We start from the raw sequence: 439689 nt of genomic DNA on the forward strand, positions 1-439689 counted from the left end.
CTCGCTTTTCTGGCTGTGGAGGGCCACGTGCTGGAGCTATGGGGAGCGGGCGGCCCGTTCCGTCTCTGCTCGATTGAGGAATTAACTAGCGGGAACTCCGAGCGACCCGTTCGTGGAGAGAAGTTTCAGATCGGTCGCGAGCTCAGTCGAGGGGGCGATCCCGCTCCTGGGTTGGTAGCAGAGGCGAAGCGCCGGCTACGAGGAAGGGCGAGAGCAAACAAATAGGCTGTCGGGAGTTACCTTAACGGCAATCTGTATTTCCGAGAGATTTGGGTCTTTGGCGTCCCATCAGTTGCCCAGCACAGCGGCTCCTCCTGATGGAGGAGGAAACTACTAACACTGGACGTTTTGTAAACCTCAGATGCAGGGGTGAAATTCAAATTTTTTTACTACCGGTTCGGTGGGCGTGGCAGGGGAAGGATACTGCAAAATCTCCATTCCCATCCCGCTCCTGGGGGAAGGATACTGCAAAATCCCCATTCCCACCCCACTCCAGGGGAAGGATACTGCAAAATCTCCATTCCCATCCCGCTCCTGGGGGAAGGATACTGCAAAATCCCCATTCCCTCTACTCCTGGGGGAAGAATATTGCAAAATCTCCATTCCCACCCCACTCTGGGGCCAGCCAGAGGTGGCATTTGCCGGTTCTCCGAACTACTCAAAATTTCCCCTACCAGTTCTCCAGAACCTGTCAGAACCTGCTGGATTTCACCCCTGCTCAGATGTATTTATTTCCCCAGGTTATGTACTGTCACAACCTTCTGTTTCTGTGACAGCCTTTTTCTCTTGCCAGTGTGCGGAGGAATGGGGACCACACTGCCCTCTCCCGCCCTTTGGAGTCTTTCTGCCTGCCGTTGGTTCCTCTGCTGTGTTGAAAGGAGGAGCTGCACTTCGGATTTTGCTGCAAACTCATTTACTTGAGAAGAGGCTTTTATTGTCTTCTGATCTGCTGCAGTTCGTTCTTTAACATTAAAAGTACCTCAGGGAAATCAATACAGTTGGCCTAACGACCCGGCAGTATCAATTGAAGCTGAAGATGTGGGGCTTAGATCCTGCAGTTGCACAATCAAACTAACAAACAAAATACAAAACCCAAAACAGTTCCATTTTTGATAATAGTAATAACTGACTGGTGTCAAAAACCTGGTTGGCAGGGAGATCTAGAGCAGTGTTTGTCTGCCTCAGCAACTTTAAGATCTGTGGACTTCAACTCCCAGAATTCACCAGCTATACATATCGGGGGAGTTTTGGGAGTTGAAGTCCACACATCTTGAGAAACGCTACTTTAAAGACCCTTTTTCTTAAGTGGCAGAGAGGTTTGGCTACCAAGAGAGTGTGTTATTTTACATTCATTATAATCATAATCGTGGGACATAAATTAGACAGTGACTGGCCTGAAACTGATCAATGAACATGATGCTGTTTCATGTATGTGAACTCAGATCTTCCCAGCCCAAACCTAGTACATGGATCATACCATTTTATGGTGACTGACCTTATTCATTTGGGCACTATACTCTATGCTGGAACACTCCTGGGCTGTGTTTCCAAAGCACTTGCACTTAGAATATATGCCATTTTTACATTTTTTCCCTACTGCAAATTCATTTAATGTTCAGACTTACTGTGTCCTTCAAATTATAACAGGTAATGCAGATCATGTTTATATGAATAATGTGGTTTATGACAACCCTAAAAAACAGCATCCAGATTAAAAGAATACAAGATGGCAGCTGTTTCAGCTTTTAAATGATATACCGTACAGTAGTGGGTTTCAATTTAGTTTGCTACCGGCACATGCGCAGAAGCATCTGGGCGGGTGGAGCCTGCCACCGCTGCCGCTACCGATTTGCCCGATCGGGGGTGAATTGGTAGCAACCCACCACTGATACCGTAGTAATTGCGTCTATGTGATGTAGGAAACAAAAATTAACCAAAAAGTCTAACATGCTTTGGTTCATAGTATTGTGTAAACACCTACAATCAGGTTAATTACAGGTAAATATGTCAAAATAAAAATAGTGATTTTGAAACCTCAATTAAAGAGCAGTGTGATGGGAAATAAAAATGTTGCTTCTCTGGGCTCTGCAGCTGAATATTTTTGCAAGATGTTTCATGAAAGTAAAGTCACAAAGAGAAATGGATCAACACAACCAGTACTTCTGACCCACCATGAGCATTAACATCAATAAAATATATATTTTTAATCTCATCTTTATTATTTTTACAAATAACTTAAGGCAACAAATATAACTAACACTCCTTGCTCTTCCTGTTTTCCCCATAACAACTCTGAGGTAGGTTGGGCTGAGAGTGAATGATTGGCCCAAGGTCACCCAAACTGCTTTCATGCCTATGACACAAAGGTGGGTTTCAGCAGGTTCTGACCAATTCTGAAGAACTGGTAGCAGAAATTTTGAGTAGTTCGGAGAACCAGTAGTAAAAATTCTGACTGGCCCTACCCCCATCTATTCTCTGCCTCCCAAGTCCCAGCTGATTGGGAGGAAATGGGGATTTTGCAGTATCCTTCCCCTGGAGTGGGGTGGGAATGGAGATTTTACAGTAACCTTCCCCTGCCACACCCACCAAGCCATGCCACTCGCACCAAGCCACACCCACAGAACCAGTAGTAAAAAAATTTGAAACACCACTGCTATGACAGGACTAGAATTCACAGTCTCCTGGTTTCTAGCCTCATGCCTTAACCACTACAGCAAACTGGCTCTCTATTGAATATAATTCTCTCAAAATATTGCAAACAAAAGGTGAATAAACTTTACCATTGCTAGAGAAATATATGTACTTATTTTATATTTATATATTTATATTAAATATTCACCTATTGCAAAGGTTTCAAACACATCACGGCAATGTCACGAGACATATCAGGACTTTACCCCCCTTCACTAAACTGGGGGCTGGGGTGGGCGTGGCTAGCATGTGACGCATCCAGCCCGCCAGCCACAAGTTTGACAGCCCTGACCTATTGCATTCAACATCAAGAGAGAATTATAATTGCTAAACTGGGATCAAACCCTGCTGAAACTTTCAAAATAACTTTTTAAGCTATCTTTCCCTGGAAACTAGGAAAAATTATACATTTCCATTTATTAGAGTGTTAAGCAGAAGTTTTAAAACAGCAAAACCAATTATTTATTTTATTAAATGTATATGTATTTATATATAACAAGTAATATGAAGGTTACAAAACTTATTCTAACTATCTTATTATCGTGTGTCTGTCTTCTAGCATCCTTTCGGTCATTAAATATAGGTGGAAAAACTGTTCCCGAAACACCATTATCTTCTTTTTGGTGACACAATTGTTCATTCTGAATATGTATGTATTATCTAGATTTACTAGGCGAAAGGATGGCAAGAAAAGAGGGAGGGAGGAAATCATAGACAATTCTGTAAATCTCAAATGTAAAGAGTTGATATTTGTTTTTTATTTAATGAGCTGCTCATGTAAAGCCTTAGCATCAAGTTTTGAAGTTGAGTTACATGCAACTATCACTGGCATTCATACCACATTTTTTAACAAGAAGTCAATAAAGGTTTCTTCCTCACCTTCCTTCTGTTTACTCCCAATATAAATTCCCTAGTGATGTAGCCAGCTTTACCATTTCCAAGGAGTTCAAATATATTTTCTTACTGTATATGGCTGATGGAGGGACATTGTCCCAAACTGCTATTGGTCTTTAAAAAAAAACTTTCCAGTTACTTACTGTGTTTGGGGATGAATAAATTACCAGAACACCAAAACTTACGACTTTTGCAAAAGGGAAGGAAAGGAAAGGAAAGGAAAGGAAAGGAAAGGAAAGGAAAGGAAAGAAGGAAAGGAAGAAGGGAAGATAAATTAGAAAATGAGGCTGTGTTTAAATTATCACAAGACTAGATAAGTCAGCATTTTAAAATATAATATTGGTAAAAGATGGACCCACAAGGAGCATATAAAATCCTGCTCAGAGGTGCTATTCCAAAATGTAGTCATTTTGTTCCAGCAGCTGTTGAAGTATTTTGAACATAGTCATTCTCAACTGTTACTTGGGAAGCGACATGGACTCTGACAGCTCCAGCTCTATTGAAGAAGTCATAAGAAAGTTGGGAGGGAAGGGGTTGTGTAGCTGGCCAGGCTGATAGATGGTCCAACTATTCCCATGATCAAGAGATGGGACTATCACTATGCAAAATAGAATTGAATATACACTAAGTGAAACTGATTGACTATGTAACTACTGACTTAGATTAAGAATTCAACTTGCAAAGTTAATTTCCCTTGATATTATTACATTTATTTCATCAGAGAAACAGGCCTTAAGTGGAAACTGAGTTCTGCTGGTATTGACCCACCATTCTTGTTTATTGCTAGGTTCTCAGAAGGAAACGCCATAATGAAACTTGACTGTCTTGACTTGACTGACAATGATATGTAAATCAACTCAGTGACAGAAAAGTCAAAGATAAAATTGAAAAAAAATTCAATTCTTTTATATGAGAGCATTTTCATTACTATGATTTTATGTCCTCCCGTAGCATTTTAAAAGGGAAATATGCTACAATATTTTATTCTGAACATAATACGAAAGCTGTTTGATCTGTTGAGTGGGGTTTTTTTTTGCATTGCTTTTTTATCATGACATGCAGAAAATCAATGAGAAAGCTTCTAGGCCATTCAGATTTATTCTATAATGAAGATCTTACCAGCTCATAACATAGAAATCATCAATAGAGGGGGACAGTTTTGCAAACTTGTCTACAGACTACTATGCCGTCAGATAAATCATTGCATTTAAAATCTTTCTCCATTAATAGGATTAGATGTGAAATTTATGCATCATTTCCTGTATAAACCATATTTAAGCCCCAAGGATTTGTTTTTAGTTTCTTGCTCATGAAACGGGAGTGTGTTTGATTAACTGATTATTGACTGTCATAAAGTTTTAATCAGTTAGCCTCCTTCTGGGTGAGCCTACTCAGACATTCAGAGCATTTGTAGAGGCTCTCCCTCACTGCATTCAAAAAAAGAATTAGATGTTGTTGCTGGCGAAAGGGCCTTTTCAGATGTCTCTGACATCTCCATTAAGATCTTTCTATTGCTGGTGGAAAAGTTTTTTGTTTCTGTAACTTTTAAGTTTGGGGTACCGGTGTTTTCACTATTGGTTTTAATTTTTTACAACGTTATTTTTTAAGGAGTAGCAAAATGATGGGCATCATGTTCATAGCATTACTGTTGCATTTTGAATTTGAAAGATCCCTAATTTTAATAACGTTTTATTTATGGCTAAAAACTCATATACCCTCTGGAATCAATTGCCTCCAGAGATAAGGAGAATCCAAGACCTCAGTGCCTTCCGCCGTGCCCTTAAAACCTTCCTTTTCCAGCAAGCCGGGCTGGCCTAATTTTTTAAGTGTTTTTAAGTGTTTTGTTTATTGTTTTTAATTAATGGGGTCAAATTTATATATATATATTTTAACTGTATTTTAATATTTGTACTTGATGTTTTTACTTGGCTGTTCACCGCCCTGAGTCCTCAGGGAGAAGGGCGGTATACAAATTTAAAATAAAATAAAATAAAAAATAAATAAATATATAGGATTGTTAAATCTCATACGATTTTATCATCTTCAACTGAATTTAGTCAAGGGTGCTGAAATCTTACAGACTTCTAGACAAAAGCCCTGAAGTCTTATGAAATATCAGGAATAAGGCTAACTCAAGACTAAGGCACTACATGTTTATGTATTTCCCTATTTAGGCATGTATAATTTCACAAGGGCCCCAGTATCTTAAAAAAAAAAAAAAGATTGATTCCTAGTATATTTTTACATTATACCTTTTATGTTGCCCTCCCCAAATAACTCCATACATTGTTCAGGGAATATATTATTAACTGGTGGTGTTAAAATGCTGGAAATGAATATAATTTATATACATTATGAATTAAGTACTACTGAATAGTAAATCCAAAGATTAAATATAACTATATACAGTGGAAATATGAGTTCAAAATTTCCAATCCTTTTGTTCTACAGTGTCTGGTGAAAAAAATATTCATAGACATAAATTCCATTTCTTCAATCCAAAGATTATTGCAAATCAAATCATTCCTATACTAACCTTCATCCTATAGTGTTTTGAGAATGGTGTTTACAGTTGGTTCAAGGTAGATAAAAAGAAGTATTTTACAGGATGCATAATTACTTGACAATTCATCTTTGTCAATTTAATTCATTGCCCTAAAGTAGGGCAAAGTCCTTGCCTTCCTGTTTCATTGGATTTACTAATACCAGATACATTTTGTACTCAATGAATGAAATTGACATGTTCAGAAGGATAGTTCATGAATGAACCCCACCCAAAGCCCTCATGTGTTGAAAGCTGAAAAGGCTTTAGCTGTAATGAGGTATGGCCTCCTTGCATCAGTCTTTCATGGCAGGAGATAGGGAGCAATTGCTTTTCATCCCTTTTGCTTAGAAGAGGACAGTGGACAGAATGAAGAGTGTCTACTTGAGAGCTTCAACCATGAAGAACATTCAGAGCAACTGAAATACTGCTGTTGGCCCACCAATTTTATCAAGAATAGGCCTCAGGGGAAGATGTTGCCCTGTCACCATCAGCTCAGATTGCCTCCCACTTGCTGTAAGCTCTGTTCTTCTCAGATGGGGAATTCAAATTAATTAGAATCAAAAGTATGCAATAGGATTAAATTGGGAGAGAAAAAATGTTGGGGATCCTGCATTTATTTACAACCTAACTGTAATTGAGAGTTTCCGGTTATGCACCGAGGCGGCCTTCATTTCTTTTTTTGTCATAGAGCTACACAAGAAAATAGTTCCATCACACATTAGCAGCCAGTTGAAGTTGTCTGGTTTGTTTTAACTACCACAGACAAACTCGTAATTATTGCAGTTCAAGTTGGGAAGGAAATCTGCCCCAGGTTAAGCTGGCTGACAGTTCAGGCAAGCAAAGCAGTTGGTATGTATTGCTGCTCAATTAATTTGCAAAACAATTTTGAAACCTTCACAAAGTTACTCCTTGCCTTCAGGCATCTTCTGCTCTTATGTATCTCATTCCCTCCTATTTTTTCCATTTATGGTATATCACACTCATCTGGTTGGACTGTAAATGTGGTTAGAATGCCTAGCTTCTTTGCAGCTTAAAGAGAACACAGGTTAGTTGGCTCTCTTCATGTCGTCCCTTGAAATCCCTATCCCACACTTATTCAAAATATTTGAATTACACAATTAGATAAGGCCCTGCTACACCTTGACAATCATGTGGTTTGATTAAAGTAGAAAAATGCATGTCTAATTCAATATCTTCACAGATTCCCAGAGGTGAGCTTTAGGATTTCTGCAGAAAAATGGGAAACTTCTTTGAAATAGCATTGCACAGAAAATACAAAGAAAGAAGAAAGAGAAAATAAAAGAGTAGATTCACTGAATTTGGTGACCAAGTAGTAATTTGAACTCAGACATCCCTGCAGTACTTTAACATTGCTAACAACTAGACTATCTGTCATCTCTCTTTCTTTTATCTATCTAGCTGTCTAGCTAACTAGCTAACATCTATCAAGTAAGCAAATAAGTAAACAAAGAAGTGCAAACACATACACACATGCAGTAAAAAGACAAGTTTTCCCCAAACTTTTAACAGGTTTGCCTTAAAGAGTTTCAGTTCAAAACTGTGAGCAGAAAAGTAGTCAGAAAAACTTTTGAGGGTCAGAGCTTTGAAGAAAGTTTGTCAGCCGATCCACAGGGTTGTGAGGTTCATAGATTAGAATCAAGATGACAGAATGAGGAGTCAAACAAAGATGTAAGAGGAAAGGGAAGTTCAACTTGAGAATATGTGGCAAACCCTAATTACTTTGAGAGTTCCTGAATACAACAATACCCGCCTTAAGCAACAAAACCTCAACAGAAAAAGTGTGAGACAAAATGCAAAACTTCCACAAGGTAGTATTTCTGAAGTTGGAACCATGGCTAAAGTCTGCCCTTACTGTCATGTCTTCCTATTCTCTGGAGAAACTGGCAATTTCTGCTGTACGAAGCGAAGGATCATGATTGGCAATTTGCAACCTCTATTTAATGAGCTCCTCATTTATACAGCAATGATGAACCTTTCTTAGCAAACAAGTTCAGAACAAACAAGTTCAGAAAGAACATCAGACAATAACAACTGTCTCTTCCAAATACATCCTTTGGTGTCAAAGAAATTCTTCCAATGATGAACTGAGGGAATCTTTCTGTCATTCAAGGGCAAATCCATCATTACATCAGACATGTAATGGCAGACCGCAATTAGCAAGTGAAATTTATTCAAATTTACTTCATGGATTTTCAACAGTATAGAATCAATGGAAATAATCCACAGTGATGGAATTAAACATTTAATTTAAAGAATGTGTCCAAAATCTGGGACTAATTCTGTGGAATTAAACTTTGGCAAATTTTACAAAATATTTTATGACATAAAAATGATCATAAAACAATTTATCCCATAATACAAAATACCATAAAACATTTCCTGTGCTGTTTGATTATTTTATACAATTCAACATGGGCTATTGTCAAGGCGGATATCTCTCTGAATGTATCCCTTCTTTTCAGTGAAGGCAATACTACATTAGAACTTTTGTCATTGTTGAAAGCATTGAAGCATCTGGTAAGAAAATGTTTCTGAAATGATGACCCAATGGATCATTTGTTGTCTAATCTATATAATATATCACCTGCAGAACTGGTGCCCATTTTAGAAAATAAGTATATTTATTCAGTGGCTGGATAGCATAGTGCTTAGAGTGCCACCTTTTGACACAAGAGACTGGGGTTTGAATCCTGAATGGTACCTCCCTTACCAGGAGGATCTTTATCCAAACGGTTTACCTGCCTTTACTCTAGTGCTTCACCTGCCTACCTCAAATAGGAGAATGACACAAACTAAAAGAGTTATGTCAATTCACACGTCACCTGGATTAACAAGTTCCACTGAGGAATCAGAACAATACGATAAATGGACAACTCTGAAACAAACCATACAAAGACAAGAGAATCCAGAACTGATGGAATGCTACAACAGTAGAAGACCTAATGAGAGGGGACATATGAAATGTATATGAGGGAACTATGGATAGAAAGAAGACACTCATCTATACTAACTGAGAAACAAGCTTTCAATGAAGAGGAAGCTGCTGTCACAACTTGAGATAGATCAATTACACATTACATCCCAGACTCAAGACGACCTGGAAGAACAACTGGGTGTACAGCTGATATCTGGAGCTGGAATGTCTATTTGCCCCTCCACCCATACAGAGCACAACAGATGATATGAGGCATTAGAACATGGGTAAATTAGCTAGTCGACCCCGGAGATCAATTATCAAGGCTCAGTGGAGAAGTACCATCAGTAAGTATACTTGAAGATGCCAACAGAGCCTTTGCAGAGGTTCTGAAGACTCATGAGAAGAGGATGCTGGCATGGCGGGCAGCAGGAATCTGTTCTCATACTACTTTGGAAACCTCATTCCCCACATCACGACTTAAGAGAAAAAAATGGGTGTGTGCAATGTGTGGGATGAGGCTTCTGCACTATTGCAAGAATTAGATGCCAGATTGGAGAATGGCATGAAGCAGCCTTGGTGAGAAGGTCTGATGCAGGGAGAAGCTGCCTCAAAGAGGTTATGTGGGCCTGTCAGCAGCTGCAGAAAAACAGCTGAAGGTGAGCGATACATGGCAGGTCCTAAACTGTGCAGGGCTGTGGGGACAATTGAGAGTGGGCAGAATGGTGCTCATGTGTCTGGCTGTGGTATTGGGTTTGATGTGTTATTTCTCAGTGGCAGTGGTGGCAGTGAGGCTGAAGTCAATGCCTGGTGGCAGTGGCAACTGACTGACACAGCTAAGGGCCCTGGGCCTCTACTTTAGGCCCAGCTCTGAAGCTGCTGCTGACAAGTGCCACTGTGCAGAATAGCCAGAAGGGCATGGATAGGGGGTTGGGGAGATAGGGAGGTGGGGGAGCTACAGTGCCTGTGGTCATTAGATTATTTTTTTAAAAAAATCCTGTGGCAAAAGTAGTTTGATTATTGAAGCAGATGATAAATTCCTTTTCACTGAATTTGTTTAAGTAGGATGTTGGCTTTAATGTGAATTCTGGCAACTGACAGTTGGGTTCAACGGATTGGAGTTTTTCAGTCCTGATACTCTACTTGGAGAGAAGAAAGAGTTTTTAGTCATTCACAGCAGATTATTTTTCACCATGTCTGTGTGTTTCTTCAAAAAAAGGCCAGCACACTAGAGAGAATGGAATAGCGAAATAACAGCAACACAAGAGAAAATATTGTAAAAGAAACCTGGAAATGGCTGTCATGGCTGAAAAACAGAATTGAGCTTTTGTGCATGAGATTCTGAAGGGCTGCAATCTTAAATTTAGGTTCTTAAAAAGTCTGTGCAAGAGCACAATCCTACGTGTGCATTTAGACAGGGATTACTAAGAGCTGAAGGAATCTGTTTTAACAGAGGCCTTCTAACAGCCATTTCTTTTATTCCAATGCACATTGAGTGTGTTGGTGTGCTTATCTGGTAATACAGTATATAAATATTAATTTATTATGCAGTCCTTCTGGGTAATCTTCAGAAATTGCAGTTGACAGTTGTATAGCTTACTTTTTGTTTTATTCTGGAATACAGATCCTAGATATTTACAGTGACCATACATCCTTTACTATAAAGGACAATCTTTTATTTCAGAAAGCTGTCCTTCAAATTTCTTATTCAAAAACTCACTTTTATCCTTTATTTTGGTTATTGAACTTTTACTATACAAATGGTACCACTTAATGCTTAGTTATTCACGTTCGTGTGAAACTGAATTGTTTTTAAAATAAATTTACAAATACTACTTGACTTTACATTTTTTAAAATTAGAATACATGTTTTCATAAGTTTTTTCTTCATTTGGCTTTTGAATTTTCCTTTATAAAGGCTATAAACAAACTTTTTTTTAATGCTTATAAATTTTTTTTAGATTTATTTCTTTTTCAGGTTTGTCCTTTATTTTTTCCATGAAAATATGGTCACTGTATAAATATTACACCCCACAAGAATTAATTATATAACATGATTTTTATGCAATATAGCAGTGCTTTTCAATCTTGGCAATTTGAAGATGGGCAGTCTTCCCAGCCTTCAAGGCTGGCTGGGGGATTCTGGGAGTTGGTCCACCAGTCTTCAAGTTGCCAAGTTTGAGAAACATTACATTACATTCGGTGCTGTATGGCTTATCTCCAAGTTATTAATTACAAAACAAACACTATTTTTTTTTTAGGTTTCTTAAATTCAAACAGATGAGGTCTGAGTTTGTTAGACTAATCATGGTGATGTATTGGGAAAGAGCTGTAATGGGATTAGCCTGTTTGGGGGAAGATTCCCATTGTATATTAAATTATCAAATCAGGATTGGGAGAATATGCTATATGATGAAACTCAGATGCTATATCTCAAGAATAACATGATCTCGACCAAAGACCCAATTACAAGAGTTTAGAAATAACTGCTAAGTTCACAAGTAATGCTCAGCCATGAGTTTGGGCTGTTTTCTATTCATTATGACATATGAATAATGACATAGCATTAGTCATGAATCAACCCAGACAATGTAAAAACATGAGATAAATTCAATGAGTAAAAGCGTTTCAGAAGAATATGAAGTAAAATTGCTTTATGACTGTCCATGCAACCTTCATATGATAGCATTTGTTGCTTGTATCTCACAATCCTTTCTGGATGGTTTTATTCAGAGAAACAGAAAAGAAACACAGATTGCAATTTATGTTCGAGAGGGACTCTTTATTGCAAGCAGTGTATTTTATTTTATTTTATTAAAAAAAAACCTCTTGGCTGTTCTACTCCTCTGCTCAAGCAACTGACGCTAAACTGACTCTAGGCTGCAATTCCAATAATATATATATATATATATGTATATGCATATAAAAGAATTACTTAGGCTGCAAAGTGTCAACATTTCTTTAAAAAAGTAAGAAAAACAAACATTGCCGAAAAGAATCATATAAAAAAGCGGCATTAGATAATCAGGAAAGCTACTGAAAGTCTCCTTCATATGCCAGGCACTTAGTGTTTGTTGCTTTTTTTCTGGGTATGTAAGGAGGCAGCAGAAGGCCTGACAGACTTGACAGTACCAGGAGAAATCAAGCATTGTTCAATAAATATCAGGTTCCTCCTTGTCTTAAGAAAGATTCTCCTTATCTCCTTTGCAGGGATATGATCAAGGAAAAGTCACTGGATCTCTTCAAGATGAAAATAATTGCACTCCAGACCTTTCTGATTCCAGTCAAGTGAGAAACGATTGCAGGATCAAAAAATTGATGAGCTTGGAATGGGGCTGCTATTGTGCATAGCACTACTTTTGGTTGCTTCACAAGATCTGGCCAGATACTGCAAAAATTATAAAAGCGACAACAGGCGTTGTCAAGTTTTGTTTCCCTGTTGCTGTCTCAATGCCTCCTGCCAAAAAATATTAATGACTGAGCAGCATGATTCTTTGCATGTGCCCTTCCCTAGCCCCGCCCCAACTCTCACCCCCACCCCCAAACCAAAACCCTTTCCCAGAAGTAACTTGTCTGTGCTTTTCCATGAAAGGATTTGAAAAGTAAATAAAAGGTTAAATGTGCCAAGACAGAGAAGTCCCAAAAACTTGTTACAGGCTTTCCTTGTGAAATTATCCTAAGACGGACATTCCCAGCATTCCCTTCATTTCTAAGATGTTTTTATCTAGTCCTGTGGAAATCAGAGGTAGACCCTGGAGGAATGCAGCCTGGCCAGGCACAGAGAACACAGCCTGGTGAAGACATCTCGGATCAAGAAAACATCCACAGCCTTCATCCACTAGTGTAAAAGTTCTTGGTCCCTTTTGGTTCTGTTAGGTCCCATTGAGAATCTGTAACAGTCGAAACACCAAAATGTGATTTCAGCCCAATCCAACCTCTGAATAGGGTGGGCATTTCCTATTCAGGCCTTGCTTTCTGATGGGCTTTCTCCAAGCATGTTAGCAATTTCGCTGAAAGATGGGCGGTCCTTTGGGCTTTGAGCCCAACAGCGCTGCATCAACTTGTAACATTTGGAGGGACAACCCTCTGGATGGGGAAGCTTCATTTTCCCAGACTGTAAACCTAAACAGAGAAAAAGAAAGCACGGGGTAAGAACTGCCCTCCCAGTTTTTTGTAGGATGCACATATGATCAACTTTTGAGGAACAGTACAGCTCCTGAATTATTTGCCTTCAAGCAGCAGCTTAGATAATTTTTTTGATAATTTTTATTTTTTAAATATCCATTTTCTGTATAAATAGATCTGTGTGTTTTAGAAGATTTCTCAAATCAAAATGATATGAGGAACAATACTATCTTTCAGTCAACTCTCTCTTCCATTTCCATCCCATTCATCTTTCCTCTTTTTCCATCCTGTCTGAAATTGTATTGAAGAGATTGTAATAAAATCTCTTTATTAAATAAAGTACAACAGTAGCACAACTGTCCAGTAAGCTGAACATGTTTCCTTCACCAGTAGTAAGAGCGAGGATAAATAATATGCATAGCTGCACATCAATCTTTTTCCAAGCGGAGTCTGATTTCAGTTCTTCCAACCATAAGAAAAATCCCTACTCTTCCAACAAGAGGTACTGCTATTCACCTCTGGGAAACAGTTCCAACCGATAAGCAGCTGTTACATTTTGCATTAGTTTTCAAGTACCATCCAACCTATAAAATAGGTTGCATATGTTATAAAATATAAATAATTCAATATGGATATGAATTAACTTGCTTGCTTTGGCAGTAATATAAAGCTTTCAAAGATTTGTTTATTAATCAGCTGTAGTTCTGTGACAAACTCATGAAGTCAGAGGCTTAGAACAGTTCAACTTTTTTCTTCTGGCTGTTTTATTTTTTTCTAACCCTCCCAAAACATATCATGTGATATAGGCATGATATAGACATTTATCATCAAGTTCCTATTTTATAAAAAAAATATGATTATTACTTTATTTACTCTATAAAAACAACTTGTAAAAATAAAATTTGGACTTGAAAGTATGCTAATAATTCCTAATTAGAGTCACGGGTTATAAGCAGAATTATGAGGGCTATCACTCTGACTAAATGCGTATGTGAGAAAAGAAGTGGGCACTCTTTTTAATATAAGATGTAAGCAAATGTTGAAATAGACATCATCTAAGAGAAGGCTCTGTTTTTTCCCCGCATTCATCAAGGAATACATGCCTGCACCTCACAGGATTTTTTTTTCCTTTTCTTATTTGCAGTTTTTAATAAATACTACACAACCTATGATCCACTGGGTCATTATTTTAGAGATATTTCCTTGCCAGATTCCTTAAGGCCTTCTACAATGGCAGAGCTTCTAATATTTATTTATATATTTATTTATTGGTTCGATTTATATGCTGCCCTTCTCCGGAGACTCAGGGCGGCTTACAATGCGTTACACAATATATTGCCTTCACTGGAAAAGTTCTTAAAATTCAGGGAGATATTCAAAGATGTATTTGCTTTGAATTGCATAGCAGTCAAACATCATTTACCACATGAAATGCTTTGTGACATTTTGTATAAAGTCATACAACATTTTATTATGATTTTTACATCATAAAAAAATTATAAAATTTGGCAAATTTCAATTCCCTGGGAGTCATGGGTTTCATGTTTTGGACATATTCTGTAAATTAGCTCCTTTGAGCTAACATGATTCAAAAATTGTTGCCCAATGCGCACAGTTTCACCCAGTTATAGAACTGATCTTTAGTAGTATATAGATTTATATTAACAAGAATTGGAAGATCAATTAATCAAGCATGCATCCGATTGATTTCAAGCATTTTATTAATTATCAATTGAGTTATTAATACTTAACAGTAGGGGGTTGGACTAGAAGACTTCCAAGGTCCCCTCCAACTCTATTATTCTATGTTTTAGCTAAATGTTTCAGGTTCAATCATCATCTGAAACCAAGTGGAACACCAGACTAAGCAGCTTCTTCCAGCCTTCCTTTACTTCTTTTATAGTAGGAGAGCCACTTAATAAAGAAGCTGTTTTAGAACAACCCAGTGTTGCTCCAGTTCATATACATTTCACTAGATAAGGAAAAACTTGATAAGGGTTCACATACCTGCTAACACCTCTTCATTCACCAATGATGAATGTGGCAATTCCCCCAATGTAAATATTTCCCACATGACCACCCCGAAGGACCACACATCAGATTTTGTGGAGAATTCATCCTCCAAGACAGCTTCAGGGGGCATCCAACGAAGTGGAATCCAGGCTTGGTGATAGTGATAATATTCGCTGAACATGGAGAAAAGCAAAGGATAAATCAGCTCTGTCCAAATCTTCTAAACATGGCCTTTGGAGCATCCGCTAAGAGAGATCGAAGCAATCTTACCTGTTGTAAACATCTTTGCTGAGACTTAGTTTTGCCACCTTCACCTGCCTTTGCGCACTGACCAGGCAGTTCCGAGATGCCAAGTCTTTGTGAACAAACCTGCTATTGGAGAGATGTTCCATTCCCAGTGCCACTTGGCAGCAGAACGATAACTGAAAAATACCAGATGCATAAAGGCATAGTAAGCATCCTATGTGAAGCTAAGTGTTCTCTGAACCAGCCAGGAGGAGGAAGAATAAAGGGCAGGCATTTCCTGTTTTGCAAAATTTCTTAGAACAGGAATGAGTATCCTATTGCTATAAGTATCCCCCAAGTCCCTTCTTTGCAGTCCCTGGAGCCCCCCTCTGACCAGCATCAATGGTGGCACAATTTTTTACCATTTAGAGCAGGGGTGAAATCCAACAGGTTCTGACAGGTTCTGGAGAACCAGTAGCGGAAATTTTGAGCAGTTAGGAGAACTGGCAAATACCACCTCTGGCTGGCCCCAGAGTGGGGTGGGAATGGAGATTTTGCAATATCCTTCCCCCAGGAGTGGGGAGGGAATGGAGATTTTGCAGTATCCTTCCCCCAGGAGTGGAGAGGGAATGGAGATTTTGCAGTATCCTTCCCCTGCCACACCCACCAAGCCACACCACACCCACCAAGCCACGCCCACAGAACCGGTAGTAAAAAAATTTAGATTTCACCACTGATTTAGAGGCAGGAAACAAAACTGTAGTATATGAGGTTCAACAAAGTTTTAAAAACAGGAAATTTATCTCTGAACCAAGAACAGGCTAGTTTTATTTATGCAGTCAACCTTCTCCCAAATATTAAGTGTTCTTCCAGGCAGCACTTAAGTTGCCCTTCCAGGCTTTGGGCCAATTTAGAAAGGACACAACACCAATGAAATATTAACTGCAGACTCTTATTTCTTTTAATAACCCTTATTTCTGCAGAGTGGTATTTTAGACCTAAAGCAAATCTATTCAGGTGAATACTCCAGATGATACATATACATGTAAGTTTTTAAATATATATATATATATTTTAAATGCATTTTTCCTTCAAATGAAATTTAGGAAAAAGAGCTGTAATTGTAATTGCATTATAATTCTAAAATTACATTACAGTTACAATTAATTAAAGTATAATTAAATGTGCAATCAGGGTGTCCTTTTGGACTCATCTCCAGGTGGTAGCCATGGCCAGATGACTTTTCATAACTTTGTGTAGTGCACCAGTTGTGCCCATTCCTGGACTGGGAGATTGTACTGTTGATCACTCATGTTCTAGTCATCTCTCAAATAGATTGCTGTAACATGTTCTACATAGAACTGCTCTTGAAGAATCCAGAAGCTATAACTGGTGCAAAATACAGCCATGAGAACAGTTATGCATGCTCCTTGATCAGCTTGCTTGCTTGCTTGCTTGCTTGCTTGCTTGCTTGCTTGCTTGCTTGCTTGCTTGCTTGCTTGCTTGCTTGCTTGCTTGCTTGCTTGCTTGCTTGCTTGCTTGCTTATTTAGTTAGTTAGTTAGTTAGTTAGTTAGTTAGTTAGTTAGTTAGTTAGTATACTTATATGCTGCCCTGGGTCGGTGCGCCCACAGAGAACACCCTCATCCTGGGCGCCACCAGCCGACATTGCTGGGCGATGGCACCCGGCAGAGGGCAGTCCTATGTGAGCGCACTGGGCGGTGGGAGACAGGCAGAAGGTTATCCTGCAGGTACCCCGGGCCCATGCCATGTAGGGCTTTATAGGTAAGTACCAGCACCTTGAAGCGGATCCAAAGAACCACCGGTAACCAGTGTAGCTCGCGCAAGAGAGGTGTAACATGGGAGTAACGGGAAGCTCCCGTAACAACCTGCGCGGCCACATTCTGGACCAACTGGAGCCTCCGGTTTACATTACACCTCTGGTCTCCAAGTTGCTTTGGTTATCAATTCAAAATACTGGTAAATCTATATAGTATTAAAACACTCTTGTCTGTTTGTAACATTCAATTGGATAAAATGGTGCATCATAGAGCAACATTTTTGAGTCAATGTACCTCAAATGACTAACTTAAAGAATGTGTCCAAAACCTAGGACTCATTACTTCAGTGGAACTGAAATTTCAAGGATTTTCAGACCAGTTCTATTGGCAATGTTGTGGCCCCTGCAACACTACTGAGCCGCCACGGTCAGCTCTAATCTCATGACCATGATTTCTGATGCTCCCTGCCAATTCTTACACAGAAAGTCAATGAGGAAGCTGGTGGGAAGTCATAAGTCATTCCCACCCCCGGTGCTTTTTGCCTGCCTACTGTCAGGTGCAAACAACCAGACCCCCCACTTTAAGAGTTCAATTAGCTTTTTATTGCTCAAGCCTATACAGAAAAATTTACTCAGACTAATGATTTGCACTGAGACTAGTTAAGGTTCAATGGCACTCAAGAGAGGGGGTTAGACTTTATCCCCTTGAACTTGTGTAAGTTCTAGACAAAGTGCCCATTTGACTCCTCCCCTGACTTGGCCAATTTCTCTTCTACATCTGTGGTCAGTCTGTTTATCTGTTAGATAAGTAAATATCTCTGAAATGGGTTGTTTAGTGACCTATAAAGTCCTCCCTTTTCGTGGACCAGAAGGTCTTGCTGATGGTCACTCGTGCCATATAATCACATGGATTGCTTCCATGTGCTGAACGTAAGGCTTCCCTTGGAAGACTATTCAGAAGCCACAATTGATCTAGAATACAACAGTATGTGCAGTGTTAAGCACCTCTAGGTTTGCTCACATTACACCACTGTAGTACAAGCTGCACTGGCTCACAGTTTTTTGCGGGATGCAATTCAAAGTGCTTGTTATCTCCTTTAAAGGCCTACTTGGCATAAGACCAGGCTATTTTCAGGACTTAAAGTATCTGCCTGTCCCACCAGTTTGACTAAGGTAGGTACAAGTCAAGGTCCCTCCCCTGAAATGTTGCCATATAGAGGGGCCTAAAAAGCATGTCTTTTCCATAGCTGCCTCAGCCTTGTGGAACATCCTTCTGCCAACAATTCAGCTGACCCCATCCTTTTAGACATCTAGAAGGCCATCAGACCAGGCTCTTCACCCAGGCAGTGAGCTAGAGTGATTGGAGCCTACGGATAGTTGCTGCGACATCCTAGGAGATTATTGCGGCACTGATATTTTTTGGTTTTTTATTTTTTATGTTTATGGTTTGTAATTTCATTATTGTTGTGAGCTTTCCAGAGTTGTGCTTTCAGGTGGAAGGCCATATGCTTTATTTTTTAAATGAAGAAACAAATGAATATATCTTAGATCGCTAATAGATGGTTGTTAGAACAGATCATCAAGATCCACAATGGCTTGCAAATTGTGCATTTGTGATCTACAATTTGCCAGAATCTATCTCTAAACAACTTTCTGTATTAAAAAAATCAACATGCAGGCTTGTTTTTAAATAAGCCTAGCAACAACATTGAAGATAAGGCCACCTGCACAGCAGCCTAAATGCCGTAACAAATTGGATGATATAATTATTGACTCTTTCAAATTAACTCACTCCTTTCTCTACAATTACAGCCTTCTTTAGATTCAGACACTATTAACTCTCCAATTGTACCATTTTACCTTATGTTTTGTGCTAATGGGCTGGGGCTTGAGGTTCTCATCTTTAGTTCTGGAAATCCTCAGGAACTGCTTCAGATCTCCCTAGCAGAAAAGAAATCAGAAAGGAAATCTTCAGAACTATTCAAACGTATACCGAGACAAAAAGAAGTCAGACCAATTCATCTTATAAATCTCTTATTCTCTTTTGATCATATAAAGTAATTTTAAGATGCTAATAATAAATACCAGGATTATCTGCAATAACACCACGTTCATACAGTATTCAGTATACAGTAGTGGATCAGCAGGCAGAGTTAGCATGCATTCTCAAGACCCAGTTGGGCGAAGACAATGTTGCCTTATTAGCGATCTGCTTCTCCCAGATTTTGGATTCATCAACAACTTTGAAGCCAGGACTGAGGATGGGGGAATAGATCAGCATTCATCATTAAAAACTCTGTATTTGTGACCAAGGATCCTGATTTGGAGACTTCTGGGTGTAAATGTATCTTTCTGAAATAGGGCCATAGAGACATCCAGCTTTCCCTACTCAATTATCCTAGCCCAGTCAAGATTCAGGAAACAACTACATATAGAGCTATTCCATAGAGCTCCCTACAGAATAGATACTATCATGTTTTTTTTGTTACTGGTTCATGTCTTAAATTTTAAAATATTGTGTTTCTAAGCTTACCAGGGATGTTTGAATGTTGTATATGCTGACTCTGTAAACTACTTAGAGAGGGTTGTGAAGTACTGTGAAGCTGTATATAAGTCTAAGTGGTATTGCTATTGTTTGACCTGTGGTACTATAGATGTGTTATTGTTCCTCATCATGAATGTTTTTATGTTTTTGCTGTAAATTGCCTGAGTGAATTGAAATTGAGAAATAAATAAATATTCAATATAGAAGTCCCTTTCCAGTGACCAGCTTCTTCAGCCTCCGATCTAAAGGGGTGGAATTTCCATATAAACCTGTTGGCTTTTGTCTCCAAAGTGAACAGAAAAAAAGCATAATCAGCTCATTAGCCACAGCAAAACTGACACAGGTTTACTCAACAGCTCTGCATCCATTATTGTATTTCAATCAACAGGACTTCTCATAAGAGTAAATAAAGTGTATACCACTTCAACCTTGTATACTTATTATTAAAAAAGAAACAAACCCTCCCACACACATACAGCAATTGAATATTTGATTAGATTTCTTACCAAATCTACATATTCCAAGATCATGTAGTGAGGCTCTGTTTCCCTGCATAAGCCAAGCAATCGCAGCACGTTGCTGTGGTTCAGTTTGCCAAACATCTCAGATTCTTGCCTGAAGGCCAACTGTAGTTGTTCATCCCTTGACTGAAGACTCTTGACTAAAACAAGCACTTCAGTGTCATTGTCCTCAATGCCTTTTGCCTTAGCCAGGAAAACATCTCCAAATTCACCTTTCCCTGAAAAAAGGGAGAGCAGCTGGCTAATCATCTCTATACTACACACAGAATACAGTACATTATAGATTTGGATAATGTTGAAAAATTTGAGGCCATGGGCTCCAAAGAAAACTTCAGAGTTGGCCGAGAGAGTACGATGCAGACACCTACTTCACCTGCCCCCCATTTAGCCATTGCGGGTCATAGATAGTTTTTGATGACACAAAGATATTTGTGTTTCTAATGACAAAAGTGGACCTAGGAGAACCCATTGGCTATACATTTGATGTTTTAGGAGAAGCGCAACCTCTTAAATTGTTTTTTGTTTCTGTTGGCTATAGGAAGTGTGTCTGGTGATGTTACTCAGAGGAATAGAAATGTTGGTCAATCAGTCAGTCATCTGATTTCACTCACTGACCAGCAAATCAAAAGAAGTGACGTTTAAGTTGCTGGACATCAATGCAGCCTATATAGCACAGAAACTGACTAGAATAAAATGAGCTATAAAATCATATAATAATACCGGTAGTTCTCAATTGCTTCAATAACTCTTTGAAATCAGTGACAGCATTGAATGAGTGTTGGCTACGACCAGTTCTCAGAGTTCTGGCCTATCATGCATACCCTCACACCTATCCTGATCCACACAGTGCCTCTCCTGCACCCTCCACTAGCCTCCCCAACCCACACAACCCCTGTCCTGTACCCTCTCTGATTCTGCACACACCTCCAGCTATCCCCTTGCTCCTAGAATTTGCAACTTCCTCAGCTTCCTTACTGACTCATTGTTTTGGCATTTATGACTGTGGCATCTAAGCAATGCTATTACGTTTTATGGCTGTACTGTTTAGTGAGGGAAATTTTATAAATTGAGGACTATCATGCAGATAAATAATAGTAAGGTAATTTATATAAGGTAATTAAATGATCATTTGGAAGAATAGAGTAGCACAGACACTATAATATAGATTAATATATCTAGATAAAAGATAGTAATGTAATGTATAAGAAAGAATAATGCATAAGTAGTGATTACACTTTCAAAAGTTGAAGTTTGAGTCCAATTATAATGACTATATTGTTAAAATGACTCTGCCATCTAATAATGAATGCAAGGCAGAAATAAGAATCAATTGACAGTGAGGATATAATACATTGCTATAAAGTAGTGACTAACTGGACAGCTATATTTGAAATGTTTCCAAATGGAAAATATATAGATGTTTAAAGAAAAATTATGGCAAACTATGAAACAGTATTTGGCGGCAATTACTGAAATAGAATAAGACTGATTTGAATTTGAAGGAATCAATGCTACCCAGAGTGCTTGGTAATGAGTGGGAAAACTAAGTGCTCGGGGTGGGAAGGTATTTAAAGATCAACATTTATATGTTAAGCCTTATTTCAGCAAGAAATTTAAAAAGTGCCACAAAACTTGGCTGCCTTCTGTCTGTTAGTGTCCTGAATGTTTGAAACAACATCTTCCAATATTTGAGTGTACCACCCATTATATATCTTTAATTTCCTTCTAAGATGCCATCTCTTCCGTGGTATATTTGACATAACTCCCAGTTCTTATGCTTAATTATAAACCAGAATCTAACCAGACCTAAATATGTACAACTTAAATTACTACAGATCACTTCTCTGTTTGGTATTTTTTGACTACCCTCTATAGTCCCATGGAAATTTAGGGATTAAGCTCTGCTTAGATTAAGCAGTCAATACCTAACTACCTACAAGGCAAAGACACTTTCCAAAAGCTGCCTGAAGAATACAAAATGAAAATCTATGTTGTGGCATTAAGTAATTGGTACAACAACTCTAAAGTAACTAGAGATTTTTAATATAAATTGAAACTCTTCCAACAGTGAGCACAATAGAAGGCATTTTCCATTTTGTCTCATACAGGAGAAATGTCCCTCCAAAATTATGTCCATGATATAGCTATGCATAATTTAATGAAGCATGGCCAGGACAATTGATTTCATTTGCATATACATTTAAATAATTTGATAAAAGTATAGAACTGGGATACACCCAAGGGTGTTACAGAACTGATGATGGAAAAAATTTAGAGGAGTGCGGAAAAAGCCATAGAGATCTCATTTAAGATCACAGTACATTCTGGATTGCTGGGAACAGGAGAAGAGACGTCAGAATGTGTACTGCAAGCAAATATGAAGTAGAATGACTGCTATACAGCATACCCAGAGGAGTGATTGTCTGCAGGCTAGACCGAGAAAAGTGCATTTTATCACTAGTACTGTGCCTCTTGTTGATTGCAGAGCTGCTGCCAATATTTGTCAGAGCCACCTCTTCTTGGATCTCAGCAGTAGTCTGTCCATTTTGCAGCAAAGTACCCCCTGAAAGAAAAGGTTTTTTTTTTAAAAAAATGTTAAGCCAAAGTCTTCCCAGGATGTGTCATATGTTTGGAATTTAAAAGCTCCATGCTAATGATCCTCCTGAAACAAAGTATTGATTGTAAAATGTAGAGCATTAAAAGCTAAGACAGATTTCAGAGAAACCTGATCTTTGTGGGTCCTAAAACATTCCTATAAATAATTATGTTAGAGGTTAGTGCTATATTTTCCAGCACTGAAGCTTCCTTTTCATTTTAAATTTAACTTAAAGGTCAAATAGAACAGGAAGTCTAGCAGGGAGCAAGAAATGTGCCTGGGGGTAAGTACACTGGTACCTACAGGCACCAGGTTGCCTACCACTCTGCTTCATTCTTTAATCCACCTCGACCACCAACTTGGATACCATCAGTGGATATAGCCACTACTTCTTCAGTTCATTTCAGATCTCTGATGACATCCACAAAAGTTTATTTTAATATGTTAATATGTTTCTTAATCTTTATTAAGATCACATAGGTCAAGGGTGTCAAGCTCAAAGCCCGGGAGTTGGATCCGGCCCACAGGGTGCTTAGATCTGGCCCACAGGGCTGCCCTGGAAACAGTGAAAGACTGGCCCATGGTGCCTCTGCCAGCTCCCTTTTCCCTGGCAGAGGGTTGCAGGAGGTTGTCTAAGCCGAAAATGGAGCTTGGGAGCAGGGATGAAATGCTCCTGGTTTGGACCGGATCCCCTGATCCAGTAGCGATGGAGGCAGGTGGTTCGGAGAACCGGTAGCAAAAATCCTGCCCCCTCCCCCCCATTGCCCAGCTGAGCCGTGCAATCATCAGAGGCTTTTTTTTATTTTAAAAAACATTTTTTCTGCAACCTCTTTGGCCGAAAAAAATGCTTTTAAAAGTAAAAAAAAAAGCCTCTGATCAGAGGCTTTAAAAAGAAATAAAGAAAGCCTCTGCCAATCAGGCAAGTCAGCTGGGATCGTCAGAGGCTTTAAAAAAAAAAAAGTCTCTGCCGATCAGGCAAGTCAGCTGGGATCGTCAGAGGCTTTAAAAGCATTTTTTTTCAACCTCTTCAGCCACCATAGGTGCCCCCGACACGAGTGATGTAGAGCTGGCCATGCCCACTACAGCCACTCCCACCCCGGCCCCCGGAGGTCAAACACAACCCTGATGCGACCCTCAATGAAATCGAGTTTGACACCCCTGACATAGGTAGTCCTCAACGTACGACACTTAGAACCAGAAAATTTAGTATTAATCAAGGCATCATGTGACTGTAACTAATTTTATAGTTATTGCTTTTTTTGCTGCAGTCCTTAAGTGAATCAAGGCAGTTGTTAAGTCAGACATCATATGATCATGTTTTGACCTCCCCTGTCTACTTCCCCATTGACTTTTTTTGTTGGAAGCTGGCTGGGAAGATCACAAATAGCAATTACAAGACCCGGGATGCTGCAACTGTCGTAAAGGCCAGACATTTGCCAAGCTGGGATCATATTTATGTGCCTATGTGGATGGTGCAATGGCTGTAAGTAATTATTTTCAGTGCTGTCCTAATTTCAAATGGTTGCTTTAAAATGGTTACAAGTCAAGGACTACTTGTAAATCTGGGTTGGGTGATATAGCTACTTTTCAGAATTTGGCTTAAAGTATAATAAAAAAATAAATAAATTGCAACAAACTTAGGAGAAAATTATTGCAGATAATGTATTTATTTGCAAAATTACTATTCTTAACATCAGTTAACTTTGGTCACTAGGGGGCTATCTAAACATGTGATTTAGGACACCCATTAGATGCGTTCTTGAACTCTGATTAGTTTCCAATGCTATTGTTTTACCACTTGTTTTACCTGCTGGAGACCTCTTGTGGCTACTTCATAAATTTTCAGTAGTCAGAATTTTGTCACAATTTCAAATAGCAGAGGTGGTGATAAACTAATAGAATATTCTGGACAGCCCTTAGAAACTTAGAGGGCCAATAACTCAAAGTAGCCTTTTACAAGAAAGATTGCAGGAACACCTAAAATATATTAAAGGCTGATGGAGTGATTTAAAAAACCCAGCTAATCTTCTATCTGCATAGCAATATTATTTTATTTATCCTGCCTTTATTATTTTAATTAATAACTCAAAGTGGCAAACATAGCACTCCCCCATTCTCCTATTTTCCCCACAATACCTCTCCCCATTGGAGGGGGGAAATAAGATGACTGGTCCAAGGTCACCCAGCCAGCTTTCATGGCTAAGATGGGACTAGAACTCACATTCTCCTTTCTAGCCTGGTGCTTTAACTACTTTCCAAACTGAAGGATAATTTAAGGGGACCCTCCCCGCATCAATATTATGTACTTTAACTTATGCACAGTCCTGCAAATAAAACAATTTAAAGTGGGGTGAAATTCAGCCAGTTCTATCCGGCTCACGCGAACTGGTAGCGGCGGCTGCAGGAGGCTCTGCCCACCCACGCGGACGTCATGATGTCGCTTTTTTGCAATGATTTTAAGCCTCTGTGTATGCACAGAAGGCTTTCCGCATGCGTGGATGATGGTGTGAGCGAGTGGAGCGATCGCGCGGTGTGCACACTTTTGCAAACTGGTAGGGAAGGTAAGTGAAATTTCACTCCTGATTTAAAGCTATTTTAAATTTACTTTGTGTCCCCTGAGAAGAACAATTTACAAAAGCAGCCTCTGGAAACCAGTTACTTTCAAAATTAAGCATGGGAAAACTGTGGCTGATGCATCTACTACCAATTAGCAGCTCTATAAACTCACCTAAACTCTTCTTCATCTGGATATTATCATATAAAGTATCACTGGGATGAACTGAGAATTGCATGCATTTAGGATATTCCTTATCCACTTCCGTCAGTTTCCATTTAACTTCTGTTTTGAACCTCCAAGTTTCTTTTAAAGACCTCTAACATTTTCTCTGACCGTGCAATACCTTAGTTTAACCTACAGAATTGCATTACTTGATCTATTTGAATTGTTATCTTCATAATAATAAACACCCACACCAAATAATTAATTCATCTTTTATCCCTGAAACCTAAGCTGAATGAAAAACCTCTTCCATTCTGTTCAAGGCATGAAAAAGATCCTGTAACTTACCATTCAGACATTCCATCTCTGGTTCTTCACTTTCCGGTTGCTTTTTCAATCTCTTCGCTTTCCTCCTCTTCTTGCAGTAGAACATGAGGCCCAACACAATTATTATATATGCTACTGCAGCACCAACAGAGAGTCCTATGGTCTGAATCATTTTATAGGGGGTGTGGCTGTTGGGCATATTCTCTGTGTTGATAAGTGGTAAATCTGGAAATAAGATGCCAATCTTACATGAGAAATGCCATCAAATTATTAAAATATCTACACTGATTATGTATATAACACCACACAATCAGACATGTTTTTGTCTTATAATGCATAAAAATTGCTGGGCAAATGCCTCTCCTTCAAATTTCTGAGCTATATATAAACAGAGAATAAAATGTGGAAACTTATTTTTGAATAATTAGGAAAAGTGTTAGATGTAATTAAATTCCAGCTTGTCTGGCCTCCTTCCACAATCGGTAATAGTACTATGCTAAACCCACAATACGTAGGTACAGAAATTACGACTCCTTTCTGGAAGAGCTGAGAAACTTTACTTGGGAGATGCTGAATTTATGACAAAAGAATCACCTTCTTGCATTCTAAATGCTACAGCCCGATCACCATCAAACCTATAATCCTTACCAACAACATGGAGAAAGGCCTCGTGGTGCTTGATGTTGCAACTGTTGCCAGCAATGCAAGTATACTTGCCAGAATCCGCAGGGGTGACATCATATATTATTAGAGAGCCATTGGTCATAATTTGGATCCTACAAAAAATGTAAAAGCAAGCAGAGGGTAGGGAAAGTTCATGCAATTAAACTATTGCCTTGCCTGCCAGTAACCTCAGTTGATCTGTGTCAGGCAAGCCCATCTTTTCCAAATATGCCACCCTGCCAGCAATCATTTGTTTTAAACCAAAATGCAGTAGCCAATTATATTTTCTGATAAATGATAATTCTTCCAAAAAACAGACTTAAAAGAAGAATGCAATGGTAACCAATAGCATAACTGCAGTAGTTTCTTGTGTTTCAGAGAAAAAAGAAGGAAAAAATCCAGTAAACCTTCTCGGCTTTTCCTATCAAGACTTCCAAAGGATATGATAGCTATACGACATTCACAGGATACAAGTAGTCCTCATCTTACAACAGTTCATTTAGTGACCATTCGAAGTTACAATGGCAGTGAAAAAAGTGAAATGATCATTGTTCACACTTATAGCCATTGCAGCATCTCCACGGTCCCATGATCAAAATTCAGTCGCTTGGCAACTGACTCACATTTATGACAGTTGCAGTGTCCTGGGTCATCTTTTGTGATCTTCTGACAAGCAAAGTCAATGGAAAAATCAGATTCACTTAACAACTGTGTTACTAATTTAACTGTGGCAAGAAAGGTCATAAAATGGGGCAACACTCACTTCACAACTGTCTCACTTAGTCACAAAAATTTTGGGCTCAAGTATGGTCATAAGTCAAGGACTACCTGCAGTGAAAGTCTTACAGATTTTTTAAAAGAAGCCTCATCAGCTTGAAAATGATATTATTTCTAAGTTTCTAATTCTTCTCTCTCTACAATGTAGCTTAAACTCTTAAGTTCCAGCTCTGTGTTTAAACAATGGATCTAATCTATTCTATAAATTCCAATCTCCAAACTTTCACACAAATGCAATTTATTTTTCACAATGGTTACCATTTAAATGTTATGCGGTCTCCAAAGTTTTAGGTACAAAACTTCAACCACCAGAGATTTTTTTGGAGCAACAGAGGTTAAACATAAGACATGTGAAACACATGTTATTATTTTTTTTTTCTGTGTCAACAGATCCATGATGCAGCACTTTGAGGCATTTTCAAAAAGTATCTGCCCTAATGTTTGATCAACTGTAAATACTGGTTATGGCTTCATACACGAGACAGCAATGAGACAGAGCAATTAATTGTTCATCTGTTGTGTGAGTTTCTGGGGAGAGTTGTGCCACAAGCTAGAGAGAGAACATTTTTTCACAAAACATGAGGTAGAGAAGGAATTGCAAGCAGATGTAAAAGGCCTGAAGGTGATTAAAACAGAGGAAAGAGCCTCCTTAAAAGCACAGCAGTTCAAGAACAAAATCTACATAATAAAGATAGGAAAAGGAGAAGAGAGAATGAATAGACAAAAATACTCTGGCAATGATGATGTGGTTTTCTAGGGTGCTCTTATGGTTGCTGCTTAACTTCTCTCCCTGAAATACATTTTTGCTCTCTTTATGAGGTCTTATTTATAGAACTTGCATTTCATACTCGCTGCTGCAATTGCATGAATTTCAAGGATATTACAGGTTGCTATACAAATGTTTATGTGTGTATTTCTGCCACTTGCATGTATTCCATTAATTAAATATATTTTGTGTATCGTTTACATCACTCATTCTATTTTTCTACTGAACAATGTGGTTTCTCCAGCCACTGTCTACATTTTTTCAAGTACAAATATCTAAAGAACAATGTGAAAGCTGGAATTTTTAGATGCTAAATTATGTAGCTGTATTGCGGGTTCAGGTAGTCCACAGGTTAAGAACCTGTCCGAGGTAAGAAAAACCCTAGACACGAACGGGATGCCTATTGCAAAACAAAATATGGTGGATGGCAACATGTGAATGTGGATGGCATTCTCCTTCATCGAGCTGACAAAGTGCTGAAGCTGTGTCCCACTTTCAGGGACGGCTGAAAACGGATGAACATGGGCTACATATGAAAAACGCATGACTTCAGCAGTTCCTAAAAGCATTGGGCAGCTTTTAGGAACTGAAGGAGCACACTGCCTGCCATTTTTAATAACAGGCATCATGTTTGTAAGTACAAGTTCCAACCCAACTACAAATTTGGGTTAAAGACAGTTTGAGAATGGAACTTGTTCTTAACCTGGGGAGTGCTGTATCAACAGACATATACATACATAACACAAAATGGATAACATATGTTATCTATACAGTCCTGTAATCTTACTTTTCAAAACTTTACAATAACCCCCATATAAAATCCACATATTCCAAGTCACCCCTCACATTTTCCCTAAAATTATGGCTTTTCTAGTCCTAATGGCTGACAATGGTCACCTCTGATGGTTATCCACGATACTGACTGAGATACCATGTGATTCTAATAATAGGAAATCTCCTTTTCCTCATACATTCTACTTTGCAGTCTGTACACACATTTGCTCCATATTTCCACATATTTTCTGACAGAAATAATATGCAAAGGAAATCAGAAAAAGGTGCTACAGATTTAAGTTTGAAAATAAATGTATATTTGAAACTGTTTAAATTGCAGCCTGTGCTTGTTGTAGGCGTCTCCAACTTTTTGCAAGTATATTCTGAAAACATGTGTTTGAAATAAAAGTATGAAGCTTCTCCTGAGCAAAAGCAAATTTAGGACATTGAAAATTGAGCCTGGGCCCAAAAATAACTTTATATTTCCAAACTCTTTATAGTTTCCTGAATTAATGCATAATACATACACGCTCATTTTCTCAGACACTTATTTATTCATTTAACATTTTAAGTAAGCTAATCAGCCAAAGGAGGGAAAAAGAGCCATACCTGGGTGAAAATTCATCATGATCCAGAATCTTATCCTTTCCTTTCCACTGGATTTGTGGCAATGGGTCACCCTCAGCTTGACACTGAAACATGGCTGTGTGTCCTGGATATACAGTTGTGTCATCTGGCCTCAGTTTAAAGCTTATAAACACTAAAAGGAGAAAATGAACCCATTTACACACCACTGAATTCTGGTGTTTCTTGGTACCATTGAGGAGAGACCAGCTGTCTCTGAAGAACACCTTGCTCAAGGTAGCAGAGACCATTACACTCACCATATTATCAGATAGTGGCAGTTATGATGAGCAGGAGAGAAAGCCATTTTCCCACATTTTATCATCAAGGCTCACAAAGATGCTCTTCATCCCAGACATTTCCCCATGTATTTTATTGCCTGAGATGCCTTAACATTAAAGTCTTCTCTTAGCATTTAGAGATAGGAACATTTCATTTATAGATTGAGCATATACTACATGTATGCATTATGGTACAGGTAGTCCTCAATTTACGATCACAGTTGAGCTCAAAATTTATGTTACTGAGCAAGACAATTAAGTGACTTTTGCCTCATTTTACGATCTTTCTTGTCACAGTTGTTAAGTAAATTGCTGCAGTTGTTAAGTTAGTAACATGGCTAAGTGAATCTGCCCCCTCCCCATTGACTTTGCTTGTCAGAAGGTTGCAAAAGGTGATTACAATCATCATAAATATGAAGCAGTTTGCCAAGCATCTGAATTTTGATTATGTGATCATGAGGATGCTGCAATGGTCATAAATGTGAAAAACATCGTAAATCACTTTATTCAGTGCCATTGTAATTTTGAATGGTCACTAAGCAAATGGTTGTAAGCGGAGGACTACCTATAATATGAAAAGAAATAAATGTTTTCACTTTTAATATATTTTTATTTTATTATATAAACTACAAAAAAGAAAAGAAAATAGGAGATTAAGGGAGGGAAAGGGAACAAGGAAAAGAGGGTGTGAGATACAAGGGGAAGAGAAAAAGAAAGAAAAGGGGGCACTGACTTCCAACTCTTCCTACCACAGTACAAGATAAACACACTCCAACCTCAACTTTTTGCTTTTACACATTAACTAGCCATTTCTATAACACCAAATCTTTCTAATCAACAACACCAAGATCAAAGTTTCATTTTTTTTCTTCACAAGCACAAATTCCAAAAGTGATATCCAAATAAGAACATGTTATCCTCTTTAAATAAAGTAATCAATTTAACCATTCCTGCTTTATCTTCCTTGCTATGGAAATAATGTGTGTTTCTTTTTGCACCTAGTAATCTTTGTGAACTGTAACCATTTTTATTTATAAAACTTATTGTATTCTTTCAAATTCTTTGGCATTTCTTTCTTTCTTTCACCCTTCTTTCCAATTAGGTTCTAGTCCAGAAATAAATGGACTGAAGACCCACAGAGACTTGTAGAGAATTAAACAGGTTACTCATATTGCTAATCATGCTAGCAATACATAGAGTTCTGTCACCCAATGTTTACCTGCCACTGTAAGTTGAATTGTTGCTCTGATCTCTCCTTGTGGACCATTGGAAGCAATACATGTATAGTTTCCAGCATCACTTCGTGTCACTTTATGAAAGTGCAGGTTTCCAGAATTGTTACTGACCCGGGCTGGCAGATTTCTCCCATCTGGCCAGGAACAAAAAAATAAATAAATTCAAAACTGGATCATAAGTAGCAAAATGCACTAAATAGCAAGTAAGGACTTGAACAGATTCATTGTACTTAATCCAGTGTCACCCAGTTTGGATTACAACTCCCCCAATTCCCAGTCAGCAGAATATCAGGTTGCAGAAAGCTATACTGGGGAATTTTAGAATAGATGTGGGAAGTATTTTATTTCAAAACTACGTTAATAAAAGATAAAAGGCAAATCTAAAAGGCAATTTAATTGGATTTCTTTCCAAAGCAGAAGTTAAAGATGCCTCTTATAATGAAATCTATTGCAAAAAGCAAAAATTGTGTAACTTGCAGCCCCACCCATAACCTTCAATGTTTAGATTGTACCGGTTTTAATCCAATGGATTGCAGGTTTTTCTCGCCCTGTAGCTGAGCAGGAAATAGTGACTTCTTTATCAAATTCAGCACACTGCAGGGGTTGAGGAGGAGGAGTAAACTTCAGCTTTTCTGAAATGAAATTGCATTTGTCAGAGGCTAAAAGAGACAAGTTAAGCATCTAAAGAATACATTCCTAAATTTTCTGCAAGAAAGCTTTCTTTCCATGGATTGCAGAGATGTGAGTATGGCCAAGAGAAGTTTCAAGGTCTATAAAGACTCTCAGTTTCAAGGCAGCATCAGGAATATAAAAGCCAAACATAAGAGCCATGCTCCAGGTACCTTCTTTTAAATCTTGCCATCTTATTGGATTTTGAAAGTGTGCCTTTTCTGTAGTTGCCATTGTTCTCTAAAATGATCTCCCCACCCCCGTGAAATATATGACAGGCTCCAACTCTGATTGTCTTTAGGAAAGTCTTGAAGAGCTGGATTTTCCCCCAACCACAAGGGGCCAGTTGAGAAGGGTTCCCTTTTGGTTGCTTGTTATAGTGCTTGGTTGTCTTTTGATAATTTGCATTTTACACATATATTGCATATGTTTCCATATTATATGATTTGGGGTTAAACTAACAAAATACAGATATACATAATCTCACATGCAATAAGCGAAGGCCTTATTGTTAGCACATACCCAGAACATGTACCCGGACTTGTTCTTCAATACTTCCTGCTGGAGTGCTGCTTACACACTTGAATATCGTTCCATCATACACTTCCACGCTGTTTATACGCAGTGTCCCATTCTCAGCAATTTCAAAGCGGGAATCCTGCCCAGCATGAAAATTGTGAAGACATAAAGCATGACTACAATTGAGTTTCTACATAAAAAACAACACCATTACAAAGTGCTTTTATGCATGCTATATTCTCAAATTGATTCTAGTGGTAAGGAGACTGTAGCTGTTGATTTAAAACAGCTTTCACACATCTCACAAAAGAGAATGCAAAATTTAAATAATTAAAATACTATTACCGTCTTTCCCCGAAAATAAGACCCTGTCTTTTTTTTTTTGAACCCTGAAATAAGCGTTTGGCCTTATTGCCATGCACTCAAAAGCCCGATTGGGCTTATTATCAGGGGATGTCTTATTTTGGGAGAAACAGGGTACTCCCACTCTCACATACCAAATCCTTATATTAGCATACAAAAGGTGAAACACAGAAAACTTGAAATGCTGCTTTATAGATAAGTTAGAATTAATCCTGTCTACAGCCTTTTGACTTCAAACGGAATACTAAAAGATGCCTTCGTAAGTCTCTGGTTCCTACCAAGCACACTTCCCCCTCTGCAATTAGGTTCTAGTCAGTTCTTGTCTGCAAGAATAAGACTCCATTTTCAGATGTATCTCATACACAGAAAAAGAAGAGAATTAAAATGGAGACTTCCAATGATTGCTTTTTAAGCACTGTGTCAGATGCTTAAATTCATCTCCCTTTTGTTACAGTTTTATGAAAGGGTTTTAATTGCATAATGGGATTAAGCCAGTGGAATCTGATCTATAAAACCACAGGACATATTCCACTGTTCACTGCAAGACCACACACTTGTTTAAATGAATATGTATGTATGTGAGAGAGAACAGAAACTGAACGGGGCAACACCACTAGTGAATTATTTTTGGTCAGTAACAACGAAATATGTGTGTGGGCTGGCTTTCTTGTGGGTACACATATACCCCTTCCTAAGCAACATATTTGATACACATGAATGTACTATAAGCTAAATACAGTCCCAGATATATCCACATATACTCTAATAGGTTTCATGTCTATCAGTTGTATTTTCCCAGAATTCTCTTTTGATTTTATCCGAGCAAGGAAAAACGGAAGAGGCGCAACTCTTATTATTTATTCTCCATCAACTTCAGCAATGGAAGGACTTTCTGTCTTGGGAAAGTACCAGCCAACTAGGATGACAGTCTCTTTGGATTGGAACATGCTCCAAGGAACAGCTACAGCTAGACAGGCATATTCAGAGAAGCCCTGTCTACTATTCTAACTCTCTTTCAAATAATTTTCTTGAAGCAAAGCTCAGTCTACACACTTTCCCTGGGCATTTTAAGAAAACTACAGTTGAGGAAGATCAGGAGGAGGCACATTCACATGGATCTATGTAAAAGTTAATAAAAAGCTAGATTTAGCAATAGTGTTTAGACTTATCTCTCGCCCCATTCATAGTGCTTGTAAACTCTGGGAGTTTACAATGTCAGCATATTGCCCCCCAAAACCTGGCTCCCCATTTTACCAACATCAAAAGAATGGAAGGTTGAGTCAACCCTGAACCCATCAGGATCAAACTCTAGACTGTGGCAGAGTTAGCCTGCAATGCCGCATTCTAACCACTGCGTCACCAGGGTTCCTTACGATTTAGAGAAAAGCATAGCGCAGAGTCAAAATACAGAAATATAATGTTAAATCAAGAGAATTTAAAGTACAATGTAGAAAGAAAAGTCATACTATCAATATAATGGAAGCATCTATGAGAACTGTGTTAATAGGAGAGGAAGCCTGAGGTGCCTTAAAAGTATAACAATTAGGAGTAAAGATTAAGCAGAAAAATGACTAGACAACTTGTTCCACCAGACAGTAAAAGATCCTTTGATAATTTACCTCTGAAATAGGATTGCCATTACGAAACCAGTTGACAGTGGGCTTGGGAGAGGCTTTACTGCCACAATGAAGGTATCCTGGTTTACTCTCCTCTAGCTGACTGTCCTTGGGCTTTTCCACCCATTCTGGCTTTGCTGGAAAGAGATAAAAGAAAAAGAAAGATTACTAATCAGAACTGACCTAATAGCAGAAGATTCTGGTATGCATTGTATGCCATCCTAGATGGGCCTTCTGAAGAGACCCCTTTTTTCATTTGTTTCTTGAAAAAAGTCCTAAACCAAATTGACAGAATGATAAAGACCATAAATCTAAATTACAGCACCAGGTTCATTTAGCTTTGATAACCTAGCCATGGCCAAGTTCTCTTCAAAGGTTTTAGAGTGAATTTTTATTTTCTTTAACTACCATCCCAACTCAAAGAATACTGAAAATTCACTGCACTTTTTGTTCTGTCAACATATTCATAATGGAACCAGCTTACTTGCTACTGTAATGGAAAGATCTTGTTTTTTTTCTCCAGCCTTGTTCACTGCATGGCAAGTATATATTCCGGTATCCTTTTCTACAATAGTGGTGAAGACAAGGTCCCCTGCTTCTTGGTGAACTCTCCCAGTAGTGGGGATACGAACATTGTTTCTCTCCCACCAAATATGGGGTTCAGGGATCCCACGAGGAGCCACACAGGTTACACGTTGCTCTTTATTGGCTATGACAATTTTGGGGTCAAATACTTGAGAAAAATCTTCAATTTCTATGAAAAAACAGAATGTACATTTTAGAATCCAGCAATGTTGATACGTGATTTGAGCTAAATGTGTTAGGATAAGCCTTAATTACATATCTGAATATGACAGTATCCAACAATTTATCATTTTTATGATACCCAAATTTCTGGGTAGCTAGCTCTTTACACCCTGAAAGTATGGCAAAATGAAGAACCTTCAGCCCAAAACTTTCCAAACTCCACAGAGTCTCTGTGAGATACAAGCCCATACCTGCTAGTTGCAGGGTTGCCTCCAGGATTACAGGTTTTCCTTTCTGTCCACGGCCAACACATTTATAGACTCCAACACTGCGTGGTTTCACCTGAGTTACTAGTAAAGAGCCATTGGAAAATATGATGGTCCTTTGAAAGAACAGGGAGAGAAGATGTATTGAGCTGATACAACGAAAAGATAGTTACAGCAACGATGGATGCCTCCATAATGGCACTATTCACTATTCTGACAACCTTCACCACAGTATTTACTACTATAGACAACCAACTGGTGATAAATAGGCAATGCTGAGTAATTTTTAAGAACTGGAAACCAATCTGGCCACCAGCAGATTCATCTTTCTGCCAAATATAATGTGATTGAAAGCGCCATTGTTGAGCGAATCCCAAAAGCCTTGCCCATAGTAACAAAAAAGCAGCCTGACAGATCATCGATCAGTACCGAAAAATAATAGCAATTCATTTTTATTTCAAGAATATATACCTGCCATGTGACTTTGTATCCCTACACTCTTCTATTTTTAAATGAGCTACTTACCTGCTCCGATTTTGAATTGGAGAGTCATCCTCAAACAGCCATTCTTGGGTGGGTGGTGGCACAGCCTGGAACTTGCAATGGAACATAGCCTCCTCATTTTTATTGACAATTTGGTTCTCAGGAACTATCACCGGGTGAGGGAAACTTTCATCTTTGACAGGGAAAAGGAATAGAGTAAATCAATTCATCATCTGGATCAGGGGTGAAATGTAAAATTTGTTACTATTGGTTCTGTGGGCGTGGCTTGGTGGGGGGTGGGTAATGTGACTGGGTAGGTGTGGCCAACTTTTTTTAAAAAAAAACTTTTCAAAGCATTTTTTCTAATGCTTTGAAAAGCCTCTGCCGATCAGGCAACTCAGCTGGGATCGTCAGAGAGGCTTTTTAAAAAATGCCTCTCTGCTGGATCAGGCAACTCAGCTGGGATCGTCAGAGACTTCTCAAAGCATTTTTTTTACCACCTCTTCGGCCAAGAGATTGCAGAAAAAAATGCTTTGAAAAGCCTCTGACGATACAAGCTGAGCCGCAAGATCATCAGAGGCTTTTTTTTTTTTTACTTTTAAAAGCATTTTTTCGTCAGAAGAGGTTGTAGAAAAAATGCTTTTAAAAGTAAAAAAAAAAAGCCTCTGATGATCGTGCGGCTCAGCTGGGCATGGGGGGGGGGCAGGTATTTTTGCTACCGGTTCTCCAAACCACCCGCCGCCATTGCTACCGGATCGGGCGATCCAGTCCGAACCGGGAGCATTTCACCCCTGATCTGGATTCTCTCTTTCAAATCAACATTTTTCCTTCCGCTGGAAAGAAAACCACATTTACATGCCTGCTTTGCCATGTTCCCCTCCCACTCCAGAGCCAGCAAAAAAACCAAGCCACTCTTAATGTTCTTGCCCCCCACAGCATGCCCTTACCATGCAACAGGAACAGATTTGTGCTATGCCACTGTCCATACATCTTTAATACACAATAAGGCTTCCCCGAGCGTCGCAGCCATTGGGAAGGGAATTCCCTACCACAGGGGCTACAGAGCTGGGTTCTTTCAATTATGGTTTTAACTACATGATTAATCCAGAAAGAAACTGGTCAGTTTCCTGGTATCAAGCTTTCTAAATCAGCCAGTTGACCAACTCATTTAAAAACAAGAAAAACTGGGCTGTTCAAGTTGGAACTCCAGCCTTTCTTGTAGCCAAAAAAGGGCTGAGGAGTGATAGAAGAGAGACTAAACTGAAGGGAATGGCCCCAAATAAAACAGGCAGAACCCGCTTGAATCAACGGATTGCCAACAAGAAGCATAGTCAACACAAAAATGCTTGAGACTTTCTCAAGATTAGACATTTGTAAGAGTACAAATGCCAATTACCTATAATACTGAGGGTGAAGTTGTTTCGGCTGCATACAGTGCCCACAGCATTCCGAGCACAACAATAATAAATGCCATTATCATCTGGGCTGGCACTCTTGAAGGTCAATGTCCGCTCCTTATTATTGACTGAGTAAATTGTGCGATCATCTACAATTTGCTCACCATCTCGGAACCACTGACTTGTTGGGCTATGAAACACAGACAGTTTAAAAGCTCAGTATCATGAAAAGAGCAATTACTTAGCAAACAACTAATAAATGCACAACCTCTTTATACCAAAATCTGTGATGTGGATGTGGTATTTTGATGAAAATTCATAGATTTAAAACAAAACTTTTAGCAAACATTGTGTTGAACAAAAACCTTATGTATTCCCAACCTGTGTCATCTTCACATTAGCAAAGGGCGTTCAGGCATCAGAGGTGCTACTGCGTCCTGTCATATTCAGGATTGTGCTAATTAACTCTTCTAAATATGTAGTTATTTAATTATTAAATTTATATACAGCCCATTTCACTGTTGCTGCAAGTGAGCAGCTTACAAAATGCTAACAAGATAAAAATACAAAAAAATTAAAATTATGAACTATTAAAGATTAAAAACCAAGAAGATAGGCGACGTGGGAATGGGGATCTTCTCTTCAGCCACCCGTAGCATAGAGCATTGCTACTGGGGCACCAGGCCAGTCGGCAGAGCCAGGTTTTAAGGTTCTTCCTGCAGACCAGGTGGGTGGCGGCCAACCTCACCTCTGACAGGAGAATATTTGCGGGTGGGGGGGTGTACAGCAGAAAAGGATCTTCCCTGGATCCTGCCAGCCAAAAGTTCTTTGGCAGACATAACCCAAAGTAGTCCTCTTCTGCTGGAGTGAATGAGAGGAGCCAATCCCACTGGGGCGAGATAACCTGGACCATGCCATTATGGGCTTTAAAGGTGATAACAACACCTTGAATTGGACCAGGAAGCAGATTGGCACCACCAGCAGTGGTGTTAGCTTCCGAATACTCTTCAAGGGTAGCCCTATCAAGTGTGTTGCAGGAGATGCGGGAGGTGACCAGAGCATGAGCAACTCAAATTCACCTAAGATTTTATTCGAAGAGACAAGTTACACTAATGAATGGAGGAGGAAAAGTTACCCGAAATAAACACGAATCCTTCAAAGTAGGGACTCACCGTGGGTGCCCATCAATATGACAATGCAGCGTTACTGGAGAAGAACTTTGTATATCCTCCACTCTGACAGGATTCTTCAAGACCACTTTTCCTGTTTCAATCCCTTTCAAAAATACAGTAAAAATTAGTCAGTTTGAGACCGCAGCCCTTTTGTATACTTTGGAACTCATCAGTCACAATGGAAGTACAAAATTGTTTTCACCTTGGCGTGACTGCACATGCCTGGCACTGAAAAAGCAAAATTAAGTGAATTATTTGTTTTGCTGCAACTTGTACTGCTATTGCTTACATAAATGGTAGCATTACTGCCTGTCTATAACTTTACTTGGAACTATATAAAACGTATTTATGTAACTATTAAAGAAATCATTACAGAGAAGGAGTCAGACAAAATGCAATCTTTCCTATTTAGCATTTGCAAACAGAAAACCGTGATAACAGAAGAGGAATTAACCATATACTAGACAAAAACAATACATATTTCCCTAGCATAGTGAGAGATGGAATGAGCTTTAGAATCTGTTGGCAATGCCAATATTTATAAATATATTTCTGAGTCCTAGGACATCCCCAAGGCTGACTTTCTCCTATCACAATATGAAATAGAGATAACAGGTGAAAGCTAATATATAGTCAATGGGAACTATTAAATAGGTTACCATATTCCTTACAATTTTTAAGAATAAAGAATTAAGGGGCTGGGAAGAAAAGAGTAGAGAAAGACAAATATTAACTATACCAGGTAGGAGGATTTACAGCTGGAGTGCTAAACCCAACTTATAGCCAAGATGCAGAACTGACTCATTTGCTTATGTCTGGGTCTTTGAAAATCTCCCATGATTCTTTTTTAGCTTGGCTCACTCTAAACAAAGAATGGAATTAACAGTAGATGTAACACTGATCTGACTTAAAGAGCTGACTCAGCTCAAGTTAAGACCTTGGTTTTCAGGTACTCTGCATTACTGAAAATAAAGCCATACACAACATTATTTTAGAATCTAAAAGACGCAACAGAATTCTAAAATAACTGCCTGCCATTGAGAAAGTTCTGCAGTTGGACATCATGACATTTATATATTTTATCTATAGCACACATTCTTTCAATAGCTAAAAGCTGTCAGGCACCATCCAGACTCTGATTAAATTAAGGTGTTTCCATCCTCTACAAGTTTACTTTAATATGCATCTTCTGAGCAAATTCTGAATCAGATCAAAACAGAAGACATATTATTTTATAACAGCTTTTGCTGACTTGAGGAAGAACAAGAGTTATAAGTTAAATATATTTTTCCCAGGGGTGAAATTCGACCAAGGTGAACCGATTAAAATCTTCCTCCCTGCAAGCTGCAAGCTTTCGCACGTTGCCGGCTGGGTTTTACCAGCATGTTGGCTTGAGGGGGTTTCGGCAATGAAGTGACTGACCGGCCATGCTCGCCCTCTCGACACCCAGAGAAAGAGCCAAAGCCGCTGGAGCAACCACACCACAGCAAAAGCTGTTCGACCTGCTTGAAGAGAGAGGACGCGCCAACGCTTCCCCGGCGCTGCAGCTGTCCCACATGGCTCCCCACTCGGAAGTCATCACGTCCCGTGCACTGACCTTCTGAACATGCGCAGAAGAGGCGCATGGGAGTATAGCGCGCACACACGAGCATTCACATCTCCGAGCCAGTAGCAAAGTGCATTTTACCCCTGATTTTTGCATTTATTAATATAATAATGAATGTTAAGTATAAGTATATAGAACTCCAGCTCCAAACTAATTTAAGGCACATAGATAAATATGTATCATAACATTCAAAATATTTTGTATGTTGGTTTGCAACTAGTTACACTGCCATAATTGGCAGTGCACAATAAAGAAAAAACTTTTTGGCTAACCCACAGGAAAAAAGGATTCCAGGTCAAAAAAATTCTTCTTCTAACACATATTAGTCAACATTAGAACTAGTTTGAGAGAAAATGCAGTTTAAATGTAAGTACAAGAAAATAGATCTGAGCTAGTTTGCTGTGGTGGTTAAAGCCACTGATCTAGAAACCCAGAGATGAGTTCTTAGTCAGGAAAGCTGGCTGGGTGACTTCGGGCCAGTCACTCTCTCTCAGCCCAGCCCACTTCAGAGTGTTGATATTGTGGGGAAAATAAAAGGAAGAAGTGGTATTACATATGCTTGCCACCTTGAGTTACCTTTATTACACAAAAATCTAATAAATAAAATAAATAATAAACGTGTTTCGTTGAATTGTTCTGTCCATGAATATTTTATATATTTTTATGCAATTTCTGTTTTTACTTTATGGGTTCCATTCTTTTGTTTTTTTCAATTGCATATTAATTACAGTTATGTAAATGGTGCCCTGTTAATTTAAGCCATATAGTTTAGCAACATCTGACATGTATCAAACCTTATATTTGTACTTTATTACTAGCATTGTTTTCATTAACTGCATTAGTATTGAATAGACATTGACTATGAAATGGTAAATAGACTATATTATTCATGAACAATGCTCCTTTCAAGTTTTACTACAAAAGGATTTGAGCTGTCCATCCAAACCAATATTTTTCATATGCAGATACTAGAGAGTTATGGTTAACCAATGCTTCTTGGTGCATGAGTGCATTTGCTGCAGAAGTCGAGTTGGATTATTTAAAGAACACATTTGTTGTATATCTTCCCTTTTCTCTCCATTTTGACAGGTGGATGGAACATCAAAATAAGTTAGTAACAAAGATAATGCTCACATTTTATGTTGAAAGATGCATTTGTTGTCCGAGCTTCTTCTCCAGTAACTACATTCCTGGCAACACATTGGAAGTTCCCACCATCTTGCTGACGATCAATAGATGCAAATTGAAGGTTGCTTCCTTCCTTGAAACGCCGTTCAGTGTCCTGAATAGGTTCCCCATTCTGTAACCACTCAAATTCAATGTCTCTAGGGTCTTTCACTTCACAGCGCAAAATGGCACCACGACCATGCAACGCATCCTGAGAATATGGCTCTTTAGTGAAAGATATCTTTGCTTGAGCCCCAACCGCTAAAAAGAGCAAAAGAAAAATATTACCATTTGATTAACTAAATAACTAAGTTAATACAATGCTTTATTCGTTTATTAAGAAGCTGCTTGGTTTCAGAACAATTCTGAGAGGCTTACATTTAAAATAAAAACAAATAAAAAGACTCTTCTATCTGGATAAAGCACATATTAACCAATCGATCAGGGTTCTAAAAACACCCTGGCCCAAGGTGTACAGCCAGGTTCTTAAAGACTTCTGAAACTTTGTTGAAGTGGGAACACTATTTATTTATTGGTTCGATTTATATGCCGCCCTTTTCCGGAGACTAAGGGCGGCTTACAATGTGTTAAGCAATAGCCTTCATACTTTTGTATATACCTGCTTAGTAGGGCCTCCCCCAAGCAATGTTCTTTTTTATACAAAGTCAGCTTATTGCCCCCACAAACTGGGTCCTCATTTTACCTACCTCGAAAGGATGGAAGGCTGAGTCAACCTTGAGCACTATGGATATTATTCTAGAGCCATGATGGCGAACCTGTGGCATGCAGTGCCCTCTCTGTGGACATGTGAGCCATTGCCCCAGTTCAGCTCCGCCGTACATGTGTGTGTGCCTCCGGCCGGCCAGCTGTTCATCAGGCCTCTGGCACGCATGTGCAGGGGGCGGGGAGCGTGCAGGGCCCCCGCACACGCATTGCATTTTGGAGGTTCGGGCACACGTGTGTTCACACATGCACGTGCTTTGGGCACTCGGTCCGGAAAAGGTTAGCCACCACTGTTCTAGAGGGAAGGTGTTGCAACAGGGATAGCTGACATTGTTTAATTGAGAGAATCTGAGGCATACCAACTATGTCTGATCTTACTGGACAGGCAGAAACCATGGAAGATAGATTATCTGACAAATAACCTGATCCTATACCACGGAAGATTTTATTATTTATTTATTTATTTATTTATTTATTTATTTATTTATTTATTTATTTGATTTGATTTGATTTGATTTGATTTGATTTTTATATCGCCCTTCTCCAACAGGATTCAGGGCGGTGAACAGCCGAGATAAAACATAACATATAAAATTTAAAAAACAGATTAAAAGACATTAAATAATTTCGGCCCTCAATTTAAAACAACCTAGTTAAAACCAATTTCAAATTAAAACCGAAAGGATGGGATCAAGCCAGCCCGGCTAGATGAAATAGATGTGTTTTCAGGGCCCGACGAAAATAGATGACAACCAGTCTCTTAAATTGTATGTGGAAACTTACTGGCAACTACTGTAGCTTGCAGAGAAGAGTTATCAAGTAGCATGATGAGACAGGTGCAACACTGCCTGCACTGCTATTCGTGAAGCCTGCACTACTACTATAAGACAGCAGTAGGTTTCTGAGTGATCTTCAAGGACAGAGCCACATACAGCATATTGTTACAGTCCAACAATGAGGTGACTAAGACAAGAGCACTTGTCTGGAAGGCTACCTAATCCAGGAATGACTACAACTAGAACTCCAAATGAAGATATACAAATGCCTTCTTGCAGGGGTGAGTTCTACTTACCTTTACTGCCAGTTCGCAACGGGACCGCGTACACGCGCTTGCTTCGTTTGTGCTTCTGCGCATGCGCAGATCACCCACGATGATATTGTGGCAGGTGGGAGGAGCCTCCCACTAGTTTTACTACCAGTTCTATAGAACCGGACCGAACCGGGAGCAACCTACCACTGTCCTCTTGGCCATAGCTGCCACTGCTCGAGTCTGAAGGATCTCCAGACTGGGAAGTGCAACCCCATCTACACCATCAGATGCAAGGGGCCTAAAAACCCATAGCGATTCAGGCTTGGCAAGATTGAATCCAAGTCTGTTCTTTCCCATCCAGGCCCACACAGCTCTAAGCACTAGTCCAGGGTACCGACGGCATCATTTAACCAGGTTGGGGTCTAGAGGTACAACTGGATATGATTTGCATATTGATAAGACTGAATTATGAACCACTCAATAGTCTCATGTAGATGTTAAACAAAAAGAAGCAGAAGTTGGGTCCTTGGCCCCTCACTGATTAGAACTGCTTATTGATAAAGGAGACACAATACACCCAAACTCACCTCAAACCCAGCAATCAACTCCCAAACCTGACAACAGTATCAAAGCACATTACAGGGATAATTTTCTGCAATACAGGGTTTGCACATTAATTCTCTAGGAGATGTACAATATATTGGCATAACATGACATTCATACATTCCATTCGAACTTGTATATTTAAAATGGAACAATTTGATGCAGAAAGAAGAGTTTTACTTTAAGTGTATACCTTAACAATATACAATAAGTAAAATGCTTATGGTCACCAGGGCACCAATAGTATACAAATGCCACACTCAGCAGTAGGCTCCTTTACACAGCTAGATTTATAAAGCTAAGGCACCAGAGCTGGGTTGTTGATCATTTTCTTATGCTTGGTAGATTAAACATTTACAGACTAGTATCTCCATTACTCACATCTGACATATACAAAGAGACTTCAAGGGCTTATTCGGATAATCCTACACAGCAAAAGACAATTGCATTTCCTCCCTTTTGCAATAAGTTTGCAACAGGGAAGAGATAGAGTTGCTTTTACTCAACAGCAGTGTGTTCCAGGAAAAAAGTAAAAGAAATCTGATATCCTAAATTAGCTGGAATCTAATGTAGCAGGTTTGACAAATGTATACTTCTAATTTTAATTTAGTACTTACCTCCACGGACATATACATATATGGATACATACACATACCCACACACACACAATGCTTATATATAAATCAAATGTGCTTATGTTCCACTACATAAACAAACTGAATTCTTACTGGGATGCTCATCTGGAAAATGCAAGTTTGAAGCTGTTTGATGTGATCAATATAGTATGTATTCATTACAGTGCTATTTATTTTACGAAAACCATGTTTTAGAACTTCACTGCGCACAAGACAAGAAAAATTTTGTGTTTGGGGAGGTATTTTGGCCAAGTATCTTTGCACATGCCAATACCAAAATCAGAATGCAAAACAGATACAAGATTTAAAATTTAGAAATTAGGGGTATACATTTGTTGCACTCTGAAACACTTACACAGGCTTCAATCATTTAAAGATGTCTAAGAAAAAGAAAAGCCATCGTTGAAAAATCTGGAAAGCAGAAGAATGGCAACTCTGACTTGTATTTTGCTTGTTGAAAAATTTAGGGAGAGCCCCGTCTTGTTTGTATGATGCAGCAGAAGAATGATTCTAACTCCAGGGCTAGCAGAAATAAAGCTTTCAAAAGGTAAAACAAAGCAGTAAATAAACATAGCAAGGAAGCTGTATAACCATAGAGTTCTAAGCTCAATCATACAGTACAGATAATCCTTGCTAATTGACTGCCTTGTCTAGTGACCATTCAAAGTTACAACAGTGCTGAAAAGAATAAATAGTTGCCCTATGATGGACTGTTTCACCCAGTCGAAGGTGATGAGAATTTATGATGTCCTCATTTGCAACTTTCACAGCATCCCTCGGTCACATAATCACCATTACAGTCAGCACATATTTTCCAGTAACTGACTTGTTTTTTTTTCCCTTGCTGAGCAGAGAAATTGGAGAAGGGATTACAAGAGAGTAAATAGGCACACAATAGGCAATACACATTAAAGGTAATACTGTGGTGCTGGTAGCTCTGAGTGCACTATGCAAACATCCCAATGATTCCCCATTATGTGCCTGCTTACTCTCTTGTAATCCCTTCCTCTCCAATCTCCCTAGGGAAGAGAGGAAGAAATGTCCTGACCCAAGATGGAAGAACCACATTTCAACATCTTGCAGAAGGCCAACTTTCTTAGATTATAAATAAAAATCAAAGTTTCTATTCTTATGCAACATAGATTTTTCCTGATCTGAAAAGTGGATATAATTATCCATGTTTAAACTACCAAATAACTCAGCAATAAACTACTGTCAATCATATGTCAGTGAACCAATTAAAATTTCTTAATTGCGTTAGCACTCCCCTGACATCAATAAAATAGATTCAGGTATGTCTCTACTTGAATCTATGAGTGACTGCAGCTAGAAGAGAGACAGAAAAAAGATCAATGACAATGAACTGCAGGAAAGAGGCTGCCTAACTTGCACCTCAATAAGCATCCTAGGTGCAATTTCTTGGTCAGGCTGCTGACAAAGAGATCAACAGGGTCATGAAACCCCATGCTTACTCATTTCCATGTGGAAATTGTTTCAGATGCATCTAGCTAGAATGGACTAGCTTCCTGCTTAGGAGATTTCACTATTAGTACTCATGAGCCAAGATCTACAAATAATTGAACTTTTTATACTCCTCAGATTACACACTGGCTGTAGAAAGGGAAACAATGGGCAATTCAACAGTTGTGGCTCTTCATCTAATTTAGTCCCCAAGAGTGAGCGCTCATGTGGAACAGGGTCAAAGCAGCTTGGAATTTGAAGATCAGTCAGATAGGAGACAGATGCTAAGAGGAATGTATGTAAATCAGTCGTTTTTAAAGACAAAAATATATCGTCTAGGATTCATGCTCTACTGCGAAAGTTCCATGGCTTTGTTTGCAGCAAATGGTTCTGTTTGTTGTTAGCAAGCTCATCTGTGAATACTAAAGGCTCTGAAATTCTAAACACAGAGAAGAGGGGAAGTGTGTGAAAGCAATTTAAAGTATTCCGTCAGAGCCACAAATGCTGAGTATGCAGATCTTCACAACAGCTGGTGAAGATCAGCAATTAACTCTTTTCCTCCTCTCCATTTTAATTCTGGAAACTGCCAAGCAATCAGTCTTCTAACTTGCAGCTGTCTGATTTCTTTGTTTCAGAAATGGATATATACATTTAATGTCTATGAGCCTCTTTCTCCCCAAATCGAGAGAAAGTATCGAAGTATCAATCAGATGATAACCATATAACATTTTCAAATAGTGCCTCTCCTGTATGATATCTGCGTTCCAATCCAGATCAGCCCATTTTGTGTTCTCATAAAGTGGCCTGCTTCGGGAACCTGAGCCACATTTTTCTTCTGGTTCAAGTGTGATACAACTCAAATGGCAAAACGTCTCTTTCACAATTTGTGATCCTGGAGCATTTGTTGTATCCTTGCCCCACTCTGCCTACCATTTAAATGCCAACCTTTTTCCTTCGGGCTCCAGCAAAGCACTGCCCTCCTTTACTTTAACAAAAACTCTTCGCTAAAGCCTGCAACCCTCGTTGTTACCACTGGGAAAAGCATCTGGTTGCAAAACTAAGATGTCTTGCCATTATTATAGCTTTAAACAAGAAGGCAGATAAAGCAAGAAAACTATCTTGACAGTCTTTTAATTCATACCTAAAACTCAGATTCTGTACAAGACTTTCAATACATACTGAGAATATAGGGGAGAGAGGCTGGCAATTTATTTTCCCCTTTTCTATATGAAGCCAGGGCAACATACTTTTATACTCCAATAGTTGCTATAATACAGGCAGTAAGGCACTGACAGCATGGTGATTTTTACAATCTCCTATTCACTGGCTAAAGGGAACATTTGCTGCCTCTGTATTTATTAATGGGATTTATGGATTCATAGGCTGCCTCCAACTACTGGTATCATGACTTTGGGTGGCTACATTATTCTTTGCCGGCTCCTAGCATTTTAGTATCAATAAGGCTGAATGTCTATGGAGAATTGAGAGATTCTCAATCATCCATGTCATGGATACCATGCGTGCAGTAGCAAAATTCTGTGTCGCTGCAATGTCCACAAGAAAAAAAAAAACTGGTTACAGAATTATAGCTGTCAACTTGTGCCAATTTTTTGGTGATATCTATAATGATTTCTGGAAAAAAAAATATATTTACTCACATATTTATCGGCTCTCCACTCACATAAATTAGGGAGTGACCCTAACAGTTTGAGATCACTTATTTTCTTAACAGGGATGTTATTATCCACTATTAATGTCAGTATTATTTTTTTAATATATTGTATGTCTATTGTTGGTCGATGACCGTAATAAAGTTCTATTCTATTCTATTCTTCTATCCATGTCATGGAAATGGGACAACTTGCCACGGCCAACTTCACTGTAGCCAACTCATCATGGCCAATTTGCTGCAGGACAACTCGCTGTGGCTAATTTGCCGTGGGGCTAATTCGCTGTGGGATAATTTAACAATTCTATTTAATTATTTAAAATAAATAAAAATTATTTTAATTTTTGCTATTCACATTTCATTCTGTCCCTCCTTTTGCATCCCTTCTTTAATGATTCTAGTCCACCATTTCTTTGATATTAGTGTAATTCTTGTCCCGCAAAAAGTTGTCCTGTGGCGAGATGGCCATGGCAAGCTGTCCTGCAATGAGTTAGCCATTGTGAGTTGGCCATGGTGAATTGTCATAGACTCCCATGTCATGGTTATCCCAAAGGTGCTTTTTACAAAAAGGCAACTGGACTTTCTTGGTGTTGTCTTTGAAAACATTTTGCTTCTCATCCAAGAAACTTCTTCAGTTCTGAAGAACTAAACTGAAGTAGATTCTTGGATGAGAAGCAAACGTTTTCAAAGAAAACACCAAGAAAGTCCAGTTGCCTTTTGGAAAAAGCACTTTTTGGAACAGTAGGGCTGAAGATAATTGCATAGCTGATTTAAAACTATTTTGGAGAATGAAAGTCTTGCCATGTGATGCAGCAGAAATGTATGAGTACTGTTCATAATTAGATATTTTGGTGAAAAGAGAGGGGTGGAGAGAGGAGAGAGGAGAGAGAAAGAGGAGGATATGCTATCATTTTTGCCTTGGTCAGCTTATAGCCTTCAAATACAGTGGGATCTTGTTACTCATTATTCATTGGTTCCAGGATCAGATACCAAAAACAGTGAGTACCAAACAAATTTTTCCCATAAAGAATAATGTAGTGAGTCACAAGGTACTTGACATCGACAAGTTCTAACTTGTGTGTTGAGTACCAAACAAACGACGAGTACTGGGACAAAATTTTCATGTCAAAATGCATTGACTGCCACATTCGATGAGTTTCAAATCAGTTGAATACCAAGGTATCATTGTACTGAATAATTGACAACCCTGATATAGACATTATAATGAAATAATCACAATGTATATAATAATATATAATGTATTTAAATCACATTTCAAAAACTCAAAATCCCAGACTGTTATTCAACGTTTCTTATATTTAATTTTTGCCAACCTATAGACATATCTTATTTTCTTTTAGTGGTTGCAGAAGAATGCCAGAGGCAGTTTCCATCATCAACTGTTCTTCTCCCATAATAATGACTTACAATGATGCCCTGTTTATCCATCAATTCATAACAGCTGCTGCCTGAACAACAAAGGATGTTTAAGTATCTCAAGGCTAAGCAGCAAAGGGAAACACATGTTCCTATATTAAGATACACATGTGAAATCAGCAATGCAGCATATCAATTTCCATACTAATTTTAATGCAGCAAATGTTTGCCATCTAATTTAATAAAAAATTAAAAATAATGGGCGATAACCGACCAATGCAATAAATGCTGCTTTGCACATTATCAAGATGTACAAATGTATCTGAGCCTACTGTTTAATCAGCAAAGAAATTGTATTTGCTCCAAGTTGCATGTTTTCAGCTCCTTTTAACGAATGTATTATTTTTTAAGAGGAAGCCCCAATTTTGAAATAAATGTACTTTTGCTAGATTTTCCGAACCACATGCCATTAACATGCGATTTAAATTTTAAAACAGAGATCAGTTTTTACACTCCAAGAAAAGTATCAAGGAAGTCCTATATAAAAATTCAATCTCAAAAAAGGAAATAAAACATACGTTTAAATTAAGATCAAATGGAAAATCTCAAACTAGATTTGAAAAAATGAAGTTCAAAACTCGAAAGACAAACAAATTCTCATATATCTTTTTCTGGCCAGTAGAACATCATGGAATCAAATATCTAACTTAATCTTATAAGAAACAGCAGTGATTAAATAAAAGGATACATTTCTTACTATAGGAGTACTGCATTAAAATTATGTCCAGAGAACATTAGAATCCCTCAAAAGTTTCTTGGAGATTTCTTAACAAAAAGATCAGAGGTAACTGAGCAGTTTTCCAAGACTGAAAAGAAAAGATGCTTTTCAGTTCAAGCAACAGCAAGCCTCTACAGTTCCAAAGATTATCTTCATAATCTGATTTTTTTATGAAAGAACATTTCCTTCCTAGATTTGGTAATAAGGGAAGAGTTTGCTTTAACGTGGAAAATCACTAGTCCATGTAAAAAAATTTAAAATCCCATGGTATTTTGGAGGAAAACAAACTAGATAGTCAAGAAACATACTATACTGTAACCAAAAGGACACTCCCAAGATAATGAATTATATTTAGATGATCATCTGGTTTAATAAACTAGGATATGCACAATATACACCAAATCCCTAAATCTCATTAGGCAACAAAGTGGTTTTCAGACTTTGCAAAGTAGCTTTGTAAATTATTTTGGGGTATTGCTTGGAGCCAAGGTGGGTAGAGAGGATGAAACAGCAAAAAAGAGTCATGCAGAAAGATTGCTACTAAATGCACAAGTTTTATCTGAACATACTTTTTCTCTGCTTTTGGAAGCAAGGAAAACATTTACAAATATTTATTTCCTGCTTACCATAAATTATACCCAGTTTAGTTCAACAGGACCTTACCTGTGTTCATTCTGCTTACATAAGCAAGGTAGTGTGCAAACCTCTAATGATTTTTTTTTCCTTTTCAACCTATCTCTGAAATAAAACATGGCTCCTTGTATACAATTTTTTGAGTCACAGGCCCACTTTCCGTTTTCCTTGATACAATTTGCAAAACATGCTGTAAATTTTATTAGAGCTATGCAACACTTCACATAGCATCTGCCTGCAACTCTTTAAACCAAATATATCTTTCCCCACAGAAAAGTCTGTATCATTAGGGCTGGAAGGGATCTCATAAGTTTATTAGTTCAAACTCCCTGCTGAAGGTAACAGACCGTATACCATCCTAGTCAAATGGCTGTCCAGTCTATTTTTTGAAAACCTCCATGATGGAGCATGCACAACTCCAGAAGGCAAGCTGTTCTATTGATTAATTGTACTCAATGTCAGAAAATTTCTTACTTCTACGTTGAATCTCTCTTTAGCAAGTTTCCACCCATTACAGTACCTTCTTGCCTGCCCTCTGGTGCTTTGGAGAATAAGTACATCTCCTCTTGTCTGTATCAAATTTTCAAGTACTAGAAGACAGTTATCATTTATCAGTTATCATAACTCAATTATGAATTGTAGAAAATGCTAAACAAACTCTCCAATATACCCTGAAACACTTTTTGTCTTTAAATTCAAAGCGTTGCATACCCTTAGTACATATCGAGAAGTACTACGGTAGATTTTAACACTGGGTTTGAAACTCCACGAAAATTAAGCACACTGCTACAGTGTTGCATTACTCGTGTGCATTGTTACAAACACTGTAGCAGTGTGCTTAATTATGATTCTACTGTCTCTTAAAACAAACCAGTCTTAACAATGAAAGATACTCAAACCACTACAATTAATGTTACATGTGTCATAATATTTAGAAGTGACAATTCTCCAGTGTTTTCTGGGAAAAGCAATGTAGGCAGATATGCAGATTTGGGAAATGTTGTACTATAACTGGAATTTTGCCTTTATATTCAATTAATAAAGGAGATTATTTGTAGCTCGGGGTTGAGATGAGGGGTCCTTGATGCTCTCTGAGGATCTAGGTAACAACATCAGTGCACTGTCTATACTCTGTGTATGGATATATAGTTCTAGATTAGTAAGACTAATGTACACTAATTATACACTATCATCACAGTCTACACCAGGGTCTACACAAATTACCTCAGTCTTTCCAAATGATCATTAATTTGAAAATCTCCTTGTCTTTCCCCTTGGTCTTCTCTATATTTACTCATTTCGGCAATTGGCAAATACTTTTTTTTTTTTTTTTTGCATTGTCATGCTTTAAAACTGCATTTTTGTCATTAATTTTAACATTGATATTTTAATATGTTGTCTTTTTTCTTTTACTTGGTTTATTCATTTAAATTTACGATTTTTAGAATATATTTTATAGAATATCAAACTGACAGCTGAAATAGGATATTGTTACATTGACAGAGGTTCCATATATTGAATGACTGGATATCCACAATCATTTGTTTTTCTTACATAAAACTTTTCATTCAGGGCAGAAGGAAACTCTCCTGGCTTGATGAAACTTGCCCTTGCCCTTAAGAAAATTCTTAACAATCAGAAAATCATTAACTATCAACTTCTTAAAATAGCTATAAATCCAGTGTCGTGAACCTGGATCATGACATATACAGCCACTCATCTCACAAATGAAGTTACTGAGTGGCATACAATAAAGCTAAAAAAGTAATAAATAATCAATAACATGTCAGCGTTCCAGAAAAACCCCAACTCCAAGTAAAGACGCGGAAGCAAGCATTTTTCCAAAGTTCTCTTTACTAGAATAGGCAAACTGGCACATCTGGGAAAACCCGAATCTAAAAAGCCCAGGTTTTCCTTCAGTAAGTCAAAGCTCCCAAAACCATCCCCCTTTCTCCCCCGTCGGTCACATCCTCCAATCAACATCCGTTCCATCTTGACCCAGCCCCCTGACCACTCCTTCTCCAGGTGCAGGATCGCCCTGACCTTGACCGACAGGAAGAATGCTATAATATGGCTTCCAAAGCTGACATAACAATTATTACAATAAAAAAACTTTAAAAACTATAAAATACAGCTAAGAAAGAAATAATGGGCAAAGGAATGCTAATAATAACAACACAGCCGTGTCACTAGTTCCCTGGGGTCTCCAGCTTGTTGGTACCACCAGGTCTTGAGGGATCTTTGGAAAGCCAAAAGCAATGGTGCCAGACAGTTTGGAGAAAGCCCTTCTGAACGATCATGAAAATGACCACATACCAGCCTAGGAAGGTTACTCTACTACAGGGGTCTCCAACCTTGGCAACTTTAAGCCTGGAGGACTTCAACTCCCAGAATTCCCCAGCCAGCAAAGCTGGCTAGGGAATTCTGGGAGTTGAAGTCCTCCAGGCTTAAAGTTGCCAAGGTTGGAGACCCCTGCTCTACTATTTGGAATAATTGGTACTTTCAGATAGTAAGTTTTGTTGGGTATATTTAAAAATGTATGTTGGCCATTGGAATAAGTAGAAAATACAAAGAAAACCTGTTTGAAGAAGGCAATGTTTGAAATCACAGAGTTATTGGATGGGAAAGAGCGGCAGCAAATTTCCAGAAACATACACATTATTCTCCCCTAAATTTGAGTATTTATTTTTATGGTTCTTTTAGGTAAATAATTGTTATGTATTTCAAATACATAAAGTGAGCTTGGCTTAAGAAGCTATGATTACATCTATGGAGATTTTCCAGGTCATGGTTGTCCCAAATATGCTTTTTCAAAAGGCAACTAGACTTTGTTTTTCCTTGAAGACATTTCGCTTCTTATCCAAGAAGCTTTTTCAATTCTGAGACTGAAGTTCTGAAGAAACAATTTCAAAGAAAAACAAAGTCCAGTTGCCTCTTGGAAAAGCACTTTTGGGACAAGTTATGAATACATACAGTCCTATTCAGGCAATTCCAAATGGAGCATTTTAGAATCTCTTTTCTATTTTTCTCCCTCCCAGATTAACATAGCTTCTGTCAGCTCATCTGGGGTCAAGCATAGCCTGGTTTTCTTGTATTCTGCCACCTTTGTCAAGCTATTCTCACTGGTGTGTGTTCTGTCCTCCAAAATTTACAGCCTTCTCCACCAGCCTGTCTGCTCAGTAGTTCTTTCTGGAGGGTCATTAGAAAGTATTACTTCACAGAAAGAGTAGTAGAAGCTTGGAATCAACTTCCGGGCAGAGATTGTGGGTCAGTCATCAGTAACTGAGTTTGAACATGTTTGGCATAAACATGTCCATCATCCCCCCCACCAAAAAACTGGGAAATTCATCTAGCTAAGATCACCAAGCTATCTTCATGATTCCTGCTTTCTATGCAATTCTACTTATCTACTACAGAAAAATGAACATAATTTCTCATCTTATGTACTTTCTAAATGATAACATGAATTTCTTCCTAATATAAAATCAACAGTTTTAATCACAGCTAGAATTTGCCTATGAACTACGGAGGAGGTCCTTTTATTCAGAGAAAAACAAGATGCTAGAGCAAATGGCTGTAGCATCCCTGAATTGTTAATCTTTTTTTGAAAAAAGAATCCTCTAGACAATGCCCCTTTTTTATTTTTCATTCACTGTTTCCTCTTTCCCTCATTTCCATCCAGCATTGTTCTTCTCTTTCCTTCCCCTTCACTTACCTCACCTTATGCTTTTTTCCCTGACTTGCTCTTTTTGCTAGAACGTCTAATTTGTATTGTTGATGAGAAAATCATTTGTATGTGAGAGAATAAATGTAACATACAGATGAGGGGGTTACAATTTTCATAAATTGGACATCTTATTTTACAAGTGATCTAACTGGGGACTTTTGGAGTACAGTGTTCCAAAATACCAGGTTACCACAGAAAAAAGTCTACTTTTGAACACACATTCCTTTTATACCCAAAGGAGAGGGACTTGAAGCATTCCTTCCCTGGCAGACCAACAGAGAAGGCAGACTCCATTTGGAAAAAGATGATGCCACAAGTAATATAGACTCCAAACTTATATAACTTCACAAGTCAAAACCAACATTTAGAGTTCTACTCAGAAACACACTGGCAACCAACACTGTGCCCACAATATAGTCTAATTTTGCTATTTCTTTCACTTGGCAACATGCAGGCTGTCATGTTCTGCACTAGAAGTTTTCTGGTAAACTTCTACGGCAATTACAAGTATAGTGAACATAGTAAAAGTATAGTAAAGTATAAAAATACCAGTAATCCAAATCTCAAGGTAATGAAAGCATGGATATGTGTTACCAGGATCTCTTAATCCAAAAGGATTGCATCAGCCAAAGCTGAAAAAGGTTCCTGAACATGACTCTGACTGCTACTCAGCTATAAATTGTGAATCCAAGAGAACTATCAAAGACAGGAGGATGTGATTCTGTCCAGAGCCAGCGTTGCCCATAAAATAGTTTCTGGACAAATAACAACTTTGCCTTACTATGACTCAAATTCAATTTGTTTCATTGCATCAGTCTCTCTTAATCTCTGAATCTTAGATCAATCTCACCAAAACTTCTGTCCTCTAGCTATACTGTAATAGAATTCCTCATCAGTTCCAGCAATCTTAAATCCTTATTGACGGGGGCTGGGTAAACAGTGATTATATTTCAATACATGACAAAAGCACCAGATCGTCCTTCAATGTAGACAAAGTCACTACAAGAAATACCAAAACTCTAAAATAGTCTATATTGACTAGTTTGGCAGAATTGTGAAAGCCTGAAGGGTTTCCTTTCCTCCCTCCCTTCTTCTTTTGTTTTATTATTATTATTATTATTATTTTATTATTATTTATTAGATTTCTATACCGCCCTACTCCCGAAGGACTCAGGGCGGTGCACAGCCAAACAATAAAAACACATACAATACAAAATTTAAAAAATAGAATAAAATCAAATTAAATAATTTTGGCCCCGACAAATTTAAAACCCCAAACTTTTAAAACCAATTTAAAATTGAATATATAAATACTAAAAAATATTTAAAATTTTAAAAATCTTTTATAAAAGAGGGGGAAAATTAGGCCAGGCCGGCCTGGTGAAATAGTAAGGTCTTTAAGGCGCGGCGGAAGGTGCGCAGATCCGGGATCCTCCGTATCTCTGGGGGGAGCTCGTTCCAGATAGTAGGTGCCCCCACAGAGAAGGCTCTCCCCCTGGGGGCCGCCAGTCGGCATTGTTTGGCTGACGGCACCCGGAGGAGCCCCTCTCTATGGGAGCGTACCGGCCGGTGGGAGGCTATTGGTGGTAGTAGGCGGTCCCGCAAGTACCCGGGTCCTAAGCCATGGAGCGCTTTAAAGGTGGTAACCAAAACCTTGAAGCGCACCCGGAAGACCACCGGGAGCCAGTGCAGCTCGCGCAGGAGAGGTGTTACATGGGAACGCCATGTCGCTCCCATTACCACCCGCGCGGCCGCACTCTGCGCCAGTTGGAGCCTCCGGGTGCTCCTCAAGGGGAGCCCCATGTAGAGAGCGTTGCAATAGTCCAGGCGGGAGGTGACAAGGGCATGAGTGACCGTGCGTAAAGAGTCCCGATCCAGAAAGGGACGCAACTGGCGAATCAGGCGAACCTGATGAAAAATCCTCCCGGTCACGGCCGTCAAGTGCTCTTCTAAAGACAGCCATGAGTCCAGGAGGACGCCCAAGTTGCGAGCCCTCTCCGTGGGGGCCAATGATTCGCCCCCAATAGTCAGTGATGGCGTCAACTGACTATATCGGGACGTCGGAAACCACAGCCACTCAGTCTTGGATGGGTTGAGCCTGAGCCTGTTCCTCCCCATCCAGATCCGTACGGCCTCCAGGCACCGGGACATCACTTCAAGGGCATCGTTGGGGTGATCCGGGGTGGAGATGTACAGCTGGGTGTCGTCAGCGTACTGATGGTACTCCACCCCGAAACCACGGATGATCTCGCCCAGCGGCTTCACATAAATGTTGAACAGGAGAGGCGAGAGGACCGACCCTTGCGGCACCCCACATATGAGGGGCCTCGGGGTCGACCTCTGTCCCCCTGTCAACACAGACTGCGACCGGTCAGAGAGAAAGGAGGAGAACCACCGCAACACAGTGCCTCCCACCCCCAACTCTTCCAACCGGTGCAGCATGATACCATGGTCGATGGTATCAAAAGCCGCTGAGAGATCTAACAGGACCAGGACAGAGGAGCACCCCCTGTCCCGAGCCCTCCAGAGATCATCAACCAACGCGACCAATGCCGTTTCCGTGCTGTACCCGGGCCTGCAGCCCGACTGGAACGGATCCAGATACGTCGTTTCATCCAGGTGCTGGGGGAGCTGTTGCGCGACCACACTCTCAACAACCTTCGCAACAAAGCGAAGATTGGAGACCGGACGATAATTTACCAACATTGCCGGGTCCAGGGAAGGCTTCTTGAGGAGAGGCCTCACCACCGCCTCTTTCAAGGCGGCGGGAAAGTCACCCTCACTCAGCGAAGCGTTTATAATCCCCTGGAGCCAGCCTCGTGTCACTTCCCGGGAAGCCAGTACTAACCAGGAAGGACACGGGTCCAATAAACAAGTGGTCGCGTTCAGTCTACCCAGAATCCTGTCCACGTCCTCAGGGGTCACAGGATCAAACTCATCCCAGATAACATTCTCAAGACCTGCCCCTGTCTCTCCCCCTGAGACTACCCAATATAAATGTATTATATTAAAATGAATCAAGGTGAGACAAAGTTGAGCTTCTTTCTTATGCTTTCCTAGTTCATTCCAGGCCAGGTTCATATTTTCCTAAAAGCTGTGGCGTATTTTCTTCAAGGTCACCTCTATGCTTTTCTGGGGGGAAGATGCTGCAATCTCTAAGTAAGATCTCTTACTTAAAAGCATTAATGTTAAAGGAGTTTCTCAGTTTTGGCTGACAGCGCAGTATCTTCCAACCTATTAGCAAGCCTATGAACAACTGTGGTTAATCTGTTTCAGGACAGAAGCAGAGGCCAAGATAGTAAAGTTATGACCACATCTTGAAGCAATTGGATTATTTTTGTCTCAGCAACTTCCTAACAGACATAGTTGAAGAATGTAACTATTCCCACAAGATAATCGACTAGGGCTCCTTGTTGTCTCTGCAATGATCAACCTTATCTATAATGCTTCTTGGGGGGGGACGGGGACTGCCAAACATAAACAGAAGAATTGATTGACAAATAAATATATTACTGTTGCACTAAAGTTCTGTGAATACCTTTTTACTAGTTTATTAAACCATTTGTAAAAACAATAAAGGTGGGATATAAATAAATAAATGCATGAATCAATTGACAAGGTGTTAAGTGATTTTTAAAACATTTTGCAAATTCAGAATTAAATACTAATGTAACTTAGTATTTAACAAAGACTTCGTGTGGGCTTAGAATTATTTCTTCTTTCTTGTACATTCAAAATACAATACTAACTTTACTAAAACTTACATGATAAAATCAAGAGGAGAAACAGCCCTTGCTTTGCATAACCAATAAAAACTAGTCCAAAAAGAACATATTTCAGATGTTGCTTATATCTTGGACAGATGTTATGAAGTAACAGGCCCCAGAGACGCTAACAATGCAGTGCTGCTTTTTTTTTTTCCTGCTACAGCACTGTGTTAAACAAATATCATGCAATTGTAAAGTACAATTGTCTTCTCTCTTTATATTATACATATAGTGGGCACATTATATGTATAATTTGGATCTTTATTTTTTCACCACAGATGTTGCAAATTTACAGAAGAGAACAAAACAAAAGTTACTACTAAAAACAGTATAGGAAAGAAGTCCTAATTTCAAATACTGTATTTTTTGGATTATAAAACGCTCCAGACTATAAGATGCACTTAGCTTTTGGGAAGGAAAACAAGGGGGAAAAAAATCTGCCTCTGCCTTCCAGCAATTTGCCTCCTTGCAGCAAACAGCAAACAGCCTGGTCATTTTCAGTACAGCCTGATTTAGCACAAGCAGCTGATTGGCGGTTGGATCTGCCTCCCAGAATACTGCCTATTAGCTGTTCCAGGCTGCGTGGATTGCCACCGTCCATCGCCACCGTCCCTTCCGCCTATCGCTGTCTCCGCGTGCTCCATTTTCAGCCTCCATGCATCCTATTTTCAGCCCATTCCAGGCTGGCGGGTGGGTGAAGCTTCGGCAACATTTGCCGTATAAGATGCACAGACATTTCCACCCACTATTGGGGGGGGGGAAATGTGTCTTATACACTGAAAAATACGGTAGTTGAAATTGCTACCACCTCTGCAGCATTCAGACCTGGGAACATAGCCCAAAATGAAATAGGGTGAATCAGAGACTGAATTTATATATTGGCTTGAATTAGTCAACCAATTCTTTTTGACAGCAGGCTTCCAAGATATCTGGCTGCATTTTTCCTTCAAAGCTCTGGAGTACATTGGAATATTTCACAGCTAAATAATTTATAATACTATAGTTTCACAATCAGCAAGCAGAAAAACATAATTTGCCTCCATATATTGCAGAGATAAGAAAACAAACATTCATTCTTATTGAAAACTATGCCAAAATAACTCATAATTTTGAATAACATATGATATTTTGCTAATATGTTAGGCTATACTTCCATGTACCTTTGAAATGTTTGAACTTCTAATTGTAGCTTCTGGTTTTACAGAACCTGCTAAAAGTTTTGATCATTAATAAAATACAAATGAAGCAAGCATGTAATGATATCCTAAAATTAAGTGTCATGGAAAAAAAGGAAAAAAGAAAAAGATTTGTAAAATTATTACATACAGAAAAAAGACTTTGACCAACTGGTTGAAAAATTTTCTTTTTAAGCTAGCACTTATATTTCCAAAATCTAAAGTTCTTTATCCCTTGATAAATTCTAAATACTAAAGTCATAACTAAGAACATATACAACTTTAACGTTCAGTTACAGGTAGTCCTCAAGTTACAACAGTTCGTTTAGTGATGTTCAAAGTTACAACAGCACTGAAAAATGTGACTTATGACCATTTTTCATGGTTACGATATATGCAGCATCCCCATGATCATGTGATCAAAAATCAGATGCTTGGCAACTGGTTCAATTTATGACTGTTGCTGTGTTCCAAGGTCATGTGATCTCTTTTTGAGACTTTCTGACATGCAAAGTTAATGGGGAAGCCAGATTCATAACAACTGGGTTATTAACTTATCAACTGCAGTGATTCACTTAACAACTATAGCAAGAAATGGGGCAAATCTCACTTAACAAATGTTTCACTTAAAAACCGAAATTTTGGGCTCAATTGTGGTTGTAAATTGAGGACTATCTGTACTGATAGTCATATTAACAATTGTTAATTAATTTCCAAAATATAACAATAAAACTGTAACACATACTATTTCCAATAGAAAGATGATATCATTATTAAACATTCTTCTAGGTGTCCAAAATACATGAAGGTTGGGAAAGAATACTGATATTAATCTGATTTTAAGATCCTAAAAACTAAGTGCGGGTAAGTTCACTATACAAACAAGGATTCAAAAATTTGCAGATTTGGATGAATCAAGTATCTTTCAAGTTGAGCGCAATGAGGAGATTAATTCTGAAAATTATCCCTGAAGGATCAAAACTAGAATACAAACAAAGCTATAAGCTTATATAGTAATTGTACAAGAAAAATTCAAAAAAATTTCAATAACCTATAAGTATTTAAAATATTGTAATGAAATAAATGTATTTCTCAAATAATCAAACTTGGGAAGTAATTTACACATGCATGGAAACAAATTCAAATTATAGTTGTAAATGCTTCCTGAAAATTAAGAAAAACAAATGACAAAATTATTATCTTCACTCTTCAAACTTTATCTATCTTTATATGTCAAAACTGCTGCTATAAATGCTCCAATTTATAAAATAATTGGACTTAAACTCATATATTAATGAAATGAGGTAATAGAAATTCTTGCTTTCTCTATAAAACATATTACCTACTAAAAAAGAACCTTATGCTTTCCTCCCACTTCTATAATTTAATGTGTTTATTATGAATTTTCAAAGAGGTTCTAAAACTAATCTTTTTTAAAAAAAGAAGGTAGGGGAGCATAAATGTAAAATATTCCTTGCCTTAAACTTGATGCCTTCTATTTTATATATACTTAACCAAGAAGAAGATACACCTTAATATTGACTTGTGATTTAGATAATTTATTTGGGCAAATATATATGAAAGAAATAGAAGAAATACTACATTCTTTTGACATGCTAACCAATAATTTCAAATATCTTAACTGGTTACCAGTAAAATTTGAAAATGGTTCAGATGGTTATATCATTGCAATTTTCTAACAACTGGAATATTATTAATGAATTCTTTGATGCTATCACACAAATAATCCTAAATGGCAGTCAAAGACATTTGCCAGTGGCACATAGAGCAAGAACCTGGAAAAGCTCAGAAGTCACTTAGTAAAGACAGAACTTTCCCTAAGAATATTGTACAGGAAACACTTTCATGTGCTTCTGCTAATCAAGCAGAAATTAAATTAGAATGGTACTTCTTACAACTGGAGCTGATTAATGGCAAATTAACTTTGATGATGAACACTATTTCTTTAATCATCCCCTTAATATCAGGGTACTTTATGATGTATCTCATTATGATGTCTATTACTATGAGAGACAGGGTTTTTTTATATTCAGTATAGAGGACAAGCAATGGAAGTTATTTGTATATTTAGATATATAATGAAGATACGGAACAAACTCTCTCTCTAATGCGTACAGTAATGCCACATTATATGAATTTATGTTTAAATTAAAAGTTTCACAAGATCTTAGAACTTTATTTTTAGTTTTTTATATATCCAACATACAGCTTTACCCAAGCGATCCCAGCATGTATTTCCTGAAGCAACTTTCTGATTAATATTTATTCTCTTTAACCTTTTCACAAATTCTAATTTTCAGATAGTTGCCCAGTTTGTAGTAGTTAGTACAAGTATGTTTGACTGACAGAAAACATCTTCATATAATATCAGGATCTACAGCTTGAAAAATTTGGCTCTTTCATTATAAAAGATTTTGCTCTTCCTTTCCATGTTTAGGCCTTAAAGAAAAAGAGGAAGATTTGGAATTTATCTTGCAACTAAGATAGAAAAAGCCCATTAGAAAAGCCTGCTTGATCCTTAATAAAAGCAAGATATATTTTAAATCATTTTTCTTATTAAAATTATTGGAAGTAAAATCTAATGTAGGTAGACCTTGACTCATGACCACAATTGAGCCCAAAATTTACGTTCCCAAGTGAGACATTTGTTAAATGAATTTTGCCCCATTTTACCACCTTTCTTGTCACAGTTGTTAAGTGAATCACTACAGTTGTTAAGTTAGTAACACAGTGAAGTGAATCTGGCTTCCCCATTGACTTGCTTGTCAGAAGGTCGCAGAGATGACCAGGGACACTGCAATCGTCATAAATATGAACCAGTTGCCAAGCATCTGAATTTTGATTATGTCTCCAATAAAAGAGCTAATAGAAAAATTACCGTTACTCAAAAAAATTACCGTTAGGTTCAGTGGTGGGTTTCAAAATTCTTTACTACTGGTTCTATGGGTGTGGCTTGGTGGGCGTGGCATGGAAAGGACACTGTAAAATCTCCATTCCCTCCCCACTGCAAGGTTACTGCAAAATCCCCATTTCCTCCTAATCAGCTGGGACTCAGAAGGCAGAGAATAGATGGGGGCAGGGCCAGTCCGAATTTTTACTACCAGTTCTCCGAACTACTCAAAATTTCCGCTACCAGTTCCCCAGAATTGGTCAGAACCTGCTGAAACCCACCTCTGGTTAGGTTCCCTTCCAGACTAAGATTAAAAGCAAATAAGGAAGCAATGGGAATACTGGTGCAGCATATGTATCAAGTTATAGAAAGGGCCCATGTTGACTACAGTATTATGCAGCAAAAGTACAGTCCTGGAAATAATCTCCAAGATTTAGAAAGCCATTACTGGTCAAGATAAATAATCCTGAGAGACATAGGATTGATTCTATCAAAGGAAACTCTTTAAGTGGAGATTAACCTCTGAATAGTATGCAGCTGTGGCCTTCCTGTCTTACCCTCTTGAACAATTATTAGCAAAGAACACTACAATTTCTCCAAATCTCACAAGTTTGATAATTTCATTTTCATTGTTAAAAGTTGAGAGCTGTATTCTCTGAATCTGGAACTACTGAAGATGAGGGAAGTGAACAAAACCTTTCTCCCCACATTAATTCTGTGCTTCCCAGTCACATATTAAGAGATGTAGTAAACTTAAGGGCCGAGTTCTAAATTTTTAAAGGCAATGATGGGGGGGGGTGTTCAGGGGAGGAGGGTCCATTGTTAGCTTCAAGCTAAAAGTAGAATGATCAGATTTTCTTTTATCCTTATCTGAGTTTCAGAGATTTTGTTGAGGAAAAACGAAACTAATTCTACAGAGAATCAAATGTCAACTAGAGTTATTCTTGCACAAAATTCTGATACTCTGACTGCAAACATACAGAATTATCTCCATAAAGCAGCAGCAGAATTTGTTAAACTGCTGCTGAAAGCAAAGTGGAAACTATGAGCTATAATTGGAAACACTGAAACCATTGGATTGGAGAAGCATCTCATTAATGTTACAGCTTTTGTAGATGGCATGAAGTTTTAAGCAGGAGTTCACAGAAATTTGTGGTTCCTAGTAACCAATAATTATTTGAACTGTTTAGGACGATTTGCCTTGGTTAGGAGAAGTTGGAATATTTGCAAATTCAGTCAGACTCTACAAACCATCATACAAACTACAAATCATTAGAATGTATTCTATAATACAGTTGTTGTAGCACAATATGAAAGTATATAACATGAAGTTTTTGTTGTTGTTGTTAGTTGCGAAGTCGTGTCCGACCCATCGCGACCGCATGGACAAAGTTCCTCCAGGCCTTCCTGTCCTCTATCATCCCACAGAGTCCATTTAAGCTCACACCTACTGCTTCAGTGACTCCATCCAGCCACCTCATTCTCTGTCGTCCCCTTCTTCTTTTGCCCTCAATCTTTCCCAGCATTAGGCTCTTCTCCAGTGAGTCCTTCCTTCTCATTAGGTGGCCAAAGTATTTGAGTTTCATCTTCAGGATATGGCCTTCTAAAGAGCAGTCAGGGTTGATCTACTCTAGGACTGACCAATTTGATTGCCTTGCAGTCCAAGGGACTCGCAAGACTCTTCTCCAGCACTATAGTTCAAAGATAGCATGAAGTGTTATATGTTAAATATCTATAATTTTTATTGTCAACTAGATTGACATTAGAAATAGCTATTCTACTAGGCAATCAAATGGAGATCTTACTCTATTAAAAATTAAGTTTGATATATAAACAAATTATTTTGGAAACTTGTATCAACTCTGTTCAATCTGGAGCTGTCCAGATGGATTGAATTACATGTCCCAGATTCCTCAAGAATGTTGTCAGAAATTTCTGGAAACTGTAGTCTTATAGATCTGGAGAATACCAGGCTGCGGAAGGCCCATATTATTTTTATTAATGTGGGAAAATAAACCACCCAATTATGGAAAAATCTAAATACAGCAATCCCATAATCTTGTGTGACTTGGAACACATTAACTAGTTTTGCATCAAATCCATGTTTTTTTTAGAAGAAATCCTTATGATTGGGTTTACTCTAACAAGAAAACCTAATTATTGCCTGTTAATTTAGTTCTAAACCATTTATTGAATCTAATTATATCATACCTATTTACTGATTTGATGGATGTTTCCACCATCAGTTGACTGAACCACCAGTATTTAGTCAAAGATAACAGAAGCAACCAGAAAGACTTATTAAAGATTGAATACTAAGCACTAAAGAAGAATAAGAAATATTGTAGTTAAGAAAGGTAGGCTAAAAGAATAGTGTTATGACAGCTGCAAAAACAAAGAAAAATAAAAAGGCTTAGAAAGGAAAGTTTGGAGGAAAAAGAATATATAAGAGATCAAGTCCATCAGAAGCATTCAAAATACTGTATGTATTTTTTTAAAAATGTGAAAGATATTCATATAGTGAACAGGTTCACATGTCTACTAATGCAAACTTACTGTATAAAATAATAATAATAAAGTATATATGCCATCTGACTCTCGATGGCCCTGGGTGGCTTACAATAATTAAAATATTTGCAAACTAATAGGAACATCACCACCACCATTCTCACAAATACAAAGACAGAAAAATAACAATGGGAGGGGGGGGGAGGGGGAAAGAAAGAAAGAAAGAAAGAAAGAAAGAAAGAAAGAAAGAAAGAAAGAAAGAAAGAAAGAAAGAAAGAAAGAAAGAAAGAAAGAAAGAAAGAGGCACCAGTCATCCTCTTCAAAGGCCTAGCAAAAAACTCAGGTCTTTAAGACGCTTGGAAATATCAATAGGCGGAAGCTATTAAAATTTCAGGGGGAACCTTATTCCAAGGATAGAATAATATCTTCCTGATCTTCCAAGGGTCTTTCATGTCCATGTAACTTTTTGCCAACTATATGGAAGTGGGTTAATGTTTTTTTCTAGTGCTGGTGACTACTTTTAGAATTCTAAATATCACAGCACTGTGATATATCAGGCAACACTTTGCCAAAACCAGATCCGCTCCTCTAGTTCAGTCATCCAGCTTGCTGTAAATCTCCTCTCCTTTCGAAGTAGAGGGGGTGGGGCCCAGATGGTAAACCTTTCCTGCAGGAGAAAAGGCTTACTACTTTTTCTTGCAGAGGGGTAGGATGATAATCTTGAAGAAGGAATGTAAGAGCGGTTAAATAAACACCAGTTCAGCATGAGAAAGAGGAGGGAATGAGAAAAAAACTGAATGTTACGCTGCCTTGATTGAGAGGGGAGATACGAGGGGATAGAGCAGGGGTCTCCAACCTTGGCAACTTTAAAACTTGTGGATTTCAACACCCAGAATTCCTCAGTCAGAAAAGCTGGCTGAGGGATTCTGGGAGTTGAAGTCCACAAGTCTTAAAGTTGCCAAGGTTGGAGACCCCTGGGATAGAGGGAAACCACCAGGCTTTCAAGATTCTGTTACCAACAGAGATCCAACAGTCTTTGTGGTGTCGGTTTCGTGACATAGCCTGCCTTGAAGGGTTGACAGTGATAGCCTCCACTTTGTGAAATACCCTCCCACAGAGTACTCTCAGCAGCCACTCTACTATTGCTACAAAAAACAGTTTTTGAAACAGAGCAGTGTGTCTTTGGCCAAAATGACTTGTTGCAAGTACTTGTCTTGAATCTTATTTTTGGTTCCTCTTCATGCTTTTATTGTTGCTGTACAACATCCAGACTATCTGGGTTTGGGGGAGATTATAAGTGTTATAAACATCTTTAACACATTATAAACACACAATAGACGTATAAAAAGTCATAATGATTAATGCTGTTATTGGGTGTTTGCACCTATTATTTTGATTTTTATCCTATATCCTTTATCCTTGGCAGCCGGAGTCTGGGTTGTGAGCCAGGCAGCTCTGTTATTTAAATTAGTAAATTAATAAGGTTCTAATAAAAAAGAGGAAGTGGAAGGAAGAAATATCTACTAAGCTGATTTTGAATTAATCTAACCACGATATTTAGTTCATAGATTATATCTAACAATGAGAATGTATTTTACTATAAAATAATCACTAAAGAAAAAAACACAAATAAATATCAATGCTTAATATATTTTCTTTTTAAATCCGATTAAAGGTTTGAAGATCAAAAACTATGTAAGCACACAATAAATTATTTAAAAGATTCTGGCATATTGAAATATTGCAAACACAGGAAAAGGGGGTTTTTTTGTTTGTTTTTTCCCCATATAGCTGACTTATTCTAAACAAATTCAATAGCTGGAAACTTTTTCTCAAGTTTATCAACTATCTTTTGAGAATTATGTTTTGCCATAGTCATGGAAAAATCCAGAACCATTGTATTCTTGAAGTTCTGCTCGCCATTTTAAATCAGAAAACGGGTAATATTTTGGTTCTTTTTGGGGTTTGAGGCAAAGCAAAATCTGGAAATGTCCCTGATTTACAGGACAAAGAGGGAAAGGCTGGCACATGAGTGTCTTACCTTTTTTCCTCAGCAGCACCCAGTGAAGCATATTCCAACCACTAGCCTGCCATCTCTTCACCTCACATCTTTTCAGCACCTGCCTTCTTCTCCTGTTTCCTCTCAGCCATCACTGCTTATGTGCTAGGCTTTTTCCTACTCTCCCCTCACCCCCAAATGCCTTCTGTCTAGGCCAGTGATGGCTAACCTTTTCCAGACCAAGTGCCCAAAGTATGCATGCGCAAATGCGCACGCACATGCCCAACCCCCAAAATGCAATGTGCATGCACCCCCGCACATGTGACCCACTCGTGCATTCGTGTGTACCCCACACATGCCCCCTGCCCCCCACGCATGCATGAGTGGCCCCCTGCACTTCCCTGTGCATGTGCACGCCCACTGCCCCCTGTGCATGCGCAGTAGAGACCCAAAGACCAGCTGGCCGACAGGAGGCACGCGCCCGTGCGCAGCAGAGCAGAACTGGGCTGACGGCTCGTGTGCCATCAGAGAGGGCGCTGCATGCCACCTCTGGCACACATGCCATAGATTCGCCATCATGGGTCTAGGACATGCTCCTTAAGGTCTGGATCTAAAACAACACAACCCAGTTCCATTCCATGCATGTCACAAACAACTAAATGGAAAAGCGAGAGTATTAAAAGTTCAATTTACTAGGTGACTTGAACTCTGAGTCTAATCTACTTTATTCAGTTATTACTGTCGGGGGTGGTGGTGTCTTCTACTGTGTTTAAGTATAAATACAAATCAAACAAACACTAATTATAGTATTTATATTCAGATTTTCAATATCTAAGATATCTATGAAAACTGTGCTCCTGAGAACTGGCAAATCAAGATCTTCTTAAGTAAATAATGGGGCACTCCCTATTTTCAATATCTGCTTTCCTTTTTTGAAAGAAAGCATCTGTGTGAGCCTAGAAAAAGAAGAAAATTCTTTAACAATTTAAAAAGAGATATTTTGAACATGTTCCATGCATTCTATAACAGTTCTCTTGAAGAATTTGCAGAGTTATAATAAAAGAATCTGGGAAGTACTGTAGTAAAAAATATGTCTTTTCAAACTGTCAAAAGAAACATTTCACTTTGTAAAAAAAAAAAATGTCCATTTTTAAAATTACTGTTAAAATGTTTGTCCTGGAATCTGAGACAGTTATTTCCCTGTATTTTTTTAAAACCAGGATCCTGCTCAGACTTATTTAAAACAGAATGTTGTAGCCACAAGAATAGATACACTTGGAGGTATCCACTATACTTTGTGTGGATAAGGACTTCTGTGAGGAAGATACATCTGGAGTTATTAAACCACTGCTAGAGTTTTCCAAATGATATACTGGAATTGCAGCATAAAGTACTCGTCTGGGAAAATGTTGATGCAATCATTACAAAAGCATCCATAAGAATCAACTGTCCACCCCCTACTCAGCATGTGAGCTCTATTGTTTATTATTCCATCACAATGCAGACAGGCTAAGTGTTCTTATGCTTCTCTTCAAACTGGTTTGTGGACCTGAGTTGTTAAAAGAACGCAGAACTGCAGTGTTGAAATTCTGCCTTAGATACGGTATTTCAGAGGATTTGTTCTTTCAGCATTCTTTCTTCCTGTTTAGGGGCTTTCAAGGACTTTTAAAACCCTTTATGCTGCATACCTTTTCAGAGAAACCACTTCAAAGAATCGCCTGGCAATGTAGCTGTTACAGCAATTTATTGTTTCAAGCAGAGACATAAATGGCCAACCATCACACCCATTTTATCATAGGTTATAGACATTTAAGAGATGGTACCAAAAATAGTTTAAACAATTACATTTAAGTATATCCACTTTTCTTTTTTCCTTGCACTTTCCTGTTTTATCAGTCTTAGAAGTTTGCTTCATTCAAGCAAATTTCTGGCCTTACACCTAATGGTAGATTTTCAACAACAAATAATGGGAATGGATTTTGGGGAAATCAGGAATTTTTACCACAAGTTTAGAAATAAATACATGTAATTTCTTTTGTATTGGGATATTCTCCCATAAGGGTATGTGCAAAATATATTTTGTGTTGAATCCAGAACCACTGCATTCTTGAAGTTCTGCTCGCCAATTTAAATCAGAAAACCTGTAATATTGTGGTTCTTTTTGGTTTAAGACAAAGCAAAAATACGGATGTGTCCCTGATTTTACAGGACAAAGAGGGAAAGACTGGTGCATGTCACTCTCTTCCTTTTTTTCCTCAGCAGCTCCCAGTGAAGTACATATATTCCAGCCATTGGCCTGCCATCTCCCCACCCCACATCTTCTCAGCACCTGCCTTCTTCTCCTGTTTCCTCTAAGCCATCACTGCTTATGTGCTAGGCTTTTTCCTGCTCTCCCCTCACCATCAAATGTCTTCTGTCTATGACATGCTCCTTAAGGTTTGGGCCTAAAACATAACCCAAATCCAATCAGTTGTTCCCTATTTGCAAATGGACAGTTTTTCCAATCCCTAATTCAAGTTTCTTGGGGAGAGCTATTTCTCTACCCCAGCCCACCCCACCAAGTGCGCTAAAGAACAACTGCAGGAATGCCAGACAGAACCCCAGAAGGAAAGCCTGCTTTTTAGTAGCTTCGCTTAAGGCTCCTCTGTGAAAGAAAAACAGCCTAATTACTTTTCGGATGTCCTTCTGGTGGCAGACAAAGATTTTTTTAATCAGCCTGTCTCTGGTTTTTTAAGTGAAACAGGATTTTTTTTATTGATGTGTCTTAATTATGTTTTAACTGTAATTTTAAATTTTATTACTGTTGTCAGTATTTGTACTGAAAATACAAAATATATATCCATTTTTTTAAAACAGAAACTTTAAAGTTTTACTTAGGAAGTGCCAGAATTAAGCATATCTGCAATTTGTTGACTGCTTAGGTTTTCTTGCATGCATTTAATGTATTTTGTTCATTGTCTCTGCAAGCAGCTTTTCATGCATACACCTGTTTATTATGAAATCTTGCTCAAAAAATTCAAAGTGGAGGATGACATTTGCACCAAAATAAATTACTTATATTATTAGTACAATATGTACAATAATATAAGCAACAAGTACAATAGTACCCAGGCAGAAGATGAAACCAGGAGACTGAGTTCTAGTCCTGCCTTAGGCATAAAAGCTGCCTGAGTGACTTGGGCCAATTACTCTCTCGCATACCAATCCACAGAGTTGTTGTGGGGAATAGAGGAGGAGGAAGGAATTATTGAAATATAATAAAAGCAGGATTTTTTTTTTAAATCAAAGATTTGACTGGCAGATTTCCTATTTGTATTCTTCCTTTCTGGGTTTGAGGGAACACAATATGATTCTATCAGATTTACAAGGATATTTGTATTAAGGCCAATTATTACTAGGGTTTTTTTTAAACATGGACCTCTGGTTTGGCTGAGCTCTTCAGAAATTTTCTCCTTCTTATCTAAATTAAAATATTATCTTAAAAATATTTACATAATGATTTTTCCAGTATTGAAAACAATATACTTGGTGACTATAAAAATTATCTTTTCTCATTTCTTCAATTAGGCTTCCTTTTCCACCCCAATGTTAAAGGATAATAATAGAGATGCCAGAAGAAACTTCAAATGATTGGCTTTTATCCAGGTTTCTTACCCCTCCCCCCCCAATGTTTTGATGCACTGGTTAGCAATGAAAACCATGTTTTTGATATCTTCCTTGCCTTATGTCAGATTTTTCCAATCTTCGTTCTCATTAAATAAAAATCACTACATTAAAAACAAAATCAAAGTAACGAATGATGCATTCTTCTGGACTTGTTATAGTTATTTAAGATCTTTTTTGCATACATTTTCCTTCATTTCTTTATTTTAGAAACCTTATAAATGGAAAACTGAATTGAAGTTGAATGCAAGGAGTGACTCTACCATATTATAAAATCAATCCTCATATTTGTTTTAAACAAAAAAAGATTCATTTAGAACACATTATTGGGAAAACCAGTTATTATCAAGGTAATGCAATATTTTCAATAAACCAGACTATAACAATGCACTTTAAAAGCTAGCAATAATTTGCTTTTGAATTTCAGAGAGAAGAACACTTTTTAATAAAGACAAATATATCTTAACAAAGATAAACAACTTTGTTCTGTACTGTTTACATTCTGTTCTATTTACATTTCCAATTTGTCATTCCTTAAAAGCAGCTCTGGTCATACAACACTCTAAGAAGGCTTAGTCTAAAAGGCAGTGAACTGCCAAAGTTCATAAGCAACATTTTTCAAAGTTATACAGCAGTCACATTTGCCATAGCAATTATAAGATCCCAACATGCCACCCAGAGACAGCAATGAATTTATGAACATCTCTTTTGACACTTACCAGATTCTCTTTCCCTAGTTAAATTAATATTAAATACAGAACAATGTGAAATCACAGCTGCCAGTCCTTTAGTTGGTTTGGCCTTCATATGCATCTAGTTCCTCCCAAGAACTTAGGATTTCAAAGTGCATCGGCATAGTATATGTGCAGATCCAAGTAGTGTGGCCTTTTGTAATTGACAGATGGAAATTTTGTAAATAAGCACATTTTCGAAGTGGTGTCCAAGACTTTTTGGTATGGCACCCAGTATGCTGATAATCACTGGAACCATCATGTTTATGCCATAATCTTTCAGTTTTGATTTTCAGATCTTAATACTTTGTGATCTTCTCCAATTCTATGTCTTCTATTCTACTATCCCTTGGTACTGCCGTATTAATTATCCACACTTCTTTCTTTTCAACAACAATTAAATCTGGTATGTTATATACCAAGACTTAATCAGTATGAGACGTTGTAACAACCTTACAACCCATCAATATCTATATTGGGTTCAGCAAACATCCTGGCCCAGTTCCTGGAGCCAGGTCTTCATAGTTTCTCAGAAAGCTAGAAGGGTCAGGGGGCTTCAAGATCTCAAGAGGATTGTTCTATTGGTGTAGAGAATAAGGAATGACTTTGATAGAAATAAGTCAAACAGAGCAACAAAGATTATAAAGGGTCTGGAGGCTAAATTGTATGAACAGTTGAAGGAGCAAGGGATGTCTAGCCTATCAAAGAGAAAGATTGTGGGGGGACGACAATGGGATATGATAACTGTCTTCCAGTACTTGACGGCTGTCACAGAAAACAGGGGATTGGTTTATTCTGCAAAGCACCAAAGGGCAGGACAAGAAAGGAGAAATTTTCTTACAGTGAGAATAATTAATCAATGGAATAGCTTACATTGTTCTGAGTGCTCCATCACTAAAGAAATATGCAAGAATTATTACCTAGGCAAAAGAAAATCATTTTTTTAAATCCAGAGAAGCATAAAAATATCAGAAGCATTTTAGAAAGATACTGCTGTCATTCACTAGGGAGGAGAAATAGCACAATCAGACTTACAACAATCTGTTAGTGCCAATCTCAGTTAAATGTTAGGTTTTAGTTTAGTTTTAGTTTTTCAATGGGCTTTATTTCCATGACCACAAGATTTATTTGTGCGAAACACCCACTAGTCATGGATGCACCTGCTCTTCAAGTAGAAACTTTGAGTCCAAGACGACTTCCAAGCTGGGCACCAAATCTCTCCAGGGGAGAGCTTCTCCATCAAGAGTTTACAGTAACAAATCTCCAGATCCAGGATTCTATAACCCAAAGCCACTTGCCAGGGCTAATTTACAGCCTAATCTTTCCCATTCATACCCTCACAACCTTCAGGGATTGGGCGAGCATGATGATGGCATCACTTGTCATAGACGTAGTGGAGATATATAACTGAAAATAATCAACATATTGATATTTCACTTGTGCCGATGAATAACATTGTGCAGCACTTTCATGTAGACGTTAAATAGGAATAGAAAGATAGCAAAGCTCTGAAGCACCACACATAAAAGGGACCTAAGGCTAGACTTCTTTCCCCCTGTTGGAACTGACTCTGGAAGAAAGAGGAGAACTATCACAAAATAGATTCCCTCCATGTCCAGCTCCCTAAGTCAATCGAAAAGAACACCATTATCAATGGTTTCAAAAGCCCCTGAAAGATCCAGAGGCGCAAGGGTGAATGCACAAAACATCGCTGATACAATGTGGTTGATCAGCTACCGTGTTTCCCTGAAAATAAGACCCTGTCTTATATTTTTCTGAACCCCGAAATAAGCGCTTGGCCTTATTTTATTATTTATTTATTTTCAGAGATGCCTTATTATTTTGGGGCACGTGGAGCAAGATGGGGCTCCTCTTGCCATCTTACCTGATTTCCAGCTCTGTCTCCTTAACCCTAACCAAAGGAAATGGCAGGGACCGGCTGCACATGCATTTAAATATTTTTGGGTAGAGCTTATTTTTGGGTAGGGCTTATTTTTTGGGGGGAGGGTGTATTTTAGTGCATGCACTCAAAAGCCCAATTGGGCTTATTATCAGGGGATGTCTTATTTTAGGGGAAACAGGGTATTTATAAACACATAGCTAAAGAGGATAAAGAGTTTAGACATACATTGGATAATATAAATATGCAAGTTTGCCTGCATTAAAAGCCACAAAAATGGTGATCAACTCCAGAAGAGCTGTGAGGTTTGGCCACATTCATGCGTTATTCATCATATAATTCTACTTCAAATACTGTTTCATTTCTTACCCCTTCCACATATTAAAACCATTTGCATAATAAAAAATATCTAAGCACTTTCTGAAACATTTGTTTAAAAATAAAAAAAAAATCAATCAACAGAAGAACATAATGTATATTGCAAGAGAAAATGGCCAGCAATAACATCAGGCAGCTAAGAGGAAAGAATCAATTAAGGTGAATTCCCTATATGGAAGAATGGCTAACTAAATTGTAGGAGTGCACTTTGATGTCTAGAATAACTTCATATTTGCAAAGCAAATCTGAAGTAGAATTCGATTCTATTTGGAAACTATTTTTAGACTATAATTTTATATATGGAATTGTGCCACATCCAAAATTTGACTTTTAGAGTTGATAGTCTGACTTGGATTCTACATATATGGTAATTTACAGTGTTGTCTTAATTTATTATCATCTATATTTTTTCTTCTTTAATGACTTCAATTGTGCTAGCAAAATGCCCGCTAAGCAGTGATGAAATCCAAATTTTTTTACTACCGGTTCTGTGGGCGTGGCTTGGTAGGCATGGTGTGGCTTGGTGGACGTGGCTTGGTGGACATGGCAGGGGAAGGATACTGCAAAATCTCCATTTTCACCCCACTCCAGGGGAAGGATACTGCAAAATCCCCATTCCCTCCCCACTCCTGGGGGAAGGATATTGCAAAATCTCCATTCCCACCCCACTCTGGGGCCAGCCAGAAGTGGTATTTGCCGGTTCTCTGAACTACTCAAAATTTCCGGTACTGGTTCTCCGAACTGTCAACATTTCCGCTACCAGTTCTCTAGAACCTGTTAGAACCTACTGGATTTCACCCTGCCTCTAGGTTTCATAGATAACTGTTTGATTTAAAAATAGATATGAAAATTCTTGTTATTTATAAATTTGTTTTATCATAGAAAATAAAATATAAAACAGTAAAGCAAACAAAAAAATTGAAAAAATAAAAACATAAAAAATCCTAACAACAACAGCAACAAAACATACACACACAAAAAAAGGAGGAAAAATTAGTCAATTAAATTTAACATTTAAGATCCACCCTGGCTGGATATGAAAATTCTTAAAGTATTATAAAATCTTAATGATGGACTAGAACATATCTATAATGACATTTTTCAATTTATTGGTTATCTGCATGCATTTTACTCTTTACTTTTGATTTTTTAATTGATATTATCTATTCTTATAATCTTTTAAATTTGTATTTGTATTCTTTTTCTTTATAGCTTTTTATAATTATATTTTGAAAGGATGTTTAAATAATATTGATTTATATAGCTTAAATTCTGTATGAGTGAATTCTTTGCTTTCCCTTTTATACATAAATTAAATTTATCAGATAATTTATTTATTTATAAAATTTATAGGCTGCCTATTTTAACTCAAGGTAACTCTGGGTGGCTTCTATTCTAATCTAGCATAGTTTCTGTGAACCATTTTTCCACACAATCCTTTCTATTGGCTAGTGAAAACATCTTTTTTGCAGCAAAACATCAAAGCACATGCATAGATATTAACATTGTTAACAGAGATGCTTAAGACTACCGTATTTTTTGGAGTATAAGACACACCAGAGTATAAGACGCACCTTAATTTTTGGGGATGAAAACAAGAAAAAAAATTCTGCCTCTGCCTACCAGCATCCATCAGTATTCATCTGGCTAGCGACCTTGCAGCAAACAGCAAACAGCCTAGTCAGCTTCAGCACATTATTGCAGCCTGATTCAGCATGACCAGCTGATTGACGGGTGGATCGGCCTCACGGAATACCCCCAATCAGCTGTTCTAGGCTGCAGAATTGCCACAGACCATCGCCACCTCTGTGCCTCGCGTTTTCGGGCGGCGGGAATCCTCACTTCCACTCAGATTTTGATAACGAGCAGCACAGATCTTTTTATCCATTTAAAACAAACCCTATCACCCTATGTGCATTTAACTGGAGTGGGTGGGGTGGGGTGGGGTGGGGGATGATTTTCATGGGGGCAGAAGAGGCACTTGGCACTGAAGGCTCCACTCCGAAACGCCTGTCTTCCTACCTATAGCAGTAGGTGTTGAAAGCCTGGCTTTCTTGCAGCAAGGACCGATAGAGACGCAGCACTTCAGTCCTCCTGGATGCTGCCATCTCGTAAACATGCTGCCGGGCTTCCCGCCAAGCTCCCTGCATCTTTGCTGCCTCGATTTTCAGCTGCGACACATGGAGGCGGAAAATATCTAAAGGGTGGGGGTGGGCGGGGCTACATTCGGTGTATAAGACACACCCAAATTTTCATCCTCTTTTAGGGGGGGAAGTGCGTCTTATACTCTGAAAACTACGGTAACTTTAATGTAACAGCTCCACAACTATGGAATGTTGTTCCCAGGAGATGTCCACTTAGCACATACATCAGAATGCTTTAGCATAAAGCTTCTTAAATATATTCCAGACCTTTTATGCTTTTATTGTTTTAATAACAGTTTTTATTGATCAAATTAATACTGATAAAACAGAATCTGTAATGTTTCAATAGACAACAGTTGGCATATGGTTTTATGTAACTGCTGCTAGGTTTTGTTTCAGTTGGTTGGTATAATTATACTTGTTAGTTTTTATTTACTGATTTCTAGTGCTTGCTTCATTATATGTTTGTATATTTACTGAAACCTAGAGGCCATTCAGTTCCACTGAGTCTAATTCCTTGCTTAGCACAGAAACATGTCCAATAATGTATTCACATTTCAAAACCTCATTTGGCTCCATGTTGAACTGTTCTGTTATAAAGTTTCTCCTAACCTGCAGCTTTTTCTTAAACTGAAGACCATTTTTTCTTTTTCGCTTATATAAATATTTATTGCTGTCAGAACAACTGCTGTACAGAGTACCTCACAAATATAAATACAATAATCTGGCTTGTGCAAAAATGTAATCTGCAGCAGGCATATATATGACATTCCTTTGAGAAAACATTTACATTTCTTGAATGTATTTTGTTCATTTCTTTGCTTCACTGAACCAGAGTGAATGTTGATATTATCAGCATTTAGTATATAGGTAATTATACAGAACAGAGATAAATAACACTAACACTGACAGGGTAAACCACTATAGATAGTCCTTGATTTACGACCACAATTGAACTCAAGATTTCTATTGCTAAGTGAAACATTTCTTAAGTGAGTTTTGCTCCATTTACGACCTTTGCCACTGCAGTTGTTAAGATAGTAACATGGTTAAGTGAATCTGGCTTTCCCACTGAATTTGCCTGTCAGATGATCATAAAAGGTGATCACATGACCACAGGATACCGCAATAGTCATAAATACGAATCAGTTGCCAAGCGTCTGAATTTTGATCATGTGACCATGGGGATGCTGCAACAGTTTTAAGTGTGAAAATGATCATAAGTCATTTTTTGCCGTTGTAACTTTGCATGTCACTAAATGAAATATTGTAAATCAAGAACTACCTGTACTATATAAAATGACAGCAAGCCCTACTCCCTTCTAGCACTGATTTTATCTAGGTTGGTAATGAAACATCTGCAAGAAAAAACTAAGCCCTGAGAGCATCCCATATAGAGTCAGATATATTATTAAGTCCAGTAGAAATAAAAACTTAGTTATCACTATTTCTTCTCAATTAGGATTCTGCATTGATATCTTATACATTGCTGTTATATTCTAGATGTAATGCTTTCTGTTGATAAACTGCCTTTTTTCTTTTAAGATTCTTGTTTCTACCCATTTTGCTAAAAATAATAATAGAAAAGCATTGAAAACAATGGCTATGGAAGCTGCTTCCAGCTATCTCTGCTCATATTTGCATGCAGAGCTGTTTCCCTGTGAAAAAATATTCTGATGGATTCCAAAGCACTTCTTTTTGCATTGCCATTTTTTTGAAGTACAAAGTTATTACTAAAACATATACCCAGTTCCCAATGAATGGAGAAAAAGGAATTACTCACAAGGAATTTGAGAACAGGGAAATACTCCCTTTCAACCTTTTCTACTGGCAGGTAATGAGCCTATGCAACAGTCAATAAATCTAGCTTGAGCAAATAGCAACTAAGAGGCATACTCCCACTGAAGAAAATAAGAAAATCCGTTTTATGTGAATATAAGGTAATTTGCTCCAATCCCAACATTTAACTTAGAAAACATGGAACTATTTCATTAATAGTTCAGTGTGAGATTTCTTAGACACTTTTAAATGTATATTATACTCAATTTTAGTAGTTTACTTGCATAGCACGGAGACAATAAAGTTAACAAATTTTTGTAGATTTTGTCTTGAAAAATTCATTGAAAAGCAATGACTAAAAGCCTTCATACAGCTGAATCTAAGAACCAGTACATATGATTCTGGAATTAAAATCATTTTGAAGAAGTATTTTCCATATTTTTAAATATTTCTTATTAAAAAAACACTACAAAAACATATTCATAATCTAACAGCCACAGGCTTTATTGAGGCAACAATAAGCAAAGGAAAGAACCTCATTGCTACCTGTAGCAGGGATTTTAATTCTAATTGAAAAATCTAGTTAATAAACATGGCACACTTTATTTAATATTTATAAAACAATGCATTCAATTGTACTTGGGTTACAGTTCAATTTCCAGGTGATGACGACTGAGAAATATGTTCCCAATGAAGAATAAGCAGATGGTAACTTTCAAATGTTTTAGACTAAGAAATTCTCCCTTGAGTTAAGCATGATGCTTGATTTTCCTAGCAACAGCACTGAAGTTATCTTCCATTGTCAAATTAGTATTCTGCAAAAACGTATTTAATTTTATGGCAATAGTCCTCAACTTACAACCATTCATTCCATGATCATTCAACATTACAACAGCACTGAATGAATTGTGATTATGACAAGTCTTAGCACCCCATGGTCACATCATCAAGCTCTGGGTACTTGGGTTTGCCTTTATGACAAGTTGCCAAGCAGCCCATGATCATAAGATTGTCATTTCAAACCTTCCAACTTACAATTTTTCATGCCAATTTCCCCAAAAAGTCAAGGGGAAGTCTGAAGAGGCCATCACATGTTGCTAGGGTAACTCTCCTTCCCCTCCCTCCGCACTGACATCAATCACTCGCACACCCTTCCTGACAATGCAATGCCTTTCCTGCACTCTCATATACCTTCCCATGCTGCACACAACCGCTTGTGCACTCCCACCCTGACTTGTATGGTACCACTTACACAGCCTCCCATGCTCCGTGGCACCTCTTGTGCACTTGCCCAACCTGCACAGCGCACCTTCTCAATCCATGTGGCACTTTTCCCACACCTCTTGTCCCACCTGGCACTTCTTGTGGTCCTCCCAACCCAGGCAGCCTTTCACACACCTTTCCTGAGCAACACACGGTTCCTCCCATGCTCCCTCCCTGACCATCCCATGGCCATTGCCACTATTCTCCTCCTAGCCACTTACTGGCCTGCGAGCTGAGATCTGCAACTTCCTGCCAGCTTCCCCATTGACTTTGGTTATGGGAAGTTAGCAGGAAGTTGCTTCACCTAACAACCATTTGTTCACAACTAGTTAATGATGGCAACTAGAACTGTAATGATTGCTGTTGCTAAGCAATATAGTTGTGCTTTACAACCACGTTGCTTAGTGATTGAAATGCCAATTGAATTGCCATCGAGGGTCAAGAACTACCTGTAATTAGGTTTAGTATGTTTTAGTAATTTTGCAAATTTGTAACTTGGGGATTTATATGTGATAAACAAAAAGGGTATTTTAGCTTTAATATGATTCTATATCTATGTTGATCCTTTTATTCTGATTGTTATGACTTATGGTGAAACAAATAAATCTGCATTTAGTGTTTTTCTACTGCCTTCTTGCTCTCACTTTAGACCGAAATTCCCTCAAGTAAACATGCAGACAGAGGTAGGAAAGATCAATTTACCCACCTTTCAATAGATTAGGTATTGTTCAGTGCCCAGAGTCACTTGTTTTGGATAAGCAGCTATAGAAACTGAATAAATAAAGCAGGTTGCACAGACACACATTGTGTACATTTCATCCCCCCCAAAATATGATCATATTTGATTTGTAATACTGTAGACAAATATTTGAATTAAACATTATAAAAGAAAACATAACCCTATGACATACTTATGATTTAGTCCTAGGAATTCTGACTGTAAAATCAGACCCAAAATTCAAAACGTTTTCTCCCAAGTGTGCCTATACTTTCAACAGGTAATCCTCAACTTACGACATTTCATTTAGTGACCATTTGAAGTTACAATGGCACTGAAAAAAGTGACTTGTGACCATTTTTCACACATGACTGTTGCAGCATTCCTATGGTCATGTGATTTACATTCAGATGCTCGACAACTGACTCACATTTATAACAGTTGCAGTGTCCTAGGGTCATGCGATCCCTTTTTGCAACCTTCTGACAAACAAAGTCAATGGGGAAACCAGATTCACTTAATAACCATGTTACTAATTTAACAACTTAAATTCGTTTAACAAAGGTGGCAAGAAAAATGTAATAAAGTCATAAAACGGGGCAAAATTCACTTAACAAATTTCTCACTTAGCAACATAAATTCCAGGTTCAACTGTGGTCGGAAGTCAAGGACTATCTGTATTACATATATTCAAGTAGAATTTCTCTTTAAAAAATCAGCTTTCTTATAGAATATATCTGCAAGAGGACATTCTATAACTAAATTAATACTTTTAATATTTTTATGCCCATGAAACTCATACTTCATGTCTCAAAATGAAATAGTTTGTACAGTATTCCAGTTTCAATGTCAAGTATTTAAAGAATTGGAAATATTTACTCACTAGTTATTAAGTAGGTTGTTTACTTAAGCCAGCCTGTACCTGATAACCTTGGGCTTTCATCTTGAGAATCAGAATGGCAAGCCAACTAAGTAACAGAAAATTCATTCAATATATCATACAATAGTTACTTTTCTCGAAGTTCAGCTACTGTTCAAGTTATAATAAAGTTTATCATCCCTACTGCCCCATTTTAAACAGAGCTTTTGCAGGCCCACATTTCTATAATAAAAATTGATTTGCTGCAAAAACATTTTCAACTAAGAGCATTTTTCAATTATATTCAAAGAAAATACTTTGAAAGTGAAACAAAATGGAATTTTAGTTGGAACCAAAAGAATCACTTATTGAGCATAACAGCTTAACCAAAAGATGGAAATATTGAAACTTTTGCTGTTTTGAGCAAAACTGTGAATCTTGTATAATAAAGTCTTCATTTGCTATGTGGCCATACAATTAGGCATTTCCCTAAGGTCCCCCAAATAGAAGGACCCCAAAATCACATTTTCAGAAAATGGGTTCTGCCGTTCCAGCATCTCTGTCTGTTTCTAGCTTTCCCAAATCAACAGGAATTTCTGGAATCCTAAAATCAACCTCTGGGGCCTTGAATAGCATAGCTTCCACGTATGCGTGCCAACTCTGCCCTATGTTCCACAATTACTTGAATTTTTAACAGCCCAACAACCAATAGAAGATTCATATGCATTTATAAATCAAACGATGTCTATGCAAATGAAAGCGAGGACAATTAGCCCTCACATTTATGCCACTTTACAGTATTAGCATAAGTGATTGGTTCTGCTTAACATGGCGGTGAGAGGACTTCCATAACTAATTATCGCCTCTAAAAACATAAAAATTGAAATCTATCATTCTGCAGATTAATACACAACCGAACACTAATTGGTCTGATTAACGAATGTGTGTGATTCAAGGTGCTGGTTGTTAAAGCCCTATATGGCATGAGGGACTACTTATCTCCCATAACATCAGCCAGGCTAATTCAATCCTGTAAGGTTGGCGCACTCTGGGTTCCTTGCATCAAACAATGTCCTCTCATAGGACCTCTGAACCAAGCCTTCTCTGTAGCAATGCCTGCCCTCTGGAACAAGGTTACCATTCCAGACCCCGATGTGAGCACGTGCGGCATCAAAAAACCAGCGATTATATAGTGCCAGAGCAGGTGGGCGGGACCAGCCTGCGAACCGGCAGCAGCCCACCACTGCACCAATGTATATAGCAATCACTTTCCTAAAGTATGTCTCCTCATGCTAGAAATTAAAAATAGAACTTCATTATGCTAAATTGACCCTCCTTTCCTTCTTTCCCCATTTCTTTTTTTCTTCTTTATCTTGTCTTTCTGTTATACCAGTAGACGTCTTCTCAGCTTTTAATTAAGTAAATGCCTATTATTGTTTTGACTTGTTTGCTGCTTTTCCTTTTAAATGAAAATGCAGCAAACAAAAAATACCTACAACTAAAAATACACCATGATAATAAACATATTAATATTTTAAAACATAAATGTATTTCAATAATGCATTACAACTTTTTAAGGTTATTATCACATTGGTATTTTCTATCTGTGAAACACAGCAACAATACAATGCTATTATTTATCAAATACCATGTTTTCCCAAAAGTAAGATCTGATCTTCTATTAATTTTTGCTCCAAAAGACATATTAGGGCTTATTTTCCGGTTAGGTCTTATTTTTGGGGAGATGCAGTATTAAAATGTGTCTGTCTGGCTGACAATCTTAACTGGGCCTTATTTTTCAAGTAGGGTTTATATTACGATTATCCTGAAAAAAATCATGCTAGGGCTTATTTTCCAGCTGGGTCTTATTTTTGGGAAAACACAGTATTAATACATAAACTAAATGAGCACAAAGTCCATTAAAAATACTGAACACAAGAACTGGACATCAGGATAGCAGCAAATAATCTATCACATACCACTATTTCTTTCCGTCTGGTATAGTTTTTAAAAGTTCCAACAGCAAGAAAGTTAATATGGGTTTGATGTTCAGTCACTTAGCCTCTGTTCTCTATTATCCTTTTACTACATCTAAACATATGATCAGCCCTTACTATTCTACGGGAAATCAGGAGGGAAGAGTTATGCTGTACTAGGAAACTAATAAACATTCCTTCTTTTTATCCTTTCAAAGCTCTACAGTACACAGATGGCTACTGACACACTCCAAACAAGTCGTTATAGTAGTATTCTACGGCCAATTCTTCTTTATATATGCAGCTGCCTTCCTCTCTAGCATCCTCTAAGCAATCATTTACATGAATAGTAACAGATGTGTCCACAAATACATATAACAAAGAAAATTCAAAAGCAGTAAATTCATTACAATAAACATAGGATTACATATTAACCATGAATCTTACTTAAGTTGTATCTGTCTGGCCCAACATATGTAACTGGCCATCTCTGGATATTCAGTACTCAACAGGAGGATAGTAATCTGAGAGATTACACATTTATTGTTCTATCCTGGACTGTTCCTTTCAGCAGGGAGGGGTTTTTTTTATAAATAATTATCTTAAAGTATTTGAGAGAAATCCTTGACTCCTGTAAAAGTCAACTGGCTAGAACATAGAAACAATCCAGGCAGTTAAACACATTACTAGTATCTTCTCCAGCCTTGCGGGGCCTATGCAGCTCACACTAATTAAGCAAGTTGGGAGACGCTGCAAAGCAGTTAGAAGACTTTTGAATCTGACTGAATAAAACTACGAGCTATTATGAGTCTACTTTGTGGTGAGGTTAGGCAGATAAACAGCACTTAACCTGATCTGATCTGATTAAACAAAATACAGGTAGTCCTCAACTTACAACAGTTCATTTAGTGACTGTTCAGCTACAATGGCACTGAAAAAAGTGACTTATGACCATTTTTCACAGTTACAATCATTGTTACAGCCCCATGATCATGTGATCAAAAGCCAAACGCTTGGCAACTGATTCATATTTATGACAGTTGCAGTGTCCTGGAGTCATATGATCATCTTTTGTGACCTTCATTGACCTTGTGTCAATGAAAAATATCTAGAGTGTTGAATTTGGGGGATGCTTCTGTATTTACAAGTTATGTCCTAAAAAGAAATAATTCTGTGTTAAGATGTATGTGTTTTTAAAGAACATAAAATATTGTGGAAATTATATTTCTGAAGTTGCTCCTTTAACTTTGAAGATGTGCTAGCTTTTAAAGCCAAGAATACTTTGATCATTTAAGCCGCAAGGTTGTAAAGTGGATATAACAGAAGACAATAATGAGGGAGTCCCTAGGATTTAGCATAGACAGAAATTTAATGGGAATAGCTTTTTTCCTCCTTAAGAAAAAATAACATTTGTTCAGAATATTGTCATTCAATAGTAAGAATTTATATGGAAAACTATTGTGCAATTTACAGTACATGACAAATTTTATTTTAGACTAGGAACTATACATTGTAGAATCCAAGATATCACAGAATGGAAAAAAAACAGATTTTACTTTTGGTCTTACATAGCATCTTCTTTTTGGCTGAAAGCACATCAAACTACCGGTACTTTAAGCATTGTTTTGATAAGTCCTACGAAAGCAAGAATCAGTATACAATGTTTTTCTTTTGACCCATGAAAACAAAGATACAAATTCGTATGTTGGACTATGTATGGTTTATAGATGAGTCAGAGAAAGAACAAGAAGTGTTGCCTAAATAATTTACAAGTAAACCAATAAACACCATTTATTTAAAGAAGAGAAGAATATCCTTTATGACATTACACTTTTTTCTCCAGCAAACCTCATATAGGAGGCTTGGAATGTTGTAAGTACAGCAGACAGTTGAAGGAGAAAAAAGGGTATTGGAAAAATATCTGAAGGACAGTGAAGAAGCTGCACTGAAGCTAGTACTTCATGAAGAAATACTGAATACTGGAGAGACCATCTAACCTATAAGAACAAACACACACAAAACCAGAATTGAGAAGAAGACAACAGGTAGCAATGCTGCCTCTGCAAAGAACTTGAAGAAAAAGTGGACCACCTAGTTAAATTGCTGCAAAAAGATCACACAAATTGGTTACTTCCCCACGGCCTTGAAAGAGGCGATGGTGAGGCCTCTCCTCAAGAAGCCTTCCCTGGACCCGCCAGTATTAGCCAACTACCGTCCCGTCTCCAACCTTCGCTTTGTGGCGAAGGTTGTTGAGAGTGTGGTCGCACGAGAGTTTCCACAATACCTGGAGGAAATGTCTTATCTGGATCCATTCCAGTCAGATGATCTCTGGAGGGCTCCGGACAGAGGTTGCTCCTCTGTTCTGGCCCTGTTAAGACCTCTCAGCGGCTTTTGATACCATCGACCATGGTATCATGCTGCACCGGTTGGAAGAGTTGGGGATGGGGGGCACCGTGTTATGGTGGTTCTCCTTTCTCTCGGACCAGTCACAGTTTGTGTTGGCAGGGGGGCAGAGGTCGACCTCGAGATGCCTCATATGTGGGGTGCCTCAGGGGTCGGTCCTCTCGCCCCTTTTGTTCAACATCTATGTGAAGCCGCTGGGTGAGATCACCCAGCTATACATCTCCACCCCGGGCCACCCCAATGATGCACTTGAAGTGATGTCCCGGTGCCTGGAGGCCATGTGGATCTGGATGGGGAGGAACAGGCTCAGGCTCAACCAATCCAAGATTGAGTGGCTGTGGTTTCCGGCATCCCGATATAGTCAGTTGACACCATCACTGACTATTGGGGGCGAGTCTTTGACCCCCACGGAGAGGGCTCGCAATTTGGGCGTCCTCCTGGATACGCAGCTGTCCTTGGAGGAACATCTGACGGCTGTAGCCAGGGGGACTTTTTATGCTCTCTACATGGGGCTCCCCTTGAAGAGCACCCGGAGGCTCCAACTGGTCCAGAATGCGGCCGCGCAGGTAGTTACGGGAGCCGCATGGCGCTCCCACATAAGCATGAGCTGCACTAGCTCCCAGTGGTCTTCCGGGTGCGCTTCAAGGTGTTGGTTATCAGCTTTAAAGCGCTCCATGGCATAGGACCTGGATATCGAGACCGCCTGCTGCTACCAATGGCCTCCCACCGACCTGTGCGCTCCCACAGAGAGGGCCTCCTCAGGGTGCCATCGGCCAAGCAATGTAGACTGGTGGCCTCCAGGGGGAGGGCCTTTTCTGTGGGGGCACCTGCCCTCTGGAATCAGCTGCCCCCAGAGATATGAAGAATCCAAGACCTCGGTGCCTTCCACCGTGCCCTTAAGACCTTTCTTTTTCAGCAAGCCGGGCTGGCTTAACACATTTTTAAATGTTTTTAATAGGTTTGTTATTGTTTTTTAACTATAGAGCCAAACGCATATATATCTTTTTAACTATATTTTAATGTTTGTATTTATGTTTTTTACTTTGGCTGTGCACCGTCCTGAGTCCTTCGGGAGAAGGGCAGTATATAAATCTGATAATAAATAAATAAATAAATAAAATTACAAACAAGGACATGAGAAAGTAGCAACAATGGTGCACTGGAATAGAATTCTTTATTGGCCAAGTGTGATTAGACACATAAGTAATTTGTCTCCAGTGCTTAAATTCTCAATCAATTAAATATGCGCAGCAGCCAAAAAAGCCAATGCAATCCTAAATAGCATTAACAGAGGGATTTAATCAAGATCATGTGAGGTACTAATACCACTTAGTACTGCATCCAATTTTGGTCACCATGCTACAGAAAAGATGTTGAGACTCTAGAAAGAGTACAGAGAAGAGCAACCAGGATGATTAAGGGACTGGAGGCTAAAACATATGAAGAATGATTACAGGAACTGGGCATGGCTAGTCTAGTGAAGAGAAGGACCAAGGGGGACATGTTAGCAGTGTTCCAATAATTGAGGGGCTGATACAGAGAGGAGGGGATCCATCAACCTAATTTCCAAAGCACCTGAAGGCCAGACAAGGAATAATGGATGGAAACTGATCAAGGAGAGATTCAACTTAGAAACTTTCTGACAGTGAGAACAATCAACCAATGGAACAGCTTGCCTTCAGAAGTTGTGGGAGCTTCATCACTGGAAGCTTTCAAGAAGAGACTGGACTGCCTTCTGTCACAAAATGATACAGGATCTCCTGCCTGCGCAGGAGGTTGGACTAGATGACCTACAAGGTCTCTTCCCACTCAGTTTTGTTCTGTTCTGTTCTGTTGTGTTCTACTCTATTCTATGCAAGTAACAAGTGATAAACCATGATCACAATCATAAAATACAATCATCCTCATCATAAATTGTTAGATAAGATATCTGCAAAAAATATCAATTCACTAAAAGCAAGAACTGATGGGACCACAAAATAGATACGGTAATAGAAAATAAATAAGATAAATTGCTCTAGTCTAGGACTTTATTATAGAAAATTATAAACAGCTCCATCACAGCATATAAATTAGATATCAGCATAGACTGTTTAAAAGTGAGGTCCTATTTCCTAATTTTATTTACTTGTACTTAAATAAAAAACTACACTATGATCAAAATGAAAGCCAAATCTCCAATATTATTGACACAGAGGTGACCATTCATTCCATTCAGTCTAAAAGAAAGCCCTGTCTTTGAATTTATTTCTTCTAAATATACATTCATTATTACAATTATAACAATGTTGCAGCAGAAAATGCAATATGCCAGACTAGGCACATTAGAATTGAGGTTTGCCTACACCACCCTATAGATATTGCATCCAGTGAAAAGGTAGCACAAAGGCTGCTTTCATAATTTAACAGCTACCTTACTTCAAAGGTTTCTGCCATTCCATCCAGCATGCCCACGCTGTTGCCCTATAATTTAAACTAATCATACCAGCTTCATTTTCATGCATTTCTTGCCTTCTTTCATGGGTTATTCTTGTACTTACTTGCCCTTGGCATCTCTTTTGAGGAATAGCTTGATATTTAAGTTCTTTAGAAATGTCATGTGTTCAGCTCCATGGTGCATTATTGGTATTTGCTAGAAATATAAATACTAAGTCCTAAAGCATGGAGACACTAATTAGCACTTTCCTATACAAATGTTCTCCATGCTTGATGGATGAAATTCACTCTTCAGGGAGACTTGTTCCATAGGCCACATGCAATTAATTAGTTTCAGACATGCTATAGATGATCTCCTCTACTCAATAAAGTCAGCAGTTTAATCCATCAGATCCCTGGATTTTATTTAGTTTCCACTGAGGTCTATGACACAATAGGAGTAAGTTTTACAAACCTTCTTCTGATTCCATTCTGTTGTAATGTTCTTTGCACAAATAAGGCATTGTTCTTTTAATATACACTGTGGTCTATTATCAGTCTCATATTTTAAAATAGTTTTGTTAAATAATCTGAAATCAAATATTCTTATTGCTCACTTGATAGCCATATAACTTTTATCAAACATGCTACATAGGGAGAGAAGGACATTTTTAAAAAGTACAATATTGTATATTTCCTCAATCAAAACAGCTGCAAGAGGATATTGAACTTCATCTAATTCTCTGAATTAAGAAGAAGTGGATTGATGTAATCATAACAGTTTATTATTCCCTGCAGTTTAGCAATGTATTTGGAATAATATTCCAAAGGTAATTGAGTACCAGATAGATATGTCAGGCAAGAGAGAAAAAAAATGTTATGGAAGTTGCAGTCCTGAATTGAGATACTGTAAAATAAATAATAATTTCTGAAGGGATAAAAAATATTTCTAAATCCAGAAATATCATGAATATCACTCTAAAATACTAAAAATCATTAATTTGTTATTGAAATTAATTAGATGTTAGCTGACCTTGTAAATAAATTTATCAAGGAAGCAAATTTTGCTTTTCTCATAAATATCAATTATAGGTTAAAGACAAGATTTAAATATTTGTTTCATTTCAGAAGCAAATAAAAGATGTAGAAATTAGTAAGCAAAACAAAAAAATTGTATTTACATCAATAATTTAAAGCCAACATTTGAAATTTTAGGATTATAAAAATTTTCTGGGTCAGGATGTTCAATAGTTTGACTTGGACACAGCATGGAGTGAGAAGCTGGTTGCTATAGTTTGTGGTGGTTTATCATTTTATGGCTTATAACATTTGGTCCAAACTGTAGTTCATTCCACATACCATACTTGAAAAAAGTATAAAAACTCAATCACCTGAGATTTACCAAAACATGGGTAAAAACAAGCCATAGCTGAACAGAACTCATGAACCCAATTTATGATTGAAAACTAATTTCCCTCAAAATGGCTTCCTTTTCAATCCACAAAATAGTTATTTGCTCTCAATAAGATTATTAAGATGAATTCTTCCTGAAATCCAAATCATCCAGTGATAAAAAATCTTTAAAAATTTAAATATAATACGACAAAAATCTTCACAGAAAAATATAAATATCTGTTAAAATTTCACAATTTCTTCCACTGTATCTAGTGAGTATATATTTCATATTGAAATTAGATATATTATGATATGAAACTTGAAGAGATTAAGCATTAAATACAACTGTGCTATTTTGCACTATTATTTAATATATACTGATGAAAAGCATTCTTCATTGATAAAGAATTAAAAATAATCTTGATTACTAGAATTCAACATTTTGACAAGTATGCCAACAGTGCAAATTTCTAACACAATAGCACAATTTATTATTATAAAATATTATTGCTCCTTGGAGGACAAAACATTCATAACATTCAGAGTTTATTTGCCTTATTTTGCACACTATATAACCTAAGTACTGTACCAGATATGTGAAATAACTTTCAGTTAAGATTATCATCTCCAAGATCAAAATTGCTGCAAGGCCTTCCTTGGATTCTTAATATCAAGAAATTGCACAGAGCAAAGGCAATTCAGATATATAACATGCCAGCTACTAATCTGGCATGATACACCCTGTCTATGTGAATAACATATTCAGAGATTTCACTCATATTCAAATTCACAATCTTCTATCAACACTAGATTACAGATGTGCCAATAATTTCATTCCTATATACATGTATGTATTACTAACCCAATGTAATATAACAAACTATTTGGCACTTCTAATTAATCAATGGGAGTTATTACTGGAAAGGTGAATTAAAGAAATCTTCCCTCCTCTCCTGTCCATAGGTTTAAACAACATTGGCCAAGTTTCTCAGACAGTATAGTCTGATTCCACCATATATGGAACTATGTTAATTTAAATTCCAGGATATGGTCTGAAACTCAGCACCTATCATCAGGATTTAAGTTAGACTGAAAGTTGTCACAGCTGCTTTAGAAGTTCACATTTATTAACGGCAGTGGTTCAGAAGACACAGGCAAAAGTTATTGCTGAGCACATTGTAAGCCGCCCTGAGTCTTCGGAGAAGGGCGGCATATAAATCAAATTAAAAAAAAAAAAGTTAAGAATCCTGAGAACTCTTACTAAGGGAAATTTTAACTCAAAATTGTTTATGAAAGAGCACATGCAGGATTGTCCAATAATAAATATTGCTTTATTTAACCTTGCAATTATTTCTCAGGACCATTCAGAAGGACGGAGAGATTCACTATCGGAATCAAGAACGGAATCTTAAAATTTCTCTGAAGACGCCGATGGAGCAAAAGAAAGGCACTGGCATGTATTCCTCCCCCCCATTCCTCCAGCCGCCCCTTTTCTCGCCCTTCTTGGAGCAGTTTCAAACCAGCACGTTAGAGTGAGCCAGAAGAAATGTTGCCTGCCAGCTTGAGAAAGATCAGTCTGAATGGCACCGAGCAATTGCTGGGCCTGGTCTAATGAAACAGGGGAGGAGAAAAGGGGGAGACGCTGTTGTGGCAGCGAGCGGCGGCGGCGAGCGATGGAAAGAAATCCCTTACGGACGCCGAGGGGCTTGATTGGGTCTTGGCACCAAATGGCTGCGGGGAGAGAGAGCGGGAAAGAGAGACACCGACTCTCGGCATCCACTTCCCAGCTCCCTCCAACATCTCCGGAGGACACAAAGGAACCCCTTGAAAAGGGGGTGGTTACTCGTAATCGTACTAACGCGGTTTTTATTAAAAACACACACACACACAGCCCTCCCCCAGCAGCAAAACTGCTACTTTCTCATACAGCCCCAAAGATCCACACAAGCTCCCTCGCGCCACGCCGGATTGGGGTCCACGAGCGCGTTTCAGCGCCTCGGAGAAAGCGCATCCACGCCGGCTCAAAAGAGGCAGGGCGAGGAGGACCGACTTTTTCTTTCGTTCGTTCCAAAACACTCCTCGCTTTCCCCCCGCCGCCCCCACCCCAGTCCTCCTCCGGACGGAGGCATAAAATGGGGGCTCCCCGTTCTCTCCAGCCCAAACAAAGTAGAAGGAAAAGAACGCCCGCGCGGGACGCCCGGTTTGGATTCGCAAGGCAGACCGGCGTGCACAAGAACAAGCGGCGACCAGTCAGAGGGCCAGTTATGTGTCTTTTTTTTTTTTTCTTTTTCGCCTCGCACTCACCAAGAAGCAGCAGCAGGAGGAGGAGGAGGACTCCCCTCGCCATCTCCGCGGTCAACGCTGCACCGGTTTGATTTCCTTTTCGGTTGCGCCCGGCCAACTCCGGCCTTGGCACCAGCTTTCACTCCATGCTGTTCAGAAAAAGCTCCAGAAACCTCTTAGCCAGCCCAGCCGCCAAAGCCAGCCCCACCCCTCGCCTCCCCTCGCCTCGCACACCCGGGACAAGGTGGAGCTTCCGGGCAGGAGGATCCCGCTCCGGCAAAAGGCAGGCCGGAATCTAATTGACGACCACCAGCCCCGACTTATTTCTCCTCGCCTCTCAGATTACCTGTCCGGTTGGCGGGCGACCTCTACTGACTGGATTTGGTGGGCTCTTAAAATGGGAGATCCGATGGGAGGTGGTTTTTTTTTTTTAATTATTATTTCAAAATAAAGGTTCTCCGGAATGTCCTACCTAGACACACACACACACACCACGAAAATACCGGTAGATGTTTCAGCTTGGTTAGTAGTTAACTAAATGAATGTTGCAATCTGATAGTTTTACTTAGAATTATTTTAGTATGTTTAGTCTCAGTTTATATTCTCGTCTGTTCATTTCGCCCCAATCTTACTATTTCTAGCAGCTGTAACCTCCTCCCACCACCCCTCCCATTGAACGATTGCTTGATTTACAGAGATTTGAAGAAGGATAGAAAGAGCATTGACGCTTTTGAACTTTCGGGTTGGGGAAGATTTCTGAGAATTCCTGGATAGTGAAGGTGGGGGGGAAACAAATTATCACTGGACAAATCAATCCAGAGTGCTGGCTGCAGGTACAAGGGACTAGCTTCTTACTTTGGACACATTAGGCAAAGACCCAGGTCTCTGGAGAAGGCTCTAATGCTGGAAAAAGATGGCAAGAACGACCAGCAGCCAAAGGAACAATGCACACACTCACAGTGACAATGGCAACACCATGGAAAGACCTGAAGGACCATGTTGGACAAATCCCCATGGAGAAAATCTATCTGTGATTACTAAGTGTTGACATGATGGTATATAATCGAAGAACTCCAACTAATTCTGGGCACATAATAGAGATTTACATATATGAATGTAGGTATACACACACACACACACACACACACACACACACACACACACTTCCATCTTTCAAGATTCTACTCCATGAAGTTGATGAATGGGACTGTACCTGCAAACATCTGTACCTTAATAAATGAGTTAGTTTTTAAACTGCCATAAAATTCTTTGTTACCTTTTCCAGATAATTTGTTCCTCATGAAACAATATGCATAAGGCTGCCTTCTAAATTTTGTCCTCTATCTCTTTCCATTAATTTATTCATGAAATAGCCTTATTTCTGTTCATTTCAAATTTAGCAATCTCAATGGATCATACATCAAGCTAAAACATAATGTGGTTTATCTGGTTTGGGGTAAACGTGACCCAGTCTTTTGCAGCTTATTCAAAAAACATGATTAAATTGGGTTAGTATCTGTGACTACATACTCAGTATATCTGTCATTAGAAAATTATGTGTTTCAATACTACAAGACTTAATTTTGAATAAGCCACAAGCACCTGAAAATATAATGGATGTTGAAAATTTAGTAATGGATGTTAAAAGTGTTCATGAGGTGATGCAATTATATGATTCACAAGTGTAGATAGATTTTTATGTGACTAAATAAAATTGTAGATTTGTTCTTCTTTGATTAAATTACAAGTTAGTGTTTCAGCTCTTTCTTAATGATACCATTCTATTACTTTCAGAAATGTAGGGCAGTTTTTTTCAATAAATTTTTTCAGTAAATAAAGATAAGAGTTTAATTTCAAGGATACTGTAATTGTGCATAAATGTTGCAGGGAATTGTTGTGCATCAAAGTAATGCAAACAAGTTCTATCATAATTGTATATTCAGTGGTTTAAATAGAATAATATTAGCATGCTTAGGAATAATACTGTGAACAATTGTATATGTGTTTGTGTATCCTGGATTAAGCTTCCATTATGGAATCGTGCCACTTAATAATTTTACAGAGGGTCCAAACACAACTCCAGTTTTAACTTTCCTATACCTTTCCAATTTGTGTTTCTTTTAATTTCAAGGGGAAAAAAGGATAAAAACTACAATGACTTCTTATTGGTACTAGGAACTATTTACATAGAACTAGCTACTTAAGAAAAAGAACTGCCCATGTGTAACCACTATTTGAAAGAGAAACAGACTTTAGGTCTAGTTTTTATAGCAGGGATAAAGGAAAGTAGGTCCTTTGGAGAAGGAAACCACAAACCCTTGAAGAAGTAATAAAATCATTTTAATTTCCTCTCAATCATCTGATAAGTAATGCTATTAGCACTATTAACAGTTTTTCTAGTTCATAGTCTTATTCTTCTATAACAGGAATTCCAAATATTTACAAGCTAAACATTCAATATTAGTAACGTGTAACTGTTGGTGGGCCAATTTATAAATAGTGTTATGACATGCTATGCTAGAATATGCAGTTAATTAATTTGTATCATTTTACCCCACAGAGTTGGTTTACTATTTGTCCAAATGTGAAATAGTGCCCATTAGATTTATTTTAAAAACCACTACAATTTAATCAAGGCATCTGGTTATTGTCTAAAAATCAATTGTTTAAAACTCTGTATACAACATTCATATCACACCTATATGGTGGATTGTTTATCCTGCTACATGACATTGCAGTCTCCTTCTCTGAGGACACTTAACAAGAGACTGCTAACTCATGAAAGGAACTAGCCTCCAGGCCCCCAAAGGTTTTCCCTCTGATCACTTGGCTGGGAACATCAAAGGTTTCTGTGTCCTATTTCATTTCTTTATTATCTCAAGCTGAGAACAGCAGGGCTGGTGACAACCCTATTTCCTTTACAGGCTTGCAACTAGGGAAGAGGCAATAAAGATTATAACCCTTGTTCATGTTTTCACAAAATACTTACCATGTAGTAAATGGCCTTTGTTACTCAGGGGAATTCACATGCTGCTTTGGAAAACTGCAGATTAAGGGTCATTTGCTTACAAATTTGTAATATTTCCTTTTCTGTTATAAAGTGCAGATGAACAGAGATTTACTTACTCGTTTATTAAATATATATGCCATGGTAATAATAACAGAACTAGGACACAGCTGTTTATTTTAATGTTCAATCTAAGGATTATCATTCCTTGTTGGAAAAAGCAATTAGTACTATGTGTCATTATTTTAGATTTGCTGTACTATAAACAAAAACAAATCATATAATCGATATGATTATCCAATAAATTATTGGTTGTTTGTTTAATCTTTTTTTTTATCTTTGTCAAACTGAAAAAGTTGGATTCATTGCTTGTGGAAAAAATATCTTCCAGTGGAATGGATACTGTTAGTGGAAGGGAAGTAGTGGAATAGCATCCCAGATTGCAACTAGCTATAAGGTTTATATTTAAAAAGTCAAATATTCAGCAAGGAAATATTTTGAATCCTATGTAAAAAGGAGAAATGGGCTTTTGATCTCAGAGCAAGTGATGTAAAGGCCTTTCTTACAAAGGTAGTATGTACTGTAGAAGGAAGGGTGGCCTAAAGCAGGAGTTTCATTTTTTCAGCCCATGGAACCTGTTAATGGAAAGCCATTCCTAGAAACCCTCATCAAAAGACAAAGCTGTACTGACAAAAAAATGGCTATGTGGCAGTGTACTTTTCCTTGTCCTTGGCGCCCATGGAAATTCTCAATCTTTCAGGTCATGGTTGTCCCAAGGGTGTTTTTTCTAAAAGGCAACTGGACTTTCTTAGTTTTTTGTTTGAAAAGGTTTCCCTCCTTATCCAAAAAACTTCTTCAGTTTCTTCAAGTTTCTTCAAGAATTGAAGAAGCTTCTTGGATGAGAAGCAAAACATTTTCAAATAAAAACCCAAGAAAATCCAGTTGCCTTTTGGAAAAAACACCTGTGGGTTTTCCCTTTATCTTTCACTCAGCTGCATCAAGTTCTTACAGAATCTCATGTTTCCATGGAACACAGTTTGAAGAACTCTGGTCTAGGCAGCTTCTGCTGTTCAAATTGTTCAGGTGGGCTATACGGCAGCAACCTTTAGCCATGGTCATCCTGCCCATTCAATTGTATTTGATAATAATGGGAAGTAAAATCTCTATGTTTAAAGAACTTTAGAGTTTCAAAGGCACTTTAGTCAACTCTGTGTTTCTTAAGTTCTATTAATTTTCATTCATATTAGTTTTGTCCTCAGGTATGTCTGTCATGGATTGGAATACACCAAGCCAGATGACCGTAATTCTATATAAGCATTCTGTTCTCTAGCCCAGGTAATTTAATGCAATTTGCTACTAACAATGGTTTAATTTTTTGACTCTCAAGAGACAAATCATTCACTCTGAAAGTAAAAATTTATTGCAAAATCTATGATTTTCATTCCAACATTTTAATACAATGGATGATATTTATTTGTTCTCTTAGGATGTTTTAGTAACAGAAGCCATCAATAATACTTTTGTTTCCATCTTCCACTGTAATGGTGTGTTGAAATAAGTATAAGGGTGCAACGAAAGGGTGAAATTAAAGTCAATGGTTCACAAGCCAAAGTCTTTATTCCTCTTCCTTCCAGAACACTACAATTTAGAATTTCACACTAATATGTCAAAAACTTGGAAATTACTGTTGAATCCTCTTTCACATAATAAAGAACAAATGTACACTATCCTTAATTAGATCTTATAAAATGTAAATAGGAAATAAGCGCATTTTGTAACTTGAAGTTTCTTTTTCCTGAGTTTTTTTCTAAAGGGATATACGAAGACATTGAGTTTTCTAACATAGGAACGTGTTAAATTTTTCTCAAGTATATAAGGGTCATAGATGGTTAAATGCCTATTATGCATTATATCATTCTATTTCCAAGATTTGCTGCTCTGTGCTATGGTTAGGAAACTATCAATGATTTTGGAAATCTATAGCTGCAATGAAAATAAAGGATACACAACTCAAGCATTTAAAAAGGACTTCCAGTTAATGGGCTTTAGACAGATACAAACCATTTCTTCCCTTGCCAAGGAAACTACAGGGATTCTTCTAGTCAGTCTCCAAGAATTTAGAATTGCAGCCAGTGAGAAGAGACAGACAAATGACCTAGAGCCAGAGAACTATTCACTAATTCAGAGTAATCAGACACATCTTGGACTGGTTTGAGTTATAACATAAGGTGGATTTATTTCAAATGTTTGAATCCTGCACTATACAGTGTTATTCCAGCTGCCATTGAATATGTAGTTATGCTTAACTGCATTTTTTTACTCCTAATTGCTGACCTCAGAATAGTGACATGAACTTGCTTTTTCTGCAAACATATATGCTGTTTGCATGGAACAATGAACCCCAAATCAGTCAGCTACACTGTATATGTATATATATAAAAGTGAAAATCACTCACACCGTAATCATGAAATCTCCAGAACTGTAAAGCCTACAAACTTGAAATTTGCCAGATATGTTCCTCTTGGCTTCTAGGTGCTCACTAAGAAAGGATTTTTTGAAATGACCATCAGAGCATTAGTATTTCCTATATTATGATTAACATGCTCTGATGCTAAGGAGTTCTACTCCCCCCTACCCACCTGAAAAGAAATCTGTTCCAAATGCAAAACACAAGCAGAGGAGTTTCACTTTCAGCTTTACTTTCACAGTAGCAACCAGGGGATAGGATGGGGAGGCTTCTGTGAAGCAAGCCTGAGGGAGAGAAGGGGATAGGATAGGATAGGGTTCTGTGGGTCAAGGCTGAGGGAGAGAAGGGGAGAGGAGAGGCTGATTGGAACTACTCATTAATTTTCAAGTTGTGTCGATTTCTCAAGCCCGATCACATAGTTTCGTAGTGAAGCACGTGTATCCAGATAATACTGTATATACACATACTAGTGCCGTGATGGCACGCAGAGCCATATCAGTGGGCACGGAAACGTTGCCCTAGGTCAGTTCTGGTGGGACTGAAAGTCAGGAAATGGTCCATTTTCAGCCTCCAGAGGGCCTCCAGGAGGGTGGGGAAAGCCGTTTTTGCTCTCCCCAAACTCCAAGAAAGCCTCTGGAGCCTGGGGAGGGCGAAAAACAGGCCTACTGGGCCCACCGTGCCATCGCGTGCCAAAAGCGGGGGAGCACGGGAGAATTGCGCACGCATGCGCAGGGGGTGGGGTGCATTATGGGTGTGGGCACGCACGCACGTGACCCCCCCGTTCCCCCCACTTTTGGTACATAAAGACAAAAAGGTTAACATCACTACTAATATATATGCCTAGTATATTTTGCAAATGGAATCTTTGTAATTAACTTATAGTTTAGGGCAGTAATGGCAATTCTTTCAGGCATGGCAGTTAGGAAAATGCCTAACTTGATTTGGCTGGCATATCAATCTCCCGCCAATCAAGATAAACAATTTTCTATCTTATCCCAAAGGTGCTTTTTTCCAGAGGCAACTGGACTTTCTGGTTTTCCTTTGAAGATGTTTCGCTTCTCATCCAAGAAACTTCTTCAGCTCTGGATGAGAAGCGAAACATCTTCAAAGAAAAACCAGAAAGTCCAGTTGCCTCTGGAAAAAAGCACCTTTGGGACAACCATGACCTGGATGACTGAGAATCTCCCTAGACAATTTTCTATCTCCCTGCCATCTAGGCCACCCTGAACAGTGGCACTCAGTGGCAGCACTGAGGCTGGGCCTGAAGTTGAGGACCAGGCTTTGATTTCAGCCCAAGTGCCACCACCAGGTACACAAGCCTTGGGGAATGGTGCAAATGCCCCCGTGGCCCAGTGGTTCCCAGGTTATGCTGTGCTCCACTTATCTTCAGGCAGTGTGCTCTTAAACTGTGGAAAGCATGCTGTGTTCCCATGTGATTTTCAGAGGGTCCAGAGAATAAGTCCCTCTCACACAACTTCTGGAGGCTGCATGAGAGTATACCTCATTCTTGTGCAGCCTCTAAAAATGGCATGAAAAAAGGGCATGCTATCAAGAATAGTTGGGTGTTAGTGAATGCTGGTGTATCACCAAAAATGTTGTGGCTTGTGACCTTTGACATGCATGTCATAGATTTACCATCACTGGATTAGTGTGTCATATGTACCGAAGTAATTCCTCCATTAACATTTATCTAAAATCATAGACCTAAAAATCTTGAAGTAATCCATATATTTTACTCATCTAAAACAAACAGATAATTCTTGGATTATTTCATTGTTTCTGCTAAGTATCTTTGGTATTTGCTAATACAGCAAAGAATTTTTTTGCATTCTGTATGCATTGTTACTTTCAATATAATCCCAACTTATCTTGCTATTCCCCTCTGTATTTGCAAAATGCATGTTTTTACTGTCTGCTTTTCTGTCCCTGTTAGATCTCTGATTAATCATCATTTAAACAAATGCACTTTATCTGAAATGCCTGATCAGTCTCTGAAAGGCCCCTGAGCATTTTTAAATATTGCACTTCTATAAGTTTTTAAAATTGTATTTTAAAAATAAAACTTTGCTGTTTTGCTATAAATGGCAAAATGATCAAAGGGTTTATTAAATCCATGTTATACCATAGCCAGATAAGCACAGGATACGTTATGACCAAAGAATTATAGATATTGCTGATTTATAGCTGCACAGTATTAAATCTAATTGAATGAAAGTGATAGAACATGTACTAATTTCTGCAACTGTGAATATCTGTATAATACAACTAAAATCAAAGTTATAGTTTCTAAAAATATAAAACATGCTCATTTACCACTGAAATACTATAAATTGAATTTGAGGGCTTATGGAGTGGGAAGTTACACAGATCAGTGGCTAATGTATATGGATTCTGGTAGATTAATAGAACATATAGTATATTTTATCAACCTTGATGATAGAAAGAGTTCTACTATATCTAGTTAGATCTCATCTGATTTCCACTAGAGATATGTAAGATATGTAAGACAGACACAGTGTAAAATCAGTGTTCCTGTTTCAAACATTATCATTTGTTCTTTATATAACAACTATTTCTGAACTTGAAAAAAAATTAAGCTGTCATCAAAATTAGAGCCAGTTTGGTGCAGTAGTTAAGGCTAGAAACCAGGAGACTGTGAAGTCTAGTCCTGACAATGACTTTGAGTCTGTTACGTCTCTTAGACCAACCCACCTCATAGGGTTGTTATGAGGAAAAGAGGAAGAAGGTGTATTATGTATGTTCACTGTCTTGAATTATTTATAAAGGTGAGATAAAAATCTAATAAAATCAGATGCCATGTAACTCAATAAGAAGCATCAGAGAGGTTTGAGCTAGATTTTATTTCACAATTGCTCTGTGCTATTATCCTCCTTCAGAGAAGACAGCAACTTTCTTGGCCATGAAATCAACCAACCAGAATATGACGTAGTGCAATGTAATAATGCCAATTATAACTTCCAATAAATATATGGCTCAATGGGTACCTTGCAAAATGACGGGATGCTTTTAGATATGGCCTTTATTTTGCAATTACCTTGTTCATTAAGAGAATAAAAAGAAGTCTACGGTCCATATAATCACGTTTTTCATTGATAAGTGTCCTATATTTTTTCACTATAGCTTCCATTTACTTTTATTAATAGAAAAATGTCTACGAAGGAGGGAAAAATGAAAGCGGTCATCAGTCTGGAAGCATCCATGGATACAAGTCCAGTTGGTGGATAGGTCACAGAGAGACAGGTGTTATACCACTCTTGAAAAACAGAAGAGGATTTCTCTGATCTCCAATTCTTAGATCTTCCCTTCAGGGGAGATTGTTCCTGGGAAGGGCTTTCTAGGATATATTAAAATCAACCTAGTTAAGAAAGTCTGAAATTATTCCGTGTCAAGCTGGAACAGAGGTGATTAAAAGTATCTCATATACATGGCTAAAAGATATAGCCTCTGGCCCAGAAATTAAATTCTCTAAGTAAGTAAAACTATGACCTATGCCCCTATCCAGCTATAGACTGGCACTCCAAATTCATTTCCAGAAGAATTCAGAACGTTTGAAATACCAGATGTGGATTGCTGAACAGTTGCAATTTCTGATGCATTTTGACTCAGCTGTGCATAGACAAATTCCAAAGTCAATGAAGCAGAAATCCATAGATTCTTCCAGTGCCAGCTCCCTCCAGGAACATTAGAAAGCCATACTACTTTTCCACGTTCTTGTTTTTCTTATTTCTGAACTCATAGGAGGGAACACAACTCCTTAATGCCCTCAAGGAAAAGGAATGGGTCATCAGGTCAGTTCTAGAGTAAGTTGGGAAGTGCATTCATCTCCTTCAGGCTAGAACTGCCATCTAAACTGAATTCACTGGATTATAATCTTGTCAGAAATCCATGATGCTTTCAGTCTGTTCTCCGAATAAACCATATCTCATTGCGACGATTGGGTATACTAGGGTTCTGATATGCAGCCACCAAGTACGTTTCACGGAGCACATTATCTGTCGAGCCCAGTAACTCCCAAAGAAGGTGAATCTCTCGCAGGATTGTCTCCTCAGTAGTTGGCCCGTAAAACTCCCTTTACAGAAAGTTAACAACAAAACAATAACAAGAAAACATAAATATATTGTATTTAATGTCTTATTCCCTTTCCATCTATCCACCATTCACCTACCCATCTATCTATCCATCAATCTGTGCATGGCCCCTAATCTTTTTTAAAATATGGGGAAAACTGGCCTAAGAAAGAGCCAGCCTCTCCACAAGATCCTTTCCCTTTTCCATTATATAACCAGAGGCATATTTTCTTTTACTTAGAAACTATTTTCCCAGGCATGCATACTTTTTTTCCTACCTAAGAATAAAAAGCAAGTTGATTCCTGCTCTACTTAAAAGGCTGTTCGCATCTAAAGCATAACCCAAGTCCATCAGGACTCACCTGGTGATAACCTGAAGTGGTGATCTTTCTAGGATTTGGATTTCTGGATCCATGGGGAGAGGAGGATTAAGCTGAAATTCCTGAGGAAGATAATAAGCAGTGATGACTTCTTGGACCAATTCAGTACCCTCCTTATTCAGGTGGATCTCGTTAATCACTGGTACTGTCATCTCCAAGTGCCGGCCTGGATAAAGATACAGGTAGAAATACCAGTTATGAAAGTAAACCTAGGGAAATCCATTCCTTGTTTTGCCAAACCCCATTAATCCTGGTCATGTAAACTTCTACATCTCCCCATGGCACTTGCTCGTACATACCTAGGGAATTCTCTTTGCAGATGTATCTTATAAGTTTCATGAAACCCAATGAGATGCTCTGCTCATACTTGGGTTCTCCTTTGGTGATGCATGCCCATTTCCCAGCAGGGTATAGGCGTTCTTCATATGTTGTTTCCTCGCACTGAACCAAGAAGGAAGAGAAGTGATTTACTGCCGGGGAAGAAATGTCAACAGTGTAACAAAGCTTATGAGTTTGTAAATCTAGATAATTACATTATTGGAGTAAAATTTGATAACTTTACAGATGGAAATATTGTTATTTGAAGAAAAGCTGCTTTTTCACATTAAAAAAAATAAATACAAAATTGGGGAAATATTTAACTATATGTAATGTTAATATTCCAATACACATTACTGATGTAAATGTTTTAAGTAAAATCTTCTTGTGTTTGTGTGCACGTGTGTTTGCGTATATGTGTGTTTATCCATTTTACTGTGCATATTAAATGCAAAATATATCTTTCCTAATCATTCATTTTAATTTTTATCAGTATAAGCTGAAATTACAAAGCATCTATAAGTAGAGACAACTTATCTTTTGTTTTTCATTAGTCCCTTTTAAAACGTTTCTGAGGAGGACATGCTTGGCAATAATCTACACTACACATTTGGTCCAGAAGAATCCCAAAAGGCACCATGTGTTCTTAATATAAACAGACTTAAGCAATGTTAACACAGGCTACAAATATAACTGTTTTAAAAACATTGCCATCATTTAAACTGAAATACTAACCAGTAAAAAAGTGGATTAATGGGAAAGAGTATAATGCAACTCCTACTCACAATCTTTTGGGGTACAATTCTAATAAAACTTTTCAAATGGTCAAGCAATTGACAGGATTTGAATTCTGAAAATTATTAGGCTGTCTTACTCTGGAATAATTTTCATGGTAGGTTATTTAGGCTGTAGTTCTCTACTGTTTTATTGCAGGTGATGAGGTTTACTTTTGAGTAGAAATATAATAGGCTGTATCCTCAAAATCACATCCAAAAGACAAATTTGGTAGAAACTTAATGATGGCTAAAACTATAGTTTGGGTGAAATCATGGGCACTTAAGGAAACCAGAAATATTGTATGATTTTATTCTACAATTCTTTCTCAATATATCCAAAAATATGACAGTCGGCTGTATGCATACAGTATGTTACGTTATTCAGAAACAGCAGTCTAATCCTGTTAGGCAATAAATATTTACATGAATATGATTGCTTACTTTCTCATGCGGTGATAAAACAGTGTAAGGCACAGGCTCTCGCACTTGGTTATGGTGAGTCATCTGTACTATTGGACCTGCCATGTCTATTGAAACAGAGTAAATTGGGAAAAGTTAACTTTAAGCATGAAAGCATTTGTACACAACTGCATTTCCAAATAACCTTCTACTACTGTACTTTTATTTATTGTGAGTACTCCACTGTGAAAAGTAGTGCACAGGTGGCTCTTCGTATTTGTGGTCCTCCATTTGTTATGCCTCCAACTATGCATAACGAAGTGCTTGAGACTTTGAGGCTCTGGGAATTGGGGGGGAGGGGGGTTGTGATAAGTTATAGAGACAGAAAAAATGCTAAAAAAAAAACCTGTGCGGCACAGTAGAAATAAGCATGCTGGACTTTGTCTATCTCAGATTGTCCATTCTTCTTTACTTGAGTGCTGGAGTGGCAACCGCGAAAGTCGAATAAAGAAATACTGGAGTTCCTTTATTCCATTCTAGAGTTCACAGCACTATTTCTCTTGGTCTTTGGTCTGCAGCAACAAAAATCAATCTTTTCTTCTTCAAAGTAATTAAAGAGTAGTAGTAGTAGTAGTACTAATTTTTAGTGTATACAGTGTTTAGTGCTTATAGCTAAACACAATACAGGTACATAATATTGTATAGGATTATTTAGCACCAATGATGTTTTCTGATGACAACTCCACAGCTGTGCTGATAGCTATAATTACCATTTCAAAGTAGCTGACTAAGACATAATGGTGTTGCAAAGCAGCCCTCATTTGCCTTTTGAACTGATGTTGTGCTCAGTAGGGAATCAAGTTCAAGCACTCTGCCACTAAGACATGCCCCAGCTGCAGGATCATAAACTTGCTTTGAAGGGTAAGATCTCTTCCAATTCTTCCTCTCAGCTGCTCCTAATAGAATTGAAGGAATTTTTCCAAGTTTGTGCTTTGAAGTCTTCACTCCACTAACAATCTATGCAAGGTTGGATATCCACTACAATTTATTTGATTTCCACAAATAAAATTGAGGAAACAATTAGATCAGATGAATAGATGACTACCTACAATGCAGTTGCAAAATGGAGCTCCTCCAGCATTTGCTGGTGTTTAGGAATTACTGGGTTTTTAAAATTATTTATTTCATAGATTAAAGTGAGATTAACAAACAAAAATTAATAGTAATATAATTAAAATATGTATAATTAACATGAAAGAGGGAAAAATAAAAAGGTAAAAGCATATAGGATATTGTATTAATAATTAGCTTTTATTTGCTTTGTTAGGATTACGGTTGTTTTTAAAGTTTTGAAGAATTTTATGAGAAGGGATGAAGAAAAAAAAGTTTGAGGACATTCTTAGAAGGGACTAAAGATCAAAATTGTTAATAGAATAGATAGAATATAATTTTTTTATTGGCCAAGTGTGATTGGACACACAAGGAATTTGTCTTGGTGCATATGTTCTCAGTGTACATAAAAGTAAAGATACGTTCATCAAGAATTATAAGGTACAACACTTAATGATAGTCATAGGGTACAAATAAGCAATCAGGAACAATATCAATAATAGTTAATAGTTAAAAGAAAGAATATAAAGTTGGTTGATTTGATCAAGGTTAAAATACGTATAGTGTTATTTCTGGTAACCCTTAATGGACTTTTGCTGACCAGAACCAAATGATGAGACTTTAAGGATTTGTTTATAGATAGGACATGGTAAAATGAGATCATTTGTTGTATAAGAGGTGGTAAGTTACTAAAATTGTTTAATACTTATTGTAATGAAGGGGAAATAATTTATTTATATATTTCTTTTCTTACTATATTTGTATAATTTATTTATTTTCTATTTTTTCTGCACTTTCTATTTCCTTACTTCCTTGGTATCCACAAGGGAGGGGACTTTTCATGGATTATTACTATTTTGTGGATTTCCTTAACACCCAATGTTTGTATTTTCAAATTTAGTGTCATTACTTTGTTTTTCCCCAGTCTATTTTTCTAATTGATTCTCAAAGTTTTTCATTGTATTAAATCAGTCATTTTCAACCTGTGGTCCATTAGAGGGTGAGAATGCAATGTTGTCACAGGGGGTCTGCAAAGGCTTGAAGAAATGTTATGATTTAAATCTTGAGTTACATTTTGGTGGTCTGTGGCCACAAAATATATTTAAAGGGGGTCCATGGTGACGAAAAGGATGAGAACCACTGTTTTAAATTATACATTATTGATCATGACTTTAAATCAGTGTTTCTCACCTTAGCAACTTTAAAATGCAAGAACTTCAAATCCAAGAATTCCCCAGTCATCATCTTAAAGTCCACACATCTTAAAGTTGGTCAAGGTTGAGAAACACTGATTTAAATGTATAGATTTTAATTGTGTTATTTACTATTTTTGTTAATTCTGGGTACCTTTTAGTAGAAATTGAGATTAAAACACTGCAAATAAATAAATTTAAATCAATATCAATTCTTTTATACAAATTGACTTTGCCCTGTAGGTGAAAAAATCTACCTTCTCTCTCTACTTTGCAAGAACAATATATCAATATGCAGTTAATAAAAAGTTAGATCAATTTTTTTGCCTTGAGGAAGTATCACTTGATGAGTGTTGGCTACTGCTTCCCACACAGAAAATAGCCTGTTTTGTTCCATTTCATCTTGTTCTTGTTCTTCATCCTGGATCTCATCATCCATTTCATTTAGTTCTTCAAGGGTAATCCTATCCATATTAACACCTCAGCTTCTGCAAAAAAAACCAATCATACAAATTGTATTCTCTGAATTGTTCGTGATAGCAAAGCAATGGTTTCAGATCATTTGTAGAGAAAACACAGTATGGAGGGCGTCTTCCTGCTTGCTTGTGAGATTTGTAGGTACTATAAAAGTATTGGAACATGGAGATTAATACAGAAATACTTTTCAAAAATGAAAGAGAAACTAGTATAAACGTCAAATAGCAAAAAGCTAAGGTGCATAGGCTAAATGAATGTTTTCAAAATCTTAGAAACCCAGACAGCCTTCTACTCAATCTTCTTGTTAAATCTAAACCCAAAATAAAAGATATGTGCCTTTTAGGTGCCTTCTAGGTGCCATGCTGTACAATTATTTATAAATGATTTGAGACAAAAATATATTATCTTATTTGCATAGCTAGAATAATGACCTTTGAAGATAACTTAAAAGTTCTGGAGGTTCAATCAGAGATGGTATTCAGCAGGTTCTGACCAGTTCTGGAGAACCGGTAACAGAAATTTTAAGTAGTTCAGAGAACCAGTAAAAACCACCTCTAACTGGCCCCACCCCCATCTATTCTCTGCCTCCAGAGTCCCAGCTGATTGGGAGGAAATGGGGATTTTGCAGTAACCTTCCCCTGGAGTGGGGTGGGAATGGAGATTTTATAGTATCCTTCCCCCACCACGCCCACCAAGCCACGCCCACCAAGCCATGCCATGTCCAGAACTGGTAGTAAAAATTTTTTGAATCCCATCACTGGATCCCATGTATTATTATATTTCTGTGGGACCTGTTTTGTTTTATTTATGTTTTTTATAAGACTATTTTAGTCTGGATTATCTGATTTATTGTTTTATGTTTTTATGGATTTTCCAGTTTTGTATGAACCCAGAATCAATTGGAATTGGGCAGTTAATAAATTGAGATGGATGGATGGATGGGCGGATGGACGGACAATCAATCCTGGTGGGAAATGGTTGGGACACTGGGTAAATTTAGACTGGAAAAGACAAGTGTAGAGACATGATACAGTAATTGTTTTTAAGTGTCTGAGGTGCTATAAGACTGAACAGAATTGCTCGAGTTGTTGAATGAGTTGTTTCAGAAGCCAGACAAGAAACAGTGAGTTAAAATTTGGCTGGCTATAGGAAAAATCCTTCTCACAGGTCCTGCTGCTAAGAATAACAGAATAACAGAGTTGGAAGGGACCTTGGAGGTCATCTAGTCCAACCCCCTGCTCAAGCAGGAGACTCTATATCATTCCAGACAAATGGCTCAGTCTCTTTTTAAAAGCCTCCAGTGATGGAGCACCCACAACTTCTGAAGGCAAGCTGTTCCAGTGATTAATTGTTCTCATGGTTAGGACATTTCTCCTTAGTTCTAGGTGGCTTCTCTCCTTGATTAGTTTCCATCCATTGTTTCTTGCCTTGCTTTCTGAAGCTTTGGAATATAGGTTGACCCCCTCTTCTTTGTGGCAGCCCCTCAAATTTACTGTGCTGATTTTGATTAATTATTTTTGATTAGATTATTATTTCTTATGCTTTGGAAAATCAAGTTATAGACTTCTCATTAGACTACTACAATTTTAGATTATGCTCCAGTGACTCTAACTATAATAGCAATAGCAGCAATAGCACTTAGACTTATATATCGCTTCATGGTTCTCTCTAAGCAGTTTACAGAGTCAGCATATTGCCTCCAAAAATCTGGTCCTTATTTTACCGACCTTGGAAGGATGGAAGGCTGAGTTAACCTTGAGCCAGTGAGACTCAAACTGCAGAACTGCTGAAAGCAGAATTAGCCTGCATTCTAACTATTGCGCCACCAGTTTAACAATTATAAATTAGCCAATTCTAGATGACAATACATATTTGAATATTTCTTTCCAAAGAGATTTTCTTTTTGTGAAATATATTAAGAAGGAAATCTGTTCTTTCCTTGAAATAACTCAGGGCTCTACTAATACATTAACTCTCTGGGATGCATTTAAGATAACCATTATGAATTCTATAATTGCTTTTGCCTCAGCAAAAGAGAAGCTAAGAGTCTGTAATTTTATATAGTTACAGAAGGTGGTTAAAGATCCACATTTATTAATACCACTAATGAATCATATCAAGCATTTACAGCAGCAAAGCCTAAATTGGAGCTTCAACACAGAATAATTTGAATACTTTGAAAAATGTTAATCAGAAAATATTGGAAATCAGTAATGAAAGCTAAAAAAGTTATTAGATTGTCATCTGAAACACACACGGAATTCAGGCTAATGACGGGCAGTTATTTACTAAGACAGAATCTCGGTTTTATGATTTTTATATTCAGTTAATGAAGGACTCCTGTAACTGAATTATTAATCTTCTGATATCACATAAAAAGGTCACTGACATGAGAGAGACAATGCAGTTTATGAAACTAGTCAAGCCCAAAGAACCAAGAAGTATACAAGGAGTTACTTCCAATAATTTTATTCATTGTTGTTCATCTGTAGTTAGAAATCTTGCCAGACTAAGGCACTTATTTGCATAACTACCACATATATCCTGTGAACAGCTAGAGGAAGTCTGTCTTTGTTCATTCTGCATACCAAAGATTCCAACTTCTTTGTCTCTATGCTAATAATCCCTCCTATGATTCTGGCCTTTATTCCACCATAGGCACAGAATTTTTACTGACTTATTAGCACCCATATTGTTAGAAATGCACAATCATTTAATCTTTCAATTTTCTTTTTTTTAATTTCATGAAGCTTTATATTATAATTATATTAAAGCCTCACAAAAATCTCACAATATGCACAAGCTGTAGACTTTGTGCTGTCTTCTGTTACTATGGGTGCAAAAGTATTAACTGCGATAATAGCCAGGAAGCCAGGAAGCTACAGTACAAAAAATAATACTATCTATAATTCAGTATTTCAATCTGGATTTGTTAAATAGACAAACATTTGACCGTATCTACCTGGTGACTAATGTTATGGCTATTACATAAGAATATTACATCTAATTAATATATCTTGTATGAGGGATTCAAATTATAATTCCTATTTGATAATTAAATAAAACAAAAAATAAAAATATCTGAAAATAGTTTATTTCCCACATTTATTTTGAAGTAATATTGTTTTACTTTTTAATTGTACTGCATGCATGGGCATTTATATAAAATTAAGTGAACATGAATATGCAAATACTCTTAAGAAGCAAGCACCATTAACTTGCTCACTATTTATTTTCATTTTGCTTGTGAGAGGAAAGGCTGCTGCAAAATGGTCAGCATCCTGGGCTGCTGGTGCCCTGTCCCTTTAAGACCTCTCTCTAGCCAAGCCAGCAACCGGCAGATATAAAAGCTGAGCAGAGAGAGGGAGCTGGGAATGGTGGTTTATGTTACTGTGAGAAATTAAAACAGCCTGAAGCAGCCTAAGGCAAATGGAAGAGTGACTGTTTGCAAGAAGTAGGACTCACAAAGAGTAGTACAGGTAATCCTTATGACCACAATTTCCATTGCTAAGCAAGATAATTGTTAAGTGAATTTTGCCACAATTTACGACATTTCTTGCAACATTTTTTAAGTGAATCACTGAAGTTGTTGTTAGTCATGCAGTGGTTAAATGAATCTGAGTTACTGCAACTATCATAAATACACGCCAGTTGCCAAGGGTCAATTGCCAATTTTGATCATGTGACCATGAGGATGCAGCAATGGTTGTAAGTGTGCAAAATGGTCATAAATCACTTTTTTCAATGCTGGTCTAATTTTTAATGGCCATTAAATGAATGGCTGTAAGTTGAAGACTACCTGTGGTAGAGGAACAGGAACTGTAGAATTGGGGAAGAGCAATATAGTAAATAATGAGTACTAGCCTTTGAGTATTTGTAGGTATGTTGTCTGAAGGCCAGGTGTGCTTGTGTTGGCCCTCTGGGGTTTTGGAGTCCACTAACCTGAGTGTACATAAAAGAAGCAGTAACATTTATTTTTTATTTTTCATTTCATAAGAGGGAAACTCACAATATATGAACAAATAACTTATTTACTGATAAATTATACATCTGTACTCTTTCTAAAAAAGGTAAGCATAAAGGTTCCCCCTTGCACATATGTGCTAGTTGTTCCCGACTCTAAGGGGCGGTGCTCATCTCTGTTTCAAAGCCGAAGAGCCAGCGCTGTCTGAAGATGTCTCTGTGGTCATGTGGCCAGCATGATTAAATGCCAAAGGTGCATGGAACGCTCTTACCTTCCCAACGAAGGTGGCCCCTATTTTTCTATTTGCATTTTTTATGTGCTTTCGAACTGCTAGGTTGGCAGAAGCTGGGACAAGTAATGGGAGTTCACCCTGTTACGTGGCACTAGGGATTCGAACCGCTGAACTGCCGACCTTTCGATCGCCACCTACAGTATACTGAATATCGAACACATGCATGTTTCTGAATTTCAGTTGGTCAACTTCCTAAGTAAGTATGTCCTGAATTCCAGCCTTAACTGTTTTAGAATATTTTACATATGTGTACATAATAAGAAATATCTACCTTAGATATTCAACATATACAACAACTTCATATAACACTTGCTAATTCTGTAATGGCTTTTAATCTAAAATCAAAACTTCTATCTGTGTATGTTTGTATGTATTGTATATGTTTTCTAAAAAAATGCATACAAGTTGGAGATAATATTGTACTTTTTAAATATAATCAATCAATACATAAACCAGCAATATTCATGAACTGGTTAGGAATTAAAAAAAAACTTTTCATTGGATCTGGTCCAACTAACTCTTGCCACACAAATGCTAGCTAGATTTCTCTGACAAGTTGAACTGACATGAAGTCAACAGCTATGACAAATTGTTGTACCATATAAATAATTTTCAGAGAAAAGTTGCATTTGATTCTGAAGTTGTATTTACTCATCCTGAGTACTAAATAATGTACATTATTTTAAACTCAGAATTATTACAGCATGTGTACAATTGCTACTATCCTGCTGTTCACTTCCTTTGGGAAAAATTTATTGCCAATTCATGTCAATAGGCTCAACTTTAGCAAAGATCTTTGAAGAACCTTTTTTGAAATTTCCTATTTCATGTTACTTTGTAATTTCCTATCCTACTGACCTAAGAAGAAACTTTTCGTTGTTGATAATTTCAAAATGAATTGTTTAAAAATATTTTTATATAAGCAAAATGTTTTGGAAAATTGGGAAAACCTTCAAAAATTATAACAGTGAAATAGATATCATTGTTATATATGATTCTTTCTGTATAATAAACTATTATTTATAATTATAATTAAAAATGCATCTGTGAATTTTTAATTATAATTTACCAACTATCAATTTACCTTTTACAGTTTTTTTTTATGCACCCCTTAGAAGTTACTGCAGGTGGGCCTGCTTTATTCAACTTTGTAGCATTTCCTCCTCCTCCTTATACACTCTAGATCAGAGGGGTCAGACATAGGTAAATGCTGTAACTAAGCTTCAAACTTTCTCCCATATTGTTCATTTAAAAAAAAAAAAACACCGCACATTTTTAATGCTCCATGAAGCCTAGATTTCTATTTCAAGTTAAGAGGGGGAGAGAAATCTCAAATAGCAGGAACCGAGACTCCTTTATGGAATAAAGAATCTATTTCATTGACACTTGGGAATCCTATGGCGATATCGTGCAAGATTTTTTAAAAAATACCTTTTTAGGTAAACTGTAAGCTATGAATATGGTGAAGACGCACAAAAGACTTGTAACCAACCGACACACTGTGTGTAATTGAAGATGTTTTTATGTTTTTATGTACGTTTGTTTAAAAATAAAAATGATTTTTTTCAAAAAAAAAATAAAAAAAATAAAAAAAATTACCTTTTTCCTTCTAGCCGGTTACCTCCTGTGCAACAGGTAAATTTCAACAGGTAAAGGGGGCTAGAGCAGGTTGAGTAACGGGGAAAGCTGCGCCTGGGTGAATTTGCTCCTGCCGAAAGCGAGGTGTCGGTAAGCTTTTCTTTTAAGCCACAGCTCCTCGACGGAGGCGACAAGACGGTCCGCTCCGACAAGCGGGGCTGGAACGGCAGAGGCACAAGCACCTTTAATCGCGGGTCAGGGAGGGGCAAAAAAGGGGGAAAGTTGGCGAAGCACCGGTCGACACCCCCCTCCCCCCCCCTCAAGAGGGCAGAGCCAGGCGCGGGCACGGCGAGACACCGACACGGAGGCGAGAAAAAAAGCCAATCACTCTAAAAAGCGCCTGGGGAATGGAGTGGAGGTGGGGGGGGGGCAGGGGCACCCGTATGTCGGGCGCTGAGGGAATCCATCTCGGGACTAGGGTTACTATCGACTAGGGACGGGAACTTGACATCAGGCCCCGCCCCGGCTCCGCCCAGAGTGGGAGCGAGCCCAGCGCCAAAGGGGAGAGAGGGGACGGGGTCCGCGTTCCACTCCTCTCTATTGGGGGGGGGGGCTAGAGAAAGGAGGAGGAAAAGAGGGTTACCTGGCACTTCCGGTACCTTTTCCGACCCGGAATGGATTCCGCCTCCTCAGACGGGGGGTTGAGTGGGGGTGGGGGGAAGGGGCGGGAGACCAAGCAGAAGAGGCTCGGAAAGGGATGACGTCACGCCCGGGTGGATTGAAGTTGGGGCCTTCCGCCGGTTCTCCTTGTTTCGGTCGGTGGGGCTAGTGGTGGTTCCGATTGAAGCCTCCCAGGGCAGGGGCCAGCTGGAGCGATAGGAAGGGTCGACACAGAAGGGCAGCCCTTTTAGTTTCTTGAATCAAAACCGACGAAGAATTTAAGGAATTAACTGGAACGCAAGAGTGTTCTAGGTTTCTCTTGGATTACAGGACAGTGTTTTCAAGTAAGCATAGAATCTAAACTATAAAGTTCAGGGGAAAAGCAGAGCAGTGTGCTTTTTTTTTTTTTTAAAGGATAATCTGGTATAATTCCCAGAAAGTGCTTTTCGGTACTTCAAAACAAGCAGTAAAATCAAATCCTCCATAATAGGATTTTGGTCACCAAAACTTCACCCCTATTTTACAAAAATGTTAATAACTACTTAGATTTTGGTGCTTTCCGTATTCTCTATTTTATTGTAACCGGATAAAAAATTCAGTTGACACACCTGATTGGTATCTAATTGTTAAACAGTAATTGCCTAACCTCATTTTTTATTTAGTTGTAGGGAGTTTTCTTAATCACAACTTGGCAAAATACTGTAAAGCAATACTGTAACTGCATATGGTAGTACTCTTCGGCAGTAGGCAAGGCCTAAAGTTCTGGCAGAAACCATATCTGTAATTTGCATTAGCATCACGGCCACATTTTAAAATTGGTTAATTTAACCTATGTCTGGATTGCAAGAATCCAGTTAACTGCTAGATGGCACAAAGTGATGGAGAAAACTAACTCATTGCTGCTACCTACTAGTCATTTACACTTTTATGATTTGGATAAGCTAGATTTAGCCAGGGTGAGATTATTTTTATATATTCAACAATGTGAAATCACAGCTGCATGTTCTTTAGCTAGTAGACATAGGCATTATGTTCTTCCCAAGAAGTTAAGATGCTGTAATATATCAACTTAGTATATGTGCAGATCAACCAGCATGGCCTTTTGTAATTGACAGATGGAAAGTTTGTCAATGCACAGATTTTCTAAGTGTAGTCCAAGTTCTTTTGATATGGCACCCAGTGAATAACTACTATACAATAACTACTAGGATCATTGCAGCTGGTTTATGTCATTGACTTTCAACTTCATTCTTCAGATGTTTTGTGATCTTGATACTTTGTGATCTTGTCCAATTCTTTGTCTTCTACTATTCCCTGGTATTGCTACATCAACTATACACACTTACTTCTTTTCAACAACAGTTAAATCTGGTGTTACGTACCAAGATTTAATCAGTTTGTATTTAGAAGTTCCACAGAATTTTAATCTACTCATTTTTGACAAGTTTTTTGACTCTGCCTTCCCAATTATTCATTACTACCGTGTTTCCCCGAAAATAAGACCCTGTCTTAAAATTTTTGAACCTGGAAATAAGCGCTTGATTTCGGGGAGGTCTTATTATTTTGGGGTGCATGGAGGAAACCAGAGGAAATGGCAGGGACCAGCTGCGCATACATTTAAATATTTTTGGGGAGGGCTTATTTTAGTGCATGTGCTCAAAAGCCCGATTGGGCTTATTATCAGGGGATATCTTATTTTAGGGGAAACAGGGTAGCAGATAATTTTTATAGCTGTACCAGTGAATCATTTTGGCAAGTTATTTATAATCAGTTTGTGTAATCATCTTGCATTAGCTGAGTATATGACTACTATTTCATTTGCTTCTTTGAACAATCTACATTTTGAATCATTTGATGATTTTTAAGTTTTGGCTTTGATTGCATTAGTCAAATAGCTGGCTCTTTAGCAGCCAAAATCAAGCTGCCTTTTTTTTATATGTAATCTTTCAGTGGTAAGTCATTGTAGGATTTTAACTTTATCCATTTTTCCCTTTGATTTTTTTGTAGAAATTGACATATAATGCTTTTACTTGCCAGCAATTTATTCATATTTTTATTACGTTATTTCAGTATTTATGTTTTGTTTCCTGCACATTCAGTAAGTTCCAATTTTTAACTTACATCAGTGCTTGTTCTTAGGTGTTTTGATATAATCAGCCAATGCACGTGTTTCTTCTTCAACAGTTTGACTTGAAGTAAACTTCTACTTCCATTTCTGCGTAGAAAATATAATCTATCAATATCACTATGGAGATATAATGCATAGTGAATAGTCATTTGCTTTCTTGTTTTTCAGTCCAAATTATCCAACTCGGCTAATGTCCAATTGATAATTCCAGCAGGGTATCATATACAGGTACGGCCCAGGTATTAATGGCATTGATAGTGCTTCCACTATTCAGTTTTATCTTTAGCAATTTTCTCACGCTTTGGATGTATTGTTTACTAATCAGATTTTTAATTTGTCCATCCTTGATGTTATCCAACTGCAGAAAGCCCTAAAGAAGCTTTAAAATGTTGGCTTCCGATAGTTCAAAATGTTCATTTGGCATTTAAATTCTATTACTATTCATGTTTTTACCCTGACTTATTACTTTTGTAGCACCTATCTCTACAACAAATTCCATTGCTATATCTGTGCTAAAAATTCTTATAGTATTTGTCAATGACCAGATTTCAATTTCTGGTTCTCCATAAAGCTTCAGATTATCATTATTATTATATATGCAAAAATATGAAATCATGGCTGCTCATTCTTTAACTGATACTGGCTTTCATTTGCATTGAGTTCTTCCCCAGGACCTAAGGTATCATACTCTTTTAGTGTAATATATACAGAATATCTGTAATTGTCTGTAATTGACAGATAATTTTTTTGTCAATGCAGAGTTATTATTATGGCTGGTCACAGTCATATGTGTTGTTGTTATTATCATTTGATTTTTATCTCACCTTTTAAATATGCATTTTGATCAAATCAAGGCAGCAAACATGCCTCGTAAGCCTGCATCCTGTTTTCCCCACAACAACATTCCTATGAGATCGGTTGTGCTGAGAGTGTGCTGGCCAAAAGTCACCCCTCATAGAGGTAATAATTATGGCTTGTGTTCAACAGGGCATATGTTTATTCGTGCTCTTCTCCTTAAGAAAATGGTAAAGTGCCTCCACTTTTCTGTGTTACAATTATGACAGTTTTTGTGTGCTCAGTACTGCTCTTTCTCTTGTTCTCTTGTCATAGTTGTTATTCAGTGAAGATAGACAAATGAAATGAACTGGAAACATCTGGCAAGTTTGTTTCTTGTGATCATTACTTGTGATCATTTTATTAAATTAAAACAACAATCAGAAGTGAATCAAGGGTAACGTATATCCATTGCTTTGTACTACCATTGTTCATTTGAAGACAGACACAACTAATGAGTCAAGATGCAGACAGGCTTGTAGAAAGGAGAGTGAACATATACTTAACCTCTGTAGAATCTACGTGCCTCTTCATACTTCGACTTTATCCCTTATACCAAGTAATTTCCCACAAAACTGAACTAGCCAACTTCCTGCCTGCTTCGAAATTCAGGAGCAACTATTCTGATTTGGAAAGGTATTCATCATAAAAGGCTGCAGGATGAAGATAAGGGTCGTTAGAGTGCAAACATAAATTCAACTAAATCCTATCAAAGTCAAGCCTAGAGGTAGGCACTGAAGGAATAAGTCAGGCATGAGAATCCAGCTGGAGATGTACTTCTCCCCAGCAGTACTGTGTAGTGGAAATGTAGCTCTTCTTAAGGGAGAGCGATGTCTTTGCACTTCAGAGAGCCAATACTTCATGTAAGAGCCCTTGGAGCACATTCTGTGCAATCATCAAAACACAACTTGGAAAGTGCATTCAGCCAGGGTGCAAAGTCCATGACAAATTACTGAAGAGGCTTCCTTATCTCATCTGGCAGTGGCTCCACATTAGTTAGTACCATCCAGGGTGAGAGCTCTTATCAACACATAGCTACTCATCAACATGAGAAAATGGTAACTTGTGAAAAGGTTGCAACTGAAATATCCAAATAATAAGAGAAGCTGGTAATATCTGAGATGGCAACAGGGTAGACTCAGTTAGAGGTGTGAGAGGAAAGATCCACACTGCTTGCACTGAAGCCTCTACTCTCAGCTCGAAGATGCTGAGAACCCTGAAAAACAAATTTTTATGAATTTGAATCTGTCAATCTGCACAAGTCTGTTTCCCAGAGTGCATTAAAAATGATCTAGTGCATGGTCAAATTTATATCTAGAAAAGTATATTAGACTCTAAATCCTGTATTTCACAAAAATGGTAAAAGAAAAAAAATCCTTGCTTCACAATGTCATATCATCCCGAATCATCACTCATTTTATGCAACATAATCCTAGGTGGCTGTCAGCAGTAAAAACAAGAAAAAAATGGTAGGAAAAAAAAACCAAACCTAAAACCTCCCAGTGTCCCCAACCACAATGCATTTCCACATATCCACAAGGCATGTTTCTGGGTCCAGCCTCACATATTTGGAGAAAAACCCAAATCTTTAAGATTTTTCAGAAAGTTGGGGGAGTAGGGGTGGTCCATTAGATCTCAGGAAAGGGTGTTCCAAAGGACAGGGATGGCTATAAAGAAGGCACATTGCCTAAATCCCCCTACATGGTAACCTTTAAGGGAAAGGACTTGGAGCACAGCTACTCTAGTGGGAGGTGGCCTTGTATCATTCAGGGCTTTAAAAATGATGATCGGCAATCTGAATTGCACTGAAAAGAAACAGCAGGGATTTAACATCCATGAAGCAACGTTTCTGAATGTTCTTCAAGAGTAGCCCCATGTAAACCATGTTGCAATAAACTAGAAAGGATTGAAAAAAATTGAACAAAAGATACAAATCTTTGAGACAAGTTCCTTTCTCTTTCTCTGTCTTATGCATCTATACTTAATTCCCTGTTTTATTTTACGTATATCTCTAATATTATGCCATATCCTTGCATAATCCAGAAAAAATAGCTCTTTTGAGGAGGAGGATGGCAGTTTTTCAAGCTACTATGATTATCATCTCAGAAACAATCCCTTGGAAATTTGTCCACAAATACACTCATTTTCTAATTGTATCTGGAAAAGGGGAGCATCAAAACAAATTATAAGATGAAATGAAATACCAATGTTCATGACATCCAGCCCTTAACTGAACATATCTCCCTTTTATATCCCATTTCTTCCCTATTCCTTTTTACTCTGTGGTTATCAAGACAATAATGCAAAAAGTATTCATTGTTACTATTTTGGAAATAAGGCAAATGATGCTCTTACCTGGAAAGTATCCTCACTGGATTTATTCAGGTAGTTCAACGAAACAGCTCGTTTCATGCTAATAAAGTAGGGAGAAAGAAATCTATTTTTACTGTGCTGTCTCCAGATTTACTTTTGCTTTGATCCAGATTAATATTAAATAAGCAAAAAATCAAAACTTGTTTTAGTGAAAGGGAAAAAACCAGAAGAGAATATTCAAGATTACGTGTTTAAAGCTGAAAATTGATTTCTTGATTATATCAATGAAAATTTGGAATTGTATCTTTATTAATACTTGAAATGAATGAATATATGGTGATTTAGAAACTAGCATCATCTTATCAGAAAAGAAATATGTTCTCAATAGACATGCTGGAATAATGATGGTGGAAGTATTGTAATTTAATCCATCTAAAGAATATTAAGATTGGAAAAGGTACCTTAAACAATGGCAAATGGGAACTAAGAATGGCGATGCCATTTTCTATAGAATGGTATCCCATTGTATAAAAAACCATTGGACTTATGTGGTTCATAGTCTCGTCATGTCTTTAAGCAAGGACACATTGAGAAGTCTCAGAAATGTGCCTTTGCTTAATATATCTAAAACATTCTAGTACAGCATAAAAGTTAAAGCACTGCAATCAGCCTATCATCTATTACAATATAGGCCATCTAGAATTGTTAGATAGTGTCACACAAATACATTAAGTAGAAACTAAAATTGTTTTTATTGCCAATTAAAGATGAGTTATGCAGTCTATGGTAAGGAAAGGGGCAGGTCTGACAGGCAACAGATACATATGAGCCCAAGAAGTGCCTCCTACTTAGTACTACGTGGGTCTAATGGGCCATTCCCTTGAAGTTTCTTGACCAGAATTTCACTGCTTCTTCTTAGCACATCTCGAATCTTTCCTAGCGAACCAGTGCGTTGAAGAGCACCAGTACCATCCTGGAAAGGAAGATAAAAATATGACAAGAAATGGTGGATGAAGCCTTCATATTCCAGAATATAGAATTCCAAGTAGATTGTAGTAATAGCAATATACTGATAGTTTGCCTTAAAAAAAATAGGAAGCAATCCTACCAAACAAATACAGGTATACATCTGTTTTTATTAAACTCTAAATTAGTTTATATTGTAAAGCATGATTATACCAGGTGTTTAAGTAGGAAATGCACTTTTCAGTGCTTCCCCATAAAAAGTCCGTCCACTTAAAACCAATGGAGAAAGCGTGCAATCCTTTTTTTCTTCTGCTTTTTTCTTTGTGTTGGAATTATTTTCTTCCTTTTGAGGACAGTATTTTTTAAAAATGTGATTTCTTCACTTAAAAATGTGATAACCTGAAATACAATTAGCTAAAGATTTTTTTCTTTGACTCTACTGGATGGATAATGTGGTCTTCAGACTTGCATACCACATAATACCGGTATGCTCTTTTAAAAAGACCTTCCTCCCACATACATTTGTAGGGGAGTGATGTGTTTATATGCTTCCATTAATATAAATATATCCTGGGGGAAGGGGAAATGGAGATATCTTTAAGGTCAGTAAAGAAATGTATGTTTATATATGTATGTGTGAGAGTTTTCTGAAAGTAAAAACCAGGTCACAAAAATTTAAGGCTATACGAGATAAAATTTGTATCCCTCTCCAGAAATGTAAATTTTTCAAGCACCCAGATTCCTAGTGAGATGCTACAGCCAGCAAGTTTTAACTGAAATCAAAACAGGTGTAATCTAGGTCTCTATAAGTCTGTGGAGATTCTCAGTTATCCAGGTAATGGTTGTCCCAAAGATGCTTTCTCAGGAGGTAACTGGACTTCTGCTTTTTCTTTGAAAACGTTTCATCTTTTCATCGAAGAAGCTTCTTCAGCTCTGACTGGATGGTGGGGAATGGAAGGATTTATATTCCTTGCAGACAGCTGGTCATTTGCATTCTTTTAAAGAGTAATTGAGGCCACTTGGAGGTTTATCTGTGTCCTCAGGGACACATGAGCAGTGCAAATGGGTGCGGAGCCTTCTTGGCTGCCCTATGTCCCTTAACTGTGTCCCTTAAAGACAGGCGCAGGCTGTTGGCTTGGATGAGAAGGGAAATGTCTTCAGAGAAAAAACAAAGTCCAGTTGCCTCCTGAAAAAGCACTTTGGGACTAGGTCTCCGTAGTCTTCTCACTGGTCACAACAACTATTGTGAGAATTTAATTTAAAAAGAAAAAGAAATCTGGAAAGTTCTTATCTGCCCCAAGTTATTTAAAAAACTATCTCTATTTAAATTATTAGTTTATTTTTCTGGCATCTAATGGTTGATACAAAATATTTCAACACTTCATACAAAAACAATATGCTATCTTAAGTGGTTTTCAAAGGGATTAACCAGAGTAGAGAATAAGGCTGTCAATGGCTATGAGTCAATTATGTTGTATATTGTGATCACTGGGCAGCATTAGTTGCTAGGGAACACCATCAGGAGGAAACTGTTGCGCTCATGTCCTAAATCTTTCTTAGTATTAGATAACCAGGAATGTTAAGAAATAGGATGCGAGACTAGATTTTGTCAGTTCCAACGTAGTTTTCACTTTATATTACTTTTCTACATCCTATACAATACTTTTATGTTACTTTTCTATACCATATACTATGCATTTTGTTTGACTTTTTCTCTGTGGTTTCATGAAGGTTGAACATATATCTTGTAATGGAAAAGACAGGAATATTCTCGATTTTTAGATCTAGTAATTAGATTTCCAACTGAGAGAAAATAAAGTTTCTATTCTTTCCCAAAAGATTCCTTGTACCTCAAGTCTCATTTCTGTGAATACTAATTTGTACAGTGTATGGATTTCCCCTTCGTGTCTATGAGGTTTCTGGTCCCATTTGATTTTTAATTAAAATTACAAGAGTTAAAAGATGCAAAACATGGGCTTTCAGCTTCAACTTTATTTCCAAGAATGCTCTGAATACACATAGGTAATTTTTTTTCATGTCAATAAAAAAAATCACAGTATGCATGAGTCCACTCCAGACAAAAATAAAATGTAAACTGTATGATAAGAAACATGGAGGAAAGGATGAGAGAGAAGGGGAGCACATTCACTTCCTAGCTTTTTCTAGATAGATATTTATGGCAGACATATTTTGTGAAAACTCAAATTCAAAGGATTTGAATTTGCTTTCAAAATGCTGTGTACCCACCAGCCCCATAAGACAGTCCACTACTGTGTTGTGAAGAGAACTTGTCTTCTTTAATTCTAATATTTTACTCTTATTAAGATAAATCAACCACATCTTCCAAGTCCTGAAGTGAAAATAGTAAGACTTCTCAAAATAAAAATATCTGTTCAGAATGAAGAGATTCTTCGGTATACGTTATCTCCTTCCAGAATATCAGGGGAAGCTAAATGCTTTTGAAACAGCTTTCTCTCTTTTGAATTTTAAAAGGTAAACATGCCACATCAGTCCTGTTCTTGGTGTCTGTCTTGATTACACAGAAAGCTATGAGCTGGAGATAGACTCAGGCCACTATTCTTTTACAATTAATTTTTTAAACTCTCTGTTCTCAGTACTGGAAAAACAGATTCATAGTCATTAGCTGAAACTTTAGAGAATTATGCTATATTATAGATTAATGTAAGAGATCATTGGTTTCACATAATCTTTTTTGAGTTTCTAGATTCTAGAACTTGTGCCCATGTCATACTATGGTATGAGTCAAGCATAAGGAATGCTGAGTTGTAGTTCAACATCTAAAAGGCCAGCGATTCCCTGTGATCGGTGTATGCTTAGCAGTATACAATGCAAGAATTAATACATGTAAGCATTTGGGGCAATTTCAATGTGAAGACCATTTGGACTCTGGTAGGCTTACATGGGGATGATGGGGCATCAGTAATAATTTATTATTTAAGGGTTTTTTTTTAATCCCACTTTGCTAAGTTTATAAGTAACTCAAGGTGGTAAAACATAACTAATATTCCTCCTCCCCTTTTCCCCACAACTCTGTGAGGTGAGTTGGGCTGAGAGACACTGGTCCAGTCACCCAGATGGCTTTCATGCCTAACGCAGGATTAGAACTCAGTTTCCTGCTTTCTATCCTAGTGCTTTAACCATTAGACCAGACTGGCTCTCATGTGGTAATTATTGCCCAGAATCCTTGAATCTTTTCAATTTGATACACTGTTCCAACGTATGATTATTCTAATAGTCCAGAATGTGGGAAAAACACCAAATTACAAATGACTGCTCTTCTGGTAGAAATATACACTAATGGATCCTAGTTGTCTGGCTCATGTTGGATCCTGTTGGAATTACAGCAACAGCAGCAGCTGTGAATAGGCTTAAACTAATCTGTGCAGTTACCCATTCAAATCAGAAGTTCCTGAGAGATGAGATTGGCTAGGCTCACATATGTCTCTGTGAACCCAGTCCCAGTCTATGGTTTATTCAGTCAACCAAGGTTTAGCAGTGTATAAACTTGCCCATGGAATTCACAAAGACAGTGTGATCTATTTCATCTGTGTTGTTTCATTTAAAAAGGCACCCCATTACTTGAGCTTTTGCAGCCACTTAACAAATATCAGTTGTGAAGAATTATAGTTTGTGCTTAGAGAGGTGTTTACATGAAAAAAAGAACTTTACAGATATTCTATCCAGTTTATATGCTACCAAATGCATTCAATACAAAATAATTCTTCCTGGCTAAATGTTCATACTTCGATGAAGCAACAAGGTAGCTGTATAATTAATCATAGCTAAGCTGCATGGTGTAGATGAGGTCTATTCCTCAACATTTTAATGCATTAGAAGAATTCAAATAATTTTTGTATGCTACCCAGAGCCATGTGCAATGGCTGTGTGTGATGTGTGAAACAAAAATTGGAGTTGTGAAAATCCTTTTCTTCTGAAAATATTGGCTTTTTTCTGTTGAATTAATGTGTTGAATTAATATTTCTATTGTAGAAATATTCTACAATATTTGGGAAAATGTTCTACAGCAGGGGTGTCAAAACCGGTGGCCTGTGGGCCGGATACATCACATGCAGGCCACGCCTACCCTGGCTCCGCAAAGGCAAAAAACGTGATATGTCATGTGACACGATCAAGTTTGGCACCCATGTTCTACACAGATGAGCAGTAACCTTATGGGACATAGCCAGAGTACTGTATAGCTTTTAATGACTCTACTGTCAAAATACTGTTTTCTAAATGTTCTCCAATGTTTGGTATGCAAAAGAGCATTTAGAGGGGAAAAAAAGATGCTAAGAAAATGATTTCTACCCAAAAATGTATTCATATGAGCCCTGTGAATCAAGGTTCATTTTTAGGGTATCTTTTACCTTTTTACCTGCCATGGAATATTTTTTTCTTTTTGCTGCTGTATGCATACAGATATAGAGAGCCAGTTTCGTATAGTGGTTAAGGCACCAGGCTAGGTACCAGGAGATTGTGAGTTCTAGTTCTGCCCTAGGCGCAAAGGCAGCTGGGTGATCTTGGACCAGTCTCTCTCTGTTCTACGAAGGAGGCAGACCACTTCCAGAAACCTTGCCAAGCCCATGTAGTCACCAGGAGTGAAAAACTTACTTGAACCCTTAAAAAAAAAAAAGACTAATCAAATGGACTGGATAATGAAAGGCTACAGGAGATATTTGTTGCATGACAAAAAAATTAGGATTCCTTTTTATTTGGACTGATTTCATCCTCCGCAGTTGAAATAGATGGTGTTCTTAATATATCAGAATGACAATACAATTTGTATATATCTAGACATAAACATTTTGGCAAGTAAGACTCTCAAGGAAAAAGCGAGGTGCTTTACTGCATGGGACAAATGCTTTATTCAGAATTAAGAGACTTCTGAAGCCTTAATAAAATTAACCTAGGTGTAGCTTTCACAGGAAGCTACTTGTTTTGAGATAAGACAGTGAAGAAAGCGGTCATGGAAAATAGCATCTATGTTTTGATTTTGTCAGCTTGTTTCCAACACTAATCATCATACAAAGATTATATATGTGACCTTAGGTAGTGATGTGTATTGCTTGATAAAAATACAAATGTGTTTTTGAATCATTTTTAGCAACTGCTGTGATCAGTCTAAAGTGATCATGGGTGTAAAGGCAACCTATTGTATAGCTATTATATTCCTAAAATAAGGTGTAGATCAGTTCTAAAACATACTGATTGATTAAAAGTGGTCAGTTCACACAAAATACAAGTAGTCCTCGACTTAGGACCACAATTGAGCCCACAATTTCTGTTGTTAAGTGAGAATTTGTTACCTGATTTTTGCTCCATTTTACAACTGTTCTTGCCACAGTTGTTAAATGAATCATTGCAGTTGTTAAGTTAGTAACCCAGTTGTTAAGTGAATCTGGCTTCCTCGCTGACTTTGCTTGTCAAAAGGTTGCAAAAAGTGATCACATGATCTTAAGACACAGCAACGGTCGTAAGTATGAACCAGTTGCCAAGCATCCCCACATGATCATGGGGATGCTACAAAGGTTGTAACTGTGAAAAATGGTCATAAGTCACTTTTTTCAGTTTTTTGCCGTTGTAACTTTGAACGATCACTAAATGAACTATTGTAAGTCAAGGACTACCTGTAATTCAAGGACTACCTTCCCAGCTTTGTATTCTTCAGATATGTTACTACATATCCCAAATCCTCAATCAAAATTGCCAAATATGATAGCGATTATAGTATACTCCATGAAGAAACCACACCAAAGAAGGCTCAGTTAAGTGACTGCAAATGTTTGATAAATTCCTTTCTTTGCTGATACCAGTAGATAAATGCTTAAAATTTCTCTCATACAATTAGGTGATTGCTTGAAATTTATTTCAACAGACTCCTACAACCAACCTTAACACAGTTATATTAGTTCTACTGGTGACTGCTATAGTTACCATTTAATAAATAAGACTATGCATACATATATACATTATACAAACCAGTTGCACTATTCCTTTTAGAATAAGCAATGTTATGTAGATTGCAGAAAAGGAATAAGAAATAGGATGCCAAAGGAAAAAAATTAGAAAATGAAAAAAATCCAAACTTGTTTATACAACCAGCATCCACTATGCTTTTCCATACTGCTTTATCCTTGCAAACTATCCTTGCTTCCATCACATCAATAACCAATTCCTGCACTGCCTTTTATTCATTAAAATTCTCATGTCTCTCTTTTTTAGGATCTCAGAATCATTCTGGAGCTCGGTGGCTTTTTAAAAAATTAACTCCATACAATCACTAATTCCTTGGACTACCCCTTTGCTTGGCCCATTTCCTTCCTATATTTGATTTGTAACTCAGTACTCATTCTCCACATGAACCACTGAACCATCTCAACGTACTATTTTCATACTGGCTACTCACTGTTGAGAAAGGGAATCCACTTCCCTTCACATTCATTGACTGAAGCTTTTCTTGTTTTACAGCAGACATCTAGTACAGCTGTTTCCACTATTGTCAACTCATAGGTTTCCCCAGCATACCTAACTCACTTCCACATAATGAAGTGGGCAGAAGCACATTGTTATACACAATTGTTTTTGCTCCTTTCAGCAAACCTTTATTCCTTGAAACAGACTATACACTATCTACTACTGTTCTAAATATATTTACATGTCTTAAAATTTCTCCACTTATTTTCACATCTTAATAACAATTATAACAAAGTGTAAAAGTTCATCTACTTGCTCTAATTTTCCACTTTTACATACAAATCTCTTAATTATAAAAGTTAGGTGTACAGTTGTATTTTTACATAATTTCCCAATTATAAATGTATTTTAATTACGCAGCTAGGAGAAAATAAACATTAGCCTGTGCATTATTGCTAGGATTTGGTTTGATGTGGGAAGAAGCAGAACAAGAAGTTTGGGGGTACAATACAGTCAACTTCCTGATATCCTCCAAATGTATTGGGTGTAAACTTCCACAAGCCGTAGCAAGCAGAATCACAGGTTACCTAAGTATCTAGGAACTCAAAGTCCAACATATCTGGACTTTAGGAAGGCAAGATGGATATGTAGAAAAGGGGATGTGATTTATGTTATTGTCTCTTGAAGGGCTGTTTAGCAGCATTTTCTCCTAGAAAACTAGAATCTCAGACCCTAAAAACATCCTTTGCAGATACAGCTTTCAAAAAACACATCTTTTTAAACTTTCTGTTTCCTTTCAGATTATAAAGTTATTAAATTCTAAGCTACTCTATATCAGCAATGATTCTCTTCTAAGGGAGGTTCATCTCTCTGCACCATTGCCGCACAAAGCATTCATATTTTAAATAAACACACATGCACACTTGTTTTCTGATCTTCTAGTGAACAAAAAAGAAAAACACCCACATGATTTGTAGTGTATAGTAATGTAAATGTATGTGTTTGATGAAAATCAATTGGTTTAAAAAAAACAGACAGCATATGGAAAAGAGGCACAAGGAAGCAAAGGTTCAGGTCCTTCTTCTGCCTTTAATCAGAGGTAAATGAGTTCACGGCAACAAGGAAAGTACCATGTAAGTCTCAAAGGCAGAGAGTAGAACACAGAATTCCAGCCCCTCCTAGACAGTGCGATAAAAAGACTTGCAGATAGGCCATTGCAACACAGAAAGTCGAGCGGCAATGAGACAGCTGGTCACATTTTATGAGGAAGATGCAAGAGCAGCATATGGATTCACCTCCAGAGGCTTCTTCATTGGATCATCAGACATCTTTCCTTCTTGGGCAAGGCAGAGTCATAACAGCCAATGGAAGTAGGGGAGGACTTTTAGTAACAGATCACAAATATTGCCCACCTCAGCCATAGGCTAGGAGAGAAGCTGCCCTGATTCAGGTATACTTGAACATTCTTTCTTGAAGGACGTAGCCAAAAGCAAAGGTTTCATCACAGCTCCACAAAACTTCCCAAAGGAGTTGCATAAAATTTATTTCAAATTGCCCTGTGGCAAAACTCCACCTGAGTACAACCCTCCTGGGTTGAATGAATGATCTGATTTGTTGCTCCTCCAGCAGGAGGCAGGCATGGGTACTTCAAAAAGCCACACAAAATCATCATGCCATACTTTTATTATTCAGTTCCATTTTCCAGCACTCGGCTTCAAAAAATGTCTCTTATCTAATGCGTAGTCTAATTTGTAAACTCAGCTAATGTTATCTTATTTTCAGAAACCAGCTGTATTCACAAAGATATTAACCTACATTAACCCCCTCCCCGTAACATGCACACAGCCTAAAACTACGGTATGATCAGCAGATAGGCTGGAAAAAAAATCTTCCCTCACATATGCTTGCCCTGGAGATGGATTAAAGCATCAGGCTATCCTCAGAAATGAAACCCCTCCCCACACATATTTAGCACCAGTGTAAATAATAAAGAAATTCACTATCTTAGAAACTAGATTCATAGCCTAAAAGTTTTAACATCCAGTTTTCTCTGGGTGAAAGAGAAGGCTTCTTTCGATATATTCCCAGATCTCTAAAATGGTTGCTTTCCTATTTTGCTATATAGAACATGTCACTACTTTGTTCAAATTGGAATATCATCAGGTTTTTTTCTCCCTTTCTCAACAATTTTAGGTCAATGCATCCTGTTTGTATTTTGGAGTCATATCCCCACCCTATAAAAATATAGCCTAATTCCTGAGGGAATCAGCCTTTTCCCCCCCTGCCAGAACCCCTGTCTTAGCTCACTCTATGGCAACATGCTCATCCAAAGACAACTTCTACCAGGGTGGTAATCCCAGAGATCCGGGGGGAAACAATTAAATGTAGTTGGGTTTATTTGTAACAAAACACAAACAGGCACTATCTACTGAAAATTCATTTCTATTAGAGGCTTTCTTCATCTGTAAAATTCCTCCAGAGCTCAATCTCAGTTGGCCAACCTACTCCCACTTTAAAACTTCTGCCTTCTATTGTCTCTGCTCTTTGTTCTTGCATGCAAGACTCCTTGCTTCATTATTCTCTTACAGGACGTGCAAATTCCTACTTTCTTTTCTGCTCACTTGACATGCTTCTAAATAAGCAGCTATAGTGCTACATTACCATTTAACACACCAATCTTCTATGACATGTGCTTGCTTTGTGGCATTTGGCTGGGACAACACATGCAATGCATTGTTAAAAAATTTACATTAATGAGAATAAATTTGGAGATGAAACTCCATCAACTATCCCACCCCTCTTGCTCTGTGGGCAGAACAGTAAGGAAAAAGTGGCAGTCTGGCCATCTTTTTCTGCAATTACTATTCCTTCTATGAGAAAGGAACTGTGGGAGAAAAAATATTCCCAAGGTTGTAATATTAGAGAAGCATTTTCTTGTTGCTAGCATTCTGAAGTGTAACAGACAAAGCAAGTGCAGACTGGGATTAATCAGTCAAAGACTTAATGTTAGCTCTCTGAATGCCACCTTCTGCTGTTGTTGTCTTTCCATTTCTAATGCCTTTGTTTATCCTATTTTCATTTCTGTGAAAGCAAGATTTTAGAGAGAAGGCACAGCTCAAGCCTTTGTCTCTAATCCTTTTACATCCTGAAGCCAAAGGGCTTCAGATACTAGAGAATACAGATGAACTGTTCTGTATCTTTCTTTATGGGTCTCTGGACTTAAATACTGCTTAAGGTAGAAACCAGGCTTGTACAATAGCAGCAGTGGGCATTCAAACCATTTTGCCATCAATTAAGAGCATGATTTATCCAGCCCATTTATCCTTATCTACAATTTAAAGATGGGACTGTGGGGAAAGATATTAGGGTGTTTGTTTCTGTTTCTTAATTCTGTACTTTGTGCCATGGAAGCAAGAGGAAGAAAAGGGAAGCAGCATGAAAGATCAGGAAGGGGCATATTGTTCAAATGAAGGCAGCAAAATGGGGAGGCAAGTTATAGGAAGATGGGCAAATGTGAATGTAGTGTCCCCAGAGTAGGGAACAAGACCACTCTCAAACATCAACCTCTTCCCCCCTGGTTAAGGTACAGGAAAGAGAACAAAGGAAGCCACAGGGAATCCTGGAAAAGTCCTGTTCTGGCAGACAAAGGAAGTGGGGAGAGGCCACCTTGTAGAGTTTCTTCCTGTTCTCTTGCTGATTGGTGCTGTAGTAGAGCCGTGTGCAGCCAGTTGAATATTCTTCTGCTGTGTTCCTTGGTGCTCACTTTGGATGGAAGGTTGGTTTGGGACGGGTGTGGAGTCCTTGACGAGTAAAGCAGGAACAGTGGAAGGAGGGGAATGGTTTGGAAGAAAAAGTCGAAAGAAGCTGCACAAGCATCCAGATGATTGTGTTGGAAGGGAGGGGGGGAGAAGTCTCAGGAGGCATTTAAGCCTAGTGCACAGAGAGGAGAAAGACACAATGTACAAGGCCACGGTGAAGATGCATAGTATCCTGAAGAGTGACAGCGAGGGAATAGAGCTATATGTTAACAGTATAGACAAGGAGGTCAAAGAATTATGGAGGGGTAGAAAATTGTACAGACGATCTTAACAGAGGATTTACAAATCCCTTTAGCTAATGTGAAAAAATGCTTTGAAATTTTCAAAATACAAACTTTGTTTAGTCATGCTTTTGGGTAGAAACACCACTATTTGACCAGCACAATTTTGGGTAAAAATTAGATCTATTTAATTACAAGGTCCAATGCACAGCATGGCCATGTAAGGGAAGGCTCCTTCATTTATTCCATGGTCCCACTGCTTCAACCAATCTAATATGGTATGGAAGAGGTAGAAGAGGAAAGAAAGAAAATTAGTGGCAAATAATAAAAGGATAAAATGTATTTCTCAGAAAAGAACCCATCTCCACAATCTTAGCAACTAAAATGGATAATTTGGCATAGGAAAAAAAATTGTATTCAAGTAAGAAAAAGAAACCCAGGCATACTCTACACAAGCAGCATTATGAAAAAGCATGATGCTGATTCAGACAACAAAAAATCTACCAAAACTGGTAGAATTAGACTTTCAAATGCCAGGAAGTGGAGAAAAATTATGCAGAGGAATGAAAATAAGATCTGTCCACACCAGCAACCTGACAGTCCTATATAGTTTTGATGCGTGTGTAATGTATGCCTTAAATTAGTTCTCAAAAATAGTACAATCTAGACTGAGGTCACCTTAAAATGCTAGCGAAATGTGAGTTGGATGGCTTCAAATAAGAATACAGCACAGGAGAAGAATGTTAATTAACATTTTCCCTTGGAATGATTCCTAAATAAAAATAATCTTCCAGAACAGTTATTGTTTGCTAACATTTTAATTCAAACACACATGAAAACTGGGAAAATGCAGTGCATGAAAAGCTGATTATTAACATAAATGTTTAATGGGTTTAATGGTTAAGGTCACAGAATTTGTTTCCCTCTTTCATGTTCTGCTTATTATATGGGAAGTTATTTTTAGCAACACAAATAGAACCTTTCTCCCAGCCACAGTGGGCCAATTTGTAGGTTGTGAGGTTTTTTTCTTCCTGAAAGAGCATTCTACTCCCAAACAAAGCAACACAGGAAAAAAACCTTAAACAATAAGTATTCATTAGCAAAATGAAGTTGGAGATGGTAAATTGGCAGTAATACATAACAGTTTGCTTCTTGGCAAATGGCAACTTCATTAAGCATAATAGGATCTTTTATGTGGGGTAAACTGTCAGAATAGGGCAAGAGGAGCTCTTTGCATACATGAAATGGCATAATATTAAATTGTTATATTATTATATTGTTTTACCTAGCTCATAGATATGATTCCAGATTTCAGCTATTTAAGAATATTTTACTGAATGCATCCGGAGTTGGGCCCTACTCTTTCATGCATTAAAATCTTCCTCAGACGGTTGGAAAAGATAGGCAAGGGTTAGTAGGATTCAATAGTTTTAGCTGGGAACTTTTTAAATCTGAGAATATCAGTGAAATTTGAACCAGCTGGGAAAAGAAAATAGGATGCCAATATAAGAGCTTCATAAGTGTAGATCTAACTGTACAAGGAACAGACAGGACAAACAAGTGAGAGATTAAGATTAAATTCAAACCTACAGCCTGAGGTATAAAAGCTAATCTCTTTATACTTTAAATATCATGGGTTTATGGGAAAAGTAAGTCAGGATTTAAGAATTCCTATAATTAAAACTTCTCCGTTGTAATGATAGAGAGCCATTTGTCCTCGCTGACTCATGACCACACTATAACTTCTGCTGGTTCTGAACATTCTGGGAAATACTCAATTTACTGCTATAGGATATCAGCATTTTGCTATTACAGTTAAAAGTGTGATTACAGGAAATGCATTTTAGGGGTGACTGGAAAGAATGAGAAAGATTTTTGGGGGGCAGTTTTCTCATCTCTGTTGAAGAAAGCTTTAAAAAAAAACAACAACCCAGGTTTTCTAAGCATGGTTTGAAAATAATTGGATTAGAGGCAGATACGTGGCAGATACATTGAAGGGACTTTTTAAATTCCTTTGAAGACTTGAGAGAGTCTGGGAACAGTTTAAACTCATATTTGTGCATTGTATGGATAAGATAGCAGATCGCTTTTAGATGTTGCAGGCCATAATATAACATAGATATCTCTCATATGATGCTGCTACCTTTCCATTTGAGGGAATGTTCTAGCATATCCATAGCTTTATCATCCTTTGAGGCTCAATCTAAACAAGTAGCTTTGAAATTAGGATTCCTGGAACAAGATTATAGCCTCTGCAGCAAATAAAGTGGCCAAGAACATGGGATGTAGTATGGACACTACATCCATTGAAGTAAAGAGGAAATTATCTGAAATTACTTGCTTTTTTACTAGAGATGATATCTACCCTGAATCCTGAAAAAAGCAAAAGATGGATGCAGATAATCCTTCTTTACTCAAACGTAGAATATCTAAGATGAATGATACTAAGCAGATAAGGGGACACTAATCAAAGACTGAAGAAATGTAACATTTAAAGAAGAGAGTAGTTAAAAACTGTTATCTATACATTATGTATAAATTGTATATTTTGTATATCCTGGGGCAAATAAAATACTGGTTTTTCAGTTTGAAGATAACTACTAATAGCTATGGCCTCACCAGTACTTACGATATTGTTATGAACTTCCTATTTATTTTATTTTTCAAATTTAGAAACCACCCTTTTCCTCACACTTTTATCAGAAAAATGAACTGAAAGAGGAAAATATTATATACTTGCATTTAAATGTTTTCAAAGATCTTAGAATAAGGGAAAAATAAAACTGGTTAATCCAGCTGGGTAATATATATCATATAGTTTTCAGTCTAATTGGAAAGTACCCTTCATAAAGGAAGCAAAGGATAAGTCTTTAGAGTCTGGAATGTCATATATTGCTGTTTTGCATAATTCTAGGAGGCTCAGGTATTCTTTAAGCCAAGTTTTTAAAATGTGTTTCTGCTAGGTACAATCCACAATCAAGACTGCAAGACACCCAGATGCTGATTGGCTGTCATGGCAATTTGTTTATGATAGATGGGGAATGGAGAAGCACATGCAGGTAAGGGATCAGTAGAATAGAATGTGAAGAGTTAAGGAGCAATCAAGCAGGTGTTTGTTAGTATGACCAAAGCACAGAAACAATGAATGGTCCATTACCTCCCCTCCCAAAATTATTTGAGACCAAATTATTTGCTGCTCAATCTATTTTAGAATAAAACCTAGAAAAAACATATCAAAGGTGGTAACATGTGGTTAATGCCTACTCTTTTCTCCCAAATCAGGTTTTTGGTTCCAAAATGTTAATCAAAACATCCATCTCTGAATTTGAACAGACTTTGGAGGGAGAGAAAAGTAGTAAACAAATTTAGTTATGTTTTTCATCAAAAACCTAATTTTATACGGATTGATTTTATTTTCAATCAAAATCTGGCTTCCTCATTTATGAACTGGGTGTAATGTTATGACACTGGAAGTGAGACAATTATTTTTCAAGGACTGAAAACTTTTTGTGATATATTCTGAGCCAGCTCAATAGTCTTCCTTACTCGGTTTTGCAACATTTTGCTGTAATGAAAGAAGCTAATCATCACGCTAGAAAGGGCAGCAAAGAAGGGTAAAGGGGAATGACATCTACTTTAGCACCTGTTCTCCAATAACAAATGCAGAAAAATGTTTCTCCATGTGTATAGCTTATCTATCAATAAGTATATGAATAAGATACAGGTAACCTTTTGCTATTTTGAAAAAAATAAAGTTTGACCCATTCATTCCACCCCTTCTCAATATCCTTCAATCATTCATGCATACATCTACAAACAATGCTGTCCCTACCCCTGTACCAATTTCCTAAAGTATCATCATATCACCTAAAGTATCATCCTATCTGTAATCCAGGCCAAACTATAAGTACTTCCTCAGACATTAAAATTATCTCTATCACTTCTTTCACTTTCCCTCCCAATTCCCTACTGTGAAACCATAGTACAGAAGATCAAAGTGCCTAAGATTAGTTGCTTTTTGTTCTTTCATTGTCATCATCTTCTTCTAAATACTCAGCACTTCTGAATTATTGGGGGAAAAAAACCACAGAGAAACTAGGCAGGACCTTTCCTGATTCTACCTAAGTGGCAATAAGAGGAATGGGCAAAGATCATGCAGAAGAATGAATGAAGGTGTGTATGCCACGACAGGCTATCAGCTCCCTGAGATGCCAGGGGGAAGCACAGAATTCAGGAAATTACTGCCCCCTGTCTCTCTTGGCTGGATTAGGTGGCTCTTGATGGTGGACTTGTACTTACCCCATTCCATTCCACGCCCATACTCACTTCCTCATTACCATCTGTGGTATTCTCATATTTGATGCTGCCCCCAAGGCTGTCTCGGCTCCTCCTCCTCTCAGAGCCATCGCCCTCTTTGAGAATTTCCACCACTTTAGTCTGGTTAATGGGGTCAATACCCTGCAAGGGAAAAACAACAATAAGAAAGCAATAATACTCTGGACATGATTTTGACAAGGAAACAAAGGAGATTTACTGAGAGTTTGGAGAGAACAAAGAGAGACAATTTGGAAAGAAGCCAAACCAACTGGGTGTGACTGTGACTAGTCACTTTCTCTTAGTGTGAGGGAAGAGGCAAAATGGCAAACCATTTCTAAAAAACTTTGCCAAAAAAACTACAAGAACTTGTCCAGGCAGTCTCTGAAAATCAGATCTGAATGAATGGAAGAAAAAAAGAGACAGAAAGGCTACAGTCTATTTCCTGGTCATCATGGATTATTGAATATTCTGCAGCAAAAGGCAGGCTACTATTCTTTAAGGAAATGTTGCTGAACTAAAACCCGATTTAACAAGGAAGGATTACAGTACATCCAAATTATGAGCACTTGTGTATAGCTGCTTTAATCTGGTTTTAACATTTGCTTTTTAAAGCTGTAGTTGTCACTACTTACTGTTATGTCCAAAACTGAGAAATAAGAATAGCTTCTAAAAAAGGGATACTGGAAAACATGGTTTAAAATTAAATTGTTTCCTTGCTTGTTTTGGAAGTCATTAACAGATCATTAACAGATAACAGATAATGATGTTAATTGATATTTCTTTTCCCATGTAGAAAAAAAAATGAAGCAAATAGAAAAGGGGCAGTTTTTGGCTATATCTAAAACTTGTACATATCTGGGCTTCCTAAACTTATTTAATCCATTAAGAAATGAATGTAATGTGTGGAAATTGTTGTAATCATTTCAGTATGTAGAAATTTTCTTAAAATAGGGTTTGCTTTGAAAAAATGAAAATGGGGAAAAAAATCATAATATTAATTTGTGCACATTAAGAATTCAATTTCAGAAAATCTCCCTTGGAATATATAGAGGTCAGCTGATATCCTGGAAATATAGGAAATGTCCATCAAGAAGAATAGGCAGTATCTAACCAGCTGCAGAATAACATTACAGCATCAATGAGGCTCTTTATATTATATCCACTAGAGAGATGTCTTATTTTGATGGGCATTTGGAGCTAAGGACCTTAAGAGCTTTATTTTGTGGTTAATTGTTATTGCAGTTTTTAGCTTTATGAAAGTTAGAAGATTCCCTATTTTGTAATGTTTTATGCTATTCTTATTTTACACTTTATTCCTATCTATTATAAATTGTTCAAAGTTTGGAGACAAGGGTAGAAAACAGAAAGAAGGCTTCTCTCAATGTTAGTATACACCAGTTAGCAGGCTATATCTTTGCCAGCTAGTTTCTTTCAAACCAGCCCCCCCCCCCAAAAAAAATCATTGAGCAGACAACTTTGTCTATGCGCTGTGATTTTTGCTGACTAAAGGGAAGAACTGCTATTAAGTTAAGCAGTTGCAACTTTCCAGGAAAAAGAAGATCACACTAACTACATTTAACCACACCACTGCGGTTATTATCAAGAAAATCTCTAATAGCATTTTACAGTTACAATTTCAGCAGCATTTCAGGCTCTTTGAAGATGCTTTGAAGATACCATTCAAATCTGAATTATCCTTCCTTCCTTCCTTCCTTCCTTCCTTCCTTCCTTCCTTCCTTCCTTCCTTCCTTCCTTCCCTCCCTCCCTCCCTCCCTCCCTCCCTCCCTCCCTCCCTCCCTCCCTCCCTGTTGGATTCCCACAAGACTTTTGGTAGTTTCACAAGAATACAAACAAAAAATAAAATATTCAAGATTCAATAAGATTTTTTTTAATTCACAAAAGTATAGGACAAATCAATTGAGAAAAGCAGGCACCAGGTCCCAAATGCTCAATGGAAAAAACGGTTTTCAACTACTCTGAAAGGTGGCGACAATTAGGACTAATCTAATTTCCACATTTGATTCAAGATGTAAATATACATATAAACACAACTTTTATTTGATTTGCTCTGGAATTTTTATTAAATTGAGGATAAAATAACTTTTATTTGAAAGACTATCTGTTTTCCACTTTGCACAATGCCAGCATTTTTTCTGGGTCACTATTGGCCTTACCTGTCTCCTAGAACGCACTGCACACTCTTCTAAAGTGTCTGCAGCCTCCAGTTTGCCCTGACGCCTGTATAACGCACCCAGGTTCCGCAGAGTGGTGTTCACTGTAGGGCTGAGGGGCATTCAAGAAAAAGTGCACAACTGAAATTAACAATCATTCTTTACCTTTGGAGTAACTTGATCACTAAAGCCCAAGTTATCTTTGATGAATGAATATGCCAGTCTATAGAGCTCCTACAATTATATTATTTTCATTGAAGATAAAATGTAATACAGAATGCATGTAAGCTTATATGTAGTGCGGATACTACAACGGCAGTATCTTTTCCTGCACCCAAATAACTGCCCAGGCAATCACGTTTGTTCTGTGGAAACAAGATGTGAGGTTGAAGTTTGTAAAAATTAAGTATTACCATGATAATTGTATTTAAGGGACATCATACAATTCCATCACATCCCCAGCCTATTTGTGAGGAGTTCACTGATGATATGGTTCATGAAGTGATCAGGAGGGGATCTACTGAGCTACCACAGACTACTTGATTACTGTGGTCACCCTGCCCCATTGCTTAGGTACTGGACATTCATTTCAGCTTGGGCTGCAAGAGGCACTAAGCACATGGCATTCATAGAGCAGACCTGTCATAGTTTATTTCTTTGGTCAAACAAAATCACAAATAATCTGACCTGTTGGGAGGTCACAGAAGGTGTGTATGGGAAGAAGCTGGAAGGAGCTCCATCTCAAATGATTAAAAAAAATTTTTTTTTAATACATGAGAGCAACAGTTTTATATTAAAAAACACAACTCCCAGTATAATATAGGGGAGGCATGACATGAAGTAGAATGAAATAGACTGCATGCAGCCTGTCCTAAGAGTGTTTTTTTTACACTCCTTTTGAACTCAGGATTCTCTGATTCGAATGGCCTTACAAAGCAGTCCATCTCCCCCCATCCCCAGCTGTGAATCAGAAGGATTTAAACCCATGCATGCACGCCAGATAGGCAGCACCTGAAAAGGGAGGAGGAGGGATTGGGGTGATGACAAAGGCTGCTCTATAAAGCAGCTTTACTGGGCGACCTTTGTCATCCCCCCCTTTCAGTCATTTGCAGACAAATGAAATAGAGCACTCCCATCCTTGTAAACCTGTAAATGTTTTTCCCCACCTTCACATTCCTTGTCATCTTTGCACATTCCTTTGGTGAACAAATGTGAAACTCACAAAGGATTCTGTAACCTCCACAAGAACCATAAATTGAATAACATGAAAAGGTTTAGAAACATAAGCAAATACCACGCCTTACCTGCTGACCTTGCAGGCCTTGTACCAGCCACCATACTCTGCATAGGGGATGTTTTCTCCGTGTTTACTCTGGAAGAGAATTTGGCAAGAGGGAAACATTCCTTAGAACAATCAAAGTCAAGAGCGAGAGTTTCTGTTTGCATGCATGAGAGAAATAAAAAAGAATAATGCACTTGTTTAACACTTGGCAAAAATATAGGCTCCTCTAACTTTCCAATTATAAGAAGTCTTTCCTTTTCTAGAGGCCTCTGCTGTGCTGGACTTCACCTTTCATAATCCAAAGCCAGCATGGGTGGCAATTATGGGAATTGAGATCTAACATATGTGAAAGAAATCAGGTTGAGGATCATGCTAACACACTCATATAAGCATGATAATATAAATATGCCCGAGGATGGGCTCCATCTTGACCTCAGAAGAAAAAAGTTATCTGCAGGTTAGTTCTCCTATGACTTGACCAAGTAGATAAGGAACGTCTTCCTGACATACTTAGTGCTCCACAGCAAGAGTTCCTAGGCATCTTAATGCCAAATGGTATGAAAGCATTCTCCATTCTTCAGAGGTCAGTATGGCAGGATATAAATTTCTCCCCAGATTTCCTATGAGATACTACAAATATTGATTTGTAGCAAAGTTCCAATTATGAAAACAGACATACAAAGTTAAAAATAGGTATGGCAAAGAATTTGATCATTAAGTTCATAGGAATGCATTTGAGAGCAGAGTTCCCCGCCCTTAAATTAGTAGATTGTGTAGCATAAATTGATATTTAAAACAAAGATAGTTCTCTTAGCTTCTGCATATAAAACATTTATGCTCAGAGACATATCCAGTTGGTTGAGAAACTTGTGGGATTATAGGCTAAAGACACACCTTCATGTAAGTGTGAGCTCTGGGCATAAGAATCCTGTCATGCAACTTTCCACTGAAATTATGCCTGAATCAGACAGTTTTTGTACCCTTAGCATTTTCTGAAAGGACTCCAATTCAGTCATCAATTCCATAGCTTACAACTTTGATTTTCAGAATGCCCTCAGGCAAGGTGATTCCCTAATAACTGGATGGTTCTAAGCCTGTTAAGAGTAATACTGAAATGTCAAATGTATTGGGCAGATAAGTTAGAAACATAGTTGCCCTATAGTTCTATCTAGCTCAATTATTGACTACACTTGTTCAGGGTGTCCTGTATGGAGTTGCTAGGGACTGGATTTGGGAAGTTATGTAATGTATGTATTCTGACATGTATGTATTATGAAAATGTAATCAGGTTTTGCCAGGAAGCCTACATGTCAGAGTCCATTTTTGAACCCTGCTTCAAGCCCAACAGGAACAGGACCCAGGCAGTTCATAATATGTCCTCCCAATTGCTGGGACAAAAAAAATTAATGAAGAGTGGATGTTACCTTTATTGTGTCATGTTTTATTCTCATTTAAAGCCTGAAGTTAACTCTATATATGTTTCACTTTGCTGCTTTCTGAGTCTTCAGGACAGGGAAAATATTTTATTTTGATGATGTATAACATATTAATATATTTATGTACAAACAATTTAAATAAGTTCTCACATATTTCCCTCATAAAGTAACTTGATTTTCAGCCACTTCTCTGTAGGCCAAGCAGTATAGTGGCAAAGGCAGATCAATGCCTATATAATTTTGCACAGGACACCAAAATATATTTGCAGCTCCATCTGTGCTATTAAAAAATTTCCAGGATAGATTGGAAGGAAAGGAATTTGAGGAAAAAAAACTATGGTTATCAACAATACTCAGTCTTATTCATTGCTGATTTGGGACACAAGGTCAGGTCATTGCACAGAGAGGGCAAGGAGCTGGCACCCATATATTTTTGCAATACAGGTAATTTTTCTCCTCAGTTGATTTCTGTTCTCCATCTTCCAAGATTATACATGTAATAATTACAGTTATTTCCAAAAAGATTTTTTATGTATGACTCAGAGCAAATTAAAGGCTATATGATTAAATGGATGCAGAATGTAGAGAGTAATTCATATGTAACAATGGGAATTCCAGCGGGGAAAAAATACAGTACGTTTACTGAATAAGAGAGAAATTGGTATAGGGCAGTGTTGGTGAACCTTTTCGGCACCGAGTGCCAAAACAGGAGCGCACGTGTGCCAGAAACTGGAAGAGCAGCCGCCGGTGCGCATGCATGCACTAGTAAGTTGATCTTCTGGTTTCCGGCGTGCGCATGTGCACTGGCCACCTGGCCTTCCGGTTTCTGGCGCGCATGTGCGCACGAAGACCAGCTGGCACATGTAGGTTGGGCGGCTGCTCTTCTGGTTTCCGGTGCTCCCACATGTGTGAACACCAGCTGGCCGGCGCACCAGAACCCAGAAGAGCCATGGGCGACAGCTTGCTTACCTGGAGAGATGGCTCTGCATGCCACTTCCAGCACACCTGCCATAGGTTCGCCATCATGGGTATAGGGCATTTTACCCCTGCTACACAACTCTAATCTCAATAACTAAAATTGATACTTCCTTCTTTAAAAATTATTGGAAATTTAACAGTCATGTCAGACCACTTTTTCATATTGGGTGGCTATGTTGTAAAGCACAACAATTTTGATGAATAATTTATACCCGAATGAAACAAATACTAAAAGCTGAATTTCCTTTCAATCTATTATATAAGTTTTAAATTAAATATCATTTATCTTGTATTTCCACAAAATATTCAGAAGTTGAATGTAAGTGCTGCAAGAATACTTCCAACTAAAAAATACAATTTCCTCTGCAGAATGACTAATTAAATTGAGAGTATGTTTCAATGTCCAAAATAATTTTGTAATCTCAAAAATCTGAGAATTTTACTCAAATTGGAAACTGCTCTATGTATAATTCCATATATGCCTCAACAGAGCATTCAAATTGTAACTCTAAGTTCTTAAACCAGAACAGATCTTCAGTAGCTTAGATAAAGTTTATTGTGATTTTTATTTTTATTTTATACTGTGCTGATCACTGCTGTTGATATTTATACATTGGATTATAAAATGACTTATTTTCCAAACATCATATTCCATTATTTAAAACCAATAAATGACATTTTGAAAAAGATAACCTAATTTTACAACACTTGTAAATTCTATGTTTATTCACTATGTTTATTTACTCCTCTTAAAAAACTTAATAAAATGTAATTTGAAAAACCCACAAAGTTTATTTATGTAACATTCCAACAGGAATGGTAGCTAGCTATTCTGATTCTATTTTTACAATCCCCAAATTTCTTATAGGGAATGAAATGAACAGAAATCCAATCTTTTCACATTTATGTGGAAGTAAATTCCGTATGTTTGATGGAATTTAGTTGTTTGGGCCTGCATCATATTTATGACATTACTAGGCTATATACAGTAGATTAAATGTGACAAAACCAATGCTCTAGTAAAATGGTTTTTATGCCCTTTAATAGTATGAAACAAACAAAAAATCAGATAGTCTAATGGGAGAAGACATTCAAGACAATGGAAACTGAATAAATACATTACTAAAATAATACTCTATTATTCCAATAACAATATATAATCTAATTTCTTTCCACTGCTTGGAAATATCTTTTGTGTTCTCATGCTGAAGTGCTCTGGCTCACTTCTGTGTTTAAGAAAAAGTGATATAATTTAGCTGTTAGAGTTATTAGGTGGAAAGTTTATTGTTTGCATCACATAGGAGTACTGATTTACATAGACAAATGGATGAATACTAAACTCTGAATATTTGCATTTCTTTGTCTAGGTTTTCCTAAATATTTCTCACAAATATTTTCTAGCAAGATAAATACTTAAAAATCGTAAATCTAACTGAAGTTGTTGTTTTTATCTGTTACCTTCTTCCCAAGGATTGATTCATTTGGCATTTTATTAAGCTTCAACAAATGAGAACCTAAATTCACTTTTGATGATTGGCGTGTCTGCTGTTTATAAATCTTTTGCATTTATAACAACTGCCTTGCCTTTTCCTGTCCTTATCAAATTATCCAATTTGCTTTCTGGATGACATACAATTGCAAATCCCATTAGCTGTATTCAGGAAGAAGGTGTCAATATCATGTTTCTTGTAGGCATCTTTTTCCGTGAGTTTGAAAAATATGACATAAAAGTTTGATAGAAGCAAAAGTACCTGAGTACCTTAAAATGATTAGAAGATAAATTGATGCTTGCTAGTATAAAACAACAAATGTATAAAATCACACAACATAAAAGAGTCCAAACCAATCCCTTGAACTCAGGTTTCTGATTTAATGTCTTTTTTTTTTTTTCTTTTGGTATCAGGAAAATTCTCACACATGCCAGAGATGAAGAGAGATCTTTTTCCACCCAAAATTCTGGGAAAACCAATTCAAAACTAACAGTCTTTCATGAAGAGTTCTTAATTTCAGAGACTTCTCAGCATGATCCTATGGATACAGTCAGCTTTTGTATCCAAGTCAGCAGATGGAATATATCCAAGTTAGCAAATGTAACCAATGAGTAGTAACAATGCACTGCTAGGCAAAAATTAAGAACAGCTGACACATTTTAACTAGTACCACTTAGTACATATGTATGCACATTCATATGTATTCCTTTTCACCCCTTTTAAACCACCAATTTGACAGAAAAGTATTGTGCAGAAAGACATATGGATAGCAATAAGATAAACAGTGCTAATTCCTTTAGCAGCAATAGCAATGAAACTAAGGGAAACTAAGTACTGTAAAGTACTAAAATCCAGGAAATAGATATCTATTTTTATCTACTACTGGAAGCAGTTATCAGTCATTAGATTAGATGAACCAAAAAAAAAATCCAATAGCTTTTGCAAGACAAAAACAGAGAGTGGAGCCATCCTGCTTGAGAACTCCTATGATATATCTAGTACTTTAGCCCAAAATGTCCCGGAAGTTTATCACATTTCTATTCTATATTTAGTAATGTTTCATAGATTGTACAGATTTTTCCAAAAGAGTGAGGTGCAGAAGTTCAAAGCCAAGGACTTTGGATTTGTTGTAGCTCTAGTACGCAGAGACTTTTCAACTTAACTCTCTCTCCTCCCAATCTAGGGAAACTTTTAATAATTAACTTTTCTAAATCTGAAAAGTTTAAAGATGGCCCTTCAAAACAGCAAACTTTAGAAACATTCTGATTCTGAAATGTCTGTGGCCCAGAACCTGCTGAAATCCCTCCATCGTCCATTTTCCAGTACGTCCTAAGGAATCCACTATAACAAAGAAAAAATATGCAAAGCATGGGAAGAATAGGACAAACGCTTCCAGTTCACACCATACAACTTTGAAAAACGTAAGAAAAACTATCTTCATTCAGATCGAAGGCTTGTATAGCACAGTATTTAGGTCCCACAATCTGATGCCTATGAGAATACCTTCACAAAAGGGAAAGAAGAATGCTATCTTTATACTTTTGCTTACCAAGAACTGGTTCTGAGGCCTATTGGCCCTGATCCTGAAGTTAACTTACATCTATTATTATTCATGGTTACATTCTCTGTGAATCTATACAACCTTCTCAAAAACCATCCTATTTGCTGATTATCTATACTGTATTTTATGACACTCTTATATTTAATTATTAATATACATTTTACATGTTTGAAAAAAAATATAGCTTTGAGACCTTTTTCAAAGAAAAACAAAAATGATAGGTCCTTCTACTCATCAGGCAGTACATTCCAAAGACCTGGAATAGGTACTAAAAAGATTTAGCCATCAAATACACAATTCAACAATTAATTTTTTGAAGGATAGGGAATCCTATAGAAAAGAAGCATTCTCCCCACTAACCTAGACCCAAGCAATAGAGGTCTAGAGTCAACAGGCATTTCATGTTTCACTTGGAAATAAACTGACAAGTCTGTGCAACACTTCAGACACAAGGGTAATATGGAATCTTGGGGAGGTCTTTCATAGATCAATTTGACAGCTGAGCTAGTTTTTTTCCCAGGAAGGGATACAATTGGTATATCAACTAAAACTGATAAAAGGCTTACATGTGACCCAATTTAGAAGAGAAAGTTCTACAGTCCCACTAGAATTGGGACTCTTAACAGCAAGGTTACCTAAGCACAATAGGAATGCAAGTGATTATTTTTATCTGTCTTGTACCTATTCAGCTTACCTGGATAACCCTGGGTTCTTTGAGAGAGGGTTTTTGTCTCTCTCTACACTATATATCACTATAAGATTGTGTCCCTCTTTTCAGTTAGTTTTTTTCTAATCTAAAATTATTCCTAGTTATCATTCAGGAGTTCCTTCAGCTACTTGATGGTTTAGGACAGCACTGCAATGCCTGTGAGAGCACTGCTCTCATCCTCACCTTGCTCATTTTCTCCCTTTCTTCTGCGTGCATCCATATAGGCTTGTGTTCATCTGCAGAGAAAAGATAAGAAGAGGGGAAAAGGTCTCTGTATGCATTCTAATGGTATTTTCAGAGGAACCTCTGATATATTGGCTTTCCGGTCCCTTTCCCCTTGTTCGTAAATAAATAAGCAAAGACTTGATAAACAAGCTACAAGAGATTAGACAGTGTAAACTTCACTGCTAATGAAAAGTCTTTACAGATTGTGTATCATTTACTTATCAAAATGCGTCCAAAGGAAAAATAGGCTTTTGATCATAGTTCATTTATTTATGAATAGCATACTTGTCCCAATTTTCTCCCAAGAAGTTCTCTTTTCCACACACATCTGTCCTAACAGTTATGGAATGTTCAAGAAACCTTCACAATTAACATTCAAGGGTTTCAATCTCCTTCTAAGACCTGGTTCTCTTTGCACATGTTGCCTTTTTCTTCTTTGATGTACATACCATCAACAGTGCCGAATTCTTTCACATGGGCACGGGTGAGAATTTCCTTGTACAGGGTCTCGGCATCCTTGTATTTAGCTTGTTTCAGGTAGCAGGAGGCCTGGCAGAGTACAAGGGATATTGTTATAAAACTATCAAAAAACCCGTTCCATAGCCCGTCACCCCGCAGTTCAGATAATCATTTGGCTCCATAGTTCTCACATCAACAAACAGACCCACCAGATTGTTCTTTGTTTTAGCAACATTTGGATCATCAGGCCCTAGGCGGGATTCGTAGATCTCCAGAGCTCGGCGATAGTAATATTCTACTTCTTCATACTTGCCCTGATTCTGGCATAGTAAAGCCAAGTTATTTAACTGTTTGGCCACATCTGGGTGATCTTTGCCTAGAACCTGAAAATGAAGCAGGTAAGAATAATTTATGAAATTCTGCAAAACTTTTCTTTCCCTGGGAAAACTGCATCATAAATACCATTAGAAACTTGAATTTTGTACACATGGCTTCATATTATATGCATATTAGCCTCATTATGGATATAATTCATCCAAAATATATTTCTTTTCGGAAACAGTCTTCTATTGTAGGAATTTCAAGCAGTGAAAGTTGTTGTATAGTTTCAATGATGAGTGGCCCCATAGCCTAGGCCCTAAACCTTCCTCCTTCAAGCTTCTGAAAGAAAGATACCTTTTCCCGGATTTCCAGTGCCCGCTTGCATAATGGTTCTGCCTCCTTGTATTTCCCTCTTTTGCCATACAGAACGGCTAGATTATTTAGGGTTGCAGCAACCTGCAGGGAGATGTGGAAACAACCGCATGAGAACTAAGGAAGAATCAACACACACACAAACACACGCACAGGGCATAAAATGTGATACTACTTAGAGAGCCAATTTGTTATAGCTGGCAGTATTAACAGTAACAGTAACTGGATATGTGAAACAGAAGCCCTAATTGTGTCACCATTTCTCAGCAGGATACTATTTCAAGAAATCACATTGTTCTATTCAGTCACATATTTCTTTTGCCAACAATCTGTAAGGCAACATATGTATTGATATTTTAAATATAAAGTAAAACAATTACTGTATATATAAATTTGGGCCCAAGTGTCACTACCATAATCATGTGCTTGGATTTCCTTATAAAGCTATATGCCCAATGTTGCCTTACTGCTTAAGAAACAAAGGTGATTCCAGGGGTGGGTTCTAAATTTTTTTACTACTGGTTCTGTGGGCGTGGCTTATTTTGTGGGCATGGCTTGATGGTCATGTGACAATTATTTAGGATTTAGCAAAGGTACTGGTCTACCAGACTTTTAACTGCTTGCAGAGCTGTACTGATCCACCCATTTATTTTTGCAGGCACTGGTCTACCCATTTATTTTTGCAGGCACTGATCTACTCATGTATTTTTGCAGGCACTGGTCTATCCATTTATTTTTGCAGTCACCGGTCTACTCATTTGTTTTCTTTTAACACTGATCAGCTGTAGGGCGGCCCTTTGAAGCCGGGCGGCAAGAGTTTAAACAGTTTTTTTCCCTCTAGTCATCAGTTGGGACTCAGGAGGCAGCAATAGATTGGGGGTGGGGCCAAATAAAAGGTAAGAATAACGTGGGTGGGGTGGGGGGCCCAGAACCGGTTCGGTGATGTCATATCATCACCGCTACTGGCTCGGCAGAACCGGGCTGAACCAGGAGGAACCCACCACTGGTGTAGACTTTTGATTCAGTTTTCTCTATCTCATTGAAAAGTCAAAGATATTTCTTTATTTGTCCTCCTTTCTTTCTTAATGCTATGCTTCTTCATTAATGGTTCTTATAGGGATATATACTCCATTAGTGGTTGGTCAAATTCCCTTCCTTGTGGTTTATTTATTAGGGGTGTGTGTGTGTGTGTGGGTAGGTGTAGAAGCAGCTTTCTTCAATCTGGTGCCCTCTAGATATATTGTTTCGATCATCCTCAATTACCATGACTAAAATATGGATTAGCATAGGAATCAGAAGAATTGATCAGGCAATGACACAATTACTTTTCAGTTTCAACATATTCGGATCCTCCTCCTTGAAGTAAAACAAATAATAGCCACTTACTGCAGGGTGATCTTTGCCAAGAGTTTTCTCTCTAATAGACAATGCGTCATTTAGAAGGTGAGCTGCTTCTTTATATTTATTTTGATCCCTGCAACAAAATGTTAGATACAGATACTGTTTAGAAGTAGAGGGACAACAATTTATATAAACATGACACAAACATAGGGAGATTACATTGCACAGACATAACATACCATATTAATAGAGGTTGCCACAATAGGGGTTGACTACACCGACTTCCCTCATACTCCCTCTTTCATTTCTGTTCATGACATGCTGTTCCATTTTCACAAGAAGCAGGTACCTTCTACCTATCTATTCCTCACCTATATACTAAGGCCAAGATGTTGAGCATGGTGGCCACATCAGGGTGATCGTGTCCTGAAGTCTTCTCCAAGTCCTCCAGGGCTTGCTTGCAAAGAGGCACAGCCACCTCATAGCGTCCCTGTGATGCATACTGGATCACCAGATTATGTAGTGTACGCAAGCGTGCTGGGATCTCATAACCACCTTGCTGAGCAGCTGCTACAGCACTGCTGTGTTGATGAGGCACTGCAAATACATATCATATCAATAAATACAGAAACACAGCATGCAATGCTATATTATGGTTTATTAATACAAGAATTGTTACTCCTTTGTATCCTTAATTTTTCAATCAGATGGAATATTTGGAGGAAGTCAAGTTCAATAGCAGTTCATACAAGAAGAGTGAAAGAATGAAACTTACATCCTTGTCCCTGATCCTCTTCCTCATTTGGAAATAAATCATCCAAAGAATCCTTTGTGGAATCACCTTCCTTCTCCTCCTGAAATGTTAATATAGAAAAGCACCAACAGAAAGGGGTAGAGAGAAATTAATATGCATTAGTACTGCAAGGTTTTTATGCCCGACACTGATGCAAATGATAAAATGTTATTTTTCTCAGGAAGATAATTCAAGATAATAATTACAAGGGTAGGTGATCTGTGCCTGTCATAGCCAGTAGAGGCAAACTCAAAGTAGTAGATAGGAACTCTGAGAAAGCTATTACTAGCTTATTTTGTACAGGAAGCATAGATGCTCTACCCTATAGATACTCACCGTTGGGGATACATCTTCATCATATTTTTTCAGCTGGTTCATGAATTCCAAGTGTTTTTTTTCTTCTTCAAGCTGTGCCACAGTTTGTTCACTGCGTTGCAATTTCTGCTGAGTGTTTGCTAGTTCGTCTCGTAGCCACTGGTTCTCCTGGCATAGTCTCCGCACCTGGGCCCGCAATTTCTGCTTTTCAGACTCCACAGCATTGAGATGGTTTGACAGAGCCATCATGACCTGGTCCAAGAGAAAAAAGGAAAAATTTCTGTCTTAAGAAATGTTTTTTTAAAAAACAAACTCTTAGAGGAAAAGAAAATGTACACACCACCAAACAAAATTCCAAGACTTGTAGGAAAATTGGTGAGCATATTTCTTATGGTCTTGGAACAAGCCAGGGGTAGAATTGAACAAAGAATTGGTTTTTAACTATTACAAAATAATGAAAGTTTGGACTTGAAACCAGTGTTGTGTAACATAAATCATCTTAGATGCCTGTTCCATTTTTTTTCCTTTGGAAAAAGAGAGAAGAACAGTGTTGCCAGAAAGGAGGAAAAGGAACAACAAATATAATTGGCTATTTCATCTCATTCGTATCAGCTTTGTAAGCCCTGCATTGTACATGAGTGGCTAAAGGTATGTCATCTACATTTGCAAAGGCTAAACTTAATTTGAATAGATACATATACTTGCTATTCTGAACAATTAGCCCCATTTTTCCTAAATCAAGAGAAAAGAAGCCAATGCTTGAGCAGATGGGCAAAAAGTGGAAACTCAAAGAAGTCCTCTCTGCTCATAATCAAGGGTCAATTACAGGTTTTAATTCTATCCATATACCTATTCAATTTCAATCCTATCCATACAATCATAAAACTAAAAACCAGCACTCAGAAGATGCAGTATTTACCAATGTATTCTGTGCCTGCTAGTTTTACTGTTCTGTACTTCATAAACAAAAGGTATGCTTTTGTTTATGTTTTTACTTAGTATGCATGTCCGCTCTAAACAGTGTATTTGAATCCTTATGTTTTCTGTGTTTGGTTTTTTTTTTTATTATTATTCATGTACAAAATATAGCTCACCTGAGCTTCTCCAAGTCCCAACTCAATCATCTCCACTGACTTGCGCAGCAGGTTGGCTTTCTCGTGTACTAGATTGGCTTCTTCATCTTTCTTCAGACACTTGATAGTCTCCAGTAGGCTGTGCAAGATCGAGTTATGCTCATTTTTAAGGGCCTCCAGCCCTTGCATCACCAGTTTAGTGTTGGAGATAATCTCTTCTTGGCTTAGTTTGTCCATTTTCTCCTCCCTGGGGTACACCATAGTGGACATAATCTTTCAGTATTACCTCCATTTAAGGAAGAAAAAACAAAGGGGTTAGTACAGACCACAGGTTACTTAGACAACAGATTCTGAAAGATTAAACCAACAAAGTGATATTGTGAATAAAGATCTTATTCCCATTTTCATTTGAAAAGTGGAAATGAAGGAAATTCCCACCATATTTGAAGACTGCACATCCTTGTAAAAGTGGCAATATGGTGCACAGCATGTTACTGGGAAGACCAGATGAAGGTAAAGATGGCAGTTGCATCAAAATTGACATTCTCTTACTGCCCCTGTAACCCTAGGAATCTAGAAGGTTGATTTAACTGTCATTTAAAAAACATAGGAGAAACTATGAGGAATTAAGACTTCCTTTCCAGTGATTAGCGATCTAGAATGAACAAACAGGAATAGGAACAAATGTTTCCAGTAAAGTAGCAGAAAGTACAGGGATTTTTTTTTCTTTTTGTTTGTAATTTCTACATTAGAGAATCTTTCTGAGATTAAGTAAATAGAAGTACAATTTAGGGGGGAAAAGGGAGGAAGAGGAAAAGTAGCATTGGTGGTGGTCTTGATCCTTATACCACAGACAAAAACAAGCAGGAATATTACTCACTGATGAGCGAAAATTTGGAGGCAAATGCTTAGTGTCAGGATTTGTGATAGTTAATTGTTCAACATGCTTAAAAATAAAATGATCCTACTTCCAATCTAGACACTGTCATCAACATGCATCTTTATGAACATCTTTGAAAAACTTAATTGCTAGATCTTACTACAAAATAACAGGGTTTTTAAAATTATTATCCATGTGAGAGCATATTTAACTCTATTTATATATACCTGAAATCTAAAGCAAGTTGGAAGGAGAGTGACACAAGGAAAACAAGCCGGAAACATACCATTCAACAAATAAAAGCTGGTAAACTTTCACAAATACACAATACAATGTATGAATTTTATCTAGCTGTGCAAATAAAGTTTGCAAATGAAGATTCAAAGGAGAGGATTACAGGCACTGCAGGGAAAAGCATTGCTCAGTCTCACCAAGCCTTCTACTCTTTGTTATTAAAATCACAAAGAAATCAGATTTCTTTTCCTTTGCCAAGCCACTGCCCGGTTTAGTGAACCCCTGTTTGACTGATTCATCCACACCCCAAAGAAAAGACACTCCAACACACAAAGCACTTACATGTTTTAGCAAGGAACTTACCTCATAACAGCGGTTGGAGCAACCTGCCCCGTTGCTGCAGATAGAAAGAGGACAACTTGGGCCACGTGATCCGTTGGCAGCAGGCAAAGCTATTACTGAGCGCAGCCGGCCAGTAAGGAGGAAAAAAGGAGAAGAAAGAGGAAGATATCAGCAGATCTGCCTTTGTTCTCCGGTAGTCCCACCTCTGTGTGTTCAGGGTTCTTTGCTAGGCAACAGCCACCGCCCCCTCGTGGGAGAGACCAACAGGAAATCCCCCTCAACAATAACAAACCCAACCCACATAAGGATAATTGGAGTCCCCTTAGCACAGTCACCTGCTGTTCAGAAGAGGGCCAGAGCAATTCTATAAGGAAGTAGATGGGGATGCTCTGGTTATTTATTTTTCCCCCAAGAGGAAGAAAGGTGCATGTGTTTTTCTCTGTGAGTGCTCATAAAAATGAACCTGCATGACATTTTGAGGAAAGGAAAAAAATCATTTTCTTTGATGAAAGAGGAATACTGATGGGATTCATACAAGTAACCAAAGTAGCTTAAAATGTAATTAAAAACTAAACAATCATGTTAAGCCTTCATATAATTTATTTGTTTAGAAACAGCTTGTTATAGGAATACAGTAACCATAGGTGGTTAGTCTGGTGGTTCCGGGTTCAGAATGCTGCATGTACACAGCCAATGGATGCTACTGTAAGTTCCCTGGGAATCTTCCATGTACCACACAGAACAACATTCAACTTAACAGCTGAATTTGTTATTCTACAACCATGACACCACATCTTAATTGGGCTACTGTGGATACATTTGCATTTTGAGGATATGGCACTTTCCTAAATTAGCTGTCATTGGACTGATGGGGGAGGGATTTGTGCATTCCAAAAGTACGCGCCACAGTGGCCATGGATAATCACAAAACAGACATCTGCCAGAAGGCAAACTGCTGAGGTTTTACTTCTCAATATCCCATCTGGCTGCTCTTCCTGCAAAATGCTTTCTAACGCTCCAGCTTACTTTATATATATATATATTTTAGAATTAAACACAGCAGTGGGTGTTAGTCACCCACCGTGTTTATTTTCCAAGAATACTTAAGGGACCCTATAGGCAGCCTATTCTTGGAACTGAAAACTATGCTGGGTGTTGTTTTGTGACGACTTCTGGAAGCCAACTACCTTTACAATAAATTAGAAATTCTAAACAAATTAGGAAAATATACAGGGCATGGCTTCTGGAAACCTCTCCACCCCCTTAAGACAAGCTCAATCTATTCTGGGTCACATTACGAAAAGAGAACAGTGTTTATGAATGAAGCAACCAGAAGCCTTGCAAGTTACTGCCCAAATGCCTCTCCCATAGGGATGCATTGGGAATTTTTTTCTGATTTTTTTTTTCTCTGCAGACCCTAATTGGATCCAGCTCAATTTCAAACTCAAATTTCTTTTGTTGGTTTCTCCTGCCACACCAAATTTGGTCCCATTCTTTCCAGGTTTGACGGTTTCCTGCTGATGAGTAGCCAGATGGGCAGAGGCCTGACACCGTTTGCATCATTTATTTTCAATGTTCCATTTGGGTAGGAAACAGTAAAAAAAAAAAAAAGGCACAAACTTTTGGCCTAATGCCAGTGCAGGTATCTGTGCATTATCCATATATTTCCATCTCATATTCTAAAAAATAGGGAATCAGCTATTGTACATTTTTTTCTTCCTCCTAGCATTTCTTGGGAGGCTCCTAAAGGCAAGCTGAAAGTATTCTAAGGTAAAGGTTCCTCTCGCACAAATCTGCTAGTCGTTCCCAACTCTAGGGAGCGGTGCTCATCTCCATTTCAAAGCCAAAGAGCCAGCGCTGTCCGAAGATGTCTCCGTGGTCATGTGGCCGGCATGACTAAAAGCCAAAGGCGCACAGAATGCTGTTACCTTCCCACCAAAGATGGTCCTTATTTTTCTACTTGCATTTTTTACGTGCTTTCGAACTACTAGGTTCGCAGAAGCTGGGACAAGTAACAGGAGCTCACCTTGTTACAAGGCACTAGGGATTCAAACCGCTGAACTGCCGACCTTTTGATCGACAAGCTCAGCGTCTTAGCCACCGCGTCCCTGAAAGTATTCTAGTAGAATCTAATATGAATGTCTGCAACCTACTCTTACATTTTGCTTTAAATACACAGACATCAATATGTCCCCTTTTTCTACTTCCCCTCCTAACTAATTTACCATCAGTTATCTTCCTAAATTAATGTGAAGATCTATCCAAATATTTGTACAGATGTTAATAGATTTTCAGAAGCATTCTTTGATGTAACTTGCTCTACTATGGGTATTCCAACAAGTTTGGCATCTCCTATTCAAGGCTGAGCTAAAACAAATAAAATTATCACAAAATAATTTAGGAATGTCTGATAAGTAATTTATCTAATCTATTTATTTATTTTCTACAGCACTTAAATTCCAGCCATTGTATATCAAGAGCAAGATTCAGGCCTAGCCCAAGAACGACATAGAAAAATTCAGCCAAAGTTCAGTTTTTTATTTGTTGATACCAAATATACCAAATCTTGCCAGACTAAATCTTTACTACTCTCACCCAGATGGATATACCCTGAGGTATTCTAGGAAGTGGCTATCCTTTCTTCGTCTGTCTCATATCCAACTCCAGATTGTGTTGCCTCTTGTCTCATCCCCCTCCTAGGAATGTCTTCCCTTCTTTCTGGGAAACTGCAATTCGCTGAGGTCTATCACACCACCTCCTCCTCTAGAGGCACTTTCCCTCAGATCAGGAAGCATTTACAGTAAAATCAAACTCCTCCTGCCTGGGCTATCTAAATTGGTTAAAGCAGCAGCCCCCAACCTTTCCAGTTTGGCAACCCAGCCTGGTGCCAGGATGATGTGAGTGGCAGGTACACAGCTCCATGTGTACAAGCAGTGGGTACGAGTGACCTCCACTCATGCGGAGCTTCGCGTGCAAGTAAGAGGGTGCTTGTGCTCATGTGTGAAGCTCCACTCGCCTGAGCGGCAGTCACTTTTGCACTCGTGCGTGAAGCTCTGCTTGAGCGAAAAGAGGACACTAAAGCTCCACTCATGTGAGCATCCTCCATTCACGTGAGTGGAGCTTCGTGCGAGTGCACTTGCCCATCTTTCCCATGGCCCAGTTTCGAATAGATCGTGGTCCAGTAGTGGGCCATCACTCGAAGGTTGGGGACCCCTGGGTTATAGTACCCTCTGTGGGTGGGAAGCCTAAATTCTTTTTATCTATTTCGGCACAGATAGATTTGACATCAGATTGCTTTCCTCTAACCATTTAAGAACTATTGAACAACATAAGATCATATACCTGCCTTATGTATAATTCTTTTGAGACTTTGAGTCAATCTTGACTCCTAATGACTGTCTGAACAAGTCCCTGTAGTTTTCTTGACAAGGTTTGGCAAGAAGTGATTTTGCCCCTGCCTTCTTCCTAAGGTTGAGAAAAATTTCTATTGAATCCAAAATTCTATTGAAGTTATAATCCATTAGTGATTGTAGGCAAAATGTGAGTTGGATTCACTACCAAATAGCAATAGCAATAGCATTTAAGACTTATATACCATTTCATAGTGCTTTACAGCCCTCTCTAAGTGGTTTACAGAGTCAACGTATTGCCCCCAACAATCTGGGTCCTCATTTTACTGACCTTGGAAGGATGGAAGGCTGAGTCAAGCTTGAGCCAGGTGAGATTCGATCTGCCAAACTGCTGGCAGCCGGTGATCAGCAGAAGTAGCCTGCAGTACTGCACTCTAACCACTGTGCCACCGCGGCTCACAAACCTATGAGATGCCCCCTACATATAACTGCTTAAAGTGTAAGAAATGTTCACAGAAAGTTGAACTGAAAATGTTTTCCACCATTGTTTCTAAAGTGTTCTATTATATATTAGACTAGAGATAGAGGTATTCTACTCCTACCTTAGACAAAAGCCAGCTGGATGACCCTGGACTAGTCATTTTCTCTCAGCCCTAGGAAGGGGACAATGGAAAACTATTTCTAAAAAATCTTGCAAAGAAAACTGCAGGGACGTGTCCAAGCATTGGACATGATTGAATGGGGGGGGGGAGGGGAGTCTTATAGTTTTATTATTTTAACTAATTGTAATGTATTTATTTTTAAAATCTCTTCTTGTAAGGCTTACTGATAATCTGAATGATCTGGATACATAATATGACATTCATCTTTTCTTAATACTCAGTGAATCATATTAAAATAGACTTATCATATCACTATTGCACAATCCAGTAAAAAAAAATGTTTACTGATCCTTTTTAAATAATAAACTAGTCTATACATGTTTCAATGAAGGTTATTTGAATTCCAATTTAGTTCTGCACCCTTGGGCTATCAATTCCTATGACTATAACATAGGTATGGAAAGGGGAAAAAATATGTTCACATTTTGTGAAGCAGTTTATAAAATATATGTCCTCCATCCTTATTTCTATACATATGTTGGCTAGGGAAGAATCATCAAAATAAAATAGAGAAGTAGTAATGTATACAACTTAATTAGTGTGCAAAGTTTTTGAGATTCCATCATCAGTTGCAGTTCTATTTGAAGCCTTAGTAACTATAATTCACACCCTGACTGCCACATGTAAAGAATCTAGGAATGCACTTTACATGGAGGTACCTCTGAAAATGAATTAGAAATTATAGTTGGTACAGAATGAGGTAGCCAACATGCTAACAGGTTAAGACTACTATGTAAGCATAAATCTATTCTCTAGTGACTAGTCACTCCAAGAAATGCCGGTAGACCTTGAAGTCCAAGCAAGTGCAGATTTTGACCTATAAAGCTCATTTCCAGGGTGCCTTAGAGCAGAGGTCCCCAACCTTTCTGGCTTTGCGGACTGGCTGGGGAGAGGGGATAGTTCTGTGTGGGCGGCGGGCAAGCGCATGCCCGAGAAGCTCCATTTGCATAAGTGGTGGGCACATGTGCATTCATCAGAAGCTGATGTTATAGTCCCAGTGAAACTCAAAATTGTAACAAGCTGTATTGTTCCAGGAAGATAAAGTAGCCACCATAAGTGGACTTATACTTTAAGATAGATATTATATAGCAAACAGATAATGCAAGACCATTCCAGCTTAATATTTGAAGTTGCCAAAAAAGCTAGTCTAATCATGCATACTTTTCTGCCACCATTAGCTTTTCCACCTTTTGATTCCTGCCAAGTGCTCCATTTATTTTCACTGTAAAAATAAGTTAAGCCCTCTAGGTACTTTGTCAAAAAGAATGGATAACCTCTTATTTTTGTCCAATAGCTCTCAATGCTGACATATCCACCCAAAAGCATCTCACTGTATATCAGACTTGTTTTCCATAAAAATATCCTTGAACAAAATGATGCTTCAGGAATTGCAAGGTAATAAATATTTATAGAAAAGAGGAAAAACAACAGGGCAGCAATTGCTGATCTGAGTTCCTTCCCCACCAGAGACAGAATTACTATCCACAGGGTGATTTACCTCTACAGCACCAATAGCAGCAGAAAAAATATGAAAATCGATTGCCAAGAAATAGAGGGTGCCCAGATAAATACTGGTACTAATCTTGTGATAGCAAGGAAAACTAAGGAGCAGAAATCAGCATCCTTTTAGACTGCCCATCCTGTATCAAATTCATCCTTGCCCCTTTACAGCTATCTTCCTTTCTTCCAGCAGAGGCCATTTATAGTTCTTCAAAGCCCACTTCAGTATGTTATTCAATGCTCCATTCATCAAGAATCTCGTTACAGAGCAAGTACTTTGAGCAGAAACAACAACCTTTCAGGGATCTATTTGGGAATGTAATCAGTCTTTGTTTATAGCAGAGTTCCCCACATGATGCCTTTCACCCATTGTGTGGATACTTCGTCAGCATAATTGTTTATCCCTTGATGTATAGAGCCTTTCTTTACCTGCATCTAACCACACGTCTTGGCAATATCTTTTTTCTAATATGTCTTCATTATGATGCTTTTGCCTCTTTTTCATCCCTGTTAAAGTAACTTTTATCCAAGGCAGCATCATTTGCTTTATCATCCATTATCTTGGAGGGAAGAGAGGTGACTACAGTGACTTGAAACAAAGGCAACAAAAGAGAGAGGATAATGATCAGCAACAAGGACAGTAAATGTCATCCCTGGAAATTGCATTTTTCTTTCTTTCTTTCAGTTCAAAGATTGCTGGACTGAACGTCCAACTAAGCAGTGGGGAAAAATCCATCAATTATCCAAAGAGCTAAATTTGAGCCCTTCATGGAATACTAGATCACAGAAAATGTCTTAATGGGGCAATACTCATGAAGAAATCTAAACACTTTAATTTCTATTTGATACGTACAAATGATCATTCCTCATTACATCCTATTCCTGATCAGAGGCTTAAAATTGCTCGTACACTGTTTGCAAATATACTTTTGTTTGTTGCCCAAACTGGCTATTTTACAAAATGCCAACGACTGCTAAATTAAGAAACTGATCACAGAAGCCATTTTGCTCATTAGAGAAAAGATGGGGTACAAAAATTAGTAGTAAGAAGATGGGCACAGAATCTTGAAATGTATTGTGCAATCCTGTACAAAAAAAGAGGCATTCTATAAAAACATTTTTGAATATTTTGGATTTCAGATGAAGATTTGTTTCTTGGACCATTGAGATTTGAAAAAAGGAACAGGCTTTTAAGCATAATGTCCTTGCAAGAATTATCCTTGATTGAACGATTCCCACAAGACTCCTTGCTGCTAATCTGTCATGCTTGGCTTAGAAGAGATGCTATTACTCCTAGAATATTTAAACTGTAGTCCTACTATTTATTTTATGTGATATTTTAATTATTTTTATCAGTTACTCTGCTAAGTTCCTTGTGGTTCTGTAAGATTATTTTCCCTCTTCCAGATGTTACAGTAATGTCTTTTTAATTGCAATGCAATCTAGACCTGCTTCTAGTCATTGTTCTATCTGTGCCTATCATGAGATCTTCCATATTCTTATAAAGCAAGATCTTATCTTCCCTTATTTTCCTTGTTAAAATCATGAACTAAAAAGAAATCCATGAAGCCTCAGCCTCAAATCTGAAGGCATGACAAGACCAAGACACACATATGTCAGTCTTCTACTGCTGTCACTTTCTAACATATAAGCACATCTTCAGGTGATATGCAGGGTTATAATATATTTTGGACCCTGATGAAATACAGGCACAACCAAAACTTTAAGAAGTTGAAAGCAGAATTAGATTTTGCTCCAAGTAGTAGATCGGTTACTATAACATCCAAATAAAAGGCAGCCTTGTTTGTTGGTTATATGAATTGAGTGGAAATGCAAGACTTTTATTCTACTGCTGAGTAAATATTAACTCTGCCCTCTCATATCAAAGATGGCTTAGTTCCAACCACACCCAACTGCTAATGCATCTTGGCTTTCTCTAGCTAGCTGCATGCTAGCTAGAGAATACATTAAAATACATTACATTAATGAATATTAAAATTTAAATGTGGTCTAAGAGCAAAAGGAAAAGGAAAGCTAATGTTGCATGTAAGTGCAAGCTGGTCAAAGCTATCTATATACTATTAAAACTCTCCTGTCTATTTATAATCCTCAATTAATGGGGCACTGCAGCACATTTTTTTAAAAATTCAAGTACCTCAAATCGGTTAATTTAAAGAACGTGTACAAATCCAAGACCCAATACTCCCGTGTTATTAACATTTCCAGGATCTTCACAACAGTTGTATTCAGAAAACTGTGGCTGCAACATTGCTGCAGTTATCCGCAGTCATGTGATTTGTGATTTCTGATGCTCCCTGCCAATTTCTAATGAGCAAAGTCAATGGGAAGCTGGCAGAAAGTGGGAAGTTGATTCCACTCTGTATTTTTGCCACCTGACCATCATTTTGTTTCTCTGTTTAGGTAAGGAAATATTTCTGAAAGAATGACCCTATGGGTCATAGGTTGTTTAGTATTCCTCTAAAATCCTGAATCACTAGCCTCCAGAAGTTATGGGTACTCCAACACTGGAGATCTTTAAGAAGACACTGGACAATAATTTGACTGAAATGGTATAGGGCAGGAGTCTCCAATCTTGGCAACTTCAAGTCCACAAGTCTTAAAGTTGCCAGGATTGGAGACCCCTCGTATAGGGTCTCCTCTTGAACAGGGAGTTATTTAGAAGACCTCCAAGGTCCTTTCCAACTCTGCTACTCTTTTATTCTGTTACTATGACTAAGTGTCCTCCAGTTAATATCCCTAGGATCAATCAGAAAATGCAGTAACCATCCTTTTTAGTATAACAATATTATTTTTAATAACCTACTTTTTAGGTAAATGGACTCAAGTTATTTATAACAATTAACATTTATTACATATATACTAAGCAGGGCTGCATAGAAATCTGGATTCAAAGGACAAAATGTGATTTGGAACAGGTGTGTGTGCACAACACAGCAATCAGGAACACCTTAAAGCAGATAGACCTTTTATTTGGACTGAAGAATATATCCCAAAACTGGCAAGCAATCTTGGGAAAAGACATTTAGTTAAAGTGTTCCTGCAGATTCTGCATCCACACGAACATATATACTCCAAGCAGAAAACAATGACATAATCAAGAACTAGCAAGGAGAAAACCACAGCTCATCAATATTAGCAGGGCAAACTATTGTATATAAATAGAGAGCAAAGTTCACACTCACTAGTGCTGATGATGTTACCTATTTAGGTAAAGAACAAGCAAACAACCAAGCTCAGAGAGAACCAAGAACTCTATAAGAGAATGACTTCGGGGGTGTGGGGGGGGAGAGGATAAAAGAATGATATAGAATATGTATAGTGTGAAAAAAATAGCGGGAAAGATCATGGGTCAAAAAGAGAAATAAACATTTAAGTCTGCCTATTTTAAAGAAAATGTAGGGTGATTTTGATACATTTTTTTTAAATGGAAAGGTTGACTTAGTCAGTCATTAGCAGAATGAATAAAATTAAGTGTTGAAAATAATTGAGATCAAACTGAAAGAAGTAAAAAAGAGAAAGGAAGAGAAATATTTTAGAGATTTGTATATAAATAAAAATAATATGTTGTAATGAAATTGAAATAAACCTTTTAACTATTAGTGTCGAAGAAAAAATATCTAATTTTCTTTGCAGCAATTATAAGAATTGTAAATTTACCTCTTTAATGACTCATGTTCTTTCAAATTAGCAAAACCACAAATTGTTAATTTTTATGTTTTACACAAAAAAGTCTTAAACAAATTTGAAAACTCCTGATCCATATGTTGCCTTCAAAGATTTTTATCTGTTTATCTGTTACAGATAAAGAATATGGAATCCCTACAAAAAGTGCTCTTAATGGGAATGTGTATTTGTCAAATACTTAAGGCTCTTACATTTGGAAGTATCCTGTTTGATTTAATGCCTTGAATGGATTCAAGATCAGATGCAATGATAAATTACAATATGTCTGTTCCTCTCAAGTTTTGTATACTATTGCATTGTGCTAGGCTTTCATCTGCCATCTGCCTTAAATATGTAGTATGATATATTTCCAGGCCATCTGTACTATCAAAAGCCCAAATGATGCTCTGGAAAGCTAGAGAGACAACATGTGGAAACAACATTTATTCCTCAACCAAGCAACATGGTACTCCCAATAGAACAAAGATTTGTTTTCCTCCCTTCTCTCTTACAAACTCAGTTGCCATACTAGAGGGAGAAAAAGAGATACTTTAACCCAGTGTTTCTCAACTTTAAAGAGCTTTAAAATGTAAGAACCTCAGCTTTAAAATGTAAGAACCTCAATGCCCAGAATTCCCCAGCTAGTTGTGGAACACTGAAATAGCCTAAAATTAGAGTAGGTAGGCAATCTGAAGATGCTTTTATGCATGGAAAAAGCCTCAATTCCTCTGCTAAATCTTGGCAGACATGTTCAGAACAGGGAAGACTGCTCCAATAGATCTGGGAAATCTTTTAACAGTACCAAGAGAATATTTTATTGTTTTTATTTATGTTGCCCATTTTCCACACAAAACTTATTCATGCTGACCATACAGATCTCCACAGCTTAATTCAGAAAGAAATGCCTCTAATCTGCACAGAACAATAGTAGCTCTGTTGTTAGGCAGAAATAGGCACCCACATGCTGTCAAGCACCATACCAACCTGCATCAACAATTCCTATTAAAACATGGGAAATACTGCAATCCTTTGGCTGTGAAGTAGTTATACCACTGGGAAACAGCTTTAACAGTAATCTGAGAAAATGTTATTCAGATAAACAAAGATATGCTCAAGTATGCAATGCCGAAAAATGAAAAGCCAAAATACACCACAAGATTACTGCACAATAATCCATTCATGGCACCCTGCAGCAAGTTGGAACAGCCAGTATCACATGAAAGGGGACCAGTGATTTAGCTGCACTTAGTACCTATATACTGATGTAGGTCTAATTTAAATTGCCTGTTTCTCCTCCAAGCTAGTTAAATAACAGACCACAGAAACTTGTCTAGAGAGTCACCGTATACATTCTAAAAGACAAACCAACTGCTGCAGTTTGTCATAGCCATATGAAATACAAAGAATAAGGAAGAACAGAAATTACCTGGAAGCTACGTCTAATTGCATCAGCAATGGGAGATGAGTTAGGTGATCCTGCTGAAGGACCCATGAGGAAATTATTCTACCACCTGCCTGGCTATGGATACGCTACCACTGCTGGGGGAATGGCCAGCAGCATCAAATGGAAATATAAGCTAATTAGGTTGTCAATCATACTAGATACAGCAATCTGAACATCTTGAAACACTGTAGCATCCAATGAAACCGCTATCAGTCATCATTCAGCAATTTTCTTTCATCCTTTTTTTCATTCTACCAGCCTTTTGTCACTCACTCACTCACTCACTCTCTCTCTCTCTCTCACACACACACACACAAACAAATATTAAGTGCTATGCCCATCAAAAATAATCCAACTTCTTTATAAATTAGTTGGAGACATCCTTCCAACTACACAAACTAGACATTTAGTCGGTATTTCTAGTAAGTCTTCTTATCTCTCTATATACCAACAGGAAATGGTTATTCCTCCTTCTGGTTGAAGCTACAGCTTTAATTGTTCACAATTTAAGGAAAAATTCAAAATTTTTGTATGCTACCAAATAACTTTTTAGTGTTACAAAAAGATACAAAATAGTTTCATAGCTGTTTTAGAATCTAAAAACAGAATGGATAGCATAGGGCAAACCAATCTGCAGATTGTAAAAATTAGCCTCACAATATAGTCTTTACTTTTTTGATGTTATTTTTTAACAAACAGCTGTTATATTCAAATATAATAAATTATTTCTAAAACAACATTTGAGTGGAAGAAAAAAAGATCATAACCATTTCCAAATTCTTAATGTGAACTGTAATCGAACTGATTTTGCATATATGGGTATTGCTTTATAATAACAAAAACCAATTATTACCCTTATTATATTAATTTTAAAAAATGCCTAAAATTTAAAACCTAGAAATGTGCATCTAAAATCAATTATTTCACAAACCTCTTGGAATTGTGTGCTATATATGTCATTTGATAATAGTGTCTCTTGAAATCTAATTTGGTAAATGACTGTCAACCTGCTGTCTTCTTTATAATTCCAGTAAAGAAACTGCAATGGAATGAATGGCAGAATATAAAGCAATGCTTACATCAATTGAATACTTTGAATTATTTCTTTTATATAAGCAGCTTTTGGCTTACGATAGAAATTCTCAGGATTAAAAAAAGAAAAGAAATCTAAGGAGAAAACACTGGGGAGACATTCAATCAGTGTGCTTGACTTGCAAATTAAAGCATTATTCACCCTTCTTGTTCTCATCTTAAATAAGAATCTTCTGTACAAAGACCATGAGTACAAATACACATTTTCCAAACCAATTTACTGTTTATTTGGTAGTACACTGAAACCTTGAGAAAGCGTGAGATTTTCTAATGTTCCCTCCCTCCTGCCCCCAATTTCCTATTGTAAAATCTTCAATCTCATTTTGGCCTTTCTATAGTAATACTCCAAAGCTCCTTGGGAAGGTTGGCCCTTGAGCTTTTGGGAACATGAATTTACAGCAGCCCAACCACTTTGTGCTTGTGCACCAATTTAACTAGCAGACTGGTTCCTATAATGAATCTGGGCTTTTTTATATCAAACAACTTAAACTTCCCAAAACCAGTCTCCTCCAACCTAATGCCTTCCTGATGTGCTGAAGTATGCTGTTTGAGGACTGTACACCGGCATCTACACTATGAAAAGCTGCAATTTGCTAAAATTCAATCATTTAAATAGGGCAAGGTTCAAATAATACAATAAAATAATGTAAAACAAGGACTCTGGTGTATAACCTAGACTGTCACTTCAGCTGTATGATTCATTAATTAATGCTACTTGGGAAATGTGGCCAAAGCAGTTACCTGAAATTATCATTACTATTTTATACTTATTGCCCTTCACAACTCCCAATATTCATAGTCTCTTTTGCCCAGCAAAGTAACAAAACTAATGTTTCAGTGAATCACAAATCAATATTATCATATTTGGCATTCTATTAACTATTTACAGAGCAATTTGAAGTTTGCTTGACCATTGTAAGTCAGTATCATTTGCAACTTTTGCTATTTCACTCCCTACTCCAATTTATTCAATGTAACATTTCCAATATAAGCCCAGAAGAAACAACCGGAAGTTGTCAAACGGGCTGTTTTCAGCCTCCAGAGAACCTTCGGGGGGGGGGGGTCAGGAAGGCCATTTTCGCCCTCCTCAGATTCCTAGAGAGGCCCTGGAGCCAGGTGAGAAAAACGGACTTACTGGGCCATCACGCCAGGAGCGGGGGGGGGTCATGCGTGCATGCGTGGGGCAGTGACTTCCCTGCCCCCCAGGCATGCAATGGCAAAAAGGTTAGCCATTACTGTTCTAGAAGACAAGCATCAAGATATCAGAGGAGACTGATGTGTACCACATAGTTTGTTTTGTTCCCCTAAACTATCCTAAAATATAGTACAGTACATCAACACTGAAGAGCAGTAATTTTTTTCCTTCTGTTTAATTATGTCCAATTCTTGCAGACTGCTTGAACAGGTCATTGCAATTTCCTTGACAATTTTTTTCAAAAGTGGTTTACCACATTGCCTTCTTCCTAGGATTAAGAGAAAGTGACCGAATTGGGGCCACCTAGCTGGCTTTGTGCTCAATGGGGATGAGAATTTACAGTCTTCTGGTTTCTAGCTTGATGCCTTAATCACACCAAACTGGATTTCTACTATAGCCCAAACAGGTATTATATGTGAAATAAGAATGGACACTATCATTCTTCTGGGTTTCTAGCGCCCATGCGCGTGCGACCATCGCTGGCTTTTTTGTGTGCGGCTGTGCTGGAAATTTATTTATTATTTATTAGTCCAATTTATATGCTGCCCTTCTCCGTAGACTCAGGGCGGCTTACAATGCATTATAGCAATAGCCTGCATACTTTTTTGTATATACCTGCTTATTAGGGCTTTCGCCCCCCCCAAGTGGTGTTGTTCTATACAAAGTTGGCTTATTGCCCCCACAATCCGGGTCCTCAATTTACCTACCTCGAAAGGATGGCAGGCTGAGTCAACCTTGAGCCTGGTGAGATTCGAACTTGCACTAATTGCAGGCAGCTGGCAGCTAAGTGCTAGCACTTAACAGCACTTTAGTCCGCTGCACCACTGAGGCTCTTTTAAGAGCTGTAAGAGCTGATCTTCTGTTTTCCTGTGTGAGCATGCGCGCTGGCCAGCTGATTGTTGTGCACACACATGGGCCAGAAACCCAGAAGACTAGCTGGCTGGAATCTGCATGCGCACCAGAAATGGAAGTTTATTTTTGGGCGCGCACATGCGCCCTTGGCAGCTCCTCTTCCAGGCTGTGGCCCAGATAAATGCGCCAAGCGTGCGTGCTCTCACTCCCTTTTTGGCATTCAGTGCCAAAAAGGTTTGCCATCACTGCCTTAGGTAATCTAACTTGTATGTTTCTTTCTTCAAATAGAGGATAAAACATAAATGATGTATTTATAAGTATATGCATAATTATTCAAGTTCATCTCTTTATCCTTTTTGGCTCAATATCATTTTCAGAAAAAATATATTGCATTACAGCACCTCCTTGCTGCTCTCTAGTAGTACCAGTTTCTAATTATTGTTTCATTTCCATTATTACATGCATGCTGTTGGAACTGTAGAACAATATACTTGAAAGTCAATTTCTAGAAGTGCAAGAAATAACATGGTATCAATATAGAACCTATACAGAAAAAAGAGTCGTAGTAATCACTTTGTGGTGAGATTGGCAGCAAACAAATATAATAAATAATAAATGTACCAGAAGCAACTAGCCAGCTGGAGTTGGGAGACAACTCTTGCTTAGATGGCAAAACTGATCATCATCACCACTCCCATCTTCTGTTAAATGTAACAAAACGTTACACTTAAGATCAAACAGAAATATCTTTTGTTTTGAAATCACATTAAAAAAAAGCCTTTCAAAAGATGAAAACTTTCATCATATGTAATATAAACTACATATATCTAATTCTAGATATGATTACATCTGAAAATAATTATTTTTAAAGGGCTGCCTAAAGTTTTAGCATGGAAGAATCCATTAAATTTCCATTCTGCAGGATGGCACAGCCCACAGCTACACAAATGCAATAGCATCATGATTATATATATAGAAAGTGCCACATACACATGGAACCTTGCAATTAAGCATGCCAGCTCCTCCCAAAACTGGTTTCAAAGATCAAAAATTTCAGCCATCTGAATGATTCATAAAAGAGTGAACTGTAACAGAAGTCCATACAAAAGATTATTACATAGCCCTGAAATCTTTATATAAAGGAAATAAGAAATGATAACAGAGTTATAAAAATATTACATCACAGGATTCACTTTACCACATTGTAGCTATAGAAAATATAGCAGATACATTTAAAGGGTTCTCTTGCATCAAAGAAGAGAATCGGGGAAGGAAAACACCTAAACAAGAACTTGTAGTTATTATTTCCAGAGTTGTGATCTCCAACCCATCATTTTATCCCTGGTTCTAAACACTTCAACTTTTACAGTGCAAATTTGGTGGGAAATATTTATTTAATTTAATTGGACTTAATTGCAACACAATTACAAGTTAATATTGCAACAACAACAAAACAAAAAATACAGAGCAGACTGATTCTAAACCCATTCACCATAGAGCTCAGGCGTAATAATATTCCAAGAGGATAAAGGTCTGTGATATTAGAAGGTACGTCAACCCTTATCCAACATCCCTAAAGGAATCCAAAACCTATCCTAGCAGCAGCTGTTTTGAATCATTTTTGTAGACAGTAGAGAAGACAGCCGGATCGGCTCCTCCTCTCTCACAAATTAGGCAACCACTGTCAGCAAAGGAGCAGCACCTGCCCCATAGCCTGGAGACCTGCCTTTTGCTGTGCCAGCAGTGCAGAGACACACCCTTCCAGAAGGAAACACAATGACAACTGAACCACAAATAAGGAGTTGGCCACAGGGATTGTGCGCATGTGGGTGGTGGTGGTGGTGGCAGCATTTGAGACATGATGTCTAAATGTCTAATCATGTGCCTCCAGGCTAAATGTACGCCCGGATTCACCCTAGCATCCAATTGCATCTGTAAAGGCAAAATAAAAAAATAAAAATCAGAGTCCTCCTAATTCCCCTATTATATAAGAAGGAAAAGGAGGGTTTTAAAATGCAGATGGCTTAGCCCGCTCACTTAAATTGTGTTTACTTCCATAAAATATGTCTATGGAGACTCTTCCACAAAACATCCAACGCCAGTGTAAAATTACATAAGCGCCTGTGCAAAAACCGTTGTTTTTCAGCCAGTTTTGTAGCTTTTTTCTCTCTCACCCGCTTCTGCCCGGGGGTTACTCTGGAGCCGCCCCCGCCCCCCATCTACCACCACAACCTGTCTAACCGACGTTATGCTCGTCTGCCAGACAGGCTAGCCGCTAAGCTGCTTCTCGGGCCAAGATGGGCGCTTTCCACGAGGATAACTCACCACGTCCCCGCCTCCGTAAGAGAGAAAGAGGCACGGAGAAGCTCCTACCTGGGCCTCCTTCGGGTCTCTCAAGAAGAAGAATCAGAGGATGGAGGAGGAAGCGCGCATGCGCTTAACAGACTCCCGGTCTCCCCAAGCCGCTCCGGCCGCTCCTGAAAGAAGAAAAACAGTTCCCACTCTGGCTCCTCCCCATTTTGCCGCAGCCCCTTTAAGTCCAATATGGCCGCCAGGGCGATACCCGGTCGCGTCCCGAAATGCATCTGGATAGCTGATTTTTCCCTTTAAGGGTGGAGACGAGGGGAGAGGGCGCGGAGCGGTACGCGATGTAATTAATAAGCTAGTTGAGTGATTTTTGAACTTTGGCCACTTTAATACCCACACTTTTTTAAATTGCCAAAGTTCAAAACAACTGAGCTAGGCTTTGATTAATTGTCCCAAAGGTGCTTTTTTTCAGGAGGCAACTGGACTTTGTTTTTTTTTCTTTTGAAGACGTTTCGCTTCTCATCCAAGAAGCTTCTTCAGCCCAAGAAGCTTCTTCATTCAGCTTGGATGAGAAGCGAAACGTCTTCAGAAGAAAAAAACAAAGTCCAGTTGCCTCCTGAAAAAAAGCACCTTTGGGACAACCATGACCTGGATGACTGAGAATCTCTACAGACTTTTAGCTATACAATTTGGGATGAGCACCCTTTGAATGGTGTGGGAGTAGGAATGGATTTCCAGAGGAAAAATTGCAGAACAAGAACCAGGAACACAACTCAGGTGATCCTGAGGACACAGATAAACCTCCAAGCGTTTCAACGACCCTTTTAAAGGATGCAGATTACCAGCTGTCTGCAAGGAATATACCGGTAAATCTTTCCATTCCCCGCTATCCTGTCAGAACTGAAGAAGCTTCTTGGATGAGAAGCAAAAGGTCTTCAAAAGAAAAAACAAAGTCCAGTTGCCTCCTGAAACCCGTCTTTTATCAAGGTTGGTAACGAGGTCTGATTCCAATTACTGGCTCCGGGCTGCAAAACCCCATACGACTCGTACAGCGTTAGAACTTGTAAATGGGTTTGCCGCTATCTAGCGTTTGCGAGGACTTTTTGCAGGCCACCTTCGGCCCTGCTCCTGTCCCTAAAAGTTGGTTCAGGGGGGGAAAGAATTAGCCGCTTTTTTTTTTTTTGGCATGAATTTTACTCCCAAAAGAGCCAGAGCGGGCGCAATGAAATCTAGCCTCGACTAAGGATCATATTGTCAAGCGACTATCTGCCAAGGAGAATCTATCGAATGGGCTACGATGTCTTTTAATTGCAACAAATTAAAGCCAGGCTGTTTCCGATAATAGGAGATCGGAAACTTCACTTCCGAAAATTCTGTCCGCCAGTTTTAAAGTCAGAGGAACTCTACGCCCGAGAACAACAACAAATCCTTTACGGTACACATCCAATCAAATAAGATTTAATAAACCGAATAGTTCTGGATAGATCGCCAGAAGATTGCGCCGCTATTTTTCTTTCCCTAACATGTTTGAACAAGAAAAGAGCCAACCCATTTTGAATCGAGATTCTACATTTCTTGAATGTTCGGAGGGGGACAGGTTGTGAGTCTTATGTATGGTAACAGAAAAGATTAAGCAGCTCTTCTCTTAAGTGGGACTTCAGTTCCCACCATTCCGACTATTGCTTTCCTGGCCGGGACGATGAGAACTGCAACCCAACCACATCTGAGAATCGAACTAGTGAAAGCCAGATCCCTTCTACACCAAAGCCACCGGGGAAGTCAAAGCTTTCCGCTTCTTCATATTGTTCTTCCGGGTCAGAGTGCGCATGCTCCGGTTTGGGGAGGGCAGAACGAGACCGCGATATGGCTGCGCTGTGAAGTGCGATTGTGGGTAGGTGCAGGCGGATCGGGAGAACTTCGTTCCTCCAAAGAAAAATATTATTCCCGGAGTATCCCTTCTGTAACCCAAAAGAGACTACTCTGTAACATTTTCAAGTTATAAAAACATCTTCGCTCAATTCATTCTGTGCGTGATCTTAGGGGAGAGGGAGAAATTAATACAAAGTCAGTGGGACTCAAATGATTTATGACTATAAAGAGAAAACCATGTCTCCTGACTTCAGCTAAATAAAGTGAGAAAGATGGCAGCGAAGTGTGTTTTTGCAAATATGACCGCGATCCTCTGCAAAGGATTACTTAAGGATAAGCTTGCTATTTCAAATCTGCCTTTTAGAGTACAATGCGGTTCATCCTCTGCAATTAATTGTCCTGTACAACAATCTGTCAAACAGGAATATTACAAATATAAAATATATTTCCCCTGCTTATGCACTAATAATACAATTCTTTGGGAATGCATTCATTAACAACCCAGTCTGCCAGTTCCAGCTGCCTATGTGTTCTGTATCAGACGAAGAAAAAGGGGAAAGACTGTGATAAACCTGAATAAAAGTAGTCTGATCGTGTGAAGACCATGAATATATGGAAGGAATTGGAAGATGTAGTTTTGCTTATGAATGAAAGGGTTAAGATATATGTGTTAACTCTAATGGTCATTGTCTTATTTCTCTCTACAGCAGAAAACAAGTAGTTATTCCTAATGGCAGTATCAAACTTGATCCGGAACTTTGGTTCCTTGCTGCTGTCTTCAAGTCCTCATCATCTTCCACAGGTATATTTACTTTGCTGTTTTGGCCAAATGGATTATAAATTGTACAGGATTCTGGATCTTTTTCTAGTAGTGTTCTTCTTCCAAGCAAATATCTCTAATATAGCTCATATATGAGCTCAAGGAGAAAAAATGGGATAGGAATGTAATACTATCTTTTTATTCTGCTTTTATTCTTTCTGAGTAGAATTACTTAGTGGACTTTATACCATCTTAATTATTTTTCTGCTATATAAAGGCCTGAACTAAGCTTTAACTTTCAAGGCACAGTCTTTCAGTGAGATCCATATTTTAGAGATTCACTTAGCAGTGTATGTAAATATTTCTAGACATTTGCAGATGCCTTTCCTTCTCTAATGTAAAATAAATGCTCCTGATTCAAACACATAAATAGGGTGAACATCTTAATTAATGTTAATGGTTTAATAATCAGGTATCTATTTTGATTGTAACATTTTTAGTTTTGAATTTTTTTAAAAAAAATTATATGCCGCCCTTCTCCAGAGACTCAGGGCGGTTTACAATGCGTTAAGCAATAGCCTTCATACTTTTGTATATTTTTATACAAAGTCAGCTTATTGCCCCCATAATCTGGGTCCTCATTTTACCTACCTTAGAAAGGATGGAAGGCTGAGTCAACCTTGAGCCTGGTGAGATTTGAATTTGCAGTAATTGCAGGCAGCTGATGTTAATAACTGTTAATAACGGTGCTTTAGTCTGCCGCACCACCAGGCTCTTGCATATTCTTGCTTATTGTATGCCATTAATTTTTAGAGGAAGCAGCTTGTGTTTTGCAGAAAACCTGTAAAAATGGCTTCATATTTAACATATAATAGCAAAATGTTTTAGAACTTTGCTGCTAAATTGTCACTGTATCTGAAGGTATGTTTTCTAAAACATTAAACAACAAAGATGAAAACTTTTCATTCATGTTATATCCAGTTATGCCACTGCAGTTAAAAATTTACCATTCAACATATCCTGTTGTTTCCTTTTCTTGCCTTTACTAGATCCCTGCATCTTTCCGCCCGCTTTTTCTGGTTAGCCAACTTGGTGCATCCCGTGAAATCAGTACTTCTACCTTGGTCTTAACTAGAGATCCTCTGTGGAAATGCAGGACAAAGTATACCATTAAGCCCATTCCCAAACCAAAGTCAGGAGGTCGAGATCACACAGGTACATTCTGAACTGCAATTCTGTCCCTGTAGGGGTTTTTTTTCCACTTCATCAGATACAAAGGAGTGACTAGATTGTAGGATTTAAACTGGGAGAAGGGAAAGGAGAAGAGGGCAGAAGGAAGGATGGTTATGCTGATGCCAGTTACATTGGAAAAAGTATTGTATCAATTAATTATGTGTTTAAAAATTGATTGTTTGTTGAAACATTTTAAGATGTCCTGAAACCTTCTGTTGTATGCGAACGCAACAATCTTTTGCTTGATTGTACTGGTGAAATTTCTTGTATCCAAAATGAGTATTTTGATATCTGGAATGGAATTTCTAGAAGTTTGAAATGCCCAAATATTACTTTGTTCCTATTTTGATTCTTGATGTCTGAGTATTATTTTGTGCAAAGCATTGGATTGTTTGGTTCTATATTGAATCCAGAAAGGCATTGCAAATAATGGTATATATTACACTAGAAGACAAGCATGTGAAGGGGTCTCATATGTATGTAAAGTTGATGGGATTTGTGATAATGCTGGGGGCAAAATAGACATCTTGATTTGTTGCAGGGTCTTGTTCCTTGTTAGTATCATTGTTATGCTATTTCTTGTTCTGTTGAGAATCTGCTGCAGGTTGGGTGGTCATCTGTATGAACTCTAGATAACACACAATGGAATTTCTGGGGAGATTTGTAAATCCTCCATGAGAATTGATCCGATTCTATTGATTTGACTATCGATCTCAATAAGTGGATAGTTCAGCCTAATTTAATTCTATCAGTTGAGCATTTCTGGCATTCTATGGAGTCATGTTTGTATGGGTGTACCACTGATTTGCAGTTTTTGTTATGAGTGAGTTACAAAAACACATGGCAAGGTGTGCTGTGTGAACATGAGTGATAATGTTCTATATGGCTTAAAATCCATGTTTGCAAGGGATGTTGTGTGTAGTGCCACGACATTCACAAAATGGTATATTTAGAAGGCTAAATTCTTGTAAAATTGCCAAATTTTGTGAAATTAAGATATTCTTGCTTGAAGAACAATTCCGTAGACATGTTGCGAGAGACACCCTGCTCAAAACCTGGAATGAAATTAGAAAGAACCACTATGATAAGATCCCACGGTGGATCTCTACAATGGAAACACAAATCTATCCAAATACAATGGACACAAATAAAATGAAAACATACCAGGATCTCCTAAATGAAGAAGGAAAATTAAAAACAATAGAAGAATTAAGAACTCAAGGTCTTGAAATGGACTGGTGGCCATACTTACAATTAAAATCCAGATACAAAACAGATATGGAGAAATTCGGAATCCAAAAAGAACTAAATCAGTTAGACAAAATTTTACTGGGCCCAAATGAGAAATCAATAACAAAAATTTACAACTTCCTATTGGCATATAAATTAGAGGAGGAGATAGTTAAAGAAAATGAACTTCAGATACCCCATAGAATTAAATAAATGGGAAAAATTATGGAAAACCAACAGCAAACTAACACTATCAGTACCGTACAAAGAAAATACCTATAAGATGTTTTATAGATGGCACCTCCCACCGGCACGGATCTCCAAAATGTTTCCCAATACATCTTCACTCTGCTGGAAATGCAAAGCACAAAAAGGGGCATACTACCATATGTGGTGGTCGTGTCCCAAAGCCAAACAATTCTGGAACAATATTAAAACCCAATTGGAAGAAATAACAGCTCAAAAAGTACCATTAAAACCGGAAACATATCTACTAGGCATATTTACATGTAATTATGAAAAAGAAATAATATATTTGATCACACACATTCTGACTGCCTCAAGGATCACTTATGCACAAAATTGGAAACGAAGAAGTCCCAACACAAGACAGAATAATATCCAAAGTCATGGAATGTGCCGAGATGGACAGACTCACCAAGGAAATCCAAGGAAAGGAAGAATCTAACTACTATCTGGTTTGGCAAAGGTGGTATCAATGGTTGGAGAATAAAAAAACAAAACCAAAAGAGGATTCTAAAAGAGTAAAACAAAATTCTGTACCAAATAAGATTTAACAATGAATAACTAAATATCAATAAAATAATATTGTTATTTAAGACGAGAGGAAGGAATATATATTGAGGAATATAGGTTATTGATGTCATAAGAAATTTGACATTACGTTTAGATGTCATTAATGTCATTAATGTTGTGTATTGTTATATTTGTACTTGTATGTGTATGTGTATTTTGTGTGTTTTTATATTTAATAAAAAAATTTTAAAAAGATATTCTTGCTTGAATATCTTATGAGAGCTCAGTGATAACAATGAATTCCCATTTCATGTCCTTTTGAGATTTGTAACATTTAAAAAAAATCTTGCAGCTGAATATAGTGTTTCAGTGCAATACATGATGGTTTAAAAGTACTGTTTCCACCATAAGGTCGTATCCGTGTGGATGGAATTGGAGGAGGAAATAAACAATGCTACCGTATGATTGATTTCCAAAGACTGCGTTATCCAGATGCAGCAGATCCTAGTCCGTTTGAGGAAAAAGTGCTTTTGGTCCGATATGATCCATGTAGGTAAGTAATAGGCAATTGAGTTGACAAGCAGATTGAAGGTTTGTTGAGTTTCAATTTCATCTTAGTTTTGTAAATACTATTGCTTGACAGCAATAGCCCAACATAAGAGAAGTATCTGTAGATTCGGAGCGACTTGATAGTCTTAAAACCACCGTATACAGAACTCTTACAGTAGTATGAAAAAGCTCTGGAAAAAAGATAATCCCCCGAAAAGAACGCTATCAAGATTGAGTTCCAAGATTGAGTTTGTTAAGTAACGTTGGAAAAGTAACTGATCACTGTAAGGAAAACAAACTACTATAGAAAAACTAATGAAATGGAGCATTAGGAAAAGACAGCTGGTGGAAGACGTGTAATTTTAAAAACTCTTTTGCCTAAATAGATCTCTCTTTTGTCTAAGTAGATCATTCTCTGGTTCACATCAAGAAGCCATTTTTCACTTTGCATCTATTGTCTAAATAGGTCATTCCATGGTTCATATCAAGAAGTTATTTTTCATTGTCTTCAGCAATGGAAGTCAGAGTAGCCTATGTAAATCAAGGTCTTGATGTAACTGGGATTGGGTAGCAGCTGTCTCTCCAAAATCCCACTGAGAAGCAAGTAATCTGCTTGATTACCTCAGAATGCTGATAGATTTCTATCTCAGAACAGTTGTACAAAAATGTTTTGACATTATCTTTCTTGCCCAGCTGGTTTACTTTTTATTCCGAGTAAAGCTAATACTTTGAACTGTTCATCTTTTATTGATTGATTGATTTTGTTCCCTTTGAAGATCAGGTCATATAGCTCTAGTGGGTGGAGGGAAGCGGAAACGCTGGATCATTGCAACTGAAAACATGGTAGCTGGTGACATCATCAAAACTTCAGGAAAGATAGAAAGGATGGCAGGTAAATATTTGAAATGCTACATACGTAAATATTACTTAATGCTACTACTGAAGATGGGAATGGCTAGGTTTCAAGATATATTACTTCCTCTAAATCTAAAGCTAAGCAAAGAAGAATTTTGAGGCAGACTTTTCATCACATTGCAAGCTGATTATTAGTATTAATATTGAAGGATTGGCTATAGTCTACTTTTCTAAGGAATGATGTAGGCCAATAGAAAAAAATTATGTAACTTAAGGTTGTGTGTGCTACAGTGATGCCATGTAGTCATAACAGTCTTTTTGTGGTTTCTGACATGTTTATAAAGTGTTATCCTTTTCATAGTTTGTGTTGGTTGTGCTATATTGAGTTGACTGTTCAGGCACTTTTTGATAAACTTTCATGGGTTTGCATTTTTTTTTGAAGAGATTGTATAGTCATTTGTATAGGTGGTCTAATTCCAATTTCTGGTGTTCTGAATTGTTGGTATTGTGTTTGTCCTTGTCTGAATAAAGTTCTTACACAGCAGCTCTTGTGAGACGATGGGTTGTTACATTGGTAATGGAACATTAATGTGGATTGTGTTTGATAGATTTGAATTTCTAATTTGCTATCATTTCCTCTGCTGATGAGGATATCTAGGAAAGATTGTGTGGTTGATGAGATCCATGAGTCTGGATATTTCAATCATAGTGTATTTGTCTAGGCCAGGGTGTGGTGTAGCACTGCTGTAATGGATTCTTTGGCTAGTTCTAGATCTATGAATGAAGTGATATGTTGGGCTTGTATAAATTTATTTATTAAATTTATATACATCCATAAGGTGGCCCTTGATAGCTTACAAATCAGAAAAAGATAAATAAAAAAGCAATTTAAAATTATGCACATTAAAAATGTAAAACTATGCAAAAAAGCAGAACCAAGACGACGAATGGCAATGAGATGAGGTCTTCTTATCCCATCAACTACCTCCAATGGGGAGCAGCCCCTAAGGGCCCCAAGCAAATCCAAGTTTTAATACCCTTCCAAAATATCCTGCCACTGTTCTTTTCTGATTTGACATTTCTTGGTTAGGTTATCCAGTTTCTGGATTGAGTTGGTGTTTATGGGATGTAGGTTTATTTGTCCTCCAGTAGTTCTTTGGCTTTCTATTAGTATTGTGTTCTGTTCATGATAACCTTGGTATGGCCTTTGTCTGATGAGAGGATAATGATAGTTTTGGTCATTCTATATGTTTTTGAGTACTGCTCTGTTCTGCCTCAAAATGCTGCTTTGGGTTAGTTCTGATTCTGTTTTCTTCTGGTCTGTAGTATGATGTTTGCCATATGTTTTCTTACTGAGAATATTTGTAGCTCAGCGTTGAACTGTGGAGTTCTTGGTGCTTTCTGAACTTGGTTATATTCTTGCAGATGTTTCATTATCAAACTAGGTAGCATCATCAGAGCTAGATGTTTTCTTGAACCACTATGGCAAGTCCTGTGGTTTTAAATGCTGCTTCCCAGGCTGCAAAAAATTGTAACTGATTGACAAGCTCTATGTTATAGTTGAGATATTTCTGGAGGATATTGTGTTCTGTAGTGGATATTGGTGGCTGGACGTGTTAATTAGCAATCTCTTTGCTTCTGGAATTTAGTTTCACTAATTTGGTTTGAAGTTTTGTTTTCCTTTTGTCAACTTGTCTTAGAGGTGTAGTCTTGATAGAGGTGTTGTCATCTGTGTTCTAGGAGAAAACCACTCTCTCATCAAAACTGCATATAAACAGGGAGCAAACCTACACTCACTTGCACTGATGATATCTAGTTAGATAATGAAATGTCTGCACATAAAAAACAAATTCAGAAAGCATGAAGGACTTCATTGTAGACCCAAAATATTTATTTGAGAAGTATTAATTGTGACTTTTTAAAAAATTAAGTGATCCTATCTTATTCTTGAGGGACGCGGTGGCTCAATGGCTAAGATGCTGAGCTTGTTGATAGAAAGGTTGGCAGTTCAGTGGTTCGAATCTCTAGCGCCGCATAACAGGGTGAGCTCCTGTTACTTGTCCCAGCTTCTGCCAACCTAGCAGTTCGAAAGCACATAAAATATGCAAGTAGAAAAATAGGGACCACCTTTGGTGGGAAGATAACAGTGTTCCGTGCGCCTTTGACGTTTAGTCATGCTGGCCACATGACCACACACATCTTCGGACAGTGCTGGTTCTTTGGCTTTGAAATGGAGATGAGCACTGCCCCCTAGAATCGGGAACGACTAGCACATATGTGTGAGGGGAACCTTTACCTTTACCTATTTTATTCTTAGGGTTCTCTATTTGAGCCTAAACTATGCATCTTTCCTTAAAAATGTGCATGAATGGATACACATTTAGATGCAGCTCCCTGCTCCCCCTTCTGCCCTTTTGCTAGTACTTAGCTTCTGAGAGCTAAGTTCATTTCTTCCTCTCAATATTTTACGAAGATTTTATTTATTTTTCGCTGGTATATTTCTTTTTTCTAACCATGTTTATTTGTTGAGTTTATATTCAATGTCCTTATTTTTTTGTCTTTCAGTCTCTGCTAATGATGGGGATGCATATCCAGTTGGAGCTCTACCACTTGGAACCCTTATAAATAACTTGGAGAGTCATCCTGGGAAAGGAGCACAGTATATCCGAGCAGCAGGTCAGGATCCAGTAGAAGCCAGAAACAGTTTGGAAGGATGAAACAAATCTGGACAGTCAGAACCAAAGCAGTTTTGGAGTCCTTGGCTTCTTTCCAGTCCAATTTACCAAAACCATTGATGCTTTTGTGTTTGGAGTCCATTTCCCAAAGTTGCATACGTCTCCTTCCCTGTTTTGACTTCTTTTTAGAAGGTGTTCTGAAGGTTATTCAATAGAATTGTACTTTTGTACATTAGTTTTGAAACCTGCAACAGAATACTAACAGTTTCTTGAGTGTTATATTATTCTCCCTACTTAGCAACTGATGTTTAAATAAGATTTACTCATACTGTGTGGCTGTTGAGCAATCATGTTTGACGAAAGCAAACAAAACTGCATCTGGTAAGTGTTAGATGGCAAAATGAAACCTAGGGTAGTCAAAGATCCATTCAACCACACTTCCTTTGCTTAATTCATGGCTTAGATGCCAAAATAAAAAATTGATTAAAAAAAACAACCCCTGCATATTCCAGAATGGGATAGGAGAAACTCTTGTCAGTAGATCAGCATGAATCCTTCCTAAATCATTTTGTTCAATTAATGGGGAATGTTCACAGTCAGCAAATAAGTTACAATCAGGACTCATGCTAGTCATTCTAATTATGTTAATTAAAAAGGGTGAACTATCTTTAGCATTAGGTATTGTAGAACATGATCTTCAGAATGTGTTTTAGATTGTAAATCTATGCTGATGATAATGCTGGAAACCAAGAGATGATGTTTAATAGAGGTCCAATGCATGCAGTTAGAGTATTAATTTGATGCTGTATTCAGTCTAGTTTCAGATTATCATCCAAATGTATTCATATTTAACACAATGGATTCAAGAGATTAAGTAATGACTCCAACCTCAAATGCTAAGAGGTTGATGCCAGATGCAAACTTTGTATGATGGCTGCCAATGCAGCTTTAGGATATCTTATTAGGCAAAACTGGCCTATAGCAGATCCTGGATTTATGTTTCTATTGGGATAGGTTGAAAAAAGTTTGTGGTTGGATGATTTCTGTTGGCCTAATTCAGTGTTTGGTCAAAACATTGCAGTCTTGCTGACACTTTCTTTTTTAGGCACCTGTGGGGTATTACTGAGGAAAATTAGTGGAACAGCCATTATACAGTTGCCCTCCAAGAGGCAAATACAGGTAAGCCCTTTAGAGTTCAGGGGTGTTAGTGAAGATAAAAGGCAAGGCTCCTTTAACACCTAGAATTGTCTTGATGGGAAAGAGTATCATCTATTTTGCTTTTTTCATCAATGCTTCCCTACAAGCAATGCCTCTTTTGGGATGTGCCAAGACATGTAGAAAAGGGATAGGGGGCTTGTGCGGTGATCCTGCAGTGTTGCTTGTATCACTCTGCCTCCCTTGCTCCATTGCAGATGCCGCTAAGTGAGGAAATTTATGCGGGGTCATCATTTGAACATTTCTGTGTTGAATCAAATTGTTCAGAACTTGCCTTCAAAACTCAAGAGGATGATGCTGATTATATAAAACTTGTTACTCGGTTTCTTCTCACAGGGAGGATGGTAATAAATGGCTCTGGGTTAGAAGTTCAGTTAGAGTGGGCCTCAAGGCAGTCATCTTCTCTCTCTCGTATGATTTTGAACATTTAAAAGCTATTGAAAGCACAAAGAATAGAATAATTGTGTCTGGTGCCTGCAAACATCTGGAATATTCTGCTTCTTCTTTTACTCTTACAGGTGCTGGAAACATGCATGGCTACAGTGGGACGAGTTTCCAATGTTGAGCACAACCAACGAAATCTTGGGAAAGCTGGTCGGAACCGGTGGCTGGGAAAGCGACCAGATAGTGGTTTATGGCAGCGGAAAGGGGGATGGGCTGGACGCAAGATCAGGCCCCTCCCAGCGATAAAAAGTTATGTGAACCTGCCAATGCCAGCCTCACAAGGCTGACATTAGTAGCTCTTTAGAATTCTGTTAAATAAAGTTTTCACCTGCAACCTGCAAAGCTACTGTGTTTTTTTCCTTTTTTTTTTTTTTGTATTAATGAATTCTCTTGAGAAAACAGCTTACTTGGTATGAAGCTGGTACAGTTACAGTCCATCTCTACATAGAGTAAGTGACCTTAAGGCTTTTAAACTGTTTTTAGACTTCTTAAAAGTTCTCTAGGAACATGTCCCTTAGTCTGGTGTCTAACATAGTTTCAGAGAAATTCAAATTCTTTCAATTTGCTTATGGAACCACTGTCCTAATATGATCCTAAAGAGTTAATCCTTTCCAGTTATTGAGAAACAATTTAACTCTTACTACACAAAAAAGGAGTTTCTGAGTGTCCTAAAACTGATTTCTCCTGTTTTGTAGTCCATTTTAGAAAAATAGTTCTGTTTTATGGCTTTTTGTATTTTCTCATTAAACTGGCTATACGTTGTCAAATTCACAAAGAAAATAACTGTCAATAATTTGAATACAGATATAACAGTGAATATATTTTATATAGAATAACAGAAGAGAAGAATAGAGTTGGAAAGGACCTTAGAGGTCTTTTAGTCCAATCCCCTGCTCAAACAGGAAACCCTATACTGTTTCAGACAAATGGTTGTCCAATCTTTTCTTATACCTCCAGTGTAAGAGCACCCATAACTTCTGGAGGCACTGATTATTTTTTCTACCCTGTTTCCCCCAAAATAAGACATTCCCTGATAATAAGCCCAATCAGCCTTTTGAGTGCATGGCAATAAGGCCAAGCGCTTATTTCAGGGTTCAAAAAAATATAAGACAGGGTCCTATTTTCGGGGAAACATGGTAACTATCAGGAAATTTCTTCTAAGGTTGCTTCTCTCCTTGATTAGTTTCCATCCATTGCTTCTTGTTCTGTCCTCAGGTGCTTTGGAAAATAGCTTGACTCCCTCTTCTTTGTGGCAACCTCTGAGATATTAGAACAGTGCTATGTCACCTCTAGTCCTATTTATTAAACTAGACATACCCAATTCCTGCAACATATAAGCACCATCTTATAGTCCTTTCACTATTCAACCTTCCTCACAAGAGCTGCATATATAGTCCTTTCAGGATCATGCTCATGCCATGCGTCTGTTACAATGAACTAAGATCCATAAAACGTGATAAAATATAATCACATTATATGTGATTATAATATGTTTTTGATTTTGATAATTTTGATGCCACAGCTACCCCCCTGGATCCACATATTCAAGGTTATTTTCTACTTGTCGGCTTTAATACTTTAGTTGATTTTGAAAAGCTCTTTTAAAGAATTACTAACACTTTTACTAAAATAAAATATGGTTACCTTGCCTATTCTTGGGTTGGGTGCTGAACAGAGTCCAATTTAGAACACAGAACATAGAATAACAGCAGGGACCTTGGAGGTCATTTAGTCCAACCTGCTGCTTAAACAGGACACCCTATACCAGGGGTCTTCAACCTTGGCAACTTTAAGACCTGTGGACTTCAACTCCCAGAATTCCTCAGCCAGCTTTGAAGTCCACAAGTCTTAAAAGTTGCCAAGGTTGGAGACCCCTGCCCTATACCATTCCAGACAAGTGGGTGTCCAATCTCTTCTTAACAGCTTCCAGCGATGGGGCACCCACAGCTTCTGAAGAAAAAGCATTCCACTGGTTAACTGGACTCCAGAGGATGGTAGAGGACAGGAAGGCCTGGAGGAACCTTGTCCATAGGATCGCGATGGGTCGGACACGACTTCGCAACTAACAACAACAACAACAACAACAACTGGTTAATTGTTCTCACCGTTGAGAAATTTCTCCTTAGTTCTAGGTTGCTTCTCTCCTTGTTTCCATCCATTGTTTCATGTCTTGTCTTCTAGTTCTTTGTTAAAAGTGTATTAACATCATTACAGTAGCACATCAGCGCGCAGGAGTTCCAGCTCAAACGCAAATTAGTGAACTTTAAAAAAAAAAAATCAAAGACAATGCATAACCGGGGAAAACAAACTGATTTCACACTCGCAGAAAGTATTTGACGCTCGTTCCTAAAGAGGAGTACGGCAACACTTTATCTCTTTCCAAAAACTTGGGTTTAAGAACCCCCTTTGAAAACGATTATAGCATAATACTGTCCTGTCGGAGGACCCGTAACTATTTTAATAATAAGCAACATGCGCAGAACAAGCGGATGAGACAGCGTCTGGGCAAGGTAAATAAATGGAAGTTGCTAAGCAAGGCTTGCCGACGATTTGCTGCTTTGACTACTAAGTTTTGGAGCCGCGTTTAAGGTAGGCTGAAGCTCGAGACTTTCAGGCCCTGCTACTGCACGGGTGCCTCCCGTTGCAGGTGGAAGAGAACCCCGCGGGTTCCCTTGTCCATTCCAAGGAAGGTCGACGCGCCCCTAAGCTCCGCCCCCCGGACTTGCCTTCCTCTGTTTCCGATAGGCTCGAGCCGGTGCGCAATTCTGCGAGCACCTTGGGCGTGAGGCGGCTGGAGGTGTGGAACTGTGGCCCCTTTATGACTTGTGGACTTCAACTCCCAGAATTCCTGAACCAGCCATGCTGGCTTAGGAATTCTGGGACTTGAAGTCCACAAGTCATAAAGGGGGCAGTCAGTGGTTCCCTACCCTTGGCCTAGAACAAGGAAGAAATATATCAATTCAAGAGGAAACAGGGCGAGCAATAGCAGTCCTCTTTTCCCCTTATATTCGTATCTCATGTATTGAAAGACTGGCGCTTTGGGATTTAGGTACACTTTTCATCAGGCCACCACCTCCTCCTGCAGCTGCAACGTTATTTTAGCGTACCTACCATGTTGGGTGAACTCAGCCTAAGAATTTTAAAGACCCCCAAACATGTTAATGCTGCACAGATAAATATGGCCACCGATCAGGGTATCGCACATGTTCTTGCTTCTTAACTAGAAGCTGTTTTGGGACTAGACTAGACTGGTGTCCTCTGTAACAAATCTCAGTATGGACGATAAAAATAGTACAAGCCTGGATGGAATTAAACTGGGAAAGGCACTAAATAGTTTTTTGCATTGTATCAGATAATGTGAAGTGCTCATAAATATTCAGATGCTGTCCTTTCTGGTTAAAATTATTAGATACAGGGATTGTATAAATAGCATCAGATAAACGTTGCTGAATCTTAGAAAAAAAATGCCTTGTGTCTATTTTTCATCTTACTTCACTTCATCATTTTTCCAGATCTGATTTTATAAAGATAAAATAATTTATATAGTCCTTTAAACCTACCAGAGCTACAGTTACCATCATTGAACGTGCTCTTTTTTTTGGTTATGTGTATCCATTCTTTTTGTATCTAGATGCACAATTTCTTTATAAGAAATGTGTATAAAAAGGAATCTGTCATGTAGAGTAAAAAAGCTGTTTTCTGCCAAAGTCCTCTCTTTAACACAGTGGTTCTCAACCTTCCTAATGCCGCGACCCTTTAATACAGTTCCTCATGTTGTGGTGACCCCCAACCATAAAATTATTCCTAAAACCATTGAAAATATGTGTTTTCTGATGGTCTTAGGCGACCCCTGTGAAAGGGTTGTTCGACCTCCAAAGGGGTCGTGACCCACAGGTTGAGAACCACTGCTTTAACAGAACACCAGGCTTTTACCTTATATTTGTACACCCTTTTATGACATCTGTTTTAAACAACTTTAAAAGTGGTGCAACTGTAATATTATTTCACTCTTGCATGCTACCCATATCTGGGTCTTGATTGCCAGTAGGTTGAACAGCACCCTGCAACAATTGCAGAATGTTCTGCCATGAGTGGGGGACCCATAGAATGGAGGAAGATTGAAAAAAACGTTTTCTAAACAGGAAGTTTGAAAACTTCACTAAAAACAAAGTTCCACACCAGCTCAGCTTCAGATTGTCACATTTGTAAATAGTAAATGATATGTTTATTAGCTTGTTGATTAACTATGCCTTCTGTATATCATCAAAGTTACTAAATTTTACCGTTCACTATATTTAGTTGTTCAAATTGTATGTATATCTTGCCTGTTATTTATTACAAAGCATCTAATAAGTACAATTTATTCATTTAGTCTTTATGTTTAAAAAGAATACTGGCCCTAAGTTGCTGTGCCTGTTGACCTAATGGATAAGTCTATTCTGATTCCAACAGAAATAATTACTTGATGAACTTTCCCTTAGCTGGGCAAGTTTTCTTATAGCAATCTATAGTTATGCCAAAGCAAGTATTCCTACACTTTTCTTCTCAGGACTCCTAGACTGAAAGCCTTTCTGGTTTTTCTTCATGGCATAACCTGCCTTTTATCACACCAGAGATACATTCCCTGTCATGAGGATTAAAAGGCAAAATGGGGATGTGCTGGTGCATCTTGGACCCAAACATCAAGCCTATCCTGAGGAGTTAATTCGGCAACGTCGTGGTCACAATGGATGTAGTGAGTACTTGATCCGCTGGAACATCCTTTGCTTGGATAATGATGAAGAAAACAGTATTGAAGCCTCTTCAGTTGAAGGTAAAAAACAGACAATCTTGATGTGGATGTCGTCAGAGGATATATATGCCAACTGTCCAATATTACTAGGCAAGAGGAAGCCCAAGGAACAAGTGGTGGAACAGAATGTATCTAACTTATTCCCTCCTGAAGACACTTTAGATGAAGCCTCTCTTGCAGAGATGAAAGCTGATGTCAGGAACCTGGTGCAGCGAGCTTCCTGGCAACTAGCAAGCATCCCTGTTCCACAGTCATCCATACTGAATACCATCCATATACTCAGCGCTTATGCCAGTATTGGCTCATTGATGGCCATCTTCAAGGAGACCGGGGCCCTTACTCTTCTGATGAAGATGCTGTGTAATGAGGAAAAGCATATCCGTTGTAGTGCTGGAAAGATGCTGAGAGCTTTGGCTTGTCATGATGCAGGTATGACATCTTGGGAGATGCCCACAACTAATATAAAATTCCTGCCTGAGGTATTACAAGTATTTAGATATGTTTAGTTGAAAGTCACATTCAGTAATACAGAAAGTCGGTGCTAACCCTTTATTCTTACAGATTTTAATAGACCTTCAATCCCATCCTTAATAGAATTAGAAATCTTAACTAGTTAGATGTTGATAAATACTTCAGAGTGATGATTGAGCCATTGCAGCAAATTTTGAGTAACTGTTGCCTATTAAAAGTTAATTTATAGTTGATAAACATCAAAGGTTTCAGTTATGATATCCCCTTAGTCAATTCAGATTAAAATTCTACAAATGTTAACTTGTTTTAATTTTAAAAGAACCGTTTCTGTTTGGTTCAGAGCAAGTAAAGCATTCTTAATTGTTATAAACATATCACAAGTTAATAAATGTTATGTCATATGGGGAGGCGTTTTTAAATCATTCAGGAAATTGTACACTTCTATTTTGATGTAAAGGATTTCCCTTTTGCCATGGTTGTAGGTTATTTTTATGTTTGGGCAGGTTTCTAAATTCCAAACTGGTGTTTGTAGTGATTGGAGTCCTGAGGAATGTGTGTGTGGGAGGCTTTTTGTTTTAGCATTTCTGAATTCGCATGCCCCTGTAAATATTTTGTATACAACAAGGTGAGTTGCTGTTCTACTGGGGCATAGAAACTCTACAAGACTACTAATAGCCTTGGGCATGAGATTATTAAGTCTCTGTGCAGCCAAATTGATCAGAAGCATCTTCCCAAAAAATCAATAGCATTGACCCTGACAGCACCTTGAAGCAGCACCTGCAGAAGAGGTGGATAAAAGTGTCTCCATTGCTTGAACAGAATTACTAAAACTCTATGCTGATAGAAGACATGTCAGTGACTGAAGTGCTGATTTATAATCCAATGGTACCAGTGGGGTCTTGGAATCCTAGCGGACAATCAGTTAAATATGAGCCAGCAGTGTGCTTCAGCTGCCAAAAAGCCAACATAGTCTGAGACTGCATTAACAAAGGGATAGAATCAAGATCTCATGAAGTGTTAATAGCACTTTATAATGCCTTGGTAAGGCCACACTTGGAATATTGCATCCAGTTTTGGTTTCCACGATAAAAAAAAGATGTTGAGACTCTAGAAATAGAGTGTAGAGAAAAGTAACAAAGATAATTGGGGGACTGAAAGCTAAAACGTATGAAGAACTGTTGCAGGAATTGGATATGTCTAAATGAATGAAAAGAAGAGCTATGAGTGGCTTGATAGCAATGTTCCAATATCTAAGGAGCTGCCACAATGATGAGGGGGTCAAGCTATTCCACAAAGCACCTGAAGGCAGAACAAGAAGCAATGGGTGGAAACTAAGAGAAAACCAAGCTACAAGTATGTCCCAAAGGTGCTTTGTAAAAAAACACGTTTGGGACAACCATGACCTGGATGACTGAGTAGAAATAAGTAGACAAGCTAGAAATAAGTAGAAATTTCCTTACAGAACAATTAATCAGTGGAATGACTTGCCTTCAGAAGTAGTGGGTGCTCCATCAATGGAAGTTTATAAGAAGAGATTAGATAACCATTTGTCTCAAATGGTATGAGCAGGGGGTTGGACTAGAAGACTTCCAAAGTCCCTTCAACTTTATTATTCTGTTATTCTGTCCTAACTTGCAGGTCATCCTGTTTAAATTTGTTTATAGTATGAGGCTTTGTTCATGGATTAATTGATATCTCTTTGTGAGTTAAAAAAGTTGCTTCTACCCTGTCATGGAGAGCAAGTAAGGAAAGAGCTATATAAGTTTTTCTGTTTTAGGAAGCAGAGCCTTTGTTCTCCTGTCCCTGAGCCAGCAAGATGGTATTGAACAACACATGGACTTTGATAGTCGCTATACCCTTCTTGAGCTGTTTGCAGAAACAACATCCTCTGAAGAGCATTGCATATCTTTTGAAGGAATTCCTCTTCCTCAGGTACTAACTGACAAAAGGTTTTGGCAAAGGAGTGCGGCTCTCTTTATTAATGAGGCATTTTCAGTTTAAAACCTGAATTATAAAGAATTCAGTTGTGAAGAGAATGTAATCTTCAGCAGCTGGTGATAAATTTAGAAGCTGTGCTTATGTTGTCTTTCAATTGGCAAGCTTAATGTGGCTAACTAAATCAATTTTGATAAAGAAATTACCTACACAATTTTATCCTGAATTTTCATTACCTATAATGACTGGTATCCATTCTCTGATTGAAAATAAATGGCTGGCACTTACTTCTGCTGCTAGCATCTTGTTAATGTCAAATAGTCGCAGTTAGAGTACTGATGATGACATTTGATTAGAAAGCTACTAGAACTCAATAATATGTCAGATACATATTAAAAGGAAAGAGTTTTTATGGAGTGAGCTGTAAGCTATGCTGCCTTGAGTCAATAGCAGAATTATTGGCCATTGACAGATATGGTCTTCTTGTTTCAGATTCCAGGAAAACTGCTGTTTTCTCTAGTAAAGCGTTATCTATGTGCTACCTCTTTCATGGACAAACTCAACAACATCACGGAGTGGGGAGATGAACAGGAACATTGCATGCCCTCCAGTGCGGATTCAAAGAGAAAGAAGAGAATACAATGTGAATTTGACTTCAGCATGGCTATGGCCCACTTCATTTCAGAGTTAATCCAGGTTATGGGATGGAATCAGAATCAAGAGCTTCACTCACTCAGACAAAAGAAACGATATCAGTCAATCTTCCAGCCCCAAATTCCAGCCATCCCATCAGCTGCAGAAATGCTCCAGAAAGAAAACTCTGCTTTCAAGTTGTGCTCAGCCTTTCCTAGTCGTAAGAGCTACGTGGAATATGTGCGAGAGACGTTGGTGCGTGGCATGCATGTGCGTATGCTGGAAAATTATGAGAAAGTCTGTGCAGGAGATGAAGGCGAGTTTCTTCAGAGCAATAATGGCACACCACCTGTCAAGGTACTACAGTGTGGAGGAGGGGAGGGACATCCTGGTGATGATATGATGGTGAAGGAGTGATATAAACATTTGATTTTTAGGAATCCTGTTGTGTTTCTCAAACTATTGTGCTTCCTAGATTGGCACGAGAAGTGCATCTATATTCAAAGAAAGCTTGTGGCTTGGTTGATAATTGTTGTATAAGGCACTTGGTATATTAGCCCTTATTTATAGGAGAAGAATTTTTGTGTGTTGTGTTGTGAAGTTTATGATTCTAGACTGGATCATAAAGGAAGTGATCTGTAAGCACACTGAAAATAATGAAGTAATTTCCAGATTCATGGCATTTTATAACACTATAATTTTCCAGGTTTATTGGGAATCTCTGGGCCGTACATACTGGGTTCATTGGCACATGATTGAGATTGTTGGTTCATCAAGAAATGCAGAGCACAAAGCCCAGGAAAAGGTATCAACTCTTAGAGAGCTTCTGAGAGAAAACACAGGTAAGATTCTGCTGGGCTTTTAGACACCCTTGCACTCCGTTGCTAAGTTACTTTAAGGGTGTTCTCTGCTTCTGAGCTTCAGTTTTGTTATTTATGCCAAGCTTGTTTCAGTTTTCTCAGCGCTTACTTTCCTGTTTAAGCAGATGAAATGCTGAAATAATGTTTCTTGTCAGTCTCTCCTTATTGGGAGGAATCATGGGTTAGTGATAGAACATGTGTTTTGCATGTAACAAGTGCAGTATATATGTGCAAATTAAAAAGAGAGTAGGTTACAGATGATAGGGACAGAGTTTTCCCATCACAGCTATCTAGGTTTCTTACTTGGAGATTTATGATAAGGTTTCAGCCTTTCCTTGGGAAACAGACCAAATTTAAAATAAATGAATAACAGCAAAACCGAATCTTTTAAACAGAATTTTCAATGTTATAAAGATAAAAACAATGTGTCTTACACAGCACCAATAAACTACATCATAAATTAAAATTCTACTGCTAGACATTTAGGCTAGAGTATTTATCTGCTTCTTCCCAAAATAGCAGGCTGTCTGAAGCAAAAAAAAAAATTGCCTTTCTTTCCGGTTTTTCCTGGGAATGCCATATTTTTACCTGAAGCTGTGAGGAAATCCATGATCTTCCCAACTTCCATTCCCTGCTGCGATGAGAAAATGTATTTTCTTTGTTTGAGCTGACACAGTAAAGTTAATTTAACACTGACCAGAAAGTTAACGGCACTATATTAATAACTTAGGGGAGTAGTTTAGACTTAGTTATTAAGTTCAATGAACTTACCTAAAATAGACAAAGTTTTGTATCTTCTTATTAACAATGTAGTGTATGTTTTTATATATTTACTTTTTAATCTGTTTAGGATATATACCTTTGATATATTTACTATTTGAATGTTTTTGTAACTAAGATATGGATGAGATATGCCCAGTTGAATTCATTTATGTAATTGATCATTAAAATATGAATATATTTACTAATATGAATATATTTACTAATTATAAGTAAATGATTAGGTATAGGATTACCCTGTTAATATACAATTAGAGTAGCAGCTAAGAAAACAATTTTTCATTGCCTTTCATTGTTCAATATTTCATTGTTTTCTTAGCTGATTCTCTAATTGTATATTAATAGGGTAATCCTATATGTAGGAATAAATCAAATTGAATATAATGGGGCTTACTTTTGGGTAGACATGTATGAGTTTAAGTTGCAATATCTATAGAATTAAGTTGCCTATTAGCATGTAGCAGAAAGTCCTATTATGAAATTTCTGTTTTGATGGCACCATTTAACTTGAGTGCCTCAAGAAACCATATATAGCATCTCTTAGTCATTTTGTGTTTATTTCCAGTTAACCAGCCAAGATATTGCCAACCGCTCAAAGAATTATATGCTTTACCATGCCTTACGGATCATTTGAATGAGGACTGTGGGACTCTAAGTCAAGCTGAATGGTGGGAGCTACTTTTCTTCATTAACAAGCTAGAAGTCCATAAACATCAAGAAGTTGTTCATTTCATCCAGCAGAATCAGAAGGTAAAGCACCAAGAAGAATCAGTCCAACCAGAAAGGGATTTCAAGCTAATTCCCAGTTGCTTAATTTGATGTGAGAACTCATACACTGTCTAGGCGTAAAAAAGTAATTGTATTACAAGATCAGATGCATCATATCTGAAAAATATTTCTGTGTGCCTGGGATTACATTCTGTAATCAGAAAGATAGTTATGGGGCCCTAAATCTTTAATATTCAAGATAAATCCCAAAATAAACTTGATCTATGTGGATAGATCCAGAGTCAGTGAAGCTAATTTAAGAAACCAGCTCCAAATTAATTGTATACAGTGTTGAATTTTGTAAAGGTCCAGTTTTCAGACAATTTGCTTGAGGATGATAGGAATTGAAGTTCAAAATAACTGCTGATATTAGGTTGCCTACCTAAAAATGTCATCCAAATATTGGAAAATCATGGTGCTCTAGATTCAAGGGCCAAATTTCCAAGATGGATTAATGAACTCTCCCAATCTGATTTTGTGGGCTTTTTGTGTGGTTCTAGATAACTCTGGTAATAAACTTCAATAGGAACACTGTGCTTTTATTCTCTCTGCATTTCAAGCTATCAAGACTAAATGAAGAGGATCTGATCCAGATGTGTGTTTCAGTAGAGTTGGCTCAGAAAATACTGCAGCTCCTGAACAAGCATTGTCAGGGCACCACTCAAATTGATCTGCAGAACTCCCATGTCTATTTCAAATATTTCTTTAGCAAGGGAGGTACAGAGCAGAACTGCCCAAACGCAGAAATGCTCTCTGCAAATTATGGTGACCTTTCTGAAGCCCTGAAGTCCCAAAAAACAAAAGAAGATACACTGCCTGATAGAGTGTCTTCTCCAACTCCATTTGCAGCAAAGGAAAGTGACAGACGGCTGATTAACACATTTCCCAAAATAGAAGGGGTCTTCTTTCCAGACACATTGGATGAGAAAGTCAAAGGTAAGTGCCAGGCAGTATCAGACATATTAATTGATTAGAGGAACATCAGAACATAGCTGCATTGAGAATTCCTAAGTGTCCCTCTCTAATATACTGTATCTATGCTTTGAACTTGAAAATGAAATGATTCAGCATATAGGTTTCCATTTTATAGCCAAGTTTGCTGTTAGAACTTGATTTGATATATCAGGACTCATGACTATTAGCAGCCAATGAAACATGTTGTTTTGGGTTTTTTTTTAAATAAATAAATCGCTTTATTATTAGAAAAATGCCATTACTATTCCTCTCTCAAAGGAAAAATTACTACATTGTGAATGCTACAGAGGATTAGTATATTAAAGTTCCCTAGAAAGGTATTTGGCAATATTTTGACTGAATGAAACAGTAGAAGAGATAAACAAATTTTGCTCGTTGCAATTTTATGCCAGGCAGGAGTGTGCGAGACCAGGTTTTTCTCTTCAGCAAGATTGTTGAAAAATGTATGAATGTGTTTTTTTTTATTATTATTATTATTATTATAACATATAGTGATATATTCAGTACATTTTCGGTTCATTGGTGCAATTATATACATATATATATCTACATGCATTATTACTTGTCTTTTATTTGATATTGTTTCTTAAAGCTAGATTTAATTTCAAAACACTTAAAGATAATAGTGCTCAAATCTCTAAGACTAAATGTAATACTATTCATATGGATTTTGTTAATTAATTAATATTTAATCTCTATTTCCTTCTTTATTTCTTTTCCCCATCCATTCGTACCACATGTCCCACACGCTATAAAATTCCGAATCTTCTCTGTCATTAATTTCTGAAGTCAATTTGTTCATTTCGGCGCACTCCAATATTTTTCCAATAATACGTTCTTGAGGTGGTATTTGTTTTTCTTTCCAATACTGGGCAAAGGAAATTCTAGCGGCTGTCAGAATATGTATAATTAAATACTTTTTCTTTTTTGCATATTCAGTTTTCAAAATTCCCAGGAGAAAGGCTTTTGGTTCGAAATCAAAATTTTCTTTTATTATTTCTCTAATCCACATCCATATCATCCTCCAGAATTTTTGTGCCTGATTACATGTCCACCAGCAGTGATAGAAAGTACCCTGCTGATGGTCACATTTCCAACATTTAGGGCTCGAATTGGGGTAGATCTTCGCTATCCTAGCTGGGGCCATATGCCATCTATAAAACCTCTCTCCATCCCATGGCCATTAGAGAGTCATGTGGGTCCTGGAATATAGTAGAAGTAAGGAAGGTGGCCTTAGGCATACTGGCATTCCCCCAGTGCTGTTTCAGATTGCAATTTTAGAGACTCCATTAATAACAACAACAATAACATATTAAATGAATAGCCACCCAAGTCCTAGCAATTCTGGATGGTTTACAAATTATTAAAAACATTTAGAAACAAGGAATAATATAAACAAACTCAAGATGGCAGAGAAAACAAACATTGTAGGAAAAGCAATAGGTTGGTGAAGTAAATGAAGTATTATTTAATTATGCAGTAAGAAATGCTATGACTACAAAATACAAACTGTCCTGCTGTAAATAATGTTTGAGTATTCCAAGAAGGTAACATAGTATCTATATCTGTTTGAAGTTCAGTAATGATATTGTCCTAAATAATAGAGAGCCCAATGCATACTGTGGGTTGCATGTTAAATCTAGTTTTTGTCTCAGGACAATTGCAGTGTGCTGTGATGTTGAAAGACATTGCCATCAGTTCATTGCCATGGGCAGATCATTCTGATTGCTCTTTGGCTTACTGTGACCAACCAACCACTATGAGGGAAGATAGTTTTTGTTAGTTTGGCCCACCTCAGATGTCTGATGGGTTTATTTAAGTTCCAGAGAAAGCTTTCGGTTTTCCCTGAAGGTCTGTCAGGTAGTTCAGTTGAAGTTTTAATTGCAGCCTGGAATAGGCAGGGGACAGGATCTGGACTGAATTGCTTCTATGCAGCTTCTCTCTGTGCTCCAATTCCATGGTTCTTCAAGGAACTCCAGAAGATGAAGTGCAAGAAGTGATGTCTAGAATGTCTTTGAAGAAAGACAAAGAGTGAATCCAACCAACCATAAGGGAAAGCCCATTCGTGGGTCTATATTATGGCAAGAAAGAGGGTAAAATGTGATTATTCCACTGCTATTATTGAATTATACCAGTAGCTGCTCAGTGGTCTTGTTCAGAGTAACACACTCCCTGTCTGGTGAAGGGGAAAGCCGCTGGATCATCTGCAGAACCATAGTGATGAATATTCATACCAAGGGTGAAATGCTCCCGGTTCAGTCCGGTTCGGCCGAACTGGTAGTAAAAAATGTAAAACAAAAAGTTCCGACAATCAGCTGAGCGATGCGCGATTGTTGGAACTTTTTTTAAAAAAACTTTTAAGGCATTTTTTTACTACCAGTTCTCCGGAACCGATAATAAAAATGCTTTTAAAAAGTAAAACAAAAAGGCTCCGACAATCACAGCTGTGCCATACGATCGTCAGAGCCCTTTTTTTACTTTTAAAAGCATTTTTTTACAACCTATTCGGGCAAATAGGTTGTAAAAAAATGCATTTAAAAGTAAAAAAAAAAGGCTCTGAAGATTGCAAGCCACAGCAGATCACCCCCCTCCACGTGCTGTTCTACTTACCCCATGCCTCCTTTAGGTGAGCACTGCGCACGTGCGCGCACCTTGCATTTGGTGCGTGGTGGGCACTACATGCGTGCACGCAGCACGCGTTTGGTGCGCATGCGCAGCCAGCAAACCAGTAGTAAACCAGTTCAGATTTCACAACTGATTCATGCTATCCAGTGGATAAAATCACTCAGATTTGCTTGGATTTGAACTCTATCTGGACAAGTCCATCTGAGTTGCGCACGGCACAGTCTTGTGAGGTTATCCAGACTGAGTCTGATTCTGTGTCGCACAAGGAAATTGACAAAATCCTCCAGTCTGTTAGTGCAGCCACTTGTCTGTTAAATCCTGCCCCTCTTGAGTTGTTAAGGTGACTCAGGAGGTGACCAAGGGATGGATCCATCCGGTGGTATCTGCCTCTTTGAGAGAAGAGATGATCCTACCAACTTTGAAAGGAGTGGTAATACATCACTCCTCAAGAGGTCATCACCTAATTTTTAAATTAACTTTTGAAATTGGAAATATTTGTTTGGCATTCAGGCCTATTGTCTTATAGTATTCCTCATTACTTGTTGGTGTAGATTGTTATATCCAATCTTCTTCTTTATTTCCTCTTTTACCATTTTGAATGTTGAGAGATACAAAGTTTTGGTTCTTGCACTTCTTGTTGCTTCAACCATTTTGTTATTTGATGCTTCTGTAGCGCGTCTTTGATGTTGTCTTTCCATCATCTTCTGGATCTGCCTCGTGCTCTTTGACCTCCTCCTTTTACAGTATGTATGCCTTATATGGTATGAAATCCACAAAGATTCTCTCCAGATATCCAATATAGACAGAAAAGTTTGCTAAGAAAAGGCTAACATACCTGTAGGGGGATTTGTATTATAGTTGACTGGGTGAATAGTAAGTAGATATGAAGAGGCTACTTTGGGAAACTGATTGCAAAATTGTGCTGATATATCTGTTGCTCAGCTTTCTGCAGTGTGAAGGCCAAAAAGGAAAGCACCCTGGAGCAGCTGCAGGATGCCATGGAGATGATCCAGAAGTCCAGCTGTGACATTGAGCTGAAGCTGGCGGGTCTTAAATTTATCATCACGATTTTGGAGGAGGAAGAGGAATCTGGGCAAGGGAGACAGATTGCCACAGCAGAGAGTGAATTTGCCATTAGGTTAGCTTTTTTTCATTAGGTCCTGTTATCATTATGGCATGTTATGAACAACAGAAGGAATATTGAAGAATGGTTTTAAGTAGCCTTTAAGTAAATTCTTATTTACAATAGCATACCAAAACCAAAGCCGAAATACATATGTGGGGTTGGACTAGAACACCTCCAAAGTCCCTTCCAACTCTGTTATTCTGTTATATGTCAAAAAGTAGATACACACCCATTTGTCTTCTTGAAAGATCAGAATGAATTTAATTCTAAATAAATAAAACGTCAGACCTGTGGTGCTGATGCTGTATGCAAACACAGATATCAGCATGTTTTCATTCAGAGTGTTTGCTTCCACTGGTCCTTAGATATAACTTGGCACATTTTTGTCCAAGCTTACAATATTCTATAGACAGAGATTACAATTGTAGAACTTTTGAAACTTTTTTTCTTTTTAAATAACACCAGAATTTTTGGAAAAGTTGAAATAATTTTTGGAACACCTTTTACAAATTTTTGAAACATCTTTTAAAAAACCTTTTACATCTTTTGTATTATGTATAATTTGGTTTGTTCATAGTTGAAATATTTTATAGTTGATAGGTGATCATAGTTGAAATATTACCTTTAAAATATGATTGAATCCTAAATTTCCAAATTTAGCTAGGTGGATGGTTTTGCACCAAAAATTCAATGAGCAAGAATGAAATCATAATTCATATTTTAATGAAAATAAGCTAATTGGTTTATATAGATTAAACATTGTAATTCAGAACTTTCTATCCAATATATATATTTCCCCCCCAAAAAAACCTATATACAATTTTTTATTTTGTAAAATCTCTGCACTTACAACACATATAATTTAATAAATAACATTTCTAAAAATTCAAAATAGTTTTTTAAATTTTGATAAGGTAGTTGGTGTTTAAGTCTTTCACTGCTGGTGAAAACTTTCTAAACCATGGAAGATTGTTTTGTATTCTGATCATCGTAGCACCATTGTCCTGCACCACTATGAACTGAACATCAGCAATCCCTAGATCATTCTTTTAAAATGATCTTTCAAAAATAAAATGTTTTACAATCCAGTAGTTTAATATTTTTCTCTGATAGAACTTGGAAAAGTGTTAATGTGTGATGGATAAATATGTTTCCCCCCCCTAAATATTTCCAGTTTATTTCCTGGGCCTTCTCATCTCTAGTCTTATGTGATTTGTCAGCTAATCATCTTCAGAGGCCCTCAGGGTATGATCTTGCCTCTTTTCTACCTGCAGGGAGAGAATTGTCAAGACACTGATGGACCTGCTGAGCCACCATGTAAAGGAAAACCTGCTTACAATATTGGGGTTCCAGGTGCTATATCTACTCATGGCAGAATATGATTGGCAGATGCTCATTGCAACCAAAGGGGGGCTGCATTGTGTGCTGCACTGCATGAAGGAGAACTCCACATCTGTGCTGGTTCAGCAGGCCGGTCTAGCAGTAAGTAGGATGTAGAAACTCCTTGGAATCACATTGCTGGGGAAAGCTTGTTTATTTTCTTTTTTTAAAACATTTCTACTTTTTTCAGAATAACATAGTCACAGGGCAGTTTACAATCAGAAGTTTAAAACAGTGCAATTAAATAAGCGATTTAAAACTGAGGAGCAATCAAAACAAGAAGCATAAAATACGAAAAGGATAAACAAAGCTTATTGTTTTGCTTTATTGAAAACCCACACTTGAGATATTTGGACCAAATCTCCAGAGAGGGATTTTCAAATATGGACCATTTTCTGAAAAAAACTCTATCCCTTGTAGAGTTGCAAGGTCTGGTTCACAGTCCAGATCTAAGCTGCAAAGATATCTAACTGCAGTGGGTGATCAGCAGTCATTGCTTCCATGTCTTTTCTTGCCTTGAGGAAACCCAAAACAGCATCTTTCAGATTTGATAGTGCCATTATCAGAAGCTTATATCTTCTTTATACTCATATGCTTTAATAAGCATATGAGCATAAAGGGTGAAATATTAACTACGTCTACTTTGCTTTTTGTGAATGAAGAGAACTGTTGGAGATTTTGATCCCAATCTACATCTTGTCCTCTTTTCTTTCTTGCTTTTGAGCTGCTGTATTTGACTCCCAGGTACTGAAGATGCTGTTGGATGTGGAGAACTATAAGTTACCAAGGGCCCGTGGGAAGCTCCAACCTGTTGACAGCTCAGGATTCCAGACAATGCAACAGGTCTTGGCCAGCATTGATTCTGCTTCCAGCAAGGACATTGGCAACTTACTATGTGTCATCCCTGCTGCAGTTGAGAAGATGTTGGGCACACCTGGGTAAGCTCAAGTGAGAATCTTGGTGAAACAAAGGGTTATAACTGTATGGCAGCTAAAGGCCATTCAGCACTATGGGGAAAATATTTTTGAGCTTTGGAGGCAAGGATTTCAATTTCTCTTTTGTTAAAAAAAAATCACCCTAGCAAATATATAAATAATTAGCCTTCATTGTTTGGAAAATGAATTTTACTATACTCCCTTCTACTTCCTCTCAGCACAGGCTGCTTTAAGATCAAGTGTTAATCCTTATCCTTCTTTCCCAGAGCCTCAGAAGCAGTTCAGGATGGGCTTCTGGTGCTCAGCAAGTTGATTGATTATGATAAGACCCTGGCACAGCAAGTAGAAAACTCTGACCTTCGTGGTGCCCTTTGGAACTTCTGTCACTTAGGCCAAAGCTCAGACCCAGTCATGGCTCACAAAATGCTCACCCGTCTGCCTGAACATAAGCCACCACTGAACAAACAGGATGCAGGTATGAAACATCCCAGTCTTTAGTGTAAATCCTTCTCAGTAACTATGTATATTGTGATATCTGAATCAGGAGTGGGTTCTACTTACCTTTACTACCGGTTCGCAATGGGAGCGCACGTGCGCATGCGTAGAACATCAATTTTGATGTTAGGGCAGGTGGGCGGAGCCTCCCGCCATTTTTACTACCAGTTCTAAGGAACCGGACAGAACCGGGAGCAACTCACCACTGATCTGAACTCTCCTTTGCATTCTAAAGACCATCGTGATTGGCAGGTTGTCATTTCCCTTTTCACAGATGTAGCACAATTTTTTAGAAGGGCTAACAAATATCACTACTGGTATTACTTTGGGGGTACTTCTAGGAATTTTGGTCAGAGAAGTGAGTGAGATTCCTCCCTTCCCAATATTTTGTTTTTTCCAAAATAAAGTTTCTGGACCAGAAAGCATTTCATTTATGTCCTTCCAATGTTTTACCTCCCCAACCAGACTCTGCAGCCTTCTTTAATCTTCATGACATGAATATCAGAAAGCTACTGAGTAGTCTGCAGACAAACAGTGTTTGGAAGGAGATGGCAATGGAGCTGCAATGCTTCCTCTCTGACAAAGGTGCCTTTTTTGAGGAAACTAGCCATGAGTTTCTGGTAAATATGCCAATTCAGAAAGACTTGACAAAGCAGGATTCTGAAAAAGAAATACAACTGGGAATGTTAAGGTAAGGCTGCTATATTTCAGTAATAGTGTACATGTTTTAAGTGTATATGTTCCTATTTGGAATTCCTAGAGATGAACTGAACAATAAATGGACCTCCAGCTATTGAATCTCATTAAGTCAACCAGTATAGCCAATGATAAAAGATTACGGAAGTTTTAATCTTAACAACAATTGTACTGTAGTACAATTACAGCAACAAAGGTACCTCTCCTTTCAGTACAGGATATCTTAGATTCCATCTAATCTAATGTTCTCACCCTGAAAGTTTTCTTCAGAAAAGGAAGTGACTTGTTGCCTTGCAGATGTTGGACTATAACTCCCACACCTTTGGCTATCCTGATTGAAATTGAAGGCTGGACTATTAGGATTGTTAAGAGATAAAGTATGTTCATTTGCTGGTGAGCACATTTAGATTTATGTTACTTGGTAAATTAATGTATCATGAGGATTTCCCAAATAAACTGGCAGTTCTACGATTTAGGTTACAATTTAAAGCTACAGAAGAAATAATAGTAATTATTATGTAGCTACAGAAAGCTACAGAAGAAATAATAGTAATAGCACTTAGACTTCTATACCGCTTCATAGTATAGGCAAGACTACTTGCATATTTCAATTAGATTACAAGGTGTTAGATTACAAAATGATTAACATAAGAATCAGTCACTTTTGTTTTAGGTATATATGTATTTTCAAAGTGCTTTTTCTGAAAGAAGCTACTTTTCTTTTTTTGATCCAGGCTTTTGAACAAGTGTTTGGATAGTTCATGGAAGGATGTAGTATCCTGGCATAAGTGCATTGAGCCTTGCTTGTCTTCCATAAACAGACACATAAATGATCGAGAGGTGAGACAGTGGAAATCTAGGAGTACCAACCAGAATCCACAAATACGATATGGTCTCATAGCTGGACCATTATCTGCTTGTTATTCCAAGCATTTAGAGGCATGTCTTTTTCACCAAAGAAGAGGTGCATCCTGCATTTTCTTGTCCTTGTTCCAACTTTTTGCAAATAGTGATTTGTTTTTAATAAGCTGAAAACTAGTACTGTACTCTCTCCTTGTTTTTGTTGGATTTATTGCTGAGGTTGCTATTTATTTATTTATTTATTTATTTATTTATTTATTTATTTATTTATTTATTTATTTATTTATTTATTTATTTATTTATTGGTTCGATTTATATGCTACCCTTCTCCGGAGATTCAAGGCGGCTTACAATGCGTTAAGCAATAGCCTTCATACTTTTGTATATGCCTGGTTAGTAGGGCTTTCGTCCCCCCCAAGTGGTATTCTTTTTTATACAAAGTCAGTTTATTGCCCCCACAATCCGGGTCCTCATTTTACCTACCTCGAAAGGATGGAAGGCTGAGTCAACCTTGAGCCTGGTGAGATTTGAACTTGCAGTAATTGCAGACAGCTGGTGCTATTTAACAGCACTTTAGTCTGCTGCGCCACCAAGGTTCTTTTCTGCTTCTGTTTTGCTCCTGCAGTTTGTTTTTTGCTGTTATATTTTAAATGGGTTTTTGTTATGTTTTATAGTTGCCAGTTATGGCAATTGTTGAGAAAATTGAGAGAGAATTATTTAAATAAATAAAATGTAAAAGTCAGATAAGAAATGCAAATTGCTTTTTTTTTTAATGCAGAAAAATATATTGTTCAAAATTCTACTGCCTTAATTCCTTAAAATCTCCTTTTAATGACTTGCTCTTTAGAATGGATGTCTGGCACTTGTAATATCTTGAACTAAAGTTCCCTTAATGCTTGCTGGTTATTGAAAATGGGCAACTTGTACTAAGTTGCAGGTTCCTTACCTTTGCTTAGAAGGGTTTCTTTTCTGAGGGACAGTGGGCCCAAGGTGTTTAGTACAGCACATACATTCCATCCCCCAAGAATGAGTTGGAGAAAGAGGCTCAAACGCCACACAGGAAACCTTCAGGGACTAACTATTTGTGTTTTTGTGTTTGCAGATTGTTCAAGAGTTCATTAAATTCTTATACCGCCTGGCCTTCATCAACAAAGACTGTGCTGTTGTAATGTGCTCTTCTGGCATTAGGGAAGCCTTGAGCAAAGTCTTAGAAAAACACAGCTCCGGCCTTTCTCAAGTGACAGAACTGAGGGATCTCATGAATAACTGTGAGAAGCCTGCTAGCCTCTATCAGAAGATGACAGCCACCATCCTGGCTGGTTGCATCCAGGTGAATTTTTTCTTCTTTGGCTAATAATGTCTAACTTCAGGGAGCAGACTGAGGATCAGAGTTTCTTGGTAACATGGTGCTCAGATCTACTTTTATCCAAAGAAAATATAAAACAAACTCACAGTGCCTTTAGATACTCTTATCCAACTGGATACTCTTCACATAAATCAGATTACAGCTTTTATACAGTGCAATCATTGGCAGTGCTGGCCTCTCAGTCTAAATATGGGATTCTTTTTTTTCCAATGTAGCTCTGCTGTGTTGTTTAGCCAACCTAACTCTATACCTTAGCTTTATTTTCTTTTGTCTCCTTTCCAACATACTTTACAGATGGTTCTAAATCAGATAGAAGAACACAGGCATAGCCATCAGCCTATCAATGTTCCATTTTTTGATGTATTTCTGCATTATCTTTGTCATGGTGAGCATATTGTTAGTGTTGGAGTTTTAGATAACTCATTCCTTCAGAGGCTCTTCCAGCTTCTCCCCTGCCTGGATTTCTTCAATGTTTTCTTTTGTGTATAGGCTGCAGCACTGAAGTAAAGGAAGACAAGTGTTGGGAGAAAATAGAAGTCTCCTCCAATTCTCAACAGGCCAACAAGTTAGTGGATGGAAATGTCAAAACCTACTGGGAGTCAAATGGCACCACTGGATCCCACTACATCAATGTTTACATGCATCAGGGTGTCATAATCCAGTGAGTGTATGCATGAACCAGAAAGAAGGCTTTGAAACAAGGAAATTTGGGTAATGAGTTTTTTCTGCCCCTGAACTGTACTTTATGGGCATAATAAGAAAAATTATTTCTGTCGTATTGCCTATATCCCTTAAGAGGAAAGAGTACACAAAAAGTTTGTTTCCTTACTGAAATATCTAATAGGTCCTGGCTCAACAAAAATATCATGATGGCTCAGATGCCAAATGGAATTATGGTTTTCTTGTTCAGCCAGATCTGGGCAAATGGGTAGCTCACATAGCATAAGAATGGTGTGCCTTTAAATTGTGAGAAAGATGGGCTTTTCAGCTGGGGCTTGGTTCTTATCTCTGAAACTGTTATTCTTGGCTTGTACAGGCAGATGTCACTATTGGTGGCCAGTGAGGATTCAAGCTACATGCCGGCCCGGATTACAGTTATGGCAGGAGAGAGCACTTCCAGCATCAACACCAAGCTCAATATGGTCAGTCCTGAGGGTCCCCCAATAACCTAGGCTTCCACAGCCAGAGGGAAGAGCGCAAAGCTCTTCAGCCTGCCTTGTAAGGATTCCCACTATGAGGAATACTTTTCAGGAGAAAGACTCTAGTGAAACTTGCAGAAAGGTCCTGATTCAGTCACTCATTTATTACATCGATATCCCATATAGCTTGTGTTAGCATTATATCATTTTATATCTTGAGTCTTTGAGACCCAGCCAATATCTTCATGACTTCTACCTACCTGGTAAAAGCTAGCAGAATTGAGTGCTATGGATACTTTTGATTAAACAATGTCATTTATTGGGACCCAGGGCACAAGCCATCTCTCTCTTGGCATCTGTGCTCTGGAATGAGATCATCTCAGAGATTCATGTGACTCCCATTCCGATGGTGTTCCCCAAAGCTTTGAAAACCTGGTTGTTTTCCTGGATCTTGTGTAGAGCCAAGTCAGATGGGCTTTTGGATTTAGAGTGTGTTGTCTGAATGGCCGATGTATTTTGGAATATTTTCTATACAACGTTTGTATATTGCTGTTTATTTTAAATTGTGAGCCACCAGAATCATATTCAGGCATCTAAGATGGAAGGTAATAACTCTATAACAGTATAAATTACTTGTAATGATTTGTCAGAAATCAAATGTTCAGCCATCATTCGACAATTGTTCCCACCATATAAAGGCTAAAATGAGATGAGAGAAAGCAAGAACCAGCCATTTCCAGGTACAGAGAACCAGTCTTTAAAACAATTTGGCTGTCTCCCAAGTCCAGAAAATCCACAACCCAAAATCCTTTAATTTGTGAGGGCAAGGAAAGCATCTACAGTTTAAACTCTGGAATGCAATCATATAGATAAGCTATGAAGATTCTCAATCATCCAGGTCATCGTTTTTTCCCTCAGAAAAATCAGTTCAGTTGCCTTTTCAAAATAAAAACCACTTTTGATATAGATAAACTCTGATTTCCATGCAGAAGGCAAAACATGTTGAATGTAATGTTTATTCCAGTCTGTAGGGTAGATTTTAATTTAGTCAAATCCAGATGGAGAATCTTCTACCAAAATAAACAACCTGTTCACTAACAGCTTGTGTTTGAAGAGCTGGGATTCACTGCTGTGTCCTAGTGTGAAGTCTGACATATGGAATCACATTAATTTTTTTAAAACCTGTGCTCTTAAGTTTGAAGAGACTGGAGTTTGGAGTTCTGTTCCTTTCTATAAAATAATTTGATATCTTCAGTAAATTTACCAATCTCACTGCTCATTTAACTTCGGATGTAATTCATTTAAATACAATTGATGATCAGTCAGCTTGCATTTCTATGGCCTTGAATTTTTATTTAACCAGCCTTTTGGGGATATTCAAATACGTTGGGACATGCTCAAAATGTTGTGTTTGTAGAAATGTCCCTGATGCCATATCATTCTACAACCTCAGATTTTTGTGGTCTCTTCAAATTTCTGTCAAAGAAAGCGACTTTTCATTTTTACTCTGAAAGGCCTTTTTGTTAAAGGCTTTTGTGAATGGACATTTTGTTCATACCATTTTAGTCAGGAGTTGGATTCTTTCTTTTCTAACTGAAGAATAGGAATTTTCACCATATCATCATCGAAGTTTCATTAACATAGTTGACATTCTTTCTCTTTTCTCCACAAAGGTAAATGTCCCACCTTTATCTACCAGAGTGATCCTGTTGGAGAACATGACTCGCTTCTGGCCTATCATACAGATCAAGATTAAGCGTTGCCAGCAGGTAGGTAGGTGTGCTTTCCTTCTGTCCCAACAGCGAGAACAACTGTGTAGTTGGGAAGGAAGCAGACATGATGCACGAGGAGTATACCAGGTTGGAAGTCTGATTTAGACCATTACCATGTGTTTTCCACAGGGTGGCATTGACACACGTGTGCGTGGCATCGAAGTGATGGGCCCCAAGCCTACCTTCTGGCCCATCTTCAGGGAGCAGCTGTGCCAGCGCACACACCTCTTCTACGCTACCAAAGCACACACTTGGTGCCAAGAAATTTCAGCAGACCAGATGCAGTTGCTGCAACTTTTTAACAGGTCAGCAGCCCTTTCCTAATGGAAGACTTTTGTCCTATGGAGGTGGGGAGTTGGCCTGGGGTGGGGGGAAGGTCAGCAAAGAGTCTGTCTCAGAGCACATTTCCTAGATCACAAACTTTCTATGGCTTTGAATTTTTATTTAACCAGCATCTTGGGGATACATTGGGATGTGCTCAAAAAGTTGTGTTTGTAGAAATGCCTCTGGTGCCATATCCTTCTACAGCTTCAGATGTTTGTGGTCTCTTCAAATTTCTGTCATAGAAACTGACAGAAGTGACTAGTGGGAGAGCATCACTATTCTGAGGATACCTTTTCTTTTCCTTATCCTGTTTATTAATATCCATCATATTGTCCAAACTCCATCCTCCCCATTTACTTGCTTTACTGAATCTATATGTACCCATTCTTGGTTGGGTTTCCCCCCCCCCCAAATAAAAAGCTCAGTCTGCATCCCTTTCCGAATGCAGGTTGAACAGGGCCTTGTGTCATGAGGAACTGTTTGCCGATCACTTCCTTCCTGATGATGAGGCTGCCCAGGTTCTAGGCAAGACCTGTTGGGAGGCCCTGATCAGTCCCTTGGTGCAGAGAATCACCTCTCCAGGTATGGGCTCCCTCTCCTCTCACAAGTCTTGGCAGCCTTTGCTCTTCCTCTTTCTCAGCAATCTTATGGATTGTTCTTTTTTTTCCCTCCTGTTTTTCCAGGCCCCAATGGTACCAGCCCCCTGTCTTGGCTCCTAAGCCAATACTTGGAAAACCTGGAGGCAGCCACAAGCCAGAACATTTCCTTTAATTCCCGTGTTCGGCGTCTGAGCCATCTGCTGGTACATGTAGACCCCAGTGACCCTGAGCCTGAAGAACTGATGTCTCCTATTCAATGCAGTGAGTCCTCTTCCATGGAACAAATAAAAGTATAAAATGGGCAGATGATCCACACAAAATTAAGAGAGGGATGATGACAAAGATGAAAATTCCATGAATACGTTGTACGGTCATACTGGCAAAATAAGAACAGGCAGCAGAATAGAGTAGAGAAGGACTGGTGGAATGGAGGAGTAGAATGCCATTCTTGATCAGAGGAAAACTTTAAAGGACTCAGAAAATTGGAGAGTGTTACTTGTCTCTCTATTGCTTCCCTGTCCCAGAAGCCTTCCTAAATGCTGTATAAATTTCCTTTTGCAGATAGGAAGAATACCAAGTATAAGGAGTTCAGATCAGCAAGTCTAAAGGTCACCATGAAAAAATCCACCAGTTTGATAAGCATCACACAGTGCTGGAAAGATATTGTGCAGCAGCAGGTAAGGTTGTTGTTCAGCAACAAGAACAGAACAGAGGAGAATTGCAGAGTTGGAAGGGACCTTGGAGGTCTTCTAATCCAATTCCCTGCTCAGACAGGAAGCCCTATACCATTTCAGATAAATGGTGGTCCAATCGCTTCTTAAAAACTTCCAATGTTGGAGCATTCACAATTTCTGGAGGCAAGTTGTTCCACTGGTTAATTGTTCTGTCACGAAATTTCTCCTTAGTTCTAAGTTGCTTTTCTCCTTGATTAGTGTCCATCCATTGCTTCTTGTCCTGCCTTCAGGTGCTTTGGAAAATAAATATTTGAGGGGCTTCATTGTGGCAACACCTCAAATATTGGAACTGTTATCATGAAATATTGGACTGCTATTATGTCACCTCTAGTCCTTTTCATTAAACTAGACATGCCCAATTCCAGCAACCATTCTTTATATGTTTTAACCTCCAGTCCCCTAATCATCTTTGTTGCTCTTCTCTGTACTCTTTCTAGAAAGAGTACAGTCTCAATATCTTTTTTACATTGTGGTGACCAAAACTGGATGCAGTATTCCAAGTGTGGTCTTTCCAAGTGCGGTCTCATAGAGTGTGACTCTTGATACATTATCAAGAAGGCTAGGGCTTTTGCATCTACTGATGCAAACTGGGCTTTACAGTCAAGCAATTGATGTATATTTCATGTTTATTTATAGTGTAGGTGTGTGTGTGTGCTGTTGGAAATGAAGGAGTTCTTAGGGCTCTACATCGGGATCCAGAGACTTTTTTTTTTTTAATTTGATTTATATGCCGCCCTTCTCCGGAGACTCAGGGCGGCTTACAATGCATTAAGCAATAGTCTTCATACTTTTGTGTATTTTATACAAAGTCAGTTTATTGCCCCCACAAACTGGGTCCTCAATTTACCTACCTTAGAAAGGATGGAAGGCTGAGTCAACCTTGAGCCTGGGGAGATTCGAACTTGCAGTAATTGCAGGCAGCTGAATGTTAATAACAGGCTATTAGTCTGCTGCACCACCAGACTTTAAGAAAGACCAGTTGGACACCAAATTCTCAGAGTAAAAGTGTGTCTGCTTTAGGCTCTGTTGTCCACTAAGTTAGGTGGTTTTATTTTTATTGTGAAATGAAAACCCAGTGCATTCCTTAGGCCTTTGGGTTTATAGAAAGATAGAAAATTAGACATGTTGGTAAAACATTCCAAAACAGCAGTCAGCTGTAAAAAATCAGTCTTGGGTGAAAAAAAGATTTGGCACTGCAAAAGGCTACCTTGAGTTTGGTTCCACTGAACCAGATAGAAAGGTTATGATTTTAAAATACTACACATGTTTCGGTTCCAGGTGAAACAGTTCTTGAAGTCCTTTTGGCAGGCCCCTGACTTTGTGGAGCAATACCATAGGATCTACCAGCACCTCCGTACTGCCATGGAGGAGTTGTTTGGACAGAAGATGTCCTTCTTGTTGGCCTTGCACGATGGCTTCTCTGAAGGCTTGGTACAGCTGCCCTTCTCATCAGCTGCCCATGTGAGTAAGGAATGGGTGGTTGGGAACTAAGATGTCTCTCTAGAATGGAGGTAGGGAACCTGAGGCCCAAGGCCAGATCTGCTCCCTGAAAAGAATTACAGCCGTATATTTAAATATACTGTCAAACCTTCCTGAACAGCTGTGTATCTCTGTCACCTAAAATACAACTGTTTACCTTTAAAATATACTGTGAGACAGGATGATTGACTGAAACACAATTCTATTATATGTTAAAACAGGAAAAGTAATTTCAGAAACATATAACGTTTCTTTTGAAGGTACTATGCTCGTGTATAACCAGTGTGAGTTTTTTATAAGGAATATAAATTATTTACCGTAACTCTAAATCAGTGATGGGTTACTCCCAGTTCGTACCGGTTCACAAGAACTGGTAGTAAAAATTTGTAGTAGTTCGGAGAACCGGTAATAACATTGGCTGACCATGCCCCCGAACTGGTCCCCGGCCTGGTCACCGCTCACTTACCCTGCCCACCTCATCAGAGGCTTTTTTTTTTTACTTTTAAAAGCATTTTTTCTACAACCTCTTAAGTCGAAGAAGTTGTAGAAAAAAAAATGCCTTTAAAAGCCTCTGGCAATCACAGCTGAGTTGCCTGATCGTCAGAGGCTTTTAAAAGCATTTTTTTCTGCAACCTCTTAAGGTTGTAGAAAAAATGCGTTTAAAAGTAAAAAAAAAAAAAAGTTGGCCATGCCCACCCAGTCACATTACTTTCCCACCACCAAGCCACGTCCACAAAATAAGCCACACCCACAGAACCGGTAGTAAAAAAAATTTGAATCCACCCCTGCTCTAAGCCACACACAAATAAGAAGTAGTTGAGCTGCTCATTTAGGAAAGCAAAGGTAGCTTCAGAAAACTTTCTATTTTAGTCTTCCCAATCTTATAATGACTAAACTGTTCATATCTCATCCTTGACAAACCTTTACGAATGGATAGCTTGAGATAACATCATTTTCTCTTAAATTCTTATATTAAAATATTTATTAGTTTAATTTTTTTCCTGAGACAACTTTATATAGGGAAAACAACAATTCCAGTATCTATTCACTATCTTTCTTAACAGCCTTCTGTAATTTTTCAGAACCTACCTATTTAAGAATCAAACATTTTTGTACTTTTAACAAACCACATTTTATAGGTCTTCCTTGCTCTGAGTTCCATTGATACAAGATATCAGAGTTATACCCAATGTAGGATATTTTCTGTAAAATTAGCTGTCAGATGCTGCTTTTAAGAATTGTGTGACAAAATGTTTTTTCTTGAAGTTTTTTTTCTATATTGGTTTGACTAATATGTGCCTACAAGTGAAATGATACAGGTGATGCTTTTCTTGTCATAATTAAATTGTAACTTTTAATGTGACACAAAGGAAACTATGGTAATTCTTGACTTACGATCGTTCATTTAATGATGGTACAAAGTGGTCTGCCTTGGAAAAAGTCACTTACAACCCATCCATGAAGTTACAACCATGGCACCAGCCTGCTGGTCACATGATCACAATTTGGGCACTTGGCAACTTATGATAGTTTCAGCATCTTGCAATCAAATGATCACAATTGGCTATCTTCCCAGTCTGCTTCTGATAGACAAAGCCAATGGGGCAAGCCAGAATTGCTTAATGACTGCATGATTCACTTAATGATCATATGATTTGCTTAATGACTGTGATAAAAATTGTTGTAAAATTGGGTCTAGTCATGTGTGACTTGTTTAACGGTTACATCACTTAGCGACTGACACTTGGCATCTCCTTTTCTATGACTTCAGGTGAGCGAGAAGTTCGCCCAATACATTGACCAATGGATCCGAGACAGCTGGATAGACTCAACTAACACAGAAAATGTGCAGCATCTGCAAAAGAGCCTTGAGCCCATCAGTTTCCTGGCAGAATTGGAATTGGCCAACATTTTTGAACATTTCTATCGGTGAGGGAAAGGAAAGAAAATGAGAGTTTGCTGCACCTGCAAACAAAGGAGACCGATCTCATGCTGCAAGTTCTTGGACAGTAGTGGTTAAGCACTTTAGTCTGCATGAAACCATCCTCAAAAATACAAGTGTGGTACTAGATTTTGTTCTGAGGGATAATGGGGCCAGATGGCAGATCAGTCTGGTTCTTGCATAACTAGATAGGTCTATCCCAAAGGTGCTTTTTCAAGAGACAACTGGACTTTCTTGCTTTTTCTTTGAAGACATTTCACTTCTCATCCAAGAAGCTTCTTCTGGTCTGACTGGATGGTGGGGACTGAAAAGATTTATATTCCATGCAGACAATTGGTCATTTGCATTCTTTTAGAGTGTCATTGAGGCCACTCAACCTCCAAGTGGCTTTCAATGACTCTAAAAGAATGCAAATGATCAGCTGTCTGCAAGGAATATAAATCTTTTCATTCCCCACCATCCAGACAGAACTGAAGAAGCTTCTTGGATGAGAAGCAAAACGTCATCAAAGAAAAAACAAGAAAGTCCAGTTGCCTCCTGAAAAAGCACCTTTGGGACAACCATGACCTGGATGACTGAGAATCTCCATAGACATATAGGTAGGCCTATATCTCAGAAGCAGGGTGTCAGTGGAGGCATGGGAATGAGTGTAGGCTGATGGCAGAGCTCTGGTTGTTTTTTAATTTCACCCAGATTTCCTTGTCTCTTCAGATATTATCTAGGAGAACGTCTTCTGTCTCTGGGCAATACATGGCTGGAGTCGGCCGTGGTAGAGCAAATTGGACTCTGCTTCCCCAGCCGTTACCCTCAGCAGATGCTGAAGAATTTGAGTGAGCTGGAGCAGCAGCAGCAGGAGTTTCACCTTTTTCAGCTCCAGCAGCTTGACAAACATTTTCTGGAAGTTGATCAGGAAGGAAGATTGAAAGAAGAGGGAGAGGTGAGCTGGATAGGAATGCCGCTTTTAGGGCTTAAATCTCCAAAGTCAAGGCATTTTTTCCCTCACACATCTTTTTTTCCAGTTATAAATTACTAGAATGTTCTGCTATCCTTCAGAAGCCATAAACCTGATACTAGATATGTTTTGCTCCCAGATGATGCAGGAGAAGTCATTCTCACAGGAGGAAGAAGCAGAGGTGAAGGTATTGCTCTTGTCTCCCTTCTGCTGGACCATCCCTCCACTGTGCTTCCTGAAAGACCCTATCAGTTTTTTTCCCTCGTCCCTCAGTCAGCACCTGAGCAAGTTTGCAGATTTCTACATCCAGAGTGAGTATAGCACTGTCCTCAGCCCAAATTTTGTTGGGTCCCTTCTATTTCTTTCTGAATTACTTGATAGTAAGCAAATCAATATCACTTTACCCAAAGATGATAGAGAAAAGAGAGAATTGGGTCAGATTTTTAGAGATCCAAGCAAGCATCAGATTTGGATCTATCATCTATCTATCTATCTATCTATCTATCTATCTATCTATCTATCTATCTATCTATCTATCTATCTATCATCTATCTATTTGCATTATGATATCCGGTTAATATGAAGGGCAGGGAATGGCCTCGTCCCAAAGTCCCAGCATAACAATGTAGGGTGTTGGTATGCCTGCGAGCACACTAAAACTGCTGAATTCTGTGCCCTAATCTCTTTTTTAAAAATGTTCTTAATTAAAGAAAAGGGAAGTTTGTATATTATGTAGACCTTTATTTCAAACTATATCTCTGGATCATACAATATAATATGCCATGTAGTACCCTGTTTCCCCCAAAATAAAGCATCCCCTGATAATAAACCCAATCCGGCTTTTGAGCGCATGGCAATAAGGCCAAGTGCTTATTTCAGGGTTCAAAAACATATAAGACAGGGTCTTATTTTCGGGGAAACATGGTAGAAGCCTACTGTTCTTAGAAGATCAAATGAAGGATGGCTGTAATTTAGTGCTTTACTTTCCATGGTGTGAGTGTGTTGATAATATGGACTCAACATTCTGAATATTCCAATTGAGTCAAAAGGTTGGGAACTGAACTAGCTCTTTGATTATCTGAAAGCTGCACATATGGATGAAATTGCCCAGCCATTATGAAACTATTTAAATGTCAGCTTGAGATGAAATATTATAATGGTTGTCCCAAAGATGCTTTTGCAAGAGGCACCTGGACTTTCTGGTCTTTCTTTGAAGACGTTTAGCTTCTCATCCAAGAAGCTGCTTCAGCTCTCTTCAGTACTTCTTCAAGAACATCCAAGAAGCTTCTTCAGTTCTCCCAGAGCTGAAGAAGCTTCTTGGAGGAGAACAAAATGTCATCAAAGAAAAACCAGAAAGTCGAGTTGTCTCTTGAAAAAGCACCTTTGGGACAAGCATGACCTGATTGACTGAGAATCTCCCTAGACATTACAATGGTTAGGCTTCTATTCTTGATGAGCCATTTCAGTATGCAGGAGATTGATACTGGCAATCTTGCTGATGTATCTTGGTCACTGATCCCTTCATCTCTTGCAGGTCAGAGCTGCTTTGGGTTGGAGCATACAAAGCCACCACGTTTACAGTGGACTTGGTTGGGCCATGCAGAGCTGGATTACCAAGGCTGCATCCTGCAGGTGTCCACCCTGCAAATGTACATTCTTCTGTGTTTCAACAGTGCTCAGGTCCTGACCAATATTCCCTCTGATTTCTCACTTTGCATGTGTGGGGGAAAAAATGTTTTATGCAGCTTTTCCCAAACCAAGTAGAAATGTGTGCACCACAATATCAGTATAGAAATAAATTGCAAATACGTGAGCTAAGTGTCACCTTAGGTGTGAAACCACCTGGGTGACCTTGGGCCAGTCAACCTCTCTCAGTTGTAGGAAGAAGGTGATGGCAAATCAAATGTTGCCAAGAAAACTGCAAGGGACTAGTGCAAGCAGCCACCAGGAGTTACACACACAAAGGAGGCAGTTGTAAATTGACTCTGGATGTACTCCAATTTGAGAAATTTCTGTATTATGCAAATAAATGTAGTTTCTCCTTTTTATAAGCAAAGGAAGTTCTGTCCCTAATAGTGAGAAGTAACTTGTATTTGGCCAGATGGTTTGCTTGATTCAGGCTTCTATCTTATTTTATAGCTTCTCTCCAAATTAATTGAAAATGTTTAAATTCTCAAAACCAATTTTAATGACAGTTTGTCTATTCTGAGACAATTAAGAATCCTGAAGTGTTCTACAATCTTAACAATCTCGGCATGATCTGCACTTTGAGGTTTAAAAGTGTTAATCTGAATTGGATATTATTTTTTGAAATCTTGGTGAGGCTGAATTGATTCTGTGTGTGCTGTGTTGGGAATCCTTTGCCTGGATCCCTTGTCTGTAGTTTATTGCACTAATCAGTCTTGGAAGTGGGCATTTCATTGCACTTACAATCTCTCTCAGAATGGGTTTAAAGACTACATGTCACAACATTCTCCTACCTCTTTCTGCATATTCAACTATTTTTTCTTCTATTGGTTTCAGGAAGTTTCTGTGGAGACGCTATTAGAAGTCACAGGTCTCTCCCGTGTCTTCCTAGGTCATGCCCTGAAACCCCTGATAAAGGAGAATGGGATCCTCTCCCAGAGACAGAGTAAGCGGAGGGGGCTGGGGAATATTCTGTAAGAGAGTGAAGATTTTGTCCTTTTGGAAAATTAACTCTAGTATGTTGGGTGGAAATCTTGACTCTGGGCTGCTCCTGTGGAGCACTTGGTTTACCAGCTTCAGTTATGAAACGAGAGCGCTTTCTGGCTAGGTATGTCAGATGCCCCTGAATTTAGAAAGGCCCACCTTTCTGCTCCTCTAAGGCTGAGTCTTCTTTGCTAGGTATTTTAAGACTGAATGAGGAGGTACTAAGTCATGTGTCTGGTCAGAGCCTGTGCCTCTTGCCCAAACCGATGTACCTGAATGTGGAAGAAAAAGTATGCCATGCTGTGGAGGAAAAAAGGAACATCATCTGCTGTTGCCTCAACCAGATCCTGAAGGAGGAGAAAGAGATACATATCGACAGCCTGGTATTCAAGGTATAGATTACAAAGATTCTACCCTTTTAGTCATCCCAGCTGGTAATCCAAGGAAATACTATAACTGGCAACTGAGATTGGAATTTCCATTGCTAAGTGATATGGTTATAAAGTGCAGTGTCACATGACATTGCTTGGTGATGGCAATGGCAGCAATTCAGGTTGCCAGTGTAACCCCAGGCCTATGCAGGATGTTAACCGAGGACCTCATGTGATCGCAACATGGGAAGAGGCGGGAATCCTAGGCAAGCAGGCCAGGGAGTAGAGGCTGTGGGCAGGTGCTGCAGGTAGGCGCTGAAGAGCCTGGGCGGGAGCTGTAGGAGGCCAAATGGGTGCCAAGGGTAGGTGTATCATGGAGTGCTGGTGGGCAGGCGAAAGCCACTTGCAACCTCCTGCCAGCTTTCCCCTCGACTTTGTTTGTGGGAAGCCAGCAGGGACAGTTGAAAATGGCGGATCACGTGATCCCAGGATGCTGCAATTGTAATTGTGAACTGGTTGCCAAGCACCTAATTCTCTATCACTTGACCATGGGAACATTGCAACGGCTGCAGTCTGTGATCGGTCGTCCTGGTTCAGAGCCATCATGACTTTGAATGTCGCTAAATGAGTGGTCATAACCCAAGGACTACCCGTAATTCCATTCGTTCTTTTTGCCTCTTCCAGGTAATCGATGCCTGCCACAAACAGAGGCGTGGATCACCTTCAGACTTCTTGGGAAACGTCTGCAGCAGTGCGGATGTCCTCTCTTGTATCTTGAATTTGCTAAATCAGGGTTTTGTCCAGCGCCAGGAAAATTTTCCACAACTTTTACAGTATGTATGTGTGGATATTCCAACCCCAGCAGTGCCAAAGAATCAGCCTCAAGTAGTATTTCAGACTGTGAAAATCAAAAAAGTGCCCAGTATGCCTTGTATGGAGAAGAAACAGACATTTTCTACATTTAGGTAAAATTCCTATATGTGTGTGTGACAAGCTCGGAAAGTAAGCCTAAAAGCTGTTCGTATAAAGCATTAGTATGGCTGTAGGGAGTTTCTTGTGTTTTGTCCTTTCTACTGGTTTTCCACATGTAGAACTGAATGCTCCAACATTAAAAGCTGGGAAGAAGAACTGATCAAGTGTTGCACAGAGCAGTTTTCCAGTAGTAAGGTTTTTTTCCCTTCCTGAAAAGAACTGGCTCTGTTCTTCCACTGGCTGGCCGCAGTTGAGGGACATGACTTCGGGAATAATTCAACACGTTTTTTTCTCTACAGCTTGAGTAAGGTGGCTAGATTCTAAAGCCAGACAGTTCAAACATTTCCGCCCCCCCCCAATCGCCTGCCCACATGTATCTGCCTATTTTCAGACTGTTGTGTTGCCACAGGATGTAGTTGAAACTTCCTTCTCTTATATGATGGATGGTTGGTATCCATCATTCCCTTTATAGTCTTTAATGCATGAATCTTGCCTTAAGGCAATGAACTTTTTCTATTTATTTGCAGTCCTTGTCTACTTTACAAGTGTGTTTTTGTTGTCTAGGTTCATTTACCTAGAAAAACCACTCTTCAGTAAAGAATACATTTTTTAGCATTTCTATTATCACCTGGGTTTCTTATTTAGACCCTTGCATCCCTGTCCAATAATAGTTGATAAAGATTGGATGAAAGGAAGTTTTAAATACAAGTAAAAATGAGGTGCCTGTTTCATTTCCTTGACCTTGAAATTAAGAAAATTCTTCATTTAAAAAAATATATATTTTATTTGCAGCATACAATTTCAGATGATTTATCTACTTGCATTTTGCACATTATGAGCAAGTAGTTGCTTATTTCACTATGACAATTAATTGGTTGGGGGCTCTTTATTGATTTTCCCCCCCCATAGCGGTAGATTGCTTGAGATGTAAAAATGAGAGATGGAAGTTCCTGCTCAACAATATTTCCATGGTTTATGTTTTGAGCTGTCTAGCTATCTAGTGCAGCTGCCTTCCACTTCAATTCTTTTCTATATGTTATCCAAAATCTTGGAAGCGCATCAATTGCCAGATTCCAAATAAAGACAAAATTTGGCACTATACAGAATGTGGCTTTTTGAATTACAGCCAGAATTGTGCATGATTTAGCATAAACTAGTGGTTCTTTGCTCACAAGCCCAACAACTCACTTCCACCTTCAATAAATGAAAAACAACAAATAGGATCTGCTTTACTTTGTATGCTCCAGGGAGCCTTTTTGCACATATTCCCTTTTTCCACAATCTCAGAATGGAAAGCGAATTCTTTAGATGGTAGAAGCACTGTAAGTATTTAACATTTATGAAAAGCAACTTTCAGCTGGTTGATTAATATGGTTAATTCTTGTGCGGCCAACAGACCCTTTTCATTTTGTATCTTCCCACTCAGTTGTACTTTTCTTGACATTCTTCCTTCCTTTGCAAATAGTTTTTATCAATATGCAGTTCCACCACAGAATAGGATCGGGCTAAGAGGAAGTCAAAAGGGACTACAAGTGATTGAATTGGAGAGTGTGATGATTTAGTGTAAAAGACTAAACCTCTGGCCTCTGTGACCAACCCAGATTGGATCCTGCAACATTATCCTGGGACACGTATATTTGCCTTCATTTGTAGTGCAAAATCCTGCAGGATTTAATTTTAAAAAGAAAATACTGTATAGGCTTTCCTTCAAAAGAGTTCCTACCTCCCTTGCCACACAAATTGTATTCTGTGCAAGGGTTGAAATTTAAATGCCAGATATGTGTTTTATTACCTTATGTTTTTTTTACATCAATATTGATAGTGATAGCAGGAATAGGCTGCATTTTTCTCCAAGGAGGACTGCATTCATTTGGCAACAGAACCGTAACCTGTGCAGGCAAAGTGCAATCAAAAGATTGGAACATCCTGCTCCATCCTTCTTTTTCTCTTTCTTTTTCTCTCCTCCCTGCCCAGAGAGACAGACTGCTATCCCAACAGTTTGATGACAGTCAATTATGAAAGGATGCTTATGTATCTCCATAGTCACAGATTGTCCACAATTGATGAAATGATTTCATTACACTTTTCACTATTGTGCAGAACTTAGAACTATTATTATTCATGAAAGTTATATGCTGACTCCCAATGATGTGCAATGATTTTATAGATCTACAAGTCTGAGTCCACTGAGCTTCATAAAAAGGCTTTGTCCATTCAAAATTTGCTGTTGAATTGTAATTTTAAAGGTAGAGAATATTCATTAAAACATGGGAAGTGGCCACGTTAATTGTAATTCTTATCCTGATCTTGCCATGTCTTGGCATATAGTTCAAGACTAAATACCCTCCAAAAGATTATGTCATCTTGGTTCATAAACAAGCAGACAAGGAAATATAATGCGGTAAATATAGTCATTCACTTCTGTCAAGAGCTGCTAGGATAATTGGCCATATTTTTACTGTGTTCCCAGTCAAAGAATAGGGATGCCTACATAGACACAGTAGGTGGATAGAGAGTTGCTTAACTGCACACAAAAGACCTAAAGCTGCCAGTTGAATTGTGCTGTTTTCTTCTGGTTGATAAACACCCCCCCCCCCTTTTCATGTCTGTTTCTTAAATTCTCCATACTTTTTAAAACTGTATTGTGGGGGGCAGAGGAGCCTCAAGTATTCAAGCAAATCCAAAACTAAGCGCCTCTTACTTTGTGAAATCCTTTGACTGATGCCCTGTGCCTCTAAATCACAAAGAACAACAAGATGCAATTCCAAACAGAATAAAATCAAGTTGATACTCTCAGTCACAATGGTACCAGCATTAATTTATTAAAATTAATCCAGAAAGCAACCTTACATTAACAAAAATAGAATCTTGTAAAAAATGGGATTTACCCACCATCCCTGCTCTCCTAACCACGAGCAGCTGCATTCGCCAGGCAGGCGCAATACCACAGTTTAGGTCTCTTAAGTTCGGTAGGACACACTTTCAAGGCAGGGGACGTTGGTTTGGCAGTTCTAGTGACACAAGCTCCAGGAAGGTAGAGATCCTGGCCTTTGGAACCTGCATGATTTAGGGGTAAGAGAATGGATGGGGACATTTGTGAATCCAACTAGGGAAGGAAAGGAGGCACTAGTAGCTGCCTTCTGACGCTTACTGTATTTTCGCAAACTCGTTTGTTCGATCTCTCCTGATCAATTTAAGCAATTTTAAAGGTCTGTGACTATCCTCCCTGCACATCATTGTACCTGACCTTGCCAGTGGATCTCATACTTGCCAGCTTCATCAGTCTGCCAGTGCAACAGATCTATTACAACAACACAGCAAAGGTGGAACTGGAAAAAACTTGTGGATGTAGTAACTACCCTGAGACCTGTCCAGGCAAAGTGCTGATCTGGGGAAAGGGGGAAGGGAGCACTCTTACTGGCTATAAATGGAGTGTATTGATTCATAAGCCGGTTCCATCACACGAGATCACCTTTTTCTTCATCTGAATAGAAGTGGAAGGGGCCCAGCTTGCCCCACCACTTCCATGAGCTTTAGATATTAGTACTTGACCTTACCTATACAGCAGGGCACAGCAGTGTGGTACAGGCAAAGAAAACAAATATGCAACATTTACGCAGAGCTAAAATACTTCTGGGGAGAAAATGGCCTAATCCCCTCCCTCAAGATACATTTTCTTAAATTCTGAAGAAGAACTTAAGCCTACCTGCCCCATTCCATCTTCCCCTCCCCAATACTGCTTAGCAAAGGTTTCTTCCTCTATTTTACTTGAAAGGGTGTTCATTCAGAATCTATTCTACGATTCTTCCCTTTACTTGGCTGGAAAAGAGTACTCTTGCCTGCTGGTTCATGGCACAGCCTGGACCATTTTCTCCTTGCTGAAGTCCAGCTATGTGCCATCTCTTTCTGTTGTGCTCACAGCTGATGAATGGAGGAAACAGTTCCTCTAGCTGCTTTCTTAAGAACAGTTTGAGCAAGGTAAGAACAACACAAAATGGCTCATATACCACCTCCTGTTAAGCAGCCTCCGGAGCAGATCCAAAAATCATGCTCATCTCAGTTGTCAACCCCTTATTCTTGTGTTATATACCCTGCTCTACACATTCCAATTGTGTGAGAAGTCAAACAATGCCAACTCCACTCCAAATAAGAGGAGAGACGGGGAAAAGTGGCTTCATGTTAAAAAGAAACTGCAAGATGCCAAAATGCCGTAGCCCTCGGTGAATTCTGAGATAGAGGACTGCCAATTGGCACTTGTGGGCAGAGGTCAACTGGTCCAGAACACTTCTGGGCAAGCCTGGCTAAGCAATTCTAGGAAAAGGGTCTTAACATACATTTTCTCCCTATTAGAGATTTATAAGGTAGCAGCAAGTTAAAAGAAGACCTGCCTTCCCATTTCTTGCCCAAGCCAGCTAGACAAGGCATGGAAAGGAACTCTGTCCCACCTTCCACAAGCAACTTGGGAAGCTATTCAACCCTGCTCAGCCTCTTTCATTCCTGATGTCACATGAACAGAGAAGACAGGCCTAATATTCTAGTCTTAAGAGTCTGTGTTGAAAAGCCATTTCTCTCTTGTGTTTTTGTGTGTGCATCTGTCTTCCTTCCCTTTCCTACAACCCAAGTTCACGTTAAACTAAAAAACTCATGGGTGAGACATAAAGCAAATCGGGGTGCTCCCTGCACAGAACAAATGGAGCAAGTAGAGCCCTTGCCAGAGTCGGCTCTGTATGGGCAGTCAGTCTTCAGAAGCAAAGGAAACGGATGCTCCTCCTCCTGGTCTATCTGGCAGAGCCCGGACTCTTCCATATGGTTTGTTTCATATCACACACTCTTTGAGTAGCCGAAGATGCCAATTGGAAAATGTTTGACGTGCGTTGGCCACTGTGCAGCCAGCTGGAAAAACTTCACATCATTCCACTCCACACCATCAATACAAACTGTAAGAAAGATGACAGAACATTATCATTCTGAGTGGTAAAGGCAGGATAAATATCTAGGTCGAGCTCTGGGGCATGTGTGAAGGGAGAAAAGAGCCGTATTATATAAACACACTGCGTGATGGTTCTGGTGAAGGAATTCTACCTTAGCTTTTTTGTGACGTATCTTCCTCAAACTGAAATCCATCTGATATATGGAGACTAGAACCCATCTGGAGGTCACCAGATTGGGGAAACCAGGGGAAAAGACTTGGCAGACCCACATGGAGACCTGTTCTCTGACCTTGTCAAGTAGAAGGAGAACTCTGCCATCGTTTCCCAACCTGGAAAACGTTGAGCTGACCCACTTACCACGCAACATAGTGTTTTGATGCTTGGCTGTGCAGATCAGGCGGGTGATTCCTTCAATCACTTGGCTTTTGGGTTCCAAATCCTTCTCCTTAGGTTTCTTGCTTAGGAACATCACTGCCAAGAAAAGATCATGGCTCAACAGCTAAGTGCAAACTATAGTTAAGCCACTAACGGGCAAAGTAGCTAATCCTAGAGTCTACGTCAAACCACAAGCACTTTTTGTTTATGAATTATGTTAATTTATACCCAAAGGGCACTCAGGGTGACTAAAGGCAAACAAGGTAAGACAACCTGAGGGAGGGGGGAAATGCTCCTTAGATGATTTGGTTACCTTTTTTGTTTTTCTCCTTGGTGACCACAGTCATGGCCATGGTGTTAGGTGGGGTGAGCTCTCCTGGACTAGGGATGCGGCTGACCTGCAGGGAGCGGAAGTTGCTTTTCAGGGTGTTCTTTATGCCTATTTCCCGCTTTTCAGCCTCTTTTCTCTTCTCTGGCCCCTGAGCTGTCCAGTAGTCTACCTGCAGACCCATCACCTCCACACCAGGGCTCAAATTGCTGAAAGAAGAGAAAAAGAAAAACCATCTGAATGAAGTTGTGCCTCCACAGGAGGAGATGGCACTGTACCACTCCATCCTATAAGAGAAGATCAACATGCTGTCATTTAGCTGAATTCTGAGGCGTTCTGATCTCTCATGCGCTGTTAATGTTTGCTTTTGACTTTTACTGGACAGCATTTTTCCTCTGAGCAAAAATGCTGCTATTCATGTATCTTTATAAATAGAATGACTTGCCCCTTTTTATTTTTCAAGTCAATGTTTTACAGTCCAGTGTACAGCCCAGTGTAACCAGTCTTTGATATTATCTCATTCCTTTAATGGTCTCCAGCCATTCAATAGTTGAATTTTCTTGATAGATATTCTTTTCTCATGGAACCACATTCCTGTGCCAATATTGCTATGGTCCCCAAACAAAGAATTCTGGCATTACCTCCAGCATTTCTACAGTAAGAATAAACTAACTGGATAAGTACCATATTTTTCGGAGTATAAGACGCAGCAGAGTATAAGACGCACTTTAGTTTTTGGGGAGGAAAATAAGAAAAAAGCTGATTGGTGGGTGGATCGGCCTCCCGCAATACCCCCAACCAGCTGTTTCCAGAGGTGAATTTTAGCAACAGTTTCGTTGGTTGTGAGCTCTCTGCCTTGCTTTTTTTTTCTGCCTTTGAAACTTCTGAAACTCTGTTTCAGAAAAAACTTTTTTTTCTGCCTCTAAAAGCCTCCGAAACAGAGCTTCAGAAAAAAAGGCTTTTTTCTGAAGCTCTGTTTGGAGGCTTTTTTTCTGAAGCTTCTTTCAGAGGCTTTTATTCTGAAGGACTATCTGTACTCTGTTCAATCTCCTTTCTTTGGTATTGGTATGTAGATTAACCTCTTCCAATCTGTTGATTATTGTGTCATTCTCCAGATTTGTTAGCATAGTTTGGTTAGAACCTTTACTTATTCTTCTTTTGTTGCTTGCCATATTATTTTAAATAAAAGCCTTTCAGAGACTTTTTTTCTGAAGCTTCTTTCAGAGGCTTCTTTCAGCCTCTGAAATCTCCGTTTGCAAGGCTGGGTGGGGCTACATTTGGAGTATAAGATGCATCCAGATTTTCACCCTCTTTTTTGGGGGAAAAAGGTGAGTCTTATACTCCGAAAAATATGGTACATTCTTTTGCTCATCTGTTTCTGTCATGACTCCTTGAAATCATTTAATCTTCTCGGGAGAACTGAATTAGCCCAGGGATGCAAAACATGGGCTCATATCCTTTTGCAATCTTTTGAGCCTCCTTAAGAATGGTGGAATTGAATCTGCTCTTCTCCTCTGTCCTTCCCCCACCCTCCCCCCATTTATGCTTGGAGGGGTGCTCCAAGAAAGATTAAGGAGCAAAATGGTGCTTTTAAGCATTGTAAAGGCTAATACCTCTTTATGCCCTCACCAAAATAGGATTCTGGTCCAAAATCAGATTCTGATTTCGGATTTGGAATGTTACTCCTGTAATGCTACACAAGCCTTGGTGCAGCCTGCTAGCCAAAGAAATGCCAATCTAAACATGTTAAACAAAAGGGCTCTATCCAGTTAATAGTATCACAAAATGCCCATAAGTAAATTGAAAGATGCTTACCCAGTTCCTGAGAGCCCACTGCTGACAGAGGGAGAGGGCGGAGGGGTTCCTATAGCTTCCTTGGTATAAGGGATCCCTCCACCAGATGGAGACGATGAGCTCAGCAGTGAAGTGGAGCAGATGGTAGCATCATCAGAATCAACTAGGGGAAATTGTGAGAGAGCACCTGATTATATGTCTTTGTTTGCCCAGAGCACTTGGTGGAAAACGTGGCTGTCTGGAATGAGGCGCAAAAGAGATTTCTATCTGCTATCAGAGCTGGGCTGTTTCCATATGCCTTGCCCTACCAAACTTACCAAGGTAATTACTATGGAAGGAACAAGGAAAGGACAGAGGCACTAGCTGGATTTGCACACAAGCTACGTCACAATGTGATTTCAGCTTAGTCCATTGTGTCAACCCAGCCACTGTGGTTTGAAAACAGTTTTATAACAGTTATGTGATATGTCCCCAGACAATTCAGCAAAAGAAACCATGGCATTGTGTTGGCATTTGTTTGCTTTTTCCCACATCTGGAACCAAAACAGCATTGCGTCTTGAGACTCCTGATTGCCCTGCTGTCTACTAGCTAGCTTGAAGCATCTTCTGTGGTTTCAGGACATCGGATTCCAATGAATCTCTTCCTTGTTGAAACCCCCCCGCCCTTCCCCCATGTTCTTCCACTTTCTATGCTTCATTTTTCAGTCTTTTTTCTGTTTGGTCTATCTAGATACGAACTACTGAATGTGCTATTATTATTAGACATGATTAATGTACATGATTTATTTTATGCTTAATTAAACTTGGTATTTTCCAAATGAACTGTAATTGAATCCATGTAATTGGACACATTTGGCATAGTGATATTTATATTTGAATAAAGTATTTTCAGCACAATCTCTTGGTAAAAAATGTGGTGCACAAATAAATTGGCTGCACCTCTCTCTGCCCTAGAGCCACAATAACTACCAAGTGTTATTATTAGATTCCTATTCCCTTATCAGAAAGAAGGGAGGGAGAATGCAGGGAGGGACACTTAATTTTACCCGGTAACAATACATATTTGTCCTTTTGAGTCTTCTCAAAGACATGTGTGAAAATAACACTTTTTCTCCAATAGAGAAATACCTCTTCTCTTGATCTACCAATACATTTCACACAAGTCATAAGGCAATCTCTTTTAAAACAACAACAAGAAGCACTGAATCTCTCTGTAATGGCAATGAGGAATACCATTGTATTTTGAGGAGTTGAGTGACATATTTTGATTTCTCCTTCATATTAGGAAAAGTTTAAAAGTTTAGAGCTGATTTTGATCTAACCTATTTGCTTTACACTCTTGCTGAATAAAGGAGGGGGGAGGGGGAAGGGGTCTTCACATAGCTGCAAAGAAAGTTCCAGACTTTCAGTGCCTATCCCAGAGTCATGTGCCACCTGGTCAAAGTCAGATCTTGTGGTCTCGTGACCTTAGAAGCAGAACCTTAGAGGTCATGGTGCCAGATTTTAATGATGACCTAATACTGGCCTTTAAGCTGGAAGCTTCTGCACACAGCCTAGCACTGGGTACTGGGGAATTTGGCCAGACCTTGGAGGGGTATCTGCTTTCATTAAGGATCTCTTGATAGCTTATAAGAGATTCCGCTATCATCTTGCTTGGTATATACTATATAATATATAGTATAGGCTTTTTATGTTATGCTTTTAAATTTGTTTGCTTAAGTCAATAATAAAGCTTAAAACCTCTTTATTCATTGGTATGTTTCTTGTCTCTAGATCTAAAAGAACCGATTGCCTGGGCTACCCTGAAACTTGGCAAAACACCCTCTTTATCCCAAAGGACCTCAGAGATATTCAGTAAAAACAATCTGATAAACCATTTAACAGTAAAACCATCACCCATAGGATAATAAGAGCAACAAAAGTACAATAATTAAAACATGAAGCTGTTTCTGCATGCCGCAACTGGGTGTGGATGAACGCTTCTCTTGGAGGGCATTCAAAACCATTTGACGTTCAGATGTTTGCTTGAATGCCCAAAAATAAGGTTGAGGAACACTGGCCTATTCTCTCCATTTTTCTCCCCCAACCTCCTTGTCTATCCTCAGTGTTATATGATGGGTTTAGTAATGAAGGAGAGATGTAATCTCAGTCATCTGAACGTGACTATAGCTTTCGGCAGATTCAAAAAACAAATGAAAAAACATATGCAGCCATAACAACTCCCCTCCAGACTTCTGGACTAAATGGATGGTGGTTGAGGAGTGAGACTGACAGAATGTGAGGACAAAGGGGGAAGGGTCCTAACTCTCCTCAATTTGAAACCTTAATGGCACCAGGAAAACACTGAAAAGGACAAGTGGGTTTAAAGAGGAGAGTCAAATTTCAATACAATCAAATGTGAGAACTGCCATGATTCTATGACCAGGCCTGGATTCATTTTGCCTCTCCTGTTTTTGTTGTTCTCCTCAAAAGCCTAGGCCTCAGTGATGTGCAAAAACCAGGAGAGGTTATAGTTGAGGCAGGCTGCCATAGCATGACTTCAGCTCTCTGCCCCATAATTACCCCAAGTTTTCCCTGGTCTGCAGGGGCACAGAACAGGAGTGAAAACAGAGCAAGGTTGCTGCCTCAAGGACCCAGCTCTCAACCCGTGCCCATCTCTCACCTGAAGTGCTGAAGGACTGCTCCACAAGTCCCACTTTCACCACCTGTGTGGGAGGAAAAATTGCTCAAAACCAAGAAATTGCAACAGGCAATATTCCACCACCCTGACAGGTAGATCTGGGAGGGTGTGTGTGTGGGAGTGGGGGTCCGCAGTGTGGGGTTCAAAAAGTCACAGAAGCTGCCTGTTTGTTTGTTTTTTAATGTGCACCATCATGTCTGCCATCTGACTTTTTGGCCACACCCTGAGAACCTCCCTGATGGGCCCACCCACAGCTTCACAACAACAACCACAAAAACACAACTTGCAACAGACCCCTTCATGCAAGGCACACACATCCAATTTCTCCTGCAGGCATCTCTCAAGAAGCAAAGAAAACAGCTGGGGAATTCTGGAAGTTGAAGTCCACACATTTTAAAGTTCCCAAGGTTGGAAAACTGCTTTAGCAATTACTGGCTGATGCACTCCAACGCACTTACCCCAACAAACGGCACAAATTTCTGGCAGGAATCCTCATCCGGGCTGTAAAAACGGAACAGAGGCAATTACAAATAGCAAGCCCCTGCAGAGTCCTCTACCTGCAAAGGCCACCTGTGAAGTGGAGCTCACCCAAAGCTTTGCCTTCCATCGTCCTTTGATGGTCACGTTACCAGCCACTCTCGAATAGCTCTGCCCCCTCCCCTTGCAGTGCCGTTGGACACAAGCAGAAAGGGCAGCTTTGGGAGAAATGGACTGACTCCAGGATTTGGCCAGGCAACCCCAGCCAAAGCCTGATGTAATAAACAAGCAGCTATTGCAGAGGCAAGCAATGGTGTCTCTTTCTCGGGAAGGAAGCAGGATGGTTCCCTCACTCTCACATAGCATAGCAAACTCCCCCCCCCTCGCCGCGCAAACCCAATGCTGAGCACAGGATCACAGTGCGCAGGAAAGATGGATGGGAAGGCAAAGGGACAAACGCAGAAGAGACTCAAGAGGAAGGAAGACAGGCCAGCTTCCTTCTCTGCGACTTCCACAGGCGGGAGTTCTCACATGCAACCAGGGACAGCCAGCAGCCTGGCCTCAGGCAAGACAGGCAGGGGAAGCACTCATTCTGTTCCTAGACAAAGAGATGAGACGGACGGACACAGAAGAGAAAGGCAACACTGCAGCAAGCCACAGTCCAATACCTGATATAAAAATCAAAATAGAGGCTTCTTTTCCTTGAGTGCCAAAAACCAAGAAGAGGGACAGGCGTCAGCACTACTTGAATACAAGCAGTTAGGCACTGGCGCTGGGAGACAACACACAATGCCTATCTCACTTGGCAAGGCTAGGCCACCAATGCTATATTGTACTCAAAGGTGGAAGGAAGAGGCCCAGTGCAACTCCTCGTGGCCCTTGAATTAGTGGTTAGAGAGCATGGCATTTCTTCCCAAGGCCCCCTTTCCAAGGTGTTCTGGTTAGCTTTCAGCAGACGATAGCTCAAATTCCACAAAGAGGAACAGGAAGATTTCAAATGTTTTCAACCATTTCCCACTTAACATACTTACCGTGCTTTGCAATATTTATGCTGCAGGTGCTCACAACATGTCTCAGAGAAAGAGAGAGAGAGCTGCCCTACAAAACATTGGTCCCAGCACTGGCTTCACATTTGGTGGAGCCTTGGACAGGACAGCCTGGGTGGATCACCTGCCCTGTCACCCTGCCCATTTGCCTGCCCTTTCCCAGAGAGCAGCCCAGAGGCCCAGAAGCCAGGTCTTTTCGGATAAGTTGTTATAAGCCACAATCAGAACGCAGAGAGAATGTAAAATCTGGCAGAATTCAAACGAGACAGAGAGACAGGGAAAGAGAGAATGAGAAAAAGAGAAATGGGGGAGGGGGAGTTTGCTGGAGAACAAGAGTGAGGATACCAAACTAGCAGCAGTGAAGAGGAGGCCAATCCCCAAAACATACTCTTCCATCAAATAAACCTATTGCCTCCAGTGAATTAAACAGAATGGTTTTTTAAAAAATGTGTTTACTGCCTGAGAGAGGCCTTTTTTGTCATTCACATGCGTTTACTGCCTGGCAGAGACCACAGCCAAAGAGGGACACGTCAACGTCTGCTACAGACTTTCTCCATTCATTTTGCGTGACTGTCGTGTCGATGCCCTCACAGATCTAGCCATCTTCATTTGGCATGAATGCTCATGTCCTCTCCATTCAGCTACCAAACGTGAAAAAACTGCAAATCATTGCCACTGCTCTTAAATTATTTTTAATTGTTTTTCCTCAGAACAACAGGGTATCTGAAGTGATCTGGAACGCCATGGGTTGCAAACAATTCACCAGAGAGATACTAGTGCCTTCTCTGCTCAACTGGGATGTTGGCTGGGTTCTGTCCCCACACATTAACTGAATATACATCCACCCTACGTCTCCCTATGGCTCTGCGTTATGAGGTGAGATCAGTGGTGGGTTGCCCCCGGTTCGCACCAGTTCTATAGAACCGGTAGTAAAATCAGCTGGAGGCTCCACCCACTGACCCTGACATCATCAAAATGATTCTGCGCATGCGCAGAAGAGTGCGTGCATGCGTGAGCGAAGCAAGCGCGCACACGCAGCCCCATTGCAAACCCGTAGTAAAGGTAAGTAGAACCCACCCCTGGGTGAGATGTGTTAACAGAATATATGCACTCTCTGAGGAATGGTTGTCAAAGAACTACCAGAAGAAATACAAATGTAAGAATGGTATACTAAGGCCAAAGATAGGTTCTCTCCACCTACTATGTACTTTGGAGTATTGGAAAGACTCTATTGTGCTTTTTAGAAAGTTTAGGGGGGGAAATATAGAAACAATTTATTCAAAGCTCTTTAGGCACCTCTTAGTATTAGAAAATGCCAACATTTCATCATTTTAGCTTTTGACTTGAATATCGGTGTACTTTAATAATGGAGAATATTTTAAAATACATATATAGGCCTCGTCCTCCTACCCATAGTTTGATTTTTTTGCTTTCAGTTATCTGAGTAGTGAGTTCCTTGATGGTGCTACACAGCACCATCTCCCCCCACCTGCAAAAATCTTTGACAGTTAAAGCCATCGGGGACATAGAGTGACAACGTCAGAGGGAATTTTAATAGCCTTTTTTTTTTTTTAAAGTAAAATAGGTGCATTGAAGTCTACTAGAAGCTTAAAGCACCTCTTTTGTTGCTTTCTATAATAAAAAATGGTATCGTATAAACTGACAGCTCATAGCTAAATTTCAATGACCCATTCTTGGGCTCTCCAAGGGTCCCTTCCTTCTTCACAGTAACTGCAGATTCTGCAATGCCAATAACTTGCTCAACTCCAGGCTGATTTTTAATGCTGGCATATCTAGATCTATTTACACAACAACAAGCAACGTAGTCATTCTGGGGAATGCATGTGTGTGTTATGCTTCAGCCTGTGGGTGGCAAGCTAACTGAAGATGCATCACCTACATGCAGTCCAGGTGTTCTGGGAAGAAGCCACCACTGTGAATGCCTACAAAGCAATACCGAAAGACAAGTCCTGTACATGGCAATGGGGGCAGGAAGCCACCTCATCACAGTCCTTGTACTCACACCTTTCATGTGTCCAGATAACTAAGTCAGTTCTTTATGACCTACAGCCCTGCCCCACCCTTCTCCCCATCCTCTCACAGTGCCACAGTGCCAAGGTTTCATTTCCTGGCACATGCTGTTCCATCTGTGGGGCTTTAGCACAGAGTTGCTCCTCAGAGCAAATCGGCAGAGGTTAATTTAGAGCAAGGTATCCTCAGCATCTGGAGACTGGTGGGACGTTTGAGGGAAAATTGTTACAGAGAATCTGTCAGATAGAAAACATCACTTCAAACTGGTGAGGTTGCTACCCTTTCTAGCCTCCCAGGACATCTGCCTTTTTGCTGGGCAAAACTAAAATAAAGGCCTGCATTGCTGGTCTGTGAAAACATTTGTGGGACCTATGTGGAAGCTGAATGCATCCTTGGAAATAAAGATGATTTTGAAAGCCGGTGCTTTGCTTTGAGACATGCAACTTTTTTTAAAATAGTGTTTAAAATGGCTTATAAAAATGAAAACATCACATTTTCACCATGCCTCCAATTCAGTAACAAGTCTGCTTGGGGAGGACAGAGCTTCAGGAATATCCCAGCAAAAAACAGAGTCCTTTCCCAACTTCCCCAGAAGCCTCCCCCCACCCTCTGAGTGCAGCAAAGTGGACATACAAAGTGTACATACTATGAGTCAGTCTCCCTTGGCTGCAGGGAAAAGCAGAGAACAGTGGGGCCTGATGTACCCCACACACTTGAACTGTGGCGGGAGGAAGGATACAAACAGCACTTGCAATTCCCAAAATGACTATTCAGACCAGGCTTTATCCTGGGGCAAGAGCAGAAAAAACTGCCCATCTATTCTGCTTTCTCCCGGCTGCCCTCTCCTTTAAGAACTGTATGAAGATCACACAGCAAAACCTGGTCATGTTCCCTGGAAACACATGGAAAAGAGATCATATAAAGTACAGGCAACAATTGCCTGGTACTCCCAGAAGGATGATATTGGGGGTGGGTGGTGGGTGGGAGGCAGGGAGATATCAGGACATAATGGGTAGGCCAACAACGTCAAGTAGGTAAGAGCTGTGTCACACATATAGGCATGTACAGTTTTTTTCTGGTTTGGAAGCATCACAGAGATTATTCTGTTTTTAAAAAACATAGAAGGCCTATTTTAGAGCATTCACTACAGTATGTTTTGCGTGTGTCCTATCTCAACATGGCAGAAAACAAACTACAGTCTTCCTCCTCTTATCAGGCCTCACTGCCCAGCCCAGCATACCACCCTCCCACACACCAAGAAATATGGGGATGCAGCCATGCACCACAAGAGATGGGCTCCAGGTTGTGTGGGTTCAAATAAGTAATTCTGTTACTGAGTTGAGGCCTGTAAGAGAGTGAAAGGACGGAGAGATGAAAGGAAGGAAGACTGCAAGCTGTCCTACCTCTTCTGTTTGTAGGTCAACATGGCCTCTGAAATGGGTAGCTGGTGAGATACATTGGCACCTGTAATGAACTGAGCAACCCGGCCAGAGATGTCCACAGTATCTGGAAAGAGATGGAGAGAGGGGATTGGGAGGAGGCACACACAACACCAGTGAGGCCCAATGGCTCCTTAGATCAGATATCCCACTACTGGTCTGCATTGCTACAGCCAATTCTAGCTCTTACCTGCACTAGGGGCTTCAACTCTGCTAAAGAGCTCTCTCCAGGCCGCATCCAGAAACAGAGTGCTGTATCTATTATCAACTGAACCAAGGTACTTGGCCAGGGGGTGAGAGCCTGGGAAGGATACAGAGCATTTAAACAAAGGGAAGAAAAAGCGGAGGACATAAACAAGGTAATTTCCTCATCCCCTCCTTACAAAGGTGAGCCAAAGGTCTGAGCAAACATACATGAATAGCGAATTGCCTCACCTCCACATTTCTCTAGCCCATGTTTTCTTTTCCTGGTTGGCATAGCTGCTTGTGCATGCTAACAAAAAGGAAGGCAGGCTCCCCTGGTTTAGAATATGCCACAGCTTTTCAGAACTGGCGCCAGCGGGCAAGACTCTTACCCAAGGGCACCACAAGAAAACGGAGGTAGTTCAGCCAATCAGGAGTCTTGCTGGCTAGCTGCTCCACAAAAAAGCGCAGGACGATACTCAGGTAGCTCTGGTCCCCTGCCACAGCCACTTTCACTGGGGGAGGCATGTGGGAGTTACAGTTACAGCTGCGGAGGAAGAGAAATTCTGAGAGGCTGCAGATCCAGGAGAGCAACACCAACACCCCCCCCCCCAATTACCTACAGCCAGCACTCCCTCTAGTTTAACTCCCCCCCCCCATTGGAAGCTCCTAGCCTTCCTAACTAGCCAACAATCTTTCAGTTGGAGATAATGGGAAGCTATGCATCATTGCCTTGGAAAGCAATGGGCCGTGGAAAGCTGGACCAAATGAAAAGGAATTCCCATCTCTGAAGCTACAACCAGGGTGGCTTCATGGTCCACATAACCAAGTACCAAAGTTCTCAGGCACATGATTAACTTGGGAAACCAGTCCAGAACCATGGCCTCGGCTGACTATACTCACTATCTCTGAATGCGAGAAACAATTGTGTTGAAGGCAGCCTGCACATCTGCCATGGAGCAGGTGGAGACCATGGGTTGCTTGTGTTCTTGGAGCTGATCACACAGGTACTGCCAACATAAAACAAGAAACATAGGGGAAAGCAGCTAAAACAAATATGCAACATCTCCGGTCTCAAAGTTCTCCTCCTATTCCTGGCTCTGTGGTTTGAATGGCAGGAGATCTGTTCCTGAGCTAACAAGAAGGACTTATTTGGGATTTAACTTTAAATCTGGTATGATGCTTTTCAAGGCAAAATTGTGACAAGGAAGGTCATATTGAATTTATGTGAATAGTCAGCATGTTTAGATTATTACACTGCCTTACTCATACTCATTTGATACCATATAATTCATTAATCTGCAGAGTTATTTATACATCTGATCTGGTGTACTCCTCTGTAGATTTAATTGTTTTAATGTACATGTAATTGTTTTAAATGCTTCGCCCCTCCTGCCCCCTTTTTTTTTTTTTGGCCAATGTGCTCTGTGAAACCTGCTTTTCACAAGTTTCCCTTCACTTTCAGAGCAGAGGGTTTAGTTAAATGCAACCCTCGTGCAATCACTGCCTTCAGGGCTTCCTCACCTGGCCTTGCCACTCTGTGATGTTCACCAGGATGATGCTCTCAGGCAGCTGCTCGTCTGAGACTAGGATCTGGTTGAGCTGATCATACACAGATTTCCGGGGCACCTGCAGCAGCAAAGGAAAGCCATGTTCAGGACAAATGTCTATTGAGATTCTCAGTCATCCAGGTCATGGTTGTCCCAAAGGTGCTTTTTCAAGAGGCAACTGGACTTTCTGGGAGTTTTTTGAAGACGTTTCACTTCAAAGAAAAACCAGAAAGTTCAATTGCCTCTTGGAAAAAAAGCACTTTTGGAACAACTGTGTTCAGGACAGTTCCAATCCCTGCATCATCAAAGACCATAAAGGTAGGAGAGACTTTGGCTGTCTGGGGAAAGTTGCAAATGTCTCTATTGCTTTGATTTTGTTTCTCCATTCCCCATTTAAGGCATTTCTCTCTCCCTCCCCTCTCATCCCGCTCACCACTGCCTAACCTGGCTGTTCTGCCGGGAATCTGGGGAGCCCTCACTGTCCAGGCTACCGGTTCGGTCACTGTGGCTCTTGGAGTTTTGTCGATCCTTGACAGACATACTGCGAGGTCGCCAGAGCTGCTTGTTCTCAGCTTTGCTGAAAGACAAACAGCAGGTTATCAGCACAGGTTGGGGGAGGGTAGCCAGGCCTCAGATGCCCAGAGAAAGTCCTTGCTGCGCTACTGAGCAAATGCCATGAGTGGCCAGAGCTTCTAAGTCATCAACGAGACCCAAAGATAGAGACTGAAGAGGGGAAGGGGAGGCTAAGAAATTCATACTTGCAACAGAGATTAATTGGACATTGTAAAACAAAAACTGTTTGTCAAAGTCTATAAAAATCGACCAAGTGTACCACCACCTATGCTCTGATTATTTATATGCTATGCCAATTTAGGGTTGAAAGGATATCTGGGAAAACATCTTAGGTTTTTGAAGAATTTACTGATTCGATTACCTCACGAAATCTTAGGCCAAGAATCCATGCCTGAGCCACAGCAGACTTATAGTTTCTACCTGAATATTGGCCCCGGGAGGGGGGGGGGGACGACGACCTTTTTTATACTCTAAAAACCTCATCTGCATGGCCAACATAGCTTCTACCTATGCAAGATCATCTTCCCATTGAAGATGGGGCCTTTCTTACCTGGGGGAAACAGTGGCTGGGAACTCCGGCTTGCTAACATTGCTCAGTTGGGCAAGCCTGTCCATGCTGCTCTCCTTCAACACCGTCTCAGCTGCTCCTCCTGGACAGGAATCGTTTGCCTCCAGCTCCTGAGATCATGTGGTTATTATATTTCCAACATGCCCAATAACCAAAGAAATGATGATGCACAGAAAGCATTGGAAAGTTTGTTTGTGGGTGTGTTTTGCTTTGGAGCCCCAGAAGATTGTCAAATGGAATGGCTTGATTGGCATGCCTCTTACCCACTGGCAAGCTTTTTTCTTCAACCTCTTCCTACACCTCAATTCACTAATGCCCATTTCTAGCCCCACTGCTACATCATTACGGCCATCTCTGTAGCTCGCCCCAGCCAAACAGACAGAAGCAGAAAGAAGGCTAACAGGAGGGTTGAATTATGAGTTGTTCCATACTTTCAAAAAAGAGCCAAATTTAATTTACATGATTCTAGAAGGTGGGGAGAAAATCCTCGACTGTGCCTGCAAAGCTGCAGGTAGTCCTTGACTTACAACCACAACTGTAACCGGAATCTTAGTTGTTGAGCAAAGCGGTTGTTAAAATGAGATGTCACATGACTGCTTCACTCAATGACCACAATTCTGGCATTCCCGACTGAGGTCGTTAAGCAAACTCACAGATCATAAAGCAGAGGGAATCCCATATAAGGAGCGCCCGGTGCCTCAGGGGGTGGGGGGGGGGAGACCTTGGAAGGCCTGGCACCTCTCTGCTCAGGAACTGAAAATCCTCCTTCCAAAATTCAAGCAGGATTTTCAGCCCCTGAGCAGAGGAGACACTCACATGCAACTTTACCATGTCTCTCAAGGCCTTCCTCACTTGGGGGCACCCTGTGCTCCTTACTTTACTGCGCTGCCTCTCTGCTCAGGGGCTGAAATCCCTACTTGGATTTTGGTTCCCTTTGTCTCTGGGGCTGGCTGAAAGAACTCCCTGCCAAAGGATTTCAACTCCATGTCTGCTTGGATTTCAATAGAGTCTCCCTTTGGATTTGAATGTGGATTTCAACAATCCAAGCAACCATGGAGCTGAAATCCTTTGGCAGGGAGCTCTTTCAGCTGGTCTTCGGAGATGAGAAAGAGTCCTCTCGACAGGCTTGCAAGCTTTCCCACACTGACTTTCTGGGGAAGCCTGCAGACAAGACTGTAAATGGCAGTCATATGATTGCTTGTAAGTGCAAACTGGATGCCAAGAAGCCAGATCACTATCAAGCGACTGGTAGTGTAATATTTTGCAATGGTCGGAAAAGTGCTTTACAGGTCACACTGCAACCTTTCCAAAACCATCTTTAATTCAAACCATCATTAAGCAAATGGTCATAAGTCAAGGACTACCTGTACAAATAAAGAATATGTGATTCCACTGTGCATTGAGATGGTGGGATGAATCAACAACTGAACTGGCCAGCAGAATGTAGCCCTTGAGAACAAAGTATCAACCAAACAGAGCTATGTATAACCATTGTGTTTTCAAAACTCCCTTCACCATGGTGCTTCCTAAATTCCCTTCATTCAATCCACCACTACTCCAGTATGTAGAAATGCCAGCAAGAGTGCCAAATGTTTCAGTACCCACAAAGACTGTGGATGTTTATAGAGTAGAAGAAAGCACAGGGTACTGTTCTTCATGTGAATGTAGTATTGGGAGTAGTACCCAGAATATACAGAATGGATGACTACCGTGTTTCCCCGAAAATAAGACCCTTATTTTTTTGAACCCTGAAATAAGCACTTCGCCTTATTGCCACGCACTCAAAAGCCTGATAGGGCTTATTATCAGGGGATGCCTTATTCTGGGGAAAACAGGGTAGTGTATCTAGCACTGATAAAGATTAATGCTAGAATTTCCCCAAACATTGCCAATGTATCTCAAGGGCTCTTTGAGTCATTTTCTCCCACCACCTCTAAAGTTGCTGCTCACACAGACATTAGACCAGACTGAAGCAGGAAGATGCTCAGACCAACCACTTACAAATGCTTAGTTGATGAAAGATTTACTGCTCGAATAATTCTCCAAATAGTTTGTCTACTCCCCATACACATGGGTGCTCATGAGAAACAATATAACAAATCACCCAGAGAAAGCATCTCTTTGTTGTGAGCTAATGAGTTTGATGGGTCAAAGCAAAAAAAGCACTGCTGCTGTGGGACCATATGTGGCAGGGCCCCATGAGTAACTGGCAAAGGTTGGGCACATCTGCGGAGCGAGTGCCAACCATCCCAGAATCCCTGCAGCAGAAGAGATGGCAGGTTTGTTTTATCTTAGGAACACTCAACTGTACAATATTTGGAAATCTGGACCCAAAGACTGTCCTGTTCCCAATGGAATAGCTATCGTTTGCCCAGAATAAGTGTCAAACCGATGGCCATTGACAACCGGGATCAGATGAGCAACATGAAGTCAACCATTTGCTCTTTTGGATAAACTGCCAGATCAGATGGGAGGGTGGCAGAAACTTCATAAAACCGCCAGGAAAGGAGAGGACTCACCATAGCTGCATTTTCCACAGCAGCCTCATCTTGGGTGCGTGGGATACCCACTTTCCACTTCTCTGCTTCTCCCTAGGAGAGTGGGCAGAGAGCAAGCAGGCATGGGGGAGGGAAGAAGAAAATGGATGAGTAGTGACAACTTTGGAGCCATGAAATCTTAGGAAAGGTGCAGAAGCAGGGCTATTCCAGACATAGGAAGAACAGGCACACATCAAAATACATTGTGCTTTCTCATTGTCCAGAATATTGGAAACAGAAGAGGTTGTAGAGGAAAATAGCCACCCTCCCTTTCATTTGCTCACTGCAGGAACCCTGGGGGCCCAGCTAAGTAAGTCTGGTTGGCTTGCTCCTATCCTACTTCTTCTAAATTGGACAGAAGGAAGCTCATTAAGGAAAGACAGAAGAAAGAAAAGCAAATGCATGTAGCAGGAACTGTTATTAAAGCACAGAGTTTCTGGATGGGCAAACTGGAAAGTCGGGGGAAGGAAGAAAAAGAAGGAAGGAAGGAAGGAAGGAAGGAAGGAAGGAAGGAAGGAAGGAAGGAAGGAAGGAAAGAAGGAAGGAGTAACAACTCACAGGGCTGCCCGACTCTCGCTCCTGCCCTTTTTGGCTGTGCAGACTGCTGATCTCAGTCTGGGAACCAGAGTGAGAGACGCCCTCAAAGAAGCGCCTGCAGAAGAAACAGACAGACAGACAGACAGACAGAGAGACAGACAGACAGACAGAAAGAGAAATGAGGGAGAAGTGAAGTCACCATAACCCAAGCTTGAATTCCACCCCATTCTCTATCCCCATGGAGCACCACAAGCAAACCCATCACCAAAGCCCTGGTCTTTCAGCAACACAAAAAGATAGTTGGAAGGGAGGGAGGGCCGATCCTTGTGAGCAAAGGGGTTTTGAAGTGTCACTTTCAACAGAGAAGGAATAAAATAGAGCAAAGCACTTCTACTTCCAGCTAGAACAAGTATATTCTCCCCAACCAACTAGATTCTCGCTTCAAGTAACTGAATCTGCAGAAGAAAGAGGACAGCTATTGTTCAAACCTATTGTTCGGATTGAAATGGCTGGGGGATGGGGGGGAAATCAAATGCAAAACTGAAAGGAAACTCCTTGTTACCTTCCTATGATTTCTCTCATTGGAAGAGAAACTAAGCGAGTCTGCTTTGGCTCAAGCTTGCAACTTTATTTTGTAAAGATATGCACCAACAGCACAACTAAAGGATAAGATCTACATTGCAGATTGGTCTACCTCCTGGCTATTGTTCAGCATTAAAATGTATTGCTGGGTTTTGGTAAGATTGAGTTGCATTATTTCTATCAGAAGATAAATAAGAGTTTGGAGATATGGATGTTTACTCAAATCTACTGGCAAGAACTCAGATTACATGATTCTGTGTAAAGATCTTGCATTTCTAGTATATGAAAAGGAGCACTATAAAGTGTCTAGTAAGGTACTGCTTACACAAGGTGGAATCATCCAAACGAGCTAAGATTTTTTTTTTCAGATTAATTTCACATTATACATACACAGGTTAAATAAATAAAGGTTAAAATGTAAAAGGAGACAAGTTCCTTGCAAAAGTCATTTGCAAAGAACTTGTCTCCTTTTACATTTTAACCTTTATATATTGCTTCTATGTTTTAATAATTTACTGTAAACTGCCCAGAGTCTCTCTGTGATGGGGATGGCAGTTCCAAAATGTGATAAATACATAAATAAAAATAAAAACTAATGGGATGTGAATATTTATATGCATGCATGCCTCCATAACTCCTCTACAATACTATGCATATGTCAGGGAATACCTACAAAGGACCATAACCTCAAGGAAAGCTCTACTGAGAGACCAAACTTAGGGTAAAACAAAAGAAAGCTAATTAATTTGTTTATTTTATTAGATTTATATACCGCCCTCCTCCCGAAGGACTCAGGAGAAGTGGCATCAACTGGCAATTCCCATGTGCTTCTAACTACCCTAACATTAACTCAAACAGATCAGACTGACAATTCCCATGTGCTTCTAACTACCCTAACATTAACTCACACAGATCAGACTGACAGTTCTTCAAAGATGGAAACATCTGGGCAAATAGATTTCTGATGGATATTGTCTTAAAAGTGTCATCTCAAATACCAACAAGCCCAATCCTGTGGCTTATAAAAAGGCATTACTGTATCACTAAATGGACTGAACAGAGAATTTTTCTCAATGGAAAAGGAGGGAGACAAGACCATTTTCCTGGAGATTTGAGATGTGCATTATGCACCTCTATTATCTATGCTTCAAATGTGATACAGATAAGAACATTCCTAACTATTTATCCACCATTAATGAAACAAATTTACAGGAAGTTGTGCAGATATGATCTTCAGGAAGGAGGAGAACCTTTTCTAAAATATTTGCTGCCTTGGGAGAAACAGGCATGTTACCACTGGAGAAGCTCCAAGGTAGTAATAGCCCCGTTTTCTACTTTCTAACCAACCAGTCAGATATTCCCCCATAGTTCTGTCTACCAGAAAACAAATAAAAATTGAACGTTGTCCTCTTGAGTGTGGTAGACCATAATTCCCAAGCATCAGAATTACAGTTGAACCCATCTGTAAAACACCTGGTCAGGTAAGTCTGTTTATCCTTTTCAGTAAGACAATATTCAATTTCATTTATGCTCTGATTGTCCACTGCACTTTTCCCAATAGTGAGATTTTCAGAACTAAGTGATACAGATTAACTGTTCTATCTCTCAGATTACCATTAAATCCTCCTAAAGATTAATAACATTGGAAGCCTGTCCCCGTGAAAGAAAAACCATGTGAAAACACTGAAAGAGATAGTCCACCGCTTCCTCAGGCAAGCACTAAAATACAAAATTCACCCCACCCCCCTCCCGTCTCTCTCTTTTCTTTTACCTCATCATTTGCAAGGCAGACTCAGCATAATTGCCCCAGGGAAGCTTGGCTACTTCATCAATCCCTGCTGGTCTGTTGTGGCTTACGCAAGGCTCTTTTATTAGCCTGTCACATTTAAGGTCAGCCTCAAGCTATCCCCATCTATCACCAAATTACTTTATGATCCCAAGTCTTCCCTTTCCCAGCAAATGAATCACAAAATGCAGAAACTGTGTTCTTGCAAGTCGTCAGCCCAGCTGCACTGAGGTGGAAGGAAAGTCAGGGCTGCCGTCCCAAATATGGGCTCTCTGGGACTGAGCCTCAGTGAACTCAACTGGGGCTTGCTTTGGAGTAGACGTGCAAAGGATTCCTGGCTGAGCATGGAGTTACTTGAATTGCGGAGACAATGTTGAGAGGCTGAAATCCAAAGGAAAGCTTTGCAGGACAAATACTTCCTGCCACAGTTCATCAAGCCAGACTCAGTGGCTTTTCATCTGAGCTCTTACCTCAAAGTTGGTTTAGGAGTGCTATGAACACTTTCATTATCTTCAATCTCAGGGCCGCTGTCACTGTTGTTGCATTCCTCAAGGCTGTCATAGAGCAGACCCAGGTCTTCCTCCACTTCTTGGGTCTGATCCACTGGGTCAGAATCCAAAACCTGGAGATCCCAAACCAAGGTGGAGAATAAAATGATACAGCAACATAAAGGTACTAATTTCATCCGTTCTTTCATGGTTTCTTTTCCCCCCGTTTTTATTACATATAAAAAACCATACCCAAAATTAAAATTCTCCTTGCTGATGCACTAGGGTAAATACAACTATATATATATCTGAGCTGCTGAAATTGACCACTATGAAGTCATTTTTTTAAAAAAAATTGGCGTGTATTCAGGTTTTGATAACAACATTATAGCCTTGATGTGTCTCAAAAACACATGGGGAAAAACAGAACGTTAATATTTATTACAAAAAGAAAATACATTTAAGCATTCCTAAGAATGAAATTAAGTAAGCAAAGTCCAATAGAAAACAACATCAGCAAAGATCTATATTGTCAACAAAAGCCATTCAGAGGCTTATTCTTTTGTTTGAGGAAGGAGAACTTTACCTCATAAAACAGGTTACAAACACCACACTAACCTAACAATCTGAATAGTATTAGGAAGGGCAACACTATTGCATTCTTGTGCTTTATGACGCTATATTCCTTTTCTGAGGAAGGACAGCAGTAACAAAAGCCAACTAAACTCAATCTTACCCCAATTCTCAATATGGAAAACCGTATCATAAGGACCATCCTACCAAATGTTTAGTTTTAGTTTAGTTTAGTTTATTGTCATTGCACCTTGTACAACGGAATTAAATGCCATCTTCAGTGTACATCATACATAAGAAAACTATAAAAAATAAAACAAAAACACACATCCTATACATTCTATACAACTGAATGGAAACCCCTGATACTGCATTAATATTACACTATGCAGTAGAATTCAGTATAGTTACTGCTCTGGGATAGAAGCTGTTTTTCAGCCTATTTGCCCTTGTTTTTATTGTCCTGTACCGTCTGCCAGATGGTAACAGTTCAAAAAAAGGGTGCCCAGCATGAGATGGATCTTTAAGAATGTACCACCTGATCCAAAATTAGTACCTCCTTTAACAGATGAAGAGGACCATACACAGCTTCATCACAAATGGGTATGCCTCTTTATTTGATAAAGGAGAATTTCTGGACTTATATAGAAGACACTTCCTTCATGTCTATGGGGGTTCTCAATTATCCAGGTCATGGTTGTCCCAAAGGCGCTTTTTCCAAGAGGCAACTGGACTTTCTTGTTTTTCTTTGAAACATCTTGGATGAGAACAGTGGTGGGTTGCTCCCGGTTTGGTCCGGTTCTTGCTAACCGGTAGTAATGGTGGCGGGAGGCTCTGCCCACCCGCCTGGACATCATCATGGACGATCTGCGCATGTGCCTCTTGGAAAAAGCACCTTTTGTAAAAGACACTTCCATCATTTATAGCCTATTTGGCAATTCAGGGCTTACATATATTTATCCATCACAAGTAATGATTCATTTATCCTATGTCACTTGAGGGTATGGTAGTTAAGAGATGAATGTGTGTTGGAGAAAAAGAGACAGAGAGAGAGTGCATGTACTTAATTTCAGAGTCATCTGAATACTTTTTGAGTTTCTCAAATTAATAATCATAAAGCAGGAATAAACAATTTTTAAAAGACTGTGGGCCAGAAACCACAACTTAGTTTCCTGATCATTCAGAAGCTATAGCGAGTCGCTTATGAAGGGATAGATTTTTTTTTACACGTTTGGGAAATTACGGCAGAAATGGGAACAGGCCTCTGCAGAGCAACTAATGTAGTGGACTATGATTTATAAAAGCTCATGAGAAAAATCTTTAAAGTGCCACAGAATTCTTTGTTGGTTTTGCTGAAAAAGTCTAACATAACTATAGCTCTCTAGAAGCTCTTAAAGAAAAAGGAAGAAATAGTTTTTCCCTAAGTGCATTAATCTTAGAAATGTTTTTGACATTCTCTATATTTTGAAAGTGTTATTGATCAATCCCACAGTGGCTAAGCACAAGCCTTTATGCCAGGGGTCTCCAACCTTGCCAACTTTAAGCCTGGAGGACTTCAACTCCCAGAATTCCTTAGCCATCTGGGGAATTCTAGGAGTTGAAGTCCTCCAGGCTTAAAGTTGCCAAGGTTGGAGACCCCTGCTTTATGCTATACAATAAAACATCTCTGATCCTGAAGGAGCCTCTCCAAAGCTACCCAGCTCAACATCCTCTGCCTAGCACTCCACAGTGGAAGTATTCATAAAATAGAGACATGGCGAGAAAGTGAGTGATTGTATGCAGAAGCTTAAACCAGGCCATCAGGTTGGGGAAAAGGAGTGCTCCCTCCTCCTGAAAAACTTGGACATTAAGTCCTACAGGATCAAAGTTTTATCTCGATGACCAAAGCAGAGGATTTGCTTTACGCTCTGCAGCATCAGGGAAAACTAAATTAATTAAAGCCAAATTACAGAATCACTAACAACCAAATAATTCTGGTTGAGAATGTATTTCTACTCTCCTGAGATAGTGTATATAGTGTACATAGAGCGTGTCTCCTAATGCTCTGGGATCAAAGGAGCACTTTTAAGTAACTCAGAACCAGATTTCGCTGTATGCTTTCCCTTTCCTGGGTTGCAACCCATACCCAGTGCTGCCAGCTGTTATGAAACAATAAAATGCAGGGGGGAGGGGCTGCCCCCACCCACATGTCAACATTTTTAGTCAATCAAACCCTTCAAGTTTTGATGATTTAAGGCCAGCACAGGAACCAAAACAGAAAAGATAATAAGTAATATAATAAGGAGTAGCACTTTGGCTATTGGGTGGTTTGCATCCAATTTTAGGGGGGCGTTTGCAGGAGAAGTCATTAAAACAGCATGTTGATGGCACTGATTTCTATTACTGTTGCGGCAAGCTGTGAATGTTAAATGAAGACAGAAAAAAGTATTAACCTGGGGAGGGGGGAGAGAACCGTAAGTGGAAATAACAATGTTATTTCAATGTAGCATCCTTCAAGGATGGGAGGAGGCTTAATCCTCTTGTGCACGAAGAATGAAGTAGAAACTAGTGCCCTGAAAAATCCTTACAGTATATTCAGAAAGGGATGGAGAAATCTGTGGCCCTCCAGAACACATCAGATTCCAACTTGTCTCAGCACCCATCATCATGATTAAAGATGGGAGCTGCAGTCTGCAGCATCTGAAGACCACAGGCTTCTCCCAGCCTACTGCACTGGCTGCTGCATTTGATGCAATGGAAGTACATTGAATTAGAGCGAGCAAATGCAGAGATATCTTTGGTGGGTTTCTACTGCATTTCTGGTGTGGCCATGCAAGCACCTTGGTCATAAGAGTGCCAGTTACAGTTTCTGCAGCAGATACTCCTACAAGAAATTAATTGCAGGATAATTTCTACTAAATATGACTAAACTATATTTCTACAAACTATATCAAACTAGCTTTGTCCATGCTAACAGTTGCTAAGATACTTAATGCTCTGCTCTGAGACATACATACAATTCATTCACTAGAATAGCAAATTATGTTGTAGTGGTATATCAGTCTAAAATAACCTTTTACATTTTTGATATAAATTGCCCAGAATCACTCAGTGAGATAGAAATTTAATAAATAAATAAAAATGTCTTGGAAAAAAATGAATCTGCCACAGAATTGACTATAAGATGGAGAGCATTTATTTTATTTAGATTCTACTTACAGGCTTGGGCCCTATCCAAAATTTGGGTTTCTCTTAACATAACATGTTATTTAAGTAATGGATTAGAGTATAATGTTTCACTTTAAGTTATATTTCATATTGTGCTTATCACTGACACTAATATTCACTTCTCAGCCTTCTGGCTAAGATCAAGTATGATTTAATTAATCTTATGATGGACGTAAATCTCTTATTTGCTTGCTTTGTGCTTTTCCCTTTCATCCCGGATCTGCGCACCTTCCGCCGCGCTCTTAAGACCTTTTTATTCCACCAGGCGGGCCTGGCCTAATCTTTTCCCTCTTTTTAATTATGCAAATTTTAATCGGTTTTAAATGACTGGGGTGTTTTAATTTGTCTGGGCCAAATTGTTTAATTCGATTTTACTTTGTTTTTTAAATTTTGTATCTATGTATTTTTACTGTTTGGCTGTTCACCGCCCTGAGTCCTTCGGGAGTAGGACGGTATATAAATCAAATAAATAAAATAAAATAAATAAATAAAATAAAATCTTCTTTAGGTTTATGATTTTTCCCCTTTTAAAATATTCTGTAAAAATGTTCAAAAAATATTGAGTGAAGACGGAAAATAGTTTGCCTCCGCATCTATCTGAAATCAATTTCCTTACCTCATCTGTCACTTTAAACCTCTTCAGCAAGGCAACAAATTTCTGCTTGAAGTTTGGTTGCTAAAATACGAAAAAAGTTGAGAGGAAACAGATTTAGTAATAGAGGAAAAGTCTTCCTTTGCTACCTCCCTCTAGCTGGACTACAACACATTCTGTAATTGGCCCACCTTGCCATTTCCTCCCCAGCAGTACTAAAACATTGTCCAAACACAGAAGCCAAAACAGTCTATCAGCAGCCCAAGTTTCCAAAGGGAGAGGATGAGCAATCCTTTGTGAATAGCAGCATCAGTGTCAGCTTCTTTCTCAGAAGCTAACCTCTACTGATTCTAAAGGCAGAGATGGTCACCATCTTCCCTTCATTTGCCTAATCATTTGTGGATTTAATCAGGAGCAGCAGCAGCAGCAGCAGAACTTAAGATGAAAAAGGAAAGATTGGTATTTATTTATTTATTTAAATAGTTAAATGGTAGTTGGAGTCACTGTGCTGGAATGGGGGAATTCCAGCTGTTGCTCCCATTTGCTGAATGTGAATGCCTCTTAGGTACGGCCTTTTCATCCCAACAGCTTCCTATTTGGAAGTTACTGCTCTTATGCATGTTACAACACATATTCACGGACTCACAGAACTGTAGAATTGGAAGGAACCTTGCTCATCTAGTCCAACCTCTACTTCTATAGGAATTGACCATAATGACTTCTCATCCAACATAAATGTAAACATCTTCAATGAAGTCCACCACTTTTGGAGGCAGTCTACTCCCATGTCGAATAGCCCTTACCATTAAGACATTTTTCCTGATGTCCAATTGAAATCTACTTCCTTGTAATTTAAACCCATTATTTCTTATCCTGTATTATGAAACAAAGCAATCCCATCTTCCATGTGATAGTTTTAAGTAATATCAGATGAAATGCAGATGAGAAGCAACTTAGAACTAAGGAGAAATTTCCTGACAGTTAGAACAATTAATAAGTGGAACAACTTGCCTGCAGAAGTTGTGAATGCTCCAACACTGGACATTTTTAAGATATTGGATAACCATTTGTCTGAAGTGGTGTAGGGTTTCCTGCCTGGGCAGGGGGTTGGACTAGAAGACCTCCAAGGTCCCTTCCAACTCTGTTATTCTATTTTATTCTAAATGCATTTGAATATCCTGAACACATATAACTAGCTTTCATATATTATATTCATATAATAGTGATATTTCCAGAAAATATCACTATATTCAAAAAAAAAAAAAAAAAAGTATCTGAATCCAGAAAGAAGTCTGTAACACACCTAACCCTGCAATCTATGCTGATGGAAGACTACATGAAATTCTCTCTCACTCTCTCTGAATTTATTTATGGATGGCACCTATATTCCCTTGTGCGAAGAAAGGGGAAAAGTGAAGTGGGACTTGCAATCATGGTTTATTATGGAGTGCCTTTATTCCTGATCCCAGCTAAAGCCCACAGAAATCCACCCCCCAGGAAAAAAGGGCTGACTTTACTCGGGTCATTGATGTAGTTCGGATCATTTTCCGCCTGGCTTTCTTTGGCTTCCTCATTTCGTCCTCTTCGTCATATAAATCCTGAATAGAAAGAGAGGGCAATACACTGTCATGACCATCTGGTTTCGAGGGAGGGGGGGCTGTTAAATGAACTTTGTGATTCCTTGGATATTTATTAGAGAGTTTTGGAGAGCAACAAATAGAGATTACATGGCTGATGATCAGTGAATAGAAAGTTGAGATGGGGAAATCTTCTCAGAAGGTATGTTTTAAAAGTCGGCTTATTTTGGGTCAAAAGAATGTGTACGATCCATTAAAACTATTTTATTTCCAGATACTTATTGGTTGTTCTCTGATAAATATCTCAATAGATTTAACACTGTTGCTAGTAATCTGTTTTTCTCTCTTAATACCGTGTTTCCCTGAAAATAAGACCCTGTCTTATATTTTTTTGAACCCTGAAATAAGTGCTTGGCCTTATTTTCAGGGAGGTCTTATAATTTTGGGGCATGGAGTAAGACAGGGCTCCTCTTGCCATCTTACCTGATTTCCAGCTCTGTCTCCCTAATCCTAACCAGAGGAAATGGCAGGGACCGACTGCGCATGCGTTTAAATATTTTTGGGGAGGGCTTATTTTTTGGGAGGGTTTATTTTCGGGAGAGGGGTATTTAAGCACATGCATTCAAAAGCCTGACTGGGCTTATTATCAGGAGATATCTACTTTAGAGGAAACAGGGTAGCTTTTGTTTCTCCCATAAACATCCATCCACAGTGAAAAAACCCTGCTTTTCTGGTAAGTGAAGGAGGAAAAAACCTTAATCACTTATTACATGTGTTTTAATTGCAGGACAAAATTCCATTGCATCTCAATTGTCAGTTTGGGGCTCTCTTGCACTTTACCATCTACTAAACATCCTTTTAATCAATTGTATTCTCTCCCTCTCCCTCTCCCTCCCCTAAACCATTCTATAAACTGGGTACAGATTAGCTGCTCAAGTGGGAGGAAAGAGACTAGCAATGGATACCTGGTACTTAGCACTAAAATATACCTCTTCCTTGACAGCTGGAAGGGTGACTCAAAAAAGATATACTCTTCCTAATCTCTTTTAATAAGAGTGGGTAATCAATCTTGTTGACCAAGTCTTATCATCGTCAAGGACTGAGGCTTTTGTAACTCAAATACACTTGAAAAATACCCAGCTTTTGAACTCATGTCTTATAGCAAAGGTTGTAGAAAGGCAAATAGGTAGATAAGTACCTGGCCCTGTACTGCATCATCACTGGCTTCCTGCTCAGAGGAAAAGCTGTCATCCTCTTCTTCAGAATAGTTATCAATATCTGGAGAGCGATCTAGAAGGGAAAAAGATGGCCACTTATGAACTGATACAGAAGAATGGAAGAAAATACAGCAATAAGGCACTAGATTTTCTAATGGAAGGCTACAAGCTAATGGAAGGAAGTAACTGCAAGGTTCATGAGAAGAGTGATAAAGCACAACAGAACATAATGCCAATTCATCTCAGAAGGGAACAAATTTTGAAAGTTATAATCCCATTACAACCTGAGGTGTTTTTATTAAACATCACTAAAACATACATTTCTTCAAAACATACTGAACTGATATTATATTTAACATTACATATAATAGCTGTAAGGATTTTATATGCTCTTTAATGGAAAAGATCTCTGATCTCTTCTATGTGTGAATGATGAATTAAACTGGGGGATTATGCCTCAAGGTCTAGAATAACCCTATATCTAAAAAGTAAATGTGATCTACAATTTAATCTCATTTGGAAGCCATTTCTAGGCAACAATTTTATATGTAGAATTGTGCTACATTTGAAATGTGTGTTCTACAGTTCTTATTTTAATCTGAGATACAATCTACACATTCTTTAGTTTTTCAGTGAAGTGTTTGGCTCCCTCCCTTCTGAAATGCTACTGAAATGCTTCCTGCCTCAGATAACAGATAGAGGTAACCTATAGTTACAATTTGTGGAATTCCTCTTTGAAGTTATCCAAACTGGGGCCAATTACAATGATTTTGGAGAGTGTATGCCAGTATTTAGCCACACGTTAGAAGAAGGATCACTAACGTTATTGTGGATTAACAGAAGAAAAAAAATACTTCAGGATGGAATAGCAATATAATCCAGACCTGACCAAAGGATTTGGGGCAAACAGAGGATTTGGAGCAAACTTTAACTAAACCCTGCAGGGTAAAACTTTATAAACAAAACCTTACCAGACGCCTTGATTTTGGGACCAGAGGGGACATTTCCATCTTCATGATCGATAGGTTGACTAGAAAGTGAGTAGATGCTGATTTCAGCCACCCGGATGCTTACATCCTTGATGTTGCTGTGAAGGCCCAAAAGCTGCCCTCCATCTGTGGGGTGTTGCATGACCTGAGTAGAGAATACAATACAAAAAGCCTCTAGCATAGACTAATACCATTCCATGCTTTTCTTGGAAAATGTACAAAGCAGCCAGTATTACATTCTGGTCCTCAATCTACACCCTAAATAAGCATCTCCTCTTCCCCACCAGTTCCCAGATAGCTGTGCTACAATCTTTCTGCAGTTCCATTTACCTCAGCCATGTTAATGATGCCCACTGCCAAAGTCTTGTAGCCCAGAATAGTTCTATTCTTATACCGCTTTCTGCGCTGCAGCATGATCTGGAGCTTGTTACCATCTCTTTTCAGGAAATGTGGATACTGTAAAAAAGAGTATTTACATGAAAGACCATTTTTAAGGTGCTTCTGGTGAAACATTCACAGAGAGGTTAAGAAGGAATATACCAGATCTCTCAAGCAGCCTCCATATTCCTTCGTTTACGCTTCATTTTATAACCAGAGCACAAATGTGATTGGAAAATAGCCTTAGGCTGTGCTCAGAATGAACTAATTATGAAAATAAGATCCTTTGAACACCGTGGGCTTATTTCAGAATAAATATACCAAAAATTATTCTTTAAGAATATCGATCATAGGTTACAAATAGAAGACAAAACACTGTTTAACAATTCATAATATAGTTACTTGAAGTACTATTCTTAAATACATTCTGTTCAAAATACACAAAGAAAGCTTTTACTGAGACACAATTCTTTATTTCTGCCCAAGAAAGTTAAAGTTACCTGCAGTGAAAATGTTAACTCCAGATCAGTCTCCATCAAGCCTCCAGGCGGTAAAACATATTCATTGGATCTCAAGACTCTTTTTGAGCCCTGTAAAAGTCCAGGAACAATCACTGCATCATTACTTTAATTCAGCTACCATAAAGAACAGCCTAATACATATATACATACATACATACCAGTAGATAGATCAGTTATCTCTAAATCTCCATTTATGTGTTATATACACATGCACTACATATGCCACACAAATATCAACCCATTCAACATGCATTACATATGATACCTAATACGTTTCTTATTGAGAGCTGCAATTTTTCACAAAGGCTAAGTAACTTGCTAACAATACTAAATCACAGGCATAGCTTAAAGGTAAAGGTAAAGGTTCCCCTCCACATATGTGCTAGTCATTCCCAACTCTAGGGGGCAGTGCTCATCTCCGTTTCAAAGCCGAAGAGCCAGCACTGTCCGAAGACGTCTCTGTGGTCATGTGGCCGGCATGACTATAAATGCCAAAGGCACATGGAATGCTGTTACCTTCCCACCAAAGGTGGTCCCTATTTTTCTACTTGCATTTTTTATGTGCTTTTGAACTGGTAGGTTGGCAGAAGCTGGGACAAGTAATGGGAGCTCACCCCGTTACGCGGCACTCGGGATTCGAACCACTGAATTGCTGACCTTTCAAGCGACAAGCTCAGCATCTTAGCCACCGCGTCCCTCTTTTTCTTTTTTTTAAGGCATAGTTTAGAAGTCCTTAATTTCCCTCTCTTTTTCAAAAACTCTCTCTCCAAAAAGAGAACCACAGTCTTCGTCTTCATATTTCTGTGCTTAGCTTTCTCTCACCCATCTTGCTATTCGCAGACACCATCTCCAGCCTACACTCCAGTTCCCTTCCTCCTCTCCCAAACTGGGTTGCCTCCTAGCCTGACCCATCTCAAACCAGTTTCTCCATTTCCTCTTCCTATTATTCTGGTAAAGCGGTCTGCCACTCTTTTCTTTTCTTTTTTTTTAATTTTCAGATTACCTCCCTGCTATATCTTATTTCCATGGAATAAAGATGCCAAGTGTCTAAACAGTAGCTCACTTTATTTAATTATTCAATCAAATCATCTAGCCTCTTATCTCACAATTGCAAGTTTAAAATGCTTCTGACTGAACATTTTTGTCAAACTGGGCATTCTGCAGGCACAGCAGGATGCTGGATATTTAAAAGATCACAGATAAACAAGCATATAAAAATGCAAGTTTTGTGAGATGTAGCACCTAAAAAACAAATCACTCCAACAGATCAATAATGGCACATTGGTACCCAGAAGTAATCTGTTATAAGTCAGACCTAGAAGAAATGTGACAAAACATAATTTGTTGCTATCCACGGCTTCCATTTAAAATTAGAGAAAAACAAGCATACTTCCCTCTTCAAATCAGTAGACTTCTTATTGTCACCAGACTATTCTCCTATCCTAAAACCAGTACATCAGATTACAAAATAAAGGCCCCACCTACCACAGGACTAGACTATGCAATTAATAAATATATCCAGATGCCTTTACAATTGTTTGGGCAACAGCTCTACAGCATCTTTTATGCTGTAATCATATATACATATGATTTTTATTAAAACCTTTAAACAAGTTTAACACGAACTAATATAAGGTAAGGAAGAAAAAAGAAAAAGAAATCAAAGAAAAGGAAAAAAGTGGAAGAAAAGAAAAAAGTTGAGGGAAAAGAGAAAGCAAAAAAGATATAAAGAAGTGGCTTCTGATATTCTTCACAGCAGTTAAAAGTACAAATATATTTTAATCTCTTTCTAAAGTTACATCATATTGCTTTTCTTTCCATAACCTATTGTGTTTAATTATCATAGATCACAAATTCATTTTTCCCCATTTTTTCACAAAAAGGCCACCAGTCACCAAGAAATTTAGATAATATCTTTTCTCTAATCAAAGAAGTCAATTTATCCATTTCAGCAATATCTATTAACTTCACCAACCATTCCTCCGTATTGGGTAGTGTCCAATCTTTCCATCTCTGTGCATATAGTAATCTCGCCACAGTAATCATATACTGAAATAATCTTCCATGGCTTTTTTCTAACTGTTTATCCATTAATCCTAAAAAGAAAAGTTCCAGCTTCAATTGAATATTGGTCTTTAACACTGTCTGTATCAAAATATTATTTGAATTCAATATTTTACAGCTATTTTACATGTCCACGAAGAATGATAAAATGTCCTTTCATGTTGTTTACATTTCCAAAATACAACTGGAGTACTTTTATACATTCTAGATAATTTCTCTGGCAGCACTACCAGATGTAATAATGACAGCACCAATATCAAAAGTTAACAGTTCATCCTCCAGTGCAACATGTCTTCAACTGCATTCCGCTTTCAACACCAAATTATTATTATTTAGACAAAATAAAAGTCATATACAGATCCAATGGCAGAAATGGCAACACTCCAAATAAAATGGGAAAATATTTGAACCTCCCAAGAAAACTACAACTGCCATTAAAGTGATATTTGGAAGATTAAAAAAAACATTGAAAAACTGACTGCACAACTAAACCACTGAATCACAACTAATCAAGAAATCTGATTCTATCATAAGCGGCCTGAATCAAATTAATGGTCCTTTATTCCACTATAGGAGTTAATTAGTCTTCTATTGTCATGTTTACATTATTAAGACTGCTTTATGAATAGAGACTATATTTGTTTTCCATTATTTGTGTTTATAATTGCTGCCACCTACTTCCCATTAATATTAATGATCACTAGTGATGATCATTAATGAAGATTAATGATCAATCAATCAATCAATCAATCAATCAATCAATCAGAATAGAACTGGAAGGGACCTTCAAGGTCTTCTAGTCCAATCCCCTGCTCAAGCAGGAAATCCTATACCATTTCAGACAAGTGACTGTCCACTCTCTTTTTTAAAATCTCCAGTGATGAAGCATCCACAATGTTTGACGGCAAGCTGTTCCACTGGTTAATTGTCCTGACTGTTAGGAAGTTTCTCCTTAGTCCCAGGTTGCTTCTCTCCTTGATTAATTTCCATCCATTATTTTCTGTCTTGCCTACAGGTGCTTTGGTAAATAAGTTGACCCCCTCCTCTTTGTAGCAACCTCCCAAATACTAGAATAATACTAATAGTATCATGTCACCCCGAGTCCTTCTTTTCTCTAGACTGCTTTCACCTGCTTTCCCTATTAATATTATTGATTATGTGATCTTTATCTATAATCATGGTTCCCAATCCTCCTCATTCTCCATTGCCATGTACATTCTGACACGGATGGACAGAAACAAAGGCAAGATGCTTGTCTTATGCTTAGTACCATCTCGTAAAAAAGGATAGAGAATGTGTGGCTCTCTACAAGTTGTTGGACTCCAACTTCTATCATTCCCCCACCAGAATGAAAACAATTAGTAATGATAGAATCTGTTTGTTTGTATTCATTTATTCATGCCTCATAATGCTCTGTGCTCTTAATCTGGAAATAGAGGGGATCATGAGAAAGAAAGGAAAGTTTGACTGGTACGGTACTTATATACTACCCTACTACTTTGGCTGGCAAGATGCTCTCAAGAACCATTTCACTATCTCCTTTTCAGAAGAAACTTTTCCATACTGTACTGCAGAAAAGTTACCTTTACAGCCTACGATAAAGTTAGGCAAAAGTACTGAGGCCTCACCACTTGTTAACCTTACTTCATTAAATTACATAGAAATATACTTGATCCAGACACAGATATTATTTGATGAGAGGCTTAATTCCAGCAGGATTAACTGCAATGTGGCCCGCCTCAGAGAAAGAAAAAGATTAACCACCCCAAGGCTTCTAGATGATTTTAATAACTCTTGCACGTGTTCACTAGGACTCTGAGAGCTATACTGATGACACCTTTTTGATCGGTTTTAAAATATTAATTTACAGAGAGAAACCAAAGCCAGTCCCCAAAATATATTATATTTCAAAGCTGGAAGCATCACAGAAGAAAAAAAAAAAGAACGCTAGGGAGTATGAAATACTTTTAAAAAAGGCCATCCAAGAATGAAATCAGACCAACCATAGTTTTTGTTTGTTTGTTGCTTTTTAACACATGGAACAATTTTAACCTAATGGTTAAAAGATCCTAGAAGAATAATCTTCACCTCAAGTATTCTGGGCAACCATCCAGATATACTCCATGCAGTCCTCTGTCAAGGAGATGTCATCTTCTCCTTAACACCTCCAAGGGATATTTTTTTTTTGACTGCCAAAAAATCATAGTGCTGCTTTGGCTCACTTTCAATTAGAGCAACATATTCAGAAAAAGCACACAGCACAGCACATGGAGAGTACTAATTCAGCACAAAGATGGTGGAAAAACTGCATGCACAGGTGTAGGCCCTCAATGTAGAGCAGATGACATAGCAAAGCATGCCTATCCCTATACTGAAACCGGTAAGGGGTGGTGGTTGCATTACCGTATAGTAGTTGTGGCATAATTAAATTGCTATGTATGGATAGAGATCCATCTGCTATCTAGTAAACTTTTAAGGAAATGCCAGATGTGCATTTGGACTCTGAAAATCTAATTAGACCTGATCCTTGTCACATAAAATTTTACTTCAGAGGATTTCTTACATGTAGAAATATACATACAAATACAACAGCAATCTAAAATGATAAAGTCCAGTTTGCAAAAATCTGGACAACTATTACAGGTAGTCTTCAAGTTACAACAGGTAATTTAGTGACCATTTGAAGTTACAACAGCACTGAAAAAAGTGACTTACAACAAGGTCGCATGATCAAAATTCAGAGGCTTGACAACTGGTTCACATCTATGACACTTGCAATGTCCCAGAGTTATGTGATCCCCTTTTGTGACCTGCTGGCAAGGAAAGTCAATGGGGAAGCCAGATTTACCTAAGAACCCTGTTAGTAATTTAACAACTGCAGTGATTCACTTAACAAAAGTGGCAAGTAAAGTTGTAAAATGGGGCAAAATCCAACAAATTTTTCACTTAGCAACATAAATTTGGGGCTCACTTGTGGTTGTAAGTCAAGGACTACCTGTATATGGCAGAAAGGCTACAGGTGTCAACCCTTCTCTCCCAAAAACCTCCTATGTTTACACACCCTAACCTTGCTTTGATGAAGCCACTTGACAGATATTGCTACTTCACAGATATTGCTGCCAATAAAGAAGAATATTTGTAGCTCAGGGTTGAAACGAGAGGTCCTTGGTGCTCTCTGAGGCTGACAGTTTTCTAGTCACTGATGATGTTACCTAGTTTGGGTAATGAAACATCTGCAAGAAAGCAACCAAGCTCAGAAAGCCCCAAGGATCCCACCTCTCAGATATTGCTGCTTCCACTTAGCCTCCTGGAGAATCCTAGGATGCTCTCCCCAGTCCCGGCACGTGAGGCAGATAAGAATCCCACACTCTGTGGCCTTACTGGCAAATACAAAGGAAGAAAAGATGATAAAAATGAAATAAATTCTACAGTGCTACCTCCTGGTCTTTATAGTGTTAAAATAGCTCCATCTGACAAATTATAATTGAAATTACTATTTATTTATTTTTTTAAAGGAAAGGAAAAGATGCAAAAATCCCTGTTCAGCATTAAGTTATCGCAGGTAAAAACATTCTATGGCAAGGAGATAAAAGTAAAGTGCTATTTAATCAGTTAGCATGTTAACGAAATCTCCCACAGAAAACTGCAAAAGATAAGATAAGATAAAAGGTGATAGATCTGCTAATAATATAAAGCAACTTCATTGCAAAGAGATACCAGGTTGCATATATCTTGTCCAGGACAAGATACATCAGACATCATAAAGCTTAAATAATTGCATATATTCCAAAGTAAAATTACTGTTATAAAATATTACCAGCTAGACCTTTATATTTATCCTTCCCAATGTAATGCTCTCTATCTCAGTTATTCCCGGATCCCTCATTCAGATGATCTCTGAGGATTTTAGTCAAGTACAGTAATTTCTGAAGCTGTTCTCATCAGTCTTGGTTCCAAACTTGTCCTTTTTCTGTAGATGTCTCTCATCTCTCCTTCTCTTACTAGCATTTGGATTTTAAAATGATAAAGGGGAGCTGTGGAGACCTTGCGGGCTACATGCAGTGAGCATAATCTCCCTAGCCTGAGGCCAAGTTGTATATTCAGAATGTTTGGAGCCTACACTACACACAGCTGATAGCCTGGAGCACCATGTGAAAGGGGAAATCCTCACAAAATGTCCCATTTCCTGAGCTTAATTCTAGTTAGGCTAAACTATTCCAATAAAATATGTATGTAGCAAATTCCAGGTGATAAATAATGTCCCATTGCCTCGATTAAGCAACAAAGCCACAGCTTCTCCAAAATCTTGAGAAGTTTACAGAATAAGCTAAGCAGAAATATAGGTCTTAAATTATGGTATGAGCAGCATCCCTGATACACATTGTGCATAATCCAGATAAAAGCTAAGCCAAAAGGATCAATGGATATTCACTTCAAGACTAATTTGGGATGGGCCATGATGAACTAACATGCAACAATGCTGAACCAGATAAACAGAAGAAATAGCTTGCCAGAAAACATGAGTGAGAAGTGTGTCTGGCAAGCAAGAAAGTGCTGAAAGAAAGAAGAGTTTTATCTGCTGCTACAAGGCCTACACTAGTATATGGCTGCATGTCTTGTAAGTTAACAGCAAATTTCTGGCTGAGGTATTAGATCGAGATCCAGAAAGGATGTATTTAAAAGTCAATCTATTAAAAAGCTGCTGGGCAGCCTCACACATTCAACCATTCTTCTATCTCAGCTCTTCATTTGCATATGGAAGACTGATAAACTATTTCAAAGATTGCTTCCAAGCAGAAATGAGAGGGATATGTGAATACTTGAAACTTTAATAACCCTTAACTTGTGCTGCCTGGACATTTACTATAGAACTCAGTCTCTTGGATAGATGTTTGATAATGCACATTTCTGAATATGGATCCTTTGATTTTCATTTCTAAGAATTATTAAGTTAGTGCCATTCTTTTATACAAATCAAATGTCTTAGTTACTTTGCCACAAAAGAAGGGCCGCTAATTATGAAACTCTGTTCCTCAACGACTTAATAAATTATAGATTCCTTTGACAGCGAAAAAGGTGACTGTTGTGTTATTTTAAATAATTTACCATTACTTATGTCCTAATATTTTACAGATTGAAGTCTGTTTTAAATTCCGACCTTTGCTGACTGCAATTTCCTTTAGTGCCAACTTACATACATACTCTGAAAAGGAATTTATGAAGGAGGGAAAGAGAATTTTTCTTACTGTCAATTTCCGTTCCCTGAATCCCATGGAGGGTATTCTTTGACCTTAAAAAAATCACTCTCTTCTACAACAAGTAAGGAAGAAAACTAGTTGTTTCTAGGAAAAGGAACAACTTAATCCTTCCTGGCTGCACAGGTTGAAGTGGTCCTGATAAGATGCAGGAAATGACAAGCATGTAGAAAGGGACCATTGAACCAAGTTCTGGAAGAGTGATATTATGTGAGCAGTTACTGAAGCTATTAGTGAGGTATTCAAGAGAAAAAAATTATGTTTTCTTCTAAGAACATCATCCTAGAGGACTGGATGTCCATCATTACACTTAGTTTTGGCTTTTGTCTCAATTTTCTATGATTCCATGACCACACAGCTTTAACAATAATCTTCAGACCTTCAGAATGATTCTAGATTTGATAAACATTCTCTCTCTCTTTCTCTCTGCCCCACTTAGACAAATAAAAAAAGGTTTTGTAAATATAAAAAGTAAGCTATTCCAGAAAACATACATTTTTTTAAAAAAAAAATAACAAAAAACAGCAATTCAGCTGGGCTCACAGCTTGAACTACTGCCAGGAAGTGAGGGGCAACATGGCAAGGCCACAATGTTTTCCTTCATTAAAGCAGTGGCGTAGCCTAACTTCCAGAGGGAGGTGCTCTACCAACATCAATGAAAGCTGTTATTTGCAATCAGCTTTTACAAAAAAATAATGTAAAGAATATTTGGTTTTCTTTACGTTGATTGCACTGTATTTCAGGAAGAAAATGAGCATTAATCTAACTGAAGGGTCCCATTATGTTTTGGTAGCAATAAGCTTCTAACAGACTTGTCACAGATCTAGGAGTCTTGATAAGTGATTACTTTTATTTTTATCCTGACACCTGCAGAGAAGAAGAATCCAGCTTCAGAAAGCAATTTGTCACCCCAGATTTAGCACTGATAAAAGTAAAAAAATAGCCTGCTGGCTGTCATTATAAATATGGATTATTTATCCTCTTAAGAATGTGACAAAACACATACACACACACAGGGAGGGAGGGAGAGAGGGAGAGAAAGAGAAAGGGAGGGAGGGGGAGAGGGAGAGGGGGAGAGAGAGAGAGAAAGAGAGAGAAGGGGAGGGAGGGAGGGAGAGAGAGAGAAAATGAGATCCAGTAAGATATTATCTATGCCTCAGTTTATCAATTTTTAATATTTGATTCCTTACGTCTCTCAATTTTATTCTCAAAATATATGTGATTTCCTGCAATACTGTACATCAAAATATTAATATCGCAATCTGGATTAATGAAATTCCTGGAATTCATGTCAGAATAAGTTAGATAACAGTTATTAAAAATATTACAATATAGATAAACATGATTTGATCTATAACAAAAAGGTTGAACCACCATAATCCCAATAAATATTTTACTAATTTGTCCATTCCTCAGACATTTAAATAGACATTTAATGTGTTGGTTTTCAGTAATGAAGGACTTGTTCTTAAAAAAGGAAAATGCAATGTTCTTTTTTTCTATTTTTTTATTTTATTCAAAAGAAAGTTAAAGTACAAATCTCCAAAAAAATACAAAACAATTAAGAAAAAAGAGTATTGAAAAGAAATAAAATACATATAAACATGTTATCGTCCCTAATTGAATACTGATTATTACATTATTACAATATTGATTGTGAAACAGGCCCCAAAATTTTTAAACTAGTAAATCTATTTGCAAATTATTGACCTATCTTATATATATAGTATGTTAATGACAAAATAGTTAACAGGAAGAACAATAATAATAAAAAAGACAAGGTTAAGGTTTCAAAAGTCTCTGTTAACAAACTGTTATTATAATCCACTCATAGAAAATTTGCCAAGGCATCTTATCTATTTCTAAATGAGCCCAAAAGTTAAAAATAATCAAATAACCATGTTCTTAATACCATCTCTTATTAATTATTGTCTAATTAAATATAATTAATTCAGTCTCCATGGTGTCTCGATCTTCCTAACAAAATCCATATAAAGTGATTCTATATGGGCCCTCTTAGGAAAGGAAAATTTCTCACTTCCCCATTCAGTCAGACTTCTAGTATTGTAAAGAGATACAGGCTCAGTTAGTTCTCTGGCTATCTTTTTGGTCTGCAACTTTCATATCAGAATCCTTTTGTGAATCTAATTTATCCAAAACTACATGCCTCTGCATATTTTCCATGGCTATTATAATCCCGTAAACTTTTTAAAAAACCTTTCAGCTAAAAGTTGCATGTTATCAAAAAGTCTTTTCATAAATTTCAACCACCTTTGTTAGTCTGTAACCTGATACATTGTTATTCTGTGAAACTTGATCAGGGAATTTAGAATAGTGAAGCAGAAAGAAACAGGAAAGATATTTTTTGGACACTTCGATCCAAATAAAAATACAAAAAAATAAAATAAAATAAACAAAAGAAATAAATATTTTGCAAATATAAAAAATACACAAATCCTGTAGTGAGAGCTCTTCAATATCCAAAAAGATGAAATATGAGATTTAACAGAGTTGGAAGGGACCTTATAGGTCATCTAGTCCAACCCCCCGCTCTAGCAGGAGACCCTAAACCATTTCTGACAAACGGCAGTCCAATCTTTTCTTGAAAGTCTCAAGTGATAAACTCCCACAACTTCCGAAGGCAAGCTGTTCCATTGGTTGATTGTTCTCACTGTCAGAAAGTTCCTCCTCATTTCTAGGTTGAATCCCTCCTTGATCAGTTTCCATCCATTATTCCTTGTCTGGCCTTCAGGTGCTTTGGAAAATAGCTTGACCCCCTCCTCTCTGTGGTAGATCCTCAAGTATTGGAACACTGCTATCATGTCTCCCCTGGTCCTTCTCTTTACTAGACTAGCCATGCCCAGTTCATGTAACCGTTCTTCATATGTTTTAGTCTCCAGTCCCCTAATCATCCTGGTTGCTCTCCTCTGCACTTTTTCTAGAGTCTCAACATCTTTTTTATAGTGTGGTGACCAAAACTGGATGCAGTACTCTAGGTGTGGTCTTACTAGGGCTTTATAGAGTGGTATTAGTACTTCACTTGATCTTGATTGTATCCCCTAAATTGTTAATACAATTTAGGATTGCATTGGCTTTTTTAGCTGCCGCTGCACACTGCTGGCTCAAAGAAGGAGAGTTATTCAAAACAACTACATAAATCAAAGAGAAAGAAAAAGAAAAAACAGCTAGAGTCCACCAGAGGGTTGAAATAAATTAGCATTAAATTAGCTGGTCAACTTTTAAAGATAAAAAGCAGAGTAAAACAATAAATTAAAAAGTGAAAGTTAAAACCCAGGCTTACTTAGAAAATAAAATTGCTGACAGGAAGATGGAGTTGCTCAATGACTTTCTGACTGCTCCTAGAGGAAAGTGGAATCTTCAAGATTCCCCTTCCCAGGTGGGTCCACAGCTGTCTAAAAGTCATCTTGAATTATTCCTAAGTGCTCCCATACAATTCCAGGGAGCAGCACTGCTAGTGAATCAGCTTTGGCAGCAAAATCAGCAGATCCTCGGCAAGAAAAATAAAAGAGACCAGAAAAATGCAACATACTGAAGCATCACTTTGTAACCGACTTCAGCAACATTGGAACAGAAAGGAAAAAACAGAAAGGTGACAACCAGTCTAACTATATGAAGAGAATTATTTGGGAGCTTCCATTAATAATAGTAAAGTCACATCTAATCATTCAAAAAGACCAGTCTGTGAATGCGTAAGTACTGTACTATATAACCATTAATTTGGCCTTGCCAAACATCAATAGAAAGACTGAAATTAATACCTTGCCAAAATATTTAATGTGCTTACAGAAGAAGATCTTCGCTGTAAGAAATTTCCCATGAAGATTATAATTCTGTTGAGATTTCTGTTAGGAAGAGGAGTGAACCAAGTGCCAACCTATCTTTCATTTGTGGCAGTTTCTTGATTTTTCATAGGTAAATGCTTCTCAATATATCTTTTTTTTTCTTTCATTTAATCATGTCCAATTCATTCTTGAAGACTGCCTGGAGAAGTCCTTGCAGTTTTCTTGGCAAGGTTTTTCCTGGAGTAGTTTGCCATTGCCTCCTTCTTAGGGCTGAAAGAAAGTGATTGGCCCAAGGTCACCCAGCTGGCTAAGACAGGAGTAAATAGAACTCACGGTCTCCAGATTTCTAGCCTGATGCCTTAACCATTATATCAAACTGGCTTTCAGTATAATATACACATATTAAACAATACAGATCTAACTACAAACACTGATCCGATCAAAAGTCAAATTTGCAAATTCATAGCTTAAAACATGTTTCAAATAAAAATCAAAAGCAATGTATTTATAGCATTCATAACATAATTCTAATTATGTTAGAATCAAAGCCAATGCTTCCCAGGAGTGAATTCTTTTTAAAGCTTTTGGAGGTAAAGGACAGGAGCCTGGTTTAGCTCAACAGACAGAAGCATTGTAATTTAACACCAGCTGTCTGCAATTAAAGTAAGATCGAATCTCACCAGGCTCAAGGTTGACACAGCCTTCCATCCTTTCTAAGGTAGGTGAAATGAGGACCCAGTTTGTGGGGGCAATAAGCTGACTTTGTATAAATATACAAAAGTATGAAGGCTATTGCTTAACGCACTGTAAGCCGCCCTGAGTCTCCGGAGAAGGGCGGCATATAAAATCAAATTTAAAAAAAAAAAATTGCTATAAACCTAATACCTCACTACAAACCACAACAGATGTTAAAAAGCATCATCCAGAGTTACAGAAATATTTCAGTTTATTTTCAGAGCTATGATAGATACATGCTGGCTTGTAAAAAACATGTCCATGAGGCTTTGCAATGTGCAACATTACATATCTGATTGGGTTAATTGGCATTTGGAACATCAGTGTTTTCGCATGATTTCTGTTACATAACACGGGCCATGTCAGGTTTCTCAACATGAATTAGATACACATTTTGAGCAAAGTAGCTCGTGTTAATTTCCTGCCTCCCCTTCCTTTTTTAAGATCTTCCTTTATTTCCTGGGTGTTATTATCTCATCCTTTTAACAGCTGGTTATAACACCTAAATAATCTCCCACAAATTGAATTAACAATTGTTTTTGTTCTAAGGTCTCTATAATTATTCATGTCAGGAAGCTTTGTTTGCTGTGGAAACGGTAAATGAGCCTGGACTAGTCTTGGCTTCTGCTATCTTCTTTTGCTATTTCCCCTCATTGCAAGAAAGCTGAATTCCTTCTTTCCTTCCTTTTTTTAATTGAATTTATACCCTGCCTTTCTCTTTATTTCAATATTTCAAAAGCTTAAAATACAAGCATATAAAATGTAATGTATAAAATGTATAAAATTCCACTTAAAAACCAACATTAAAAAAATTCTTATAATTAATGTGTAAGAAATATTTTTGTGTTACTGAGAAAGTGAGAGCTAAATGTATATCCTTAGGGCACACATCATCGCTGGGTGCTACACAGAAGGCAGCCTTTTCTCATATATTCCATAGTCAAGTTTCCGGCAATGGGGCATCTTTGAATTAAGAAGACCTTTCCTGCTTATCCGAGTAACCAAACAGTTTCATAACCAGATAGGTGATCTTAAGCTGTTTGGTATTTAGATCAACACCAACTTCTTAAACTGTGGCTGAAAGGCAACTGATAGCTGTCAAAATAGGCTTTAATGGTTCCTACTCCTTGCACTTGTCAGCAGCCTGGCCAATTACAATTTCTGGATACTTTTCAAGCACAGTCACACATAAGGAGCACTGCAGCAGTTGGGATGGACTGTAACCAAGTGTGGAAAACCGTTGTTAAATCTTTCCTAACTGTTGCTTAGGAAAGACTGCAGTTCAGGCACTAACCATAGTGGTGCAAATGGGTTCTTCACCACATCCACCATCTTCAGGTTTACTGATAGTTAAGAGTTAAAAAGCCTATCCAATTTTCTTTCTCAAAGAATGCAACCCCATTCAGAACAGACGCCACATCAGTCTCAGAGTTCAGCTTTTTCCTTATCAACAGTACCACTGCCTTGTTGGGATTTAATTTACTTTTGCTAGGAATTGAGAGCATATACATTTAATAAATGATTGTAATTATTAACTTTTTCTTAGAGTCATAAATGGAAGGATCGGAAGGGTACATGGAGATCATTTAGTTCAACTTTCTGCCCATTGCAGGAATCCCTTATCAAATATCCCCATCCCACCAATTTCTGAGCAAATTTCAATGTTGCTGAATGGTTCTTACCATTAGAACATCTTTCTTGATGTACAATCTGTGTCATTCAGCCTACTGTTGAGTTTAAGCTTCAAGGGTACTGATCACTTACTTGAGGTTTGAATTAGGTGTCATCAACACACTAATGGCATCTCTCTCCAAAGCCCCTAATAATCTCCTCTAGCAGTTTGAGCATGTTTCAGATTTGAAATAAGACAGAATCCTGAGGATCATCATAAAATAATGAATGTCAGCCCTATAAAGTAGACCAGACTAAAAAAAAAATTTCATATAGATTTTAAATTACTTTTATTGGAAAATCAATTGTGAAACTCAGAAAGCTCTCGTTTTGTTTTGTTTTCATCCCTGGAGTCCAGATACATCTGGATAAAATTGATTTTCTAGGCCCAGAGGGCAAAAATATTGCCCTCTTCCAAGCTTAAGTAAACCCAGACAATCATCCAGGTATATGTCTTTGTTTTCTGCATTAAACACAAAAACTGTTGCACTCTAGGATGAAAATGCCGTAAGCAACTCATATAAAAACTTGATTTTAACTACTGAAAAATTAGACTCCAGGGATGAAAAGAAAACGAAATGAGAGCCTTCCGAGTTTCACAAGAAAGCCATTGCTTGTTTGAAAGAATGAGAATCTAAGCCGTATAAGGCTACATATCACACTAGCTTTTTCCTCAGTTGTTCTAATGGGATTAGGGGGGGACCCTCTATGTTAATAGAAAAGAAGAAATATGCAGCTACAACAGTTACTTCAGAGATTAGCTGATTTGTTCTGAATTAAAATCTCAAAATTCAATGTTGTAGATAATAAACTGTCTTCTTAGACTGCTCTTTGATTTAAAGACTGCTGGTCTGCACAATTAAAATATTACATTTGCAGGTGCAATCTTCCTATTGTTTAAATACCATTTCTCATTCTCAGCATCAACTAAGTCCGTGATGACAAACCTATGGTACGCGTGCCACAGGTGGCACACAGAGCCATATTGGTGGGCACGGGAACGTTGCCCTAGCTCAGCTCTGGCGCGCGCATCTGATTTTCAAGCCTTCCGGGCCCAGTGGCAAATGGGCTGTTTCTGGCCTCGGGGGGGGAGGCCTGTTTTCACCCTCCCCAGGCTCCTAGAAAGCCTGGAGCCCAGGGAGTGTGAAAAACGGCTTCCAGAGGCTTTCTTGGCGCCTGGGAAGGGCGAAAAACGGGCCTACTGGGCCCACCATGCCATCGCGTGCCAAAAGCAAGGGGAGCGTGGGGGGGGGGTAACACGCGCATGTGGAGGGGGTGGGGTGCATTGAATTATGGGCATGGGTACATGCACACACGACTCCCCCACGTTCCCCCCACTTTTGGCACGGCAAAAAGGTTAACCATCACTGAACTAAGCCTTCTTAGATTGCCTGAAAACTGCAGAAGATAATATAGAGATGGTGTCACAACTGGGTATTACGCAGCTCCTCCCAACATTTTGCCACCTCAGTATTCAGACTTTATTACAATTATGGGATGAGTATGGCTGAGGAACCAGATATAGACCACAAACATCCCCTTGTGACTCCCATCCTCTTCCTCCCCCAAGTGGTTTGGTGTAATGGGCTGTGAAAAGACATGAAGACAATGATCAAAGTATCTCACCCCAAAGAAGGAATGGGGGCATGGAGGCATTTCAGAAGAGACCATCCCTAGTTCTCTGGAAAGTAAAGGCAAGGGAACATAAGAAGTGCTTTCAGACTTATAACCTTACAATAAGGATAGAGCCAAGTATTCATTTTTATGCTTCTTGTCTGGAGTATCTCAAAGGGTTGACAGCAGGCTCTCTCTCTCTCTCTCTCTCTCTCTCTCTCTCTCTCTCCCTCCCTCCCTCCCTCCCTCCCTCCCTCCCTCCCTCCCTCCCTCCCTCTCTCTCTCTCTCTCTCTCTCTCACACACACACACACACACACACACAAAATAGTCTTGGCTCAAACCACTTATGAAATGTGGTGCCTGTAATGCAATGCAGCCTGTTGTGGTTCTTGAACTGATAGGCATTGTGCAACCTGCTGTACAGAGTGCAAGCCCTACAGATATCACCACAGTAAGGAATGTCAACTAATGTAAAATGAGAGGAATCCCAAAGATACTTGCCCCCCTCCTCCCAATGTCTGATTAATCTTTGGATTTAGTTAGTTTCCATTCTACCACCAGCCAATGTGTGCCAAGCTCACGATAAGGCTTATTCTGATAGAAGAACTCCATTTTAAGACAAAGCAATTTGGTGTTTGATATTTTACACCTTTCAGGAAGGCAGCAGAGTAACCTTCCCCAACTTAGCACAGTCCAAGTATGTTGCACAATAACCTCTTTAATATCCAGGCAATATGTAGGCTATGACTTACTGTCCGGACAACTAGGAGGAGCCAAACTGGGGAAGGCTACAATGGACCTTAGAAGAGTAACTCATCGGGCTACACTTTACAATCAGCTGGTGTCAGAGTACAGATACTCCTCAACTTACACAGCTGAGCCCAACATTTCCATCACATTGCATCACACTCATGTTGGAAGCATTGAGGCACTTCCAGGTTGAAATGATTAGCCAGTGACAGCACCGTTGCCTGGGGGATGCCCAGTTGGGGGCTCTTTTCATGTCCTTGGCAGGAGCTGAAATGAAGAATGGGAGCTGCAACAGTCATAAGTCACTTTTTTCAGTGCCGTTGTAACCTCAAGAATGGTTGTAAGCCAAAGACTACCCATAAGTAAAGCTTTCCAAGAATTTATACTAGTTGTGTAAAACTCAAGACCTACAGGCCAGATCCAGCCCACAGGGCGCTTAAATCTGGCCTGTGGGGCCTGCCTGGAAATAACAAAGGATCAGTCCACGGGGCTTCTGGTATCCAAAAAGGGGCATGGGGGGTGCATGGCCCCCCGTGCCCCGTTTGGCCGGCAGGGTGCTGCAGGAGGCATCTGTCCCATTTCTCCCCCCCTCCCCGGCCAGCCTACGGAGAAGAATTACAATGTTGATCTGGTCCTCGATGAAATCCAGTTTGACACCCCTGATCTATACTATAATAAAGAACTTCAGGGAACGGCATCATATTTGTTCATGAAGTTAGGGGGAAACCACATGGGTTTAATCCAGGGGTTCAGTGCATCTTGCTGTTATCTATCTTGCACTGTGTAGATCACCCCTGATACGCTTTCAAAAAGCAACTTTAAAAACAGCAGCTTCAATTCTTAATCCTGGATTTAAATCCTAATGGCTGTCTAGAGAGAATGCAAAGCTTTCTGCCTCTTCCCCAGCCTGCTTTTAGTGGTATCAGCAGCTTCTCCAACAGCTGAACAGGGCACAGGAAGGGCAATACCTCTCTAGGTTCATTTGTGAATATTTTTCCACCAGGGAACCTAGACAGCCACAGTGAAACAAACCGTTTAAATACCTGATCTGGTATAAGGAAAACTGTTTTCCAAAGAAAAAGATTACTCTGATTTTTAAAGCTATTTTCTCTATGTATACATCATAATCCATGGGAACCAATAAATTCTATCTTCCGTTCTCAGCACAAATTATTGGACTAGAAAGGCCCTTTATGAAATTCATCACTCCTCACCCTGACCCTTTTCAATTTTAGACGAATACATGCCCCTGCTAATAATTTTCTAAAAATAGTAGCCAAGGAGCCATCTTCTTAAACAAAGGAGTTAGGCGTTTCAAACCCCCTGCAATTCATGTATTGACAACAAATAAACACTCAATAATACATGGCAACCAATGATGGTTTTTTTGTATGGTGCGTGTGTTTTTAGCCAAGTTTGCTCATTCGTGCAATTAAATTTTAAATGTAATAGTTCCAGTTTTTTTAATAGTCACATTTAGAAATGTTATAATTAAAAGCTTTTTACAAAAAAGCATGTATTACGATAGTATTCTTCTTATCCCATTGTGCTTAAACAATCAAAGGCTCTTAACACACTGCTAACAATGCGGTGGTTAGTGGCACAACTGTATTCAGACATTATTTTAATGTGCATCAAGGTTTTTTTTTAACACTTAGAATGTTATGATTCTCAAAGGAAAGAAAAAAGCATATCTGGATACTTTCTATAGAAAGTATAGAAAACCTCTCAAGAATCCTGAAGTCCTGAATGCCCCTGACAATATTTTTAAAAGTTCTCACATAATTGGTAAATGTGTTATTTAAAATCATCAGCAGTTTAATTTATGGGACAAAATCTTGACAATGTAATGGTCTCCTAATATACTATTGAGGCAAGTACAAAAAGACAGTGACTGTATTATGAAGTTGTTATCACAAAGCTCAATTCTTATGGTCCAACAAGAAAACCATATATAGGTAGTCCTCAATTTACAACAGTTCATTTAGTGACCGTTCAAAGTTACAATGGCACTGAAAAAAGTGACTTATGACCATTTTTCACACTTATGACCAAAGCAGCATCCCTATGGTCATGTGATTTACTTTTGGATGCTTGACAACTGATTCATATTTATGACCATTGTAGTGTCCCGGGGTCATGTGACCATCTTTTGTGACCTTCTGACAAGCAAAGTCAATGGGGAATCCAGGTTCACTTAACAACTGTGTTACTAATTTAGTGATTCGCTTAACAAATGTGACAAGAAAAGTCATAAAATGGGACAAAACTCACTTAACAAATTCCTCACTTAGCAACATAAATTCTGGTCTCAATTCTGGTCCTAAGTTGAGGAGTACCTATAGATTGCATTTCAGAATGGGCAATCCCAATGGAAGAAACATTTGTAAATCAGGATTGAACTACAGAGTCCTTGGTGCTCTCTGATCTTAGTAATTTGCTTGCAGACATTTCATGATTCAGTTAGGGATGTCAATGTTAGTGGATGTGAGATTTGCTCCCTGTTTATGTGTAATAGCTTGCTTGCCAGTGTTGGTGGGGGCATGGTTTCCTTCTTGATGGTTCCTTGATTAGGGTATTGTTTTCTGCTTGATTGTTTCTCTAGTGTTAATTCCTGCCTATCTGCCTGGTGGCTGCTGGAGAGGATGTGTTCTGGTCTTTTTATTTCTTTCTTATCTTTTTTTTTTTTGTTTGTTTCTTTTGAATAGTGTATAAATGTGGTTCATCTCAATTTGTCTATTGATGGCTGATTTCTCTGAATGCCAATCATCCAATAATTTCCTAGCACTTTTTGGCTTTAGCTTGATCTACAATGCTCACAGTTTCACGGCTGAAACTATGATTGAGTATGTACAAGTGTTGTGAGATTAAGGAGTTTTCATCCTGTCTTCTGGCTGTATGACTTTCCACTGTATGTTGTACATGATTTCTGTTTCTTTTTCCTTCTTAGTTACTGGGTCTTTCAGTTTACTTAAGATGTTTTGGTGGGTTTTAGTAGATTTGCATGCTACAGTGATGCCATGTGATTGTAATAGCCTATTAGTAATTTCTGAGATATTTTTGAAGTATGGCATCCAAAGGATGAATGTGTATGGATTGAGTGGTCACACATTTTTTTTTAATGAAGTGGTATGGGTATCCACTTTGTTGAAAGATATTTTATAGGTGGTCTAATTCCTTTTTCTAGTATTCCAGGTTATTTTGCTGTCTAAATAATGTTTTTAAACAGCACCTCTTGCAAAAAGTTGGGTTTTTAACTTTGGTAATGGAGTTCTTGGTTAGGGTAGGTTACGTTTTGATAGACTAGAGTTTCTAATTGGCATTGTTTCCTCTGCTGATGAGGATATCCAGGAAAGATAGTATGCTGTTTACTTCTTCCTTGTGAATTGCGTTCCTTTGAAGATATTGTTAATTGTCTCATGTATCTTCTCTAGTTGTTCCTTTTTTTATGATGGCAAGCAAAGGTATCATTTATATACCGGATCCATACTTTTGGCCTTATGCATGATAGTGCTATAGCTTCTAGACACTACCGGTATATTATGGTCTCTGCTATGAGTTCTGAGAATGTCAATCCCATGAATATTCCTCTGATTTTGTGGCATATTTGTCAATCAAACTGAAAGTACATAATATGGCAGAAGTTGATAAGTTCCATAATACTGAATATTTTGATCTTAGTGTTATTTGATTAGGTCGGGTGTGTTGGATATGCTGCCATGGATCTTTTGCTAGTTTTCAATCTTTGGATGTAAAGGGAGCTATGACATTGAACAAAACCATAATTTCATCTTCTTCTATTTTGAAGTCTCTGATTTCCTGGAGGCACTGTAATGGAGAACTGATAGAATATGTGTTTCCCTCTGTGCGCTATCTAAGCTTTTCTGTATGCTCTATGTCCGTGATGGCAAACCTGTGGCATGCAGAGCCCTCTGTGTGGGCACATGCGTCGTTGCCAGCTGGTCTTCATGGGGCACCAGAGCACTGAAAAACGCCCAAAAAGCAGGCCATTTTTGGGCTGTTTTCAGGCCAGTTTTGGGGCTGAAAAATGGCCTGAAAACGGCCCGAAAAATGGCCTGAAAATGACCCAAAAAACCTGCCAAAAAAAGCTGGTCTTCAGGTTTCCGGTGCACAAGCATGCACACGCGTTCCGATTTGTGCACGTGATGCCGAAAAGGTCCGCCATCACTCCTCTATGTTGTATGTTGGGGTCTCTGGTAATGATACAGTTGGATGAAGTATGTCAGGCTTGTATATTTTTGAATGTCCACAAAAGCACTGGGGGATGGGAACATTGTTTATCATTTGCCACCATTCTTCTTTTGTGACTTGACCTTTCAAGATTAATTATGGGTTCTCTTGGTCAGGTTGTCTAGTTTCTGTACGGGGTTGGCATTTATTAGGATGTAGGGCTTTTTGTCCTTCAGTCATTCTTTGGCTTTTTGAATGTATTATATTCTGTCCATGACAGCTGTAGTTTGGGCTTTGTCTGCTGAGAACAAGGTGGTGGTTTGTTTCACCTTTAGGTTTTTGAGGGTTGCTTTGAGTTGGTTCTTATTCTATGTTGTTTGGTCTGTGGTATGATTGTCCGCCTTATATTTTGTTGGGTCTCGGCAAGCTGTGTGGTTTTAAATGTTGCTTCTTCTAAGGCTGCAAAGAATTCTAACTGATTAGCATCGCCTATATTGTATTTCTTTTCTTTTCTATTTTTCAGCTTGTTTTAGAGATTTAGTCTTGATGGTAGTCAGCATTTTTATGTGTTCTGAGGTCATGGGTTTGGTCCAGTTATTTCTTGAAATTATCTATGATGTGCTGGTATTTGTTTAGTCTGAGAATGGAGGCGAGAATGGAGAATCCTAGTCTAAGATCAGAAACAGATACAGCTTCTTCAGATCTGCCTGTTTATATTTCTGTTGTATTTAATAATTAGCCTTATTTGTTAGAAGCCTGAGAAAGAAAACCGGACCGCCTCTAATTAAACAAATTACATAATGGCAAAGTATACTCTTAGAATCCAACTAATTAGGATTATTTCAGTAAACCATGGTTAAAAAAACATGATCTAATACAATGTGTCCCAGACCATATCTTTACTAGGGATGGTTGATCATTACTCATGAGGAAAGAGTCTTGGGCCTTCCTCCTTCTCCAGGTTCATACTTAGGACAAAAGCACATGGCCTTTACTAAGATCTTTTTTTCATACCCCTGTTTCCCCCCAAATAAGACATCCCCTGATAATAAGCCCAATCGGGCTTTTGAGCGCATGGCAATAAGGCCAAGCGCTTATTTCAGGGTTCAAAAAAATATAAGGCAGGGGAAACGCGGTATATTTAGCAATTATGTAAAACTATTGTCAAGTTTATAAACTGATGTGAACATTCCTGTATATAAACATAGTCCCATTCCTGTGTAATACTACAATTATATAGCAATATACATTTCTACACATCAAATGGCTACCTTTTAAAGAGCAAGAAGCTTTGCAGAGACAGTAAAGGTGGTTCCTCTCTCCAGAGGCAATGGCCGTTTGTGGAAAAGGCAAACGTGTGACAATAATGAGATCATAACAACGACACAGTGAAGTAATGTATCTCTGAGGAGAACCAAGTAGACCTTCCCAAAGACAGGTGAATACAGTACAGAAGATCAGCGGCTTACCTGGATCTTCACAGCAATGAGCACAGAGCTAAGCTCCTTGTCTAGTTCCCGCAGCACCGTCAGCTTTTTCAGGCGAAGGCTGCACAGCCTGTAAGACAGAGAGAATGGGATACATTCAGGCACCACCATCCCAGGGCCCCTGCTGCATGATACAAGAGGCTCCGGAGGTAGCCTGGGATATTGCTGACCACGGCAGGGCCTGAGTTGCTTCTCTAGCTCAGGAACTCCTGAATTCATGCAGCAGAGAGAAAGCGGATCAGAAAAAGAGGAAAGGAGGAAAATTAATAGAGCTAAAGCAGGATTAAGAAGATTATGCTATGACAGGAAGTTGCAAAGCACACAGAGGAGAAATCCCTGCCCAAAAGGAAACTAGTGCCAGCTCTGTACAGAGACACTTGAATGATTAGGGGAATTTCCTTATAATTATTGCAGTATCGTGCCCTTAATGTAACCCAAAGGAATTTTTTTTCCTTGCTTATTTTCTATTTGGATAGTAAACAACACACAAATAATACTTAAAGTATAAGCTGCGCAACAGCAGATACAGTAAATACGTGAGATTGAGTTAAATCTCTGTACATCAAATCATCCTATTCAGTGAATTCTATTACTTCCCATTTGGTCCCCCCAGCCTTGTTTCTGAATCACTTTACTAGCATTGAGTACAGCCTGGGGTTTAAACAACCGTTACTCATCATTCAACCAGGAATTCTACGGAGAGGAATGGGGAGGGAGGCACACAAACCCCTCTTTCTCAGTCTGTCTGTTTTATGGGACATTAACAGGGGTTGGAAGACGCCTTTTTACTATTAATATTAAACGTTCTAAAAGGCTAGAATCTTGCGTTCCACATGCCATGAAGATGAGGACTTCCCCTCTTTTGCAGTTAGCAGGAAAACACATCCAATTCTCTAAGCAGTCTAGTAAAAAAAAAATCTGGTAACTACTTTTTGTAGTTTTTATTAACAAAGCAGTTCCTTGTGGCCCAGTTTCCTCCTGATCCGCCCATACTGCATGAAGTCAGGAATGAGACATTACAGAGATTGTCAATACTTTTCTGAGGTTCCAACCCTCACCCAGTCAAATACCAGAAGTAATTCAGCAAATTCAGTTGGTTACAATAGATACTTCCAAGAAATTCCTTCAGCATCATTGTTTTGGGAACAAAAATGGAGCACCTTTTTCATCTAAAAACACCATTTTACTTTTAGACCAAAGTTTATGAAGTGATTTTTTTCCCCAGAAAAAGGATCACACACAACTGATAATTCATCAAAAAGATTTATATGCAGACCTCAGAATGGAGAGTACAGTTTTGCTATTTTTCTCCCTTCACAAGCCCAGCAGAAAGATTTCTGAACATATGCAGTATGCATCATTCATAAAGCTCCTGAAATGCAAACCTTTGTACAAAATTTGGGTCAGCCTTGACTCAATTTTTTCCAGTTGCAGTACATATATTAACTATTTTCCTGTACTGGGTTTGTGAATCTCCTACCACTATTTTAAAAAGATTGCTGGAATATGTGAGAGAGGCAGATATTTTAAGTGTATATCATAAAAAGCCAAGCTATCTACACAGATATAAAAGCTGACCAAAAAAGGCATGCAAGTTTTTAGAATGCAAATTATTTCAAGCAATCCTACACTTTGCTGAGGTGAATATCTGGGGGTACTACTATGGATTACATGGAATTCTTTATCCTTTGTGTCTCCCTATCTCCCCAACCTGTCACCATGGACCTAAGGCCTGCCACTAGGATGTATTTGGACTGTGGTGTTAAATACTAGAACCAAGCACTTGGCCTTAATTCTACTCAGTTGTTTATTATTATTATTATTATTATTATTATTATTATTATTATTATTATTATTATTAAACTACATCATGATACTTTTCATATAAGAAGGCTGTCAGTGTCGTTTTGTCCAGAATGTGAAAAATGGAAAGTGAAAGTTTTATCCTACTGGCTAACTATGCAGCAGAATGGCAACCATTCAGTAGAAACATCTGGTTTTCTATACTAAATTTTCAAGGAAAAGACATCTCATTCCCAGGACCTCCTTGATGGAATAGCCACTAAATACCTTTTTGATTGTTTAGAGGACCTTGCCATTGAAGCATTCCAAGAATTCAGTAGGCTCATTGTTAAAGATGCAACAACATATTCTATGGATTTACAATTTTCCAAACATTCACCTTCTAAAGAAAAAACCAGTAGGTGGCAACATCAAGCTGAACCATAGCTAATTTCTGAAGCATAGCAGATTTAGCCCTGCTTAAGGATTGGATGGGAGTGTCTATCTACTTTCCGGAATACAGATTAGACAGGGAGGTAGACACTCCGCCTCACACACTCTAGATACTTCTGAAACATGCATATAATCATCAGGTCTTGACCTCAACCTGAAGGGTAGCCTTACATTATATAATATCTTTGTATTGTCGTCAGTGCTACAGAATTTGCTATAGGTGTTCTTGTATGATTTCTTGTATGATCTGCAAATAGTGATCTCCCCTCAAACATAAATGAGAATATATATCTGATGAGACACAGGAGCAAATTGTTTTACACGAACACATCATACCTTTGTCACAGAGTATTAAATTTAATTGGTCTCCAACTGACCACAATAAATTAGCCCTGATGCTACTACATATCCCTAAAGAAAAAGTTTGATTCCCTATTAAGTCACTGGTATTTACAGCTATCTAAATGTACACAAACACATCTGCGTACATCACTTCCCAAGACTCTGCCAGCTCCTTTTCCACTGCTTAATATCTGTAGGGAAAAAAGAGAGACGCCTACAAAAATTATCTCTTTGTTGGATTACTATGTTATTTTTATTTAGCCCAGGACAATTTAACTCGTTAGCTACTAGCATGCATGTTCCCTAACTAAGGGCAACACAGGAACTAGAAAAGCTAAGACTCCGTTTCTATAATTTAAACATGTCATTGATAATTCCTCAGAACCATCTATAGCATTTCTATTACAATATTTTTATCCTGGCTTACAAGAAAATTCTGTTCAAGGCATAATTTAAAAAACAAACAAACATTTAAATAAAAATAAATGCAATGAACCTAAAACAGATATATACAACATTTAAAACTGCAGCAGCAAAATCTATATATTAAAAACAGGAAGAGTTGGTTATACATATTAATGATAATAGTATCTTATCTACAAGGTGAAGCACTACCTTATATAATTATATGTTACATAAATATGTAGCTATTTCAAAATTCAAAATTTCTTCAATGGGTTAATTTTTTTCAGATGCTCAACATAAAATTACTGTAATAGTTTTCATCTATTTGTTCTTATACCCATAAGCAACTTTTGCACATATTTTATTTTGTTAAGTCTGATTGGAATGCAATAAAATATGGGCCAACCTCTCTTAATGTTTCCACTTAACATAATTTATTGAAGTCATTTAAATCAAAATTTTAAAAGCTGGCTCACTACATTTGTGTCATTAATAAACCAGTAGCATTTTGCTTTTATTCACCCAATTGCCAGGGGAAGGAAATAATTTCAGTAGTGAAGCTCAGAAAATGCAGTTCAGCAGCTTACATATTTGGTTACTTTCTCCTTTCTTTATTTTTGTAACTATATCTTTATCAAAAACTTTTTTTACCAATTTTAATATACAATTAACACAGAGTTGCTAATCAAACCTGTCATAGAAGACTTCTTTGATAAATCCTAACATTTTGAGATGCTAGGGGATGCATAAAATCCAAGCTGACATAATCATTCTAGTTATACTTATTCAGTTATCTGCTGCATAATATTGTATTGGTAACAGAGCATTCCTATTCATGCTTGAATGTTATATAGTATGTTACAGAACACTTAAGCTGGCTTTGCATATTGTATAAGTATGGTCTGTATAAGTACGATTTGAATCAATCACAATTAGTTGCATTCATACAATTTGCTATGCCAAAAGGAAATAAATAATGTAGGACTTAACAAGATATGTGAGGATTGCAGGAACCCATTGCAGACACTTTAGTGGTATTGTCGGTTTTATGGATTAAATGAATCTATAAAAATAGATGCCACAATACGTTTAGCAGCCTTTAAAGCTATCAACCATTTAAATTGTTTTAACCACTAAAGATATACCCGGCAACATATTATGAACCCTTACTGCCAACAATTTTCATGCAAGATAGATCTACATCAGAGTAAAATAAAGAAAAAATGCAAATGCTAACTGATATAAGAAATAAGAACCTGCCTTAGACACTGGTCCATCTCACAACATTTTAGAGAAAGGTCATAAAATACATACTAAGGAAAACATTTTGCAGAAAAGTTACAGTATTACAAAACATGCCATACATCAGGGCTGTCAAACTCCCGGCTCTGGGCCGGATGCGTCATGCACTGGCCACGCCCACACCCGGTTTAGTGAAGGGGAAAAAAGTTCCGATATGTCATGTGATATTGCCGTGACGATATGAGTTTGACACCTCTGCCATAGATTAAATCAAAGGCTGAGCAATGAAATGCACTCAGAAGAGTTAGGAGACCAATGTGGGTAGTGATGAAGGTGTTGATCTAGGATAGGGGAGATCCAAGTTCAAATCCACCCTCAGAAATAGAATAGAAACTGATTGGGAAACTTTGGGCTGATTATTTTCTCTCAGGTCTACATACTAAGTAGAATTGTTGTTGTGAAGACAAAATGAAGGGAGACATCTTGAACTCCTGAAAAAAATGAGCAGGACGTTTAAAGTGATAACCTTCCTTCAGTGCTGTTGCTTAGCAATTCATGTTTAACGCAAGTTAGTTTTGATTCTGGAGGTAGTACAAGCATTACAACTATTATTTATTTAGTCTTCTTATATGTCTACCTATGACATCGTATCATAACTTTTCATGCACTTTCAACAAGAAAATTTGCATAGTAATATGAAAATGTGATAGTACAAGTATAAAATCTGAATAATGAAAAATCTAAGTTGGCAATTGACCTGTTATTGCAATAAAAATGTGACAAATCTGAACATCTCTCATCCAGATACTGTTTATTTTAATTCAGACTCCCCCAAATTGGCTATATTGGACAATGGTTTCCACTACTACCCAATATACCCAGTGACCTGACAATCTAACTCAGGGTTTCTCAATCTTAGCATTCTTAGAACATGTGGACTTCAGCTCCCAGAATTCTGCAGCCAGTATGCTAGCTAGGGAATTCTGAGAGCTGAAGTTTACACCTCTTAAAACTGCTAAATTGAAAACACTGATCTAACTGCTTCCACGGCTTCCATCACCCCACTCTATTGCCCCAAGGCTTTGTTTAGCTCCAATGGGTGTCAAACCCATTTTGATAGCTTGCAATGTCCTCTAGGTGGCACCAGTTTCCTGCCTTTAGCCATTTCATATCTCACTAAATGGCAGAAAAGAATTGACAGTCAATAAGAGTCAGCACTTCTCAAAATCTGTGCATGAGGTGTTCTGTGTCTTTCACCGTCCTATCCCTCTCAAAAACAATTTACTGCTAACAGACAAGGTATATAACTAGTAAACAATCTGGGGGAAAAATGTAACAAATTCTATATAAACTCCAGCAGTTCCTGGAAGAGTGAAAAAGTATATTGCTAAGTGACTGTGAAATAGAGCTAAGCAGAATCTGTCATTCAAGGTTCTGCACTCAGCCACCTCTCTCCCCACCCTTCGTTACTGCTATATTGTAGCCCTAATTGTGACTGTGCAAAACACCCGCTTCCTGCAATCCAAACTAACTACTCCCAGAATACTAGAAGTACCTAAATTCTAAGGAGCCAGCAGATTTCCTGGCAGTACTCCCAGGACTAGCCATCCTGAAAGCAAGCAAGCAAGCAAGCAAGAAAACGGAGCCACAAGACAAAATCTCCTAAGTAATCAGCCCATCCGGCTTTCTCATCGGCAGCCTGAATTCCCCTTAGTGGAAATAACCGAAAGGTTTAAAATAGGCTCACAAAAGAAACTGGCTAAGCTTCTAAGCATCCCTGAAGTTCGACTGAGGCAGTGATGGCTCCAGTTACATTTCCTTAAAGCTATGTCAGCTTGTCTAGGCATTTCCAAGAACTGAATGGTTCTGCCTGACTCCCAAGATTGCAGCCCTGCCCTTTACCACCCTCTTCATCATTGGCCTCCACATTCTACCTCCTTTCAAGTTCTTCTGCATTTGACTTTCCAAAGGCAAACCAGAAGGAATGCCCAGGGAAAGGGGGCCTGGGGGAGGAAGTGGGTGAGGGGAGAGTGACAATGAGAGGGAGGGAAGGAGAGACCACAATAACCACACTGAATGGCAACACTCAGTGACAAAATTATAAAAAGGAACTCAGAAACTGACTATATCTCACATTTGCCCCATCCCTGAAAAAAGTTTCAGATTTTTATGGGGTGTAGTTTAATGACGTGAGCATTCTCCAACATCAAAATAAAAGTATACTTTAGTTATCTCACCAACATGTCTTTGGAAAGTTCATGAAGCAGAATATTAAATAATTGAATCCTCCCCCTCCTCTTCCCTCTGCATTTGCCTGGCATTATTCCCAATATGTCCCCGAGGCCTATTTAGAGATTTCATATTATTTTTCCTTTCAATCACAACAACTACAACATAAAGTTAGCCAGCACTCCACATTAATATGTGAAGTATGATACACTGTTGTATTGAAACCTGTGCTTTTCCCAACTTGTAAGCTGGAAGGGACTTTTAGGTCTTCTAGTCCAACCTCCTGCTCAAGCAGGAGACCCTATCCATTTCAGACAAGCGACTGTCCAGTCTCTTCTTAAAAATCTCCAGTGATGAAGCACCTACAAGTTCTGACTGCAAGCTGTTCCACTGGTTAATTATTCTCACAGTTAGGAAGTTTCTCTTTGATTTCAGGTTGCTTCTCTGCTTGATTAGTTTCTACCCACTGTTTCTTGTCCTGCCCTCTGGTGCTTTGGAAAATAAGTTGACCCCCTCCTCTTTGTGGCAACCTCTCAATGCAAAGGATTTGGAAGTCATGTTCAACTGCACACCATTAGATTCATAAGCATAGAGATTCCTTTGGCTCTCCTGTCTAATTGCAATCCCTCCCTCTCTGAGAATATGTGCCCCTGCATGGAACAGAATCCTGTGTTCTCTTCTGGCTGGAACATGGGCGGTGTGACAGCAGCAATAAATAAGCTCTTTGGAACTGTTTGCTATTACTGGTTTTCAGGAATTCTGATCAGCTCCAAAGAAACTTAAGAGTTCCCCAGAAAGCAATCTGAAAACTAACACGCTAAGTAATTAGAGTTAAGACTGACAATGATAATTTCTATTTAATTATAATTTCTATTTAATTTGACACAGTCTGAACAGAATGTCATCTGGTTATAGACAGGCTTCAAGAGAGAGAACATCTGCCCAGACAAGAATGATTAAAATTCTCTAACTTGAAATAAAAATACAAGCCAACATTGGTGTGGAAAATCAGGAGATGGAACCATGCCAGCTCCTAACCTTTGTTGTTGTTTTATAATATGATGATGGTCACAGGAGCATTTTTAAACTAAAAGTACATTAAAGATTCTTGTAGCCAAGAAACAAATATGAGTTGGATAAGCATATTCGTGTTTTGAGACAAATTGACACAAACACAAACGAAGGTGCACTTCAGTGCCTGGATATTACTCGTTACCTTATTGCCAGAACTCCTCACAGCATTAAGAATACCAAGTTAATCATTTACATAAAATTAATTATCTAAAAGTGTATTCAATATTATGAACCAACCATGGAATAGAGCGACAATAACAGTAGCCAACTGAACGTATTTGTCTGATACTCTCCGACTACTGAGTAGATTAACTAGTTAATTGGAGTTGAAGTCCAAGAACATCTAGAGATTCTCTACGTTGCTTTATAATATGACCTCCTTTTTCCTCCCAAATTTTTCAAGTTTTTCTTTTTTCTCTCCTATATTCTTGAAAGTGTTTCAAGAGTATTTTATACACCAGTGCAAAAATGCAACTTTTTGAGTTTGTACCTTCTTTCCTCTATCCATCTGTCTGAAAAAATTCTTTTCCCTACTCTCCTGTTGCAGAAAGGGCCCACGGAGAGAAAAGATTTAACCTGTCTCTCTCTTCCATGACAGTTCCCTAAAAATCAAGTTCTCAGCCATAATCCTATACCAGTGATGGCAAACCTTTTCGGCATTGAGTGCTGAAAAGACTGCGCAGAAACATAGTGCACACACGCACTCATTGGGGCTCCGCTCTGGAAAAACTGAACAACCGGGTTCTAGCGTGCATGCACACCCGACGATCAGGTAGCCAGTGCTCATGTGCAGGCCAGTTATCGGCACTGTCGAGATCCTCTCGACACTCCGCGCTGTAGTGGCGACCATGGATCCTAACGCTATAAAAGATACCTGGTTCAGTGGTGGGGGGGTTGGTTGGGCTGTACTGCTCACACCGGTGGTGGTGGGTGTTTTGTGTAACGATAGGCGGCCGGTCATGCTGCGGTCGGGGGGAGGCTTTCGTCCTGACGCCCTTCCACCCTGATGGGATGAAGAAATTGCTGACTCGCACATGGGCAGAAGTTGCGATACCCGGAAGGGCGTGTAATAAGCTGTAATTGCCGGCACGCATATTTAAACAGCGTTGGGAGGCAGCCGCTCCCAACGCCGATTTTGTGTATCTTCGCATCGAATGTCAGAATCGTCGCTGATGGTGCTGGTGGTTGATCGGAGTAAATCATTTACAGCAACCGAGACCTGTTTGTAGCATTTTCTTTTCCCGATGTACCCAGACACGCAGCGGAATACCTGATAGAAAGTCGGCGTTTTTTTCTTTCTTTCGCTGGTTTGACCTGCCGGCGCTGTGTCTGGTATGGCGGAAGGCACAGCGGCCGGTTCACCGGCGATTGAGAAAACGGCAGAGGACACTGTGGTGGAGGCTATGCCGGGTGTCCAGGTAGCTGAAGAGGTGGAGCTACCCTTCCCTATTGTGCACACTGCTGTGCACACGAAGGGATCACGCTCCAGAAAAGCCAAATTTCCAGGTTCTAGCATGCATGCACACCCAACAATCAGCTGACTGGTGCACATGTGCACACCGGTTTTCGGCACTGCCGTGCACACAAAGGACAGCTGATCATTGTGTGTGCATGCATGCCAGAAACCCAGAAGACAAACAGCAAGGCCACGCGTGCCAGTCAACATGGCTTCATATGCCACTTTGGGCACGCGTGCCATAGGATCGCCATCATGGTCCTATACTAAAAATGAAGCAATAAAAAAATGTTAACGTTAATAATTAATTTAGTGCTCCAACCTGGATTGAAGGAATAATAAAAAATGGAATTCATATGAAATAATTCCTAATGCAAGCCTCTTTTTTTCTTAGAAATATAGGATAAGAACTTGAGAGTTAAATATTAACACAATTATCAATTATGTATCCTGATATTTGGCAACTTTTCCTAAAAAGGCAACATGACCTTTTTTTCTGTTCTTCTAAAATGAGATTATGTGAAATTTAGCTAGATCAGTCTCTGCAAGACTATATTAGTGGTCTACACAGGCCTCCAAGAAAGCCACAAGTAGAACACAAAAGCATAATAGTTTTCTATTCATGTTCCTTAGCAACTAAAATTCAGATATATTTGATTGATAATACTAGAAGTAATACATGACAAAAGGCCATTAATAGTGTTAAGTATTAGTCTCTGTAAAATCAAAACACTTTTTAAAGTAGCTGAGTGGATGGCCTTTAGTACACATCACAATAAAAAAATGAATTCACATCGTTAACATATATTCTATGTAGAGTTTTTGTTATCTGTCCTTTTGCCTCACTGTTAAGCTTTACCAGAAAACCTAGCAAATATAGCTCAAAAAAAAAATGAATGGAAAATACTAGAACCTGGATTTTCCATAATCTACTCAATCTATCTCTTGAGATAAATTTAAAAGACTACAATTTATCGGTAAAATCTATCACAGTACAAAGTAAATAAAAATAATAATGATCAGTACTGTATTGCATGAAAAATCATACAGTTAAAGCAGATTTTCTTTGATAGCATGCACATATCAAATTATTTTATATTGTTTTATACAATATTCAGAAAACAAATGGTTATCAGACATGCTTCCCTGTTTTTAAACAAAGCAATGGAATCTATAAATTCCAATTCATGTTAGTTTTATTGCCAGCTTTTAAATTACATATTAATCAGTACTAGAATGTACCAGAAATATCAAAACATGTAAGTTTGTAGTGCAGAATGATGTAAATTTACACCATTTACAGAGTTAACCTTGTATTTGAGGTTTAACAAATGATGATAACATTTATATATAAAAGATTACAAGCTTTTAAAACATTGTATTTCAGCAGTGGAACTCTTCATATTTTTAAAAAATTAATAATTTATTTGTTAAAACATTTAAGGAGCAGAATAAGTAGCTATCTAAAAGAAAAAAGACACATAGATAAAGAATATCAATCAATAAATAATGAATTTACAATTATTATCACTATATTAAAATTTTCTTATTTCATTCATTAATGAATGAATATAGTTATCAAGTCTGACCTTTGAAGTAAACTGCTGCACAATTTGGATACTCTATGATGTGGGATGTATTGGTCCAGAAGCAACATATTTTTTTTACTGAATAAGTTAAGGAGTGTAGATAGAATATTAGTCTTCTGTGATTGTGGGTTTATTTTCCTATAAACACAAGATCCTAATGCTGGATCAACACTAAAACACGTTTCCCCATCCTAGAGGTTTTCTTGATACTAATACAGTATATAAAAATTCCATCAGGCCACATCTTCAAATAGTTAAGAGAAAATGGGGCTGAATTAAAAATAACTGGTTGCTTCCATGTTGAATAAAGCCCTCCATGACAAATGAGCTTCCCATAAGCTGCCATTTTACTACCACACATCCACTAATTTGTCTGTTTAAAAAACATTCAGGCCATTAATAATTTCAGTGACTATAGTTGAGGGTTCCAATCAATGGTGGGATTCAGCCAGTTCGCACCTATTCGGGAGAACCGGTTGTTAACTTTCTAAGCAGTTTGGAGAACCAGTTGTTGGAGGAAATCTTATTTTGTTTTTTTTTCCACTTTACAGGGCTAATCCTGTAAGGAAGGCAGGAAGGAAATATTCTGGTATTGTTTCTAGCCTAATCTTTATTACCCTGCTTACAGAAACTGCCTCTCTGGTTAACCCTTATTACATTGTAACAGCTAAGGCGAAGCGCCCATCGACATGAGTGATGTTGAGTTGGCCACGCCCACATGGTCACATGACCACCGAGCCACACCTACCCAGCTCATCATTAGGGCAGAGAACCTGTTAAATTATTTGAATCCCACCACTGGTTCCAATCAATTAAATTATACATTATGTCCCCTGCCAATCAATTTATTTGGGTGACCTCTTAGTCTAATATTAATACTAAAAGACAAAACACACAGGATTCTTCTCTGTCCACAGAGTACATCATTTTATAAATCTGTAGCATTTGCCTCTTTCATGGTTCTGGGAAGAATGTAAACAAAACTGTGGCTTATATTGTTTGGTAGCAAATTTGTACAGATAGTGCTTTAGACAACACTATCCAAGCAGCACAGGAAATATGGTTAAACTACTAAAAACCGATCTGATGTAACAAAACATAAATGGAATGTGATAAGCAGGAACAATAGCTAGGTTAAGAAGCAGGCTGCCCTTTTTTAAAAACCTTCAGAATATGCCACAGTGAAAAAGATAAAACTGATACGAAAGAGTAAAATGGCCCTGATTTCTTGACTAGAGGCCTCTTATGCACCATGCAAATAGAAAAGAACTGACACGTATCTTTGGCTTCTCAACTTGAAGATGGGAAAAAACATTACTCTCAGAGTTTATACCAGAGTTCAACCATCAATCTCAATTCTCTAGATACTTAACACTTAATTCACTTTTGGTTGGACTTGACTCTCAGACATGATTTGGTTAGACTTTACTGCAAACAAGAATGAAGCTTTAAACATTCAATTCGACTGTCCACTGTGGTATAACTGTCACAACCTGGCTTCAGAGCTGAAACTCCAGGCTTTCTGCTTTCCAAGCTTCTGATTTAATGGATATTCTTAAAGTGCTGGTAATGATTTACAAAGCCCTCTACAGCAGGGATGCCAAACTCAATTTTATTGAGGGCTGCATCAGGGTTGTGTTTGAGCTTGTGGGGGGAGCAGGGTGGGTGTGGCCAACTCAACATCACTTGTGTCAGGGGCACTTGTGGTGGCCCAGGTGGGGCTGGGGGGGATTCTCCTGCAGCTCTCTGCTAGAGAAAATGGAGCCCAAGAGGGCTGCACGCGGCCCTCCTGGGCTCCATTCTTGCTTGAAGAGGCACTGTGGGCTGGTCCTTTGCTATTTCCAGGGCGGCCCTGCCAGTGGTGGGTTGCCCGTGGTTCGAACCGGTTCACAATAACCGGTAGTAAAACTGGCGTGAGGCTCCACTCACTGACCCGGATGTCATCATAGGTGATCAGCGCATGCGGAGAAGCTTCTGCACATGCGCAGAAGAGTATGCATGCAGGCACTATGCAAACCGGTAGTAAAGGTAAGTAGAACCCACTCCTGGCCCCGTGGGCCAGATCTAAGCACCCCACGGGCCGGATCCAACCAGCAGGTCTTGAGTTTGACACCCCTGCTCTACAGCATGAGCTTAGGTTATTTCAAGGACCACTTTTCCCTGGTTACATCTACCCTTCCCATCAAGACCAGCAGGAGGGGCATATTACAGGTCCCATCCACTAAGGAGCGCCATCTGACATCAGGAGAGCCTTTTCTGCCATGATATCTGCCCTTTGGAACAACATCCTCACTGAGGTAAGCTTGTCCCCAAATCTATTGACTTTCTGGAAGACCCTGAAGATATGGCTTTGCCATCTGGCCTACGATCCGGTGATGGTGTGGAAATTGCAAAATGGTTACATTGTTTATAAGATTGATTGCACTCTCCTGAAGATGTTTTTATGGTTTTTATGGTTTTAAAAACACATTTTAATGTGTTTTAATGGTTTTTGTGTTATTGGTTGAGTTATTTATTTGTATCTATATTTGTATTTTTGTGTTTTTAACTTTTGTGTGGGTCCTTCAGAGTCATGTATGTGAGATCGGTGGCTATACAAATTGAATGAATCAATGAATGAATCGATGAATTGATATATTAATGAATGAATACTTGGCCAGTCTCTTGAAGTTCTTGGGTGGCAGCTTTTATATAAGGTTCCCTCTAACTTTTGGACTACTAATTCCTGCCTTGCCAATTACAACCATTCAGACTATGATCCAAACCATGCATATCCTTCATATTATTCCTTTGGGGGTGAAGAGGATTATGCAAAGTGCACAATATGAGTGACAAGATGGAGCAAAAGTAATTGATGTTAGGAAATGAGAGAAAAGGAAATCAGCTAAATCTAGAATAGAATAGAATTCTTTATTGGCCAAGTGTGTCTGGACACACAAGGAATTTATCTTTGGTGCATATGCTCTCAGTGTACATAAAAGGAAAAAAGAAGAAGAAGAAAAACATTCATCAAGAATCATAAAATACATCACTTAGTGACTTGGTCTTCACATTGTCTCTATATGAGCAAACCAAGCCAATGTATTTTTTTCTAATGGTTATTCACTTTCAAACTGTTTACTTATTTAGAATCTATTCATTTTCTTTTTGTTTATTATGCAAGTTAAGTACCCCAATGCCATTTGCCTTTTAATGGTTATACATAGATATTTTCATTTCTTTCAGCAAATGTTCATTCCTCACATCATGCATATTATCCATTATCCTTCTTTGAACATTAGTGCATCTTAAAACAAATCCACAAGAGTTTTCTATCTTTAATAAATAGTGCTTCAAGATACAAAAATCCATCTACTTGTTCTGTTTTTTTTCACCATATATAACTTGCAAACATTTAGCCCATTTTCTTTGTCAAAAACAATTTTGTCTTTGGTGTATTAATGTTCAGTCCATGCTCATTTTTTTCATATAACATTTGCAGCCAATAATTTGGTTCTCTGCCAACAATATTTCATCAGCTATATAGTACGGTACACGCATAATTACATACCCAACCAGCACACCTGTAACTGATATCACAAGCATTTAATCATAAATACATGGGGGGGGGAGAGGAACAAAGAGACACATGTTGTGAAAGTTGAGAAATTTTGCATCACAGATCAGAAACTCTAATTCTGCTATGACTTCTCTGAATGTTACACTCCTATATACAATGTACACGTTACAAAAGGTATGCCTAAAAAGCATATAAATTATAGCATTTAAGACATGGGATACAATGCAGTATCAGAATTACCTATCTCAAGATACATGTAGTAATAAGAAATACTATCTCTTTTATTATATTGATTTACACTGTAAATATAATTTACATGTATTATTATTAATACATATAGTATATATATGTAAATTAAATTTACAATAAATTACATTGATTTTCAGTGCATTCAGAAAGTATTCAGATCCCTTCACTTTTGTCAATTCTGTTGTGCTTTAGCCTGATTCTACAGTTGTTGAAATTCATTTTTTTTCTCATTAATCTACGCTCAGTACCCCATAATGACAAAGAGAAAAGAGAATTTTAGAAATGTCTGTACCTTTATTAAAAAGAAAAAAACTGAAATATCACATTGACATATCGTACATATTCAGATCCTTTACAACAAAACTTGAAATTTAGCTCAGGTGCCTCCCAATTCTCTTGATAGTTGCTGACATGTTTCGACACCTTGATTGGAGTTGACTGTGGTAAATTAAATTGATTGGACATGCTTTAGAAAGGCACACACCTCTCTATAGAAGGCCTCACAGCCGACAATGCATACTGCAGCAGAGCAAAAGCTATGAGGTCAAAGGAACTGCCTGCAATGCTCAGAACAGGATTATTGCAAGGTATAGATCTGGGGAAATCTACAATAAAGTTTCAATAAAGTTTCTGCCACACTGAAGATTCCTAAGGGTACCACGGCCTCAATAATTCTCATATGAAATTTTGCAAGAGCTGGTCGCCCGGTCAAACTGAGCAATCGGGGAAGAAGGGCTTTAGTAACAGAGGTGACCAAGAACCCGATGGTCACTCTGACTGGGCTCCAGAGATCCTGTGTGGAGATGGGACAGGTTGCATAAGAACAACTACCACTGCAACCCTCCACCAATCTGGGCTTTATGGCAGACTGGCTAGACGGAAGCCGCTCCTCGGTGCAAAATACATGCCTGCTTAGAATTTTCAAAAAAGCACCTGACGACTCTCAGACTGTGAGGAACAAGATTCTTTGGTCTAATGAAACCAAGATTGAATTGTTTGGCCTCAATTTTAAATGTTATGTCTGAAGGAAACTATGCACCGCTCGTCACCTGCCCAATATCATCCCAACAGTGAAGCATGGTGGTAGCAGCATCATGCTGTGGGGGTGTTTTTCAGCAGCAGGGACTGGGAGATTGGTCAGGGTTGAGGGAAAGCTGAACGAAGCAAAGTACAAAGATATCCTCAAGAAAAACTTGCTCAGGATCTCAGTTTGGGCTGAAGGTTCACTTTCCAACATGACAATGATCCTAAGCACACAGCCAAGACAACACAGGAGACTTAGAGACAATTCTTTGAATATCCTAGAGTGACCCAGCTAGAACCGTGACCTGAACCCTACTGAACATCTCTGGAGAGACCTGAAAATGGCTGTCCACTGATGGTCGCCATAAAGATTTGCAAAGAAGTATAGCAGAAAATCCCCCAATCCAGGTGTGCAAAGCTTGTCACGTCATACCCCAAAAGACTTGAGGCTGTAATTGCTGCCAAAGGTGCTTCAACAAAGTACTGGCTGAAGGGTCTGAATATTTATGCCAATGTGACCTTTCAGTTTTTTCTTTTTGATAAATTTACAAACATTTCTAAAATTCTGTTTTCACTTCGTCATTATGGAGTACTGAATGTAGATTAATGAGAAAAAAATGAATTTCAACAACTGTAGAATCAGGCTACAGCATAGCAAAATTGACAAAAGTGAAGGGGATTTGAATACTTTCTGACTGCACTGTACATAACTGCCCATTTCCCGATTGCCTGTTCTCTGTCTTTCATCCTCTAAATCTTGCTTCTTGCACAGATAACTGGGAAAAGCAAGAGATTGCATTTGCCAAGATCTGAACTGATTATCTGCAGAAAACTTCAAATTAGACCATGATGCTGGTCAACATATAGATTGAAAATAAGGATTATTTGTCATTTGAACCTGGCTATGTAATTTACAATATATGTTAAAGTTTTCAATAAAAGGTTGCTTGTTATGGTGGAAAGTTTTAGGAATAGGAAGTTTGAAATATGATTATGAAATAGGGTTAGATTCATCTTATGGCAAGATGCATGGCATATAAATGTAATAAATAAATAATCTACACTGAAAATGACTGCAGACAAAACTGCAGATATGTTTCTTGATTTTGGGAATCAAAGAATCATTGCAGCGTTTATGCTACTGATGCAATATTTTTTTTACAATATAACAATTTTATAAATAATACACATTCATGCCCTTGTGAGTACTAAAGAACTGTGAAAATAATGTAGCTACCATGAAAATAAATTTAATACTTGGTCAGCTCCAAGTTAATAAGAATATTTATGTTCAAAAATGGATGTTTTTGAAAAATTCCACAAGAGAATGACTAATAAACTCCATTAATATATCTTCACCCGTTCTCTTCATTAATTATTTTTACACAAAGAATAGATGGAAGATATAAAAAAAAGTCAGAACACACCTAGATCTATACAAATGTGCTTTAAAATCAATTTTATGTCTGGCAAATAAGAAGCTTGGCAAACTCTTTTGATATTACATACCCAATAATTTAGTTTAAGATCATGTTTTCCTTTTCTTACAACATTTATATAATTTCCCTTATAAATCATATCTGGCTTCATTTGTATCCAAGTCTAGAGAATGCACATTGCTTCTAAAAACAGAACCATATGGCAATCATAGAGAAATACTTGAATACTTGAATAATAATGGAATCCCAACTGCCATGTGTCCCTTACTTGCATTTATATTCAGAAAGATTGACACTTGTCTCAAATGGCCTGGAAACGTTTCCAAAAATGCCAACACAGCAAAATAGATGGTTCTTTGGTTCAAGGGATTTGCATTATAGACGGTTGGTCCATAACAAAGCCTGGTTGATTATGACACAGATTGGTTCCAAAAACAAACAAAACTCAATTTACAAATAATATCAGTCTGCCACACTTTGCAGTGAAGTGCAGTTCAATTTGTCATCCCAACGTGAGATGAAATACATTGTTTAATCAGTTTTCTCTTGATGGCATTCTAAAAATGGAATAGCTTTCTTTAAGATATGCAAGATGCACTACCAGCACATTGTGGTATTTAAAAACAATTTAATGCTTTTCTCTATTTTATGGTCCCAACAGTTCTTGCTTGCAAGCAAAGGGTATTGCTGGCAGATCTTCCAATGCACCATTGTTGCTACTTTGTCATGCTGTTGTTTGAAGTCAATCTATGCAATCTTCTTGTAGCAGTTAATCAGATAGTCCACTCTTTCTTCAGCTTCTTTGCAGAAGCAACACTTGCTATCTGTTGCTGTCTTCTCAATTCTGGCTTTGTATGCATTTGTTCTTAAGGCTTGGTTTTGTGCAGCCAGAATTAGCTCCTCTATCCCTTTCTTAAATTTTCCTCTTCTTAGTCATTGCTTTATCTACTTTTTTTTTTTAATATACTGGCCATGTAATACATTGTCTTCCAATGACTTTTTTCTGTTCTTCTTTCTTGTAAGCCAATTTGGTCTCTCCAGTATTATGTAAGCCTTCCTGGTATACTAGCTTCAGTGCATCATCTTCACTGTCCTTCAGATATTCTTCCAATGCCCTTTTTAATTCTTTAACTGTCCAATGTACTTGCAACATTCCACGCCTACTTATTTTCCTGGTGAAGGGAACATCACTGCAAGGATGAATGGTATGATTCATTGCCATTATATTTCTGATGTTCCTATCCAGGGCCTTCAGTTCTGCTTGAGTACAGTTCACTATTCCAGCTGTGTATCTAATAACTGGAATTGCCCAGGTGTCCATTGCCTTGATGGTATTCCCTTTACTGATTTTGGACTTTGAGATCTTCCTCACTCTCTTGATTTATTCAGCTCTAACCTTTTTCTTACTTCAGTGTGCTTGATGTTGTCAGCTTGAAGGATGCCTAGGTATTTTTAATGATTGCCTTTATCCAGACTCTTGATGTTATTTCTATAGGGCATCTTGATTCCTTCAGTTCTCACTATTTTTCCATGTTTCATGGCAAGCGCAGTACATCTATCTAATCAAACTCCACTGCAATATCTTGGCCATGTTGAGAAGCGATTCTGTATCAGGTAGTGTTTTTCCATACAGCTTTAGATCATCCGTGTAAAGGAGGTGGGATAGTCTGGCAGATGTTTTTGATGTTTGAGAGTTATTCAGTATTATTGACACATACAATGGCAAACAGTAGTGGTGAAAGTGAGTTTTGTTGAAAGATTCCTCTTTTGATATGAACCTCTCCCACTCTATCACCACTGACCAGCAACCATCCTTGCACAAAGCTTCTGATGTTTCTACTAATTCCTATTATTTCTAGGCACTTGATTATGCAATCATGTGGCAGGGAGTTAAATGCCTTTTTGTAATCAATCTATGCTACAAGGGACAGAACAGATCAAACTCATTTAACCACTTGTGGAAAATTATTGTTCCTAATTCTATAATCTAATGCGTTTTTCTAAATAATCACTAAATGATTTGACTATGTTCACATCCACAAACTGATCCTAAGATTGCTAACTGAGAAACTGTCCTACTGAACCCAATGGAACAATCTGAAGTAAATTTATGTACAATGTCGGCCTTGATTGCATTTGAAAACCAATATTGAGAAAGTTACTAATCAAATACTAATAAGAATGTATACATTAATCAATATGTAAAACACATGAGAAAAACGGAGTCTTAAAAACTCCCATGTGTTAAAAAAATTAAAAACATATTAAAACATGGTTTATATAGACATGACTGAAATCATTCATCTTTAAATAACTGGCTGAATATTCTTACTAAACTGCTCTTCTAAAATTAGTGGGACATGAATATAGAAAATGCACACAAAGCAAACAGGAGAAAGGGAAAGACATGGCTAGGATAAAGCAGGAAAGAAATGAAATATTTTTAATTATATTACTTTCACCTTGTTATAAGAGATTAAGATTAAAAACCTAATTTCACATACATTTTATTCATGAAGATTTGTAGGTTGTTTTTTTTTTTTACTGTGTATTATCTTTGAACTATGGTGCTGGAGAAGACTCCTGTGAGTCCCTTGGACTGCAAGGCGATCAAATCGGTCAGTCCTAGAGGAGATCAACCCTGACTGCTCTTTAGAAGGCCAAATCCTGAAGATGAAACTCAAATACTTTGGCCACCTAATGAGAAGGAAGGACTCACTGGAGAAGAGCCTATTGCTGGGAACGATTGAGGGCAAAAGAAGAAGGGGACGACAAAGAATGAGGTGGCTGGATGAAGTCACTGAAGCAGTAGGCGAGAGCTTAAATGGACTCCAGGGGATGGTAGAGCCCAGGAAGGCTTGGAAGAACGTTGCCCATGGGGTCGCGATAGGTCGGACACAACTTTGCGACTAACAACAACAAATTTTCCAAAATAATTTGCTCCAATACACATTTCATATTCCAGTCACTAGGATCAACCTGTGTACACATATATGAATTGTTACTATTATTATTATGAATTTTTATGTATTATCCAATAGGACAGAGCTGTCAAACCTGCGGCCTGCGGGCTGGATGCATCACACGCTGGCCATGCCCACATCCAGTTTAGTGAAGGGGGGAAGTCGCGATACGTCATGTGACACCGCTGTGACAACGCGAATTTGACACTCCGGTGATAGAAGGGGCGTTGGTCCTACCTGAGACGCACCTTCTCGTTGGGTGGAGACAGCAGCCAGGATGGGTGTGGTCATCTGTTAGGCCGATAGACTGAGCCCATCAAATTTGCTAAGTCCCGCCCTTGTTACCGGGCAAACCCAGCTTTTGGCGAGGACAAGAAGACAGGCTCGGCGTGTGGGACACCAAGAACAGGTTAAAGAGGAGAGACAGGTAAGAAACCCCCAAAAAGAGGCCAGACTGGCGAAAGAGAGGGAGGGTCTGGCTGCTGTCTCCACCCAACGAGAAGGTGCGTCTCAGGTAGGACCAACGCCCCTTCTCCATTGTGGGTGGAGACAGCAGCCAGGATGGGACATACCAAAGATTCACGTCCCTATAATCGGGTGGGACCAGTCTGGTCCGAAGAACCCTCCCCGGAAACAACTCTCTGTAATACTCTACGACCAAAGGAGGCATCTGCGGAGGCAAATTTGTCAAGTTTGTAGTGTTGAATGAATGGAGACGGTGAAGTCCACGTGGCCGCTCTGCAAATTTCAAGCAATGAGGCCTGAGTTGCCCAGGCGGCCGAAGTAGCGGCACTTCGGGTAGAATGTGCCGTCAGACGAGGAGGTCTCGGTAGAGAGCGTAATTCGTATGCCTTGGCTATCGTTTGGCGAATCCAACGCCCAATAGTCGATGAAGAGACCTTGCCGCCCAAGGATACCGGTAGAAAAGAGACAAAGAGGGATTCCGTCTTGCGGAAATCCGCTGTCCGTTTAATGTAGATTCGCAGAGCCCGACGAACGTCCAGAAGGTGCCACCGTCGTTCCAACCTGTGGGCTGGACGAGGACAAAAGTTGGGCAGGATAAGTTCCTGCATACGATGAAAGGTGGTATTAACTTTAGGAACAAAGGTTGGGTCCAGACGGAGAACCACACGGTCGGTATGGAACACACAGAGGTCCTCCCGGATTGAGAGGGCAGCCAGTTCGGAAATGCGTCGGGCCGAGGTGATAGCAACCAAAAATGAAACCTTGCAGGTTAAAAGGCGCAGGCTAGTCGTACGCAAAGGCTCGTACGGGGCTGACGTAAGAGAATTAAGGACGACGGAGAGATCCCAAGTGGGGTACCTGTGCAACACAGGAGGGCAGAGATTTGTAGCCCCTCGCAGAAATCGATGGATTAGCGGGTGCTGCGTCAAAGAGGACAAGGAACCAAAGGTAAGGACCGATGAAATCGCCGCCACCTGTCTTCGCAACGTGTTGGGAGACAATCCTTTGCGAAGGCCTTCTCGTAAGAAAACTAAAATATTGACTATTGAGGCCTGTAGAGGAGGAATCCCCGCTTTATCACACCAAGCACAAAAGGACTTCCAAGTGGCCGAATAAATACGGTCCGTAGAAGGCCTCCTCAACGCCTGAATCACGGAGATCACGTCAGGAGGGATGTTGACCTCCCCAAGTGTATACCGCTCAAGCGCCAAGCGGTCAGACGGAGCCACTGTAAGTCTGGATGTGTCAAGGTTCCTTGCGTTAGAACGTCCTGTGGCTGAGGTAACTGCCACGGTTGGGTTATCGACAAAGACACTAGGTCCGCAAACCAAGGTCTGCGCGGCCAATGAGGGGCCACAAGAACGATCTCCGCCTGTTCCATCAGTAGCTTGCGAATCACCCGGGGAATCAGGGACACCGGAGGAAAGGCATACAGGAGCCCGGGTGGCCACGGGGAGCGGAGAGCATCGACGGCCTCTGCCTGGGGCGACGGGAATCGTGAGATGAAACGTGGCAGCTGAGCATTGTCCGACGTGGCAAAGAGGTCGAGCACCGGCATTCCGAAACGAGTCGTGATCTGTCGGAAGAGATGAGGGTTGAGACGCCACTCCGCATGATCTAGATGGCGACGGCTGAGCCAGTCGGCTTGTAGGTTGGTGACACCGGAGATGTGTTCTGCCCGTAACGAAGCCAGATGGATCTCCGACCAGAGTCCCAACCGTAGTGCCTCCGACATCAGGGAGAGAGAGCGCGTGCCTCCCTGGCGATTGACATGGGCCTTCGCTGTGATGTTGTCCGTGAGGACCAAGACGTGTGAGTTGGAGACGAGACGATGAAAGGCCCGAAGTGCCAGGAAGATTGCCCGCAGTTCCAGCCAGTTGATGGAACGACGGGACTCGGTGGATGTCCAGACGCCCTGGGTCAGATGACCCCGACAATGAGCACCCCAGCCCTGGAGACTGGCGTCCGTTGTCACCACCACTCTCTGTGGATCAAAGAAAAAACAGCCTCGGGAAAGTGCTGGAGACCGCCACCACCTGAGAGACCTAATCACCTTCCTAGGGACAGAAATCCTCACGGGAGAAGTACCCCTACCCACCTTTTGTAGAGGTAACAGGAACCATTGAAGTTCCCTAGAGTGCAATTGGGCCCAAGGAACTAACGAAATGGCGGAAATCATCTTACCCAGGAGTCGGGACAGGATTAGGGGAGAGGAAGAAGAAGACCGTTCCACAGTGGAGACCAGGGATCTCAAACTCTCCTGCCTTTCGTTCGAAAGGAAGACCTTCCCTGTTACAGAATCTATCAGAGCCCCCAAGTGAACCAAACTAGTAGAAGGGACCAACTGACTTTTCTCCAAATTAACCGAAAAGCCGTGGGCGGAAAGGGAGTGGAGAGTGAATTGTAAATCAGCAACAGCTTGTTGAGGATTAGGAGACAAAATCAGTATGTCGTCAAGATAACATTGTAGACGAATAGATCTAGCCCTAAGGGAAGCTGCCAGGGCAGCCAGCACCTTGGTAAAGGTACGAGGGGCAGAAGAAAGGCCAAAGGGCATGGCCCGATACTGAAAATGGTGTCCCCCATACCTGAATCTAAGGAACTTCCTATGGGTAGGGAGGATAGGTATGTGGAGATAGGCCTCTGTGAGGTCTATGGAAGAGAGGAGATCGCCCCTCCTGACACCGTCCAAAATAGATCTAAGAGAGTGCATCTTAAATTTTCGGTACCGGACGTACCGGTTGAGTCGTTTGAGGTCCAGAATGGGTCTCCACCCCCCCGAGGACTTGGGAACAAGGAAGACCCGGGAGTAGAATCCTTTGCCCCGCTCCAACACGGGAACTGGTTGAATAGCCCTGATCAAAAGAAGGTGCTGAATTGCCGAATCCATAAGGGCTCGTTTCTGGATATCGTTAGAAAGCGGGCAGGAAACAAAAGACCTCGGAGGGGGGGAGATAAATTCAATGGCCAACCCGGATCGAAGGGTGGCCAGAACCCATTTGTCTGAAGTGGAACCTTCCCAAACGGGAACGAAAAGGGCCAATCTGCCCCCTATGGGAAGATCCGAGATGCACTTAACGACGGCGACCGGAGAAACGACCTCCTCCCCCTCGAAAGGGCCGTTTGGGCACAAACGTCCTACCTCTGGAAGGTCTGTCCTGAACGCCCCGTTGTCTAGGTTGAAAGTTCACCTGTGACCTAGGAAAGGAAGAGGAAGTGGAAGGCCCCTCATAGGGACGAGATTGGAGGCGAGACAGGTATGGGCGAAACCTGGAATCCCCCCTGCGAAAAACAACCGGAAGGAATTTCTTCTTGTCCTTTGTCTCCGAGAGGAAAGGATCGAGGGAGTCCCCGAATAGTTTAGATCCCGCAAAAGGGACAGACGCCAGACGCCATTTATGCCTGGCGTCGGCCTGCCAGTAGCGTAGCCAGACCAATCGGCGCGCAGTGACCGCAGAAGCTAGAGACTTGGCCACAAAGCGAGCAGTATTCAAGGTCGCGTCCGCTGAAAACTGCGTGGCGGCAATAATCTTGCTTAGATCTTGCCGCACCCGGACGTCCTCCGTGGACAATGACTCTTGTAACTGACGAAGCCATAAAAGAGTTGTCCGATTAAAAAAGGAGGCCGTAGAAGCTGCTCGGATGGCCCAGGAAGCACTTTGGTGAGCTCTTTGTAACACATGTTCAGCACGGCGTTCCTCAGGACGAAGTCCTTCCTCAGGGTCACCGGGAACCACCGAGTGAGGGAGGAGGGCAGCCACGGGGGCATCCACAGACGGAATCTGGAGGAGCGAGTCTAGGTCCGGAGTGATACTAAAGTTCCGACGGTCAGCTGGTGTAGGCGTCAGCGCAGAGCTCGGCGCAGACCACTGTTTCTTAATAACCTCGAGAAATAAAGGAGGTGTAGAAATGGTATCTACAGTCCTCGATGGTTCTGCGAAGAGAGGACTCAAGGTAGCCTTGGTGTTTGTAGTAGAAGTTGGCAGCGGCGAAGGGGAACCAAGCTGGGCCGTAACAATAGCCTTATGTAACAGCGATTTAAACAAGGCCTGGGGAAAAAGGCCCGTAAAGGCGGGCTGCTCAGGAGGAAGGTCTTCATCCTCTGAGAGCTCCAGGTCTTGGGGCTCATCAGTCACCTGGGAGGGAGACCCGCTTGCCACAGAAGAAACAGGGGAGTCCGGCGCGTTGACAGACAACGCGTCATCCTGCTCCCTATCCTCCCTAGCAGGGGAGATGACTGAACGAACCGAGCCTGCCCTACTAGAGGGCTGAAAATGCGATGCCAACGACTGTTGAACCGCTGCAGCTATCATTTGCTGTATCTGTTCTGGGGACGGAAAGGCATGATGTTGCATCTCAGCAGGCAGAGCTTCCCCAGAAGGTGGAACTGTGGGTGACTCCATTGAAGGGGCTGCAGTCGGTGTAGCAGAAGCGCCCCACAGATCAGTTGTCTCGATGACCGCGGGGCAGTCCTGAAGGGAGAGATGGTCCCCTTGAGCACCAGAATCTCGACCGGTAGAAGTGCGAGGCGAAACGGATGAAACCTCCTTGTCTGCCGACTGAGCACCGCTGGCCTTGGCGCAAATCCTTTGAAGGACCTTGTCCCTGCGAGCTTCCGCTTTGCTGCGAGGGTGAGGAGGGTCAGGAGGATCCCGCCTGGAAGAAGATCCAGAGGTGATGCCCTTGGTCGTAGGGGAGTCCCCACGATGATGGTGAGAATCGGAACTCCCCGCTTTGCGACCATGCTTGGATTTGTGGGAAGCTTTAGGCATGATGTCACAAACAGCCAGATAGTGCCAAGGACTGTGCACAGGAAAAACTGACCCACGCCTGGTCTTATGCCTCAATTAGGAGGACCGCAGATAATGAATGTATATGGATTATCTCCAGAATATAACTCTTGGGAGCGTAGAAAAAAACTCCACCTGCAATGAGTTAGAATGCCCTGGATGTAATAGGGGCGCGCAGGAAGCCTCTATAATAGCTCGTAAAAAGAGCCAAAGGGCAGGAAGTGGGGGGGCGCGAAAGCCCCACTGTAAAGCGCACCTTAACTCAGGCAATAAATGGCCAGCAAGAAGGGGGAGGTGAGGGGGGGGGCGCGAAGCTCCACCAGAATGTTACTCACAAAGTAAGGCCAGGTGAAATAAATTTAATTAAGAATAAATGCCCAGTGTAACAGGAAGGGCGCGCAGCCTCTTTGAACTGCTGATTAGGCTTTTCGCGCCAGAAAGGGCCTCCGCCGCACCAACGACTCAGGAGGGAATGGCGTCAAGCCGCTGGGCCCCACCAGCTCTCTTGCGCGGCGAAATAAAGCCCAGGGCAAGCTCCAGTAATCAGGGTGGCCGGTGGTCAAAGGGAAGGGTCTTGCCGCTTCCCTCAATGCGGTAGGGAGCGTTTTACTCCGCCAGAAAGCAACAGAGGCTGCCGACCAAGTCCAAACGGCAAAGAGAAAAAAACGGGTCACTTTGAAATTCAAAATGGCCGCCGGGAGAATCGGGAGGGGGCGCGAAGCTCCGCAAACGTCTGGAAGGCTCTGGAGACCCGAAACGGCCAGTCGTGGGTGTAAAGGGAGCGCGGACACTCCACGGAGGTCCCAGGGATTCCCCCAATTAAAACAAAAAGGCAAGGAAAAATTCCCCCCCCCCCAGCAACCGGTAAGGCCAGCAACCGGGGAATGGGGGAAAAGACCTGCCCCTCACCTTACTGAAGTGTTGTAATCGTAATCCAAAGAAGTCCAAGTCACAATCCGAGTCAAACCAATAAACGTAATCGAAATCTCCTGTCAGAAAGGCAAGAAAGCAGCCAGGAAGGAAAGAAATGATCAAGAGGATCAGTCCCACACGCCTGTCTAGGCTGACAGACTGAGCCAAAAGCTGGGTTTGCCCGGTAACAAGGGCAGGACTTAGCAAATTTGATGGGCTCAGTCTATCGGCCTAACAGATGACCACACCCATCCTGGCTGCTGTCTCCACCCACAATGGAGAACTATATCTCCAAATTTAAAAAGCAAAACAAATCACTATATTTTGTTTTGAATTTAGAAAATATTAATGTTGTTAATTTCTAGGCATATGCAAACCAAACAAACTTCTACCCTTAATCAAATTTATTATATTGGGGTTTTTTTATTTCTTTTATATTCCAGCTTCCTGCCTTTAAAAAAAACCAAACCATTTTCAGGCAAGGAGAATTTTTGTCCAAGATGACAAAATCCCCAAGGTGCTTACGGCACCAACTAGTCTACAAAGGTGGTACAGATGCAACAAAGACAATCAGTGTTAAAGCCAATATTCTGTACCATCCACTGGGAGAAATTAAATTATTTATTACCAAGGTCTTACGGCTTCACTTGTCAGAAACATTTCATGTCATCAAGTTTGGTCATGTCCCCACATGAACAGAGGTAATTATCTCCAGGGAGAAAATGTGTTTTAGCTAAAACCCTTGCAGAAATTAAAGATGGCAGCCTCCCTACTGGGAACAACTTTTGAAATTGAAGTGATACAAATGACTGCTGGTTAAGCAGCCTTCGTGATCATATCTAATAAGCACTCTGAGCTGATTCAGCTTTTACCAAGTCTAATGGAACCACATTGTGTCATAGCTTGACCTACCAAACACACAAACACACACAAAGTGAACACAGCCCTTCTGATCAGAAGCCAAAGTTCTGGCACAGTGACCATTTTTCATACACCTGAGCGCTCAAGGACAAAGTTTATTTCTCATTATTTTCAATTTGTGTACTTACTTATAGCATTAGAAGAAAAAACTGGTATTAAATGCATGGGGATCCTGCTGTTTCCATAATGCCATCCGTGAGGAAGCAATTCTGATAGAGATGCTTTCACTCTCCATAATTTTTTTCAAAAAACAGAAACGTTTGCCTCCTTTGCTTACGCCTATGAAGCTACTTAAATAGGGCCAGATAAGAATTAGGGAGGGTGCATTGGGAAATGTTCCACAGGATCAATGTTTTAGGGAAGCAAGAAAGAGAGATGAGCTTAAAATGTAAATGCCTAAGGCAAAGGTGGGCAACTATGGCCTTTTTACGACACATAGACTTCAACTCCCAGAATTCCTGAGCCAGCACAAAAGTTGGAAACGGAATTCTGGGAGTTGAAGTCCATGGGTTGTAACGGGCCAGAGTTGCTCACCCCTGCCCTAAGGAAACCCTCAATCTCATATGTTGAACTGAAGGTATCTGTTAATACCAACACAAGTTTTAGGTTCTAAAAGCTCAGCTGAAATCTTCATTTCCGTCTAGTCTCAGAGACATTTTATAGCCAAAGTGGCAAACAAGCATCCAACTGAGCTGCAGGGTATAACCCCGCCCCGATGCTTTTCACAGATACAAAGTAACAAAAGCTAACATTTAAACACTCTTGAATATATTAATGAGGCTCCCTAGATTCAGTGAGTAAGCCGTGGTAGAAAGGGGAGGGCAGCAGAAGGCTAACTGAAGTCTAGTGGGCTAGGAAGCATATCAGCAAGCACAGAAATAATGAGGACAGAACAACGCATGGAGCTACAGTCCTGCTATCAATGTAAAATCATGCTCTCAAAAAGCAAACGGATTACATGAAGAATAGTTCAAAATATAGCTCTGGGAGAATGTCAACTGAATCAGAAAGAATTTAAAAAAAAAAAACCTTTTATGCCCTTTGGAACTCAACTTGTTTGTCTAGCCTATAAATGAGAAATTTCAAATGTGAAAAATGTTATATGACAATTTTTAAAAAGCTTAATGCCAAATGTGATTTGCAGAATCATATTCAAAACACCAGAAGCTCAAGTGGTGTTTTCATTCAACCTTGCAATGATGGGAGATATTTTTTTTTTAAAAAAAGGAAAAATGCTGAAAGTATAACTGATGATGCTAATAAGAAAAGGAGTCAGGAGGTGAGACTGAGCCCATACATTGGTTATCTTAATTTGTGATTGGTGGGTCTGTTTTTACCCCAGTGTGCTATGTTTAATTCTCTTTTTTAATGCGTTTACAGTTTAATATTGTTAGTTACCCAGAGTCATGGATTTAAGATGGGTGGCCCTACAGAAGGAAGGAAGGAAGGAAGGAAGGAAGGAAGGAAGGAAGGAAGGAAGGAAGGAAGGAAGGAAGGAAGGAAATTTTATTTCTGGCATCAGTCAGTTATCTTGATAATGGAGTACTACATACCACACAATAAGTAGCCCTTCATAAGGACAGGAAAAAATGGGTTTTATTAATTCATGGCAAATTCAATCAGGAGTACTTAAATTGAATCTTATGGGGGACCAGAAACAAAAGCCCAGAAGCACCTCAAATAAAACATTCTGCAGAAAAGAAGAATATGGGGTTGTTATTATAATATGGCATCTTAATCTATGCATGGAAAAAATCAGAAAAAAACATTGGCTTATAAAATTCACAGTCTTCATTGTCTATATAACAACACTCAGAGAATAGGAAATGAACAAGATAAACAAGATAAATGAGACAACGATGATTTTATAGCTTTAGCTGAGACCTGGTTAGAATACAAAATCTGGACTTGTCAAAGTTTGCATTGAAATAGACAAATACAACTCTAGATTGATCACTGTGTGTTAAAAATACACACCTTTTCGTTGCCTCTGCCTAATATTTTGAATCTATGGAGACATCATAAATTTTGAATTTGGACATGAATGGCTGGCTGAAAGAACTGTTGCACAATACCAGAAGGAGAAATTTACATCTGATTTGCAGTCATGGATTGTTAATATACTGTTACATTGATTAATATAGTTTATCTTTTAAATCAAATTATTAATGGTTTTGTAAAGAGTTAGGGAGTTCATGGGAAAATAAAAGTAACATTTCTACACAGTTTACATACACGCTAGATTACAATTAACAACGAAGAAAAATACAACTACTAAAATATGGATACATATCTAACAATCTATCAATTGATTTCTATTTCAAATATTATAAAATAATAAAGATTACAAGTAGGTGCACAGGGATGATATCTACAAGCTCCCTCAAGATTCTTGGTTGTACTTGATCTAGTTCTGAAAACTTAAACCCGTTCTTGTAAACCAAGTGTTTCCTAATAAACTCTTTATAGTATTTCACTTGGGTTGCCATTACCTTCCTGTGGCAATGGTTCTGCTAACGTCCATCTGAATACAATTTCCTACTTGGTGAGAAGACTGAAGCAAACCTGAAGCTCTTGGATGAGAAGCGAAATATTTTCAAAGAAAAACCAAAGTCCAGTTGCCTTTTGAAAAACATGTTTGGGACAACCATGACCTGGATGATTGAGAATCTCCATAGATATGCCTAGTCCTTCTTATTTCTTCATTTTATTATTGACCTGATAAGAAAAAAAATATGTTTGTTGTTTTTACCTCCTTTCTGTGCCCAAGTTCCTTTTGTTACTTTAGTCTTTCTGATTTTATCCATTTGTTACATCTATCCCTTTGGTGATTACATTCATTTTCCACTTCCTATACATGTCCCTTATAGCTGTTAGCTCAGTCAAAAGTTCCCTATGCATTTAAAATTGCTTCATAAACCACTCTCCATTTTTTCCTCCTGGGAATGGTGTGCAACTGTACTTCTAACATGTCCATTTTTAGAAATTTCCTACACTCCCTTTGACCTGAGGCCTTCTGTCCATAGAATCTTGTCTAATAATTTAAGCTTCTTGAAATTGACTTTGATGCAATCTACTGTGTAAATATAATTATCCTCCACTTTCCCTTTCTGTACTACAAGTAATCCTGATTTATTTACTGCAATTGGGACCAGTAACTCTGTTGCTAAGCAATGTAGTCATAAAGTGAAAAAAATTACATCACTACGCCTAATGTGTGATAGCAGTTCCCTATGTTCCTCCTCCTTGAAATTTCAGTCATCTGGTGCAGGAGAACACAATACAGATCTTCTGCTTGATTCAACAGTCTATAGTATAGACTCTATACTACAGTGAAGTTATCAGGACTGTCATGGTATCTATGCAATGCTCCACTATGAGCTATGAAAATAATATTTATATTCTTTCCATTTTCTTCCAAAGAAAAACACGTCCAAAGAAGTGTTAAGACACTTCCGGAAGACACTTGGAAAGAGATGGTTTTGTTTGTTAACTTTACAATTTCTATTTACTTTATCACTCCTGATAAGATTTACATGAGATAATCAATATTATAGAAACCTATATTGAAAAAAATGCTTACAAATAGCTATTGGGAAACTGAGGCACAATAAGAACATTTTTCAAGTTTGCTGACAGTGGAGCCTTTATTCACAATCGAGAAGGCTATTTTGCAGAAAAAGAACAGATCCCATTATTCTATTGCTTTAAGGACTGGAATCTTAGCTGAGCAACCCACTGTTCTTGACTCTGATATATTCCTATGCAGTTGTCAGTTTTAACTATTGAAGCCGTGGAAATAATAATCAGCCACATCTGCGGTAATGGTCACTGACTTCAAAATGGCGGATGTGACTGGATTATCAAAATCCCACTGCTTCTTCATGCATCATGCACACTGCACTCATGCACAACAGATGGGTTGCACCAACCAATGATCATCATAGGAAAATAAAAATAACAACCCAGAACCTACCATTCAGCTTGACAGCAAGGCAGAAATAGTCATACTAGCTTTGCTTTTTTACAAAAAAAACACCACCATCAATTCTTTTGTCAGAACAAAAGAGCCTTCTTAAGAAGATTTTCAATATTATTCTGAATACTACTGATGGAAGCTTATGTTGATGCCTATATTGGTCTCAGTCCAATATACAAGTAGTCCTCGACTTACAATAGTTCATTTAGTGACCGTTCGGCACTGAAAAAAGTGACTTATGACCAATTTCCACACTTACGATCATTGCAGCATCCTCATGGTCACATGATCAAAATTCAAACGCTTGGCAACTGACTCATATTTATTATGGTGGCCATGTCCTCAGTAATGTGATCACCTTGTCTGACCTTCTGACAAGCAAAATCAATGGAGAAGCCAGATTCACTTAACAACCATCTTATTAATTTAACAAGACCACCTGCTGCTACCAATAGCCTCCCACCAGCCAGTACGCTCCCACAGAGAGGGGCTCCTATGGGTGCCGTCGGTCAAGCAATGTCGACTGACCCCCAGTGGGAGAACCTCCTCTGTGGGAGCACCTGCCCTCTGGAACGAACTGCCCCCCAGGATACAGAGGATTCCCGACTTGCGCACCTTTCACTGTGCCCTCAAAATGTTTTTATTCCAACAAGCCGGGCTGGCCTAATTTTTTAACTTTTTAATTTTAAAATTTTAAAATGGGGTTTTTATCTGAATAGCTGGGCCAAATTATTTAATATGCTTTTAAATCATTTTTAAATTTTATATTTGTGTGCTTTTACTTTGGCTGTACACCACCGCCCTGAGTCCTTCGGGAGAAGGGCGGTATATAAATTGGAATAAATAAATAAATAAATAAATAAATAAATAAATAAATAAACAAACAAACAAACAAACAAACAAACAAACTGTGGCAAGCCAGGTTGTAAGATGAGGCAAAACTCATTTAACAAATGTCTCACTTAACAACAGAAATTTTGGACTCAATTGTAGACGTAAGTCGAGGACTACCTGTATGCAACTTAGCATCTTATTCTCATTAGCTTTGTCACCAGAAGGAAATGCATAGGGAACTCTCTCTTTTTTTTTTTTACCAATTTAGTTGTCCATCAAATGCATTGAGATTTTCAGAATTCTAGGCTGGCAAGCTGGCTAGTTGGTTGAGATATTAGGTTCAGGACTGAGGATATCAAGTTCAAACCACAGCAAGGTCTGCTGGACTACATATGGAAGAGGGCACCATGATTTTGATTAAGTCAGATGACAAATATTCATAGTTCACAGGCCTAATAACAGTTTTCTCTAAACAGATGCTTTCAGGTACAACTCCATTTAGTATGTACCTAGGATTTTTGCATGCAATACATGAGCTATACAACTGAACAATGGTGCTTTTTCTGTTGGCGAAATACTTAAACTTTAACTCCACTTTAACTTAAATTGCAAAAGAGTCACAAGGACAAAATAAAGATTAGAGATGCTATCTTAAGCTCCTTAGAAAAAAAAATGTAGGGTATACAAATGTATCAAATAAATGAATGAAGGATGACTAGCACTTTTGTCTTATCTACCAGTGAGAATATCGATTTGCTTAAAAATAAAAGATGGAGTGGAGCAGATACAATCATGAGGTGATTTCCAAATCAAAGTCTTTCTCTTGGAAGCCTTATGGCCCAATCCAGAATTCACTAGACTTGTTTCTGCTACTGAAATACTGCCTCAACTAACAAGCAAATCAGAAATCAAGAAAAGGAACTTGATAGATTTCCACAATTAGAAAAGCAAATGGGATTGGTTTCATGCCTTGGAAAAAAAACAAAACAAAGCACCAATCCATATTTCTGCCCAATAAAAAATGGGCACCACAGCCCATCATTTCTTAGCAAGCAAAAGTTTGAAAATAGACAGAGGCTGCATTCTTTACAAGCAATTACAATGGATTCTTTACAAGCAACTGTGCATTCTGGGTGTGTGCACCCACAATGCTGGCTATTCATCAAGAATGATAATCTTTTTCATCAGCTCACTCTCAGTCCTGCTTTGACCCTCTCAGCTATGGTTTCATTACAGACATTCATTATAGAGCAAAACAAAATTCACTTTTTAAACCCTTCCTATTTAATCCTTACTGCTGTACATTAATCATCTCCAGAGCAATCCTTGTACCACTAGCAGGGCAAAATGAAATGGTACTTGATCTCATAAAATTGTGATTCCAACCCACAACCTCATTAGTAGAAGGCAACTGTCTAGGACAATTAAAAAAAGAATCATCTTTGAAGGGAAACCATGTTTAAACTTACCTGACATTTCAGGAGAGAGGGGACTGACATAATTCAATAGGTAGCCTGGAGAGCCTCCATTAGAATTTGAGGGATTAATAAAAATTGTTAATATTTCAAGGAACAGGAGAGCTATTCTGAAGCAACAAAAAAAAAAAAAAAGGATAAAAATTCTGTCTCCCAGGAAGTGTATCCAAGAATTCTGACATTTGACTCCAAGTAATGATGTACTTGAACACTTTTAAAAGTCTTGATGAACAGATCCAAATTACTGATTCCTAGTTTTAAACAGTTACATTATCACAGACATACAGGGTGCATCAGTGGAGAAATCTAAAATTTGTTACTACCGGTTCTGTGGGCGTGGCTTGGGGGGGGATAATGTGACTGGGTAGGCGTGGCCAATTTATTTATTTTTTTACTTTTAAAACCATTTTTTCTACAACCTCTTCAGGCTTCCCTCCCTCCCTGCCCAAGCGGGCTTCTTGCGCAGCCCCAGCCCTCCAGCTCACGGAGACACATGTCCACAGTCCGAAGCACCTGGCCAGCTTGGGCACCCCAGAAGAACAGCAGCAGCAACGCTGCTTCTTCTTGGTGGCTGGCGAGGGAAGGCGGTGGTCCTCCTCCAGAATCCCGACTACAAGCAGCAGGTTGAGAACCGCCGCCCCCCCTATCCCGGCACTGACAAGCAGCGCTTTCCCTGCTACTTTCCTGGGGCTGCACAGCGGATCTCACCCTCCCGCTTGCGCCCGGGATTCTGGAGGAAAACTGCCACCCCCACCTCACCCACCACTGAGAACAAGCAGTGCTGCCCCTGCTACTTTCTTGGGGCTGTGCAGTGGTTCTCACCCTGTCGCTTGCACCCGGGATTCTGGAGGAGAATGGAGTCTGAGCCGAAGGAACATCAGTCTGGCGCAGGGTGAAAACACAGCACAGCCCCGTAGCCCCAGGAAAGTAGGAGAGGCAGTGCTGCTTGTTCTCGGTGGCGGGCGAGGGGGGGGTGGCAGTTCTCACCCTGCCTCTTGTGGCCAGGACTCTGGAGGACAACTGTTGCCCCCCCCTCACCAGCCACTGAGGACAAGCAGCACTGCTGCAGGAGCAGAGTCCATTACGAAGGAATGTCTCTCCGGCGCCAGGAAGAGACACACCTGGCTGGTGTGTCTCTTAGACACGCCAGCCAGGAAGCGGGCGTGCTCTCTTGGCAGAAGGGAGAGGGGTCTGCGCTGACTTGTTCTTGGTGGCAGGCTGGACGGGGCACTTCATTGACACTTTTCCAAGTTCTGGCAGCGTCTCCCCCCCCCCAAGCCCCTTTTTGGTCCCAAGAGGCTTCAGGGAGGCTTGCAAGGCCCAAAATGGGCAGCAGGGGTGTGTGGCGCGCATGCACAGGGGGGGGGTCGTGCATGCATGTGCGGTGGGAGCAGGGTCACACATGCATGCATGGGATCACATGTGCAGGGGTCATGTGTGCATGTGGGGGGACGCCAGGGCACGCAGGGGGGCATTGCATTATGGGTGTGGGCACTTGTGCGCCCAACCCCCCCCCCCTCCGCACTCCCCTCATGTTTGGCACATGACAGCAAAAATGTTCACCATCACTAACCTAGGATGTAGCTTTGTTGTTTATTTTTGAAAAGCATGTGTGTTTTAAAAATGAGAAAATGGCACACTATTGTACGTTTCTATTTGGTTTTTATTTCATGATAAAATGAATCAATTCTACATAGGTGTTTTCTATTTAATTTTTTGTTTGGAGGAGCTACATTTAATTCATTTAATCTCTAACATATTCAACTTTTTTTTCTTCACTATGTATTAACTTTTCAAAGTGGACTCTTATCTTTCGTATTTCACTATTTTAATTAAACAAAATTAAAACAAAACTAAAAACAAATCATTAATGCTGAAAATCAAAAATGTAATTTCTGGACCCCTTCAAAATGGCAATGAAGAAGGATAAACAACTAAGCATTACCCAGAGGCTGAGTTTCAAAGCATGACTCTTAATTAACATTAATGATATTGATCATCACACAAGCAACATAGGGAAATTAGTGAAAGCTATGGTTGCTTTATAAAAGTAAAATAAGAGAGGCAGTCAATTCCTCTGGGAAACTAGGTCAAATTTTCTCCAATGATATAGCATTGCATTTGACTTTAAATTAATCTCATAATCTCTGCGCTCCTGCTCCTCTAATCTACAGATATCTCAGAAATACTTTATGTTTTGCCACAGTGTTGTCAACTGTTATCCATTAAGCCCACGGGGATCTTCAAATGCAACCTTAAATGTATTGCTCAAATAGAAGATAAAAGATATATTTCCTTTCACATTTCTGCAGGAAAGCAAGCAGTATATATATTCTTGATTATGGACAATTTATCCAACAAAACGAGGCCAAATTTTACAGGAATCGAGGTTTGCCCTCGTAGAATGATGGAAAATTTCCATCAGTTCTTCCTATTAATGCAAATAAAGACCCAGTGAAAGCCCCTTCCCTAAGCTTTATCCTCAGAGGGAGGGAGGGCGGGAGGGAGGGAGGGAGGGAGGGAGAGAGAGAAAGAAAGAAAGAAAGAAAGAAAGAAAGAAAGAAAGAAAGAAAGAAAGAAAGAAAGAAAGAAAGAAAGAAAGAAAGAAAGAAAGAAAGGCAGGCAGTTGGGAGTCACAACCGCAAAAAAGTTTGGAAGACTCTTAAGAAGCAGTTTCCTTAGACTTCTTTTGTCTTTCACCAATTGGAAACCAAATAGGAAGGGAAATCCTTTAGACCAGGGGTATCAAACTCACATCGTCACTGTGGTGCCATGTGACATATTGGGACTTTTTTTCCTTCGCTAAACCGGGTGGGGGAATGGCCAGCATGTGATGCATCCAGACTGTGGGCCGCAAGTTTGACACCCCTGCTCTAGACCAGGAATTTTCATTGCCTTCTGAAAAAAAAAACAATTGAGTGCAAAGAAAAGCAATACGGTCAACTAGTAATTTAAAATGAGAAGATCTTCCTGGATTACCGTATCAGATCACCATTTCCTAATCAATTGCACAGTAGAGGAAAGTTGCAAATTTAAATCTCACCACTCCAAAGTCTTTCCTTCAACCACATTTCAACCAATGTGCCTGCTGACTATAACATTATTATATATGGATATAAGATTCATATATGAAGGTTTTTTATGAGATTCACATGAGTTACATGAACCCAATCCCAAGTAGTGTGTGATAGCAACATATCTAGCCATAATATAAATATGTAGGAAAAGCTACTGAAACATATGATTGCAATAAAAACTTACAATTAATCACAGTAGCAGTTATATATCACAGTAGCAGTTATACCACCCCAGGCATCAGGATCTCAAGGCTGATATCAAAATCTGCCGATGGAGGCTGACTAGGTAGGATTTGTTTTCAAATGCATTTAGATCAGTGTTTTTCAAACTTAACAACTTTAAGACATATGGACCAGTGGTGGGTTTCAAATTTTTTTACTACCGGTTCTGTTGCTTGGTGGGCGTAGCAGGGGAAGGATACTGTAAAATCTCCATTCCCACCCAAACAGCTGGGACTTGGGAGGCAGAGAATAGATGGGGGCAGGGCCAGTCAGAATTTTTACTACCAGTTCTCTGAACTACTCAAAATTTCCACTACCGGTTCTCCAGAACTGCCAGAACCTGCTGAAACCCACCTCTGATATGGACCATCTCCCAGAATGCCACAGCCAAGCATAACTTGTAGGAAATTCTGGAAGTTGAACTTCACAAATCATAAAGTTGCCAAGTTTGAGAAACACTAGTTTATGTCATCACCCCAGTTGTTTCAGTTTGTAAGTATTCTCTGTCATTTTGTTAACGAAGACAGATTTCTTTATACCAGTTTTAAAGCCAAGGTTTGAAATACTTAGATAGCCATTAGCATAGCATATCCTTTTAGACAGTCCAGATGAGTTATGGTTGTTATGGCCTGGTGGTGTTGCCAAGATAATTCTTTTCAGAAATCGGGGAAAAAAAGTCATATTCCTAATATTAAGGACTGGATTCAAGAGATTTGCAACTTAGCTGATTTTGAAAAGGCAATTTTATCTACTAGTCCAAAAATGCCTCAATATGTTATTTCTCTGGCATTTTGTATTTTGTATTTTGTAATGCTATTCTATAGAATCATTTTTTTCCACTAGCATAAATTGCAGAAAGCATCCAACAAATATTTTTCCTGCATGAAAGTAAAATATACTTAGCTGACAGGAAAGATCTCATGATCATAAAAGAAAGACAGATAGATGTCAATGTGTTTAGTTAGATGCAGTAGATAAAGTAATGTACATATGTTCAGATAGCCCAAAAGTTATTATACACTACCCCAAAAATGAAATATTTAACAGCCTACTTTTTTTTAATATGGACACTATGATCTCTTGATGTTTTTGCTTATTCATTTGAAAGATGGATTTAATACAAAAGGCCATTTCTGCACAGCATGGAAGAAGGTTGTTAAAATGTTCTTTGGCATAAAACTGGGGCAATTTCAAAAATGAAAGCCAGGTAAGTTTGAATAGGTCGTAAAATCAATCCAGTGGATGCTAAGGAAAGCAACTGGGCATTACATCAGAATCATGGTATATATAATACAAACTGTTTGCAGTTCCTTTCCTCAAACCAGCAGTCAAGTTGCAAAGGAGCTGCGTTTAATCTCCAAGGCTTACTGGAACCTTGTAGTGCCTCAAAATTAGATTTGCTGCAGCTCACTGTGTTTTTATTCCTACCAGTTCCTTCTACCTTCAGACTTTGAACTCTTATGTTCTTCAACCCCATATAATTAGCTTTGGTACGATGTTTATTAGTTTCTCAAGGATTTAAAAGCTATAAACACATACTTTTAATATTTTGTGGGAAATATTATTAAAGGGTGGCAAAAAAAGGGGGTTTTACAGAAAGTTATTTCAGAATATTCGTAAATCAGAACTACAGAACCTGTAGTACTCCAGATGCTATTGGAGTACAACTATCATCAAAAGCCACAAACATTATCTATATTTAATGACTAGCTGATAATCCGGCGTTGCCCAGGTATTTATTATCCCAATCCTGTATTACTTTACTTTACTTTACTTTATTCAAATTTCTATACCGCCCTTCTCCTTTCGGACTCAGGGCGGTGAACAGCCAAGATAAAAACATCTATACAAAACATCACAGTTAAAAAATAAAGTTAAAATAATTTATAAATTTGGCCCATAATTTAAAACTTGTCAATTTAAAATCAATATTAAAAATTTAAAACTAACCCTAAAATCAAGACAGACCGGCTAACTGGAAAAAATAAGTTTTTAGGGCCCGACGAAAAATCCGAAGGTCGGAGATCACTCGTATCTCTGGGGGTAGATTGTTCCATAGGGTAGGTGCCACCACAGAGAAGGCTCTCCTCCTGGGGGTCGTCAGCCGGCATTGTCTGGCCGACGGCACCCTAAGGAGGCCCTCTCTGTGGGAGCGAACCGGCCAGTGGGAGGCTATTGGTGGCAGAAGGCGGTCCCGTAAGTACCCTGGCCCTAAGCCATGGAGCGCTTTAAAGGTGATCACCAACACCTTGAAGCGCACCCGGAAGTCCACCGGAAGCCAATGCAGCTCGCGCAGGAGAGGAGTCACATGGGAGCGCCCCGTCGCTCCCATAATCCCCCGCGCAGCCGCATTCTGCACCAGTTGGAGCCTCCGGGTGTACCCCAAGGGGAGCCCCATGTAGAGAGCGTTACAATAGTCCAGACGAGAAGTGACGAGTGCTTGAGTGACCGTGCATAGGGAGTCCCGGTCCAGAAAGGGGCGCAACTGGCGTATCAGGCGAACCTGACAAAAAGCCCCCCTGGCCACGGCTGTCATATGCCCTTCTAAAGACAGCCGCGCATCCAGGAGGACACCCAAGTTGCGGGCCCTCTCCGTGGGGGCCAATGATTCGCCCCCAATAACCAGCGATGGCGTCAGCTGGCTATACCGGGACGCCGGCAGCCACAGCCACTCGGTCTTGGAAGGGTTGAGTCGAAGCCTGTTTCTCCCCATCCAGACCTGCACGGCCTCCAGGCACTGGGACATCACTTCCAAGGCATCATTGGGATGGTCTGGGGTGGAAATGTACAGCTGAGTATCATCAGCGTACTGATGGAACTCCACCCCAAAACCACGGATGATCTCACCCAGCGGCTTCACATAAATGTTGAACAGGAGGGGCGAGAGGACCGACCCTTGCGGCACCCCACAAACAAGGCGCCTTGGGGTCGACCGCTGCCCCCCTGTCAACACGAATTGCGACCGGTCGGAGAGATAGGAGGAGAACCACCGCAAAATGGTGCCCCCCACTCCCAGTCCCTCCAGCCGGCGCAACATGATACCATGGTCGATGGTATCAAAAGCCGCTGAGAGGTCTAATAGGACCAGGATAGAGGAAGAACCCCTATCCCGGGCTCTCCAGAGATCATCCACCAACGCGACCAATGCCGTTTCCGTGCTGTACCCAGGTCTGAAGCCGGACTGGAGCGGATCCAGATAGACAGCTTCATCCAGGTACCGGGGAAGCTGTCGTGCCACCACACTCTCAACAACCTTCGCAATAAAGCGAAGGTTGGAGACTGGACGATAGTTAGCCAAAACAGCCGGGTCCAGGGATGGCTTCTTGAGGAGAGGCCTCACCACCGTCTCTTTCAAGGCGGCCGGCAGGACACCCTCGCTCAAAGAAGCGTTAATAATCCCCTGGAGCCAGCCTCGTGTAACCTCCCGGGAAGCCAGCACCAACCAGGAGGGACACGGGTCCAATAAACATGTGGTTGCGTTCAGCCGCCCCAAGATCCTGTCCACGTCCTCGGGAGCCACAGGATCGAACTCCTCCCAGATAACACTCTCAAGGCCTGCCTCAGTCGTCTCGTCTGAACTAACCCAGTCGGCGGCCAAGTCTTCCCGAATCTGAGTTATTTTATCATCCAGATACTGTACAAAATCCTCAGCTCGGCCCTGCAAGGGGTCCTCCCGCGCTCCCAGATGGAGGAGGGAGCGGGTCACCCTAAACAGGGCGGCTGGGCGGTTATCTGATGACGCAATAAGAGCGGCAAAATAGCTAGATTTCGCCGCTTTTATCGCCACTAGGTAGGTCTTAATATGAGACCTTACCAGTGTCAAGTCAGACTCGGAACGACTGGCCCTCCAACCGCTCTCTAGGCGTCTTTTCCGGCGCTTCATCACCCTCAGCTCCTCGGAAAACCAAGGAGCTAAGTGAGTTCGGTGCCGGGTCAGAGGCCGCAAAGGCACGACCCGGTCCAAAGCCCCGGCAGCCGCCCTATCCCAGGCGGCCACCAGGTCGTCAGCCGAGTCATGAGCTAGAGTCTCAGGAAATGGCCCAAGCTCCATCTGGAACCTATCAGGGTCCATCAGGCGCCTGGGGCGGAACCACCTGGTCGGTTCCGCCTCCCTGCGACGGGGTACGGCGGTCAGAAAGTCAAGTCGAAGGAGCGAGTGGTCAGACCATGACAAGGGTTCAATAGCTACATCCCCTATATCAAGGCCACTCAACCACTGACCAGAGATAAAAACTAGGTCCAGAGTGTGTCCCCCCATATGAGTAGGGCCGTGAATTACTTGGGTCAGGTCCATGGCCGTCATGGAAGCCATGAACTCCCGAGCTACCTCAGATGTCTCACCGATGGATGGCAGGTTGAAATCCCCCATGACCACAAGTCTGGGGGTATCAGCCGCCACCTCGGCTATAACATTGAGGAGTTCGGGCAGGGTCGTTGCCACGTGGCAGGGAGCCAGGTACGTGATCAACAGACCCATCTGCACCCCACGACCCCACTTCACAAAAAGGGACTCACATCCGGCTATCTGAGGTACAGTGGTCTCCCTCGGATCAAGACCTTCTTTTAAAATGACCGCCACCCCCCCGCCCCTGCCCTGAGCTCTCGGCTGATGAAATGCACAGAAGCCTGATGGGCACATCTCCACGAGGGGAACTCCCCCCTCATGGCCCAACCAGGTCTCCGTGATACCTGCCAGGTCCGCTCCCCCCTCTTGAATAAGATCACAAATGAGGGGGGCTTTATTTACTACGGACCTGGCATTACATAACATCAGTCGGAGACTCGGGCGCTGAGACTCTAAGCAGCCTGGGGAACGGGAAGAGCTAAGGGGACCGGGGCACGCAATCGCTCGGAGATAGCGAGCACGTGCCCCCACCACATGATATGGCCCCCTGCTCCCGCCATACCTGCCCCTCCCACTCAGCGTGCTAATAGAGAAGCCCTCACTAGAGGGCATTCTAACAGTCCCCTTAGACAGGAAGAGCAATTTCACCCTGAGCCCTGATTTCGGTGAGAATTAAATTAGTTAAAAATGTTTTCCCTGTGCCCCCAGAAGTGTCAAATAAAATGATACCACCTTGTTGTTTTGGTAGCTGATCCATGATCATATGGTATGCTTTTTTCTGATCTTGATTTAGCTTCTTGTCCGCGATATATGCACTAAGCTGTTTGATATTGTAGTTCTTTTCTCGTATGTAATCTGTGTGAAGTTCGTCGTGCCAGTCTCGTAGTGGTGCAGGCAGGCCAAGTTGCAGCAATATTTTATTGATCATGGCCATACATTTTGTCCTCAAGAATAATCAAAGCTCTGTTAAAACTGTCTGGACCAAATGTAATTTCTAATGTTGGATTTTTCCCTTTACCAGAGGGAGCCCCCTTGTGGAGTACTGTGAACCCATTACCATGGCAACTCCACTGTGCTGCACAGTAGAAGCCATTTTAAGGCACAACAGGCTGTATCTTAATAGAACACCCCCACCGAGGGGTGTTAGAAGTGTTTTACCCCCAAAGTATTTCTTTCCAGAGAGTAAGTCACCTGTGTACCAAGTTTGGTTGAAATTGCTCGATTTTGAAAGGACCGCAGGTTTCCTGTTTAAACTCTTGTACTCCAGGATGCCTCAAAAGAAAAAAGAGGAGCTTTCAGAGATATACACAACCCATGTCCACATATTCTAATTTGAAGAGCAGCAATTGCTCCATGTTATATCATTTGCTTTCCATTCTGTCACTTACAGTTCCCGCAATCTGAGGATGCAGGGTGTTTTTCCTTAGATATCATAGTAAAAATTGAAGTAGAGGCAGCCCACAGGTCGGGTGTGTCATGTGCAGGCCATGCCCACCCCAGCTCCGCAAAGGGGAAAAATGTTGTAATACGTCAAGTGACAGCAACGTGACACCATGAGTTTGACACCCGTGAATTAGACCAACCAATGGACTAATCAAACAAAACAATCATGCTATAACATGCTTCTCAGGGAACAGCAATGGGAAATTTGCATAGACAATAATGTATCAGTATAGACCTTATCTCCCTGCTCTCTCCACTTGTATTTAAAGCATCTGTGATTTTCACAAACAAATAGACAGTAGATTTGTTGACTGTGCTCTAACCTTCATTAAAATCCACCCCCACTAGCCAGTTTTCCTGTCAGGCAGACGTATTTCCCTGACCTACTTTGCCAAAAGAAAACTACACCATGTGAATTCTAATAAGCTTCCCTATAGTCTACCTCTACTGGGAGAAGAGCCTACATAGCTCAATACTGGTTAGGAATAAAAACAGAAATACTGAAGTAGGTTGTTTGCAGCCTTCCTGTGAATGCTCAATGTACAAATACAGAATCATTGGCTTTGACTATTTTCCACTGGATGTGTCTAGCACCAACTAAAACAGAATTAAAGACAGTAGTTGGTAAGGCCCCTTAAACATTTAAAAACAAATAACATTTATTTATTTTAAAACGTACCATTAGATCAGCCCAGGGATATAATATTCTGATTCACAAATTGTCCTTAGCTCCAGAACAAATGTGCACCAAGTATAATCATTAATGTAATTATAACAGGCAATAAGAGAGAGGCCAATTGTTAAATCCTTTCTCTTGTACTCATTTAACCACAGGAAAGCTTTAAGCTATAGAGCATGTCTGCACATAAATGAAGTTAGATTTTAAAAAGAGATTTATAGGCATGTAAATATGTGGACAACCCCCCAACAATATTATATTCAGAGGTCATATTAGTAGTCTCTTGACCCCAGTCTCCAAGGAAATGGGAGATTTTATTACTTAACATAGTGAGCAAAATAAAATAATCACATTTCAAAGAAGTTATGTATCTCAAATGGAACTCCTTTGAATTTTTTGGGATAGGAAAAAAAACTAAAACACTGAGATAGCTGTTTATTCAGAACAGACAAAGGCTTCTAAGCTATATACATACTGCTGCTCTGGCTAGATTTGGATATTTTAGAAGGCTTGTTCATTCAACTTGCAAAGAAGGCTTGAAATGATGGGTATAGTTACCAAAGAGAATGGATAGCAGTGCATAGTAACCAATTTAGAGCTGATTTCTAAATTGCTTTTATTCATCTCAAAAGTCAGAAAAAGCATTCACCATCTAAACAGTAGAATAAACAGTATTCATTGCCCACAGATAAACTGAAGTATATGATTAGTGTTGTATTTTACATCCATTAAAGTAGATGGAAATGTTTGAGCCAGACTTTCACCTGAAAAAGCCCACAACCTTCTCAAAATTAGGCTAATTTTCCCATGAAGGGTGAAAGGAAAATAGGTGAATTCAGCTTCTGCAAAATTTAGAATTCACCTGCTCTGGTTACCTGATGATGTGAACAGCACTCTTATAGTCTTTAAAGCCCCCCAAATATTAAAGGCATGGAAATCAAGGCTTGTTTTTTTTTTACTATGGATTAACTGTTATATTGTCTATCCCCATCCCAAATATTACACACTGGATTTGATGCAGTTTTGTGCTAGTTCCCTAGTCTTGTTACATTAATATACTGTAGCTTCATTATCCATTCATAAAATGCATCATTAATCCAGGGGAGGAATTGAGTACTGTACCATTTTTTTTTCACTTGATAATTCTTTCCTAATCACTCACCCAAAGACCTTAGATACAATACTTCATGTTAGAGAACACAGGCATTTATGAATAGCACATATACAGTCCAAGCAAAGTACATGTATCTTCAAACTTATATATGGCCGGAAATCAAAAATAAAATTCTGTAGACAATATAACACATAATAAGATGTGTTAGCTTTCTGAAACCATAAACATACATCTTTAGAAAAAAAGATAGGAATTAAAAGTATGATTTGAATATCTTTATTTTCACCATTATAAAGGAAAAAATGTGTCTCCAACTGTGCAAAATTAAGCTGCCTAGAATAAGGAAAGAACAGGGTAAATCTTTCAGAGATTTCTGCGCAAACCGCTTCAGAGAACAGCTGACACTTAAGAGTAATTTCCCTTAAGACTAGAGTAGTGAAATGGTTAGTTGGGGCTTTCTGTGCCTAGCAAACTTCTAATGAATTTCTCAGCCAATCACTCTCAGAAAAGCTCAAGAAGAACAACTGCGTGTTATCTTTCCAACATTTGGAAATGATATAATGATATAAAAATGTGGCACATCTTCACTTGCCCTCTTCTGTGACGTTTGCTACAATAGCCATGATGAATTGGTGGATCCCTCCTTGTAGAATCGGAGATTCAGAAGAATCTAGCATGGTGTCTTATGGAGAATCTTGGTCATCCAGGTCATAGTTGTCCCAAAGGTGCTTTTTCAAGAGGCAACTGGACTTTCTGGTAAGAAAGAAAGTCCAGTTGCCTCTTAAAAAGCACCGTTGGGACAATCCAGCATGGTCTTCCTTGCCACTCCAATACTTTTTGCACTTATTTAATATTTTAGTATTTATATGCATATAAGAGCATAATACAATTAACTAAGTCAATTGCATTATGTGCAATCCCCAAATGATTATTTATGTGATTTAATAGTTCTTGATGGCAGTGAGGAGACTGCTCTAGGAGGGAAAGCCCAGAAAGAATCATTCAAATTTAACGTATGTAATTGACAAGTTTATATAGGTAGAATAGAGTAAAAATGATTTTTCTTTGGATAACAACATATAAACCGGTTGCAGCATTCATGTGGTCACGTGACCAAAATTCGGATGCTTGGCGATTGGTTCATATTTATGATGGTTACAGTGTCCTGGGATCACATGATCACCCTTTGCAACATTCACAAGCAAAATCAATGGGAAAGCCAGATTCACTTAACAACCGTGTTACTAGCTTAACTACAGTGATTCACTTAACAACTGTGGCAAGAAAGGTTGCAAAGTGAGACAAAATTCACTTAACAACTGTTTTACTCAACAACAGAAATCTTGGGTTCAGTTGTGATTGTACACCGAGGACTACCTGTATATATCTAGATTTTATATATATTCTATCTGTAAAATATTGGCTAAATTCAATTTTCATGCACAGCTCCTACAAATATTATCAGCAATTAATAAATGTCACATAGTAAGTAAGGAATACACAATAGCAATTTCGAAAAACAGCATGAGATCAGAAGTGGAACTGCAGATTTCAAAGGTTTATAATTAAAACCCAAGACTTTGAATAACAATGCAAATAGGCATGCAGTAAAACCTGGTTTTTTGCTAATCCTGGTCCCTAGTGCCCAATCTAAACCGTAGCCTGGAGTCATTTTATATGGCTGAAGTCGCTGGTGAGGTGCAACCAATCTCTAGCACACTTGCAAATTCCACCCTTGGCACCTGCATGCTCTCTGCCTCCCCTTGCTTTAATTTTTAATAAAAGCCTTTAATTAAAAAAAGTAAGTGGACATGCTACAAAACCTGTAGAATTATTTTTTATTTCCAAGGATGGTTGGGGCCCTGTGGGTGTTCTTAGCACATAAAAAATTTAGATGAATGCAGCTTAACATACTGTTTCGAAATGTGCCCTCCTGCACAGAGAAACACCAAAAGCCAATAACAGGTTTAGAGGAAGAAATGAGATCTGGAATGTTGAAATAGGTAGCAAGGAGCAACCTCAGAATTTTGTCTTTTTAAGTATTTGAGGCTGCCATTTTGGAAAGAGTCACACACGCACACATACACGCTGTGTGTGACATGTAAATTCCCAACTATGTTCTCAAAATTCCATATATGTTATCTGGCCCCTAAAGGCTGGTAATCTCTGTTATATCACCAGACAGTATGAAGAAGGAATTAAATGTCACTGTTAAATTCATCACAGTATTATTTATACACTGCAATGAACTGAGACTGATATAGCTTCAATTCTCCATTTAGAAACAACTCCACCCATCCATCAGCAGGATACTATATTAATCCTTTTTCCAATTTAGGTGAACCTATCCAGGGAAACAGACAGCCAGACAAAGCCAGAATTCCTTATATCCAAACAAATCTCAAGGAAATAAGAGCAGGGATACCACATAAAAGTCTTGAATCAAGTTGCATTTAACTGAGAGATGGCCTGCAAGAGAACCTAGGGGTTTCATTCTTTTATCTAGCCAAAAGCAATTATTTTCATGCTGCTTTTCACAGTTTTGATATTGTATCTTATCCTTTTCACTTTTCGTGAAAAGTTTCACTTTTACTTCTAGGCGTCTCTGGAGGCTGGGGACAGCAAAAAACGTCACTTCCTGTCTCACTGGGAGTTGGGAAATGGGCTGTTTTAGGCCTCCGGAGGGCCTCCGAGGGAGTGGGAAAGGCTGTTTTCGCCCTTCCCAGATGCATAAAAAGGATCTGGAGCCAGGTGAGAAAGAAAAATGGGCCTTCCCCACCCCTCCCAGGCCCTCCAGAGGCAGGAAACAGCCTGTTTCCCTACTTCTGGTGGCTCCTGAAGGCCCGGAAATCAGCTGGCCAGCGCACCCTGCCCACTGATATGGCTATGTGTGCCACCTGTGGCACATGTGCCATAGGTTCGCCATCATGGTTATAAGGACTCCTGCCTTGGTCAGGAGGGGGTTAGACTAGAAGATCTCGCAGGACCCATTCTAGCCCTATGATTCTATGTAAACTGTAGAATAAGGCCCCTAAGCCGAAAGCACTAGAAAAAACAGGATGAAACTGACAAATACTTAATAGCAGCTTGATGCCATCTGTTTGTCAATCAAATGCTTCTTGAGACTCTTCTGTTATACCAGATTTCCAGTTCATTTCACTGTACCTATTTCTTTTTAAATATACAGACACACTCATTCCCCTTCTTAAACAATGGGTGTACAATGTACAGAAAATAAAATAAAACAGTATATTAAAGGATTGATACAATAGTACGAAATATAATAAATAGTGCAAAAAAAAAATAGAACTAGTAAACCTACTGGATTTCTTTCCCCATTAGGTCATAAGGTGTGCAAGTGAAATTGCTATAAATCATGGCAAAAATTTAATAACTACCCAGATCACAAAGAGTCAAGATCACACCACAGAACAAGATAACGCACACAAAGTTCTTAGACTACCATTAAACTTTGACAAGCTCCACAATGTTTTGTCTGCTGCATTCCTGTATCAGCTCTGCTGTATAGTAGAAAAGGGCAGACAAACAGAGAGGATGATAAGGTTAAAGCTCAGCCATAATGTTCCTAGTTCAATATGGAAAGGTAGCCTTGCAAGACAATCCTACCACAAAACAATTTTTCATATTAAATACTTCAAATTACAAAATAAAGAAAGCCCACCAAGATACAAAGAACTGAATATATAAAAATCCCGTTCTCATTCCTATTCTTATTGAGTTATTCTACAGATCTAGATAATCAAATGCTTTTTTACAGTTCTCTATAGCTTAGCCTCTCCTCTTCTGATTTGCATGTCTCCACTCCAATCTTCACATTTATTTCCCCATATGCTGAATCCCCACAAGCCCCACCCCCAGCATCTACTATTAGCAGTCATCAGCAAACAAGGACATCTTCCTTCTTCTTTTTCATGTTTTATTTTCTGACAATTGAAAGCAAAGCCTAGGGTTCAACTCTCCCGCCCCCCGGAAATCTTTAGTTCTATTTTTTTTAAAAACATTAAGGATGTGTCTTTTGGGAATGGGAAGTCAAGGACTCTTGGATTTTGTTCAAAGAGAATCAAAGTTCTTTTTTGCTTCTCTGTTTGGCCAGAGTTTTATAATTTTTAAATTAATCTCTTGAGTTCAGAAGAGTTAACATTTGGCAGAGAGTTCAATGGTTTCCAATAGAACCTAACTAATGGGAATAGGGCAGTGATGGCTAACCTTTTCCAGACCGAGTGACCAAAGTGTGAGCCCAAACTCCCAAAATGCAATGCCCCCTGTGTGGCCCCCTTGCATGCCTCGCCCCTCAGTGCATCACGCACTGCCCCCCTGCGCATGCCCTGCCCCCACACATGCATGCACGGTCCCCTCGCATGCACCTCACCCCCTGCACATGCGGGGCAGAGATCTGAAGACCAGCTGGCCGACGGGAGGCACACGCACATTACGCAGCAGAGCTGAACTGGGGCGACAGCTTACGTGCCCATAGAGAGGGTGCTGTTTGCCACCTCTGGCACACGTGCCATAGGTTCGCTATCATGAGAATAGATGGCAGGGAATCACTTGTCATTTTTAGAAAGAAGGTATTTAAAAGCTATAGATCAGTGAATGCTAACCTTTTACGTCACCGTGTGCTGACCTGTGTGCCGGAAATGGCACGCAAACCCATCCCGCCTGGACCGTGTGGCCTTGCTGGCCTTTGTGTGCGCGGGACCACCAAAACCCGGAAGAGCAGCGTTCCATTGCGCATGTGCGTGCTGGCACCCAAACTTCCGGTTTCCGGTGCGGCGGCGCACCTGATGAACATGCACACCAGAAACCTGGAAGTTCGGGTGCCGGCCCGCATATGCGTGATGGAACACTGCTCTTTCGGGTTTTGGCACTCCCGCGCACGCAAAGGCCACCTGACCAGCGTGTGTGTGTGTACAGGAATGCGGAAAAGGGGCCAGTGAGGCCGCGTGTCCCACGCGGGATGGTTCTGCATGCTGCTTCCAGCACACATTCTATAGGTTCACCAACACGGCTATAGATAAAAACATCCACTGATGCCACAGCATAGTTGTGGAAAAGTCAATATAAAACTATATAATCCAGATTTGCCTGCGCCACTACGTTTTGCTTCAGTTGTAGGACAACCCCCTGTAATGTAACATAAAGTTATCACCAAGCAGTCCTATGGATGTTTCATTTAAAGCCCTTACAGGTAGTCCTCGACTTACAACCACAACTGGGACCAGCAATTGTTAAGTCAAACTCAATTTTACCTGTTTTATCACAGTTTTTAAGTGAATCATTGGAGTTGCTAAGTGAATCGTGCAGTTGTTAAGCAAATCTGCCTTCCCCCATTACTTTGCTTATTGAAAGCTGGCTGGGAAGGTCACAAATGGTAACATGGCAGTTTCCAAGCACCTGAATTTTGATCACATGACTACGGGGATGCTATGACAATCATAAGGACCGATCACAAGTCCTTTTTTGGTGCCGTTGTTAACTTTGGCCACTGAATGAATGGTTGTAAATCAAGGACTGCCTGTAATTTTACATTCAGTATTTGTATTATTATTAGATCAATCTGTGAGGGAGATTAGACACAGAGATGAAGATTGGTCCTATTCTGGACTGTGACCATGTAATAAGATGTTCTGATGACTGATCCTAATATATCAAGTAAAGCTTTGAAAAGTATTTGAAAGCAGGATCCTCCCAATTCACGATGTATGTTCTCATATTTTATCTTATAGTATCTTACCTATAGAGTTACAAAACATATTTGCATTAACTGAAATGTCTATGTAGACTTTGATTTTTATTAAGCCTTTGATATCGGTGACAATTCATCGCAAAAAAAATTGAATTGTTAATGAGGACACTGCATAGAATCTCACTTGGGATCCGCTAACTCCTAATTTTATTTAATGTTTCTTTGCTCTTGCATTAATGGCAGACAGTTTTAAAAATGCTCCCAATTTGTCTTCTCGATGCCATTCTTGCGTTAAACACTCATGCCTGTTAGCTTTCTCTCTAATTTGAACAATTACACTGCACAGAACAGCTTATTTGGATTTTCATTGTTTTGTTGCCCTTTCAAAACAAGGAAGAAAGAAACTGGCTATTACAGATTTGGCAGATTCTTTTTGACCCTGAGCACTTGGAAGATACCAGCAAAGGTCAATAAATTCATAAAAGTAAGCTATTTTCTTCCTCTCTCTTTCTCGTGAGAAGAAATATATAGCTAAATAATGTGATACTGTATATTAAATCGCCTACAAGAATATCCAGATGTTTATTCTAAAACCACTGTTCAAAATAAAATACTGTACAATATTACAATATATGACCATACATAAGCAATTCAAAAACTTATTTCACAGATCTATCATTAATAGATCTATATTAAAGTGATTTTTATTTCTGTTCAAAGAGTTTGTACCATTATTGAGACCCTACACAGCTATTAGCCAGCTTTCCCCCTTTTTATAGATAAATTTTATTGAGATTAAAATACAAAATACAAGGTAGTAGAGAAATGCGAAAGGAAAAGTAAGAGGAAAGAAAAATGTTGGGTAACAGGGAAGAGAGAAAAAAAAATAACTTCCAACTTTGTTTAGTGCAGTAACATGCAAAATAGAAATATAGTCTCAATTTTTTACTTAACATATTTAGTTAAGTACTAATCTATAACAACAAACTAATCTAATCAGCAAAACCCAAAGTCAAATTTTCATTTTTTTCTAGTTTGAAGACGAAATCTAAAAGCGGTTTTTATTTAGAAGCAAAACTAGATGTATTCTTTTCTCTGTTAATTTTTAAACTGTTAAACAGTTAATTTTGCTATTCTGCTGACTCCATCACTTTTTCCATCTAGCCTCTAATTATGGGGATTAATGTATCTTTCTATTTTTGCACAAATTCTTGCTGCAGCCAACATATATACCGGTAGTAACGAAGTTCCATTTTTTTCTCCAAGATTCTTATCCAGTATATTCCAAAAGAAAAGACTTCTAGTTTGAATTTTATATTCATTTTAAAATATTTTCAATTAAAACATAAATCTGGCCCCAATATTTCTTTGCTTTATCACAAGTCCATCAAAGATAGTAAAAAGTTCCTTCTTTACAATTGCGTTTCCAACATTTGGCACACCCTTATACATCTTTGACAATTTGTCAGGTGTTAGATACCAATGATACATCACTTTGTAAAAATGTTCTTTCAAATTATAATTCAGTGTAAAATTTTAAACCATTCATCCACACATTTTCCCATTGCTCAAGCAGATTATACCCCAATTTTTTGCCCATTGAATCATAAAATGTTTCATATATTCACTTTCCAGATTTTGTTTCAACACTAGCAGATCATACAATTTAAAATTCATTTTCTACAGATTCAAACCCATAACTTGTGTAAATTAAAACCTTTCCTTCAGTTGTACGTATGTAAGCTAGTGATAAACACATCCTTCTGACTCCAATTCCTCTTTTGACTTGAGATTAGATTTTCACCTTGATTAAAATATAATACTTGACTACCAGTTTGGTCTCACCATCATTTCTTTTCTGAAAAAAGCTTCCTGAGGTGGCACCCAAATAGGTACCTTCAAAGAGAGCCTTATCTTATATTTATTCCAAATTCTTAGGATGGCACACCAATCAAAATGATTCCTAAAGCCAGCATTTATTTTAATCTTGTCACACCATAGGGAGGAACATCCAAATCTTAGTTAATGGCTCTCCAATTCATAGCCTCTCATTTTGAGGATAGTACCCAGTCTTTCATCCAGAGCAAGGGACAAACATCAAAATACAGTTTAAAATCTGGTAAATCCAAGCCCATCTTTCAACAATTTATATATAATTCTCAGATGTTTTTCCTTGCTTAACCAACATTTTCCCATGAAGGGAAATTTAAATTTTGGAAGACAGAAATAGGTCATTTGTCACAAAGGACTTGAAGTCTACAAATGTCCTGCTTAAGCAATCTCTTGCTTAGAAAATAATATTTTCACCATTGCTAAGAGCTGTGAGTCAAACCTTTCAAATATGTGAATAAATCAAAATTGAAAAACGTTATTGCAGGTATTAATTAGCACAACAGAATCGGAATGCAAATGTTCAAAACTAAACTAACAGTGTCAGGATAATTAGGAGAAAAACAAAGAATTTTAGCTAAAACAATTGTTAAAACAAAGAATGATAAGGTGATTAAATGACACATGCTACAAAAGAGAAAGATTAAAATTAGCAATCTGGGTAGTATAAACTTGAAAACAGTAACATAAAAGGTAAAAGTAATATTGATAGATAAAGCAATAAAATTATCCAAAAGGGATTTAAAGATTATAAACTTCTCTAATAGAACCATGTCAAACTTGAGAAGAATACAATATACATAACAACTGAAATGGCACATACACAACAAACCATAATCTTTCTCAAAGAGATGTGAATAAATTAAATAAGGAAAGCTTCCCCTTGATCATTTCCCCCTAGTGCTTATTGTTCTTTGGTCTCTTCAACCATCAATATAATCTCCCAATTAATCCAATTAATCTGAAATATAAACCTGCCTATTAAACTAAGGAAAAATAAACAAATAAATGGCAAACTGATCCCTGAAGAATATCTTCATTGGGGGCCAGAAAGGATATTTGAAATTTTGAGAACATGTTTTGTTCACATTTCCAATAACAACAACAACAACAACAACAACAACAATAATAATAATAATAATAATAATAATTTTATTTCTATACCGCCCTTCTCCCGAAGGATTCAGGGCGGTGTACAGCCTATTTAAAAACACAGACAAAACAATGATATAAAATTTAAAATAATTAAATAAGTGGCTCAAATTTAAAACCCCAATAAATTTAAATACCCCAATTTAAAACTATTGTGTTGATAGTCCGGCCTGGCGGAACAACAGGGTCTTCAATGCGCAGCGAAACACCCGGAGGTCGGAGATCTTACGAATTTCCGGGGGCAGTTCATTCCACAGGGCTGGGGCTCCCACAGAGAAGGCCCTCCCCCTGGGCGTCACCAGCCGACATAACTTGGCCGATGGCACCCTGAGGAGGCCCTCTCTGTGGGAACGAACTGGTCGGTGGGAGGCTATTGGTGGCAGAAGACGGTCTCGGAGGTACCCGGGTCCTATGCCATGGAGCGCTTTGAAGGTGGTAACCAACACCTTGAATCGCACTCGGAAGACCACCGGGAGCCAGTGCAGCTCGCGCAGGAGGGGGGTCACATGGGCATAACGGGTTGCGCCCATAACCACCCGCGCGGCCGCATTCTGGACCAGCTGGAGCCTCCGAGTGCTCTTCAAGGGGAGCCCCATGTAGAGAGCATTACAATAGTCCAACCGGGAGGTGACAAGGGCATGAGTGACCGTGCGCAAGGCGTCCCGGTCCAGAAAGGGCTGCAACTGGCGAATCAGGCGAACCTGATAAAAGGCCCCCCTGGCCACGGCCGTCATGTGCTCTTCTAAAGACAGCCGTGCGTCCAGGAGGACACCCAGATTGCGAGCCCTCTCTGTGGGGGGCGAAGATTCACCCCCAATAGTCAGCGATGGCACCTGCTGACTATATCGGGGCGCCGGAAGCCACAGCCACTCGGTCTTGGAGGGGTTGAGTCTGAGCCTGTTCCTCCCCATCCAGACCCGCACGGCCTCCAGGCAGCGGGACATCACATCAAGGGCATCGTTGGAGTGGTCTGGGGTGGAGATGTACAGCTGAGTATCGTCAGCGTACAGATGACACTTCACCCCAAAACCACGGATGATCTCACCCAGCGGCTTCACATAAATGTTGAACAGGAGGGGGCGAGAGGACCGACCCTTGGTCCACAACACACCTGACATAACAATAGTTGAAAAGAAAAAAGTATGGTTCATTGACATTGCAATACCTGGTTATGCACGGATTGAAGATAAGCAGCAATCAAAAATCACAAAGTACCGGGACTTGCAAATTGAAGTTGAACTACTGTGGAAAAAGAAATCATGTGTTGTCCCGATTGTAATTGGAGCCCTTGGAGCAATACCCAAAGGGCTACCCCGCTATTTAGAAATTCTAAATTTGCCGGACTTGAATATTTTGACTCTACAAAAAACCACCTTACTCGGAACAGCTTACATCCTCCAACGATACCTTAACAGTTCCTAGGACCTTGGTTAGGACTCGAGCTGCTGAGCTATTAACCAGCCTCAAAGGCTGTGAATCTCACTAAAGATTAACCAATAATAATAATAATGATAATAATAATAATAATAATTATTATTATTATTGGTCAATCTTTTTTCTTTTCAACTATTGTTATGTCAGGTGTATTGTGGACCAAGTGCCTGTCAGTCTGAATCCTAACGTCCCACAAGATCTTGAGTTTCTCATTCTCTCAAACTTTCTCAACCTGATGTTCCCAGTGGTTTTTGTTGTACTCAAATCCAAACTTCTGGCACAATTTCCAGTGAATGATCTTAGCAATGCGGTCATGGCGTTGTAGGTAGTCAGTTTGTGAAATTTTGCTGCACCCACTGATCAGGTGGTCAACTGTCTCATCTTTCTCATTGCAGAGGCGGCATTTGCTGTTGGTGGTAACATGTTGAATTTTTGCCTTCATGCAGTTTGTGACTAGGGCTTGTTCTTGAGCTGCCAAAATAAAGCTTTCTGTTTCTTTCTTCAGTACTCCTGATCTTAACCAGTTCCAAGTTAGTTTCTGGTCAGCTTTGCCTTAAATACTTTTCAAGTATTGGCCATGCAGAGCTTTGCTTTTCCAATTTTCAGCTCGCTGCTCAATTACTTCTTTCTTATATTCTGCTTTTGTTTTAGTTGTCTTTAAAAGGCCTCCTTTATTTACCTCCTTAATCATTGGTTCTTCACTTTTCTGGATGTAATCATTCAAGCTGCGTTTTTCTTCTTCCACAGTCTGCTTTACTTGTAGGAGTCCTCGACCACCCTCTGCTCTTGGTAAATATAATCGGTCAACATTTTAGGGTGCATGGCATGATTCATTGTCATAAGTTTCCTTGTTTTTCTGTCCAAATTGTCTAACTCCATCTGGGTGCAGTCAATTATTCCTGCAGTGTATCGAATCACAAGTATAGCCTGGGTATTTATGGCTTTTATGATGTTTCCTCCATTCAATTTGGACATTAATATCTTACGAATTCGCCGAATGTACTTGGCTGAAGTTAATACCTTGACTTTATTATGCATTAAGTCAGAGGCCTCTAAAATCCCCAAGTACTTGTAGCCTTCTTCTGATTTTACTGCCTTTATCATTTCTTCATTCTCTAGTTCTATTCCATCCTCTTCTATGATCTTGCCTGCTTTGGTTGCTATTGTTGCACATTTGTCAATTCCAAAGTGCATACTAATGTCTTGGCTGAATTCTTTTGTGTTTTCAATTAATAAATTCAGTTGAGCTTTTGTTTTACCAAACAGCTTCAAATCATCCATGTACATCAAGTGCGAGATTTTCAATCCTTTCTTTGCAAGTTCGTATCCACAGTTCATCTTCTTCAAAATGATTGTCAATGGTAGCATTGAGAGTATAAAAAGTAGGGGTGAAAGGGAATCGCCCTGGAAAATGCCTTGTTTAATTTCAACTTCACCCAGTTCTTCTTCATTAGCCATAAGTTTCGTTTTCCAGAGGTTCATCATCATCATCATCATCATCATCATTATTGTTTGTAGTCAGTCTGAGGTATTGTCTTGCAACTGCTCAGTATGTGATCAATGGTTTCATCCGCTTCTTTGCAGAGTCTGCATTTGGGGTCATCAGCAGATTTTTCTATTCTGGCTTTGATTACATTCGTTCTGATGGCTTGTTCCTGGGCTGCAAGAATCAGGCCTTCTGTTCCTTTCTTCAGTGTTCTGTTGGTAAACCATAACCTGAAAAGATCTCCATTGGTCAGCTGCAGAAAGCCACCTTGCTGGGATCTGCTCGCATTATCCGCCGATACATCACACAGTCCTAAACGCTTGGGAAGTGTTCGACTCGTGATTTGGGATACGAAATCCAGCATGGTTATCTCGTTTGCTGTGTATATTGTCATTTTGTGTATATAAATATAATGATGATGATGATGATGATGATGATGATGATGATGATGATGATAATCATAATAACAACTTTATTGTCATTGTATGTATATACACAGTATACCCATACAACGAAATTCACTTAACACCCAAAGACCAGATCCAACACACATAACAATCCCCAAACACACTCCCACCCACCATAATTCCCCACCCGTAAACCACCCAAACATCCACACAACAGATCAAGTAATCCTGTCCAACAGCTCACTGATTGTGGCCCTTTAGTTCATTGTTGAGTGCAATTATAGCTCTGGGATAAAAACTATTCAGAAAACATGTGGTCCGAGTTTTAATTGTTCTGTATCTTCTGCCAGAAGGCAACAGTCCAAAAAGATTGTAAGCAGGATGGGAAGAGTCTCTGGGAATGTTATGCAACTTCCTCAGACAGCGAGTTTCGAAGATGTCGTCCAGGGCTGGTAGCTGGAGTCCGATGATATTCTATAATAGATATTGTCAGTCATGGTAACCTCCCATTTCATTTATCAGAGGGCAAACATCTGAAGTTGCTCGCTACTCCCTCCAGCCCTTCAGGATGTTTCCTCCCCTTCACCCGCATGCAGAATAATAGGATAAGTAACAGAATAACAGAGTTGGAAGGTGCCTTGGAGGTCTTCTAGTTCAACCCCCTGATCGAGACAAATTGTTGTCCACTCTCTTCTGGAGGCAAGTTGTTGATTAACGTCTGGAGGTAACTCCGAAAATTTCTCCTTAGTTCTAGGCTAATATAACAGTTCATACCTTTTCCTAGAAAGTAGCACTGTACAGCCAACTGTTTCTAATTTATAACAGCACTTCAGTAAATAAAAAGTTATTCTTTTGTTTACTGCTTTGCTTTGCACATTTCCATTTCTAGTAATTTTTTTAAAAGTAGCCCTGTTGTGCCACCTTATCAGGCAGGGGATATTTTAGTTGTACAGTGCCCAGAATCCCTCTGTGATGGAGATGGGCAGTTTCTAAATTTGATTAAATAAATAAACAAACAAATGAAATATTTCTGGGAGGGATGAGTGAAGAACATGGGAAGCGTATGTCAAGAGAATATATTCTCAGCAGGGTCACTCCAGGTATAAAGGTTATTCCAGTTGTTCAATTAAAGTACAACATGCAGGTACTTATATTGGGCACTAACACCACAGAAGATGCTAAGGCAAATGGTCACTTTAGTGACAACAGCAATTGATATTGCATAGAAGAATGCAATGTTAAATCACTTCTACATTTTACCACACAAACCACATGGATAGACAATGAAAAGTGATTTATGATATAGTGCCAAATGATGGACCTCTCAAATGGACGGCACTTAACATGCTGCTAAGAAAGAGCAGAAGATCTTTTAGTACACGATGGTGTTTATGAGGTAGCTAGATTAAAGATTTCAGGACAGTCAGTTGCTGTTGTTACAGTACAGGAAAAGAACTTCTGGAGCTGTAAAAAGGCAGAATTATAGCAGGAACGTGAAATGTACAAACATGAACATGGGAAAGCTCAACAAAATGAAAGATTAAATTAATAAATTTCACTCTGAAGTTTCAGACATTGGCAAATTGAAATACCCCTGATAGTAGAAACTGTCATTTTAAAAATAACTGAGATTGTGTGAGAACTCTAACTCTGCAAAGATTTCAGTGCTGTTATTCTATAATCTGTTTATAAATCTGAAAGAATCATTGTATTGGAAACTTTTTAAAAGCTTACAAAAATATCCTCTTTCTTCATTTTTTTCCTTTCAAACAATAAAGACACGTGGCTAAATCCCAAAACTTGTAACAAGTTTTACAGGTTACAAGGTTTTCAGGCACCTCTTATTAAAAATTCTTTCAAATGCAATCATTTTAGTTTTATTTACTTATTTATTTATTTATTTGTTTGTTTGTTTATTTGTTTGTTTATTTATTTATTTATTTATTTATTATTTTAGCTTTTATTAAGTTATTAAGTGCTCTTTCAAATAAAATGATTTTAGAAACAAGAAAGAATGGATGCAAGAATTAGGATAACTATTTTTACATTGTGGAGCTATCACCAAGAAGTCTTATATTTGATAAGCCTTTGTCTCACTTTTGAAAATGGGGGCAGTTAAAGATCAGCTTAGGATACTCAGTAAACTAATGGGAGGAGATTATCCTTATAGCACCCTGAGTATAATCCACTTACATTTTTTGTAAGTCAATACTAGCACTTGGAATTGTATCCAAAAGCAGAGAGAACTGCTAAACAAGCCAGACTGATTTTAGAAGGCAGAAGCAACAGCATACATTGCTTTGCAAAATGTCACACCAAATCCCTAAGGACAACACGTTTTATCATATCTAAACATGGAGAATTCACTTTAAAATTTTTCGGACAGGACTTCAGAAACAGACTCTGGACAGGTATCCTTAAATCTGACATCTCCAGAAGGAACTATTCCCTGTGACAATATGTATGTATGTATGTATGTATGTATGTATGTATGTATGTATGTATGTATGTATTACCTGCCCTAATCTGAAAGGATTTGGGATCCTTTCAGCAATACTACAATTACACTGTAAAGTGCGTGAGAAAAAAAATACAGGTTACTGTAATACTTTTATATGAACCCCATAAAGATATAGGAGATTTCCCAAAATTTGAATATGACAAAGAGATCCCAAAAAAAAATGACGATCCACATAGTTCAACATTACCTAATATAGCAGTGAATCTCCAGGATCTAAAGCAAAGAACAATAGATCTTTTCCAATTATATTATCCCTATTGTTTTAAAATGCAACATGCGGGCAATATAGGCGCAGGTCCAAGATACATCAAGAAAACAGAATGCTATTCCATAAGAAGGCACAGCTTTCTAACAATTCAGGTGATTTATGATTCTTAGAAACTGTCTAAAAGACACTATTCCATTAGACCACAATGACTGGGTAAAAACAGCATTCCCTCTCAAGATGCTATAGTTTATGGCACATTTGCCCACTCAATATACTATCATTTCTTCATGGAATCACACCAGAGGCCCAGAAAACAAATATCTCCACTGCAATCTTTTGACATCTGTCACCACTCTTTCTCTCATGGAAACATATGCTCCTGTCAGAGTTTGGGTAAAAAGCTGCTGCCTCTGTGGTTATTTCTAGTTGACAGAATACACCAACACTGCAATGGCTCACGCTTGCGTTCATCATGGCCTCCTGCAAATCAGTGCAGCAACTCTGTCAAAGAGCAGCTCTCCATTGTCAAGTTCACTTTGTGTTTCCCCTGCAGTTAACATTAATAGCAGATTAGTGTCAGTAGTTCAAGAAACCAGCATAAAACAATACATTAAAAAAAAACCCATCAGATGGGCAAGTCAATAAATATCACTTGAGAACATTTAATATAAAAGGCTCTCCTTTTCTAACCCAGAGAACTATGATGATGGTACTATGCTAACTCAGCCAAGAGATGACTTAATTCCTTATCTGCAGTAGTTTCTTGGGTAAGGAAAATTATTGTGTCACCTGAGCTGGCTCTTTGCCTATAGCAAAACATGACACTAAATAAATTGTGTACTTTATAAAATACTGCACAAAACCTCAGCCTTCAGCTTTCTAGGACCAAATCACAAAAACAAAATATAGCCTCAAATGACCCTAACAGTTATATATGACAACTGAGAAGGATGGGGGGCAGTATTTTCAAACAAATTAAAACCATCCATACGGTTCATAGGGGTGAAAGGACATCAATACTACAGGGCATTTGTAGTTCTAACTCTTCAGGAAGGCTTAGCAAGCACTTCCTAAGAAATGTCCTTTCTACACATAAATTGAACCTCAAGTTTCCTATCGAATATTGTTTGAAGCCAAACACAGCATCAAGGAATTACAACCAAACTTCCCTGAATCATATGTACTAACAAAACATACACAGATTAAATTTATGTTCTATTTTTGGTGTACACCTAACATCTGATGCGCAAGCCCAAAATAACAGTAAGTATGTGGCACTGTGATGCCTCACCATTGCTTGCAGAATTTTATGAAGTGGGGCCAATGTGTTCTGAGTTTTGCATGCATATAATGGCTACTCAGCTAGATAATGATATAATGAATACTTGATTTGCAAATACCCCATAATTGAAGGTTTCCATTATACAGAGATGAATATTTCAATCTCTTAGATCTGGCAAATTAGCAGAAAAATTAAAAATCATCCACTCTGCCCTGAAAAACAAAATCAAGAAGAATTAAATAAGAAAGATTGGACATGGGACCATGCATCCTTCCTCAATATGGCTCTGTACGTGCACTAGTCTACAATTCCCATAATCCTGTGCTAACATATCCACTGGAGATGATAATCTTCCAAAACTTCTACAGGTCAACACCTGAGGTATGTTGGATGAAACAAGATAAAAAATTATGAAACGGAAAAGTCATCAGAATGGCGTATGTTGTCTTGGTCCAGGACTCAGGAGAGAACAGTTACGCCTCCTCTATTAATCAAAGATACAGGAAAAATATAAGAAAAACTATCTGAAGTAGCCTCCTCAGATTTTACACAACAGTCATCAAAATAAAATTCATTCTAGCCAATTCAGTCAAAATTGCATTGAAGTAATTATAACAAACGTATTAAAAGAAAAAAGAACATGTCAGCTACAGGCCATAGTTAAATCTTGAGGAACTGCTACAGATATTAATAATTGGGTAAGGAACACAGCTAGATTTTACTGAATTCAACAAAAGATACAGCAAGTGCGACACACTAACGTGTCCCAAATAGACGAAAGTATACCCCATGTAATTTTTTTTAACATATGTGGATTTGCCAATAATTATTTTAAACCTACTACAAAGGAGATATAACTGAATTTTTAAAAATCTAAAATTGTCTTTACAGTCATTTTAAGACAGTAACATAAGAAATAATGCCATTTCCTTCTGTAGAAAAAGTACACTTTTGGCTCCAATACCTGGTATTGTCCATTTTCGCCAAAATAATCTCAGGTGTTTCTTATAACTGTCTATAAGTCTCTGAGAGCAATTGGGAGGATTTTTTTTCCTATTTCTACATGCAGAATATTTTTCAACTGTGTGATGTTTGAGGGGTTTCTTGCATGTACAACCCTTTTCAAACTACACCACGCCAACTCAATGTGATTTAGAACTGACTTCTGACTTGGCTATTCCAGAATACTCCATTTATTTTTTTCAGCTATTCACTGGTGGATTTACTAAAATGTTTAGGGTCACTGTTATGTTGCAATGTTCATTTTCAGCTGAGCTTCAATCCTTCAACAGATGGTTCACAACTTTCTCAAGAACCTACTGGTACACTGAAGAATTCATAATGGGTTTTAGGATGGTGCCCTGGTCAGACCTTGATTCAGCAAAGCAGTCCCAAACCATGACATTGGTTGGTATCAGGTTCTTCTGGCAAAATGTTGTCTTGAGTTTTCGCCCAACATGTCTTCTGGTTCTGTGACCATAATTCCATCTTTGCCTTGTTTGTCCAGAACAAACTGTTCCAGAACTCCAGGTCTTTGCTTAGATGTTCATGAACAAATGTTAATCTTGCCCTAATGTTCTTTCTGGACATCAGATTTTTTTTCCTAGTAATGTAGATCTGCCATGTAGATCTAATTTGTGCAAATTCTTCTAATAGTTAACCCATACAATTTGACATCAATAGTGGTGAGAGATAATTGTAGGTAACATGATGAAATTCTGAGGTTCTTACGAGACTTTTTCAACTTCTTGCATTCTGCTCCTGGGCTGAACTTGCTGGAATGGTCTGGTCTGAGCAAGTTGGCAGTTGTTTAAAAACTTCTCCATCTGTAGATTTTTTAAACAGTGGAATGACTGATGTCAAATTGTTTGACAAACTTTTCAAATACCTTCCAGACTCTTAGGCATTTATAGCCTTCTTTCTGAAGGCCTCAAAGAGAGAGATGGTAATATCACACACTTCAACAACAAAAAACAAATGAAATGAAATGCCTGAGGTTTCAATAAAACAGATTCTTCCCAGATCTTCTCTAATGTTCTAATAATTTGCACCTGATCTGGGGCACCTGATTCAAATTTTACAAATTTGAAGTAGTGATAAATGTAAGACTGTACTTATTTTTTCTACAAGCAAAATTTGCATTTATATTTTTTAAATTACACAAAATGTAAGTGGCGCATGATATTTGTTACATCCCTTTTCTCTGTCATTGAAATGAAGATCAAATATCAGTATGTTGAAAACTCCAAAATTTTCAACAGGAGATATGTGTGTGTGTGTGTGTGTGTGTGTGTGTGTGTGTGTGTGTGTGTATGTATGTGTGTGTGTATAAAAATATATAAATTATATTTTTCAAATGACTGTAGAGGTATAATGTAATCTGAAATATCCTATACAATGTCATTGAATAGGCCAAATCACATAGATATGTCTCAAAATTATTGAATATGTCTTCAGGCTCTCAGTTACAAAACTGTTCTTACTAAATCCATTTCATTAACAACACATAAGCATCTATGCACACATTCTAGAGACATTTCCAGATAAGCCTTTATTATTCTATCCCATTCATGGAATTTTACAGGTTGTCCAGGCTTGGTATCAACTTTCATTTTGAACAATCCTGTGCTTTCATACCAATTCTTCCTCTTTCCCTACCCCCTTAGCAGAGAACATCTGTTGAGGGGAAAATATGGAAAAACTATGCAGTGTGTTTGGCCCAATAACACTAAGGATTACCATTGAAAATCTTCTGAGATTTCAGTGAATAGAAACATGAAACAGCTGCCGGAGGTGCCTTCATGTTGAATTAAGAAACTCAGATTTACTTCAAACAGGGGTGCATTCTTTAAAAGCACCATATGCGAGCACGCCTTCCCTTCTTCCCACCCCAAACCACACACATTAATGTTTTAGAAAATATGCCATTTTTGTTACATCATTTTTCTATTACCATAATATTAAAAATATAATTAAAAATATATTTAACAACAACAGCAAAATACAGTGTAAATATCCACAACACTGACAATAAAATAAATCTCTATTTCAACTCCTGCCACTCTGCAGATCAAAAGCCTAGTGAGTGATGGGGACCAATTCAGAACTCTCTTGAGAATGTGGGTCATTGAGATGCGTCTATCAGTACAGGGATGGGGAGAGAGAAATGGAATTTTTACCTCAGAGGACAGAAGTAACTGAAAAAGGTCTACAATATGTAATCTCAGTTCATGGAGAGATACAAATTCATTAGTAATGTATTTTGTCAATCAATGTGGCTAGAATAATACAGCATTTCCTGCTTGGTGGTGGTAAGGAAGTAGGGAAGTCTGGGGGAGGTAAAAGATGTACAAAGACTGAAGGAGATTATAACCATTTCATATGTTTCAAACTTCAAGGGCAGAGACACCATTTCTTAAGATTTTTCCAATCTGCCCACAACTTTTAAAAATAATGGCCCCAGTAAAACATAACATTCCACCCTAACTGCACATTACAAAACAGTCAAGAAGCTATAGAGAAAAACTAAACCACAACCTAATTATCTGTGAAAAGTACTTTAAGGGCATCCTAGATCTAAACCAATTTAATAGTAACTCAGTTGCCCTAGAAGAGTATTACAGAGCCACAATTCTACATTGGGTATGTATGTGTGTCAGGCCTCTAGCAGACAATAATCAGCATCTCCCCAAATTTCTAATCTCTAAATAGTACCAATAGACATTTGTGGTGACAGGAACTCTCCAACATTGTTACTTACCATATTTTTCAGACTATAAGATGCACCAGTGTATAAGACGCACCAAGATTTCAAAGAGGTAAGCAAGGAAAAAAAGCTTTTGCCCTCCCCGGCCCCCAGGAGCGCACTGCAGGCCTTCCAAACCCTCTGTGTGTCCCATTTTTTGCAAAAAAGGGGCACCCAGTGGGTTTGGGAGGCCTGCAGAGTGCTCCTGGGGGCTGGGGAGGGCAAAAATGCAACACACAGAGGGCAAAAATTGGTGTTTTTTGCAAAAACGAGGGCGTTTTTGCCCTCCCCAGCCCCCAGGAGCACTCTGCAGACCTCCCAAAGCCTCTGCATGCCCTGTTTTTGCGAAAAATGGGCCCGTTTTTCACAAAAGGGGGGAGTTTTTACCCTCCCCAGCCCATAGGTACACTCTGCAGGCCTCCCAAAACCTCTGCATGCCCTGTTTTTGCAAAAAAAAAAAAAGGATGCATGTGGCAGGGCTTCGGGAGGCCAAAAATGGCTGTATTTGGTGTATAAGACGCACGGTCCTTCGCTGGAGGGGGAAAAAGTGTGTCTTAGTAACTTACTTTTCCATTCGGTGCATTTTGATTATACCTTCAAGTTAGCGTTGATTCTTAGCAACCAGTCACCTTCTTCAGAATGATCCATCCTCAGCCTGATCCTTCAGGATTTCTAATGGTGCAATCCATCACCAATGTAACTGGACTACCTGCCCTGATGCTGGTCATCCTCTTCTTCAATCCCTTCCACCTTTCCTAGCATAAATGATTTCTCAAGAGAGCTGACTCTTGGTATAATGTGTCCAAAATATGATAATTTGAACCTGGTCATTTGTGACTCAGGTGAGAGCTCTTGATTGATTCCTTTTGTGATTTCTTTTGTTTCCATGCCTATTCATAATTGCCCATTAAAATTCACACCAGCACAAGTGAAAAGGCAAAGTCTCATACTACAGACAGACATGGATCAAAAAAAGATTTTCTACATCTTAATATAAAAATACTTTTTAAAAATGCTGAGGGTAGTAAAACGGATTCCCAAATTTTAAAAAAATGGTTGCAAAATATTTGGTATGTAGAACAAATGATTGTAGCCTAAGTTGGGAATATTTTTCTTTTAATTGTGGAAGATTTGGGATAGGCAGCTACACCAGTAGATATAGAAACAGAGTATGATTTTTTTTCAGCTTCTTCAAAAATTAACTCATCTAAAATCAATTTCAGAATACATACAGGAAGATTAATTTGTACTTTATTTTTCTACAATTAGGTCTAGTTGCTCTAGTTATCAGATCTATGGTATCTAAGGCAATCAGGGTTCACAGGGCTAGGACAACATAATAAAGTGCTTTAGAACGCATATAAATATTTATGTTATGCATAATACTGATCAAATGGAAATATTTGTACATGTTCTGAATCATTCCTCAGCACGGCTGAAATGCCATATTGCAGATCTGCATAATTACATTTCATACAGAAATTCACCATGTCCTAAAAGAAACAGTAGATATAATCTCTTCTGCGTTTATGGTCTAGCTTTCAGTGTACTGCACATAAAAATAACTAAATAATTAAACCTCCAGAATCCTAACTCATGCAACTTTAATAGTTTTACCAGTGGGTCACAGTTAGGAAGGCAACATTATTCCAAGTTTTTGACCAGCAAGCTCTATATCCTTTTAAAAAACCATACGATGTCTTTTTTTTCCAAGTTTTTTATTTTTTTACAAACATATCAATGCATGAACAGTGTAGCACCTGGGTATCATGCATTCTAATACAAATAAAACTAGTAAAATTAATCATAGTTATTACATTCAATCAACTTATATATTTCTAACAATAATACACATTTACTGTATATTAAGTTGCAGTTTGTCATTATTCAATTATTCCCTATTTTCTTGTTATCGCTTTTATTTTATTATATAAATTACACTAATATTCCCCCTCTCTTATTTCTCTCTTATTCTAACTTTTAGTCATATCATCCTTTATTAAAAAAAACATTTTCTTTCTATCCTACCTAACTTCTAGTCATATCACTTACCTAAAAAAAGAAGAGAGAAAAAGAAAAGCAATAACAAGAGAGAAAAAAAGAATCATCTATCCATCGTTGTCTTGCCCGCTTCAATGCTTTAATTGCTATGCTTTTTTTGACTTGCCTCCCATATTCCTCTCTTGGATCTTTATCTCTGTCTGAATCTACTTCTTGGCTGTTCAATCTAGATATTTCTCCAACCTCTACCCTCTTCCACTGCTTACTTTCTAAAATTTCTGCCCAGGCCCCTATCTCCCTTTCAAAAATATCTTCCTGTATCTCCAATTCTCTTTTCAACTCTCTTAATATATTTTCCCGCTGTTTTAATTCACCAGTCACTATTATTTTCATTGTTATCTCCTCCTTTTCGTCTTCTTTTATTCTCTGATTCTTAAGGTGCTCCTATGAATTCTTTGTATTGAATAAAATCTAAATGAAGATTCATAGCATGTTTTCTATTTGTAGGTCAAAAGCAACACTGTAAGCAAATTCCAAAACCTGCATATTAAATAAAACAATTGTTGGCTGAACAGTTGGCTGATCATGGTTAGCAACAGCGTTGTATGCAGAAAATCTCAGCATACAATTATTGAAAACTTTAGCTAAAAAGAAATCAGATAACATCTCTGGAAAAATTCTGTGGTAGGGATGGGAAATTTATTGGAGTTACTGCCATTACACTATGCAGTACTACACTAAATTCATGATGGTCTGACCCTTTGAAAAAAAGGGGGGAAGGGATTGTGGTGCATTTGAAATGTTGACAATATTTCTCATCGGGGTCCCCATGGGGTCACCTGCCATATCACAAACCACCCATTTATTAGAAGACAAAGCAATAAGGACAGTCCTTTCCTTATCTACTCAAACTCCTCTGACTGAATTATTCCATTCCATATAGTTGAAGCCATTCGCCGTATAATATCTTTTAAGAATATTTACAGGATTTATATGAGCCCCAGATGCATCTTTATAAAGAGGGTGTCAGAAACCATTGGGCTGCACAGCAGCATATTAGTTTTCCTTTCCCTCTCTACATAATCATATTTTTAAAAATAAAATAAAAGAACCTAAGAAGACAATTCAAATCCAGTGAACATAATCTTTATAAGTCCCCAAGAGAGGGGGCAGGTACCTTAAGTGTGTGTATGGACACAATGTTTACCTAACCTTTAGATTCATTCCTTGACAAGAACATTCTAAAACATTTTGCATTGCCTAAGACAAAAGAGAGGATGATTTCACTGATAGCAATGCTACAAAACTTAGCTAGATTAGCAAAATCGAGAGAAATGGAGGTCCTTGGAAGAAAAAGCAGTGGGTGCGACTTGCAGGAGTGACCTGTGGCCATCCCTGCAAGCTTCTTCATTTCTTTGCTTATAGGTTACAAATGACAATCATATGATTTCAGGACCTTGCAACCATCATAAGTGTGAGATGGTTACCAAGCACCCAAATCACAATCATGTGACTGCAGGGATGCGGCAATGGTCCAAACTTCAAGGAACGGTTGTTCCTGAATAAGTACCACTTATTCAGGGTCATCATAACTTTGAATGATTGCTGAGCGACTGATCATAACCCAAGAACTAACTATGAATTTTAATCAAATGGCATTCCCACAAACTCAATAATTATAGCATCTTAACTTGAATCTGATTTTACCTTCAACTTTTCGTAAACCTATTTATAATAGGCTACTGAGGTACTAGTAAGTAAACTATGTCAGGAAGCAAAAGAATGAACATAATAAACACTATGGGTCTTGCCTTTGAAACAAGAGACATCACTGCTCCTCACCGATATCTGACAATGCAATTTCTGAATGGCACTTGTTAATGAATATAATACTGAATTATATGCCAGGGTGTAGTGCTGCAACTATACAAGAAATGTTTTAAAATTAGATAAGTGAAGCTCTAGCATTTTCTAAGAGGAGCTGGTACCATTTATTGCTTTGTATCGTCACAGTATGAGCCAATCTGGTAGAGTGGATAAGGCATCAAGCCAGAAACCTGGAGATTATGAGTTCAAGTATCGCCTTAGGCACAAATCCAGTGGGGTGACCTTGGGCCAGTCACACTGTCTCTGCCCTAGGAAAGGGGCAGTGGCACACTACTCTCCAAATTGTGCGACAAAAACTGCAAGGACCTGTCTAGGCAGCCACTGGGAACCAACATTGACTCAAAGGCACTAAACAAACAGTTGGTATAACATCAGGAATGGGAAGTAATTGTAAACTATCAGTGAGTGTACACATACACAACACAGTTCTATGTTATTTTATCCAAAAAGAGGGCTACTCTACAGCTGCAGTTTATTCTGTTGATCCATGGGAACTATTTCACTTTCTGCCACTTACTTCACCAGAGAGGTATTCAATGTGCTTTATTTCTGATGTTTCTAGAGAGTCTCAGGTAGCCCTGTGTGTGCTGTCTCATTTCTCCTTGCGCCTTATTCTCCTCATTGGCAGCTTCAAAAGCAGCAGGACTTCTTAGCAAGTTTTCTTCTCCTTTTCCAACCATATGCTCTCCTGTTTTCCATTTCCACCAAAAAGCATTCTCTGTTTCTCAGTATTTGGACATAAAAGTGATGGCATCTCTCTTATCCTCCATCATCATTTGAGCATAGCTTTTTCTTCTTGTCTTGCCTGGCAACCTCCATCTTCACTTACCTTAAATCAACGTGATTTACACCTAAGTAACTTTTTGCATGAATTCACTGACAGCCTTGAGCAAGAGCCAGAAAATAAAGAAGATGTTACCTGGAAGAGATTTAGAGGAAGAAATCCATTTTTTTCCCCTTTAAAAAATTAATTAGGAAGGGGAAGGACAACTGAGTTCCCTCCTCTATTTCACTGAGCAAGGAAGAAAGTAAAGAAAGTCCTTCTGTAGGAGAAGGAAAGCTGCCAAGAGAAACTGATTAAATGCTGCCCTCAACCCTTAATCACATTTCGAAAGCTCTGGACGGATCACTGAGGTACTGCTTTTTTTCCCCCCTCCTGTTTTTGGGATAGCAAAAAACTCATTTTGCACAGCTTCACAGAACTACTTTTCCAAATAGTTTAATATAAGCATATAGATAATTATAGCTGCAGATTCTGCATTAAAATAGTATTCATATATTTATCAAGTAACTGAGCATCCATCCTGGTCAACAGTCGATAGATGAAAGACATCCCACCCACCCTTTTTTTTTTTGGCAAAGCTGTTCTTATGCTTTTCAAGGTGAAGAAAGGTTACCAGACCAGTTATGTAGGCTGAAGCAATTTCGCTGGCACTGGTCAAAATAACACACTGCTTATCCATATAAATATCACTAACCCAGAGAAAACAGTTTAAAATAGCCAAAACAAAGGAGATGCAGAACGAAATACCAGAATAGAGTCCAAAGTTGTGCAAGACTCCTTGGTGAGAGTGTCATGTGATACAAAAGGGGGGGGCAGGTGGAGAATAAATTGGCCTCAGCACAGAACAAGACTAAAAGGAAATAAAGCTTGGACATTTAGTGTTTCAAGCCATTCATTTTGCTGTGTCAGGAGGAGAAGCATGCACATGGTTTGGAAAATCAGTATAAGCTTCATCAGCATTCCACACACTTCTCCAGCCTCTCCCAAATTCTGATCCATCCACCCATCCACGTCTTGCCAAAATTGTAGAAGGGATCTGGGGGAAAACCGCTATTCTACTCTGTTTTCACACCAAGGTGCCCTTGGTCAATTTGCCAATTTTTCAACTTTGCAATTCAACTCCAAGCTTCTGTTATTCTCAATGTAACAGTCCGAAAGCCACAAACAGTATATATTTAATGTTTACAGACAAACTGGGGCATCCTGTTCAGGGCACTACATGACTGCAGAGACTGTCAGCAGGAAAGATCTCCAAGGATACTGCTTGCCTAAGGAAGACACCACATGGATTTGCTATTTAGAAGTGAAGAGTGACTCCTTCAAATGCTGCTCATATCTGCAGCTAAGGTTACCACAGGCTAGAGTTTGCAGGCCTGGAAATATTTCTTCAGCGCTCCCCACCACTCTTCCTGCTTTTTTTCTGATATATGCAGATGCAACCATGTGCACTTTTATTTAAAATAATAGATGCATGATTAGTGTTGTTGGAGAAACTTTTTCACTAACAAGCAGAAGGCTGCAAGATTACATCATACTTTAAACTGTTGGTGCTCCAAAATAGCCAATCAACTTCAACAGATTCTCTCTGCAATCATTTTCTATCTCAGTATAACTGATCTTTAAATAATCTTGCTTCTCATTGCTTGGGCTGCTTTAAGCCAATGCTGTTTATATAGCGTATATATTTTGATACCCCAGGTAAGGTACCCTTTATGCACAGGCACAGTTGCTGAGCAACTGCTTTTTTACAAAGCAAATTCCAGGCAGTTTAAGTATTGAACATAAAAAAGGAATCACATGTTCCTGTTTCCCATTAAATGCGGTCCACCCTCGAAGGGAAGATACTGCTGACTGTGTTAGAAAGGTCAAACAATCTGTTCCAATCTCATTAGTATCTCTCAGCTTTCACACATAATCCTCAGATATTGTATAGAGCACATCGTAGCACAATGGAACTCATGGCATCTGCTTTTTTCTGCTGAAATAATTAGCTACGTATTGAAAAGGAGGAAGGCTCTTACGGTCACTACATTCACTGATGAGAAGCAGAGTAAGTGTTGAAAAGAAAGATCTGAGCAGTAAATGCAAATGGCTGCAGGCATCACTGCTGCAGTCTGGTTGTCTGAAGATTTGCCTTGCTTCTTTCCTTGGCCCATCCTGATTTTTCTTTTTTCTAATTCTGCTAGAAAAAGGGAAGGGAACTTGTCTGTGTGTGTGTACATGTTGAGTGTGCGAGTGCATGGTATATATTTGCATTTCTGTGTGAGAGAGTGGTTAGTGTGAGAAAGAGAATAGTTGGTACACACGTACATGGGACTTAGCACAGAACTGGGTGTCAGGCCATTATTTGATCAAAAGTGGCATGGTTTCTTTTCAATTTTGTTTAGCGGTTGGATAGGAAGCAGCTATGTTGACAGAGAGGATGATGGGCACTGTAGCACATTTTTTTCTGTAGATTTCCTCCCCCCCCTCCCATCTACTCTAGGGGAGGAAATCAATCCTAAACTTAAGGCTGCCTTTCTTTCAAGTAAGCATAATAGGCGTTATTTAAAGACTTTTAAATGAGAAATCCAATACATATGGAGTAGTATATTTGTTCATTTATTCAATTACTCTACTCAATTCAAGGAGCTAGTGCCTAGTGTTAAAATTCTTGATGGTTATGGATCCCAAAACTTGAAGCATCATCTCTCCTACTCCTATTTCCCCATGTTCTAAATCTAAGTAGATGATATTGTGCTGGCTTCTTAATCAGGGAAAAACTAATCAGATCTTCTCTGTGTTGGCTGCTTATCACTGATGGATCTTTCCCTTTGAAGTTAACTAGTGCCAAAGATCCCAATACCTTTTGGCATTAGGTTAAACTGCAGTGACAAAACGAATAGGCTATAAAATTGTATTACCTATCTGATGGTTTATTAGCAGGCAACAGCATCATTAGGGCTGGGCAGGGGGGACAATTTTTGGAGTAGGGAAGAATTTATAGGTCGATGGAGGGGCCACATATGATTACCCAGCAGGTTCAATATAGCAAATGTTCAATAAAAATGATGCACCAAAACTGAGCTCACTAACTCAACTGCCTGTATATGTATATCAATATAGAAAAATTTAGTTTTAAAAATGCCATCAATCAAGTCAGATTTTATCTTTTTGACAAACTAAGGATGAAATGGCTGTAAAAACTAGTATCTTAATATAAAGAGAATCTAAGTCTGTATCTCTCGGTGGCGCAGTGGTTAGTGTGCAATACTGCAGGCTTCTTCTGCTGCCTACCGGCTGCCTGCAATTTACCAGTTCAAATCCCACCAGGCTCAAGGTTGACTCAGCCTTCCGTCCTTCTGAGGTGGGTAAAATGAGGACCCAGATTGTTGGAGGCAATATGCTGACTCTGTAAACTGCTTAGAGAGTGCTGTAAAGCAGTGGTCCCCAACCCCCGGTCCGCGGACCGGTGCTGGGCCGTGGAGTACCTGGCACCGGGCCGCGCAGCGGCCGGGGGACATGAACGCTGCAGCGCAAAGGCTCCTGGGCCGTGCGCAATGGGCCGTGCGCAAAAGCTCCTGGGCCGTGCCCCCACCCCTGCGTGCGCTCAGCGGGCCGCGGCGATAAAAAGGTTGGGGACCACTGCTGTAAAGCACCATAAAGTGGTATATAAGTCTAAGTGCTATTGTTATTGCTATATGTACATACATATGGAATATAAACAACAGCATTCAGTCAATTACATATAGCCCTGTTTCCCACTACACCAGTGCTTTCCAAACCTGGCAACTTTGATGTGTGGATCTCAACTCTCAGAATTCATTCGGCAGAATCTTAACGTCTTAAAGTTGCCTCGTTTAAAAAAATACTGCAGTACACATTTCATTCCTCTTCTCATTTGCTTCTACCATCCCCTCGCATATTATACTGTGTACATTCAGCTGTTTTGAAGCTTCTTTGACGTTAATGTGGATTCTAAAAATCCATTGTTCCTCTACCAAATCTGCTCTCTTTCCTCCACAAATGGCACCATTTACAGGACAAGCATGATGGTAGCCATTTAGAAATCTAATCAAAGGATTCGGCCCATGTATAATCTTATGAGCTTTTGCAAATGCAAAAGTCTTAGGCACATTGTTTCTATTTAGCTTGGGTTTATCGAACTGTATCTAAGGAAGTAATTTTAATAATGTAATATATACAAAGCAAAGAAATTACTTGACTCATAGGTTTAACCCTGATAAGTCTAACCAGATAAGCTCAGATTGTAAAAGTTATGTAGGCCTTATTAAACTGAGCCTCTACTGTCAAATAGCTTTCCCAACTTTAGCATTTTGGTAAGGGGAAATGGGGTTTGCAGTCCACTAGATCTACAGAACAGAAGATACCATTCAAGTCCTTGGTGCTCTCTAAGTACCAAGGACTTGGTAGTTTGCTTGCACACATTGAGTTAACCGATTAGGTAACATCTTCAATGATAAAAGGGAGTGGCAATTGGTCTCTATTTATACAGAGCAACTTCTCCTGTTCAAGTATTGACAGAAGTGTTATTTTCTCCTTGGCAGTTCCTTGATTAGGCTGTTGTCTACTGCTTCATTGTTCATGGTGGTTTCTTGATTAGGGTATTGTTTACTGCTTGAGTGTTTGTCTGGTGTTAATCCTGGTGTTAATCCCTGTTTATTTGGGTGTTGCTTGCTGGTGAGGGTGTGCTTACTTCTGTTCTTTTTTCGATCTTTTAATTTTTTTTATTCTCTTTGTAAATGTATGCTATGCTATGTAAATATTGTTGTGCCTGTCAAGTTTTTTTATTCTCTTTATTGAATGCTATGTAAATATTGTTGCCCCTGTTGAAGGCTGATTTGTTCGAGTGCTTCAACTCCCCTCCCAAAAATCACTATCTCCGAAACACACACCCCCCGCCACTAGACTGTTGTTTTACACAAACATCTTAGCACAGCAGTTCCAAATAGAATCTTAAATTAACAAAATAGCTCCATTACACCCAGAATATGCCCAAATTACCCCCTTAATGGTAATTACCCCCCCCTTGAAGAACTACTAAACTACAAAAGGAACACTACGGATGTTAACTGGTTTGTCTGCAAGCAAACAATCAAGCTCTGAGAGCACCAAGGACTTCACAGCTAAATCTTGAGCTACATATATTCTTTTCTATTGGAACTAACAATGCAGATTTGTTTCCCCAACCTGTTTTTTCAGATCTTCCAATAGTGCATTTATTGTCACTGTTGGAGTCCATCCACCTTTGTTGGCCACAATCTTGTAAACTGGAACTTGTAAATAGCAACCAACAATACATTAAAGCAATAAAACATGAGCAATAAAACATGAGCAAAACATAAAAATCCAACATCGTCACCAAGGATGAACTCAACAAAACAATAGACAGAAACCTCTCAGTGGGCCAACTAATCTCCCAACTCTCAGGCCCTGTAGCACATCCGGAGTCAGAATCTGGGGCGGGGGGGGGGGGGGGGAAACATGTTCCAATGGAAGGTGCTATGGGTTAAAGATCACTTTCTTTAACCAAAGAGACCCAACATATGCCCCTCTTTTTGGAGCTAATATTGGTAAAAGTGTCTCCATGGTTTTAATTGTGACTAATTATAAGGGGCAGTGCTCATCTCTGTTTCTTAAGCCAAAGAGTCAATGTTATCTGCAGATGTTTCTGTGGTCATATGGCCAGCATGACATTACACTGCAACACAAAGCATCAGGAATACTGTTACCTTCCCACTTGCTTACATGTGGTACCTATTCATCTACTTGCATTTGCATGCTTTCAAACTGCTAGGTTAGCAGGAGTTGGGACAAGTAATGGTAGCTTACTCCATCTCATGGCATTTGGGTTCTCGAATTGCCAAGCTGTAGATTTTAACAGTCTAAGACTCAGCATCACCACTGCTTGCACGATTTTGATCTCTCTAGGCATAGACATGTTGCAACATCTGAATATCCTTTACAAGACCTTTGGTGCTACTCTATAAGTGCTAGTCTGTGTCTTATTTCTTGACTGGTGGATCCTCTACTATTGATAATTGAACCTAAAAAGTAGCAGCTATCCAGCTTTTCAATGGCTTCACTGCCAAATTGTACAGCTGGTTACTGTACCTGTTGTCATTTGTTTAGTCTTTAATCTTAGCCTTTTCATCAGACAATCTTGTTGGATCCCGGATTTGTGTCTCCTCAGTAGCAGCACCTGCCCTTTGGAAGACCATCCCTCTGGAGATTTAGATGGCCCAACCCTTTAGGATTTTGTAAGTCAGTGTCAACCTGGTTGTTTTTTTCAGGCATTTGAGTCAGGTGTTTAGATGAGCTCTGCTGTTGTTCATTGAGTGGGTTTCATTGAGCAGGATTATTATTTATTCTTGGCACTAGAGCAGTGGTGGGTTGCTCCCGGTTTGCACCGGTTCAGGAGAACCGGTAGTAAAAATCTGTCGTCACTCGCAGAACTGGTAGTAATGGCTGGCTGGCCGCGCCCCCAAACCAGTCTCCCGGTTACTGCTTGCTTGCCCCGGCCTCCATGTTCATCGCTGCCATGTTTTAGCACACACGCATCCTATTGCCTTGTAAGTCCAATGGGATGTGCATGCGTGAAGAACATGGCGGCGACAGCAGCAGCTTTTCCCGCCAATACTTTTTGGTGGCCTGAGGAGAAAGCAGCTGGCAAAGAAGCCTTTTTGGAGGCTTCCTGGCCAGACGCTTTCCAACAGTGGCGGCTGGCTGTGGGCTGCAGAAAACTCGGGTCAGCTTGCCTTCCCGACTCTGGACCAGCCACCGCGGAAGGTAAGCAGCCGAACAAAGAGGCGGTGGTGGGGAGGAAGGCAGGCAAGCGGGCCTGCCACGGGGACTGCCAAGAAGGCAGGCAAGATGTTGGGGCTGGCCGGCTAGCTAGCTCCCTTCCCCATGGCCCTGACATGCTTGCCTGTCTTCCAGCCCGGCCAGTGGATGGATGGGCGGCCCTTCAGGGAGACGGAGTGCTGTGCTGGAGCTGAGAGGGGCAGCGGCAGTGGTGGTGCTGACGGAGGGCAGGCAGATGTCCCAGGGCTGCTGCATATGTGCACTGCATGTGAAGGGAGGCAGACACCCCCCTCTGAGGAAAAGAGGCAGCGGCGAAGCCCTGGCTGTCACTTGGGAGAGGACTGCAGAGGGACACACACACACAAATGCCCCTGTTGCCTCCGCTGCTGCTTCTTTTGCTGTCAGCTTCTCGGCGCTCTTAAAGTTGATCATGAAGAGCTGGAAGATGTTTTCTTAGATCTCCACCAAACTCATTGTTGGAGTGTCAGCAATCTAAGAAGCAGCAGTGGAGGTGACAGGGGCATGTGTGTCCCTCCGCGGTCCTCTCCTGGGTGACAGCCAGGGCTTTGCCACTGCCTCTTTATCTCAGAGGGGCGATGTCTGCCCCGAAGTCCTTGCAGAGGGACACACATGCCCGTCACCTCCACTGCCGCTTCTTTTGATTGTGATGAGCCGGAAGACGTTTCCTTAGATCTCTGCCAAACTCACTGTTGGAGCGAAATGTGGCAGCCATGAGCTGCACTTTCCTCCAAGTCTCATCTAAAAAGCTCTGTGCAGAGAGAAGCACATGTTTCCCTCTGCTGCCCGCAGCGCTTTGAGGAAAGCATGGCTCATGGCTGCTAAATTTCGTTGTGCTGCGCCAAATGCTTTTCCATAAAGAGCAACGAAGGAGAGAAACAACCACTGACCTGGAGAACACGTGGACTGAAGCAGCTCTGTGTGCTCTTCATTGGCTGTTTCTTCCCCTTTGCTAGTGCAGCACAGCGAAATTTAGCAGTCATGAGCTGCTCTTTCCTCCAAGTCAAATCCCAAAAGATCTGGCTGGGAGGAGTGCTTCCACGGACCGGCTCAGAGCAGTGGGCTCAGCTGCACCATCCTTGCAGCCTTTGCCCATGCCTCCATGCCTCCAGCATCTCCCGAAGCCGCCGCCGTTGGAGCCGCGACAGGGACAGGGGCAGCCCAGCATGGAGGTGCGGGCGAAGGCTGGGAAGGGGGTGCAACACGCGGGAGGCTCCCCGCAGTTCCTCGGCTCGTCTGGGCTGCAGCTGAGTCTGCTGCCCTGAGCTGGTGGAGGCCGCGCAGGGCGCAGCTGAGCACATACTAACCTTGCCCTCCCCGAGTGCCGGATTCTGCCGTTGCCATCTCCCTGGCCTGCCCAGCTCGCCCCTGGCTGGCTCCACGCTCATGCAGGCTAGCATGAGCGTGGCTCTCCAGGAGGTTGATGACAACACCACCAAAAAGCAAGAAGGAAGCTGCTTTGTGCTTTCCCTCCATTGCCCTTCCCAGCCAAAAAGCTGTGGCTGGCAGGCTGCAGAAACAGGGTCATACTCTTGACTGTGGGCCTGGGCGCATCCTCAGTGAAGCCTCCCCCAAGGTCCAGAGGGAAGCCTTTCTCCTACACACTCATCTCGCAGTCAGGACCCGGTCGGCAGGAGTGGGGTGCTCCGGCTGCAACCACGGGGAAGGCCTGTCAGAGGCGAGAAGGGGCGCTTTTCGGCCAGGAAGGGCAATGGAGGGAAAGCCGGGATGACCACCGCCACCCTACTGCGTCCCCACCTGGATATGGGGCCGAAATGTCAAAAAGAAAAAGTGTCAAAAAGTCCCAAAAATTTTCGCCACCATTTCGGTGGGCATGGCTTGGTGGGGGGGGGGTCATGTGCCTGAGTGATGTCAAGTTGGCCACACCCACTCAGTCATGCCCCCCCACCTAGCCACCCCCACAGAACCTGTAGTAAAAAAATTTAGAACCCACCACTGCACCAGAGGTTTTGGGTTGTTATTTTTTAATCCTTATATACTATTCCAGAGTAAAAAGTAAACTCCAACAAAGCCCTGAAAGAAACAGTCCCAACCACTATGCATCACTACCTTGACTATGCAACGACTTTACCACTGGAACGGAAATTAAAGAGTAAATATCAGCTTGTAAAAAGTGCCTCTGGGAAATCAAACAAATAACAGGCATTTCACATTCCCTCTCGTACTCTGTGTTAAATTATTTCCTTGTCAGCAACCATCTCAGTTTGACATAACTCCTGCAAATCAGAATGAGAACCAATGCTGACCACGATCAAGAAATGGAAGCAACAGTGAACTGCAAATATCAAAGTCAAAGTATAGCTCTCAAATTTAAGAAATGCAGCTATACATTATAGCAGAGGAAGGAATTCATGAGCTTGTGATTAATTTTTAAAGCTACAGTCCAGTAGTGTCCACTTACCTTCGCTACCAGTTTGGAACAGTGAGTGCGTGCATGTACGCACACACAGCGCTTCTGCAGAACCTTCTGCGCATGCACAGAGCGTCCGTGATGACGTCTGGATGGGTGGGCGGAACCTCCCGCCGCTACTGGTTCACTTGAACCGGGACGAACCAGTAGAAACCCACCACTGCTACAGTCTAAAGAATTGCCTCAGACGAACACTAAATACCTTTAGTGGCCTTGGCCTAGGCTCCATATGCAGCTGCAAGCCAGTCTTCTTGACTATTATGTTTTTGGAACCTTCAGAAATCTCCAAATCTTTCCAGGGGTCAGATATATACCTAAGGTCTGGAAAAACACACCGATGGTTTGAAGCAGAGTACTTTACCTATTCTCCCATCTGTCAGGGAAGTTTATTCAACAATGCAAATGGAAAACATGTCAATGTAAGCTACGTCTCAGCTAAAATAACCCCAGCAAACAACTATTTTCAAATGTAGACTTTGATGAATGCAGGATGGGCCACCTGGTGGACCTCTTAGACCTCTAGTAGTCCATGAATCACTGTTTGAGAATCAGTGCACAATGCACTTGTGTAAGGTCCTTTCAGCATCAGAAAATATATATTTATATACTAGGCTCTAAAAATATTCCAGCATTTTTAAAGTAAATATTCCTGTTAAGATTCTTAGAAATATATAAATTCTGCTTATTTCTTGCACTGTTAACAATCTGACAATACTGCTTTTATTCAGTTGCATAGTTTTCTGTTACATTTTATATATTGGATTTTATGGTTTTAATTTGTATGCTAATATTTTATTACTGCAAACAACAGGAATTTTATTACTGGGCAGTGTCTAAATGCTCCAAGTACATCAATAATATATAATCATCTATTACTAATGTTGTAGTCACACTGTTAATTTGACATATTGCATAGAATTAAGATTGTATTTCATATATTCGGTTGCTATTTAACCTTATTACTTAATCAGGTTCTCCTACATCAGGGTGTCAAACTCAAGGCCCAGGGGCCGGATCCAGCTCACGGGGTGCTTAGATCTGCACCCTGAAAACAGTGAAGGACCAGCCAGCAGTACCTCTGCCAGAGAAAATGGAGCTTGCGAGGGCCACGTGCGGCTCTCCTGAGCTCCGTTTTTGCTGGCAGAGGGTTGCAGGAGTCCGTCACAGCTGAAAACAGAGCTCGGGAGCCCGTTTTCGCTGGCAGAGTTCTTGGGCCGCCACAGGCACCCACAACATGAGTGATGTCGAGCTGGCCATGCCCACCCCAGCCCCCCAAGGTCACACATAACCCTGATCTGGCCCTCAGTGAAATCGAGTTGACAACCCTGCCCAATATCAATGTATGGTTGAGCACCAACTAGATTGCTGACTCTGATTAAGAAAGTTTATTCCATAATAAATTTTCTAATCTTTATGAATGACACAAATTCCTTTTTTTTTTTTTTTTTGCTATGGCCTAAATGAAAATTTAAATCTAAGCATGTATGCCAATCTTGTACTGAATAAAACCTGGAACACCACTAGTTTTGACTAGTGTTTCAATGTTGCCAAATTCACACAGTCACCATGGCTAAACTGGAATGGAAGAATGGTAAACAAATGAAACACAATATTGATCAATACACAGAATGCGGAAGGCAAAAATGATAAATTGATGGTATAAAATGCTGTCAAAACTAATTAAAATCTGTAGTGCGCTGAAAGCCTGTGACCTTGATTTAGGCCATAAGCAATAGCACTAGTGCCCTGATAAACTTTGTACAGCAATTTCATGTTGGAGACTCCTGTTGATGTTTTTAAGAAGACTGGCTACAAATATTGAAATACAGATTCCAGTCCACGATGGCTTATGGTATAATGGTTTTTAAGGTAGCACTATTCTCTTTTTGCTTGCTATAAGCATGGTGGCTATCCTTCAGGAAACAAGATATTTCCAGCATCAAACATTTTTTATCTACTCTTGCTGGAACTAATGGACAGACATCTAAAAAAAGACTTATGGAAGACTATTTTTGTATATAGTAACTATAATGAGATTATTATATGTACGAAGATGGGAAGATTCTGAAATACCCTCAATGGCAGAATAGTTGGTAATGATTTCAGAATTTGCAGAGATGGTAAAATTGACTTGTTTGGTTAGGGAAAAGGCAATAATTATGGTACATCTGTTAATCACTGGAAGCCCTTTTTTTTCTTTTTCTTTTGCTGAAAACAGAAAAAAATAAATTTGTGACTTATGGGTTTGATTATTAGAAAGGTTGAAATATAGAAAGAAGGGAGCCACGATGAAACCTTAAAGAGAGAGAGAGCAAACGCACTGCAATGCTCTCTACATGGGGCTCCCCCTGAGGAGCACCCGGAGGCTCCAGCTGGTGCAGAATGCGGCCGTGCGGGTGATTATGGGAGCGACGTGGCGCTCCCACGTAACACCTATCCTGCGTGAGCTGCATTGGCTCCCAGTGGTCTTCCGGATGCGCTTTAAGATGTTGGTTCTAATCTTTAAAGCGCTCCATGGCTTAGGGCCAGGGTATTTGCGAGACCGCCTGCTGCTACCGATAACCTCCCACCGGCCAATGCGCTCTCACAGAGAGGGCCTCCTCAGGGTGCCGTCGGTCAGGCAATGTCGGCTGGCGGCCCCCAGGGAGAGAGCCTTCTCTGTGGGGGCACCCGCCCTGTGGAACGAGCTGCCTCCTGGAATACGATTGATCCCGGACCTCCGGACCTTCCGTAAAGCCCTGAAGACGTTTTTATTCCATCAAGCCGGCCTAGCCTAAATGGTTTTTAATTGGGATTTTAAATTTTATGGATTTGGGGGTTTTAAATTGGGAAGCTAGTGATTTAATTCTTTTTAATTATCTTAACTTTTGTATTTGAATGTTTTTTTTAATTTTGGTTGTTCACCGCCCTGAGTCCCTTTTGGGAGAAGGGCGGTATACAAATTAAATTAATAAAATAAATAAAATAAAATATAAATGCATTTATGATTGCTGTAAAGATCAGAAGCTACTCCTTTGTATCTTTTTTCTTTTCTTTCTTTCTTTTCTGCCCTTTGTCTTCATTTTCTTACTGTTTTTCTCTAATGTATATTTTATTCTGTAAAAAAAATATTCAATAAAAATTAATTTCAATATTTTTTTTAGATTTACTTGGAACAAAGGTGAGCTAAAGGGAGGATAGGATCCAAAGGTAGGATGACGTTCGTGAAAACAACAAGGCTTCTTCATTTCTAAAAGTCTATCTATTTATATCTCTGAGTAACTAAACAAAGAAAATATTGGGGTAGATAAATAAAAAAATCTATGTGTAAATGTACTGTAATTATAGAAAGCTTAGTCTTCAAATAAAAACCAAATTCCTGAGCAAATCCTTTGCTAAGAGATACCCTTTTTTCCCTGTAAAATGCTAAGTACTGCAACTGACCTGCCCCACTGAGCCATAATAAAATTCCTTGGGACCAGTCAACATATCTTTAAGTATTAGTGAAACACATAGTACAGAAACCTCAAGTCTGCCTACACCTGAATTACAAACATTCTCCATTATTTTCCCATGAGACTAAGCCAACACCAAAGTGCAGATACTTAAAGTAAAATGTGCATTGAATTCAGAATAAAAGCTGCTGTGGTTGATGAGAAGCAGCTTAAAACATCCCAAGGAAAATTACAATAAAAATATAATAGCTTTGTCTTCTTCCTACATCAGCAATTGAAGAAATGCATAAGCACAAATGCATATTTTTAAAAACAATCAGGAATCCAAAAGAGAGACCCCCTAGGAATATCAAAGTTTAAACCCAAAGTATTTACATATTACTTGCAGATTCTAATTAGAACTAACTGCAAGCTGGCAATCATCGGAAAGATTACTCAGCAATTTTTTTTTACTCAGCAATTTTTTTCCGCAAGGACTGTATGTTTTTTTTTAATTCAAAGCTTTTCTCAGAAACTGCTTCGGAAGAAAAGTGGACTCTCCACATGTTTTTTTTTGGGGGGGTGGAGGGTAAAGTTCTCTATTCTCCAACCTGTGCTGTTTATTACCATATTCATTTTCACAAGGCTAACATTCAGCTCCTTTATCTATTTTTAAATCTCATGCCCTCATGGGTTTTACTTTCTAAATTCAGCAAAATTGATTATTTGGCAGAGATTTGCATGACTCAATAAGTAACTTGCCCTTTCCCCAGTTTAGTCAATTGCACAAGGGGCCTAGAGTGATGTTTGCCAGCTTGGAGGGCTAACCTGCTGTGACGAGACACCATTTGCTAAATAACTCAGCCATTTTGCAAAGCAAAATGTGCCAATGAGCTAACATGACCAAGAAGCCCAAATGTTTGAAATTCTCTGTACCACTTTACAGTTCTCTTGAAAGAAGAGCAAGGCTTCTGGGGCGACAACAGCTGCTTCTCAGCATTCTATTTTGTTTTTGGAAATTCCTCTAGAAATATGTTAAAATGCTTATCACAAAATAGTTACAATCTGTCCTTTTTCTGGTAATTTACTTTTTTAATAGAACAAGAAAAATAAGAGTCACTAAAAAAAATTCCATCCAAAAAGTAATGGCACATTAAATAGTTAATCAAAAATAAATAAGCTTCCTCTTCTTACCAACTCTGTTAATTTTTTTCTATTTATTTTGTATGGCAAACACTATTTTTGACCCTGTGGCACCTTTATTTTCCTTCAAACAACCATCAATGTTTGAAATTATTTATTGATTTGTATCCCACCTTTATTATTTTCCTTACACAAACTTGCTCTAATCTACTATCTGTCAGGGTTCCAAGTAACACCCCCAATGAAAGAAGACTCTGAGGCTAGAAATTCCTCAAAATTCCATTTTATCAGAGATGTCATATTGTCACATCTGGGAAAACCTGAATCTGAAAGCTTCCAGGTTTTCCCCACCCAAAAGAAAGTCCAAGTCCCTTCCCCTGCACCCACATGTCCATCATATGGCCCAATCAATGCACCGTTCCAAATGGAGATGCCTCCTAGTCACACCACTCCAGGTGCAGGCTGGATGTCCTTGACTCTCAGAGAAAAGAATGTTATTAAGACTATATATCTCCCCTGCTCCATACAATCCCCCCTCCCAGCTTCCCACAGCACTAAATGTGGTAAGCCTGAAGATCCAATGCAAAAGACGGCTTCCAGGCCTGACACTATCTTTCAGATAGGCTGGTCTACAACTACCACCATAAGAAATATTTATTTATTATATGTTCACAAAAATATGAAGAAAAAGTTGCCAATCCTTTAGCTGGGGTTTTGGCCTTCACACGCATCAGGTTCTTCCCAAGAACCTACAATGTCATAATGTATTGGCGTAGTATATGAGCAAATCCAAGCACTGTGGCCTTTTCCAATTGACAGATGGAAATTGTGGGAATGCTCACGTTTCTTAAATGCCATCCAAGATTTTCTGGTATGCTGATAATCAGTTGGTCCAGTTTATGCCATTATTTTTTAACTTAAGTTTTTAGATTTTGATGCCTTCTTCTTGTCCATTTTTTTTCTACTATTCTACTGTCTCTTGGTATTTCCTCATCAATTATCCACACTTTCTTATTTTCAACTACAGTTAAATCTGGTGTGTTATGAGATAAGACTTAATCATTTTGTATATGAAAATCCTGTAATATTTTAATCTGCTCATTTTTAATTATTTTTTTCAACTCTATGTTCCCACCAATTTTTCATTAGTGACACATGATAATTTTTATAGATATTCTAATCTAGTGAATATTTTTGGCAACTGGGTTATGTTTTTGTTTATAACCAGTTTATGCAACCATCTTGCATAAACTGAATATATGATTCTGCTGTTTTTCTCTGCTTCTTTGCATAATCTGCACTTTGAATTATTTGATGATTGTCTATCTTGGCCTTGATTGCACTAATTTGAATATCTTGCTCTTGCATAGCCTAAATCAATCCTTCAGTTTCTTTTTTAAAAACATTTTAGCTGTAAGCCATTGCCAGGTTTCATCTTTATCCACTTTCCCCTTGATCTTTTGTAGAAATTGACCATGTAATGCTTTTCCTTGCCAGCATTCTGTTCATGTTTTTATTACATTATTTTGATATTCATGCTTTGTTTCATGTACATTCAGTAAGTTTCAATTTTTAACTTGCCTCAATGCTTGTTCTTGGTCATCTTTTACATAATCAGACAATGCATGCTTTCTTCAGCCGTCTGTTTGAACTGAAGTAAATTCTGCTTCCATTTTTGTGGGGCAGGTATATTTTATCAATGTCATTATGAAGATGTAATGCTCTTCTTTCATTTTTTTAACTCATTCGAAATTATAATTGTATTTTCTTTGCCTTTTCTTTTAAATTCACTGTTACATTATATGAAATGTAAAAAAGCTTATAAAAGCTTTGCTTGCATCCAAAACATTTTTTCCTTCTGTGCCTTTATTGAAGACTATTCTAAAAAAAAAAACCTTTTAATTTATTTTTCCACTACTGTTTCCTTATGCAACAACATCTCATTCAATCTCCATCTAAAAGAGCCATTTTTCTTTTAAAAGTTAAAACCAATGGATTGTGGTCTGAGAGAGCCATTGGTAATATCTTTTTATGAATATGAGTAACCAAAGTCTTAGAGATGCAAAATCTATTCTTGAAAAAGATTTATTTTTTTCAAAAAAAAAAAAAAAGCTTATTCTTTTGAATTACCATTTTTCATACAAAAAAATCCAATAGTTTATCCATAAATTCTTTATAAAATGCTGTTTAATTTTCATTTGGGGCTTAAATTCCCAATATCAGTGTTAATATTCTAATCCCTATAGAATTATTTTCACTCCAACGTATCTGCCATAATCATCAGTCAATATAAATTATGGATATGGTTGACAATTTATATACAAAACAATTCCATTTCTTTTTTGCAATCCTGCTAAAATAAATTATTCACCCACATTTTTTTGATTCAAATATTTTATATTTTTTCCTAATATGTGTTTCTTTTAAGCAAATCACATATTATTTTAGCTTTTTCTTTTTTGAGGAGCATTTTACTGTATTTATATCCCATGTTAAGCATTTATAAACCATAGTTAGACCAAGATTTAAACTTGATATTCTAAAGTGCTCAGTGTGGTAGCAGCATCCCATTGTATCTGTTATTGCATTTGTTTAATCACATCTGTCACTGTCACCAGGGCCGGATTTAGATGAAAAGAGGCCCTAGGCTATTCCACTTATGAGGCCCTTTCACCAGTGGTGGGATTCAATTTTTTTAACAACAGGTTCTGTGGGCGTGGCTTAGTTGGGGGTGTGGCTTGGCAATCATGTGACTGGGTGGGCATGGCTAGCTGGTCACGTGACTGTGTAGGCGTGGGTAGCTCGTCATGTGACCGGGTAGGCGTGGCTATGTGCATAGACTTTTTTCAGAGGGCTGAAAAAAGTCATTTCTGACTGGGCCTCACACTTTTGACCGGTCCTCACACTTATGACCATCCTCACATTTATGCCCGTGCAGCTTTCTTAACAACCATGTCACTCATTTCACAACTGCTTCTCTTCACCATGGTGACAAGATAGGGCAAAAACGTAAAATGTGAGGACAGTCGTAAGTTCGAGGACTGGTCAAAAGTGCGAGGACCAGTCAGAAATAACTTTTTCAGCCCTCTGAGTAGTCCATATGCATAAAAGGATACAGCAATAGAGAGGGATGAAGGAAGGGAAGGGAAATTAGAGTAGGAGGGAGGGTAAGAGAGGGAGGAAGAGAGGAGGAGAAGGAGAAAGGAAGAGGAAGTAGGGAGGAGAAGAAGAGGGGGAGGAAGAGAAAGTAAGAAGGAAAGAAAAGAGAGAGGTGGTAGGTTTGAGGAGAAAGATTGCTGTACAATAAAAAAGATGAAAGGGAAGAAAGCCAACCCCAAACAAATATAAAGATATTAAGATAAAGAATGAATTGTTAAACTTTAAAGAATAAAAGAAAACAAATATGAATAAATAACAATAATTAGAAACACACATACAAACATAAAATGTATTTTCTTTGAACAGAGTATTTGGCCGGTTCATAAATTTAAACAGTGTTTAGTCATTTCAATTAAATTTACAATTTCTATATTTCCTTTTTGCCATATTTATTCCTCATCTATTTTTGTAAAAAACCAAGATTACCCTTCATCCTCATCTCTAATCTTAATCAAATTCAATTTTTCCCTTCTATTCTATATTATACCCCTTCCCATTGTCATCTATTTTTATATCCATCCTCACATTGGTTAATTATGTAATATTACAGTTGTTTAATATGAATTCAACATTTTAATATAAATCAATTAGTTATATAACTACCTTTTTTGTATATTAATCAATATGAACATGAATATTCCAATTATTTCCATGCAATCCAATTTCTTACAAATCCATTAATTATATTTACCAATAATAATAAACCAAATAATTTCCCCCATATATTCCTCCAAACCACAACTTAACCATTTCTGCTTTCAACACAATATACAATTAATAGTATCTCAATTATTACAATTCCCTAGTTAAATAGAGCTTTTTTTCTTTTGTGTTTTAAAATCTCCTCTTTTTCCCTAAATTTCCCGTTGTTTGCACCTACCTTTTTTGGTGAGGAAAAAGAAAAGAAATCTGCCTGCCTAATTTTCCAATGTGCAAAGCCAACAGCCTGCTTTACTTTCTCTTTCGTTTTTCAGTATAGCTAGGGGGGAAAAAATCTGCACTCTTTCCAAGCAAGCAGAAGAGCCCTGAGCAAAACAGCTGAGAGCAAATCAGCTGGGGGTCGGGAGCCGATCTAAGCAAGGGCTAATTAGCCTATGCTGAAGCTCCGGGGGCCAATAAAATTACAAAAAAAACACCGAACCCTTTGTTAAATTGCTGGCTCCCCCGCCCCTCGCCCACCACTATTGATTAGCAATAAATAGTGGTGCGGAGGGGCGGGGCAAGCCAGCAATTTAACAAAGGGTTCGGCTGCACCACTGGCTCTCGGGCGGCGCTTTGAAGCCCCGCGGCAAGAATTTGAAGTTTTTTTTTCCTCTAGCCATCGGAGGCAGCAATAGATGGGGAGTGGGCGGGGTAAGCAAACGGTAGGCGATCCAACAGAGCAGAGAGGGAGGGTGAGTGAAGGCGGGGAAGCTGCTTTCTCCATCCTGCTCTCTTGCATCTGGAGCCCACGTGGATCCCAGGCAGCGGAACTCAGGCTAGGGAAGGGGTGGGCAATTGTGGCTCTTTTACAACCTGTGGCCTTCAACTCCCAGCTTGGCTGTCTCAGGAATTCTGGAAGTTGAAGTCCACAGGTTGTAAAAGAGCCACAATTGCCTACCCCTGGCTACGGTAGGCTGGCGCCGCGCGGGTGGGAGGCGAGGGGCGGGCGAGCCAGCAATTTAACAAAGGGTTCGGCCAAACCCCCTAGAACCCCCAGAATCCCACCACTGTGTAGGCCCCTCTTGATCTTGAGGCCCTAGGCTGAAGCCTAGTTAGCCTATAGGAAAATCCGGCCCTGACTGTCACTTCCATTTGCATTTCTTCCAATTCTTGTTTGAATTTTCCCAGGAAATATCTTGCTTTCTTCACAGAGTTCAGTTTAAACCTCTACCGTTTAAAAGTAAAAATAACTCATTCCAACATATCCCATCTAAATAGAACCATCTTCTATTTAAGTCTGTCAGAAAGAAATATTCCTTTCTCTTATGCAGTATTCTCATTGGAATTTTCTTAAGTACCATTACATTATATTATCAATCCTCAATGTAGTATTAAATATTGCTGCAAAACTTGACATCTAATTTTCTTCCTAACAAAGGGCATAAGGACATCTCTTGGAACATTTCTTAATTTTGTAAATTGTGTATTGAACCTATAAACCTCATCGCTATCTGTCTTTGTGTCAACTTCATCCAAATAGAAAAAGTTAGGCAGAGATTTAACAATCTTTTGTCCGATATGTTTCCTCGGTCTTCTGGAATTGCTCTAAATCTTAAATAAAATTCTTTTTCCTCTCAGTTCCAGCAATGCCAAGTTGTTCAAATCTTTCTCTATCTGTGTATTTATAACTTCTGGCTTACTTCACAAAACTTTCAGTTTGTCATTAATTTGTTTTATATCTCCAGCCAACTGTCCTACAGATTTTTAATTTCTTTAACTTCTTCTTTCATATACTCTTTTATCCCTGTAAATCCTTCTACCATTTCCTTTTTAAAAGCATTCAAACTCTTGGCAACTATTGCAGTCATCTTCTTGCCAAGTTCCTCAAACATTTTCTGTAATAAATCTAATAATAAATGCCCATTATCTGTAAATTGTTCTAGTGAACGTCTCCTTCTCCTATTTTTGCTACTTTTCTTTTATAGTTGACATTATGATAAAGTATGTCAATTACTAGGATTAAAATAAAAATAAAAAGCACTCTTTTTTTTGCCCCAATTTGCTTTTTTTCCCTAAGACTTTAGTCCCAATTAGCTCTCTATAGCTACAATCACACAATCTTATCCATTACAAACTTTCATGTATCACAATCTTGTTAAGCTTTTTGCTTTTAAGTCAAAATCTTTTGAGATATTTCTTTTCTTTTCTTAATTCTGAAAGGGTGACTCACCAAATGTGTTTGTTCTTTCCTGTCATTTGGAAGATCTCCCTTAAGTTGTAAATTACTTACATACAAAAAATATTTAAGAAATGGGGTTTTGCACATCATGTATCCATAAAAGCTACACAGTAGATTTTGAGTGTGGTGTTATTTCCTCAGCTCCCAAGCAGTTCACAATCAACCACAAGCAATTTGAATCTTGTTGTCTCCTGGTGAGAAGCAGCTATCCAGAGCACAACTAGATGATCTCACAATTTCTCCATTTCCAAAGAAAATTTCAACAGTTGCCTGAACTTGTTGCCTGAACATTGATCTTCGCTGGAGTACTATTCATGCTTATGGAGATGCTTGCAAGGACATCTAAATTGCCATATGTCCTTACCCAGAAACCTTGTTCAAAAGAAATCTTATTATGGCCAAGAATGAAGACAGAAACTAAAGAAAATTGCAAACCATGAAGAAAGTTATCTCCAAAATGGGCAAGTCAATCACATAACATCTATCAAATATATATTCTAACCCCTATGACTGTGTATGAATGAGCCCTAAATAGTTCCACTATGAATTCAAATATTTAATATTTCCAATGCACTTCATTAAATAATGATATACATTTTGGGGCAAAACTAGATGTAGGTCAGATGGACTATTATCATTAAGTAGCTGACATAAAAACTTCTGGCATTTTCTTCCCTAGTTAGGTCAAACAAAGAGCTACATATTCGTTTCTTGCATTTGTGCCTAATCACAGTCTAGATTAGTAACATGAAAAATTTACATATAAACCAGTGGTGAACTCCTCTGCAGATTGCCACTGATTTGCTGCCTGCGCATGCGCAGTGCGTACCAAATGCATGCTGCATGCACAGTGTGCTCTAAAAGCATGCTGTGTGCGTGCACATACACAGTGCACACCAAAAGCACGCTACATGCGCATGCACAGTGCACAGTGCACACCAAATGCGCGCTTCACGCAGGAAAAGAACACTTGGAAGGTAATAGAACAGCAGGGGGGGAACAGCTGTGCCGCGTGATTTAGCTTCGCTAGAAAGCAGGATTTCCTGCTTTCTAGTGAATATAAACGGCGTGGCACAGCTGATCGTCAGAAATACCGGTTCAAATGAACCGGTAGCTTTTTTTTTACTACTGATTCGCCTGAAGTTGAACCGGTCATTTTTATCACTACCGGTTCTCCCAAACCAGTGCGAACTGGTATCATTTCACCCCTGATATAAACAATTTCAAAAGACTATCCTGTTTTCACAGTTTGCAAAAGAAAACTATTAAATAAGTAAGTGCATCTTTCTTCACTTTCTGAATTTCTGACTATGTACCATTTCTCTAGGAACTTTCATCAAGAAAAAATGGAAGCCATAATTGGATTGGAATCCTTTCTTTGCTTATTATCTAACAACAGATTTGCCTCATTTATTTTTTTTCTAACTTCAAATATATAATTTAGACATTACCAATGTAAATATAATAATATTTTACATATAAAACTAGGAAAAATATTTCCCCTTAAAGTCATTCTTTAAAAACATCTGAACCATTTTCTGTTGCAATATATTTAAAAAGCCATCAGAAACTCTCATCCAGAAAAATAAACTGGAATAGGATGAGGGAAGATTCTTATTAACAGAAAATGTTATGCAAATATGATGAAGTACTGCTCACAGTTTCATCTATAATTAAGGTAATCAACGAAGCTGACTTTTTGTAATCAGTAGCTTGTTAGAAATCAACCTTAGCTACACATTTGTCTTCCAACTACAAGAACAATTCCAAAATCCTGCTGATTCTCAATAACTAGTTTTAAACCAACCTTTGGCCTACTAGTTTTAAACCAACCAGGACCTACATGGACAGCATGGAGCCCCAAGTCCTCCTTCTTATATAACTGTTTGTTAAACCCCTGGAAGTCTCTCTGTCTAATTTTGCTTCCAGAGATCACTGACAGTTTCCCACTGTTTTTAGGTGGGAAAAGTAGTAATATTCTTCCCTAATTCCTAGAATTTGCTAGGAAAAAGGAAAAAAATACCTATCAAAACCCAACCTTGAAGAGGAACAGAAAGAACATTCCATGTGTGTTTCATTTCTGCCCAATTTGGCCTGCTACCTCTACTCCTTCTGGGTCATACTCTCTCAGTTGTGAGACTAAAGGCCACAGTTGTGTGACCGAAATGTAGCAACAGCAATAGCACTTAAGACTTATATACTGCTTCACAATGCCGAACTGCAGCTAGCAGTCAGCTGAAGTAGCCTGCAGTACTGCACTCTAACCACTGCGCCACCTGTAGTAAGATCCCATTGACAGAGTGGGTATTTTTGAGCATGTATGCCTTCGATAAATTTCTGAATATGTATGCCTTCGGTATTGTGACAGTTGTGGTGGTCATTTTTTGAGAGCATCCAAGACATGTTGTTACAAGTATATTAGCAGCAACAGTATTTCTAATGCACTCAGCATCCATAATTCCCTAAGTACACTATAAAGCTTTTAGAAACATCCAAAGCAATAGTAAAGGTAATCATGAAAAACAATTAATAGATGTATAAGTAGTACAGGAAGAATATAAACATAAATACCACCATTAAAATGATGGGGGAAGAAGGATGTCTTAATGACATCAAGAAGACATCACAAAGTATTAGAAAAGCCTTGCTGGAGAAAGCATGTCATAAATAAAGCTGCATAATTTTAAGCACACCCCCTTATAGCTGTCTACCTACCATCAGAAAGAAAGAATACTAAGAGGATGGCTTCAGAAGATAACCAAAATGCCTGGGCAAGTAAAAATAGAATATTCTGGGTCAAAGACATTAATCACTACCATCTGATTTGAGTCTGGAAAAAGACTGGCAGCCTGATGATGATCATTTAAACACACATAAAATGAGGAGAAACTCTACAGTATCTGCGATTATTTTTATCTGGAATTAAGTACAGATAGTCCTTGACTTACGACCACAATTGAGCCCAACATTTCTGTTATTAAGTGAGTTTTGCCCCATTTTATGACCTTTCTTGCCACGGTTGTTAAATGAACCACTGCAGTTGATAAGCTAATAACCTAGCTGTTAAGTGAATCTGGTTTCCCCATTGACTTTGCTTGTCAGAAAGTTGCAAAAGGTGATCACATGATCTTGGGACACAGCAACGGTCGTAAGTATGAACCAGTTGCCAAGCATCTGAATTTTGATCACATCATCATGGGGATTCTGGAAATGTCGTAACTGTGAAAAACGCTCATAAGTCACTTCTATCAGTGCCATTGTAACTTTGAATGGTCACTAAGCAAACTCTTGTAAATCAAGGACTACTTGTACAAATAGTCCTCAACTTATTGAGCCAAACAATTGAGCCCAACATTTCTGTTGCTAAGTGAGACATTTATTAAGTGAATTTGCTCCATTCTGTGACCTTTCTTGCCACAGTTGTTAAGTGAATCTCTGCAGTTGTTAAAGTGAATCTGACTTCCACATTAACTTTACTTGTCAGAAGGTCGTAAAAGGTTATCACATGACCCCAGGACACTGCAGCGGTCGTAAATATGAGTCAATTGCCTAGTATCCCAATTTTGAACACGTGACCATGGGGATACTGCAATGGTTGTAACTGTGAAAAACAGACATAGGTCACTTTTTTCAGTGCCGTTGTAACTTTGAACAGTCACTAAACGAACTATGGTAATTTGAAGACTATCTGTAGAAATATAAAAGTATGATATAGTATGAAAAATGCAGATATAAGAATTCCTCATTCTTTAAAAGAGCATTTAAGGGCAGGCATGAGAATGAGAGGCTTCTGGGAGTCAAAACTGCTACCTTTCCAAATCCACTAGAACCTCCCCTGCAAAATGCACCTAATTTCAGCACCCTAATCTAGAGGTACTAAGGTGTTGAATGGGCTGGAATTGTGATAGGATATTTGCATGAGGCTTTTGGACTGCCCCTTTGGTCTATATGTAATCCATTTTATAGCTGTAATTCATAAGAAACTAAGGTGATACATCCATTCTATTTCCAAAGGTCAGATTATTGGCCAAATTTGCTGATTGGATGGTGTTTTAGCAATATTTGAAAGGTCTCAAATGACTTATTTTGTCCAAGCAGGACAATACGAAAAGAAATTGCATGAAGCTACTCCATCTTCGTCTTCTACATAATTACTGGTCTTTAATACAAGGAAACAAAACAAGCTATTATGGATTCAGTTCCCATAAACCAATGTCACTGGCCATGCTTGCTGGGGCTAATAAGATGTTTTCGCTGAGAGCTGATATCCAAAATATCTGGAAGGCACCGTGTTATCTTAGTTATCTTCCTTGGACAACAGTATGTACATAAAGTGGAGATAATGAGTGCAGGACTATTGATTTAACCTTGCATTGTTATTGTCAACAACAACTAGCATGCTTCTTAAATGCTCTAAAACGGACCATAAGTGAAGGCAACCATCCAAATGTTTCAGCCCCCCCAGATTGCAATAATAAAATGCATCCAAATTTATTGTTATTTACTATGGCTTATATACGGCTCAGTTCCCAACAGCTGTAAGAGGCTTACATCAAACAACAAAATGAAAAACAGAACCATAATGATCTAATCATAAAATATTCCCTAAATGCAGCCCAACTGGAATACGTTAATTCTCATTGTCCTCAAATGATTTCCTGAAGCGTCATATCTTGAAAGCTCTTCAGAAGTTCCAAGAAATAGGGTAGTTTGGATATCAAGAGAAACTGTTTCATGGAAGGGGTACTATCATGAGAAGGATCTGCTATGGGACTCCAGTCAATGGCACTCCTTTAGAGAAGAGATCATTAGCAGATCTCAGCTCTTATTGGAATAGGCAGACTCATCCCAGAGCAGGTAGTTTCAAAGATATCCAGGCCCTGAGTCAAGTATGGTTTTAATGATGATAACTGGCACCTGAATTGTATCTAGAAGTGGACTGACATTTAATACAATCCCTTATGGCAGTGATGGCTAACCTTTTCCGGTCTGAGTGTTCAAAGCTCGCACGTGCACGGATGCGTGCACATGCCCCCCCAAAATGCAATGCATGGCCCCTGCGCATGCGCCCCATCCCCTGCATGCACATGCCCCCCCTGCCTGCGCTCCGCTGGCCAGTAAGAATAGCTGGCTGGCGGGAGGTACGCACACATGCACAGCGGAGCTGAACTGGGGTGACGGCTCGCGTGCCATCAGAGAGGGCTCTGCGCCCCACCTCTGGTACGCATGCCATAGGTTCGCCATCACGGCTTTATGGTGTTACATAGGTTAATCCAGGCATCTAGCTATCTGGACTGCTGCATGCTAAATACATCAAAGATTTCAGATGATTTTTAAGAGCTGCGCCATCTAGACAAATCCTGAACTAGAACATTGCATTTTTATTTTTCTTTACCTATCAATTTTTGAAGCTACACAACTCTTTGATGACTCTGAGTGACTAATAAATAAAAAGATATAAAAAAGATACAATCAACCAGAAAAACAGTATATCAACTATAATTTATGAATTAGTCACATCTCAAGTCATAAGCTGAATTTCTCTATCATCAAAAATGTATTTGCATTTTTTTTAGCATTTCTATATTCACCAAATGAGCAGTACAAACTCAGTATTTAACCTATAATTTGCTGTTAGCAATTCTATTATTAAGGACAGGCTTTCTTGCCTGGATTCATGAATCCTATAATTTATTTATTACTAAATTAAACAGCCAAGCACTTTACAATCATCACTGTTGAAGCACTTCCAAGGAATAGTAGCTTTCACATTGTTTTCTCTCACTTCCTCACTGTTCCACTCCTGGAAATCTCTAACTCCAAGAATTTAAATTTTACAGCCTTTAATTACGGCTACAATGTATTTTTACAGGAGGTGTGATAGCAACTCTATAATTAAAGATAAAGTTCATCATTTCTTTCCTCATTCTAAAACAAACATCTAGACATTTAGGAGTTTTTACAACCCAAGTTTATTGCATAGGGCTCAGATCAGATTGTCAATCAATTCTGCCAATTACTTTTATGATTACAATTTAATTTTTAAAGTCAATACTTGACATTTCTTTTCCCCCTCATTTTTCAGAGTTAACATAAAATATTAATGCATCAAAAACATAATTGCCAGTGCTGTGCACTGGGACATAATAGAAAGAGTGGCTGGTAAATGCCTTGAGTCAGCTTATCCCAGCCTGGAGATCTCCTGAGGTTCTGAACTTCAATTCCCCAAATTGCAAGTCAGAGATGCTTGACACCACTGGAAGGCTGCTTGAACCAACTGCTTTGCACAGAAGAGGAAAAACAACAACAGGCCCCACTATCTCCATTTGTTGCTGTTTCTACCAGTTAAGTTGCCTTATAAAGAAGAACAAGAAAACCATCTCCTCAGGAGGTAATGCTAATTTCATCTACAGTAGTCTCTTTGCTCTTACTTGCAATGTCCAGATTGGTGAGAAGTTATTTCCAACAACGTTTCAGCAGTTCTAAGTTATCTCAGTGATGGACCATTTGTATAACATGGGAGTCTTCCAATCATGATCTATAGAGGTTAGAAATTAACACCGTAAAGTAGGCCCCCAACAACCTGATAAAATTAAAAATAATTGCAGGCTCTAAAGGAATACCTGGTGTAGCCTTCCCTAAAGTAAGGGAGTTAGTTAAAAAATCTGTTCGCTATGTGAGGAAGTAAGTTACTATTATGTAGCCTGTTCAATCACACATTGAAAAACTGTGGCCTTAGTAGACACCCTAATTTTATTTTTCTGTTGCTGCATTTCTCTTGCATTCCCAGAAAACAGCACCAAACATTTAATAAAGTACAGTGGAAAATAACATACAGCAATATCTTAAATTAGCAAAATTATAAAACAGAGCCATCTCCTAACAATAAGATCCAACCATTAAGGGCTCTCCTGAAAAGCATCATTTACACTGCCTGCTTAAATAGTGGGAGAGCATCATCTGGTTATGGGAGAGTGGGGAAATTGTTTCACAGGACAGGGGCTGCCATAGAGAATTACTGACTTCTGCTGTTGGTGCTACCAAAGCTCATTTTACTCAAGAGATTAGGTATATGATGCCTTCCAAAACCAAACAGTGCTTGTAATAATAATAGAGAAGACTTTAATTGAACTAATATCTATGAAATAAACTCTGCAAAACATGGTTTTCTCAGGGAATTCCTGATTTGCTTTGCCAATGCTTTTATCCATCAGAGAGTGAAGAGAGGGACAAGAAAATCATTTATCTTTAACTTAATACAGTCCACCAGAAAAGACTTAGTTGATAAAATGGAAGTAGTAAAAAATAAACTAGGAGAAAGTGACCACGTTAACCCTGAAGAAAAGATCAGTGGAGTCAAATATGAATCTTAGACTTCAAAAGATGTTAATATCCTCAGAGCAATAAGTAGGACACCACCAATGGAGACAAGAGAAGCTAATGAGCAAAGGAGCTCAAGCTGAGTTATAGCACCTAAAACTTGAAAAAACTAAAAGCATGTTTGCCAACGATCTACTGAGAAAAAAAAAATAAAAGTAGGAAAACAAATTCACATGTAGAGCATAAAAAGAGGGCTACCACAGAAGTGTGTGTGGACACGCACGTGCATGTGTGCATTCACACGTGTAAGTACATATCTCCCGAATTGTAGAGGGAACATCAGCAATGTTAAAACTCACAATGGTGCAGAATGACAACAAGAAGAAAAAGGCTTCTTCAGATATGTATAAAAGATGAAAAGAAGCCATGTACCAGCTGCTCAAACGCAAAAAAAATTATAACAGCAGATTTAATTCTCGTTTCATCTCAGTCATCTCCAATAATATATACAGTTGTGAAGAACAGAACAAAACAAAGAACAAATTTGAAGCTTGGAACTGACAGAAACATGCAGTCAGGGAAGATTTAATCACTTTGAACAAGTTTCTATCTCCAGGGCCACACAAACTGTATCCTACTGTCTTGAAGACAGTATCTACCGGTAATGGTCTGAATAAACTATCATCTCTTAGAAATGTTGGAGAACAAATTAAATGCCATATGACTAGAGGAAGACAAACCATATCCTTCATCTTCTAAAAGAGGTAAAAAGAAGATCTTCAACATTAGAGAATACTCAGTCTGAAATTAATATTTAGCAACACTCTGCAGCAGATTATACAGTAATCAAACTCTGAAAAAATGACAAGATTCCCAGAAAATAGCATGTATTTGTCAAGAACAAGTCTTGCCAGACTAACCTGGTTCTTAATTTTTGATTGGACAACTTATTTAATAGATTATAGAAATGACATGTACATAATATATCTTGATTTCTATAACATATGGACAAAATTCTGTGTGATGTTGCAATTGTCAAGTTAATGTGGGCTAGAGAATATGACAATTAAATAGACAATTAAATCACATGCAGAGATAGGGGATGGCCAGGGGGAGCCCAAGAGGGCAGGTCAAATGCAACATCAGGTCTGGAGTCCTTATGTCCCCGAAAGAGACCTAAATCCAATCCCCCTTGAAGTCTGTTGACTTTTATCTGGCGCCAATTTGTCCTGACCATTAGTAGATCAGATTCTTATATATGCGTTGCATGGAATAAACTTGCAATGCTTTTGAATTCTATCCTGGCTCCTGGTTTCTTACACCTGACAGCAGGCTCAAAAACTGCACTTATCAATAGAGTGCTCATCATAGATCTTCATCAAACTGAGGGGAAGTATTCAATGAGGTGTGACAAACTTTAGACCTGCCCAGTACTCTTCAACATTTCAATTAACTATGAAGAAAAGTAAAATGTATCTAATTTATACATGACATAAAACAGTGATTTTGACAGGCTAGAGAGTAGGCTGAAGATCACAAAATGAAATGTAAGTGTCCAATACATAATTCAATGCTCCCCTTCACTGGATGTATGCAATTGAAGGGGAGACAATGGCCTAGCAGGCATGCTTTAATTTTCAGAGAAAGGAAAAAAAATACAAGATACAAAATACAAAAATGCATACATAATAAAAAAATAAGTTATTAAAAATAAGCAAAAAATACAACAGAAAAACCAAAATATAAATTATATGTCATTACAGTAAATTCTATATTTCTAATGCAAACATTTTGCCAAATATGTATAGATATCTGTATATATGTGTGTGTATTCATTTGTAGTACAATCATATTTTATCATATATGTATTTTTGTGTTCTGTATCTTTTGTTTTTTTTTTCTTTTTCTTATTATTTTAAAAAGCAGTTGAAGATGTATGCATTAATTTTCATTCTTAAAGCAGGCGGTTGGGCTCAGTGGTGAAGAACTGAAATTTCTATGATTCTAAAGCCAAGAACTCTATCTCAGGTTTTTAGGAAGGCCAAGCTATTTTTCGGGGGCCTGTTTCAGAACTGTGAACAATGTATTTCTATCTTAGCTAGTTATAATAACCTTTAAATTAAATATTTGTCTTTAAGTTTCCTTTTCCTATTTCTTTTTCCTCTTGTGTTGAGTATTGGAAGTCTGCGCATCCAGTGATTCATGCTTATTAATCTACAAAGCTGCTTTGAAGAGCTTTTCAAGTTGAATACCAGAATAAATATAAATGCATATTAAATTATGTTGGCTTCATCTACCCTTTTTGTCTTTCAGTATAAACATCAAGCCAAACGCTCACTTGGTCCAGAATTCTTTACCACACATAGTATTTGGGAAGCTCATAAAGAGGAACAAGAGGACAATAGATCCCCTCAGCAGCTGGTATTTAAAATATGCTGCCTGTGGTTCAGGAAGTAATTTCGCTGGTGGAAGTAAAGAGCAACTGGGGCTCCGAATCCTTCCAAAGATCCACCGACATGAAGCAGGGAGAAAAATATTATCATTCCTGCTGGGTATTTGAACTGACCATTCACACACTACACTGAACATGACAAGAGCTTTATGTGGTCCAAGATTACGTAACTTGTCCATTTCTGCTTTAAAATAAAATTAAATAAACTAAATTTTCCATTAAAGAGACAAAAGACTTGCAGCATGGGAGAATCAGTCTGTCTACAGAAAAAGGGCTGGGAATCTCCTCCAGGCTGAGTCAGTCCACTAAAGTTGGAGAAAAGTCCTTACAGATGTTCACCACACTCATTTGTGTGAGAGCAAGGGCCCTTTCAAACTACAGGCCGTGTAAAAATTTGACAAGCAGCTCTTTTTGACTAGTTGCATTTGGAAGGCTTACATTTAATGACTGAGATGCAATGATTAGTTCACAAATACACACCCTGTGCAGTCCTGGAATGGATGAGATAACTGACCTTTTCCAAGAGGGAAACTCCCAGTTCTTCAGGGCCTCTAGGGGTGAACTACACTGCCTTTTATGCACCATGCACAAAAACTGAAGTCTGACATAACAAGTGTAAAATCTGGCATTCGGACAAGCATAAAAGTGGATGAGGCTTTCTTCTTGTTTGTTTGTTTGTTTGTTTGTTTGTTTGTTTGTTTGTTTGTTTCCATTTCTATACCGCCCTTCTCCAAATAGGACTCAGGGCGATGAACAGCCAAAGTAAAAAACAGAACATACAAAATTTAAAAACAGTTTAAAATAATTAAATATTTTGGCCGTAAATTAAAACAACCCAATTTAAAATCAATTTAAAATTTAACTCAAGCCAGCCCAGCTAGTTGAAATAAATAGGTTTTCAGGGCCCGACGAAAAATCCGGAGGTCTGTTATTATACGTATCTCTGGGGGGAGGTTGTTCCAGAGGGTGGGCGCCGCCACAGAGAAGGCTCTCCCCCTGGGGGTCACCAGCCGACATTGTCTGGCGGACGGCACCCTGAGGAGGCCCACTCTGTGCGAGCGTACTGGCCGGTGGGAGGCTATTGGTGGCAGAAGGCAGTCTCGTAAGTACCCCGGCCCTAAGCCATGGAGCGCTTTAAAGGTGGTCACCAACACCTTGAAGTGCACCCGGAAGACCACCGGGAGCCAGTGCAGCTCACGCAGGAGAGGTGTCACATGGGAGCGCCTCATCGCCCCCATAATTCTTCCCTTTTAAGTGAAAATGGAGACAAAAAATGGAGAGGAGTAGGACTTATTTGGAAAGGCTCATGCCACATTAAAGCTATGTATACTGAAGACAAATGCACTTTTCTCTTTCAGAATGAAAGTGAGAACTAGCTGCACCTTTGGAGGAAACTAAGCTGTGACTTTGAAGGAGAAATTGGCTGTCAAAAGGCATAAATTGGCTGTTCTTCCTTAAGTTATTAAACAGGTTCTTCCTCCCATGTAATTAAGAGTAGATCTTTAAAAATAAGTATTGCCAAAACTAATTAATAGATGATGAATTATTAAAAATATGCATGTGTTATTTTGCAGGGATTAAAGCTGAATTAAGAATGAGCTAAGTGATAAAACTATTAGCAAAACCAGATTCCACATTCAAGTATATATAACTGTCAATTGCATTGCAATGTGAGCAAGCAGTTGAGTTCACCAGGACTCCGAGAAACCTATTAAGATTTCTGTATTTATAATGGAACTCCCTTGAATTTGCTAAATTTGTAATGTTGAATTATTGGCAAATTTTACACTACAAAAGCAATTGTCTTTGTAAAGAATGTTTTCTAATGTGTTAACACTTTCATGCTGTGAAAATGTACTTGAATCAAATACTACAGAGAGAAAATTCAAATTGGGCTGCCAAGGAGATATTTGAAAGTATTCATAGCTATAGTGCGTAATCGAAGATTCATTAGCTAAGATCACACGTTACATTAAGCCATTTTGTGATTTTTATTTAGTTAGAAATGTTGTATGAATTTGTTATTGTGGTATGTGTGAACTTGCTATTGTGATATGTAAATCATGATTTATGACTTAACATTATATATGAATTTGGCCAGGGGCCTATTCACCCAAAAATGGCATAAAGCAAAATATGAACCTAGTAATTCAGTAATATACATAAGAAAGTAGCTTCCTCCTCTCTTCACCTGAATGACCCTGAGAGAATTACAAGATTGCTAAAAACATTTTAATCCCCCCATGAAAACAATTTTATGCTAAGGCAATTCTTGAGAATAGATTTAAAAGCAGCATCAAATCAAATTGGTAGTTTTATCATATTGGCAATCTCAGTTAGCTTCACAATTCCCTTCTGAACTAATTTCTACATTATATTGTATGGTAGCCACATGCAAGGATTGCAGTAATGCAATTGAGAGCTTACCAAAGCGTGTACAACAGGCTATATCAATCTAGTTATCCCGATTCTGAAATATACTGATATTCTGTTGCTGCTAGCATATCAAGTTGATAAAAATACAGTCTCAGTCACCAAGGCTTCATGTCTCCTATGTCAGTGATGGATAAAGAAGTACTTTTAAACAAGATTCCAGGTCTTTCAAGATTAAGTGTAGTTTTTCAATAATACTACTTATCTGGACTGTTTCATTTTTTCTTCAACTTTTTGGCTGTTTGCAACCCTCATCTATTCAAACCTTGGATACCTATTGCTTCATTTAATGAAAAGGACAGATAAATTTCATCTTCCTAACCCTAACTCAGCACATGACCCTATACAATTCCCACTACAGTTTCATGCAGATATTAAATAGCATGGAAAATAACAAATCTTGAGGAATTCTATGGCACAACTATCACGATGCAAAGTTATCATCTTCCACCACCCTCCTAGGGAAGCAGTAAATTAAATAAACCTGTGCTCTTCACTACCCATTCAAACAATTGGTCCAGAGGAATACCTTGACAGATGGCACTGAAAGCTACTGACAGGTCTAAGAGAATCAACAAACTTGTATTTCTCATGAAATAAATCTCCAAGGGAGGCCAGGACTTTTGTTTCAAATACTAAAGCTCGAGTAAAATGACTCTAAATATGCATTTTGCTTACTTTTACAATCCCATTATACAAATAAAAACACAAAATCAATAGGAGTAAAATCCTTATTCTTTTGAATATTCTCAGATTTTAACGATCAAGAGCCAGTTGGGTCTAGTGACTGCTAGAAACCAGGAAACTATAAGCTCTAGTCCAGCCTTAGCTGAATAACTTGGGCCAATCACTTTCTCTCAATCAATCCATGATGTCAGGTTCAGGTGACAAGCTGGACAGTCAATTTTGCTGCAACCTGGATCAACACTTAGTTAATCTGAAAAAAAGAGGACCCTGCATTTGCCAAGGGGGGGGGGGAGGAGGAGGAGGAGGAGGAGGAGGAGGAGGAGGAGGAGGAGGAGGAGGAGGAGGAGGAGGAGGAGGAGGAGGAGGAGGAGGAGGAGAAAAAGGAAAAGAACAACAAGGTTCTCAGATCCTCTGGTGCTATATGATTCAATTAAGAGAGGAAAAAATGTTATTTCGAATATATATATCTCTTCCGATAATAAATCCTCTTAATGTCATACATTCTTTAGACTGAAGATACATTTTATATTTATTTTTTACAGACTTTTTTTGTTCCAATATTCTTGGTTTAAAATGTAACATTGCTTTGTAAATAACTCCACGTACCACCAAGCTTGCACAGTTGTCAGCTTCTTTTTTTGCTCCTTTTGATTAACTTAGTAAAAAAGGTTTGTAAGCTTCTTTTTCCTACTGGCCATGGAGAAAAAAGAAAGACAGTTTTGCTGAAGACAATATTAAAAATACCGAATGCTAGATGTATAAGAAAGTTTAAAACGGGTGGGAGAGATACCAAGGGAGTGTTCAGGAAGATGGAAGTTCTGGAGGAAATAATAACTAACACAAGTGTGTTTTGTGCTGCAGAGTGTAGCAAAACAAAAACAAAAAACCCCAATCTGTTTATATAAGCTAGAGAAATGTTGATTCAAAGGCATTCTTTCTGTTTTGGATCTGACTCCAGTTCTGCTCTTTGTTCAGGGTTTTTGTTCAGAGTAATGATATGCTTTCTACTATTCTATGAAATGAGTATTTTGCAATTGGCTGCAGGTACCACAACAGCTATTTTGTAACTTAGCATTATCCCATGCCATTACTTTGCAATGGCTCTCGATTGTTTCTCAAAACTCCAGATTTGTTGATTGGGCCCAAAAGATTGGAGTCTTGTGGGTTAACCTGGGAGACTGGAAACTTTTGTGGGATGGGCACCTCTAGACAGAATGAAGGACAAATACAGAAAGTAGAGGTAGTCCCCAATTTACAACAGTTTGCTTAGTGACCATTAGAAGTTACAACGGCACTGCAAAAAGGGACTTATGACCATTTTTCACACTTATGACTATTGCAACATCCTCATGGTTATGTGATTTACATTTGGATGCTTGATTCACATTTATGACGGTTGCAGTGTCCCAGAGCCATGTGATTCCCTTTTGCGACCTTCTGACAAGCAAAGTCAATGGGGAAACCAGATTCACTTAACAATCGTGTTACTAATTTAACAACTGCGGTGATTCACTTAACCAATGTGGCAAGAAAATCTGTAAAATGGGGCAAAACTCACTTAACAAATTTCTCACTTAGCAACATAAATTGTGAGCTCAATTGTGATCGTAAGTTGAGGACTACCTGTATAAGGTTAGATGGGATTTTAGTCCATTTTTTAAAAACCTGAGAGATTCTACAGAAGGGGTTGATTCATATGATTAAAAAAAAAAAATTCACACAGATTCATAGTTTCCTGGCATCCAACACCCCCCCCTTCTTCCTTTGTGCCCATTTCTGAATACAAAGTTTTTAATGCCTTTAACAAGAATAGAGCTCAATGTAACAATGAAGTCACGTTAATGTAATCCCCCTCATCTTTTAAATGAGATAGCTTGATCCTCAACATTCCCTCCCACCCATTAGCACTGTTAAAAGGAACCAAAGACAATTTCTGCTTTTCAACTTCACAGTCAGCAGAACTTTCTGCTTATGGTCACAGTACATCCTTACAACTTTCTGTTCTTTACTTCCTAATTTCTGAAATATTTATTTTTGTGACACAACTTTCTGTACTAAAAGACGGTCTATCACAGTTTTTTAAGAGTGTTGAGTTTTGTGTCTAGTGAGAGTTGTGTTGTCTCTACAAATGTCTCAACCTAATCTACTTACACCTACCATGCATACTACTTTGAATGAGAGCAGGCAGGGAGAGAGGAGAAAAGAATGGAGGAATACAAGCATGTTTGAGAAAGATGGCATTTCTCCAACTGCCTTTCCCAGCAGTATTTAACATGCTCAGATCTAGTGTATTTTAAAATATTTTAAAAATAACTTCTAAAAACCTCAGGATGAAATCCCCTTTTCGCTTCAAAATAATGCTGCAAATCTTTTGGGTTAACCAAAGATTAAAAATTGCATCTAAGTCAACCACTCTAGTTTGTAACCACACTAGCATTCATGTTCTTTGAATAATTTCCTGAAATTAAGGATAATAATCCTTTGGTTTAAGGAAAGATATCACAGTGATGTTTCTTACATCCATTCCTCAGTATATTTGGAGTATCCTCATTAGATACTCCACCTGGAAAATGACCATACAAAATATAAGAATCATAATTTTCCAAAAAGACCAACTGTATTTCTTAGCCTATGAGTTTTCTTCAATGTAGGTAGTCCTCGACTTACGACTACAATTGAGCCCAACATTTTTGTTGTTAAGTGAGATTTGTTAAGTGAATTTTGCCCCATTTTACGACCTTTCTTGCCTCGGTTGTTAAATGAATCACTGCAGTTGATAAGTTAGTGACACGGTTGTTAAGTGAATCTGGCTTCCCCATTGACTTTGCTCGCAAAAGGGGATCACGACCTTGGTAACACAGCAACGGTCATAAATATGAACCACTTGCCAAGCATCTGAATGTTGATCACATGATCATGGGGGATATTGCAAATGTCGTAACTGTGAAAAATGATTATTAGTCATTATTTTCAGTGCTGTTGTAACTTTGAACGTTCACTAAATGAACTGTTGTAAGTCGAGGACTACCTGTATAGGGTATTCCAGCTCATGACAGTGACAGTGACAGTGTGTGATAGCTAACTAAAATACAATAGGTTTTTAATAGTGCTCTGCCTCTGAATATTATTTATACTTCATCTGTCCATCAATCCCTGATCCACCTCCTTTGTGTTATTGTGTGGTCACAGGTAAAATCACTGGCTTGTAGCAAGCTTTAAAATCGAACTAAGATTTTCTGTCATGAGACACTTACTTTAATATTCACTCCTTATATTCTGGGCAAGATGAGAAGAAAATGAAGGACTAGAAACAATAAATACCAGAAATACCAGGAACTGAAAGAAGGATATGGGGGGGAGGGCAGACAGAAAATGACACTGCAATTTAGTGGATCTGAAACAGATAGAGCAGCCAATAATAGTACTTAACTGTACTATCATTTTTACTCAGAAACTAGAGAACCTAGAATTTAGGAAATCTTCCCAAATAAAGAAGAGTAAAAGGGGGAAAAAATACAGGGAGACAAGAATCCTGTGCAATGCCTTCCAGCTTTCTTAATTTGTCCATTTTGGGTTATCAATGACAGAGGAAAACAGTCTTGGAGAATTCCTCCTCCCTCAAGGAATGTGTACGTACACCTGTATTATAAGGGCCACATGTGCGACTTTTTCTCTGCCAGAAGCCTCAAGCCAAAAAAACACCCAGCAGAAACATACAAGTAAACCAATATATGCATTTAACTCCCTTTCCAGCAGGAATAGCAACAAAGAATAATAAAAGGAAGCAAATGCAGCAATAGAAAGAGAAGCTCTGCTTAAACATTACAAAAAGAGTTAGATTCACCAGGTAAGCAGCTTTTTCCAAGCAGCAGTAAATAATTGTCTTAATTTTCAAAGGCATCCAACCCTAAGATGTCACCATCCATTTGCAATTCACAAGTTGCTTCACTTTCAATAGTTTTTTTTTATTTACTATGTTCTTAGCAAATGTAAGTTGCTAAGCTGACCCTTCCCTTCACAGAGAATCATTTGGAGAACAATCTGGATGCATTTAATAAAAGGCATATCAACGATCTTGAAAGACAAATGCCAAGGTTTTGTAACAACATTGATGAATTAAAGTCAGTTGACAGTTGATTTCTTCCAGAGCAACACATTAAGCATGGCTTGTTTGATCGCAATATGTTGAACAAATTAGAAACCTGCCTAAATCAGTTTTGTAGGCAAGCAAAGTATTCATGGATTACTTGATAATTCCTAGTTTGTTTCCCTTCTTTTGTTTAGGTGGTCTTAACTTGACATTCTGGAATTCCTCAGGATCTTTGGCAGAATATTAAAAAACAAAGCAGAATAAGCCAGAAAATCACAAAAGGATTAGGTTCTGTGCACAAAATACCAAGTCAATAGTTTAATCAAAGTATGATTACTTCCCTAAAAAGGTAATAGTTGATTCACTGTCCAATCGTGTAAAAACGAGTTTGCTACACTGTAGTTTAGTACAACCCAGTCAAGAAAACACAGTAAATTGAAATATATCAAATATTATCATCTGAACATTCTTTCCATTAATTGGCAACAGTGATATAAGCATTCAGATAAGGACCAAATAGTATTTGGTAATGTTGGATATTGGAATTATAGTTCTATAAACAGTGCTAAATTCTGGTCAAACACCTTCTCCTTCTATCTACACTTAAGACATACAGGTGAGCTTAATATTTATGCTCCCCAAGATTCATTCACAGGCAGAGCTTGGAATGAGTTATATTTTTAAAAATATCGTAACAGAGCTTACAAACAAAGGAACTCCAACAATATCTGAACTTAAATCTAGGACAAAATTGTTGTAGCAGCAAAAAAGTCACCAGATTCAAAGAAAAATGAGCAAACCAATTACAACTACCTGGTCACACATTGCCCATATTTAAGCAAAATAACTGATTATTTTTAAAAAATCTTTCTCAGGAGTACTTACTATTCAAATAAACGGAGATATACCTCTCTTACCTGTTGCCACCAGAAAATTATTCAATGCTGAAAATCAAGAGAAGATTCTATCAAAACTGCTGTGGACTATAATCTGAAATATGAAAGACACACTTACATATGTATCATTCTATTCCTTTTTGGGATAAGCAATATGCATAGCACAGAAAAGAAATAATAAATAATAATTAAACTTGTATGTCACCCAACTCTCAAGGACTCTGGGCTAAATACTAAATCTAAGAAATGAAAGGCACAATTTTTAAAAAAATAGATAAAACTGGTTTAGTACACTGTTCATTGTACCTCAACATTTCTGTACTAGCAAAGTACTTTTTTCTTTCACAATGTTCAATGTTCACACATCATTGTGAACACATCACGCTTCATTTATGGCTGCCTGTCCTTTCTGAGGATTTCATCGTGTGCATCCAGCATAATGCTCTCAACTCCCATTCTGTTTGCATTTATTCAGCATCCATTCATTCTAAAGCATAAATCATGTTTTACCACAGACACATAAATATCTCATCCCTATGGCATTTAACTTTAATATTTCTCTGGACATATCCAACTCTCATGTATTATACTCACAGATGTCTCAATGATATGAGGAAGAGCAAAAACTAATACAGGCTGTTTTCTCCAATTTTGCCCATTTCTGGTACTCTTTCCACAAGAAGCTTGCCAAACACCTTCCCAGGCATACTTAAGAAACTAACCCCACTGTAATTATTGCATTCATTCTTGCTGCCTTTCAATTTGTACAGGGAACAATAATGGCATTCTTCAACTTCAACAGATTCAATGTTCTCACACATAGAGCAAATCTCTAAGGCTACCCTATAGGAAAACTACATCCTAGCTTTAGAATTTCTTCAATTAAACCACCTGCACCTGTAGCCTTACCATTTTCATAGCATTTAATCAGTATCTTCATGGCATTCATTTCAATTTTTTTAAAAATATCACTAACATTCCAATACAGAGCTCTACAACACTCCTTCCAGCATTCCTTCATTTCAATTTCATCCAAAATTATATACTATTCTTTATTCGTGTTTCCACTCATTCTGCAAGAGAGTCCTTTTATATATTTTCAATTAGCATAACGCAACACAATCTGTGACACTATTACATAATTTTTTTCATCTTTCCCAGGAATTTTCCACATTCCCTTCTTTATTCATTCTGAGATTAATCTAGTTTCTGAAAATTTTTCCACGTAGGACTTTTACCTTCTCTTTCTGCAGTCCTTCTATTTTCACTTTTTTCCCATGTCCATTTTTCCCAACATTCACTCTTGACACTACTAAGAAATAATATGCCTCACATTCAGAAAAACTTATGCTTTTATACTGTATAGCTTGCTCACTAATTCTCTAATTTTTCATGATTAAACTATCAAATCAATCATGCATTTGGATTTATATTCATTCCTTTGTCACGTGCACATATTAATAAATCTGTGTTTAAACCATATATTTGAAAGAGAGAATCCTTTTTCTAAGCAGATATTTACCGATGTTCATTCTCATTAATTTTTGAGTCTTCATAGAGCTCAGTCATGTTCCATGTACTATTCTCATCTTACCAACCATCTATTCATGTCCCCTAGCATTTGCTCAAAATATTGGTTGCTTTTCCTAAAAAATCTTCTCTATTTTTCTCTCTTACACTATTCTGACCACAACATACAGCTAAGACACAGTTTTGATTTCCCAGGTTCATATACACAGTTAGCCTAGGTTATCTATCAATGCTTAATTTCTGACATATATTTCAGTTTTTCATTCATAATTAAATGTAGATCTTGACTTTTCATAAATTCATCCACTCAAGAGCAGACCAATTTTAATTATTAATCCTTTTTTATTTTCTTAGATTCAGAACATACCTTTTTTCTTTCATTTCATTCATTGTTATGCTTTTCAAATATTACCTTAACTTTGAAGTGGTCACAAGTGGACAAATTTATCATAATATAAAGTATTTCCCCATGCAATTTTTCTAATATCTGTTAATAGTTGTAGTTTTGATATTGCTTTTGTAAATGTGTGGTACTTTTACCATAAGGATTTGGTGCACTTTTTATCCTGGAAAAGTGTACCATGAAATGCAGAAATATGCTAAAATGTGAAAAATAATTGTGCTATAGCTTACTGGTTGGAGATATACGAATTGGATAACTTTATGTTAAAGTGACAATTGAACAAACTTATCCACATTCCTACAAACAATATATACTGGTTTTTATATTAAGCTAAAAAATAGTTTGAAATTTCAGCACTTGCTCATCCATTTTTCCATAAAAGAACTTTAGAGTAATATTTTGGAATCTTCACTAGTAATAGTCATTAAATATTATTCTACATCCAATGATCTTTTTGAGTATCTATGTATCATATGAGCTACAGACAAAAAATGGAATTTAATTAGGCCCTCATTTTGAAAGCATACTAACGTAACCCACACATCCTAACTATGCATAGTAGAACACAATTATCCTAACAATTCAACATTTCTCCAAATGATGTGTTGCAGTTTTCAGCTTTATACATTAATGTCTTTGAACTGTCAGAGATTTTATTAAAAAAAAATAAAAAATACAGATTAACACAGGAATAGGGCTAACAAAAGAAGACACGGAAAAACTCACATAGATCATAAATGACTAGCTCCATCCATCCATAATTCTGGATCATTCCAGAACAAGAAAATTCCCATGCTGAATAAAAGACTCAGGAAAGTCTCCATACTGTCCAGATGAAGGATTGGATAGCAAGATTTTGGGAAATTACAGCACTATATAATGCCAGACTGGATTAACAGTATCACATACTTTGTGGACAACCTCAAAACAATTGACCCTTCCCCACAAGTTCCCTTCCTTCATGTTCCCAAATTTTTATTACCGTAGTCTACATACTTATGTATCGCACAATATAAAGAGGATTTCTGACTACATCTCCATCCTCTCCATTTTCATTCTCAATGTAACTCTTTTCTCTTCTGAATTCCTCTGCAAAGGTTTAAGTAATGATTCCAATCCTGAGCTTTTAGAGAGGAGGGAATGGGGAAGCTAAAGAAGAGGTGGAAGGATGTGCTTTCATGTTATGCAAGGATGGATAAAGATGTTTTCCTCCATGGTGTTTGGATCATCTCAACAGACCACTTAATATTGGCTTTGTCTTGGGCTGAAGAAAAGATTGCCTTCTCTGAAAAAAATATGACACTCCCTACTCTTTCTTGATCTTCTTTTTCTCCTGTTTCTAAGCAACCTGAAGTGCTCCAATATATCTGTATTTCAAACATCACAGTTTGTGTTAATTCAAGCATTGAAATAGCACCTGATAAAACAAAACAAACAAATATAATCTGATCACAAAAGATTGAACAGAAAGGCCCAACAAAACAAGAAAAGACTCATTTACCAACCACAATAAAAAGGAATCTGTTCTCATGTACAATTCAAAGCAACTTATCATTGTATCTTTCAACAACAACAAGAAAGATGACACATTGTAAGAGGTCAGCTGCTTAGGCATCAGCTTAGTGATAAACAATGTCTTCAATCTTCTGCAAAAGCAGACCCAGTTCTCAAGCTTGGCTTTCCTCACTGGTAACATCTAGGTTTCCTGTGATCCCAATATATTTGGAGGATAACCGTTTAAAGAAGTGTCCTATTGTTCCAAAAACAAATATTGGGACAAGACAGTAAGCATACAGATTTATGTTGCAACATGTGTTTACCTGCCAAACAGGCCACCGGCTGTAGAAATGGGAACAGCTATTTCACCAAGTATAGTCCACTGCAAACTGTTCACTGGAACTACAGCAATGAGGCTCAAACATGCACTTTCCAGATCCATTAATGAAAGCACAAATTATAAACACCACGACCAAATGATATTCAAATATTTATAAAGTACATGCATATAAATAAATCGCCTGAGCTAAATTAATCTACATGAAGGACCTCACATCTTTCCCAGAAGCTTGAGAAGTTTAAAGAAGTTGGAACAGTGTAGAATAGCAAAGCTTTTAGACAGATATCTTCTTAGTTTTTTTTTCTTCTACTTTTCATTACTTTAATTTTCTTAACAAAGACAGTAACAAAGCAAACAACGTATTAATAAAAAGAAGAAAAAGTATCTATTTCCATTGTAAAATAGGAAACTGCAAAACAGGACACACTGGCTGAAAAGCAAGTCAAGAGTTTAACAATTCACATTGCTATTACAAGCAGGATTCCAAGTCATGATTTCTTTTGCTTAGAGACAGTTGCCATCAGTTGCCATGGAATGACACAGAGCCCATGGATACACAAACCCTTTCAGCAGCAGCTTGCCTTAGTAGCCTACCCTCTTCTGCATTTACATGAGCACTTGTTTACCCACTTAGTCCTTTCTCACTCATCTCCCAGCAAATTAGTTGTATTACTGTTGTTGTTGTTGTTGTTATACAAAACATTCTTTGTCACTTGTTTCTTCGAAAAATGTGTCTAATTAATACCAAACAATATGGAAGAAAAAAAATTATTCTGTGTATCATTAAAGATAGCCAACTTGCATATACCTATCCAAGGGAAACACAGGATTCCACTTTTCTAACAGATTTATACAGGCTACTTCCTCTATAGTCAGGTGCACCTTGTCCAGTTTGCGACCCTCTTACAACAAATATAGTACAGCTATGGACAACTCAAGCAGACTTGTAGCTATGCTTTAATATCATCAAATAATGCTAACCATCCAAATGAATCCTTAATGTGCATACAGCTGATCTTAGAACAGCCACAACAGTTGCTGTCTCTCAAGCAAATGGCCGAGCAACCTGACAAAAACTCCAAACACTCTAGTTCCCTAATGCAGATTTAGGTGTGTCTAAAGCATTTTATGTTAACACATACTCAGGTAAACCTCACTCTGCTGAAACCTCATTGGAGAAAGCCAACATGTAGATGTCATGTTTTCTCTTTCTGGCAAACCGAACCGATTAACATTTATGAAAACATTTTCTCTTGTAAGCAGCCAACTTTATTGACATCAGGGCCTTCTTCATATCAATAACGAAGCACAAGGAGGTGGGAATAAATCCTGGTAACCAATACAAAAATAGAATATGCTGGGCAAAATTAACTATATGAACATGTGAGTATTATGCAGTGATATCATCTCCCCCCACTCTACATAATTTACATTGATGTTTATTAGCAGCATGCGTTCCTTGGGCAAGAATATCTAATACTGTAGTCTAGCATAAAAGTTAGGAAAAGCCAACTTAAAGCAGATAATTAGGGAATCATAAGGTAAATGGAATAGAATTAAGGGCCAATACTGAATATAAGAGACATTTTCAAAATGCCTCTCTATTCATATCAAGGTTTTTGTATCCTAACCCTTAAAATGTTACTGTCTGCTACCAGATTTTTTGGACAGCTGCTCTGACAAAGAGTTGAGAATTATAAGCCAAGATCCAATGGACTATCACAAAGCCCAACTGCTCATCCACACTGTTGTTTTGTCTTTGAAATAATTCTGGGCCAAATATCACCACTCAGTCTATTTAGAGTCAGGATTCTCTCACATTCATTGGAATCCAAGGCAGGAATCCATGAACTCTCTCTTCAAGACAAAACAACTGATTAAAAATACCCAAACTATTCACTTCTCACATAGAGTTCCCACATGGTGCTCTTCCCAGATATGTTCAACTGCACTTCCCATCGTCTATAGAAGTGGGGTGTCTAGCATGTATAAAAGACACTAAGCTCTGGAGAAGGCTATAACAAACCAGGGTGCTGTCTTCCTACCTAGACAGAGACCCATCCCTACCCAAACTTCCTGAAGAACCTCAAAAAATCAGAATGAAGCTTCAGCTTTCCATTGGGCAGGTAGAACGTGCATATTCTTTTTCCGGTGGTGGTGGTGGTGGGTGTGTGTGTGTGTTAAAGGAAAAGCCCTGGAGGTGTGCCCCCAGAGTTCACATCTAAAATCCACCCCACCCATCCCACATCTGCTGCCATCTATGCTTCCCACCTATCCCACGGAGATCCGAGATGATGCTCTCCCCATTTCCCCTCCACCCGCTTTCCAGCACCCCGTTATGTCAGCGCCGCACCGCGCCACGCCTCCATAGCATGTTCATCCCCCCGTGAAGCCCGCCACGGCCCGGCTTCTCCTCTGCATCCGTCCCCTTCCCGGACCCCGCACAGCACATCCCTTCCTTCCCTGGATGCGAGGACCCCCGCCGGATCCCGCCCATCTTACCTGGGCACGCAGCTGGGCGCTGAGCGATCGATTTCCCAGGTGGCGAAGAGGTTCATGGGCACCGGGACCGGCCCGAGCCCCCCAGAGACCCCCGATGCCGCCGCGCAAGTGCCCATCGGGGGGAAAGCATTACTGGCCGCTCCCCCGGGCCCTGACCCGGACCCCAACGAGCCCGCTGTCGTCGCCGCCGCCGCCGCCATCGCGCCGCTACCCTGGAACCTAAACTGGGTGCGGTGGGAGGGAAGGTAGGGGGGCGGCCGGGACCCTCCGCCCAGCCCCGATCCCCTCCTCACCGCACGAACGGGGCGGAGCCTCAAACGAGGCAGCCAATCCGGAACGTCGGAGGCAAACCTTGCCGCGACGGTAGGCCAACCAGCGTGGAGGGGAGAAACTGTTTCCACAGCATCAGCCAATTCCGACGCGAGGGGGCAGGCTTAGAAAAGGGGAAGGCTTGACGAGGCGTGGCCTGGGGAAAGAAGAGTTTAAATAGGGAGGGGAAACAGACTTTAAGGATTGGAAAGAAATTGAGTGACACGTAGTTTACCCAATAAAGAAAGAGACTACTAATAAAAGCATTCTTCATGTTTCTGTCTCTGTTGTGACTGTGTTGTCTATTTTTTTTTTTAAATAGAATTGATGTGTATTGTGGGATTTTCAATTCAATAAACAAACCTGTATGGAATAGGTGAAGTAATATGGTACTATGGCCAGAACAACCCTGATCATAAATTGTACATGGGAAGGGCAATTGAGCAGCTGCTGGACCAACATTTGCTCATGATCTCCAAAGATGTGGAGGAAAATTCCCCAATGTTAGAGAAATGGCTGACAAACATGCACCCCCACACTTATCCAACGGGAGCACATGGGCTAGTCCTGGAGATGAAATCTAGGGCTCTATAGTTTAGCAGATCTCTAAATACTCTTTCAGGGAATGGCAGGGAATGGGCAAATGAAAGCAGGCCCAGTACTAATGAAGGCTATCCAAGCAGTGTTTCTCAACCACAGCTGTTTTAAGATGTGCAGACTTCAACTCCCAGAATGCTGGTTGGGGGCTGCAAAAAAAATATCTCTTTTGCTGCCATCTTGTGGTCATCCAGATTTCTCTTGCCCAGATCTCTTAACCCTACTACAGGTATCGGCATAGAGAAAAACGGCCTTGACACTGCAGTTTAGCATTCCTGTGTAGAGTAAGCTAAACCAGACTTATTTCCAAAGTAAATGTGGAAAGCTGGTCATATATATATATTTTACCTTTAAATGGTATTCTTGTTAATTGCCATCCAGTAGTTGATTGGTGTTGATTCTTAGTGACTACACCAGAGGTCTTCAAACTTGGCAGCTTTAAGACTTGTGGACTTCAACTCCCAGAATTCTCAGCTCAACTCCCGGCAAAGCTGGCTGGAGAATTCTGGGAGTTGAAGTCCACAAGTCTTAAAGCTGCCAAATTTGAAGACCTCTGGACTACACAGATTTTCTTCTACACAATCTGTTTCAACGCGGTCTTTCAGGTCTTCTAGTCTTGCACCCATTGTCACTATAACTGAATCCATCCAACTTTCTGCTAGGCGTTCTCTTTTTTTTCCTTATTCCTTCCATCTTTCCCAGTATTATTGATTTTTTTGGTTATGATTTATTTATTAAACTATTTAAAGGACCAGAATAAATAGGTACATAACAAGGAGACATTGTGCATAAGGAAAATAAATAATTAAATAAAAAGTAAATAAAAGATTTACAATTATCATAAAATTTAAATTAATTAATTAAATGACTAATAAATAAATAAAATAAATAAATGACTAGAACTAAGTTCATTATGTTATCTGAAGAAAGAACTTGAAATCTCTATGAAACTGTATTACATTAATATATTATGTTATGTTATATTATATTATACTAGAGTTTAACATTGACATCCCCACTATATGCACCCACGTAATCATGCAAAATTTTAAAAAATGGGCAAAAATAAATTAAAAAGAGAATAATCAGTAAACAACGTTGGCAAACTATGCAATTTTAAATTTCCTCCCATTGTAGCCAACTGGTGATTGTTTCAGTACAACTGGTGATTGTTTTAGTAAACACTAAAATGTTTACTAATTGTGGTCAATTAAAAACCACACACTAATATCCTAGTTTGGATTGTTATGTGACATGTGATATATAAGGGAGTTATTCTTGTTTAAATTTAGTCCAGTTTATGTTCTGAATGCATACTGTTAATTTTGCCGTTGCTAGATGTTCGTCAAGTGTGGTTTCCCAGTCTGATATTGTCAAATATTGATACTGCCAGCAAAATATTCACCAAATTTTTCCTCATGACCATTAATATATAACTTGTAAAAATGTTCTTATTTATTTGTTCTTCTAGGAACAATTCGTAGTAGAAATCAAGGTTTTAATTCAAACTTTGTTTATTTTTTTAAGAATAATGTTGTATTTCTTTCAAGGACTTCTGATCTTTTAGATTGACCACCATGTTTGATAAAATGTTCCTTCTATATCTCAATATTTCCAATATTTTTATGATATAATTTATCTGTTTTTTATTTATGTCCAATCTGTAAAATTTGGTGTCTGGACTGTTGCTTCATGATTAAGTTTTATATGAGGACTGTGAGATGTTCCAGGATCCCATCTTTCTAAGGATATCCCATAGTTTCACATGGTTGACCTAACTGAAAGCCTTTCTCTAATCAGTGAAGCACATTTTGACTTATAGAGCTCTGGTCATGGTTGGATGAGTCTTAGTATTATTTATTTCACTAGTGTGTTAGGAATATTGTGTTAAGCCTTCTTTCTTTGATATGTAAATTGACCTCTTCCAATCTATTGGCTCTTATGTATTGTTCTCCTTTGATGGCGTAGCATGACTGATTTTTCTTCTGTTGCTTGCCATATTTCTATAGATATTCTAGCTTGGTAATAGCTGGAGTGCTCTTATATGCTAATACTAAAGGTTCCTGTAAATATTATTTTCTAAGGGTATCTTGGATGTTGACATCCATATTGTAGAGAATTTCACTTTATGTGAAGGAAATCCTGCCATGCTTGACCCTGATTACTTTAAAGGATTAATGTTAATCCTTTCAGATCTTGATCTTGAAATCTGTTAAAAGTTTCTCTCCATATTATATCAAAAGAGTCTAATGAATGCTATTTGATCACCAATTGCATTGTAGCCAAATGCTTTTGCTATATTCTTTCTGACTATGAAAATGACACTATCCTTTTTTCATGTCCTGAGTAGTAAATAGTATGTTCTTCTGATTGAAAGCGTCAAATTCCCTTTCAATTCATTGATGCCTAAGCTATCAATATGCACTTGACTCATCTTTAGCTACACTGTGTTTTCCATATTCATGCTTCTTACATTCTATGTCCCCCATGAGACTCTGCATCTTTGGATTTTTTCCCCCCTTTTGCATGGCAACATCAGCTATTCGATGTCCTAAAGGGTTTGAGCTAGCTGCACCATCTATCACCATTAATAGCCAATTTGGTGTAGTTATTAAAAGTATTGCCCTAGAAACCAGGTGACTGGTCTAGTCCTACTGGAGGCACAAAACCAGCTGGATGACTTTCAGCAAATCACCTCTTTCAGCCTAGGAAGAAACAATAACAAATCAATCCTGCAAATGTTGCCAAGAAAACTGTATAGCCTTGTCATGTTGTTGCCAGGAGTCAAGACTGATTCCAGGGCATAGGAATAATAACAAACAATATTAGTACACCCAAATTTGTTCAGCTTTTCCATTCAATCTGAACTGTGCATCATCTGGCACTATATCTTTGCTTCCTAGGAATATCCCATTGCATTACAATGAGGTAGCAAAGCAGGACAGAATATTAATCTATCAATAGTCTCGATCCCAAGCTATATACATAGCCATCAGAAGGCCTTGCCCCAATAATATAAATAAATAATTTTTTAAAACCCTCCTACTTGCAGACATTACCAATCATGACTGAGCGGCAATGACACCTACCCAATCATCTATAGGGAGGAGGGGGACCAGTGGATTTGGAGAAAGACATGTATGTCCAATATCCTTTCCTGCATCCCAACCTGCAAAACATGCATGTGATGAAACCGGAACCCCTAATCTTCAAGGCCCAGGAGCTCAGTCAATCTTCACCTGTCAGGTTTTAATTCCTTTATATTGTGTGTGTTTGTGCCCTGCTGAACCACAAACTAATCAGCCACACTTTTAGCCTGACATATTCTACAAATTCAATGTACATGATCAGTTTATGGTTTATGGTAATTTTATGGTTTATAGTTCAGTGAGTTCCGCAATGCCACAAATATTGAGATACTTGGATAAAGATAGCCATGGGAACACAGTCATAAAATATGCTAACACAGCCATCAAATGAAAAGGAAGTGGTTCTATACAACACAGTGTGTGTGCATATGTATTTCTCTATAATTATGATATGTATCAGAAATGTACTGGATATTAGTTACAGAGATTCTTTACAAAAAAGATATAGCAAAAGAACTTTAAAACTTTAACTTTTATTAATAAATCTCAAATCCTTCTTTTAATCAATATCCAGGTTAACCAATATCCAAAGTATTATTCATTGGCTGCTAAAAATTGTACAGATTCTGACTACTGTAAATACCACAGTTAGTCACACTTCTGAAACCTTAAGATTGTTTTACTCCAGTAATGTATAAATACATATCATCAAATGCCAATATGTTCTTTAAAGAAGTTTTCTGCAGACTGAATAAAGGATGCTAAACTAAAAATAATTATTTGGACTGCTGGGAAAATAAAGTGATAATTAAAACAAAATATATGGAAGAAATTATCAAAAACAGAAGTAGTCTTTGATATAATCTGATTTTTCTTCATTTCACAACATCTTATGTTGTGGGCAAAAGGTTGGGGCAAAAATATGTAGCACTACTATGTATGCCTTTCTTCTAGCTTTATTTTTGGTACTTTTTGCTAAGTATAAATATTCACCTCTTTTAAAAGAACCTTGCTACTTTTAATGAATTTGCCTATGAGGTTAAACTCAAATTACCCTTGGATGTCCAAAATAAGACATCCCCTGTTAATAAGCCCTATTGGGCTTTTGAGCGCATGGCAATAAGGCCAAGAGCTTATTTCAGGGTTCAAAAAAATATAAGACAAGGTCTTATTTTTGGGAAAACACGGTATGAAGTTAAATCAGGATATCTCTGTTTATTTGCTCCCATGCTCAAAATGCGCAGGTGGTTATGGGAGCGACGGGGCGCTCCCATGTGACCCCCCTCCTGCACGAGCTGCACTGGCTCCCGGTGGTCTTCCGGGTGCGCTTCAAGGTTTTGGTTACCACCTTTAGAGCGCTCCATGGATTAGGACCAGGGTATCTACGAGACCGCCTTCTGCCACCAGTAGCCTCTCACCGACCAGTACGCTCCCATAGAGAGGGGCTCCTCAGGGTGCCATCAGCCAAACAATGTCGACTGGTGGCCCCCAGGGGGAGAGCCTTCTCTGTGGGGGCACCCGCCATCTGGAACGAGCTCCCCCCGGAGATACGGAAGATCCCGGACCTGCGTGCTTTCCGCCGTGCCATTAAAACATTTCTTTTCCAGCAGGCCGGCCTGGCCTAACCTCTCTTTTAAACTGTTTTTTAAAACTTTTAAAATTTTTAAATTTTAAATTTGTCTTATGAATTGGGGTATTTTAAATTTCATTTTCCGGGCCAATTATTTAATTGTATTTTAATGGTTTTTTAACATTTGTATTATATGTATTTTATTTGGCTGTTCACCGCCCTGAGTCCTTCGGGAGTAGGGTGGTATACAAATTCAATAAATAATAATAATAATAAAAAGGAGATACCTGTATCAGTCAAAAACCTTTGGTTCCTGGGGAGGCATGTTTAGAAGTAAATACCTTATCAATTCTTAAAATGTAGCAGGGAGTACTGGTGACAGTTACATGATGGCACATCTTGCCTCAAAAGAGAAGAGAAGGAAAACCAGCAGCAAGGTGGGTGGACTCGGTTACATTGGTGATGAGTGGAGATTTGAAAGAAAGATTAGGGATAGATTGTCCTATAGAAAATCTATGTACCCCATAGGAATCAAAAACAACTTGATGGTATATACTCAATCAATTAACATCTTGCCTCACCATTCCATAGTGACATTAACGCTTCAATGTGATAATCAGTAATAGCAGCCAGAAACTCCCTCAAAGCAGTCAGAAGTCACCCAAATTCTATAAATTGGTGAGTTTTGTGTTGTTTTTATCTTGATCTCCTTTTTCTGCCTCAGACCTTGCTAAGCTAATGTTTCTATGGATCATGAAGTGATTCTGTAGTTGATGTGGAATGAAGAGATAGTTCTCCCAATCTGAAATCTAGCGTGATTTACTATATAGTAATTGCTTTCAGCAAGCTTTTGAAAATATGAAACTACCTTATCAGTTGTAATTCAATCAAAGGATACTTGCCTACCGCAGAAATATTGCACCTATAGCAAATTGCCCTTACAAACTTTAAACGGGAATAATTTCTAAACTGCATTAGAGGAGAGTTGATCAGGGCTTTCGAGACCAGCACTTGTACAACAAGCAATTATCATGAAATAAAGAGCAGATTCTGTGATCTATAGTATCTATGCACATCATACATCAATAATTTGCTGAAATGGCAGAATGAAGCTAAAACCAAGAAGGGTTATTGAAGATTTAAGTTTGTTGGCAGATTCAACCCAATGGATGCTATAATCCAATTATTATACAGAAAATGACACTTATTTTAATATATTTATTTTTTCAGTGATGCTTTATCATTTCTAATTCTTATATTGTTATGCAATGATTATAAGAAAATATTTTAAAATGCTTCCAATACGCCTTACTTTTAAAAAGCAGCAAACATAGAGTCCTATCAATTAAGCAAAAAATTAATTTGATGACCTCATTTTCTTTCCAGTAGTTTCTTTGGCACTGCTAACGATATATGTTTTTTCCCTCATTTTGTGCATTATCAATTTTTTTCTACATTATGTGCATATGTCTCCTATAAGGTGAGCATACTTGCTGTGATTTTGGCCAGATTGTAGTAAGAAATGGCCTTGTAAGAATTTAGCCATAAAATGATAATGTTCCTTTAGTTGAGAATCCCTATCCAATCTCTGTAATGAGATACCAATAAATAATTAACGTCTGTTCAGTTTGGCGCCCTCCAGCTATAAAAGAGGATCAAAGAAGCAATTTGGAGCCAGCTTGTAGTTTAAATCCGGGGAAAAGCAAGGGAATATAGAATTTTGCAATTGTGAATTCAAAAAGGTACAGCCAATTACATGCAAAGTTAGTGGATGTGCTACTTTTCCAGGAATTACCCCAAAAGCAACAAAAGTCAAAACACCATTAAATCTTCAGCTGAAACATACAGCAAGTGAAGGACTTATAGCTGAATATCAAATCAATATTTTAGAAATCTATATACTACTAAAACTCTTGTGTCTGTTTGATTGTTTGCAACCTTCAGTTGGGTGAAATAGTTCATCATAGGCAACAATTTTTGAATCAATACATCTCAAATGGGCTTACAGAATATATCCAAAATCCAGGACCCATGAGATAGAAATTTGACAAAGTTGTGACCATTTCAGTACTACTGCTGTGCTGTAATACCGCAATGCTGCCAAAATCACCTACAGTCACCGGATCGTCATTTCCAATACTCCCTGCTCGCTAGCTTCCTACAAGGAAAGTCAGTGGAAAAGCCAGTGGGAAGTCAGAAGTTTCTGTTCCCAGTTATTTTTTGCCTGCCTGCGGTCACTCTGTTTCTCTGTTTAGGTAGGGAAATAAATCTGAAACAATGACCCAAAGGGTCATGGGTTGTCTATAATATATTAAGCTTCTAATTATTTCTCCTTGGTGTTTACTTCTGCGAAGGAAAACTAGGAGAAAATCAAGATTTTTCATAATTACATCAACCCTTTTAAAAGCTGCATGGGATAGCTCCCATCACCTCAACAAAATGCATTTCATGAGCTTCTCCTTGCTATTAAAGTCGAAGAAGGAGAAGGAGAAGGAGAAGGAGAAGGAGGAGGAGGAGAAGGAGAAGAAGAAGAAGAAGAAGAAGAAGAAGAAGAAGAAGAAGAAGAAGAAGAAGAAGAAGAAGAAGAAGAAGAAGAAGAAGAAGAAGAAGAAGAAGAAGAAGATAGCAGCCACACCTCTAAGACACATAAGATAAAGGTGTCACATATTAGCAAGATTAATATTGTTTCATATGTATTATATTTATGTGTGTGTGTGTGTATGTTTGAGCATGTTCAAATTTTGAAGTAAGTAATGAAAAAAGCTCAGTTAACCAGGAACAAATGGCAGATTCTTATTATAAGTAATCTGTTCTGACAGCTGAAAAAGAGCAGGGCAGCTGAACCTCTGTATCAGATAAGATGCTGAATTTCCAATAGCAAATAACGTCTGGCATATTATGATGCATAGAAGAAAAGAGGAGCTCTAATTAATTCTTCAGGGACTTCCCCTCCGTACAGCCAAGAAGGGAATTAACTGCTCTACATTAGAGATAGAATTTGTTATTGGATAGTGGCTTTGTTTTCAAATTCATCAATATACAGGTACACCACTTTACACTTGTCAGTTTAAACAATTTTTGGCCAGAAAAAGAAATCATAAAAACAAGCCTTCCTTATGGATCAATAAAGGTTAGCTTCTAATAGAACGTGCTATTATATTTTTGGCAAGAAAAAGTGTCTTGCATTTAATAAAAATGAATATTTTACATGATGCATATAGGGGAGAGATTAAAGATATTCAGGTAGTCCTTGATTTACAATCACAATATGGACCAGAATTTCCATTGCTAAGCAGGGTAGTTGATAAGTAAATCATGCCCAATTTTAGGACCTTTTTGACATAGTAGTTAAGCGAATAACTTCAGTTATTAAGTGAATCACACGGTTGTTAAGCGAATCCAGCTTTCCCCATTGACTTTGCTTATTCCTTTGCTAGCTAGGAAAGTCACAAATGTTATGACTGCAAGATGCTGCAATCATCGTAAATACATGCTGGTTGTCAAGCACCCAAATTTTGATCATCTGACCATGAGGATGCTATGAAGGTCTTAAGTACAAGACCTGTCATAAGTCACTTTTTCAGTGCCACTGTCTTACGATCACTAAACGAATGGGTGTAATTCAAGGACTACCTGTATTATTCTGTCCTAGGTGACTACAGGTTACTTAATGGTTGCCTAGTGAGCTCTCTGCCTCTGAATCTCAGTACAGGTAGTCCTTGAATTACAACTGTTCATTTAATGACTGTTCAATTTTTACAAAGGCACTGAAAAAAAGTGATTTATGACTGTTCTATCACTTACGACCGTTGCAGCATCCCCATGATCAAAATTCAGATGCTTGGCAACTGACTCATATTTGCCGAAGAAGCCCTCCATCAAGGAACTGAATGACTACAGACCAGTTGCTCTAACATCTGTAGTTATGAAAACCTTTGAAAGGCAAGTGATGTCCCACCTGAAAACCATCACGGATCCGCTGTTAGATCCCCTGCAATTTGCATACTGAGCAGATGATGTTGTTAATATGGCTCTGCACTACATCCTCAACATCTTGAATCAACGAAGACCCATGCAAGGATCCTCTTTGAAGACTTTAGTTCAGCATTCAATACCATCATATCGGACATTCTTCTAAGTAAACTAAATCAGCTAGCGGTACCTGAACACACTTGTAAGTGGATCACAAGCTTCCTAACAGACAGGAAGCAGCAGGTGAAGCCAAGCAAAATAACATCAGATACCTGTACAATTGAGCCTTGGTAGTACAGTGGTCTAAAGCACCCTGTTATTAAGAACAGCTGCCTGCAATTACTGCAGGTTCGAATCTCCCCAGGCTCAAGGTTGACTCAGCCTTCCATCCTTTCTAAGGTAGGTAAATTGAGGACCCAGTTTGTGGGGGCAATAAGCTGACTTTGTATAAATATACAAAAGGATGAAGGCTATTGCTTAGCACATTGTAAACCGCCCTGTGTCTCCGGAGAAGGGCGGCATATAAATCAAAATTAAAAAAAAAAAATTAACACAGGGCCCCCGCAAGGATGTGTGCTTTCTTCACTTCTCTTCCCTCTATATACCAATGACTGCATCTCAAACGATCCATCTGTTAAACTACTGAAGTTTGCAGATGATACAACATTGATTGGTCTCATTTGATCTGCATACAGAGAGGAGGTTGAACAACTAGCCTCATGATGCGACCGGAACAATCTAGAACTGAACACATTCAAAACCATATAAATGGTGGTAGACTTAGAAGAAACCCTCCTATATTATCATATATCATTACAATACTAGACAACACAGTATCAACAGTAGAGACCTTCAAATTTCTAGGTTCTATCATATGTCAAGACCTAAAATGGACATCTAACATCAAAAACATCATCAAAAAAGCACAACAAAGAATGTTCTTTCTGTGCCAACTCATGAAGCTCAAACTGCCCAAGGAGCTGCTGATTCAGTTCTAAAGAGGAATTATTGAGTCTGTCATCTGCACCTCTATAACTATCTGGTCTGGTTCTGCAACCCAACAAGACAGACACAGACTTCAATAGGTAATTAGAACGCAGAAAAAAACAATTACTACCAATGTGCATTCCATTGAGGACCTGTACACTGCACAAGTCAAAAAGAGGGCTATGAAAATATTTACAGACTCCCTCACATCCTGGATATAAATTGTTTCAACTCCTACCCTCAAAATTACACTATAGAGCACTGCACACCAGGACAACTAGATACAAGAACAGTTTTTTCCCTGAACACCATCACTCTGCTAAACAAATAATTCCCTCAACACTGTCAAACTATCCATTAAGGCTGCATTACTATTACTATTGCTATTGGTCTTCTCATCGTTCCTGTCGCCCATCTCCTCCCACTTATGACTGTATGACTGTAACTTCGTTGCTTGTATCCTTGCGATTTATATTGATATTGATTGTTTCCTAGTATGATTTGATTGCTTATTGTACCATATGACTGTCACTGGGTGTTGTGTCTTGTGATTCTTAACGAATGTATCTTGTCTTTTTATGTACAGTGAAAGCATATGCACCAAAGACAAATTCCTTGTGTGTCCAATCATACTTGGCCAATACAGAATTCTATTCTATTCTATTCTATTTATGACCGTTGCAGTGTCTCGGGATTGTGTGATCATCTTTTCCAAACTTCTGACAGGCAAAGTCAATGAGGAAACTAGATTCACTTAACACCTGTGGCAAGAAAGATCATAAAATGGGGCACTTAACAAATATCTCATTTAGCAAGAGAAATTTTGGACTCAATTGTGGTCATAAGTCAAGGACTATCTGTAGTTGGAATGATAGCTTCTGTGTTCTGACTGTGATTGGCCAAAGTAAAATACAGAACACTGACAGAACACTTGGTGTAAGCCAGCAAGCCTCTCCATATGTTCCTATTAAACACAGATTGGAAATCCTTCAAAATAAGTCTCACCAGTGGGAAACACCAGGCAGTGCATTCCAGCATGCTTAAATGTCCATGTGTTTTCGCATACTCAGTTGTATATTATACTATATCCAACTAGGGTGGCTGTGTTTAAGAGTCCCCTATTTGAAGGGCTTTCAGAGGACAGTTCCCTATTTTATTTTAAGGTATCCTATTTCAGCCTTCCCCAATATAGTTTTCTTGTAATGTACTAGAATTTCCAGCCAATGTGGCAGAAAGGAATTCTGAGAGTTGTAGTTCCAATTTATATAGAAGGCAGTAGATGACAGAAGATTGTCCTTTTTGAAAAGCTGTCTAGTCCATGCCCAAATGTAAAAAAATAGAACTATAAGAAGAAGGAAAAGCAGGTGCTTGAAACTGATAAAAGAACATAGATAGCAGACTAAGCAGGCACAGAACTTAACCTTGTCAGAAATCCCAGGATTATTGGCTAAAGTGAGGAGTTGGAAAAAAAATATCAAGCAGAAACCAGTGGCAAACTGCTTCCATATCATTAGCCTAATTATTTAAATATTTGGAACTTCAGTGTAAGCATTTATGTATGTGTAAGGAGACATGCACCCACATATATCATGTATGTAAGCTGTGTTTTTTTATTCCTTCATGAGGGGGTTAGTGCCACAAACAGCCAGTAAGATTTCACCGTCAAATACATCCTGAGAATGGAAGAATGATAGATCTACCAATAACATTCAAAACATTTTTGCAAGAGGAGAAAGTAGCAGCCGATGGGGAGTAAAAAAAAACTGAAAGCGTTTATCAGGGACATTTGTGGCATGCAAGCACTAACAGTTAAGGTTATTAATTCCAACCAGATATGATTAATGGATACAAAGCAATGTAGCAGCAGTTTTAAAAATAGTTTGGAATTATTCATCCAAGTAACCTAAATGTTTCCCAATTTATTTTTTGTGTAAATTTCAACTACTGTATCCTTATGAAGATGTGTGTGGGGGAGGGGGGGAATAGGTCATATAGGATTTATTTAGGATTACCTAAAGAAAGCCTCCTCCCATTCTATGTACAGAGCTGATCAGTCTGCCATTTTAATTTTACTTCCAGATGAGAAATTGGCCAGGAATCAGAACTGCACCTGAGAGCAGCAGCAGCCTTGCTTAGATGGCACAGAGGTTGATCCTCGAGCCTCCAAGAGAGTAGATGGGCCTCAGAAGGTAGTTCAATAGGAACATTCAAGGATGGCCTGATTCTGCCTCCTTTCTACCCACTCCCTTGTGTGAGGCAGCCATCTCATTCTGCCCAAGGACATGTCTGGCCTGATTTCCCTTGAGAGAGAATTCCTGAGGGACAATGCCATAGAAAATAGTCCTATTCTTTCTAACTACCAGCTGAGACTCTAATATTTATTCCAAACAGGACCTCATAAGGATTGTTTTAATATTAGATATCCTACATATCCATTCTCAGGGTTTTTCCAATTTGTCAAAATTTTATTGACATATGGGACATTCTGTATGTGCATGTGCATAAAATATTGGTACAAATTAAAAGTAGCAGGATCTGGTTTAATTTTCTTGGTCCCCTCTTGCATGTTCTCTCACATTTGATGAGAAACTATATTTGTCAAAGCAAGTCTTTTCTGAAATAAATTACTTCCAAATGAGAAAGCATATGGGTCCGTAAAGAATTCTCATTCTATGTGTCACCTCCAAAATATGTTGAGACATGGAACTCCCAAAGCACTAACTTCAGCATTAGAAACGTCATGTTCTACTTCTAGCAAGGAATGCTTTACTGGTTACATCAGTTTTTCTCAACATCAGAACTTGAAGATATGTGGGCTTCAGCTCCCAGGATTCCCTAGCCAGCACGTAGAATTCTAGGAATTGAAGTTCACACATTTTAAACTTGCTGGAGTTGCGAAAACTGGGTTATATTACTAAGCAAGTAACTCTACTTCTCATTAGGAACCAAAACCTAGAAGTGTCTTATTGTATTTCTCTAACCAACAGCAGAGATTGTCAAGATATCCATGGCAAAGGGGCCCTTATTTATGGGAGTAGATCAGGGGTGTCAAACTCAAGGCTCGCGGCCCAGATCTGGCCCATGGAGTGCTTAGATCTGATCTGTGGGGCTTCCCTGGGAACAGCAAAGGACTGGCCCTCAGTGCCTCTGCCAGCAAAAAAAGAGCTCGGGAGAGCTGCATGTGGCCTTCTCGGGCTCTGTTTTGGCTGCAATGGCCTCTTGCAACCTTCTACCAGCAAAAACGGAGCTCAGGAGGGCTGTGCACGGCCCAGCCGAGCTCTGTTTTCACTAGCAGAGCACTTGGGCCACCACAGGCGTCCCCGACACAAGTGACGTTGAGCTGGCCACACACCCCTCGACCCCCCCCCAGAGTCAAACACAACCCTGATGTGGCCCTCAATGAAATCAAGTTTGACACCCCTGGTCTACACCTTCAAGGAACACCTATTATTCTCTATTGAATTGCAATAATCCATGGAAAATTTTCCAATTAAGTCTGAGAACCTTCACAATATTGGAGCTATATTTAATTTAGAACAATGAAAATCATGTAATAATAGTGATTAAAGTCGATGGAAAAAATCTGGATAGCAAGCATAAAAAATGGATGCTTCCCATTATCTTAAGAGATCAGAAATGCTTCCCATTATCTTAAGAGATCAGAAATGCTTCCCATTATCTTAAGAGATCAGAAATAAGTAAAAATGACACTGCCTGAAATATATGTCATCTACCCAATTCTAATGTAATGCTCCCCAGTATGCTGGACCACCTCCTAAATTCCTTGTCAGTATAATTGCATTGGCTTATAGATGCTTAAATCCTTTATTTCAGGAATGTTGTAGTAGATCATCAAAAGATCATCAGATCCTTGCAACACCATGTTGTTTCCAGATTCAGTCTTACTTAGAATTGAAATATGAAGTCCAATAGCTTAGAATAAACATATTGAATTTGGTGTGTTGTTTTGGGGGGAAAAACCTCTCCCACAACCAGAAGTCTTCACATCTCTGATTTGATGTTATCTTTATTGTATACAGTATTGCCTTTTGCCAATATTCTGAGGTTAAAATTCAAAGGAAGCATGGACCCAAGTGACAAAGTCAAAATAATACAATTATCTCAGCTCGTGTTGTGATTCTTTCAGAAATTGATCCTGCAAGGTGGGGGGATTATAGAGCTCAGCAAATCCTTTTGAGCCTCTAGGGAGCTCTAGTCTAAATTCTCTTCTATCTTCACCATATTTGATATACTCTCTAAAGGCTTCCTTTGTGTTATGTTATTGTGCTTGTATGACTGCCCTTTAATCTTAGGACAAAATAAATGAATTTATGGGAAAATCCACTTTCAATTGATTGTTTGAACAATGCTTTTGATGTTCTAGAAAGAAAGACTATGCAATTCTTGAAATATTGTTAGAATAACTAACAGTGCATTGGACCGCTTGCTAAAGTACAGCACTGTGGAGAAAAAATAATGCTTTTTTGTTAAGGTTCTCTCTCCTGTACAGCTATTAGAGATAATAGATACCTTTTCTACAGTTTTACCACCAATATTTGGGCACTTCTTTTCACTCGTATGAATAAAAGATCATCAGAATTCCACAGCTCTTGCAGTATATAAAATAGAAATAGCAGTAGAGGTGCATGTTTGATTCATAAAGTTGCAACAGCTCAAACAGCAAGAACCAATTGATCTGGTTATATATCTTCCTTAGCCTCTCTGAGCCATATTTTTCTCCAACAAATAAAATAATGCATGTCAGCAAAGAGTCCTGGATTGTTAGTCTTTCCCAAATGTCAGTAGTGACTTTCTTGTTAGATCCATGGCTATGAATACGCTAAGCAAATATTATATTTACTGGAAAGCTTTATAAAGTAGATGGTGTTCAAATAAGATAAGATGTACAAGTGAACAACAATCTTATCTTTTCTTTTTCCTCTCCCAGCAGAAATGCGGTCTGCGTCAAAATAATGTGCCAAAGATTTGAAAGAAAGGCCAGAAGTCATGGAGATGTCCATGGATGGCTATTCCTTGGGGAGTTTTTCAGATGGGGGCACAAGCCAAGCAAGGAATGAATTTCAGGACTTGCAGTAGCTCTTTCCTGCACACAAGTACACCCTTGTTCTACAGCCTGTCTGTAGAGACTCAGTGACACCCAGTGGCCACTTTGGTTGAGGCTTTCTGTTAATCCGTGACACACTGCCTGCGTTTGGATGGGAACATGACAAAGAGAATCTTCTCCTAGCCTTATCATCATCTATTGTACAATGCTGATAGTGCCTGCTTCCGTTAGCAATTTTCAGATGTCATTAAAGGGCAGCCAAATTGCCAATTATTTCATGCATCACTAACTTTTAAAATAGTTTACAGAAATATAACTGCATTAAGCTGTTGCAACAAAAACGGATACGAAAACATAGACAATATATATTATGAGAATATAGCCATCCATACAATATGCCATATGTATATATTTCCCAAGTGCTTCCGAGAAAATAAATTGATTGGTTTCAAGGTGGAATAAGACCGTTTGAAAAAGTATATATAAGAAAGATGTTTCTATTTGTTTGAAATTAGTTGTTTAAATTCTGATTTGAATTATTTAGATATGCTGATCCTGTTCTGCATGGCATAGGCTCGTATTGCCCAGGGAAAGCTGTGTGACTTGCCAGGAAAGGTTTTTTGGATTATACTTAGTATCAGCATGCAACCTCCTTGGTCAGATATCAACTCCTGTACAGTATTTAGTGCTGTACTTATTTGCCTTTCTAGCATGAGGTTGCAGTATCCTAGATATGGGGCATTACGATCACTTGGCACCAGTGTTGAGATTCAAGTACTTTAACAACCGGTTCTCTGCCCTAATGATTTCTTCCAACAGCCAGTTTGCCAAACTGCTCAGAAAGTTAACAACTGGTTCTCCTGAAGTGGTGCGAACTGGCTGAATCCCACCACTGCTTGGTATCAGGAGTGAAATCTACTTATCTTCCCTAGCAGTTTGGAAGTGCACATGCCACATGCGCGTCACATGCCCGCGACAACCCTCTGCGAATGCGCAAACCCTTCTGTGCATGCGGAGAGGGTAAAAAATAGGTTACTTCCGGGTTAAAACCAGGAAGTAATGATGACCGGGCAGGTGGGTGGAGCCTCAAGCTGCCATTCCTACCGGTTCTCCGAACCACCAGCTGTCATCGCTACTGGTTTGGTCAAACCGGGCCGAATCAGGAGCATTTCACCCCTGCTTGGCACTCCTTGTAGTTAACACTGTTGCTGTCTCCTATTAAGTATGGATTAGATATGGATATGAGATGTAGCTCATACCTTCTGGAACTGATCTGATCTGGCCCAAACCATAAAAGAACTTTATGGGACCACTAATAAAAAAAAATCTATGTTCTCAAATGAAACTAATCATAAAGGGTAGGCCTGCTTCAAGCCCCAACCCAAGCAAAAACTGCAGAAAAGAGAGTTTTCCCAGTACTGAAGATTTTTTATGGACTTCTTGCAACCCAAGAGTTTGGATGAGTGAAATGAAGGATTTGTTCCCTTTTTCTTTTTCCATTACATCTTAATTGAACAGCTAAGAAGCAGCAGCAGGAGAGCATCTTTTAAGGCTAGCTAGAAGCCTCTTTAAGTAACGCACACGATTCCATCTTCTAACAGCTCATAAATGGTGAAGGTTGAGTCTGCTGCCTAATGCTAGACCCAGCCCATAAATGAATGCAATGACTGGAAGGACATTTAGAGATTAATTGGGCAGAAGTAAAATGTGTCCAAAGTCTTTTGTGTTACAGTTATCCTCAGCAAATATTAAGTCAGGCTATTATCTTCATGCTGGTTTAGAAGTCAGAAGCCTGGCATATAAGAATTTCTTTCAATTCTGCCTTTTCAAAGTCCCTTGCCCCAGCACCCATGTTGCCATAGGAGCATACATTTCCTTAGGTATTTAGTGCTGTTTACAGTTTCATTATTTTAATATGCCAGGGTGATGCTTATCTAACCTGTACTGAGTGTGTTACAAGAATAAATATATAGATGGCCTTGAAATGCAGCTTTGATGCAATTTATATTAGAAATCAGCCCTCGCCCAGGTTTTGTGAATACTATATAGGATTAAATGTACTAGTCAGGAGGATACACATATTTTAGCACATAACTGTCATTACACAGGAAATTTTTATCATGTTCTCATGAACGAAAGAATAGCTCTCCTGCACAGCTTCTTGCTGAAAAGGTCAGAGAATGTGGGTAGGGAAATATTGGGTAAGAGCCAGCATGTTAAACTGCATGCCTGAGGCCACTGGACACATGTGGAATTTGAAGAGCATGTCACACAGGCACTCTTACAAAACTGCTACCATAGAGGACATGGTCAGACAAAAACATCCATTCACCAGGAAGCAAACTAGTGAGTTTATTCTCCTCTATCTACCCTTCTGCTTCCATCATGCCTTCTAATACTTCATTTTATCTTTTGCCTTTTCAGTGGACTCGGTGACACTTCCAACCAAATTATTGGACTGTAGCCATCCACTATTTCTACAAGGACTTTTCACACATGTGTTATTTGATTACCTTGAAAGGAAACTATACTGTCCCCTCGGTTTCTAGTATGTCTATGTTCATTCCCAGGTTTTGTGAAATCTGGTCCCTGAAATCCGAAATCCACTACCAGGGCCGGATTTAGATGAAAAGAGGCCCTAGGCTATTATGAGGCCCTTTCACCTATAGTGAAAGTGTAATTTTAATTTTGCTAACAATTTGAATGTAGGCCCCTCTTGATCTTGAGGCCCTAGGCTGAAGCCTAGTTAGCCTATAGGAAAATCCGGCCCTGTCCACTACCAATTTTGTTTTTGGATACTTACCTCTTTCTCTACTTAAAACGAAAAAAGTGTAGCCAAATTTAGCCCTGCTGCTCCACAAGCCATTGGGATTGTAAGCTGTCCCAGGAGAGGATAAACACAGTGCATCGATGTATCATATGGATTGCTAAGTGGGAAATGGAGTCATAGAAGTAGTCACCTTCCCTAACTGAGAAGCAAATAGCAAGAAACACATACAAGATATGTAAGCAGAAATTGATTATGGACCAAGTCAGTGCTGACTTTTAGTGACTCCGTAGACAGATTTTTCTTGTTCTTCAGACCTTCCACCAGGGCGTTTTAAACCTAACCATAGTCCCCCTTGTTGTAATCGGCTTCTTTTTTGCTTTCCTTCTGTCTTCCCCAGAATAATAAACTTTTCAAATTTCAGGCTTTGCATAATATCCCAAATATGATGAGCCTGATCACTTGTGCCTCAATTAAGAACTCTTTTATTTTATTTTAACAAAAATCAGCATGGATAGACAATATAGAGAAGCGATACTGGGACAAAAAACAAATTTATTTATTTGTAAAATTTATTGGTCACCCATCTTACTCCTTTGTAAAGAACATCAAGAATCCAGTACTGTTTAGGAATTTACTGTATATCATTAGTCCTTCACCGTGCTTGACACAAAGGGACATCAAAATGTAGAGGTCTGGTGTATTTCTCATGGATAGTATACATCAGGGTAAAAATGCTTCATTTTTCCATATGAAATGCTGTCAAGGTCTTTCATATTTATGGAATTTGATATCTCCTCCCCTGAGTTTAGAGTATAAATAAATTTTGACAGGCTAAAAGATGAAAGGAAAAAAGGGAAAGATAGGACATGCAAATGAATGAATGAATATATATGTATATGTATATGTATCTCACATATATATTTCTGCTTCTTCCCAGTTGCAGATGAGAAATAAATGATTAATCCAAGCCAGCATAGTCTGAAATATACAAACCAGACATAATGCAGCAAATAAGCCACATAGAAATTCTGACAACTTTTCAACTATTTCCTATTTTCCAATAAATATTTGTAGCTCAGGGTCGAAATGAGAGGTCCTTGGTGCTCTCTGAGCTTGGCTGTTTTCTTGCAGATGTTTCACTGATTGGCACTGATGATGTTAACTAGTCTGGGTAATGAAACGAAATTATTTAATGTCTTTTAAACTGTTTTTTAAATTTTATATGTTATGTTTTATCTCGGCTGTCCACCGCCCTGAGTCCTGTTGGAGAAGGGCGGTATAGAAATCAAATCAAATAAAATAAAAATAAAATGAAACGTCTGCAAAAAAGCAACCAAGCTCAGAGAGCACCAAGGATCCCTCATTTCCATGTTTCTTTAGCCTTAACCCTGATAGTAGAAACAGGTGGAGCCAATGTTTAGGATTAGTAATCACTTTCCAGCTTGATAAAACATAAACTCCATTAGTTAAGAGTTAATCCCAAAGTTTAATAAAATGCAGGAAGGGGGAAGCTGAATGGCAATTTGAATAAGAATGTCACTTCAATAGCTATTCTGGGAAGGAATTTCAGGCATAATTGTACACACACACACACACACACACACACACACACACACAGAGCACAAGCTTAAAGAAAACACCTTATTGCCTCTATATGTGATAACATCAAAGAATAGGTTTTAAATTATGAGCAAGTGGTTGATATGCACAAAACAAGCTAAAAATGGGAAGTTTATATTATGCCACCAGGATCTCATCACTTTTGAGGGAGTTTATATATCATAGTCCATATTCCCATACTTGTAATTTGAGAATTATTTAAATCATTTCTGTAAGTCATCATTGTGGTTAATTTTGGCTGAACACAACAAATATAGTCAATAATGGCTTGCTTAACAGCCATAATTAGTGCAATGTTCAAACTCCAGCGCTGAATCTATTAATGCTTGTCTTGGAAACTGATGATGCTACCTCATTAATAGAAAGGATTCCATCTTCTTCCTTTTAATAGTAGCTAAATTTGTATTATCATGATAGGATACCTACAAACCTATCATTCTTGAGCAGCAATGGTAAAGTCACTATTTCTTCCAAAAAATAAATATCATAGTACTTGGGCTTCTTTTATATCACTTGTCAAAAATTCCAAAGGAGTAGTATTTCAATTTTAAAGTGCAAAATAATATTTCTTTATATCATATATAAATGAATTATATAAAACTTGTATCTTTATACTTTTCTGATAGAAGTACTTGTTTTACTTGGATTAGTATAACCTCCAGGCAGTTTACACCATTAACATTCAGCAATATGAAAAAAACCCAACGCTTTCCATAATACGCTTGTGTTTATTGGGGAAAGGTAAATAAAGATTTTTTTAAAAATCTTTATTTTGAAAAAAATTTTAAAGATTATTTTCTGAAAGGATTAGTGGTGTGATATTTTTCTTAGTGGCACAGTGTCACTAAGTGCTTGACCTCCAGTAGCCTATATAAGAAAGCAATGATTAAATCCTATTACTTGGCATTATCTCTCTGTCTGCATTCATTCATTCATTCACCTTTCTCTCCTCCACCAGAGCTGTTAAGACTGCAATGCCAATGGTGGAAATTTGGAGCTGGGCAGAACAATCTTTCTGAAAATCTTGTTATGGATTTTTTTTTTTTTTGGTATCCATTATGTTTCTAAAACAATTTTGAAGGCAGAAAAGAGTTTTGAACTATATTAACTATAGCTGGAGAAATTTCACCTGCTTATGTATATTTGTTTGTGTGTGTGTGTGAGAATGTGTGTCCCTGTGTGCGCATGAGGGAGGACAATTATACAAGGCCTAAAGATACGTTCCCCTCAAAAATTAGCAGCACATCCTTTGATTTGCGTATTTTCTGGCTTTTGCTGGCGAAGCATTTACATAGGAGGAGAATGTGGGTTGCGGAGCACTTTCTGGGATGAGAATAAAGGAGCAAGAGCGCACCGGGGCGGACGTGCATTTATTTATACATAGATGGCTGCCCTCGTCTGGAATTAAGCATCTGGAATTTAACAAAACAGGATGTTTGGCACAACAGCAAGGACCGGCACATCCCTCGGGACCGTCCCGGCGTAGCCTCCTCCCCCTCCCGTAAGACTCCCCAATAAGACAACCACTCCATTATCCCCTCCGCTCCTTTCCTGCCTCCGTCCGTCTCGCTCTCTGGAGGGAGCGGCCATGCTGCCAACCTGCCGCCTGACTAACTCACTTTAATTCACTGCTTCGCTCAGCTCAGCACAGAGGCGCGCTTGATCTCAGCAGCGCTCCCAGCCTCGCCGAGCCAGGCGCTTGCCAGACTGCAGAAGCCGCCGCCGCCGCCGCCGCACGCTGCCCAGCCAGGGCCAGGGACTTCCCGCCCCCAACCGCAGCTCGTGTGGCTGGACTCCGGGGTCGGGGGTGCGGGGGAGGGGGGAAGCGGCTTCCCGCTCGCGTTCTGAGGCGGGCTAGAGGCAGAGCAGAGCAGGGCGAAGGCCAGGCTGGAGCGGAGTCGAAGTCCCGCTTTTCTCCGGCACCTCGAGGACTTTTGCGCGCGGGCGTGTTCTGTGTGGGCCGCTTTTGCACAGTTCTCGGTACCCGCCGCTCCCTGCCCTAACGTTCCGCGCTCGTGGGTGGAGGAAACTGCAAAACCCGTGAGCCACCGCCGCTTGCGAGAATCGCTCTTGACCTTCGCTTCCCGCGGGAAGGAGAGGCTGCTTGCCCCGGTCGCATCGCGGGGGATGGTGCTGCTGGGCTCCGGGCCAACGGCTGCTCGTCACCTACACCGGAGAGGAGGCGTTCGCGGGGAGAAGAGGCGAGCCGAGCGGCGCAGAGCGCTCCCGGCATCGGTCTACAGTACGCTAAAACAGCCGGAAGGGAGCCCCCTGGAGCGGCGGGAAGCAACCGGCGTGCGGGACCTCGAAGAGCGAGCTAGTCGGGGCGCGGAGGCGGTGCGGAGGGAGAAATTTGGCTCTCAGCGTAGCGATTAGCACGCCGGGGGTCCCTTGCAAGAGATCAGTCTGAGCAGCTCCGGGCGTGGAAGGCAGGGCGGGAGGCGGTGCGGCTGCCTCTCCAGGACCAGGCTGAAATCCACGCGCAGAACTTGCTGAGCATTCATTGGCTGCGAAGGGGCGGCCTCGCTCTGCCGGGGGATCTCGCTCTCGTCCTAACTCAGTTGATTAACTGACTGGATCGCTTCAAGATCCCTCCGTCTTTCAGCACAAGACCATCCCTGTTGAGAGCCGGAGAAAAGTCCCGGGGCTTTCAAGACCAGCACTAGGTAATATTGTACTACTGCTACTATTAATCGTTGTTGTTATTATCATTATTATTATTGTCGTCTAAAATCATCCTTCATTAAATAAGCTTTGGTTTTGGTTTTGCTCTTGGATTTCTTTGGAAAGCAGCCAAAGAACAAATTGATGCTGCAGTGAACGGGTGGCTCGACTTGAATATGTGAGGGGGGGGAAAGTGTGAACCTTAAGAAAACATGTCATTTGCTTATGAATCTTTAGGATCCTGGGCAAATGTACTGCCTTATGGAAAACTTAGGCACTCTTCTGAATGTTGGCAATCATTGAGATGCAGTTGTATGTGTCCCAGAACATATGGGGAAAATATGATTGTATGCATGTGCAGACTCCCAAGGAGTGACAAAATTATCCTGAGATTGCCAACATTCTCATGTGAATCCTGACAATCAGTATTATTATTCACTATACAATATATTCACTGAAATGTTTATGATCTAACTGTAATTGATAAGAAATTTCACCAAAATTGATTTAATAGACATCCGCTCTGGGCGGGAAGAATGATCTGGATGAGGCTAAGTGCTTTTTTCCTTCTATTACTCTTCCCTACCCAGATTGATTCTGCCATGTAGCCTACATCTCTCTGGGAGAAAATAAGAAGGCATGAAAAAACCAGGCACAGACTTTCTATATTGTGACCTTTTATCCCTGAATAGCATTAATTATAATATTTCTATGTAGGTAGGCATCTCTCACATATGCAAACTCAATGTGGTTAATATGGTGTGCTGGAAAAGATAGATTGTATAAAGCACTTTTCTCAAACGGCACTTTTCAGATGTGCTACACTATAAATTCCATTGATTGTAGCCAGGAAGCCGCTTGTGAAAAAAATGCAGCAATCCCATTCTTTTTGCACATGACCCAAAAACCAGCCAACCTGTTTAACTTTCTTCTCTGCTGCAGATAGACAGATAACAGTTTCTCTGCCATGTGCAAATCTGAGGCTGATACACCCCTTTTTTCGATACTCTTTCACAAGTGCTTCGCCCAACCTCCAAAATCTCAAGTTAGGATTGAACAACAAAAGGGGATCCATGCTTAGCAGATAGACCAGACAACCATAATTCATACGAAGAGTCAGCTGCATTTCAACAAACGACATGAATGAGTTCTGATAGATAGAAAACTGAGGAAGGTATGTGAATGTGTGTGTGTGTGTGTGTGTGTGTATGTATGTAGTGTGCACATGCTGCTGGCCATTGAAAAAAGAAGTGAGATCTACATCAAAAAATGGACTACTTGTCCTTTGCTTGCAACATTGCCTTTTTGCTTGGACTCATTTAAAAAAGCTCTAACATTAAGCACTTCAACTACGCCTCAGCTTAAGACACAAAAATTAAGAAGAAAAAGATGAGGAAGTACCTATTTTGTTTAGAGTATTATTGACATGAATCAGGGTAGGCAATATTGTAATCTTTTTAATGGATCCCATTCTGTGGCTGAAGTTTTGCCATCCAGTTTACAATTACCGGTAAGCATATTTATAGGGTTTCAAGGACTTATGAGTGGAACTCCTTTCTACTCTGTTGGGTAGAAGGTAGACTGGCAGTCCGCATGGAAATTCTGGGTAGGCATCAGGTGAGAGAAAGCTGATAAATCTTGATTAGTTTAGAAGCATTATAAGACAGACAGCTGAAGGAGGGAGTAGTACATTGCCTTAAGGCATATCATGTGAAGCATCCCTGTTTCCTGTGAGTTAAGCTAGACTAATATGTGTGTAGAGATTTATTTTATTTATATCCTGCCTTTCTGCCCACAGGGCAATCAAGGCAGCTAACAATGCAAAACATAACTAGAGTTAAAATATCATTGAAATAATTATAACCGGTATGAAAGCTAACTCCGATTACAAAAGCATAACTGAAGAAAAAAGACTTACTTCTTTTATCTCAGAGTCGTACCAATCATGATTTCACATTGACAACATTTATATCAGTTCCATTATGACGTGTATGATATCGCTTTCTCCCTTGTCCCCTCTAGGTGTCCATGGATGTGAGCCATATAGAAGAAATTCTTCTCCTATATGCCCAACAAACAAACCTCAGAAAGTGAGACCCTCTGCACCTAATGCCCAGGCAAGTTCGTTTTGAAATATGGGATCCCTCAGAAGAAAAAATCCTAAACTGATGATAAGCTTTAAAGGCTAAAATGAATACTTCGTACTCTGCCAAGGAAAAACTGACAGGCATATTTTTTTTTAATGCTTGGTGTATTGCTTGGTAAAAGTTGAACTCATTGCATGGATTGGTCCTTGATCAAGGGTGTCATTCGCATGGGGGGCTGGAAATTTGGCTTTAAATATTGATCCCTGTAGTGATGTAATAATGTTCAGCCCAGCTGGGTAATTTTCTGTTCTGCGGTTGTGTTCGTTTAACCCTAATGTAGGAATCCAGACAGAATCGCTTGTAGATTGTGTGTCATAATTTGAGTTATGTGGACTCAACCAGTTATGGTTCATTTAATAAATTGTGGTAAAGCAAACTATGGTTTTGCATGCTGGGCGATCATAGCCAAACAAAGACTTTTTGATAAAAATGTAGGAAAGAAACACTTAAAAATAGGAAAAAAAATCCTGCTTACTGTCTGCACATTTTTTAATGTTGTTGCTTTAATAAATTAGAAACTAGTTCAATAAATCCAGAAATTAGATTTACCATCAGATGGACTATTTGAAAGCCTATATTCCAGCCTACATGTAGGAAAGAAATGCTTAAAAATAGAAAAATATCTACTTACTGGGTACATGTTTCTTAAAGATGCTGCTTTAATAAATTAGAAACTAGTTTAATAAATCCAGAATCTAGATATACCATCAAATGGACCAGTGGTGGGTTGCCTCTGGTTCGGACCGGTTTGCAAGAACCGGTAGTAAAACTGGCAGGCGGCTCCGCCCACTGACTTGGACGTCATCATAGGTGATCTGCACATGCACAGAAGGGCGCATGCACGGGAGCACAAAGCGAGCGAGTGCGCGCGGGAATGATGTGAACCGGTAGTAAAGGTAAGTAGAACCCACCCCTGAAATGGATTATATGAAGCTGCTTATATTCAGCAGCTTCAAAGCTACCCGTGACAAGAGAGAAGTGCTGACAATTTGGAAGAAATATTTTTACAGTGGCTGTTCTACATTCACAGTCCACACATTCTTAATTCCATATAGTATATTATGTATTTATTTGTTTATCTATCAAATTTATATGTCTTCCTATCTCACAAAAATGACTTTGAGTGATGTATAGTAAGTATGAGTTTGAAATCCCAGTGTTATTAATATAATGATTATGGACATGGATTTGCCCCATAGATATAGAAACCTCATTTTACATGAAAAAAGTGGTATCGCCTTTACCAAATGATGATACTATATCTTGGACCCATCTTTCTTTGTTGGATGCTTAATTTTCTCTTGGCTCTGGTCTTCTTTGGAATCCAGACAGTCTGACATTAGATTTAAGACACCTATAAACATTATGTCCCATTGTGCTTGATCAAAAGTCTTCATCTTATTTAAGAACTACCCGAGGAGCTTCTGGATTCTAGACTAATGCCTTAGAGTAGACCTATCTTTTTTAACATGGCCTCTTTTCCATTTTGGCATAAATTATGGTTCCAAAGTTTAAATTTTAATCAAAGTCTTTTGGTTCTAAGTTGCATGATTTCTTCTGCCTCTTCCTTCTAAATCAAAGGAAGTCAGGTTTTTGTTTTTTTTTAAAAAAAGCAAAAGTCTTGCTTTGTAGCTTATAATGTATCTCATTGTGTTGAATCATATGGTAAAATAGCCCTTGTGAAGCCAAAGAACAGGATTTACTTTCTAGGCTAAAAGAGAGTATCCTTCCAAAGCCTGGATTTTGTGATTTCCAACTGCCTTTTCCTTTTTTTTTTACCTTTGCTGTATAACCTAGTAAAGTGTGTGTGTGTGTGTGTGCGCGCACAGAGAGATAGTGTTTGCATAATGATATATTTTTCTGTTTCTTTTACTTCCTTAGAAGCTTGTTCGTTTCTGAAAAATGATTCACTTTCACATAATCCTGAGTTCATAAACCTGTCCTAGATACTCAACCAGTAGAGCAGACTAGGGAGCAGTGGGGTCTACCAAGGAGGCTCAAGAAAGGCAAAAGGATAGATGAATCCCACCCCCCAGGATAATATGAGTAATATTTAGCCTCTATTCCAGTTCCAAACCATCTTAACCTGTTTCTAAATAAATGGGGCAATGTTAGTCTACATTTCTCCGTTACAACTAATTAACCCAGACTTGTCTCTGAGCTAGAGAAGTGTATTAGTTCAACTACATAAGGTCAAGGCCTGTGATAGTATTTTACTACTTCCTACTTAATGTTGTGGTACAGTATTACCTAACAAGTTGCTCTTAAAAACCAGTTACACATGAAAGAAGCATAAATTCTTGCTTTTACTTGTGGCTTCTGGCAACTTTCTCCATGGATTTATATAAACAGCAGCGAGGATTAATCATAGGAAAGATCAGTGGACAGACTAGGAAAAGAAAATTTATATTCATATTTGCATGTATTTTTCTTGCACAGAAACGTGGAAGAAAAACACCACATTATAAGCCAGTCTTTTTTCACTGGCTTATCTGACATTTTTCTCCCCAGTCAGGCTTCCTAGCAGCTTCAGTCTTAGTTCTGTTTGTATGTGCTGTCTTCTGCCATTGTCTGTAGTCTCAGCTGCATCTTTTCTTTTTCTCCCCCCCCTCCCCTTCTTTTTGGTAGTTCTCACAGATACCCACATCTGCAGTTTTGAATCCCATAAGCAATCTTCTGAAGTGCGACACTGAGCAATTCCTCAATTCTGCCTTCAAAGACCGTAACCCAATTGCTAACTATGAGTCCTGAGAGCTGGCACTACTTAGTATTCAATAGGCTCAGCCTATATAAGTATACTCGGGCATAAAGTTCCTTATCTCCCATGGGATATCCCCAACCATATATAAATTGCATTGCGTGAGACTGACTTTTAATCTAACTATACCGGAGAAAATCAGAGGGCATCCTTAAGCAAGGCTTAACACATCACACTAAACATGCCTAACCATTTCTACACTCTTTCCCTATGTTGGAAATGCAATTCCCAGAATCCCAAGGCAACATGGTCAGTTCTGAGAATTTTGTCCCAACGTTGGCAGACCCCAGCTTGTCAAAAGTATTGCTAAATCATGGATTACTTAACTGAGTTCCTGATGTAAGTCACAGGAATCCATAATTAGCTAGGTTCATATTCGCACTGAGCTATAAACATAATTGATTCTATTCACAAAACATTCCAAGCCAAAACTAACCATGGGGGAAGCAGAACATATCTACAATGTGTTTTTTTTTTTAAATTTTTAAAAAGATTTTAATATTTTTCTTCGTCTCATAAACATATCTTAAATGTACAATTTCTTATCTAACATACATATTTTATTTTAACTTTCATACTAATACAATCTTCATCCCAAACAATTTAATTATATGTGGGGTTGTTCTTCTACCATTTCATTTCTCTTGTTTTACAACAATCCTTCTTCTCCCTCTCCTCTCTTTCCTTTCCCTCCCCTATCTACAATGTTTCTTTTACCTTCTTTGTTTTTTGTCTAAATGATTTAATTTTGTTCTGGTTTTGAAAGTTATGTACATATCAGAAGCTCAGAATATCTGTTTTTTTATAAAATAAAAGAAAAGAAAAGGTATTCCAATTACTCATAAATCACTGTATAAATAGAATGCACTAACATTTCCTAGAGTAACTTGGCTTTTGCAAAAGAGTTCACAATTCAATTCTAATACAATACATATACTAAAATTGCCTCTCTATGTAAGTGTGTAGAGAAGAAATACAGCAACCTCAGTTTTTATTGTTGTATGTCATCCTTATGTAGATGGAATTTAGCCAATGAAGCACTTATAAAACTTTCCCTTGAAAATAAACAGGATTTATTAAAAGTGCTGAATACTGGTTAGATCATGGGTGTCAAATTTGCCGTGTCACGTTGATGTCACGTGATGTATTGAGACTTTTTTCGCGGAGCTGAGGTGGGCGTGGCCTGCATGTGACGCATCTGGCCCGCGGGCTGCCAGTTTGACACCCCTGGGTTAGATCATTCACTCATTTTTATCCAGTATTTACTGACTTACCATTCATGTCTTCATATACTGATAAATGGATTCCAGTAACTATTATTATCCATTCTTGAGCTATACAAATCCAATTCTATTGTATCACTGAGCCTGTAGAGTAAAGATGTCAATATAGTTTTGTAAGGAAGTGTGTGCAAGGTATATGCTTCAAACCCTAGGTTACTTCACAATAACAAGATGGAGCGATGTTGCTTAAAATGTGATGCTGTTCAACCTAAAAAAACAGCTGTCTAATGGCCAAACAGATCACACCACAGCTCCAGTCCAACCATCTCTAAATTAGAATGAATGAGCTCTCTTCTTTTCACTGGAGGTGAGCAATGCCTGTTCCCATCTATAGGGCTGGCTCTGGAGTTCCTCCAAAAGTAATATAATTCTGAAGGTGACAGGATGAAAAAGCTATTAAACAGAGAGGAATAATTTAAGTGTACTGAATTTAATTTAATTCAATTTAAGTTTAAATAACATTACACTTAAATAGCTTTACAATCCAAAAGTAGAGCACAGATTATTAAAAAAACAAATAAAAGCTCGTTAAGTGATAATAACTTAAAATAATTAAAAGAAAAGCAAAACTCTAAAAAGCATGTTAGGTATCTTCAATTGCTTTCAAAAACTCTTAAGACAAGGGATAGGGGTAGCAGACCAGGCATGGAAAGCAATATTAGTTTAACCTGAAGATTAAAAGGCTTGTGGCCAACTCTAATGGAACAAGGAGGGATTCCATGACCAGGGCACCTTGTCCTGAGCATTTTCATTTGAGTCACCACACTGCAAATTTAAGAGAGCATCTTTCCTAGATCTTAGCCAGCAGATAGTTACCTTGTAGGAGCAGGTGGGATGTGATGGAATGTAGTAGGTTAGATTCCCAGGAGGAAGGGAGTGCCTTCCAGAGGAATAAGAGACAACTCAATCCAGATATATTGTATTGAGAGAAAGAGGTTGAAGACAGCCCCTCCCTAATAGTTTTCAGAGTACAGGTAGTCCTCAATTTACAACAGTTCATTTAGTGACTGCTCAAAGTTACAATGGCACTGAAAAAAGTGACTTATGAACCATTTTTCACACTTAATGACCATTGCAGCATCCCCATGGTCACGTGATTTACATTCAGATGCTTGACAACTGACTTATATTTATGACAGTTGCAGCATTCCGGAGTCATGCAATCCCCTTTTGCACACTTCTGACAAGCAAAGTCAATGGGGAAACCAGAGTCATTAAACAACTGTGTTACTAATTTAAGAACTGCAGTGATTCACTTAACAAGTGTGGCGAGAATAGTCATAAAATGGAGCAAACTCACTTAACCAGTGTCTCACTTAACAACATAAATTTGGGCTCAATTATGGTCATACGTTGAGGACTATCTGTGTATGGTAGATTCAGATAGTAGAGTGGTTAGTCTGGCAAGATTCTGTCTGTAGGTGTAGAAACAATAAATAACTCCACTTAGAAGAATCACCTTGTGTCATTCTTGGGTTTGGGGCCTGGCATGGGTGCCTATACAGAGTTTGTGCAGCTTAGAGCTTTGTATGGTATTACAAGTAACTGAATTCTCTGTAATGAGAAAGCAAAATGACAGCAAGACAAGTGTTCAGAATGTAAGTAATCAGTCTCCTCAGCAAAACGGCTTGGGCAGAGGGTGGGTTGAATGTAAGGATAATGGGTTCCCAATCTCTTGTCAACTGCATTGGAAGAACCCAGGACCACCCAAGGTCATAGAAGAGGCTGCAAGCTGAACTATCTTGTTATATCCTTGTTTTTAAATCTGCGTTCCTGTTCCATGTTTATTTCAATTGAAATATTTGGTCTTCCTCATTCCCGTCCCCCGCCCACCCACCCACCCCATTTTCCATTCGGTGGCCTCTCATTCTCTGTTCAGGTGATCATCATTACGATATTTCCCCCTTCCTGTTGATGTTACTTTGACAAGAGTCTCTCAAAGCAGCAAAAGCTTGCAAGCCTTTTGAAAATTATTCGGCACAAGCCTGCCTAATTGTTCCAGCTTTGCCAATTGTACATGAAATCAATAAGCATGTGAGTGGTAGACACCCAGGAAAAGCAGCTACTGCCTGGGTGGTCATGGGAATATATATGCTGAACAAACTGTCTTTAAATATATCTCAATTCTGAAGTGATTTAGCTCAGGGACTGGATCTGTGCTTTGTTTAATCATGATTTGTTGATCAATCCAAGTGGTAGGATTTACATATAACATTAAGACAGAGACAGTTGTGTTTGAACCACAGCATCTGGGTTAACACAATAAACTAATCCAAAACCAAACAAATCACATTCTGATTTAACACATTCACATTCTATATGATCTATAGAACAAAACATTAGGTCATTTTCTTTATGGCTAAATGGCACTATTGGCCACTTTGTCTTATATCAGGAGACCATTCTTATTGGATTCTTACTGGATTTTGATAATCACAAGGTTTTGCCACTGATATCCCTAGAATTCATAGCAATACCAATAGTACTTAGTCTTATATACCGCTCCATAGGGCTTTACAGTACTCTCTGAATGGTTTAAAAATCGGCATATTGCCCCCAAAACTGTGGGTCCTCATTTTATTGACCTCAGAAGGATGGAAGGCTGAGTCAACCTTGAGCCAGGATCGAACTCCTTGTGTATGAGCAGAGTTAACCTACAGTACTGCATTCCAAGTGCTTCAATGACCCTTGAAAAGGATGCAAATGACCAGCTGTCTGCAAAGAATATAAATCCTTCCATTCCCCACTATTCTGTCAGAGCTGAAGTAGCTTCTTGAATGAGAAGTGAAACATCTTCAAAAGAAAAAACAAGAAAGTCCAGGTGCCTCCTGAAAAAGCATCTTTGGGACAACCATGACCTGGATGACTAAGAATCTCTACAGACTTACTGCATTCTAACCACTGTGTTATCATGGTTCAGAAGGTTCTTTCCAAAATTTCCAGTCTGAATCAGGACCACATGCAAATGCTACAGTAAAAAAGAACAAGAGAATGACTCACCTGTATGTTGGGCATGTAGCTTATCTGGGAATTCTGGAAGACCTAACCCAGCCCTTTTGCAGAGCAGTTAGTTAGGAAAGGCTGTTCTTGAGCTTGATCTAGTTTAAAACTGTTGGACTTCTTCCTGGCCTTTAATTCATTTTCAATCTCTTTTTGTTATTTGGATACAGTGCTCACATACAGGACAGTAGTAATGTGTGGGATTAATCAGAAGCTGCCATAACTACAGGTTAATTTATGACCACAATTTGGACTAGAATTTTGGTTGATAAGTGATGTGGTCATTAACTGAGTCATTCATGTGACTCCTGGACCTGATTTTACAACCATTTTTACCATTGTCATTAAACAAATCCAGCTTCCTCAATTGACTTTCCTGGTCAGAAGCTGACTGGGAAGTTTGCTAATTGGGATCATATGACTGCAAGACGCTGCAATCCTTGTAAATAGAAGCCGGTTACCAAGAGCCCAAATTGCAATCACATGAGGATGGTGTGATAGTCTTAACTTTGAGGAGGGGTCACAAGTCCCTTTTTCTGAGACAGTCATAACTTTGGACTATCATTAAATGAACTGTTGTAAGTTTAGGACTATCTGTAAAGAAGAAAGAGACACGTAAGCAGAGAGGACAAAAAACCAGGAATCTTGTCTACGAGGTCCTTTACAGTAAGAAGGAAGTACATTGTTAAAGAGAACAAAGGAAAAAAATGTCACCTGAACCAGATAAAGGAAGCTGGGCCTGAACACATGGAAGGGGGTCCCCATCCATCCCAGCTAGTCAATAAAGCAAAAATCCTTGGGGACAAAAAGAGGTCCACAAGCCCACCCACTCCTTGATAATTTTTTTGGAACCAAGCTTGGCAGTTTCCATCCCTCTTGGCTAGTGCCTGGCAGTCTAGTTGAGAAGGACGTTAGGTAAGCATGAATGAGTGTATGTGCGTGTGAGAAAGAGCAAATGTACCATGTAACCAGTAAAGTTTTGCTGTTACTTTAAATTCATCAGGTCTCGGTGTAATCGAAAGAACCTGATTTGCCTTAATGTTCAGTTGAAAGAGATTTGTATTTGTCCCTAGTTTTTTTCAAGCTGTTGACTGGGGCTGTGTATCTTGTCCGCTCTCACCGCAACCATTTGGAGAATCCAAGTAGAAAGCAAGGGAAAAACAACAGGGGCCCCAGCCTTTTGGGCACCAGGGGCCAAGTTCCATGCAGAAAGGTTTTTCCACGGACCGGAGGGAGCGTGGTTTTTGCATGCTGCCTGCATCCCGTGGATGGAGCTTTACTTGTTTGCACAGACTGGTTGCTGGCATGCTGCGGACCGGTGCTGGTCCACAGACCGGGGGTTGAGGACCCCTGGCTTACAGATCTGTGTGTCTGACAGGCTGTGAATGGGGAACCATAAACTGAACATGTGAGCACATGTAACATAAAAGCTTGAATTTTATTCATAATCTGTTCTGAAGCCACAAGAGAATTAACAACTTGTGCTGGCAACTTGAGAATTGGATGTCATTGATTCTGCAAAACATCTCCATAAAATATAATATCAATCAGGGATCCATCCCTCACTAGAATGTATTTTTATTTAAAATCAAAGATTTGGATCACCATTAAAGCTTTACTGAAGGGAGTGATCTCAGTGAAACTCAAGTTTGGATGGTGGCTATAAAAAAGATCAGACCATTTTCACTGATAGCTTCTTCCCATGGAATTCCCAAAGTTTGTCCAGATGGATGGGAGGCCTTTGGGAATGCAGTGATAGAAGGAAAATCAGTGATATCTATGTTTTTTTCCATATTGCACAGAGGGAAAAAGAAGCTTGTAATAAATACTTTCTAAGTACTGAAAGCATTGTACTATTACATTCGTATTTGGTATTTTTACACAGAATGTATGCTTAGTACAGTCATCATGGCTTGAATTAAAGGTCCCTGTTCAGTTCCCATTGCTTGAATGTTATATCTATACAGTTTCTTTGGGAACTAACAAAATATTACAAGGTGTGTTATTCAACTATAGGGATATTAGATGAAGAGATACAGTTGGTCAACACCCCACACATGCCAAAGCTATAGCAACCACAGTAGTAACAACGAGCCTGGAGAAGGTCCATGGCTGCACAGAAATTCTGTTGGACTAATAATATGTCTTCTTTGTTTCAGAATGGTTCCTCCCCCTCCTATTAACAAGTCCCATGTCTGCCTATCCACTACACTCATCATGAGCAGCATGGTGCTGATGGATGCTTATCTGGTGGAACAGAACCAGGGTTCTAGGAAATTGGCTATTTGCATCATGGTCTCAGTTGGAGACATCTGCTTCCTGGTGGTGCTCAGGTATGTTGCTGTTTGGGTTGGGGCTGAAGTGAGGACTGCTAAGCGAGGCTATGCCATGATCCTTTGGTTCCTGTATGTCTTTGTGCTGGAAATCAAAGTCTACTTCGTTTATCAGAACTATAAGGCTGACAGGAAAAGTTTGGACCTCATAGCCCGCAAAGCATTGACCCTTCTACTGTCAATCTGCATCCCAGCCCTCTATGTGCTTTTGGTGGCTACAGAGCATATGGAGTACGTCAGGACGTTCAAGAAAAAAGAGGATCTTCGCAATCGTCTCTTCTGGGTCATTGTCGACATGCTGGATGTGCTGGACATTCAGGCCAATCTCTGGGAGCCTCAGAAGAAAGGGTTACCCATCTGGGCTGAAGGTCTGATGTTCTTCTACTGCTATATCCTCCTCTTGATTCTGCCTTGTGTGTCGCTGTGTGAAATTAGTATGCAAGGAATCAGCATTGTGCCGCACCGCATGATGCTGTACCCAATTCTGAGCATGCTTACAATCAATATCACCACCATCTTCATCAGGGGAAGCAATATGATATTCTTCCGGGACATTCGTGTCTCTGGTATCTTCATGGGGAAGAACGTGCTGGCTATTGTTCTTAAGGTCTGCATGTTTGTGCAGTACAAGAAACATTTGTATCACACCGCAGCAGGACATGGCACAGTAGACCCACAACATAATCTTTCTTCCCAACCACAGCCTGTCATGCATCTACTAAAGCCCCAGAATCAGATTCCCTGCCCTGAGGAATTGGCCCAGGAAAATACATGACATGCAGCGCATCCACATGCCATGTGGCAAGGAACATCTTATGTCTATGATCATTAAGATCTAAAGCAAAGAGGAACCAAATGTATCAGGCCCCACCAAGCTAGTGCTGGTCCATCTTGAAAGTTTATCAGTGAGTGCTCCCTCCCCTTCCTTTCTTACACAGATGTACTGCTAACAGTGACCTCAATTGAAATAAGGTCATTTCAGGAATGATCCAGAACAAAACCCAGCCCTACTGCCAAGGAGCAAGCTAGCAAGCCGTAGAAACTGATGGGCAGATCTTTGGGAAAGTATGAGCCACTGAATCAATAATCTGCCAGTGGACAGGAGTCAGCAGCAAGTGATTAATTCCCTCCTGTGCCTTTCCTGTAGTCAATCATTCTGTAATGAAAGCTGTTTGGGCATATGGCCAACTCTGTTGCATAGAATACATCTGTGAATATGAGGAAAGCATCTTTTCACCTACTGGGCACATACATTTGAAATGTGACCTTCGTTTCTGGGATGGTTGAAAGACTCTGCATCTGTGCCTGCCTGCCTATTTAATTTTCTGGGAGTGGGATGCCCAGGTTTGTAGTGGTTCCAGGGCCATGTTCTCTTTCCTGTGGAAACATGCTGGCTTGTGATCCTTTTCCCATGCTTCTTTTTCATGGATATTTTTCTCTTTCAATAAAATGAAGACCAAGCTTGGAGGTTTGTCCCATTTCCCTGTGCAGGTGCCTTGCAACATCTTTCAGTGATCAAGTTAGTGTTTATGCTTCATACTGTCCTGAAGGTTATGAGTGATTACAGGAAACCAAGAGAAGAGAAACACACAAAACACTACCCACTTGGTTTCTCAGGTCCTGTGTGGTTTAACTCCTCTTAAAATCCACTTAAGGTATGGTTTCAAACTATACATTGAAAATTGGTTAGGATTGGCATTGAAAATATTTTCTTACTGGATCATGGAGCTGCAGGTGCAGCTATGCTTGTCAAGCAATATGACAGTAATTCTGTAGAGACAGCCCTAGATGTGCCAGACAGGAAGAATAAAGAGAAAATTTCCAGGGCAATCTCCTTTTCCAGATGCAAGAGTATTCAGCTTTATTGCGTCCATGGGGAGGTGATGGACAGACATTCTCGTTTTTGTGCTGTATCGGGCTCCTGTAGAATTTTATTTACAAGGCAAATTCTCTAAATATTTAGGGTTTTATAGATTAACTATAACAAAAATCCACAATCGGCCTCTCTCTCCATTATAGACCACACTATAATTACTTCCTACCTGCCTCTAGGCCAGGAATCCTTTTAATTGTGCGATAGGAGAGAATGTTGACAGATACACCTTCCTCCCTCGTCTACAAGGTGACCTGCCATTATTCAAATGGCCTTTCCAAAAAGATTTAAGGACTCACCTTCTCCATTGGTGACAGCTTTTGTTTTACTAAAGCCTGAACACTCAGAAGATTGCTCTGTGGTGGCCCTGTCACATTCTGGGGGGAAGTAGGGCAGAAGGAAGTGATACAGTGGTAGGATTCAATTTTTTTTACTACCGGTTCTGTGGGCGTGGCTTGGTGGTTGTGGCTTGGCTTGGTGCGTGTGGCAAGGGAAGGATACTGTAAAATCTCCATTCCCCCCTCCCATTCTAGGGGAAGGATACTGTAAAATCTCCATTCCCTCCCCACTCCAGGGGAAGGTTACTGAAAAATCCCTATTTCCTCCTGATCAGCTGGGACTCAGCAGGCAGAGAATAGGTGGGGGAGGGGCCAGTCAGAGATAATATTTACCGGTTCTCTGAACTATTCAAATTTTCTGCTACCAGTTCTCCAGAACTGGTCAGAACCTGCTGAATACCATCTCTGAGTGTACCACCAAAATGGAAGATATGGCTGGAAAATAAGATCAGCATGCTAAGATCAGATCCAAGCCAATTAGAACAGATGAAAGAAAAGCTACAGAACAAGACCAAGTAATACCTGATGAAGAAATATCACCTAGAAACAAGGAAGAAAGGAAGTACTAGAAATAATAAAGGAGCAAATAACAGCTGCAGTGAAGATCAGCAGATATTTATTTATTTATTTATTTTATTTTATTTTATTTTATTTTATTTTATTTTTATACTGCCCTTCTGCGGGACTCAGGGCGGTATACAGCCGAGATAAAACATAGCATATAAAATTTTTAAAAACAGTTTAAAAAACAATTAAATAATTTCGGCCCAAAATTTAAAACAACCCAATTAAAACCGAATTCAATTAAAACTGAGAGGATGGGATCAAGCCAACCTGGCTAGATGGAATAAGTGTGTTTTCAGGGCCCGACGAAAAGTCCGGAGGTCTGATATCGTGCGTATCTCAGGGGGTAGGTCATTCCAGAGAGCAGGTGCTGCCACAGAGAAGGCTCTCCCCCTGGGGGTCGCCAGCCGGCACTGTCTGGCTGACGACACACCCTCTGTGTGAGCGAACCGGTCGGTGGGAGGCTATTGGCGGCAGAAGGCAGTCTCGCAGATATGATGCTCAAATTGCATATTATAGGTAGAATCTCCAATTTCGGTCTAATTCATGGAGAGAATGCAATGCAGTCAACACAGCAAAGAAGAAGCAGTACAGTTCTAGGTGTATCTATGGGACAAATGAAGGAAATACAACAAAAATGGCAGTTTACATAAAGTAGGCAGAGAAGAGAAAAAAGCTGAAGGGAAAAAAAGCTGAACTAAAAGAATTGTTATTACAACAGCAAAAACGGTGGAGAAAAGGGTAAAATAGATTAAGAATTGGTCAGCACAAGTGAAGATGAAGGGAAGGATACTGTAAAATTTCCATTCCTCCCCTCCCCACTAACCTCCTTTCCAGCTCTGTGTACAGGGCAACAAAAGAAGACACAGCTGGGACTCGGGAGGCAGCGAATAGATGTGGGCAGGGCCAGTCAGAGGTGGTATTTGCCGGTTCTCTGAACTACTCAAAATTTCCTCTACCGATTCTCCAGAACCGGCTGAATACCACCTCTGAAGTGATAAGCAGGCAGGTTCAGAGTCAAGAGCTCACACCTTCTCTTGAGGATCTAGGATAACTCGCTACAACCATCTTGCTGCAGCCACCTCATCCTGTCCAACTTGCCATGACCACCTTGCTGTGACCAGCCTGGTACAGCCATTTTATCACAGCCAACTCACCAATTCACCAAAAGAAGAGGGAGTCAAGCTATTCTCCAAAGCACCTGAGGGTAGGACAAGAAGCAATGGGTGGAAACTAATAAAGGAGAGAAGCAACCTAGAACTAAGGAGAAATTTCCTGACAGTTAGAACAATTAATCAGTGGAACAACTTGCCTCCAGAAGTTGTGAAAGCTCCAACACTGGAAGTTTTTAAAAAGAGATTGGATAACCATTTGTCTGAAGTGTAGGGTTTCCTGCCTAAGCAGGGGGTTGGACTAGAAGACCTCCAAGGCCCCTTCCAACTCTGTTCTATTTGCTCTGGAATAACTTCCATGTGGGAACTCTTAACGCGATAAATGTTATCCACCATAGTTTCTTCTGCATTCTTTCCATTTTTGTCAATGGCAATGATGTTGAACAAACAGTGGTGGATAATATTTATCGTGTTGAGTTATTCCACATGGAATTGTCCCATGGCAAGTTGTCCCATGGCGAGATGGTTATGTCAGATTGACCACGGTGAATTGTCCTGTTCCTTTCTCTGGAGCACATCTGTATCTTCTTCACAGCTCTCCCCACACCTTTTCTCTCCCTCACTGAATAGCCTGCCAAAAAACTTGTGTACCCTTTTGGAAATGTGTACTTTCTGCCAAATGAGGGCTTTTTGCAGAAATTAAAGTTGCCAAGCTGCTTTTGTTTTTATAATACAAAGCTGAGAAGAGACCAAGAATAGCAGCTGCTTCCTGCTCTTGGGAAGAGCCTTTTCTCTTCCTTAAGTAAAGCGAGAAGATGAGCATGGTTGTTTGTTAATTACCTGGATTTAAGTATACCACAAGAAAAGCTAAACTAAAGCATTGGAAAAAAAAACATTTGGGGTAAGGCATAGGGTCTCCAACTTTATAGCACCACATTCCCTCAAAAATCTTGAATTATCTATTAGAGCCCTCCTGAATATTACTTCTGTGTGTGTGCAAGCCAACCTTGAATCACAGTTAAAATACATTCCAGGATCAGGGGTATCCTTTGACAGACATTGTGCAAGGGCCATTGAAGGAGAACTCCAGGACCTTAATGGCCTGTATAATTTAGATTAATCTACTCAGCACCAGCAGAACAGTGAAGGCCGTCTATGTCCAGATAGAGTGGTGTAAATGCAATTCCCCTCAAATATCTCATGAATGTCTAGTACAGGGGTCCAAATCCCTGGTCCATGGACTGGCGTCAGTCCGTGGCGTGCCAGCAAGCATGCCACACAGACAAGCAAAGCCCCATCTGTGGGATGCAGGCAGCACGCAAAATCACGCCCCCTCCAGTCCATAGAAAAATTTACATGGAACCGGTCCTGGTGCCCAAAAGGTTGGGGGCCACTGCTCTAGTACCTACATTTTAGTCATTCCTGGACTAAGAAGTAAGAGAGGGAATTAATTATTTTTATTTTTGCTCATTTAAGCCAAAGGAAAGGGAGGGAACATTGAAAGATATTTGATTTACTTGCAAAGCAAAATTTGAACAAGTATTTCCAGTGCTGCCATTTTAGAGTATCAACCTGCATTATACTGTAGGTAAATATAAATAAATAAAGAGAGACAGCAAACCAAAGGACTGCTTATCCTTCTTGATTTCTTCAATGGAATTCTTAATGCAGTCTTGCCATTCCTCTTCAAAAAAAAAAAAAAAAAAGTCCAGCAGACTTTTATAAAATCATGTGCAGCTTACAATTTGACATGAGAAAGTTACTTCTGTTCAGAAACGCCCTGTGTGACTTGCAGCTCACGCTTAAGAAACACCCACTTGGGTCAGTGGCATTTACTCCCACATATGTATTTCACAGGATTTGTAGTCAGAAGTTTAATTAACTGGAATACAGCTCATTCTCTTTTCTTTATAATTACAGATCTTTTCTCAGTTTTTTAATTGGTTTGGAACCATTTTCAGTGTCACATGCCAAAAAATTATAAATAAAAACAAAATTCAGAGACTATATGTAAATTCTCCAGAAGAAAAAGTTGGTGTAAACTTTTTAATGAACACACATGTACAAATGCGCACCTAAATTAGAAAATTGCATCTAGGACATCCAGCTTATGAAAACCAAACTTCACATGCAAACTTACATTTTTCCATTAACTTTTTGTGTGTGCATATGTGTTCTGGAGAAAACACATACTGTGTTTCCCCGAAAATAAGACCCTGTCTTATATTTTTTTTGGACCCTGAAATAAGTGCTTGGCCTTATTGCCATGTGCTCAAAAGCCTGATTGGGCTTATTATCAGGGGATGTCTTATTTTGTGAGAAACAGGGTACATACTTCCCTTCAGAGGAAATTTTGAACTGGCCAGCCAAAATCTGCAGTGTTCCTCTCCACATTTTTTGGATTCATATTATAAGTTGTAACTTTATTATTTATGCCTTTAATTAAATTACATATTTGAAAGAAAGAAAAAACAGTAACATCTTAAAAATCGGTAAAAGGAGTAAAAAGTAAATTTATCAACTGGATTGTGGAGCTCCAGAAGACTATTGGATGGCAACAAAGACTAATATTTGCTGCCATATAGTAATTTTCTAGAGCAGGAGTTGTCAACTAGTGTGCAGCCCACAACACATTTTTGTGCCACAAAAGGTCCACAAGTATTCAGGTGTTTCATCAGCCGGATGTTCTACCTGTGAGATGTATGCCACGAAATAAAAAAGGCTGAAAACCAAAATTAACCATGTGAAGATAGTGCCTTAATGGGTGTCAAGGTAGCACCTCACTAGGGTCCAAGATATTTATGAAACATTCATCCACCTGACAATGCTGGATGGCTCACAACAATCAAAGAAATCACAATTACATTGATAAAAATGGTCTGATAAGAACAGACCATTCAGAATGGAGCAGAGGGTCTCCTGGGCAAAGAAAGAGCCTGGGTAAAAAGCCAGATCTTCAAGACTCTTTTGAACAATAGAATGGGGGGGGGGCATCCATATCTAAGGGGCAGCCTAGTTCCAGAGGGCAGATGCTGCTACAGAGATGGCACATTGAATGATGTTGTTTAATCAAAGTAACCCAATATCAGTCCTGCAAGATTGAAGTGACCAGGCAGATGTAATGGGAGACCAAGCAACAAGGGTCATTGAAGATTCAATTACCAGGCTCTTAGGGTACACACCAAGGACTAGACAATGGTACTGCTTTCAAGCAGCAGGCCCAGTGTCCCTATTTCAGATTTCTGCCATATCACTTTCTGCCCATCGCTATCAAGATAACCCTGCCTGCCTCAGGGCTTCCTTCCCAGGCACAGGTATACATATCCCATCCCCTCCCTCTTTCTCTCTCTCTCTCTCTCTCTCTCTCGCTCTCTCTCTCTCTCTCTCACACGCACACATGGGGGGGGGGAGAGAGAGATATTACAAAGCAATCCACCAGGAACTTGGTCAACTCTATTATGAGTAATTAAATATTGTAAGGCTGCAAAGAATCTTGGGATCATGTTGGAACTCTTGCTGTGAAGTTAATCCTGAAAACTTGAAAAAACTATCTAAGGTCTTTGGAAACAGAAAGTAATTAAGAAAATGGCAAGTATTTTCAGTATTTTTTTGAGTTAGATATCATAACTTTAGACATCGAAAAAATGGTTTTGCGTTTATGACTCATGCCTTTGAGGAATTAGTAATTCCTGATCATGGGGAAAAACGTATTTCTGCACACTGCCTACTATTTATATTGGACTTCTATTGGATGTAAGAGTCAAATGCAAAGAAAAGTGAATCATGTACTTTGGCCCCTTTTGTGCAAGAAACATTCATTTTGAGAAAATGCATTTCGAATATGAAAACATTACTTTTCCTAAGGCAATTGTCCTTCCATATTTCTTGACTAAGATATTCTTTTTGGGTGATTTCTGAAGAGCGTCAAATATAGCTTGTGAAAGTAAAATGTGGATTTTTATCAAAACCAGATCATTGGTCCAGATTTCTCTATTTTGATCTTTTTCAGATCACCATCATCTCCAGCCAGCATGGCTTATTGCTAATGTTGTAAATGGCTAATGATATGATAACAAATAATATCTCCTAGTTAATTTGGAAGGTTGGGAAAGTCACGTTAGTGTCATGGATTCCAATGGTCTCCACCATGAGAGATGGGGTCTCCATGCCTCAGGCAAAAACCTCTTCCAGCCCTGTTTGCCTGCTTGCCAAGTTCTTTTTAGACTGGGGACAAAGCACAGATGCTCCCAGATGCAGATGTTCCACCATGGATGGAATACCTGCTTGTTGGACCATGGATATATTAAATGATCACATCTGCGGCAACTGCTCTACCTCAATCTTTCTTCTTTTATCATAACAATGTAGCATTTTACAAATTATACAAGTACTGTATAAATTTCCAACCTGAGAAATTGCATTATAAATGTTTAATGGCTAAGATCTCAGAAGAGTGTCAAACTCATGAAATATTGGCATCTCCATTTGTGTGTGACAGAATTTTGTCACACTTAACAATCTTAACAAATTTGGAGTTTTTATTTTGGCACTTGCACCAGGGACTCCTGACACAGCCTCATGGATGACTAATAATATTGGGATTGCAGGCTGGGGTCAATTGGCTTAGCCTGTTGCATAAACTTAGTCGGTGCATGTTTACTGTAAATTTAATAATCAAAGAAGAAAGAACGTGCGAACAAAAAAAAAGGAGATGATTGATGCAGATTCTTATTTCCTTTCATTTGACAGGTAGTCCCAAATTTTATGGATTGCTGCCAGTAACTAGTGCCAATAATCCTAAATCTAATCTTCAACATACCCCTTTCTCCTTTTGCAAGTAACACTCAGGTTATAACTCAGAGATTCCTAGGACTCCAGAAGAATTCCTGAATGATACGCTTGAGGTAATAGATGCTCCACAGAACTACAAACGACTCAGTCTAGTCATCTTAGCTTAGTATGTTAATATAAGGCTGGGGGATGGCAGACAACTGAGGTATCTCCAGAAATTGAGAATTACAGCTCTCTTGTTTGCTGCTGGGGCCAATGGGAACTGAAGTCCAAAACTTCTGGAGGACACCCAGTTGTCTACTTTTGGCTAGAACGTATCATCATTGGCTCTATTTAGTGAACAGCTGCTAGAGCTTAACTGTTCACTGGTCTGGTAAACACACAAACATGAATCAACATTCATGCAAATTAACTTCTCTTCCCTCTAGTAAAACATTGACATTGCAGTCAATGATTTTTTTTTCAATGCTAAAATGTATATTATAAAAAGACATTTGTTTATTTATCAAATTTTTAAAACCCTGTCTCTTTCACAGAAGCTAACAATTCCTTTCAAAACTTTTTAAGAGCACCTCTTTGTTGTCACTGGAAATAACCTTTTTTCATTGGTTTGCTCTTCAGTCTCTTCCTTCTCCCAAGTCCTAACTGAAACCACACTGTTTATCTCAGCCTGAGAAAACTCTATGATTTCATTAATATAGCCTGACAAGTTGAGAGTATAGTATCCATATTGGCTTCTCTCAAAAAAACCCTCACATTCCCAGAGAGCTTCCACCATGAATCCCTCTCCTACAAAAGGATCCCAAGAAAATCACCCTCCTCCCTTCTAGTGATACCACTGGGCCTCCTGCAGCCCTTCGGAAGATTGGGAGGGAGTTTCACCTCTCTGCCCCTCAAATTGCCTCTATGTTCAAAGGGCAGTATATAATTTCCATTGGTAAAAAAGGTCATTCTATCCCCAGCAATACTTTTCAGAGCTTTCTGACCAGTGCTTGTCCAGAACATGTGCCATTGTTGTTGTTGTTTTTTATGGGGTGGGTTACTGACATCTCTTAATGAGTGTCAGAAAATCTTGCACACAGATCTTAATGACAGACTGCGAAAGTCGATAACCTAAGGTGCCAGACCTCTCCTCAGGTAGCTATTAAATATTTGGGGGCTTCCGAAACCCCTTTCTCCAGATTTGTGGAAAATCAGCACTGTGATTTCTAAGCAAGAATCCATTGTAAATCTTAAAATGGGTTTAATGTGTTAGGCCTCTCCCAAAGTTCCCCCTCAAAATAGACGGAAAGGAGCTCCACATTTCTGTATTATTATTCTACCCACAGAAGACCCAGATGTTAAAGATTTATCAGCTGCCAGGAAAAGTTGACCTCCCTACAGTACTGAAATTCTAACACCCTGGTTTCAGTTTGCAGGGAACGAACTTTAAAAGAACACCTCTACCATTGAGTCCTTGTGTTCTCTGAGCTTGGTGGTTTGCTTGCAGATATTTCATTATCAACTAAGTCACTGGTGCACAGGGCACTGATGATGTTATCTAGTCAGGTAATGAAATGTCTGCAGACAAATAATCACACTCAGAGAGCACCAAGGACTCCACAGTTCAACTCTGAGCTACAGATATTCTCTTCTATTGATACCAATAACAGTCAAGACAAAAACAAAAACCAAGAAGATGCTTCTTTACTAGTTTCACCCACATCTTTTACAAAAAAAACAAGCAAGCTTTTCAAACAGCACCCCCTAACAGGCTGCTCCAGTCCCAGTTTCCCAACTATTCAATTTAAGTTCTTATACTGGCACATTTTTCAATCCTCCCTTGCTAGACTCCCTTGCTAGTATCACGGCGCATTAAAGATAAATTAAGAAGAGGCACACAAAAAGATACAGATGTTGACACTGGGGACAGTAACAAGCCTGGTCACCACTTCAAACTCTTCCTTCAAATATTATGTAGGGATTATATTAGCTTTCCCCAACATGGCTCAAAAGGATACAATCCCCAGAATTTAGAGGCAATTATGGCAGATGTGGAAAATACCAGGATGTGGACAGCTGTACTGGATAGCTTGCTGCTGAGAAGGAGGTAACTCACTCTGGAGATTTAATATTACAGCTAAATTGCAGAAAGGATAAGCCCAATGTGTGGGGACCAGAGAAATCATATTATGAGGCAATTAAGGTGTACATTTCTGTAGCTGGAACGTAAAACTCTAGGAACTGTCATTGTAAAAACACCATCCTGTGCTGGTCAAGGATGCTGTCATCTGAACTTCTCTTCATTTACTTGCTGCATTTTGAATTCCTGTTGCTGGCTGTGTGAGCAGATGCCACTGAAAAGCAATGCACCAAGGCCAACAAAGGTTACATTCAAGTCCTCAGTGTATTCCTGCATGAATTAGTCAAACCAGCAATATAAGAGGAAGATGCCAAGCCCCATCCAGGTCATTCAAACTGATGTGTCTTCCCAGCATCCCACCTCCCTTTAATAAAACTTTGCATTCAGAGAGGTGTAGCTCCTCATGTTTCATCCCAATAAAGTCAAGTTCTATTTCTTTAAACTAGCATCAGGCAGCTGAGGTGAAGTGAATATAGAACATTTAAATCTAAGCCTTTTCCAATAGAGCTATGGATCAAGCTGCACCCACCAGCAAATGTATACATGCCCCGTCAGCTCCATGGAGTAAACTAGGTCAGAATCATGAAATGAGCTAATTTTACTTTATTTTAAAACTATATTGACAGAATTTTGCAAGTCTGAAAGTACAATTCTGCCCTTCCATGCCTCTTTTACAGCCTGAGAAACAAGGCCTCTTGCCCCACCCACTGTCCAGTTGCTGTCTGTTATCTGGCCCATTCACTTGGCGGTGTCTCTGCTCAGTCTCCAAAGGTCTTTCCCACATACTGTTACATGTCCCGAGGTCAGATATTGTTAAGCCTAAACCTCCAATGGCACCATTGCAAAACACAGCAAGGCACTTGAACTGTTCTCAAGACTGGCAGGAAAGCAAATCCAGAATCTGTTATGACAAGGGTCATAGATTCAATCAGGGGGTTGGCTTTGAAATTACATGATGAAAATAGAAGTATGAGACCTACTCCCAAGGAAATATCCTTCGGTGTAAACTGACATCTCTGAGTGAATTTTGTGATTGCTCAGCCCCTCTCGCTAATACTTGCATTGGGAAAGCACAATTGGGTTCTCCTAGAACACAGCAGGCGACAGAATGGCCTGCAGAATGCTAGTTTTCATTATGAAAGCTCAGTGTAGGCACATCCATTTGTCAGTTTAGGAACACTTCTTTGTTTAAGAGACTGACTGTTTCAGTTTCCTCATCGTGTGCTTGTAAGAGCTGCACAGAAGTCAATATTTTATCTTCTGATCCCTTTTCCCATTACAGAGCCGTGATGGACTTGAAGCTATTCATGATGAAACTCTTACTTCTCCAACCCAGTTTATAATGCTTACTGGGACTGAAGCTTTCTCCAAACACACACTTAGCAAACCTTGTGTGTCTGTCTGTGCATGCAGAAATATTTATCTACATACTTTACATACTTTTTTACAAACTATTAATGTAAAAAGCTCATAGGTGAAACTGGAAAGGAGATCATTAAGAGTGGATTCCTAAGTGCAGGTATAACCTTTCAGATACCCTTGGATGCCCAACTCCCACTCGCTATGTGAAACATTACTTAAGAACAACAAAAGCGAGGGTACGGAGAAATTAATTAGATTTGCACGGATAATTTAAAAATCATCAGAAGAAAATTTGTTTTAAAAAATATATGAATAAGAATTTACAAAAATCATTATTTGACAATGGCTTGCAAAATTGCATCATTGAAAGCATCTGTACAACTTCTCATATTGGTTATTTAAAATGGCAGCCTGTTGCAGAAATGTACAAAATAAAGTCAAAGTTAGAAAAATGAGACAGAACTAATACTATTGACAGCTTCCTAATCTGAAGTGTTGCTGATCCCTTTGAGTAGCTTAGAATATCTATCCACCACTTGATTTCATACCTCTCCAAAAAGAGGCAATGCATCCTATAAAGAGCTGCAAGCTTTAATGGATAGATTCATTAACTATGGCTTCAGTAATGGAAAAAGGCATTTTAAAAAGATAAATTGCTGGGCAAAATAAGGGCACAGTTGCTGATCTGGAGGGAAAAGGTTATTTGACTCTTAACTCTGACAAAGAATGGAAGCATTAAACATGTCTAATATCTGAATGTGGAGGCATTTGTTAATTAAATTGTAAAACCTGTTTATTTTTGTATTACAAAATGGCATTATTTGTCCATTTTATTGAAAGATAATTGACGAATGATTCAATGGCTCAGTGAACAGACTGATTTAAAATTTAAAAAAAAAAATCTTATGCACAGCTTTAAGGCTTGCTCCTACACAAAGATTTGGGGTTCATTTACACTCTAACCACACACACACACACACACCAGTTTTAATACTGGGATAATTGTTGTTTCCTGATAGTGTTTCTTGCTTGCCTCACTGAATTCCAATTTCCAGGGTTTCTTGATGGTAGTGATAGGAAATTACATAGTTAGGCTTCAGTTCTAGCTGCAGATACCAGGAGTCAGACATTTGCTGCCACCCTTGATAATCACAGAATGAAAGCACACCACTTTCATGAGCTGCACAGATGGCTCATATTTGTTTCTCCCTTCAACTTCTGCTGTGATACAACACATGTAACACGAGGTTTTGTGGATGTGCAACCTACAGCAATAGGTCTCCTGGAGCTGTTGGCCTAATTTCACAGACTCCTTGGCCTAACTTCAAAAGTCCTCTGCAACAGTCTGTTCAGACTTCTGGCAATCAAGAATGGTCCTCCTTGCAGTAACCTACTGGGTGGGGAGGAAGAGAAAAGAACGGGGGGGAAAAGAGAAAGGGATGGCAGAAAGAATGTGTAAGAGAAAGGAAAGAGGGTATTCTCACCATGCTATGAAATCCTGTTTCACTATCATACTGTCTCTTAGTCAAGGTAAATTCTATGTTTTTTTCTATTATCAAACTTTTTCACGTTTTCAAAATTCCCTCAATTCATATTTGAATGTGGGCTGTCAGTTTCCATTTATCAGTATCTTAACCCTCTTGCAGGATTCTCAAACTTCTAACTGGAAGCTGGATCCAGTTCTTGTACACTGCCGTGTAAAATGCAGGCGTATAAATGCACGAGCATGAGAAGAGCCAATTGACCATTTTACACTGCAGCAGCTGAAAAATACTTTGATGTTCACTACATAGAGCATTGTAGGGATGTTTTCGGGGAGGAGGATGACATCAATCAAGTGGGGAAAAAAACATGCACTTGGCTTTAAAAATCAGTAGAAGCCAGATGACATTTAGAATAAACAGGAATGAAAGGTGAAGTATAATGTTTGACAGCAGGCAATTTGCGAATGGTTGGGCAGTGGTCTCTGGTTTGGGATTGTAAGTATTTAGGCATGTGCATCCTATTCTTGTGTGAAATAATATATTAGGATGACACTGGTGGTCTTCCCCAGAATCTATTCTGCATACGGTGTCTTCCTAGGAGACTTTTGCCATTCCCTATTGAATTGGCACAAAAGGAATCCCTGTGAAATCGCTGCTGTAAAATCACTGCTGGCTCTCTTCCAGAGAACAGGGCAAAGAGCTGCCTGCAGACACGAGTCAGCTGACAGGCAAAATAATTTATGGAGTACTCTCTCCCTTGTATGGCCAGGGTTAATGCACAATGGTAAATTACTGCAGGCGTTTGATGCTACTAGTTCTCTTTAATGACTGGCTGCACAGAAGCATGGTGACAATCAGATCACTCGGTGCAGTCCAGGTTCCTCCAGCACAGGACAGCATCTGGTGTTCCTTTCTGCCTCCGCAGAGTCCTGGCCTACCTTCTTGACAGGGGAGTAGACCCAGTAGCTTTGAGTGATGAGGAACGAGAAAAGCTTAAAATCAAGGCTCAGTGAAAGTACTGGAATTGGGAAGCCAAGGATGATTGGAATTGATGGTTTCCTGATTGGAAGACCCAGATGTTTGGGCTCTGTATGGGAAGAATACGGGGAAAATGAAACCAAGGTCCGATAATTCTATTTTAAACCATTGGTACCAGAAAGGACATATTTAAACTCTATAGTACAGTATTGAGATCCACCATTCCCCCCCACCTCACCTCTGACTTTTGTGGCATAGAAATGCATATATAGTAGGAAAAGCAGAAACAATAGCATAAGATTACATTTCATATTAAAAATAAAAAAGCATGGTGTAGCAAGCGGCATCACAAATGTGAGGAAAATTCACTAGTTAAATTGTCAGATGCTCACACACACACACACACGTCCAATCAAAGCTCAATTCCAAATGCTGCAATCAGAACATCCTACTTTGAGGGAGGAGGGAATAAACCTGAATGGCTACTTTCTTAGTTCCCAGAAAGAGAGCGTGGAACCCGTGTGACAATATCACTTTAAAAGAATAGGGCTGCAAGGAGTAGATCCTCTTCAGGATATATTCAAATAGGGTGCTAACATAGACATCAGCAGAACCTCAGGCTGATAAAATCTAGAAGAACATCTGCCAGGTAATTTCAATGGCCTATGTTATATTCCGGGAGAATTTGAACATCTGCAAAAATAAGAGATGGATATGTAACTAAAACTCTGCAATTCCTTGTTCATGCAAGCCAAATCCTGCCTCACGTTTTGGAAGATAACTAGAAGACAACATTTAATAAGTAAAGTCTTTACTGTGCCAATAAGATGGTGAAAAACGGATAGTGAGAACTATTGAATCAAAGACAGAGCTATTTGTGAGATCCCATATGCATCTTGATCAGTGATTCTCAACCTTGGTAGCTTGAAGATGGGTGGACTTCAACTCCCAGAATCCCCCAGCCAGCAGAACTTTTGAAGTAGTATCAGCTACCACAAATGTGTTACTGTCAAGTACTTCTGAGCCACTTGTACTTAAACTATTACAATTATACCAGAAAGGTTAACTGCTCTCAGTTGAACTATAATGCACCCTAAAGTATACTTACTGGTCTGAAGGGCACATAATTCTTTTGGCATTGTAACTGTTTTCAGGAAGTTGGCATTGGCTTAAACAATGTTACCCTACTTTACAGTGTTGTAAAGATTATTGAGTTAATTTATCTATTCAGTTATCCCCACATTTTTTTTTACTTGCTGGCTGGAGATAAGCTTGCAGATCATTACCATCAGACCCTAGTGAGGTATTACTTAGATGTGGTTGTGGGCCTTATGTGCTCTGGGGAAGATGATAGTATGTCAGGTTCAATCATACTGGACAGGTCTCATCAAAGGAGCCAGATGAAGAGTGTCTTTATCATAAACAACATGGTGAGACATAATTTTGGAAACCTATTGGATCAGTCACTGCCCAAGTCAACAAGGATCACACTAGGGGTTGGAGTTCCTGGACATCTGATGGTAAGTAGGCTACAGGATTCAGGACTGTTGCCAGAACAGCTGGATCCAGCAGCTGCACATCTACTGTAAGAAAAGTTGCTTACCCAAATACAAAAGTCTTAAAACAAAGAAATAATAATTTGCTATTAGACATCAAGTCCAATGAGAAGAGGAAATCTGAAAATAAATGTACCACTCCTGGAAAGAACAACATCCACAATCAGATAAAACAGAACATTGGCTAAAAGACTGATGTCAATTTGTAACATGAAATAAAGTATTTACAGAAGTAGAATGGGAAGAACTTCAAAGGTCTATCCAGGGCAAAAAAATTAAAGCCTTGCCAGCAGAGCCAAAATAAGGGGACTCAGTAGTAGAGTCCCCTTACTGAACTACTGAACTATTTTCATTCCCAGACACCCTCTCCTCTACCTTCTCCTCAGAAAAAAATAAAGTTGTCTAATTGAAAAATGAGAGGAACTAAAACAAAGAGTAATTGAACATCTAGAACAGCATAAAAACAACAGGATAAGGTTGACTGCATTGAAACTCATTGCAAAGAAGTATTAAGAGATACCAATAGTGAAATACCATATGTAAGCTCACTGCAAGAAACAAACCATACAGCACAGTTGCAATTGTAACTGAAGATTTTGAATGAAAAATTAGCAAGAAAAAAAATCTGCAAGTGCACCACCAAAATGGAAGAGCAGGCTGGAAAATAAGATCAGCATGCTAAGATCAGATCCAAGCCAATTAGAACAGATGAAAGAAAAGCTGAAGAACAAGACCAAGTAATACCTGATGAAGAAATATCACCTAGAAACAAGGAAGAAAGAAAGTACTAGAAATAATAAAGCAGCAAGTAACAGTTGCAGTCAAGATCAGCAGGTATGATGCTCAAATTGCATATTATAAGTAGAATCTGCAATTTCGGTCCAATTCATGGAGAGAATGCAATGCAGTCAACACAGCAAAGAAGAAGCAGTACAATTCTAGGTGTAGCTATGGGACAAATGAAGGAAATACAATAAAAATGCAGTTTACATAAAGTAGGTGGAGAAGAGAAAAAAGCTGAAGGGGAAAAAAGCTGAACTAAAATAATTGTTAGTACAACAGCAGAAACAGTGGAGAAAAGGGCAAGATAGATTAAGAATTGGTCAACACAAGTGAAGATGAACTGCATCATTTTTTTGGCTGAAACTCACTTATTGCCAAGCAGTTTAATAACATCCTGCAAGGAGGGTGAAATTGAAGACCTACACATCTATCCAAACCTATCTAAAAACTAAAGATTCAACAAAAGGAGCAGAACCAGGCAACTACAGGCCAATACCTGCTTATCATTAACTTTCAAATTGCTAGCTCCTGTGGTAGCTGTTGCATTCCAACAGCATCTAATTGAAATCAAGCTCTTTCCATATAAGCAGAAACCGAACTGCCAAAACGGCAAAGGGACAAAGCATCAGCTCCTAATTGAAAAGACAATTTGGGAAAACTAAAAGAAGGAAGACCAACTTGAATGTAGCTTGGATTGATTACATGAACACATTCAACTCCTTTCCATATGATTGAATAATCAAGTATCTAGAAATAACAGGAACATCAGAAGCTTTCTGTAAAGATCAATGGCAAAATGGAAGTCACGGGTGCTGATCAATGGGGATAAATTGGGAGAAGGGTTAATATCAAGAGAGGAATCTTTCAAGAGACTCACTATCACCTTTATTGTTTATTGTTGCACTGATTCCCTTGTTGATAATACTGAACATGATAGGCCAGGGCTAACAGACATCAAAAATAGGTGATAGGCTATCCCACTCCCTTTACATGGATAGTCTGAAGCTGTATGGAAAAACCATCTGAAATGGAATCATTGCTCAAAAATACAGCCAAGATATTGCAATGGAGCTTGGATGGATAAATGTGCCACTGTCACCATCAACAGGGAAAACCGAAGGAATCAGGATGCCCTATAGAAATAACCTGAGGAGAAGATAAATACCTGGGCATCCTTCAGGCTGACAACATTAAGCACACACTGAAGTTTCCTTGAAGAAAGTTAGAGTAGTATCTTCCATTGTCTAGGATTAAAAGCCTTCCCTGCCTTCCCTCCCTTCCCCAACAACTTCTTTCCCACCTCCAGGAACAAATTAAATCTTAGATCAGGGGTATCAAACTCAATTTCATTGAGGGCCGCATCAGGGTTGTGTTTGACCTTGGGGAGCTAGGGTGGACGTGGCTAGGGTGGGTTTGGCCAGCTCAAAGGCACTCATGTTGGGGGCGCCTGTGGCACTGTCAGTGAAAACGGGCTTCTGAGCTCCATTTTCGGCTGCCACCGCTTCCTACAACCCTCTGCTAGTGAAAATGGAGCTCGGGAGGGCCGCGTGCAGGAGGCCGTGGCAGCTGAAAACGGAGCTCAGGAGCCTGTTTTTGCTGGCAGAAGCACCGCGGCCTGGTCCTTCGCTGTTTCTATGTTGGCCCCACGGGCCAGATCTAAGTACCCCAAAGGTCAGATCTGGCCCCTTGGCCTTGAGTTTGACATCCCTATCCGAGATTTTTCTATTAATTCATATCTCAGGCTGTTGAGGAGAAACAGGAGACCGATTTTGCTGCTTCAGAAGTGTCAAATGCATCCAGAGAGGAAATTGTTGAGCAGCAATATGAAGAGTGCAGCCTTCTTAGATGCTTCTGTATTTCCTGCTTTAATGCCGGTGTTTATTTGAAATCTTTTGTTCTTGTTGAGTTGATTCAAAGCTGCCAGGCAAATGTCATTCCTATCCTTTAATCTTGTTACCAAATCAGTCATCTACTGCTTTGAGTGGATTAAGTCTTCTTGCTGCCATCCACCGCCAATATATTTCTCTCTAGAGCTTCTGCTGCGTGCACATCTCCTGCCAAACCAATCACCAGGAAGACCACACTTTCATCCAAATGTTGGATGGGTTTAAACAATATTAATTCCTCTCCATAGCTGAAGAATAAAGGATTTGGGAGCGGGGAGCAATCCTTAAGCATTCCAGCCTCGGCCCAGAGGAGCGGAGCTAATTCTCACGCCGAGGCAGGGATAACCAACTGATGAATTCTTCTCATCTGTTTTGATGCAAGAGCATTACTGCTTATCTCTGGGGTGGATGGGGTGGCTTACACTGGAAAACTGTCCAAGCAGCTTCTGGATCAGGAAGCTAGCTACTCCCCACCTCCTCCTCAAATTCTGACCTTCAAAATATCCATTTCCTAAATCATATATCACATATCAGGGGTGAAATCCAGTAGGTTCTAACAGGTTCTGGAGAACTGGTAGCGGAAATTTTGAGCAGTTCAGAGAACCAGTAACGGAAATTTTGAGTAGTTCAGAGAACTGACAAATACCACGTCTGGCTGGCCCCAGAGTGGGGTGGGAATGGAGATTTTGCAATATCCTTCCCCCAGGAGTGGGGAGGGAATGGGGATTTTGCAGTATCCTTCCCCTGGAATGGAGAAGGAATGGAGATTTTGCACTATTCTTCCCCTGCCACGCCCACTAAGCCACACCACACCCACCAAGCCACACCCACAGAACCGGTAGTAAAAAAATTTGGATTTCACCAAAAATTCACTGCCACATATACCCATTACAAACAACAGTTATTTCTAGCCTCAAAACTGTAAAATTTCCCTGTATTTATATTTCTGATGCCCAAAACCATAAACAATTTGGTTTCAGAAAAAAATTATCCTGTAATCTGCAACTATTACATTGCAAAAACATATAGACTACATATCTTGATCAGGGCAAAGCAATAGACGCAATTTATATAGACTTTGGCAAAGCCTTTGATTCAGTGGTACATGACAAACTACTTCTAAAACTAAAATCTTATGGCATTTCTGGACTTCTGCATAAATGGATAGCTATTTTCCTGTCAAACAGGCAACAAGTGGTCAAAATAGGAAGCACTCTTATCAAATCCTGTACCTGTCAACAACAGTGTTCCCCAAAGCAGCATTTTAGGACCAACACTCTTTATACTTTACATAAATGACCTTTGCAATCATATTAAAAGCAACTGCGTTCTCTTTGCTGATGATGTAAAGCTATTCAACACCACCGACAATGCTGCTACCCTTCAAAAAGACCTTGACTATGTGTCAGATTGGTCAAACAATTGGCAACTTCAAATCTCAACCAACAAATGCTCTGTCTTACACATTGGCAAAAAAAATCAGAACATTAAATACAAGCTAGATCCGTGATGGTGAACCTATGGCATGTGTGCCAGAAGTGGCACACAGAGCCATCTCTCTGGGCACGCAAGCCGTCGCTTGTTGCACATCCGGGCTCCACCGTGCTGGCCAGCTGGCCTTTGCGTGTGCATGCGTGCCAGAAACTGGAAGATTATCTTCCCAGTGTGCGCATGCACACCAGGAGGCTGCTCTTCCAGTTTCTGGTACTTGTGTGCCTGCGCACACGCATATGCTCCCATTTTGGCACCCGGTGCTGAAAAGGCTCGCCAACACTGAGCTAGATGGACATGACCTTGTAGATGACCCTCACTCTGTCAAGGACCTTGGAGCACTCATTTCTAAAGATCTAAGTGCCAGGGCTCACTGTAACAACATTGCCAAAAAGGCATTAAGAGTTGTTAACCTAATCTTGCGTAGCTTCTTCTCTGGTAATATTGTACTACTAACTAGAGCATACAAAACATTTGCTACATCAATTCTTGAATACAGCTCATTTGTCCAGAATGCGCACTGCATATTGGACATTAATACAATTGAGAGAGTCCAAAGATATTTCACAAGAAGAGTTCTCCACTCCTCTGCTCGCAATAGAATATCTTATGCCACCAGACTTGAAAATTTGGGCTTAGACAACTTAGAACTACGCCACCTTCGGTCTGACCTAAACGTAGTACCTTATCTACTACAATGTCCTACCTGTCAATGACTACTTCTGCTTTTACCACAACAATACACAAGCACACAATAGATACAAACTTAAGATAAACCGCTCCAAACTCGATTGCAGAAAATACGACTTCAGCAACAGAATGGTCATTGCCTGGAATGCACTACCTGACTCTGTGGTTTCTTCCCCAAACCCCCAAAACTTCAACCTTAGACTATCTACTGTTGACCTCACCCCATTTCTAAGAGGTCTGTAAGGTGCGTGCATAAGTGCAGCAACGTGCCTACCATCCCTGTCCTAATGTCCCTTTTATTCGTATCCATTTCATGTATTCATAATCAGGTTTATACTTTTATTTGTTGTCTTATATATGCTTGACAAATAAAATAAATAAATAAATAAATAAATATTGCCCCCCAACAATCTGGATCCTCATTTTACCGACCTCAGAAGGATGGAAGTCTGAGTCAATCTTGAGCCAGTGAGAATCGAACTTCTGGCAGCTGGCAGTCAGCAGAAGTAGCCTGCAGTACTGCATTCTAACCACTGTGCACCACAACTCTTAATAGTGAGTAAGTAGAATATCTCACCACCACCATCCTGTTCATGATTCAGGACTACAGGTAGCCCCATCAGCCATCAGTCATCAAGTCTGCCTCTTTACTAGCCTTAAAGGGAAAATGGGATAAGCCCTGAAACTAGAACCCTGGCTTGATTTCAATTATTTATAAAGATAATTTGTGCAAGGCAGGAATGCAGAACTCTAGGCAGCTACAAAAATTTGGGGGCCAGCCAGCCCCTCTTCTAAAGGTTGCCACCAAATTGTCATATGGTGACAAAAGAGAAAAATCACTCACTGCAGGAACCATATTGCCTGCATTTAACTTCTAAATTTCTTTGTGAGAGTGAAGCTCTTCCAGTTCTTTAAGCTGGTTTAACAAGATCTGACCCAAGAACCAACTGGCCCAAGGAAGTCGCGTATCCAAGTCCTCTGATTGTTCTGGGTGATGACCAACACATTTATCACAGGACAAGTGAGGGGAGAAAGAGGTGTTAATTTGCATATTAATTAACTTAGATGCAGTCTTCGGATTTTTCCAATCATTAATATTTGAAACCAAGACAGGAAAAATAGTAAATTCGTGTCAATTTATCAATATTAAAAATTGCCTTTTGAAACATGAGCATTGCTCTGCTCAGCATATTAGCGGCCCATTTAACTCATCCCATCAAAATTGACTACAGGGGTTCAGACAATATTCTTTCCCAGCTATACCTGAAAAAGGCAAGAATTAAATGCCTGTGTGTGTGTGTGGCGTGGAGGGGGGGAGAATCTATGTTAAAGCTAGCACCCTTCTTCAATTGCCAAGATGAAATATGCTCCATCCCTAAAATAGCTTGACTAAAACCCAATCACATGCAAGTCACACACCTGATTGAAACCCTACTCTGTATGGGTTTACATGGAGATGCTTTGGACTGCAATATAGCACAGGAGGGTGACTTTTGTATCTTTGGTGTGTGAAGGACCCATCACATAATTGTAACAATTTAGAACTTTGACATCCGTGCCAGCACATTTGTCACTGGAAACTGTTTTGCACATTTCAGCTTGCAATCATGCACTGAGTACCTGAGTAATATCCCTGCATTTTTATGAATCACATTCAACCTTGTAAGTAGATTTCAGCCGGTTGAGAACGAATCTGTAGCTGTTCTTTAATATATATAGCCTGTACCCTCAATTGCCTTTCAAGCTGAGGGGAGACTCATACATTTTTGACAAACAGCATTTGAAAAATGGCCTACAAATTCTTTTTCTTACTTCAAAATTCCTGAATCACAACCTCCCTGGGGGTTTCCATGGGCATCCCATTTCCCACCTGGCTAAATGAATCTTTTCAAAAAATATATATATATAGCCATCTATTCTAACAGGATGGAGATTCTTACCTTCTAACAGGATCTGACCTGCCTCAAGATTGAGGCCACAGTAGCACAAATGATTGATTTATGGGGTAATTCCTTTTCATTAGCTGCCATTGCTGCTCAAGGCTAGCACAGAAAAGAAAAGGCAGCCCCAGCCTGAGCAACAGGTGCAAAGGGCCCAGCCACATGAGACTCGTTAGTCTTGCCAATTAGCACCCCCCCCACCCTCTACCCTTCCCATGCTACTCCCAGCTCCTGAGCAGAATGCAAAGCGTGGTGTCCGCCTTCCCAAGGCAGCTAGTCATTAAACTCTGACAAAGCAATGAGAAAGCTGATTAGCTAATGAGGAATCCCATCCCCGCTAATCACAGCCCTGTCAATCACTATTTTCTGGACCAGCCTAGCTGCACAGTTGTTGCCAAGTTGCTGGGAAGGGCAGAAAAAAAAAGCAGCAGTAAACCGTTTGCTGCAGTTTGCAATGAAGGAGCCTCCTTCTCCCTGTGTGCATCATGTGTGCACAAAATAGCTATATTTGCTTAATTAGTTACTAAAATTGCTCTTTATTAATCACCCCAGCTGTTATATTTGCAACTGAAGGAAGACTAGCCTTTTGTAAAAAAAAAAAAAAAAAAAGTGCTTTGCAGCAAGACAAAAGCACCAACTCTGAGAAGATTCCGGCATTAAAAGAAAAAAGCTTCTAGGTAGATGAATGCTTGTTTTCTTTTTAAGGCCTCTAACCAAGATGGGATGCCTTCAATATTATCTGTCATTTTTACTGAGTCTATTCTATATCACCTACTCCTCTGTTTTCACCATTCTATACCTACAATCTATGCCCATAACTTGCCCACTCTTCTATGCCCACCAATCTATGCCCATAACATACCACTGGTCTTTCTTCAACAGTATAACTGTTTTTCAAATAATAAAGATGCATGAATTTCAACTCCCAGAAATACCCAATCTAATTGTCAGGTGGTGTCCTGCCCAGACAGACCTGCCTGCATCAGGTATACTCAGAGCAAGTCCCTTCACAATTGTTTGCTCCATCTTAGCTTGTTAGCATTTATAGAGTCTATAGTAGAGCAACATTTTTCTGTAGAGATAGTATAATATAGGAAATCTACAACCAGGCCTGAAATTGTACAATTGCTAATTTTTCAAATAATACAATCAAGTTTGTTTGGGAAGGCAGTTCTACATCTGCCACCAGATACTGTTATATTGTTCATACATGATATCAAGCCAACTCAGATCACTTAGCATAATCTGCATTACATCTGTCCTAAGTGCAAAGCAGGACCTAAAAGAATTTGCAGAATTTGACAGGGGAGCACAATCAAAGTATACATTAAATTGTATCAAAGATAGGTAGATAGATAGCTAGATAGCTAGCTGGATAGATAGATGATAGATAGAGGATAGATAGATAGATAGATAGATAGATAGATAGATAGATAGATAGATAGATATAGATAGATGATAGATAGATAGATAGATATAGATAGATGATAGATAGATAGATAGATAGATAGATAGATAGATAGATAGATAGATAGATGATAGACAATATGAAAGAAGTAAACATGTACCCATTTAACAGACATGTAACCCTACACATTCACAGCAACAAACAGAAAAGTCACACATTAGGTAAATGTATTGTATTTCTGTGCTTTTTGACATATTCCAGGGGCTGTTGGAATTTGTCTCCAGTAGTGGCTGCAGTGGTTTCAATGGTTGGGTGTCCCTTTGCTCAGTTTCTTGATTGACCTCAATTATTTTCTCTTGGCTTGGAGGTGGGAGCTAAAGCACATAGGTGGTGATATGCCGCAACGGGAGTTTACATAGAGAAGGTAGAAGCAAGTTGGTATTAGCTGGCCAACCACCAATTTAATTTGAGGAGGTCAGGTACCTTAGCCTGGTTGGCCTCAGAGCCATCTTGCTCTGTGACTTCACTTGTCATACTAAAAAGATCTGTTTTGCCTACTCCATTTTGCTGCTGCTCAGTAAAGTTTGTTTATCAGTAGAACCAGCAGAAGATGCTGCAGAGGGCGGAATCTACTCTTTGCCTGGATAGCGTAAGCACCATAGCTAGCAAGGTAATAAAAAAAAGAAAAACCTCCACTTATTTCTTAACACAGAGAAGTGGCTACAGCCCACAAAGCCCTGGAACTTGGGATTTAGCCTTTAGACTGACTGGTCTTGGGCTTCTCTGTTTCATCTACAGCCTACTTTGTGGCCTGAGTCCGAAAGTTGGCCTAGTTCAGGGATCAAAGATTCAGTGTTTATAACTTCTTTCTAATCAGGCATTAGGGGGTGGCTTTTGGTACCCTACGTAAATGAAACTCTGATGATGAATTCTTGGATCAGGCAGACATGACCAGGCAGTGATAAAAGCTGATTGTGGCTTGTTGGACTGTCATACTGACAGTAACAGGCACAGAACAAACCCTCAGTCCCACAGAGGGACTCACAGACAGAGCTCAAAATGTCAGGCCAGTGGCAGGGAGGAAGTTTCCTTCTAGACAGAGTAGAACCACTTCATCTCTAAGGGCAGGCATACTGACTTGGGACTTCTTGGAACTGAAGTAAACACACCGTAAAAGTGACCAAAGTTTGAAAACCTTGGGTTAAGGTATGCAAAGAAGCTTTCTGCACATTGAGAAGGAACATGTGAAGGAGAATGAACTATTTCAGTGAATTACAATGTCATCAACTTCATCAGGTAGTAGAGCAAAACTAAAGCAAAGTAGTGTGGTTGAGTTATTTCAGAGCAGAATTACGAATCTCCCAGCAAGAGCAATTTTAGCAAATGTTTCTGAAGCCAGGGTTATGTAAGCATTTAATCTAAGAACATGTTTGTTTTTAAGTAAAATCATACAATTTTATCACCAAAGTGTTGAAAAAAAACAGAGCATACGCTGAAAAGTTCTGACAGCTATGATACAATGGACTGACTCCAGGCTCAAAAGAATAGAAACAGTGGGGTAAAATGAGAATAAGGCACACTTAATGTCAACTTGAGATACAGTAGGGCCACTGAATTTTGGCAGTGGATACAACGAAATATACTTTAAGAGGGATAATATGAAGCAATGCACACAGACAAGCTTGTGGAGTCAAAGCCTTTAGGCAGGAAGAATTCACACACCAGTGTCTGATTGCTGTGGGACAGAGAGTCCTGCACAACAGAACAAACTTACCTGGACACCATAAAATCCCCAGAATGTTTTAGCCATTGCCGTGCTGCCTGGGATTTCCAACAATTATTACATTTATTAGGGCACCCAGATTCTGAAAAATATTCTCTTAATTTTTACATTCCATATGAATTACCATTATAAGAAAAACCTTTTCAGTAACTGCCGTGTTTCTTATAAGAAAGCCATAATTTAGAACTGGGTGTGAAGAAAAAAAAGCATTCAAATGAGAAATATTGGAGTATACAATTCCTGTCTTTTATCTATTGTAACTGGCATAATGGCCTAGATTTTCCCTTACAAAACATATTGTTTGTCACATATCTTCCATGAATACAGGCAGAACTTCACACATCCCAGGGTCAATGTGTAATAAGAGATTAAAGTTTTTATTTCTTATAGTTACCCTTCCTGGGCTGCTAGAAACCACAATTACCCACTTCCCTGGAAGTTTTTTTGTAGGTTCTCATCCTACTGTTTCAAATGTCAAAATTCCACCTCAACAGGTATTCCATATACTGTACGAGCTATATGGGTGACATGTGATTGATGGATCCAAGTCTTCATTCAACCCTGTCTCCTAATTTTATAAATTGAGTATTTTCTCCTTATTAAAGACTGCCTATTGCAGTGATGGCGAACCTTTTTCTCGTTGCGTGCCGGAAGTGTGTGTGTGTGTGCGCACGATAACGCCCGCGCGTGCCAGCACCCATAATGCAATGCGATCCCCACACATACACATACACACGTGACATCCCACGCATGCACCCCACATTGCGCATGCATACGTTCTGCATTGCGCATGCGCAGTCCCCCACATGCGCTTCGTGCCTCCCCACCGCGACTTGTTTTGGGCTTTCGGGAGCAGGGATTGAAGCGCAAGAACCGGCTCCGCTGGGTACAAAGGGGTGGGGGAAAGATCTGCTTTGGGGCTTCCCTTCTCCCCAGCCAAGCTCCAGACCTGTCCAGGGGCAGGGATTGAAGCCCCCAATTGCTGCTTCTGGCAGCACAAGAACCGGCTCAGCTGGGAAAAAGGGGGTGGGGAAAGATCTGCTTTGGGGCTTCCCTTCTCCCCAGCCGAGCTCCAGATCTGTCCAGGGGCAGGGATTGAAGCCCCCAATTGCTGCTTCTGGCACCACAAGAACCGCTGTTGCCGGGGATGAGGGGGTGCCAGCGCCAGAAGCAGCGGGCTGGGGCTTCAATCCCTTTCCCTGGACAGCCTGCTCGGGTGCGGAGACAGGGAAGCCGCAGATCGCAGATCCTTCCCACCACCCCCTTGCACCCGGTGGCGGCGGTTCTTGCGCTCCCCTTCCCCAGCGATGGCAGGAGCAGTTGGCGGGAGAGAGGGTGGTGGCAGACTGCAGCAGCAGGCTGGTCACGCTGGCTATAAGGCAGCAGAGGCTCCTCCTCCTGCCACCCTCGCGCTCCAGGCAGCGTCCAGGCAGCCATATCTGTCCTCCCCCTGCGCCAGCCCACGTGGATTCCAGGCAGTGCAGCTGCAGGGCCTTTCCTCGCAGTGGCGATGGTGTGATGAGGCAAGCAGGCAGCCGGGCATAGGGGAGTGACTGGTGGCAGTGCTCCTGGCTGGCAAGGGGTGATCCCGGGGCTGTATGCGGGCAACGATGGCATGGCCGGTGCGCACCTGCATTAAAGGCCAGCTGATTGTCATGCACGCGTGTGCACCAGTAACCCGCAGACTAGCTGGCTGGTGCGCATGCGTACCCTGGAAACCCGGAAGAGGAATGGGCGACGCCACGCGTGCCAGGCAACATGGCTCTGCGTGCCACTTCCGGCACGCGTGCCATAGGTTCGCCAACACTGGCCTATTGTATAAACATAATCCTTGTTTCATTTAATGCAAGTAGTACTTGACTTCCGACACAATTGATCCCAAAATTTATGTTGTTAAGTGAGACATGTGTTAAGTGAGTTTTGCCCCATTTGCTACAGTTGTTAAATGAATCTGGCTTCCCCATTGACTTTGCTGGTCAGAAGGTCACAAAAGAGGATATGACACCAGGACACAGCAATGGTCATAAATATGAACCAGTTCCCAAGCATCCAAATTTTGATCATGTGATCATAGGGATGCTGCAAAAGTTGTAACTTTGAAAAACGGTCATAAATCACATTTTTCAGTACCATTGTAACTTTCAATGATCACTAAATGAAGTGTTGTAAGTCGAGAACTACCTGTGTAACATAAAGACTCCTTTAAGTTGACTTCAACTTCTGATCACTTCAAGGAATGTTTGTGAGCTTCTTAAAATTTGTTTGCCATTATTTTTTTCCAGGATGATTTTTGACTTCATAATCTAGTCTATAGTCTTGGTATTTTTGGTGGCTCCTATCCAAGTACTAAACAGGACTTGCCCCATTAAGTTTCTGAAGATCAAGCAAGGACGGGTGTGTGCTGCCATCTAGCTAGGATCCTTTGAGTTTCAAAATTGTATAATTTATTTAAACTAAGGGTAGGCATACAGACTTTAAAAAAAAAATTATTGGAGAGGTTGGGAAATTGACTCGGTGATCCAATGCATGTGGGCAGGGGCAGGGTTTCAGAGTTTATGGGATTAGTGTTTTTGATGAATAAATGTAAAAGGACACCTATAAACACATCCCAAAATGGAGTGGTGGAGAATTGCTCTTCCTTTTGGTTTGCCACTTTGGGCATTTTTTCTTCAGAGTTAAAAAAAAGGTTGGGTCTTAGTTTCTTTATACATTGCCCCCTATCCTATTATTTCTATGTCCTTCTCCTAATTTTAATAAGACTTTTTAATTTGAAACTTGGAATATGACAGCAGACATTTGACAATTAAAGGTTTTTTCTCTTTCTATATAACTATGACTAAGCAGAGACATACAATATAGATGAAATGCAGTCAAAGCGACTGGGAATTTAACCCAATAAATAGTTTTCTTCCAGATGGAAATATAGCTTCTTCCTCTTCCTCATCCTTAGACAGTAGTGAACTGAATGATGGCCAGAAATGTATATTCTAGCATCACAAGCTGAAACTCTTGCACTTTTATTTTATACAGTAAAATGTATAGTTTGCATTTATTCCTTTTCTGGTCTCCAGACTAGGAGCCAGCGAAGTCTGGCATTGATTTGTGTTTTTTCAGCGGGTTTAAAGGGTTTAGTCGAGAGTTTTATGGCATTCATTTTATTGCTTAAATTCCTCAAAGTTTTCCCCAAAGGACCCTAGGCTATCCATTTTTGGAGTATGCTCTTGATATAGTATACAAAGCATGGCATGATCCTCAAGCCACAATAATTATGCAGTTATG

The 439689-nt window shown here is 39.1% G+C and overlaps 7 protein-coding genes and 1 long non-coding RNA gene across 40 annotated transcripts; 4 read left to right on the forward strand and 4 right to left on the reverse strand.

Moving 5' to 3' along the window:
* Window positions 1-11826: 11826 nt before the first annotated feature.
* Window positions 11827-90577, reverse strand: PTK7 (protein tyrosine kinase 7 (inactive)). Its single transcript, XM_034427606.3, has 20 exons — window positions 89964-90577; window positions 41007-41300; window positions 38267-38369; window positions 37094-37284; window positions 35740-35890; window positions 35200-35330; window positions 34686-34955; window positions 34205-34338; window positions 32226-32361; window positions 31547-31666; window positions 31019-31168; window positions 29504-29654; window positions 26563-26690; window positions 25936-26139; window positions 22680-22835; window positions 20258-20490; window positions 19067-19147; window positions 15474-15625; window positions 15198-15376; window positions 11827-13187 (listed from the first exon to the last, which is right to left on the reverse strand). The coding sequence occupies exons 1-20, from the start codon at window positions 90004-90006 to the stop codon at window positions 13027-13029; spliced, it is 3168 nt and encodes a 1055-aa protein (XP_034283497.2). The 5' UTR covers window positions 90007-90577; the 3' UTR covers window positions 11827-13026.
* Window positions 90578-98259: 7682 nt separating this feature from the next.
* Window positions 98260-110708, reverse strand: LOC117671606 (heme-binding protein 1-like). Of its 4 annotated transcripts, none has more exons than XM_034427605.2 (8): window positions 110636-110708; window positions 110014-110210; window positions 108023-108100; window positions 104009-104169; window positions 101421-101506; window positions 100185-100326; window positions 99868-100051; window positions 98260-99507 (listed from the first exon to the last, which is right to left on the reverse strand). In XM_034427605.2, the coding sequence occupies exons 4-8, from the start codon at window positions 104151-104153 to the stop codon at window positions 99333-99335; spliced, it is 732 nt and encodes a 243-aa protein (XP_034283496.2). In that variant the 5' UTR covers window positions 104154-104169; window positions 108023-108100; window positions 110014-110210; window positions 110636-110708; the 3' UTR covers window positions 98260-99332. The 4 variants fall into 4 exon arrangements, with proteins under 4 accessions (XP_034283496.2, XP_087744088.1, XP_087744094.1 ...); XM_087887962.1 differs by having other exon boundaries at window positions 110014-110234; window positions 110636-110675; XM_087887968.1 differs by lacking the exon at window positions 110014-110210 and having other exon boundaries at window positions 110636-110705.
* LOC117671607 (uncharacterized) lies at window positions 110532-157995 on the forward strand. Its single transcript, XR_015732690.1, has 5 exons — window positions 110532-110996; window positions 112949-113008; window positions 113635-113740; window positions 130331-130426; window positions 157001-157995. It is a non-coding gene; the product is annotated as an uncharacterized LOC117671607 (long non-coding RNA).
* KLC4 (kinesin light chain 4) lies at window positions 113943-178000 on the reverse strand. Of its 16 annotated transcripts, XM_087887892.1 has the most exons (18): window positions 177444-178000; window positions 163819-163922; window positions 147688-147782; window positions 146232-146496; window positions 145159-145389; window positions 144805-144883; window positions 144401-144626; window positions 144075-144162; window positions 142671-142772; window positions 142205-142378; window positions 141986-142085; window positions 141495-141547; window positions 135160-135227; window positions 133859-133967; window positions 131667-131825; window positions 116776-116900; window positions 115970-116027; window positions 113943-114830 (listed from the first exon to the last, which is right to left on the reverse strand). In XM_087887892.1, exons 4-18 carry the CDS (start codon window positions 146478-146480, stop codon window positions 114753-114755), a joined length of 1899 nt encoding a protein of 632 aa, XP_087744018.1. In that variant the 5' UTR covers window positions 146481-146496; window positions 147688-147782; window positions 163819-163922; window positions 177444-178000; the 3' UTR covers window positions 113943-114752. The 16 variants fall into 16 exon arrangements, with proteins under 16 accessions (XP_087744018.1, XP_087744030.1, XP_034283487.1 ...); XM_087887904.1 differs by lacking the exon at window positions 177444-178000 and having other exon boundaries at window positions 131694-131825; window positions 163819-164047; XM_034427596.3 differs by lacking the exon at window positions 177444-178000 and having other exon boundaries at window positions 131694-131825; window positions 163771-163962.
* Window positions 163976-175680, forward strand: MRPL2 (mitochondrial ribosomal protein L2). 3 transcript variants are annotated; one of them, XM_034427601.3, is made up of 8 exons: window positions 163976-165643; window positions 166329-166423; window positions 167431-167596; window positions 170012-170153; window positions 170926-171041; window positions 173570-173680; window positions 174785-174858; window positions 175413-175680. In XM_034427601.3, the coding sequence occupies exons 2-8, from the start codon at window positions 166352-166354 to the stop codon at window positions 175623-175625; spliced, it is 894 nt and encodes a 297-aa protein (XP_034283492.1). In that variant the 5' UTR covers window positions 163976-165643; window positions 166329-166351; the 3' UTR covers window positions 175626-175680. The 3 variants fall into 3 exon arrangements, with proteins under 3 accessions (XP_034283492.1, XP_034283494.1, XP_034283493.1); XM_034427603.3 differs by having other exon boundaries at window positions 163981-165643; window positions 166332-166423; XM_034427602.3 differs by having other exon boundaries at window positions 164029-164739.
* On the forward strand, window positions 177799-211271 carry LOC117671600 (cullin-9-like). Of its 2 annotated transcripts, none has more exons than XM_034427586.3 (30): window positions 177799-177927; window positions 179888-180559; window positions 182379-182533; window positions 183029-183526; window positions 183876-184011; window positions 185375-185559; window positions 186138-186513; window positions 190120-190315; window positions 191578-191785; window positions 192428-192621; window positions 192885-193093; window positions 193579-193804; window positions 194544-194649; window positions 195773-196000; window positions 196331-196421; window positions 196526-196697; window positions 197073-197178; window positions 198849-198944; window positions 199077-199252; window positions 199720-199853; window positions 199955-200131; window positions 200432-200547; window positions 201883-202065; window positions 203855-204012; window positions 204737-204962; window positions 205117-205288; window positions 206512-206657; window positions 207501-207609; window positions 207843-208039; window positions 208703-211271. In XM_034427586.3, the coding sequence occupies exons 2-30, from the start codon at window positions 179968-179970 to the stop codon at window positions 208985-208987; spliced, it is 5853 nt and encodes a 1950-aa protein (XP_034283477.2). In that variant the 5' UTR covers window positions 177799-177927; window positions 179888-179967; the 3' UTR covers window positions 208988-211271. The 2 variants fall into 2 exon arrangements, with proteins under 2 accessions (XP_034283477.2, XP_060548517.2); XM_060692534.2 differs by having other exon boundaries at window positions 177830-177927; window positions 179952-180559.
* A 516-nt stretch (window positions 211272-211787) lies between these two features.
* On the reverse strand, window positions 211788-376449 carry LOC117671601 (phosphofurin acidic cluster sorting protein 2-like). Of its 10 annotated transcripts, none has more exons than XM_087887871.1 (26): window positions 376086-376310; window positions 263504-263591; window positions 243925-244045; window positions 241929-242018; window positions 241381-241506; window positions 241033-241195; window positions 240043-240134; window positions 238785-238865; window positions 237292-237351; window positions 232878-233029; window positions 230061-230154; window positions 229485-229556; window positions 226948-227075; window positions 226269-226401; window positions 225799-225903; window positions 225178-225284; window positions 224667-224821; window positions 224282-224392; window positions 224056-224158; window positions 220244-220276; window positions 219557-219599; window positions 219081-219123; window positions 216440-216581; window positions 214610-214833; window positions 214279-214392; window positions 211788-213927 (listed from the first exon to the last, which is right to left on the reverse strand). In XM_087887871.1, the coding sequence occupies exons 3-26, from the start codon at window positions 243958-243960 to the stop codon at window positions 213812-213814; spliced, it is 2523 nt and encodes an 840-aa protein (XP_087743997.1). In that variant the 5' UTR covers window positions 243961-244045; window positions 263504-263591; window positions 376086-376310; the 3' UTR covers window positions 211788-213811. The 10 variants fall into 10 exon arrangements, with proteins under 10 accessions (XP_087743997.1, XP_087744007.1, XP_034283478.1 ...); XM_087887881.1 differs by lacking the exon at window positions 243925-244045 and adding an exon at window positions 369835-369907 and having other exon boundaries at window positions 376086-376211; XM_034427587.3 differs by lacking the exon at window positions 243925-244045 and having other exon boundaries at window positions 376086-376398.
* Window positions 376450-397564: 21115 nt separating this feature from the next.
* Window positions 397565-411714, forward strand: LOC117671598 (transmembrane protein 121-like). Of its 3 annotated transcripts, none has more exons than XM_087887993.1 (4): window positions 397876-398730; window positions 399671-399902; window positions 400751-400845; window positions 410076-411714. In XM_087887993.1, the coding sequence occupies exons 3-4, from the start codon at window positions 400838-400840 to the stop codon at window positions 411022-411024; spliced, it is 957 nt and encodes a 318-aa protein (XP_087744119.1). In that variant the 5' UTR covers window positions 397876-398730; window positions 399671-399902; window positions 400751-400837; the 3' UTR covers window positions 411025-411714. The 3 variants fall into 3 exon arrangements, with proteins under 3 accessions (XP_034283473.1, XP_087744119.1, XP_034283475.1); XM_034427584.3 differs by having other exon boundaries at window positions 399747-399902; XM_034427582.3 differs by lacking the exon at window positions 399671-399902 and having other exon boundaries at window positions 397565-398730.
* The last annotated feature ends 27975 nt before the right edge of the window (window positions 411715-439689 follow it).

This window comes from Pantherophis guttatus, chromosome 1 (genome assembly GCF_059756535.1).
Source record: "Pantherophis guttatus breed Tessera chromosome 1, ASM5975653v1, whole genome shotgun sequence".
Taxonomy (NCBI): domain Eukaryota; kingdom Metazoa; phylum Chordata; class Lepidosauria; order Squamata; family Colubridae; genus Pantherophis; species Pantherophis guttatus.

Excerpts from the sequence above, each read along its gene's own strand:
- PTK7 (XM_034427606.3), bottom strand. The coding sequence starts at position 90,006 with ATGGCGAGGGGAGTCCTCCTCCTCCTCCTGCTGCTGCTTCTTG. Across the intron at positions 26,140-26,562 it reads GGCCTTTCTCCATGTTGTTG|ATTTACCACTTATCAACACA; the intron begins GTAAGGATTATA and ends TCTTATTTCCAG. Across the intron at positions 15,626-19,066 it reads CCATTAGCACAAAACATAAG|TTATCGTTCTGCTGCCAAGT; the intron begins GTAAAATGGTAC and ends GGTATTTTTCAG.
- LOC117671606 (XM_034427605.2), bottom strand. The coding sequence starts at position 104,153 with ATGGATAGGATTACCCTTGAAGAACTAAATGAAATGGATGATGAGATC. Across the intron at positions 101,507-104,008 it reads TCAAGTGATACTTCCTCAAG|ACATGGCAGGTCCAATAGTA; the intron begins GCAAAAAAATTG and ends CTGTTTCAATAG. Across the intron at positions 100,327-101,420 it reads TTTTATCACCGCATGAGAAA|TGCGAGGAAACAACATATGA; the intron begins GTAAGCAATCAT and ends TTCTTGGTTCAG.
- KLC4 (XM_087887892.1), bottom strand. The coding sequence starts at position 146,480 with ATGTCCACTATGGTGTACCCCAGGGAGGAGAAAATGGACAAACTAAGC. Across the intron at positions 142,086-142,204 it reads CTAAAACAAAGAACAATCTG|GCCTCCTGCTACCTGAAACA; the intron begins GTGGGTCTGTTT and ends GTACTCTGCCAG. Across the intron at positions 131,826-133,858 it reads CAGTGCGTTCTAGGAGACAG|GGTATTGACCCCATTAACCA; the intron begins GTAAGGCCAATA and ends TTTCCCTTGCAG.
- MRPL2 (XM_034427601.3), top strand. The coding sequence starts at position 166,352 with ATGGCAGTATCAAACTTGATCCGGAACTTTGGTTCCTTGCTGCTGTCT. Across the intron at positions 173,681-174,784 it reads ACAGTATATCCGAGCAGCAG|GCACCTGTGGGGTATTACTG; the intron begins GTCAGGATCCAG and ends TTTCTTTTTTAG. Across the intron at positions 174,859-175,412 it reads CCTCCAAGAGGCAAATACAG|GTGCTGGAAACATGCATGGC; the intron begins GTAAGCCCTTTA and ends TTACTCTTACAG.
- LOC117671600 (XM_034427586.3), top strand. The coding sequence starts at position 179,968 with ATGAGGATTAAAAGGCAAAATGGGGATGTGCTGGTGCATCTTGGACCC. Across the intron at positions 198,945-199,076 it reads AGATTAAGCGTTGCCAGCAG|GGTGGCATTGACACACGTGT; the intron begins GTAGGTAGGTGT and ends TGTTTTCCACAG. Across the intron at positions 204,963-205,116 it reads GATTGAAAGAAGAGGGAGAG|ATGATGCAGGAGAAGTCATT; the intron begins GTGAGCTGGATA and ends TTTTGCTCCCAG.
- LOC117671601 (XM_034427587.3), bottom strand. The coding sequence starts at position 376,285 with ATGGCGGCGGCGGCGGCGACGACAGCGGGCTCGTTGGGGTCCGGGTCA. Across the intron at positions 224,822-225,177 it reads GTTTCTCGCATTCAGAGATA|CTGTAACTGTAACTCCCACA; the intron begins GTGAGTATAGTC and ends CTTCCTCCGCAG. Across the intron at positions 214,393-214,609 it reads CAAGGAGAAAAACAAAAAAG|TGATGTTCCTAAGCAAGAAA; the intron begins GTAACCAAATCA and ends TTTTCTTGGCAG.